The 576,716-nt window shown below is 42.1% G+C and overlaps 4 protein-coding genes and 1 pseudogene across 5 annotated transcripts; all 5 read left to right on the forward strand.

Moving 5' to 3' along the window:
* Positions 1-82,622: 82,622 nt before the first annotated feature.
* On the forward strand, positions 82,623-211,255 carry LOC126096161 (odorant receptor Or2-like). The gene is made up of 6 exons (XM_049910586.1): positions 82,623-82,712; positions 94,630-95,458; positions 114,205-114,304; positions 167,621-167,722; positions 170,859-171,014; positions 211,199-211,255. The coding sequence occupies exons 1-6, from the start codon at positions 82,661-82,663 to the stop codon at positions 211,253-211,255; spliced, it is 1,296 nt and encodes a 431-aa protein (XP_049766543.1). The 5' UTR covers positions 82,623-82,660.
* A 20,333-nt stretch (positions 211,256-231,588) lies between these two features.
* Positions 231,589-362,244, forward strand: LOC126162149 (odorant receptor Or2-like). The gene is made up of 6 exons (XM_049918449.1): positions 231,589-231,668; positions 284,354-285,209; positions 309,054-309,153; positions 325,271-325,372; positions 356,670-356,825; positions 362,017-362,244. The coding sequence occupies exons 1-6, from the start codon at positions 231,617-231,619 to the stop codon at positions 362,095-362,097; spliced, it is 1,347 nt and encodes a 448-aa protein (XP_049774406.1). The 5' UTR covers positions 231,589-231,616; the 3' UTR covers positions 362,098-362,244.
* Positions 362,245-462,367: 100,123 nt separating this feature from the next.
* Positions 462,368-463,063, forward strand: LOC126096327 (uncharacterized). Its single transcript, XM_049910587.1, has one exon. It carries the CDS (start codon positions 462,368-462,370, stop codon positions 463,061-463,063), a length of 696 nt encoding a protein of 231 aa, XP_049766544.1.
* A 9,710-nt stretch (positions 463,064-472,773) lies between these two features.
* On the forward strand, positions 472,774-533,937 carry LOC126162155 (odorant receptor Or2-like). 2 transcript variants are annotated; one of them, XM_049918462.1, is made up of 4 exons: positions 472,774-472,864; positions 501,328-501,429; positions 516,678-516,833; positions 533,493-533,937. In XM_049918462.1, the coding sequence occupies exons 1-4, from the start codon at positions 472,790-472,792 to the stop codon at positions 533,547-533,549; spliced, it is 390 nt and encodes a 129-aa protein (XP_049774419.1). In that variant the 5' UTR covers positions 472,774-472,789; the 3' UTR covers positions 533,550-533,937. The 2 variants fall into 2 exon arrangements, 1 of the variants encoding a protein (XP_049774419.1); XR_007535031.1 differs by lacking the exons at positions 472,774-472,864; positions 533,493-533,937 and adding an exon at positions 475,681-475,794 and having other exon boundaries at positions 516,678-516,766.
* LOC126099759 (5S ribosomal RNA) lies at positions 515,569-515,686 on the forward strand (annotated as a pseudogene).
* Positions 533,938-576,716: the final 42,779 nt, after the last annotated feature.

Genomic DNA, 576,716 nt, shown 5'->3' on the forward strand with positions numbered 1-576,716 from the left:
AATTGCGTTTCAAGGGTATACGGAATGAGTTTTTCGATGAAAAAATCGATTTTTGGGTAAATGCATTTTCGAAAAATTTAGACTCTCCCGTTTAATACCATGTATAAAATATTTGGATGACGTGAACAGAACTATTTTAAATAATTTTTTAAAATAATTTCGACACACGATGTTCCGCACCTTGTATATGAGACGCAAAATATACCTGATATAGACAGCCTTGCCAGAGATATAATTGAGCACAAGAGAGTTATCTTTTCTGTTGGCTACACTGCTAGACAGTTGCTAATAGATTCTGTACCATTTGTATTGTTTCCTTTGTGAGTACATCCATGTCATTGTTGTGAAAGTCGTATGTGGAGAAGTCATTGAGTTTTCTTTCCTTCAACAGGCCAAGACCTAGTCAGAAGGTATTTAGAAAGTGTGTACATTGGCGCAAGAAAGTAAAGTGTACTAAAAATTCGTCTGATTCATCTTCATTGGTATCTGATGTCCCAGTAGCGACTAACCTCAACACTGGTAGTGATACATTGAGTGATGCTGCTGCCACTACACCGGAAAGTTCTTCAAGAAGAAAACTAGCTGGAATTGAAGAAGAATACAAGAAACTAAATGCTGGGACTACAAAATATGAGGTAATTAACGTCTCTTTATTATCAGACGTTTTGGAGAACAATGTGTGCTGCAAAAAATGTGGAAAATGTGGTGTCTCATTGAAAACAAACTTACATGTAGGACTTGCTTGTGAATTAGAGTTGATGTGCAGTTATTGCAAACAAAATGTTACTTTCTTCAATTCCTCACATGTTACTGTAGATACAGGTAAACTTTACGATCTAAACATTAGACTGGTTTATGGATTATGGTGTATAGGAAACGGCAGGGCTGCAGGTGCTATGTTGTGTGGTGTGATGAACCTCCCTCCTCCACCTTCAAAATTTAACAAACACATAATAGCAATAGGCTCTGCTGTAGAAGATGTGGCACAGGAAACCATGAAAGATGCTGTTGAGGAAGCAGTTGTTGAAAATAATAATAGCAGAGACTTGTCCATAGCTTTTGATGGAAGCTGGCAGAAGAGAGGCCACAGATCTCGAATGGCTTAGTAACAGCTACAAGTGTGGACACCAGCAAGGTAGTTGATGTGGCAATACTTTCCAAGCATTGAAGATGCAAGGAGAAAATGAAAAATAAACATGAAGAGGAGTGCATGGCAAATTACTATGGGTCAAATGGTGGTATGGAAGTTGCTGGTGTAAGAAGTATTTATCAACGCTCAGTAAAATGGTACAACGTCAGATACATAAATTATCTTGAAGATGGTGACTCAAAGGCTTTCAAAGAAATTGAGGAACTGAGACCCTATGGTAACGATGTGAAAATTTCCAAACTGGAGTGTGTTGGCCATGTTCAGAAAAGGAATGGTATCAAGACTTCAACGGCTCAAGGCTAGCATGAAAGGGAAGAAATTGAGTGATGGAAAATCTTTAGATGGGAAAAATAGACTGACAGATACTACAATAGATCATATTCAGAAGTGCTATGGTCTAGCAATAAGACAGAATACAACAGATGCAGAATTAATGAGAAGAGCAGTCTGGGCTCTGTTTTTTCATACAGTTTCAAACAATGAGAATCCCCAACATGGGCTATGTCTAAAAGGAGACGATAGTTGGTGCAAGTACAACAGAGGCAAGGTAACTAAGAAACAGTACAATCACCCTCATCACCTGCCACCTGCCATAATGGATTAAATAAAACCAATATTCCGAGACCTCGCAGATATTAGTCTACTAAAGAAATGTGTTCATGGCCGGATTCAAAATCCAAATGAGTGTGTGAACCATGTGATATGGAATAGACTACCTAAAACTGTGTTTGTGGGTATAAACACACTTCACTTTGGCGTTTATGATGCTGTTTTATCATTCAATCAGGGCAATATAATAAAGTGCAAAGTTCTGCAGAAGTTGGAGCTCTGTGTAGGACTATGAACTGCCACAGCTATGCTTTGTTTGGCCAAGGAACGGCTCAGGTCTTCAGATAATGCCATAAAAGTATATTCAAAGATGGCTAGACAGCATAGCAGAGCCATCAAGAGGAAGCTGTTGGACGATTCTGATGATACAAGCTATGGAGCAGGCTTTTACTGAAGTAAAAACTTTGAAGCTAATTTCCCGTAACTTAAGTTTTTTTGTGTATAAGGTACATTTTATCAGGGCCTATTTATAGTAGAAAAATGAAATTTTCTGTAGTTGTTCCTTAAGACCTTCTAATATATCTTAATTAAAATATATGTGGAATTATTTTGTATTAATGGATGTAAAATTTAAAATACTTGTTAAAATGTATTACTTTTTTAAACATTTACAAAAATAAAATATCTGAAAAACTATACATTATTTTTTCAAAATTAATAATTCAGCATAAAAGCAGAACATATCTCTGCGTTCTGTGAAAAAATCAGGAGCATCGTCCAAATAACAAATGAGAAAATGTTCCTAACTTTTAGCTCAGTTTAACATTGTAAGCATAGGGTGTTCCGTATACCCTCAAAGGCATGTTGACTATGGTGAACCTCCAGCACAAGGTGGTGGATAGATTGCAGAGAATTGGTCTCAAGCATACTGCCACGGGGGTGGGGGAGGGAAGGGGACTCAAGACAACTTTGTACGATAGGCAGGTTATCAGGAACCACATTCCCAGTGGATATACGATCAGACCTCAACATTCTTCTGCGGCTCAGTCACGATGTTGGGGATACTTCTAACATATGGTTACTGATGTCTGCTAACAACTCACTTTTTCAGACTTATGGTAGTATGTGTTCAGAAGTGAACATCAAAATGAACAGAAATTTTCGGTGGAGATTCATAGCAGCTGACGCCACAGAACCTATCACTAAGTCTGATTTCCTCCCTGACTTTGTATTGGCTGCTAACCTCTACAGTGGGAAGCTTCTGTTATTGGCAGAGATTGATTCAATGCCCGTCAACCTTCCTTTCAATGTACAGAAATTTTCCGGTGATCACGTCCACAGACAAGGCCGGGCATATGCGTAAACACCATATAATGCACTAAGTTTAGACATTTTTCAGGCCACCATTTGCTACTAAGCCTCGCCGATTAACACTGCCAAAATGTTTGGCACCTCAAGAGGACATAAGCAGGCAAATTCAGGCAGCTACAATGGTACCCCCCAATATTTAGTGGGCCTCGCCACTCCACGTGGTTTTGAAGAAAAACAATACATTACATCTATGTGACGAGTACAGAGCTTTAAATACAGGGACAGTTCCCCTTGATAACCCTTTCCACATGCAGTGAATTTCAACCATCCAACTGCAAAAGTACAGGTATTTGGCGTCACTGATTGTGGGAAAACGTACCCGCAAATACCAATAGTTCCAGTTAATGTCAAAAGACAGTTGTCATTATCCTGTTCTGCCTTGTAGTTTGAAGAAAGTGGTGCAAACCTGGCAATGACTCACCCATAAACTACTTTGAGACTTAGATTTTTGTGTTCTGTTACATTGATGATATTTTGAAGTTACCTGTTCATCAGAACAGCACAAGGCTCATCTCAGGCATCTTATCCAAAGCCTATGACATTACGGTATAGTCATCACCAAGGACTAATGCATCTTGTATAGGGACAATGTGGACTTTCTCAGCTTTAACGTGTCTGCAGTGGGCATAGCTCCTGTGTTGGATAAAGAGTCAGATATATGTAACATGCTGATGCCACAAACCTGCAAAGATCTGAGGCATCTTTTAGGAGTGCTTAATTACTACAGACGGCCTATGCCCGAAGCAACGGAATTACAAGCACCACTCACAGAAGTTTCAAAAGGTAAATATACACTGAGGTGACGAAGTCGTGGGATAGCTCTCAATATAGTGTCAGTTCTCCTTTTGTCCAGCTTGGTGCAGCACCTCGATGAGGCATGAACTGAACAAGTCGTTGGAAGTCTCCTGCAGAAATATTCGATCATCCTGCTTCTATAGCCGCCCATAATTGCGAAAGTTTGCTGGTGTAGGATTTTGTGCACGAGCTGATCTCTCGATTATGTCCCATAAATGTTCGATGGGATTCATGTAGGGCAGTCTGGGTGGCCAAATCATTTGCTCGAATTGTCCAGAATGTTCTTCAAAACCAATCGCAAACAATTGTGGCCTGATGACATGGCGCATTGCCATCCATTAAAATTCCAACATTGTTTGGGAACATGAAGTCCATGAATGGATGCAAATGTACTCCAATCAGCTGAATGTACTCATTTCTAGAGAATGGTCGGTTCAGTTGGATCTGAGCTACCAGACCATTCCATGTAAACACAGCCCACACTATTATGAAGTCACCACCAGCTTCCACAGTAGTGGGGCAAAGAGAGTTTCAGCAGTTTGTTAGTGCAGGATGGCACATCAGGGGCAAGTATGCTCTCAGGGGCAAACCTATTGTTTCCTTTTCATTAACAGCTAATAACCCCCTGGGAATAATCCTTCCTTTTCATTGACAGGTCCTTAACCTATTCTCACAATCTGTGACATAGTCACGAGTAAAACAGTGACCTGAATATAGAATAAATTTCCTTTAGTCGACATAAAAGTTTTCTTGGGTTTGGTACCACGTCATAATGTAAAAACTACTGCTGCTATAGAAAAGCCAACGTTTCGGCCACGATTGCAGCGGCCTTCTTCTGGGTCTAATGGTGCGTTCTAGATATGCAGTGTCCTTTATATTTTGTTGTTAGTGTTCACTACGCATGCCATTACGTCATAATTTTAAAAAGGTAGTTGGTTTATTGGTCACTTAAGGAAGAAGCAGAGGGAACTTTATTTTAATGGGTTATTGTGGTGGAGGGAGAACGTGACCTCTGTTGTCCATTGGCTCTTGTGTTATGTGCCATGATTGGTGGCCACCGTCGAATGAGAAGTTTGCTGCTGTTTACCAACTGCTGGACGTCGGCCGCGCGGCGGCAGTTACTCGCCGGTAGTGCTCGTGCCTCGTGTTGACAGTGCGGTCTGTTGGGCTCTGATTGCTGGCAGCCAAGATGGGGCAAGCCTGAGTCCATCCTCCCTGTTCATGTTGTTAGGGTGTTTGAGTATTTCGATGGCCTCTCTGATTTTGCGTTTCGTCATAATTGGCTGCTTGGCCAACACACAGGCTTCGCTGAATTTTATTATTTTTCCGCAGTCATTGCACGACAAGAAAGTCACGGTACGGGTTGGATTTACCACATCTACCGTTATCGGGCCTTTTTTCTTCGAGGAAATGCGTGATTCTGGTTTTGTAACTGCTACCGTGACGGGTGAGAGGTACGCCGATATGTTACAGAATCGCATCATCCCCAGCGTGACTGATAAACACCTGCTGGAACATACGACGTTTATGCAGGATGGCGCTCCGCCCCATATTGCTAGACGCGTGAAGGGTCTCTTGCGTGCGTTGTTTGTTGATGATCGTGTGCTCAGCAGCCACTTTCGTCATGCTTGGCCTCCCAGGTCCCCAGACCTCAGTCCGTGCGATTATTGGCTTTGGGGTTACCTGAAGTCGCAAGTGTATCGTGATCGACCGACATCTCTAGGGATGCTGAAAGACAACATCTGACGCCAATGCCTCACCATAACTCCGGACATGCTTTACAGTGCTGTTCACAACATTATTCCTCGACTACAGCTATTGAGGAATGATGGTGGACATATTGAGCATTTCCTGCAAAGAACATCATCTTTGCTTTGTCTTACTTTGTTATGCTAATTATTGCTATTCTGATCAGATGAAGCGCCATCTGTAGGACATTTTTTGAACTTTTGCATTCTTTTGGTTCTAATAAAACCCCATGTCATTCCAAGCATGTGTGTCAATTTGTACCTCACTATCTACATTATTCCGTGATTTATTCAGTTTTCAAATTTATACTGACTTTTTGATCACCCAGTACTTGCATTGGATCCTATGAATACGTCTTTTAATGATTACGGCTACTGGCGAATAATATTCATGCCACTCTCATACCTCGAAACAAGTTACCTGTAACGGAACTTAAATGATGGTGGGCTGACAGTAATTTGGAGCCCGCGCGTCGGAAACGGGCGCGCTTGTGTGAGACTGCCAGGGAGTGCACCCTGATGCCATCTATTGGCGAAACTGGGAATTAGCGCTGTCAGACAATGCACTAAGCTCTCAGAGTCAAATGTTTTCTTTTTCTTGGTAATTATAAGTTATTACTGTATAATTTAATGTTGTAAAGCGCTAGTAGTAAATTATTATGACTGGTATGAACTCCAGGGTAGTAAATATAAATATTCTTAAATACTAAATGATTTCGGTAAAAAGGTGGTAGGGGAACGCCCCCACTCTTGGTGATACGAGCGTAGCTAGGGGTAGCTGGAGACACAGGGACTGAACAATGGAATGGCCTGGGGAGTGTTGACGTGATCGGACGTGCGTAACTGTGCTCACGCAAAAGTGATTGTGCAACAGCGAAGAGGCGAATATCGTCGCCGTTTGTGGAGTAGAACGCGACGAATGGTTGTCGAAGCCGCCTCTATGCCACTGGGGCTGATTGTAAGAGTTCCTGCGCCCAGAATTTATGGCGGACGTGCAGTAGCTTATACGAGTGCTACAGCTCGTAGTTCCAGCCGCCATTAAGGGCATGAGGCATGAAGAGCTGCGTTAGCCACGTGCATCTCACCACCAGCACCGACACGTCTACCCAAGGCAAGACTGCTTGCAATTGTTAAGTCGAACTTTGTATACATGTAAAAGGAGAATACCAGTTTTCTTTTATGCAAGTGCAGAGGACAGAATATAGTAATGAGTAAAATTACGACACATGTTGTTCATTGTAAAGTGTAGTAACCTCAAACATAGTATAGTGAAATCAGACTGAGGCCACCATCGCCTCTTTCATTTACAATTCTTTTGGTTGTAGAATACTTTAGCGTATAAGAATGTTGAAAAGAGCAATGGTCACACCAGAATGAGTCGCCTATTTACAGTTACTTAAATTTTTCTGAGCAGCCTTTCAAGTAAAGTCACTTAACAGATTCTGTATCAATGGTCCAAAGAGTAATATCCAAAATCATTAAATAAGTTGAAGGATAGAATTTTGTTAACCGAAGTTGCATAACCTGTCTTGGTAGTAATTACCAAGCCACCTCACAGAAATTGAGAGAGTATTTGCTTTGTAGAATCATCTAGAATGATCAGAAATAGTAATATTCAGAATTAAGTTTAAATTCAACTCAAGCCATTTCACTTTGAAACGAGCCCAAAAATTGATTTATTCTTTTGCTCCTTCAGAGCTGGCGACCGTAGTTATAAGTATTTTCAGGAGGATTCGACGGTAAGTCTGCTGCTCTCGTCGTGCTGATAGGATTATCCACTGCTGCTAGCAGTGGTGATTGGATACATAAGCTCACTACCAAGTTAAGTGGGTCAGGTAGGCAGTGTTACCGTGTGAACTGTAGGGCACTGTAGGCCGTGGATCGAACCCGTTCAATCATCACAGCTCTTAGGGAAATAGTCCGGTTAGGAGTGTACTATTCATTAGGTAAATACTGGCGAGTAACGGTCAAAAATGTATACGCAAGTGAATTTAGCAAGGTCCACGTAGCACCTAGTTAATGTGGTGCAATGGCGAGGGTAGGAGTGGAGTAAAAGTGAGCTGAGCTTGTGGCAGCTGTGCTGGATTCAAATATTAACTACGTGAATTCACTACTGCCTCTTACCATTGGGACTGAGCTATTTACAGTTAAAATACGTAGCAGTAAGCGCAAAGGCGTGACAGCTACAAGTCCGTATTGGTTTTATACATACGGAATTGGGAAGTGGGTCATTCCGTCAGTGGAGGGGGTTAAAACAACCGAGTCAGTGGAGAACATACCCCATTTACTGATGGAAAGATTCAGCGGTTCGGTCGCATACCTTTTTCGAATCTATTTGCTACAGCAAAATTCTAACGCAGTTTTAGTTCCTTGCAGCCTGTAACTGTTTCTCAGTCTCTGCCCCAGCCTCTATGCAGCTTCGTCCATGTGATCATTCCAATTTAAGTTGGAACTGAACGAAAGTCAGGTAGCGCTATATCCACCACCTTCTGCAACCCGTGTAGAAACAGTTTAAGCTGAGTTAATATAACAAGACAGTCTTTTGGCCACCCAGTAGAAATGGGAACATGTTATCGTAGCTCCACCAAGGAAGCTAATCATGGAAGGATTTTACGCCTGCAACATACATTACTTGTAAGGACAGCACTATTAAAAACTTGATCACAAGGACTGTGTTACCGTCGCCATTAATAAAAAGCGGTCTTGGTTCTACGGATGCACACAAGAGTCGCTGATAGTGTTACACTTTCTGATAGAAATGCTGTATGCTATTTGGAATCAAGACTTTCCATTCAGCCACATACCTGCGTTGGACCCTATCGAGATGGAGATTACAGCCACTAGTGAATCATATTGGTGGTACTCTCATATCTCTAAACGAGTCACCTTTTTCGAACGTATCAGCTACAGTAAAATTCCAACGTTGTTTTCGATAGCCCCTATGCATCTTGTAACTGCTCCTCAGTTTCTGCCCCGCCATCTCTGCAATTTTGTGCATGTGATCGTTCTAATTTAAGTCAGAACTGAGCAGAGGGTACTGTATCTACCATATTCTGCAACCCATGTAGAAACAGCGAGCTGAGTTAATGCGACAGGACCGTTTTTTGACCATTCAGTGGAAATGGGAACATGTTGTCATAGCTCCACCAACCGGGTACAATGTGTAAGGTCAGCACCAAATGAAATGTCCAAATATCCAAATGTGGGTGAATTCCTAAGGGGCCAAACTCCTGAGGTCATTGGTCCCTAGACTTACACAATACTTAAACTAACTTATACTAAGAACAACACACACACCCATGTCCGAGGGAGGATTCGAACCTCCGGTGGGAGGGGCTGCACAATCTGTGACATGGCACCTCAAACTGCATGGCCACCAAACGAAATCTGCTCCTGCAACACAAGGTAGTATAAAAGGTAGAACGAACGGTGGCGTTTCTTATTGGGAAAATTAGGAAGATTCCACATCATACAGGTACTGCAGTCCGAAGGAGATCTGCATCCCTCAGGATCCATTCACGTCTATCACCCACACATCCTATCATCGTTATTCTGTACTATCCAAAAGAAAAAAATTACGAATTATAAAAGCTCCGCTAACTTTATTTGATGGAGAACAAGACAAGACTTTGACCACATCTCTCTCTTCCGATATATCGAAAACAAAGCATATGTGGCGATCCTATTAAATATACAGATACTGATCCATTGGAACAGGTGACCAGTGATTGAAGTCGTTTGCACAGACCAATGTAAAGTTTCATCGCCTGTACTGCAGGAGGACCATATCCCACAGACCCACAGTCACAAGAGAGGGTCCCCCTTTTGTTGTTTGATACATCGTTTTTTTCTGCTGTAAAACGCTTTGTACATAGCCATACATTTTGTATGCCCTCCATGGCTGGGGCTGGTGCCCTCTGGCATACACACATGTCCACGACTGTGACTGTGGCCATGATGGAAATTTTCACTGACCTCTTTATGTCAGCGCTGGAGGTGTACATGGGGACAGAGGGCACCATGTGTGGACTTGGGGACAAAAGTATGAGGGGATGCGCGAGTGTTTCTAGCTGTCTCTGACATCTTGCCCTAACAGCTATTGCTACAGACTGGATTGTGGTTTAAGTGTGTCACATTCAGTGTTTCTCAATAATCGCAGTGGACTCTTCACTGGTATTTGCTGTCGTCTCTATCCTATCACGCAGTAGAACCTTCCTCCCTCCTTTCGAATGTGGCAGAGAGAATCAGTTTAGGAAGTCCATAGAACTTATAAAAACCAAATGCCGACGTTAAATTCCCGACTAATCAATTCACTGTTTCCGATAGTTGTTTTGCAGGCATGCACGCATTTGGTGTGGGCAGATGTGGTCGGCTCGCCATGATGAACAAGAGCAGTGCCCAACAGCGCATTCTTCGTGATCGCAAATTTCTGTGATCGTCAGGATTTCTTTTCACCAGATTTCTTAGGTGGACACATTGTGGTAGAGAAAGGTGTATACAATACCTCAGATATATTTAGAACTACGATCTATTTGTGACAGAAATTTTATTACCTGACTTACATAATGTTTGCATCTGATACTCAAACGTTGAAAATACGTTTTATTACAAAGATGGATTATTGTAAGGAGGGAGCGAGTGTTTTAAGCAATTTATTTGACTCCTGTAAATTGTTGAACAATTAAATTGAAGGGTAGAGCAAATGGATTATTTCTCTCTATTCCTGATATCGAAATTGCGTCAGCTTTCCCTTTGTCTCCAACACTAGCCAATGTTTTTGTTGCGGTCTTCAGTCCAGAGACTGGTTGGTGCATCTCTCCATGCTACTCTATCCTGTGCAAGATTCTTCATCCCCAAATATCTGCCGCAACCTACATCCTTCTGAATCTGCTTAGTGTATTCATCTCTTGGTCTCCCTCTACGATTTTTACCCTCCACACTGCCCTCCAATAAAAAATTGATGATTCCTTGATGCCTCAGAACTTGTCCTATCAACCGATCCCTTCTTCTGTTCAAGTTGTGCCACAAATTCCTCTTCTCCTCCATTCTGTTTACTACCTCCTCTAATCCCATCTAGCCATCTAATGTTGAGCATTCTTCTGTAGCGCCACATATCGAAAGCTTCTATTCTCTTCTTGTTTAAACTATTTATCGTCCATGTTTCACTTCCATTTATGGCTACACTCCATACAAATTTTTTCAGAAAAGGCTTACTAAAACTTAAATCTACATGTTAACAAATTTCTCTTCTTCAGAAACGCTTTCCTTTGCTCCCCAAATAGCGAAACTCATCTACCATTTTAAATGTCTTATTTCCTAATCTAGTTTTCTCAGCATCACCTGATTTAATTAGGCTACATTCCATTACCCTCATTCTGCATTTGTTGATGTTCATCTTATATCCTCCTTTCAAGACAATGTCCATTCCGTTCTACTGCTCTTCCTGGTCATTTGCTGTCTCTATCAGAATTACAGTATCATCAACGAGCCACAAAGTTTTTATTTCTTCTCTGAATTTTTCTTTTGTTTCCTTTACTGCTTGCTCAATATGCAGATTGAATAACACCGGGGATAGGCTACAACCCTGTCTCACTCCCTTCCCAACCACTGCTTCTCTTTCAGGTCTCTTGACTCTTATAAGTGCTATCTGGCTTCTGTACAAATTTTAAATAGCCTTTCGCTCCCTGTATTTTACCCCTGCCACCTTCAGAATTTGAAAGAGAATATTCCAGTCAACATTGTCAAAGGCTTTCTCTAAGCCTGCAAATGCCAGAAACGTAGGTTTGCCTTTCCTTAATCTATTTTCTAAGATAAGTTGTAGGGTCAGTACTGCCTCACGTATTCCAACATTTCTACAGAATCCAAACTGATCTTCCCCAAAGTAGGCTTTTACTAGTTTTTCCACTTGCCTGTAAAGCATTCATGTCAGTATTTTGCAGCTGTGACTTATTAAACTGATAGTTCGGTAATTTTCACACCTGTCAGCATCTGCCTTCTCTGGGACTGGAAATATTATATTATTCTCGAAGTCTGGAGGTATTTTATCTGTCTCGTACATCTTGCTCACCGGATGGAAGAGTTTTGTCAGAGCTGACTCTCCCAAGGGTCAATATTACCTCACGTGTTCCAACATTTCTACGGAATCCAAACTGATCATCCCCGAGGTTGGCTTCTACCAGTTTTTCCATTCGTCTGTAAAGAATTCGTGTTAGTATTTTGCAGCTGTGACTTATTAAACTGATAGTTCGGTAATTTTCACATCTGTCAACACCTGCTTTCTTTGGGATTGGAATTATTATATTCTTCTTGAAGTCAGAGGGTATTTCGCCTGTCTCATACATCTTGCTCACCAAATGGTAGAGTTTTGTCAGGACTGGCTCTCCCAAGGCCGTCAGTAGTTCTAATGGAATGTTGTCTACTCCCGGGGCCTTGGTTCGACTCAGGTCTTTCAGTGCTCTGTCAATCTCTTCACGCAGTATTGTATCTCCCATTTCGTCTTCATCTACATTCTCTTCCATTTCCAGAATATTGTCCTCAAGTACGTCGCCCTTGTATAGACCCTCTATATACTCCTTCCACCTTTCTGCATTCCCTTCTTTGCTTAGAACCGATTTTCCATCTGAGCTCTTGATATTCATAGAGGTTGTTCTCTTTTCTCCAAAGGTCTCTTTAATTTTCCTGTAGACGGTATCTATCTTACCCCTAGGTATATATGCCTCTACATCCTTACATTTGTCCTCTAGCCATCCCTGCAAGCCATTTTGCACTTCCTGTCAATTTTATTTTTGAGTTGTTTGTAATTCTTTTTGCCTACTTCATTTACTGCGTTTTTATATTTTCTCCTTTCATCAATTAAATTCAATATCTCTTCTGTTACCCAAGGATTTCTACTAGACCTCGTCTTTTTACCTACATGATCCTCTGCTGCCTTCACTATCTGATTTCTCAAAGCTACCCGTTCTTTTACTACTGTATTTCTCTCTCCCATTCTTGTCACTCGTTCCCTAAAGCTCTCTCTGAAACGTTCTACAATCTCTGGTTCTTTCAGTTTATCCAGGCCCCATCTCTTTAAATTCCCACCTTTTTGCAGTTTCTTCAGAAACAGGGGCCAGAGCTTTTGTCAAATGCTGGATCACAAGGTTTGAGATGTCTCAGACAATGACAACAGATCGTGGGAGGCAGTTCAAGCCACTGTTGTTCCATGAGCTTCTATACATATATGGCTGCTCACATATTAGAACCACAAGTTACCATCCCTCAAGCAACGGGAAGGTAGGAAGGTTCCACAGAACTTTGGAGGCAGCTGTAATGTGCAGGGGAGAGGTGTGGACGGATTCATTATCGTTGGTTTTTTTAGATCGGTGAACAGCTGTTACAGAAGATCTGGACTGCTCCACAGCCTGGTGTATAGAGAACAACTATGACATCTGGCTGAGCTCATTTCCGACAAACCAAGAAACCTTCCAAATGAAGAAGCCACAATAGACTTCAGCCAACATATTTAGAGAAGAATGGCTCAAATTCGGCCAACAGCACCAAGAAGGGGCCGTTTTCAGGCGTCCAATGGAAACAGACTCGTCCTTATGATCCTGTACTATTTAGAATCTGTTGACTCCTTGCTGGAGAACTCTGCAAGACTCCGTGTAGGGAAGTCATAATGGTGGCTACTGCCGTCCCTCTCTCAGCCAGACGTGTCAGCAGGCCCTTTGGACGGAGATAAATCAATTTTGTTCCACAAGCACCTGCTGACTTGACACACGTTTGGCTGAGAGAGGGACGGCAGTATTACAGCCGCCTTTATGACCTCTGTACACAAGGCATTATAGAGTTCTCCAGCGAGATGTCAATACATTCGAAATAGAGTGGATGCCACAGCAGAGATTGTTTGCATTGAACGCCTGAAACTGGCTCCCCTGGAAGAGGCCATGATGTCCTAGCAGCCACCAGTCATGGGGTCTACACCTGCAGGAACGAAAACCAAAATTTCCTCTCCATCTCTCAAGCCAGCAGCCGCCGAAGATCTGGAGGACGCTCTGTCTTCTACTCAGACCTACCAGCGGTTACAGACATCATCCCCACCACGGCCAGCAGCGGCTGCTAGGGTTGGAAGAACGGCGAAAGACCAGTTTCCTGCCATCACAGAGGAGGGCTGGTGTAGCATCCTCAGAGCCGACCTATCGGTCGACGACAGTGAAACATATACCTTTAAGATCACTTCCTTTTGTTCTGGATTTTGACATGCGCTTCTCTTCTGTGACATGCTTTTGTAGATATTAAATTATTGAGGAATAACGTGGGTTACTCAAGATAGTGTTTGATTCAGTGGAGTAGGTGTCTACTTACATTACAAGCTAAAAATCTTACAGGTGTAACAATTTGTACTACTGTTCATTGTTGGTGTTCCCTACACACTGTCAGCTCAATGTGATATGGATTCCAAATACATGAGTAATCTGTAGCATCCTAGTACAGATTGCACAAATGTAACATAACCAATTTCTTCCAACAATTAAGTGCAGCATCCCTATACATGTCAGTTACCCGTCGGCTGATACTGGCACTGGCTGGATAGTATGTAGCGTGTTGGTGGATGATGTTCTGGACTGTCAGACTCAGCAGATACGTGTTAGGTGTCCCGCATGTGACGTTTCGGAATAGATCGTGACGCTTTTCATAGCTGGTGCCGCGGGCGGGGGCATGATTTATTGATTTATTAGCGCTGGCAGTTCAGTTCTGAGACTTGTGGACAATGATGTTGGGGAAACTTCTTTTTTGTGAGCTTGAACTCGCTTTGTGAGGTGCCGGCGACAAACTAAGCGCCTTTTTCTGTGTACATCATCACTGATGAGGGTGGTGAGCGACAAACTACTGATATAACTACTGTATCAACATCACTGGACGTCTGAATGTTCGAGTCAGATGATGGCGCTGACCGACATCAGTTAATTGAGGAACACAACGTGGACTATTCCTGCTAAGCTATTCAAGACTAATGTTATCATCCAATCACTTGCACCATAGCTGTTTTTTCGTGAACTTTGTAAATTTTAAGATCCTCACTCAATGTTGGATCCGATTACTCTAAAGCCTTTGATCTGACCTCCTTGCTCAGGTTTAGAGGTGTGATAATGTCATGAATTAAATGTTCAGCACAGGATGCGCCTCGCTGTTTACATGAAAAATCACACTGTAAGTAAGTGCTGTTATCATACAACTGATTACCGAGTGGGATAGAGCAGTGGTTGGACTCGCATTCGGGAGAACGACGGTTCAAACCCGCGTCCGGCCGCCCTGATACAGGTTTTTTGTGATTTCCCTAAATCAAAGGCCGGGATGGTTGCATAGAGAGGGCACGGCCGCTTTTCTTCTCCAACCTTTCCTTATCCGACCTTGTGCTCCGTCTCCTCCTCCTCCTCTCTCTATAGTTAATGCTTGAGTAAGTTTACTTTCGTTGCTCTATACACTGATTAAACTTGAGCCTAGTTGCTACCACATGAGTTTGATGACTGTAACAGTCAACAAACCAGGAATATTAGAAAAACTTCTCTATTATGGTGCGAAAGCGGTCTTGATTTTTGCACCAATCCATACAGTTAGTTACTGGAAGACAATAAGAGAACACTCCGCCGGCCGGAGTGGCCGAGCGGTTCTAGGCGCTACAGTCTGGAACCGCGCAACCGCTACGGTCGCAGGTTCGAATCCTGCCTCGGGCATGGATGTGTGTGATGTCCTTAGTTTAGTTAGATTTAAATAGTTCTAAGTTCTAGGGGACTGATGACCTCAGACGTTAAGTCCCATAATGCTCAGAGCCATTTGAACCATTTTTTTGAAGAACACTCCGACATCCAGTATCGGTTATCTACTCTATTACGCGAGGGTGTGGAATGAACGAAAACTTTATTAATTTTATGTTAACATAGAAAAGTAACAATTAATAAGGTTACTTTACTTTCGTTGCAGTGACAAACAAAACGACAAAGCGGCGTTTAGTAGCCGCGTGGTTTAAGGCGCTATGTCACGGATTGCGCGGCCCCTCCGGCCGGATGTTCGAGTCCTTTCTCCGGCATGTGTGCGTGTGTGTGTGTGTGTGTGTGTGTGCGTTGTTCTTAGCATATGTTAGTTTAAGTAGTGTGTAAGTCTAGGGACCGATGACCTCAGCAGTTTGGTTCCTTAGGCATTCACACGTTTGAACATTTGAGCAAAACGACAGAAATAGACCCCAAAAGCCCGATTGTTTTGTCACAGCAAGCTGAGGGGGGGGGGGGGGGGGGAGGGGGGGTGCTGAAGGCTGTCGTTGTTGCAACAGCTGTAACAAACAGCTGCTGTTGTTTGGCTAATTGCTGCTACAACCTTAGTGGCTGTTACTGTTGCAGCCCTGACTGGTGCTGATGCCGCATTCTCTGTTTCTCTTGCTATTGTTGCTGGATGCTGAACAATTGGTGGAACATTTGGCACTAAAGTATGCAACAAATTGTAGAGAACCATCGAAATTGAATATTAATTTTCGTTGTTATCTGATGACTAGTTTCCGTCCTAAGCTCCTTATCAAATGATCCAATAAGTTATGCCGTAACATACATTACAGCTACAGTACTGTTAGTTCTAGTCAATCACATCTTGTTAAGAAGTGCGGGTCTGAACATCATTCACCACCCGTGAAATTATAAAATTCAAACAGGAAAGTAACAAATCATCCAATAAGCTATGCAATAACATCCATTACAACAGCCACATGACAGTTCATTCTGGTTATACACATTTTGTAAAGCAGTGCACACCTGCCAACGGTGAATGAAGCTCAGCCCTGCACTGCTTTACAAGATGTGTTTAACTAGAATGAACAGTTATGTGGAAGTCGTAATGGATGTTGTCACGACTTCAAAAAGCCAGGATTCCTACTAAATACTGTTATTTTCTCGATGAGAAGCATCCTCCATGCCGCTTCTCTATCGTGCAAAGACGTAGACAGAAACTAAGTTTGTATTCATTCGCTAGGAGCGTGGCATGGAAATCAGTGGAGCAAACAGGCAGTGATGTGTGGGCCGTCACTACGTACTTAATGTAGTGAACGGCTGACCAGAAGCAACGTCGGGAATACAGCGACAGTTGAAAAAGTGTGATAGATACTTCCAGAGAGATATCCAGAGAAAGAAACCTAAACAGACAAGATCGTAAGGCGCCTAGACAAATGCTTCACAGACTAAAACCAGAAACACTGACAAGTAGCCGGTCACGGTACTTGTTATTGTCCACGTCCACCTCCCGTGCTGGCTACACCCTCTACATGAGCGTGCGTAAACTCGACGGGTAGACAACACGAAAATCTCTGTACGAGCGTCTGTATCGATATTCGGTTTGGGAGGAGTATCTAAATCACCGTCAGATACAAAAAATACAGTAACCTTTCGTAATGTTAAGCCATTTCACCTCATTGTACTTAAAGTGTGCATCTTAGACTTCTTTTCAAATCCCAAGAGTCCTCTCTGCAGTGTCCGTTAAATGTAGTAATGTGGATCTATCTATAGATCATAATGTAATATAAACAGATATACTTGCACTGAGGTCTCATCAGTTTTTTTTCTAAATATACACTCTAAGACAAAAAGAAAGACGCAATACGAAAGAATTACCCGAACGAGACGGAACTCGATAAACGTTATGTAAATGTACAAACGAACAAATAATTGCAGCTTCAGATAAACTAGATGATTTATACGAGATAAGGAGGTATGCAACCTGAGAGAGTCAATAACGCATTCGCCCACTTCTGGCCCTTATACAAGCAGTTATTCGGATTGGCATTGACTGACAGAGCTGTTGGAAGTCTTCCTGAGGAATATCGTGCCATATTCTGTCGAAATGGCGTTTTAGATCGTCATAATTCAAAAAATTCAATTGAGGAGAGATCCGGTGACATTGTTGACCAAGGTAGGATTTAGCAAGCACGAAGAAAAGCAGTAGAAATTCTTGCAATGTGCAGGCGGGCATTTCTTGCTGAAAACAAGCCCAGGATGGCTTGCCATGAAGGGCAAAAAATGGGGCATAGAAGACCGGCAACTGTAAGGATGCCGGGGATTACAACCAAAGGGGTACTGCTGTGACAAGAAACGGCACCCCAGACCATCGCTCCCAGTTTTCAGGCTGTATGGTGGGTGACTGTGAGGTTGGTAGCCCATTGGTGTCTGGGGCGTCTCCAGACCCGTCATCGCTGGTCGTCGGGGCTCAGATCGAATCGGGGCTCATCAGTGAAGACAATTCTGTGATTCAATAAATAATCCCCAATAAAAACGTTGAGATTTGCCGATGACATTGTAATTCTGTCAGAGACAGCAAAGGACTTGGAAGAACAGTTGAATGGAATGGACAGTGTCTTGAAAGTAGGATATAAGATGAACATCACCAAAAGGAAAAAGGAGGATAATGGAATGCAGCCAAATTAAATGTGGTAATGCTGAGGGAATTAGATTAGGAAATGAGACACTTAAAGTAGTGAATGAGTTTTGCTATTTGGGGAGCAAAATAACTGATGATGGTCGAAGTAGAGAGGATATGAAATGTAGACTGGCAATATCAAGAAAAGCGTTTCTAAAGAAGAGAAATTTGTTATCATCGAGTTTAGATTTAAGTGTTAGAAGTCCTTTCTGAAAGTATTTGTATGGAGTGTAGCCATGTATGGAAGTGAAACATGGACGATAAACAGTTTAGACAAGAAGAGAATAGAAGCTTTCGAAATGTGGTTTTACAGAAGATTACTGAAGATTAGATGGGTAGATCATGTAACTAATGGGGAGGTACTGAATAGAACTGGGAAGAAGAGGAATTTGTGGCACTTGACTAGAAAAAGGGATCAGTTGGTAGGACACGTTCTGAGGCATAAAGGGATCACCAATTTAGTATTGGAGGGAAACGCGGAGGGTAAAAATCGTAGAGGGAGACCAAAATGTGAAACTAAGCAAATTCAGAAGGATGTAGATTGCAGTAGTTACTCGAAGATGAATAACCTTGCACAGGATGGAGCACCATGGGGAGCTGCATCAAACCATTCTCTGGACTGAAGACCACAAAAACAATCTCCATCACTTTCTATGGCCTTGTGCCATCATTGTGTAAGAAGTTCTGTTGGTAAAAGCTTTTTTCCTGTGCTTGTAACCGTGTTTTAACTGCGTGAATTGCGCTCTCATCATCTTCAGAGAGTGTCCCATGGGGAAAAGTGAGCCAAAGAAATGGAGTCTGAGGCCGTCTGGTCTGGGCTACAGGATGGATGAGGCAATGGTGTTCAACCCAGTTTGGTGATGTGTTACCAGGTTTTGAGGCTTGTTCGTGGGCGTGCGTTGCCGTGTTGGAGCGAGATTTCTTTTGGATACTTGTCAGACCGAACACATAGGATGTAGTTCTTGCGTTTGTCCATAGTTTTCACATATGCCCCTGAGTTTATTGTTTACCCTTCTGGCAACATGAGTATGACACCACCACTATCCCAAAAAATCTTGACTTTATCGCCGGCCAGTGTGTCCGAGAGGTTCTAGCCGCTTCATTCTGGAACCGCGCGACTGCTAAGGTCTCACGTTCGAATCCTGCCTCGGGCGTGGATGTGTGTGATGCCCTTAGGTTAATTAGTTTTAAGTAGTTCTAAGTTCTAGGGGACTGATGCCATCAGATGTTAAATCCCATAGTGATCAGAGCGATTTGAACCATTTGACTTTATCGTGCAGAGGGAGCTGTCTTGAATTTCTTCTTTTTTGGTGATCGCACATGGCGACACTCCAGTGACTGCCGTTTTGTTTCCAGCTCAGTGTGATACGCCTAAGTTTTATCAGCCGTAATGTTACATGACAGCAATGTGTCTCAGTTGTCCTTATGCTGCTCCAACAGTTCAGATGAAACGGTTTTTCTTTGAATCTTGTGGTCTGTTTGTGTGCATTCGTGGAACTCATGTTGAGCACAGCTTTGAATGTACAAGAGTCTCAGTCGTTACACACTTACCTCCAACACTCATCAATAACAATAGAGCCAATTGTCGATATGTGAATCACCGGTCTGCGCAAATAACGGCATCCGTCTGATTCACCATGTCGAGAGCAGTGTCCGCGAGAGGGCGTCCCGAACGTGGCCGACCCTGGAGCTCAGTTTCTTCACCTCTTGATACTTTCACTCTCTTTACCCGTCGCCACTTAACGTGACGAATTTTTTTTTCAAATTATGTTCCAAAAATTATTATTTTTTATTTATGAAAAACATCCTATAGTAAATGACAGTACTTATCTTATCCTTTAAAGCTTAAGATATTGAGTTCCGATATTTTGAAGAACACCAATAATAAAATCCTAAGTATACTCGTGCACTGGATTTTATCTAAATAAAGTCTACCCATGTATTTCACAACGGTCTTCTGTGAACACAAACGTTGGAGGAACTGGCTGGAGCACAGTGGATATATTTATCTCGTACCACTGGCGAGCAATTGTCACTCAGCTGACGGGCTGTCGTCAATATCAGTCTCTAATGAAGTAAAATCACAGTCTTACTCACTTTTCCGAGCCGCTAAATTCAGTGCCAAACTCAGGATCACTACAGTCATCCTTTTTTGAAAGCACAGGAGAAAGTCTGAATGCGCGCGTTATGTTGTCGAGTATCCAAAGCTGCGCACAGTAAATACGATATCTCGTGGCAACCACCACAACGAAAATACGACAGCCAGGCTACAAATCTAATACCAGATGCTCTCTAGCGGCCGGTCATTTACCTATTAGTGCGATGTTTCATTTTTTCGAAGGCCTGTAGGCAAGTTGCCGACGTATACTCCGGATTTTATGTTTCTGTCAGAATAGTAAAAACGAGATATCTCGGTGTTTCACATCAAGAGGTTAATTCTCTTTACCCATCGCCCAACGGTCATCCTATCAACTTCATCATTACAATAAACTGCACATAAGCTTTATTTTTTTAGTGGTTGCCATTGCTAAGTAACGATTCAGCGAAGAGAAATGTGGTACAAATCTAATGGAGAAAATTTCTACCCACAGGTAATTGTAGTTCGTCTCGCTCTATCTTGCCATCCAAAAGTGGCTTCCAGTGATTCACTCAGTATTCATTCAATGACAATGTGATGTTGACATCAATTCTGAATCTATGTATCTTGTCCGTGCAAAATTAGCACGTCTGCTTACCAAAGTGGTAAAAATGGAGTTAGAAAGTCGGGTAGTTACTTCATACGAGGGGAATGAGCGCAGTTGTTATAGCTATTTGAGCGTCACTTTACAGCCTAATTCATCATATGCGTCAATATTTCACGGTAGTTGCTAGAAGGCTCCGTTATATTCCATATACCTCTCCTACTGAGAGTGCAAACAATGCTTACTCTATTGTTAACATGGCCCGCAATGAACACTGTTGACAAGGAAACAAATACGCTATTTTTACTCATGGAGACTTAATAATATTATCAGATTTGGGGTGTTGGAAACGAAAAGCGGTTGAGAGGTAAACGTCGCAAAAAATGTTAGAGTGAGGGCCACGGCCTATTCGAGATCCAGGACAAAGTGATTGGGTTTGAACCCAACTACCTCGCCGGCCGGTGTGGCCGTGCGGTTCTAGGCGCTTCAGTCTGGAACCGCGTGACCGCTACGGTCGCAGGTTCGAATCCTGCCTCGGGCATGGATGTGTGTGATGTCCTTAGGTGACTTAGGTTTAATTAGTTCTAAGTTCTAGGCGACTGATGAACTCAGAAGTTAAATCGCATAGTGCTCAGAGCCATTTGAACTTTGAACCCAACTACCTCTGGAATGCAGTATGATGACTTGTGTTCCGATTCACTTGCTTTCATTTTTGTAAAGAAATAAGTACTACTGATTCTTTATTTATAGAAACCAAATAAATTTTTGTTTCCTGTTTGCCAGACATTTAACTCTCAGCAGACAATAATGATTTCTCTTTGTTTTAAAAGTATTTCTGTTCGATTTGTAACCAAAAAATACTTTCCAACAGTTACATAAGGATATGAGTCAACTGATTTGTGCAACTGTCTTGGCTTCTGCGGCCAGTCAGTTAACTTGGGTATTGTACCGCGTTGAATGGTAAATAACTGTCACCGATGAAACAGGCGTTTCGGTCACGGCTGGCCCAATTCACACAGAAATGGCGGGACGGTCGTGCTACGAATGGATCACAATATGTCGTCTTCATCAGAGGCAGAAACCGATGTACTGGTTCTTTTGTAACCCGCAAATGATGAGCAGCGAAGAAGATATTGGGTTGAAAAAAGGAAAGAAATGTGGTACATTCGACATGATGACAGAACTGAAAATGTTTCCTAAACGTTTCCAGCATTTTTACACAATGTCTCAAGAATATTTCTATAGTGCCTTAGAGAAAGTGAAGGTGAGCATTCAGAGAAAAGCAATTAAACTGGAATGTTATGATCAGAATTCCTATTTGTCATATGAGTCTTATCTGAAGGCAAGCGTAAAAATTATTGATTTTGTGAGAGATGTTCAAAATATTGCCACATTCTTCCAAAATTTGATCAGGTAAATATTTCACTGCTGTACACTAGAAATTGCTCGATACAGAGCATATTTTCCAATCAAGTGATGGAGATTTTGCCCTTATAGAGAGAAACAAAATAGTCTTTACCCCAGAAAACTGGATACCGGTCATTGCCAGTGCCAAGGACAACGGGTTCCTCCTTTGCAAGCTGGGACCAGAGAACTTAAAGGATCTTAGGGCACTAGATGGCGGCTTGCATCTAGATGTACATCATGCTCCACAAGCCACCTAAGGGTGTGTGGTGGAGGGTACTTTCGGTACCACAATCTGATCCCTCCAACACTGTTCCACTCGCGAATAGTCAGTGGGAAGAATGATTGTCGGTAAACCTCCGTATAGGCTCTAATTTATCGAATTTTCTCCTCGTGATCAATACGTGAAATGTATGTGAGGGCAAGTAATATGTTGTCTGACTCCTCCTGAAAACTGGTGCCCCGAAGATACTTATTCGCTTATTCAAAATAATTAAATACACTCCTGGAAATGGAAAAAAGAACACATTGACACCGGTGTGTCAGACCCACCATACTTGCTCCGGACACTGCGAGAGGGCTGTACAAGCAATGATCACACGCACGGCACAGCGGACACACCAGGAACCGCGGTGTTGGCCGTCGAATGGCGCTAGCTGCGCAGCATTTGTGCACCGCCGCCGTCAGTGTCAGCCAGTTTGCCGTGGCATACGGAGCTCCATCGCAGTCTTTAACACTGGTAGCATGCCGCGACAGCGTGGACGTGAACCGTATGTGCAGTTGACGGACTTTGAGCGAGGGCGTACAGTGGGCATGCGGGAGGCCGGGTGGACGTACCGCCGAATTGCTCAACACGTGGGGCGTGAGGTCTCCACAGTACATCGATGTTGTCGCCAGTGGTCGGCGGAAGGTGCACGTGCCCGTCGACCTGGGACCGGACCGCAGCGACGCACGGATGCACGCCAAGACCGCAGGATCCTACGCAGTGCCGTAGGGGACCGCACCGCCACTTCCCAGCAAATTAGGGACACTGTTGCTCCTGGGGTATCGGCGAGGACCATTCGCAACCGTCTCCATGAAGCTGGGCTACGGTCCCGCACACCGTTAGGCCGTCTTCCGCTCACGCCCCAACATCGTGCAGCCCGCCTCCAGTGGTGTCGCGACAGGCGTGAATGGAGGGACGAATGGAGACGTGTCGTCTTCAGCGATGAGAGTCGCTTCTGCCTTGGTGCCAATGATGGTCGTATGCGTGTTTGGCGCCGTGCAGGTGAGCGCCACAATCAGGACTGCATACGACCGAGGCACACAGGGCCAACACCCGGCATCATGGTGTGGGGAGCGATCTCCTACACTGGCCGTACACCACTGGTGATCGTCGAGGGGACACTGAATAGTGCACGGTACATCCAAACCGTCATCGAACCCATCGTTCTACCATTCCTAGACCGGTAAGGGAACTTGCTGTTCCAACAGGACAATGCACGTCCGCATGTATCCCGTGCCACCCAACGTGCTCTAGAAGGTGTAAGTCAACTACTCTGGCCAGCAAGATCTCCGGATCTGTCCCCCATTGAGCATGTTTGGGACTGGATGAAGCGTCGTCTCACGCGGTCTGCACGTCCAGCACGAACGCTGGTCCAACTGAGGCGCCAGGTGGAAATGGCATGGCAAGCCGTTCCACAGGACTACATCCAGCATCTCTACGATCGTCTCCATGGGAGAATAGCAGCCTGCATTGCTGCGAAAGGTGGATATACACTGTACTAGTGCCGACATTGTGCATGCTCTGTTGCCTGTGTCTATGTGCCTGTGGTTCTGTCAGTGTGATCATGTGATGTATCTGACCCCAGGAATGTGTCAATAAAGTTTCCCCTTCCTGGGACAATGAATTCACGGTGTTCTTATTTCAATTTCCAGGAATGTATGTCTGGCTACAAAATTTATCTCACAAGGCTACTAAGCTAAGGGGAAGAAAACTTATAACATTCAGCAAGCGTGCATTTGTCAAAGCGCTGCAAAGAAGCCCAGAGGTGCCCGGAAAGAAATCTGCCGCTAGATAATATTACAGTTTTCTCTATATTGTGTGATAAAGTACTGCCAGTAAAAAGTGCCAAGAAGAAAGCTTTCCTTGACATGTGAGAGTATATCCCAGATGGAAAGCAGAATTCCTATGAGCAAATGTCAAGTTAATGGCCATCGGCCATGCGGCAGTGGTAACTCCGGTTCCCGTCAGATCGCCGAAGCACTGTCGGTCAGTGCAATGAACACTGGGTGACCATATGGTCTGCCGAGCGCTGTTGGCAAGCGGGTTGTACTCAGCCCTTGTAAGGCAAGCTGAGGAGCTGTTTGACTGAGAAGTAGCGGCTCCGGTCTCGGAAACTGACATACGGTCGGGAGGCGGTGTGCTGGCCACATGCCCCTCCATATCCGCATCCAGTGACGCCTGTAGGTTGACGATTACACGGCGGTCGGTCGGTACCGTTGGGTCTTATGGCCTATTCGGACGGAGTTGAGTACCAAGTTAACATTGGATTAGCACGTCTGCCTGCAAAATCCATTGATTGAAGACGGAAAATGTAATGCTGACGGTACATGCTTAGTGTAACTGCAACAGGAATAATGTTAAATTTTTCCGCATCTTCTGCCGCCACTTGTGCAGATTTGTACTGCAGTGAACATTATGTGTTTTGATCCGTGTTGTTGCACTCTCTCAAAATAAGGTTTCTATTACTGCAATAAGTAACAGAGGAAAACCAGAACGTTTCAGCAGCGCAACGTTGTAATTGGGCAGATTCAACGTTGTTCGTACAGAAAAATAAAAAAGATCGTGCTATTTTTTTAGAGCTAAAATAAGTGACAGTGTAATAATCGTGGAGGTAAAAAAGAAGGGAGTTGTCATTACATCACAAACTTGAAGCGAACGTCCGCTGTCTTATGTAGCCCAAAGCATTAGGTTCACGGCATTTATACCTTCATGGTTCACCCTCGTGATTTCACTTTGACGCGCTCGTGCCCAGTTTCGAACGTTGGTGACATCTGTTGACTTTTGTGGTCGTATCCCAAACAGCGTCTGGTGCTTTGATTTGTGGAGATATAATTGTTTCATCAAAAATGCCAACTTGCGTCGTTTTCGAGTGTACCAATCGATACGATCGTAATCTTAAGTTTAAAGGAATCACACTTCGTTCGTAAGTAGAGCCGTTGGAGCAATATTTTCTTTTGTATACGTGTATTATGGCTGCACTGTTTATTTCTGTTCTGTCATGTGTTTTTAGCTGCCTACAAAACCGCAAACGTTCCGATATTCGAGCCACACTGTATCAACGGTCTCGTCCCCTCTTAACGTACGGCTACGTGACTCGCCTTATTGTTAATGCAGCATGTCATTTGCTAAATTCCTCTCGCCGATAATTATTCAAGATTCTGGCTAGAACAGCCGGAGATAGCAGTTATGTGTGTGTCATTTTCGTGACTATGATGTGTGTGTGTGTGTGTGTGTGTGTGTGTGTGTGTGTGTGTGTGTGTGTGTGTGCTTTGCTTTGTTTCTGAAGAAGGCTTTGTTCGAAAACTTACGTGAACACACTTTTCATAGTGCTTGCCTTCTATTCGCCACGTGAGCAGCAATCTACCCACTTCACAGTATAGTTATCCCTCAAGAAGATTGTTGTAAATAATCCACTGCATTTCAACAGAAGCAGTGATGTATATAATTATGATACCAGAAGAAAAAGATGACATTCGTTGCGCCACGTCAAGGTTGTCGGTAGCATAAACATGGGTTCACAATGCGACAACTAACTGTTTTGGCCATTTATCCAACCAAACTTTTTGATCACTTACTCAGTGATGTAAAATGCCTGGCAGATAGCAAAGTAAAATTTGAAACTAAACTGAAAACGTTTCTTTTTAACAACTCCTCCTATTCCGCACAAGACTATCTATATTGTAATACGCTAAGGCGCTGCAGTCAAGGACTGTGTGGCTGGTCCCGGCGGAGGTTCGAGTCCTCCCTCGGGCATGGATGTGTGTGTTTGTCCTTAGGATAATTTAGGTTAAGTAGTGTGTAAGCTTAGGGACTGGTGACCTTAGAAGTTAAGTCCCATAAGATTTCACACACATTTGAACATTTTATTGTAATACGGAAATGGTGATGGGTAGAAATTACTGACTGTCTGTCTTTAATTAAAAAATAAAATTTTTATAAAAGATCAGCATGGAGACAGATTTAAAAAATTATTTGAATATAAAATGACTCATTCCACTTCATTCCGAATCGTGAATGAAACTGTTAGTGTAGAAAAGAAAACTTAACGTATACAGTGTATAGCTAACTCAGCCGCTGGATCTGTGATTGCCTGCCGCTAGTTTTAAAATGAAAATAACTCTTAACACAATATTAACTTAAAATATGATTATAACTGACTTCATGAATTACACACGAAAGAGAAACAGGAGCTAAAAACACACATATCGCGCGGACATAAACGTCGAGTGTTGCGCGTTGTAGCTCGTTGTCAAAATACATCACTTTTTACCCGGGACTGTAAAAAGATATCGCTCTCCTTCTAGCGTTAAAAACAAATTCGATATGTTAGCTATATTCCGTAGGCAGTAACTTATTTCCAAAAACCCACTACACGTACCCTGGTCAGCGATTGCATTCTTTCCTGCAAAATTTGCAAAATAGCCATTTCTGCTTGAACTGAGCCTTACAGTGGTCTTCTGGATCTATTCAAGCTGGTCACTTCATTTACAATATGACATGGTACCACACCAAGAAAACTTTCTTGTTAAATGATTCATCGTTCATTTCAACCCCCCGTCCAACTACAGAAATTTTAAAGTGTTTTCTTCTTGTATAACAATAAGTCTAGATACTAGAGCTCTACAGATGTCGGAATAGTGCCACATTATTTATTCTCACTAGATACCCAACATGAAACAGCGTAGAAAAATGTTATTGGAGTCCTATCGTATCTCTGTGTCTAACTCCGTAGCTGAGTGATCAATACGACTGACTATCCTGTGGGGGTCCCAGATTCGATTCCCGCTACTGCCGGAGATTTTCCCTTGGTGAGAGTACCGGTCCGGGGTGTACTCAGCTTCGTGAGATCAACTGAGGATCTGCTCGACAGATTAGTAGCGATTCCAAGGTCAAGAAATCCGAGAACGATATGGGGAGAGATGGTGTGACCACATGGCCCTCCATACAGCATACAATGACGCCTTTGGCACAAGATGACACAGCCGTCGGTCGGTCCCGATTGGCTCGTCTAGAGCAATAACGTAAAACAAGGCACTAGATCTCTCACGAGATCTCTGTACAATGAGTAGGAAACTTACTAGAGCATGCAACTTAGGCAATTTATTTTATACACAGTTTTGTAATAATCTTTAAGACAGATGTTTCAAATTTACCGCAAATTTAAATTACGAATGTTGGTATGTTTTTCGCACTGTGATATCCTCTAATGATTTTGTTGTCAGTGTACATCAGAGTGTGACCATCGTTTGTATCTTCTATCTGTACAAGGTGTAACAAAAATACACGGCATAAATTACAGGACACATTCCTCACACGTAGTCGAAGAAATTATGTTACATAAACATAGGCCTGGAAACGCTATGTTTCCATCTTACAACTCATTTTCTCCAACTCATTAATCATGGGAAAGAAACACGAACAGAAGGCATCAACATACCACATGCAACCCTTTCTCACAGGAGATGTTCAGTACGCCCTCTGTGGTCACTGATGCATGCATCAACTCGGCATTATAGTGAATACCGGATGCACTGCTGTATCCCTGGAGTATTGCGTATGGTTTCGCAGCCTTCCATAAGGTGGACAGGAAGACTCTGAACATCTTGTACTGGGTTTCCATATCCAAGAGCTTCCAAGTGGCCCCACAAATAAAAAGTCCAGTGGGTTTAGGTCAGGAGAGCATGGAGGCCAGGTTGCCCTGCTGCCCGAAATTCAGGAAGGCCAATATACACAACCACAACTGTTGGAAAATGCTTCACTGTCCTCATTACACATCGGAATTGTCATGGAAAAAATCACCACACGTAAACAATGGGTCACAATGCAACACATCTACTGGGGATTGTGAAAAATCATTGTAATAACCCAGCTACCGCAAAAATCGACCCCAAAAGATTGCGCCAGGAGAGAGGGGCGGCAGCTGAACATGTGCTCTCCTCGATGTGTGGTCACGAACTAACCAGCTAAGAGCCAGTCTTATCTTCCCAACTACCACCCCTCATCCCTCTCTTCAATGTATGTAGGAACACATGCCCTATTTTATCTTGTCGCTGATGGTACACAAAGAGATCCATCTGGTGGCACTGATATACTGTCTCCTGTCTGCGGAAATCAGACAAAAGACAAAAACAGGACACTTCCTGCCCCCCCCCCCCCCCCCCTCTGGAACAACAACGAAATTCCAGAGAACTCTGCAGATCACTTTCTCAAACATCTGCTGCTTGGAAAACAGGCAGCAGTCACTGCCTATGCTGACTGCATCCCCTGCCGTATCTGGGAGTATAGTCTCTGCTCCAGTGCCTTCCTGGTGGAGCAAGTAGCTGGGCAGTCAGCGCTGTTGATGCTGGCAAAAGCTAGATGACACAATACGCCACGGTGCCAGAGGGCCGCAGAACAAAGTGAGGTAATTGACGGCTATCCTGACCACAGGTTATTTGTCTAAAGGTGCACCTGCAGACTCTATGAGATTTGCCCTAATGCTTCCAGTTGCTCCGCCCATAAGCGCACGCCATTCTGAGAGGGAAGACATTTCACTGTAACAATTGTGTTTAATGTTAACGCACCTCATATAAGCAAGCATCTACTAAAAGAAAAACACAATCGCAACGACAATAAAAAAAACAGTCTTGTTTCCATGAAAATAGCCACAGTCCATTTTCTTTCATTTTTATCAGCAAAATCGGTATAGCTTGAGAGCATTCCTCATGTTTGAATAATAAATTGCCATGCAGGAGGGCGTTATATTCTTTCCAGATGATTGTATTATCAATATAGTATGGCATATATAAAGTCATTCTTTACATTCGAGTCCGCAGCTCGTGGTCGTGCGGTAGCGTTCTCGCTTCCCGCGCCCGGGTTCCCGGGTTCGATTCCCGGCGGGGTCAGGGATTTTCTCTGCCTCGTGATGACTGGGTGTTGTGTGCTGTCCTTAGGTTAGTTAGGTTTAAGTAGTTCTAGGGGAATGATGACCATATATGTTAAGTCCCATAGTGCTCAGAGCCATTTGAATTTTTTTTTACATTCGACTGCAGGAGACGATTCACATCTCTCTCCCCGCCTCCTGATAGTCTATGACATCCAAGAATGCGGAAAAGCTACAGCACTGCCACCGATTACAGATGACCAAAGTGTAGAGGTTGCATTGCCCATCAAAAATTGACAATGCGATACAACTGAGCTAATCTCACTGAAAAAAAAAAGTTCACACCACCACTCGAATCTAGTGGAATACATCTGACAGGTGTATTAACTTGTCTCCCTGTGTAAAATCGAAGAAAACGTTTACTATTTTGCTGCGGAAGCTACTGACCACTGTAGAATGTCCTCATTATTTCTAAGCTTTCATCGGAGTTGAGAAAAAGCGAGGAAGAAAAAAAGAAACATCTATGTTAACTGATTTCTTTCAGTTTGAAAGTCAAAATGCAATGGCGTTCAAACCAGTGTCTGTAAATAAACTGTCCTGCATGTGAGTATTGCAAACATTTCAGACACTTGAAATAACATTACAGAATACAGCCTTTCATGCCATTTATTCGCATTTTAGAAAAAACACAATCATTTTACACTCACCAACAACAGGCTACAATTCAAGAAGACATTGTTCTTTTGTACACTACTGCCGATCTCGTTTAACCAATGCAATGCTATATCACACTGACATTTACAAAACATAAGAAACAAATCGTGAGAGCGTGCCTTGTGTTAGAATCTCCTAATGTCACCGAGTTGAGAACTCTATAACATTACTCCGCTACATCAAAAACAAATACCATCTGCGTGCAGACATCTGATATTTTTGCTCCATAAGTCCCCTCTATCGACCCGTGTGTAAAGTTTTTGTCACCTGTACTTGAAGAAGAAGTCCACATCTGGCAGACTATCATTTGCAATAGCAACAGATTCTTTTGCTGTAGTTTTGTGAGCAATTTGGTCTTCACAGCACAGTCTGTTTCATGCTATCTACTCATATATCAACAAAAACACTATCATTTCTAGGTTCCACAATGCGCTATAATTCGAGTAGTGTCTCCTTTATAATTAGAGGTTATGAAGTATGAAATAATACTGGACTTGCAGTAATACATATTTTCAACACACAATCGTGATGATAATAATAAAATCAGTCATCATTCTGCAAGAATAGATACAGTCGACTTCTATTAGTTTCATGAGCAAAATCTGTGTACTCTGAGAGAATTCTGCTTGTACAAATTACAAATTGTCATGTATGAGGGCATTCCATTCATTTCAAATGTGTGAAGTACCGATACAGATCAGCATCTATAAAGACATTTATTATATCTGAGGGCACTCATCATCGTTATTTTGTACATTCAGAGTAGGTAACAAAAAGAACTACGAACTATTTGCATCCAGACTTTAACCTGTTATATCACTACTTGTAATAGTACTTTCTATAAGATTTTAACACGTCTCTCTCTTCCAATATATCGAAAAACAAATACCATCTGTGTGTTGACGTTGGGCATATTACATATACATGTACTGGTCCAATGCAGCAGATGCTCAGTGATCGAAGTCGCTTGCACAAAATTGTGTAAAGTTTTGTCGCTTCTCCTGGAGGAAGACAATATCCCACAGGCTATCAGCCATAAGAATGTTCCTGTGTTGTTCTTTCATCAGAAGTCTGATACAGTGTTTTTCTGCTGTATTACATCCAAGTAGTGTATGATTACAGCTTTGTACAACGGCCATAAGTTTTGTTTTTCTACCATGACTTTGAAGTCTATGTCAGGTGATAAACTGACATTAACACATTTTGATCCATTGTCTCTGACAGAAAGCTGGACATTGTTTGATGTAAACTATCCCGCTCCCACAACACACATGATGGTAGAAATAAAACACAGAGGTGATGTTTCTTATTGACAAAAATGTGGAAGACGTCACAACATATGTAAACTGAAAGACGCAGAAATACAGAAAGTAGAGCAAATGCACTGCATCTGTACAATATATTTTTGCAAATGACTGGGTGCATTCATGTACAGTGCTATATTATACTATCTGACTAATGTGCTGTTCTATCTCGTACATAAGAATAACGCTCTCGATGGACTGTCTCCCTCCATCTAACAGACATCTAGCACACTGAATAACAGAACTGGAATGATAATGTGCTGTTATCGTGGATCTTTCAGAGTATACAAGGAGGTGTGATGGACACATCAGGATAGTTACGAAATATTGGTAATATAACTTACATCAAAGATGTTACGCTCTTTAGCAGGAGGAATTTAAATGTGCTTATATCCCCTACACAAGCATTTTGCGAAGAGTTCTCACTATTTTCAGGGCTGTAACACTATGGAAAATAAAGTACAAATGGTTGAGATGGAGACTTCGCTACTGGTAATATCCACACGGAATGTCTAAGTGTGTGTCTGTAGAGCTGTCAGTGGCGGACGGTTGCTGTTCGAATGCATAACTTGCTAACTGTTTGTCTCTAAATTACGCTGCCAGGGAGATGCACTCTGTGGGTAGGGAGATAGGAAACTCTCACAGTCCATGATACTAAGTGCAGTCGACACACTGTCAACTAACAAAAAAGTTACTACGTAGGTTGGAACTTAAATAGTGGCAACTATTTATTCACAATTGATACAAAAGAGTTAGATGTTTGCACCTGTGACTGTCATTCAAAGTAGTCGCCAGTGTTGTATAGAACCCGTTGCCAGCGATGTGGAAGGCATAGTATACTGTTAACAGAAGCTGTTCTGTTGGTGGTGCGAAGGGAGCGGTCTACTGCCTGTGGAATCTCTGGAACATTCTGAATCGAATGCCACGAAGTGGTTCCTTCATCTTCGGAATCAAATCAAAGTCACAAGGACTTAAGTCCGGGGAGTTTGGTGGATGATACAGTGCTTCACAGTCCAATCGACTGAACAGAGCAGCCACAGCTTGCGACGTATGCGCCCGCGCATTGCCGTGCAAAATGATGGGTGGGTTGTGCATAAAGTGTCACTGCTTCTTTCGCAAAGCTGGTCGTTTTTGGAGCATCACGCGGCGATGCTTTCTGCGCAACCCACTCATCATTTTGCACGCCAGTACGTGAGCGCATACAGTGCAAGCTGTGGCTGCTCTGTTTGGTCGATGGGACTGGGAAGTATTGTACCATACACCATACTCCCTGGACTTAAGTCCTTGTGACTTTGATTTGATTCCTAAGATGAAGGAAACACTTCGTGGCATTCGCTTCAGAACTGTTGCAGAGATTCGACAGGCAGTAGACCGCTCCATTCGTACTGTCGACAGAACAGGCTCTGCTAACTGTATACTACGCCTTACGCTAGCAACGGGTTCTACACAACGCTGGTGACTACTTTGAAGGACAGTAACAGGTGCAAACATGTAACTCTTTTATATTGGTTTTGAATAAACAGTTGCCACTATTTAAGTTCCAACCCTCGCACTACAGTAAAAAAAAAGATACCTGAAATCTACAGTTTTTTGATGTCCTGACAGGGTTGTGGGAATGTATCAAAGCTGGAAGGTATAAACAAAAGTAGCAAAGTTCGTCTGGAAAGCAATAAGAGGATATACTTATGAAAAAAATATCAGAGCAGCAACAGAAACCAACTATGTACACACGCCAACTCGCTGTTGCATATCCCAACATGACAAAGTGGAAGTCAAACGAACATGTAGAACTGCTTCCAGATGTAGAGTTCCCGTCAAGCACATCACTACATGAGTCTACAGACAGGCTACCTGATGTGTCTTAGCAGCACACAGAATTGTTTACAAACTTCGAGTTTCCAATCTGCACCACTCGCTGAGCTTCATCTAGGTACAAAGCGAGTGTTACTATACTTTTCATGATCGTCCTATTCAAAATGCATGCATGTAGATCATTTAGAAGAGGGGATTTCTTAGGATTTTAAAACAAGCATGTATCCCTACCTACAATGAAGAGAAGGAGAGATAAAGGTGGTAGCAGAGGAAGGTAAGACTGGCTCTTAGCTGGTTAGTTCGTGACCACACATTGATAAGAAAATACGTGCAGCTGCCGTCCCTCCCTCCTGATGAAAACTTTTGAGATCATTTTTGTGGTAGTTGGGTTATTACAATGATATTTCAAATCCTCGATACATGTATTGCGTTACGACCTGTTGTTTATTTGTGCTGGTTTTTTTCACGACAATTTCGATGTGTAATGAGAAGAGTGAAGAATTTTCCAACAGTAGTGGTAGCGTGTATTGGCTTTCTTGAATTTCGAGCAGCAGTGCTCCAGGGTGATTGTTGAGCAATGCAGCGGGAGGCGTCTGTAGTGAACTCTGACGTCAAATAGCGATGGACATGCTCCTCAGCTGTAAGCTTACACGTAATGCACTTATTAAACTCCTCTCTCTCCGATACAAATACCTCGTCAGTTGAAAACAATTCCCACCGAAAACAATGATAGCACCTTCCACTCCAACTGTTTACCGCCAGATTGTAAGTGAAGGGATCATCCTATGCAGAGTTTGAGTTAGTCTGCCACTAGTTTCTAGTGGTGTGAATTTTTTTCCCAGCAGGATAACCCCTGATTTATGAGTAGCACTATTCATATACCTGTAGATGTTCAATTATACCTGGTCTTTATGATTAATTACGTAATTAGGACCAATCTTTAGTTTCCCACCCAAAATATGTGAAGTATATTGACCTAATCTTCCTCTCTTGCATCTGGACAGTGTCTCAGTGTTTGGGGGGGGGGGGGGGGGCGGGGTGCACATAGGCTTTCTGCTCAGAAGAATCTGGGTTTGAGTCTCAGAAAGGGCACCGCTATTTTGAATTTCCCACCAATTTCCGGTTGGGGGTGGGATGATATGTCAGCAAAGCCTTGGGACAAAGACATTCCCGCCATTTTGAAATCCCAAAATTTTTTGAATTTCCTGACAAAATTTGAAATTGTCACAAAAATTCGAAATTCCCGCCAATAGGGCAGGTGGGGAGGGGGAAGGAGGAGGGAGGGGGAAGGAGTGTGAACCGAAGTACCATCTGGGGAAAACACATGATGTCATATGTGGGTGGGGTTGGGTGAGGGTTTGTGGGGGTTAATTAATTGATCAAGTTAATTAATTTGCATGTCAGTTTGATTCTGAATTGGGGTGGGAGACCCATCATCCCATTACAGTTGGCAACATTCGGTGTTGCAGTTACCTGTCTTGTGCTGACACTAGTGTCGTCAGAACTGCTCGGAGAACTGCCCCCTCCGTGGCAGTGTCCCCTTTCGTTCTAGGCCTCCCCTAGCCGCGAGTATCAGGTTTAAATGCTCCATGTTCCCTAACACGACAATCAATGGCTTCAAACATTGTCTTGTCTGGGCACCTTCGTCCAGGAAATCTTTCCCAGTAGAAACGTTGAGTGCGAGTGTCTTTGCCATCAGCTGATCCATATATCAAATGGACTTATGCCGCCTCTGCATTTTTGTACCCTGCCATCACACGAGCCAAGTGTGTCATTAACTCTATGTACGAAGTGCATTCAAGTTCTAAGGACTCTGATCTTTTTTCTAATTAGCTACTCGCCCAAAATCGATGAAACTGGCGTTACTTCTCGACGTAATCGCCCTGCAGACGTACACATTTTTCACAACGCTGACGCCATGATTCCATGGCAGCGGCGAAGGCTTCTTTAGGAGTCTGTTTTGACCACTGGAAAATCGCTGAGGCAATAGCAGCACGGCTGGTGAATGTGCGGCCACGGAGAGTGTCTTTCATTGTTGGAAAAAGCCAAAAGTCACTAGGAGCCAGGTCAGGTGAGTAGGGAGCATGAGGAGTCACTTCAAAGTTGTTATCACGAAGAAACTGTTGCGTAACGTTAGCTCGATGTGTGGGTGCGTTGTCTTGGTGAAACAGCACACGCGCAGCCCTTCCCAGATGTTTTTGTTGCAGTGCAGGGAGGAATTTGTTCTTCAAAACATTTTCGTAGGATGCACCTGTTACTGTAGTGCCCTTTGGAACGCAATTTGTAAGGATTAAGCCCTCGCTGTTCCAGAACATGGACACCATCATTTGTTCAGCACTGGCGGTTACCCGAAATTTTTTTGGTGGCGATGAATCTGTGTGCTTCCATTGAGCTGACTGGCGCTTTGTTTCTGGATTGAAAAATGGCATCCACGTCTCATCCATTGTCACAACCGACGAAAAGAAAGTCCCATTCATGCTGCCGTTGCGCGTCAACATTGCTTGGCAACATGCCACACGGGCAGCCACGTGGTCGTCCGTCAGCATTTGTGGCACCCACCTGGATGACACTTTTCACATTTTCAGGTCGTCATGCAGGATTGTGTGCACAGTACCCACAGAAACGCCAACTCTGGAGGCGATCTGTTCAACAGTCATTCGGCGATCCCCCAAAACAATTCTCTCCACTTTCTCGATCATGTCGTCAGACCGGCTAGTGCGAGCCCGAGGTTGTTTCGGTTTGTTGTCACACGATGTTCTGCATCCATTAAACTGTCGCACCCACGAACGCACTTTCGACACATCCATAACTCTATCACCACATGTCTCTTTCAACTGTCGATGAATTTCAATTGGTTTCACACCACGCAAATTCAGAAAACGAATGATTGCACGCTGTTCAAGTAAGGAAAATGTCGCCATTTTAAGTATTTAAAACAGTTCTCATTCTCGCCGCTGGCGGTAAAATTCCATCTGCTGTACGGTGCTGCCATCTCTGGGACGTATTGACAATGAATGCGGCCTCATTTTAAAACAATGCGCATGTTTCTATCTCTTTCCAGTCCGGAGAAAAAAAATCGGAGGCCTTAGAACTTGAATGCACCTCGTACTAACCCCGGCGCTTTTAACGTTTGTACTGATCGCTGGAATACCTGTAAATAAACAATGATGTGCATCGCATGGCAACAGAGACATGCAAAACAAAACACTGGCGGTGTACATTGTAACCAGACGTCACCAAGAGTGCATGTTCCTCATGATACTAACGTTCTGTTCGTGTGTGTTTCCCATGATTAACGAGTTGGAGAAAGTGAGTTGTAACATGGGAAGAAAGCGTTTCCAGATCCATGTTCATATGACATGACTTCAGGTACATGTGAGGAATGTGTCCTGAAATTTGTGCCATATATTTTTTTACATTCTGTATTATACAATGTTATCATATTCTTAGTTTATATGTAGAAATTTTAATGTGTAGTCTGAGATGTGCAATATCTATACAGTACTAATGTTACAGTTTATTTATTCTTATTTTCACTATGGCCATTGGACGTGGCCAATTTATGTTATTAAAGAAACATACACTGTGCAAATATTTCATTTCTAACACATGGTTCATGTAGTGAAACGCTACAACTTTCTTGCAGTATTAATACAGCAAAGTCAATATACTTTGGTAATTTCTTCATCTGCAGAGTTGTTCTCTATTTTTCTTCAAATGAAGACTAACCCATCTTTGTAAATCCAAGAAAAAAAACAGCAAATGAGAGTGGTACTGTTTCAGATACAATATACTTTACTTTGTAATGGTCACCAGTTTATTTCAGTCATTTTTTGTTTAAATGTACTTCAGTAGTGGTACTTTCTCTTCAGAATTTTGGAGTTGGCTATAAGTGTTTCATATTCTCTTTTAAGGTGCGCATAATCGTTTTGATGACAGTTAATTGGACAGTACCCTGATTCTCTTCAGAATTTTGGGGTTGGCCGTGAGTGTTTCATCTTTTCTCTTAAGGTGTGCATACTCGTTTTGATGACTGTTAATGGGACAGTGCCCTGATTCTCTTCAGAATTTTGGAGTTGGTCATAAGTGTTTCATTTTTTCTTTTAAGGTGCACATATTCATTTTGATGAATGTTAATGGGACAGTACCCTGATTATCTTCAGAATTTTGGAGTTGGTCATAGTGTTTCAGCTTTTCTCTTAAGGTGCACATACTCGTTTTCATTACTGTTAATGGGACAGTGCCATGATTCTAAGGTTTTTATCAATAACCTCGTTTCCTAGTATCCTCCAGCACCTTCGTAGGCCTGGTGACCTAACGGAGAAACATGTGTCTGGAAACTAAAAGGCCACAGGCTCGAATTCCAGTCGGATGAGAGAACAATGCAGTCTGCCTTTAACATAGCCTTCACCTCTGACTGATACGAACGTTCGCATTGGAACACATGTGGCTCAGATTCCATGTTAAACTGCAGGTGTCCATCCCCAGGTAATATTACTGGGGTAGGTTAGGGACACTCAAGATGCCAAAGTAATGGTCAGCTGAAAGACTTGTATCAGGCTGTTGAGACATTATTATTAGACCAGCAGCGTTTCATTCTTTCCAAAATTGCCCTCTTTACGGGTGGCGCCCTTATTTTAAAACATATTTTGCTGTATCTTCTCCTAATTGATTCTTTTCTATTATTCCTTCCCTCATATTCACATCATGTTCCTAGTATCTATATGTAGCTCCTTCATTATGGAAGACACTCTGTAATCTCTCCTTTTCTGTAAGCTTCTCCAAGTGACATTATGTCTTTCATGAATTACTTTCTGCTTTTTCACTCCTTCTGGACTTTATTCTTCTCAATCTTTGACTGTCTTGGGAATAACACTTGATCTTAATTTTTTCTGTATTATCTTCAAAGTATCACTTCTGTTTAGCATCTTGATTACCCCTTCCTGGAGCATATAATGCCAAGTGTCACTACCAACTTAATCCCATGCAAATATATATATATATATATATCTGTGTGTGTGTGTGTGTGTGTGTGTGTGTGTGTGTGTGTGTGTTTGGAAAGAGGGAAGGAGAATGAAAGACGAAAGGATGTGGGTTTTAAGGGAGAGGGTAAGTGGTCATTCCAATCCAGGGAGTGGAAAGACTTACCTTGGGCGGAAAAAGGGACAGGTATACACTCGCACACACACACATATCCATCCGCACAAATACAGACACAAGCAGACATATGTAAAGGCAAAGATTTTGGGCAGAGATGTCAGCCAATGCGGAAGTACAGAGGCAAAGATGTCATTGAATGACAGGTGAGGTTTGAGCGGCGGCAACTTGAAATTAGCGGAGGTTGAGGCCTGGTGGGTAACGGGAAGAGAGGGTATATTGAAGGGCAAGTTCCCATCTCCGGAGTTCTGATAGGTTGGTGTCAGTGGGAAGTGTCCAGATAACCCTGACGGTGTAACACTGTGCCAAGATGTGCTGGCCGTGCACCAAGGCATGTTTAGCAACAGGGTGATCCTCATTACCAACAAACACTGTCTACCTGTGTCTGTTCATGCGAATGGACAGTTTGTTGCTGGTAATTTCCACATAGAAAGCTTCACAGTGTAGGCAGGTCAGTTGGTAAATCACTTGGGTGCTGTCACACGTGGCTCTGCCTTTGATCATGTACACCTTCCGGGTTACAGGACTGGAGTAGGTGGTGGTGGGAGGGTGCATGGGACAGGTTTTACACTGGGGGCAGTTACAAGGGTAGGAGCCAGAGGGTAGGGAAGGTGGTTTGGAGATTTCGTAGGGATGAACCAAGAGGTTCCGAAGGTTAGGTGGACGGCGGAAAGACACTCTTGGTGGAGTGGGGAGGATTTCATGAAATATGGATCTCATTTCAGGGCAGGATTTGAGGAAGTCGTATCCCTGCTGGAGAGCCACATTCAGAGTCTGATCCAGTCCCGGAAAGTATCCTGTCACAAGTGGGGCACTTTTGTGGTTCTTCTGTGAGAGGTTCTGGGTTTGGGGGGATGAGGAAGTGGCTCTGGTTACTTGCTTCTGTACCAGGTCAGGAGGATAGTTGTGGGATGTGAAAGCTGTTTTCAGGTTGTTGGTGTAATGGTTCAGGGATTCAGGACTCTTTTATTTCTAAGAATCATGTGTATGCCTTGCATCTTCAAGTGCTGTCACCCTGATATAGTTCATTAAGAAACTTTACTGTGGGGGAGGGGGGGGCAATGCCAGTTCATAATGTAACATAAAAGTAAAACAATGACTACATTAAGTAACATGAATACTCCTACGTTCCTATATTTTGTTTCACTAAATATTCTTTCTTAACTTGTTTGTTCACTAAATTTGTAGTGTCTACATACATTGTTGTCTGAGGGTACTCAAATTGTATCTTTTGCTTCGGTTCACTTTCAGTTATTCTTATCATAGATTCACCATTTTAGTTTTTAATATTTTTATAGTTTAAAGTGGAGCCCTTTACTTTCGTCTCTGTGCTTTTATCGTTTTTCTCAAAATAATGACTTTTAGATCCTGTTGAAGCCCTGTCTGAAATTCAATTATTTCCAAAATCATAAGTCTATTTACGTGGCACACAACCTGCTTCCACAGCATTTTCACCACTACCAATATGTACTATTCTATCCATATCAAAATATATAACAGCTTTTCCTAGCTTATTTAACATTTCATACAACCTAAGCCTTTCATTTGACATGGTGAATGCTGCTATAAAGTATTTGTAGCTGTAATATTTTCTACACAATGACCTTTGAAATTATGCTACATCTGAACCATATGCTCACTAACAAAATTTCTATTTTTATTATCTACTTGATCATCTAATAGCATCTCATAAAATTGTTGTAAATCGGTCAGATACTCAGTTTGCTCCTATTTTGCTGTTGTCGAAATTTTCCCCGTAATGAATTTAGGCATACATTAGCAACAGCCCGTTTTTTAAAGTAAATTATTCATTTCAATGATCCTCAGTTAAGAACAGTCAAATTATGTGCAAGATTTAAAATTAAACTTCCACTATTTACAGACTTAAGACTTACATCTGCTTTCCATGCATCATTTACACAGTAGTACTCGGCTGTAGTTACTTGGCTGTTAAACCAAGTATTGTCAAAAATTAAAGGATAATAAATTTTCATTAAAATGGCCTACTGCACTTGTTGAGAAATTCATTGATGGAATAGAAGGAATTGGCCACCAAAAATTCTTTTAAATTACGTTTAAATTGTGCCTTGTCTGAAACTACTCTCTTAATGGTTGCAGGTAACTTATTGAAAATATGCATTGCTGATTACTGGACTCCTTTCTGGGCAAGAGTAAGTTATTTTAAATCTTTATGTATATTGTTCTTATTCCTAGTACTGATACTGTGTACTACACAGATAGCTGGAAAAAGAGATGTATTACTTACAACAAACTTCGTTAAGGAATAAATATACTGAGAATTCTTTGAATAGGTTTCGATATGATGTTTGTAGATTTACACTTCACATTACTCCTGTTATATGCTTCTGTACTCTAAAAATTTTTTTCTCAGTTTGTGGAGCTACCCCAAAATATGATATCGTTTGACATAATGGAGTGAAAATAAGCAAAATTTAAGAGTTTTTTATATTTATATCTCCTATGTCTCACATGATTCGCATTGCAAACACAGACTTGTTTAGGCGCTTTAGCAGTTCGTTGGTAGGTTGCTCCCAACTGAATTTATTATCAAGTTGTGATCCGAAGAATTTTACACTCTCAACTTTTCCTATTTCTATGTCATCATATTTTGTACACACACTAGAAGGAAATCTCTTGGAAGTTCTGAACTGCATATAGCTGGTCTTTTCAAAGGTTAATGACAGTGAATTGGCTATGAACCACTTACTAATGTCAGTAAAAATTTGATTGGCTGCCCTTTCTAAATTTATATTTGACTTACTATTTATTGCAATGTCTGTATCATCTGGTAATGTAACAGATGACAGGACTAGTATGGAAGCTTGGGGAACACCACATGTAATTTCTTCCCAGTCAGATGATCTCTGATTGCCTACTGCTGAAGTGTTATGTAATGACACCCTTTGTTTTCTGTTAGTAAGATATGACTCAAACCACTTTGCAGCGCCCCCACCGATGCCATAATATTTTAATTTACTTAAAAGAAAGCTGTGATTCACACAGTCAAAAGCCTTTGATAGGCCACAGAATATGCCAATAGCCTCTAATTTGTTGTCTGATGAATTAAGGACATTTTCACTGTAAGTGTAAATAGCCTTCTCAATATCAGAACCTTTAAGAAACCCAAACTGTGACTTTGACAGTATGTTATTTTCACTAAGGTGCCTAAGTAGACACTTGAACATAACCTTTTGAAAGATTTTTGAGAAAGCTGATAAAAGTGATATCGGTCGGTAATTTGATGGCATTTCTTTGTCCCCTTTCTTGTGGAGAGGTATAAATTCAGCATATTTAAGCCAGTCTGGGAATGTTCCTGTGATAAGCAATTGATTACACAAAAGTTAAGATATGACTAAGCTCACATGAACACTCTTTTATTAGCTTTGTTGATATGTTATCGTAACCACTAGAATGCTTTGATTTCAAGGACTTTATGATGGATTCTATTTCTTTGGGTGAAGTAAGTGTCAATTCCATTTTACTGAGATTGCTTGTGTGCACTGGTCTCAGATATTCCATTGCATTATTTACTGGAACTGACAACCCCATGCTATCAGTAACACAGACAAAATACTTGTTTAAATGGTTTCCAAAACAACATGCATTTATTACCAGGGACTCATTTATTTTTAGAGCTATTTGTTCCTCCTCATTTCTGGTCCTACATATCTCTGACTTAACTATATCCAATATCGTTCTTATTTTATTGCTGGGTGTACTTATCTTCTTCTCATAATGCAGGTGTTTAGATTTCTGGATAACCTTCTTCAATATTTTGCAGTAATTTTTGTAATGAGCTATAATGCTAGTATTAAAAGTGTCCCTACATATCAGATAGCGTTTCCTTTTTGTCTCATATGATATCTGTATCCCTTGTGTGATCAATGGTTTCTTATTAGATTTCTGCTTAATTTTAGTTCCCTTCAGAGCAAAACAATTTTCAAATAAGGTGCTAACTTTATTAATGAATGTTTTGTATTTTCCATTTGTGTCTTAGATGCTGTAAGCATCCATCCAGTTAATTTCTTTGAGCAATCTTCTAAATTTCTCAGTTTTTGGTTGTTTTATTGGCATTCTGTATTTAGTTCTGATAGATGTTTTACTATGACAATTTTCAAAATTTAATGTTACGTGTTGCATGTCATGGTCAGATAGCTCATTTACTACTGGTTTTGTAATGTGGCTTAGTTGCCTAGAATTGTCTATAAAGGTATTATCAATGGCAGTCTTAGAACATTTGTATACCTTAGTTGGAAAATTTACAGTAGAAATTAAATTGAATGACAATGTAACTGATTTCAGTAACTGTTCACTGACATTTTTTTTCAGGTATCTATATTATAATCACCAGCAACAACTAGTTCTTTGTTTTTTAATTTTAGATGAGATAATAAGTCTTCAAGACCGTTTATAAACAGGTTGAAATTTCCTGAAGGTGCTCTGTATATGGCTACTATTATAAAGGACCTATTATAAAATTCTATCTCTGTTGCACATGCTTCTAAGTGCTGCTCTAAGCAAAATTTATTAATGTCAATATTCTTCAATTTAAAACTGTTTTTAACAAATGTGGCAAGTCCTCCTTTCTCCATATTTTGTCTGCAGAAGTAAGAGGCTAACTTAAATTCTGTAAAGTTTAATGTATCTATACCAGTGGTCACATGGTGTTCAGAGAGGCAGATTATTCAGCTGGGTTCAATGACTCTGTTCATCAATACACATAAGTAGTTCATTAATTTTACTTCAAAGTCCTCAAGTATTTTGATGCACTAAAGATAGTTGGCATTTCACATTTACCAAATGAAATCGGGTGGAAATAAAATTTCTCTGATTGCTGCGAATTTTTAACCTACAACTGTGTTGGCTGGTCCAATGTGCCAGGATTATGCTGCTTGATTTCTTCCTCAAATTGAAGTTTTGTTTCAATCTTTACTTCTCTCAGAACTTGACTTCGTTCTGTCCTACTTTTCCTAAAAAAAGGTGATGCTCCAATACCTATGACCACTGGTATATTACCACTCATGGCAGTGCCTCCACCCCTTACATCTCCTGCTATTAGCCCAACCAGTTTACCCTTCCCTTTCCTGTTGAGGTGTAGACCATGTCTAGTATAATCCCACCTACTGAGAGAATCAACAGGAACCAAACCAATATGTGACCCCGCACCTGACCTAAGTAGCTGTTCCAACTCCAAATTAACTCTCCCAACAGAAGAGTTTAAATGAGGTCGGTCATGGCGTCTGAGAACAGACACAAACTCAACACTGGTATGTCCCATTGCTGATGCGATCTTTGCCAGGTCACACTCAACTTTGTACCCAGAATCTCTATCAGTACTATTGCCTGGTCCACCCACAACAACCACGGTGTCTTCCTTGGTAAAATCTTTACAGAATGAACCTAAATCCTCTGGCACCTGACCCAGAACAGCAATAGGTTTAAAAAAATTTGTGACCTGGCATTCTGATCCTAACTGGTCATGCAAAAGTTGGCCTACACCTCTGGCATGTGAACTACGTAACAACAACACTTTCTTTCTCTTTGCTTCCTTCCCTACATTGTTATTCAATTTTCTACTGAAAGTTTGTTGTGCCCTCTCTACACCTACCTCTGTCTGAGGCTCATCAGATTCTAACTGAGGCAACTGGTCAAACTTATTCTTCACATTCACCATAAAGCTGTCTGACAAAGTTCTAGGTCTGTTCCTCCTGTTACTTGTTGCCACTTTCCATCTCTCTTTACCCTTCTCCCTCCTTAACCTGTTCAGATCTTCCCTAGCCTGCTCTAACTGTGGCTGAAGGGCAGCAATTTCCTCCCCCCCCCCCCTGTTCAACCATTTTCCTATCTCTACAGAATATCCTACAGAACAACTGATGAGTCTGATCCACTTCCCCATTTCCCATGACGCTACAGACACCCCAATGGAAAAAAAAACTACTGCAGCCATCACACCAAACCCTGGAGCTAACAATTCTACTGCACGACAGACACTTTTCACTCATGGTAAAAATCTAACTTTAGCGATATTAAGTCAAATTAAATTACTCAAAAACAAGAATACATGTTTACGAAAGATTAGGTCTAGTCTCAATCGTATGTAAACAAACTTACCTCAGTGACAATAAGTTAGAGTACCGAAAAAAGAAGAAAAACACGTTTACAAAAATTAGGCCTAGTCACAACTGTATGTAAACAAAGCTACCACCGTATGTGCAAAGTTTCCAGATATAGGAACTTAAAATTCACGCTGTGTTTCGCAAAATAAGAGTTAAACAACAAAGGGATACGCTTTTCTTAACTTACTGGAACGGAAATAAACAATTAAATGAGATTCTATAAGTTCTACTGCGCTAAAATGTATGCAAGAATACGATCGTAACCCTAGTTTATGTCCCTTTCGTGTTTTCTGGAATAATATGCAAAGAGAAATGAAACCTTTAAGAGTAAGCTTGCAAAACACACTAATACACGTATTAAACTACTTTCCTGAACTAAACTGAGTTTTATTTCAGTCTAAATCACTTATCCGTACGGCAGCACAAAACTTAAGCGTCTCGCCTGGTGCAGGACTGTTCTTAACAGTGGATCATTGAAATGAATAATTTACTTTAATTTTTGACAATACTTGGTTGGTTGTAATAGCCAAGTAACTAGCTACTGTGTGAATGATAGATTTAATGAAAGCGGATGTAAGTATTAAACCTGTAAATAGTAGAAGTTTAATTTTAATCTATGTATATAATTTTACTGTTTATTGACTGAGGATCATTAAAATTAATGAAACTTAAGTTTTTCTAATTACATTTTTGTAATGTGTTTATCTGACATGTTCCACACCCAGGAGGATCCCCTCTTTTGTCGGTCTATGAAGTGAAGAATTAATCTAATCTAATGTAATCTTCCTGGGTTTACTTTTATTCTATCGACATCTGAGTCATCACCTGTTTTTGCTTTCACATATTTTATATACATCTCATTACTTTCAAAGTTATGGGGACTGGTTTCTAATATTATTCTCATAAAGCCTTTCACGTAATTTTTAAACGATATGTTGCTCTTATTTCTAAAATTCCACACTTCATAGACATCTAAAATTTTGTATCCTCTTCCTTCATCAGTGGTCCAAGTTCCAGTGCGGTTTTGCAATGGTTTCTATCAGTACATAATATACACTGTCAATGCAGAATGTTTCAAGAGTGGATTAATAAAGAAACCAAGAATGCTTCAGGTGATCTACACTCATGCTCATAAATTAAGGATAATTGCGAACAGATCTGTAAGTCCACGGTAATGGCGAAAAGCTGAGAAAACCGGCATGAAACACTTGTGCTACAAAACGCCACTGTTTCCTGAGCATGTACCCCGATATCAGTATGGAATATGATCACAAGTCGCACAACGGGTTGGCATACTCTGGATCAGATGGTCGAGCAGCTGCTGGGGTATAGCCTCCCATCCTTTCACCAGTGCCTGTCGGAGCTCCTGAAGTATCGTAGAGGTTTGAAGACGTGCAGTGACACGTCGACCGAGAGCATCGCAGACGTGCTCAATGTGGTTTAGGTCTGGAGAACAGGTAGGCCACTCCGTTTACCTGATATCTTCTGTTTCAAGGTACTCCTCCACAATGGCAGCTCAGGAGGGAGGTCGGACCCACTGCGCCCCTGTAAAGACGGACATACAGGTGCAAAATGACGTCCCGATACACCTGACCTGTTGCAGTTCCTCTGTCAAAGACATGCATGGGTTTACATGCACCAATCGTAATCCCACCCAACACCATCAAACCACAACCTTCATACAGGTCCCTTTCAAGCACATTAAGGTGTTGGTATCTGGTTCTTGGATCACGCCAGATGAAAACCCAGTGAGAATCACTGTTCAGACTATACCTGGACTCGTCCATGAACATAACCTGGGACCACTGTTCCAATGACCATGTACTGTGTTCTTGACACCAGGCTTTACGAGCTCTCCTGTGACAAGGGGTCAGTGAAATGCACCTTGCATGTCTCTGGGCGAATAAACCATGTCTGTTCAGTCGTCTGTAGACTGTGTGTCTGGAGACAACTGTTCCAGTGGCTGCAGTAAGGTGGCTGCAGTAAGGTCCCAAGCAAGGCTACCTGCAGTACTCCATGGCCATCTACTGGCACTGATGGTGAAATATCGGTTTTCTTGTTGTGTTGTACACTGTGGACATCCTGTACTGTAGCGCCTGGACACGTTTCCTGTCTGCTGGAACCGTTGCCATAATCTTGAGATCACACTTTGTGGCACACGGAGGCCCGTGCTACGACCTGCTGTGTTTGACCAGCCTACAGTCGCCCTAGTATTCTACTCCTCATAACGTCATCAATATGTGTTCTTTGAGCCATTTTCAACACACAGTCACCATTAGCACGTCTGAAGGCTTCTGCATACTTACTCGCTGCACCTTACTCTGACATGCGCCAACACACCTCTGCGTATGTGGACTGCTGCCAGCGCCACCATGCGACGACTGCAGGTCACATGCACCGCATGGTCATACCTCAAGGTGATTTAAACTCGCAAACCGCCACCAGAGCGTTGTTTCACATGTATCAGCATTATCCTTAATTTATGAGCATGAGTGTACAAGGTGTGACAGTAAAGTAATGAGACTGATGTGAAAAAAAATGTTGCTTACCGTTTTAGTCAATATTAGTGTTGTCTCCTTCAAAGTAGTTCCCTTCTTATTGCACACACTTTTTCCAGCGCTTCTGCCATTGATTGTAACATTTCTGGAACTCATCTTCTGTAATATCCTCCAAGACCCTCGTCACAGCTTTTTGGACATCTTCTGTTGTTTGAAAATGGTGTCCCTTGACCGGCGTTTTGACTCTTGGAAATAGAAAAAAGTGACACAGATCGATATCTGGTGAATAAGGTGGCTGTAGTAGTACTGAAATTTGTTTTGAGGTTAAAAATCGCTGTACTGACAGAGCAGTATGGGATGGCACATTATCGTGATGCAGAATCCAATTATCAGCAATGTTGTCACGGATATGAAGAAGTCTTTCACCAAGTTTTTCTAAAATTTCTTTGTAGTAATATTGGTTAACTGTTTGTCCAGGAGGCACCTACTCTTTATGAACAATTCCCTTGGAATTCCCAGGTTCATGGTTGTCCACTGCGGTCTTCACCTTCAACATTCGTTCTGCCTTCACTAAACATTTTATTCCAACGAAAAACTTGAGCTCTTGACTTAACCTCCTCTCCCTCCTCTCCAAAAGCCTTCTGAAGTTTACCCTAAGTTGTCGTTGCTTTTTCACCAAATTTAACGCAAAAAGAAATGGCATACCATTGCGGAATATTATGCGGTTCCCTTTCTGTGACAAGTGACACAAACACGTATTAACTTATTACAGCACAAGTCACGACTGAGCAGTTGCATCGATGTGCTGCTTGGACTAGAAGCAGCTTACAGACCAAGGTCAAAGATATTGTTCTTATGCAAGCCTGCAAGGTTGCCACATCTTGCAAAGAAAATCAGTCTCATTACTTTATTGCTGCACCTCGTACATAGTCTCTCTCCACTTGAGCACAATGTGCAGAAGTGTATAAAATCAGGTGAAACTGACAGAAAGCTACTTCTTTGGGATATTATTCAACTCGCACCTTGCATTGTGAGTCGTTGGGGCTTTCTCGCAATGTATCGATTTCATCATTCATACGATCTCTGACTAACATGTTGCTGTTGGAGTGCAGCGTTCTCTGTGTTGCGGCTCCAAGCGTGATGGCTGGTTTGGTAAGGTCAGTATGAGCTGAGGAACGAAGCTGTAGCTAGCTCTCTGTGGGTCTCTACGGCACTGTGTTAGCTGTTGGTGGGTGACAAATACTGGAGTCGTGTTAGCCCGCATAAGTTATCGAATACCGACATGGCTTGTGCTGCAATTTATCAGAAGAGTGCCGAGCTGTCAGGGCTGTGTTCAGTGTCATTTTGGTCTGTCTTCCTTTGTGTTTTATGGGTTCCCTTGTCTCCATGGCATTCAAAGGGCAATATGATTGCAAGACGTGGTAGACATTTTAGACAGATTCATTGTTTGATATCTCATTATAATGTGTTTTATGAGTTCACCTTATGTATCCGTGATGCTTGTGATTCTATAGCCAGTGTACAGCGCCATGTTCCAGAAGAAATCTTATTTTAAACGTTGCCAGCGTGCACTAGTATATGCGTTACCTGTTCTTGTCTGACTGCGTAATTCTTCTGACTTTTAAGGTAAATCATTGGTCATGTAATTTTCAATTGGGGTGCGGTGAAATATTTAGTATTACCAGTTACCATGAATGATTAACTATTCAGGTCAGAATGTATGTCTCTCTTCCTGTTTCACTGGCCTATTTATAATTTGCTTTTGTTGTTCTGGTTTCTCTGAAGCTAATTCTAAAGGCCGGTGCTGTCTAAGAAATCGTGTAATGTGTCTGTTCTATTTAAGTGGCTTCGATAAATTTTAGTCTGTTGCAGGATGCATTTGTTCTCTCCGAACTGGTATGGGCTAATGTGTGTACTGGTGTGCACTGAATGCCATGTGAGTGTCTTTGTGGTTGCTTTACTGTTTCCCACGAAGGTAAATTTTTCTCATATTACTATCTAATTGCTGAAATTATTTTTAAAAAATTGTAGCTAGTTTCTTAAGTCTGTTAAGAAGTTAAGTTGTCATGGTTTTTGATAAGAGCTCAGATTAATTAATTCAACCTTAAGAGCTATTTACTTGATGTACAGCTGCATTTTGGAATTCTATCTAATTGAAATTATTTGTGCTGCAGGAAACAGTCGTTAATAATACATTTCCGGTGTGTGTTAGCCAGGACCGAGCCCCACTTTCTACCGCCTCGTTGACTTGCTTAGCCAGCTGTTTATTCATTTGGAGTGCATACAATTGGAAGCCCTCGCCGCTGTCTGTTTTTCACTGTTTTAAGTATGGTTTTAGTTTTCCTTAAATTATTGAAGTTCAAATCATCCTTCATTCTCACCATTTGATAATTAAGGCCGTTCTGATCTGTTCTGGTGCTGCTGTTTAGATTTATGTCTGCCTTTAATACAGCTGTAGCCTTATTACATTCTGTGCCTTACATATGGCATGTCTTGCCTCAAAGAATATTAAGTCACCTTGAGTTAAAGTTAACTTTAAATTTTCTGTAAATTATTTAAACTGCCATTGAACTTTAAATGAGTTTCTCATTGTTTGGCCTTTTAATTAATTTCAAAAAATAAAGAAAACTTAATTGGCTGTGGTGTGATTGAAACTGTGTAAAACAAAATTTATGTTCTACCAGTGAATCAAGTATGTAAAATCTCACTGGTCCAGCCGTTCCCTGTTCCTTCCTGGCTGAATTAAGAGGCCATAATTATCACCATTCCACAGTGGCTTGAACGTCACTTGTGCCGTCATATCCTTGGCGCTTCATGCAAATTTCTACATGTTGTTGATGTTTGGTATGATGGTAGTGATAATCCCAAGTCTCGTCATCTGTGATAATTTTTATCTAGAGAATTGTCCACATTTTGTATTTCAATCAAGTCACGGCAGACGTCCATGCATTGGTGTGTTTGTTCGAGAAGCAAGGTGAACTGGATAAGCTTTTTACATACTTTTCTCTTCTTCAAAAGGTTGTGGAGAATGTCGTGAATACTTGATTTAAAAATGTTGTTCCATTGTGATTTGTGACACAATAACATTGACACACTATGGTCTCACGTCCACTGCTTAGCACCATAGAGTGAGTATCTACGCTTAACACCGTCGCCGGCCGGAGTGGCCGTGCGGTTCTAGCCGCTACAGTCTGGAGCCGAGCGACCGCTACGATCGCAGGTTCGAATCCTGCCTCGGGCATGGATGTGTGTGATGTCCTTAGGTTAGTTAGGTTTAATTAGTTCTAAGTTCTAGGCGACTGATGACCTCAGAAGTTAAGTCGCATAGTGCTCAGAGCCATTTGAACCATTTTAACATCGTCTACTCGCTGGTCGAATGCTCACCTGTTGTTTACAGTTGTCGGTTCAAGCTGCCGCCGTAGTTACTGCTTTGACGTAACTTATACATCAGGAACGAAATCAGTCTCGGAGTTTCTTTGACGGACAGTGTAGATTACTGGTCGGTGTGCACCGTTGTAAGATGTTTGAAGATGGCTTGTAAAAGGAGAGCACGTGAATTTGACGTCCATGAATACAGTTGAGTGAAAAAGACGGAAATAAATAAGTACTCGTTTTCCTACTGTAAAATTTTTCATTAGATGATGTCCCTTTCTTTTTCTACCATCATGGGAACGACAAGTAAAAATGTCTTTGTGCCTAGTAACGTAAAAAAATTCACTTCCTTTTTGAAGGATGTCTTTAAAGAATGGCAGCACGGAACAACCAAATGCTGCTGTAATGAACACTGATTCGCTAACTACTAGTTTCGGTCAAACGATCATCAAACAACACTACATTACGTCTAAGGAAGATTTATGGACGCAAAACTAAAAAGTTGCAGCAACTGTCATGTTCATGCACGACACGTTATGGCACGACCTTCGTCAGACATTATGTTTGACACTGCAGCGAACTATTGATTTTTCCACTTTGTGTCTCATGAAAAATGTATAATAGATGTTCATACAGCCAATATTGCAGATGCTGCAACTAAAAACAATTATTTAACTCAGGTCAAAGAACCTTGCATGAACTTTATGTAACAGTGATCGGTGACATGAAGATGATCATTGTGGATACGTATTCGTTAAGAACAGCTTTTGGCTGTTCCATGATACCGTGCGTTAAATACAATGAAACTGTGCAGCATTGCCTATAGAAAGTTGTCAGTTTATTCCAAAAACTATATAAGATATCTAGAAAGCGCTCTACAGCAAACCAATATGATCGAGTGCTTTAACTGAAGGCAAATAAGAAGACGATAGATGAAGACAAGAAGTAAGATCCGTGAAACCATCGTTCAGAGTGACTTATCTGTTCTGGGAAAGCAGGGGGATGCTTGTACGACACTGATCACTGTTTAGTGGGATATCAGTCAAAGATGATTATTATTATACTTGTTAACAGAAGCCAGCTTGCAGGAGAGGCTGTTCCTTATAGCCGGGAATCCATAATGTTCAAGATAATTTGCTTGAATATGTGGTGTGCCGGCCGGTGTGGCCGAACGGTTCTAGGCGCTACAGTCTGGAACCGCGCGACCGCTACGGTCGCAGGTTCGAATCCTGCCTCGGGCATGGATGTGTGTGATGTCCTTAGGTTAGTTAAGTTTAAGTAGTTCTAAGTTCTAGAGGACTCATGACCTGAGAAGTTAAGTCCCATAGTGCTCAGAGCCATTTTGAATATGTGGCGTAATCTAACTGGACGAAGAAGCTATCGTCATATGAAAATCATTGATTGATAGCAACGAACGGCAAAGACGAACAGAATGTGACGTTTAAAACATAAATGCCGTTAGTATATAAAATAATCGTCTTAATTTTAAAGGGTGGTGAGGAATTGAAGATAAATTCCACCTTATGCAAGACTCAGCTTTTTTGTGCTTTGCCTACAAATGTTTCAACATTTTCTGTGCTATCTCAGTGGATTTTTGTTTATTATTGTGTCTGAAAAGTATTATGACATGGTGACTTCTCGTGCAGGTTGTGTGAATTTCAGGTTGAAGCTATTTCTGTATACAAAGGAGTGATAATTAGATGTTAAATTTTACTTTGGGTAACACACGTAGCTAAAGAGTCATACAACATAATTAAACTATGAAACATTACTTTTATGCTGTGTTGAAAATTAGGCTTAGAATACTAATTTTAAAACAGCATACTTAAGTAGCTGCTCACGAACCTCACATTATACTGTAAGTTATATTATGTCAGTAGTTTTTTTTGTAACACGCAATATACAGCGAGTCCTCTGCTAACAGCAAAATGTTTTCTGTGTTTCAGTTTTTCGTCCATTTCAAACTGAAAATTCCTAAATGGTATCTCTGCTCTTACTTACGGCTTCTGATGCTGTTGTTTATGATTGTTTCTGGTCGTATTAGGACACCTGTCATCTACCTACAAAGGGACAGTTGTTGATAGTAACTAAACGAGCGAACACGAGCACGTGGACATGGCACGACAACAAAATGTTAGGGTGCTGCATAGAAATGTCAACGCACGAGCCAGAAACACCAAGTCGGTTAGCCTGGCAGACGGTGCACGAGCTAGGTAAGAGAGTAAGAACCCTCTTAAACTGACGATTGGACTCTCCGGCACAGATCCCAAGAATTTCGTTCACAATCGCAGGCTTCGCCCTCACGAACAAAGACATAAATGTCTTGATGTTATTCTGAAACTTTACGTATTTCTAGAGGAGAAACGCATTTAAAGCTCTGAAACGAAAGTTCTTGCTGTGTCCCAAGCGGTAAATACTCAGTACAGACAGAGCAATTCTCACACAAAATTGTTAATGAAAGGCAGCCTTCACTCCTGGTCTGCTTAAATTCATGTCAAAGAAAAGAGATTTATTGAGACAAACAAATGCCAGACGCGCTCACTATAATTACAGTGGCACTGAAACGAACTGCAACCAGTCGCAGGATCCAAAAGAGAATCACGTAGCGGCAAAGAAGTGGAAGGAAGTAGGCCTCACGCAACGCGCGGTGGGCTAGCATTATTTTGCGTTGAAGATATCGAGCGGGACAGGTTGTGAGATGATATCTGCGTGAGGACAAAATGCATGTCAGTCTAATACATTAAAATTGCGACAAAAATTGAGAGAAACGACGCACTATTGCAGTTTATATCCCGAGAATAAATCAGTGAATGCGGAAGATCCATTTTTCTGTCTGCTCTAGTAGAGTATTGCCTATGGCGGAAAGTTGGAACAAGAGTGTATAAGAGTTATGTGATCCCGTTTGTGTGTACGAACTCAACATTTAAGCAGGGAGTACTGCAAACGTATTTTTCCATTTAAATATTTTCGGAACAGATACCATTGCTAATATTAACGAATATGGCCGCTTTTGAAAAAATAAAATAAAATAAATCAACCTAAAAGTGTAGTATTACAGTTAGAACCAATAATTTTCTGTAGAATACACTACTGTGCATAATAATTTTTACTTGCACACAAAGAAAATTGCATACAATCATTATCTACAAAGCTTTCCCTAGAAGTGTGGAAATCTGCTAAAGTAAAAATCAGCATACACCAGATCAATACTTGTTCCGACTATGCTTAAAACAACATATTTTCTGCATGACGGAAACTGTTATGAACAAGACGGTGGGTTTCCAGTGGGCTTACGTCTGTCACCTGTCATGGCGTACTTTTACATGGAAGACTTCGAAGGGATTACACAAAAGATAGCACATATCTCGCTTAAGAACTTGGAAGCTGGTTGTTACATTGCAACATTCAATATTTAATTTGCTATTTTTACGCTTCAGTTCTTTTCGTACTAGTCGCAGCAGACTCATTGCAAAGATACCAGTCATTGATTGCGAATAACTTAGTTATCTTTGGGTCAGTCTGTCACGTTTCCTGGAAGCGTTCTTTAAATTTCGCGTGTGCTGTGCAACCAACTTACGGCTCGCCTCGTTGAGAATGCTGGGATGGAAGTTGAAGGAAGCACTCTAGTGTTTTGCGTACAGGAGGTCGGTTGTGTTTTGGAGTCTGCATTGTTTTGTTGCTGAATGGTGAGGTGATGGTATGCAGCTTGGTTGTGTGTTAGCTGAACACACTTACAATACGATCTTGCTGCTCATTCACAGTGATCGCGTGGTTCATGTGCAGCTATGTCTTGGTTCGCTTCGTGAAGTTGATGTTACTTTTCATGGGTCGTGAGTGTCTCACAAGTGAAGATTTCAGAATGAAATTTTCACTCTGCAGCGGAGTGTGCACTGATATGAAACTTCCTGGCAGATTAAAACTGTGTGCTGGAGCGAGACTCGAACTCGGGAACTTTGCCTTTAGCGGGCAAGTGCTCTACCATCTAAGCTACCCAAGCACGACTTACGACCCGTCCTCACAGCTTTAATTCCGCCAGTACCTCGTCTCCTACCTTCCAAACTTCACAGAAGCTTTCCTGCACACCTTGCAGACAAAGGTTACGAGTTCGAGTCTTGGTCCGGCACACAGTTTTAATCTGACAGGAAGTTTCAAGTGGAGATCTGGTTTCTCTGTCTTGGTGACGAGAGTATCCAAATGCTAGTATGCTCAGTTCGGTGACACTTCCTGCCAATGAATCTTTGTCACTGTTTTGCTATTTGTAAGGAATATATTTTGTTTGATTTTGTTATGTACTGCAACGCTGTTTGGCACGTGTTTTCTGAGAAATTATGTTAAAGGTACTAATGTGACTGTGTTAGATTCTGGGTCTCAATTATATTGATTTTCATTCAGATATTCTTTCAAATTATTTACCTTGCCACACACTTTCCTATTTATAGAAATTGTGCCGACTTGCATGCAGTAATTAGAATATGGTAACTTGATATGAAACGTGCTATTTGCATTCAGCAATTAGTAAATCTTTAGACATCTCTCACTGCGATGAACTGTAGCGTGACTAATAATCACTACGAATATTATATTTCGCATATCTTTACATGCTATACAGCAGGGAAGGTAGGTGTTCAGATACCGGTGTTGTTCTGGCAGGCAGAGATGCAGTGCTCTGTTCTATGCAAAATGTGCTCGTTTACTGCTTTCTGTTTGAGTCATAACAAATCAAGTACACATGCCCATTGCTCTGCACAGATCTATAAGCCACGTTGTGTTAACATATTTATGCTTGGTGAGGTAATTGGTGCGATTAGTCATGTGCACTTAAATTCAAATTCCTTTTGTTGTGTCCTTCGTAAATCGTTGCGCTATAAAATATTGATTGATCACTGTACGAGTATAGACAAATGCAGTAAATTACTACAAACTGTTGATATGTATGTCTATACTCGTACATTGTACTGAATAGGGCATTTTTCTTAATTCAGGGCATACCCGGACTTACATTCATAAGTAATCCGTATCTAGAACTTAGCATGAGCCTTACAAGTTCTGTAGCTATTTCGACAACACATTAGTGGTGTGACAATATGGGAGGGTTCCTCTAGACGAATGCCTCCACCACCTCAACAAGATTCATGAAAACATTAATTTTACCATGGAGGTTTTAGAGAATAACTGTCTCCCGTTTCTGGATGTCGACGTGCGTATGAAACGTAACAGCTCTCTGGGATGTGGAGTATACAGCAAACCTCCTCCCCCACACCCCCACCCCACACACACAACGGACCTGTAGTTTCCAGTGACCAGGTGCCTCCATTCAGGACTAAGAGACTACTGTCTGACGGCGCTGGTGTAAACAGCGAAGACCGTATGTGATGATAGCAACTTTCCGATGGAAATGGACCATCTAAAAACGATTTTTGCTTCTGACTGCTACAGAATGGAAGAAATTAACAAGGTGCTGGGGGCACACAGACGCAAAGACGAGAGCAAAGAAGGAGAAAACAATGAAAGAGTACAAAAGATTGAATTGCTGCGATACGTTATGACAGCTTCTGCAGGAATCAGCCTTGCTCTGTTCAAGAAAGGTATCAAAGCCTATATTTCGACTAAATGCAAAAATAAGGAACTTTCTTGACAGTGTGAAAGATAATCTTGGACTTCGTACACCTGGAGAGTTTTATCACATTCCGTGCGAGTGTGGAAAATCTTAGGTCGGACGAATGTAGTGCTGTGTATCCCTAAGTTGCACGGAACACACAGGACGTTTCAAAAAGAATCATCCGATCTGGCACGTGTATATTTCTGAAACTAAAAAACATATACAATGAATTTTGTTTTCTGATGAACGGGAAACTCAAAATTTTTTTTTCATACCCCCCCCCCCCCCTCCTGGGATGCACGGCGTATGTCAATGTGATGTTCAAATTGTTCCCACAATGCAGCGAGCATTTCTTTAGTTACTGTTTCCACAACTGCTGTAATGCGATGTCTCAGTAATTCATTGTTAAATGTTTTTTATTCCAGTCTTTGATCACAATATCAGTTCTTTAGACGATGACCGGTTTCAGTCCGTAACGACCATCCTCAGATCTACAATAAACAAATATATACACCTAGTGAGCACTGCGTCTTTCAACATAATACAGCAAGACGTATCACAATATACTATCATACAACCAGGGACATGCACAGATAAAATACGGTAAAACGTACCTTTTTTACACCATGTCCTAAAGTGATAAGTCCATAATGGCATCGTCAAAACATATAAATATAATCAGCACAGCATCGTCACATAGATGTAAAATAAGGTGTAGAATAGGCCACATTGTCCACACAGTCAATGTTGCAACTGGCTACTGAAGTACAGTAGCTACCAGAAATCTGTTTGTCTACATCCTCCCTAGATGTCGCTACTGTGGGCTTAGATGTAGTCATCATTTACTCAAAAAACATAATCTGATAAAAACACATTAGGTAAAATACATGTAGCAGACTTTTAAAATTGATGACTATCACAGAAACCAATTGTGATACATTAAAAGACGAATACAATCACCCATATAAAATTATTAAAAGGAAATATATGATGAGATCAGGACCGATCCTTTTTTATGGTGAATTTATGGTCAACAATTAACATACGTAATACATTGCCTGTAGCAACCTATAAAGTGCCTATAAAAGCTAAAATGTCTATATGACAGCTGAAAAAAGGACAGATCAATGATCAGCCCCCTCTGTTGGGTCGGCCGCCAGGCTGTTATGTAGGTGCACACCGATCTTAAGAACTTAACCACTAGAGGGCTTTACATACAACGTGATATGTCTCCCACAGAAAACGTTTCAACAACATATTAACAGTCAATAAATAAAATTATATAGTCTGGCTATACATTCTATGAATAGGTAGGACATAATTCATTGTTGTTGGGAACGGAGGCACATAAACACAGTCTTTTATAAAACTCCACAAGAAATAATCACATACAGTCAGATCCAGGGACCCTGTAGGTCATTTATGTAAGGCTGAATCATTGGTCCAGTGCGACCGATCCATCGTTAAATAATCCTTTGAGTTAAAAATTCCCGCTCTTCCAGATGCCAGTGTGGCGGTGCCCCATCCTGTTGGTAAATGAAGTCGTTCGAATCAATCTCCAACTGTCAGGAAAGAAAGTTCTGAAGCATATCGAGATATGTGCTTCCTGTAACAGCGTTCTCGGCAAAGAAAAATGGACCATACACCTTTTCCCATGAAACTGTTCAAAACACATTAAATTTTTCAGTCCTTCTCATGCTGTACAACTTCATGTGGTTGTTCTATACCCCATACTCTCACATAATGACAATTCACCTTTCCATTTAAATGGAGTGTTGCCTAGTCACAAAACACTAAGCGTCGAAGAAAACTGTCATCTATCATCTTGCCAAAAGCGAAATTACAGAACTCCACGCCTTGTTCCAGAATGAGATCTCATTCTGGGAACTTCGCCCAGGCTGTGGCTGAGCCATGTCTCCGCAATATCCTTTCTTCCAGGAGTGCTAGTTCTGCAAGGTTCGCAGAAGAGCTTTTGTGAAGTTTGGAAGGTAGGAGACGAGGTACTGGCAGAATTGAAGCTGTGAGGACGGGTCGTGAGTTGTGCTTGTGTAGCTCAGTTGGTAGAGCACTTGCCCGCGAAAAGCAAAGGTCCCGAGTTCGAGTCTCGGTCCGGCACACAGTTTTAATCTGCCAGGAAGTTTCAAGTTCCACACCTTGTTGTTTGTCACCTTCACGAAAAGCTTGCAGTAGCTGAATTTTGCATGGTTTCATGGGTAAACGTCGACGCAAAACACGTCAGATGAACATCGGGGACATGTTGAGCTGTCGAGCAGCATGGCGAACGGATTTCTGTGGACTCCTTATGGAACTATGGCAGATGCGTACGTCTGTGTTAGGCACTCGGAGATGGCCCAGCGATTTGCTTTTACGCAAACAATCTGTTTCTCGGAATTGTTCATGTCATCGTCTAACGCTCTGTGCTGCAGAAGTATCCACACCATACCTAGTACGAAAGTCACGCAAATCGTAGAACAAAAAATGCTGTCTTTTGTCCCGACAGCATTTTTACTAGAACTAAAAGGGGCGCGCACTGCTGCTGCGTAGCGGGGACCAAGTAAAACTCGAGAGTTTGCTCTTTCCAACAATACGTTGTTCACGCACATGTCAAATAACGTAATAGTTATGATTTTTTAAAATTGCATGATTCTTTTTGATACACCGTGTATAATAAGCACTGTAACATCCGGGCAAAAGAATAATTCTGTTGTGGATGAGCACAAACTAATGCAAAAAGCACAGGTTCGATTTCGAAAAAACGACTGTTATCTGTTGAACTAATGGATTTGGATTTTGGAATACCATTATCAACGACACACTCGAGACACGAGCGACGACGTTTCTTATTAATCCAGATAAGTATTTTGCCCCAAGCGCAGCTTGGAAACTAGCCTTTGAAATAACACGACGGGAGATGCAGCAGTCTGCATCGCGCACGACGAAAGTGGACGGCAAACACGAGTTTCCAGCTGCTTTTAACAATCGGCAGGGCCGCCGCTGCGGGGGCCATTGAAGGGTTTAAATGCCCGCAGCAGCCGAGAGCTATATAATGATACTGACTGTGATACACGTGCACTTTAACCCTGGAGAGTCGCAGGTATCATGGTGTAGCGGTCTGAGACGTCTCCAGGACGCGTGATTCCTTGTGTGAACGACGGTTTCGCGCATAGATTTTTTGTACACGGGGTGCCGACGTCGCATGGTCGACTGCTACACTTTCGTCTGTCCGAAACAACGCTCCACGTCTGTGCTGACGACGGGAGGTCTAAAGAGTGGCCGACACGTCCAGGTGTACCACAGGGGTCGGTGTGCGGCCTCCTGCTGCACTGCCTGTACACAACCGACGTTCCGAGGGTGGCACGCGTACAGTTAACGACTGTGTTCGTCCGCATCGTGAACACCGAGACGCTGCGCAGCCCACTCCAGGGTGCCTATTCTGTATCTTTCCGCCACTGTGCCGATCGTTTCGGTACTCAAGAGCACCGAACGGTCGAAGTTTATAACATGCATCTCATGAATGAAAATGTTTCGTATATGGTGCTACAGTCTAAAAATATTACGGCAAATATCTTTCATATCTGCCTACTGTGGGTGAGGACTCGATCGCAGATAAATACTTGTGACAAGCAAGATTATGAAGATGACTGCTGCTAGTTACATTCCCAGTAATTTAAGTTGTGCTCTTAGATTCCTGTCTAACCGCATACTCGCAAATCGCTACATATTCGAAAAAAATGGTGAATTATTTCTGACAAGAAAAAATATAAGGGCCACTGTCGGTTGTTTCACTCACAGTAATTTCATCTCCAACAATTTCACACTTCGTATTTTAAACACACAGAAATCACGAAATCATTACTGAGGAAGTGCGCTCTTACATGTAAATAATATTGCAGAAAAATCTTAACTTACACGAATAACAATGTCTCAGAACGTGTTGCATGTATGAAGAGGAAAAAAAAAATTTATTGCATCTATCCATGCGCGAACCCGTGCCCCTAAGTACCGCATTCGCGCGCGCTAACTACTTGGATACACCAAACGACAATCAGACAGTCCACGAAGCTGACTTCGTTGCCAAATGGCGCTGTGTAAGTCATAAATGCGTGATAGTTTGGAAGGTTTCCAATATCAGGCTTCACATAATTGCTTTCCATTGTTACTTCAAAGTTGTAAACACGTTTCGATAATTACTTACTAAACCATTTGTGGGAAAAAGTACACAAAGGCACTAGTAACGTCAGTTCACACTCATGTAATATACGTAAGCAGAGCCGATTTCTTGATATTTAATGATCTTTAAACTCTTATTTGCATAAAAATAACAGGTATTTTGAAAGATTATTGACCAAAAACGTGTTTTTTGGATCTAATCATTCACAGTAACAACCTGTTGTTGTTGTTGTGGTCTACAGTCCTGAGACTGGTTTGATGCAGCTCTCCATGCTACCCTATCCTGTGCAAGCTTCTTCATCTCCCAGTACTTACTGCAACCCACATCCTTCTGCATCTGCTTAGTGTATTCATCTCTTGGTCTCCCTCTACGATTTTTACCCTCCACGCTGCCCTCCAATGCTGAATTTCTGATCCTTTGATGCCTCAGAACATGTCCTACTAACCGGTCCCTTCTTTTTGTCAAGTTGTGCCACATACTCCTCTTCTCCCCAATTCTATTCAATACTTCATCATTAGTTATGTGATCTACCCATCAAATCTTCAGCATTCTTCTGTAGTACCACATTTCGAAAGCTTCTATTCTCTTCTTGTCCAAACTATTTATCGTCCATGTTTCACTTCCATACATGGCTACACTCCATACAAATACTTTCAGAAACGACTTCCTGACACTTAAATCTATACCCGATGTTAACAAATTTCTCTTCTTCAGAAACCCTTTCCTTGCCATTGACAGTCTACATTTTATATCTTCTCTACTTCGACCATCATCAGTTATTTTGCTCCCCAAATAGCTAATCTCCTTTACTACTTTAAGTGTCTCATTTCCTAATCTAATTCCCTCAGCATCACCCGACTTAATTCGACTAAATTCCATTATCCTCGTTTTGCTTTTGTTGATGTTCATCTTATATCCTCCTTTCAAGACACTGTCCATTCCGTTTAACTGCTCTTCCAAGTACTTTGCTGTCTCTGATAGAATTACAATGTCATCGGCGAACCTCAAAGTTTTTATTTCTTCTCCATGGATTTTAATACCTACTCCGAATTTTTCTTTTGTTTCCTTTACTGCTTGCTCAATATACGGATTGAATAACACCGGGGATAGGCTACAACCCTGTCTCACTCCCCTCCCAACCATTGCTTCCCTTTCATGCCCCTCGACTCTTATAACTGCCATCTGATTTCTGTACAAATTGTAAATAGCCTTTCGCTCCCTGTATTTTACCCCTGCCACCTTTAGAATTTGAAAGAGAGTATTCCAGTCAACATTGTCAAAAGCTTTCTCTAAGTCTACAAATGCTAGAAACGTAGGTTTGCCTTTCCTTAATCTTTCTTCTAAGATAAGTCGTAAGGTCAGTATTCCCTCACGTGTTCCAACATTTCTACGGAATCCAAACTGATCTTCCCCGAGGTCGGCTTCTACCAGTTTTTCCATTCGTCTGTAGAGAATTCGCGTTAGTATTTTGCAGCTGTGACTTATTAAACTGATAGTTCGGTAATTTTCACATCTGTCAACACCAGATTTCTTTGGGATTGGAATTGTTATATTCTTCTTGAAGTCTGAGGGTATTTCGTCTGACTCATACATCTTGCTCACCAGATGGTAGAGTTTTGTCAGGACTGGCTCTCTCAAGGCCGTCAGTAGTTCTAATGGAATGTTGTCTACTCCCGGGGCTTTGTTTCGACTCAGATCTTTCAGTGCTCTGTCAAACTCCTCACGCAGTATCGTATCTCCCATTTCATCTTCATCTACATCCTCTTCCATTCCTATAATATTGTCCTCAAGTGCATCGCCCTTGTATAGACCCTCTATATACTCCTTCCACCTTTCTGCTTTCCCTTCTTTGCTTAGAACTGGGTTTCCATCTGAGCTCTTGATATTCATACAAGTGGTTCTCTTTTCTCCAAAGGTCTCTTTAATTTTCCTGTAGGCAGTATCTATCTTACCTCTAGTGAGATAAGCCTCTACATCCTTACATTTGTCCTCTAGCCATCCCTGCTTAGCCATTTTGCACTTTCTGTCAATCTCATTTTTGATACGTCTGTATTCCTTTTTGCCTGCTTCATTTACTGCATTTCTATATTTTCTCCTTTCATCAATTAAGTTCTACTTCTAACAACGGAAAATAGTCTATTATGAACTCACTTTCCAACCAGATGCGTCCTCTGGTGATTTTTTAGTGACACAATCACTAAATCCAAAGCTAAAACCGCGAAATATGTTTAAAATAGCAAATTATAGGTGTACATAAGCCACAGCTCCCGATCGACAGGGCCAGACCGAAATCCAAAACCTCTCGTTACAATAGTCGTAAAATCGGTGGGAGGGCCGTTCGGTAAAAAGTCTCAGAATCTTACTGAATAGCATATTTCGGTAAAGAACCGAAAATGACGTCACTACCGAGACTAACCTACTACACCGATCGGTATGAACGATACTGAATAGGGCTCCAGTTCGCCTGCCACGCCATTGGTAGTTTAATGCCGCTAAGAGTCCGCCGCACGTGTTCACGAGGAAGAAGCTGCCTTCTGATTCGCCGCCAGTCACAACCATGGGCGGCCGCATCCCGTGATCCAGGACGGGCATAGACCGAGAGTGAACCTGGATCCTCTAACCTCTCCTCAATCCGGAATCGACACTGCCTCCACATTATGGCATCAATCTCTACCTGGCGTTACTCAGACTGGCGCTGGAGTACGTGGCCGAAGTGTGGGGAAATGCACTGCTACGCACTTCAGACAGCTCCAGAGGGAGCAAAATCTAGCCCTCAAGCTCGCTTTGCACCTTCCATTTGACTACCCTTTTCTACGACAAGGCATAAAAGTGGAGAGACATGCTCAACCGGCACCTGTGGCAACAGGTGCTTTTCTGCCTGACCACGCGACGGTCAGACATGCTGTGAGTGTGAATCATCCTGGCAGAAAACATGTGAAGAAGGAAGATGCTCTCAACCTAGAGGAAAAATAATCAAGCTATAAACGAAATGGCAACCATCAGACTCAGATACTGCAGGAATGGCACTTGACTGCTTGGCCTGCACGCAATTGTAAGTAGGCTGTTTAGGTTTTTATGTTGGTAACGCCACGTAGTGCTCTGTATGAAAATCACTGGCTGTGCTGTGTGCAGTCTGTGGCTGGTTTGCATTGTTGGAATTTGCTATTGTAGTGTTGGGCGGTTGGCTGTTAACAGCGCGTAGCGTTGCGCATAGTGATGGGCTAAACTGCGATTTTCCGATATCAGTGATTTCTGTGAATGCTACTTTTCAGTATCTGTTATTCTTAACTGTGATTTGTCGCAGTTAAGAGTCGCAGTTAAGGAACATAGGTCGTGTATCCCTCCGCTACTGCTATTTCTGCGATTTCTGCTACTTCCGCGATTTCTGCGATTTCTGTGACTTCTGCTACTTCCGTGATTTCTGCTACTTCTGCGATTTCTGTGACTTCTGCTACTTCTGCGATTTCTGTGATACCTGCGATTTCTGCGACTTACCACCATATAAAAAAGTTACATCTGTCAACACAGAAAATTTCATCTCAACAAACCTGTCATTGGCAAGTATGTTTTACGTTTTTTCTTCCGTTGGCTTTAATTTTGTATTAAAGAAACAACTGTGAAAATATTAAGAGTGTAATTAATATGTAAGTAGCCGTACAGTACCGTAATATTCGTATTTAGAAAATGAATTCTAACATATTGTTATGTTCACAGGTACCTGAACTACATTTCAGTCACTCAGTAAAGTGATAACTCAAAATATCATTGTCAACAGATCTGAAGAAATTGCCACTGCGTCTTTAGACCGTTTTCGTCAGACGAGAGGTTAGTTTCTAAGCGTTTCGATGGACTTAATTACTTCAGTGAGATCGTTCTTGCAAATGTGATATTCATTATAGCAAATATTAGCAATCTACTCTGTCAATTATATTGCTAGTAATTAATAACAGCAAAAATTGTTTAATAATCCTTGTGTTTTTGCAGACACAGTTCTGACTCTGATTACTGGTTGCTGTACGTATCTACCCACATCAAGGCTGTTTTTGAGAGAGACTCGTGAAGTTTCAAGACAGCTCTTAGAGGATTGGCAGTTTAAAAGTGAAATAAGTGTGTGAATGATTAAACTGTGTTTTATTGAAGTTGTTGTGCGATTTTAAAGGAATAATAAATGTCAAATACAGTGAGTGAATAATAAAAATCTCATTTTCCACATGTTTAAGCCGTCCTGTACCCATAATTTTGCGCCACTTACTTATTGGTAAACACTTGTTGGAGAGTGATATGCCGCCCCCCCCCCCCTTTCTCCACAATCTTGGTGTGACACTGACCTGTAACTTATCCCGAAGTCTACAATATGCATTTTGAGGCTGTTGATATGAAAGTGGGAAGTACAGATCTTCCAGTTAAATCAGGAATAGCTTAAGTGCATTACTTGAAAGTAACAGAGGAAAAGCTTACTTATGTAGGTGGTAGTAGTGTCGCCAAAAGTTCTTGTGTGTGAAGTTGCCATGTAGAACACCAGGTGTAAAACTTTTCTCCCGAGTCTTGAAGTGTGTCGGAACAAAAGTGAGGTATTCATATGACTGTTTTCATTTCTCTACACTTATACAGATGTCTGAGTTCTGCTGTGTTAACATTGCAAAGTCCTGTAGGCATGTGGAGTATTAACCAAAACTGTCATATTGGAAGCAGAATCAAACACATTTGTTACGTTACTTAATATTTTCAGGAGAAAAAGGCAATGTTGCTTCTTATTAATATAATACATTCAGAGTCACAGCAGTATTTGACCAACCATAACTGATGCTGAATGTGCATGTCATCATATAATATGAAGGGCTTATTTCAATAGTGGTACAAGTCCATTACCTCCACTTTTCTGTCTATAATGCTTCTGAAATTAGTGATCCAAACAAACATAAATAAATGTTCATCTCTAGCAAGAAGCCATATGCTTGAATATTTCTGGTATCTCAAATGCAGATTTGTCAGCGCTCATTTAACTTTACGACTCTGTATCTCAAAATGAACAAAAATGGACTTGTACCACTATTAAAATAAGCCCTTCATATGCACACACAGCACATCGATCTCGTGAGGCACAAGGCTCTCATAACGAAGTACGTACGTCGGTCAACAGATGACACTAGGAAAAGTATGTTAACTGCGCTTTTTAGTTGCTACTTGCGACTCTTAGTTGCGATTTGTCACAGAAATCGCAGTTTGACTCGGTAGCGAATAGCGTAGTATGAACTTTGCTCAACAGATGGCAGTGCTAACTGCGCTTTTTAGTTGCTACTTGCGACTCTTAGTTGCGACTTGTCACGGAAATCGCAGTTAGACTCGATACCGTATCGCAGAGATGGACGTAGTACGAGCTTTGGCCAACAGATGGCACTGTTAACCGCGCTTTTTAGTTGCTACTTGCGACTCTTAGTTGCGACTTGTCACGGAAATCGCAGTTAGACTCGATACCGTATCGCAGAGATGGACGTAGTACGAACTTTGGCCAAAAGATGGCACTGTTAACTGCGCTTTTTAGTTGCTACTTGCGACTCTTAGTTGCGACTTGTCACGGAAATCGCAGTTGGACTCCATAGCGTACCGCAGAGATGGACGTAGTACCAACTTTGGCCAACAGATGCCACTGTTAACCGCGCTTTTTAGTTGCTACTTGCGACTCTTAGTTGCGACTTGTCACTGAAATCGCAGAAAGCAGTGCTAAATTCGACCAATAGATGGCTCACGTCTTTGAATATGAAATACTACTTGCGACTGCTAACTGTGACTGAAATCGCAGTTAGATTCTGTAAAGTTGCTACTGTGATATCTGCGACTTCTCAGTCACTGTGATTTCTAACAGATACGCGATTTCCTGCCCACCACTAGTTGCGCAGTTGGAGGTGAGCCGCCAGCAGTGGTGGATGTGGGGAGAGAGATGGCGGAGTTTTGAGAGCGGATGATCTGGACGTGTGTCCATTAGAAAGACTAAATTTGTATTATTGGATATCATGAACTGATACATATATATGATGACTTTTGAACACTATTAAGGTAAATACATTGTTTGTACTCTATCAAAATCTTTCAGTTGCTAGCTATGCCTATCAGTAGTTAGTGCCTTCAGTAGTTAGAATCTTTTATTCAGCTGGCAGTATTGGCGCATGCTGTATTGCAGTAGTTCGAGTAACGAAGATTTTTGTGAGGTAAGTGATTCATGAAAGGTATAGGTTATTGTTAGTCAGGACCATTCTATTGTAGGGATTTTTGAAAGTCAGATTGCGTTGCGCTAAAAATATTGTGTGTCAGTTTAAGCACAGTCATTTATAATTTTTCTACGGGGACGTTTCACAATCAACCACGTGGGGGACTGTCATTCGAGAGCGAGCTGGAGTACATCATCACTTCGCCAGAATGTGGAAAGAGGATGAGAGTAATCTTTCAGAAACGTCTCTTTCAAACTGTGATATTAAGCTGTAAAAAAATCCACGAAGATTTTATTGCAATTTCTTGGTGGGCACAACATTCACTCTCTGTGTTCGCTCGAAATTAAACAGAGAAGTAAGTAGACAACAGTGCACTGATGGCTGCTATGCCAACGGATGTCAACACAGGAAAACCAATTTAACGACAGATTCTGTTAAAGAAACTGGTAGCACACAGTGAAGCATTATAACCATTTTGAAACATCTAGAGCAACTTACATTCTGCATGTATAACGGAAACTAACGCAAAATGCAAGACAAGGCGCGCCGTCTGTGATACGAACACACGATGACGTCGGTTAATTTCAGTTTCATAGGAATTATCTGAACATAATTTACTGCATTTGGTTGCTATTTAATCGTCTCCCGCTTGGTCCACAAGCTTTCCGTTGCACTGTTCTTCAGCCACCTATACATTGCAAATGTAAAAACTTGGCCACTGAGTGAAAACAACGAAATGAAAAGTGAAATTAAACAAAAAGAATTAATTTAGATAAAGTATTTACCATTATCCCTTTCTTTGTTTATCTGTAAGCAATACAAGTACTTTACCTTTCTATTCCGATGAACAGCACTCCACACCAATGTTTGGTGCACTGTAGACGTCTCGGGGTTCACTATTCCTGCATTAGAGCATCTCGATACACGGTAACCTCACTGAGTGTAAGGAACCGTACCGCGTCGTCCAGTGTGCGCTCTTCGTTGAAGCACAGTAATGGGCGTCGACCTTTGCACCTATTGGTCAACGCCGTCTGCTTACACTGAAACGGAGTCACGTATTCAATTTCACGGACTTCCATTCTCCAGAAATCACAAGCACCGTGGACCGCAACGGACAAATGACCGCAGTAAATGGGTTGCTGAATGGCCCAATGTATTATTTTCCGACGAGACTGCTAGTAACCTCCCCTACCGCGGCAGCTGAACACGGGCTCGGCCCGGCGCCACCGTGTAGACGCACATTGATATCCTGTATTGCTGAGCAGCGAAAGGGGCGAACGCCGTGTGCGGTTCTTCGAGGTGAGACTGGACATAAGCAGGGCCAGTTCGAGAACAATTTTCCACGCAAGCGACTTATCATTTGCCCCCCCCCCCCCCCCTTTTCCATAGTAGACTTACACCTGTGTCACTTTTTGCTGCTAACTGTGATGCTGTATACAAATCTTGCACTGGGGCGTCCCTGACGCTCCTCTTAGCTTGGCTTCCCAAGTGGCCTCTACTAATTGTGATATGGTCTATACAGAAATCTTACAGTTGTGGCAACTCGGCGTCTCTCTCAGTTTGGAGCCCAAAGCGGCGACTTGTATCGCTTGAGTCTTAAACTGACCCTGACATAACATCCGATCTCCACTACAAGATATCCAGGGCACTCTAAAAAGCATCCACTGCATCAGGCAACTCCACAAGCCGTAATTGAACAGAACAATGCCTGGCCATATGTGAGGAGGATTGTACCAGTGATTTCCTGGCCCATACGTTTTCATGTCATTCATTGAACCTGTCTGGGTACAGTTGCCCGGTAACTACACTCCTGGAAATGGAAAAAAGAACACATTGACACCGGTGTGTCAGACCCACCATACTTGCTCCGGACACTGCGAGAGGGCTGTACAAGCAATGATCACATGCACGGCACAGCGGACACACCAGGAACCGCGGTGTTGGCCGTCGAATGGCGCTAGCTGCGCAGCATTTGTGCACCGCCGCCGTCAGTGTCAGCCAGTTTGCCGTGGCATACGGAGCTCCATCGCAGTCTTTAACACTGGTAGCATGCCGCGACAGCGTGGACGTGAACCGTATGTGCAGTTGACGGACTTTAAGCGAGGGCGTATAGTGGGCATGCGGGAGGCCGGGTGGACGTACCGCCGAATTGCTCAACACGTGGGGCGTGAGGTCTCCACAGTACATCGATGTTGTCGCCAGTGGTCGGCGGAAGGTGCACGTGCCCGTCGACCTGGGACCGGACCGCAGCGACGCACGGATGCACGCCAAGACCGTAGGATCCTACGCAGTGCCGTAGGGGACCGCACCGCCACTTCCCAGCAAATTAGGGACACTGTTGCTCCTGGGGTATCGGCGAGGACCATTCGCAACCGTCTCCATGAAGCTGGGCTACGGTCCCGCACACCGTTAGGCCGTCTTCCGCTCACGCCCCAACATCGTGCAGCCCGCCTCCAGTGGTGTCGCGACAGGCGTGAATGGAGGGACGAATGGAGACGTGTCGTCTTCAGCGATGAGAGTCGCTTCTGCCTTGGTGCCAATGATGGTCGTATGCGTGTTTGGCGCCGTGCAGGTGAGCGCCACAATCAGGACTGCATACGACCGAGGCACACAGGGCCAACACCCGGCATCATGGTGTGGGGAGCGATCTCCTACACTGGCCGTACACCACTGGTGATCGTCGAGGGGACACTGAATAGTGCACGGTACATCCAAACCGTCATCGAACCCATCGTTCTACCATTCCTAGACCGGCAAGGGAACTTGCTGTTCCAACAGGACAATGCACGTCCGCATGTATCCCGTGCTACCCAACGTGCTCTAGAAGGTGTAAGTCAACTACCCTGGCCAGCAAGATCTCCGGATCTGTCCCCCATTGAGCATGTTTGGGACTGGATGAAGCGTCGTCTCACGCGGTCTGCACGTCCAGCACGAACGCTGGTCCAACTGAGGCGCCAGGTGGAAATGGCATGGCAAGCCGTTCCACAGGACTACATCCAGCATCTCTACGATCGTCTCCATGGGAGAATAGCAGCCTGCATTGCTGCGAAAGGTGGATATACACTGTACTAGTGCCGACATTGTGCATGCTCTGTTGCCTGTGTCTATGTGCCTGTGGTTCTGTCAGTGTGATCATGTGATGTATCTGACCCCAGGAATGTGTCAATAAAGTTTACCCTTCCTGGGACAATGAATTCACGGTGTTCTTATTTCAATTTCCAGGAGTGTATTTCCTCGCAGTTCTCTAGCAATCAGTGTTTTCGCTTTGTGGACATACATATCAATAATGTGTAGGAAAGTTCCCGAAGAACACATCCAGGCGTTCTTTGATTCCATGCTATACGTTTAGGTATTCTGACTACTGTGTGGGTGCGTAGCGTAGCGCTATACGTCGCTCGTGTAGAAATCGCACGGTAGCTAGTAGCTGGTGAGCAACGGCTCCGTCGTGACTTGTTCCTTCATCTTAGTCAGCTGTTGGCTAGTAGCTGCACGTCTGGCCAAGACGTGTCAGTATTGTCCAGGTAACTACAACGATGAGCCAAAATATTATGACCACTGCCCTCAATGAGGCTGCACGCTGCTGGTGGCTCTGAGGGCATGTGACGACGTAAAAGAGGTAGACGAGCGGAGCAGAGACAGTGGGAAATCATCTAGCGACGACAAGTATCGCAAATGAGGAAATCCGCCGACTTAAGCGACTTTGACAAAAGCCAGATTATTGTGGCCCAGTGCCTGGCAGCGAGCTTCTCGGAAACGGTAAAGCTGGTCGTCCGTACGGGTGCTACTGTCATGAACATTTATGGAAAGTGGTTGATGAATGCAGAAACCAGAAGTTGGACGCTTTTGCCTCATCACAGAACATAGGGATTGGAGGCTTGTCCGCTCTCTAAAGCAGGAGAGGCGGCGATCTGTGGCAGATCTGATGTCAGAGTACAGTGCTGACGCATGCACACGTGTTTTGGAGAACACCATTCAGTATTGAACAGCAGAGGACTCCTACGTGTTCCCCCGTAGACCTAACAACATCGTCAATTATGGTTACTGTGGGCGTGGGATCATCGAGATTGGGCGGCGGATCAATAGAATCGTGTCGCCTGGTCATATTAATGCTGTTTATTGTTGAACCAGGTCGAGGGGTGTGTCCAGATACGCCGTCATCCAGGCGAACGGCTGCACGAAACACGCACCACGTCACCGACACCGGCCGGTGATGGCAGCATTATGGTATGAGGGACATCCACATGGGCTTCGATGGGACCTGTGATAGTAACTGAAAGCGCCAGGGCAGCTGTGGACTGCGTGGACGTTATTACAGACGCCTTGTCTCTTTTATGCTCGATATTTTTCCCGACGGCGATGGCTTCTTTTAGCAGGATAACTGTCGTGTCAAAAGACCAGAATCTACTATGGTGGTTTGAGTAGCAGGACAGTGAATTCACATTGATATCTTGGCCACCAAATTCACCTGCTCTGGACCTGACTGAATACGTCTGGGTCACAATTGGGCATCAGTTCCGGACAGACAAACCACCGGACTGTAGTTTTTGTGAATTGTGTGATCTTGGCGTAGACATCTGACGCCGCATACCTTCGGAAACCCACTAATGACTTGTCGAATCCATGTCATGCGGAATCACTACCTAAGATAGTCCAACACGTTACTAAGCAGGGGGTCATAGTGTTCTGGCCCATGAGCGTGTAACCTGAAACAATGAGAAAATATTAGTTTGTTTATGTCTCTCCCTGCTACAGATTTTTACGAAAATATTGTAAGATTATCCATAATTTCGTCATGCTTACATTATTCCAATATTTTCTAAGCATAGATGGTATGTTAAGAAGTATTAAACATGATAAGCGTATTCAGTCAGACGTCGTACAACTGTATTAGACGACTAAAATCTTGATGCAAGATCCACTATTTCATAGTCATATATCTTGACTTCTAAAACAGAAATATGACGAGATCATAAAAACCCTGAAATATGTGAAGATACAAAAATTAAAAAAAGGAACAGGGAAATACTCTTCAAAAAAAGACCATTAGGTACAACAAAAAATAACGTCAGCCACACAATATGTCACATCTTGCTGTAAACTGTACTCATACAAAAAAATTAGAGTTTCCGCGGAAACAGGTACGACCAACAACAAGAAAACGATATGATGCACAATATTACAACACGCAAAAGTTAGAATCTCCATGGAAAAAGAGAAATATTGTTCAAAAGCACGAACTCGTCACATGTTTCCATCATGTTTCAAAATCTGTGGAAGTAAGATAACAAGTCACTCCCCATTTCTTCTAAAGTTAATGTAACGCATTAGTTGCTGTGTTGCCACGGAACAAATCGTTTGTGCGTATCTGGAAGAACTGAAAAGCGTGAGTGAACACATGTGTTGATATTACAGTGACCTACACAGGCATGTGTAACAGAAAACCAGTTACAAAAAAGACTTTTTTGTCGGCTGACTGCTGGCTGTTGTAGAAACAGATAAAATGACCATGGGACAGGAAGAGATATTAAGCGACATTCAATTTACGATATTTAAAATTGTGAAGCAGCTGTTAAATACAGATCTGATGCAATACGAAGCACTATAGTATTTAAAAATATAAAGGTTATGTTACAGTTGCTGCCGGCTGCGGTGGCCGAGCGGCTCTAGGCGCTTCAGTCCGGAGCCGCGTAACTGCTACGGTCGCAGGTTCGAATCCTGCCTCGGGCATGGATGTGTGTGGTGTCCTTAGGTTGGTTAGGTTTAATTAGTTCTAAGTTCTAGGGAACTGATGACCTCAGATGTTAAGTCCCATAGTGCTCAGAGCCATTTTTACAGTTGCTGTTATTTAGGTTCTCATACGTACATAAAAGAAAATTTGACAGTAAACTGGGGCGCGGTTAAGCTGTGTGGCTGGCCGAGGTGGCCGAGCGGTTCTAGGCGCTACAGTCTGGAACCGCGCGACCGCTGCGATCGCAGGTTCGGATCCTGTCTCGGGCATGGATGTGTGTGATGTCCTTAGGTTAGTTAGGTTTAAGTAGTTCTAAGTTCTAGAGGACTGATGACCTCAGAAGTTAAGTCCCATAGTGCTCAGAGGCATTTTTTAAGCTGTGTGTATGACTTGAAACTAACTTTCAAGCAGAATTACGTGAGATCGAACATCTTTTTTCAGCGGCAAACATTATAGGGTAGAAAAAGGCGTAAAATGATGTCTCTTTGTAAGTCGTCTAAAATCATCAGTAATAACAAAAAAGGCGTTCTATGCGATACGTCTGAATATAGCATTTGAAAAACCATTAAAATATCTAGAATACAGTAATACATTTTAAAATAGCAATAAAATGGCTACGATTATATTCAGCAGTAACGATGCAATAGAACCTTTTGCATGAAGTGATGTGTTTAGAATCTTCTGCAAACACTGTGAAAGATTATGGTCATTCCGGCAGAGCTGTGAGAATTGGGACTTCCGGACACGAGATGAACTAGAGATTACAGATAAATTGTTCAATCTTTGCTGAGAAAGTTTTAAGATAAAACTATCCGTGCTATATAAAATGTGACTTCCTTCATACAAGTAAGAAAGGTAGGAAGAAGATACTATTGAAAATATTATAAATCAACGGGCATTTGACACGGGATGCTCGCTTAACCTTACACTAAAAAGCGTGGTATCCTTTTTTATTGACTCTTAAAATTTCTTTTATGCATAGGTGGAAAAGCTAGATAGTAAAAACACATACATTCTTCATATTTTAAAATGTAACGATTTATATGTATGAATTCTGTATGAAAGATCAATTTCATCATTGGAAATGTCGCACCTTTTGTCTGCCCAACGGTTGCTTTATTCGCCGTTTGGACAGTCCGCTGCAACCTGAATATAAGAAAACTAATACCGATTAGTGAATAAAGAGAAATTACTGCAGAATGCAAACAAAAGTTTCTTTATTTGTTTATTACTATCATGCTCTGACAAGCACCGACAAAGAAACAAAACAATATTGGAAACTACATCTTTCCAAGATAAATATAGAATATGAAGTTTCCATTTGAGGGTGTTGTTGCAGCGTATGTGGAACCTAGTGTGACTCCCATGCGGGCATGTAAGGACCGTCACGTAGCCACGGAGTTAGTGTGGCATTCGTAATTATAAGTGTGCGTCTGTCAAGTGCGGGAACGTGAACTGCGGCGACGTTATTACCAAATGTGTCCAAACAGGACCAATGTGCCGTTACTCTATACTCAGCTGCCGGAAGACGAACACAAGTTGACATCCATCGCAGAATGAATAATGGGTTTGGCGCAGCAAGTCTGTCGAAAATCAATGTTGTGGAATGGTGCGGCAAGGGTGCTGCTGCTTCGTAATAACGTATGTCCCATATCTCATATGTCACTAACGCAGAAGGTACGCCAACTCAAAAAAATGTCTCTGAGCACTATGGGACTTAACTTCTGAGGTCATCAGTCCCCTAGAACTTAGAACTACATAAACCTAACTAACCTAAGGACATCACACACATCCATGCTCGAGGCAGGATTCGAACCTGCGACCATAGCGGTCGCGCGGTTCCAGACTGTAGCGCCTAGAACCGCTCGGCCACCCCGCCCGGCTACGCCAACTCAACAGGGAGACACGCGTGGTGATAAGTTCCTATGGGACCAAACTGTTGAGGTCATTGGTCCATAGGGTTACACAGCACTTACTCTAACTTAAACTAACGTACGCTAAGGACAACACACACGCAAATGCCCGACCGAGGACTCGAACCTCCGATGGGGGGAGCCGCGCGAACCGTGACAAGGCGCCTTACACCACGCTGCTAACGCTCGCGGCCGGAGACACATAAGCATGTGCCTATAACACTGATCTCTCTCTCTCTCTCTCTCATGCAATTACCACGGCTTTGGTACCATAGAAAAGGCCTTGAACGGTCAACAATTACTGTCGGACGAGGATGTGCAGTTACGGACTTCTTCACGCAGTAGGAGACTGGCGTTTCACCAAACGGGTAGTTTTCAGTCTGGTGCGTCGGTGGGATGACTACCTCAATGATCACGACGATTTTTCCTAATTTGCATACTGATTCTGGACTGTACGGCCCTCGATCGGAAATTTTTTGATCGCCCCTTTTAACAACAACTACGTCCTGAACTGTTTTTAGCGAAATACGTCTTGAGTGTAATGCCACATATTGAAAGGTGGCTACACTGAGCCACAGCGCCAGAGATCGCGCCAGAGAGTTTTGTTCCGCTGCCTCCACTGGCAGTGATTCTTGAGAAGCGGTGGTAGGCGGTTCTTGTTCAGATGTAGTGGAGAGTTGTTGAGATATGGTAGTAGTGAGTGTTTGTTCCATGTTTTATGCAGCTATTTGATGGGAGAGATAGCAGATGTTATTCTAATGGAGAGATTGTAATGATCAGAGTGCATTTCGTCAATATATATGAAGGTAACAAAACACTATTTTCTTTTTATTATTTTTGTGTCTCAAATAGTGCATCATTACAGGTTCAGTCAACAAAGCATCTGGCTTGTGTTCTTGTATTAGAGTGTAATTCTGGTTTTCTTGCGTTATTATAGTATTTCTAATTTTCTTTTATCACGTCAGTATAAATGGTATTTAAAAATTCTTGTCTTGTTGAAGAAGAACCGTGCCAGATGTACGTTGAGTCACACTCCCACACACAGAACAATTACACTTGTGCTTTGGTTTCGTAGGTTTTATAGTTGCTGGGGACTTAATTAATTAATTGTGTTAACAGAAAATTTTCATTTCATTCTTTGTTGTTGTTCTAAGCAGTCAGATTGCGTACTAAAACTAGTCAGGGCCAGCCGTTTACGAGACTTGCGTAATCGGACTAACAGCTACTAAAATATTTGCATATTTTTATTTAAATTAAGCCCCCATGCACGTGGCGACCGCTGCTTCGGATCGTCCCTTGGAATTCTTCTGATTGCAAAAATAGTAGACAGTAGTATTGTTGTAGTAATTTGTAGTTTAGTAATTGTAGTCTATTTTGCATGTGTAGATTTGGTAATCGGCATTCTTCTAATGGTATTTTTCAAAATTTTTAATTTGTTGTCTTGTCTACGGGTTTGACAATTTAGTGCAATTATTTCAATTGTTCGTTAATCGTGTTTGAGGGAAACATTTCATGTAAATGGTATTGTTGGAGATAAGGAGTCATTGTGTATAATTTTCGTACAGTGACGAGTTTTTTATATTTTGTAAATGATTACGCGATCGATGAAAAAGGCAAAAATGATGGATAGTCAGAATGACGAAATTGTTGACATGGCGAACTCGCCAACACAGGAGAACAATATGTTAAATAATGAAGTGGAAAACAATGTAATAAGTCGGGAAAATAGTCCGGAACCATTTCAAAATTTTTTTCAATCAGAAAATTCACAGATTACGTGGTTAACGACAGAAGAAATGGAGCAGTTAATGAGTGCAATATTAGATTTGGGATCAGAGTTAAGATCTGAATTTAAAAAAATGGGATCTGAATTGAGAGCAGTGATAAGAGGGTTTGGCTCACAAATAGGAACAAGTAAAACCGAGATGGAAACAATGGAAACACAGTTAGGCTCACGAACAGGGACATGTTTTAAAAACATGAAAGATGAATCAAAGAAAGAAATTAGAGAAGAAGTACAACCGATTTTGAATGCTCACAATAATAGTTTAATTTCAGCAGGAATTAGACAAGAGGAACAGGACAGGGAACAGGAAGAAAAAGATCGCGTGATAATACAAAAATTTTTAGAATTAAATTTACAACGTGCACACGATAAGGAAGAAATAATTGAAGGAATCGAGGAATCTGTACCAAATGACAGAATAAATAACATAACGCAACAGTGTGAACAGTTAACTACTAAATGTGACAATACCGAAACCCGAGTCGCGACACTTACGGAAGACGTAAATAAACAGAAAGAACAAATTGGTGACTTATCGGAAAGAGTGGAGGAAATTTCAGATAATACAGTGAACTTGGGAAAATCTGAATTTGGTCGTTCTCAGGTGAAATTTCTCGGTCACATTATTTCTACAGAAGGTATTCTTCCTGATCCAGAAAAATTAGACGCTATTCGTAATTATGCTGTTCCTACCATAAAACGTGAGGTTCGTAGTTTCCTTGGTGTCTGTAATTTTCTTAGACGACGTGTTAGATTGAACAATTTGTCCACACCTCGTTTTTGCGATCTATCTGGAAGGTTCTTTTTAAACGAAAATCGGTCGACAACTCTGTTTGGTTAGTTTGTATTCCTGATGAGTGGGTTAATAAGCTGATTTGGTATACGCATTTGAGTTATGCACACTTTGGTCCCAGAAAATGCTTTCATAAATTACGGGAAAATTGCTACTTCAGTAATATGGAAAAACGTATTCGATCTGTTCTTGCCAAATGCAAATTATGTCAAAAGGCTAAGCCGCCAACAATTTCTCACAGAGCACCATTGTTTCCTATCATTCCAGCGAAATTAAAGGACATGGCTGCAGTTGATTTGTTCGGTCCAGTGGTTCGTTCTACTAATGGTTTTGCGTACATTTTAGTAGCAGTAGAGCTGACATCAAAATATGTGTGTTTTACACCGTTACGCAAAGCAACAGCTTGTTCAGTATCTAATGCTTTCATTAACCATTTTCTTAAAGAAGTGGGTCATGTTGATAAGGTTATATCAGATAATGGATCACAGTTTCGTTCTAAAATTTGGCTTCGTACTCTACGGCGTCGTAAAATTAAACCAATTTTCATTTCACTTTTTCACCCTCAATCTAACGCTTCAGAGAGATGGATGAAGGAAATCAATAAATTGTGTCGTCTTTATTGTCATCAGAATCACAGAACTTGGGATCAGTATCTTCATATTTTTCAAAACATTCTGAATGAACTTCCTAATGACTCAACTTCTTTACCGCCTATACTGATATTAAAAAACAAAGCACCGACAAATCGCATATCTGAAATCGTTCCTTTTCCGCCTACACGGAAACTGCGGCATTCTGAAGTTGTCAACCTGGCTCTACGAAATATTGCATCTGCGGCTGCTAGAAGAGAGAAATCAGCTAAGCGTCCTGGTCGTTTAAAAATCTTGTCAGTTGGTCAGAAGGTGTTAATTAAGTCTCATCGTTTGTCTCACAAAGGAAAGGGATTGTGTCGCAAATTTTTTCTGCTTTATAACGGTCCATATAGAATTCGCAAAATTATTCATGATAACACTGTTGAAGTAGAAACCCTTAAATCACGACGCTCTAAAGGAATACATCATATATCTAACGTTAAAATTTTTGTGGAATGATATACTTTTGAAAAATTTTTTGTAGAATGACATACTTGTGAGAAACTAACAGCTACATGTAAACACGCAGAGAGTACAAGGATACTGCGCTGTTTTGGCGGCGGCATATACTCAAAGCAACAGTCAAGTCTGCACGCCGCACAGGGCAGTCGTTGACTGCAAACAATTGCTTCCTACGTCACGCGCCTACAGCTGATCGAGCGCTCAGTGCGAATGCACTGACAGCCGTAAAGAAATACACAGTTTAATTCTCCGATTAAAATCAGTATAAAGCTATAGTGACTTGATGAATTATGTTATTAACATTCAGTATTTTTCAGGATACGATTCTATAAAATATTTAAGAACTTCAGGTAAATTCTGTGCGTGTCCGACGTTAAGACGACTTGCTATCGAGAAATTTTCAGGAAGAATGTAATTTCCAAGAAGAAACTAATAAACTAAAAAAAAAGGTAACTGTTAATTGAGTTCATTTTTCAGGTAACATATTTCCACTTAGGTACGTACTTTAGACGTAATTTGCTGCTCGCAATTACGTGATTCATACTTTGTGCTAATTTCATGTTCTATGAATTTACTTGTGAAGCGACGTGCTTGCGTACGTTAACTGATTTTGACAATGATTATTAATGAACTGGGTTGTAACTTGTGTATATTATGCATCGCTTGGCTGCACTGCTTTTTCACTGATGTCATATTTTTTTATTATGTGCCTGCTGTGCTTATTTATTTAAATTATAATTGTCACCTGATTAATTGTGCTGATGTGGTTAGGTATGTAAGTTATACTTTGTGATTTATCTGCTTGCGCCTTCATGTTTACTTATTATGATTACATATGAACATTTATTTGCTTATGCTGATATGATGCTAATGACCTGTTTGCTGCTATGTGTATGGATTGCATATTTATACATTTCTGTTTGTTGTCATAACTACTCTTTAATTTGGTGTATAGAAATGCTGATATACTGTGTACAAACATAGACTTTAGGTCACACTATTGTATTAATTATAGATTGTTCGCTTGGCAGAGCCTCGTTGTAAGAATTGTGCTGCATCCACTTGTTGACATTCTGTTCTCTACTGGTATATTTACTCGCTATTGCTTGTTTTGCTTACGCTCAGTGCCTTATATTTTTAAGATAGGAAAATGAACTACTATAATTCGACGAACGACATTAGTACAAGAAACTTCATAGAAGTCACATGAGCTGAGGTTTTATGGAAGCTGTATAAATTTATGCTAATAGGAAGGAAGCTAACGACGTGACATACCAAAACTAGGTTTAGACCATTGACAGTTATTACACTGCATTTTTCGTGAGCAATTGAAATAGTAAGTGACACTTGACACAAAAAATACTCCACATGTTTGCTTCTGCCATGATTCTTGAAGTGGTGTACACACTGTGAAATATTAGGATCATTCACACTCCGTAATCGTACTTAATTACTGAGAGTTATTCGAACTAAGTATGTTAGAGGTCATGTATGCATTTCTTTTGTTTATAATTCATAATGAGTAGAAGATTTTGGTCAGATGGATTACACAGAGGTTGTGTGTTGACATTGTGTCTTCGGATTGTATGGGATGATGAGGTTTGCATTAGGATTTTATCTGTACTTGTTCGAGGAGACTGACTAGAGGAAAGAGTGGTTATGGAAGTGAAATGATATTGGCAATAAGGTTTATATGTATCGACGTATTGAAGAGGTATTATTGAGGTATTGAGATTATATGAAGTTGATGATTATTGGAGTTTTTGTGGACAAGAGGTAAGGTAAATGCTATTAATGATAAGGTTTATATGTATCGACGTAAGAGGTATTATTGAAGTATTGAGATTATGTGATGCTAATGATTATTGGAGTTTTGGTGGATAAGAGGTAAAGTAAGTGAGGTGCATATTTTTTTTGTTGGTCTATATGGAACAAGGAGGATGAAGATAGCAGACTAGAACACTAAAGTGGAAGGAAGATTGTCTACACACACTTTGTTAAATCACTAAGCAGTATGTACTTTTTTTTTTGGAGAGAGGAAGTATTTGCATATCTTGGCTCACTGACAGTTGTTCAGCAACCGTACATTTTTATTTGGCTTGGCAAACATTGGTCTTGACATGATGACTATGACGTTGACTAACTATTATTGACTGTTATACATTGCTGCCACTACTACTTGATATACATGTCGAACATCAAACCTTTGACAGAATTGCATTTACACAGCTAACACTATTCAATCACACAGTAGTACTTAATGTGGATGAAAGATGAGTGAGTGTGTTTTGTGTGTTTTCCTTTCCTAATCCTACCCACCTATCTCCTAAATATTATTTTATTTGTTTGTAGTGGCTTGCACTGACACCCATAAATATTATAGGTTTACTGATATTTGAGTATTTGTAATAGTAATATGACAATTATCTGATATCATTTGTGTGTTTATTAGAATTTGTATGTTTAGTGTAAGAGCATTGTAAAAGCATTTGTATGTGTATTGAAACTATTGTTCATGCTTGAACTGTCTGATCAGTGATAGTAAATATTATGGACTGTTACTTGTACTTTTTATACATGATTGGTGCCAATAGGACATGTTTACTTTCTGCTTATAAACTCTGATGAACAGTGTGATTAGTGATAGTGAATATTATGGACTGCTGTATGCACCTACTCAACAATGCTGGGTGCCACTGATGGACTGCTTCTACTGAAATGATGTCACCTGATGGTGTCTGCACCTACTCAACATTGCTGGGTGCCACTGATGGACTGCTTCTCCTGAAATGATGTCACCTGATGGTGTCTGCACCTGTTCCACAATGCTGGGTGCCACTGATGAACTGCTTCTGCTGAAATGATGTCACCTGATGGTGTCTGCACCAGTTCCACAATGCTGGGTGCCACTGATGAACTGCTTCTGCTGAAATGATGACACCTGTTGGAGTCTGCACCTGTTCCACAATGCTGGGTGCCACTGATGGACTGCTTCTACTGAAATGAAGTCACCTGTTGGAGTCTGCACCTGTTTCACAATGCTGGGTGCCACTGACGGACTGCTTCTACTGAAATGATGTCACCTGATGGTGTCTGCACCTACTCAACATTGCTGGGTGCCACTGATGGACTGCTTCTACTGAGATGATGTCACTTGTTGCGGTAGCACCTGTTCAACATTGCTGGGTGCTACTGCTGGAACTGTCAACTACTTGTTGTGAAAGCATTTTATGTGAATATTTGTATAAACTGATTTTTTGTGTATTACTGTTTGTGAAAAGTTATGAGACTCTTACCTGCACATATTCGTCATTGCTGACGCTATCGATTGAATTGTTTAACCACATGATATTTGTGTAAACTATTATGTAAAGTCATATGTATGAAAGAATTTGTATTCCTTACTGTATTTTATATATTAGGCTATTGTAAGGTCAGTGCAAAGCCAAAATTTTATCTAGTTATATGATATTTACGTATTAATATTATCTTTTATTTTTGTCTGTATTTTTTTTTTTGACGAATTTGGTGGTATTTTCACCACCAATGCTGGCAAAAATACCATCAAATTCTAGCCCGTGGAGGAAGGGCATATGAAAGGTGGCTACACTGGCCACAGCGCCAGAGATCGCGCCAGAGAGTTTTGTTCCGCTGCCTCCACTGGCAGTGATTCTTGAGAAGCGGTGGTAGGCGGTTCTTGTTCAGATGTAGTGGAGAGTTGTTGAGATATGGTAGTAGTGAGTGTTTGTTCCATGTTTTATGCAGCTATTTGATGGGAGAGATAGCAGATGTTATTCTAATGGAGAGATTGTAATGATCAGAGTGCATTTCGTCAATATATATGAAGGTAACAAAACACTATTTTCTTTTTATTATTTCTGTGTCTCAAATAGTGCATCATTACAGGTTCAGTCAACAAAGCATCTGGCTTGTGTTCTTGTATTAGAGTGTAATTCTGGTTTTCTTGCGTTATTATAGTATTTCTAATTTTCTTTTATCACGTCAGTATAAATGGTATTTAAAAATTCTTGTCTTGTTGAAGAAGAACCGTGCCAGATGTACGTTGAGTCACACTCCCACACACAGAACAATTACACTTGTGCTTTGGTTTCGTAGGTTTTATAGTTGCTGGGGACTTAATTAATTAATTGTGTTAACAGAAAATTTTCATTTCATTCTTTGTTGTTGTTCTAAGCAGTCAGATTGCGTACTAAAACTAGTCAGGGCCAGCCGTTTACGAGACTTGCGTAATCGGACTAACAGCTACTAAAATATTTGCATATTTTTATTTAAATTAAGCCCCCATGCAATATTTATTCAAATATAAAATACATGTGCTACTGCAGGAGTGTGATGGTGGTACGTTTCCCGTTCCGAGTAGTGCAGAAGCACTACAAATCAGAAGGAATACATTGTGTCCGTAAATGGATCACGCTATCTGATGCCAGTGCACTAGATTCATTTATTATAAATTACAAACAGTATTTCCTCTCAAGTACTTGCTGAAGGGTTTATTAAGTTTTTTGCAGTGTCAGTGAGTGACTGGAGGTAATTTTCAGGGAGAGAAATCAATGATAATATTTTATCTTCAGAAGGAAACGGCTATTTCCGAGGATCAAACTTATGAGCAGCAAACAGAAAAATATGACCAGACTTCCTGTATGTAGTTAAATAACTGATAGCGAAGAACGTTCGCCACAGAGTGAAAGGAATTAATCCTCAGCAATAGATCCCGTGGAGCGACGAACAGGTGCGAAAATGTCCACGTTAATTAGAGAAGACAGGGAAGCTGCGATCGCAGACAGAGTTATTAGGTCTCTTTCTGGACGGCTAAAGAGAATTACTTATTTTGTGAGAAAGAGGCTGCGGACATTTCCGTTGCTGCAAAAAGGTTTCGGAAACAACAGATGTTGCCCAAGAACGCGCTGTAGTCTGTCAAAGCCTCATTAACAAAATTAGCTGCTCGCGAGAGGGAATCGGTGCGGCTCTCTTGCAACGTTTCTCCCGCTTATGATTTAAGCAGAGCAAATACGGCTGTAAGAGAATATAGCAGCAACAGTTCGAGCAACATTAAACTATACCACTGCAGCTCCAGTCAGCGGGAGTGACATCTCTCGAAATGGCGGTTCTGGAAACCTTCGCCAGACAGCGACTTGGGGCAACGAGAGAACGTAAGGTTTCTACGAGATGTAACATATGTTCTAATTCACTGATACCGTCGTAATAATAACTCCTTCACGATTAAGAAGATGTTACATTAATCTAGAATATTTGTGTGTTTATTCCTTCATATGAAAACTATACGTTTCCTATAGCTAGTACAAGTACGAAATGAACGGGGATCTCGAGAAAATCGAAAATCAGCTGCTGTCTACGAAAGAAATCTGCGTATCATCCAGAGCTTGTCACTTGTTTCTCATGTAGTCTCACAAAAATAGTGCGAAACTACCATATTTTATTTGTAATTGAGCTCAAAAACCACAATAGTTCTGATAGTCTCTCACAATAGAGACCAGGGAAAGAAATCTAGTTTTCTTACTTTCTGTTACATTGGTCCGTTGTAAGACAGTTACAGGTAAAACATTTCTCAATAGAAGGTATACTAATATGTTTCGAGTAGCGATCCGGCTAAAATTAAAACAAAAAGACTTTAGTAGTTACAATTCTTGGTTTGTAAAAAAAAAAATTCTTGGGCATATCCGATATTTTTGTTACTACACGTTGACGGAAATCGGAAGAGCTACACCGTATGAACACCTTCAGCGGTCGCTACCAAACATATCCTTCAGTATTTTCATGCCTGTAGGATGTGTTGGTAACAGTTTCAACATTATGCTAGCGTATTTTCAGTGTAGAGAAAAGCTGTTCATATAGATCAGGGATGCACAGACAGCGGCAAGCGGGTTGCATGCGGCCCGCCATTGATCTTAAGGTGCTCCGCGTCTCACCGTTCTTTCTTGTAATTTTATTTTTTTACCCGCAGTACGGAATAACAACTTACATCAAGTCACGTTATTTTCGTATTTTATGCAGGCAATGTTTCTGTAGAAAGAAAGTATTGTCATGATATCTGTTAAATAAAATAAATATTTGTGAAACAAACGATGTAAACTAATTATTTTCACTCTTTTTGCGGCCGTTTCGTAGTTACAGTGAGGCTTTTGCGGCCCGCGGTACCAGCAAGTCTGTACACCCCTGATATACAGCATGATTCAGCGGCCCCTAACGATGTCGTTTTATGCAGCCTGCAGTGTTGCAACTGGCTTTAAAAACCACGAGCGAGGATTTTAGTATTCTCTTGCTCGCTTCGCGCAAACAATCCTACAGAAAAATGAACAGGACCTTTTTATCAGAAATTCCTGTAGTTATATTTTGCACCGGAATACGTTTTCACTGGAGGCCACGGTTTTCAAGTTATTCAAGAACAACGTACAAAAATGACCGTCAAACGAACGTCCACACCCACATTCATTCCTCACCAGTCAGAATTTTCAGTGTGTTGTTCGTGGCACCCTCCCCTGCCAATGTACCAAAATTTCCGAGTACACAAAATATTCTACCTTTTTCGGTCTCTTATTGACTGGGCTGTTACGCTGCTAGTATAATCGGCTATTTCATTAACATTATTAATTTAAACCTGTCCGTGAGGGTAATGAAAGAAAATCGACTTTTGCAAATGTTACGCTAAAACTAATTACGCTGAGATTTGATCCATCCTTAACCCTTAGAAGCACAGTAGTTCCATTTTGTTTTTGAAGGCCAGATATTACGTAGCGGGTTGCATAAAACGACATCGATAGGGCCAGATGAAGAACGGTATGAGTATATGATGGCTGTTAGGTGCGTCTAACAATACTGGAACTTTCCAGGTCTCTATCGCAACACAGTTTTCCCATGGGATGCGCTTATGCAGCTTTGCCATCTTTCGGACTTGAATCATTGGCGTCAAGGCCTGGAAGTATCACACCGGCAGATGGAACAGAAGTTGGTTGTTGTGCCGTGACTACAGTCTAGCGGAGACGAGACGCACTCGGAACAACAGTGTGCCAAGGAGGATTACAGATCGAAAAGACCGTAGAATTGTTCAGCTGCCTCTGACGAACAGGTGGATGATAACAGTGGAAGTCCGGACAGAGGATCTGATTACTGAAAGCTGCGTTGACATTTAGAGTCACCATACATCGTTTGCTCCTGACACCATATCAGAGGCGTGTTATATAGTTAAAGTCAGAATCAGCTGGGACACTGAGTAACATTTGTAGTGTTTTGTGATGAATCTTGCTTTTGTTTGTGACCGTAAGATTGATAGCAACTTGTCTGTAAACGAACTTGTGAAAGGTCAAAGAAAGCACCTATTCTCTAGACCCATACGTCTCTGTCTCCTAGAATCATGACGTGGGGAGCTATTAAATATGACAACAAGACTGATTATTAAAGGGTGACTGAATTCCGGGATGATGTTACAAACATTTAGGGATGATGGAGAAAGGTAAATGTATCACTCTGTGGTAATAAATCCTGATCAGGAAACGACGAGTCCAAAATTATATGCGAAAATCCTTATGATAACTCTGACATCATCAACAATATCCCTATATATTTTTCCTGAAGCATAACAAGCCACGATCTTCTACCAGATCCGACAACTAGCGGTGATATACCCACATAAATGTACGACGTGCGATTAGTTGCAGTGTTCGGAAATCATAGGTCGAAGCATTAGTGACAATGGAAGTTTTGGTCAGATCTGGAGGCGCACTAAGGTATATTTCAGGTTCAGCATGGACCAAAATAAGAAAAAAATGTCTAGTAAACTTGGGCTCTAAAATGCATACATTAAGAGTTCCAAATACGTGTTCATCTTCGCTACTGTGAAACACAACTCTTCTTCTGAATAAGTGCCCATAGTATGAAACATGGATTGGATAAAGTTCTAAGTGCCCGTAGTTCTTAAGGTATGAATTTTAGAGCTTATATTTACTGGATTTTTTTTCTTTTTTTGGTCCACACTACCTCGTCTCCAAATATGGAAAGCAAAGAACTTGCAATAGAAGAGCGGGTCGTTGTGGCCGAGCGGTTCTAGGCGCTTCAGTCCGGAACCGCGCTGGTGCTACGGTGGCAGGTTCGAATCCTGCCTCGGGCATGGATGTATGTGATGTCCTTAGGTTAGTTAGGTTTAAGTAGTTAAAGTCTAGGGGACTGATGACCTCAGATGTTGAGTCCCATAGTGCTTAGAGCCATTTGAACCATTTGCAATAGAAGAAATGAGTTTCACAGCACTGAAGTTGAACAAGTGTTCATTGCTCTTAAGTTATGAATTTTAGAGCCCATGATTACAAGACTTTTTCTCTCTCTTTGGTCCATACTGTCACCTATGGAAGTTGCCTGCCCTACAATATTAGCTTCAACAATACCGGTACATGTATTCCACTGTCAGAGGTAAGAGGTATCGGAAAGATACCTCGTCGTCGAGTGTTAAATGCTAATCTTTCTCTTTTTCATTTTAGTCATTAGGATACCTTAGCACGCCTCCAGGTCTGACCAAAAGTTCCATTGTCACTGGTGTTTCGACCTATGATTTCCGAACACTGCAACTAATCGCACGGTGTTCATGTATGTGGGAATATCACCGCTATTTGTCGCATCTGGTAGAGGATCGTGGTTTATCATGCCACATTAAAAACATATGAATTGAATTGTGATCTCTGCTGTAAAACGCAAAAGATTTTAAGAGAGCATGGCCAATTGAGACAACATGAAATAATTGCATAACAGGATAGTTTCTGGAACATTTTATCTCTAACTAAAACATACCTGCAAGAGAAATAAATAATATCTTTCTCTCTCTATGACTCGAAACGTCTTGAGTGGATTTAATATCATCACGAAAGCCACTCAAAATAGGGCACACCCGTGGAGATGAGACCTCTTCCCAAACGGTCGCGCCTTCGAGTCTCAGCGACAGCAATTTCTTCTTTTTGATATAAAATAAATCATAAGTCAATTGCGTCAAATTTAAAAGGCAGCAAATGTAATAAAAACAATTGTGCTACGTTAGAAATATTGCTAGCTCCTCGAATCACAGTTCAGTTTCATGTCACACCAGATGGGCTACTCATACTTGCTGAGCCCAAGCCCAAGCCCCCGTTTCTCTTCTTTCTCCATCATTTCCTCCTCTCTTTGAAGATTTTAATGTGTTCGCCAACTTGCTACGTTACCATCTGGTTGCCGATATTAGCTCTATGGAAGAAAGTCAGATCAGAAAATGAGATAACAAAACTAGAAGATGAGTTTTGCTATTTGAGTGGTAAAATAGCTTACGATGACCAAAGTACAGAGGATATAAAATGTAGACTGCCAGTAGCAAGAAAAGCGTTTCTGAAGACAATAAATATAAATTTAAGTGTTTGGAAATCAATTCTGATGGCGTTTGACGGGAGTGTAGCCTTGTACGGACGTGAAACGCGGACGTTAAACAGTTCAGACGAGAGAACGGAAACTTTTGAAACGTGGTGCTACAAAAGAAAGCTCAAGATTAGATAGGTAGATCGCGTAACTGGCTGGGAGGTACTGAACAGAATGGTGGAGAAAAGAAATTGGGGCACACCTTCGCTAAAAGAAGAAATCGGTTTATAGGGCACATTTTAAGACATGTTAGGGAATTTAGGAAACAGTATGGTTATGGTGGATTAATTAAATACAGTAGCAGGACTTCTGGTCTGATCAGTACAAGATTAATGAAATACAGTTGCAGGACTTCTGGTCTGATCAGTACAAGATTATCAACATAAAATTAAATATGAGTAATGCAAGAGTAAGTCTGATATTGAATAAGAAAACAGGAATACGAGTAAGGTACTATGAACAGCACAATGAACGCATTATCACAACCAAGATAGATACAAAGGCAACAGCCATTACAGAAGTACAAGTTTATGAGCATACTACATTCACAGATGATGAAGGGACTGAAAGAATGAGTGATGTGATAAAAGAAATTACTCAGCTAGTAGGAAATTAAGGAGACGGGATCTGGATAAATTGAAATAACCAGGGACTGCTGAGGGTCTGAAATAGAACAATAGGCAATAATTGACTGAAACAGTGGAAATAAACATAGAAGAAGAATGGGTAGCACTGTAAGATGAAATAGTGAAGGCAGCAGAGGATCAAATAGGCAAAAAGATAAGTTCCCGTAGAAATCCTCGGATAACACACGACATATTGAATTCAAATGACGAAAGGATAAAATATGAAAATGCAGCAAATGAAGCAGGCAAAAGGAAATACAAAGGTCTAACAAGTGAAATAGGTAGAAAGTGCAAAGTGATGAAGCAGAGATATCTAAAGGGAAATAATAAAACTGTAGAACTATGTATGATCATGGGAAAGATAGATGCTGCCTTTAGGAAAATTAAGAGCAGTTTTGGAGAAAAGAGAAGCGCCTGTATGAATACCAACAGCTCAGATGGCAAAACAGTACTAAGCAAAACAGGGAAGGATGAAATGTTGAAGGAATATACTGAGACTATACACAAGGGAAGCTAATTTTAAGACAATACTGTAGAAAGGGAAGAGGAAGCAGATGAAGATGAGAAGGGACATATTATGCTGAGAGAAGAAATCGACAGATTACTGAAAGACTTAAGTCGAAACAGTTTCCTGAGGTAGGCAATATGCCCTCCGATTATTGAGATCTTGGGGAGAGCCAGTCTCTATATGCAGGCTATTTACCTTTAGACTTCAAGGATAATGTAATAATTCCTTTTCCACAGAAGGCATGTGCTGACAGAAGGATCAACACCCGGCTTAATGAACATAAGATCAGTTGTCTGGGAAACGTGGATAAATCAGCAGTAGCTGATCATGCACTAGGGCTAGGAAACCACCAAATTTGATTGTCTGATACTGCAGTTTTATCAAGATCCAATTATTCCTAATCTATAATGTACAGAGGTACCATAGAAATTCAAAAACCACAAATAGCGCTTTAACAGAAAAGAAGGACTGAAATGAGTCGAGTTGTAGTCCATAGTGATAAAGCAAACAGCACCTACTCAGCTGCAGGAAAGGCTCCATAATATACGCCTACGCGTCTCTGTCATCTTTTTCAGCAATCGGATTACGTTACGACCCAGTCGTCGTCTTTGTAGCCTCTGATGATTTCTTCAGTATTAGGAGGCGAAACGTTAGGCAAAGAAACATGCGGGTAGTGCCCATATAACTAAAATCACTAGTGATTCCAAGTTATTGTCGATGAGTTTTACGTGGGGCTTTATCAGTCCAGTAAATGCGAATACACCATATTTTCTTCCAACCCCAAAGTACTATAAGTAACTTCGTGAACTGGAGCATTGTCAAGCCAATAGGGAACATTTTATTCCAAACAGTTGCTACAATTTGGCAGGCATACTATCAACAACTTCCTTCTCTGAATACCAAAATATTTTGGGATGTGCCACTTACATAGGGAGACGTGTCCACAGCAGTACAATTAGAGAAATCAGAGCTTGTACGGACAGATTTAAGTGTCCATTTTGTCCCATGCTATTCGAGAGTGGAACCGAGAGAGATATTTTGAAAATGGCTTCTTACACCCTCTGTGAAACACGAGAACGTGGATCACCGTGTAATCAGAGTAATCGTGTAGATACCACGTTAAACAGTGACTGACAGTTACACGAGAGTTGACTGAAAAGTAATGCCTCTGCCTTCGTAACTCTTCAACAGTTGGCAGCATTGGTACGTGTCAGGTACTGGCTTGTTCCGTAGCCTCTTCTCTACAGCTCCAGTTGGCGGGAAGCCTTAGCATTGAACGGTTGTGTTGTTACAGGGTAAAGCATGGAACCCTGCGCCGACGATCGGTCAATGCGATAAGCAACGTGCAGTTATTGAACTCTTGACAGCAGAAGGTTTCAGCCCAAAGTAGATTCATCAGAGAATGAAAGCAGTTTATGATGATTGTGTTGATGAGAGTTCTGTGCGTCTTCATTCTCGTAACGCGAGAGGAGTTCCTGGCAAATTTCAAGTCTGTGCACTTTCAGTTCAGGAGTCAGCATCCATGGTACCCATCGTACACAGATCTACCGATAGCCGAGCAAAGCAATAATGTGACACACACGTTCTCGTGAAACGCCGATTGTGCTTACAATTTCTCTGTGAGTGATACGACGATCGGCCTGAATCAATATGTCAACATTTTGCTTGTGAAACTCGGTGGTTACTGTAACAGGACGTCCAACTCTTTGTTTGTCACGCAGGTCAGATGTTCCATCCTCAACATCTTTAAACTTAGTCGCCCAACGACGCACAGTGCTCACATCAACACAATCACCATAAACTGCTTTCATTCTCTGATGAATCTCCTGTGGGGTGACACCTTCTCCTGTCAAGAATTCAACGACTTCACGTTGCTGAAATCGCACTGACCGACCGTCTGCGCAGGGTTCCATACTTTACACTGTAACAACACAACCGCTCAACGATAAGGCTTCCCGCCAACTGGAGCTGTAGAGAAGAGGCTGTGGAACAAGCCAGTACCTGCCACATACCAATGTTGCCAACTGTTGAAAAGTTACGAAGGTGGAGGCATTACTTTTCAGTCAACACCTCGTACAATGGACTAAATGGGAGCTCCAGGGAGTTACAAACCACGAAGAAACGACGTCAAACACCGACATGTTCGAAGAATTTGTCCTTGCATCGAGTCGACACTAGCGCAAAATAAAAAAAAAAATTACATTACACAAATCAGTGCTGCATGAAGGTTATACACTCCTGGAAATGGAAAAAAGAACACATTGACACCGATGTGTCAGACCCACCATACTTGCTCCGGACACTGCGAGAGGGCTGTACAAGCAATGATCACACGCACGGCACAGCGGACACACCAGGAACCGCGGTGTTGGCCGTCGAATGGCGCTAGCTGCGCAGCATTTGTGCACCGCCGCCGTCAGTGTCAGCCAGTTTGCCGTGGCATACGGAGCTCCATCGCAGTCTTTAACACTGGTAGCATGCCGCGACAGCGTGGACGTGAAGCGTATGTGCAGTTGACGGACTTTGAGCGAGGGCGTATAGTGGGCATGCGGGAGGCCGGGTGGACGTACCGCCGAATTGCTCAACACGTGGGGCGTGAGGTCTCCACAGTACACCGATGTTGTCGCCAGTGGTCGGCGGAAGGTGCACGTGCCCGTCGACCTGGGACCGGACCGCAGCGACGCACGGATGCACGCCAAGACCGTAGGATCCTACGCAGTGCCGTAGGGGACCGCACCGCCACTTCCCAGCAAATTAGGGACACTGTTGCTCCTGGGGTATCGGCGAGGACCATTCGCAACCGTCTCCAGGAAGCTGGGCTACGGTCCCGCACACCGTTAGGCCGTCTTCCGCTCACGCTCCAACATCGTGCAGCCCGCCTCCAGTGGTGTCGCGACAGGCGTGAATGGAGGGACGAATGGAGACGTGTCGTCTTCAGCGATGAGAGTCGCTTCTGCCTTGGTGCCAATGATGGTCGTATGCGTGTCTGGCGCCGTGCAGGTGAGCGCCACAATCAGGACTGCATTCGACCGAGGCACACAGGGCCAACACCCGGCATCATGGTGTGGGGAGCGATCTCCTACACTGGCCGTACACCACTGGTGATCGTCGAGGGGACACTGAATAGTGCACGGTACATCCAAACCGTCATCGAACCCATCGTTCTACCATTCCTAGACCGGCAAGGGAACTTGCTGTTCCAACAGGACAATGCACGTCCGCATGTATCCCGTGCCACCCAACGTGCTCTAGAAGGTGTAAGTCAACTACCCTGGCCAGCAAGATCTCCGGATCTGTCCCCCATTGAACATGTTTGGGACTGGATGAAGCGTCGTCTCACGCGGTCTGCACGTCCAGCACGAACGCTGGTCCAACTGAGGCGCCAGGTGGAAATGGCATGGCAAGCCGTTCCACAGGACTACATCCAGCATCTCTACGATCGACTCCATGGGAGAATAGCAGCCTGCATTGCTGCGAAAGGTGGATATACACTGTACTAGTGCCGAAATTGTGCATGCTCTGTTGCCTGTGTCTATGTGCCTGTGGTTCCGTCAGTGTGATCATGTGATGTATCTGACCCCAGGAATGTGTCAATAAAGTTTCCCCTTCCTGGGACAATGAATTCACGGTGTTCTTATTTCAATTTCCAGGAGTGTATGTCGAATACTAATCTGCCGTTAGAAATATTAGCTCTATCTTTTTGTCGCTTGTTGAGGCTATACCATAACCACGAATCACTTAGAGCAACCACAAGGGTCCTGTCTGTAGCTGTTAAGATCTGCATCTACGTGCGTTCTAAGTAAATATCATTATAATTTCTGGTTTTCCTTGAATCACGCGCCATGACAATAATTACTGTTTGGTAGACTATAGTAATATAAACTTAATCTTATATTCAGGATTCCTATAGAAGAAGCACATTCGAGTAGGAGTTTGTACCTAGGTGCCTCACTGAAATAGTGTGTTTGCAACTTCCGTCACATCTCAAATCTACCACCGTCTGAGAGTCAAGTGTGGACACTTGTTATTCGTGCTCAAGGCTGTGTGTCAGGATATGTTTCACTGACGGGCTAAGACCTGCTGCTTGCTGCCCCCCTCCATACCCTATCGAAAAACAATGATCGATGGGCTTGAAATTATGTAAGCATTTCTCCCAGAGGGTATACGTTTATGTGATCTGTTGTTAGGCAATTTAATTTTTCAATAAATCTATAATATTATCTTGTAAATAAATAAACAATATAACAATCCCTGCTACATGTATCAATACAGACTTGATTTCCCCTGATATGAATCTGGTACGCTCTGATAACATTCTGGTATATGAGGAATGGCACTTTTTTTTTAAAGCACTCTGTTTTTCAGTTTCATACTATGCTACCAAATGTATGGAAGTCTACAGAGAGCACTGGGAGTGAAGTGTTAATATTTGTGTAGTCATATTGTTTTGTCCAAACCCTGCAGTCTGAATCATGACTTCAATAGTCGTACGCTACACTATGTGATCAGAAGTACCGGACACCTATTAGTAGACATTAATACGGTGTGTGTCCACCCTCAACCTTTATTACAGCTTCAACTCTGAGGAAGAAACTTTCAGCGAGATGTGTGAATGTTTGTGGAGGAAAGCCAGTCCATTCTTCCTCAAGAGCGAAAACCAAGAACGTAGTGATGTTGGACACCAGTGACAGGAGTGAATTCGACGTTCTAACTCAACCCAAAGATGTTCCATTCGGGCCGGCCGGTGTGGCCGAGCGGTTCTAGGCGCTTCAGTCTGGAACCTCGCGACCGTTACGGTCGCAAGTTCAAATCCTGCCTCGGGCATGGATGTGTGTGATGTCCTTGGGTTAGTTAGGTTTAAGTAGTTCTAAGTTCTAGGGGACTGATGACCTCAGATGTTAAGTCCCATAGTGCTCAGAGCCATTTGAACCATTTTGTTCCATTGGGTACAGATCGAGACTCTGGGCAGACAAGTTTATTTCAGGCATGTTATTGCCCACAAATCTCGCCACACAAATATCGCTTTATGACAGGGTGCTCATGCAAACAATCGTCGTCTCTAGAATGTTTCTCTACCGTACGCAGTACACTACACCGTAAACAGTGTCCACATCCTTCCCCATCTAAGCACAGAAAAGGGGCCACAACCTAACCACGAAAAACTCCCCCGTACCACAACACCACCCCTTCCATACTTCACATGATGCCATGTAATCTTGTCCAGGCATTCGCCAAACACAAACTATTCCATCCGATTGCCACAAGGTGCAGCGTGATTTATCACTTCAAAGCACTCGGTTTTAGTCGTCCACCATCCAGTGGCGTCGCGTCTCTCTTTAGACGACCTCGGGCGCCACTTAGCAATGACTACAGAAATGTGTGGCTTATGAGGAGCTACTCGACCATTGTATCCCACTCTTTTTAGCTCCCTACACACACGGTCACTGAGCTAGCTGAACTGTTGATAGCACTCTGGAACTCAAGAGTGATTCCTTCAGCTGATTTAGTAGCGGTTGTTCCTTCGAGTTTGTACGTCACAATCATGTCAACAACGGTCGACTTGTGCAGCTTCAGGTGGGTTGTAATGTCTCTGATGTATTTGTTACTCACAAAATGTATTCGCATCATGAGCTGTATAATGTAATGATGACAATGAAAAGATGTGCTAGACCGTGACTTGAACTCGGATTGCTAGCCGGAGTGGCCGAGCGGTTCAACGCGCTTCAGTCTGGAACCGCGCGACCACTACGGTCGCAGGTTCGAATCCTGCCTCGGGCATGGATGTGTGTGATGGCCTTAGGTTAGTTGGGTTTAAGTAGTTCTAAGTTCTAGGGGACTGATGACCTCAGCAGTTAAGTCCCATAGTGCTCAGAGCCATTTGAACCATTTTTTTTAACTCGGATTGCTAGCGTTCGCCGTACCATTAGGCAATCCGAGCATGCCTCACGGCTAGACCCAAACTTCCCTATGCCGTCAACCATACACTACACTGTAAAATGTGTCCATATCCTTCCCCATTTAAGCACAGAAAGGGGGCCACAACCTAACCACGAAAAACTCCCCTGTACCGTAACACCACCTCTTCCATACTTCACGTGATGGCGTGTAACCTTGTCCAGGCATTCGCCCAACAGAAACTATTCCATTACATTCGTACATCCATTACGCGTATTTCTGTACAGGGTAGACATCGTAATGGAAAGTCGTTTGTCAGGTGTCGGTGGATAAATGCGATATTGCAATGCATGCACATGTGAACAACATTGCATTGTACTTGTGACCAACACAGGCACTACAGTATCGGATTTATTACTCAGGTGACATACAGTGACTACTACACGTTCGAGGTCATTGAACTCTCCTGATCAACCCATTCTGTTGTTACTGCTTCTCTACTCTCTCCTCACCTCTTTTTATCCTGGAGGATCCGCCTCTCGTGACATAAAGTGGTCAATTCTACATTACGTAGGGGTGTCTGGATACTTTTGATCAGATAGAGTACATTTTTTTTAAAAATATGAGTGAAGTGTACAGCCTTTTATTTTTCAGACTGGGACAACGTCTTACGTCGCAATGTGAAGGTTCTGCGATTCGGTGGGGTATGGCGGCCAGCTTCCAAAAACGGCTGGCGGCCCTGCGCGTTCCCACTGTACTTCGCCTCAGTGTGTGGCAGCCTGCTCAACATCATAACGCTGGACATCGTCAGGAGCTGGCTGCTGTGGGGGGACATGACCGAGGTCACCTTCGCCCTCGTGTCCGCCATGACCAACGTCAACGGCGTCTTCAAGATGGTCCACTGCTTCAGACACTGCGAGACGTACAGCCGGCTGGTGAGCGAGCTGAACGGCCTCGTAGCGCTCCAGCGGCCATACTGCGAGGGGAACGGCGACCTCATGGCGGCCTTTCGCAAGGCGTGCCGGAGGGCTGCGCGGCTCACGATTGGCTGCCTGACGTACATGAACGTCCTGGGGCAGATGTGGTGCGTAGTGCCACTGGTGTCGCACGTGCCGCCAGACAGCAGGGAGAGCCCGCTGCCCCTGGTCAGCCTGCCCGGCCTGCACAGGGAGAATCGCGGCTGGTACTTGTTCGCCTACCTGATGGAGTGCCACGCCGTCTTCTATTGGAACTTCGCCAGCCTCGGCATGGACATGTTTTTCGCCTCGATCATGATCCAGGTAACGGGCCAGCTCAACATCCTCAACATTCGGCTGACACAGCTGAGACAGGAAGGATCAACAGAAGACCGGGCTTCACTATCCAGGTCCACTGGATTCAACATCAGCAGAAACGACCGACATCAGGAGCGGAGCGCCAATGATTTTACCAGAATGTACAGCGAATTGTGCGAGTGTGTGAAACATCATCAAGCAATACTAAAGTAAGTTCACTGAGTCAGTTACACGTTATGTGTAAGTTTCCCTCAGCACAAAGCTTAACTCTTATGTAATATGTATCAAGAAGTTGGCCCACACTACAGTAGCCTCAACACGCCTTCTGATTCGAAGTTTTTTTTCCATCCAGCAGAAAATGAATTCCACTTACAGAATAACCGTGGAAGTGTTAGAAAACAAACACATTATTTGGAGATCTTTCATAGGCTCAGAAAAGTTAATTATCAGTACATATTACACAAATGTAGTCTATAGGATTACTCTTTGGAACGTTAACAGAAATTTTATTTACTCTTTCTGTAGCTCTTTGTGTGAGCCAGAGCCTCACTGTAATTTTTTGTCATTCACAAAAAAACCAGTGTAACTAGTTTTAGTCGTCACGGCGCATTCTGCTAGCGTTACACATCGATAATCATCGAAACATCGAGACAACAGATCTTTGATATACACTATCTGAAAAAAAGAACAAAGCACCCAGAAGACAATGTAACTTTGTGCACACGCACACCGTCGGTCAGTATGCAAATGATTAGAATTATAGTTCACGGTGACGGGTAAAACAGCCTCCAGAGTGTTTAGTGTTAGCCGTGTTTAGTGTTGGTACAAAGCTCGGCCCGGTACATAAGGAGCGAGGACAGCACCAGATGTTCAGTGATCACTGTGAAGGACACTGAAATCAAGCGTACTCGTGTGAGACAGCGTTTTTGGCTCCTGCCAGAGTCTCATTGAGGGACTACATTTAGCTGGCTGGTCGAATCGCGCAATATACGGATTTGTGCGGTATTTATATGTGACAGTGGCCCGATGTTAGAATTCATGGGAATGTGAAGGCAAACATACTCGTCATGAGTGTTTCAGTCGACCGCGTCTGACCACGACTGGGGGAGATCGCCGTGTTGGGCACCAGGCACATCGTAACCCCTTCACATATGCGCCTGCCATCCGAGAACACGTAATGGACTCCCTCAATATTCTGCATCATCTCGCACCATTGGTCGGAGACTAGTAGCCGCTGGACTAGGGATTACCGTGTCACGCGTAGACTATGCCGTTGCCAGTACAACACAAACGGCAGCATTTGGGGTGGTGCCATGACTGGGAAGCATGGGCTGCTGATTAATGAAGTCCCATTGGATTCAGTGATGAATTGCGATTCTGCACCGCCCCAGATAGCTGTCGTCGATGAATATGGCGGCGACCTAGGAAGAGGTCGTATTCTTCTGGGGGGAGCATAACGGTGTTATTCCTGGAACCATGGTGTATGGAGCTGGGTGTCGGTTGTCACTTTAGGGCATAGCTGGCAGTAATAATGGAACTCTGACGACACATCGGTATGTGTCGTCATGCGTTACCGTTCATGTGACAATATCGTGGTGTCATTTTTAAGAGGACAATGCTCGATCAGACACACCAGGTATTTATATGATCTGTCTGGTGGCGTTGAGATATTGCCATGCTCAACGACATCCTCAGATCTGTTCCCGATAGAACACGTATGGGACCAGCTCGATCCCAGTGACAGCACCCAGGATTCCAATGACCAGTTACAATAGTTGAGGACCAGCTTGCCTTAGGAAAAGATATAACGGCTTTAATACACTCTTTCCAACCGGATCGGTGCATCCATCCTGGCTGGAGGGGATGCAACGTCATTCTTTTAAAGTGGGCTCATACCGCCAAGTTTTTTGTAAATTTGACTCAATTTTGCAATTACTGGTATAACATCACAGCCCATTTCAACTTTGAAGTTCATTCCCTTTCGTTCTCCCTTATTATGTGCTAAACGTTCTTAGTCAGGCACTGGATTTCAAAGGGACCCGGGCTGACAATTCTCAGCCGCTTTGTAACCGTTGCCACAAGTCTGTTGCGATTGATAGAGATCACTCTGAAGAAGAATAAAAGTGATGTGTTTCTGTCATCAGTTTTATATTACTCATTGGACTTTTTACAGCTCTTTGTAATAAAATCGTATTTCCAATGTGCCTTGTTTATGCCATAACGACACTAATTACATAAGCAGTGGCGGATTTAAAACTTTTGCGCCCTAGGCACACCATATTATATGCGCCTGCACCAAAAAACATCTTTTAAGTAATAACTATTGCCCGATCACTTCACAATTGCCGTTTTAGGTGGGAGCGCAGTGAGCTGTTTCGTTGCTCTGAAGGACGCATCAGCGGTCTAGTCGCGCTCAATCAAAATGTAATATGGTTCCTGAACCGTACTTGGTGTACGGCAGCGGATAAAACAAACTTAAAACCGCATTGTGTTAACACATTCTTCTGTTGAAAGACAGCAGAAACGAACATAAGGGAAATAACTTTCCTTTTATGACCTAAAAATTCAGCAGAGCGTGTAGGAAACAACAGATTTTTGTTATACATTTACTTTTAATACGTTCTCTTACACGAAACCGTTGAAAATGAAAATAAAAAGTTGTGTTACGATCTAAAAATTGAAGCGAACGTGTCATACATTAGAAATTAATATGTACCCTCACAGAGATGCGTTCAAAATTAAAATTAAATTAAGATCTAATAACTGGAATGTGTAGCAGATAAAAAAACACGTTCGTTATTAATACGTGAATCTATAGCAAAGCGTAAGAAATGAAATAGAGATTTTCCCCTTCTAGTCAGAAAAACTTCTTCAGAGTTCGCTTCTTTGTCAACATGAAGTTTGTGTTTTCGTGATCTTTTATTGGTACATTCGTAGTCTGTCTCAGTCACAATCTCCATGTATTCAGGGGTGATTCTAGAAGTCGGTGGGGGGGGGGGGGGGGAGGGCTTGGGGGAATGGAATATCGCTTAACAAAAGGAGAGTTGGGGTCCTCCACCGACAAATCGGTAAAATTGAGTGTTGCTTAAAGTAGTTTTTGGTAACTGTTTTGGAGTTCAGGTTAAAAACGTGTCCACAGAATGTGTGTGCCCGGGAAAATTATACGATTTGACCCAGAGTCCGGCGCTTTCGAAGTTTTTGTCTGCAGTCAGCAATTTAAATGTTGGTAGGTAAACCCAGCATATTTATCTTCCTTGAATATTGTAAGAGGTATTCGTACATTAATATACATCAAATGTATATTAATAGATAATAAGACCCGTTTAAGATAAATAACCTTTATTGGTTTAGATAGTAAGCTATTTTCCGCTCTTATTCTTTTGTTAAAATGTGTTTGAAATACATTTCATTATATATTGCTGCATAATTATACAAAAACGATTGAATCTGTTGAAGTAATATATTCGCTGATTTCTGAAGTCATTTTATCCAGTGTAATATGATAATCCACCGCCCCTGCATGGATTTATTTTCATAATACTCGAACATGCCACGAATAGATGCAATAAATCCTACAAGTGATTCATATAATTCATGCACTATTTTAGTTCCAATATGTACACTTTGCAATTTCAGATTTACGCTATTTAATCTCTTGAGCATGTCCTTCCAAATTGTCATCACGAATACTGTTTTTAGTGTGCTGAGTTGATACAATAAAGCTGAAGCTTCATTTCGCACAGGTCGCTTTCAAACGTATTATTGGCAATATGTGTGAGGGTACTGATAAACGCCCTCCGAGTTTTCATATAGACTTACACACGCTTCCTCTCTTGCTGACCAACGTGTTTTTGATAAACTTTTTGCCGTTTTGCTTCCTGGTTTCATGAAAGATGGAAGTTTATCCCAGCGCTGTGTAGAAGCAGAGAAAAAAATTATAAAGGTTTTGCACTACATTGAAAAACGAACAGGCATCGCGACAACAGCTTGCAGCAGTAGTGCTGACTAAATTCAAAGACTGTGCTGCACAAGGCACATAATGCACTTTCGGATTTCGTACTTAAATGCGTGCCTGCAAACCAATGTAGTTTCCTGATATATTGCTTGCGTTGTCTTATGACTGGCGTCTACAGTCAGTGATATCAATGGAATTTGTAGACAGGACTTTTCGTACGGCCTCAGCTAAGTTTTCGGACTTGTGTCCCGGGTTTGTTAAAAACAGAAGGGAACGTTCAACAGGTTCACCATTCTCGTTCACATAACTTAATATGAAAGATAATTGATCAATATGTGAAATGTCCTCAGTAGAATCTACTATTATGGAGTAGTATATGGCCTGTTTTATTTCACTTATGATAATTCTTTTTATTCGTTCAGAAAGAAGCTCATTATTTCAGCACATATTTCCATATCGCTCAGTGTGCTCTGCGAGAAAAGGATCAAACTCGGCTATAAGTTCAAGAGACATCACAAATTGACCAAATGCGTAATGAATGGAATCTTTCAACGTGTCCACGTAGGGGAAGTTCACAACTTATTAGCTTCTTCACTACTGCAAACACTCTTTTCAAGACGGTGCACCAGTACATTTTTTCTGTCTCAACACATGACTCGAAATGGTTATCTATTGTTCCAAGTGACTTTTTTCTTAAGAGTGATAACTCAGAATTTTTGTGTTCAAGTGAATTCTCATGATGAGATAAAATATTAGAAATATTTTTCCAATTTGCAATAACATTAGTAGTAATCGCGTCCTTACCTCCGAACAATTTACATGGTGCACAAAAAAAAGCAGGAGTATACTAGAAAATCACGCAAAGTTGATTCACCATTTAAAAGTTTACAGTAAAATACATTTTTGTTCAAATATCTGGTTTTATCGCCTACCGATCTTCTTCAAGTAGAAAAATCAGCGTTACAATTTTGATTAATGCCACTTTGTAAGAGAATGTCGATTGTTGATTCATTGACACACGATTTCTTTTTGTAATGTCTGACTCGACACTTAGTTTTTAGTGAAACTCGAAGTCAGGAACAATTTGCTTTTCTTCATTTTAAACTTTTGTTTTGTCTCTATTTACTTCTTTTACTACAGCTGCAGTGCCAGAAATATCATCCGTACTACTTTAACTCGAAGTCGAACCAGGAACATTTTTTGCGAAAAATTTATCTACTCCGCCAAGCGTTTTTAGAACGTTCACTTCTCCTTCTCGCCTTTCCTTCGATAATTTCCGGAATGCCGCCTCAGTTAATTTTGCACGTTTGCTTTTTTCACGTTATTGATGTTAAGGCACTTACAAAATTGTCAACCAACAGTTAAAACAAAAGAAAAAAATGTAAAAGGAAAGAAAGAAAGATTGTATCCAGTTCCAATCGTACTACACTGTACATGAGCACATAGCTTTTTACTTTAAACACGGCACACGAGCACAAAGATTTTTCCTTTAAACACGGAGCGATGAACTTACCAACTCAGATTACTCGACGTAACTGTGCTATGAAAGAACGATAATCCAGAATAATTTAATTTCATTGTCGCCTGTTTCTCTGTTGTCAGTGAACATTAGAAGCGCACTTGCCGGCTGAAATTCGTCTCGTAAAGAAAACGGGACAATCCCTTTTTGGCTTCTGTTTCCCGCGTCGCCGGAATTTTTGCTGGGACGCAAATATGTTCTGAATATTCTTGACGCTGTCTTTCTAATTTAAAAAGAAAAGAACTTTTGCAATTTTTTGCAGTGAGGCGTGCTGGATCGACTCTTACCCCACTTATTCTTATAGCATTTTAGCGGTTGCTGTAGGCAGAGAAGACAGACTACAAAGCTTAAGTAGTCTTGTTGGCAGCTGATGTGGTGTGTTGTCATGTGGGTGAACACTGCTCTTATGTCTACACACAAATGCAACTTTTGTCCAACATGAAATAAAAGTAACCTTTCCTCGAAGAAAAAAAAAAGCCCTGTTAAGAAGTTTAATATTAAATTTGTAATGCCACGTACTATTCGATTGCACAGAGTAGGAACTTTGGTATCATTCAGGATGCAGCGCAATAAATGAGACAAACGACAGTTGGTTTCTTCTTCTTTTTTCGCCAAAAAAAAGTAAATAAGTAAAAAAATAAATAAAATTTTTAAACTGTTTTGAAGTGTATTTCACACATTAGATATTCTGCTTATGTTCTTTTCGTATAAACATGTGTTCAAAAATGTAAAACATTCCCAGTATCAACATGTTTTGTTAAACGGATGTCATTAAATTAAAGTTCAGATATTGAAGACCACAGAGCTTTCACATTAATTACAGTAATGGAGAGCTGACTTGATACTTCTCCGTAATTTCTACAAGAAATTTAAGTAGAATGGGGTTTTACATACTGAGGCCCACACATGTTCCAGTATTTAAGAAACTGCTGATTAGTTTATCACAGCTTTTCAGGGGTCCCGCTATTTTCACGGGGAAAATATGGTGGGGTTAAATAGAAGCCGACATCATTCTCGCAATAATAACGTTTCAAACATTGTATTGTAGATTGCACTCCTGACAGCTTATTTCAAAATATTTTGAACGTTCATGAAGATGATACCAGACAGAAACCCAATGTTAAATATCCATTCAGTCACCAAGTAAACTATGTATATTTCGAAGCTTGTATTGTCGAATTTAGTTCTTAAGGCTTCTTTAAACTAGCAGGTTGTTTAACAATATTAAAATTTGTTGTTGTTTGTAAGCGTAGTTATTTTAAAAGGTAAAAGGTTAAAATGAGTACAGAGCAAAACATGCCGCCTCCTTAATGTGCCGCCCCTAGGCCTGTGCCTAGTGGGCCTATATGTAACTCCGCCACTGCACATAAGTAGTTTCCATAAATACTCTGCGTCGCCGACTGTAGAAAGTGAAGTTCTTCTTCAACAGCTGTGACAGAATTGAAAATATCTAGGAATTAAAAGCAACAACAGTTACGTAGTACTTGATGATGGTTATTCTTCAGTTGTTTTCAGTACATTTAAGATAATTGTGAAGTATATTATAATACCTTAATAACAGCCGAACAATAAAACTGGGAAAGGTATTCTTGCCAGAGTGACGGATTTTGTGATGCTTATGTATGGGTTGCCTTTAATACATAATATAAACAGCCTATCATCTCTGGCAATCGCTGCTAGTGTTCTCTATAGAAATAATTTATAGCAGTTGCAGCTCTATGATAATGTATATCCTGAGATGTTGCACATGCATTAAGATTCATCCTGATATTGGAAGAATGAATCAACAGGAAACTAACCCCCTACCAGCAAGAAATCACGAAATCTCAAAGCTGGACGCAGTGTGGCCAGTATGTAGCAACTCTCTTTTTTTTCTTATATGTATACACATGGTGCATGATCAGCCATGGAGGAAGTCAGACTTGTCAATAGGCATTGTCTACCTTATGTATATTGTATTGTCGAAACATAACCCCTACTGGTTACTACGTTACTTGTTACTTGTAGTGCACTCTCTTCATATCTTCTCACAAGGGGAGGCCACGACGTTTGGAACGCGTAGTACTCCATGAGGATAACAAAATGTGTAAGCAGTAACGCATACTTCTCAAGCGCTACTGAGAAAATCGGAAGATAATTTCGGTCGTCAAATATATATGTCTGTGCTTGGCCATTTTAACCATGAAGCGGCTGCAGCCGAGTGGCGCCGGTACGGTAGTTCAGATGGCGCCGGCACGGTACCTCAGCGTGTTCGGTCAGAGGGTTAGCTGCCCTCTGTAATAAAAAAAAAGCAACTGAGTTAATAGATCAACAACGAACTAAATGGATGTTTGCCGGCACTATACCTCAGCGTGTTCGGTCAGTGAGCTCGTTGGCCTCTGCAATAAAGAAACTGAGTGGAAGGATCAACAAACGAACTTTAACGGATGTCATGTGACGTCCGCAACGACCAAACCCAACGATAAAAAAAAAGTATGTTCGGTCAGAGCGTTAGCTACCCTTTATAATAAATAAAACTAAACGAACGGATCATCGAACAAACTAAACGAGTGTCTTCGGACGTCCGCCCTGAACAAATTCAACGAACATTATAGAACAAAATATTAAAAAAAAAAGTGTTTGGTGTTCAAGCCGCTAGATCGAGTTCTGTTCGTCGTTTACTAGTCTATAGTTATGAATATTACATTATTTGTGATGGTAAAAATTAGTAGACTGCCAAATAACATTGTAAATTAAATAAAAGTTCATCCGATTACACGTATTTTCCCCATTATATCAATTGTAATATAAATAATAAAGAAAATGACTGTGTTGAAAATACAAAAAACCCTGACAAACGGAACTCGATCCAGCGGCTTGAACGCCAAACACATCCAAAAAAAAAAAACCTTTTGTTGTATATTGTTCGTTGAATTTGTTCAGGACGCACGGCAGATGACACCCGTTCAGTTTGTTCGGTGACCCGTTTTTTTATTATAAAGGGTAGATAACGTTGTGACCGAACACGCTGAGCCGGCCGGAGTGGCCGTGCGGTTCTAGGCGCTACAGTCTGGAGCCGAGTGACCGCTACGGTCGCAGGTTCGAATCCTGCCTCGGGCATGGATGTGTGTGATGTCCTTAGGTTAGTTAGGTTTAAGTAGTTCTAAGTTCTAGGCGACTGATGACCTCAGAAGTTAAGTCCCATAGTGCTCAGAGCCATTTGAACACGCTGAGCTACCGCGGCGGCACCATTCGGTTGCAGCCGCTTCACGGTTAAAATGGCTACGCACAGATATATATTCGACGACCGAAATTATCTTGCGATTTTCTCAATAATGCTTGAGAAGTACGCGCTACTGCTTACACATTTTGTTGTCCTCATGGAGTACTACGAGTGTACGAAGTTTGTAGTAAATCCGCGTTCCAAATGTTGTGGCCTCCCCTTGTCAGTCACGATAGTCCCTCGTCGTCTGACGCGATGACAACCTATACGAAATTATGTAACAGTCGGAATCTCTTCGTGACTGTGATATAATGGGTGACGGAACAATATGACCATTCGCTGCAAAGTACCAACATCGTTACAGTTCCCTGTTTCTTAGGGAGTGAATAAATGGTTGTCAACAGCAGATATTTTCCGCTCTTTCATTTATGTTTTTGTCCAGTCATCGTGTAAATTTTCATCCTACATGCCGCTGGTATAACGTACGTAATACTTAACTGAACAGCGATAGCGTGGGATCTGATCAGACACGCATTTACCCGTCTTCTTACCTGTAGATTCGTGTAGTCCATAAATTAATGTTCATAGGATCTCACCTACGAATATTAACCCACATAGTGTAACCGCAGGCACGCAGTACCGACAGCATGAATGAATAATGCAATATATTCATTTTCAAAGACGCCCACATTTTACACATTCAAAGAATGCTGGCCACATAAATGTTCTAACTGCACTCGGTTCCAAGTCCTCAAGTAGTTGTTTGTATTATGTCACATTCCTATTGCAGAGAATTCTAAAACATCTAGCGAGCATAGGCTTCGTAACAGAGTAAAACGTTTCTGTGTAGTCACGTAGCAGAGCCTTATGTATATAACATTGTGTGGAACTAAGGTTAAGTTTTCGTTTTCGGGCCCCCATTCTAACAGCCGTGTACCGCAAGTCTCTAGAGGAACGGAAGGTTCCAAATGATTGGAAAAGAGCACAGGTAGTCCCAGTCTTCAAGAAGGGTCGTCGAGCAGATGCGCAAAACTATAGACCTATATCTCTGACGTCGATCTGTTGTAGAAATTTAGAAAATGTTTTTGCTCGAGTATCATGTCGTTTTTGGAAACCCAGAATCTACTCTGTAGGAATCAACATGGATTCCGGAAACAGCGGTCGTGTGAGACCCAACTCGCTTTATTTGTTCATGAGACCCAGAAAATATTAGATACAGGCTCCCAGGTAGATGCTATTTTTCTTGACTTCCGGAAGGCGTTCGATATAGTTCCGCACTGTCACCTGCTAAACAAAGTAAGAGCCTACGGAATATCAGACCAGCTGTGTGGCTGGATTGAAGAGTTTTTAGCAAACAGAACACAGCATGTTGTTCTCAATGGAGAGACGTCTACAGACGTTAAAGTAACCTCTGGCGTGCCACAGGGGAGTGTTATGGGACCATTGCTTTTCACAATATATATAAATGACCTAGTAGATAGTGTCGGAAGTTCCATGCGGCTTTTCGCGGATGATGCTGTAGTATACAGAGAAGTTGCAGCATTAGAAAATTGTAGCGAAATGCAGGAAGATCTGCAGCGGATAGGCACTTGGTGCAGAGAGTGGCAACTGACCCTTAACATAGACAAATGTAATGTATTGCGAATACATAGAAAGAAGGATCCTTTATTGTATGATTATATGATAGCGGAACAAACACTGGTAGCAGTTACTTCTGTAAAATATCTGGGAGTATGCGTGCGGAACGATTTGAAGTGGAATGATCATATAAAATTAATTGTTGGTAAGGCGGGTACCAGGTTGAGGTTCATTGGGAGAGTCCTTAGAAAATGTAGTCCATCAACGAAGGAGGTGGCTTACAAAACACTCGTTCGACCTATACTTGAGTATTGCTCATCAATGTGGGATCCGTACCAGATCGGGTTGACGGACGAGATAGAGAAGATCCAAAGAAGAGCGGCGCGTTTCGTTTCAGGGTTATTTGGTAACCGTGATAGCGTTACGGAGATGTTTAACAAACTCAAATGGCAGACTCTGCAAGAGAGGCTCTCTGCATCGCGGTGTAGCTTGCTCGCCAGGTTTCGAGAGGGTGCGTTTCTGGATGAGGTATCGAATATATTGCTTCCCCCTACTTATACCTCCCGAGGAGATCACGAATGTAAAATTAGAGAGATTAGAGCGCGCACGGAGGCTTTCAGACAGTCGTTCTTCTCGCGAACCATACGCGACTGGAACAGGAAAGGGAGATAATGACAGTGGCACGTAAAGTGCCCTCCGCCACACACCGTTGGGTGGCTTGCGGAGTATAAATGTAGATGTAGATGTAGAATGTCCACATCGCTCCTTCAAGAAACAAAATCCTACAATACACTTAGTCTGTTGGCTGTATGAAGACTATCTATCTCGAAAATTTGAAGATAGAACAATGGTTCACGATACTCTAAGCGTAGGTCAGACACTCGCGAAAATTCGAAGTTCAATCACGCAACGACCCCCTCAAAAACAGAATTCTACTGATTGTCTCACAATGAAAAAGTATAGCACCACGATACACACATCCGGAATAGAACGAACGCTACCAGATTGGAATGACGATCCGTATCTTTCATCTAAACTCATTTCCACTCGTTTCTCAACCGCATTAGAGTCTTTGTTGGTGCCAGAGGTGGAACTATGTGTACTAAATTTTTCACCCCGTGTACCTAAAAATCAACTAAAAATTTATTCATGTGTTCTTTCTTTCACATATTATATTGTATAAGCATAATAAGGAAAATCTGCTATCCATCCTGGTATGCAGTTTTAATGGTCATCAGTGCAGCTGTCTGAAAGATTTTGTGTATGTTAAGGAAGGATAATTGGAGTGTAATATCCCTTTGGCGAAGAGGTTATTAGAGATGGCACACAAGCTCAAACCAGGGAAGGATGGAAACGGAAAACGCCAGTTTCCTTTAAAGGGAACCATCCTAGCAATTGTCCCATGGGATTTAGGGTACCATGGAAAACCGAAATCTGGTTGGCCGGACGGGGATTTGAACCGTCTTCCTCCCGAATGCGAGTCAGTATCTTACTATTGCTTCGCTTCAATCGATAGTTTGCGACGAAGGCACAGTGATACGCATATAGAGTAAAACTGAAAATCGGCTGTGGAACGAGAGTAGCATTTGTCGTGTGTGAAGTCTCTCCACTACTGGCATACTTAACGTCAATACGGCGAGCGGTGCCCTTGGCCTAAGGAAGAGGATGCGCGATGATGCTCGCACAATGTAGATTGTACTGTTCAGGATGATAGGGGGTAACGCCCCCCTATACTGCAGAAACACCTTATGTGGCCAACAGTGCTTCTTGGTGGCGGAATAAGGGTTTTGGGGATCTTACGCATGTTCAACTAACACAAATTATTTACAGACGAATGGAAAAACTGTTAGATACCGCCCTCGGGGAAGATCAGTTTGGATTCCCTAGAAATGTTCGAACACGTGAGGCAATACTGACCCTATGACTCATCTTAGAAGATAGGTTAAGGAAAGGCAAGCCTACGTTTCTAGCATTTGTAGACTTAGAGAAAGCTTTTGACAATGTTGACTGGAATACTCTCTTTCAAATTCTAAAGGTGGCAGGGGTAAAATACAGGGATCGAAAGGCTATTTACAATTTGTACAGAAACCAGATGGCAGTTATAAGAGTCGAGGGGTATCAAAGGGAAGCAGTGGTTGGGAAGGGAGTGAGACAGGGTTGTAGCCTACCCTCGATGTCATTCAATCTGTATACTGAGCAAGCAGTAAAGGAAACCAAAGAAAAATTTGGAATAGGGAGAAATAAAAACTTTGAGGTTCGCCGATGTCATTGTAATTCTGTCAGAGACAACAAAGGACTGGGAAGAGCAGTTGAACGGAATGGACAGTATCTTGAAAGTAGGATATATGATGAACATCAACAAAAGCAAAACGAGGATAATGGAATGTAGTCGAATTAAATCGAGTGATGCTGAGGGAATTAGATTAGGAAATGAGACACTTAAAGTAGTAGATGAGTTTTGCTATTTGGGGAGCAAAGTAACTGATGATCGTCGAAGTAGAGAGGATATAAAATGTAGACTGGCAATGGCAAGGGAAGCGTTTCTGAAGAAGAGAAATTTGTTAACATCGAGTATAGATTTAAGTCTCAGGAAGTCGTTTCTGAAAGCATTTGTATAGAGTGTAGCCATGTATGGAAGTGAAACATGGACACGAAGTAGTTTGGACTAGAAGAGAATAGAAGCTTTCGAAATGTGGCGCTACAGAAAAGTGCTAAAGATTAGATGGGTAGATCACATAACTAATGAGGAAGTATTGAACAGAATTGGGGAGAAGAGAAATTTGTGGCACAACTTGACTAGAAAAAGGGATCGGTTGGTAGTACATGTTCTGAGGCATCAAGAGATCACCTATTTAGTACTGGAGGACAGCGTGGAGGGTAAAAATCGTAGAGGGAGACCAAGAGATAAATGCACTAAGCAGATTCAGAAGGATGTAGGTTGCAGCAGGTACTGGGAGATGAAGAAACTTGCACAGGGCGGAGTAGCATGGAGAGCTGCATCAAACCAGTCTCTGGACTGAAGACCACAACAACATGCATGTTCAGTAGGATTTACTTCTTGGAAGCAAACTGTCCACTCCAGGCTATGCTGGAGGTATTCGTCTACCCGATCAGCTCTGTGTAATCGGTCATTACCATTCATCAGTTGGATGTAGTTTCCATACGCGTCACAAGAGATTCGCACTTAGCCTAGGCGCAAATTGAGATGCGTATAACACATGTGACGTGACACGACACTACAGCGCGACACGCACGTGCCGCACGAGTCGCGCGGGTGCAGCGCATATTGCGACGCGTACACCATACTTCGCACGCGCCGACTGGCGACGCCCTGCGCTGACAGAGCCGAAGCGCGCGCAACCTGTTATTTTCCTCAAACGAATTTACAGGAACTATTCACTGAAAATATTTGATTTTTGCGTTACTTGTAGCGATATATGTCAGCTTCGTGGCGAAGTGCCAATGATCTCGCTAATGACCATTGTTATTGTGATGTACACATTTTAGTCAGACACTACGCAAAACTTAAAAAGTTTGCAACGCAAATTAGGGGCCGCTATGATTTGCGTTTGGTGCGTATCACACCATATGTTGCTGCGTATGAAATTTAGCTAACATGTTGATTTTTTGTTTAGACTTGGGAGGAGGTCTCTATCTGCCTCCGATCTCGAGAAAATGGATCCCATGTAGCGCGCTCACTTCCGATCTATCGCACACGGGAATGAAACACTCACATCTTTCATATCTCCTAAACCGCTCGAGACATCGAAACGAAAGTTTGGCGAATGATAGCACACAAGGAGGAGAGTGTTTTGCCAGTTCTTAAACACACGGAACTTTCTTACCTAAGGCGATATATCAGTACTTATACTTCAATTTTTATTTATTTCACTCCAGTGACTGTAATTTTTTAAGAGTTATCGACAGCTAGCGAAACAAGAGCTTACTAATATGAAAATAAACATGAAATTTCTTCTTTTATGCTCCTGCAAACCGACACTATGAGGTTTTCCGTAAGCCATTGAGCTCTGTGATTGCCAATTACTTGTTTAATGAGGCACTCCGTTTCGGAATTCTGTCTCAATAGCTGCTGTGAGATGAGTTTGGCAAATTACACTGTGACGAAGAAAGTACAATTAAACCAATCACCAAGAGAAATGTGGCCGTTACTCACAAACAGTGATGCTCCTTCTTCGAATGAGAAAAGGTTAATAACTCACACAAAAATAGATTGCCAACTGTTGGAATTTTGGTGGAATCCCCGTAACCCATCGTATTTTTAACACTGAGCAACTGGAATGGAAACTTACCAAAGGATTTTATTCCTTCTCTTGATCTGAGCAGTATTACAATAATGACGAGCGTTCCTTCAGGCGGAATGATAGGCACATGCCAGATACTGGTTACTCACCTACTGACAATGTGTGATCGCGAATAAAATAGTTGTTACTGAGAAAAATAAACAATTGATCTGTCACACAAAACAATGGCCAGTGTATTGTCAGCAGCAGAGGATAATGGGCGCAACGGGAATGCACAAGCTAGTCATGTGTGAGTTGAGTTCGAAAAACATTGTCATGAAAGTAGATCTGCCTTTGTCAGCAGTACATTTCAACAAATTAAATATATCTAATCATAAAACTCTTTTAGGATATTCCTACTTTCGTAATAATACCGACCATTTTCTTCATTTGTGTAGCCTGTTGTATAATTAGTTTATTAATGCTGATAATGTGCATGCAACAAATGAAATGCTTTTTCTCATCATGGCGAACCATTTAAAACATTGTTATTTGTAACTGCTTTTCGATTGTTTCTAGCATGCAGTGGAAATGTGATGTTTACATGCATGTAGTACAGTGTGTCGTATTGTATTATTACATCCATATCCAAGTAATCACAGTGAGACTTGTATACTTCATATCTTGGACGCTTTTACCAGGAGCATAAAGGGATCACACCTGTGGAGATTATCCTTTTCTAAATTTTTGTAACAGATCGTACAGATAACGCCAGCATACTAGGCAGCGAACAGATAACCTTGTTTTACTTTCCTGCCTTGCTTCTTAATCACATGATTTTATAATATTCCTTGCTTTCTTATTCACTACCCTCTGTCCCTTCTTGCGATCTGAAAACATGGCGGAGGCATATGATAACAATTCCAGCGGCCAATGGCTCATCAGTTACCGAAGTATGCATTTCTCTTGACAGAAGAAAAACAAAACAAAACAAAACTATACAGATATAAATAACAGAAAAGTATAATGTACTAAGGAAAAAAGCTAGAGCGTTTAAATGGCGAAAAACGAAACACTATCCAAAGGCAATAATATTTAGTACACAGTAAGGCAAAATTTATCGTATGGGCGATATTACCACGGCTCATATGCGTCGTCCCGATGTGAGCATATGGCCGGGCTGCTTTTCCGCTCCCCGCCTCAAATTTCCCACGAGAAACTGTGCCACAACCAGAACGCCGCGCGACCTGGCGCAGGCGAGTGTCGCGTCCCAATCGCGTCGCGTCGCAATTTGCGCGGTCCCACTTGAACCTGTGGAGTTACAAAAATGCGCGCTGCGCTGCGTCGCGCCACACGCGCTATACGCGTCTCAATTTGCGCCTAGTCTAACCGTTACAGTGTGTCATCCCTATAGACTGCAGCCGTCAAAGTACCCTAGAAAATACATTCAGTGGCATGTGCTCCCCTACTATGAGGACGCATGTGATAAATACGAGTAATTACCTCATGTAAATATCCACTGGACGACTCTAGCAGACTGTAATACCTTTGACTGCTAACCTGTAATAGTCTCGTTGTTGTTGATATAGTCTTCAGTAAGTAAACTTATTTATTGCAACTTTCCGTGACACTGGATAACTATTAAAATCTGAATCTATTTACTGCAGTCCAACGTTGGTCCACCGCTACAATTTTTACTGCGTCCGCACCGCCCCCCCCCCCCCTCCCCACACCTCTCCACCAGTGCCACACACACTTCCTGCATCACCTTGACAATCTCTTGATATCTGTCATTACAACCTATTCCTTCTTTTACTCAAGTAGTGTCATTTCTTTCCGCCGAAATTCGATACTGTACTTCTTCGTTGATAATTCTGTCTACCCATCTAATCTTCAGCATCTTTCTGTAGCACTACAGTTCAGAAGCTTCTGGTTTCGCTCTGTCAGGTTTATCGTCCACGCTTAACTTCTGTACACGGCTTCACTCCAGATGAAAACCTACAGAAAAGAATTCCTAACACTCAAAAAGATCTCATAATTGTAAGCAAGACTTCTACTATATACAATGAAGAAATTATTTTAGTAACTGAAGACTTCTCCATACATCTTTTCCGTACGGAGTCCATCATAATACATTACTTAGAGCCATGTAAATGTCACAGAATGAATATATGATCGCCACGAAAGCTCTGCAAGGTCCTGGGAAACCATCAAATAAGAGGACTGTCTCACACTGTCAAACACGTACTAGTCCCACATACTCACTTTCTGTAGCTCATAGTCGTATCATATAAGAGACACTACGTAAATTTACAAAATATTATAATGTGTAGTAATTGGTACCTATGCTCTAGTATCCAATGTTTCCACCTTAACTACTTCTCAGTGTTTGATAGTATTTCTGTTGTGACCACCTATGCAAAGGGAATGTGAACGCTTCAGGTATCGACTCGTTTTTATAGGCTTTTATTACCACCAAATGCGACTGAGTAGGTTCATTACATTACTCAGAGGACCAGTTCAACGGCCCCTGGACAGGCATTCCACGCGTACTGTCCTTCAATTCGTCGCTTCACAGATTGTCACAATGCATTCGCAAGAACAAAAAAGCAAGTTCGTAACGCTCTGTTGTTTGTACACACTAAAATCAACCGTGGGTTCGCCATCGTAGTGTTTTAACCATTTACTACTTAATCTGTACATACATAATTTTTCAAATACATACCCGTAGGTTCACATTTCTAGTGAGTTTGCAGTTATACCTGTTCTAAACAGTTATTAACTAATCAGTTCACCAGACATTGTTATACAAACGATTACATTGATTGTGAGTTCAAAATTGTGTTTGAGAAAATTATCAGCAAGTATTTAAGGATAGCTATCTCATAAGACTTTTTGTATTGTTATTTGCTATTACTTGGGCATTATATTAATGACTTTTTGCCAATGTCTTTCTCTACTACTGCAACCAATGAAAACAGTGTGGTAAAGTTTAGCATTCCCCGGAAAGATACTTGGTAATTCCCCCATTTGGATTACAGACTGTGGGAGAAAACCGAGGACGACAAAAAAACCAGCCCGGAGTATTCAGACTGTTCCCATCTGAGCATTCGCACAATAATTATCAGTTCAGTTACAAACTGGGATAATAAAGTTGTTAACGATGTTTTCAAATTAGCACTATGGAGTTGTCTATTAAAGGAAGTCGCTGTAACTACTTTCATTACAATAGCCATTGAAAAAGATAATGGGTAAACTGTACGTTTCTAACAAAATATGTTAGGGAAATGTTGTTTTGCTATCTTGCAGCGCAATACAGAAAGAATTTCATCTTCGGGTATCTGCGTCGGCAATGTTGACCCTACGTACAGGAAAAGAACTGTAACAGATTTATTTAGGATTACATACAACACAAAATCGAAAATACGAGTATATAACATGTTTCTTGTAATTTTTGCATTGTGAAATGTTCCTTTCCTTGCCATCTTCCGTCTACAGTACGAGAAATTACAACCAAACGCGACGTATGTATTAACCATTTTGTCAGAACTCTGAAGGTAAAGTAGTTATATCAGTTTTTCACCATTTCTTACGAGTGTTTTATCAGTAAATAAATAGCTGTTTACATGTAGTTTGCTCTCGCCGCCACATTGCTGCATTAAAGTGCTGGCTTCAATTACGTCAGTGATACTGTATAGGGTATTGCCAGTCTAGTAATGTATGTCTGTGGCTGTCCTACACGTTATTAATCTCTGAAAAAAAAGTACAGTTAAATTTTCGCACCTGTAGGGATGCTACCGCTACTGAAATAATTAGTTTGGTTGGAAATAACAGCATATATTTACCAGAAATATATTACAAGATGCATACGTACCCGCCCATGTCTTTCTCATATGAAAATTCAAACCAAAGTAAAATAAATCTGAAAATCCATTTCTATTGTTTCATTGTTACATTATCCTTGAATATCGATACTGCTTTTCCTGTAAATCACCGTGACATAATTAATATTTCTACATACTCTTTTGTACTCAGAATAACAGTTCATTTAAACATTTCATGTCAACCATAGATCAATGTTTCTCGCTCCCTGGGGAATAACGCGGTGTTCGACCCATATTATCTGTAACTCACAAGAAAACTTTCATTGTATACCTTTCCTGTAATATCGTGGAGATTCTGTCTACCCACGAAGCATCACAGGACCACAACGCCTCCTTTAGTCCTTTCTGTTTATGAAGAAGTTCTTTAGTCCAGTCATAGATTACAGAATTCAGTAAATGACGATCGATGATTACTGTTTTCAAATATCGTCCACAGTTATATTTCATGTGAAATTGGTCATCATTTATTGTAAACTGCAAACTAAGACAAAACGAAAGTCTTTCACAATTTGTGGAACGTTGGAATTCTCTACTGCGATGATACCAGACTTTTATCTTTCTGTTTCTGATTTACAGGTACTTGGAGTTCTTGGAGAGAGTCATGAGCCCTGTGGTGTTGACACAGTTCCTGTGCAGCGTGGTAGCAGTATGTGTCACGCTGTACCAGATAACATTTGTGAGTACAAAGTTACGTGTGAGATACTGAGATGTCTTAGCAAAACAGCGGTCATCTCAGCAGCGACAGTAACATATCAAAGAAACTAAGACGGAATGTTAACAATCATAACTGTGAAATAAACTTTTTTTGTAATAATTTATGATATTTCTGAATACATACTGTTGCGGTTCGTAATTTTAAGAGAATGACACACTTTGGAAAATAACATAGAAAAGTAGGATTCAATGTCATGTTGACACTTAGTTAATGAAAATTAATGAATTTTACCGCAGCGTTATTACAGTTACATTACAATTTACGCTCCATACCAGGGGTGGCCAAGATTTCGGCTCGCGGGCCGTACCCTGGGCACGAGTGGCATAATGCTCAGCTTCGCAGCACGTTTCCCCCATCGCTACGCCACGCTGAGCAAAGAGGAGGGGGAAACTGCGAACGTGCCGCATTCAAATGGCAGTGCTGTCGTACTGCATACGCCTTGGTTTTATATTACACATTTCTCAACAACGTAGATCACAGGCAAAACAAAATTTCAATATTAATTTAATTATTTTGGCACGCTACAGACATAATTTTTGTCGGCATACGAACAGACGCAGACAATTTCCCAGATTTTCGCACTCAAGTTGCCACGTAATCGTCACTTATTTAGTTTCCTAATTGAAAGGAAGACCCTCCACGCAAATATGTCCATCGAAATACTGTAGCACTTTTGCAACAACATGGAGACGTGGAAAGTCTACCAGAGGAAAACGATGTAAACGTCCTGGAAAATTTTAACGTGAAACGATTTATCATTAAAACGGGAATTTCTTTTCAGGTCATTCAGTTATATATGCACATACACAAAGGCGCTTTCAACTGAAATGGCAAACGGTCTTCAAAGCAGCTCGAAAACAGATGTAAGATTGACAATATTCTCAAAACGTTTAGGAAACTACCTTTGTAATTCTTTAAAGGTCATAACGAATTCAAACCTCGCGTTTTCTTTAACGGGAGTGAGCTTAGGGAACTAGACTGTGTCTGTGAAACTGTGTCCCTTCTATTACGCGATTCCTTTTTAAAAGCATCAGAAACAAATCAGAAAGTTGTTCCCCATCTTGCAATATCTTACTCTTCATATCACCAATGTCTTCACGTGCAGTATGCCTGCAAATTTAGCACAAAGTGTTTCTTGACGTATTGTACAATGAATCCCGTCTGTAGATCGTTGTAATTCTTTGCTCATTTACTGTCAATTAAATCTTTAAATTCTTTCTGTATGGTACTGCAGTATTGTTTCGTAGCAAATTTGCAGCCCTCCCTCACGCGAGAATCCTAATCCCTTTCGTCTGTCATTCCTATTCATTTTTGAAGGATTGTGACGATAAATCGGTAGACTGCCTCTTTTTGTGCGAATATCCACTGAACCTGTGAAAGTCCTTCATACCACGAATAAATAGCGAAGGGAAAACAGCGCTGACACCACAGTTCTGCCGAATTGAAGAGAACTTTGCCGATAGAAAAATGCCACACTGCAAAACAAAATGAATTGTCGCGCTGTACAGACTACTTGGGAAGGAACGAGCGAAGGCGATACAGGCGGGGCCTTGGAATGGCCGTGGCCCGCGCTCCTGGCCCGTGTGAAGTTTGACGCGCCGTGGCCGGCCCTGTTCTAGATTGGTTGGTTGGTTGGTTTGGGAGATCAAAGGGACCAGACTGCGACGGTCATCGGTCCCTTTTTCCAAAAACTAAAACCACCCAAAGAGAATAAATACGAACAACAGGAAAGACGGCAGATGACACAGGACAAGAAAGACTCACACAGAGATCAGACGAAACAAATTGAAATCACACAGAGTGTGAAGGTGGTTAGCCAACCATAGAGATAAAAAAGGAAAATTCAACCACCGAGAACACATTAAAAACTCAGTTTAAAAACCGTAGGCCAAAGGCCAGAATCAACACAAAACAATAAAATAAAACATAAACACTCAGATTAAATTATAAAAACCCCCTGCCCGAATAAAACGCAAAACTAAGCCAGCCATAGCAGGGTCATCAGTTAAAAGGGCAGGGAGCGTATTAGGCAGCGCTAACGTCTGCCTGAGCACAGCTAAAAGGCGACACTCCAACAAAATGTGGACCACAGATAAAACGGAGCCGCAGCGACATAGAGGTGGGTCCTCACGGCGCAATAAGTGGCCGTGCGTAAGCCGAGTGTGCCCAATGCGCAGCCGGCAGAGGACAACAGACTCCTGGCGGGAGACCCTCATGGACGACCGCCACACAGTCGTCGTCGCCTTGATAGGGCGAAGCTTGTTCGGCATGGGCAGGTTGCGCCATTCAGTGTCCCATATGTCGAAAATTTTTCGGCGTAAGATTGCCCGCAAATCAGTCGCCGGGAGGCCAATCTCCAGAGATGGTGCACTGGTGGCCTCTTTAGCCAGGCGGTCAACATTTTCATTGCTGGGTATCCCAACATGGCCTGGGGTCCACGCAAAGACCACAGAGCGGCCGCAACGGGCAAGAGTATGCAGGGACTCCTGGATAGCCATAACCAGATGAGAACGAGGGAAACACTGGTTGAGAGCTCGTAAACTGCTCAGGGAATCGCTACAGATCACGAAGGACTCACCTGAGCAGGAGCGGATATACTCTAGGGTAAGAAAGATGGCGACCTGCTCAGCAGTGTAAACGCTGCAGCCAGCCGGCAATGAAAGTTGTTCGGAATGGTCCCCTAGAGTTAGCGCATAACCGACACGACCAGCAACCATCGAGCCGTCGGTGTAAACAACGCCAGAGCCCTGATACGTTGCGAGGATGGAAAGAAAGCGGCGGCGGAAGGCCTTCGGAGGGACTGAGTCCTTCGGGCCTGTGCCAATTCCAGCTGAAGGCGAGGCGAGGCACACACCACTGGGGTGTACGCAGAGGTGCCTGGAAAGGAGGCGGAAGAGGTAAAGCCCCAAGCCCGGAGAGAAGCTCTCGGACGCGGACCGCGATCGTACATCCAGCCCTGGGCCGACGGTCTGGAAGACGGACGTGCGACTGTGGGAATAGTAGCCGATAGTTAGGATGCCCGGGCAAGCTGAAAACATGGGCAGCATAAGCGGCCAGCAAACATTGGCGCCGTAACCGCAGTGGAGCGACACCTGCCTCCACTAGTATGCTGTGCTGTCCACAGGGCTGGTACGGAAAGCACCAGTGACAAGGCGTATCCCACTGTGGAGGATTGGGTCCAGCACCCGCAACGCAGATGGGGATGCTGAGCCATAAGCCAGGCTCCCATAATCCAGACGGGACTGGATTAACGCCTGGTAGAACCGTAACAGGGTAGATCGATCGGCGCCCCAGCGAGTGTGGCTCAAGCATCGCAGAGCATTTAGATGCCGCCAACACATCTGTTTAAGCTGCCGAATATGAGGCAGCTAAGTCAACCAGGCATCAAAAACCACACCCAAAAACCTATGTATCCCCACCACAGCAAGAAGTTCGCCGTCAAGATAAAGCCGCGGCTCCGGGTGAACAGTGCGTCGCCGGCAGAAATGCATAACGCAGGTCTTGGCCGCCGAAAACTGGAACCCATGAGCTACAGCCCAAGACTGCGCCTTACGGATAGCACCCTGTAGCTGACGTTCAGCAGCTGCAATGCCAATAGAGCTGTAGTAAAGGCAGAAGTCGTCAGCATACAGGGAAGCGGAGACAGAATTTCCCACCGCTGCCGCGAGCCCGTTTATTGCAATTAAAAACAGGTAGACACTGAGGACAGATCCCTGTGGTACCCCGTTCTCCTGGACCCGGGAGGAACTATAGGAGGTCGCGATTTGCACGCGGAAAGTACGATACGACAGAAAATTGCAGATAAAGATTGGCAGAGGGCCCCGAAGACCCCATCCATGAAGCGTAGAAAGGATGTGATGACGCCATGTCGTATCGTACGCCTTCCGCATGTCGAAAAAGACAGCGACCAGGTGCTGACGGCGGGCAAAGGCAGTACGGATGGCCGACTCCAGGCTCACCAGATTGTCGACGGCAGAGCGGCCTTTACGGAACTCACCCTGAGATGGAGCCAGAAGGCCCCGAGACTCCAGTACCCAGTTCAACCGCCGGCTCACCACCCGTTCAAGCAACATGCAAAGAACGTTGATGAGACTAATGGAACGGTAGCTGTCCCCCTCCAAAGGGTTCTTGCCTGGTTTCAGAATGGGGATAACAATACTTTCCCGCCATTGCGACGGAAACTCACCCTCGACCCAAATACGGTTGTAAAGGTCAAGGAGCCGTCGCTGGCAGTCCACTGAAAGGTGTTTCAGCATCTGATAGTGGATGCTATCTGGCCCAGGAGCGGTATCAGGACAAGCGGTGAGGGCACTGTGAAATTCCCACTCACTGAATGGAACATTGTAGGATTCCGGATGGTGGGTTCGAAAAGAAAGGCTCTGACGTTCCATCCGTTCTTTAATGGAGCGGAAGGCCAGTGGGTAATTGGAAGAAGCGGAACTCAGAGCAAAATGCTCTGCCAAGCTGTTGGCAATTTCGTCGGAGTCTGTACAAACTGCTCCATTCAGTGAGAGCGCAGGGATGCTGACAGGGGTCCGATAGCCATAGAGGCGTCGGATCTTGGCCCAGACCTGCGTTGGAGAGACATGGAGGCCAATGGTGGACACATACCGCTCCCAGCACTCCTGCTTGCTTTGGCAGATAAGGCGGTGGGCCCGCGCACGCAGCCATTTGAAGGTGATGAGGTGTTCAATGCAGGGATGTCGCTTGTGACGCTGTAGCGCCCGCCGGCGATCTTTAATCGCCTCAGCGATCTCAGGCGACCACCAAGGCACAGTCCTACTCCGAGGGGACCCGGAAGAACGGGGAATTGAAGATTCTGCGGCAGTAACGATGACGGTGGTGACGGAGTGAACCACCGCATCAATGGCGGCATTAGAAAGAGGCTCAATAGCGGCAATGGAGGAGAACAAGACCCAGTCAGTCTTATTCATAGCCCATCTGCTAGGGCGAGCAGAAGAGTGACGCTGTGGCAGTGACAGAAAGATCGGAAAGTGGTCACTACCACACAGGTCGTCATGCACTCTCCATTGGACAGAAGGTAAGAGGCTAGGGCTGCAGATCGAAAGGTCGATGGCGGAGTACGTGTCATGCACCATGCTGAAGTGAGTGACTGCACCATCATTTAAAATGGAAAGATCGAGCTGTGCCAATAAACGCTCAATGGTGGCACCTCGACCTGTTGCCACTGACCCACCCCACAGAGGACTATGGGCGTTGAAGTCGCCCAGTAACAAGAAAGGTGGTGGCAATTTGGCTAGCAGCACAGCCAGGTCATGCTGTGCAACATCACCATCCGGTGGAAGGTAAAGACTGCAGACAGTAACAGCCTGTGGCGTCCACACCCGAACAGTGACAGCCTCTAAATGTGTTTGTAGAGGGACAGACTCGCTGTGAAGAGAGTTAAGAACATAGATGCAGACGCCACCAGACACCCTTTCATAAGCTGCCCGGTTCTTATAATAACCCGGATAGCCACGGAGGGTGGGGGTTCGCATTGCTGGAAACCAAGTTTCCTGAAGAGCAATGCAGAAGAGAGGGTGAAGGCTGATAAGTTGTCGGAGCTCAGCTAGATGATGGAAGAAACCGCTGCATTTCCACTGGAGGGTGGTATTGTCCAAGTCTGAGAAAGGCGTGTCGGGACTGGGAAGGCAGATTACGCCGCTGGGTTACCTGCTGTCCCCGATGGAGCTCCTGTGCAAGTGCTATCCATTGTGTCTGAGGGACTGGCGAGATCGAGGTTCTCAGCAGACACAAGAATCTCCACCTCATCCTCAGATGCAGAGCGTGTAGGCAGCGGTGGAGTAGATGCCACCGCAGGTGCCTTGGTCTTACGGGTCTTCAATGTCATTTTCTCTCGCTGTTCCTTTGGTTGCCATTGTTGAGAGGGCTTATTGGAGTCAGTCTCTGGGACCAAAGATGATCGCGAAGCACGACGACCAGCGACCTGTGGCTTCTTCAGCCATTGGTTGGTGTCTGCTGTGCCGAAGGGAGTGACCCAAGGGATCCCTTCCGAGCGAGAGAAGCCGAAGAAGAGTTACGCTTCTCCGGCTTAGACGTGAGGACTGGTGTCCCTGGGGGTTTAGTGGGTGCTGCTCCCGAGGTAGAAGGTGTGGGAGCAACAGCGAGAGAAGGGGCCCCCATCGTCAAGGGGGCAGGTGAGATCCTCTGACTCTGAGAGCTGACTGTTTGTGGTGCAGCTAAAGGAGCTGGAGCAGGAGTGACAGTGGAGGCATCAGATGACATCATGCGCACGGGATGTAGCCGTTCAAATTTCCACTTAGCCTCAGTGTAAGTCAGTCAGTCCAGGGTCTTATATTCCATGATTTTGCGTTCTTTCTGTAAGATCCTGCACTCTGGCGACCAAGGTGAATGAGGCTCTCCACAGTTAAAACAGATGGGAGGCGGGGCACATGGAGTATCGGGATGAGATGGGCGTCCGCAATCTCGACATGTGAGGCTGGAAGTACAGCGGGAAGACATATGGCCGAACTTCCAGCACTTAAAGCACTGCATCGGGGGAGGAATATAGGGCTTGACGTCACAATGGTAGACCATCACCTTGACCTTCTCCGGTAATGTATCACCCTCGAAGGCCAAGATGAAGGCACCGGTAGCAACCTGATTGTCCCTCGGACCCCTATGAACGCGCCGGACGAAATGAACACCTCTACGCTCTAAGTTGGCGCGCAGCTCGTCATCAGACTGCAAAAGTAGGTCCCTATGGAAAGTAACACCCTGGACCATATTTAAACTCTTATGTGGTGTGATGGTAACGTTAACATCTCCCAACTTATCACAAGCAAGTAACCTACGTGACTGGGTGGAGGATGCCGTTTTTTCAAAACTGACCCAGAGCACATTTTGGACAAGCCCTCCACCTCCCCAAACTTGTCCTCTAAACGCTCTACAAAGAACTGAGGCTTTACGGATACAAAGGATTTCCCATCAGCTCTGGTACAGACGAGATACCTGGGCGAATACATGTCACTGTCATTCACTGCCTTTCGTTCCTCCCATGGTGTGGCCAGGGATGGGAACGATTTGGGGTCATAAACGTTAGCTTTAAAATGAGCCTTCGAATGCTTAGAGACTGCTGGTGGCTGGCCACCAGCAAGAGATGATGTGCCACGCTTCATTGCGTGTCATCCACCCTGATGCCACCTACTCCAACCAAGGGCCCTCCCTATGGGCGCCATCCAGCCACAGAAAGGGTCACCTGGCAGGATGGCCATTGCCGGGAGTCCTGATGCCCCAGGGAGATGGGCATCTACTCCTTGGCATACATGGGGAGTAAACGGCGCAGGCATCAGTAGAGCGATCCCTGTGTTGTCAGGGGGCTACAACCAACAGGGTACATGGCGGCCCCACCACAACGGACTGGCTACCGTGCTGGATCTTAGGTGCAAAAATGTATAAGGTCATTGTCACAGCTAAAAGCAACACTGCACAGTGCAGTGTGGTAATCGCACCCAGGGACGTATCCTCGCCCAATAGATGGAAAACGAGCGGGACACCATTGCAACGACGAGAAAGCCGGCGAAAGGTCTCAATTAACGACTGATACAGTGCACCATGTAAGGCGCCCTTCCCCAATTGGCTCGCTCTTCGGAAGAATTTAGAAAGATGGAGATCAAACCCGAGAGGGGACCATCACAAGGCCGAAACATTTGAGACTCCTTTTAGTCGCCTCTTACGACAGGCAGGAATACCATGGGCCTATTCTTATCCCCGAACCCGCAGGGGGACCTGTTCTAGACAGAAGCCATCATCATAATCGTCATCATCATATATAAATCCATTGAGTACGAGATTCCATTTGAAAATTGTCCTCTACAATATTCTGTATCGTACTACTTGCCATTCCCTTCAGCTCTTTTATCTCTGCTTCTTTCGTCTTATTTTTCCCTTCGAAGACACTCTTTTGCTAATAATTTTTTTTAAATGTATTCAACTCAGTTTACTTATTTCCTTCTAACATAGCTTAGGAGCGTTAACTTTTACCTCTACTCTTTCAAACATGTCACCACACTCTATTCTGGCTACCCAATTAATTTTCTCCATCCATCTCCGCAGTCAGATTTCAAAGGTTTCCTGATATTTCTCCTCTTTCTCTCTATTGTCGAAGTTCCTGAATCATTGGGAACTACACTCCCTATAAGTCAATTTTCACATATCTTTCTTATATCATGTCTTATATCTTATTGTTGGCAACCGTTGTATTTTTCAGAAGTTTCTTTCCACATGTTATCCTTCTTTTCATTTCTTTAGTACAGTTTCAATATGCAGTAAGCACTCATCGTAAATGACGAAGTTTACTTGCTCTAGACACTTTCCCTCGATCCTTAAATTTACTAGACAGTGTTTCTTTTTTCTTGGAAATTAAGAATTTCAAAATTCTTCCCACGTTTTCTTATTTCCTCCAACATTTTAAAGATTTTTTAAATCTCAGTTAGAGTTAACGGATAACCTGCATATTTAATAACTTTCAAACTCACTCCCCTGTTTTTACAGTATTTTGTATACAGTACTCAAGGTTTCAGCCATGAGTTTTGTCACCATGGATATAAAACAGATTCTGAACATGAGACAGCTTTGTCTTCGGTATCTGTTGCAGATGCTTTTGCGTCTCTTTGTCTTGAGCTCGCCACTGCTGTTAAAGGGACAAATACAGATAAGGTGCCTAGAATTGTACAGGTTAACTCATCAGGTTCAGTTGTCTTTCCTGCTATAATTTATATTGATTTTCCATTTGACCATTACTTTTTTTTAATTTGCGTCATTTATGCGTTAGTGCGACGTTTGAAAGTAGGGACCGTATTAGAGATCTCTGCAGTGAAACAAGTTCGAATTATCAATGTTAGTACCGTATTACCGCTTTCTCTCCATTAATTTCGATACCAGAATGATCGCTGTGCCAATGTATGGATGATTTTGATTCGTTTACTGATTTTACAAGACCAAAACGTATTAGGCTTTTCATCAGAATAGTCGTCAAAACTTTGCCTTCAATGACCACTTCTAGAAATGCCCTGTTTACATTCGTTTCAAACTTTTACAGTTTTTGTATCTCAACAAGGCATTCACTTGCTTAAATCTGCGTTGAACTCTCTCTGCTTTCGTAGCAACTTTCTTACACGGTTGTAGAACCACGAAAGATTTTTAACATCCCTCGCAGACCACCTCTACACGTACATTTTATCCATTGATATTCGACATCTTCGTCATAAGAAATGAATGATGTTAACGAATCAGATAATCTGCAATATGTTTCCATTCCACTTTGCTGAGATTAAATATATTCCTGTCTTTCCTGAAATCCAGTTTACCATTTGATACTATATTGACCTTACAGTCACTGATTTTCTTCCTGGAAGTTACCTGAGTCGAAAAAATAGGCTCTGTTAGATATCAGGAGGTGTAACCGATAATGCATTATCGTCAAGAGTCGGTTCTCTAAATGCTCAAGATAAACTTCATAAAAGACTTTCAGATTAATTTCTGTTCAATGCAGTTCACGTATGCATCAGAGCGTTGTAATACACAGGATCTAGTGATATCCTCAAGGATCTTTAGCATAGTGGTTCCACAACGAAAATCCTGCCAATCATCCCGTAAACAAAAGGGACAGTCCACTTTTTCTGCTTGTGTGTCCCGCATGCCCAGACTTTTGTCGAGAAGAGAATAGATCCTGTTTCTTTTGACTTCGTCTTTCAAAATTAAAATCCGAACAATTTTTACCGTTTATTATTGTGAGAAATGCTGAAACAGCGTTTATCTCACATATTGTTGTCTTTGTTTAGCGCATTTTGAGAGCAATGAAAGTAGGGGGACAACCTATGTGTCACCCCACTCTCCATTGTTGCCAAATTCATTCAAGATGGTGGTGATGACGTCATCCAATATGACGGCATGTAGAGTTGGCAACATTGCATGACGTCATCCAAAATGGAGGCTTTTGGCAGGAGAATAGTCCAATTGTGCTATGTCCACTAACCTAACCACAAGAAAAAATGGTGGGAAGTTTGAATTTTGGCGGGAAAATAGTCCAATTGTGCTATAACCACTAACCTAAGCCTCCTGAAGGAAAAATGGCGGGAAGTTTGAATTCAAACACGATAATGCATGCAAAAACCGTACTTGTCTTTGTTATTATTGATTATCATTTATTAACATTCATTATCATTCATTGTCATTTATTATCATTCATTTTCATTAATTATCATTTATTATTATTTATTATCATTTATTATTATTGACCTGCCTCCACTAGAAAATTCCCTCCAAATTCAAATTCCAACACGATAATGGCTGCAAAACCTGACTTTTGTTTATTATTATTCATTATTATTTATTAACATTCATTATCATTCATTGTCATTTATTATCATTCATTATCATTTATTATCATTCATTATCATTTATTATTATAGGTCTACCTGCACTAGAAAATTGCCCCAAATTCTAATTCCAACACGATATTGTCTCGAAAACTGTACTTCTATTTATTATTATCATTTATTATTTATTCATTATGTCCGATTTTCTCAGTGAGAAAGCCGTTTTCCTTACACCCATAACAAAAATCTATCACAAGTTCAAATCCCAACACCATAATTGATCACATGTACAAGCTTTTCCGTCACTTATCTTTTTTCACTGGTAGCCTATCATAATCGCGTCAAATAATAAACTGCACTTATAGTAACATAAGGCACGTCCTTTGATTTTTCAGGAGGGGAAGGGACTGAAGACTTTATTTCAAGCAGTATGGTCATCACTTGTTCTCCAACACAGTCAGCACACACATTTTTGACATCGCAGTGCAGTCACCATGACGTCCACGCTCCAACTGAATTAGTTCAAATCCTCGCCACCTCCTGGCCAGCGCACGGAGACACTGCCTACGCCTGTGACGTGAGGCGGCCGGCCACTAGTGCGGGGGGCGAGCCCAGTGATTGCTCCCACGTTGTAAACATGTTTTCGCTGCACACGCTGGAACTTGCCGAGTTTGACGTCACAGCGGCCCCTTGACCACTCACCACGTGTATTTGTCGCCTCCTCATGTTTCCCGCCAAAATTGTCTGCCTTGGAGCTGAATCACACAACGGTCGACCGTTCTCTGCCACACTTTTGGTGCCACGTTCAAACCTGTCGACGGCGACCGCTCACCGTCCACCACGTGTCCCTGTGCGAGCGAGAACGCAGTGCTACACTTTTGGCGGCAAAGTTTGCTCGACAGTGGAATCCGCCATGACTATATAACAGCACGTTTGTAGCACACTAGAACGCCCGCTAATTGATTCGCTCTCGCACGCGCTTAATAACTGTACAATCGCTGCGCCACCACCCCACTTACGTCACACACCCTCCATACACGCGACGGACATAGCCTTTTGTAAATAACTGGAAATGACTCTTTATTTCAGACATTACGGTCGTGCAGGTGTGTCCCAACTGACTTCTCCATGCTCACACAGCGAAACTCCAGAGTGCAGCTGACGTACGCGTGGCCGGCTGAGCCCGCTCCATCGGCAGCTCCCTGGCCGGCTGACGTCAAGCGACCAGCGGAGCCCGCACACCCCCACAGCCAGCGCGCCAGGTAGGCGGCGAGCGGCGCCTCAGGGTCCAGCCACAAACGGTCAGCCGCGCTTGCCTCAGAGTCCGACTACGTAAACATCTTTCCGCGCCCGCGAGCACTTAACGCTGGACAGGATGGAACCTGTCGACCGCGTGCCGGACAAAGGATATGTTTGGCGCCAGAGTTTGACCGACAGTGGAATCTACCATGACCGTATAACAGCGCGTTCGCTCGTCCCAAGAACGCTCGCTAATCCACTCTCACCACCCTGCTATATTAAATAATTGAATTTACGATTTCATATATGTATGCAAACGTGTTCAACTCCCTAATTTCAACTACTTTTCGAAGACCAGACCGCCACCTCCTCCTCCTAGGAACCAGCGCCAAGTTTGAAATCTGCCAGTAAACAAAGCTCACTTGCGGTTCCGCCACCAACCTAAGAAAATTGTTTCAAACTAAGCCACCAGCACTCAACCTCTTCCTACACGTTTCTGGTAAACGGACTCACCCTGCACTAGGTCCATGGATGGAGGAACGAATTTACTTTATTTAGGAATGGAGTATATATATCACACAGACATGTCCCACATCATACAGACCTGCAAAACACTCCTGCATAATTCATTTATAATGTTCTAGACACAAGCTTTGTAATTGTAAACAGTTAAAAATAACTCATAGCTCAGCCTACAGACATGCGAACTGCTCGTAAATAATGCAAAACATTTACCTCCAAATAGCCAAACAACTGCTAATTTTCGGAAATAATTTCAGTGCATAGGCTGATGGAAGGAGGAACGAGTGTACTTTATTTATTTGCGACATATCTTTTTGAAACGTTTACTTCTCATAGGTTTCGATATCTAAGGCTGACATAAGGCAGTTTCTGAACTCCAGTAGTGCACTACACTTGGCAACACAACCACACGCATCAAGATATTCATTCCAATCCAGACCTGTAACTCCTCTACAGATAAATTTGTCCAGTTATTTGTCCACTCACTCACATTCTGACCAGATTGCCGTTATTGCGCAAAAACAGCTCAGACTGCGCTGTGCTGCTCGGTGAAGTAAGGAAGGGCTGCACTCTATTTATTTGGAGCCCTTTTATTTAGTTGTGGAGTACATTTGTCACAAAACACCCGCACTGATCCGACTGTGGTCATCTGTTACAGGCCACAAACACGTAAACAACTCCTAATTTTACCACACAATAGCAAACAGCTCTTAAATAATGCAGTACACAATATCAGCAGACGTGCTCTGTACTCTTAAACTGTCCAAATAAAGCACCGCACAGTGCTCAGACATGCTAGCAAAATAGTGCAACAGACGCGCCCAAACACCACCAGCTGCCAAATCGACCAAAAGTCTCTGCTCGGCCTCCCTCAAACATGACCTCAACACAGTCGCATTCGCACCTATCACCGGAGAAATTGATATTGCCTATGCGCCTTAGATTACGCTCCAAGGCAAGCCGCACGCGCGTGCGGTCGGCAGGGAAGGGGGTTCCAGAGTCTCCAGCCAAGTTCAGCTTCCGAGCGCTTGTGACAGCCGACACATGTGAATGCTGCATTGTTCTTCTCATGTATACCGCCGGCGTCACAGGTCTGGACCTGCCTTCACGTCTATTGTCAGAATAGCTCATAGCTCATTGACACACTCGATTAAGGTGGCCGGGAAAACATTTACTACTCGCATGCAACCGAGATGGTGACGGAAAATCAATCACTCTGATCTGCGCTGCAGGTGCTTGTAATCATTTAGAACACTCTATTTATTTTTTTCGAACAACTTATTTAACAATACAGTATACCTATCACGCTATCACAAAACACCAATCCCAGATGTGCCCTGGGCCATGTTGCACAGCCCACAGACACGCACCCAATCATAATTTCAGTACACACTATAGCAAACTGCTACTAAATAATACATCACACAGATGTGTAGATACGATCAGTGCTCGTAAACTATCCTAATAACACATAGCAGAGGCTGCAGATCCACTCGCAAAATAACTCAGCAGACGTGCACAGGTACCACCATTCTGCACCCTGCCCACAGGATCGTGAAGTCAACCATCCGTCTGATTTCAGACCTCGCACAGCCCCTGCTCGGCTTCCGCAAGCGTGAGTTGGCGCAGTCAACCCCCTCGTCAGCGGTCAAAGCACACACATACGTCCATCCAGGACCAAGATCCCACGCCGCGACCACCGAACGCGGGTGAAAGTCAACTTTTTATCAACGTAGCATAATTCCAAAACGCAGCCTCCATATGCTAGACACATCATAGCAGTACATGTCTTTACCTCCTAAGACACTGTAGTACGCTGTGCACTGCTCCTCACACGACATTACACCACCCTTTAACTAAACATAACTACACATCCCTGCTCTCGCCTCATCGCGTGACCAGCCATCTAAAAACCTTCTCAATATTATTCTTACTTTACAACATTTTTTTAAAAAAATGATATCTAATTTACGCCTCCGACCGCACCTAACCTCACACCTGTCCCACCATCAACATATGCAAGCGTCCTCAACCCTATCTTGACACTCATATATCACCCACAAACCATGTCCATCAATCAATTTACCATTCTCATCCCCTCTTTTCGAATTACTAACGTAGCCTCTATCTAAACACCAACCAACTAATCTTTCTCGCACTTTCAACAGTAAAATTAATTTTACACACACCCAGAAATACCAAACCCAAATAAAGAGTCAAACTTTTATACAGAGCATCAAGCACATACGACATTCACACCAATATTCAAAGCCTGGTTCATATTTACCACCTCCACCTTCAATTAAATATTATTACCATTGCCGCAACATTCTGCCAGCGCTCGATTTGTACCTATTTTTCCGCTCCTTAACTGTTGTAACTAGCGGTCGAATATCACTATCTATAGATTGTATAAATTTCCACATAAAAAATAATCTCGCCCCCCCCCCCCCCCGCTTAGAGACTCCTATATCCGAACACATCTATCACATGCTCTTATCTAATAACTCATCCATCAGGTCTAGGGGCAAGGTCATCCCTTTCTTTCCTTCTTTCAGCAGCAGACAGCTATTTTTTTTTTACAGTGGTAGCTAAACTGCGCCATCAACTTAACATCACCATTCGCGAAACATATTTTCAAATACGTAAACACACTTACTCAATTACACAGCAGTCCTGCTGAAGACATGACCTTCAATATTACAGTTCTTAATCCAATAACCACAGAAACAAGTACTAAATGCTAAAACTAATCCCATAGCGCCTTACAAAGCGAGTGTCCGAGCGCCGGCGGCGGCATGTCAAAGCCACATAGCTGTCCATCTAAACAGCTGTCCATTCAGCCCCAGAACCAGAATGCTGACGTGGGCTTTATCTATACCTGCTCTCCAGCTATTGTCTAACGACATACAGTGCACAAATGGATTCCTGAATAGTGCAGATCTGTATCTCCTCCTTGCATCTCCAACAGGACATGTAAACAGTGTCTCCCGCAGCCAGCGAACCCAACGTCATTCACCCTTCGCTCACAATTTCCACTCGCATATGTGTTGTTGTTGTGGTCTTCAGTCCTGAGACTGGTTTGATGCAGCTCTCTATGTTACTCTACCTGTGCAAGCTTCTTCATCTCCCAGTACCTACTGCAACCTACATCCTTCTGAATCTGCTTAGTGTATTGATCTCTTGGTCTCCCTCTACGATTTTTACCCTCCACGCTGCCCTCCAATGCTAAATTTGTGATCCCTCGATGCCTCAGAACATGTCCTACCAACCGATCCCTTCTTCTAGTCAAGTTGTGCCACAAACTTCTCTTCTCCCCAATCCTATTCAATACCTCCTCATTAGTTACGTGATCTACCCACCTTATCTTCAGCATTCTTCTGTAGCACCACATTTCGAAAGCTTCTATTCTCTTCTTGTCCAAACTAGTTATCGTCCATGTCTCACTTCCATACATGGCTACACTCCATACAAATACTTTCAGAAACGACTTCCTGACACTTAAATCTATATTCGATGTTAACAAATTTCTCTTCTTGAGAAACGCTTTCCTTGCCATTGCCAGTCTACATTTTATATCCTCTCTACTTCGACCATCATCGGTTATTTTACTCCCTAAATAGCAAAACTCCTTTACTACTTTAAGTGTCTCATTTCCTAATCTAATTCCCTCAGCATCACCCGACTTAATTTGGCTACATTCCATTATCCTCGTTTTGCTTTTGTTGATGTTCATCTTATATCCTCCGTTCAAGACACTGTCCATTCCGTTCAACTGCTCTTCCAAGTCCTTTGCTGTCTCTGACAGAATTACAATGTCATCGGCGAACCTCAAAGTTTTTACTTCTTCTCCATGAATTTTAATACCTACTCCGAATTTTTCTTTTGTTTCCTTTACTGCTTGCTCAATATACAGATTGAATAACATCGGGGAGAGGCTACAACCCTGTCTTACTCCTTTCCCAACCACTGCTTCCCTTTCATGCCCCTCGACTCTTATAACTGCCATCTGGTTTCTGTACAAACTGTAAATAGCCTTTCGCTCCCTGTATTTTACCCCTGCCACCTTCAGAATTTGAAAGAGAGTATTCCAGTCAACATTGTCAAAAGCTTTCTCTAAGTCTACAAATGCTAGAAACGTAGGTTTGCCTTTCCTTAATCTTTCTTCTAAGATAAGTCGTAAGGTCAGTATTCCCTCACGTGTTCCAACATTTCTACGGAATCCAAACTGATCTTCCCCGAGGTCGGCTTCTACCAGTTTTTCCATTCGTCTGTAAAGAATTCGCGTTAGTATTTTGCAGTTGTGACTTATTAAACTGATAGTTCGGTAATTTTCACATCTGTCAACACCTGCTTTCTTTGGGATTGGAATTATTATATTCTTCTTAACGTCTGAGGGTATTTCGCCTGTCTCATACATCATGCTCACCAGATGGTAGAGTTTTGTCAGGACTGGCTCTCCTGAGGCCATCAGTAGTTCTAATGGAATGTTGTCTACTCCCGGGGCCTTGTTTTGACTCAGGTCTTTCAGTGCTCTGTCAAACTCTTCACGCAGTATCTTATCTCCCATTTCATCTTCATCTACATCCTCTTCCATTTCCATAATATTGTCCTCAAGTACATCGCCCTTGTATAAACCCTCTATATACTCCTTCCACCTTTCTGCTTTCCCTTCTTTGCTTAGAATTGGGTTGCCATCTGAGCTCTTGATATTCATACAAGTGGCTCTCTTCTCGCCAAAGGTCTCTTTAATTTTCCTGTAGGCAGTATCTATCTTACTCCTAGTGAGACAAGCCTCTACATCCTTACATTTGTCCTCTAGCCATCCCTGCTTAGCCATTTTGCACTTTCTGTCGATTTCATTTTTGAGACGTTTGTATTCCTTTTTGCCTGCTTCATTTACTGCATTTTTATATTTTCTCCTTTCATCAATTAAATTCAATATTTCTTCTGTTACCCAAGGATTTCTATTAGCCCGCGTCTTTTTACCTACTTGATCATCTGCTGCCTTCACCACTTCATCCCTCAGAGCTACCCATTCTTCTTCTACTGTATTTTTTTCCCCCATTCCTGTCAATTGTTCCCTAATGCTCTCCCTGAAACACTCTACAACCTCTGGTTCTTTCAGTTTATCCAGGTCCCATCTCCTTAAATTCCCACCTTTTTGCAGTTTCTTCAGTTTCAGTCTGCAGTTCATAACCAATAGATTGTGGTCAGAATCTACATCTGCCCCAGGAAATGTCTTACAATTTAAAACCTGGTTCCTAAATCTCTGTCTTACCATTATATAATCTATCTGAAACCTGTGAGTATCTCCAGGCTTCTTCCATGTATACAGCCTCCTTTCGTGATTCTTGAACCAAGTGTTAGCTATGATTAAGTTATGCTCTGTGCAAAATTCTACAAGGCGGCTTCCTCTTTCATTCCTTCCCCCCAATCCATATTCACCTACTATGTTTCCTTCTCTCCCTTTTCCTACTGACGAATTCCAGTCACCCATCACTATTAAATTTTCGTCTCCCTTCACTACCTGAATAATTTCTTTTATCTCGTCATACATTTCATCTATTTCTTCATCATCTGCAGAGCTAGTTGGCATATAAACTTGTACTACTGTAGTAGGCATGGGCTTTGTGTCTATCTTGGCCACAATAATGCGTTCACTATGCTGTTTGTAGTAGCTAACCCGCACTCCTATTTTTTTATTCATTATTAAACCTACTCCTGCATTACCCCTATTTGATTTTGTATTTATAACCCTGTAATCACCTGACCAAAAGTCTTGTTCCTCCTGCCACCGAACTTCACTAATTCCCACTATATCTAACCTTAACCTATTCATCTCCCTTTTTAAATTTTCTAACCTACCTGCCCGATTAAGTGATCTGACATTCCACGCTCCGATCCGTAGAACGCCAGTTTTCTTTCTCCTGATAACGACGTCCTCTTGAGTAGTCCCCGCCCGGAGATCCGAATGGGGGACTATTTTACCTCCGGAATATTTTACCCAAGAGGACGCCATCATCATTTAATCATACAGTAGAGTTGCATGTCCTCGGGAAAAATTACGGCTGTAGTTTCCCCTTGCTTTCAGCCGTTCGCAGTACCAGCACAGCAAGGCCATTTTGGTTAATGTTACAAGGCCAGATCAGTCAATCATCCAGACTGTTGCCCCTGCAACTACTGAAAAGGCTGCTGCCCCTCTTCAGGAACCACATGTTTGTCTGGCCTCTCAACAGATACCCCTCCGTTGTAGTTGCACCTACGGTACGGCCATCTGTATCGCTGAGGCACGCAAGCCTCCCCACCAACGGCAAGGTCCATGGTTCATGGGGGGGCACTCGCATATATAAAACCATATTCACTCCTGCCAAAACTCGTGGCCGAGCGATTAAAGGCGCTACAGTCTGGAACCGCAGGACCGCTACGGTCGCAGGTTCGAATCCTGCCTCGGGTATGGATGTGTGTGATGTCCTTAGGTTAGTTAGGTTTAAGTAGTTCTAAGTTCTAGGGGACTTATGACCACAGCAGTTGAGTCCCATAGTGCTCAGAGCCACTTGAACCATTTGAACCTGCCAAAACTCACTTAATAATAAAAAAATCATTCTCACTTTCTAAGCATAGATGAGTATGCATTTATCTTCACCCATCTGATCTCTGCAATTTAAGTCGGAGAAAGACATATCTATTACCTTCTGCAACCTGTCTATAAACTGAACTATCTCAGTTACTACAACCGGACCTTGTTTTGACCATTCGCTGGAAATGCGCGCAATGTTGTACGCGTCAAACCAGGTACAAGTACAACAGATCCTCAACACTCTATCATCTTTATCCTCTACCATCAAACAGTGAAATAGTCAGGAAGGAACCAATGCGATCCACCTCCAGTGCGAACAAACGGAATTCACAATACTCCCCCCGAATAACTCAGAGTGCAACCATCCAAGAATTCCTAACAGCTCGCCAAATCCAACACCTCAAACTACAGATGCCTATATGAACAAGATCATATTAAATATACACACACATTGCAGAGACCCCTTTAAAGTTTATCACCCATACTCTAAGCGAATGAGAAGCTGCCTCTGGCCCTTGTTCAAACGGTGTTTTCTAACACGCTTTTGCACACTGCCGAGCATTACGTCTTTCTGCTGCGACTTCGAAGTCATTTCTGATTCTAAACAGACATTAACACGGACTGATGCATGGCCTCTCACAGAAAACTATACCTTGCACCTCATAAATCATACTCTTACAGTCGATAGCATAACATTGAATGATTTTAAATGAAGGACAGACAGCCACAACACAAGGAAAATAGAAGAGCCTGCTGGCGTTGTAGCGACTTCCCTCGAAAGTGATTGACCACCTCTACATTTAAACTCATATGTTGCAGTGACCGAATAGTTTATAACTCTGCATACCATTTCTAGTGATTGGTCATTTTTGCACACAAGTACAGGATCATCGTTGTCGGTGCTAGCAATCCTGGAAGTTGTGGTCCATCAACCAAAATTTCTCCCCCAACTCAAGCAAGCATTGTCAGTCAGTCATTATGTTGTACCCAATGCACAGATGCGATGGATAAGACACCACCGATCTACTGTAATATTATCCATCACAGCTGATATCGCGAAAAAATTTATAGTATGTCCAACACTGGCCAATCATGTGACAGCTTCTTTTCTTAATTTCAGTATCATAGCTAAACCATACATCCTCTACTTTGCGCCGGCCGCGGTGGTCTAGCGGTTCTGGCGCTGCAGTCCGGAACTGCGGGACTGCTACGGTCGCAGGTTCGAATCCTGCCTCGGGCATGGGTGTGTGTGATGTCCTTAGGTTAGTTAGGTTTAAGTAGCTCTAAGTTCTAGGGGACTTATGACCTAAGATGTTGAGTCCCATAGTGCTCAGAGCCATTTGAACCTCTACTTTGCAAGTATCATTGCGACCATTCATAGATGATTGCCCAGCACGCCCATTCACACTTAATTCTCGAACACATAAAGACGATCAAATTATACCAGACAATGCTATATATTTCTAAGACCTCGCGCATAGTACTCGATGAATCTCTCTGCGTATGGCGGTCACAGAGCTATCTAGTCCTCTTACATTAAAAGACCATCCTCACCTCGGCATTGACCTACCTACCCCGCGACATCGATACCCAATTATTCCTGAACCGAGCAGACGAATACAGCTACACTCCACCTCTCTTGACTGAATAGAGCTTTCCTAGTCCTAACCCATCCAAGTGCACCACATTTCTCGAAATGTAAGCAAGTCTTGGAGCTTAGCACACCATATCGGGCTATAGTAAGAGATCTCAAAGTGCCTTAATTTAATAGCATACAGTTAAGAAGAACAAGAACGGATCTATATTTATGCACAACGTAGTTCGATAGATTTTTAAGGAAAACATCCAATCTATCATGTGTAAAGTATTGTTCTAGAGTCCATGATGGGTGCAACGAAGGTTCCGGTAGGAGAGAGAGAGAGAGAGAGAGAGAGAGAGAGAGAGAGGGAGAGAACATAAACACACACTCCTAAAACTAGAACGTTCAGCACTTAAAAATGGGCGTAACCTTAGATCGCTGACTTTTCCGTCCTGTCAGACATACATCCTTCTCCCCGGTCACCTTACGCTGAGCTATCTCTACCCCAATCGTAAAACTTTTCCTTGCTATGATACGAGCCCAATATAGCCCTGCGGACACGTCTAATGCCCAATGATCACACCAGATCACGAGTCAGAAATAATACTACTACTCCATCAGGTCTATATAAAAAATGACAGTTATTACCAGCCGGTACATCCTACAAGCAAACAGATACGTATAACAGCAGCATCCGACATGTGAAAATTACAAGTCATCCCGTCACCGACTCTGTAAACACCCGTCTGTCGGGTAAGTGTGTACACAATGATTACAGCCCCTCACAAATACCCACATCTAACTTAGTTATGACGCTGAAGTCTCGATTTTACACCAAGCATGCGACAGGGTGGGGTCGCGTAAATCAAAGTGTGTTTAGAGGAATGTGTCAACTTTCATCACACATAAATGATTCTCTGTGCTCCTGAAAAGCATCAAATACAGTATTCAACTCCCGTGTATCACTGCTACCTCAGTAGATATACACTATAATACGAACTCAACGAGAAAAAATTGACTGCCTTCCTTATTGGGCTCGCTTCGACGTCATCGTTTTCCTGCATTTCTCTTGTTGCCGCATACTTGACTCCATGTACATATTCCCCCTGCGAACCAGAAGATAAGCAAGTACGTCCTCATTTTCACCGCATTTAGGTGTATATTAGGTTAGTTTATATCTATGCACTAATCAGTTTTCGCATTTTTTTCGATTTTATGTCAGATCCATCCATGCGACCGCGATATAAGTTATCGTTCTGTGTTCTAAAATTATCTCTAAATATAACCAAGGCGTATCCAGTCACCTCCACATTCGGAGAGCGCTAGCTCTGTTTTCTGTATCTCTATGTACATGCACGCCTCGCGGAAGGCTCCCAGGACCGGCGGTAGAGTAGAGTTAACGTTCGAATGTGGATCAGCCGCGAGTTATATGGAGAGCGTTGTTCAGATGCGGATCCACAATACACCGCACCGTGTTTGAAGGTGAATCCGCCTCGCGGAAGGTAGGAAGCTGTATTTGAATGCAGATCCACAGTATTCAGAACCCGAGTTAGCATTCGAGTGTGGATCTGCCGCGTGCTAGTCCGAGTCGTTCACTTAAGGTGGCCAATAAAACTGACCGCCCCTGACAACTCTAAGTCCAGCCATCTGCACAATCTGGCAACACTGTAAGATGGGGACGTATTAGGAGGAAGTGTTGTCTACTTCCGAGTTGGTCTGGATGGAGTGAGCCCGTGGTCTTGCGGTAATCGTCGTGCATTCTAAACTTAAAGTCGAATGTTCGCGACGAACTGTTTGGTTTTTTTTTACCACATTTCGGTCTAAAGTTATGAGTCTGATTGAACATCGAAGACAATTCGCTTAACATTCTACCCACCCGCAGTAACAAGTATTCCAGAAACAATTCCGCAGGACAGCTCGTGGCTGCGTCGCGATCATAACAGCTTACGCTCGAGCGTTTCCTCGCGCTGCAGCGGCTGCCGGCCAGCGGCCAGACGCCACCCGCCGCCTGAAATCCGGCGCCGCCCATGTAAAGGCGGCGCCACGCTGTTAGTGTATGTATCAATGCCATTTTCGAATTTAGTTATCATCTTGCAGTTAAGCATTGGATTTTGCATACTTGAAAATCATGAACTATAGTTAAGCATTGTAAAATTGAGTCGCAAGTGGAAAAAGGTGTAACATCTGCAACACAACATTTACTTTGGTATAACAGAGGGGTGAATGTAGAGGAGGCAGTTAGAAAGATTTGAACTGCGCGTGGAGCGAGTGTTTTTGGGAAAAATACGCCAAAAAAGATATTCTTGTTTCAACAAAGATCGTTCTGGCATGAATGATTTTCCACATTAAGGAAGTCTCGACTACTGATATATGTGACAGATTACCATTTTACCATCATGCGACATTTGCATTCAACAGGCAAAGTTCAGAAGTCTGGTGTAGGAGTACTGCATGCTCTAATTCGAAACAACAAAAATCAACGGAGTGACTATTATTGAACGTCATCAAGTCGCTCATTGAGCATTCCTATGCAGTACTGTTACTGGTGACGTGTTATGATGCCTTTATCGTTAACTTCCTAAGAAGAAATGAAAGGCTGAGCCCCACCAAAAGACGTAGACTAGAGTAAAGTGTAGTGTGAACATAATATTTTACATTTGATAGCGCCATAAGTGTGTTTTGGACTACGAATTCTGCCCCAAGGGGTGTGTGCAACACAGCTGGAATTTGTTGTCAACAACTGAGACACCTTTCGGTCGCAGTGTAAGAAAGTCGAGCAACAAAACTACATCACCTGTGCTACTGCATGATAACTCACTCTGTTGATTTGAGAAACAAAACTATCCAGGAGATTGATAGGAAAGTCGTCTCTCAGACACTTGTATTGATAGGGAAGTCCTCTCTCAAGCACTTGTCTCTCTCGTCATATATTCGTAAAATATTACCTTTCCCGCTCTTGATTGATCAACCGTCAAGGCAATTCATTTCTAGACGAAAATACTCTTTAAAACTACTACGGTTTAAAGACATAATTAAAACAAGTAAGTTTCTACGGGCGTAGAATTTGTAAACAACTGTTGCATTGTCAGATTGTTGTAGATATCGTGAAAGAAAATTCAGCTGCTGATTAATTTCTCTTTGATAATTACTGTTGCGTTTAGTAAAATCATGGAAAATGCAAATGAAATATTCACTTTACTAGTACAAATTAAATTCAGCTTACTGCAGAAACATCACGACGGCAATCTATCTTAATAAAGCATTATGTGTCTAAGCCTATTTTAACACGAATTAGTAGAGTATTACCGACTTTTGACTTCGAAAAGATCTGTATTTACTTCATTTCCTGTATCATTCGCAAGTATTATGAAAATGTGGCATTTCATAGATAAAATTATGTACTCACAACAACAAAAAATATGTCGGCAGAAAACAAAAGTGGCATTATGAAATTGGCAGTACCGTAAGGTTTCCACTCTGACACTAAATGTTACTGTAAGTAGCAAGCCGAATTTTGCTCGAGCGTTATCTTACGATTCCCTTATTGAGTTTGTATCTGCCTACTTGTAGCTCAGCTACAAAAGAATTAAAAATCTGGCTTTCAACGAGTCTCGAAAGGCGAACGAAAGCAGCTTGCACCTGGTAGCCAAGCATGTTACCTGGGATCTGGTTTTTTCTAAAGTGGGAAGACATCCTTTTGCAGTTGAATTGTTGGCAAATGTCAGTCAGACGTGTGCCGTTGGTCTAAGCGTTTCGGTATGTTGAATTTGTACCAATGATTTTTCTACAGGTTTTTTCTGTTCCAAACAGAGAGTTGAAGTCTCCCATTAGTATTTTCACGTCATCTTGGTGAATTTTGCACATAGTATTTTCGAGTGTGTTCCAGAATTTTCGGACATTTTCGGTGTTTTTCTTATTTTCGATGTTGGCGGGGGCATGTGCATTGATGAGTGTATATTTTTTACTGGGGCTCTGAATGAGCATAGTCATAAGTCGATTGCTGATGGGTGTGATTTCTTTGACAGAGTTGATGATAGATCTGTGTTCGAGAAAAGCAATGCCGACGATTGGTACGCCTTTCGCTACCTTTTGTTGTATTTTGAAGATGCAATGGTTTCCGTAATGCAAGGTTTCACTGTCAGTTAGTCGTGGTTCGTGAAGAGCAAGGATGAGAAATTTTTGGTGGTCGATTTCTTTTGTGAGATTATTTAGTTTTCGTTATTTGTATCAATGTACCAATGTTTAGTTTTCAAATGCATGTTTTTTGGATGTAGGGAAATTTACCAGAGATCTTCGATATTCTCTGCCGTGCTAACCTGGCCTCCCCAGAATTCGAAATTCCAACAGCCGCCTGTCGACAGTTTGCACAGTTCATGTTTTCTTGTGTTTCATTGGTTTGGCTTGGTGATCCCAGGACCGGGCAGGACCAGAGGGTGTTGAAGCCTTTGGAAGCAAATATTTTCAGCCGAGCTCATTGAGCTAACAGACGGTGACCAGAGTAGCGGTGGTTTTCACTCAGACGTGCGTGGATTTTGAGTTCAACGGATTGAGTAGTCGTTGAGGATTGTGTTAGTATTTGTTTCACCCCAAGTATTTGATTTCATCGGTACCACCCATATGGGGGAGGGTTTCCCCTATCGGCCCCACGGGATTATTATTATTATTATTATTATTATTATTATTATTATTGTCATTATGTCATCAGCAAATCCGATATGGTGCACCTTCCCACCACTGAAATAGATGTGCATTGTTCGACTCAGTATTTCCATCACATAAAAATGGGTTATAATTACGTTACATTGCTGCTAGTAGACATATTTCTCACTTTTTCTTGGGCAGTTGCTACCTGTTACTCCATCATAGGAATCTATGTGCGCAGCATTGTTGCAATACAGATGTTCAAATTATCCGATTTCTGTAATTTCATTTCGATACCAGATCGTTCTAATCGGATTCAGCCAGTCAGGCTTAATGTGGATATCCGAATACGACTCTCATCATTTGATAGCTGGGTAAACCACATTCTTAATCGGACGGTTGAATCTAGGTCACTTATTTATGACAAGGCCTGAATTCTTAATCACTGTGAAAAATAATAATACAATGTGTTTATTACTAATATTTTATTTAAATATAAATATATGAACGAACGAGATAACAGTTTATTTACAGGAGCAGAGCCCCATCCATCATAGCAGAGTAGTGCGAGATTGGTTTCAGGGTCAAGAGAGGATAAAGCTGTTGCCGTTTGTTCCACGATCACCGAACATCAACCAGATAGAGAATATGTGGGCAGAGGTAACAAGGTCATTGCCATGTGGACCTACAAATGCAAGCGACCTTTGGACGAACATAGAAAACGTATGGTGGGAAGTAAACCATCACGCTACACTGTCGACGACTTAATGAAAACAATGCCCCTACGCCTTCGAGAAATCTTACGTAATGTTCGTGGGTGGGTTGGTTACTAAAAGTATACTCGTCCACAAAACCCATGTGGACAATTATCTGATAGTCGGTCAAGCTTTGCTTTGTCGCAGCTCTTTAGATACAAGTCCATTTACTTTCAGTCTCCTCCTTACAATTCTTGCAATGTAAGGTAATTGAAAAATCTCATCCACTCGACGCCAACTGAGGAATTGACTGGTGCATTTGTTGTTCAACACACAGTAGTTGTCACCCTCACTGGAATCAATGACTGTGTGTGTGTGAGGGAAGACTCTGAGCATTATGGGACTCTACTGCTGAGGTCATTAGTCCCCTAGAACTTAGAACTAGTTAAACCTAACTAACCTAAGGACACCACAAACATCCATGCCCGAGGCAGGATTCGAACCTGCGACCGTAGCGGCCTTGCGGTTCCAGACTGCAGCGCCTTTAACCGCACGGCCACTTCGGCCGGCACTGTGTGTGTGTGTGTGTGTGTGTGTGTGTGTGTGTGTGTGTGTGTGTTTTCGTGTTGACGCACAATCTGAATCAATATTATAAACATTAGAGAGACAACCAACAATAAATATTGCATCAAATATGACTGTAAAGTATTTTAATGCGATGGGAAGTTACTAACTGAATTTTACCCAACCCACCACCTGCATATTACGTTACGTTAAGTAAGATGTATTAACTCCATAGTATCTTTAGCAGAGACAGTGCGCTCTTGTTGTCGAGGCTCGCGGCAAGTGCAGCGATTAGCAGTGCCCAGTGCCTCCGCGATTTGTTTATGTTGGTTGAGCGTGGACACTGCAGCAGACGCTTCGCCATAAACAGAAAGAAATCACCTTGGCTCTGACTGCAGTGAGCGGATATCACTGCCTGCGTGTTCTTATAGAAACCAACGTGAGACTCTACTCACAGGTGCCATGGGGCAACGGGTATGATGTCATTAGTCATCAGAATATTAACCAGTGACGAAATGTCCACTCTATTTGAATCCTTCTCACAAAGGAATGTGAGGTGATATCAAAATTTATCCAACATACAAAAATTAACTGCAGGGCTTTCATGTATGCAGTAGTAGCACACAAGGAAATATTATGTCTTGGAAGCGTATATTTCATTTCCTCTTCTCATACTAACGCCCTTGTTTTAGTATGAAGTGAGAAAAAAAAAAAACATGAAAAACTAAAGTTCCTGAGAAGCATATCAGTCATTTCCTCTTCTCATATCATAACTTTTACTTTAGTATGAAGTAAAAAAACAAACAGTTTAAGTTTGTGAAGCGTAATATGACACAAGATTCTTATCGTAGGCGCTATCGGAAACGCAAAAAGCAGGGAGCTGTCCGTTCTTTTGTCCGACAGTCTGTCTCCTTTCATGCATTACTCCCGCTGGGAGATTCTTATTTAAGAACTTGTGGGCATCAAGTTCTTCAGCAGAACAAGCCTTATGTTATTGTGCTAATTACGGTGTGGAAAAAATGCAACAAAGGCGATTTTTCCTAAAGCAGTGGGGATATTTGCAAATGTCTGTATTCAGCAATGACTGCCAGCTGCCATAACACTTCACAGAATCCATGCGGCAGGCAACACAACTGTGCGTGCACTTCAGACTTCATTCAGTAAGTTGTCAGGAGATGGATGGAAACGTCAAATTAACGTCGCTTTCCGAGTCGTTTTCAATCCAGAATGAGGCGTTATTAAGGTGGTTGAGTGTTCTAGCAGTTACACTTTTATAATTCCCATATGAGCATTCCGATAGCCAAAAGAACCCGTTAGTGTGAAACTATCGCGAACTGCATTAATATCAAACTGCAAGAACTTGAGACAATACGTGGACTCTTCTCTTCTCTGGGTGACCTATTACTGTTATTTAGGATTCTCTCCGTCCTAGGCGTAATGCAAATGAAACTTCAGAGGCGCTCTCCGCTATTCTTGACAAACATCAGCAACTTGTAATCACTGCGAATTACAACTGCGTGATGATATAGCTCAGGTTGTCAGTAGTTGTGGTGGTGTTATGCTGTCAATCCGCTTACAGTAGCGTTAATGGTGGCACACATAATTTAGAGCTGACTACCTACTTAAGTGAAGATAGTGTATGGCGTCGTCGCTTCTCTTTATCTGGCCTCAGCTTGAGTAATCCGATTTAACGAACATAGTACTCCATTCGCGGGCTGCTAATGATACAGTATGACTTCAGAGATCATCGTGCGGGTATTACATTAATTCTGCAATGAATTGCTTAACAAACATTACCCTCAGCTATGCAGCTGGAATGACTCATTACATAGGTACTCTATGTTGCACTAGGTTAAGGGATCAGTTCGCTGCAATCCTGCTTCTACTGTTCGTAAATACTCGTACACTTCATAAATGGTTCAAATGGCTCTGAGCACTATGGGAATTAACTTCTGAGGTCATCAGTCCACTAAACTTAGAACTACTGAAACCTAACTAACCTATTGACATCAGACACATCCATGCCCGAGACAGGATTCGAACCTGCGACCGTAGCGGTCGCGCGATACCAGACTGTAGCGCCTAGAACCTCTTTGCCACCCCGCCCGGCATACTTGTATACTGACCATTTGTTATTTGACTAAATGTGAACTACAATCTGATTCGCATATATATGACATGGTTTAGCGCTGGCACAAAGCAATGCCTAAGGGTTGGATGCCGTTGAAGTCCCGTTACACTTATGGCAAGACAAATGTTCGCAAATCACCTCTATTGCCTTAAAAAAACAATTGCATCTTAAATATCGAAGGACCGACGTCCACACTGTTACAGCGCGTTGAAATACAGCTAAGACGGCAGATGAATATTTGTGACCGACTGGGATTCGAACCTGGACCTCCTGCTTACTAGACAGACATGCTGATCACTGCACTATATTTTTTTAAAAAAGTTTGAGAAGACTTTCAGCACCAGGTAGGGTTAGGCAAAGAGGGCAGGGGTCGAAGATCCGAGGCCTGGCCTCAATGCCTCCTTCATACCTGTCACTGAGCAGCTGCATGATTCCCATGTATTCCATGTTTGCACCCATATATACCTTTAAATTGTGGAACAAAATTGAAGTAGTAATAAAGGTAAAATAAATTACAGATTGCCGCCTCCAATGGCGTGCGTTCCATGTAGAACATAACTTATAACAGTAAAAAGGGTGACGGAAAAATACATAACAAACATTCATTCAGAAATATATTCACAATTTAAGTTATTTTGCACTGGATGCATATGAGTTCTATAAGGAAGCCATATATTTTTCCACAAATGAAAAAAATTTCGGAGCCGGAGGGATTTTGCCAAATTAGAACAGTTCTGATTTTAGAACCAACGTAAAAGAATATTCCAGAATAACAAAAAGTGAAAGAATAGTATTCTGCTTCTAACAACAAAAAAACTGTCCACCTCTTCGTAGCCCACATAAAGCAATAGATAAAAAAATTGAAACCATTCCTTATATTTGTTATTCTTCTTCAGCGTAAAATGTTCTTCTGCAATATAAAACATGTACTCTTCTAAGTTCTGTTTGTTACGACGTAAAATAAACTGTCCCAGAAGCCACGAATAACTGTTATTCTTTGCGGACGGGTAACATTTCCAGTCGGGTTGTAAAGCTTCAGTTATCGGTATATGACTTTCTGCGGTTCTGTTGATAGTGATAATTTCTTCCTAGCCCAGTTCCAAATTCTGATTCTATTTTCACATAAGAAGATGTGCGCTACAGTTTCTACAAGCCGACATTTGTTTCAGTATGGAGATGGTCTCAATTTGATTTTCCATAATCGTTCCGCTGAGGGTATGGTTTCGTTTACAACGTCGCACCTTACGGCACTGACTCTAGTTGATAGAATTTTACTGTTGATATTTTTCCAGACGTTCCTCCAGTTTTTTGTAGGCTAATTTACCGGAATTGGTTTGTGAAGGCGATGTGTGATAATATAATCATAGGCGGTTCTAGTGTTGGTTTGTGCTGGTGGAAGTCTTATACAGCTCCAATCGCCATAGTGCTTTCGGACGTAATCTAGGCTGGCATGCTACATTCACGGGAGCGTTCCTATCCACAGGATCTAACGAGAGGAACAGAAGTTTCGTGATGCCTGTCTTAGTGGCATGTATTAGTTTAAAAGCACGTCTTTTATTCCAAGTCCTCCATTTTGCCTCTGCAAAGTCGCCGTGTGGAGGGATACTTTGAAGATATTTTGTTTCCACACATTTCAAGAGGCTACAGCTAATATTTTATGTGCAGTGACCTGCAGTATCGGCAAGACTGCTGCAACTGATATATTTTGCTAAGTATGTATGTACACTCCTGGAAATTGAAATAAAAACACCGTGAATTCATTGTCCCAGGAAGGGAAAACTTTATTGACACATTCCTGGGGTCAGATACATCACATGATCACACTGACAGAACCACAGGCACATAGACACAGGCAACAGAGCATGCACAATGTCGGCACTAGTACAGTGTATATCCACCTTTCGCAGCAATGCAGGCTGCTATTCTCCCATGGAGACGATCGTAGAGATGCTGGATGTAGTCCTGTGGAACGGCTTGCCATGCCATTTCCACCTGGCGCCTCAGTTGGACCAGCGTTCGTGCTGGACGTGCAGACCGCGTGAGACGACGCTTCATCCAGTCCCAAACATGCTCAATGGGGGACAGATCCGGAGATCTTGCTGGCCAGGGTAGTTGACTTACACCTTCTAGAGCACGTTGGGTGGCACGGGATACATGCGGACGTGCATTGTCCTGTTGGAACAGCAAGTTCCCTTGCCGGTCTAGGAATGGTAGAACGATGGGTTCGATGACGGTTTGGATGTACCGTGCACTATTCAGTGTCCCCTCGACGATCACCAGTGGTGTACGGCCAGTGTAGGAGATCGCTCCCCACACCATGATGCCGGGTGTTGGCCCTGTGTGCCTCGGTCGTATGCAGTCCTGATTGTGGCGCTCACCTGCACGGCGCCAAACACGCATACGACCATCATTGGCACCAAGGCAGAAGCGACTCTCATCGCTGAAGACGACACGTCTCCATTCGTCCCTCCATTCACGCCTGTCGCGACACCACTGGAGGCGGGCTGCACGATGTTGGGGCGTGAGCGGAAGACGGCCTAACGGTGTGCGGGACCGTAGCCCAGCTTCATGGAGACGGTTGCGAATGGTCCTCGCCGATACCCCAGGAGCAACAGTGTCCCTAATTTGCTGGGAAGTGGCGGTGCGGTCCCCTACGGCACTGCGTAGGATCCTACGGTCTTGGCGTGCATCCGTGCGTCGCTGCGGTCCGGTCCCAGGTCGACGGGCACGTGCACCTTCCGCCAACCACTGGTGACAACATCGATGTACTGTGGAGACCTCACGCCCCACGTGTTGAGCAATTCGGCGGTACGTCCACCCGGCCTCCCGCATGCCCACTATACGCCCTCGCTCAAAGTCTGTCAACTGCACATACGGTTCACGTCCACGCTGTCGCGGCATGCTACCAGTGTTAAAGACTGCGATGGAGCTCCGTATGCCACGGCAAACTGGCTGACACTGACGGCGGCGGTGCACAAATTCTGCGCAGCTAGCGCCATTCGACGGCCAACACCGCGGTTCCTGGTGTGTCCGCTGTGCCGTGCGTGTGATCATTGCTTGTACAGCCCTCTCGCAGTGTCCGGAGCAAGTATGGTGGGTCTGACACACCGGTGTCAATGTGTTCTTTTTTCCATTTCCAGGAGTGTATTTATAAAGTGAACTTTCTGCAGTCGGTCTAACAATGGTATGTCATGGTCCTTCAACAAGGTTCCGATGACATTAAGTTTCCGCTCCCAATTGTTCGTGGCCATGCGCTTGGGATTCGCCCTTAACCTCAAGCCGAGTTGGAGTCTCTCTTCAGTTACATCTAACCAGTGCGCACCTGTTGCACTATTGTAAGAAGCGAGATGCAGGTTCATTTGGCTACATGAATGCATACGTTCCTCCAGCATGACGGGGTTCCTGCACATTCTAGTCGTCAGGTGACACATTGTCCAAACCTAACATTTCCCGGAAGGTGGATCATTAGATATGGGCACTTTTCTTGGCCTTCAAGGTCCTCGGACCTTATCTCTTTGGATTTTTGCCTGTGGGGATGGTTAAAGGCGAAGTCTACAAATAAAAAGTAAACCCAAGAGCCGATTTGATCGTTCGGGTTATGAATAGTGCAGCCCTCATAAAAGAACGCAAAAACGACCTCAGTAAGGCTCCACGTGGTGTTATCAAGAGAAGTCAAATGTGCATTGAAGTTGGTTGGTGAATTTTTGAAAATCAACTTTGAATGTCCTCATTTGCCTTTGCTTTGAGTTTGTTAGCGTTACGTACTAACAGCTGTATCTCTGTACTCAATAAAAAATGGACGCATTTATATGGAATTTTTTTCGTCTGTGCTACCACCTGCTCAAATGTGTTCTATTCCTCCTGAAACACCCTGTATATGGATATATGTGTGGTGTCTTCTTTCAGACATGTCCGAAAGAAAATGTTTCATGGCATTCTGCAACGACCTTCGATCTAGTTGCAGGGGCTGATACAGATTTCAGAGCTGCTTGGCTGTCTGAATAAAAGTAGATGCTACGATTTTTGTAGGGTCTACTCTAATTTTCCTCCGTGCACATGTGGACAGAAAAAAAGCGTGTAATACTGTGGCCATCTTCCCTAAAGATATTCTAGGCAGTGCACCAGACCAGGTACTTTCATCTGTTTTCGACTTGTCAGTAAACCACTATATTATGTCTGCACGGCGTTGTGGTTCGTTTTTCCACTGCTCCCTGCTTCCAACTGTTACATGGTAAAGTTTATTGAAACAGCTAGAATTATTGTGTAGTTAGTCGGCATTTCCCCGGCCATCGCCTTACTGATTTGGGATTTCGTATATTCTAACTATATCCAGTTATTTCCAATGTTTAGCCTTTATGTCCCTGCCGCTGCCTCCATTTTAAGCCACAGGTGTAAGGCGGGCATGTCTAGCACAATATCCATTCGAAGAGTGGATATCCTGCTAATTCCATCTGTTTGTGAAAGCGGGCCAGTCTCTGCACTTTGCCAGACTCCCTAGCAGCCACCTTCTGTTCGACTTTGTTCATATTATAGGCCAATAAATTATCATTGGTCTTTTTGCAGAGATGTATATCCAGTACGTACTGGGTTTAGACCCCACTTTACCCTACAGCAGCTTCTAGTGCTTGTAAGATCATCTTTCGCAGTGGAAAATATTGATTCCCTCACTGAATTTGTATCTGCCTGCTTGTAGCTCTGCTACAAAACAATTAAAAATCTAGCTTTCGGCGAAGCTCGAAAGGCGAACGGAGGCAGCATGCACCTGACAGGCAAGCACGTTACCTACAAGCTAGCGAATAGGCGCGGTGTCTACTTACTTATTGACCTAGTAAGCGCTATGGCAGATAAACCGCAACATAAGAGCGACAGTAGTTGTATTTCCCATGTGGAACGACTTTCGTGGACTCAAAAGGATTAACTGATATCCTTATGTCACATCTCAAGCGAAAATCACTCAGTATTATATTGAAATGACACAATAATATCAAGTGAATTTAGCAGGATAGTTCTGTGCCATCAAGGAAGTAACTCGTCAGTCACAGAATTGCCAAACATATTCTGCGCTGTTGCCAAGTTTCAGTTATACCGCCAGGAAGGATACCAGCTGATGTGTTCTGTGAGTGACCTCGGAAGTGACTATAGCATCGTTTCAAAGTTGCGGGTGGCAAGGGCCGCAAGATCCTCATTATATGTCAATGAGTCTTATTCGCATTTCTGTAACTAGGTTTAGGGGCTAGAGTGCAATTACTTGCAATACATCGATGCACTGAATGCAAACTAAATGTCATAAATTAGTAACTGCGGCAATTATTTTTGTTTTACTGACTTAATCGGACAGAAACCTTGAAAGCGTATTCGCCAGACGCGATTCACAGTTTTGGAACTTCTCCAATGGTTGAGTTGGCAATGTATATTTTGCTGTACAATATTGTTATTGAGATCACTGTCATTGGCACATCCACCAGAAGATAGGCATGGCCTGGCTTATTGTTGTCAGCTTTCCTGACGGATATTCTGCCTTTGTTCGAAACGTGAAGACTTAGGGTGAATTCGAACATTCCATATGGCGAAAATTTGATGTTTCTATTCTTCCAGCTCTAACATTCAAATAACAGTTACAATAAGCGGCAGAAAAGCGCCTGTGAATCAACAGTTAATAATGCAATCATAATTAGTGGAATCTGACAAATTCCATCTGTCATCTGATAATTGTGAAAAACTACTTTTTTCATCTTCACAGCACCACAGTATGAACTCAAGGATTTCATAGGATACCTATACTTAATTTCGTTGTGATCGTTTTCAATGACAGTACGGGAGGAGCAAAACCATCTGACTTGAAACATACTTTTCCAGCGGGATTTGATTCTTTGGCTACAGTTGCAGTAGCACGTCCAGTGAGGTATCAAGAATGTGAGCAATCACTCATTGCTATAGTATAGGCTAGGGCAGAGAGAAGCAGGTTTCTGACAAAGTAAACGATGAGAGACACTATCGCTGTCACTTACTAAACAGGAATTGTTCAGAAAATTACAACTATATCTAGTGAAATGAGTAGATCGATGCAGCTCCAGTCCGGCACTATCACTAAGTTGCCAAACATTTTCCGAATAGCACTTAAGATAAAAATGTGTATGTGTGTGTGTGTGTGTGTGTGTGTGTGTGTGTTTGTGTGTGCGTGTGTGTGTATGTGTCTGTTCTTTCGGACATTTCCGAAAGAACGGACACTACGAATCGAAATAGACAGCCTTGTTAATCAATTAAAGATTGAAGGGCAGATGTCCAGGCTGTCATGCGCATTAAAATAGAACAACGGCGTCAGATGAAAATTTGTGCCTGATCAGGTTCGAACCCAGATTCGTAGTGTCTTTCCTTTCGGACATTCCCGAAAGAGCCGTGCATGTGGTATGCGGCAAAGATGGGAATTCGCGTCTGACGAGGAGCGTGTGTAGATAGGTGCTGAAAAGAGGTTGGCTGCTGCGTCCCGACGGTGCCCACCGTCGGAGGTTCGAGTCCTCCCTCCGGCATGGGTGTGTGTGTTGTCCATAGAGTAAGTTAGTTTAAGTTAGATTAAGTAGTGTGTAAGCTTAGGGACCGATGACCTAAGCAGCTTGTTCTCATAAGTTCTTACAACGAATTTACAAAATGTTAAGTCCAAAATACTGCATCTCGGTTCGTACAATAGTGCAACAGGTGTGCACTGATTAGTTGTAACTGAAGAGAGACTCCAACTCAGATTGTGGTTAAGAGCATAATAACATAAATTGTAAATATATTTCTGAATGAATGTTTGTTATGTATTTTTCCGTCACCCTTTTCACTGTTATAAGTTATGTTCTACAAGGAACGCACGCCATTGGAGGCGTCAATCTGTAATTTATTTCACCTTAATTACTACTTCAATTTTCTTCCACAATTTAAAGGTATATATGGGTGCAAACATGGAATACATGGGAATCATGCAGCTGCTCAGTGACAGGTATGGGGGAGGCATTGAGGCCAGGCCTCGGATCTTCGACCCCTGCCCTCTTTGCCTTCGCCTACCTGGTGCTGAAAGTCTTCTCAGACTTAAAAAAAAATAATAGTGCAGTGATCAGCACGTCTGTCTAGTAAGCAGGAGGTCCAGGTTCGAATCCCAGTCGGTCACAAATATTCATCTGCCGTCTTAGCTGTATTTCAACGCGTCCTGACAGTGTGGACGTCGGTCCTTCGATATTTAAGATGCAATTGTTTTTTGAGGCAATAGAGGGGATTTGCGAACATTTGTCTTGCCATAAGGGTAACGGGACTTCAACGGCATCCAACCCTTAGGCATTGCTCTGTGCCGGCGCTAAACCATGTCATATATATGCGAATCAGATTGTAATTCACATTTAGTCAAATAACGAATGGTCAGTATACAAGTATGCCGGGCGGGGTGGCAAAGAGGTTCTAGGCGCTACAGTCTGGTATCGCGCGACCGCTACGGTCGCAGGTTCGAATCCTGTCTCGGGCATGGATGTGTCTGATGTCAATAGGTTAGTTAGGTTTCAGTAGTTCTAAGTTTAGTGGACTGATGACCTCAGAAGTTAATTCCCATAGTGCTCAGAGCCATTTGAACCATTTATGAAGTGTACGAGTATTTACGAACAGTAGAAGCAGGATTGCAGCGAACTGATCCCTTAACCTAGTGCAACATAGAGTACCTATGTAATGAGTCATTCCAGCTGCATAGCTGAGGGTAATGTTTGTTAAGCAATTCATTGCAGAATTAATGTAATACCTGCACGATGATCTCTGAACTCATACTGTATCATTAGCAGCCCGCGAATGGAGTACTATGTTCGTTAAATCGGATTACTCAAGCTGAGGCCAGATAAAGAGAAGCGACGACGCCATACACTATCTTCACTTAAGTAGGTAGTCAGCGCTAAATTATGTGTGCCACCATTAACGCTACTGTAAGCGGATTGACAGCATAACACCACCACAACTACTGACAACCTGAGCTATATCATCACGCAGTTGTAATTCGCAGTGATTACAAGTTGCTGATGTTTGTCAAGAATAGCGGAGAGCGCCTCTGAAGTTTCATTTGCATTACGCCTAGGACGGAGAGAATCCTAAATAACAGTAATAGGTCACCCAGAGAAGAGAAGAGTCCACGTATTGTCTCAAGTTCTTGCAGTTTGATATTAATGCAGTTCGCGATAGTTTCACACTAACGGGTTCTTTTGGCTATCGGAATGCTCATATGGGAATTATAAAAGTGTAACTGCTAGAACACTCAACCACCTTAATAACGCCTCATTCTGGATTGAAAACGACTCGGAAAGCGACGTTAATTTGACGTTTCCATCCATCTCCTGACAACTTACTGAATGAAGTCTGAAGTGCACGCACAGTTGTGTTGCCTGCCGCATGGATTCTGTGAAGTGTTATGGCAGCTGGCAGTCATTGCTGAATACAGACATTTGCAAATATCCCCACTGCTTTAGGAAAAATCGCCTTTGTTGCATTTTTTCCACACCGTAATTAGCACAATAACATAAGGCTTGTTCTGCTGAAGAACTTGATGCCCACAAGTTCTTAAATAAGAATCTCCCAGCGGGAGTAATGCATGAAAGGAGACAGACTGTCGGACAAAAGAACGGACAGCTCCCTGCTTTTTGCGTTTCCGATAGCGCCTACGATAAGAATCTTGTGTCATATTACGCTTCACAAACTTAAACTGTTTGTTTTTTTACTTCATACTAAAGTAAAAGTTATGATATGAGAAGAGGAAATGACTGATATGCTTCTCAGGAACTTTAGTTTTTCATGTTTTTTTTTTCTCACTTCATACTAAAACAAGGGCGTTAGTATGAGAAGAGGAAATGAAATATACGCTTCCAAGACATAATATTTCCTTGTGTGCTACTACTGCATACATGAAAGCCCTGCAGTTAATTTTTGTATGTTGGATAAATTTTGATATCACCTCACATTCCTTTGTGAGAAGGATTCAAATAGAGTGGACATTTCGTCACTGGTTAATATTCTGATGACTAATGACATGATACCCGTTGCAATTGCCCCATGGCACCTGTGAGTAGAGTCTCACGTTGGTTACTATAAGAACACGCAGGCAGTGATATCCGCTCACTGCAGTCAGAGCCAAGGTGATTTCTTTCTGTTTATGGCGAAGTGTCTGCTGCAGTGTCCACGCTCAGCCAACATAAACAAATCGCGGATGCACTGGGCACTGCTAATCGCTGCACTTGTCGCGAGCCTCGACAACAAGAGCGCACTGTCTCTGCTAAAGATACTATGGAGTAAATACATCTTACTTAACGTAACGTAATATGCAGGTGGTGGGTTGGGTAAAATTCAGTTAGTAACTTCCCATCGCATTAAAATACTTTACAGTCATATTTGATGCAATATTTATTGTTGGTTGTCTCTCTAATGTTTATAATATTGATTCAGATTGTGCGTCAACACGAAAACACACACACACACACACACACACACACACACACACACACACACACACACAGTCATTGATTCCAGTGAGGGTGACAACTACTGTGTGTTGAACAACAAATGCACCAGTCAATTCCTCAGTTGGCGTCGAGTGGATGAGATTTTTCAATTACCTTACATTGCAAGAATTGTAAGGAGGAGACTGAAAGTAAATGGACTTGTATCTAAAGAGCTGCGACAAAGCAAAGCTTGACCGACTATCAGATAATTGTCCACATGGGTTTTGTGGACGAGTATACTTTTAGTAACCAACCCACCCACGAACATTACGTAAGATTTCTCGAAGGCGTAGGGGCATTGTTTTCATTAAGTCGTCGACAGTGTAGCGTGATGGTTTACTTCCCACCATACGTTTTCTATGTTCGTCCAAAGGTCGCTTGCATTTGTAGGTCCACATGGCAATGACCTTGTTACCTCTGCCCACATATTCTCTATCTGGTTGATGTTCGGTGATCGTGGAACAAACGGCAACAGCTTTATCCTCTCTTGACCCTGAAACCAATCTCGCACTACTCTGCTATGATGGATGGGGCTCTGCTCCTGTAAATAAACTGTTATCTCGTTCGTTCATATATTTATATTTAAATAAAATATTAGTAATAAACACATTGTATTATTATTTTTCACAGTGATTAAGAATTCAGGCCTTGTCATAAATAAGTGACCTAGATTCAACCGTCCGATTAAGAATGTGGTTTACCCAGCTATCAAATGATGAGAGTCGTATTCGGATATCCACATTAAGCCTGACTGGCTGAATCCGATTAGAACGATCTGGTATCGAAATGAAATTACAGAAATCGGATAATTTGAACATCTGTATTGCAACAATGCTGCGCACATAGATTCCTATGATGGAGTAACAGGTAGCAACTGCCCAAGAAAAAGTGAGAAATATGTCTACTAGCAGCAATGTAACGTAATTATAACCCATTTTTATGTGATGGAAATACTGAGTCGAACAATGCACATCTATTTCAGTGGTGGGAAGGTGCACCATATCGGATTTGCTGATGACATAATGACAATAATAATAATAATAATAATAATAATAATAATAATAATCCCGTGGGGCCGATAGGGGAAACCCTCCCCCATATGGGTGGTACCGATGAAATCAAATACTTGGGGTGAAACAAATACTAACACAATCCTCAACGACTACTCAATCCGTTGAACTCAAAATCCACGCACGTCTGAGTGAAAACCACCGCTACTCTGGTCACCGTCTGTTAGCTCAATGAGCTCGGCTGAAAATATTTGCTTCCAAAGGCTTCAACACCCTCTGGTCCTGCCCGGTCCTGGGATCACCAAGCCAAACCAATGAAACACAAGAAAACATGAACTGTGCAAACTGTCGACAGGCGGCTGTTGGAATTTCGAATTCTGGGGAGGCCAGGTTAGCACGGCAGAGAATATCGAAGATCTCTGGTAAATTTCCCTACATCCAAAAAACATGCATTTGAAAACTAAACATTGGTACATTGATACAAATAACGAAAACTAAATAATCTCACAAAAGAAATCGACCACCAAAAATTTCTCATCCTTGCTCTTCACGAACCACGACTAACTGACAGTGAAACCTTGCATTACGGAAACCATTGCATCTTCAAAATACAACAAAAGGTAGCGAAAGGCGTACCAATCGTCGGCATTGCTTTTCTCGAACACAGATCTATCATCAACTCTGTCAAAGAAATCACACCCATCAGCAATCGACTTATGACTATGCTCATTCAGAGCCCCAGTAAAAAATATACACTCATCAATGCACATGCCCCCGCCAACATCGAAAATAAGAAAAACACCGAAAATGTCCGAAAATTCTGGAACACACTCGAAAATACTATGTGCAAAATTCACCAAGATGACGTGAAAATACTAATGGGAGACTTCAACTCTCTGTTTGGAACAGAAAAAACCTGTAGAAAAATCATTGGTACAAATTCAACATACCGAAACGCTTAGACCAACGGCACACGTCTGACTGACATTTGCCAACAATTCAACTGCAAAAGGATGTCTTCCCACTTTAGAAAAAACCAGATCCCAGGTAACATGCTTGGCTACCAGGTGCAAGCTGCTTTCGTTCGCCTTTCGAGACTCGTTGAAAGCCAGATTTTTAATTCTTTTGTAGCTGAGCTACAAGTAGGCAGATACAAACTCAATAAGGGAATCGTAAGATAACGCTCGAGCAAAATTCGGCTTGCTACTTACAGTAACATTTAGTGTCAGAGTGGAAACCTTACGGTACTGCCAATTTCATAATGCCACTTTTGTTTTCTGCCGACATATTTTTTGTTGTTGTGAGTACATAATTTTATCTATGAAATGCCACATTTTCATAATACTTGCGAATGATACAGGAAATGAAGTAAATACAGATCTTTTCGAAGTCAAAAGTCGGTAATACTCTACTAATTCGTGTTAAAATAGGCTTAGACACATAATGCTTTATTAAGATAGATTGCCGTCGTGATGTTTCTGCAGTAAGCTGAATTTAATTTGTACTAGTAAAGTGAATATTTCATTTGCATTTTCCATGATTTTACTAAACGCAACAGTAATTATCAAAGAGAAATTAATCAGCAGCTGAATTTTCTTTCACGATATCTACAACAATCTGACAATGCAACAGTTGTTTACAAATTCTACGCCCGTAGAAGCTTACTTGTTTTAATTATGTCTTTAAACCGTAGTAGTTTTAAAGAGTATTTTCGTCTAGAAATGAATTGCCTTGACGGTTGATCAATCAAGAGCGGGAAAGGTAATATTTTACGAATATATGACGAGAGAGACAAGTGCTTGAGAGAGGACTTCCCTATCAATACAAGTGTCTGAGAGACGACTTTCCTATCAATCTCCTGGATAGTTTTGTTTCTCAAATCAACAGAGTGAGTTATCATGCAGTAGCACAGGTGATGTAGTTTTGTTGCTCGACTTTCTTACACTGCGACCGAAAGGTGTCTCAGTTGTTGACAACAAATTCCAGCTGTGTTGCACACACCCCTTGGGGCAGAATTCGTAGTCCAAAACACACTTATGGCGCTATCAAATGTAAAATATTATGTTCACACTACACTTTACTCTAGTCTACGTCTTTTGGTGGGGCTCAGCCTTTCATTTCTTCTTAGGAAGTTAACGATAAAGGCATCATAACACGTCACCAGTAACAGTACTGCATAGGAATGCTCAATGAGCGACTTGATGACGTTCAATAATAGTCACTCCGTTGATTTTTGTTGTTTCGAATTAGAGCATGCAGTACTCCTACACCAGACTTCTGAACTTTGCCTGTTGAATGCAAATGTCGCATGATGGTAAAATGGTAATCTGTCACATATATCAGTAGTCGAGACTTCCTTAATGTGGAAAATCATTCATGCCAGAACGATCTTTGTTGAAACAAGAATATCTTTTTTGGCGTATTTTTCCCAAAAACACTCGCTCCACGCGCAGTTCAAATCTTTCTAACTGCCTCCTCTACATTCACCCTTCTGTTATACCAAAGTAAATGTTGTGTTGCAGATGTTACACCTTTTTCCACTTGCGACTCAATTTTACAATGCTTAACTATAGTTCATGATTTTCAAGTATGCAAAATCCAATGCTTAACTGCAAGATGATAACTAAATTCGAAAATGGCATTGATACATACACTAACAGCGTGGCGCCGCCTTTACATGGGCGGCGCCGGATTTCAGGCGGCGGGTGGCGTCTGGCCGCTGGCCGGCAGCCGCTGCAGCGCGAGGAAACGCTCGAGCGTAAGCTGTTATGATCGCGACGCAGCCACGAGCTGTCCTGCGGAATTGTTTCTGGAATACTTGTTACTGCGGGTGGGTAGAATGTTAAGCGAATTGTCTTCGATGTTCAATCAGACTCATAACTTTAGACCGAAATGTGGTAAAAAAAAACCAAACAGTTCGTCGCGAACATTCGACTTTAAGTTTAGAATGCACGACGATTACCGCAAGACCACGGGCTCACTCCATCCAGACCAACTCGGAAGTAGACAACACTTCCTCCTAATACGTCCCCATCTTACAGTGTTGCCAGATTGTGCAGATGGCTGGACTTAGAGTTGTCAGGGGCGGTCAGTTTTATTGGCCACCTTAAGTGAACGACTCGGACTAGCACGCGGCAGATCCACACTCGAATGCTAACTCGGGTTCTGAATACTGTGGATCTGCATTCAAATACAGCTTCCTACCTTCCGCGAGGCGGATTCACCTTCAAACACGGTGCGGTGTATTGTGGATCCACATCTGAACAACGCTCTCCATATAACTCGCGGCTGATCCACATTCGAACGTTAACTCTACTCTACCGCCGGTCCTGGGAGCCTTCCGCGAGGCGTGCATGTACATAGAGATACAGAAAACAGAGCTAGCGCTCTCCGAATGTGGAGGTGACTGGATACGCCTTGGTTATATTTAGAGATAATTTTAGAACACAGAACGATAACTTATATCGCGGTCGCATGGATGGATCTGACATAAAATCGAAAAAAATGCGAAAACTGATTAGTGCATAGATATAAACTAACCTAATATACACCTAAATGCGGTGAAAATGAGGACGTACTTGCTTATCTTCTGGTTCGCAGGGGGAATATGTACATGGAGTCAAGTATGCGGCAACAAGAGAAATGCAGGAAAACGATGACGTCGAAGCGAGCCCAATAAGGAAGGCAGTCAATTTTTTCTCGTTGAGTTCGTATTATAGTGTATATCTACTGAGGTAGCAGTGATACACGGGAGTTGAATACTGTATTTGATGCTTTTCAGGAGCACAGAGAATCATTTATGTGTGATGAAAGTTGACACATTCCTCTAAACACACTTTGATTTACGCGACCCCACCCTGTCGCATGCTTGGTGTAAAATCGAGACTTCAGCGTCATAACTAAGTTAGATGTGGGTATTTGTGAGGGGCTGTAATCATTGTGTACACACTTACCCGACAGACGGGTGTTTACAGAGTCGGTGACGGGATGACTTGTAATTTTCACATGTCGGATGCTGCTGTTATACGTATCTGTTTGCTTGTAGGATGTACCGGCTGGTAATAACTGTCATTTTTTATATAGACCTGATGGAGTAGTAGTATTATTTCTGACTCGTGATCTGGTGTGATCATTGGGCATTAGACGTGTCCGCAGGGCTATATTGGGCTCGTATCATAGCAAGGAAAAGTTTTACGATTGGGGTAGAGATAGCTCAGCGTAAGGTGACCGGGGAGAAGGATGTATGTCTGACAGGACGGAAAAGTCAGCGATCTAAGGTTACGCCCATTTTTAAGTGCTGAACGTTCTAGTTTTAGGAGTGTGTGTTTATGTTCTCTCCCTCTCTCTCTCTCTCTCTCTCTCTCTCTCTCTCTCCTACCGGAACCTTCGTTGCACCCATCATGGACTCTAGAACAATACTTTACACATGATAGATTGGATGTTTTCCTTAAAAATCTATCGAACTACGTTGTGCATAAATATAGATCCGTTCTTGTTCTTCTTAACTGTATGCTATTAAATTAAGGCACTTTGAGATCTCTTACTATAGCCCGATATGGTGTGCTAAGCTCCAAGACTTGCTTACATTTCGAGAAATGTGGTGCACTTGGATGGGTTAGGACTAGGAAAGCTCTATTCAGTCAAGAGAGGTGGAGTGTAGCTGTATTCGTCTGCTCGGTTCAGGAATAATTGGGTATCGATGTCGCGGGGTAGGTAGGTCAATGCCGAGGTGAGGATGGTCTTTTAATGTAAGAGGACTAGATAGCTCTGTGACCGCCATACGCAGAGAGATTCATCGAGTACTATGCGCGAGGTCTTAGAAATATATAGCATTGTCTGGTATAATTTGATCGTCTTTATGTGTTCGAGAATTAAGTGTGAATGGGCGTGCTGGGCAATCATCTATGAATGGTCGCAATGATACTTGCAAAGTAGAGGTTCAAATGGCTCTGAGCACTATGGGACTCAACATCTTAGGTCATAAGTCCCCTAGAACTTAGAGCTACTTAAACCTAACTAACCTAAGGACATCACACACACCCATGCCCGAGGCAGGATTCGAACCTGCGACCGTAGCAGTCCCGCAGTTCCGGACTGCAGCGCCAGAACCGCTAGACCACCGCGGCCGGCGCAAAGTAGAGGATGTATGGTTTAGCTATGATACTGAAATTAAGAAAAGAAGCTGTCACATGATTGGCCAGTGTTGGACATACTATAAATTTTTTCGCGATATCAGCTGTGATGGATAATATTACAGTAGATCGGTGGTGTCTTATCCATCGCATCTGTGCATTGGGTACAACATAATGACTGACTGACAATGCTTGCTTGAGTTGGGGGAGAAATTTTGGTTGATGGACCACAACTTCCAGGATTGCTAGCACCGACAACGATGATCCTGTACTTGTGTGCAAAAATGACCAATCACTAGAAATGGTATGCAGAGTTATAAACTATTCGGTCACTGCAACATATGAGTTTAATGTAGAGGTGGTCAATCACTTTCGAGGGAAGTCGCTACAACGCCAGCAGGCTCTTCTATTTTCCTTGTGTTGTGGCTGTCTGTCCTTCATTTAAAATCATTCAATGTTATGCTATCGACTGTAAGAGTATGATTTATGAGGTGCAAGGTATAGTTTTCTGTGAGAGGCCATGCATCAGTCCGTGTTAATGTCTGTTTAGAATCAGAAATGACTTCGAAGTCGCAGCAGAAAGACGTAATGCTCGGCAGTGTGCAAAAGCGTGTTAGAAAACACCGTTTGAACAAGGGCCAGAGGCAGCATCTCATTCGCTTAGAGTATGGGTGATAAACTTTAAAGGGGTCTCTGCAATGTGTGTGTATATTTAATATGATCTTGTTCATATAGGCATCTGTAGTTTGAGGTGTTGGATTTGGCGAGCTGTTAGGAATTCTTGGATGGTTGCACTCTTGAGTTATTCGGGGGGAGTATTGTGAATTCCGTTTGTTCGCACTGGAGGTGGATCGCATTGGTTCCTTCCTGACTATTTCACTGTTTGATGGTAGAGGATAAAGATGATAGAGTGTTGAGGATCTGTTGTACTTGTACCTGGTTTGACGCGTACAACATTGCGCGCATTTCCAGCGAATGGTCAAAACAAGGTCCTGTTGTAGTAACTGAGATAGTTCAGTTTATAGACAGGTTGCAGAAGGTAATAGATATGTCTTTCTCCGACTTAAATTGCAGAGATCAGATGGGTGAAGATAAATGCATACTCATCTATGCTTAGAAAGTGAGAATGATTTTTTTATTATTAAGTGAGTTTTGGCAGGTTCAAATGGTTCAAGTGGCTCTGAGCACTATGGGACTCAACTGCTGTGGTCATAAGTCCCCTAGAACTTAGAACTACTTAAACCTAACTAACCTAAGGACATCACACACATCCATACCCGAGGCAGGATTCGAACCTGCGACCGTAGCGGTCCTGCGGTTCCAGACTGTAGCGCCTTTAATCGCTCGGCCACGAGTTTTGGCAGGAGTGAATATGGTTTTATATATGCGAGTGGAAATTGTGAGCGAAGGGTGAATGACGTTGGGTTCGCTGGCTGCGGGAGACACTGTTTACATGTCCTGTTGGAGATGCAAGGAGGAGATACAGATCTGCACTATTCAGGAATCCATTTGTGCACTGTATGTCGTTAGACAATAGCTGGAGAGCAGGTATAGGGAAAGCCCACGTCAGCATTCTGGTTCTGGGGCTGAATGGACAGCTGTTTAGATGGACAGCTATGTGGCTTTGACATGCCGCCGCCGGCGCTCGGACACTCGCTTTGTAAGGCGCTATGGGATTAGTTTTAGCATTTAGTACTTGTTTCTGTGGTTATTGGATTAAGAACTGTAATATTGAAGGTCATGTCTTCAGCAGGACTGCTGTTTAATTGAGTAAGTGTGTTTACGTATTTGAAAATATGTTTCGCGAATGGTGATGTTAAGTTGATGGCGCAGTTTAGCTACCACTGTAAAAAAAAATACCTGTCTGCTGCTGAAAGAAGGAAAGAAAGGGATGACCTTGCCCCTAGACCTGATGGATGAGTTATTAGATAAGAGCATGTGATAGATGTGTTCGGATATAGGAGTCTCTAAGCGGGGGGTGGGGGGGGGGGGTGGGGGGGGGGGAGCGAGATTATTTTTTATGTGGAAATTTATACAATCTATAGATAGTGATATTCGACCGCTAGTTACAACAGTTAAGGAGCGGAAAAATAGGTACAAATCGAGCGCTGGCAGAATGTTGCGGCAATGGTAATAATATTTAATTGAAGGTGGAGGTGGTAAATATGAACCAGGCTTTGAATATTGGTGTGAATGTCGTATGTGCTTGATGCTCTGTATAAAAGTTTGACTCTTTATTTGGGTTTGGTATTTCTGGGTGTGTGTAAAATTAATTTTACTGTTGAAAGTGCGAGAAAGATTAGTTGGTTGGTGTTTAGATAGAGGCTACGTTAGTAATTCGAAAAGAGGGGATGAGAATGGTAAATTGATTGATGGACATGGTTTGTGGGTGATATATGAGTGTCAAGATAGGGTTGAGGACGCTTGCATATGTTGATGGTGGGACAGGTGTGAGGTTAGGTGCGGTCGGAGGCGTAAATTAGATATCATTTTTTAAAAAAAATGTTGTAAAGTAAGAATAATATTGAGAAGGTTTTTAGATGGCTGGTCACGCGATGAGGCGAGAGCAGGGATGTGTAGTTATGTTTAGTTAAAGGGTGGTGTAATGTCGTGTGAGGAGCAGTGCACAGTGTACTACAGTGTCTTAGGAGGTAAAGACATGTACTGCTATGATGTGTCTAGCATATGGAGGCTGCGTTTTGGAATTATGCTACGTTGATAAAAAGTTGACTTTCACCCGCGTTCGGTGGTCGCGGCGTGGGATCTTGGTCCTGGATGGACGTATGTGTGTGCTTTGACCGCTGACGAGGGGGTTGACTGCGCCAACTCACGCTTGCGGAAGCCGAGCAGGGGCTGTGCGAGGTCTGAAATCAGACGGATGGTTGACTTCACGATCCTGTGGGCAGGGTGCAGAGTGGTGGTACCTGTGCACGTCTGCTGAGTTATTTTGCGAGTGGATCTGCAGCCTCTGCTATGTGTTATTAGGATAGTTTACGAGCACTGATCGTATCTACACATCTGTGTGATGTATTATTTAGTAGCAGTTTGCTATAGTGTGTACTGAAATTATGATTGGGTGCGTGTCTGTGGGCTGTGCAACATGGCCCAGGGCACATCTGGGATTGGTGTTTTGTGATAGCGTGATAGGTATACTGTATTGTTAAATAAGTTGTTCGAAAAAAATAAATAGAGTGTTCTAAATGATTACAAGCACCTGCAGCGCAGATCAGAGTGATTGATTTTCCGTCACCATCTCGGTTGCATGCGAGTAGTAAATGTTTTCCCGGCCACCTTAATCGAGTGTGTCAATGAGCTATGAGCTATTCTGACAATAGACGTGAAGGCAGGTCCAGACCTGTGACGCCGGCGGTATACATGAGAAGAACAATGCAGCATTCACATGTGTCGGCTGTCACAAGCGCTCGGAAGCTGAACTTGGCTGGAGACTCTGGAACCCCCTTCCCTGCCGACCGCACGCGCGTGCGGCTTGCCTTGGAGCGTAATCTAAGGCGCATAGGCAATATCAATTTCTCCGGTGATAGGTGCGAATGCGACTGTGTTGAGGTCATGTTTGAGGGAGGCCGAGCAGAGACCTTTGGTCGGTTTGGCAGCTGGTGGTGTTTGGGCGCGTCTGTTGCACTATTTTGCTAGCGTGTCTGTGCACTGTGCGGTGCTTTATTTGGAGAGTTTAAGAGTACAGAGCTCGTCTGCTGATATTGTGTACTGCATTATTTAAGAGCTGTTTGCTATTGTGTGGTGAAATTAGGAGTTGTTTACGTGTTTGTGGCCTGTGTCAGATGACCACAGTCGGATCAGTGCGGGTGTTTTGTGACAAATGTACTCCACAACTAAATAAAAGGGCTCCAAATAAATAGAGTGCAGCCCTTCCTTTCTTCACCGAGCAGCACAGCACAGTCTGAGCTGTTTTTGCGCAATAACGGCAGTCTGGTCAGAATGTGAGTCAGTAGACAAATAACTGGACGAATTTATCTGTAGAGGAGTTACAGGTCCGGATTGGAATGAATATCTTGATGGGTGTGGTTGTGTTGCCAAGTGTAGTGCACTACTGGAGTTCAGAAACTGCCTTATGTCAGCCTTACGTATCGAAACCTATGAGAAGTAAACGCTTCAAAAATATATGTCGCAAATAAATAAATTACACTCGTTCCTCCTTCCATCAGCCTATGCACTGAAATTGTTTCCGAGAATTAGTAGTTGTTTAACTATTTGGAGGTAAATGTTTTACATTATTTACGAGCAGTTCGCATGTCTGTAGGCTGTGCTATGAGTAGTTGAAATTAGGGAGTTGAACACATTTGCATACGTATATGAAATTGTAAATTCAATTATTTAATATAGCGGGGTGGTGAGAGTGAATTAGCGAGCGTTCTCGCGACAAGCAAACGCGCTGTTATACGGTCATGGTGGATTACAGTGTCGGTGAAACTCTGGCGCCAAACGTATCGTTTGTTCGGCACGCGGTCGACAGGTTCCATCCTGTCCAGCGTTAAGTGCTCGCGGACGCGGAAAGATGTTTACGTAGTCGGACTCTGAGGCGAGCGCGGCTGACCGTTTGTGGCTGGTCCCTGAAGCGCCGCTCAACGCCTACCTGGCGCGCTGGCCAAGGGGGTGTGCGGGCTCAGCCGGCCGCGCGTACGTTAGCTGCGCTCTGGAGTTTTGCTGTGTGAGCATGGAGAAGTCTGTTGGGACACACCTGCATGACCGTAATGCCTGAAATAATGAGTCATTTTCCAGTTATTTACAGAAGGCTATGTCCGTCGTGTGTATGGAGGGTGTGTGACGTAAGCGGGGTGGCGGTGCAGCGATTGTACAGTTATTACGCACGTGTGAGTGCGAGTCAATTAGCGGGCGTTCTATTGCGGTACAAACGTGCTGTTATATAGTCATGGCGGATTCCACTGTCGAGCAAACTTTGCCGCCAAAAGTATAGCACTACGTTCTCGCTCGCACAGGGACACGTGGTGGACAGTGAGCGGTCGGCATCGACAGGTTTGTACGTGGCGCCAAAAGTGTGGCAGCGAATGGTCGACCGTTGTGTGATTCAGCTCCGAGGCAGACAATTTTGGCGGGAAACGTGCGGAGGCGACGAATACACGTGGTGAGCGGACAAGGGGCCGCTGTGACGTCAAACTCGGCAAGTTCCAGCGTGTCCAGCGAAAACATGTTTACGACGTGGGAGCAATCGCTGGTCTCGCCCCCCGCGCTAGTGGCCGGCTTCCTCACGTGACAGGCGTAGGCAGTGTCTCCGTGCGCAGGCCAGGAGGTGGCGAGGATTTGAACTTATTCAGTTGGAGCGCGGACATCGTGGTGACTGCACTGCAATATCAAAGATGTGTGTGCTGACTGTGTTGGAGAACAAGTGATGACCATTCTGCTTGAAATAAAGTCTTCAGTCCCTTCTCCTCCTGCAAAATCAAAGGACGTGACTTAAGTTACTGTAAGTGCAGTTTATTATTTGACACGATTATGATAGGCTACCAGTGAAAAAAGGTAAGTGACGGAGAAAGCTCTTACATGTGATCAATTATGGTGTTGGGATTTGAACTTGTGATAGATTTTTGTTATGGATGTAAGGAAAATGGCTTTCTCACTGAGAAAATTGGACATATTGAATAAATAATAAATGATAATAATAAATAGAAGTACAGTTTTCGAGACAATATCGTGTTGGAATTTGAATTTGGGGCAATTTTCTAGTGGAGGTAGCCCTATAATAATAAATGATAATGAATGATAATAAATGATAATGAATGATAATAAATGACAATGAATGATAATGAATGTTAATAAATAATAATGAATAATAATAAACAAAAGTAAGGTTCTGCAACCATTATCGTGTTGGAATTTGAATTTGGAGGGAATTTTCTAGTGGAGGCAGGTCAATAATAATAAATAATAATAAATGATAATAAATAATAATAAATGATAATAAATGACAATGAATGATAATGAATGTTAATAATAATAATAATAATAAAGACAAGTACGGTTTTTGCATGCATTATTGTGTTGGCATTCAAACTTTCCACTATTTTTCTTTCTGGAGGCTTAGGTTAGTGGATGTAGCACAATTGGACTATTTTCCCGCCAAAATTCAAACTTCCCGCCATTTTTTCTTGATGTTAGGTTAGTGGAGATAGCACAATTGGACTATTCTTCCTCCAAAAGCCGCCATCTTGGATGACGTCATGCGATGTTGCCAAGTCTACATGCCGCCATCTTGGATGACATCATCGCCGTCATATTGAATAAATCTGGCAACAATGAAGAGTGGGGTGACACATAGGTTGTCCCCTACCAATGAAGACACATGAAATTTGTTTAGTCTAGTGATGGCAGTTGACTGAACTAAGTTATTATGCCTAAACACAAATACACCTTTTCTTCCAACTTTTTGCAATGCCGCTTTTTCGATTGCACATGGTGTGAACTCTGATATTATTCAGTGTGGCAAAGAAACATATGATGGCTTCTTCAGCTGCTGTTCTTCACCAAAAAAAAAAAAAAGAAAGACATTGGGTAAGTATGTTTCATACATCCTAAGAAATTCTGCTTAGTTGTTTCTATGAAACATATCTTTAGAGAGGTAAAACATGCATTATTAAAGGGCTGTCATGAAACTAAAGGGCTATCATGAAACCAGATCGTTAATATTCAGAATCACAGAACTTTTATGTTAGTTAAACAACGAAAGATACAATACTGTCGTTGAAGGTTAATCTGGTACCTCACCTTAACTGCTACAAGACTTTTCATTAAGGTCGGTTCTATGTAGTGAGAACCACACATGTTACAGTTATGAGCTTTAATATGTATCGGGATGGATTTGGTGAATAGTAAAAGCGTAATTTGTGAAATTCAAGGAAATGAAAAGCTTATATTGGCTGCAGCTGAGGGAACTTTTGCAAACCATACTGTTTGTCGTAGTCATAGCTACAGTTCCATGGATTGTACAACAAATGACACATAAAACTTTATGATGTTAAGTTCAGCTGTAAACGAATCAAAGCTGAAGCCATTGTTAATAATACATTAACTCCTTGGAGCAAACAACTTCTTTATGAAGACCTTGATCTTCTAAACAGGAAGAATACTGCGCTGCAGTCGGCAACGCCTATATAAGACAACAAGTGTCTGGCGCAGTTGTTAGATTGGTTACTGCTGCTACAGTGGCAGGTTATCAAGATTTAAGTTAGTTTGAACATGGTGTTATAATCGGCGCAAGAGAGCGATGGGACACAGCATCTCCGAGTAGCAATGAAGTGGGTATTTTTCTGTACGACCATTTCACTAGTGTACCGTGAATATCAGGAATCCGGCAAAACGTCAAATCTCCGACATCGCTGCGGCCGAAAAAAGATCCTGCAACAACGGGATCAGCGACGACTTAAGAGAATCGTTCAACGTGACGAAAGTGCAACCCTTCCACCAACTGCTGCAGATTTCAATACCCGGCCATCGACGAGTGTCAGTGTGAGAACCATTCGACGAAACATCATCGACATGGGCTTTCGGAGCCGAAGGTCCACTCGTGTGAGTGCACGACACAAGGCTTTAAGCCTCGCCTGGGCCCGTCAACACCGACTTTGAACGGTTGGTGACTGGAAACATCGTGCCTGGTCGGACGAGTCTCGTTTCAAACTGTATTGAGCGGATGGACGTGTACGGGTATGGAGACAACCTTATGAATCTGCGGACCCTGCATTTCAGCAGGCGACTATTCAAGCTGGTGAACGCTCTGTAATGGTGTCGCGCGCGTGCAATTGGTGTGATATGCGACCCGTGATACGTCTAGATACAACTCTGTCAGGTGACACGTATATAAGCATCCTGTCTGATCACCTGTATCCATTCATGTCCATTGTGCATTTCGATGGACTTGGGTAATTCCAGCAGGACAATGCTACATCTCTCAGGTCCAGAATTGCTACAGAGGGGCTCCAGGAACACTCTTCTGAGTTTAAACACTTCCGCTGGCCACCAGACTCCCCAGACATGAAGATTGTTGAGCATATCTGGAATGCCTTGCAACGTGCTATTCAGAAGAGATCTCCACCCCCTCGTACTTATACGGCTTTATGGACAGCCCTGCAGGATTCATGGTGACAGTTCCCTCCAGCACTACTTGACACATTAGTTGAGTCCATGCCACGTCGTGTTACGGCACTTCTGCGTGCTCGCGGGGGCCATACACGACATTAGGCAGGTGTACCAGTTTCTTTGGCTCTTCAGTGTATCTTATAGGAGTGGGTTGCATGGTATATATTATCTACAGTTTGGAAACATCCCATGGAAAGCTGCCATTTGATATCAAGAATATTACACATCAAGTTTACAAGTATTTTCATATTTTAGGCCCCTACGAGAAAGACTCAAAAAGTTCTGTGATTTTGTAAATGTCAATTACCCGTCAGTTGCTAGGTTACAGCAGTACAAGATGATTGGCACTGATTACTACTCTTGAAAGAAATTTGAATTTATATCCTGCTCTAAAATCTGTTTTCCTCTCTGAATCAAGTTGTCTTTTATCATTACCATCACTTTTCAACAGTAAGGAATCTGGATGTGGTTGCGGTTTAACCGTAATCATATCAGCCTTACTGAAACAAGCATTCGCGAAATCGAAAAGCAGATTGCCTGCCTTGCAGAGACAATACCTTGTTACGAATTACTCATGATAAAGAGAAAATACAGGAAAGAAAATAATTTTGTGTATTTTAAGGTTAAATCTATGCTGAAGGAATGTTATATTTTTTATGCACATCATATGTGTAAACACGATTTAAAAAAGTCGTATGAACAAACATAATTTATTTATTCCCCAAAACAATGCAAGAGGTCGGGTAAAGTGAAAACGGTTATTCATAGACCTTGGTTTAACAAATAAGAATAGCTAAATGATTATAAACAATTGTCAGGATATTTTACAACACTAGCATTAACTGAAAGGACCATTCAGTACACAATAATTTGTATTACCAACTCGTATACCTAAAGTGCAAAGAGAAAGGTAACTATGGCTGTCTAACTGGAGGAGAATCCTTTAATGAAATGAAGTAATATCACAAAGTGACAATCTTTACTTCAGGTTCACTTCATTGACATCACCTTGTGTTTTTGATCGATATCTTGACATACAGCAAAGGTATCTAGTGACAAGAACAGTGAGTTATTTCGAAATAAAATGGAACATTCCACATGAAAACTATCTCAGAATTTTGGTGGTCAAACTTTACCTACAGCCATATTGTGTTCGAAAAGTAGTTTTAGGCTGCTATTGCTGGTATCAGTTATCGAATTGCCTTGTGTCCTTTCAGAATCCCGAAGGCAGTGGGGTGATAAAATGCGCCATGTTCCTTCCAATCCCGGCTCTACAGATATTCGTCTATTGCTGGTGTGGACATGATATAATGGAAGCAGTAAGTAATAATGTTTCATTAATGGTAGTTATACGAATATATTAGCAAACAAATGGAATTGCCACAGTTTTCGAATTTTCGTAATAGACCCTTTAAAACCATTTTTAAAAAACTTTCTTTAGAATTCAAACTACACTGCTCAACAGAATTAGAGAATCACTTTTTCGAAACATCTTAATTTCTAAATGTTGCTACACTTGAGTTTGAAATTTGGCTCAAAGGTGCGTACAACCTTCCGCTGTAATGGTGCAAAAGCATATCGCCATGCGACGTCAATCTCGGACTCAACGATTCTTCAACAGCAAGGTGTCGACACATGTGAAAGAAAGGCCACAGCTCAGAAGTCCGTGTGAGCTGTAAGGTGGGTTAATGCTTTCATATTTGCACCAAATTTCACCAAAATTCTGCCCAATGCCACCCTGGACGTATCACACGATCGGAAGTTCGTGACACTCCTGTTACCCACATTTCAACCTTTCCTTCGACTTCTTTGCCATAGAGGTCAGAACAGCGGCTCCCAGCTTTGAAATCACACGGTTTTCTTGTGAGTGGCCGAGGAAAACATTTCACACTGCCGTTCAGTATCGGTACGAAAAGGCCTCAATGGGGTGGCATAAAAGGCATCAATGAAACCACCACTTTCCCTGGAGCGTTGATTGCCACACATTTCGCGATCGAAAACGCCAGTTCGCATTGCGATGAGCGGCAGAAGACATTCTTGACAAACTTTGACACTGCTGACACACCATGTTACCAGCAGGAATGTTGACATTGGCAACGGATGACCTTGAGGGAGACGCAAAATACATGATACACAACACTGATGGCTGCAGGAAGATGGTGTAACAGCACACACAGCACGCCCTATTGATGTCAGTACTGAGTTAGCTGTGTGCAAACTGACATGTGTTTTTCCCAGGTTCTACGTGTGTTCATTCTTGAATAATACCGCACGAATACTGCGGTGAGCGCCCTCGGTGCTGTGTCGTACCGCCAGAAGCACGTCCGTGTGGCGTCACGTGTCCCGTGCTGTGACCGGCCGACAGGAGAACACGAAGCGGCTGCCGTGTCGATATAAGGTCCGCGCACTTATTTGTCTATCGTGAACCAACGAGTCTGTTAATTTAATCTCACTTTTGGAGCAGACGCTGTTTGTCTATGCTTCAAATCGCAGTCTTCCTTAAAATGTCAGAAAAACTTTAGCGTAGCTCTTCGTCAAACAAGCGTGTCTAGAAAATCAACGATTTCACGCGAAGTCGTCCGTTCCAAAAAAACTGGTAGTGTGAATAATTGTGAACGTTCTGGCGGACCTTCGGTGTTAAGTGATGCCTCATTGGAAATTACGTGCGCGTTTAAGCTACGTTCACAATGAAAGTCGATACGAAAACTGTGTCAGCTAAATGGATTTCGCGTTTTATTCGTAACAGTTTTCAGGTGTTGGGTTATGTTTCCAACTCTCATGAAGTGTCTAACATCTAAAATGACAGATATTGGAGTTCAGGAAACCCTTACGTTTTCCATGAGACCGCATTACATTCACAGAAGGCGGCGTTTGGTGTGCAATTTCATGAAAAAGAATTGCAGGCCTATTTTTTTTTCTCGGATATTATAATAGCTGGACGTTAGCAGGACATCATCAAACAATTCGTAGCATTGTTAGGGACTGATGAGCAACGCTGATGGCTGCAGTAAGATGGTGTAGCAGCACACACAGCGAATAGCACCGTGATAACGTTGCTTGAGTTCTTTGGTGGACTCATTATTTCACGTGTCTGTGGCCGACTAGATCCTTAGATTTATGTCTCCCGATTTTTTCTACGGGGATATCTAAAGGATAACGTCTATAATGACAACCATAACACATTCGAACAACTGAAACAGAACATCAAAGACGAAATAGTCAGCATAGTGCAGCACTATCCAAAAAAGCAGTAGCTAACATGAAAAAATATATTGTAGCTTGTGTTACACCACACGGAGGTCATTTTCAACATCTGTTACGAGAAAATATACAGTGTTTCACAATTCATGTTACACACTTCTTGAGGTTGTAGAGGGGACTTAGTAGATCAGGCTTTACATAGGAACCATGTCCGGAAACGTGATCCAATAACGCTACAGATCGTCAAAGTTCTAAGCGCCGGCGCCTGTAAATCTATGTATATACAGGGTGATTTCGTGATGATGTTACAAACTTTCGAGAATAAACGAATCAATCTGAGGTAATGGTTCCAAGTCGAAAGTTATAAGCGAAAATGATTCTGATACCTCTGACAGTGGAATACGCGTACCGGTACTGTTGTTGCTAAGAATGTAGGGTATGCAACTTTCAGAGATGGCACTTTTTCATCTTTGCTGGTGTGAAACACATCTCCTCTGTTGATCAACTGCTTATAGTTTCTTAGATGTGCGTTTTAGAGCCCATGTTCACTAAACATTTTTTTTCTTTTCTTGGTCCATACAACACCTCTCGAAGTTGCCTACCCTAAAATCTTAGCAACAACAGTACCAGTACATTTTTTCCACGGCCAGAGGTATCAGAACGGTTTTCTCTTACAACTTTCGACTCGTTCGTTTCGGGACAGGACCCTTACCTCAAATTAATACATTTATCCATCTCTATCACCCTTGAAAGTTTGTAACATCGTCACGGAATGGTTCAAATGGCTCTGAGCATTATGGGACTCAACTGCTGAGGTCATCAGTCCCCTAGAACTTAGAACTACTTAAATCTAACTAACCTAAGGACATCACACACATCCATGACCGAGGCAGGATTCGAACCTGCGACCGTAGAGGTCACGCGGTTTCGGACTGAAGCGCCTAGAACCGCTCGGCCACCGCGGCCAGCCTATCACGGAATCATCCTGTATACACATACTTTACTGGCGGCGGCGCGTATAACTTTTACGATCTGTAGCGTCGTTGGATGGCTGTTCCTGACATAGGTTCCTATGTAAAACCTGATCTGCCAAGTCCCCTCTACAGCATCTAGAAGTGTGTAACATGTTTTGTGGAACACCCTCTATACTGCGAATGTATACATTATAACTGCATTAATAGAGATTTGAATTTTTGAATTTAGGGTCGTGTAACTTCTGGTTCACTCTATATATGAGACGTATGGTGCCTATAGGGCTTGTCCGTGTCGCTTGCTGCGTACAGCTGCGCCTGGGTGGGCGTGGGTCGGCGAGTGACCAGCGCGCTGCGGATCGTCATGTGCCGGGCCCAGAGGCCACTGCAGCTCACCGCCGGAAAGGTCTACCCCGTCAACAGGGACACCTTTCTGTCGGTAAGCGGTCCACCCCACCAACAGTGCTACCTTCCTCTCGGCAGCTGAGCAACGTAGAAATCCTTCCAACTGCGACCCTTTATTCTCTGTAAATGGGCGTCATTTTCAAGATCTGCTACAGCAACAGTAAGTGGAGACCAAGTATGGTCTGCTTATCACTGGGGATGTTTGTTTCGCAACTGACCACCAAGCGAAGACTGACTCACAAAGAAGAGTATATTATACGTATTACAGTAGTACTTTCCCAATTTTACCTCAATGATGCGGAATATTCTTCGTATTTCATATCGTATGTACGTATTACGAGGAGTAGTAACATAAGGTCACCGAAAAATCCTCGGTTCGCGAGAATAGTAAGTCGATTATGTTTGAAAAGTGGCCACCCTACAAGTGGCCACCCTGCTCTGTAAGAGACCGCAACATGCCACCCTCATTGGAGCATCATCCACTTGGTAACTGGCACCGCGTCGGGTCTAGTGCTTCATCAAGGTCATCTTTCAGTGAACGATTATATTGCAAAGCCAGTAAACAGTCTAGGGATGCCTCCCTCTCGGCGAAGGGACTTGTAGTCAGTTAAATTGATAGTTGGTGGAATACCGGGTGATCAAAAAGTCAGTATAAATTTGAAAACTGAATAAATCACGGAATAATGTATATAGAGAGGTACAAATTGACACACATGCTTGGAATGACATGGGGTTTTATTAGAACCAAAAAAATACAAACGTTCAAAAAATATCCGACAGATGGCGCTTCTCTGATCAGAATAGCAATAATTAGCATAACAAAGTAAGACAAAGCACAGATGATGTTCTTTACAGGAAATGCTCAAAATGTCCACCATCATTCCTCAACCATAGCTGTAGTCGAGGAATAATGTTGTGAACAGCACTGTAAAGCATGCCCGGAGTTGTGGTGAGGCATCGGCGTCGGATGTTGTCTTTCAGCATCCCTGGAGATGTCGGTCGATCACGATACACTTGCGACTTCAGGTAACCCAAAAGCCAATAATCGCACGGGCTGAGGTCTGGGGACATGGGAGGCCAAGCATGACGAAACTGGCTGCTGAGCACACGATCATCACCAAACGACGCGCGCAAGAGATCTTTCACGCATCTAACAGTATGGGGTGGAGCGCCATCCTGCATAAACATCGTACGTTCCAGCAGGTGTTTATCAGCCAGACTGGTGATGATGCGATTCTGTAACATTTCGGCTTACCTCTCACCGGTCACAGTAGCAGTTTTGCTGTCCAGCGCCATCTGTCGGACATTTTTTGAACTTTGTCTTTTTTTGTTCTAATAAAATCTCATGTCATTCCAAGCATGTGTGATAATTTTTACCTCTCTATCTACATTATTCCGTGGTTTATTAAGTTTTCAAATTTATACTGAGTTTTTGATCACCCTGTACATCATCGTGGCGAGAATCCACTTAGATAATCCATATGGGTATTATATGTTCACATCCTATGTAGTGATGAAATCTCATCGAACAAAATATAGCGCCATAGACAATGTAGCACTGGTAGCAGTTGGTCAATTGATCCTCCACCACCGACGAAAATCATGGCGATATAGTGGTTTTATGTCATAGTCTGTTGCATGGAATCAGCACGGTAAGATGGTGAGACATGACAAAATGGTAGAAATGAGCTATAGTACTTGTACGTGCCCATGATCACGTCGCAACTAAAGTACCCTATATGTTGGTGCGTCATCGAGACTGCCAACGTGCCTACAAGGAGTGGTGGACCACTCACAGACATGTAACATTACTTAAGGACAATGGAAATAAAAAAATCATAACCAACAGGGACTGGAAATGAGAATTTCCTTTGTCAATTACCATCAGTTTCAAACCTGGAAAGAATTGCAGAAGTCAGTGAGTGTAGGTCCATCGCGATCATCTTCCCAGTGAACACTGCGCTGGGAACAGCATGCAGTGGTCAACTGCAGTCTGATGCCTAGCAAACGTACATTGCTAACAGGGGCACACATGGTTGCACGTCTTCAATAGGCCAAACAGAACACAAACAAATAGTTTTATTTAATTTTTAATATAAATATATCTTTAGAAAGAAACATATAACATTAGTTAATACTAATAAGTAATATTAAACAGTAGAAATTAATTAGGAAATATCTGCAACTAGCCACAAATTATTATCCATATAATTTTTTACATTTTTAACTGCTATTATTTTGAAAAAAAAAAACAAGATAACATCAACTACACTAAGATCACAATTTTTTTCTTACTTTCAGTTCTGCAAACTTTTTAACACATCTTTCAAATTTACTTGACCAGTAATTTCATGGACAATTTCCAAAATGGCCAAAGCAGTAAGACGATTTTGTGTAGTAGTCAAATGTAAAAAGTTCTTGATTACTTTTAACTAAGAGAAACTGCTTTCGCCACTAGTTACAGTTATTGATATTTTAGCAATATTCTTAAAGCAATAGTAATATTTGGGCAAAATTGATCTTATAATTAAGCTCAATACATTGCTTAGGCTTTCTTTTTGCCCAAAATCCAGATACTGCTGAAATTTCCCCTGCTAATTCTACTCCATTTATGTAAACAGAATCACCATCAGTTACAATATATTCTATATTTTACAGTGTCTTAGTATCATTTCTTTGGGTGTCGTGTTTAATTCATATACTGTATGTTATATAAAAATTAATGTCATTAGTAAGTAGTTCAAATCTAGCATCTAGTGTATTCAGTGCTTGATCAATTATAAAATAAAAAACCGGAATTTATATTGCTCTTTTGGATCTTAATGGCTAAATCTCATGCTTCGTATGAGAAGCCCTTTTTATTCTTCTAAGCCGGTTTCGTGTAATTGCTGCTCCAAAATTAGTTTCCACATCAATTTCGGTAGGAAGTTCTTTTGCATCAATAATAGTTTCATCGAAGGACGAATCCGATAGAAGATTTGTAATTAATGTTTCGTAATTCTGTAAAAGATCAAGTGCAAAGGCTAGACCAAAATCTTGTCGCCGAAGTGGCGTCAAATCGAAAGACGTGCATCTGGCGAACGATCAACCCTACGGGAGGCCCTAGTCACACGACATTTACATTTTAGCTTGCTTCTTGAAGTACTGGAATTTAGTATTTTATGGCAAATAATTAATGAACACAAAAACTTAAACATTTTAATACAACTTAATAAACCCAAGTCCTCCTGTATTCTTAAATTATTTACTTCTTAGTTTTCATAAATGCTTAGCAAGGTGTCGTATACATCTCCCAAGTGGAAACTCAAAACTTTTAAAGGCTCTATCGTGTCCTTCAATCTAGTGTCACTCAGTGGTTTCAGAGATAACTTTGAACATATTTTAAAAGTACTGCCCATCGAAAAATAGATGCCGAAAAAAATAAAAATATTTTTTGGACAATGTTGAAGAAATCAGTGGCTTCCAAGGTTGCTTTTTCCACATCATTAACAAGATTGAGGGAGTGGCTACTACATGGAGCATAGAATGCTGAGGAATTATATTGTTTAATTTTAGATTGCACCCCTGCTTCATTGACACCGGTATTGGTCATTTAGTTCTTCAATTAGAATATCCGATATTTGTTTTCCTATGGATCTTTCTTTTTAGTGTCTCCAGGGTTCTTCCATGTATACAACCTTCTATCATGATTCTTAAACCAAGTGTTAGCTATGATTAAGTTGTGCTCTGTGCAAAATTCTACCAGGCGGCTTCCTCTTTCATTTCTTAGCCCCAATCCATATTCACCTACTACGTTTCCTTCTCTCCCTTTTCCTACACTCGAATTCCAGTCACCAATGACTATTAAATTTTCGTCTCCCTTCACTGTCTGAATAATTTCTTTTATTTCATCATAAATTTCTTCAATTTCATCATCATCTGCAGAGCGAGTTGGCATATAAACTTGTACTACTGTAGTAGGCGTGGGCTTCGTATCTATCTTGGCCACAATAATGCGTTCACTATGCTGTTTGTAGTAGCTTACCCGCATTCCTATTTTCCTATTCATTATTAAACCTACTCCTGCATTACCCCTATTTGACTTTGTGTTTATAACCCTGTAGTCACTTGACCAGAAGTCTTGTTCCTCCTGCCACCGAACTTCACTAATTCCCACTATATCTAACTTTAACCTATCCATTTCCCTTTTTAAATTTTCTAACCTACCTGCCCGATTAAGGGATCTGACATTCCACGCTCCGATCCGTAGAACGCCAGTTTTCTTTCTACTGATAACGACATCCTCTTGAGTAGTCCCCGCCCGGAGATCCGAATGGGGGACTATTTTACCTCTGGAATATTTTACCCAAGAGGACGCCATCATCATTTAATCATACCGTAAAGCTGCATGCCCTCGGGAAAAATTACGGCCGTAGTTTCCCCTTGCTTTCAGCCGTTCGCAGTACCAGCACAGCAAGGCCGTTTTGGTTATTGTTACAAGGCCAGATCAGTCAATCATCCAGACTGTTGCCCTTGCAACTACTGAAAAGGCTGCTGCCCCTCTTCAGGAACCACACGTTTGTCTGGCCTCTCAACAGATACCCCTCCGTTGTGGTTGTACCTACGGTACGGCTATCTGTATCGCTGAGGCACGCAAGCCTCCCCACCAACGGCAAGGTCCATGGACACTAAAAGGTATCAGATAGATTATATAATGGTAAGACAGAGATTTAGGAACCAGGTTTTAAATTGTAGACATTTCCAGGGGCAGATGTGGACTCTGACCACAATCTATTGGTTATGACCTGTAGATTAAAACTGAAGAAACTGCAAAAAGGTGGGAATTTAAGGAGATGGGACCTGGATAAACTGAAAGAACCAGAGGTTGTACAGAGTTTCAGGGAGAGAATAAGGGAACAATTGACAGGAATGGGGGAAAGAAATACAGTAGAAGAAGAATGGGTATCTTTGAGGGATGAAGTAGTGAAGGCAGCAGAGGATCAAGTAGGTAAAAAGATGAGGGCTAGTAGAAATCCTTGGGTAACAGAAGAAATATTGAATTTAATTGATGAAAGGAGAAAATATAAAAATGCAGTAAATGAAGCAGGCAAAAAGGAATACAAACGTCTCAAAAATGAGATCGACAGGAAGTGCAAAATGGCTAAGCAGGGATGGCTAGAGGACAAATGTAAGGATGTAGAGGCGTATCTCACTAGGGGTAAGATAGATACTGCCTACAGGAAAATTAAAGAGACTTTTGGAGATAAGAGAACCAATTGTATGAACATCAAGAGCTCAGATGGAAACCCAGTTCTAAGCAAAGAAGGGAAAGCAGAAAGGTGGAAGGAGTATATAGAGGGTCTATACAAGGGCGATGCACTTGAGGACAATATTATGGAAATGGAAGAGGATGTAGATGAAGATGAAATGGGAGATACGATACTGCGTGAAGAGTTTGACAGAGCACTGAAAGCCCTGAGTCGAAACAAGGCCCCCGGAGTAGACAACATTCCATTGGAACTACTGACGACCTTGGGAGAGCCAGTCCTGACAAAACTCTACCATCTGGTGAGCAAGATGTATGAAACAGGCGAAATACCCTCAGACTTCAAGAAGAATATAATAATTCCAATCCCAAAGAAAGCAGGTGTTGACAGATGTGAAAATTACCGAACAATCAGTTTAATAAGCCACAGCTGCAAAATACTAACACGAATTCTTTACAGGCGAATGGAAAAACTAGTAGAAGCCGACCTCGGGGAAGATCAGTTTGGATTCCGTAGAAATACTGGAACACGTGAGGCAATACTGACCTTACGACTTATCTTAGAAGAAAGATTAAGGAAAGGCAAACCTACGTTTCTAGCATTTGTAGACTTAGAGAAAGCTTTTGACAATGTTGACTGGAATACTCTCTTTCAAATTCTAAAGGTGGCAGGGGTAAAATACAGGGAGCGAAAGGCTATTTACAATTTGTACAGAAACCAGATGGCAGTTATAAGAGTCGAGGGACATGAAAGGGAAGCAGTGGTTGGGAAGGGAGTGAGACAGGGTTGTAGCCTCTCCCCGATGTTATTCAATCTGTATATTGAGCAAGCAGTAAAGGAAACAAAAGAAAAATTTGGGGTAGGTATTAAAATCCATGGAGAAGAAATAAAAACTTTGAGGTTCGCCGATGACATTGTAATTCTGTCAGAGACAGCAAAGGACTTGGAAGAGCAGTTAAACGGAATGGATGGTGTCTTGAAGGGAGGATATAAGATGAACATCAACAAAAACAAAACGAGAATAATGGAATGTAGTCGAATTAAGTCGGGTGATGTTGAGGGTATTAGATTAGGAAATGAGACACTTAAAGTAGTAAAGGAGTTTTGCTATTTGGGGAGCAAAATAACTGATGATGGTCGAAGTAGAGAGGATATAAAATGTAGACTGGCAATGGCAAGGAAAGCGTTTCTGAAGAAGAGAAATTTGTTAACATCGAGTTTAGATTTAAGTGTCAGGAAGTCATTTCTGAAAGTATTTGTATGGAGTGTAGCCATGTATGGAAGTGAAACATGGACGGTAAATAGTTTGGACAAGAAGAGAATAGAAGCTTTCGAAATGTGGTGCTACAGAAGAATGCTGAAGATTAGATGGGTAGATCACATAACTAATGAGGAAGTATTGAATAGGATTGGGGAGAAGAGAAGTTTGTGGCACAACTTGACCAGAAGAAGGGATCGGTTGGTAGGACATGTTCTGAGGCATCAAGGGATCACCAATTTAGTATTGGAGGGCAGCATGGAGGGTAAAAATCGTAGGGGGAGACCCAGAGATGAATACACTAAGCAGATTCAGAAGGATGTAGGTTGCAGTAGGTACTGGGAGATGAAGAAGCTTGCACAGGATAGAGTAGCATGGAGAGCTGCATCAAACCAGTCTCATGACTGAAGACCACAACAACAACAACAATGGATCTTTCGAGCGGTGAGATGCCTAAAATGCTTTCACTAATTTTAATTTTAACATCAGCATCAAATTATTTATTGAAATACATAGTATCGCTCAAAAGTACTTTGTAGTTAAACTACCAGGCTGGTATGTGTGTTTATCTACACGCAGAATCAAAACAAACCGGTTTATCGCACAGAAGACTGTTTGATTTCCCCTGGTTACATGTATTGCTTCCTGAATGCAGGTAAGCAAGGACTTTAGTTGTGAACAGTGTTTCCAAGTAGATCATACTTATTTTGTAGAACAGAAAAACTGGAACGAACATAACTAAGTAAAGCAAATGTAATTCTAATATTTTTATTTACTTATAGCAATGCGTAAAATAATGAATATTTAGTACGCTTTATTCAAGCTATCTTAACAACACTGATTCAAGGTACAACTCAATCCTTCGTTGCGAAGGCGTTTAGTCATCTCACAACAGCTTGTGAGAATCGGGGCCCTTCTTCAGGAAAAAAGTAAGACGATAAATAAAAATGCACGAAGTGATCGACCCAGAATAATCACCCGAAAGGAGGACAGGGTCATCCGAAGGGAATCAATGGCTAATTCCAAAAAATCAGCCACGGTAGTACGTGGTGACCTACAGGTAAAACACGGGGTGATTTGCCATGTTTCGAATGTTAAACGTTGCCTAACAGCTGCAGGTTTGAGTGACAGGCGACCTTCTCGAAAACCTATGATGAGTGCGAAAAGTAGGAAGGCCATACTACAGTTTGCTATGAAGTACGCTTCATGGACCTCTGAAACAAGTTTAATCTCTTCTCCTCCGAAGGATACAGTACGTTTGACGGTGAAAAACAAGAGGAATGACAGAAAGTACAGAGTACCCAGCATGAAGCACGGAGGAGATAGTACCATGGTGTGGGGTTGTTTCTCACGAAATTGTGTAGGTCCTGTTGTCGAAATTCATGGTGCAATGAATGGTCTGAGGTATCGTGAAATATTAACAGACCACATGATAGCTCACAGAAAATGAAATATGAGTCGTAACCAGCAATTCCAGCATGACAATGGTCCAAAGCACAGTTCTGGCCATGTGAAGACAGTTCTGACGCGGCACAAAGTACAGGTATTCCAATGGCCAAACCAAACACCAGACTTAGACCATAGAACATATTTCGGTGAACTGAATAGACGTCTTCGCCAACAAAACTGCGCCACCAAGGAGTGTTTCCACAAAGGATTGTGTGAGCAATGGAAGAAGATCCCTCAGCCGCCACTGGCCAAACTCGCGAATTCTATGCAGTCCAGGTGTGCTGCTGCAATACACGAAAAGGGTTATGCTACCAAGTATTAAACCAAGAACAGCATGTGTAAGATTTCATTATTGTTTTTCTTCTGTTTAGTTTTGACAAAATACTTTTGAGCCTACGTAATTTGTTCATTTGTGTTTTATCATTGATGCAAAAATTGTAAAATCTGTCTAAGAAAACACAGTACACATTACAAAGATCTGATAATTAAGTTCTTTCATTTAAATTTTCTCCCAAAGAATTTGTTTTCCGAATCTATTGTCTCTACAAAATACTTTTGAGCGATACTGTATTTAACTGCAAGATTCATCTACTCTACCATACTAATGTCACGAGTGCAGTCTAAAATTCTGGAAAGATATTTGAATTTGTTTTATTTCATCAATAATATGAAACCTTACACTTTGATGTAGCAATTCTATTATCCAGTTTTGTATATTTGTCATGAGATAATGAGCTTTAGTCTCTTCTTTCCTCAGAAATCTACGGACGTGCTCTCCCATAATGGGACCGAATTCAGACAGCAACTCAATTATTTTTAAGAAGTATCGTTACTATAGTATAACAACGTTTCGCTGGTATTCTGAAAAGCCAGACCATTTTCACCAAGTATTTTAGTAATTTCTGCGGTTCTTAGAAGCACCTCGTTCTATCGATTTGTTTCGGCATTAATAATTCTTTGAGTGGCCATATCTGTAGTCTTACAACACTTTAACTTTTTCATCATTTCTAGCCATGATTTTTGGGCCTGAATATAATTTTTGGAAATCGCATGGTCTTTTAAAGTTTTCGTCGACGTGATTCCAACTTTTAAAACCATCCTTTGAAAGAGAACTAAAAATACAACCAAAAATTTTGCGACAGAAACGTAAACGCGTTTTGTGGAAGAGAGTACACTATCCAGTATCGTAAAACTTGCTGTCTATTGCTTATAAAAAGTGTATAGTTGTCACTGGAAGAAAATCTGCAATTATGTAATGGTTTATGTGGACCATATCTTACTAAAAAACTTATTTCGCCGTATATTAAAATTCTTGGCCACAATGCTGGACTAGTACTTGAAGTTCGTAGAACGCTTTCTGTGGGTGTCATGTTGCTGGCAGTTTTTCCAGTGTCTTCCTCTGACGATGATAGAGTCAGAGTGTCGTCAGTTCCAACTGATTTTGGAACTTAGTAAATTTGTTTATCATTATCATCGTTTGTGATTCCATAAAATCTTTTACAACCGTACATGGTGTTGGAGTCTCAGAGTCATCGCTCCTTTTGGTACAAGTCTGGATACAGCTTTTGTAACGCGCCAGCTTCTTTTTGTCTTTCGGTTTCCTTTTCCAGTCTTCGTTTTTCATATTGGTAGCCAGACAGTTTTTTTACCGCTAGACAGTCTGGGAAAGGCGTGCACATCACTAAAATTAAACAATGTGACTTTAGAAAACACAAAAATAAAGATTTACGTTTGTTCTAAATAAGATAAAACCCTAATTAACGTAAGTTCAAAGTTATATTCTGTCAATTTGCTTAAAACTTTTTATAGTCTACACAAAATATGTTTCGTATCCTGTGAACGTAAAGGAAGTTTAGTGTTTTATATAATGTATTTTTAATAACAAATATTTCAACAAATTATAGTTCTTCTTCCTCCTTCGTTTCACCCTCTTTGGGGTACGCTGGATCAATCATTTCTTTGTGCGTTGTTCTTTTCTTAGGGCCCAGTATTTCTTCATTCTTTCTGATCTTCTTTTCCTCTCTTCTTCCGAGATGAAGGGTTTGGACATTTGCGTAGATTTGTCTTGGAACCTTATGATTTCTTCTTTAGTAATTAATTTAGCTCTTCGATCGATAAGTGAATTTTCTGAAATATTTAATTCTACTAGGTCTTTCTCAGTTTCTGTAAACCAATTGGGTTTCGTTTAGCGATTACGAAAAAAGTCATAGATTTGTTTTGTTAATCTGATGGAATTCATTCTGAGAAGATGAACATAAAAATTTGTCCTCTTTTTCGCATAATATCTGAAAGTTTTTCAGTTTTCTTGTAGAGAGTTTCATTTTTTATGTATATAATCTTATTGTCTTGAAGTTTTGGTCCTATGATTTTTCTTAAAATTTTTCTTTCCTTTAGCTCAAGTTTCTCCATTTGGCCTTTGAAATTCATGATATTAAAAAGAATTTTACGAATTTGGTTTTAAGATTTCATTCAGTCCATTCATTTATATATATTATTATGAAACGCGTTTCATCAAAGCAATGAACTTCATAAATGTCTTATATTAGTGATTCAAAAAAATCATCTTCATAAAGCAAAAATATCAGTAATTATACATATAGACTACATTCTGATTTTATACAATATTTTGTTATTCAATAGACTGCCTTTTCGGATAAATTAAATCCTCATTTTAATTAAAAACGGTGTTATTGTTGCGATTCCTTCATCGATCTACGATAAACTAGTTATGTCAGTATAAACATCAGCTTGATGATAGCTGTGTTTAACTTTATAAGACCGGACAAGCGCGAGTAGGAGTGGCGTTCTGAGGCTTCCGTACCGCAAATGGCACACGGCTGCCGCTCGTTGTATGACCTATTGTTAGGCGAGCCACTTAACAGTAGGTCATACATCCGCCGCAACGGTGTCTCGGAGTGAGCGAAGAATCTTCGCCGCGTCAGGGAGTGGAAAAGATCTAACGGAAGCTCTCTATCGCGGAGCAACAGGCGGCGCAGCGAGAGAAGTCCTAATAATGAAAGTAAGTGATGCGAAACGACTCACATGACTATAGTTTACATTTTATGTTTTTAAGATTTTTGTGTTATTTGGTATTTAACAGGTCGGTATTTTTCTCACACTTACAGCCAAAATGATGCTCCTAAATTTTGGCGCCCCGGGCTAATGTCCGGGTAGCCCGACCTAGAGCGGGCCCTGGTGCACTAACCGCCCAATTAGCCGTTTAATCCTTAGTGCATGAAGGGTGAAGCTCAGGCCTAAAGTGGTCCTGTGATGTTTTTGGAGTGTTTTTCGTACCACGACTTGCGACCAAACATTCGGACTGCCGTGAACATGAACCAAAATGAGTATTGCAATGTTCTCAGTGATCAAACGCTGTCCTTTTCTCTACTTCTCTAGTTTCCTCTCGTCTTCCAAGTAGACAACAGCCGCCTTCACAGGGCTGCATCGCACGTGTTCGTGATTTGATGAACACTCAACTTGTCGAACGCGCTAAATCATGCGATCTTATTTTGTCAGAAAATGCCTGAGACATTCTTGAACAGCAGATGAACAACATCGCCGTATTTTGGTAGTTCTACGGAATCTAATCGCCAACGACTCGCTTCAGCTGAAGCAACATGTGGAGCCTCTTCCTCGCCGAATTGAGACCATTATTAAGGAATCTTCGGGGTATGGCTAACTTCGACTAATTTTTTTTACACTGGATGCTTGCGATAACAGTTAGAAAAAGTCGTACATAATTCTATATCTCTGGTTAAAAAAGTAAAAGCTGTTCTCTCTTCCCTTATTTGGGGACAACACCACGAGCAGTCAAAGTTTCCTAATTCTATATCTCTGGTTAAAAAAAGTAAAAGCTGTTCTCTCTTCCCTTATTTGGGGACAACACCACGAGCAGTCAAAGTTTCCTATTCATTAATATGAATCTGTCATTGCGTACCCTGTCCAATGACGCAGGGTGACAATTATTGAACTATATGAAATAAAAACGTTGTAACTTCTGAACGGTTTGCGTTAGGACGTTCAGACTGTAAAGTTGACCGCGGGGGATGATGGAAATAATATGCGACTGCATGGTATAGGGACAAAGCCCGTTTTCATTTGGATGCGTTCGTCAATAAGCAAAACTGGAGCATTTGGGGGACTGAGAATCCGCATTGCGCGATCGAGAAGTCTCTTCACCCTCAACAGGTGACCGTGTGGTGTGCAATGTCTAGTCACTGAATAACCGGTGCGATATTTCTTAATGGCTCGGTGACTACCCTACAGTACGGAAGGTTTTGGAAGATGATTTTATCTCCATTACCCAAAGTGACACTGATTTCGACAAGATGGGCTTCATGCAAGACGGAGATTGACCCCATCGAAGGAGAAGAGTGTTTGATGTTCACTGGCATTGGCCACTATATTCTCTGGATCTGAACACATGCGACTCCTTTCTGTGGGACAAGGTGTACAAAAATAGCCCCAAAACCATTGTTGAGCTGAAAACAGTCATTCAGAAGGTCATCGACAGCATCGATGTTCCGACACTTCAGCGGGTCAAGCAGAATTTCGCTATTCGTCTGCCCCACATCACCGCCAATGATGGTAGGCATATCGAATATGTCCTAACCGAAAACCGAATATCCGTAGTGAAGTTTACATGTTGTATAAAGTGTGTGCACCCCGTAGTTTGTAACTAATTTACGTTTTTTTTCATAGACTTCAATATTTGTCACCTGTACGTGTTCAAAGGCGGATGCACAGACTATTTTAATTGTTCATTATAAAGGCAGATACTTTATGCACGGTTTGTCTCTTGTGAATGTTATAATCTCCCTTATTTCTTTTAAATAAAGTGCTTTTTGGAGTAGGATCCGTGTAATAATGTAAACACCAACTTTTACCAATTTTGTTCAACGAAAACCTTTTGTATTATGTAGTAGGGAAAGGACTAGTACAGAACCAACTGAAATGTATCATCCAGCACGGTGAGAAAACCCTGGCTGAATATCGCTTACTGATTACAGTGAAAGTTGGACGACAGTCGTTGAATTGTGTAAGTACAATGTACCTCCTATTATGTCAGTTTCCTTGTCGTGGCAACAACTGGAAATTATTTGTGCTATAGCAATATTATCTCGCGTGTATAATACAATGCCACGATTCCCTCGCTAATTATTCTTTCAATCAATTAAATATCGTGACGCCTCTTTGCACGGGGTAAGGAAGATGAAGTGGGACAGTAGAAAATTATCTTTCTTCCGTTACTCGTTTCCAATTACCTGGGAATACAAAATTCTAATTAGATTAATAAATAAAGAATTAACAGAATTGCTTTCAACATAGCTCCAAGCATCCTCTCGTATACAGTTCTAGATACGTTTGATTTTAGTATCTTTTCCGCAATAATTTTCAATTGCTTATGCCTCTTGTAATGGCTGAGCTCTTCACGAAAGCGTGTAATTCAACGAGCTACAGACCGAAGAATGCAAAACTGTACACTCTGGGGTCGTTTCATCTCTGTAAAGAGGAGGATAATTGATGGTCCAAATGGTAAAAATACTTCTTTACCTCACTCCAGATCGCAGAGGACAATCATCATCATCATCATCATCAGCCAATTCAATCATTAAATGATGTGGCCTCTTCGAGTCGTGGATTCAGGTAGGCTTTCAGAAGTCTTCTCCAAGTGGGACGGTCTTGGGCAGTTCTCTGCCAGGTGTTACCAGCGATCTTCTTGATGTCTTTGTCCCATCTGTCTGGTGGCCTTCCTCTAGGCCTCCGGTGCTCTCTCGGTCTCCACTCCAGTACTAGCTTCGTCCATCTGTTGTCTTTTCTTCTTGCGACGTGGCCAGCCCACTGCCATTTCAAGGAACCTACTCTCTCTAAGATGTCATTAACCTTTGTCACAGACCGGATGTCATCTGCCCTTTTCCTGTCCTTTCTTGTATAGCCCAGCATTGATCTCTCCATAGCTCTCTGTGCTGTCCTAAGTTTCCCTTTTGTGAATGAGTTCAGTGTCCATGTCTCGCATCCGTACGTCATCACAGGAAGAATGCATTGATCAAATACTGCTTTCTTCAGATTTACTGGCATTTTTGATCTGAATACTTCTGAATTCTTCCCAAATGCTTGCCAACCAACTTTAAAATAAATCGTAAAAACATGAAATTTGCTACGCTGGGGGCGTTAAAACGGAACAAATACGACAACCTCCACAAGTGGTGTTTAATTGTGGTAGCGATCACTGTTACTCGCTAGCTACGCCTCACAGAATAAAAATGTGTGGCAGGATTCTCGTCCGCATAGAACCGTCTACTTTCCAAAAAAATTCTGAGTTACTTCCTCATGAACTGCGGCTGGCCTAGAGTCCTTAACGTTTAGTATAGACTATGTGTCGCATTAAATACCTCTTCTACAAAAAAAGCTTTAATTTTAGATTATTTTAATAGAGTTAATTAAGATAGTAGCCATCTGGTAATAAATTTCTGAATAAAGCTGCTGCTGCCTTAATTCACTTTTCTAGACATCTCCACTCATCAAACTCTCTGGAAGAAGTCTAGATAGATTATTTGTTTCCTTACAAATTGGAATGGTGCTACCAAGGAATTTAATGAATGTTGTCCAGACGACGCATTTCGATTGTCTCATGATCCGGCACGGTGTTGATTTTTTCTATCTGGCAGTTACCCTTTAAGTATTATGCAGGAAATTGTGTGTTACAATACACGGCTTTACTAGAAAATCATCTTTGTCTCCATTTCTACGGTTGTTGCCATGAAAGTTTTTGTAGGTTTTACTGTGCTTTTACAATTTATAACAGGTCGTGTTACATTCGTGCTATGTGAAGATAAAGTCTATTTTCTTTAGTTTCAAACCGTAACCGTTGTTTATTTAAGGATTAGAAAACAACAGGTTATGCGCACAGTCCACCCATTTCGCCAGTATTATGCAAAGAAAAAGGTTTATTTGAAGCAAAGAAAGCTACATAGGTCTCCGTTACGCCAAGAAAGTTCATTTCAAGAGAAAAATGTAGAACACCGACAGCATAAGTTCATTCAGTGCTAATACGTTGCCATTAAACAATAAAGAAAAGTAAAAAATAATTGCAACACGCGACAGTTTGCGACAAAAACTTACTTGAAACACGAACAATTGTGGCAGTGCTTAACGGGCGAGATCAGAAGATTTAGATGAGTACTGCGAGGACTAACATATGTAATATTGTGAGCTGACCCTACTGTTTATGTGCAGCTAGAGAACATTTCAACTATGAAAGAAACGCGGGAGAAATTAAATCTACGAGAACTCAGGACTTCACCGAAGAATATGATTGCCGAGACACTCTTAACAACTGGAGAACTGTTTGTCTATGTAGGAAGGGAAACTCTCCAAAGCACCCACCTCAGATTTATTGGTAAGATGGCCCAGTGGATGGCTCGTCAAATCATTCAGCGCCAAATAAACTGAATGATCTTAACTTGAGCAGGATGTATTTTACTAGTAGAGCTGCCTTATGAGTATAAACCAGTGCTAATAAGTTTAGAGAACTCCGGCACGCCGATAAAAATAGATTCCGTTAAAAATAATTTACCGCATAAAGTAAAGATGATGCTCGCGGCAGTTCGGTTTTCAATGATGCAGCTCTTCAGCCAAATAAAACGGACAACCACATTAACACACAGTACATTCCCAGAAGTTTGAGATGTTACAGTTGCACAAATATGGGCGCACAGAGAAGAATCGGCGCAATAAAAACAAGACAGTAGAAAAATCTTACGCCAAATAAACAAGTTATAAGACATTCTTAGAGACACGAGCGTGAGATAAAGCTGTACACAAAGAATGGTATGTAGATTTTGGTACATCAGCAGTCGTGTCGAAGCACTCAAGTGATTTGAATTTCACCAAGTCCCATATTTAGTGGTAAGATGGCCGAATGGATAGCCCATCAAAAACTTAACACATATCAGGCATGAAAACAGGAAGAAGGTGTACTGAACTGTAAAAAAAAGAAAAAAAAACAGTGAACGGTCTAAGAACAAGAAGTGCAATAAATAAGAGGCTGAAACAGAAAGTGCAATAAGTAGGATGCTGAAACAGCAACGGCGTCGTTGGTTAGGTGGACTTGGTGTTGCACTGCCAAGCGGGCGAGTCGTTTTCAAAATACCCTCGTGCCAATTTTTTTTCATAACATTATGAACTGTCTTTCCGCTCATTGAAATGTTTTTTTTCTCTTTCTGTAGTCTCGGCAGTTGTCATACTATGCGTTGGTTATAGAATATGAGTCATGTGGTAAGAATAACAGTTGTAAATTGTCGTTGCTGTGTTGGGAAAGTACCAGAGTTCCAAGCGCTAATAGAAAGCACTCATGCTCAAATCGTTACAGGCACTGAAAGTGACTAAAGCCGGAGATAAGTTGAGCTGAAATTTTTGCAAAGAACCTAACGGTGTTCCATAAGGATAGGATAAACGCAGTTGGCCGTGGCGTGTTTGTTGCTGTTAGAAGTAGTTTATCTAGCTGCGAAACTGAAGGAGATAGTTCATGTGAGATAGTATGGGCAGAGGTCATTCTTGGCAACCTGACTAAAATTATAATTGGATCCTCTTACCGATCTCCCAACTCAGAAGATACGATTACTGAAAGGTTCAGAGAAAACTTGAGTTTAATGGCAAACATGTACCCAACCCATACAATTATAGTTAGTGGTGACTTTAATTTACCCTTGATACGTTTGCGAAAATACATGTTAAACCCGGAGGTACGCATAAAACTGTAACACCCCACCCGTCACTTATCTGGTTTTGGCGTGTGTTCACCCCAGCTAATTGAGTAACAGATCAACAGGGAGTGCAAAACTGCCGCAGTATCGGATAACGCAAATAAAGTAATAAGGCCCTGTGACTCCTGATCGAACTGCGGTGGCAGTGTTGATATTAACTGATTCAGAATTGATCACTTTTAATTAAAAAGGGGTGCACATTGATGTTATATTCAGCTATTGAACACCAGATGCAAATGTTGAACATAAAATTAATTAAGAAAATGACTTGGGATTTCAACTACTTGATTGAAAACAGATGCAGTCGATTAGCACAAATTTATTTTAACTCCCAACCTTCAATCATCACATTACAAGACTCTCCTATCAGGCAGTGGTAATAAATTGCGTTTGCGTCGAGTAAAGCGCGATAACTCATAAGTAATTCCTATCGACTGACCCAGGCGTAATGCGAAGTGCGAGAAGGATTCTACAATACACGGCCCATGAAACCCTCGAGGAAACCTTACCGACGTGATCCAACAAATTAATCAGTGGCCAGAGCGGGCGCAATATCACCGAATACAGCGTGGCGGAGCGGTGCCGTTGTGCAGACGTCGGTCGACCTTTTGCTGCTGCAAGGCTGCGCTCGTCTATTCACTCCTAGCTACCTTGCTCAGTACATAGCTGAACCAAAACTTCCTATCTCCAAGCTCAATCGTTCCATTTGCTAAGTCCTAAACTGCAGACATGCTCACTCTTTCTCAGGCAAGCTGAGTAAAGAACACCACATCCGCACTCTTGGCAAGCTGGGAAGCTTCGCCTTGGTTTCCCTTCCAGCAAAATCACTTACGCCAATTGCAGCGCAAGTCGCGTTAATTATGCGTCGCTTCCCAGCGCCGACCAATGCCTGCTCTGGGAAGTGAACAAATTCCCACAAAATTTTCCTTCCTCTGAACTTCTCCTATTTAGCTCCTCCCAGGCCACCCATCAAGGTTAGCGTCTGCACAAACACCCATTTTTCCGGAATTCTGACTCCCAGGAGAGTACTTCAAATTCCTTGGTCCTACGTTCCCATCGGAGGCCGGCGTATTTCATTCTGTCGCTCTTCACCTGATTTACTTCGACTCTGTGGACTATGAATTCAGCATGAAGTTGCTGTAGTCATGAACACACATATTTTGACCTCTGTTGACCGCTCCACCGTAGCTTTGCACGGCTTTCTCACATGTTTCACTGAAAACGGGACGATGGACATTTATCAACAGGTGTACAAGTTCTCCGTCTGCTTCCTGGTACACCAGCAGGGGTCAACCACCCGCTCCCTGTCACTCATCTTAAGGAAGCTGGAGGCCGCGTCCCGCTAACGCTTTCTCAGAGCTTGTGCCGTCCTAAGCTGCCTACTGTCGCTTCCCTTCGCCGCTCCCCAGCTGGCCACAGTCAACTCGAATACTTCCCTGGGATAAACTAGCCTCCAGTAAATCAACGCGTTTCCACAAAGTTTTCATGTCGTGTGAATTACTTTAAAACCATCACCCGACATTAATTATTCCAATACGTACATACTATACCCTCTACAAGATGCATTGTGCCTTGTCAGTCATTTTTGTTCAGCCCTACTGTTCGCTCGACGTGAGTTAGGTGATATTTGATGACTTCATGTAAGGGGCATAGTTCTTGCCATCTTACAAAACATTATCCGAAATTGTGCTAAACACATTCCCTGAAAATTATTTCGAACAGTTAGTTCACGAGCCCACGCAAATACCAAGCGAGGTGCCGCAGTGGCTAGCACACTGGACTCGTATCCGAGAGGACGACGGCTCAAACCTGCGTCCGGCCATCCTGATTTAGGTTTTTGGTGATTTCCCTAACTCACTTCAGGTAAATGCCGGGATGGTTCCTCTGAAAGGGCGCGGCCGACTTCCTTCCCCATCCTTCCCTAATCCGATGGGACAGATGACCTAGCTGTTTGGTCCCCTCCCCGAATCAACCAACTAACCAATCCAAGCAAATAGTAAACGGTCCACTTGACCTCCTAGTAACAAATAATCCTGAGCTAATAAGGGGCATCAAAACGGATACTGGGATTAGTGAACACAGGGTTGTCGTAGCGACTTTAATTCTATAAGTCCTAAACCCTCCAAAAACAAACGACAAATATACCTATTCAAAAAAGAAGATAAAAATTCACTTGACACCTTCCAAATTAACAGTGTAAGTGTAGGCCGATGTGGTTTGAATTCAAAGAAAGAGCATCGATAGCAATTGAGAGATTTATACCAAATAAATTAACTAATGACGGAGCTGATCCCCCTTGGTACAAAAAATGGGTCACACACTGTTGCAGAAAACTTTATCTCGAAACCTTGCAGAAAATGCGAAGAGATTCTTGTCGTATGTAAGGTATGCTAGCGGCGAGACACAGGCAATGCCTTCTCTGTGCGATAGCAATGGAAATATTATCGACGACATTGCTGCGAAAACAGAGTTGCTAAACACAGCCTTACAAAATTCCTTCACCAAAGAAGACGAAGAAAATATTCCAGAATTCGAATTAAGAACAGCTACCAACATGAGTAACTTCGAAGTAAATATCCTCGTAGTGCTGGAGCAGCTTAAATCACTTAATAAAAGCAAATCTTTCGGTCCAGATTGTATACCAATTAGGTTCCTTTCAGAGTATGCTGATGCAATAGCTCCATACTTAACAATCATACATAACTGCTTGTTCGACGAAATATCCGTACCCAAGGACTGGAGAGTTGCACAGGTCACACCAGTATTCAGGAAACGCAGTAGGAGTAATCAAATGGTTCAAATGGCTCTGAGCATTATGGGACTAAACATCTTAGGTCATCAGTCCCCTAGAACGTAGAACTACTTAAACCTAACTAACCTAAGGACATCATACACATCCATGCCCGAGGCAGGATTCGAACCTGCGACCGTAGCAGTCCCGCGGTTCCGGACTGCAGCGCCTAGAACCGCAAGACCACCGCGGCCGGAGGTAGGAGTAATCCACAAAATTACAAGCTCATGCCATTAACGACGATTTGCAGCACTATTTTGGAACATATAACGTGTTCGAACATTATGAATTACCCCGAATATAACGGTCTATTGCCACACAGTCAACACGGATTTAGGAAACATCGTTCTTGTGAAACACAACTAGCTCTTTACTCATACGAAGTGTTGGGTGCTGTTGACAAGCGATTTCAAACTGATTCCGTATTTCTAGGTTTCCATAAGGCTTTTGACACTGTAGCACGCAAGCGACTTGTAGTGAAACTGCATGCTTATGGAATATCGTCTCTGTTATGCACCTGGATTCGTGATTTCCTGTCAGAAAAGTCACAGTTCGTAGGAACTGACGGAAAGTCATTAGGGAAAACAATTTCTGGCGTTCCCCAAGGTAGTGTTATAGGTCCTCTGCTGTTTCCTATGTATATAAATGATTTAGGAGACAATCTGAGCAGCCGTCTTAGGTTGTTTGCAGATGACGCTGTTGTTTATCATCTAGTAAAGTCACCAGAAGGTTGCAAAACTATTTAGAAAAGATATCTGTATGGTGCGAAAATTGGCAACTAACCCTAAATAACGAAGAGTGTGAGGTCATCTACATGAGCTCTGAAAGGAATCTGTTAAACTTCGGTTACACGATAAAACACTCAAATCTAAAGGCAGTAAATTCAACTAAATACCTAGGAATTGCAATTACGAAAAACTTACATTGAAAAGAACACATAGGACATGTTGTGGGGAGGCAAACCAAAGACTGCGTTTTATTGTCAGAACACTCAGAAAACGTAACATATCTACTGAAGAGTCTGCCTACACTACGCCTGTCCGTCGTCCTTTGGAACACTGCTGCGCGCTCTGGAATCCGTATCAGATAGCATTAACGCAGTACATCGAGGAAGTTCAAAGAATAACAGCACGTTTTGTATAATCGTGAAATAGGGGAGAGAGTGTCAAGGACATGATACAGGATTTGGGAGGGACACCATAAAAAGGCGTTTTTTGTTGCGGCGGAATCTTCTCACGAAATTTCAATCACCAACTTTCTCCTCTGAACGCGAAAATATTTTATTGCCATCGACCTACATAGAGAGAAACGATCCTCATAATAAAATAAGGGAAATCAGAGTCGCACGGAAAGACATAGGTGTTCGTTCTTTCCGCGTGCTGTTCGAGAGTGGAATAATAGGGAATTATTGTAAAGGTGGTTCGATGAACCCTCTGCCAGGCACTTAAGTGTGATTTGCAGATTTCCATGTAGTTGTAGATGTAGAAATACGTTACCGTCACAAGTAAATGTGATAAATAGTGAGAGCAGGCACATAGACGTCTCACAGAAATGAAAACAACAAATAAACGGGTGTGAACTATGTTACAACAAAAGAATTCAACAGTCAAGACTGCCAAAACGGAACTCAACTTCAAAAACGTTAAAAAAACTTACGTTTAGACAGAACACAGAGGAACTGTGTGATTGTGAACCTGTTGCGTTCATTTGTTGCAGCTTATATGACAAACTATTATGTTTCCATAATTTCCTTGAGAGTGATCACATTAACATTCATACGAGCACCCATATAGGACAAGGAGGCATATCTCACTCATTTGCCAGTCGAACAAATTAGGTGCGTCGATAAGAGGTCCCTATTATATGAGACACGTACTGTCACTAATGCCGTGCATGACACACCCGGAGTGTTTTCCGGTGAGAATTAGGCTAACTTGTCACCTTGTCATCAAACGTTTGCAGTTTCCATTAGCAAGTCACTTCCTTTCGGTTGCTAATAGAGTATTTGTGAAGAATCAACTGTCATCATAGGTCCCTACCTCACACCTCGCTGTTGCAATCGGACGTTTCACCGCGACGCAGACACAAATTTGAATAAAGCGAACAGTGGGAAAAAAATAGCACGAGGTAAGTTCGAACACGGCTCGCCGGCTTGGCAGTCCAACACCGTGAACACGACGTCCTATCTCTGTCCGACGGCACGATATTGCACTTTGTGTTCTTGGAACGTTCGATGTTTCCATTTTACTTTCTTTTCACTGTCCAGAACACCTTCTTCCTGTTTTCGTGCTTGATTTGTGTTCAGTTTTTGACGGGCTGTTCCATGGGGCCTCTTACCACTAAATTTGAGGGGGGTTGCGATGGGGAGTTTCAGTTGCCAGTTGCCGTAAAAGGGACAGATTGTACACATATTGAAGCACTAGCAAGCAGAGACAAGATGTGTTCTACGTGCCTCAGTTGAGTACAGAAAATAATGTAAAAGGACCACTCAGTCATTTTTTTATAATAGAGGCTGTCACATTCGTGATGTCACGACGAAATTTATAGATAAAGCTCAATGAAGTTTAAATTTCGGCAGTTCCACGTATGACCTCTGCGATTGCAGCAAAAATCAAGGAAGAAATATATTCATTGCAGCTATTTGCAAGATGCCTAATTTGTGTTTAAATTATCGGATGACATGTAAATATATATCGTGAAACATACCCTGAATAAATGCCTCTTCTGTATAAGATTAATGCCCAAGAAATGGTTTGTAACATTATCTGACTGTAGTTTTAAAAGGAAAGGAACATACTGAAAGATACGTACAGCTTATTTTGCGTAACGAAAGGTTAGTTGGTAAACTGAATATCTGAAAGAATTCTGTGTCCATGCCCACTCGTAAAATGTTCATAATCTGATTTCAAGAGCGTGTAGGTAACTCACCTTGCAGGTAAGTTACGTGCGAGGAGTATGTTTGGCCCAGACTGTTAATCCAACTTCTTCTATTTAGAAATCTGAAATCTAAAGACACATTAATCACGTGGTACATAAGGTAATGTACTGAAGGCTCTCTATCTCCAGATGAAGACATATCTCCTGACATGAAAAGCATACAAGGAAATGGCAGAAGTATACTGATGATTGCAGTTTTGAGAAATGTATATACCTATCATAACAGTGGCTCACGAAGACTGCTATTCCTGCTGACAGTAGAAACTCTGTAAAGTTGCGTGCTGTAGATTATAGCAGGTTGCCAAGTGCACTCACTATTATGAGAATAACGTGATGTTTAACATGGAATTGACAGTGACATGAGATTACAAAACAAACGTCATAAACTTAGATTTAAGTAAGAATTATTTCATGAAAAGCATAGTCATTGCGACAATAAAACATACATTCGTCTGCGCATGAATCATACGGTGTACTGGGTGTTTGTGTTGTCCTCATCATTTCATCATCATTCCAGAAAGTGGTGAGATTGAATTGAGTAAAGGTTGGGAATTTGTACGTGCGCTGATAACCGCGCAGTTAAGCGCCCCAGAAACCAAACATCATCATCATCATCATCATCATCATCATACGGTGTAAATGACACATCTTTGCAGTGTATATGGAACTTAGAGTAGACGGTACACATAACAGTTCTGAAGGTTGTTATCGTGACACGCGACTTTCTAGTTGACATAGATCACATGCTGATTTATTTGCGATCAGAACCATTATATAAATCAGATTTTAGAAAAAAACGCATGCGAGACTGCCATCTGGTATCCACATAGCTCCGTAATAAGCAAGTATTGAGTCATGAAATGAGACCAAAGACAGAGAGAGAAAGGGCTGTCATGAAGAATGTCCTGTACAAAGAAGCCTAACGTATGCATACATAGGTGCTAGACTAGCTCTTGCATATGTAACTGTAGTGGTGAGTCGATTTAATAACACAGGTATACCTCAATGACAAGTTGTAAAAAGAATTCTACGGTGTCGAAAAGGAACTAAAGGTTTCAAACTACAATTTCCTTCAGATAAGGGCCATGACATGATAGGATACGTAGAAGGTGACTGGGCTGGGGACACCAGATATGTGGTAGAAAGTAATTTCGGAACAGCAAAAACCATCGACAGTAGCTCTCTCGACGCAGAAGCAGGGTACATGGGCATTATTTTCTGACAGTCAGGAAGTACTTTGGTTGAAACGGCTACAAAGATAAGTACATCCTCCTCTTCCAAAAGAGGTCTCAAATTGTGCAGCAACAAAGATGCAGTTGACCAGTCAAAGGCGAGTGGATACCAAGGTCGCACTGAACACGTTGATAATAGCCACCATTTCATCATGCAAAAAACTGATTCGGAAGATATAGTTTCCCATTCTGGCCTCAGGCGAGTCAAGTTCCCGACAGTGGTGTCATCCTCAGCCAATGGTTTTATTTGGGTGCGGTATGGAAAGGCAGCTCTACTGTATGATTAAATGATGATGGCGTCCTCTTGGGTAAAATATTCCGGAGGTAAAATAGTCTCCCATTCGGATCTCCGGGCGGGGACTACTCAGGAGGACGTCGTTATCAGGAGAAAGAAAACTGGCGTTCTACGGATCGGAGCGTGGAATGTCAGATCCCTTAATCGGGCAGGTAGGTTAGAAAATTTAAAAAGGGAAATGGATAGGTTAAAGTTAGATATAGTGGGAATTAGTGAAGTTCGGTGGCAGGAGGAACAAGACTTTTGGTCAGGTGATTACAGGGTTATAAATACAAAATCAAATAGGGGTAATGCAGGAGTAGGTTTAATAATGAATAAAAAAATAGGAGTGCGGGTTAGCTACTACAAACAGCATAGTGAACGCATTATTGTGGCCAAGATAGACACAAAGCCCATGCCTACTACAGTAGTACAAGTTTATATGCCAACTACCTCTGCAGATGATGAAGAAATAGATGAAATGTGTGACGAGATAAAAGAAATTATTCAGGTAGTGAAAGGAGACGAAAATTTAATAGTCATGGGTGACTGGAATTCGTCAGTAGGAAAAGGGAGAGAAGGAAACATAGTAGGTGAATATGGATTGGGGGGAAGGAATGAAAGAGGAAGCCGCCTTGTAGAATTTTGCACAGAGCATAACTTAATCATAGCCAACACTTGGTTCAAGAATCATAAAAGAAGGTTGTATACCTGGAAGAATCCTGGAGATACTAAAAGGTATCAGATAGATTATATAATGGTAAGACAGAGATTTAGGAACCAGGTTTTAAATTGTAAGACATTTCCTGGGGCAGATGTGGATTCTGACCACAATCTATTGGTTATGAACTGCAGATTGAAACTGAAGAAACTGCAAAAAGGTGGGAATTTAAGGAGATGGGACCTGGATAAACTGAAAGAACCAGAGGTTGTAGAGAGTTTCAGGGAGAGCATAAGGGAACAATTGACAGGAATGGGGGAAAGAAATACAGTAGAAGAAGAATGGGTAGCTCTGAGGGATGAAGTAGTGAAGGCAGCAGAGGATCAAGTAGGTAAAAAGACGAGGGCTAATAGAAATCCTTGGGTAACAGAAGAAATATTGAATTTAATTGATGAAAGGAGAAAATATAAAAATGCAGTAAATGAAGCAGGCAAAAAGGAATACAAACGTCTCAAAAATGATATCGACAGGAAGTGCAAAATGGCTAAGCAGGGATGGCTAGAGATATCGACAGGAAGTGCAAAATGGCTAAGCAGGGATGGTTAGAGGGCAAATGTAAGGATGTAGAGGCTTGTCTCACTAGGGGTAAGATAGATACTACCTACAGGAAAATTAAAGAGACCTTTGGAGAGAAGAGAACCACTTGTATGAATATCAAGAGCTCAGATGGCAACCCAGTTCTAAGCAAAGAAGGGAAGACAGAAAGGTGGAAGGAGTATATAGAGGGTTTATACAAGGGCGATGTACTTGAGGACAATATTATGGAAATGGAAGAGGATGTAGATGAAGACGAAATGGGAGATAAGATACTGCGTGAAGAGTTTGACAGAGCACTGAAAGACCTGAGTCGAAACAAGGCGCCGGGAGTAGACAACATTCCATTTGAACTACTGATGGCCTCGGGAGAGCCAGTCATGACAAAACTCTACCATCTGGTGAGCACGATGTATGAGACAGGCGAAATACCCTCAGACTTCAAGAAGAATATAACAATTCCAATCCCAAAGAAAGCAGGTGTTGACAGATGTGAAAATTACCGAACTATCAGTTTAATAAGTCACAGCTGCAAAATACTAACGCGAATTCTTTACAGACGAATGGGAAAACTAGTAGAAGCCGACCTCGGGGAAGATCAGTTTGGATTCCGTAGAAATGTTGGAACACGTGAGGCAATACTGACCTTACGACTTATCTTAGAAGAAAGATTAAGAAAAGGCAAACCTACGTTTCTAGCATTTGTAGACTTAGAGAAAGCTTTTGACAACGTTAACTGGAATACTCTCTTTCAAATTCTGAAGGTGGCAGGGGTAAAATACAGGGAGCGAAAGACTATTTACAGTTTGTACAGAAACCAGATGGCAGTTATAAGAGTCGAGGGGCATGAAAGGGAAGCAGTGGTTGGGAAAGGAGTAAGATAGGGTTGTAGCCTCTCCCCGATGTTATTCAATGTGTATATTGAGCAAGCAGTAAAGGAAAGAAAAGAAAAATTCGGAGTAGGTATTAAAATTCATGGAGAAGAAGTAAAAACTTTGAGGTTCGCCGATGACATTGTAATTCTGTCAGAGACAGCAAAGGACTTGAAAGAGCAGTTGAACGGAATGGACAGTGTCTTGAAAGGAGGATATAAGATGAACATGAACAAAAGCAAAACGAGGATAATGGAATGTAGTCAAATTAAGTCGGGTGATGCTGAGGGAATTAGATTAGGAAATGAGACACTTAAAGTAGTAAAGGAGTTTTGCTATTTAGGGAGTAAAATAACCGATGATGGTCGAAGTAGAGAGGATATAAAATGTAGAGTGGCAATGGCAAGGAAAGCGTTTCTCAAGAAGAGGAATTTGTTAACATCGAGTATAGATTTAAGTGTCAGGAAGTCGTTTCTGAAAGTATTTGTATGGAGTGTAGCCATGTATGGAAGTGAAACATGGACGATAACTAGTTTGGACAAGAAGAGAATAGTAGCTTTCGAAATGTGGTGCTACAGAAGAATGCTGAAGATAAGGAGGGTAGATCACGTAACTAATGAGGAGGTATTGAATAGGATTGGGGAGAAGAGAAGTTTGTGGCACAACTTGACTAGAAGAAGGGATCGGTTGGTAGGACATGTTTTGAGGCATCAAGGGATCACAAATTTAGCATTGGAGGGCAGTGTGGAGGGTAAAAATCGTAGAGGGAGACCAAGAGATGAATACACTAAGCAAATTCAGAAGGATGTAGGTTGCAGTAGATACTGGGAGATGAAGAAGCTTGCACAGGATAGAGTAGCATGGAGAGCTGCATCAAACCAGTCTCAGGACTGAAGACCTCAACATAACAACAACATGGAAAGGCGTACCTTGGCTGACCTTGGAGCCGCTACTACTCGGTCGAGTAGCTCCTCAGTTGGCGTCACGAGTCTGAGTGGTTTTTGAATGCAGTTCTTCCGCCAAGGGAAAATCCCTGGCAATACCGGGAACTGAAGTCGGGTCTCCCGCAAAGCAGTCACCTACGCCGACCACTGAGCTGCGGAAGCGGACATTCGGAAGATATTATAACAGTGGGGCAAATTTCGACATCGCTTACATCGCTGACATGATGGGAAATCAGCGGCCAGGAACTAGACATCATCAACGAACTCAAGAATTTGACCTACGAGAGTGAAGTACTAAGAGTCATTGCTTCTAGACGGGATGTCGGAAATAATGAATTAGAATCCATATCTTTATTAGAAAACCATCTTTGTCACCACTGTTACGACCGTAACTGTGGACGCTTTTTGCAGAATTTCTGTGCTTATTTTTTTAATGGTTCGTGTTATACTGGTTCTGTGTGAAAACCAACCTTTTTTCTGTAATTTCAAACAGTAACCGCTTTTTATTCCACGACTCAAAAACAACAAATTCCGTAAACAGAATTTCGGCTGCCTGTATGAACTGAATTCTACTACAAAAACAGTAGGAAAGCATATTATTTTTCGTACGGTTTCAGAGTTTTAAGCTGTCTGATGTACAATCATGATTTTTTTGTCCTAAGCGAAACTGTGCCCTTTCGCTACTGCTGCCTTTGGTTTACAAGGTGAAGCGCTGTATCCGCTGACTGCAAAGAATCAAGAAATTAATAATTATGCACAGACAAATGCAACTTATACTTCATCTCCACCGTTTTCTTCGAATATGCAAAGAACACGTGCAGTAAATATACGATTTACAAGTCAAAATTTATTCCTTTTAACAATCTGAAAAATATGAACTAGTGCTCCAAAGCTGCAAACCATATTTCTTAAGCATCATGAACGTTGATTAAGGATACACTTGACAATCACGTGATTCGCAGTCAGACGTGGCCAGAGTTAGAAATGTGTCCGCTGTAATCTGCATATTATGAGGAATGCCAATCGTATTTGATTAGAGTGGTTTAAAATCGAAGAGATAGAATTGCCAGTGGGCTAATGACTGCAACGTAAGAATTTTGATATGGTGGTACACTTGAAGCCGCAATGTTTCGTCTATATTAACTTAGTTATCTCTTAATATCCTGTAAAATATCTCCAACCGGCAGAAAAACTCATCTAATGATCGAAGTACATTCATTGCACCAAGTAGCATAAGAAGTAACTGTATTTCTGCGTCAAGGTAAATTCGAAGCACAACCGGCGATGATTATGATTGGCCATTATCTAGAAATAAAAGTGCTTTCGTCTTACAAAGTAGAATAACAAAGTGAAGCAGCACAAAATTACTTTTCCTTGTCCATTTTTATAGATTTTGATGAGTCTACACAAGATTTTTGGCCTAAGATATTGACCTTTGAACATGTTGGGTCAAGTATCCGAAAAGTTCTTGAAGGCAACCATTCAGCAGACTGTTGCGCGCATTTTAGATTAAGAATGTGTAACAAAGAAACTCTTCAGCGTAAACAATCTTTTCTACATATTTTGCTCACATAAACTTCTTTATAATTCTAGATGAAGTTCTGTGCGATTACTTGAAAGGAGTGATCCAGTAAAAAAAAATAAAAGCTCATGTTGCGTATTTTCGATTGACTATTTCATCGCTTTCCCTGAACTTAGTTTACTTTCAGGACAGATAAAACGAAATTTCTTTGGAACAGGCTTGACAAGTTTATCATAATCATCGTTCAACCAATTCAGCACCGACTTTGAAAGGTCAGACGTTCCATATACTTTCTGAATGATGTGAATGTTTGTGTGAAAATATAGCTGAAATTCTTACCTGTGTTATTTTCGGATTAAGCTGTGTTTTCTTTAATTTCACGTCTGGTGTTGACCTCCATAACAAAGCGGAAATGGTTGCAGAGTATCTCATCTCCCGCGCTATGAGAGTATCCTGATTTGAAACTCGTGAAGTCAGAACGGTTTATTCCAAAACAACGACAGCCGTTTATTTATGTCACACATTAATATATATCAGCGATGTACTTTGAACTGATGGTTGGCGTCAGTTGCTAAGCAACAAATACGCATTTATACTCGCTGGACTGCAAAACGTTTCCAAGAGACGGCGTTGGCAACTATGTTCCTCGAAATAAAGGACAGGCTGCAGCAGAAAATGGCTGCGACATTTTCAGTGGATATGGTTAGCGTCAGCTATAATGGGATTTCGTCCGTGACCTTTGAACCGCACTGTTTATTGATCGATAACATCGTCAACGGAGTTTCGTTACTCTGACAATACGTTGAGTATTGACGATGTGAAGCGGACCGCAAGCGATAGTGGTCTTTATTATTGCACTGAAAAATTAAAAAAAAAGATGGTGAGCTAAAAGTATGTTATCAATTAAAAGTAAGTTAACATGTACAATATGTCGGGGAAAGACGCCATACCTTTTGCTACTACATGAAATTAAGAGGCATTTTGCAGATTTGAAAAACGAAATTAAACACACATGTTCGTCAAGGTTCCTTCAATATGAAAATCGATGCATACGATAACATCATAACTGAAACGACGCACCACGAAGGAATTATCCGAATGGGATGAAAATCGGTAGGCGTGATACACATGTTGAAATATGCAGCACGTAGGATCGTTGCTCTGTGAGTGTAACGTGCTGGGTCACTCTTACGTGTTCATCACAGAAATTGAAAGTGCTCTGTGATTTCAAAACCGTTAAACATAAATGAGAGCAATTCTCATCAATTGTTTGTCATTTAAATTAATCACATTTTCTACGCCACATACATTCTTCCGTGTAGAGGCAACTGCTTCGCAACGGAAAGCCGTAATATTAATAGAGCTGCGAGCACCCATGTCCGTCGCTGAACCCTCACAAGCCTGCCTCAGCAAAGGGACATGCACAAACCTTAACACCAAAAGCCACTAGCGACGTATTCCCCTCCGGCATAGTTAAGAATCTTAAGCTGCCAATTTTACTCAACGTCGCAAAGTGATATATGCGATGCTACTGTCATAATGTACAGACAAACAAATGATTAAAATTTCAGAAAAAATTGGATGTAGAGAAAGAGGTTAATAAAATGAGGAAGTCAATAATGTGTTGGTCCACCTGCGGCCCATATACAACCAGTCGTTCGCTTTCCGATTGATTGACCGAGTTGTTGGATGTTCCAGTGAGGGATATCGTGCCAAATTCTGTCCAACTGGCGCGTTAGATCTACAAAATCCTGAGTTGGTTGGAGGGCCTTGTCCACAATGCTCCAAATGTTCTCAAATGGGGATAGATTCAGTGGCCAAGGCAGGGTTCGACAAGCATGAAAACAAGCAATAGAAACTCTCGCCGTGTGGACGACATTAAACACAGCATATGATTAAAATATACAATATTACAGTATTTCGAGTTATATTGTACTAATGTTGAAGTTTGTGAGATAAGCAAAGTAAGGTTGGTGTACAACATAAATGAAAAGTGCTCAGTCTTACAGTTTTCAATTGATGGCACGATCTCAAGAACTTCAGCATTAACGAATAACCATATAACCTGCAATACGACTATTGCAAATATTTTTCAGTTTAATATTATTTATTGCGTCTAATATTGTCCATTGCGCAAAGTGTAATTTACACCATTAAAAAACAAGTTTGGTGCACAATGTTCTGTTCTATAATCTGTTCATCATAAGAATAAACTTGATGTAAACATTGCACTACGTATTCTTCCTCGTTTTATGGAACCTCATTGGATTTCCGTTTCACGTGGGACTGCAGCCAAGCCGTCTCGAGTACTGTCAAGTACGATAATAAGGGTACGTTTTGTGCTGTGCGTTACGCGCACATCGACTTGGCGATATTACGAGACAACAGCTTTACCGGGGCATTTAACTTGCACAGCACTGGCCGGTCAGCTGGTAAAGCTAGCCTGCAGTGACGTGGCCAGCTGCAGTTCACAAGTAAAAAGAGACGAACAGAGGAGCAATACAGCTTCGAATGTCATTTAATTTTTAAGCAGAATGAAATAATACACTGCAAATCTTCAGTACGCTCCTTAGACGACTAGGCAAAAACTGCAAAACGTTATCGTTTTTAGCTTACGTACTATTGTAATTAGAAACAAGAATGATGAGAATTCCTGACTTAACCACAGCGTAATTTTTCTGCATAAGCTGTGTGTAACGTAAGAATGTAGTGAAGTATTTCACCGTATAGTTAAATATTGAAGCTGCTGAAAGTATTACTTACAGTCAGTAGTCTGATAATCTCTTAGCTTCGTCCTTACCCGAGTCCGAGAAATACATTTCAGTTCTGGAAGAGACACCTACTACGTTGACAACGAGCCTATCAACAGCAGAATCCTTGAAGCCAACCAGGCGCACCATTTTCTCTTCTTCTTTTATGACGACTCGTTCTATATCCCGCCAGCGTTCGGCAGTGACGTGTGAAAAGTTGCGTGCGTTAGTTCAAGTACGTGAGGGAGGTTAACAGCCTTGTTTCTTCTCGGGCCAAATCCCGCAGCTTAGCTCCAGATCAGTTATGTTGGGTTCATATTGTACTGGTACAGTAGCAAATGTAAAAATGCAGCATTTGTATGATGTGCTCGATGCTGTGAAAATGATTATTTTTCGTGTTTCTACGATACTTACCTACCTCTGTTGTATAAAACGATGGACGTAGTTTAAATAAAGAGGATTTAGTTTTTCATTTTTGCCTTAAAACTTAAATTGTTATGTTTTCTTAATTTAAACAACTTTTATGAACAGTCTTTCTTAAAACACCAATAATTAAGAATTTTTATTTGAAATGGAAACAGAAATTTCGCGTCCAATATGTAATTAGAAAAAAAGACACATTACTCATTTAAAAATTATGACATTTATAATTACGAGATGTACGTATTTCAAATTGAAAGAGAAAAAAATGATACTGGGTACATTTGAACCAACGTAAGAATAACCACGTTTAGTTCACATGTCGTTACACTACCCACTGCGTTACACGTTCAGTGTTATTTCCGTAAATTTATGAAAAACATTAGGAATAGCCTTTTTCGCGGCACGTTTCACTACGGAACAGAAAGCAGCCTCAGCCATTTTTATACCGCCCATTAACAGCGCGACAATCAGAGCACAACACCGCAGAGGCTGTGACTGTACACGATATTTGAAATAAAAAACTACATCGCTAAAGCGTGATTAAGAAAAACGTTGATGGCTGTTAATACATCTGAATATCTTAAAGTTTCATATAACGTAACTTAGTAAAAGATATCTAATACGTAAGTCGGACCTTACTTCCAAGAACGTAACAATACCAGTGTACGTGTGCTACGACTTCTGACCAATCATCGCATTTGTGTTTGTTTGCGTCAGGTTTATTATTATGATGAACGGATTATAGTGGATTTTATCTTTGCTTGTAATGTTTGGCTACCTAGGAACTATAGTCCATGCAGTTGCCAATCATCTCAAATTGAGCATGTAAGCGCAGTCGGTAGCGTAATTGGACGTAAACTGAATACGGTCGTTCGTTTGTTGGAACAAGTCTCCCCAGTATAATTTTTTTTCCTCATTGAATTTGAAATATCTACATCTCGTAGTTATAAAACTCATCAACATTTTTTATTAATAATGCACGTCTTCTTGTTTCTAATTACATATCATCATCATCATTATCACTTAAGACAGATTATGCCTTTCAGCGTACAGTCTGGAGTGTAGTCCCCCTTATAAAATTCCTCCATGATCCCCTATTCAGTGCTAACATTGGTGCCTCTTCTGATGTTAAGCCTATTACTTCGAAATCATTAGTAACTGAATCCAGGAACCTTCTCCTTGGTCTACCCCGACTCCTCCTACCCTCTACTGCTGATCCCATGAGTCTCTTGGGTAACCTTGCTTCTCCCATGCGTATAACATGACCCCACCATCTAAGCCTGTTCGCCCTGACTGCTATATCTATAGAGTTCATTCCCAGTTTTTCTTTGATTTCCTCATTGTGGACACCCTCCTGCCATTGTTCCCATCTACTAGTAGCTGCAATCATCCTAGCTACTTTCATATCCGTAACCTCAACCTTATTGATAAGGTAACCTGAATCCATCCAGCTTTCGCTCCCATGCAACAAAGTTGGTCGAAAGATTGAACGGTGCACAGATAACTTAGTCTAGTCCACTACGTAATTAGAGTCGTAAGATACGACTCTAATTACATATTGTAAGCGAAATTCCTGTTTCCATTTCAAATACAAATTCTTAATTATCGATGTTTTATGAAAGACTGTTCATAAAAGTTGTTTAAATTAAGAGAACATAACAATTTAATTTTTAAGGCAAAAATGAAAAACCAAATCCTTTTTATTTGGACTATGTCCGTCGTTTTATACCACAGAGGTAGATAAGTATCGTAGGAACAGTCATCAACGTATTTCGTGATCACGCTTTAGCTATGTATTTTTTATTTCGAAAATCGTGTACAGTTGCGGTCCCTTTACTGTTGTGCTCTGATTGTCGCGCTGTTAATACGTAGTGTGAAAATGGCTGAGGCTGGTTCCAGCTCCGTCGTGAAACACGCGCGTGGAACACCATTAAAGAGTGGCGAGAAACAGATTATTCTGAATGTTTTCAACAAGTATACAGAAAAGTATCCGTCGGTAGCGATACGAGAGATTGCGGAAATGACATCTGAATGTACTGGTATCTCTGTGGCAAGTGTTCTGAGAGCGCGGAAAGAAAAACAGAATACCGACAAACTTTCTACACCAGGGAAGACGCGGAAACATCAATCGTGTGTCTTACGAATGTGTGATGATTTTGTGAAAAGTGCTGTGCAGTCAAAGGTGCAAGCGTTTTTCTTGAGAAACGAGGCGCCCACAATAAATAAAGTATTTAAGCTGGGAAATGACGATGATGATTTTCCCACTTTTAAAAGGACAACATTTTACAAACTTATGTAAGACATTGGTTTCCAGTTTGAAAAAAGGAAACGAAATAGTATAGTAACAGACAGAGATGATATTTCTTTGTGGAGGAGGCGATATCTTCATCAGATTCGCGAATTTAGACGTGAAAAAACGTATTATTTATTATCTTGATGAGACCTGGCTTAATGCGAGACATGTCACACAAAAAGTATGGGCTGACACAACAGTAGCCGATAAGAGGTAAGCTTTTGTTGCAGGTCTGTCAGAAGGGATAAAGAACCTGACGGGAAAAGGAAAGAGGTTAATTATTGCGCATATATGTAGCAACTGAGGTTTTGTGGAAGCTGGTCATTTGATTTTTGAATCTAAGAAAACAGGAGACTATCACGTAGAAATGAATGGTGAAGTGTTTCTTAAGTGGTTTACAGATGTTCTGCCCAAATTAGAGCCCTCCAGCATTATTTTAATGGACAACGCATCTCATCACAGCGTGAAAGTTGAGCGTAGGCCGCAAAAATCTTGTAACAAGCAAGACATTGTAAAGGGAACCAACGTCGATCCTACCGCGTTAAAGGTTGAATTGCTGCAACAGGATGAACGTTATACTGTAGACCAATACATTGTTGATGAAGCTGCTAAATGGGCAGGTCACATTGTCGTTGGCTTACCACCGTACCACTGTAATCTGAACCCGGCAGAACTAATCTGGAGCCAGGTGAAGGGGTATGTCGCAAGAAATAACAAGACATTTAAGCTGCCAGACGTACTTAAACTAATGCGCGAAGATTTCTCACGCGTCACTGCCGAATGTTGGCGGGATGAAGAACAGCACGACGTTAAAGAAGAGGAGAAACTGTGGCGCTTGGAAGGTATCATGGATGCTGTTGTTGATAGCCACGTCATCAACCCAGATATGGAAGGAGTTCAGCGATTACCAGACGACTGATTATAACTAATACCTTCAGTGGCTTCTATATTTAACTACACGGTGAAATCCTTCGATACTCTCTTACGTTATACACAGCTTATGCAGAAAAATTACTCTGTAGTTAATAGTTAAGTCAGGAATTTTCGTCATTCATGTTTCTAGTTGCAATAGTACATTAGCTAAAAACGAAAATGTGTTGGGTTTTCGTCTAGTCGTCTAAGGAGCGTATTGAAGATTTGCAGTGTATTATTTCATTCTGCTTGAAAATTAAATGACACTGGAACCTTTATTGCTCCTCTGCTCGTATCTTCTTACGTGTGAACCGCAGCTGGCCACGTCACTGAAGCCTAGCTGTACCAGCTGACCGGCCAGTGCTGTCCAAGTTAAATGCGCCAAAGTCGATGTGCGCGTAACGCACAGCACAAAACGTACCCTTATTATCGTACTTGACAGTACTCGAGACAGCTTGGCTGCAGTCCCACGTGAAACGGAAATCCAATGAGGTTCCAGCAAACGTGCAAGAAATACGTAGTGCAATGTTTGTATCAGGTTTATTCTCATGGTGAACGGATAATAGTGTCTTTTGCCGAACGCTAGTCAGTTGTTTGGTTCAAATGGCTCTGAGCACTATGGGACTTAACATCTATGGTCATCAGTCACCTAGAACTTAGAACTACTTAAACCTAACTAACCTAAGGACAGCACACAACACCCAGCCATCACGAGGCAGAGAAAGTCCCTGACCCCGCTGGGAATCGAACCCGGAAACCCGGGCGTGGGAAGCGAGAACGCTACCGCACGACCACGAGATGCGGGCAGTCAGTTGTTTCCTGAAGCTGAAGGCTAGTTAGAAATAAATAAAAATCAAAGAACAAAAACAGTTTAATTGTTATTCAGACTTAAATTTGATAGTATCACTAACCTTATTATATATTTTTTTGTCAAGTTAAAGTTTTTTTTTTTTTTTTTTTTTTTTTGCAGTTGCTGACCGTTCTACGTATCTTGATAATTTGTGTGTGTTGTATAAAGCCAATTCTTACAGTGAACACACTAACGCACTTTTTTCATAGCAGTTTCTTTTACACGGGGCACAATCATTGTCTTCAGTATTCGAATTTATTTTTCTCCCTCGCTGGGTCGTCAGTGGACTTTTTCCTGTCAGTCCTTTTCTGTTGCACTGCTTTCAAATTTTGTGCAGTTTTCTTCCTCCTTTTCTCTGGTGTTTCTAAAATTGGTAATCAGTGCAATCTTTTCAAACGAGGTAGAAGTCCCAGCTGTAGTTGCAACACTTGAGTTAGATGCATTTTCTGCACTTACAGAATTATTAGAACTATTAGGTTGATTCCGTTAGAACGCTTCTCTGTAATTTCTAAGCATCATCTGCAAATAAAGAAATAGGCCTATGCGACAAAGGTAATACGATTGTCCATATTACCCAAAGAAAATCTGTCGTCTCACCCATATATCCGTTCCAGTGCGGCAGCAAACGGGAACTAACTGGACACATTCATAGTTCAAGATGCGGAGTAGATAATAAACACATGATTATAATTGATAAAAATGTAGAGAAATCATTGATATTGTTTTTATATACATGCAACAGTTTTTTGGCTCCTAAAGACGGAAAATATTGGATAGAGTTGCACCTACCGCTTCACCCTCGAAATTTGCCAGTATCGGTTTGTTGCAACAATTTTAACAGAAGTATGGTCAAATTTCATTGTGTTTGGTAATCATGGTATAGAAAAGTTCATTTTCATTGAGCATATTATCAGGTTCTTTCCTGAAGGCTATATTCACTTCAATGTTTATACAGTTCTTGGACTAGGGCGTGCTGAAAAGTAATGCCTCCGGGCGCTGATAACCACGCATTTGAGCGCCCCACAAACCAAACATCATCAAGTAAGCCCTCAGAATTTTTTATGTGAAAACTCTTTAAGCCTTTTAAATAAAACAGACTTTACTAACATTATAAATCTTTGTTATTCATGCCCACATACTTCACTCTCAACATGGTCACCCTGGCGACGAATGCATTTCTCCCAAAAGGACGCCATCTCGTTGATATCGTCACTGTAGAATGTCTGACTTTGTTGACGGAGCCACAACCTCAGCTCTGCTTGCACCACTTCATCACTATCAAAGTGAGATTCACGAAGGTGTTCTTTAAGTTTTGAAAACAGATGAAATTCCGAGGGAGTCAAGTTGGGACGGTATGGAGGATGACCAATGATAGTGCAGCCAAGACGTCGGATTCTTGCCGATGTCGCAGCTCTCATACTTTTTGTGGCCTTATCACGCTGAAGGAGGGGGTACTCCATGTGAGGGCGATCTCTTCGAATCCGAAACTCGATTACTGCCATCGCCATGTTGCACGCTACAGTTCGAAGCTCTCTAGTGACAAAGGTTTGCAACTTGTGTCAGCGAAGCGGGAAAGTCGACTGTGTATGCGTGACGTGTAACATCTCAACCGACATTGAGAACGGAATAAAAAATCCGAAGCTGGCATTACTTTTCAACAACCCTCCCTCGCCCCCCAGGAGTATTGCTCGGCTTACTACAGGACTATTACAAATGATTGAAGCGATTTCATAAATTCACTGTAGCTCCATTCATTGACATATGGTCACGACACACTACAGATACGTAGAAAAACTCAAAGTTTTGTTCGGCTGAAGCCGCACTTCAGGTTTCTGCCGCCAGAGCGCTCGAGAGCACAGTGAGACAAAATGGCGATAGGAGCCGAGAAAGAGTATGTCGTGCTTGAAATGCACTCACGTCAGTCAGTCATAACAGTGCAACGACACTTCAGGACGAAGTTCAACAAAGATCCACCAACTGCTAACTCCATTCGGCGATGGTATGCACAGTTTAATGCTTCTGGATGCCTCTGTAAGGGGAAATCAACGGGTCGGCCTGCAGTGAGCGAAGAAACGGTTGAACGCGTGCGGGCAGGTTTCACGCGTAGCCCGCGGAAGTAGACGAATAAAGCAAGCAGGGAGCTAAACGTACCACAGCCGACGGTTTGGAAAATCTTACGGAAAAGGCTAAAGCAGAAGCCTTACCGTTTACGATTGCTACAAGCCCTGACACCCGATGACAAAGCCAAACGCTTTGAATTTTCGGCGCGGTTGCAACAGCTCTTGGAAGAGGATGCATTCAGTGCGAAACTTGTTTTCAGTGATGAAGCAACATTTTTTCTTAATGGTGAAGTGAACAGACACAATGTGCGAATCTGGGCGGTAGAGAATCCTCACACATTCGTGCAGCAAATTCGCAATTCATCAAAAGTTAACGTGTTTTTTGCAATCTCACAGTTTAAAGTTATGGCCCCTTTTTCTTCTGCGAAAAAAACGTTACAGGACACGTGTATCTGGACATGTTGGAAAATTGGCTCATGCCACAACTGGAGACCGACAGCGCCGACTTCATCTTTCAACAGGATGGTGCTCCACCGCACTTCCATCATGATGTTTGGCATTTCTTAAACAGGAGATTGGAAAACCGATGGATCGGTCGTGGTGTAGATCATGATCAGCAATTCATGTCATGCCCTCCACGCTTTCCCGACTTAACCCCATGTGATTTCTTTCTGTGGGGTTATGTGAAAGATTCAGTGTTTAAACCTCCTCTACCAAGAAACGTGCCAGAACTGCGAGCTCGCATCGACGATGCTTTCGATCTCATTGATGGGGATATGCTGCGCCGAGTGTGGGAGGAACTTGATTATCGGCTTGATGTCTGCCGAATCACTAAAGGGGCACATATCGAACATTTGTGAATGCCTAAAAAAACTTTTTGAGTTTTTGTATGTGTGTGCAAAGCATTGTGAAAATATCTCAAATAATAAAGTTATTGTAGAGCTGTGAAATCGCTTCAATCATTTGTAATAACCCTGTATTATTATAAGTTAAGTTTATTGTAACGTACTTTGAACACGTTTGGTTCATCTTTACGTCTTTTTCTGCTGTCATACATTACAAAAATTTCTGTTTTAATTTAAAGTTTCGCTTCTTATGAGAAAACGAGCAGGGACGGGGAATGAGGAGGGTGGAAAAGTAAAGTCCATTGGTTCGCCACACCACAGCTGAAGCTATTAGACGTCTTTTCTCGAACCCTCCAGACCTTCACGCATCATTTTCTCACGAGAAGCGACTGCTTCAACACTACAGTGAACACAACTTATAAATTAAGTCATATATTTAATTTAGTAATTTTGTTATCACAGCAAGCAAAACTGTGATGATGGGCAAAACATGCTCGAAACGCTTTGAAATATTTTGAATTACAATCGAATAAGTAATGTGACTGTTTATAGTGCCAAACAAATAATTTATTCACAACAGTCACAGTACCTACACGCAGTCACTACGGCCGCAGTTAATAAAGCTTTTAGAAATCTCATCACAAATTGTTTTCTCTATAAGTCAATGTAGGGTATTTTGGTTACGTAACTATATTTGTCTTTATTTTATTAATTATTTTGAATTATTGTCAGTTTTGATACTATCTATCTATCAGTTTTTCATCGTACCTGTAACATACCACAGTCTAATACTGAAAGCTGTTTAGTTTTATTTAATAAGCTCCGCAGAAATGTGTTTCCTACAATGTTTGTGGTTAAAGATTTTCGGAAAATGCTGAAATCATATGTGTTGTTGTTTATGTTGTACTTCGACAGCAAAAAATTTGTATTATTGTCTTCCACGTAACTTCGAATTGCATTTTTGGATGTGTCATATGACTAGATTAATATCTTCTTCGAATTCTTTAAATAAGATGATAATATCGTCAACACGTGTGTTAAATAGTGTAACGCCAGAGTGGCACATGATTCTTGATGCATTTTGATGCAACAGCTGACCAAGATTTTGCCTTTAGCTTGTGTTGATCATCAGAATATGTTACGTAATTTACCAATGTATTCGTCATGAACTTCTTTAAATTAACATAGTACCCTATTTTATTTATAGAGGTACTGTTAAAGACAGTCAAATCTGAACCGTTATAGTCACGCTATCACATAGTGAGTTTGGACTGCAGTAAACTATATTATTTCAACTGTAATTCTAAACATTAAAATTTTTCTATTTTGTGGTTTCCAAACAGTGTGGTTGGTAGTCGTGGTATGGGGATGCTTTTTTTTAGTCGTTACATGTAACAACAAAGTTCATTAACACTGTGTCATATTTTAAAGAAACTAGGTAATAGATAGTTCTATTATCGATTTAGCTGCTGAGCGTTATTGCCATAAACAATAATTTTACTTTTAACTAAAAAAAATAATTCTTCCTCTTCCTTTACAGCTGATAAATGCGTCGTATACGTTCTACACGCTCCTGCGGCAAATGAGAAATCGTTAAACAGATTATCTCATTTGGAAATGGATCAGAAGACACGCGAGATGTTGAATAACAGAAGTGACAGCCATATGACTAAACACAGGACGAATATTTCTTTATTAGATGGTTAATTATTATTTCAACTGCAACACATTCCTTATTCATTAAAAAAACTTGATACATAATATTTTGTTTTAACTCAGTATATCGAAAATTAGACTACCAACCATATTACGAAAAAAATTCACTAGGGTAAACGTATATATACTAAATGTTGTATAACTTGCAGATGGACATTGTATTTCTTAAGTATAATTGTAGTTTACCTACATAAGAACCCAATATTCTGTTTGCAAATTGGACCCTGTAAGGTAATGAGTGCAAAGGCCTCAATTTGCATGAAGATCTTATTACGAGTATGAACTTCTCTGCTGTTTATTGCATATTGAAGCGTGATTTTTCTTGTCAATTCGAATTAAATAGTGTGAGAAATGCTAGAAAACTGAATGTAATGTGTTGGACACAAATTATACCAAGATAAGATCAATAGCATTGTGATACAATTAGACAAACAGTGAAGAGATCATTTCCGAATCAATCGCATTTTGGCACGGAATGGTTAGATTATTTAAAAAAGTTATGAACATGCAGTGAACAGGAAACTCTGCTAATGACTTCTGCAACAAACTGTGTTGATCCTTTCGCAAAAGGGGTGTTTGAAGAGGAAATTAATGAAATTAAGAACGGAAGAGTACCTAAGAATAATAATGTAAACATGAAACACATTAAATACACTTTATAATCCTGATTAATGAATTCTGTAAACATTGTAACGGTAATTCACAATGGGTGCAAAGGTAAGATTATTCAGTTAACATAAAAACTCAACAAGAGAGCCCATAACTATGTTTTAGTGAAGATAAAGAGAACCAACCAGGGTAGTTCTAGAACCCAATTCACATATTTACGTCATGCAACAGTTATTATCCGTAAGAAAGAATCTTGAGGGATCACTGTTTAAGAAACATAAAGCGATAGGCTACACACCAACGTGCAGTGCAGACAGAATACTGAATAGACATGTGCAACCAACTTTAAGGATTATGTTTAAAAAAAGGATCCTTAATCACAGTGTAGCCAAGAGGGCAGTAATGACATGACAAACACGTGAACTAATCGTGCTGATCCTCAGATCTAAGATTTATAAGTGCTGCGGATTGAACTGACTACAGCGACCATACTCATGTAAGGGTTTACAGTGTTCACATAGCTCGTCAAACTCTTTGAGCTCAGGTAACACTGCGTATTCCTACGGTCGGTTGTGAGTTTCTGGGATTTGATTATTTTATCATGGCTGCAAGAATATTGAGAGTAATAGATTGAAGGAACACAGGTAACTTTCAGGCTATAAGGCACATCTCAACCACCACTGCACCCACAGTGTGCTACAGGAAGTTAGACTAAATGAAACTTAGCTGCTTTCATCACATTTTATTTAGATACAAGAAAGTACAGAACTTTAGGCTCTGAAGATAGTTTAGGCGCATTAGAATAATAATTAGGAACGATCAATGATATGTAGTATGGTTAGAAGTGCAGTGAACATAAGAATTAAAATAAGGTCGCAACGTTTTACTCTATAAGAACAGACTGGGCAAGAAATACAGGTTAAAGCTTTACTGCATACAAGAGAATTAAAATGAAAATTATAGGTATCATACGAATCTCAAATTGAATCGCAAGATCTCAGAGAAATTTAAAAAAAGTGTACACAAAAACTAAGGAAACACTGGGTATTACTCCTGAAATGACAGATGTTAAACTTGACCGATTTTGTAAAGAACGTCATGTTTTCCCTAACACAAATAGAAAATGGGTTTGGTAAGAGCAAAATGGAACTAAAATGATATTCATTCCACTTGCCAAGAAATTAATAAATTGTATATGATATGAGGCCTATTAACCATTTTACAACTTGAATTCATCATAAACTCTTAATACTCAGTGTGACAATAGGTACAAAGTTAAAGTGAAATAGACTCATCAGTTACGAAAACAAAAATGTACATTAAATTAATTCAGGTAAGAACAGAGAAGTGCACCATGCTTAATTAAGCAATAAATTCAGCATCTAGGAAATTGTGTATTGTAAGGAACAAGTATTTAACAAAAGTGTTTATTCAAAAAGCGAAAGAAGTTGTAGGCACAAAGAAAGCCTAAGGAAAAAGTTGCAAGTATAAGAAGGCAATTATTAATGAGAAGACGAGAGTGTAAAAAAACAACAACATAAATCTGAGAGAATATGCAAAATGAAACAAAATCATTTGGAACTAACTCTGACATAATATGAGATGATGCAATGGAAATATAGTAAGACGAACAATTTCAAGCAATGAGAATATGAAGGTATAAAATTATAAATTTGTAACTGCAACTCCTTCACCGTACATGGTGCTGGAAAGTCCTGTATAGATTTTATTACTCAAGGTCTATCCACTCCATCACATTTAATTAAGTCTCTAAATTCCGCACATCATCCATTGTGAAAGACATTTTCAGGTGAGCAGCCAAAACTCGGACCTTATACTGAGTTATCAGCTATGTTGCATAATAAAGTACTAAAGCAAGCACATGAGTATGTTTTAGCAGGGCGTGGAGGTCAGAGAACAGCAGAACGACATGCAGCCGAACAATATTGGCGGCGAACACAAAAGCAGGGTGTAGAACAGTTTGTAAGGAACTGTGTAACATGTGCACAATGAGCCAACTTTGATCACCAGCGTAATATGCTGCAGAGATTACTGGAGGTCTGCAAACGGTTTGAGATGATCATTTTGGGCATGTTAGGTCTTAGACAAACACCTGCAGGAAATCATCATGTGGTAACGATAATAAAGATGTTCAAATGTGTGTGAAATCTTATGGGACTTAACTGCTAAGGCCATCAGTCCCTAAGCTTACACACTACGTAACCTAAATTATCCTAAGGACAAACACACACACCCATGCCCGAGGGAGGGCTCGAACTTCCGCCGGGATCAGCCGCACAGTCCAGGACTGAAGCGCCCCAGACCACTCGGCTAATCCCGCTTGGCTAACGATAATAGATCACTTTTTATGCTACATAATTATGGTAGCTATTCCCAGTCACTAATCTGACATAGTGGTGCAAGTCATAGTTAATAATTCATTATTAAAGTTGAGTACACAGGGTATGTTGATTACAGATGAACGTACTAACTTCATGTCAGAACTAATGAAACAACATTGTTATTTGTTATGAATTAATAAATTATGAAAAATCACATTACACTTGCAAGTAGATGTAAGAAGCGAATGGGAAGATGTTCACCTACTGTGTCAACTGTCATCATAATGTCTGGGATACGTTCTTAACTTATGTAGTGGTTGCTTACGATTCGAAATCAACGAGATTATGAGCCTATGAATATGCTAGGTAGTATATGTAAGGAAGATGCCATCACTGTCACTGTTTCGTATAGCGAAACCCAGCGAGGGAAAAGACCTCACGGACGGTATAGCACCAATTGCAAAAAAAAAAAAGAAAAAAAAAACGAGGGTCCTACAGTGGCAGGAACGAATGGGTCAATAGAATGCCGAATTGCCTACGTACTGTATAGGACAGTGGGTGGTGATCATCGTTTACAACCAGAAGGAGAAAACTGTAAAGTTTTATGCTAATTCTCAAGATCAGTACCAAGTAGTTGAGATGATGTCGCCGGTAAATGTGAAATTTCAAGTCCCACCTCGAACAACAGTAGTCCATGTCGAGCGCATTCGACACTTTCAGGGTGTAGCTCAGTCTTTACTACCATTACCAGCGTCAATCCTAAAAAAGGAGGAGGTCGCATGAAAGGAAAAGTGTCACAACAAGTGAACAAACGGCTCCTACGCTGTCTGCGCCTACCTTGTCATACGCGTCAAGATCCAGAGTAAAGCCAACATAGGGAAGACAGGTCGATAATTGGAGCAGCAAACACTAAACAACAAATAGGAATGCTGCATCCATATTCAGTGAAATGGGAGACTAGAGAAATTTGTACATCTCTGAACAAGGGAGACTGTGTTAGCTACTCCAGATAGGAAAGGCCATGCATTTTTGGCAGCAGAAGAGCTGTGCCGATGCTAGAGGGAGCTGGTTACATTATGCCCCTTGATAGTGGTCCAAGCAGTCACGGAAACATGCGAAAGGCAACAGTACCTCAAGGGAATTAATACGGGAGGCCATGCGCGAGACATCCTTACAAACCACCAGTGTTTTCAGAGAGTACTCAGTGCCTGATTCATTCGCATCTACCACAACCTGCTACGAGCAACGACGCTCAGGGAGAACAGAACGATTCGAATTACGGAATAGTAAGATTCTTCAGAATGCGAGTCAGTGTGACAACTGAGGACCTACTTTTCATCTTTCAGCAACAATAACAGGGAGTGCACTTCTGAACCTAATGTTTCTTCTGTTGTATCTACCTGATAAACCTTTCGAAATGCTGCCAGCGAAGAATGTAACCTGCCTGAATACCACCCTTTATTCCACCTACTTAGTTTCTTCGACAAACTGTCAGTAGCACAGAATGGACGAATTAGCACAGAACAATTGTTGTATCACAGTATTCAAAAACACCATAGTTGGTAGCAGCACAGACTTTCTTCCTCACGAGTTTTCTCATTCCTTGTTATCGCTTAAGTGGCTATGTTCATCATTGGCAGAGAGCCATCAGCCTACCCGATGTTCCAGTCCATTGCCTACCAACCCAATGTATCGAGCACAAGATTTGACTGAAGTAATGGTACACTGTGGGTGTACTAGGGGGTGGGGGAGGGGCGACAAGGGAAAAGGGAATAAGGGAAAAGGAGGCGAGGAGGAGGGGAGAGAAAGGGGGCTGAGGTAGGGGGCGCGCTGAAGGAAGGCCAGGGAGGGAAGGGGACGGGTGATGAAAACCGCCGAGGAAAGGGTGCAGGGACTCAGGGAGGGAAGGAGGAAAATCCGCTCTCAGAGAAGCTGAGGAGAGGAAAAAGGGGGACCTGGGGAGGGGGGGGGGAGACAAGGCCAGGTTACAGTTGGTTCAAATGGCTCTGAGCACTATGGGACTTAACAGCTGTGGTCTTCAGTCCCCTAGAACTTAGAACTACTTAACCTAACTAACCTAAGGACAGCACACACATCCATGCCCGAGGCAGGATTCGAACCTGCGACCGTAGCAGTCGCGCGGTTCCGGACTGCGCGCCTAGAACCGCGAGACCACCGCGGCCGGCGTTACAGTTGGAAGGAAGGGTAGATGTCATGGCGAAGTTCAACAGCCGAAAGGGGGAGGTGCTGGACATTATCCTGATGAAGGAGATGGAGGGTGTGGAGGTGGAGAGAGTGAGGGATACAGTGACAGAGGTGCGGCAACGGGCGGGGGGCAACGGAGACGTGCTCCTTTCCGCCCTATATAGCGCGCTTCGAGTGTTCCGCGCATGCATCAAAATTCAAGCTGACAGACGGACCACGCCTCTTGGCAGCAGCGCCCTCGCTGCTAAAACCGCGTTGCTCAGCTGTCCTCCGTGTTACCTCTCGCCGCGACTGTCGGCGCACTCTGCTATCTTCAATTAGGACAAATCGTGGAGATGATGAGGTTCCACGCACTGTCAAACTGGTTGCCGCCATCACAGTTCATCAGATGTAGTTCAAGAGTTGAAATACAGAACTGAATTGAAATACAGTGATTGTAGGCTATAGCGGAAAATGACAGTCTGAAAGAAATGCCAAATTAGACTCCAAGAGATAAAAAAATTACGCACCACAAAAGAATTACCCAAATGGAACGGAAATCAGTAGATGTGATGTACATTTACAGACAATCAAATTATGTGGGCAGGCCTTATCTTGCTGAAATGTAAGCCTAGGTGGCTTGCCATTAAGGGCACAAAACGAGTCATAGGATATCGTCGACGTACTGCTGTGACGTAACTTAAGGGTGCCACAGATGACAACCAAAAGGGTCCTGCTACGAAAAGAAACGGATCCCCGGACCATAACTCCTGGTTAACGGGCAGCACAGCGGGTGACAGTCAGGCTAATATCTCACCACTTTCCACAGCGTATTTGGACATGTCTTCATCCTGAAATCTTATTGACTGAAGTAAAATTGTCTTCAGTGATGAGTCCCACCTCGAACTGAGCCCTGATGACAGCGAAAACGTGTCTGGAGACTCCCCGACAGTGGTGTGATACCAACCTGACTGTCCCCCGCTATACGGTCCAACAGCCAGGAGTGATGGTATGGTGTGCCATTTCTTTCCGTAGCAAGATCCCGTTGCTTGGCATCTACGGCACTCTTACAGCACAACAGTACACCGACGATATTCTGTTCCCCGTTTTGTTGCCCTTCATGGGAAGCCGTCCTGGGCTTACTTTTCAGCAAGTGAGAGTTTCCTCCACTTGTCTTCGTGCTTGCCAAACCCTGCCTTGGCTAGTGATGTCTCCGGATCTCTCAACAATTGAGAAAGTTTCAAGTATTATGGACAGCCAGCTCGGGATTTTAGGGATGTAACATGCCATTTGGACAGAATGTGGCACTATATTCCTCAGGAGAACATCCAACAATTCTGTCAGTCAATGGCAACAATGACAAGCCGAATAATTGCTTGCATAAGACTCAGAAGTAGACCAACACATTACTGTTTTACTCAATTTGTGAAGCTCTTTCTCTTGAATAAATCATCCAATTTTGGTGAGATTGTAATCATATGTTTGTGCGAAAATGTACATCACATCTACCGATTTCCGTCTCATTGGCATAATTCCTTAACGGTGCGCCGTTTTTTTGTTGTTTTTTGCCTTAGTGTGTCTGTGCACAAGTATGAAGTAGAAGAAACGGCTGCAACTGATAATATTCAGGCACTTCAAGCACTCCGTCTTCAGGCCACGAGTGGCCTACCGGGACCATCCGACCGCCGTACCATCCTCAGAGGAGGATGCGGGTAGGAGGGGCGTGGGGTCAGCACACCGCTCTCCCGGTCGTTTGATGGTATTCTTGACCGAAACCGCTACTATTCGGTCGAGTAGCTCCTCAATTGGCATCACGAGGCTGAGTGCGCCCCGAAAAATGGCAACAGCGCATGGCTGCCTGGATGGTAACCCATCCAAGTGCCGACCACGCCCGACAGCGCTTAACTTCGGTGATCTCACGGGAACCGGTGTATCCACTGCGGCAAGGCCGAGCAACTGATAATATAAACATGGAAATTATGAAAAGCGTTCCAGAAGCTACACTTCTAAATTTTACGAACATTTTCTGGATAAGTACTTGCGCATGTGACGAATCGAATGAAGCCATAGCACGTCTAATTTTTAAGAAAGGATAGAGAATTCAATGTTCCAGTTAGAGGAGAAACCCTAAGCTAGTGAAAGAGTCTGTTTATCCACAATGGAAACGTGTACAGCTGAAGCCCAGCAGGATTTAGAAAGGAAAGCGCTCGTACAATTCCTTGTCAATTAGTTGGCAAAAAAGAGTGTTACACATGCTGACACACGTTTTACTTATAGATTCCGAAAATTTTTTTTTGGAGTGTTAAAGGAGACTTACTACGGGTAATTTAACGAGTCAAGGCACACCGTTACGTCTTATCAATGCAATAAAATATTGTATGAAAGCAAATCTGTAACAATAAGAACTAATAAAACAGGTAAATTTACTGCTAACATAAATAATGTAGTCAGACAGTGGTGCACTCCGGCTTGATATTAATTAATTTATGTGTAGACGAAGTCATGCAAAGTGGAAAGTAAATTTAAAGAAACTGTGGACCTTTATAATACAGGCAATAAGCTTACAACGGCATTATTCGCAGATGATTAGCAAATCATGGGTAGTTTGTTGCATGCAGCACAAGAAACATTGTGTAAATTAAACCATATTGCTGCACAGTACATTGAGAATATCTACAGAGAAAGCCAAAACAAAAGCATTTCACGTTGGAAACCCCATCGTATCAAAATTGTTTTGTCAAATTTGGTAATTCACATATCTGAACTTTCATATTTCATAAATCACACGATACCTACATTTAATCTACCACAATTAGATTTTTCGCGGTCTACACAAGGAACTATACCGTTATTGTGCATGAGTCTGAAAAATGCACTCTAACAGTTGCTCAAGCGAAGCAAACAGAGGAGTCTGAAATGAAGTTGTTGCGATACGTGACGGGTTATTCACTACTTGACTACAAAAGGAGTAAAGATATGTGAGAACTGAGAGTTCTAAGTAACACGAAACTGCTAAAGCTTTGCTTTCGTTATTCTTCAGTCTTGTAATGAACGAATAACGAGATAAATATTACCTGCAAACAAAATAATTAATATTATTAGGAATAACGTTACGGGTAATGTTAATTTCAGGAAAGGAGGGTTTTGAAATCAGTGGAATTAAATGTTGCATATTTTCTTTGTTTTTTATTTCACTGTACTACACTAAATACTTATAAAATGTGAACTGATGCCACACGCCATGAACTAAATTAGCTTCGTAACCATTTTCTTCACAGCACTTTATTTGTTTTATGCATTAGCTTTTACTCCCTTTGTATGTGCTCTTGATCAAAGATGAATATACACAATCAGCTTCCAATCTTTTCGTCTGTTATTTTACAAAGAAGATACACAGACAGATGAGGATCTTTGTCTGTTATTTTACAAATAAACTATGTGGTCAAAAGTATCCGGACAGTCCTGTGCAATAGGGAATTGACCACTAGACGTAATGAGAGCCGGACCCGCCAGTGTAAGAGGTGGCGGTGAGTATGGTGTTGTTAGTGGAAAAGCAGTAACAGCAGAATTTGTCGGCCAGAAGAGTTCAGGCGACATGGCCCGTCATTTGATGTCACCTTGAAACTTCTTACTTTAATAATTTTTTTTATTTAAACTGCTGAGTGAAACTGAATGCAAGTGAAGCTGCTTAAACTGCTGAATGCTTACTCATTGTTTTTAAGCTGCTGAGTGAAACTGAACGTACTGAGCCTACTTTCTCTTTACTCATTCTTATCATCTCAACACTGATCCACAATATCCTAGCGCAACGCAATCTGACTGCTCAGAAATGATAACCTGACTTCAAATAATTTATACAAAAGAATGGCCCCGAATTAGTAGAAATCCTAACAATAACCTATACATTTCATAAGTCACTTACCTCACAAAAATCTTCATTTCACGAACTACTGCAATACAACAAGCTCCAATACAGCTAGCTAAATAAAAGATTCTAACTACTGAAGGCTCTAACTACTAATAGGCATGTGGTTAGCAAAGGAAAGATTTTTTTTGCAGAGCAAACAATGTATTTACCTTAAGAATGTGACAACCAGTTCAAAAATTATATAATCGTCCACGGTATCCAGTTCTAAAAATTATTTAATCATCGACAAATTACATGTTCATGAAGGACACACGTCCAGATCGTCCGCTCGCGCTAATACTTCAAACCTCTAACCTCCATCAATGCTAACTACTCACATCTAACTTCCATCACTGCTGGCTGTTCACTTCCAACTTCCATCACCGCTCACTGTTAACTTCCAAATGCTAGTGCGACCAGCCACAGAGTCTCTTACAGAGTGCGCACAGTGCTGTCAGAGTTATTACTGCAGAGCGCCACATAGCGCTCCCAACATACAAACACATAAACAGGCTACTTACAATCTGAGTGACAAATCCATCACGGACTTGCCAACCCTTTCAAAGTCGACTGTTGGTGATGTGACTATGAGCTGGAAACGCGAAAGAAAAACGACAACTAAACCGAGACCAGGCTAGCCTCGTGTATTGACGGACAGGGATCGTCGAGCATTGTGGAGGGTGGTTGTGAAAAATCGCATGAATTCAACGGAAGGAATCACTCTTGGATTCAAAAGTGTTACCAGCAATCCAGCTAACCTGATGACTGTGCTAAGGAGAAGGACGACCAGCTCCTCTAAGCCACATTTCTGTAGTCAGTGCTGTGACGCCTGAGATTGGGTGAACAGCGACGCCACTGGACAGTGAATAACTGGAAACGAGTGATCTGAAGTGACGATGCTCTGTGAAAATCCAGTGGTTTAGAGTTGGCGAATTCCTGGATGACGCTGTCTACCCGACAGTGAAGTATGGAAGAGGTGATCTAACAGTATGGCGGCGTTTTTTGTGATTAGTGTGTGGTCCTCTTACTCCAGTAAAAAAAAAAAAACTATAAATGCGGAAGGATTTGAAAACATTTTAGTGAATTGTGTAAGCCTGCTGTGTACAATAGAGGATCAGCTCGAAAACGATTACTGTATCAGGACAGTGCATCCTGTCATAGAGTAGTATCTGTGATGGAATGATTTGTAGACCAGACACAGCAAAGGACTTGGAAGAGCAGTTGAACGGAATGGATAGTGTCTTGGAAGGAGGCTATAAGATGAATATTAAGAAAAGCAAATCGAGGACAATGGAATGTAGTCGAGTTAATTCGGGTGATGCTGAGGGAATTAGATTAGGAAATGAGACACTTAAAGTAGTAAAGGAGTTTTGCTATTTGGGGAGCAAAATAACTGATGATGGTGGAAGTAGAGAGGATATAAAATGTAGACTGGCAATGGCAAGGAAAGCGTTTCTGAAGAAGAGAAATTTGTCAACATCGAGTATAGATATATAGGAAGTCGTTTCTGAAAGTATTTGTATGGAGTGTAGCCATGTATGGAAGTGAAACATGGACGATAAATGGTTAGGACAAGAAGAGAACAGAAGCTTTTGAAATGTGATGCTACAGACGAATGCGGAAGATTAGATCGGTAGATCACATAACTAATGAGGAGGTATTGAACAGGATTGGGGAGAAGAGAAGTTTATGACACAACTTGACTAGAAGAAGGGATCGGTTGGTAGGACACGTTCTGAGGCATCAAGGGATCACCAACTTAGTATTGGAGGGCAGCGTGGAGGGTAAAACTCGTAGAGGGAGACCAAGAGATGAATACACTAAGCTGATTCAGAAGGATGTAGGTTGCAGTAGTTACTGGGAGATGAAGAAGCTTGCACAGGATAGAGTAGCATGGAGAGCTGCATCAAACCAGTCTCAGGACTGAAGACCACAACAACAACAACATTCCTCAAATGAACTCTCCTGTCCAGAGTCCCAATCTGAACCCATTGGAATTCTTTGGGACGAATTTCTAGTCGACATCGCTCCTTCTTCCAACGTCCAACATCAGTACCGTTCTGCGTTCGGTTCTTGAGGAAGAATGGGCTGTTATTCCCCCACAGATTTCATAAACCTCACTGAAAGCGCCCCAGCAGAAGTCACGTCGGAGTAATGTTAATACGCCATATAACTGTCCACATACAGGTGACCGGATTTTTTTCATCAGATAGTGTGTGCTAACTTGTTCTCCAATCACAGAACACACAGCACTGATTCGAAACAGCTCTATACAAAGTTCTAGATAACAGTCACAGAAAGTATTTTTCCTGAGGCGCGAGAATTTAAAAATTTCTTCGTGTGCGTATCTGAGCTCATGTAGAGCAGGTAATGAGTTATTTATTCTTAGCGCACATTATCTACAAAATAAACTTGTGGACAAGACAACACATTCCAATATATAATAATAATAGTAGTAGTAGTAGTTTAGCAAATCAAGAGCCTTAATATAACTTGCTTTTCATTACTACAGTTCTACCGATCACATACGTTATTATGAAAATGATTTCACTAACACTGAAATATTTCCGTTTTTCAATATTGGTTACATTAGTGATATTGTTCTTGAACAATAGCACACTGACAGACGGTCTAGGCTGTATTTATGTTGCGCACATCTTCCAAACATGAATCTCACGCAAGAAAAAACTCTAAACGATCTTGAGAAACCTTGTGGCTCAAGAAGTATTAGAAACGAGAAATTTTTAACATTAAATGTGCGCATTAAAGAAGCCTATGAAATATTATGACAATGTAATAATGATAGACAATATCGATCCTTTGTGTACTAAAAACATTGTTTCCTTGAGAAAGAAATTTTTCTCCTTAACTTAAATTTTCTAAACGCAATACTGTGTTGTAATATGTAGCAGGTATATTTCTAAAGTTGCATGGAACACGAAGTGTACTATTAACTCAGATAAAAATTCAGAAGTTGATGTAATCTGAAAGTCAAAATTGCATAATTTATTGTTCAAGGTGCTAGCGGAACATTATTTTTTTGTTATAGAAACATATATGTGTGAACAGAAAATAAACTGGCAAATTTTAGAAACTCACGCTCTTGCCGATGGTTCTTTGAAATATTTCCATTTTACTCTTCCTGCTCTACCGGCAATAGTTTTCTTCCCGGCCATTGTGTTCCATCCTATTTTGAGCGTAAGGCATTTATCTAATATGGCATACACATTACTTGTATGTGTAGATGATTTAAGAGTTGGCAAAAATTTCAGGACTCATCGTACGTCCAAAATCGTTCACAGTTTCCCTAGAGACAGCAACACTATGGCATGTTACTGACTCACCGGAATACCAACAGGGAACAAACTAAGTAAACAAACGTTAACGTTTTCACTCATTGTATCTGCCGATAATTAAGGAAAAATAAGGAAATGGGTATATAAACGTTTCAGTACACGGATACCATGAAATAAAAAAGAAAACGAAATGTGAGAAGCTAGTTATTGTGCATCTGCACTGTGATTCTCAGAACTGATTTTCTTTCGATTGCGTAGCCTTTAAAACTAATGTGTTGAACTGAAAGACCATGTCAGTCATAGATTAGTTTATTTGAAATCAAAGGTATTCTGACCATTTTGCCCAAAAATTCAAGATCATACAGAATTCACCACCATAAGTACTACAATTGCATCGCATAGATCTCGACAATATATCGCCTCAATGAAATCCATTAACGCTTTCTTTGCCAAGAGGCCTTTTTGATGATCACTTCAGTCCAATGTTGAGATCACATGTAAAACAGTTCGTTTTTTTACACATGCTATGTTCTAAATAGAATATGTAGATGAATACATTGGTTGCATCTTCCTATATTCACTAAATGCTTTCGACGCTACACCACAAAGCTGACTGATAAGACACGATGATACAGAACATCGTCATAGGTATGTTACTGAATCTGGAAGGAGAATGTTAATTTTTCTATAATTTTAGTTTTCAATCTCTAACGGTAAAAGTGGATGTGCGAGTTCTGACCTATTCGAAGATCAGGCTCTTTTCAGGCAAGTTGCAGAAAACTGGTAATGGTTATGACACTATAAAGCGTCAATGCTGACAGGACCCTGAAAGGTTTCACAGATAAATAGCCGTCAGTCGGTAGGAGAGGGGTTCATCCAGTTTAGTGCAATAGCCGCTGGAGTGAGAAAGCACGTTCTGGACCAGAGAGCGACGGTTACCGCTTTCAGAAGTCCCGGAGTGGGACACTGACGTTACCCACTTCCATAGCAAACCGTGCTGGCCAAGAGCTACTAAATTACTTCCATTTACAAAAATATGAATTTTGGGACACAAATAAAGCAGGTTCACCAATTCCACTGCATCAACCTTACGAGTGCAGTGAGACTAAGATCTCGTCTGCACCCCAAAATCTCTGACGTTACAAGTCGTTTAATTGAACTTCGTATTATTTTTACCGTTTGTATTTAGACTGTATGCTAAAACGTGACAAGGAGCCATCAATAACCAAGGATGTTATCCACAATATGCAATCAACAAAACTTCGTACCAGCTGCACCACGGTTGCAATACCACTTTTAATTGAAGAGCGACGTGCGAAGGGAATTTTATTACGCCGACTGTGAGTAAACGCAGAAACCGACATCTCGGTTGAGGTGTCACTGGGTAGCAATTTATGACATAATATTACAACGCAGATGTAAACACACTTAAGTGGTTTAGAATATATGACTTCTGGCATTTTTATACAGTCATCGCGCCGCACATACACGCCACTCTATTACAAAGGAGAGCAGCTGTGCAACATTAAGATAAGTAGATTTCACGTAGAGTACTGCTCAAACAACTAGTAATTGTATTTAGCTATAATTAGCAGAAGTAGCCGTTTCATAATTAAACTAGGCCACATCACCTAAGTAGGGAGATAAACTACAGATAATGACCAAGCTGAATGAAGTACACTCAGTAATATTTCACTGTATTTGGATCGTAATCGTACAACAAGCGTAAGTAGCATAATTCAGATTTTATGTGAATTGTGTATCACTTGGATTAACTTTTATTTAACTTCTGTTTATTCCGCCAAAACACTGAATGACCGAGATCACACAATATACAGCAATCAACGTACACCTTGTAAGGTGGCAGAATAAATGAAGGTCAGATTCGCACCTTACATGAGAGCTTTGTACGTCGCAATGGGAAGGTGAATATGACACCTAACTTAATTCAGCGGTTATGAGCAAATTTGCCTATCAGTAAGTAATGCAAAAAGGGATGACACTCAATCGACGGTGATTAACACACCGTTTCTATATAATGTATGTCTATGAGCAGAAGGTGCAACAGGCAGCGAAAAGCGTTTTAGTATGGAATTCAGAGGAGTGAGAGCAGAGGCAAGGCCGTGTCACGGGAGACACAATGGAAATCACTTAAAGGGGCGTCCCAAGCGAGGTCAGCGACCGACCAGGTGCCTCAGAAGGGGAGAGCGAATTAATTTGCGATCTGAGGGAGGACAGGAAAGAAAACTTTTGAAAAACTGCGTTTCAAAATTCCAAATAGATACTAACAAGATCAGTCGCGTGTTTTCGATCACGTGTCCAGCGAGTGGTACACACGTGGGAGACAATGCACGCATTTTGACGTCTCGCGCAGGCACAAAACGTCTGACTGGCGGAAACGCACTAGGAAGGAGTAAAGAACCGAAGTTTCGACGCAGTTTAATGGTAGGGCCCTTGCGATCGGTAGAGAGAGTTTCCACAAAATAAGAGGAATGCTCCTACTGGTCGAAACAAGCAGTGACGTGAAGAACGAAAGAACCCAGGTGGGGAAACAGTTCGGCTATGAGAAAGACAAGGCGGAAATTTTGAGGGGACTCTTCTCTGAACTGGCGCCTTGTGCAGAATGGAGCCCATAATGCTCCTTACGACACAGAGAAGAAATTTGGGTGAACACTGCGTTCACAGTGGCCGACATCCAGCTAGAAATTAGCTGTAGCATCGTTTAGCTCCCACTGTGGAGAAACGAACCAGCCAATTAGTTAACTGTTCTTGCAAGAACTGAAAGCGCATTATAATGTGCACGCTGATCCAACCATGCGCGAGCATATCGCCATATTCTAAGACTAGGGATGAGTCCATGTTTTCTCGCATAACGAGAAACATAGGGAGAGTTTATGTTGAAAAAAAATCAGCAAAGGTTTTAATTAGTTTTATAGGAATTTCAGAGGAGAGAGCGGCCTAGCAGACGGCAATTCATCGCAGCTTAAGGTAAATACTATGTGCAGAGGCGTAAACTTCTTGGTTCACCAGCTTCCGTCCACTGTAAACTCAAGCGACCTTGGGTAATGTTTTGCTCAATTTGTCACATAGCTAACAATCCACCGTAGACTTGATTGTCATCCTAAAAATAGTACCGAACTTTGAACCGGAATCGGATGATTTATCATAGTACTGACCGACATTTTTGTAAAGAAACTTATAGTTAAACTTTAATATTGTCGTGTTTACGATAATTTAACTTTCAGAGGGTTAATAATTAATATTGTTATGTTTAGAATTATTTCACTTTTTGGTGTTGATGAGATGCGTTATCCTGACAAAAGGATTATTCCACTTTTTGATGTTGACGAGATGCGTTATCCTGACAACTGTTTTAACATTGTCACATTGTAAACTGCGTAAAAGCATGTATTTCTATGCAAATATTGCGACGTTAAACAAGTGAATACAGCTCTCACAGTTGTGTTCATTCCTGGAATGAGTAAACCAAATATATCACCTTACAACCTACATACTTGTAGTTTCTACAGCGGTGGCATGATAAGGCACTGAAGGGGTAGGGCAGCACCTACAAACAGGAGCAGAGAGCTGCGCTCCTGAGGGGCCATTTCTTGTCGCGAGCCTTTTTTCGGTGGAAGATCTGTTAGGTTTGGTAGTCGCAGTGTGTCATCGGGTTCAGGCATGCTGTGGTGGCCGCTCGCAGCCGGCGAGATCGAGTTGCTGTTTCAAGACGATGTTTCAGGACGTCGAAACCTTGTTCAGGAGCTAACAGTCTGGTTACATGCTATTTTTTATTCCCTGCTAGAATAATTAATCCATATGTATTATAAAAAGGTATTTATATTGCACATTCCCCACAATCCGCGAATACCCAGACTTTATCATCCAGTACTTGAGAATGAGAGAACTCAGTGGCTGGTAACAAACGTTACACTTCATGGAACTGGGGATGTAGAAACGACAGAGAGGCTTCGTTCTCAGTGGTTCACAACCCCACAACAGGCAACAGCAGTCAACTCACCCCACCGCCGCCCCACACCGAACCCAGGGTTATTGTGCGGTTCGGCCCCCAGTGGATCCTCCCCCCTCCTCCCTTCCCCTTCCCGGGAACGTCTACCACTAGATGCCTGTAACCCAAATGTTTGCCTGGTAGAGTAAGTATGACTTATGGGTACGTGGAGAAAGTGTTTGCACAGCAATCGCCGACATAGTGTAACTGAGGCGGAATAAGAGGAACCAGCCTCCATTCGTCGAGGCAGATGGAAAACCGCCTTAGAAACCATCCACAGACTGGCCGCCACACCGGACCTCGACACTAATCCGCCGGGCGGATTCGTTTCGGGGACCGGCATGCCTTCCCGCCCGGAAAGCAGTGAATTTATTACTTCCTTACAACTAACTGTACGTGCGACACATTTTGCAGTCATTAATCACATATACCACTGAATGTACCTGAAAAATTATATAAATGTACGTCACATAGTTCAGGAGATGTGATGTCATAAACATCGAGATGCGTGAAAAACTGTCACATCATGGTACACTTTTAAATTCATTACTACGTTGCTACTATCTCTACTGGCAACATTTTTCGCTGACAGTTTCCACATCTGCCGCTGAATGTACCTACAAAAATATATCATGGTGCGACAAATACGGTGAGCAACAGAATTAAAGGATTATGATGTGTGTGAAATCTTATGGGAATTAACTGCTAAGGTCATCAGTCCCTAAGCTTACACACTACTTAACCTAAACATCCTAAGGACAAACACACACACACACACACACACACACACCCATGACCGAGGAAGGACTCGAACCTCCGCCGGGACCAGCCGCACAGTCCATGACCGCAGCGCTTGAGACCGCTCGGCTAATCCCGCGGACGTCACTTTGGTGGGAGCAAATTCGTCTTCTGTTGCAGCATTAAGTGCCACATGCAGCTGCCGCAGCTGGCGGCATGCCTCCTCCGTCTCCGCAGTGAGGGCGTCCTTGAGAGCAGCCCTCTCAACCGCCATCAAGATTTTGAAGGCTAGCTACATTGTGCACTGAGTAGCGCATATCGTCGGCATTTTGTTGCAACTTCTTAGGATCGGGCAGCGTATCCCACCGTGCGCTTACGGCTCGTCAGACCCATCATTGGTGGGACATTCAGTCCGCTCGCGTACAGGGGAACTGCCACTGATTCCTCGTTCTGCTGCGCTGGTTTCGAGGTGGATGGTCAGCGTCGTCTTCTTGGCTGGTTCGTCTTTGCGGCTGGGGCCGCCATCCCGCTGTTGACGAAGCTGCGGCTTGAGATAGTCGGGCAGCCTCATCAATTGCTAACATGAGGCCCACCGCCCCGGGCGCACGTCAGCGTTCCCTAACTCTTCTTTTTATTTTATTATTTATTGGCTTTCGGGACTTGTCCATACAGCCGTATCAGCAGTGGAACGTCATTTATGACGATACGAACGTAGGGACAACACAACACCCAGTCCCTGAGTGGAGAAAATCTCCGAACCGGGCAGGAATCGAACCCAACAACTTTTGCTGAGCAATTCGCCATGCTGAGCGCCCAGCTACCGAGACGTCAGTTTCATCCGCACGTCAAGAGCAGTGGAGAAAACGTGGAATTTTTTTGTAGAGTAGGCAGAGAATTATGAATTTCGAAAAAAGATAAAAAATTTAAACTTGTAAAAGAGAAACGCAAAAGAAATTGTTGCATATTTCTATTATGAAACGAATTAAGGACGCACAGGCAAAAAATATATTTTTGAGAATCATTAAATAATTAAAATATGAAACAATCTTAACGAAGAAAATACGGAATAAGGAAATATCATAGACAAACAAAAAATTGTCTTTCTCATGATTTTAGAAAGTGAATCAATTTTGAAATGTGAGATCTCAATATTAGTGTAATTACGGTAAAATCCGATAATTGCCCTTACTCCCAAATAAACATTCCTCTCGCTCTCTGCATCAGATCAATCTGTTACACACTTCTTTTGAACGTAATTTATCTGGCTGCATCAATTTTAGACCTTCTTGGATTGTGCTGTGTAATATTTCATTTTACATCATGTTCCACCTTGCAACGTTAGGACATTATCCCTTTCATTTTCAGTCAGTACCTTGTAGATTTTACCTTGCTATGCTCGGGCGTCTGATCAAGATTTCCGTTTAAGCACATTCTCTTTCTACAGTTGACGTCTGGTTGCTTGCAATGTCATGTTACGAACTTTCTGTGGCTCTTTTCTCTCTTGACTTTTCGGTCAATTTGTGATGTTTCTTCTTTCTTATAATTATTCCATCAAAATTTATTGAACTTAAAACATATATCTTAAGCTGCATATTTTTGTTTTATGCTATTTTTCTTTTCGTTATGGACCATATACCTTTTTATTTAATTTTGTCAAAATTTGTAGATAATATTTTCTTTATCTTAACTGAAGCTTAATTTTATTGCTCTGATTTGCATGTAGTGGTAATTTCTAATGCAAGTTAGTATCACGTAGGGTTTCGCCTCAGCTTAGTTTTACTGTTTCACCATGTAGTGAATATTTCGGTACCCTGTATTTACTGTCAAGCTCCCGCCTTCACACGTTTTTCGCTCCACCTACGTAAAGTTTCAAGTTCAGTTTGAGATGTCGCTCTACCTAATACGTTATTCTTATTACGTTGGTATTGACGTGCAAAGAATTACCGCGTTAATCCATTTTGAGTCTCAAGTGTCTGCTGCTTATAATATAACGGCAGTGTCTAACGTCATATACGGTCCCATCAACTCAGCCTGCTATCTTCCCTGGGTATAAAAGGCGGTCGGGGGCAATGGGCGCACCACCCGCCGCCTCCAAGCACCTAGGCCAAGAAAGGCCAATAGCCCAGTCACAGCCTTGCATCACAGACTTTAATTTACATTTTATGACATCATATCCACATTACCGAAGAGTATAAGAGTACTGGATGTACCAGGCTGGTCGGTTCTCCCTCCAGATTATATCCATGATGCCAAATAAATCGCGCCAAGTGAAATGTATAGTCCTGTCCATACATTTTGCTCATATGAATGTCCTTGCTCAATATGTGTGTTAAAGGACACTCTTGGTTTGGCAGAATCTCTACGTATATCACTACAAGCAGTGCCACGCATTGGATACGGAGTTACATCAAGGAAGAGGAAAACCGTTCTATTGCGCATTAACGGCAATTTGAATTCTTCCTCTTTTGACATTTCAGAAGTGTTTTAACACACGAAACTCGGCTACCTTTCTAGCACAAAAACTTGCTGAAAAATTCATGCAACTTTAATCGATGCAGAGTACCCTATAGACAGCCTGAGGAAGAGAAACAAAAGACAGTATTCGTTTTAAGTAGGAAGCTCTTGTTTTGCCGCACGAAAGAAGAATTACGCGGTGGAAAGAGCTGAAAGGAGAAACTGTGAACAAATCTCCGTGTCTTCAAAGTAATAAACGAAAAACATCTTTCGGTGCGCAACTGCATAAATTAATCCGCAGCAACAGATTTCATGGTATGGCAAATAAAAAATTTTCTCTTTAATTACAAGGAGAGCAAAACTGACCACAGGCAAAATGTTTTTCTTTCTCCTTCGAGTTAAAACAGAATTATTTATTTCCAGAGAACGAGACGGAATAAGAGCTCCCCGTTACAGTTTCCGGCAAAAATGCGTTGGAAGTAGCAGATGGTATTCTGGAAACTGGTGTCGTTTGTAAAACCCTCATTAAAAACAATCAGGCATTGGAGAAAATGAGTGAGTGTTGAGTTCAGTACATCACTTGGAGCGAGCATCGGCCTCATGATTTAAGCACGGTAAACTTTACTTTAAAAGAATAGTGCGGCCATAAAACTGGAAACCGTTAGAGATCTGGATTCAGTCTACGAGAGTGAAATCTGCCGAAATGGTGGCTATCGGAGCACGTACAAAGCCGATACTTGTACAAGGGAGCAAATGTAAGATTTCTAGACGATTTTTGGCATGTGTAAGGTATTAGTGAATAATTCTTCCACCGTTTACAAACAACATTTTCGTAATCCATAGTGCTCTTTGTGTGTTCCATTTTTAAATTTGATACCCCTTCCGACTATGCAAGCATTTCAGCTTTGTGGTGTCAGCTCCAAATTCAGTGATAAATGCATGCATATCGTAAATACGTAGTTAGTGTGTGCTGGTTCAAATGGCTCTGAGCACTATGGGACTCAACATCTTAGGTCATAAGTCCCCTAGAACTTAGAACTACTTAAACCTAACTAACCTAAGGACATCACACACACCCATGGCCGAGGCAGGATTCGAACCTGCGACCGTAGCAGTCCCGCGGTTCCGGACTGCAGCGCCAGAAGTTAGTGTGTGATCTTTTAAGTAATAAATACTGTGGCCTTCAAGGTGTTTGCCGTTGTGGAAATAATTTTTTTTGTGGTTTTACGAGTCCTCCTCCTTAGCTGTGTGGCCAGCCTCTACGAGCCTCGCACAGAAGACGTGGTTTTTGATCTCCGCTATTTAAAAAGATTTTCCTTTGAGTGTAGGATTGAAGCAGGTTACACTCAGCGTGTTGAGGAGCACTGTGGAACTGCTTGAAGGAGAAGTGACCTCGATTCAAAAGCTGAAATTGACTACCGAGGGAGCGGAGTGTTCACCAGATAGAGGTACAAACTGGCGTCCATTGAAGCTTAGGCAGAGGATAACACCACAGACGGTGAGCGCTCTTGGTCCAGCGGGCCTGACTACGTGTTTATTTTTCTATTTTGTACAAATGAGCCCAGTTAGGAGTCCACAAAATATATAGAAATGCTGTGATCATGTTTACTTCGTTATATTGCTGTGGGCTTGTTTCCTCGGGAAGTTTGGAAATTTGTCGTAAGGTCTTATGGGACCAAACTGCTGAGGTCATCGGTCCATAAGCTTACGCACTACATAATCTAACTTAAACTAACAACAACACACACACACACACACACACACACACACACACGACCACGCGGCTACCCCGCGCGACTTGTTTCCTCGCTTCTGATCAAGTGTTCTCCTTCGGTTATCCATCATCCTAAACTTGTCATTACTCAACTTTAGATCGAAAAATTTCCCTTTGCTGATAATATTAGTGCATGTTTCTCCTTTACTCCGCGTTTCACGAGATTCTGATATCTCTTGTAACTACAGTTAATCCCATTGATATTGGCGTAAAAATTCAATCTGCGTATTTTAATGTCACTGTGAATATTTGTGTATTGTTTTATTTCGTGATTGCCTCTTAGCCTGAGAGAATCGTCTATGGATATTGGTTCGAGGCATTTCCTTATAATTTTACCTTTTCTGATTTGATCCATTAGAAATGTTTTGTGAAAGCCTGCGACTGTGAAAATATTGGGCTTGTTTATAAATAACTTTTCTGCTGCCAGTGACAATTTTATTTTTATTTTAACGACGTGTTTCAAGAAATGATTCTCATATTGAAGTGTGTTTTTCTCTGCCTACTATTCCATTTTTTGGTAATGTTTTTGATATGTGAGGTTCTGCGTTGTTCTATTGACTTTACTGAAATGTGTAAAATTTCTCGTTTTTTTATATATTGCTGTGAAGTCAACAGAACAATGCAGAACTTCACACATCAAGACCATTACGAAAAAATCCGATAGTACACAGAGAAAAACGCAGTTGACTATGGGAAACATTTCTCGAAACATGTCTTATACAACGTAAATAAAAAGAAAATCGTGACTGGTAGCTAAAAAGCTACGTGTATACAAACAAATTTACCTTCGCTGTTTTCAAGGTTTTTGGTATCCATTTTCCTGGTCAGAGTAAGTGTTTCAGGAGCATAGAGACAATCTGGTAATGATGGAGAGTTTTGAAGTGCATTTCCTTTTGAAGGTATTTTGGCTGAAAAGATGTGCTACATTCATTTTAATCTACCCAATTTCATTAGCATTTACTATGGGTAGTGTTATTATTATTATTATTATTATTGTGTAACGAAATTAAATATGGACTGAGTATGTCCACTGCTTACGCTACAACTTCACCATTATACATCTGGAAATGTGTTCCAGTTTTTTATTGAGAGCACTAATACACAAGCATAAATAAAACGGATTTTCTTTTGTATCATTGTGAGGCAAGAAAAAAAAATGTTCAAATGTGTGTGAAATCTTATGGGACTCAACTGCTAAGGCCATCAGTCCCAAAGCTTACACACTACTGAACCTAAATTATCCTAAGGACAAACACACACACCCATGCCCGAGGAAGGACTCGAACCTCCGCCGGGATCAGCCGCACAGTCCGTGACTGCAGCGCCTTACACCGCTCGGCTAATCCCGCGCGGCGTGTAAGGAAAAACAGTGATCTGAAGACAAGAATATAACACCGGAATAATGTATACGTATTTCAATGTTGGCACGGTGGAGGAATTTATAGAGGTCAATCTACAACTCCGAAGATTATCAGTTCGATTTCCTATGGGGTTTCTGTTTTCTTCTTTCCACCTATATTCAGACCTGTGGAAAAAAGCTCTCGGGATACCAAAGTACACTGTAAAAAATAAAAAGCTTGGGTTGCTGCAAATGCGAGACTTAAATTCAGATTTGATGTTCCAGCGGCAGCCTAATCCTTAATTCACGAGATGATTTTCTGTAACGTGTACTACGAGGTGCTTTGTCTAGTATGCCTACGTTTAAACCTAGATTTACGAGGTAAATGATTCGAAAATTTTGATTTAAGTTACATAACATTTATTTTTCCTATTGTCTAAGATTTGTCTTAATACTTCTAGTTGATTTTATTGAAGTGAATAAAGCCGGCAGCGTTTTATTTTTTATCGCACAGAATCACACACTTTTCTGCGGTTTTTAAATACTGCATATAATTAAACTGTTAGAGAACAGTATTTCACACTCTGAAAAACTGCAGTATCTCTTTAACAAGTGAATTTTCAAAGAAAACTAAGTTCCAGCATTTAAACTAGCACACAAAAATTGCACTCGATAGGTTCTAGAAAGAAGCTTGCAAAATTTACATTTAATGTTTGGATCTACATTTTTCTTTAGCACCGCTGACAACATATTGAGTTTAACGAACACTTGAAGTATTTTGTTGGAGAAACAGAAAGGTCCCCACCACCTTTCTGAAGTTCTTCCTCTGAATGGTTTCCTTGTTCGCTAACATAATTATGATCACTAGCTATTGCACAATCGTCGTCTTTTTCGTCCATTTCTTGATCTATATTACTGATATCTTCCTCCAGCCACCGACTAAAAATTTCATCAAACTTAGGATTGTTAAAACTGACACATTCCTGCCAACACTTTTTGTACTATACTGGAGAAAACAGCTACGTAATTCACGAGGCGCGTACTAAGAAAACCAATACATGTAAACAACAAACGAAGAAAGTGATAATGCAGCCGACAATAAAACGTTGTAATGTCAGCGATTTAAGAACGGTAGGGGTTGGGGTACAGAAGTATTCTGCCTGAGTTGTCTCTGCAGAGGGAGTTTGAAAATTCTCGCACGGTCTGAGAGAGCACACCTCGTGAATTAAGAACAGATACTCTGATCGTGTTGTAACGTAAGACGCGATCCAAGCAGGTTGTTAATGATTTAACATCAATGTTTCAAATGTCCGGCCCCGGTAGCTGAGTGGTCAGCGTGACGGAATGTCAACCCTAAGGTCCCGGGTTCGATTCCCGGTTGGGTCGGAGATTTTCTCCGCCCAGGGACTGGGTGTTGTGTTGTCCTAATCATCATCATTCCATCCACATCGACGCGCAGGTCGCCTAAGTGGCGTCAACTCGAAAGACCTGCACCAGACGAACGGTCTACCCGACGGGAGGCCCTAGCCACACGACATTTCATTTTCAATGTTCCAAATGTGTGAATCGATGTTCAATTAAAAAATAGGCTTCACCGTTTAAACCATATAGCCAACACATCCGTTTCATCCGTCGCAATATCAAAAGAGGGCGGGGGTGTACTTTATGTTCACCTTTTGAAAATATTGTGATCTGGTGATGTGCTTTATATTTCAACATTTTGAAAAAAATATTTAGTGTTTTCAATCATTTGATATACCAGATTCCGTTACTGCCTTTAATTTTTCGGTAAAATGTAAGCCAAAAACTTAATTCTTAGTAGTGAGTGTGACTTTTCAAGTTCAGAACGTTTCTTACACATCTATAAACCTTTAAAAAGTATGTCCCCTCCAATTGGCAGTACACGTTATAGAAAACGCATTGGTACCGCTAAGGTTAATTCAAGCATTATTGTAGTTACACATCAGACGCAATTCCATTTACAGTTAGTACAGATATGTTGAATGCTTTATACATGCACACATCATAACAGTGTATTAAAAGTCCACAATCATGTCGTTGCACGACGAGATGTGCAAGTCTGCAACTTCTACCTCTCTTGGGTCGGGATACTACTCCAAGACCACGCAGTAAATTAGGGTTTCACGTCCCGTTGACGATGAGATTGTTAAAGAAGGAGCATATGTTCGGATAGACTGGCAAGTGGAAGGATATCTCCGTGTTCGTTTCAAAGGAGCTACTCCAGCGATTTAAGGAGAGCACGGAAAACCAAAATCTGGACTGCTGGGTATGCATTTGAACCTTGCTCCTGCCGAATGAAAATCCACTGGCTTAACCATAGTGTCACGGTATAGCGCTTGTCCTTATGCTGTTCCGCTTGTATTTTTATTTTACCTTTGTTCTGGCCAACTAGGAACAGATATGATTTGAGTTTCTCTTCTTTCTGTGTTGCTTAAGTTTTCAGTAGTCCTTCAGTCTTTCTCCATGTTGTCTTTCCATTTGCTATGTCTATGTTGTTCCCGTATTCTTATGCCTTCTGCCTTGAAAGCCTTCTAAATTTAGTATTTTTATGCTCAAAAAAGTTTCTTTCTGTTATTTCCGATTCTTTAACATTGTTTCTTTCCGGATCCTTTTTCTTTCTGTTGTCCATGCTATTGTCGATTTATTTTTTCAGAAGTACAGGATTACTTGCGTCGTTAGCCTATTTCCATTCATTAGGTAGAGGTGTCCAAAGAATATTATTCTTCGCTTTGCCATTGCCTCTTATATGTTGTTTATATTTTCTAAGATTGCCTTCTTACTTTTAATTTTCCTACCTTCTGTAGGGTACATTTCAGCCATTATTTTTCAAGCTCTCTATTCTGTCCAGTTTATAGTTTATCGTTAAGCATCCACATCATATAAACATTTTGCTCTTACCACTGCGGTATAGTATATCAGTTTTTTTCTAGATATGCATATCTTGTTTTAGATATTTTTTGTCAAACCTTATGCTCTTTCCATATTATTAAGTTTTCTTTTTCATTCTACTAAACAGGGTGATTCAGCTGTCCCAACGATGGGTTTGAGGCAACCCACAATGTTTTAAAAAACCAGGTGTGAGGTTTTCATATTCTCTTGCTCGCTAGTTGCAAACTATTAGTCCTACAGAAAAAAATGAACAGGACCTTTTTGTAGGAAATTTAATTGTATTAGGATGTGTTTTCACTGGAGACCACGGTTTTCGAGTTATTAAAGAAAAACGCGTTTGAAGGGTACCTTTGTAAATTTTTCTTGAATAATTCGAGAACTATGGTCTCCAGCGAAAACGCATCCAAGTACAAAATTTCACTACATTAAATTTACTACAAAAAGATCTTGTGCACCTTTTCTGTAGGACTAACAGTTTGTGCGTAGCGAGCGAGAGAATATGGAGATCTTGCACATAGTACATGAACACACTGTTGGTTGTATAAAACCTGTCGATAGGGCCAGTTGAATCACCCTGTTTACTTTCTCCAAATTATTCAAGTTTACTGATGAGTTCTGTTTTTACTAATCGTGTTTGTATTATTTTGCTGCTGTTTTATGTTTGTCATGAATTTTATTTTATCAGCTGAAATTTTGATTCCAATTCTACGCGCTTTTTTCCAGAAGATTTATTTCACTAACTGTATCTGCCAGAATTTCTGAAAATATTGCATAATCGCCTGCAAAAGCCAAGTAGTTTACCTTATGTTGTGGTAACAGACCTTTCAGCCCACTGAGAGGTGGGCACAATGATGTAATGCCTTGGTCACGTATTTGACCACAGGCAGAGCCCTATCACAACAAAGTTGGGCAGAATAGCTATAAATATTCGCCGCTCAGACGCTGTCGGCGCCTTCTATTCGACTACAGCCGACGCCCTGTCGTTCTCCACGCCAGCTGTCGGTCCTGTGTGGGCCAAGCAGTTAGAAATTCATCTAGCAGTGTCATCAGTTTGCCACTGGTCTGCAAACCGCTGCCAGACCTGTTAGTGCATGCTGCCGGCTGTTGTGCTGAGGTAGAAACTGCTGCCTGGGAGGGTACGGAAAGCAACGGGAAGCCGGCACCAAACTTTGTACGGACGACTATCGGAATCAAAGGCGTTGTTGCTAACTGAGGTCTTCTGATTCTGCATTTACTGTGATATTGGTGGAACTTTGCCCAATGTCCAGCTCACACCATCCTGAAGCAGAAACGACCATCCTGGCATTTAATGGTGTCTGTTTTCCCGACAACATAAGAACTGATGTCAGCAGAAAGCAGAAAGCCAGTAACAACGAGCGACTTCATGGGACGCCAGTCAGAGCAGCATTTCAATGTGGTGAGTGGAAACAAAGTGGAAACAAACTTTTTTCCTTCTAAGTGCTCAACAGTATCTAATCCTGTGGACTGAAGGGTTCGATGGAATGTTCGACTGGTGCGAGTTGACTCAGTCAGTGATTTGAGTGAATATAGGGGGCACTCTAAGTAAACGGTGGTGGTTTGCGCCCATTCACGTGTGGCCAGTGTAACATTTTATGGCACAGTGCACCATGCTCCCAGTCTTCAGCTATAATTTGGGTATGCCTGGGCTAGGGAATGTAGAAATGTACATGGTTGGCGCTCACGCATAAAGATTAAAAGTGTCTGTAGTAAAAAATGTAACAGTATTTTTCCTTTTGTAGTAGACACAAACTCTGCAATAAACGAGCCACAGGTATGGAGGGTTACCACTGCACTGGCGGTTCAGAACTTGCTGAATCAAATGTCACAATTAAGGGCAGGCAACACCCGTTTGTGTAGGAAGTTAGATGCATCAATGGACGACAGATCCTCGACCAGTATGTCAGCACCGATCCTAGATGCTAGTACCGCCACCATAATTTCTCCTTTTCCAGGCAAATCAGGGGAGGATCTGTTAGCGTTTAAAGACAGCCTGTTAACAGTCTCAACGTTCAGATGTTGGTCAGAGAAACAGTTGTTGCACATGGCTAAATTACGTTTGGTGGGAGAAGCGAAAACATTTGTTTCAAGAGCGGTTATGGAATGCTCAGACACATAAAGTTCTGAGGATAGGCTTATTACAGAGATATAGGAGAAGAATAGTTGTTCATATTACCAGGAGCAATTAAACAGCGTGTCATCAAAACAGGGCTAGTCCGCAGAGAGTTTCGTGAACAGGATTTGAAGGCTTAATATCAGTAAGTACGAACTGGTGGAAAGTTATGGCATTAACAAAGCCCTACTGCAAGAGGCAGAATAGAGAGTTTTGGACGCATTTTTGCAGGGGTTGCCTCCCGATGTATCAAGGAAAAAAGGGGTAGAACGGCAACAGCATTGGAGAAAATAGACGCAGTGACCAGGTCTACGAGAAAAGGAGAATTTTTCCGCCGGTGTCAAGTACTACCATTGTGGGTAGTCAGAACACATATGGTGGAATGCAGTCAACCGCAGTGTAGGTAATGTGGAAGAGTAATAATCGAGAACGAGACTGTAGACAGAATACAGGGCATGGTAGAAAGGCATGCTTTAGGAATAGCAACTTACCGTAAAGGACAGGGAAGCCTCCATGGCCGCTGAGCGGCGCTCTCAGAAAGACTTTAGCACATCTAATACGTGTGCAGAAACGGAATTTAGCTTAACTGGTTTTTGTTGGATACGGGCGAGTTTGGACCTCGTTGGGTAGAGGATGTTAAGTGCAGTACGATATAAGTCATCTCGAGTAGGTTGTAATGTTTGTTAGCTAGGATCGGCGATATTGAGATTTCTGGTAGGGGCAAAACATTTCTGGGGACATATGGAATTTTTGCTTTATACTGGTGACTGTTATTGTGCAGTCTTAGGGTTAGATTTCTGACATGAACATCATGGAAAGCGTGAAGTGGAACTCGATGTGACAGTGCTGCATTTGGGGGAAGCTGATGTCAGTGCCCACTGCCTCACGGTTTGTCTCTCTGGAAAGGGGAATCAATTAGCCTGTGTGCAATGCCACTAAAGGTTAAGTTGCGCAATGAAGTACCGCAAGGTATGAGTAAACTAGTATGGGTGAAAGTAGGAATCGATTTGCCAATAAATTGTTATATGTGATTCAGCCATTGAAGAAGATTGATTGGTTGGATAAGACACGGTGTTCAGTATGCAGGTGTGTTGCACACATACAGGAGACAGACGAAGACAACGTAGTGATTATCAGAATAGAGAACTTGTCTAGTGAATTCCTGGTCGCCACTTTGGAGATTTTGGGGCAGAATAATATTAATGTGATAAATTCGGACTCCAAGCATAACCAGTCTGTCAATTTTAATGCATTATGGAAAAAAGTAAAACACTTGGTAGGAATGGCAAAATTGGCAATGGAGGCGTTGATATTAGAGTTTGAGCACCTGTTTAACCCTCGTGGGTTTTTGCCAGCAGCCCTGGTGACACAGCACAGAATCTCAATTCGGAATGAACCACCAAGATATAAACCGTACCGCATAAGAACGGGTTACGACCTGTGATAGAAGGGTTTATTAATCAACAGTCACAGAATGGTATTACAGAGGAGTGTACCAGTCCTTTGGGAGCCCCAGTAGTGATTATTACATAAATGAGTATGGATGGTGCAAAAACATACAGGTTTTGTTGTGATTGCAGATTCCTCAGTAGCTGATTATGTGATACTAACGAAAATTTTGGGCAATTTGGAGCAGTGAGTATTTTTTTCCACAATGGATCTGTGGAGGGGCTATCATTAGTTAGAAGTAGCACTGGAGGACTGGCCGAAAAAGGCATTAAGGTTCGTTCAGGATATTACCAAAATTGTGGTATGCCATTTGAATTAAAGAATGTGCCGAACACGTTTCAACATTTGTTAGAGGATAAAAACCTAGGCCGTGCAGGGTATATCTGGATGGTATAATTGTCTTTGCAAAGCTTATGGACGAACATATGCTACAGCAGAGGGAGGTGTTTTAGCAGTTGCAGGTGGTGCACCTATCTGGCAGTATAGAGAAGTGTCACTTAACGCTACAGGAAGTAAAATGTTTAGGACATGTGATTAGTTGTGGTGCAGTCTCGACGGATCCTAGATTAGTAAGGGCTGTATAAGATTTTCTGACAACTTGTACAGAGAAGCAGTTACAGTCTTTTCAGGGTTTAGCAAAAAGTTATATAAAATTCGTTCCGAAATTTGCAGAAATAGCATAACCTCTGACTCATTTATTGAAAAAAGAAATAAAGTATCATTCGACATCAGAGTGTGAGTACACATTTGGTAAATTGAAAAATTTATTGACAACTGGTCCTGTCATATGATGCAAGCAGACATGCACTTGGCTGCATATTGAGTTAAGAACTACGTGGAGTAGTGCACTCAGTGTATTATGCCTTATGTCAGTTAAATTAAGCAGAAAAAAGTTACTCTACGCTGGAGAAGCAAACCCTGAGCCTCATATATAGTGTAAAATGTTTCCAATATTATTTATATGGTAGGAAATTTTAAGTAACGGTTCATGCAGCATTAAAGTGGCTGTTTGGGGTGAAAGAGCCATCAAGCATATTTACGTACTGGGCACTGAAGCTTACCGTGTTCGTTTTTGTGGTAATCCATGAAACTGACAAGAACCATGAGATTGTAGATGGACTCAGTAGAAGGGTTTGTGTATTGCAAGAAGTGCGTCACTTTGTAGAAGAAAGCAAAACAGCTTGCGATAAATGTAAGGAATTTGCAACACAACCACAGTTCATTGTCCGCAACAAAGTATTGTGTAAGAAATAATACTAGGATCTCTTGCTGTAATTCCAGTGAAGCTGCGGGAGGAAATGTTGAGCCAAGGACATGATCACATGTTAGTGGTCAGGAGGTTGATGAACCGTGGAATGGCAATTGGCCAAAAAATGCTAGTGGAGAACATATATGCAGGATGTGGAACAATATGTGAAAAACTGTGTACCATTCACATAGTGGTCTGAATTGAGCCATCAGTATACTCCATTGTAAAGGTTGCCAGAGGATAGTAATCCATTATAAACGAGTGGTATGGACATATTGGGTTCTTCTCGGCAAACGCCGGCAGGAAATCGTAGGTAATGCATTAGACGAAATTTGTACGCTATAAGGGAACGGTGGATAGCCCAAATCATCAAGCTGACGTAGTGGCTAAGCCCATTGCATATAATTGTTTGTTGAAGTTCGGTGGTCCAAAGATGTTGATAATGGATCAGGGCACCAGTTCATCACGCGTTAGAGAAAATGGTAAGTCATTGTGTAAATAGTGATCATAGCGATTGGGCTGGGCTCTCAACATTTGTTGTCACAGCATATACTTTTAAGGTTCACGAAAGCATGGGCCTGTCTTCTTGCTAGGTAGTATATGACTGGAAAATGTCATCAACACTTGAGGTATTGAAGTCTAGGATAGGGAAGAACGGTGAATCTCATGGAATTTTGCAAAAGCTTTACAGAAGGTATGGAATCAAGTGAAAAAGAAAATATAAAGGCCCTGGAACGTCAGGAACCGAAATGGGTAATAGAATGTTAGGCTACCTGAATACCATATGGTACAATGGGAGATGTTAATGACCCTGCACAAAAGAATTTTTCACTCGTTATCAACGACAATATCAAGTGAACGAAGTGACCTCACTTGTGAACGTCAAGCTACAACCTCCAACTCGTGCAACAGGCATCCAAACTGTGCGTTTCCATCAATTTTGGGGCACGCCAGACTCTTTACCGCTGTTGCCTGCATCAGTTCCAAAAACGGGTGGAGGGAATAGGAAGGAGAAGGTTACACAGCAAGTAAAACAGGTTGCGACTGCATAATATACACATGCATTTCCTAATGTGTTGATACCTAGGGTTGAGCAGGTGTAAAGACGAATAACAGAGTATTAAAATTTTTCGGATTTTATTAAGTGTATTCTTTTAAGAAATTTTTAATTTAGTAACATGTTTTATTTGTGTGTATATCTATTTTGCTTGAGAGTATACCACAGTCTTTGAGAGTGGAGGTGGCTGTATCACTGTATGGTTGCAAAGTGACTGTCGCATGGTGTCGACGGATGATTTCGACGCTGCAGTGTGTGGATGAATATTGTTCTTGTGGTATGTTTACAGCTAATTGTGGGATAACACGTGGGTCGTTAATTTGAATTAATTCTTCTGTTTTGTTACTGTAGTAATTTGGTGGTTTCTTTGTTTTGCAATGAACTTCAGATGACTGGGGTGGTGTTTGTTTATTTTATTCGGTAAGTGGAGTTGTAAATTCAGAGGAAACGTTGGTAGAGAAAGTAACTCACAGCCTGCACGAGGTGTAGCTTTAGAGAAATTGTGGTTGTCTGGTGTGCGAAGATTTTTGCACATGTCCCTTCCATGGTAATACAAACTGTCACACATGTGAGATAGAGGTGTTTCTCGAGGGGAGTTGTTTCTTGAGGGGAACAGGTGTGGAAGGATACCCATGGGACATTCTTCCAAAAAAAGAAAGCCAATGTGCACTCGGTATCAGAACGAAATTTGCACTCTGCAGCGGAGTGTGCGCTGATATGAAACTTCCTGGTAGAATAAAACTGAGTACCGAACCAAGACTCGAACTCGGGACCTTTGCCTTTCGCGAGCAAGTGTTCTAGCATCTGAGCTACCCAAGCACGACTCACGATCCGTCCTCACAGCTTCAGTTCTGCCAGTACCTCGTCTCCTACCTTCCAAACTTCACAGAAGCTCTTCTGCGAACCTAGCAGAACTAGACCTCCTGGAAGAAAGGATATTGCGGAGACATGGCTTAGCCAGTCTGGGGGAGGTTCCGAGTTCGAGTCTCGGTCCGGAATACAGTTTTAATCTGCCAGGAAGTTTCATATTTGCACTCGCTATGTCTGCTGAGGCCCTCATGCGATATATGGAGGAGGCCTTGCCTGCGGCTATGGAGCATGGATAGTGCAGTTGTCTGCATACTGCGGCTCACGTCGGAACCAACGCCGCCTGTAGCACAACTTCCTAGACCATCCTGAGTTCATACAGGCGGCTGGGGGAAATTGTGAAGGGTCCTGACCTCGCACGCGGGATGCAAGCAGAGCTCACAGTTTGCAGTATTGTTCCCAGAGTTGACTGGGTTCCTTTGGTTTGGAGCCCAGTGTGCGGTCTCAACCAAAGTGATGATCTTGGCTGTAGGTCTCTGGACTTGTGTTATCGGATGGGGAATTGTAGGACTCCTCTGGATATGTCAGTGGTGCACTATGCAAAAGAAGCAGCTACTGGGGTGGCAGAGTACTTGTGGAGTGCACATGAGGGTTTATTAGGCTATGTAGCAGTTCGAGGTACTCTTATGAACACTCGCCAGACGACACGCAGATAACGAAAACAGACCGCGCTCAGAGCAGACACTGTCAAAATTTTATCAGTAAATTATTGAAGTATTCGTAACAAAGCTCCTGAATTTATTACCCTCCAGGGAAGTTCTCGGACTCAAGTTATTCTTGGAACCGAGAGCTGACTGAAATCTAAAGTAGAAAGCTTTGACACATTTTGTGAGTTTATTGGAAAGACAAAAAATGTGTGTGAAATCTTATGGGACTTAACTGCTAAGGTCATCAGTCCCTAAGCTTACACACTACTTAACCTAAATTATCCTAAGGACAAACACACACACCCATGCCCGAGGAAGGACTCGAACCTCCGCCGGGATCAGCCGCACAGTCCATGACTGCATTGTAAAGACAGATTAGATACCATAGGAGCGGGAATATTCAATGCAGTTAACGAAAATATTGTCTCTATTGAGATCGAATTTGAGTGAGACATTGAAGATTTATGATCGCGTATAACTTTTGGAGTCATTCAAAGAAAGTGTACTGCCAATAGCGCGTAAATACCCAGATCATACAATACTAGTTGGGGGGCCATTTTAACCTACCGAGTATAGGGGCACAGACAGACAGTCTTGCGATGTTCTTTTGGACACGTTTTACGAAAACTATCTTGAGCAGCTAGTTTGGCAGTGCACACGCAACGGAAATATTTTAGAATTTGTAGGTCTGATCTTATCGATGGTGTCAATATAGAGACGGGCATTAGTGGTTGTGATGTCATCATAGCACTGTGGTTACTAAATTTAATAAATCAGTCAAGAATGCTAGGAGATTGTTTCTGCTAGAAATAGCAGATATGCAAGTGTTAGTAACTCACTTAGACAATGACTTGATATCATTTAGTTCTAGTATGATGGGCATAGAAGGATTATGGGCAAAGTTTAAATAGATTGTAAATCATATTCTTGAGAAGTATGTGTCGATTAAGCGGATTAAAGACGCTGTTGCATTCTCTATTAACAAAAGAACGTACAAATGATGACAGACGGAGGTTAGGTGAGATTTGTGCGTCTGTTTTCACCGACCACACGATTCAGCCGTGACAGATTTAGTCATTCCAAGAAAGTTAATGTCAATAGCGCGTAAATGCCAGACTATACAACGTTGGAGGCGAAGCATTCAACTGACACCGTCATGCTTAGCAAAAGATCTGGCTGAGAATCTGAGACAGCTCTGGTCCTATGTAAAATCTCTACGCGGGTCCAAGGCTTCCATTCAGCCATTCGTTGCCCAGTCTAGATTGGCAGCAGATGATGGAAAAAGGAAAGCCGAAGTTTTAAATTTCGCATTTAAGAAATCGTTCACGTAGGAGAATCGTACAAACATACCGTCGTCTGACCATCGCATAGATTCTCGTATGGACGACATAGTAAAAGGCATCCCTGGCGTAGAGAAACCACTAAGAGAGTTGAAAACAAATAATTCGTCATGTCCAGATGGAATCCAAATTCGGTCTTACAAAAAACGTAATCTGAGGCATTGGCCCCTTACTTATTTTGCATTTATCGTGCAACTTTCGCCCAGCCCAAAGCCCCAAGCGACTGGAAAACAGCGCAGGTGACTCCTGTATATAAGAAGGGTAAAAGAAAGGACCGCAAAATTACAGAAAAATATCCATAACATCGATTTCCTGCAGAATTCTTGGAGATATTCTGAATCCTTTGACCAAATCCTTGACTGAATCCTTGAGACCAAAAAGGGTCTGTCCACGAATCAGCGCAGTTTCAGAAAGCATTGCTCCTGCGAAACTCGACTTGCCCTTTCTCACATGATATCCTGCGAACTATTTATGAGGGGCAGCAAGGCAGATCCCATATTTCTAGATTTCTGAAAAGTATTTAACACAGAGCAGACTGCTAAAGAATCTGCGAACATATAAAATAGGTTCCCAATATGTGAGTGGCTCGAAAACTTCTTAAATAACAGAATCCAGTACGTTGTCCGCGACAGCGGGTGTTCCTCAGAGAAAATTGTATTGTCAGGAATGCCCCTGGGAATTATGATAGGACCGCTATTATTTTCTGTAGACATGATCTAGTGGACAGGGCGGACAGCAATCTGCAGTTGTTTGTTGATGATGCTATGGTGTATATGAAAGTGTCGTTGAGTTATCCTGGCCTCCTTGGTAGTATCTCCTGTACAAATTTCGTCATAATGGATACGGTCCATGTCGATGCTTTTCAGTCCCTTTATAGTTTTGGCATCATCCTGTGTTTCCAAGACACTTAACACATCAGTCCTCTTTGACACACCAGCATTGAAGCACATCACTGCATCATGAACAACATTTTTTTTTCTTTTTTGCTAACAAAAACAGTATCCGTAGCCTTGTGTAATTGACAGAATTCGAACGATAGTTGATAAATCAGTCAGGCTTGAAATCATCAAAACAACAATTCTCTCTTGCAGGCGAAATAAGAATACCTGTGGAACATAAATGTTTGCCCTACTATAGTCAATACCCAGACCAAAACAAGGAAAAGTAGACGGGGCACTAGCTACCACGCAATACGAAAAACCTAATAACTCCGAATCTGATCCTCAAATTTGCATGAAACAAACGGCATTTTATAGCCAAATAATAGGAGAATTGAACAAGATTAAATAAACTTCAATATTTTTTCGACCTGTTCACGACTGTGTTCACTTAGAGTAAAATGTCGGAGCAATTCAGAGGCGGGCTGCTAGACTTGTTACCGGTAGGTTTGAGCAACACGCAAGTATTACGGAGATGCCTCGGGAACTCAAATGGGAATTCCTGAAAGGGAGGCGACATTATTTTCGAGAAACACTAGCAACACGCAAGTATTACGGAGATGCCTCGGGAACTCAAATGGGAATTCCTGAAGGGGAGGCGACATTATTTTCGAGAAACACTATTGAGAAAATGTAGAGAACCGGCATTTAAAGATGAGAGCGGAATGCTTCTACTGCCGCCAGGGTACATTTTGGCTAAGGACCACGAATATGAGACGACAAAGTAAATTTCAATATTTTTTCGACCTGTTCACGACTGTGTTCACTTAGAGTAAAATGTCGGAGCAATTCAGAGGCGGGCTGCTAGACTTGTTACCGGTAGGTTTGAGCAACACGCAAGTATTACGGAGATGCCTCGGGAACTCAAATGGGAATTCCTGAAGGGGAGGCGACATTATTTTCGAGAAACACTATTGAGAAAATGTAGAGAACCGGCATTTAAAGATGAGAGCGGAATGCTTCTACTGCCGCCAGGGTACATTTTGGCTAAGGACCACGAATATGAGACGACAAAGTAGATCTCATAAGGAGGCATATGCACACTTTTTTTCCCTGCTCTGTTTGGGAATGAAACACGCAAGGAAATGAGTAGTAGCGGTAGACGGTATCCTTTGTCACGCTTGCAGAGCAAAAAAATGGTTCAAATGGCTCTGAGCACTATGGGACTCAACTGCTGTGGTCATAAGTCCCCTAGAACTTAGAACTACTTAAACCTAACTAACCTAAGGACATCACACACATCCATGCCCGAGGCAGGATTCGAACCTGCGACCGTAGCGGTCGTGCGGTTCCTGACTGTAGCGCCTTTAACCGCTCGGCCACTCCGGCCGGCTTGCAGAGCATGTATGTACATGTAGATGTACGTCCTCGCAACAATTATATTTCAAGAAGACGGGACTCAGTGGGTATATTCACTATTCCTGTATGACTCAGTTGCAGTTATTACCATTGTCACGAGTAGGAACGTTCAATAGGGACAGATCGCTTAGAACTACGGGACAGCAGGTTAATACTGAACAGGACGAAGTGAGGATCGTCTTTTCGGATTCCAGCAACAATAACTAGTGGTATAACTCTGAACCTAACGTATCAACTGCTGTATTTGACGTACTATCCTTCAGAAATAATGGTAACTAAGAAACCGACCTTCCTGAATAAAACCTGGATCCCACCATTTCCGATTCTCTTGATCATCATATAGCAGCACAGAAGGGGTGCATTAGCATGGACCCGATGCTCCTAGATATTCAGCAATACCGCAGCGAACCTACGTCTGTCAACGGCGGGGAACCATCTGCCCACCAGAACTTCCAATCTCGTATTACCTGTCGCCCGAGTAGGCAACTTCTAATGTTTGAGCAGCTGCGGGTGTACATACACCAAATGAGGAAACAGTCATTCTGGAAACTGTAAATAAGAGTGTAAGAGAATGTAATTAGTACCACGTTATTTTGAACGATTCTTAGGTTTAGTAGCAGCACAGGATTCAGTGGACTAAATCTTCCTAGAAGGGAAGGTGTATTCCAGTAACAATCTCTGTGTAGATATCGCAACCTTCAGGGAGGCCGGGGGAAGAACTGCCAACGAAATCCTGCTGTAAGGTGCTAGAATATTGTTGGCACAGCATGGTGCACGACTGTAGCAGACGCAACTGCTAGAGCTGATGTTTCCATGTTTCGAGGTGGTGACCCCAGGGAATGCAACCTCTAGGGTGGCTTCCTCCGGGCATACGCGCCTGCGTACCTTCGCTCCTGCCTGCCTGCCGGGAGTTGCTGGCTTTACCGCATACACCTGCCATGTGATGGACGCCCGAAGACAGCCTTGCGTCTGCAAGGCCGCACCAGCTGCAGCTGTTTTGCTGCGGCAGCCTTCAGCCACAACTCGATACTCTCACTGCCACGAGCCAAGCCGTCAGTACGTGTTTTGTTGAGGTTGCAGCCGCTGCCTAGAAAATTACACATACCACTGAGACGCCGGCGCCAACCTCTGTAGAGACATCTCGCAGAATAAAGTGCGTTATTGCTAACTGAACTCTTCTGATGTCGCGCTCTGCCCGATACTGGTGGAATGTGGCCCTTTGTCCTGCACACGCCATCCTGGGGCAGAAAGGCCCATCCTGACATTTAATGGTGTCGGGCATCATTACACTTAATTTAATTTGTTTTGCTTCAGAAAATTGTTGGTTTGATTTTGTGAGTTCTTCGCTGCAAATTCTATATTCTTATAATTTTTTTCTAAAACGCAGTTACACGATATAGGTAGACAATAAGCAATCGCCTTGTCTAACACCAATTTTTATTTAAAATGGCTGAGATGCTTCTCCAATATGTTTAACATAAGATGCCTTATTTGTTAGTTTCATGAATTGTCTTTGCTGATTTTGCTTTAACATCAGACTCCCTATGATTTTTTCTCACATTTCTCTGATACGGTATCAAACGCTTTCTTGAAATCAATAAACGATATTATTGCAAGTTGTCTGGTTAGCATTGTGCGACGAATTATTGATTTTAAATTAAAAAGCTGTTCTGTGCAGAATCTTCCCTTTCGAAAACCGCCCTGATAGTCTCCCATGGACTTAACATTTCAACTCTGTTCAGGAAAAGTTTTGTTAATATTTTGTGTGCCGTTAGCCGAAGCGTCATCCCTCTGTAATTGTTGACTTTTGTTTCTCTTCCTTTTTATGTAGTTGGCGGATTAACGATAATTTACACTTCTCAGGAATCTTTTTTTGTGTTCCAAATATTCTCAGAAGAAAGTATACTTCACCTATAATCTGCGGTTTTGGCCATTTCACTAATTCTGCACCACTTGCTTTGTTGTTTTCGAGTGTTTTGATGGCTTCATGAACTCTAACAGTTGGTCGGAAATCTTCTACAAGATTTTTGGTACTGCTGGAAAATCCAATTTAATTGTTGAAATCCAATTTAATTGTTGGAACTAGATAATTTACGAGACTGTTGAAAAATCTTGGTAATGTTTTACAATTTTCCTTGTTACTGAATCCTACTTTTCAATTTTCTCCTTTGACAGAAATACTTAGGGCTTGATGCACTTTGAGTACGAGTTTAAAAGTTTGCTAAAAATTAATAGTATTATTTTTGATGAAATGTTGTTGTATTTCCATAGGCTGAGATTTTTCGAAGGTTCTTTTGATATCTGGATTATTTTTTATGTTTCTTTTCTGTGTTGTCTGAGTTATTCTAGGTGCTGATCTTTTTTTGACTTTCCCATTTTTGTGCTTTTTGATGTAGTCTTCTTCTTCTTTGTTTCTAAGGAACTCGAAGCTCCTGTGTTGATCTCACATGTTGCCTCCAAATGCTTCTGTCTTGTGCTACTTTCTGCCATTATCTTATACCCACCCTGTTGCATATTGTTTTACTTTCATCTGGACCTTCCTCTTAGTCTCTTACCAAACGACTATATTCTTGAAAGCACTTGATTCTCTTCCATGCTCATCAGATCACCTGCCCATTAAGGCTTCTGGATCTATTATGCCCTTTATTATTGGTTGTAGCGGCAGCATTTAAATTTCTGTGTTGTGTCTTCTCTTTCGGCTTTACGATTCATTATCATAGTATGGGCCAAAGATTTTCCTGTAAACTTTGGTTTCAAATACTTGTAACTGATATTCTTCCCTTTTACTTAAACACCACGTTTCTGCTCCATAGGTTAGGACTGGTCTGATGATGGGGCTATATAGCTTCATTTTAGTTTTATTTATAAGGAGTTTGGACCTTTAGAGTTGTATGGACTAGTACGCTCTATAAGCACTTTGCAGTCCAGTCTCATTGTTCCATCTACTTGTCTCGGATTTAGTTCGTCTTTCATTTGCCCGAAAGTTTGAACTGCTCAACGTATTTTAATTTATGTTTGCCGGTTATTAGGTGAGACCGATTGTCTTGCTCATCTCTACATCTTTGCACTATGATATATTTAGTTTTCTGATAGTTTACTTGTACTCCACGTTTGGATATTTCTTCTGCGAGTCCTACAAATAACTTTCTTCTGTATTTCATTTTTCTTAATGAGCACTGTATCATCAGCACCTCTTAAACGTTAACTTTTATTTTTTTTTTGAGGATCTCAGGACATACCAATTTCAGTTTCCTCGGAACTCTTTCTAAGGTTGCATTAAAGAGAAGAGGGGACATAGCATCTCCCTGCCTTGGTCCTGTTTTTTTTCTTTTCTTTTCTTTTTTTTTTAAATGGCCATACTTTATTCAATTTAGCAAATCCTTGCCTATGTTATCATCCATGCACATTTTACAAAGATTTAGGCCTATGAGTCTCCCCTGGAAAACTCACATCCGTCATTACATTCCTGTGAATGGAGTCATAAGCTTTCATAAAAACGGTGAACAAAAAATGTATTTTTTTTACTTTCCTATACTTTTACATTTATTGTTTTAATTACAAGTAAATTGTCAGTTGTGGGTCTATTTCTGCGAAAGCCAGTTTGTTAATCCCTGATTCTGTTTTCTGCGTGTGGCTTAGCAATAAACAGTATAAAATCTAGTGCTTATATTTGTTTAATATGAACGATTTTTGACCTATGAAATCATCATCATATCGATGTCGTTATCGCAGTGTTCTTCCATGGTGTATTTGTTTTTTATTAATTTTTACCGAATTCCGAAAGGCCACCTGAATGAAAATACTTGGGACAAGAAACGAGTAAGTACATGGGTAATTCACACAACGCTTCTTAAACAAGACATGAAAGCAAAAATTTAACAAGTAAAATATACAATTGAAGTTCCAAACTATTACAGAAACACGACTATATATCAGTATTCTAAATCCCTGAAAGGTTTTCACAGATCGTTTTCAAATTTTGCCAAAACGTTGCATTCGAATATACTCTGGCTTAATTTGTTACCCCCCCCCCCATGAACCATGGATCTTGCTGTTGGTGGGGAGGCTTGCGTGTCTCAGCGATACAGATAGCCGTACCGTAGGTACAACCACAACGGAGGGGTATCTGTTGAGCGGCCAGACAAACGTGTGGTTCCTGAAGAGGGGCAGCAGCCTTTTCAGTAGTTGCAAGGGCAACAGTCTGGATGATTGACTGATCTGGCCTTGTAACAATAACCAAAACGGCCTTGCTGTGCTGGTACTGCGAACGGCTGAAAGCAAGGGGAAACTACGGCCGTAATTTTTCCCGAGGGCATGCAGCTTTACTGTATGATTAAATGATGATGGCGTCCTCTTGGGTAAAATATTCCGGAGGTAAAATAGTCCCCCATTCGGATCTCCGGGCGGGGACTACTCAAGAGGATGTCGTTATCAGGAGAAAGAAAACTGGCGTTCTACGGATCGGAGCGTGGAATGTCAGATCCATTAATCGGGCAGGTAGGTCAGAAAATTTAAAAAGGGAAATGGATAGGTTAAAGTTAGATATAGTGGGAATTAGTGAAGCTCGGTGGCAGGAGGAACAAGACTTCTGGTCAGGTGACTACAGCGTTATAAACACAAAATCAAATAGGGGTAATGCAGGAGTAGGTTGAATAATGAATAAAAAATAGGAATGCGGGTAAGCTACTACAAACAGCATAGTGAACGTATTGTTGTGGCCAAGATAGATACGAAGCCCATACCTACTACAGTAGTACAAGTTTATATGCCAACTAGCTCTGCAGATGACGAAGAAATTGAAGAAATGTATGATGAAATAAAAGAAATTGTTCAGATAGTGAAGGGAGACGAAAATTTAAGAGTCATGGGTGACTGGAATTCGAGTGTACGAAAAGGGAGAGAAGGAAACGTAGTAGGTGAATATGGATTGGCGCTAAGAAATGAAAGAGGAAGCCGCCTGGTAGAATTTTGCACAGAGCACAACTTAATCATAGCAAACACTTGGTTTAAGAATCATGAAAGAAGGTTGTATACATGGAAGAACCCTGGAGATACTAAAAGGTATCAGATAGATTATATAGTGGTAAGACAGAGATTTAGGAACCAGGTTTTAAATTGTAAGACATTTCCAGGGGCAGATGTGGACTCTGACCACAATCTGTTGGTTATGACCCGTAGATTAAAACTGAAGAAACTGCAAAAAGGTGGGAATTTAAGGAGATGAGACCTGGATAAACTGAAAGAACCAGAGGTTGTACAGAGTTTCAGGGAGAGCATAAGGGAACAATTGACAGGAATGGGGGAAAGAAATACAGTAGAAGAAGAATGGGTAGCTTTGAGGGATGAAGTAGTGAAGGCAGCAGAGGATCAAGTAGGTAAAAAGGCGAGGGCTAATAGAAATCCTTGGGTAACAGAAGAAATATTGAATTTAATTGATGAAAGGAGAAAATATAAAAATGCAGTAAATGAAGCAGGCAAAAAGGAATACAAACGTCTCACAAATGAGATCGACAGGAAGTGAAAAATGGCTAAGCAGGGATGGCTAGAGGACAAATGTAAGGATGTAGAGGCTTATCTCACTAGGGGTAAGATAGATACTGCCTACAGGAAAATTAAAGAGACCTTTGGAGATAATAGAACCACTTGTATGAACATCAAGAGCTCAGATGGAAACCCAGTTCTAAGCAAAGAAGGGAAAGCAGAAAGGTGGAAGGAGTATATAGAGGGTCTATACAAGGGCGATGTACTTGAGAACAATATTATGGAAATGGAAGAGGATGTAGATGAAGATGAAATGGGAGATACGATACTGTGTGAAGAATTTGACAGAGCACTGAAAGACCTGAGTCGAAACAAGGCCCCCGGAGTAGACAACTTTCCACTGGAACTACTGACGGCCTTGGGAGAGCCAGTCCTGATAAAACTCTACCATCTGATGCACAAGATGTATGAAACAGGCGAAATACCCTCAGACTTCAAGAAGAATATAATAATTCCAATCCCAAAGAAAGTAGGTGTTGACAGATGTGAAAATTACCGAACAATCAGTTTTATAAGCCACAGCTGCAAAATACTAACACGAATTCTTTACAGACGAATGGAAAAACTGGTAGAAGCCGACCTCGGGGAAGATCAGTTTGGATTCCGCAGAAATGTGGGAACACGTGAGGCAATACTGACCCTACGACTTATCTTAGAAGAAAGATTAAGGAAAGGCAAACCTACATTTCTAGCATTTGTAGACTTAGAGAAAGTTTTTGACAATGCTGACTGGAATACTCTCTTTCAAATTTTAAAGGTGGCAGGGGTAAAATACAGGGAGCGAAAGGCTATTTACAATTTGCACAGAAACCAGATGGCAGTTATAAAAGTCGAGGGACATGAAAGGGAAGCAGTGGTTGGGAAGGGAGTAAGACAGGGTTGTAACCTCTCCCCGGTGTTATTCAATCTGTGTATTGAGCAAGCAGTAAAGGAAACAAAAGAAAAATTCGGAGTAGGTATTAAAATCCATGGAGAAGAAATAAAAACTTTGAGGTACACCGATGACATTGTAAGTCTGTCAGAGACAGCAAAGGACTTGGAAGAGCAGTTGAATGGAATGGACAGTGTCTTGAAAGGAGGATATAAGATGAACATCAACAAAAGGAAAACGAGGATAATGGAATGTTGTCGAATTAAATCGGGTGATGCTGAGGGAATTAGATTAGGAAATGAGACACTTACAGTAGTAAAGGAGTTTTGCTATTTGGGGAGCAAAATAACTGATGATGGTCGAAGTAGAGAGGATATAAAATGTAGACTGGCAATGGCAAGGAAAGCGTTTCTGAAGAAGAGAAATTTGTTGACATCAAGTATAGATTTAAGTGTCTGGAAGTCATTTCTGAAAGTATTTGTATGGGGTGTAGCCATGTATGGAAGTGAAACATGGACGATAAATAGTTTAGACAAGAAGTGAATAGAAGCTTTCGAAATGTGGTGCTACAGAAGAATGCTGAAGATTAGATGGGTAGATCACATAACTAATGAGGAAGTATTGAATAGGATTGGGGAGAAGAGAAGTTTGTGGCACAACTTGACAAGAAGAAGGGATCGGTTGGTAGGACATGTTCTGAGGCATCAAGGGATCACCAATTTAGTACTGGAGGGCAGCGTGGAGGGTAAAACTCAGACATGGACTGTATGTTTTTAATATATATATAATACCTAATGTATATATAATAGGGAAATCTTGTTAGCAAAGAGTTCGAAAAGATCATTACCGATTTACTTCAATTTTTTACAGGACACTCCACTAAACAATCATATGGGCAGAGGCCGTGTACCTTTTTAAATAACAATGCACAGGTTTTCTGTTGAAACTGACCGCGAGAAGGAAAATGGTGTGCTTTACTCTGCTGTGGAAATGTGTATTCTTTTTTTTTCTTTTTCGCAATGAGTTTTAACTAGAATAGTAGGACTATTAAATCATTAGAAAAATTGTTTCGTCCAGACATATTCTTTCTCGTTATATATATTTTTGTAAACTATATACGTGACAATGTGCTGGTTTATTTTCTTCTCCTTTAAATACGAAATTGGTATACCAAAGAGGAACAAGAGTGCATTAACCCATGCGTAATATGTCAGTAGCCTTGCCTGATTTGTGTAGATTATTTGTTTATATCCTCATACAATGTTGAGTTAATATCATCAACGGCGCTTGATGTGATAAAGTGGCTGTTGTTTCAGGAAATCAACCGATATAAATAGATGATAAAATAAGATGCATTTGCAGAAAACGTCGAAATTTGTTAAAGTTTTTGTCGATAGTATAGAGAGAACTGCAAATTTTTTGACATATTGACTGTTGGCTTTCGTCTCAGGATCTTCGACATTTGTTGCTGGCAGTGTCAAAGATTCACCCCCAGTTGCTGGTGGTGATCTGGAGCCGAGACGGTGCCAAAGGTTATACGTACTTGCCCTGCCATCGTCTGAGAACCTTTGCTGATCATTACCGCTGTGGTAATCCCTTGTTATCTGCAACTGTGCTGCAGTAAACGACCGTTGTAAGGAGAGAACCAAAGCGGTAATATCTAGTGCAAGACCCTTAGACGTTAGCGAGGCAAGTAAATGCACCTCCGGCCTCAATCTCGATTCCTGCCCGTCACAGGAATGAAGGGTAAATCTCTGAAATTGATAGGCACTCGTGCTGGTGACCTATCAGAAAATAATTCCACAAACGTCGGTTAAAGATTCTGAGAGAGAACACAACAATATGTCAATAAATCAACACAGAAGACTCAACAAGTTTGTCGAATTTCTGCCATCTGAAAGTTAAGTTGTGGTTGTTTTCACGTGTGGTAATTCAAGTAACGAGTTGACTGTATATAGCAGTCTAATATGAATGAAAACATGCAGCTAACTGAACAGCTTCTAGGAGTGCAGCAAACTGTACCACTCATAATACCTAGATGAACTGGTAGTTGCTTTGTCTTCCGATACGCAACACCCGTCTGGGCCATCTTTACATGAGACTGTGTGGTGGATAGTTGTGGGCTGGTGTGTCACTAGGCAGAAGGTGAAACAGGAAACAGTTTGCACGGCTGGCACCTTACGTCTTACCAACAGACACGAGGTGCTACCCAGTGTCGATAATACTTCTGAGCCAGCACGGGATGCCCCTCCTGTTGGGCCAGGCAGTCCATTTTCCTGCGCAGTCCAGACAAGTGCAGAGGGTGGCTGTGCTGTCAGTTGGGAGCTCCTCCTTTAGGCGGGTAATGGAGCTCCTCAGGGAAACAGCAAGCAGGGCAGAAATGAATGTCAGAGTGCACTCTGTATCACTGCCGAGGAGGTCTCGTTCAGTACGTGAAGGAAGCTCTGCTTGCAGCTATCGAGTCCGCTGAGTGAAAGTTGCTGCAAATAGTGGTATACATCGGAACGAATGACGCTTGCCGCTTGGATTCTGAGGCCATCTTCAGTTCCTTTAAGCGGATGGCTATTTTGGTGAAGGCAGCTAGCATGACACTGTCTGCAGCATAGTACACAGGGTCGATCGGGGTCCTCTGGTTTGGAGCAGCGTGGAAAGTCTCAGCTAGAGGCTCAGGCGACTGAGTGACGGTATGAGATACGAATTTCCTAAATTCCGCTATCGGGTTGAGAACTGTAGGGCACCCCTTAATAAGTCAGGCATGCACTGCAAGCAGTAAGCGGCTACTAGCGTAGCAGAGTACTTGTGGCGACCGCCTGGGGTATTTTAAGTTAAAGGAACCCCCCTCCCCATCCCCTCCCCCTCGAGGTCAGAGACAAATTACCTGCCAAATCGTACATCAGCTACATTGTTCTCAGAGGATGCTCGTCCTCGCAGATCCGATATAGAAAAGGTTAATATGATATTAGTGAACTGCAGGAGCATCCACGGGGAGGTTTCAGAATTAGTATCGCTTATTGAAGGTTATAATGCCCAGATAACATTAGGAAAAGATGATTGGTGGGAACCGGAAGCGAATAGCAACGAAATCTCTGAGTTCAGATTGGAACTTTTATGGTAAGGGTAGGTTAGCCGTCAATGATGGCGGCGTATTTGTTGCAGTAAGGAATTCGACAGAAGCTAGTGAGGTTATGACGGATCTCGGGTGCGAATTAATCTGGTTGAAGTTAAGCATCAAAGGTCAGTCAAAAATGGTAATCTGATTGTTTTACAGACCACGTCGGCCAGGAGCTGTAATGGTAGGGAGTTTCAGAGAGAACTTTCAGAACATCGTTAATATCTTTCCTGACCATTCCGTAGGAACGTGGGTGACTTCAACTTGCCAGGTATGGACTTGGAGAGTTATGCAATCAAAACTGTTCTCAGAGACAGGAATTTGTGTTCTGTTATTCTGAATGTCTTGCCTGAAAATTACTTTGAGCAGATAATTAGAGAACCAGTTCGAGAAGGTAACGTCCTAGACCTCCTCGCAGTAAACAGGCCTGTACTTATCGAATCAGTTAATGTAGAGGAAGGTATCAGTGATCATGACGCTGTGGTAACAACTATGACTAAGAATATTACAAGTAATTTTAAGAAAGGTAGGAAAATATTTTTGCTGTGATTGATTGGATTGGAATCGCAGAGTATCTGAGAAGTCAACATCAAACATTCAGTGGTAAGGACGGGTATGTGGAGCACAAACAGGAAAAATTTAAAAGCATCGTTCAATATGTATTTTCCGAGTAAAGTCTTAAGGGATGCGGAAGACCCACTGCGGTTTAATAGCTGTGTCAGGAAACTGGCAAACAAAGTGATCTTCGTCATATATTCAAGAGAAGTCAAAACCTAGCTGGCAAACAAAACCTAAAAGAAGCGAAAACGAGCGTAAGAAGAGCAATTAGAGAAGGGTTCAATGACTTTGAAAATAAAATTTTGACAACTAGTCTCACTTAAAACCCTAAGAGCTTTTAGTCTTATGAAAATCAGTAAGCGGTTAGAAGGCACTTATTCAGTCACTCAACGACCACTGTGGCACAGAAACGGCAAATTTCAGAAAGAAGACCGAAATACTGAATTTGGTCTTCCAAAGTCGCTTAATCTCTGTAAGAACGTAATACGGCCCCTCCTTCAGTCATTATACGAACGTCGAGATGGTAGATATTGAGATAACCGATCGCAGAATGTAAAAGCAAATGCAATCCTTTAGTGTGGGGGTGAAAGGCATCAGAACTAGATGAAGTACCTGTAAGATTCTACAGAGATTGTGCGAAAGAACTTTCTCACCTTCTAGTAACAGTTTATCGTACATAGCTGGGGCAACTAGACGTACTGTACCTAGCGACAGTAAAATGCGCAGATCATTGCTTTTTCAGGAAGTATCAAAGGACAAATGCACATAATTATAGGCGTACGTGGTCGACGTCAATCTGTTGTAGAATTATGGAATGTGTTTCATGCCAAAGAACTATGAGTTTTGGGACAACGAAAATCCCCTCAACAAAAATCAACAGGGATTCCGCAAACGGCGGTCTTGCGAAACTCAGCTCGCTTTGTTCATCCACGAGATTCTTAGCGCTGTAGACAACGGCGTTCAGTTTGATGCCGTGTTCCTTGACTTCAGGAAGTCATTTGACATGGTCCCACACTGCCGTTTACTGAAAAAAAAATACAAGATTACCGAATGTCGGACCAGATTTGCGACTGGATTCAATAGCTCCTTGCAGACAGAAATCAACACGTTGCTCTTAACGGAACAAAATCAGCAGATGTAAAGGTAATTTCCGATGTAACCCAAGGAAGTGTGATAGGACCGTTACTGTTTACAAATTACACAAATTACCTAGGAGAAAGCGTCGGAAGCTCTTTAAGACTCTTCGCAGATGATGCGGTTGTCTATAAGAAAGTAATAGCGATTAAACGGTTCAAATGGCTCTGAGCACTATGGGTCTTAACATCTGAGGTCATCAGTCCCCTAGACTTAGAACTACTTAAACCTAACTAACCTAAGGGCATCACACACATCCATGCCCGAGGTAGGATTCGAACCTGTGACCGTAGCAGCAGCGCGGTTCCGGACTGAAGCGCCTAGAACCGCTCGGCCACAGCGGCCAGCTTAATGTAGTAGGGCCAGAAGGCAGTATCGATTTGCACCATGACCTGCAGAGGACTGATGAATGATGCAGGCTCTGGCAGTTGACCCTGAACGTAAATAAATGTAACATATTGCGCATACAGAGGAAAAGAAATCCATTCCTTTACAACTACTCTATTAACGACAATTTGCTGGAGACAACACCTACCATAGAACATCTAGGAGTAGCTATCCCCAGAACGACCTTAAATGGAATGACCACATAAACCAGGTATTAGAAAAGCAGATATCAGACTGGGACTCATAGGAGGAATCTTAAGGAAATATAGCTCATCCACGAAGGAAGTGGCTTACAAGGCGCTTGTTCGACTGCTTCGTGAGTATTGTTAATCAGGCTGGGATTCTTACCAGGTAGGAGTGATAGAAGACATAGGGAAGATCCAACGAACGGCGGCACGTTTCGTCTCGGGTTTGTTTAGTATCCTCGAGAGCGTTACAAAGATGCTCAACAAATTCCTGTGGCAGGCTCTACAAGAGACGCATTGTGTTTCACGTAGAGGTTTACTATTCAAAAATCTGGGAGTACTTTCCGGGAAGCCTTGGACAACATATTACTTCCTCCCTCATCTCGCGAAATGACAACGACAAGAAAATTCGAGAAGTTAGAGCTAATACAGAGGCCTACTAAGAATCATTCTTTTCACGTGCCATTCGTGGGTGGAATAGGGATAGGGGGGATCAGTTAGTGGCACCAGAAGTACAATCTGCCTCACACCATCAGGTGGCTTGCGCAGTATTGATGTAGAAGTAGACGTAGAACACATTGAGCGACTTTGAACCCTGGCTGCGTCTCAGATGGTCACTGACACTGAACGTATGATGTCACATTTAATATCACAAGCCACGTTTCCCACCTATTACTTCATGATCACAAGGTCAAAGGCCCTCCCCCCCTCTTTTCCATAATGTCACGATGGTGGGAAATAAAAAAAATCAAAACGACGTAAACTGACGCCATATGTAATAGTATGCAAAATGACTGAATTATTTGGCAAAAATATGATATCTCGTATAGGGTTGAGACTTCAAATAATTTTGATAGAAGCACTCAGATAGAATATTTTTGATGCACATTTACGATTGTTCGAGTTGGATGTTTTAATGAAGCCACCGGATTACAGTTTCAGTCTTTCCTCTTCTATTACTCTATTAAACACAAATATCAGAAAGAATACGGTGATGGGTGTTATTTAAACCATTATTTTTGTTTATAACTAGAAATTTGAATGCATTTTCACAATGCCTATACGTTTAAGCATTTTGAATGCATTAAAATTCATATCAGGTTTCACATGATAGCTGAACACATGCCAGAAATTACGTTTGTCTCGTTTTAAAATACTAATTACATTATATATAATTACACTAACATTATATATATATATATATATATATATATATATATTACATATATTGAGAATTTTGCTTTATGTTTGACATAGGTGAAAGGTGTCCACACCACAATGGTGGCCGGCAGAAATATGCCTTCACATAATCTTGCTTATAAAAAAATAAAAAATGGTAGAGCCTCATCAGACTTGAAAAAGTGAAACATTCATTAGGATCAAGGTTTTACTTTACACTAATGTTGCTGAATAGATTTAGAATACATATAGCTTTGGAGAGACTTTAGCTATGAGTAATATACTCTCCTTCACTGTTTATAACAGCCTACCAATGATGGGGGGATTTTTCGATTCCGCGACCGTAGAAATCACCTGTTTTTTAGGCGAAGAACTCGTCAAGCCATGTTCGGACGGCATTTTCATTGGGAAAGGAAGTTCCTTTAAAGTTATACGATAGAGAGCGGAAAAAGTGAAAATCTGAGGGCGCAAGATCAGATGAATAAGGTGCGTGTGCAATGACTTCCCAACCCAACACATGTACAGTGTTTTTGGTCAGTGTAGCAGAATGCATAACTTCACTCAGTATTCCTTATCATTCTTCTTGGAATGCGTCTGCAAGACATATTAGTTGTTGACAATAAAAGTCAGCAGTGATGATTACACCTCGGGGAAGCTATTCGGTAGTACAACACACCGTCGTTGCTCCACTAGGTGCTTAACACTATCTTTTGTGGATGCATGCAGGTCTTTGTACGAGGGGTTCCTGCGTCATTCGGTCTCAACCATTCCTTTCTTTTCCTTTTGTATCTCGTCACTAGTAATGCTACAGGATGGAAACGGTGGGTGTTGTTCATGACGACGAACAAGCAGAGGTGCAGGAGACGCAGATATAGCCACCCACAGATTTTTGTGATTTTGCGGTACCAACACACCCGATTTTTGAACCTTCACCATTGCATACAAATGTCGCACGGCGGTGAAATTATCGCAGTTCATCAGATTTGCCAGTTCCCGAGAACACTGAAGTGAATAATTGTGGATTACTGCGTTTAAACGATGTTCATCAAAATCCGAAGGTCTTTCTGAACGTGGAGATTCACTAATGTCAAAACAATTCTTCTTGAAACGAGAAAAGCATTTCCTTGCTGTACTCTGTGCAATGGCATTATCCCCACACATGACGCAAATGTTTTTGGCTGCCTCCGCTACTGTCAGCTCTCTATTGAACTCAGAAAGAAGAACATGTCGGAAATGTTCCGATTTCTCCAACTGGCACTCCATTTTATAGCGTCCGTATCTCCACTTAATATCTCCAAATGACAAAATGACAACATGTAAACCCAAACGGCAACAGCGAACTACAAATAAAAAATGAAAATCTATAAATAAACCCATAGCAACCGGAATACCAACATGCAAAACAAAAACGCTTTGAACTTACGCACCAACGTAATGTATACAGACACTAGGCTATCAAAAGTATCCGGACGCCCCCAAAAAGACATGTTTTCCATATAAGGTGCATTGTGCTGCCAGGTACTCCGTATGAGCGACCTCAGAAGTAATTAGACATCGTGAGAGAGCAGAATTGGGCGTTCTGCGGAAATCACGGGCCGGACTGTGTGGCCGAGCGGTTCTAGGCGCTTCAATCTGGAACAGCGCGACAGCTACGGTCGCAGGATCGAATCCTGCCCCGAGCATGGATGTGTATGATGTCCTTAGGTTAGTTAGGTTTAAGTAGTTCTAAGTTCTAGCGGACTGATGACCTCAGATGTTAATTCCCATAGTGCTCAGAGCCATTTGAACCATTTCGAATTCACGGATTTCGGACGTGGTCAAGTGATTGGGTGTCACTTGTGTCATACGTCTGTACGCGAGATTTGCACACTCCTAAACATCCATAGGTCCACTGTTTCCAACGTGATAGTGAAGTGGAAACGTGAATGGACACGTACAGCACAAAAGTGTACAGGCCTACCTTGTCTGTTGACTGATAGAGATCGCCGTCAGTTAAAGAGGGTCGTAATGTGTAATGGGCAGACATCTATCCAGACCATCACACACTAATTCCAAACTGCATCAGGACATACTGCAAGTACGATGACAGTTAGGCGGGAGGTGAGAAAACTTGGATTTCGTGGTCGAGCAGCTGCTCGTAAGCCAAACATTACTCCAGTAAATGCCAAACAACGCCGCGCTTGGTGTAAGGAGCGTAAACATTGGACGATTGAACAGTGGCAAAACGTTGTGTGGAGTGACGGATCACGGTACACAATGTGGCGATCCGATGGCACGGTGTGGGTATTGCGAATACCCGGTGAATGTCATCTGCCAGCGTGTGTAGTGCCAATAGCAAAATTCGGAGGCGGTGCTATTATGTTGTGGTCGTGTTTTTCATAGAGAGGGCTTGCACTCCTTGTTGTTTTGCGTGCCACTATCACAGCACAGGCCTACACTGATATTTTAAGCACCTTTTCCTTCCCACTGTTAAAGAGCAATTCGGGGATGGCGATTGCATATTTCAACACTATCGAGCACCTGGTCATAATGCACGGTCTGTGGCGGAGTGGTTACACGACAATAAAATCTCTGTAATGGACTGGTCTGCACAGAGTCCTGACCTGAAGCCTATAGAACACCTTTGGGATGTTTTGGAACGCCGACCTCGTGCTCGTCCTCACTGACCGATATCGATACCTCTCCTCAGTGCAGCACTCCGTGAAGAATGGGCTGCCATTCCCCAAGAAACCTTCCAGCACGTGACTGAACGTATGCCTGCGAGAGTGGAAGGTATCATCAAGGGTAAGGGTGGACCAACACCATACTGAATTCCAGCATTGCCGATGGAGGGTGCCACGAACTTTTAAGTCATTTTCAGCAAGGTATCCAGATAGTTTTGATCACACAGTGTATAGATGGAATTACCTTGGTGCTGTATAATGCCGTGTAACCATTAGTATGCCGGCAGCAGCAGTAAAAAAGCAATTAAGTATGATCTGTATCTCATTATATCAAAAAAAGATATGCCAAGACGGCCACACTGTGCCTTTTAAATTTAGAATGCTGCTAGGCGGCACTCACAGTAACGAGTATTATGAGAATGGAAGAAAGAAGACGCAAGAACTGGCACGATCAACAGCCTCTAACAATGGTATATATTCTCCTCGTAGTGTATCAACGTGACATTTTAAAAGGCGTAACATACAACTGACACACACACACACACACACACACACACACACACACACACAGCACATTGAGAGCAATGAATGATTGCTCGGCGGATGGCGGCAAGTGATGGCTGGCGAGTGGTGGACCATATGGCCCTGATATCAAAGCGCAAGTCTCATCTGTCTCCTGCAACGTCATGCACGTGCACGCAATGCAGCAGTTACTTGCGCGAAATGCTCAACCTCTGAAATGTAATTATTACTACAAAACCAGTCAATGTAACTATTTCATTTGTTATGCAGCTTAGAGGTAATGAGAGGAAGACTACTGGCACACGCATTTGAGATTGCGTTATCTATTCCTTAATGTGCATGAGAGAGCATACCTATGTGCATTCGAGTCGGCTCAGCGAAATATGACCAATCCTTGAATGTGCATAGAGGTCACCAACTGCTGGTTCAGCAGAGAGGTTGGTTATGAAAGCGAGGCTGCCTCTAGGAGTGGAGTGCTGTTGATGTCATCATTATTCAGTGTTTTTCTTGTTGGGCATGCGTACAACTCTAAAAAAAATGAAGGTCTGACATATATTACTATTGACAATTTTATATCTTTCGCCTTTCAAGGTTGCTGGTGGGACGCGGTGTGAAGGGAGGGGGGGGGGGGGGTATGGAAAAGCAAGGTTCGTCATCTTCAAAAAAATACGAATACCTTATCAGAGCAGCGTTCGAAATGCTGAATAATGCCTTGTCTTTTTCTTAGACTCTGGAAGTTTTGGTAGGCTATAGAACAAGGACATAGTTGACTGTTTACATAAATACGAACCTAGCAATTTTACTGTATTAGTGAAGTGTCTTTCGAAAATACTGAAAGAGCACTGAATTTGTGCTACTTACCTGTCTTGCAAAAATAAGGGTAGGAAGTGTAGTAATTTTGTTTGTACTCGACATTTTGCTTAGTGTTTGTAATAATTAGTGAACCATCTCTGCAGTACTTTAAACTAATTGCAGCCAACGATCTGGAATGTATTTCTCTGAAACGTGCATTTAAAAGTCGAATATGTACAGGTGTGGTAGCTAAAGGTTCGGTTGAAGGCTTATTTTTACATTTTTGTGCTTGGTATCACTGCCCCATCCCCCACCCCACCCCCCTAACGATGACTGAAAATGTAAAAAAAGAAACGTTAACTGTGATTTATAACAGATTTTAATATATGTGCGAAACTATTAAATGTGATTTCTAACTGATTTTACCGTATATGTAAAAATGTAATAACATTAAATGCGATTTGTAACGGTTTTACTACGTGAAAATAAACGCACATAATACATCACTAAAGTACATTGTTTTTGTTTGTTTCCTCTGAAAATTCTTCAGGTGTTTGACCATCAATGTGATATCTTACAATCTGTAACAATTAATCTAACGTGTGTGAAATGTTAACACATGCACTTAAAGGTTCTCTGTTTTACTACATTAGCTGATCAGCTTGTCGATCTACAAATCTCACACTTGTAGCTGTAACTCTGTGATTCTAATTTTATAATTTAAAGTAAAAATTACTTTGACAAACTTTTTTTTAGTGAAGTGTAAAACAGAGAGATGAAATTTACTGATGAAGCAATATAGTATTTTACGTAAACATTTTTTTATTGATGTATAAAACAGAGAGAAATGACATTTTCTAATGAGGCAGTACAGTATTTGAAATAAATTTTTTTTTGTGGAATTTAAAACAGAGAAATTGAGATGAAATTTCCTGATAAGCCAGAATTTTATGTGCCTGAGTGCTTTTAATAAACAACACAGATGTGAGAATACTGTTACACCTGTTATGCAACTTTTGATTCTGTCTATGCATATGTGAGATGAATCTTACTGACGAGATAGTACAGTGTTTCACAAAACATTTTTTTCTTGAAACGTAGAACAAAAGAGAAAAATGAAATATAAAGGTGGAAAATTATACAATGTGTGTGGGTGCTTAAGTATTTTTGATGTGGAGATACTGTAAGTTGATACCTTTACGTATTTTTTAAAATTAATTCAGATCGTTCGGATATCTTTGAACGTGAGTCCGTCTTCGATTTTAATGACAGTGGGCTTGCATATATGCGTCTCTGTGAGAGAGAGAGACAGACAAAAAGAGAGGGATGAATTTACTGATGAGGCAAAATTTTTAGTGAATGGCACAAATTTCTGCAATTCAGGTGGTGCTTACGTATTTTATCGTAATTAAAATAGTGATGTGGAAATAATGCTATATTGTCGATATCTTTGGATATTTCTGAAAATAACTCAGGTCGTTCAGATCATTCTGAACACAGAGTCAGTTTGTACTATCTTGCGTTTGTTTTTAACTTCCCATCACCGTGACGTAATGGAAAGAGGAGCGTGGCTTGTGATATTATGAAAATGACGTCATAGATAGGGGGACTACTTTGTTGCTGTGTGTGTATGGTCATGCATTCAAGGTCAGTGATTTAGCGTCCGTCGCCAGATTTCAAGATCGGTCAAAGTGGTCGAAGTCGTAGATTGCTGTACTGCTGCTTGTGGATAAAACTCAACGTACTTTGAGTTTCGTTTCCAGCTGTGAACAATTCTTTTGTAGTGCAAGTGGAGTTAAAATATAAATGCTCAAAGCTGAACAAAGTTAACCCGAATAGAATAAAAAGTGTGGCACGTCTCAAATACTTTGATTTTCTTCTGTTCCAGCTTTCTCACAATCCATGTGAGACCGATCTTGTCACCATAGTTAGGGACGGAAGTCATGTGAACCATCTGTAGGTGAATCGTGCAGATTTTGCATTGTGTGTTGTGTATTGTGAGCCGGAGATCAGTAACCAGCCCATAATTTTCCCAATTGAGCGTTGAAAACTGCTTAAAAACCACATTCATGTTGCATTGTGCTCAAACACTAGCCATTAATTCATTGCGCAAGATAATCCCGGATCCTCTTCATCTCCTTGTCTCGCAAGATAGGACGCTGCATGCTAAGCTCAACAAGATGGTCAATTACACTGCACACATATAACCGTTACATCATTGTAGATGACTTTTCAGCATTTGTGAAGTGTCGTATGAGGGGCGTTCAGTAAATAATGCAACACACTTTTTTCTTGGTTTTATTCAGGATTCCAATCTACACCATATTATTTACCATTCTTTTTGCTACAAAGCCCTATTTATCAACATAATCTTTGCCTTGCGTCACCCTACTGGGAGGGCACGTACACGAGCATGGTACCACTCTACTGGTCGACGTCGGAGCCAGCTTCGTCTTATATCAGTAACGTCACGATCATCCTCGTACTTCTTCCCGTGGAGTGCATCCTTCATTGAGCCAAACAGATGGAAGTCGGAATGTGCTAGATCCGGGCTGTACGGTGGATAAGGAAGAGCAGTTCAATGAACTTTCGTGAGCTGCTCTCAGGTGCGCAGACTTGTGTGCAGCCTTTCGTCGTCATGAAGAAGGAGAGATTCGTTTCATTTTGGTGTCGACGAAACACTGAAGTCGTTTCTTCAGTTTCCTGAGGGTAGCACAATACACTTCAGAGGACGTAAAACAAAATATATCCTTCAGAGTCCCAGAAAACCGTCGCCATGACTTTACCGGTTGAGGATGCGGCCTTGAACTTTTTCTCGGAGGAGAGATCATGCGGCGCCGTTCCATTGATCGCCCTTTTGTTTTCGTTTCGAAGTGATGAACCCAGGTTTCATCACCTGTGACGATGTTCGACAAAAAATGGTCACTATCAGACTCGTACCCTTCGTGCAAACGATTCCGTACAGATGATCCTTTGTTGCACTTTATGGTCTTGTGTTTGGCTGCGAGGAACCCAGCAGCCACACACTGCTGAGTACTACAACTATTGGACGAGTATGCCAGCACAACCAACAGAGACGTTCAGTCGATCAGCGAGGCGCTTGACAGTGATCCTTTCTTATGAGAGTGTCCGCACGTTCCAACATTGCTGGAGCTACACCTGTATGCAGCCCGCCGGCACGTGCCAGATCGGACAGTTCGCGCGACCTTGTTGCGATAATGACAGACGTCTCGCCCAACGACTCAACTTGCTTTTGTTTACTGCCAGGTCTCCACAGACATTTTGCAAGCGCCTATGAATATCTGCGATGCTCTGGTTTTCCGCCAAAAGGAACTTAAAGACAGCTCTTTGTTTGAAACACACCTTCGTTACAGACATCATTTTGAAGTCTACGTATAGCGCTGCCTCTATCAGATCTTCATGAAACTGTAGTTACTGAAGAGGGAATATTCCACGATGTCCCACAAAAAATTTAGCATTTTTTCAACCGAAATTGGACAACAAAAGAAATTTGTTCCATTATTTATTGAAGGCCGCTCTTAGTTAGAAATGAACAGTGATTTGCGACGTCAAAGTCGCATGTTGAACTCATAATGGGGAGAGATGATGACTGTATCGTATAGCTAACTTTCTATAGAAGGGTTAGCGTCGCAGCCGGTGTTTTATAAGTAGAGTGCAATTTCTAAGTTCCCTCATTTTTTCGTCCTCAGGATTGGAAGCAGATACACTCCTGGAAATTGATATAAGAACACCGTGAATTCATTGTCCCAGGAAGGGGAAACTTTATTGACACATTCCTGGGGTCAGATACATCACATGATCACACTGACAGAACCACAGGCACATAGACACAGGCAACACAGCATGCACAATGTCGGCACTAGTACAGTGTATATCCACCTTTCGCAGCAATGCAGGCTGCTATTCTCCCATGGAGACGATCGTAGAGATGCTGGATGTAGTCCTGTGGAACGGCTTGCCATGCCATTTCCACCTGGCGCCTCAGTTGGACCAGCGTTCGTGCTGGACGTGCAGAGCGCGTGAGACGACGCTTCATCCAGTCCCAAACATGCTCAATGGGGGACAGATCCGGAGATCTTGCTGGCCAGGGTAGTTGACTTACACCTTCTAGAGCACGTTGGGTGGCACGGGATACATGCGGACGTGCATTGTCCTGTTGGAACAGCAAGTTTCCTTGCCGGTCTAGGAATGGTAGAACGATGGGTTCGATGACGGTTTGGATGTATCGTGCACTATTCAGTGTCCCCTCGACGATCACCAGTGGTGTACGGCCAGTGTAGGAGATCGCTCTCCACACCATGATGCCGGGTGTTGGCCCTGTGTGCCTCGGTCGTATGCAGTCCTGATTGTGGCGCTCACCTGCACGGCGCCAAACACGCATACGACCATCATTGGCACCAAGGCAGAAGCGACTCTCATCGCTGAAGACGACACGTCTCCATTCGTCCCTCCATTCACGCCTGTCGCGACACCACTGGAGGCGGGCTGCACGATGTTGGGGCGTGAGCGGAAGACGGCCTAACGGTGTGCGGGACCGTAGCCCAGCTTCATGGAGACGGTTGCGAATGGTCCTCGCCGATACCCCAGGAGCAACAGTGTCCCTAATTTGCTGGGAAGTGGCGGTGCGGTCCCCTACGGCACTGCGTAGGATCCTACGGTCTTGGCGTGCATCCGTGCGTCGCTGCGGTCCGGTCCCAGGTCGACGGGCACGTGCACCTTCCGCCGACCACTGGCGACAACATCGATGTACTGTGGAGACCTCACGCCCCACGTGTTGAGCAATTCGGCGGTACGTCCACCCGGCCTCCCGCATGCCCACTATACGCCCTCGCTCAAAGTCCGTCAACTGCACATACGGTTCACGTCCACGCTGTCGCGGCATGCTACCAGTGTTAAAGACTGCGATGGAGCTCCGTATGCCACGGCAAACTGGCTGACACTGACGGCGGCGGTGCACAAATGCTGCGCAGCTAGCGCCATTCGACGGCCAACACCGCGGTTCCTGGTGTGTCCGCTGTGCCGTGCGTGTGATCATTGCTTGTACAGCCCTCTCGCAGTGTCCGGAGCAAGTATGGTGGCTCTGACACATCGGTGTCAATGTGTTCTTTTTTCCATTTCCAGGAGTGTAGAAACACGTGGTTTAGCGGTCACTCTTTGTGTATGCATGTCACACATGACAGCACTATACGACATGGCAGCAGAGTGTGTGTGGAGTGTATTTGATACAAGAAACCGGGGAGTTTCCGTCAGAACAACTGCTAGTAATCATTCGGTTTCTCCACTTGTGTGGTATGACACTCATTCAGATTCATCGCCAGTTTAGTGGCACGTATGTTGGTGATGTTATGAATGTAGAGTATGTTGCGTTTTAGGTTAGGCTGTTCAAAGCAGCTTGAATATCTTGCGGCAACGAACGGTAACAACCTCTGTCTCGCAGTAACTGGTCTGACAACAAGATTACCACATAGCTGTTTTGGACGATCGTCAATTGATTGTGAAATTGGCATTACTTTGGGATCTGTGCAAAGAATCGTGTATGATAACCTGAAAATGCTGAAACTATTTTCGAGCTAGATACTACGAACGCTGACGGATGACGTATAGGCTGGGCACGTAGCAATTTGCCAGTCATTGTTGACACACACTGAAGCGCCAAAGAAACTGGTATAGGCAAGCATATTCAAATACAGAATAAACAAACAGGCAGAACACGGCGCTGCGGTCGGCAACGCCTATACAAGACAACAAGTGTCTGGCGCAGTTGTTAGATCGGTGACTGCTGCTAAAATGGTAATTTATCAAGATTTAAGTGAGTTTGAACATGGTGTTATAGTCGGCGCACGAACGATGGGACACAGACTCACTGAGATAGCGATGAAGTGGAGATTTTCCCTAAGATCATTCCACGAACCCTTGATGACTGCACGACACAAAGCTTTGTGCCTCACATCGACCCGTAAACACCGACATTGGACTGTTGATGACGGGGGGGGGGGGGGGGGAACACGCTGCTAGTCTCATTTCAAATAGTATCGAGTGGGTGGACGTGTATAGGTATGGAGATAACCTCATGAATCCATGGATCCTGCATGTCAACAGGGGACAGTTCAAGCTGGTGGAGGCTCCGTAATGGTGTGGGGCGTGTGCAGTTGAAGTGATATGGGACCCCTGATACGTCTAGAAACGACTCTACAGGTGACACGTACATAAGCGTCCAGTCTGATCACCTGCTTCCACTCATGTCCATTGGGCAATTTCAGCAGGACAATGCGTCACCACACACGTCCAGAATTGCGACAGCGTGGCTACAGGAACACACTTCTGAGTTTAAACACTTCCACTGGCCACCAAACTCCCCAGATATTGAGCATACCTGCGATGCCTTGCAACGTGCTGTTCAGAAGAGATCTCCACCTGCTAGCCCTGCAGGATTCGTGGTGTCAGTACCCTCGAGCACTACTTCAGAAATTAGCCGAGTCCATGCCACGTCGTGCTGCGGCACTTCTGCGCGCTCATGGGGGCCCTGTACGATGTTAGTCAGGTGTACTAGTTTCTTTGGCTCTTCAGTGTATGACGACGGCATGAATCGGATCTTTGTTTTCAACAGTATTGTGACAACGGATGCCTTTTTCGAGCGATGAAAGACATACTCTGTGGTCACAAACTGTCCAGTAGTGCCGGTATTGCTTGAGCGGCCTTCCAGTGGTCAAAATGAACTCCTGAAGAAGCGTTCGCAGCAGCCATTGAATGATGGCTTCGCCTCGACGTTGTGGAACGTGTGTTTGACGTGTAAGGTATTCGTCATTAGCCTTCACAATGGATCTGAAGATAGGGGCTGGGCCGTCCCTGCGGACCTTGCCCGCCGCTGTAGAAGGCAGATGGTGAAGCCCCTACCCCTCGCCCCTCTTGGGGACATCCACGCAGAGGAGAGCGGAGGGGTGCGGATTCAAGCACCTTCTAAAACTGGAGCTAAGACGTTTGCTGTGTGACAGACAAGGAGATGCTTCTTACAAATGCCTTTGTAGCATCTGTTTGCTGTTCTGCTGAGAGAAATATGGAAACGATCGTAGATCCGACACACTGTCAGGCAGAAGAGGAGCAGATGACAAATTGACAGGGCACAGAATATTTATTCTTATATATGGAGTTTGCCTCGTGAATGAATTCCAACCACCATAAAGGTTGCGTGTGGTCTTCCAACTGTGGGAACTGTGGATAGTAAAAAATCTTCAACAAGGCTGGTGAACAATAATTTGTTTGACCTGAAGAGAAACACAAACTAGCCAATTAAGCCAATTAAGTGGGTGGCCACGTCGACAGCAGCCCTATCATCGCCCGGTAAAATGGACTACAACTCTCTCTCATTAAAGACTGCTTGCCAGTTCCGTTTGTATAATAGCAACCGGGACATAAAACCTCCGAGACAGAGCCGAGTCTCACAGGTATGACGTTTTAAGTTATTACTTTATTACTGCTAACTCTATTCTCACCAAATTTTGCAGCAGTATCCACATATACTGTTAAATGTACCTGCAAAATTATATCGCTGTACAGCACATAGTTCAAGAAATGTGACTTCTATGACTACGGGTCAGTGTCCGAGTGGGACACTGGTAACGATTGAGAATCTTGTAATTGATAATGGCCGGCCGCGGTGGCCGTGCGGTTCTAGGCGCTCCAGTCCGGAGCCGCGCTGCTGCTACGGTCGCTGGTTCGAATCCTGCCTCGGGCATGGGTGTGTGTGATGTCCTTAGGTTAGTTAGGTTTAAGTAGTTCTAAGTTCTAGGGGACTGATGACCACAGCAGTTGAGTCCCATAGTGCTCAGAGCCATTTCAACCATTTTTGGTAATTGATAATGGGCAAATGATTTCTTCGTCTTTCATGAGTTAAAGTAATTTGTAAGTTGTATTTGAATTCCATGGTTCAAAGGCACTTTTTTCTAAAAATTATTTATTTATTTATTTATTTATTGTTCCGTGGGACCAAATTAAGGAGAAGTCTCCATGGCCATGGAACGAGTCAATACATGAAATTATAACACGATTGTAGAAACAGATAAAATGAAATATAAAAAAAACGTATTCAGGTGACAAGTCGTAAGTTTAAATGAAGACAATCAGCAATGTAACACTGGAATTTGCTTAATTTTTAAGCTCTTCCAGGAGCTCCTCGACAGAATAGAAGGAGTGAGCCATGAGGAAACTCTTCGGTTTAGACTCAAAAGTGTTTGGGCTACTGCTAAGATTTTTGAGTTCTTGTGGTAGCTTATTGAAAATGGATGCAGCAGAATACTGCACTCCTTTCTGCACAAGAGTCAACGAAGTGCATTCCACATGCAGATTTGATTTCTGCCTAGTATTAACTGAGTGAAAGCTGCTAACTCTTGGGAATAAGCTAATATTGCTAACAGCAAACGACATTAAAGAAAATATATACTATGAGGGCAATGTCAGAATTCCCAGACTATTGAATAGGGGTCGACAAGAGGTTCTAGAACTTACACCACATATAGCTCGAACAGCCCGTTTTTGAGCCAAAAATACCCTTTTTGAATCAGAAGAATTACCCCAAAAAATAATACCATATGACATAAGCGTATGAAAATATGCGAAGTAGACTACTTTTCGTGTTGAAATGTCTCTTATTTCAGATACTGTTCTAATGGTAAATAAAGCGGCATTTAGTTTCTGAACAAGATCCTGAACATGGGCTTTCCACAACAGCTTACTATCTATCCGTACGCCTAGGAACTTGAACTGTTCCGTCTCGCTTATAACATGCCCATTCTGTCTGATTAAAATATCAGTTCTCGTTGAATTGTGAGTTAGATACTGTAAAAACTGAGTCTTACTGTGATTTAGCATCAAATTATTTTCCACAAGCCACGAACTTATTTCATGAACTACATTATTTGATAATGTTTCAATATTACACACAAGATCCTTCACTACCAAGCTGGTGTCATCAGCAAACAGAAATATTTTTGAATCACCTGTAATACTAGAAGGCATATCATTTATATAAATAAGAAACAGCAGTGGCCCCAGCACCGATCCTTGGGGAACGCCCCATTTAACAGTGCCCCATTGGGACTGAACATCATTACCACTCTCAATATTGCGGAGAATTACCTTCTGCTTTCTGTTCTTAAAGTAAGAGGCGAACCAATTGTAAGCTACTCCCCTTACTCCATAATGTTCCAACTTCTGCAGTAATATTTTGTGGTCAACACAGTCGAAAGCCTTCGTTAAATCAAAGAAAACACCTAACGTTCGCAACCTTTTATTTAATCCGTCCAAAACCTCACAGAGAAAAGATAATATAGCATTTTCAGTTGTTAAGCCATTTCTAAAACCAAACTGTACATTTGACAGCAAATTATGTGAATTTAAATGCTGCAGTAACCTTGTATATACAACCCTCTCGATAACTTTAGCAAACACCGATGGCATAGAAATAGGTCTATAATTATCAACATTATCCCTGTCTCCCTTTTTATAAAGTGGCTTCACTACCGAGTACTTTAATCGGTCAGGAAACCGACCACTCCTAAAGGAAAAGTTACAGATATGGCTAAGTACTGGGCTAACATACATGGAACAATACTTCAGTATTCTGCTAGATACCCCGTCATATCCATGAGAGTTCTTGGTCTTTAGTGATTTAATTATTAACTCAATCTCCCTGTTGTCAGTATCATGGAGGAGCATTTCAGGTAACAGTCTCGGAACACTTTTTTCTACGAGCGCTGTATGATTCCCTGTTGGGACTAGGTTTCTATTTAGTTCACCTGCTATATTCAGAAAGTGATTATTAAATACTGTTCATATATGCGACTTATCAGTAACACGGACATTCCCACTACGCACTGATTCTATATCCTCGACCTGTCTCTGCAGACCAGCCACTTCCTTTACGACTGACCATATGGTTTTAATTTTATCCTGAGACTTAGCTATTCTATCTGCATACCACATACTTTTTGCCTTCCTAATAACTTTTTTAAGCACCTTACAATACTGTTTGTAATGGGCTACTGCATTTAGATTGTGACTGTTTCTAACGTTTTGATATAATTGCCACTTTGTTCTACAAGATATTAGATTTAGTCAGCCACCCAGGCTGCCTGTTTGTGCTAGTACCCTGTTTTGAACGTTCTAACGGAAAGCAACTTTCAAAGAGCACGAGAAAAGTCTTGAGGAAAGCGTTATATTTATCGTCTACTGTATCAGCACTATAAACATCTTGCCATTCTTGTTCCTTGATAAGGTTTACAAAAGTCTCTACAGCAACTGGATCAGCTTTCCTAAAACGTTGGTAACTATATTTAACCTGCGTTGCAGCACAAAAATCTTTTAGACTTAAAATTAGTGCATCATGATCTGAAAGACCATTAACCATTCTGCTAACAGAATGCCCTTCTAGTAATGACTAATGAACAAATTAAATATTAATAACTAATATTAATGACTAATCGCCTTACATTTTTGTGACTGGTGCTCGTAATCCTTTTCAATAATGCGCAAATGTCGTTATCTTGTGCAATTTAAGACATGGCGATTCCCGTTTATTTAAAATGCAAATGCAGCACTAAAGTGCAGTTAAATATAAACTGAAATTGCCTAAAATTACAACCACTACAGACTGCAGGGACAGGTGCGGATCAAAATGGAGAGAGGGGGGGGGGGGGGGGTAGAGAAGGTCATGGGTGATATATCCTCCCATAGAGCATTTTACTCAGATTGTTTGTATTTTTAAATATGTCAGTTTCCAAATATAACAGCCAATTTTTCAGAGATTAAAGTGCCACGAAAACTAAGAATCCTGGAATGGAAAAACAAAACATACTTTTAAGCTGCTTGCACGAGGGCCTGCCACGTGAACGGGCTTGCGCTTGACTCCCTGCAGAGAAAACTCCAGCCAAATAAAAAAGTCCTGTCAATGACAGGCTGAACCAGCAAGAAAGAAAGAAGAAACTGAGTACGGTAAGACAGAAAATAAAAGACACTTCGCTAACGGAAAAACACAGCCGTAGTCTACAGACCTGCGTTCACAGAGGCTGTGCCAAGTGAAACACCGATGACAGAGAGTGCACGGGTCGACTTTATATTGTGTAAATTATTACATTGTCAAAGTTTACAGTTTTGTTGCTATTAAAGTTCTTAAAGCAATTGCATACCAAATGTTCTCCTCCATTTTTTCGAACAAATGATATCCAAATGATGTTTTACCGTGAACTGCAATTTCTTGGATTTCATTTTAATGTGTTGTACCAACACTGTCGTAAAGAAATTATTATTATTGTTATTATTGTTTTAAAACATTTAATATAGTTTGTTGTTATTAATTAAATAGTTATAATTATATTAAAACTTTTATATTTTTTATTGTTGTTATCAAAATTCTAGAATTACTAATAGCATTTGAAAAAACAGTTCATCACAAAAATCTGTAGTACACCTCAAAAGCTTAAAATAAATAACAACACAATATCATAAGTTCAAATGGTTCAAATGGTTCTAAGCACTATGGGGCTTAACATCTGAGGTCATCAGTCCCCTAGACTTACTAAACCTAACTAGCCTAAGGACATCACAAACATCCATGGCTGAGGCAGAATTCGAACCTGCGATCATAGCAGCAGCTCGGTTCCGGACTGAAGCGCCTATAACCGCTCGGCCACAACGGCCGGCTAATATCATAAGTAGATTGCTTGAAATATCTAAGATAATAGATATCAAACAACAAGAAAGAAAGACGGCAATCGAGACTAAAGTACATAAAATGGAGTTGGCCTTTCAGATTAGATGAAACGCATATACTAAAAGACCATTATCGTGGAACACTGAACTGAAACACAATAAAACAGTGGTCAGGTCAGAAACACTCTATGCAGCAGAAACTGATTACGGAGAGAGAGCTAGAACAATTAGAAAAAATTGAACGAAGACTCCTAAGAAAAGTAGTAGGACCCAAAATTAGCAGGGAATCAGAACGTAGGTTAAGATCTAATACGAAACTACATTAAATGGAAGTTTAAAAAGTAACAGATACAACGAGAACAAGGATATTAAAATTCTGTGTGCACATATGGAAGGTGAATAATGACACAATGACGAAACAAATCTTTGACTTACTAGACAATTACAAATCCAAAATCGCGGGGCTGATGGAAGCAGGAAAGGATGTTGAAAATGTAGGAGTCGAGCTGGACAGAACAGGAAGCAGAACAGTTTTGAGTGAAACAATACGAAAGGCGGTCTTTCAGGACCGAAAAAAAATCAAGAACTGGGGGAAAGTGGACAGAAGAAGAGAAGGAACGACGTTAACGAACAATGGAAGCAGTGTGGGGCCCACAGAAAACTGCAGTTGAAAACAAGTAAGTGGATAAATGTTCATTTATCGTATCCTCCAAAAGGACCGCTGAGAAAAAAATCCTAGACATCTGTGACACGTTAGAAGCGAGACTGGCAAATTAACTTGGAGGAGGAGAAGTGACAAGAGGTTGAGAACATCGAAAGAAATATATTTAGATAGGGAACTTATGGTCTCTGAAGTCAACTTGTAATGATAAGGAACATTTTATTAGTGGTTCTGACGTAAGCTGTTGCATCGGTGTTGCTGACTGGAATGTATACCGATATTCAAATATCAACAGTTCGCATGTTTGAGCACTTGTGAACCCACGAGTACTCGAGCTCATGCTCATCAACAGCGATTTAGTGTTAATTTGTGAGCCGGCACTTACAATGATAGTTAGATTGGACCATATATTGTTCCATTCAGTCTCAACGGTCGGAAATATCGCATCTTCGTGGAACATGTGTTGCGAGAACTGCTGGAGGATGTAACTCTGAATGTTAGACGGTGTATTTCTAGCACGATAGGGCGTCAACTCATTTCAGCATTACTCCGAGGAACTATCTGAGCGCCACTTTGGGGAATCGATGGATCGACTGCGGTGGCCCCGTACCCTGGCCAGCCAGGTCACCTGCCATCGCGTGTCTGGATTTCTCTCTCTGTGAGCATTTGAAATAGCTGGTGTATGAAACCACTGTGGCAACAGATAAAGCCCACGTAGCTAGAATTGCCGTCGCGGCTGGTACCATCGCGGACATGCCAGGAATCTTCGAACGGACAACACGATCAGTGATCCGACGACGTACTGCGTGCCATCAGGCCAGTCATCGCACATTCGGCAAGTTTCTGTGAATGCCATTGCTGTAATTAGCATGCAAAACTACCTTTTGTGTAAATCGTGCCAAGTATTAGAAACTGCCGACAGGAAACATATGTACCATTAACTAAATACACTGAAGCGCCAATGGAACTGTTACAGGCATGCGTATCCAAATACATAGATACGTAAACAGGTAGAATACGGCGCTCCGATCGGCAACGCCTACATAAGATAACAAGTGTCTGGAGCAGTTGTTAGATAGGTTAGTGGGGCTACAATGGCAGGTTATCAAGATTTAAGTGACTCTGAACGTCATGTTATGGTCGGCGCACGAGTGATGGGACAAAGTATCTCAGAGGTAGCGAAGAAGTGGGGATTTTCCCGTATGACTATTTCACGAGTGTACCGTGAATATCACGAATCCGGTAAAACATCAAATCTCCGACATCGCTGCGGCCGAAAAAGATCATGCAAGAACGGGACCAACGACAGTTGAAGAGAATCGTTCAACGTGACAGAAGTGCATCCCTTCCGCAAACTGCTGCAGATTGCAATGCTGGGCCATCAGCAAGTGTCATCGTGCGAACCATTTAACGAAAGGTCCTCGATATGGCCTTTTGGAACCGAAGACCCACTCGTGTACCTTTGATGACGCCTCGCCTCGTCCCGTCAACACCGAAATTGGACTGTTGATGAATGGATGCATGTTGACTGGTTCAAATTGTATCGAGCTGTTGGATGTGTAAGGGTATGGAGACAACCTAATGAATCCATGGACTCTTCAGGTCAGCAGGGGACTGTTCAAACTGGTGGAGGCTCTGTAATGCTGTGGGGTGTGTGCAGTTGTAGTGATATGGGACCCGTGATACGTCTAGAGACACTCTGACAGGTGACACTTACTTGAGCATCCTGTCTGATCACCTGCATCCATACATGTCCATTGTGCATTCCAACGGATTTGGGCAATTCCAGAAGGACAATGGGACACATCATACGTCCAGAATTGCTACGGAGTGGCTCCAGGAACACTATTCTGAGTTTAAACGCTTCCGCTGGCCACCGAACTTCCCAAACATGAACAAACATGAACGTTATTGAGCATATCTGGGATGCCTTGCAATGCGTTACTCAGAACAGATCTCCACTCCCTCGTACTCTTACGGATTTTGAACAGCCCTACAGGATTAAAGGTGTCAGTTCCTTCGAGCACTATTTCAGACATTAGTCGAGTCCATGCCACGTCGTTTTGCGGCACTTCTGTGTGCTCGCGAGGGCCCTCCGTGATACTACTGGCCATTAAAATTGCTACACCAAGAAGAAATGCAGATGATAAACGGGTATTCATTGGACAAATATATTATACTAGAACTGACACGTGATTACATTTTCACTCAATTTGGGTGCATAGATCCTGAGAAATCAGTACCCAGAACAACCACCTCTGACCGTAATAACGGCCTTGATACGCCTGGGCATTGAGTCAAACAAACCTTGGATGGCGTGTACAGGTACAGTTGCCCATGCAGCTTCAACACGATACCACAGTTCATCAAGAGTAGTGACTGGCGTATTGTGACAAGCCAGTTGCTCGGCCACCATTGACCAGACGTTTTCAATTGGTGAGAGATCTGGAGAATGTGCTGGCCAGGGCAGCAGTCGAACATTTTCTGTATCCAGAAAGGCCCGTACAAGACTTGCAACATGCGGTCGTGCATTATCCTGCTGAAATGTAGGGTTTCGCAGGGATCGAATGAAGGGTAGAGCCACGGATCGTAACACATCTGAAATGTAACGTCCACTGTTCAGAGTGCCGTCAATGCGAACAAGAGGTGACCGAGACGTGTAGCCAATGGCACCTCATACCATCACGCCGGATGATACGCTACTATGGCGATGACGAATACACGCTTTCAATGTGCATTCACCGCCATGTCGCCAAACACGGATGCGACCATCATGATGCTGTAAACAGAACCTGGATTCATCCAAAAAAATGACGGTTTACCATTCGTGCGCCCAGGTTCGTCGTTGAGTACACCATCGCAGGTGCTCCTGTCTGTGATGCAGCGTCAAAGGTAACTGCAGCCATGGTCTCCAAGCTGATAGTCCATGCTGCTGCAAACGTCGTTGAACTGTTCGTGCAGATGGTTGTTGTCTTGCAAACGTCCCCATCTGCTGACTCAGGGATCGAGACGTGGCTGCACGATTCGTTACAGCCATGCGGATAAGATGCCTGTCATCTCGACTGCTAGTGATACGAGGCTGTTGGGATCCAGCACGGCGTTCCGTATTACCCTCCTGAACCCACCGATTCCATATTCTGCTAACAGTCATTGGATCTCGACCAACGCGAGTAGCAATGTCGCGATACGATAAACCACAATCGCGACAGGCTACAATCCGGCCTTTATCAAAGTGGGAAACGTGATGGTACGCATTTCTCCTCCTTACACGAGGCATCACAACAACGTTTCACTAGGCAACGCCGGTCAACTGCTGTTTGTGTATGAGAAATCGGTTGGAAACTTTCCTCATGTCAGCACATTGTAAGTGTCGCCATCGGCGCCAACCTTGTGTGAATGCTCTGAAAAGCTAATCATTTGCATATCACAGCATCTTCTTCCTGTCGGTTAAATTTCGCGTCTGTAGCACGTCATCTTCGTGGTGTAGCAATTTTAATGGCCAGTAGTGTATTAGGCAGATGTACCAGTTTCTTTGGTTCTTCAGTGTACATTTGTTTTGATGTCTTGTACCTCCTGTATTAATCTGAAAAAACAGTTTCGCAATACCCTGTATTAACCAAGACTCCACAATCTTTTCCCGCCTAAGCGACGTCAGGTTAGTACTAGTTGTTCGAACGAGCGTTCTTAACTGTTGATCAGTGTATTAAAAAAAGATTATTTTCCGGTTTGTTACATGAGGAGCGCACAATTCGTGACAATATGGTCTACTGGTTATCTACGGACGAAGCTTGTCGCAGTGCAGGTCACTACAACGAATCAGCAGATGGAGATGTCCGCGGTCACACCTTGAAGAAACTCGATGCACGTTACTACATTTAAACGAAATAGTGTTATACACCAAATATGTTCAGCCCTCTTCTGTATGAGCATGTAACAATGTCTCATCATGTCTTTATCAAGTTGTTATGAAGTTATTGTATGAAACGTGAAGATATTTTCGAAGATAAAGCACAAAATAAAGGTTTATTAAGTAAAAGAAAAATAATTGCGATACTGATTTTTATTTACCTGATAGTCTCCTGCACAATTATTTAAGATTCTGAAGTCCATTTATTAGCTGTGGTTACGAAAGGGGAAGGAACACTCAAAATAAGTTGCTATCCATTCTGAAAAATATTATGAGAAATATTGGAAAAAGCATTATCTCTGGAAAAGAAAGTATTTTTCGAAATTCCAGCCCTGAGGAGGTAAAATAGGGAATGAAAGGTTTTTGAAAATATGTCGCTACTGACGCAATTTTGAAAATACTGCGAAAATTGGTACACGGTTTCTCGATCAGAAATAAAGAAATACGTGTTTCAGTATTTTTGGAAATTTAACTTCAATGGGTGTGAAACAGTGTGGGAAAGTTTAAAAAAAATCGTTAATGAACAACTACTAAAGTATTTTTAAAGCTACATCTATTAAAATTGGTATTTGACTTCTCGGTTACGAATAGAAAAATATATGTTGTGTGTATGGTTCTCGGGCGAGACGTCGGATGTCATAGTGAAAACTCCAGAATATTTCGTCAGCGCAACTAGCCGACATCTTCAGGTGCGACGAACACACTGCTAAGGGATGACTAGAGCCCCCTATTTATGCCAGTCGTAGGCAGGAAGTGCGCATGCGTGGAGGCGCCAAATTCGATGGCCAATAGCGACGATAGCGGCTCAAGAACTTACGACTCGCACCATCATATATACTCGTAAGTTTTGACGTAGTCTCACTTTTTACTCGAGTACCATTGCAGGAATCGTTGTTGCTCATTAGTGAGAGGCTGGATGGGGAACTTATTCCAACATGTGCTCACCTCGACGTATTTTTTATTCAATGGACAATATTTTGAACAGACTGACGGCGTCGCAATGGGTAGTCCCTTGTCACCCATTGTGGCTAACCTTTTTATGGAAGACTTCGAGGAGAGAGCACTCCAGTCGTCGGATTTGAAACCTACGTGTTTTTGGCGATATGTGGACGACACCTTTGTTATCTGGCCTCACGGCACGGCATCGCTGAATGTATTTCTTGAGCATCTTAACTCGCTTCATCCTAACATCAAGTTCACTATGGAGGTGGAGAAAAACGGCGAACTTCCATTCCTGGATGTGTTGGTACGGAGAAAAGAAGATGGCACATTAGGTCACGCAGTGTACCATAAACCAACACACACGGACTTACAGGCCGCCAGCTGTCACCATCCTTCGCAACGAAGTGGCATACTTAGGACGTTGGTTCACAGACCACGAGCCATATCAGACCCAGACAGCTTATCCAATGAATTACTCCATCTGCGTACCACTTTCCAACAAAATGGATATTCCGAAAAGGAGATTCGCCGTGCCTTACATCCGAAGCGGGTCACCCAACGTGAGGAACTGGAAAAAGGCGAAGAACAAAGGGGAATGGTCATCTTGCCAAACATCGGCGGTGTCTCTTCAAAAATAGGAAGATTATTGAAGAGGCATAACGTTAAATGTGTCTTTCGTCCGCCGGCAAAACTCAGAGCTGTCTTGGGCTCATCTAAGGACAGCCTTGGCCTAAGAAGACCCGGTGTTTACGAGATTCCTTGTAGCTCCGGCATGTCGTACTTCGGACAATCTTGTCGCACTGTAGAAGAGGGATGTACTGAACACCGACGCTACACTCGTCTGGAGCAACCAGAGAAGTCTGCAGTGGCCGAGCATTGTCTCAGAACAGGCCATTCTATGAATTATCAACACACCAAAATTCTCGCGTCGACGAGTTCGTACTGGGACTGTATTATTAAGGAAGCTGTGCAAATACGTAGCTCGACGAATCTTGTAAACAGAGACACGGGCTTTCAGCTCAGTACAGCTCGGGATCCAGCAGTGGCCATATTGAAGTCTCATAGAGCAGAGAGGAGTACTATTGGTCATACGACGGATGACGATTCGCCAGCAACATAAATATTCTGTTGACAACGGGAGGATAGTCACGCGCCTACGCGGACGCGCATCTTTGCTTGCGGCTTCCGACAGAGGTCGCTGGGGCGGCCGATGGCAGCGCAGAGCAGCGGCGGCAACCTCCGCGCGTGCGCCGAAGTCTTTTGTTCTTCATCTTGCAGATGGCGTTGCTGTCCTTCCAACTATCGGTTGATATCGTCGCTATTGGCCATCGAATTTGGTGCCTCCACACATGCGCATTTCCTGCCTAAGACTTGCGTAAATAGGGGGCTCTAGCCATGTCTTTGCAGTGTGTTCGTCGCACCTGAAGATGCCGGCCAGTTGCGCTGATGAAATATTGTGGAGTTTTGACTATGACATCCGACGTCTCGCCCGAGAACCATATATACAACATGTCCGTCGGGAAAGGCTCAAGCAACACAAAAAAACACATGTTTCACTGTTTTTGGAAATTCAACCCCTATGAGGGTGCAGTAGGGGATGAAGTTTTTATGAAAATATTTTGAAGCTAAATCTATGAAAAGTTGTATATGGCTTCTATGTTAGAAATAAAAAATACGCATTTCAACGTTTTTGAACTTTCAACCACCATGGGTTTGAAATAAGGGGGTGAAATAGTTTATGAAATATTTCATTCTGATAGCGTTTTTAAAGCTATATCTACGAAAATTTGGCATTTTACTTCTCTGTTACATATAAAGAAATATGTGTTAGAGGACGGAAGTTTCTATGGAAATAGCGCTGAGGGAACGCAAAAGGCAACTACCAGACGTGCTTTTTGGTCAGATGTACATTCGGAAAAGACCTTGGTTCTATGGCCTTAACTATCGTGAAAATTTTGGAAGGTGTCGCAATTTGTGAACAACATAAAAATTAGAATAAAAAGGAAAACAAAAGAATCTTTGTAGAGCGTACAGTCTACGCGAGCAAAGCATCGGGCGCCTACCTGGTCTTCGTATACGCATTTCCATACGATAAATAGATAAAAGGACTGAAATTTCAAATTGTTGTGTACGACTATTTGTGAAACAGAAAGTCGGAGACTGTAGAGTTGTAACTCCGTCCTGTTTGTTAATGTTTTGCCGTAGACACCAGCAAAGGCCGAGAGGCGGGGGACCAGGACGGCGAGTCCCCGTCTGAGAACGTGCTGTGGCGCAACATCAGGGTGCTGCGGCTGGCGGGGGTGTGGCGGCCGGAGGGCCGCTGCCTGGCGCGCCTCTACCCGCTCTACTTCGGCACCGTCTGCACCAGCATGCTGCACATCGGCGCGCTGGCCATCTTCCGCAGCTACACCATCTGGGGCAACATGACCGAGGTCACCTTCGCCCTCGTCTCCGGGCTCACCTGCTTCAACGGAGCCGTCAAGATGATCCACCACTACAGCCACAGTGAGTCCTACTACCGGCTGGTCAACGAACTCAACATCCTCATCGACCGGCAGCGGCCGCACTGCGAGGGAGACGCCGAGCTAGCGGCGGCCCTACAGGCCGCCTACAAGAAGGCGAAGCGGCTCACCTTCGGCGTGCTGGGCTACATGTTCGTCCTGGGCCAGATGTGGGCCACCGTGCCCCTCTTCATGCAGTTCCCCCCGGACGACCCGAGCAGCCCGCTGCCCCTCGTCACCATCACTCGCGTGCACAAGGTGCACAACCACACGCTGTACTCGCTCGCGTACCTGTCGGAGTGCCACACCGTCCTCTACTGGAACTTCTCCAGCCTCGGCATGGACGTGTTCTTCGGATCCGTCATGATCCACGTTACGGGTCAGCTTAACATACTCAACATAAGGCTGTCGCGCTTGAGTGACGGCGGGGCGGCAGAAGACCTGGCGCACTCCTCCAACTTCGACAAAGGCAGCCAACAACAGAAGTGGAACACACACGATTCTGTCTCCATGTACGATGAAGTGCGCAACTGTGTGAAAGATCACCAGGAAATACTAAGGCAAGCGAACTTATTCTGTTATATTTCCCTCTACTTGTAGTTAAATTTCATCTGCTTTTCATTATGACTAATTTGCGAGCACACCCAGCAATCTCATCCATTCATTGAGTTACTATACTTATAGATAAAAATTTATTAATTATTCGAAGCATAGTAATCACCGAATAATCATGTTGTTGGTGTGGCATTTAAAAAATGGCTCTGAGTACTATAGGACTTAACTGAGGTCATCAGTCGCCTAGAACTTAGAACTAATTAAACGTAACTAACCTAAGGACATCACACACATCCATGCCCGAGGCAGGATTCAAATCTGCGACCGTAGCGGTCGCTCGGCTCCAGACTGTAGCGCCTAGAACCGCACGGCCACTCCGGCCGGCTGTGGCATTTAGCTCGATGACTTATTTGATCCACATCTCAACGGTAGTCTGTCCTTTGGGAGCCTCTTCATCTTTGCACAACTATTACAATTTACATGCACTTTAACCTGTCCCCTCCCCCCCCTCCCCCCCCCCCCCTCCGCACACACTTTCCTCCGTTACTAAACAAACAATTCCATGATGCCTCACGATGTATCTTATTAAAACTGTCTCTTCGTTCAGCCACGTTCTGCCATTTTCCTTCTCCTGTGGTATAGACCTGACAATACTCTTCATCTCCCCTATCAACTTTTAATCTTACAGCTACTATTCTTTCAGAGACATGGGACTAGCTTACAATTTTTGCTACCGTTATTTAGCATTGTAGTACACAGGAAATCCAGAATTTTCCGTGTAAAATGCAAAGAAATACCTTCGAGACGTGAGAAGATTAAAATCTAAGCGCTTATCTACCGAAGCATTCGCAACAAAATTGTCAGAGTTTGAAGCTCTCCTAAAAAGCAGTGAAGCTCACTTAATACTAGACACAGAAAGCTGGTTAAAACCTCGAGCTGACAGTAGTGAGAACTTTTCGAAACATTTAAGTCTACGTCAAAATACACTCCTGGAAATGGAAAAAAGAACACATTGACACCGGTGTGTCAGACCCACCATACTTGCTCCGGACACTGCGAGAGGGCTGCACAAGCAATGATCACACGCACGGCACAGCGGACACACCAGGAACCGCGGTGTTGGCCGTCGAATGGCGCTAGCTGCGCAGCATTTGTGCACCGCCGCCGTCAGTGTCAGCCAGTTTGCCGTGGCATACGGAGCTCCATCGCAGTCTTTACCACTGGTAGCATGCCGCGACAGCGTGGACGTGAACCGTATGTGGAGTTGACGGGGTTTGCGCGAGGGCGTATAGTGGGCATGCGGGAGGCCGGGTGGACGTACCGCCGAATTGCTCAACACGTGGGGCGTGAGGTCTCCACAGTACATCGATGTTGTCGCCAGTGGTCGGCGGAAGGTGCACGTGCCCGTCGACCTGGGACCGGACCGCAGCGACGCACGGATGCACGCCAAGACCGTAGGATCCTACGCAGTGCCGTAGGGGACCGCACCGCCACTTGCGAGCAAATTAGGGACACTGTTGCTCCTGGGGTATCGGCGAGGACCATTCGCAACCGTCTCCATGAAGCTGGGCTACGGTCCCGCACACCGTTAGGCCGTCTTCCGCTCACGCCCCAACATCGTGCAGCCCGCCTCCAGTGGTGTCGCGACAGGCGTGAATGGAGGGACGAATGGAGACGTGTCGTCTTCAGCGATGAGAGTCGCTTCTGCCTTGGTGCCAATGATGGTCGTATGCGTGTTTGGCGCCGTGCAGGTGAGCGCCACAATCAGGACTGCACACAGGGCCAACACCCGGCATCATGGTGTGGGGAGCGATCTCCTACACTGGCCGTACACCACTGGTGATCGTCGAGGGGACACTGAATAGTGCACGGTACATCAAACCGTCATCGAACCCATCGTTCTACCATTCCTAGACCGGCAAGGGAACTTGCTGTTCCAACAGGACAATGCACGTCCGCATGTATCTCGTGCCACCCAACGTGCTCTAGAAGGTGTAAGTCAACTACCCTGGCCAGCAAGATCTCCGGATCTGTCCCCCATTGAGCATGTTTGGGACTGGATGAAGCGTCGTCTCACGCGGTCTGCACGTCCAGCACGAACGCTGGTCCAACTGAGGCGCCAGGTGGAAATGGCATGGCAGCCGTTCCACAGGACTACATCCAGCATCTCTACGATCGTCTCCATGGGAGAATAGCAGCCTGCATTGCTGCGAAAGGTGGATATACACTGTACTAGTGCCGACATTGTGCATGCTCTGTTGCCTGTGTCTATGTGCCTGTGGTTCTGTCAGTGTGATCATGTGATGTATCTGACCCCAGGAATGTGTCAATAAAGTTTCCCCTTCCTAGGACAATGAATTCACGGTGTTCTTATTTCAATTTCCAGGAGTGTAATAGGAAAACGGGAAATGGAGGTGGTGTATATTTGTTGCAGTAGACAAGAAACCTAAATCCACCGAGATAAAAACTGAAGCTGCATGTCATATTCTTTGAGCAAGATACAGTATCAAGGGTGGGCATAAAATTGTAATAGGATACTTTTATCGACCACCAGACACACCTCTCGATGTAACCGAAAATTTTAGAGTAGACTTCATTTCACTTTTACATAAGTTTCCTAATTACGCTGTAATTGTTGGAAGCGACATTGATCATCTAACACTCAATTGGGATAGTTACAGTATTTTTAGCGGTGGACGTGACAAGAAATCTTGTGAAACGTTTCTAAATGCTTTCGCTGAAACCTACCTAGAAGACATAGTTGAGAACCCCACTCATGAAGGCAGTATTAAGTCTAAAAGTAACAAATAGACTTGGTCTCTTTGAGGATGTCCACACCGAAACTGGTATCCGTGATCATAAGGCAGTTTTAGAAACAGTGAATACCAAAGTAAAAACGATAACTAAAGAAAAGAATGATTTATTTGTTCAGCAAATGAGACAAAGTAGCAGTAGTGTCATAGATCTGTGAGGAACTTGAAACTCTTAGGACGGGGCCATGTAAAGGAAGTATGGCTCAAGTTTATAATAATATCTGGCCATGCACTAGATAGATATGTACCCACCAGGACAGTTCGTGATGGGAAAGGTCCTTCCTTGGTATACAGTCACTGTAAGGAAACTCCTACAGAAACAGAAACTACTGCATAGACAGAGAGATGCTGGATGAAACTTCATTGCCAGTCAAGAGAGCAATGTGTGAAGCATGTGTCCAGTTACTAATAGATAAGACGTGCACTGAAATTGACAATAGTAAAGCAAAAGCTGAAATGCTTAACTATGTTTCCAGATGTTCCTTTACAAAAGAAACCCAGGACTGTTGCCCCAATTTAGTTCTCGTACCATGGAAAAGATGAGTGTGGTAGATATTCTTGTCAGTGGCGTCGAGAACAATTGAAATCGTTAAAACTGGACAAAGCCCCAGGGCCCGATGAAATCTATATCAGATTCTGTACCCAATTTGCGAACATAGACCCCTCGAACAAAAAACGTGCCCACTAGCTGGAGTAAGGCACGTGTTATATCTGTCTACAAAAAGGGTAGCACGAGTGATCCACAAAACTACCGTCCAATATCCTTGACGTTTGTTAGTTGTAGAATCTTAGAACATATACTGAGTTCAGATGTAATGAGATATCTCGAACAGTGCGAACTCCTCCATGCCAACCAGCATGGGTTTCGAAAACATCGATCATATGAAATCCAACTCGCACTTTCCTCACACGACATACTGAAAGCCATGGAACCATGCAGTCAGGCAGATCAAGTATTTCTTGATTTCCGAAAAGCGTTTGACTCAGTACCACGCCTACCCTTATTATCGAAAGTAAAATCGCGTGGGATGTCAGGTGAAATTTGTGATTGGATTGAGGATTGTTCGGTAGAAGGACGCAGCATTTTTTCTTGGATGGAGAGTCATCGACAGATGTAGCAGTAATTTCGGGTGTGTCCGGTCTCCTGCTGTTCATGTTGCATATTAGTCACCTTGCGGGCAATGTTAATAGTAACTTCAGAGTTTTCTCAAATGATGCATTTATCTACAATGAAGTGTAAGCTAAACGAAGGTGCACGAATAGTCAGTCAGACCATGACAAGCGTTGAAAAAACGTAGTATCCTATGAACATAATATGAGTGAGTCGCAACTGTAATCGACGAACTCATACAAATTCCTGGGTGTAACGCTTAGTAGGGATACGGAATGGGACGAACACTTAGGCTCAGTAGTGGGGAAGCAGGTATCAGACTTCGGTTTGTTGGCGGAATACTAGTGGAAACCAATCAGGCTACAAAGGAGATTGCTGGAAAATTACTCTTGCGGTCCATCCTAGAATATTGCTCAAGTGTGTGGGCAGGGAAGGGCCGCACGAATGTTCACAGCTTTGTTTGACCCAGAAAGAACTGAATTGGCAAACTACTGAAGATAAACGGAGTTTCAAGATCCGACTTTGAATGATGACTCTATGAATGTACTACAATTCCCTACGTATCGCTTCGATAGTGTTCATGGGGACAAGATTAGATTAATTACAGCACGCATAGAGGCATTTATGCAATCTTCAAGCGCTCCTTATCTGAATGGAAGGAGAAAAAGCCCTAGTAACTGGTACAGTGGGACGAGCCCTATGCCGTGCATTTAGCGTCGTTCGCGGAGAATAAATGTAGACACGGATGTATATGAACTATGAGGAATGTTGTCCACAACTACACGTTTCGTAGCTCAGGCTCTCAGCACTTGACTGTCTCCGAACAATTTCTTATACACACGCACTTAAAAAAGCACAAAGTAGTGAAATAAAATAAAATATAGGTATTCAGTATTTCATTATTATTTAGTGCTTCCTTCAGTGTGTATGTATGAAGTGTTGAACGCAGACAGCCCGGTGATTGATGGGAGCTTGACTCCCAAAAGGCGTACCTGTCGATAGTACTAATCACATAATCTTCGCAACAGCTACCTCCAGTCCTTATGGTGCAGAATATTAGAATTACTGTTTTTATTACCATGAATGCTGTACCAATTTTCAACTTCAGCAGCAGTCTTTCCATTGTGGGGAACTCCACTATATACACTGAAGCGCCAAAGAAACTGGTCTCTATGTAAGACAAAACGTGTCTGCCGCAGTTGTTAGATCGGTTATTGCTGCTAAAATGGCACATTATCAAGATTTAAGTGAGTTTGAACGTGGCGTTATAGTCGGCGCACGAGCGATGGGGCTCAGCATCTCCGAGGTAGCGATGAAATGGCGATTTTCCCGTACGACCATTTCACGACTGTACCGTGAATATCAGGAATCCGGTAAAACATCAAATCTCCGACATCGCTGCGGCCGTAAAAACATCCTACAAGAACGGGACCAACGACGACTGAAGAGAATCGTTCAACGTGATAGGAGTGCAGCCCTTCTGCAAATTGCTGTAGATTTCAATGCTGGGCCATCAACAAGTGTCAGCGTGCGAACCATTCAACGAAACATCATCAAGATGGGTTTTCGGAGCTGAAGGCCCACTCGTGTACCCTTGATGACTGCACAATGCAAAGCTTTAAGCCTCGCCCGGGTCCGTCAACACCGTCATTAGACTGTTGATGACAGGAAACGTGTTGCCTGGCCGGACGAGTCTCTTTCAAATTGTATTGAGCGGATGGACGTGTACAGGAATGGAGACAACATCATGAATCCATGGAGACTGCATGTCAGCAGGGGACTGTTCAAGCTGATGGAGGCCTTGTAATGGTGTGCGGCGTGCGCCGTTGGAGTGATATGGGATCCCTGATATGTCTAGATACGACTCTGGCAGGTCACCCGTACGTAAGCATCCTGCTGATCACCTGCATCCATTCATGTCCGTTGTGCATTCCGACGGACTTGGGCAATTCAAGTAGGACAACGCGACACCCCATACGACCAGAATTGCTACAGAGTGGCTCCGTGAACACTCTTCGGAGTTTAAACACTTCCACTGGCCACCAAACTCCACAGACATGAACATTATTGAGAATGTCTGGGATCCCTTGCAACGTACTGTTCAGAAGCGATCTCCACCCCCTCGTACTCTTACGGATTTATGGACAGATCTGCACGATTCATGGTGTCAGTTTCCTCCAGCACTACTTCAGACATTAGTCGAGCCCATGTCACGTCATGTTGTGACACTTCAGAGTGCTCGTGGGGACCCTATACGATATTAGACAGGTGTACCAATTTCTTTGGCTGTTCAGTGTATCATAATAAGCAAAATCTTCGATTTCTTTTGCACCCTTTAATTTCTGGTTTGTTTCAGTTATGATGAAGTATCATGTTTCTTTACTCTTAATTCTTAATTTGTCCCCTGTTCTTTGTTGTTTAGCACTCTTACATTCCACTGACTGTTCTTAAATGGCAAGACTCTTGTTCTTTTCTTGTCTACTCCGCAGTTTTCATTTCCATCTGGTTTTCTCTGTATGTGAAGGTTACGAATAATTGTTGTTTTCCTCTGCATATGGTACCAGCGTTTAGCAGAAGTCATGTGACGGGGCCTTCACATTGATGCCACATGACCTGGTCGATTTTTGTTCGAGATTTGCTTCTGGTATGTTACTAGCAGGTCTCAAGGATGCGGGGAGTGAAAGATCAAGTCGATTGAGGAGTCCCAGGAAGAAACTTTATTTACCAGGCATCGAAACAACTAACACTGGTAATAGCATATAGACACAATTATATCACCAAGTTACTATTTGTTCAAATTATACATAAAGTAAAAAATTCAGAAAACTCTTGCAAACCAACAAGCGTAAAGTTTAAGAACAAACGTTTTAATTTAAGACAAATGGCAGTGATTTCCTTCAATAAAAGAATGTTTTTAGAACTTGTAACTTTTTCCTTGTAAGAAAACTTTGTTGCAAAGTATAGCTTCCTTTTTTTAAAAAAAAGTTTTAAGAAAAGACTTTACAGATAGTCTACTTGTTCAATGCAAATATTTTAGACAAAATTATTTGACAAAGGACTAACAAGCCTGTCTGCTCCTAAAGGCGTTGAAATATTTTGAATAGTTTGAAAAATCGAAAGCATTATTTACAAGCTACAGTTTTAAATCAGAAAAAAAATTTCTTAAGGGTAGAATACATGCATCAGTTACACTACTGCTCAAACTTAGCTGCCTTCCGCGTTCGTAGACCCACTTAGCTGTACTGGTCACGCGGCAACGCGTGGGGCGGAGCCCAGCCGGCTTGGGAAACAAGTTCCTTCTACAACACACCAGACAAACTATTAGAACATGGCCCGTTTTACTCCAACTGTGAAGCCAAGCAACTTTTTGCACACAAGATGTTAAATCAGATATCAACGTACAGCCTTACAAACAGTCAATAAGTCTTTAGTTCTTAAAGCAAATTGCAATACCTTAAAGCACGTAAAGACTTGAATTGCAACCTTAACCATCAAACGATTTAAGTAGGAGGCTTATTGAAATACTCTAGCAGGGCGCAAAAGCAGTAAAATCACAGTTCATTAAAGGGTTAAGATAAAATTACACCTTTAAAATTACAACTAAAACGGTGACCCTGCGCGGCTCGTGTTCATCCCGTTTATTGTTTGTCATCTTCTCTTACGGCAGTGCGCCCTATTTTCTTATTCCATTTACTGGCGTCACTAACTTGCTACCTTACCTGCCTTACACTGTCGTACCATCTCTTGAGCGACCGATAGTAATTCCGGGTCGTCGTGTGTCGGGAGTTCAGCTGAGGACGGACCAGCAGTGGAGTCAGTCGGGGACGGACCAGCAGTGAAGTCGGGGACGGAGCGCCAGTGAGGTGCGGACAGCCAGTGCTCACCGACCGCTGGCGACACACATGAACTGTCCGACGGAAGGAGATTGGAGCCGGACGACCGTTCGTTGGTCGTTCGGCTGGTCGTCTCATTGGGCGACGTGTATTTGGTCCTTTGATTGTTTCTGGGCCTCGTCGGTTGGTCACCATGTCGGACGTGAGTCGGTTCCTTCCTTGTGCTGAGATGTCGTGGCCAATGGCCAAGAGTTACCTCTGCATGGTTGGGTCCGAACCAGAGTGCCCGGGTCGCCGTGTATCCGAATTCCGAAAAGACATCGAGTTGAGTCGGGTTGGAGCTGCAGTCAGCTTCGGACAGCCAAGACTCGACCGACCGTTGCCGACACACGTAACTTCAGTGATAACGACCTGGGTTGGTCGTTCGGTCGATCGTCTCATCGGACGACGTGTATTTGGTCGCCGACTGCTAGTGGAAACTCTCTGTGTGTCGAATTGATTCGTCCTTGTTGTTCCACAGTGATTGCTTTTACGATTGTTCGAGTTCTCGTGCAAGTGTGTTTACGTGGAACTGTTTGGAACTGTGTGCAGCTTCTGTGGTTTCCACTGAGCAGATGAATGCTGTCTGTGGCCTGGAGTAGGCAGTTGGTCGGTTGCGACAGAGGGAACTGATTAGGTTGTTGGTTGGCTCTTCAGCCGTCCCTAGGTCTTGTCGCCACCTGATTATTTAGTGTTACACTTGGCTGCCTGTCTCACCTAAATTGTTGTTAGAGTTTCCTCCCGAGTCCGACCCTTGGAACACTTCTGGGCACCACTGTTTGTTGTTTGTGATTGTCATTTTATTTGGTCGCAGGTACTGTGCCAGGTCTTCAGCCGTGTATTAAAATTGTCTCTTTTATGTTGGTATATGGGCTTCAGTCGATTTCATGACAACTGTTTTAAGATTAGGTCTTCAGCCGTGTTTTATTTAAAATTCTTGTTGCTCTGTATTTAGGCCTTCAGCCGTGTTTGTTTCAGAATCTGAGGCTTTAATATGTAAGGTTTCACTTTAATTGTCTTGAATTCTTGAAACGGCCTTCAGCCGTGTTCTGTAAATGTTTATCTTAAGGTGGTCTTTGATTATTCTTGAGTAATTGTTTGGGCATTCAGCCGACAAGATAGTTCAAGTTTTCTTAAGATGTTTTTGTTGAACTGTGCAAAAGCTTATCTTTGAAGCCTCTCTTTTATTATTTAAAAATTTTTTAATGGGCTTTCAACCGAACAATTTATTTGAATTTTCCTTGATATGGCCTTCAGCCGAAAATTGTAAATGCTTGGCTGATCTGAAATATTATTTCGGCCTTTAGACGAGAAGATACTGCAATTTTACTTAAGTAATGCCTTCAGCCGTTACTCTAAATCCTGGCGTTTTAAAAGCAATCATTTAAAGTTATTCTGGAGAAGTTACTTGAGGCCTCAGCCGTGAATTGATCCTTATTGTTTAAAGAGAAAACTGTGCATTGGTTTGAAAAATAAAGCTGTGTGTGTTCTTGTATAACTAACAGTAATTGACCTTGGCCCCTTTCCACAACATGATCCGCTCTGTCCTGCGACAACCAGGATTTCAAACGGCATTGCATTATTTGAGCTGCTTGCGCACACAGTTGAGCAGAGGTAACCGTATGTAATCAAGCACTACAAGAGCAACCGTTACCAGTAATTTGACTGAGTCACAATTAAGACTACATGTGCTCCTATCCAACACAACATACTTCAAACAACATAACAGACCTTACCACAGTCGCGCTTATAGAACTTGCCAGGCATTGAGCTTGAAATAAACAGATATTACTCCAGCAAAATTTCCCGGACGCAAGCTCTACATAGTTTGACCAATTTGCACAGCTTTCGTAAGTTGGACCCAGTATATTACGAAATAGACACAGGTAGTATTTATAAGGAAAGCGGCACCCACAGTGCGAGGAACTCCCACACACAAACACAACAGCGTATTTGAGATACTACATTTCAACGCGAAAGTCGTAAAGGACCCTCCAAAAGTTAATGGTACAAGAACCCACCATAATTAACAAAGCTGAAGGTTGCAGCGGCAGACAGAAGTTTTGGAATGATGATAGGATGCAGGCGGTTGTATTCGGGCGTCTGCACAGCTACACTGTTCTCCAGACGTAGCAAGACCCAGTTCCGTTATTGGCGTGAAGTCTCACACCACGTCGGCCATTCACGAGAGTTGTTTCTGTACTCGGCCAAAACAAAATCCGGGCTCATACGGCCCACCACCGACCACGGCATGACCAGTACTGCCACGACGACGACTGACAGGGTCACCGCCCTCTCTCGGCAACCAAAGAAACTTCCACCGCGTCTCGCTGCTGCTCCGACTCCTTCGAATTGTTCCGAGGGTGCCTACAAAGGCGATCGCGACCAAATCGCACCGCGGCAAGGCACGGGCACGAGAAAGAGCCGACACACTAACTGCTCCAGAGATAAGTTACGGCTGCCCTTCCTCTAGATGAGTTGCCTTCCCCACAGCTTCAGAGTCTCATCTACCCCAGACTTAATCCCCTTTGCTACACCAGGTCTCTTCCTCCATCTTCAACTAATCAGAATCCCTCTCATCCATTGTCGCTGCAGCTGAGGTCTTCGACGTAGCCCTAAAAAGCGGCCTCCACGAGGTACTATCACCCTTCATTTCACTAGGTTGCAGTCCTCCCCCTCCTCCTCCTTTGGGACCGACTGTGGCGAAATAGATGTCTACATAGACAAAAAATAGAGAAACACCGCGAGAAATGCAACCTTGACCATAAATGCAGATGCCTGCCATGCCTCCAGTTTACGCTGTTGTATTTGGCCACGAATGGCACCTGTGCAATGTCCTCAGTACGTTTCAGAACAGTGCTCTATGTAGTTGTGAGTGCGGTATGTCGGAGCTAAGTGAATTCGAACGAGGACAAACTGTTGGAGCTCGTATGGTGGCTGCTTCCGTATCCAAGGTAACCGAAGCGCTCGGTGTTTCAAGAGACGCCATGTCGAAGATTTATACCGCTTGCAGGGAGAACGGAAAAACATCATTCTCTACATAATAACGCAAACGAAAGCGTGTGTTGATTGATCGTGACGGACCGTCACTTAAAAAGATTTTGACAAAAAATAAGAGGACGATAGCTGGAAAAATCACAGTGGAACTGAATGTCGCACTCACGAAGTCTGTCAGCAATAAAATGACACGAAAGGAGCTCCATAAGCGGTGAATTGCAGGGTGAGCAGGAATTCTAAAACTACACATCAATGACACAAGTGTCCGTAACAGTTAAATGTAGTGCGGAAGCCACGAAACCTGGACTATGCAGGAATGGGTGAAAGTAATTTGGCCGAATGAGTTTTACTGAATAATATTTCCAATTTCTGGCCGAGTTTAAATCCCAAGAACGAATTATGGCGAGGGTTCCATGATGATTTGAACAGCCATGTTCCATGAGCCTAATGGGTACTCTGCATGGATTATGTGACCATTTTGGCTGATCATGTCCATCCCATGGCACAATATTTGTTTCCCAATGGTTATGCCGTGTTCCAAGACGATAGGGCACACAGCTCGCATCGTGCAGGTCTGGTGTCTCAGCAGGAGGATGAATTTTCTCACCTTCCCTGGTCACCACACTCACCAGATCTCATTATTTCCTTTTTCTGTGGTCTGGAGAAAAGAGTGCGTGATCGTTATCCTCCTTCATCATCGTACCTGAACTTGTCAATATTTTTCTGGAAGAATGGTGTAAGATTCCCTTTAAAACCACATAGGACCTGTATTTAACCATTCCGAGGCGACTGGAAGCTGTTTTGAATGACAACGGTGTAATTACAGCGGTATTACCGTGTTTTACGGGCTATAAGACGCACGTTTTTCTTCGAAAAAGTGCCTTCTAAATTCAGGTGCGTCTTATACACGAAATTAATATAAAGATGTTCTGTCTTTGATATAAAATTCCCGCCTTAAAAATGACCGTATATTCGATAGATAGAAAACCCACTCTGTCTGGCGACATTGGATTCAACTGGCAGCAGCAGTGCACCGAAGCGACGAACATGATTTGCGGGGAATCACAAGCGCGCTAACACTGTCTCCTTCCCGTCCCACCATCACAATACCAGAAGACTGTCTACCCTATGATGCGTCATAGCAGTCTACTGTGCTAGTGAACTAAACTGAAAATGATCCGTGTCAGCGGTAACGGTACAATATTTTTGTTAGTAGCTAGTTTCGTATTGGAAAAAACTAAAAAGTATTCATATGATGCGGGCTATAAATTGAAAGTAATATCATACGCAGAAGAACATGGAAACAGAACAGCTGAGCTGCAATTTTCCTCTCCACCAACAGAAAAACTATTCGTGACTGGCGTGTTAGTAAACAAAAACTGCAAAAATGAGGAAGACTAAATGTGCAAGTAGAGGACTGAATGCAAAATGACCAAAACTAGAAGATGACGGTCAATAAAATTTTTCTGGGCTTGAGGCCGCATTGTAATCTGTAAAATTCCGACGTTTCGGCGACTGTTGCAAGACGCCTTTCTCAGGGTGTATTAGCAACACACCCTGAGGAAGGCGTCTTGCAACAGTCGCCGAAACGTCGGAATTTTACAGATTACAATGCGGCCTCAAGCCCAGAAGAATTTTATTGACTGTAACAAGGGCCGCTGAAGCCTACGTTTACATAGAATATGACGGTTTTTAAAGATTTTAAAGGTATTGTAAACTAATAATTTTTTAGTCTGGCTTTTCAATCTAAATGTAATATTTTAAAAACATTGCTTAAAAATTAAGGTGCGTCTTATAGTCCATGGCGTCTTATAGTCCGTAAAATATGGTGGGCAGGTCAATGTGTTGTGTTTTTGGTGTTCCCAAATTTTTCTACACCCCTGCACACGTTCCGCAGACTACCGTACGGTGCATGGAAGAGGGTACTACTGCTAATCATTCCCTTTCCTGTTCCATCTGCAACTGAAACGAGACCTAATTTCCTTTACCTTTTTTTCGCGGTTCCTATGGGATGTGTACGTTGGTGGCAGTAGAATCGTTCTGCATTTAGCTGCAAATACGGTTCTCTAAACTTTCTCAATAGTGTTTCGCTTAGAGAACGTCGTGCTCCCGCTAGGGATTCCCATTTGAGTTCACGGAGCATTTCCATAATACTCGTATGTTGATCGAACCTATTGGTTATAAATCTAGCAGGACGCCTCTCAATTGCTTCGAGGCCTACCTTAACCCGGCCTGGTGGGGGATCCCAAACAGTCGAACAGTTCTCAAGAACAGGTCGCACAAGTGTTCTACATACAATTTCTTTTATACATATATGATCTACATTTACCTACAATTCTTCTAATAAATTGAAGACGACAATTCGCTTTTCCCATAACCGACGTTATGCGTTCGTTTCACTTCATGTAGCTTTGCAACGTTATGCCCAGATATTTAAACGACGTGACTGTGTCAAGGGCCGGCCGGTGTGGCCAAGCGGTTCTAGGCGCTACAGTCTGGAACCGCGCGACCGCTACAGTCGTATGTTCGAATCCTGCCTCGGGCATGGATGTGTGTGATGTCCTTAGGTTAGTTAGGTTTAAGTAGTTCTGAGCTCTAGGGGACAGATGACCTCAGATGTTAAGTCCCATAGTGCTCAGAGCCATTAGAACCATTTTTTTAAACTGTGTGAAGGAGCACACCATTAACACTGCATTCTAATATTCCGGGATTGTTTTTCCTGCTCATCCGCATTAACTTACGTTTAGAGCAAGCTGCCGTTCATCAGGCCAAATAGAAATTCTCTGTAAGTCCATCTTCATATTCTGCCGTCTTAATTTCTGATTTATTTTAGTTTGCTACCAGTTTCGGCGTTATACTCCACCATTTTCAGGTCTTTTAATCGACGTGTAGGAACAATCTCACCTGTTGTACAATCGAAATGGGGGCCAGCTTCCAGTCAATGGTATCCATAGACTTCTTTTTAACAACCCGATCCTTTAGATCATCACTCGTAGATTGTCTAGAGAAGGAGCATTCATGACGTTCTTAAACCAAATCCGAAGCAAAAGTAATTTCTCACCTTCCTTGATGTCCAGCAAACCACCACCTAGATCTCCAATTGGCTCTCGTTTGAATTTATTTTCACCGATCCAAATGTTCGTTAAAACATGTCATAATGGCAAATGACTACCAGTAACAAGTCTGTCTTCTTTAGGCGTTGTCTAAATGATTCTGTCTCTGCTACATTCCACTTTACGTCAACAATTTTATCTCCATAAAGTCAGGGCTTCTTCTTCCCATTAGATTTCAGGCATTCGTGATCACCAACATGCCTATGGGGTATCGTTGTGCGACTGGATTCGTGATTTGTTGTCAAAAATGTCTCACGAGTTGCGACATAGTCGAAGCAAACGTACCCAGTGATCGAGGAAGATATTTCTATATTTATTATTCCAATTACGGACGGCAAAATATATATAGTTCAGATTTTTAATTCCAACCCGTAATGACCATCTTCAGACCTAAAAAGACATACGTAAATGTAAATTGTTGTACAAAATATTCCCTATTTTCAAAACAAGAGATCAGTAATCAATTTAAGCAAAAATAAAACATTGACATTCCTCAGTAGACAAAGTATACAAATCATATCGAGTCGACATATATAACGACGGTACAGTCAACATTTCTTGCGAAACTAGCTTTGTCATATTCTTATAAAATGTAAGTACCACGTGCATAGTTGCAACAGACTTGCTCACACGTATTTGACAGCTGTTTTATTTATTTCATCGGAGATTCAGTCTACATATGATGAATTTTATCTATACCTCGTATGAACTATTGCCATGTAAGATGGTTGTGCCAAATGTGTTCGTTTGGCAGCTTCCTCTCCATGCTGTCATGCAATTGTCACACTGGTTGTCTGTTACCGTTTGTTCAATAGGCTGCATGGGCGTAATTTAAGCGCTTACACATGACAGCTGTTATATTTATTTTATCGGAACTATAGACTGTTTTAATTCAATTAACAGATCAATTGTGCAATATTAGTCTTTCCAATGCTACTCTGTGTGTGCATCTACATACAGCGTGTGTAAGTGGGATAGTTGTCAACGTTTTCTTCACAATGGGATGCTCACCCTAAAAGTGAATTAAACTAGCTCTGCCATTGACATACTGCAACCGAGACTAATAGGTGAAAAAGTCCCCAAGTTGTGATAATACTCTAACTTAATCAGGATCGATACTTGAAACCTAATCCTTAGAATAGTAGAACAACTGGGAACTGTGAAGATATTTATTATAAAAAGACTAAAAATGCAAATTGAACGGGTATTGAATTAACCTAAATTTGAGATCGGCAAAACATCTATGACTTGAAATCTTGCCCCCCTTTATACGACAGAAACACTAAGTGGTTGATACTGTTTAGCATCTACACTCCTGGAAATTGAAATAAGAACACCGTGAATTCATTGTCCCAGGAAGGGGAAATTTTATTGACACATTCCTGGGGTCAGATACATCACATGATCACACTGACAGAACCACAGGCACATAGACACAGGCAACAGAGCATGCACAATGTCGGCACTAGTACAGTGTATATCCACGTTTCGCAGCAATGCAGGCTGCTGTTCTCCCATGGAGACGATCGTAGAGATGCTGGATGTAGTCCTGTGGAACGGCTTGCCATGCCATTTCCACCTGGCGCCTCAGTTGGACCAGCGTTCGTGCTGGACGTGCAGAGCGCGTGAGACGACGCTTCATCCAGTCCCAAACATGCTCAATGGGGGACAGATCCGGAGATCTTGCTGGCCAGGGTAGTTGACTTACACCTTCTAGAGCACGTTGGGTGGCACGGGATACATGCGGACGTGCATTGTCCTGTTGGAACAGCAAGTTCCCTTGCCGGTCTAGGAATGGTAGAACGATGGGTTCGATGACGGTTTGGATGTACCGTGCACTACTCAGTGTCCCATCGACGATCACCAGTGGTGTACGGCCAGTGTAGGAGATCGCTCCCCACACCATGATGCCGGGTGTTGGCCCTGTGTGCCTCGGTCGTATGCAGTCCTGATTGTGGCGCTCACCTGCACGGCGCCAAACACGCATACGACCATCATTGGCACCAAAGCAGAAGCGACTCTCATCGCTGAAGACGACACGTCTCCATTCGTCCCTCCATTCACGCCTGTCGCGACACCACTGGAGGCGGGCTGCACGATGTTGGGGCGTGAGCGGAAGACGGCCTAACGGTGTGCGGGACCGTAGCCCAGCTTCATGGAGACGGTTGCGAATGGTCCTCGCCGATACCCCAGGAGCAACAGTGTCCCTAATTTGCTGGGAAGTGGCGGTGCGGTCCCCTACGGCACTGCGTAGGATCCTACGGTCTTGGCGTGCATCCGTGCGTCGCTGCGGTCCGGTCCCAGGTCGACGGGCACGTGTACCTTCCGCCGACCACTGGCGACAACATCGATGTACTGTGGAGACCTCACGCCCCACGTGTTGAGCAATTCGGCGGTACGTCCACCCGGCCTCCCGCATGCCCACTATACGCCCTCGCTCAAAGTCCGTCAACTGCACATACGGTTCACGTCCACGCTGTCGCGGCATGCTACCAGTGTTAAAGACTGCGATGGAGCTCCGTATGCCACGGCAAACTGGCTGACACTGACGGCGGCGGTGCACAAATGCTGCGCAGCTAGCGCCATTCGACGGCCAACACCGCGGTTCCTGGTGTGTCCGCTGTGCCGTGCGTGTGATCATTGCTTGTACAGCCCTCTCGCAGTGTCCGGAGCAAGTATGGTGGGTCTGACACACCGGTGTCAATGTGTTCTTTTTTCCATTTCCAGGAGTGTATGTTAAGCAAGCCTCCTCCCTGACTAGCACTTACGCTGAAGGGCTCAAGGATCCAGCAAATGGAACTTAACGCGTTTACCCTATCTCCCGAGCCGTGGTGCGTGTATCACCGCTTTCAATGCTGGAAAGAGCAGTTCTCCAGCGCCGAACTGCTCAGTGCTGCCGGCCGTCGTGCAGACGAAGTGCGTTGCATAACTGTAACTTTTGACTGTACAGAGGACGTGAAACAGCGCCTGCAAATTCCTAGGATCGAAAATTATTTCAGTAAAATGCCAGACACGAATCAAGAATTCTGCCGCTTAAGCCAGGAGCAGAGACTTGACTCAAGTGGGCGGTCGTAAAGAAGAGCTTCGTAATGCCTCAGTTCCACAAAGAAGTACATATTTGTATTCCTCACAGAGAGGCGAATTATTTTGCTCCTAGTGACGAAATCAGCACTTTGTGAAATCTAATAGTGAGACTTTTCACTGGCGCCTTCCCAACAATGTCTCAAAACACTCTCCAGTGATGTGTGTCCTATCGACACCTGGCAGAGTATCCCCTGACGCACCGTGCTTCAGTTTAGAGCAAACCTTGCATACTTAGCATGCACTCTCCATGCGGCCAATCATTGCTATCATTAGAAACGGAATGCCCTACACTATGAGTCATGAAGCCGTCAGCCAGCCTCTTTCAGCTCATACTCATTCGCTCTAGAACATTCTTTAACACCTCCTACGACTACATATTCAGCCAATCATATTTCTTTCTCTGTCTTGCGGCGGAAATACAGCTTGGCGTCTTGCGTGAGAATTTCCGCTGCTGTTAGCCCGCATCTGCGGCAGCCGTCCCCCGCACATTACTTCATGCTAGAAAGCCTGTGGCGATGCTTGTAAGATGTTATCTCTACGATCTTAAGCTTTCAGCCATCGCCCCACCACTGACTCTTTTTAGCAACGAAACGAGCCGCCATGAGGAGCCCGTACCGCTTAATTCTCGACAGGATGGTGGCCCTAGGCAGTAAACGTTTCCATAAGCCTATTCTTTTCAGTCATGAAAACTGTCCTACCTCCAGCGCTGTCTGCCTCGGCCTGTGTCTTTTTCCACGTCTATGGAGGCCCTCGACTTCTACTTGCTGTCAGAACCAGCGCAAAATTACTCTTGAGGCATGCAACTCTACAGAAATGTTAGTATGAGGCTACCCAATATCAATCAATAAATGATTAATAATTCGATAACCTCATCTAAATTGCGATGCCATACTAAGCAAATATGAAATCTGCATCGTCAAAATTATTATATATGGCGGCAAAATCTTGCCGCCTAAAATTTTAAAAGCTATTTTGTAGTAGCGTCATTAATGATGTTAAATGAACCCTCTCTTAGTCTTATAATTGTAGTATAATATGCAAGCACACTGGTATGTGCACTTATATTTAGCTGTATTTACTCCCACTGAAAATATTTCGTACATTCGTCTATTAAATAAAACAGCTAATCAGCACGCCATGTCAACTGCTCTTCAGTAGCGACACCTAACGTGCCGTACTTTAGACATGCCATTCGCCGCTGGACGGCAGCCCAAATGGTTTATTCAGAGTGTCAACAGAGGTGTTATAACTTTACATGTGACCCAGATTCCATATTCAGATAACCGGAAAGCGTTTGACATAATGCCCCACTGTAGACTGTCAATGAAGCTCAGAGCATATATGTTATATTTGCAGTTATGTGAGTAGACCTCTTCAGGAATGGAACCAAGTATGCTGTTCTTGATGGAGAGTATTCATCAGAGACAAGGACCCCGTCAGGAGAGCTCCAGGAAAGCTTGATAGGACCGCTCTTATTCTCTGTATACATAAAGAATCTGACAGGGGGTGAGCCGCAATCTACAGCTGTTTGCAGATGATGCAGCAGTGTACAGGGAAGTATCATCGTTGAGTGACTACAGGAGGGTACGTGATGACTTAGAATTTCTAGTTGCTGTGATAAATAGCAACATGCTCTAAATGTAGAAAAACGTAAGTTTATGAGCATTAGTAGGAAACGAAATCCTGTAGTGTTCGAATATACCATTAGAAGTGTGCTGCTTGTCTCAGTCAAATCGATGAAATATCTAGGTGTGACACTGCAAAGCGATGTGAAATGGAATGAACGTGTAAGGACGGTAGTAGGGAAGGTGAATGGTCAGCTTCCGTTCATTGGGAGAATTTTAGGAAAGTGTAGCTCATCTATGTTGTTGTGGTCTTCAGTCCTGAGACTGATTTGATGCAGCTCTCCATGCTACTCTATCCTGAACAAGCTTCTTCATCTCCCAGTACCTACTGCAGCCTACATCCTTCTGAATCTGCTTAGTGTATTCATCTCTTGGTCTCCCTCTACGGTTTTTTCCCTCCACGCTGCCCTCCAGTACCCAATTGGTGAGCCCTTCATGCCCCAGAACATGTCCTACCAAACGATCCCTTCTTCTAGTCAAGTTGTGCCACAAACTCCTCTTCTCCCCAATTCTATTCAATACTTCATCATTAGTTATGTAATCTACCCATCTAATCTTCAGCATTCTTCTACTCTCTTCTTGTCTAAACTATTTATTGTCCATGTTTCACTTACATACATGGCTACACTCCACACAAATACTTTCAGAAACGACTTCCTGACACTTAAATCAATATTCGATGTTAAGAAATTTCTCTTCTTCAGAAACTTAGTTGTGATGGCAGATTCGATTGAAAGTTTGCAAAATAATATTTCAGAGCTAGATCAGAAATGTAAGGACTATGGTATGAAGATTAGCATCTCCAAAACGAAAGTAATGTCAGTGGGAAAGAAATATAAACGGATTGAGTGCCAAATAGGAGGAACAAAGTTAGAACAAGTGGACGGTTTCAAGTACTTAGGATGCATATTCTCACAGGATGGCAACATAGTGAAAGAACTGGAAGCAAGGTGTAGCAAAGCTAATGCAGTGAGCGCTCAGCTACGATCTACTCTCTTCTGCAAGAAGGAAGTCAGTACCAAGACTAAGTTATCTGTGCACCGTTCAATCTTTCGACCAACTTTGTTGTATGGGAGCGAAAGCTGGGTGGATTCAGGTTACTTATCAATAAGGTTGAGTTTACGGATATGAAAGTAGCTAGGATGATTGCAGGTACTAGTAGATGGGAACAATGGCAGGAGGGTGTCCACAATGAGGAAATCAAAGAAAAACTGGGAATGAACTCTATAGATATAGCAGTCAGGGCGAACAGGCTTAGATGGTGGGATCATGTTAAAGGCATGGGAGAATCAAAGTTACCCAAGAGACTCATGGGTTCAGCAGTAGAGGGTAGGAGGTGTTGGGGCAGACCAAGGAGAAGGTACCTGGATTCGGTTAAGAATGATTTTGAAGTAATAGGTTTAACATCAGAAGAGGCACCAATGTTAGCACTGAATAGGGGATCATGGAGGAATTTTATAAGGGAGCTATGCTCCAGACTGAACGCTGAAAGGCATAATCAGTCTTAACTGATGATGATGATGATGATGATGTTGAAAAACGATTTCCTTGCCATTGTCAGCCTACATTTTATATCCTCTCTACTTCGACCATCATCAGTTATTTTTCTCCCCAAATAGCAAAACTCCTTTACTACTTTATGTGTCTCATTTCCTAATCTAATTCCCTCAGCATCACCCGATTTAATTCGACTACATTCCATTATCCTCGTTTGCCTTTTGTTCATCTTATACCCTCCCTTCAAGACACTATCCATTCCGTTCAACTGCTCTTTCAAGTCCTTTGCTGTCTCTAACAGAATTATAATGTCATCGGCAAACCTCAAAGTTTTTATTTCTTCTCCATGGATTTTAATACCTACTACGAACTTTTCTTTTGTTTCCTTTACTGCTTGCTCAATATACAATTGAATAGCTTCGGGGAGCCCATCTAGACCACCGTAAAAAATTAATAACCTGAAAAAATCGCATTGATTTTGATCCGATTACAACATATGTGACCTGAAGGTAGTAGATGTGATGATAATGGCGTCAGCGGTGTCTGCTAACAGATAGCGTAGTGGCATAATTACGAGATCCCATCTGTGCGTACCCTTTAATAGGGATTCCTCACAGCCAGAAGGCTCAGTGTAGTGTAAAAGTGTGAATCAGGTAGGCAGCCATGCCACAGAGACGCATTCGTGCTTCCTACAACCAACTGAGCGATTTTGAAAGGGTCAAATTGTGGCATTCCGAGTGATGTGTAATTACCACACAAGTTGGACGAGCTGCGGCAGTTGTGAAACGATGCTTATATCAGTGGTCACGTGAACGTCCTCACACCTGTAGACGAGGTTCTGGACGGTCACGCAGCACAGACGCCCGCCAGGATCGCCGTATTGTAAGGGCAGCAGTGGCAGATCGTACAGCTACCACAGCACAGAAAAGAGAGCTTGTGAGCCCAGGCGTGTCAACAGGAACTATTTTGAACCAGTTATTAGCACTGAGACTACGGGCATGCACACCTCTAGCCATCTTCCACTCATGCCACAGCATTCACGAGCACGGCTTGACTGGTGCCGTGGGTTCGATCACTTGGAAGATTGAATGGCGCGCCGTGGGCTTCAGCGATGAAAGCACACAAGTGTTGGTCGTTTGTGCCTACGACGTAGACTTGGCGAGCGCTTGACGTAGAGTGCATTCGTCCCAGACGTACTTGCCCCACCTCAGGACGCTAACCAGCGCTCGGTATGCACAGAATGTTTTTAGACCCGTTCTTTAGCCGTTCTTTTGCCGTTCTTACAACAGAAAGGTGATGTGTGGTTCGAGTAGGATAATGCTCGCCCACATACTGCCCGTGAAACTCAACGCGATGTGCACGACGTGCAGCAACTTGCCTGGCCAGCACGATCTCCGGACTTCTCTGCAACCGAGCACGTGTAGGGTATGATGGGACGAGAAGTGACTCGTGCGACTCGTCAGCCAACAACTCTTACAGAACTACGTGAACAGTTCGAGCAGGAGTGGCATAACGTATCCCAGGAAAGTATTCACCATCTGTACGATCGACCATCTGTTGAGGCTACACCACGAGGTGTTAAGCATGCGTCGATACCTTGTACCTCACAACTGTTTGCGCTATTTATCAGCAATTGCAATCATTTCGTGTACTTTACATGCACTGTTGCAACAATAAATCCGGAGTGAATTGGGAACCTCTAAAAGGGCGTACTATGTTGTTTTCGGGCAGTGTATAAAGGAGATCGCACGTAGAGTACCAGTGTAACCCATTCTTGAGTACTGCTCGAGTGTTTGGGATCCCCTTTAGATCGGAGTATAGGAAGACATCGAAGCAGCTCACAGGCTTGGAGGTACATTCGTTACCGCTAGGTTCGATCAACACGCGCGTTTTATGGAAATGGTCCCTGAACCGAAATGAGAATCCTTGGAAGGAAATCGACTTCCTTTTCGCGAAATACTTATCAGGAAATTTAGAGATCTGGCACTTGGGGCTGACTGCAGAACGATTGTACTGCCGCCGACGTATATTTCTCTTAAAGACCATGAAGATAAGAGAAATTACGGCTCCTACGGCCTAGTATAGAGACTCGTTTTTGCCTCGCTCCATTTGCGGGTGGAACTGGAAAGGAAATAATTAGTATTGCCTCAAGGTACCCTTCGTCAAGTCCATAGTGTGACAGGCGAATTAAGTATGTGGAAGTAAAATTTTATAAAAATAAGAAAAGCTTGTATGGCTAATGAATGTGAGTGTACCATTTTTACATGTACTGACTGGATATGACCAGTATACTGTTTCTATTGGGGCATGTGAATGATTCTTTCTCGCTTAAATTGATTTCTGATCTCTTATTTCTGTAATTTTTAGTATATTTCGTAGCATATTCTAGCTCTGTGTTTATACTTTTAGGTCTGAAGATGGTCAACTGAAAAGAACGCCCTGGCTTATAAATATTTTGTAGTGGGTAACTGGAATAAGAAATATATAGAAATGTCATATTTCGTAGTAATTGACCGGAAGTCATTGAGAGAAACAAAAGTGGTATCTGGGGTTGCCAATGGAATGTTGTAGGCCGTTTCCTGTTCTTAATCTGCATAAGCGGTTAAGGAAAAGATCTCAGCCCCCCCATCCCAGATTGTTTGTAGACGATGTTGTCTTTTACCGTCTAGTAAAGTCATCAGAAGATAAAAACCCAGCGCAGAATTATTTCTAAAAGGTTTCTGTATGGTGCGAAAAGTGTCGTTTGTCTCTTAAACGATCAAAGACGGGAATTCTTTCACATGGGTATGAAGAAACACGTATTAAATTTCGGATTTACGACAAATCAGAGAAATTTAAAGGTTGTCTGTTCAGTACGTAGGGAATACAATTATGAACAACTGAAATTAGAAACATCACTTAAAAAGTGTTGTGGGGGATGGCGAACTAAAGACTGTGTTTTATGGCAGAACACTTAGAACACACAAAACATCTACCACTGAGACGGATTACACTACGCTTGTAGGTCCTCTTCTGGTCATTGCTGAGAGATTCGAATCGTTACCGTATAGGCTTGGCAGAGGACATGGAAAAAGCTCAAAGTAGGGCAATTCGATGTGAATATGATCCTCATCCTCTTGTAAATTGAAGTTACTAGGTTACGAGAATGACACTCGTCGCATTGCGGTATTTCAACACCACCGTCCGGCTAGAGACCTGACAGCTTTTCATCAGTTAACAGTTTTGGCACATTGCAATGTTTATCCTGCTCGAACGATAATGCACCACCTGTTTCATATGTACTCCCATGCCTAAAAATGAAAAATGCAATACCTATCGATTCTGAGTAAAAGAGAGAAGTGCACCGCAGCAGCAGAAGGTACTTTCTTAAAATGGTTTCCAGAAGAGTCTGGGTCTTCGCGTGTAATCTTATCACTGAACCTTTACTATTTTTAGACGGAGCCCCCACCCACTACCTACAGGACTGATCATGGAAGACGCGCAGAGAGCGTTAATGATCAGCAACGAGACCCAGAGTCCAAACGCGCCTCTTTACCACCATGCTATCTGGATAACAGCTCAAAAGCAATAAAGCTGTTGATTGTAGAAGTGTTCAAAGTGTTTTTCTTTGTTTGTGTTACCTGGAAATATCTGTTGTTTATTTTCATTGTTGTGCGTATTTCCTTTACTTATGTATGCTGCACCTCTGATCCAGTACCGTTGGAATTGCTTCAACCATTACTGTTTCTCTTTCACAGATACCTCGATTTCTTAGAAAACTTGATGAATCCAGTTCCTCTGGCGCAGTTTCTCCTTTGCGTGGGCGGCATTTGTCTCACATTGTACCAAATAACATTCGTAAGTACAAAGTTATACTCTATCTCATTGACAGTCTTACCGAAAGAATCTCGTGTGCACTGAGTATTCTAAGTAGGCTGTCACTGATTACTGGAGAAATTACCTTTTATCGTCGATTTTAAATCTCATCATAATCAGCTACAGTCATTTGGGACTTACACTAGAGTTGACTTCTGAATAAACGAAGTGCATGAGACATCTTCACTTTTGCATTATTGCGCATTCTATGGAGCCTGGGGGTGGCAGGCCTCTATGGTTGCTCGTGGAACTGGGTTGGCAGTGATCAGGAGGCCAGCAAGTCGCTGCCCTGGACAGGGTAGCAGTGGAGCAGTGAGTGGATGCCTGGTAATCGTCCCGTATCGTCATGAAAACATCGTTGTTAGAACATTCATTTATTGCTCAGTAGACTACAACAGTTGGAATTATGTTTGCAGAAGTCAGCTCTCCCATAACATAAACTGTATAGGCTGGTGAAGAGGTGCGGTCGTCAGCAAGTGGCCCGGCAGCTTGTGGTATCGCACGGCCAGTGAAACGATGACGGTAGCGATAGTAAGGTCGCTGACTCCAGCAGCTGGAGGCATCCCATCATGGCTATCACACTATCACATAGACTAGAGGCAGCCCGATTGTTCAGCAGCATGCAGGACCCCATCACAGATCCAGCGCGGGTGAGACGGCTGGCAGCAGCAGTGCCTGGTCACGTAAGCAGTGGTTTACAGTAAGGAGTTTGCCTACACAGGCAATAGTGGCTGAGTGGCTGCTCGGTCCTGGGCTCGAGTTGTAGTTGTACACCTCCAGGGTAATAAACCGGCAGCAGCTGAGTTACACCAGCAGATGGCCCGCAGGTTGTAGGGCACTATGCCCACTGCATCAGACTTAGTGCGAACAGCAGGGCTGCAGTTGGCAGCGGTAGAGCCTGGAGGTGATGACTTGTTGATGATCCATGTACACTTGTAGACTCGTAGACTGACATAGGTCTCCCCTCGGAGCTGGCAGCCAGAAAGAGTAGTATTTATACAGGGTTCCTTTCTACTAAATTATCGGTTCCTATCATGTATGTCATAACAGCCACGGCTCGGATGTAAATAGAGTTGTAAAATTACATTGACCTGTGGCATTAACCATTTAGCCAGAAAAGTGAGTAACTACAGGTTTGGTATATAGTATCATACATACAGCAGAGGCATTAGGAATTACATTAATTCTGGGTAAACTTCATGGTACACTCTGTGCATCCACACATTCAACACAGTCCATATTCTTACGCTGGAACCTTTATGTCTGACTTATAACTGAATTTCCACTTCTTGTAAACAAATGGGCAACAATGACATAGTCCGTTGTGGTCAGCTGCCGAAATAGGTCCGTCGCAGATGTATGTTGGGGAATTCCTGCTCTGATCTCGGCCTTAATAAACTTTCGGCATCGTTTTTCATAGCATGAACACGCTAGTATCACATGCTTGAGGTCTGCAGTCTCAGCTGGGTGGAGTTCACAGTATAGAGATAGCTGAACTTTCGTCCTATAAAGATATGAAGGGTAAAAGCCTTGACCCAGCAGGATGCGCGTTATAGTAATGGTATGACATCTAGATAGCTTGATTTGGGAGAACCACGTTTTTCGCGGAATACTCGGCTGAACTGCGGCATAATGCCTTCCTTTGAACTGTTGTGAGAACTCCCACGTCTTCGACCCTTCTTAATGAACCTTTTTCTTTACGCCAGCAGCAAAGCCTATATGTGGAAGGTAAGTGCAGTAAGGCTGGCCATCACTCACACTTTGTTTCGCTAGGTGGTCGGCCATCTCGTTACATGAGGTACCAGAGTGTCCCTGGTCCCAGGGTGGTAACGTGCTCGCCTCCCATACAAGCGGGTCCGGGTTCGATTCCCGACCGGTTGGGGATTTTCTCCGCTCGGGGACTGGGTTTTGTGTTGTCTTCATCATCATTTCATCCTCATCACCGGCGCGCAAGTCACCCAATGTGACGTCGACTGAAATAAGACTTGCACTTGGCTGAACTTCGCCGGTTGGGGCTTCCCGGCCAACGATGCCATACTCTCATTTCATTTTGTAGAGTGTCCCTTGATTCATAATAACTGCACACGTTTATGCTAACTTTCACACTGATAGTTTATCTTCATTACACCGAGCACATGGCGGTCAGTGTTGCTGCGTTTCCAGGTTTTCCAGTCCTCTCCTCGAATCCTTAACACTGAAGATGACGTCGAACTGATTTCCCGCATATTGAAGGGTTTCCTTAACTGCAAGAACTTCAGCAGTGAAGATGCTTGCTTCCGTCGGTAGCTTAAACATAGCCCAAGACACTGGATCTCCGCAGAAGTAAGAAAAGCCGGTTCCCTCTCTTGCTTTGGAGCCGTCAGTGAAAATTTGACCAATGAAGGCCAGATTGATGCAGTCAGGTAGGAAACGCCAGTAGAAGTAATGAAAGTTCGATCCGATCCTCTGGGCTAATAGAAGATTGTTGTCTAGTAGTTTAGCAAGTAGTATTCCAATTTAAATGCACTAGGCAGAGAGTATTTTAGAACGAAGGGTGTCATATATATCGAGGCGTTGATATATAACGTGCACCCATAATCCAGTAAAGACCGAATCATTTCGGACTGTAACATCAGCTCCCCACCATACGAGAGATACCGGCCGTGGGACAATCAGTGATCGACCGACCTTGGAAATCAAATATTCCACATGTCTTGCACACGTCAGTCTGCTGTCGACATTGAGTCCAAACTACTTGACTGGGCTCCTTCCTGGAATGGTAAAAGGCTCTACTCGTATCTTGGGCGTTGTCGTCCATCTCTGGAATGTAAGACAAGATTTTATATCTGCTAGATTCAGTCCAGTTCTGCTCGTCCACGAATACACCACGCATGCCACTCTATCCAACCACCTTAGCGTCATTCCCAAGCTGAGAGAAAACTTGTACATGCAGATGTCATCGGCGTATATTAGGATTCTTACTGTAGGACCAAAAATTGTGCTGCGGTTTGCGAGTACACTGCATAAAGAATAAGACTTCAGATGGAGACTTGCTGCAGTCCTCTGCAGACAATACGCGGTCCATGCAAGGTATTGTCCTGTTGTCTGATACAGATTACACGTTGCCGTAGGAGAGAGCAAAGGTTGCGGGTAATGAAGTCTGGAACACCCATTGACTGGAGCTTCCGGAACAGGACGTTCACGTTCACAATAACATACGCTCCGGAAACATCGAAAAACAGTGCCGTCAAGAAACCATTAGAAACAGAAATACGTTCTATGTCGGTAGTTAAGAGATCTAGGTTATCTATCGTGCCTCTTCCTTTTCGAAACCCGTATTGAGAGCGGGGCAGAGGGTAATACATACATACATACATAAATCCTTGTTCCATAGCTCGTGAATACGACATTTCGTAATAATGTGGATCGTGTCACTTTAACATCAATTTTCTTTACACAAAATAATTAATCAATTAATTTTTTTACGGTTACTGCTTCATATCTAAAAATTCATCCATTGAATAGAAGGAGTTGTCATTCAGAAATTCTTTTAATTTGCTTTTAAATGTTGGTTGGCTATCTGTCAGACTTTTAATGCTATTTGGAAAATGACCAAAGATTTTTGTGGCAGCATAATACACCCTTTTCTGTGCCAAAGTGAAATTTAATCCAGAATAGTGAATATCATCCTTTCTTCTAGTGTTATAGCTATGCATTTCGCTGTTATTTTTGGATTGGGACAGGTTATAAACAACAAATTTCATAAGTGAATGTATGTATTGCTAAGGTACTGTGAATATCCCGAGTTCCTTAAATAAATGTCTGCAAGGCAATCTTGAGTGGACTCCAGCTATTATTCTGATTACACGCTTTTGTGCAATGATTACTTTCTTTCTTAATGACGAATTGTCCCAAAATATGATACCATATGAAAAGCAGTGAATGAAAATAGGCATAGTAGGCTAATTTACTGATACGTTTATCACCAAAATTTGCAATAACCCTAACAGCATAAGTAGCTGAACCTAACCATTTCAACAGATCTTCGATGTGTTTCTTCCAATTCAATTTCTCATCAATGAACACACCCAGAAATTTTGAATATTCTGCCTTAGCAACAGACTTCTGTTCATCATTTATATTTATCAATGGTGTTATACCATTTACTGTACAGAATAGTAAAACTGTGTTTTCTCAAAATTTAGTGAGAGTCCATTTGCAGAGAACCACTTAATAATTTTCTGAAAGACATTGTTTACAATTTCCTCAGCTGATTCTTGCTTTTTGGATGTGATTACTATATTTGTATCATCAGCAAAAAGAACTAGCTTTGCATCTTCATGAATATAGAGTGGCAAGTCATTGATATATAATAGGAACAGTAAGGGACCCAAGACTGAACCCTGTGGGACACCATTCATGATCCTCCCCACTTGAGGACTCTGTTGATTTTTGCAGACTATGTGCTGTTGATTTTAACCTTCTGCATTCTTCCAGTTAATTATGAATTGAATCATTTGTGCACTGTCCCACTCATACCACAACACTTAAGCTGATCTAGAAGAATTTCATGATTCACACAGTCAAAAGTCTTTGAGAGATCACAAAATATCCCAATGGGTTATGTTCGGTTATTCAATGCATTTAATATTTGATCAGTGAAAGGATATATAGCATTTTCTGTTGAAAAGCCTTTCTGAAAACCAAATTAACATTTTGTTTATTTATTTATTTATTTATGCATTTATTTTACCTGGCAAGATTAGGGCCTTCAGGCCCTCTGTTACACCTAATCAGGCATACTCAGATTCAACAAATTTCAGTTTCTACAGAACATTAAGGACATATAACATGTTATACAGTATTAATGTTACAGAAAAAAATTAGAGATTATAACAGTAGTACAATGATAATTATAACAATCAAAAATAATTATAATAATCAAGAATAATAATAATAGTAATGACTATGTATAGGAAAGTAAACATATTTTTTCTTCTATGAATGTCAGTCCTATTGCTAGTTGGGAATTTTCTCGTTATATTCTTGCAGCTTGTGAGTTATTCTCATCAAGCAGAGACATAAGACGATAGAATGGGGTGAAAGAGATATAGAAGAGGTAGATAGGTTAGAGGAAGAGAAATAGAATGGTAAAATTCGAAGCTATGATGGAGAGGAGAAAGAAAAAGATGAGAGGGGCACGACAATGGTGGCTATACCGTCCCTAATATGTAAGTCTTCAGTTCCCTCTTGAATGTTAAGTGGTTCTGGATAAGACGCAGATCACAGGGGAGCGCGTTCCATAGTCGTATGGCTGAGATGGAGAATGACACAGAGAAAGATTTTGTGTTATGTAAAGGTACAGCCAAGATGCTAGACGTATCCGATCTGGTATTGCGGTTGTGGAATGATGATAGGTGTTTAATGTGAGAAGATAAGTATTGGGGGCACCAGTGGCTAAGAAATCGATGACGTAAGCACATCGTGTGGAGATCGCGTGCCTTATGTGGGCGTATCCAACCTAGCTGGGAGTATGAAGGACTGATATGATCATACAACCGTATACTGCGTACGTATCTAACGCAAGCATTCATCACTAGCTCGAGGCATCTCGAATTTTCACTATTTGTGCCGTGTTGAACTACATCACAGTAGTAAAGATTAGGCAAGACTAGTGTTTGGACTAATTTTTGTTTAACATGGGTTGGAAATGTTAGTACTTCATTTTTATAAATATGTGATGCTACTCTTGAATGTATTACTTTTTCAAGAATTTTGGATAAAGCTGTCAGAAGTGATACCAGGCAAGTTAGCATCAGATCTATCTCCTTTTTTATGCAATGGTTTAACAATAGCATATTTCAGTCTGTCCAGAAAAATGCCCTGTTTCAGTGAGCTACTACATATGTGACTGAGAATCTTACTTATTTATTGGGAACAAGCTTTTAGTACTCTGTTTGAAATGCCATCGGTTCAATGTGAGCTTTTACTTTTGAGTGATTTTAATATTTTCCTAATTTCAGTGGGAGAGGTCGGTTGAATTTCAATTTTATCAAATTGCATGGGTATTGCCTTTTCCATATACCGCCTTGCATTTTCTAATTATTAGCTGGATCGTATTTTCTCTAGAACACTAAAAAATGATTATTAAAAATAATACTTCTGACTTCCTTTTAACAAACTTTTCAATGAGTTTGATAGAAATACAGTCTTCCTGTGCTCTTGGTTGCCCTGTTTCCCTTTTAACAATATTCCAAATTGTTTTAATTTTATTTTCAGGTGTGATAATGTCAGACGTAATGCATATACTTCTGGACTTTTAAAATAACTATTCTTAGTACAGTACAGTAATTCTTATAATGTTTCACTGTTTCGGGATCATTACTCCTCCTAGATATAAGATACATTTCCTTTTTCTGTTTACAAGATTTTTTATCCCTTTAGTAAGCAAGCCATGGCTTTTACATGGTTTCTTACAATTATATTTCACTGTTTTCTTAGGAAATCTGTTTTCAAATATACTCACAAAGGTATCATGAAATAGGTTAAATTTTAAATTATTATCAGGTTCCCTGTACACCTCATCCCAGTCTAACTGTTGCAAGCTTTCCCTAAAATTTTCGATTGTTAAATCGATAATTGAATGCACTGTTTTGGAGGACTATTTTGCATTAATGTATGGAGCTTTGTCATGTACTGTAACTAGGTGTACATCATGATCAGACAGACCATTCTTAACAGGAAAAGTTTTTATTTGATTATGTTTATCTTGGTCTAAGAAAACATTATCTATCTGTGTGCTTTTCTGTACCAACTGAGTAACAATATCAATAACTGATGTCAAACTGAGAGAACCAAGTAATACTTCAAGATAAAGCTTTCTATCGGACTCTTTCAGAAAATCTGCATTGAAATCCCCACAAAGCATAATTTGCTTTCCTCTGTCTGACAGATAGCACAACAAAGAATTCAAGTTTTTCAAAAATAGTTGAGAATTCTCAGTGCGGACCTATACACGGCTACAGTTATAAAAGTGTCATTATTTAGTTTAAGGACACACGCACATGCTTCTACACTCCTGGAAATGGAAAAAAAGAACACATTGACACCGGTGTGTCAGACCCACCATACTTGCTCCGGACACTGCGAGAGGGCTGTACAAGCAATGATCACACGCACGGCACAGCGGACACACCAGGAACCGCGGTGTTGGACGTCGAATGGCGCTAGCTGCGCAGCATTTGTGCACCGCCGCCGTCAGTGTCAGCCAGTTTGCCGTGGCATACGGAACTCCATCGCAGTCTTTAACACTGGTAGCATGCCGCAACAGCGTGGACGTGAACCGTATGTGCAGTTGACGGACTTTGAGCGAGGGCGTATAGTGGGCATGCGGGAGGCCGGGTGGACGTACCGCCGATTTGCTCAACACGTGGGGCGTGAGGTCTCCACAGTACATCGATGTTGTCGCCAGTGGTCGGCGGAAGGTGCACGTGCCCGTCGACCTGGGACCGGACCGCAGCGACGCACGGATGCACGCCAAGACCGTAGGATCCTACGCAGTGCCGTAGGGGACCGCACCGCCACTTCCCAGCAAATTAGGGACACTGTTGCTCCTGGGGTATCGGCGAGGACCATTTGCAACCGTCTCCATGAATCTGGGCTACGGTCCCGCACACCGTTAGGCCGTCTTCCGCTCACGCCCCAACATCGTGCAGCCCGCCTCCAGTGGTGTCGCGACAGGCGTGAATGGAGGGACGAATGGAGACGTGTCGTCTTCAGCGATGAGAGTCGCTTCTGCCTTGGTGCCAATGATGGTCGTATGCGTGTTTGGCGCCGTGCAGGTGAGCGCCACAATCAGGACTGCATACGACCGAGGCACACAGGGCCAACACCCGGCATCATGGTGTGGGGAGCGATCTCCTACACTGGCCGTACACCACTGGTGATCGTCGAGGGGACACTGAATAGTGCACAGTACATCCAAACCGTCATCGAACCCATCGTTCTACCATTCCTAGACCGGCAAGGGAACTTGCTGTTCCAACAGGACAATGCACGTCCGCATGTATCCCGTGCCACCCAACGTGCTCTAGAAGGTGTAAGTCAACTACCCTGGCCAGCAAGATCTCCGGATCTGTCCCCCATTGAGCATGTTTGGGACTGGATGAAGCGTCGTCTCACGCGGTCTGCACGTCCACCTCGAATGCTGGTCCAACTGAGGCGCCAGGTGGAAATGGCATGGCAAGCAGTTCCACAGGACTACATCCAGCATCTCTACGATCGTCTCCATGGGAGAATAGCAGCCTGCATTGCTGCGAAAGGTGGATATACACTGTACTAGTGCCGACATTGTGCATGCTCTGTTGCCTGGTCTATGTGCCTGTGGTTCTGTCAGTGTGATCATGTGATGTATCTGACCCCAGGAATGTGTCAATAAAGTTTCCCCTTCCTGGGACAATGAATTCACGGTGTTCTTATTTCAATTTCCAGGAGTGTATATGTTGCTCTCTGCAGAATTTTTTAGTTTCCAATTTTTTCACATATTGACAGATTTTAACATATATGGCAACTCCAGCTCTCTCCATAGTGACTCTACTTACATGTGCTTAAAGCTTATATCCCCCTATATTTACCATTTCCATACCTGTGACTATATGAAGTTCAGACAGGCATAGTACTTCTGTGCCACCCTCAGTTTCTAAATCTTCTAAACAAACAAGAAGTTCATCTACTTTGTTTTTTAATCCCCTGATATTCTTATGCAATACTCTAACATTATTTTTCACTGTGCTTTTATGAGAATCTTGTGACATACGAACATTATTTTTCTCTGTACTGTTATGAGAATCTTGTGATATTTTAACATCTCTAGTACCTGACTGTCTGAACTTCTCATTAAGCTTAATTTCAATCAATGTCGAACGATTGAACACTGATCTTAGCCTATAAAAGTACTCCCATGAATTTCAGTGCCCCCCACCCCCCTTTAAAGATTTTGCTATCATCCAGCCAGTTTATCCTTCCCTTTCCTACTGAGATGCAGGATATGTCTTGTGAAGTCCCACCTACCAACAGCATCAACAGGAACCAAACCTGTGCCTAACTAAGTAGCCGCCCGAAGCTGCTGATCTAGCTCCATATTGACCCTCCTGACACAGCTGTACAGTTTGGGCCGATCATACCGCGCGAAAGCAGGAACCAAGCCAACATTTGTATTGTTCGTTGTATATGCTATTTTTAGCAGGTCACACTCAATGAGTTCGTCTCAAACAACGATTCCAAACGATGCTTCACGATCTTTTCTCATGTTTTAAACATGCAGGAAGAAAAATTGAGAGGACGGTATGAATTGCTCAAATCGGGGTCATTGCCGGGCTTGAGTATGGTAATAATTACGCAAGTGGCCAGTTTCCATAAATGATTGCAGATGTCGAGCAATATGCATAAGGCTTCATCCGGCAAATTGTCCTGCATTTTCTACTGGATGTCGTCAAATCCTAGAAAAGCACTGCTGGTACCTTTTTTAGACGTTCCGCAGTTCAGTGAACTGAAATTGTGTCAGTAAGGACTGCGTCGATCCCAGGGACGAAGGACAAGCAGCATCTGAGGTTGGCAGTGATTCAGGGATGACGATTGGGGCGCGATGATTTGTGCGAAGTCATCAAGCGAGCCATGTAAACCTTTACTCAACGGGGATTTGTTTCGGAATTTGCATATGGTGGACCAAACCGATGACAACGGAGTTTCTCTGGCGAGTGTCTCACAAAACTGTGTCCAAGATTGTTGTTTTCTCTGCTTCTGGTAGCGGCGGCTACCTGTTTGTATTTGAGAAAATTCGTCCAGGTGCGTTCTCTCTTATACGTGCTGTAAGTTAGCTTTCATTTAAGGACTTGTCTTGAGCAGTCTTGATTCCATCATGGAACTACGGCCTTCGGATCGGTTTGACTTGGCATTTGGAAAATACGGCCGCCCCATTTGTTAGGGGAATGACCGGATTGTAACGTTCGTCTGCGGGTCCGTGCAGTAAACCTGCTTCAAGATGTTCCTTGATATATGTTTTATACGCCTCCCAGTCTGTTTTGCACGTGTTCCGTTTTGGTGACGGCATGCATGTAGTTGGTTCAATATCATTTATCATATTACTCGAATAACAAAATGATCAGACCCCAGCGGGTAGTAGCAGATCTCCCACTTAAATTCTTAAGAGATATTTGTAGAACGTAAGGTGATGTCTATTGCCGATGAGCGTCTTCGAGGCGCCGGGATGAGAGTTGGGCAATAGTTGTTCAGAATAAATAAACTGAATTCTTCTGTAATGTCCAAAATAGCTGCTCCATGTCTACCGTCCATCTCGCATACACAGGTCGTATGGTACGCATTGAAGTCTCCATAAAACAGGAGAGGGGGTCGAGCTGATTAACCAGTGTGTGCCACTCATCAGTTTCGATTATCTTCTTGGATGGCAGTATAGTGCCACTATGGAGAGGTGTGAAGTCTTGAAGCGAGTGCACGTCGCTAGAGCCTGAAAGACATTTGCGTGTGGTCGACGTATCTAGCAGAAGCAGGAAACGAGAATCAGACGAACAATGCAACTCTACGTTTTTCGTCGTGTCTGCCTTCCCCAAAAATCTGGAAGCCTTGGAGAGAGGACAATGAATGTGGTTTAAACCAAGTTTCTGGGATATCTGAAATGTGTATGTCTTGTGAAAGTAATTGTGTTTGCAGGGTTTCTCTCTTGGAAATGACCGTCCTGGCGTTAATCGCCATTTTGCTGAGTCACAGTTTCCAGTAACATCTGGCGTATTGCTGTGGAATTGACTGGTCCTTGCGCTGCTGTTTGGATTAATACATGATCTGTGTGATAAGATTGAAACATTTGTCTTGCAATGTAAATGACTCTGGGACGGACGGTCTGCCTGTTTCTATGCCCGGAGTGGTACTTTCGTTACAAGAGCTGTTCAGCGACATGGTGGTGTTGCGTTGGGTGCGGTTTTCCGTGGATCGGTCCCAGTGACAGAGTGTTCGGGTGCAGAGGTGGTGGTGGCGTCCATTGGGGGTGAGTGGCGCGGGGCGAGCGGCCTGGCGTCGCTGCTTTGTGACTCTGTATCTGTGCGGCGCGGCTGAGCCGGCCGAGCTGGGATCATCATGCAGGGGTGGAGGAGAGTGCACTGCTTCGGCACACGGTCTATATGAGATAGCCGTCTCGGCTTCCACGAAAGTGACGCCTTGCCTAGCAGCGACTTCCTTAACGTACCTCTGCCGCGCGTAATCTGGGCACTCCCGGCTTACCGCCTCGTTGACGCTGACGCTGCACAGGCGAGGGTGGACCCTCGGCGTGAGAAGGAAGTTCTAGCGCTGGAGCGCTTCGCCTTCCTCATGGCGGTGTGGCGAGTGGAGTCTTGGCGGTTGAGAATGGCTTGGCGGTGTGCATGTTGCTTTTTTTTTTTTTACCCAAAGAAGACAGGAGAGTGAGAGAGAGACAGTAGAAGTGGAGGAAAACGGAAGGCCACATTTGGCTGGCCCGTTGTGTTTTTTTTTTTCAAAAAAGAGAAAAGGATAGTAGAAGGGACAGTAAGAGAAGCAGGAAGACGAAAGGCTCAATTGATAAGCCGGTCATTGATGAGATGGAAGAGAAGAAGCAGAAGAGAGAATGAGAGAAGAAGATGAGAAAAACGAATACCAACAGAGCCGGTCGGCGACTCTGACGGCGAGGCAGACACTCTTAGATTGAGGGGTCGGAGGCATGGAGCAGTTGGCAGGGAAGGTGGGAGGAAGAAAGGAAGGGAACGTGGCGAGTGAGGAGGGGTAGGGAAAAGGGGGCGACCAGTGATCAGGCGGCAAGGAGGTCAGGCCATCGGGTGGTGGCCAGACGGTGGAGGCGAGTGCCGAGGGAAAGGATAAGAGGATTGGCAGATTGGCGGGAGTGGTGATAGAAGGAAATGGCAGAGGAGCAGACGCGTTCGTGAAGGAGGGGGATTCCAGCAAGAAAATGAAGTTCACGGGTGGGGAAACGGTACGGGAGACGCAGGGCAAGGCGGAGAGCACGGTTCTGTACCGTCTGGTACCGCCTCGTGCGCCTGTTGCAATGTAAACACCGCGGCTGAGTGGTGGGGCAGCCGGCTCGCGCATGATTTCCAACACATTAGGCGCATCTTATGGCTGAGCAGCACTGTCTGTTTACATGATTAAATCTGAGACAGTTAAAACGTCGCCGCAGAATATGTATCCACTGGGCAACGCATCATGCAAATTGAAACGGAGTCTGCCAGTACTTTCAAAGCAAACTGAACCACAAACGTGCCAAATGGTGTGATAGTGGTAATTCCGTCCTTTATCACCTTTTTTGACACGCGCCTGACATGTAAGACGGTATAGGGTGAAACTATCACACGCATGAGTTCTTACTCGTTTAAGGTATTGTCAATTTTTCTGCTTACACCCTGGTGCGTGATGACGTGACTTTGTATTGGTGAGCTGAAAATACCAGTAAGTTAGCTGTTCTGGTAGAGTTAAGTTCTATTTTGATTCTGCTCCGTCCTATTGATAAGATATTCGTAATATCTTGCCTACATTTTGAGTTTGTTGTTTACACAAGCTTTCCAATTGCCATCGGATGCAGCCTATTAATGTTTTCTGTACGTCCTTCCACGTGTGTACAGAAAGGGCCATTGTCATTGTCTCGATATCGTTTAATTTTATTCATTGCATAAGCTGACCGACGGGAGGGAACAGCATTGTTTGTATCACGAGTCGGTGCAACACTAGAAGAGCTCGGCAAGTACAGGTTCGGGGGTGGGTCTAGAGCTGCGGGGCTTTCTAATGGCAAAGAGTTATCTACGCACTGCTGCGATAAGCTGCCTACTTCCCTTGTTTGGTTGTTGTACTGCTCCACGGCGACTGCTACTCGTTTGCCTCTCTTCTGTTCTTCCTCATACTCCGAGATCCGCTTCTGCACGACACCCTAAGCACCGATGCCGGATGAGGTGATGGTGTCAGGGCTGGGATGATCGTTAAGAACTTCCATGGCCTCCGCGACCGCTGAGTGCAGTGGCTGCTGGTCTGCCGTCGAAAGACACACGGCTGTCGGCAAAGGAGCCGGGTAGCCACCAATCTCATTCGGCCAACTGTCCGTGTTTAGAATAACTTTACGTGGCTCTTGTGCTAACTATTGCACCTTATCAACGTGTCGCCACAAGAGGAATTTAGGTTTCCTCACAACGTAGCATGAACACAAGTGACTCAGCGACACTAGATAAGCAAATAAGTAAAAAACGCTCCGTGACTACAAGAGATTTAACGCCTCAGAGTCTCGGTGCAGAATGACTACCATAAGTAAGCGTAGACTACGTTAGCTACCCTAGTAATTTTGGTCAGTTAAGGTGTCCTAGTGTTACGTGTACGTTATGTGTTGCATACCTATCGGGAATTACATCATAACGATTGTTTTCTTTATGCATGAGATCAGTGTTTTACTAGCTTCCCCTAAAAATCAAAAGCGGCGAAACTCTAGAAATTGAGTGAGGATGTATAAAGAGCCGAGAAACCTAGGTAACAGTTTTGTTCTACATAGTTATCCTCTTGTCTTTTGCTTACGAATAAACACTATTTATAGCAAAACTGAAACTGTCAATGTTTAATTCTGGTTTTATTCTAAATTTGTTGATTTGTTACATGAAACAGAGGGATGTTGTTGTAAAAGTAAAGAAAACAATACATATTTATTAAGTAGCGCTAGAAAACGTAATTTCCTCAACAAGATGGTGAAATTTAAAAAAAGCTGCAAAACAAAAATTTTCGCATTTATGAATAATAACATAATAACATAATAATCTTGCCTTTGTTCATGTGAAGAACGTTCTATTGAATACAAAATAACAATAATTATATATTTTATATAAACTTTACTTGTATCAAAAGTAATTGCATTGGGTATATAAAAGCTCAGAAGCGATCAACTAAGTTTAATTGCTTATAAAATGCAGTTTATATAATGCAAGGACTAACACTGAATGACGTGTGGTTCTAATTATATGCAAAAAAAACCGACAAAAAAAATCAAAGAAACAAAGAGAAGTCGTCGCCTCTCATTTTCTCGGTTACACATTCATTCATGTTACTTTCCCTACCAATTCTACTAATACCACCTTTAATCCTACAATTTCCTACATCGTTCACGTAGTGTACCAAATTACCGAACCGTAGTTTTGGTAGAGCTCAGCGTTTATTTACTTGTCTACTATGTTTATATTAGTTCTTTTGGTCTTATTTTCTATTTATTCAAATATACTTGTGTGTTTATTTCCATGCGTTTATAAGTTAAAGCTAAAATAATAGTTGCAACGTAATTTTAAATGAAAATTCGTTTATTCTAGCCCATTCGCGTAAGTTAATGAAAGTTTCACGATCTCAGGTTATGCAATTTAGTTATCGAATAAAATCGCCTAATGCAAATTGTTAAACATCGTAAGAAATTAAGTCTTACTTGTAATAAATTCCACTTTAGAGCTGTTACAGATGATGCCCTCATGAAGATACAGAATTCGCATTCTTGGGGGTACCAACTAAATTTTGAATTTAAATAGAATACCAGTGGAGTATAACTTTCTACCTGGTTTTCTAGCGTGAAAATGGCAGAAGTTTGTGTGTTGTTAAGTTTCTTTGAGGATTTTTTGTAATTTGTAACTGCAAAATTTGCATCACATTCTGAACCGTGGATGCGGGTGGCTGCAGCTCTGTCAGTCTAAGAGTTGTTGGAATTTGAAAAGGCATTCAGTTATCTCACCAAATGAATCGTTGAACATATGGAAGAAACAGAACGGCTCATTAGCAAACTGCAGAACCATTGACACCCAAATATTTGCACTCGATGCAATGTGTGTGTATAACAGACAGCGAGTGTGCAAGAACGATTCGCTGAAATATGTTCCGCTTTCTTTCTTTCTAGGATCTCTTTTAATTGAAAGCAAAATGGGAACACCTGCAACGATACGTTTTGTAAAGTAAAACCGTTGTTATGGAGTCTTCTACCATATGGGCATTTCTCATTCAGAATGTGTAAATGAACTAAAGTGGAAACAACAGGGAACACGTGTGTTAGTCACGAACGGAGAGGGGAGATTATTAACGAAATACTCCACAGAAATTGTCGACTATGATGTAGCATAGCAGAGAAGCATAGCAATATAATGTGTTTGAATGAAAGCTGCATGTTCTGTAATATATCTTTCCACATTGCACGAGTGATACTGTAAAATGAATGCATACTTCAGCTCGCAATTGATCACTAATAATGGAAAGGAAGGGCTATGATTTACGGGTACATGACAAGAAAAATATTCGACTTATAGCATAGTTTGTGTACGGTAAAAGCAAGGACAGTTTTACTGGCAAGTTGCTCAGAATTTCCCATTTTCTTTCAAGTTACATTTCTTATTTCCTGTTGCTTCCGCCTTCATAAGTAATAATAATAACAATTGTTATTATTATTATTATTATTATTATTTATTAGTTAGTTCTGTCTCACAGGACACTCTGTACTTTCAGAATTTTTGTAATTAAAACAATGTCGTCCACGTTGCCTTCAGGACCATTATTCAGAAGAATTAGTGTTAGTATTAGTAGTAGTAGCAGTTGTTTTTATCTGTGGATAGCGTTTACAAGGTTATTAGACATATCCGGCAAAAGAACAAAACATAAAACAAATGTACGTCCAAAACATGCAATATTGGAATAATAAAGTCAGCTTGCTTCCAGTCAATGACTTTTTCCTCAGCAATCCACTCAGAATTTTGCAGACTGCACATATTTTTCAACATGTTCGCAAGCATCGTTCGTCAGTTCATGTTGCAACTACGTTTAATCAGTATAGCCGAATGGTATTAAGCCTCAATCTTCCCAAATATAAGGCTAATCTTTCAGAAGCAGTCTAATTTCTTTCTGTTTATCCTTTGTGTAAAGTACGGTTTTGTTCATACACTCTTGCAAAGAAGTTATTTCATAATGTAAACAGTAACGTCACTGCATAGACTGTACAAACATTGAAGCACAATTTGCAAAGCTAGTGATCCACCGCTCATTCATTTCCCGATACCAATCAGAATGACACGTTTTCTCATTTCAGAATCCAGATGATGGTGGAGTGATCGAATGCATCCTCTTTCTACCGATCCCAGCTCTTCAGATATTCATCTACTGCTGGGCTGGACATGGTATAATGGAAGAAGTAAGTAAAAATGGATAACGTTCGTCAATATAACTTGCCAGACTCGCGCCTATATTCATATTCTTATCTATTACAGCCCAGTGGTTCCCAATCTGGAAGTAATTGCCACTTTAGTGGTAAATGTAATTTTCTCAGGGGTAAAAGCAAAAGGGTTCGATTGCGTTTCGGTCACGAAATGAAGTTACTTTTAAAAGATTATTACCGTTATCACTATTTCCCAGGGCTATAATGCTAATTACATTATATGGGAATAATTACATATTTTAAATACTAACATTAACGTTTGACACAATGTGGTGGAGACTACAGCTTGTGAAACGAATGATCTACCCACTACACGTATGTTTCGTTCTTTGTGTCGTGCATCTATGACAGTAAATTGTAGACATATACACCACGTATGTTTAAATATCTCCTGATAATGTCTTCTGCGAGTTATAAACAGTTCACACAATGGATCCAAACTAGCTTCACAATTCACTTCGTAACAAAAAACGAACTAATCCACAGCAAACAACATCAGTAACTGTGTAATGGCTACTACACTGTTGTAGGATCTACATAGTATTATTATTATTATTAGCGGCAGTGGTCACACACAAAGCATTGTCAGTCCTCCTGTTCCTGGATTCTGGCAGTTCAGAAATGAAAACTCTAATTCCAAAAATCAATTGATATACAAACAATAAGAATATTACGCACATTTTTTAGAGTTGTAGGTAGCACTCGTGATGCACTGAAAACTGCTCCATCATTCTGTAAAAAAAGATTGTTAGAAACAAGCAGATCAAACTGTCTCGTTTAGTCATTAGTTTATAGTTTAATAAAACATCCACAAAAACTAAATATCATCGATCTTCCGTCATTTGTGCCTGGGAGAAACACTTAGTAGGGACGTGAAGTAGGATGATCACATAGGCTCAATTGTGAGTGAAGCAGGTGGTAGACTTCGGTTTACTGTTAGAATAATGGGGAAACGCAATCAGTCTGCAAAGGAGATTGCTTAGAAATCACTTGTGCGACCCATACTAGAGCAATGCTCAGATGTGTGGGATTCGTACCAAATACGGCTAGCAGAGGATACTAGACGTATACAGAGAAGGGAACCACAAATGGTCACAGGTTTGTTTGACCCGCAGGAGAGTGTCACAGAGATGCTGAAAGAACTCATCTGGCAGACTGTTGAAGATAGGCGGAAACTGTCCTTAGAAAGTCTGCTAACAAAGTTTCAAGAACTGGCTGTAAATGATGACTCTAGGAATGTACTACAACCCCTACAAATCACTCCCATAAGGATCGTGAGGGTAAGATTAGATTAATTACAGGACACACTGAGGCACTGAAACAATAATTTTTCCGCGCTCCATACGTGAATGGAACGGGAAACAAGCGTAACAATCGGTATAGAGTGACGTAGGCTCTGCCATGCAATTCACAGAGGTTCGAAAATCATACGTGTATATGTACTGTACATGTAGCTGTAGATCCATGCATCCTTCCATTACATCTTACAACTGTTATCTGCAAGAATTTTATTCATCATTCTTTTCAGATTTGCTAGAGGATCAGTTGTGTAGTCTGAACGTTCCCTTCACATGATCCCTTTAGAGTGGGGCCGACTTACACAATTTCTTTGGGCAGCAGACATTCCTAATACAAATACGCTTTACTAACGTTCATACAGTATGCGAAATCAGACACCGTCCACGGGTGTTTGAAAGGGTGCACTGTCTATGATACGACAATTGGCGTTTCGATCATTAGTTCCGGTTTTCTGGCTTGAGAACTCGGCAAAGATGTTCTTTCATCAGTAACTCAAATACGATGTGTTTTGAACCACATGTTTCTTGTTTTAAGGTAAAATAATATGTGCAAAGTTTGTAGAAGTGTTTCAAATAGGATGTAACTCTTCTGTGGCTGTGGCTACACGCAGAATATCTTTTCAAGGAAAGAGTTTGCCATGCACTTACTTAGTACACTTCCAAGTATCCGTTTAGCATATGAATGAAGACGACAGTCCTTTTAGATGAACGAGATACAACTGTTGCGACGCACTTGTACAACAAAGTTACCGGAACTGCTAGATGGCTTTCTGTTGTAGGAATAGGTGTATGAAGAACACTGCTAGAGATAAGACAGTACCCATTTCATCTTCACTGTGGGTAACTTCTATACATAGGAGGTAACACTCAGGTTTTAGTTTTGATACTATATTCAAGACAATAGTAGTTTAATACTATTCAGACTTTTTGTGATAAAACAAGTTGATGCGTTCTCAAAACCGTGGACATCTAGCTGAACGTGGCTTTTTGTGATTTCAGTACCGGAGGAGGATTTAACTCGTTGTTCCTGTCAGCATGTGTCGACGGAGAAAATGAATTCGAGCTTAGTACATGGTATACAATATTACTTGCACATTATAATTTGTTGATGACTAGTTTCGGATGTCAAGCAGCCATTAACAGGTTTCAAATAGTGACATTGTATACTACATAATACGTTCTGGCAGCTTACTGATGTTCGTGCCACAGTGGAAAATGTGACATGGTCCCGTCTTGACGTGATTCCAGGGCTCACAAGATTGCTAACTATACCAGTAAGATTTAACAAATATATGAATGTCCAGGTGCACTATTAGCGTTGGTATTGCAGAAGAGAAACTGTAGAAAACACGGAAAGTTCAACTTTGGTAGGTATAAAAGATAAGTAGATAATCACTGCTGAACTATAAAGCACATTGTGGTGCAAGTAACACCCTGTTAGCCTGTGAACCGTGAAGAAATGCTTACGAGTGTGGCTGGTGTCTTGAATATGGTATTTGCCTGATTGTGCTGTGTGATTATGGAATCCGATGAGCTTAATATGTGTTTCGGTTCTTTTAGTACTAATTAACAAAAACCATGAATTGTAGCAATTTGTAGAGGCGAGTTTCAGTGCCACAGCGTAACACGGTTAGTAGAACAGTGCGCTCAAAATAACTTGAGGACTGCCATTTGGATGGAACACACGGAGGCGCGCAGCGGAATCGCCACATCCCGTGCGGAACAGATTCGTAAACTTACATTCCATTCATCTTGCCCAATCCAGCAAGCTATTCCATGTACGGCGACGGACTGTTTTCAGTGTTTCTGGAAGAACTGTACTATGTATTCAATTTAGTTTTATTGCTATTTCAAAACACAGCTTTATTATACAGGGATAGGGTATGTAGCTTAAAAGCTTCTTTAATCTGTGTTGTAACTGAAGTTTTCATTTTTCAAACTAAATTAATGCTGGTGAGGTGTTTTACAAGATTTCGAAAGCTGATTATAGAGTTTTCAACAACATTAATTACATATCAACTTTTATATGAAAAATATTTTTATATGTATCATCGTTTCGATGCCATTCGCTCTAAACCCAAAATTTAAAATTTGTTTCCGGAAGGTTTCACCCCTCAAAAGTGAAACGGGCAAAAAAAGGCGTATTGCACTATCTTGCTCCCCTGTTCACACTCGCCAAATTTCATCATGAACGTTTATTGACACTTGGGAGTGTTCCATTGTGAATGACTCGACAAGAGGCAGAGAATTTTATATTGTTGCTAGTAACACAGCCTATAATTTAGACCCATGTCAATTCAGTTGGGTTGAAATTGCAATGAGAAGGTGACAGCATAACGATTATGCCCTTACGTTTTTTCTGCCTCATGATGACTGGGTGTTGTGTGATGTCCTTAGGTTAGTTAGGTTTAAGTAGTTCTAAGTTCTAGGGGACTGATGACCATAGATGTTACGTCCCATAGTGCTCAGATCCATTTGAACCATTTTTTTGAACCCCTTACGTTTTTACGAGCTCATTGAGTTCATATGTGGGATACTATTGTGTGTGATATATTAGATTCATAAGGGCTCCTGTTTTATCACAAACTTCGATGTTTCAACGTTGAAGCCAGTTTTCCCCTCCTTTTGCTTTGCCACGGTACTGTGTGTTGTCAACAACACATTGTTTGTGAATATTATCAAGAATAATTGTTGACATTGTACGTACATAATACGCAACTGTACTGTCCAGTCATATTAATGTGACGACTTGTCAGAAGCCTGAATAGCCTCATTTTGTAGCACAGACCGCTGCGACAGGTGCAGAAAGAGAATCAGTGAGTTTTTTTTAAGGTATCATCAGGGTTGTGGAGCCATGTCGACTCCAGTACCGCGACCAGCTGCGTTAAGTTTCTCGGCTGAGGATGCATGGCGCGAAAAACCCGAAAGAGGAGACCCCACAGGTTCTTGATTGGGTTTCAATGCGGGGAATTTGGTGGCCAGGGGAGTACGATAAATTAATCGTGGTGCTCTTCGAAGCATACACATACATTGCGAGTTGTGTGGCACGTTGTTTTGTCCTGCTGGTAGATGTCGTCATGCAAAGGAAACCAAACTACCTGTAGGGGTGAGCACGGTCCCCAACGAGAGATACATACCTGTATTGATCCATTGTGCCTTCCAGAATGAGATCACCCAGGAAATGCCAAGAAGACATTCCCCAGACCATACTGCTCTCATCCCCGGCGTGGAACCTTCCGACGATTGTTACAGGGTGTTTGCTTTCAGACATTTCACTCCGTACACGCCACAGACCGTCTGTCTCATGGAGCGTAAAACGTAATTAATCTGAGAAGGCCACCTGTCGTCACTCAGAGGACGTCCAGTTTCGCTATTGGCGTGGCAATTCCAGGCTTCGTCACCGATGAACAGAAGTCAACATGGGTGCATGACCCAAGCGTCTGTTGCGGAGGCCCATCTGCACCAACGTTAACTGAACAGTCGTTGAGGAGACACTATTGGTAGCCTCTTGGTTCATCTGGATGGTCAGCTGCTAAACACTTGCACGTCTTTTCGCCAGTACGCATCTCCATAGACGTCGTAGCCCATGGTGCATTTGTAGCCCATGGTGCACCACAGTTGCCTCCATTTTGGCCTGCACGGTGTACTTTAACCATGGCAACATGCGATCAAATTACAAACTTAGCCGTTTCGGAAATGCTTCCATCCTTGTCCTGGTAGCCAATGACCATGCCCCTTTGGATGTCGGAAAATTGCTCCGTTTCCTCTTTACGGCAACGACTGTACTGTTCCTCGTCCGTCCTCCGCCACCCCCCTCCCCATTCCACTTTATATAGCTTTATATAGCATCCACTGCTAGTGCTACCATCTGCCGTCTGTGAGTGGTTATTGCACGTAGACGTCGAGCATTGGTGGTTGTCACATTAACGTCATAAGGTCATGTATCTGCACCCCACACAGTCTTTAGTCATAATAAACAGACTGACATTGCTGCACACCAGGAGAATACAATACTTAACATCGATTTCTGCTCACCGCTGCACCCCTCCCATCAAATACCCCGCCAGCCACTCCATCAGCAAACACAAAGTCCTATGTTAATTTAGTTTAAGACAATTTATGTTTAAGTAACAATTGTATGAACGCACAAACGCCAGAAGAAGGGCAGACAACGCTCTAAACGTGTTGCAACATCTTAAATTAAATTCAACAAAAAACAAATAAAAGTGACTGGTAGGAGAAAGTACAATTAAATAAACCTTCCTAATAACGGCCAAAACTTATGAAAATATCATGTTGCTACGTAGGTACTTCTGACATTGTTCAGTATCACACAGCGAAAAACACTAATAACGAACAAAATTTTAACCCAGCGACTGTAAGAAATAAAAGCTGAACCTCAAAATGCAACATCAGACGGGGAGGTATGGAGGGATACTAATATCTGGTTGCACCCATGGGTGGTGTTCTCAGAAAGCTTGGGAACCACTGCTCTGGGACGTTTTCATGGAGACATTTTCGACAACCACGATTTTCGTGCAGCAGGTCCAGTCTGGAACAGTACATTTTCTACATCAGCTTGATGGAGGTGCTCATCACAAAATAAACAATGTTATATGGAAACTTTGAAGAATTTCAGCTGCATGTATTGGAATGCTCTGTTCTAGGTGCAATAGGTGGCAAGAATGTCTGATGACCGGTCGTGCAATACGCATCATAATTCGGTGGCGTTTGCCTACCTATTTTCACATCTATCTGAACGAAAATTGGTTTCGTGTTTCCTAAAGTTTATCTTTTACAGACCGTCGCTAGTAGTGCACCTGGGCACTCGTATTTTGTTAAGGTCTATTAATGAAGCACTCGTCCCGACGTGTCGCCGCAAAAAATATATTTAGGAGAACTATACGATCTGTTGTGTCTCAGATGAATTTGCCCATAAACAAAAACAACAATAAGTTACGATTCCCAAAAAAAGAACATTTAGGCAAATTCTCGCATAAATCCATCTCCGAAAACTAAACGCTTCAGTTCAGCCAGATACCTGCACACATTTAGTCGCCTGACTCATCTGAAATTCCAAGAACGTTTTATTGATTCGTGTCGCCGCGAAAGCTTCGTAACTGTATAGCATAGCCCAAGCGAACCTCGGTTCACACCGGCGCGGCTATCGCACTGTCGAACGTAGCGCGGTGGGTGCTGAAGGGCGCCACACGTTCAGCTTTATTTTTCGATTTGTTCATGTAAGAAACTAACGTTACCACATTTGACTAATCAGAATAATTATATTAATGTTCATTCCTCTACGAACTGCGAAAAGAATGCTCAGTAGTGTTTAAACTGCTTGAAATGACATCATGAAAACTGGAGTACTTAGGACGCATAGCGTTGACTTTGATAGGATAGTGTGAAAATGACACGTATAGTTCTCGGCCTGTCCTACAGACTGAGGTGAGATCACTGAAATTTTGTCTTTGTTGTGTTCGTCATTTTGTGCTACAACTAAAGTCAGATGCTGAATAGCTTCTTTTAGATATGTTTTTAAAGTAGGTGGATATTTGCGTACCGTTCAGGTAAGTAAAAAGGAATCACGTACCTCATAAAACTCATCCTTAGGATCTTATTTCTTTGAAGGAGATTTATAGAAAGTTGTTGAAAGTTTACGAGGAGTCTGCACCAACACTGTCGACAGTTAACAACCGGGCAGTTGAATTCTCTTCTAGGTGATCCACATCAGAAGACCCTAAACTTTTCTCTCAGTTTCTTCTGCTTTGGATTGTTCCCCTGCTTCTACTATATTCACTTTTTACAAGTTCATCAACTTCAGATGTGTGTTCGAGAGCTACCCTCTTTGATAGGTTTAAATGTAGAAGTATAGGGCGTAAAACTTAAAAATGTTGAGTTTTATGCTTTTATTAATTTAAACGACACAAAAAGCAAATCTAGTAAAATTAATACACAAATTTTTTTAGTGAGAGAGAAAAGCCAGATGCTTTGTCATATTTTCAATATTCTGCTTCAGTTTAGCTAGGTTCAATCTTAAATCTCGGTCAGTACATCTACATCTATATCTACATGGATACTCTGCAAATCATATTTAAGTGCCTGGCAGAGGGTTCATCGAACCACCTTCACAATTTTCTATTATTCCAATCTCGTACAGCGCGCGGGAAGAATGAACACCAGTATCTTTCCGTACGAGCTCTGTTTTCCCTTATTTTATCCCGGTGATCGTTCCTCCCTATGTAAGTCGTTGTAACAAAATATTTTCGCTTTCGGAGGAGAAAGTTGGTCATTGGAATTTCGTGAGAAGATTCCGTCGCAACGAAAAACAGCCCAAATTCTGTATCATTTCTGTGACACTCTCTCCTATATTTCGCGGTGATACAAAACGTGCTGCCTTTCTTTGAACTTTTTTGATGTATTCCGTCAGTCCTATCTGGTAAGGATCCCACACCACGCAGCAGTATTCTAAAAGAGGACGGACAAGCGTAATGTAGGCAGTCCCCTCAGTACATTTGTTACATTTTCTAAGTGTGCTGCCAATAAAACGCAGTCTTTGGTTAGACTTCCCCACGACATTTTCTATGTGTTCCTTCGAATTAAAATTGTTCGTAATTGTAATACCTAGGTATTTCGTTGAATTTACGGCTTTTAGATTAGACTGATTTATTGTGTAACCGAGGTTTAACGCGTTCCTTTTAGCACTCATGTGGATGATCTCACACTTTTCTTTATTTAGGGTCAACTGCCACTTTTCGCAACATTCCGATATTTCTCCTAAATCGTTTTGCAGTTTTTGTTTTGATTTTCTGATGACTTCATTAGTCGATAAACGACAGCGTCATCTGCAAACAACCGAAGACGCCTGCTCAGATTGTCTCCCAAATCGTTTATATAGATAAGGAATAGTAAAGGGCCTATAACACTACCTTGGGGAATGCCAGAACTCACCTCTGTTTTACTCGATGACTTTCCGTCAATTACAACGAACTGTGACCTCTCTGACAGGAAATCACAGATCCACTCACATAACTGAGACGATATTCCATAAGCACGCAATTTCACTAGGAGCCGCTTGTGTGGTACAGTGTCAAAAGCCTTCCGGAAATCCAGAAATCCGGAATCTATCTGAAATCCCTTGTCAATAGCACTCAACACTTCATGTGAATAAAGAGCTAATTGTGTTTCACAGGAACGATGTTTTCTAAACCCATGTTGACTGTGTGTCAATAGACCGTTTTCTTCGATGTAATTCATTATGTTCGAACACAATATATGTTCTAAAATCGTGCTGCATATCGACGTTAACGTTATGGGCCTGTAATTTAGTGTATTACTCCTACTACCTTTCTTGAATATCGGTGTGACCTGTGCAATTTTCCAGTCTTTGGGTACGGATCTTTCGTTGAGCGAACGGTTGTATATGATTGTTAAGAATGGAGCTAAGTCATCAGCATACTCCGAAAGGAACCTAATTGGTATACAGTCTGGACCAGAAGACTTGCTTTTATTAAATGATTTAAGTTGCTTCACTACTCCGAGGATATTTACTTCTACGTTACTCATGTTGGCAGCTGTTCTCGATTCGAATTCTGGAATATTTACTTCGTCTTCTTTTGTGAAGGCATTTTGGAAGGCTGGTTTAGTAACTCTGCTATCCTTTCGATGATATATCCATTGCTATCGTGCACAGAAGGCATTGATTGTTTCTTGTCGCTAACATACTTCACATACTACCAGAATCTCTTTGGATTTTCTGCCAGGTTTCGAGACAACTTTCGTTGTGGAAATTGTTATAGGCATCTCGCATCTCGAGCTTCTGTAAAAGATCGCCAATCTTGGGGTTTTGCTTCTGCTTGAATTTGGCATGTTTGTTTCGTTGTTTCTGCAACAGTGTTCTAACCCGTTTTGTGTACCAAGGAGGATTAGCTCCGTCGTTTGTTAATCTGTTTAGTATAAATCTCTCAATTGCTGCCGATACTACTTCCTTGAATTTAAGCCACATCTGGTCTACACTTATATTATTAATTTGGAATGTCTCTCAGGAAGGCGTCAAGTGAATTTTTATCTGCTTTTTTAAATAGATATATTTTTCGCTTATTTTTCGAGGATTTGGGGATCACAATATTCAATCTTGCTATGATAGCCTTGCATTCACTAATCCCTGAATCGGTTTTGATGCTCGTTATTAACTCAGGATTATTTGTTGCTAAGAGGTCAAGTGTGTTTTCATAACCGTTTACTATTCGTATGGGCTCATGAACTAATTGCTCGAGATAATTTTCAGAGAATGCGTTTAGCACAATTTCGGATGATATTTTATGCGTACCTCCGGAATTAAACATGTATTTTCGCCAACCTAGCGAGGGTAAATTAAAGTAACCACCAACTATTATGGTATGATTCGGTTACGTGTTTGAAATCAAACTCAGGTTTTCTTTGAACGTTTCAGCAACTGTATCATCTGAATTGGGAGTTCGGTAAAAGGATCCAGTTACTAATTTATTCCGCTTACCAACAATGACCTCTACCCATACTAACTCACAGGAAGTATCTACTTCAATTTCGCGACAAGTTAAACTACTTCTGTCAGCAACAAACACGCCTCCGCCAATCGTGTTTAGCCTATCCTTTCGGAACACCATCAGGTTCTTCGCAAAAATTTCGGCTGTGCTTATATCCGGCTTTAGCCAGCTTTCAATGCCTATAACGATTTGAGAATCAGTGCTTTCTATTAGCACTTGGAGCTCTGGTACTTTCCCAACACAGCTACGACAACTGTTATATCAATGGTTCCTGTATCTACATTTTTCCTGTGTTGAGCCTGCACCGTTTATGACCGAAGCCCTTCTTGTGTTTTCCTGAGACCCTCTAACCTAAAAAACCGCCCAGTCCACGCCACACAGCCCCTGCTACCCGTGTAGCCGCCTCTTGCGTATAGTGGACACCTGACCTATTCAGCGGAAACCGAAACCCAAGCACCCTTTGGCGCAAGTCGAGGAACCTGCAGGCTACACGGTCGCAGAACCGTCTGAGTCTCTGATTCAGACCCTCCACTGGGCTCTGTACCAGAGGTCCGCAATCGGTCTTGTCGACTATGCTGCAAATGATCAGCTCTTCTTTCATCTTGCAAGCAAGACTGGCAGCCTTTACCACTTCTGTTAGCTGCTCGAAATCAGAGAGAATCTCTTCTGATCCAAAGTGACACACATCATTGGTACCGACGTGAGCCACCATTTGCAGGTGGCTGCACCCTGTGCTCTTCGTGGCATCCGGGAGAACCCTTTCCACATCTGGTATGCACACGGAGTACACATTGGATTTCTTACCCTTCTTGTCAGCCAAGTCCCTAAGGGGCCCCATAACGCGCCTAACGTTGGAGCTCCCCACTACCAATAATCCCACCCTCTGGGATTGCCCGGATCTTGCATGCTGAGTGGTTTCCTCTGAAACAGGACAGGCGACAGCATCTGGCTCAGCGACAGTGTCAGCCACAGACAGCACCTGAAACCTGTTTGTCAGACAAACTGGGGAGGCCTTATGTGCGTCCGCCTGGGAAGACTTTCGCCACCTGCTTCGCCCCAGGGCGACCTTCCACTCGACCAAAGGTGAGGGGTTAGCCTCATTGCGAGCAGTAACTTGGTTGGCCACCGATGAGGACAGATCGGAGGACTCTGACGTGCTGAACGTCCGTTGGATCCCCACGGCCGGCCCACAACAGTGGTGCCCATTCACTGCAGCCTCAAGGTGTGTAACCGAAGCCATCACAGCCTGAAGCTGAGAGCGAAGTGTCACCAACTCGGCTCGCATCCGCACACAGCAATCGGAGTCCCTGTCCATACTAAATACCATGGGAAACTAAACTATGCAGATAAACTGACTATCGGCACGTGCTGCGCAAATCTACTGTAGACCCTGACGAAAACGCACGATCTGTGTCTAGTAATACGCAGATATTCGAAAACCTAACCACCGAAGCCCTCAGGTGAAAGTAAATAATTTGACCCTGATTTGGAACTTGTAATATGTCACAAAATCGGTTTACTTTTTGACGCAAACGAAAACGCGAGAACTGTGGCTATTAGATGTTAAATGTACACGCAGAAACTCAAGAAACTAAACTGTTAAAGCACACAGATGATATAATAAAATTCACTCCTGGATAGGAACTCGTAAATGACATTGCGGTTACTTATCTGTTGCTGCGTCTGTCGCGGTCGGCTACTGCTGCCAATCTTCTCTAAGAAGATTCGCGCTGAAATCACGTTCCACGAAGTTTGAAGATGGAAGAGCTATCAAAAACTTTTTTGCGGTAATCCACAATACAGGGTAAGAAACAGGAACGTCTCTCTGAAGCCATAATTGCTGGTATCGCTTTCTGGGCTGTACCTCAAGTTCTCTGTTAGTGCTTAATCCGATCAGTTCTTCTTGTAATGGGACATCCTCTTTTTCAGTATCATTGTGCGGACTCGTAGCACAGTGTTGCATTTACATCCCAGTTTCAAGTCTTTGTGAAAGACATTTAAATGTCGAACGTCATCATCCTGGCAGTTTGTTCGTGAGACGCCTGGAAACTGAGAAAATTCGCAGAGTCCAATGTTTTGCTTCATTAGTTTAATTCCGACAACAAAATCAGTAACGATAGACTTTGTTTTTCTCAAATTTAGACTGTCACACTTAACAGCAAGTTAACATCATTAGATTTAGTATGCATATTTGTAAAATAAACAATGTCTGGTCTCGACTTGATTTTATTTCCTTTTGAAACTGGATCCTTAGCATCCAAAAACTCTAAAACACTTTCAAATATGAGGAAAACCTTGTTAAACATAATTCTTTCGACAGCCAGCGTACTGCTGTGTGGAGGAGAAACCGATATCAGTTCTCGTCACGTTTTTCGCATAACTACACAAATAACCTAGAATTCAAACCGTTACTTCGAATTTTGTTTTCTGCGTTAATGACAATTTGGAGAGATTAATATAATCCACGTCTCAGACTTTTAGCAACTAAATGTTATTGATGGATGACGCAGTGTACTGCAAACACGCCAGGTACATTTTTTTTTAAGTTGCTTTTACAAATCCACACGGTAGCGCCCAACATGGCACGTGCTCCTTCTGTTGCCACTGAGATTATATTTAATAAAGGGATCGGTTTTTCCATGAAATAATATTTCCAAAGATTAAAAATTCATTCAACTTCAGTGACTGTTGTCGCATTTCTCGCGAGGAGTAGTACTTCATGGCTTACTTTGTCCATAACTAAACAAGCATATGCCAATAATAATACACTCCTGGAAATGGAAAAAAGAACACATTGACACCGGTGTGTCAGACCCACCATACTTGCTCCGGACACTGCGAGAGGGCTGTACAAGCAATGATCACACGCACGGCACAGCGGACACACCAGGAACCGCGGTGTTGGCCGTCGAATGGCGCTAGCTGCGCAGCATTTGTGCACCGCCGCCGTCAGTGTCAGCCAGTTTGCCGTGGCATACGGAGCTCCATCGCAGTCTTTAACACTGGTAGCATGCCGCGACAGCGTGGACGTGAACCGTATGTGCAGTCGACGGACTTTGAGCGAGGGCGTATAGTGGGCATGCGGGAGGCCGGGTGGACGTACCGCCGAATTGCTCAACACGTGGGGCGTGAGGTCTCCACAGTACTTCGATGTTGTCGCCAGTAGTCGGCGGAAGGTGCACGTGCCCGTCGACCTGGGACCGGACCACAGCGACGCACGGATGCACGCCAAGACCGTAGGATCCTACGCAGTGCCGTAGGGGACCGCACCGCCACTTCCCAGCAAATTAGGGACACTGTTGCTCCTGGAGTATCGGCGAGGACCATTCGCAACCGTCTCCATGAAGCTGGGCTACGGTCCCGCACACCGTTAGGCCGTCTTCCGCTCACGCCCCAACATCGTGCAGCCCGCCTCCAGTGGTGTCGCGACAGGCGTGAATGGAGGGACGAATGGAGACGTGTCGTCTTCAGCGATGAGAGTCGCTTCTGCCTTGGTGCCAATGATGGTCGTATGCGTGTTTGGCGCCGTGCAGGTGAGCGCCACAATCAGGACTGCATACGACCGAGGCACACAGGGCCAACACCCGGCATCATGGTGTGGGGAGCGATCTCCTACACTGGCCGTACACCACTGGTGATCGTCGAGGGGACACTGAATAGTGCACGGTACATCCAAACCGTCATCGAACCCATCGTTCTACCATTCCTAGACCGGCAAGGGAACTTGCTGCTCCAACAGGACAATGCACGTCCGCATGTATCCCGTGCCACCCAACGTGCTCTAGAAGGTGTAAGTCAACTACCCTGGCCAGCAAGATCTCCGGATCTGTCCCCCATTGAGCATGTTTGGGACTGGATGAAGCGTCGTCTCACGCGGTCTGCACGTCCAGCACGAACGCTGGTCCAACTGAGGCGCCAGGTGGAAATGGCATGGCAAGCCGTTCCACAGGACTACATCCAGCATCTCTACGATCGTCTCCATGGGAGAATAGCAGCCTGCATTGCTGCGAAAGGTGGATATACACTGTACTAGTGCTGACATTGTGCATGCTCTGTTGCCTGTGTCTATGTGCCTGTGGTTCTGTCAGTGTGATCATGTGATGTATCTGACCCCAGGAATGTGTCAATAAAGTTTCCCCTTCCTGGGACAATGAATTCACGGTGTTCTTATTTCGATTTCCAGGAGTGGATTTCATTACCAGGTAAGGTTGACTCGACTTGGTGTATGGAGAAATGGATTGTTTGCAGAAGATTACACAAGATGCTTTCAGAATCATAACCTATTTTATCACTGCGTCCTCAAACTGCGTTGTTGTTCAGAAGAATTCTTTTGAGTATATCACAACCAGGTTTGTGTAGAATAGTTTCATTGCCTGGGAAAATTAACTGTTCCTCAATAGTATGAGGTTTTTAAGATATTTTGAGACACCTAAAAAAGTTTGGGGGAGTATTATCCATTAACTATTATGGATTGAAAGTTGGATTCTTTTCTATTCTTCTTGAAGCCTGATGGGTGACTGCTGCTCGGTTTTTATGCGGACTGAGGTCTTGTTGAGGCTTTGAGCAGGCCAGCCTTTCGACGCATTTGAATTCCCTCGAACCATGATACCATGCTTTGTGGATACGATTGCTAGGTTTATAGTGCAGTAAATGTCTCATTTCAATAACCAGTGAATGTACGTATTATCTAAAGTAGGACCAGGTATGTGCGTTTTGCTGTCTGGCAGTGATTTCTTTCTTTCTTTCTTTTTTTTTGCATCTTCCTAGGTCATAATTGCGACTTCTCGCTATGATATGGAACGGGTTAGTTTTACAGTTATGTTAAATCTTAATTTTTTAATACATGCATTGTTTTATGGCTGTGTTCAATATCTGTCTCTCCCTTTCTTAAACACACACACACACACACACACACACACACACACACACACACAAAATTTAGAGTAGAAGTTGTGAAGCATAGTATCGAGAAAACAAACTTCTTAAGTGAGTAAAGACAGCGCGAGGCTGTTGTCAGTATCCTCAAACATTCAAAGAGCTGTCTACAAGAGGTTCTATAGCGGACACCACGTATTATCCCTATTACGAGCTACTGCGCAACAAACATTCTTATCTCAATGACGAGTTATCCCAGAATATGAAGCCATAAAGCATCAGTGATTGACAGAAGGAAAACAAAGTCAACTTGTTTTTGCATTTTCATCCTCCAAATGTTATATCAATCTTAACGCAAAATTTGCAGAGACTAGACATTTAAGGTCTGCACTTCCTATCATTATAAACACCTAAGAATTTAGAATATTCGACTTCATTTATTGTCCTACCCTACACATTATTTCTAACGCTGTGGTCAGGCCTTGTACAGTTCTGAATTACATGTATTGTGTTTTAGCTAAATTCTGTGACTGTCCACTTACTAATTTTCAGTAAAACACTATTTATATTTTCAAGTGCTGGAATTACTCCACAAGACTTGATTATACTATTTACACCCCCAGCAAAAAGAACTGTATTTCTTGGATAAATTATGGAAGGTCATATATATATATATATATATATATATATATAATAACAACAAAATTAGACCCAATATCCATACCCGTGGTACACCTATAGTGATTTATTCCCATTTTAAAGATGCTCTTTCGGTGTGTACACTCCCTGAGTTTCTTAATGCTACTGTCTGGATTCTTGTAGTTAGACAGGATGAAAACTAATTAGATATCTCATCTGTGATATATCAGCTTCCTCAGGAGAATATTGTGAAATGCTCAATCAGATGCTTAGGAAAGTCATAAATGACACCAGTTGGCAACATTCTGTCGCTCATTCCTAACTGGGACTGAGTAATTGTCTTATTTTGAAATAGGAGTTTTATGGTTCTAGCACATATAATTTTTTCCAGTGCCTTAGAGAACGAGCTAAGCAGTGAGACTGGTTGGTGATCATTAGTATCTATCTTCCAATCTTTCTTGTGAAGGGGTGAGACAATAACATATTTTAGTCTCCCTGGAAATATCCTCTGTCATGTGATGTGATGCATATGCGACAGAAAACGTTGCATACACAATAAGAACACGAGTTTAGTACTCCACTCGAGATATTATCAACCTCATGTCCGCCTGCTTAGCTAGGTGGTAACGTGCTCGCCTCCCATGCAAGCGGACCTGGGTTCGATTCCCAGCCGTATTCGAGATTTTCTCCGCCCAGGGACTGGATGTTGCGTTGTCCTCATCATCACTTCATTCTCATCACCGGCTCTCAAGTCGCCCAATGTGGCGTCGACTGAATTAAGACTTGCATTTGGCGGCCGAACTTCCAGGATGGGGCCTCCCGGCCAACGGTGCCACACGCTCATTTCCATTTTTATCAACCTCGTGAGTTTTTGTTTTGTTACTTACATTCTTAACTTCTTTTTCATAGCAGACTAACTGAAATTCGCTTGTGTGTATAAGACATAGCTTTGCATGTATTCCATTGCTCTATCTCTTGATCTGTCCATGCCAACCTTCTAAGCTACTTCAATGATGTGACAATTAAATACATTGGCTACTTGACCACTATCATTTATTATTCGGCTGTTTTCTTTAATAAAAAAGCCTTCACACCCATTAACTGATTTCCTGGTTTTTCTTTGAATGTTGCCAATATAGATTTAATTTTACTATCTGAATTGTTGCTTTCGTCATTAAATAAGTGTTTTTAATCCTTTTCCTTAATAGAGCACAGTTTTCTTGTAATATGAAATCAGTCTTACATCTCTGTGTGTCTTAACCATTTCAGACATTTCCTTTTCTTTGCACATAATGTTTTGATTCCATTTATAATGGAGGCCTTTTTCGGTGTCTTAGTAGCGCCTCAGTAATCAACCGATAACATCGCTGTCGATCCAAACTACGGTTGTAATATCCCTACTAACGGTTGTAATATTTTGCTGAGGGACAGTTTGGACTTGTTTAAAAGTGTGTAAGTAATTTCAAACGATTGTCTAGAAGTTAAGAGTTGACATGACTACAGTGGTGGTCATGTGACAGAGTTGAGGACGGAGCAAGGAGAGCATGTTTAAGGGTATGCTATTTTGTCTAAAACTGACATAGTGAGACTGTAGCTGTGTACAATTAATGTAGGTTAATTCTTGCAAAGAAGAAGACAGCAACCAACCACTATTAATACTGCTACTTATTTTTAGGTAAATAGCGCCGTAACCGGTTTCGAACTGGCAAGTTCATCATCAGTCGGCTGTTCACATGATTTGCAAGATACACTTTACATAATCGTCAGTTTTCGATTTTTTTCTTCCACTGTGGCGAAATATTCTTGGTGTGTTGGTGCCCTACGGCAGAAAACAGTGTTGGAATCGCCCTATGTCAAAATAACTAACCTCCAAACGATGAAATACAGAGTAAATAAATATGTGAGGTTAAGTGGTTATGGTACTTACGTCGAAAATTCTGCGCGATTTTGTTGCGAAGTTGCAGGATTGTATTTTTCGAATATTCCAAAATATATCCAGCACTTATGTAATTTGTACATCACCATATTGTGCAAAGCACCACACACACACACACACACACACACACACACTCCAGCACTTATGTAATTTGTACATCACCATATTGTGCAAAGCACCACACACACACACACACACACACACACACACACACACACACACACACACACAGCCCGCATCTCGTGGTCGTGCGGTAGCGTTCTCGCTTCCCACGCCCGGGTTCCCGGGTTCGATTCCCGGCGGGGTCAGGGATTTTCTCTGCCTCGTGATGGCTGGGTGTTGTGTGCTGTCCTTAGGTTAGTTAGGTTTAAGTAGTTCTAAGTTCTAGGGGACTTATGACCACAGCAGTTGAGTCCCATAGTGCTCAGAGCCATTTGAACCAACACACACACACACACACACACACACACACACACACACACACCACAAAGAATTGATCAGATCAGGAAAATTATAACATACTGACCATTGTTGTGTTAGTCGTGCCTGGTCGTGTAGCGGGAAAGCGCGTGTCTGGAACCCGAAAGGCTGCCGGATATTTGTGTCTGCCTTTAACTAGCCTTCATCTTTCCATGATGGGAAGATTTTTTCAACAGGAACGACACGTGATTGGGACTCCATGTTAAACTGTAGGATCCCTTTCCCCACTAGGATTAGGAGTGGATTAGGGACAAACAAGTCAACAAAATTGCGTTCAGTTGAAAGAGTCGCGCCAGGTCGTTGAGCCATACGGAATTATTATTATTAATAATGTATTCCATTATTATGAGAATTTGCCTTTGTTAAAATAGATCACCAACATTTAAAAAGTACCGAAATGTAAGTCCATCACGTTTTATATTGCGAAAAGTAGGCCTGACGGTCATATCTCATTCCCCTCGTCAAAAAATCCGTCACCAATATGAACTCTGCTAGCTACAATCTACTGAGTGTATGAAAGACATCAGCGAGCTGTTTGTCAGGCGTCACAGCATACGGAAGCAATTTTGGTAATGGAGAAAGGTAATTTAATATTCAAAAATCTTCATCATATGAGACAAAACGCATATCACGGTAATGCAGAAATCTTAGGCAGTGACATAAGTCCAGTCAGCAATCTTCCTTAATAGCAGGAAATATTGCTCCGTAGTTAGAGACAGCTTCAATAAACGTTAGGTAAGAGAGGGCTAACTCTGTTACATTACCGGCAGAAAAATTAATGGAGATATCATCATATCCAGTAACCCTGTCGCCATCAAGTAACATTAAATGCCTTGAAGCTGTGCAATCAATTTTGTTTATATGTGCCATTATTAGCCGGCCAGAGTAGCCGAGCGGTTCTAGGCGCTACAGTCTGGAACCGCGCGAGCGCTACGGTCGCAAGTTCGAATCCTGCCTTGGGAATGGATGTGTGTGATGTCCTTAGGTTAGTTAGGTTTACGTAGTTCTAAGTTCTAGGGGACTGATGACCTCAGATGTTGAGTCCCATAGTGCTCAGAGCCATTTGAACCATTTTTGGGCCGTTATTACTAAAAAGCAGTACCTGTGAGGCAAGGAGAGAGTGGACATACGTTTTCGATCCATTTGATGAATTTAGATAGAATGAAATACACCGCGATTTTTTTTTCAAGAAGGTAGATGAAAATGGTTCTCATCTCAAAATATGGTGCTTCATGTCTCCATTGGAGAATTTCTATAAGGGTCCGTAACGCCGGAAATGCATATCCTCCTATTTCCATCTATTGTACTATTTTTTTTCCTTGCTTTGTTACCTCAAGATATGACATTTCTGTCTCTTTGTATATTGTAATTGTTTTACTATTTGTATATTTATGCATTTATGTCGATGTATAATTGGTTTGTTTCGTAAATATTATTTGTATTTTTACGCTGGGTCTTGCCTAGGGAAAACTGCTATCGAACGATTACGTCGATAGGTCGTGTGAAGAATCAAAGTGTGTAGGATCTTTGGTAGTGTTAACTCTGCCGCGTGGAGCGCGGGCTGAGAGAAGGAGTGTGGCGGGAGTAGCGAGTGGAGCAGGTGCGTGGTGTGACGCTCCCGCGAGTTGCCGCGCTTTCGGGGTTTGGCAGCATGTAATTGCGCTCGACTTGCGATGATAGTTTCTGACATGGTGTCGCGGACGGGAAACATTAACTAGCGCACATCAAGAGCCCGTTTCGTCTGGTGACCGTGTCGAGAAGAAGGCGCGCCAACATCCAGCTTCTGCAACAGCGACGGCCGACAATGAGTGACTGTCGCCACCTCCTCGATCGACGGCTTCAAACCTTCAATCAACCATCAAGGAAGACTGGAAGCAAGTAAAGTTTTAGAACTATATGGCAGACCTCAGCTTTTCAAACTGTACCATTTTCGTAACTATAATAACAGCAACTTAGCATGAACCTTTGTTGCTCATTGTCCCAATTGCATTACCAAGCAGGGTCCCTTCCTTTTCCGAAATGAACCCGAGTGTCGTTGAAATTTAAACGCAAGCACTAAAGTAATATAGCTAATTCTATTTCACTGCTTTAATTTCAAAGTTCAGTTAGCTGGCTACAATATTCAGATTACACAAGCACAAATTAAGAGTGCGAGTTTTGTTATCGTATTTTAGCTTACGTGTGACTGCAGCTCAGCTTGGTACGTACTAAATTTTACTATTGTTAATTGTTCAGAATCATTTAATTCAAGTTCAAAGTTAAATCTCTTATTTCCAAATTGCGTAGATTCAAGTAGTTTTTTGAAATGATTGTTGAGGTAGTCCAAGACTAACCGTATTTTACTGAATTTCGATGTGCTTCAGAAAGAAAGCTCACTATTAACTTCAGTCACTAAATTAACTTTCGATTTTCCGGTTTTATTAATTCTTTGCTAAATTAAGTCAGGGTGTAGCGAAATTTATTACTTCTGACAAACTTTCAGTTTTCACACTACACGTGTCAACCTTCAGTTGCCACGCTTCTAGTGCTAATTATATGTGTAATAACCTTTCTTTTTCAGTTACTATAGTAATTGTCCTTAGGACTGGCGACCGTGATTTCCCCCAAATCTCAAATACCTAATTACCGCTAGTTAATTGTTAACGTAACGGCTGCACATTTACTTTCTTTATTAACTTTACCCCTTTTCAAAATTAATTTCCACCAGTTTCATTAGCACATTTCCTTTCATTTAGATGTAACCCTTTCCTCCCTCTTTACCGACAGCTTAACTTCGGTGACGATTGCTTTTCCAAAACTCCCATTAGGTACACGCGGTTTCATCTTTCACTGTCATTAAGGTCGGTAAGTGAGGGGGAGGTTACACGTGGCGACCTGGTGACAGGACAATCTTCAGATTTGAGGTTGTTCTGGACACGAATTTTGCATTGTGCAAATCTCGTAACAAAGTATTGGTTACGTACAGGCCGTTACGTCAGCGAGAATAAGTAGTGGGAGTAATCCTAATTATATTTGAGATCTGGCATTTATATTGAAAATTATTAAAATGAGTGAAGGCAACAATTGCCAAAATTTGGTAGACTTGGATACGGAACAATCGGTCGAACAGTGGGAAACGCGCACCGCGGTACCCATTGTTCAGGGGCAGGCGGCTAGCATGAAAGACGCGACCGCCGAAACGCAACAAAGAGCAGAAATGGAATTCCAAACTTTAGAAAATGTTTCGGAATCGGAAGTGAAAATCAAACCTGAATCCCTTTATGACGAATACGGGGGGACAATTAAAGAGGAAGCCGCTACGGAAGTGGAACCGGTAGTTTCCGGGAATTTAACTGATTTATTGAATGTTTTGATTAACGAAATCAAGAGTCAATCGGCCAAGCTAGACAATCAGAACAAAGCTATTAACGTTGTTAACAACAATGTTGGAGTTGTTAATACAAAAGTTGATAAAATCAAAGAAGATATTGTTGTAATTAATACCGAAATCGGTAATCTTAAACAGGAAATGATAGGCGTTCAGGCGGAAATTGCGAGCATAAATACTCGTTTTGATTCCGAAATTAGCAGAATCGAGAAATGTGTAGGAGAAGCAGTTGCTCCGATCATCGAGAATAAGGTGACGGAACAAATTCAATTAGTGAAAAAAGAGGATCAACAGAAGGTGGAAACTTTAAAGGCTTTAGTGTCCGAAGTAGACACTAAAGTGAGGGAGCAGGCTAATACCTGCGAAGAGAAAAAGAAGGAATGTGGAGTTGCTTTTCTTCCCGGACAGCTGATGTGAAAGGATTCTGCTGTCAATATTTATGTTTTATTTTATCTGCTGTATATTATTTTCTTGTTTAGCGTTAATTGGACATGACGAGAATATTAATTATGAAAAGGTTACATAAAATTGTGTATTCTATGTAATTAATTATTAGTTTGCGTATTTTGATATACCTGTTTTTTATGACCATGTACTCTGATCAATTTTGCAAATAGTATTCCATTTTTTATAGTGTTACGAATTTTAATGATTTTGTAATAGCTAAACCATTTTCTATGTTTTCTATGAATTTTGATATGTTGTCAACCTGTTTTATTTTGTGCAATATGACAGAGTGGAATAAGATTAGGAGTGTCTCCACTCAATTATTATTGTCTAAAAAATTGGGTTATGGTTAATTAGACGAATGCTAAATTTTTTTGATGTTTTGAGCATATGCATTTCCGCTGTTTCTTTTTTGGGACATTTTCTGAGTCTGTTTACGTTACACGAACATCCTCAGACAATGTGGGGCACGTGTAACGCCGGAAATGCATATCCTCCTATTTCCATCTATTGTACTATTTTTTTTTCCTTGCTTTGTTACCTCAAGATATGACATTTCTGTCTCTTTGTATATTGTAATTGTTTTACTATTTGTATATTTATGCATTTATGTCGATGTATAATTGGTTTGTTTCGTAAATATTATTTGTATTTTTACGCTGGGTCTTGCCTAGGGAAAACTGCTATCGAACGATTACGTCGATAGGTCGTGTGAAGAATCAAAGTGTGTAGGATCTTTGGTAGTGTTAACTCTGCCGCGTGGAGCGCGGGCTGAGAGAAGGAGTGTGGCGGGAGTAGCGAGTGGAGCAGGTGCGTGGTGTGACGCTCCCGCGAGTTGCCGCGCTTTCGGGGTTTGGCAGCATGTAATTGCGCTCGACTTGCGATGATAGTTTCTGACATGGTGTCGCGGACGGGAAACATTAACTAGCGCACATCAAGAGCCCGTTTCGTCTGGTGACCGTGTCGAGAAGAAGGCGCGCCAACATCCAGCTTCTGCAACAGCGACGGCCGACAATGAGTGACTGTCGCCACCTCCTCGATCGACGGCTTCAAACCTTCAATCAACCATCAAGGAAGACTGGAAGCAAGTAAAGTTTTAGAACTGTATGACAGACCTCAGCTTTTCAAACTGTACCATTTTCGTAACTATAATAACAGCAACTTAGCATGAACCTTTGTTGCTCATTGTCCCAATTGCATTACCAAGCAGGGTCCCTTCCTTTTCCGAAATGAACCCGAGTGTCGTTGAAATTTAAACGCAAGCACTAAAGTAATATAGCTAATTCTATTTCACTGCTTTAATTTCAAAGTTCAGTTAGCTGGCTACAATATTCAGATTACACAAGCACAAATTAAGAGTGCGAGTTTTGTTATCGTATTTTAGCTTACTTGTGACTGCAGCTCAGCTTGGTACGTACTAAATTTTACTATTGTTAATTGTTCAGAATCATTTAATTCAAGTTCAAAGTTAAATCTCTTATTTCCAAATTGCGTAGATTCAAGTAGTTTTTTGAAATGATTGTTGAGGTAGTCCAAGACTAACCGTATTTTACTGAATTTCGATGTGCTTCAGAAAGAAAGCTCACTATTAACTTCAGTCACTAAATTAACTTTCGATTTTCCGGTTTTATTAATTCTTTGCTAAATTAAGTCAGGGTGTAGCGAAATTTATTACTTCTGACAAACTTTCAGTTTTCACACTACACGTGTCAACCTTCAGTTGCCACGCTTCTAGTGCTAATTATATGTGTAATAACCTTTCTTTTTCAGTTACTATAGTAATTGTCCTTAGGACTGGCGACCGTGATTTCCCCCAAATCTCAAATACCTAATTACCGCTAGTTAATTGTTAACGTAACGGCTGCACATTTACTTTCTTTATTAACTTTACCCCTTTTCAAAATTAATTTCCACCAGTTTCATTAGCACATTTCCTTTCATTTAGATGTAACCCTTTCCTCCCTCTTTACCGACAGCTTAACTTCGGTGACGATTGCTTTTCCAAAACTCCCATTAGGTACACGCGGTTTCATCTTTCACTGTCATTAAGGTCGGTAAGTGAGGGGGAGGTTACAGGTCAACCAAAAAGTTTCCGTTCAAAGGCCATACAGTCCATAATCGCTATGCCAATTAGTCAAATTCTCTGTGAGCATTGATGCAATTATCAGACTGAAGCATACGGTTAAAGATACCCGTTTAGTAAAAGACCATGTCCTGCCGCGTGAAGAAGTCCGTAACTGCCTGCTGCTCATACTCATCCGACAGGAATCGTCGACAAATCAAAGTCTTTTTTAATGGACTGAAGGCGTGTGACAGCATGGGTAGAGATCAAGACAATAGGGCGGGTGCCCGAGCATCTCCCACTTGAGTGGGACATTTGTGATATGGGGACGAGCGTTATCATGAAACAGCAGCATCTCTTGTAATTTTCATGTTACCATATACATGTTCTGTATTCTCCGATGGGTGTTTCTCCTTCAGCAGCCAAGAAAAGAATAACAGCAAACTGGGCCTGTTTGGATATATTTGGTAAAAACGTCGCCATAGTTCACGTCTCCGCAATCACAGCATGCACATCGGAAAGACAAGAATGCTACACTAATCCCTTGTCTACATGTCGGTGCTTATATACCCACATCAATGTGGGGCTACGTTGCAGATACTCTGCAGCAACGCTCTCAAACGGAAACTTTTTGATCGTCTTTTATATTACACTTCCACCTGCGTCTATACCCCATAAGACTCCTTACACTATGCAATGGAGAGTACTTACGGCACCACTATCATCCCCCCCACCCCCCTTCCTCGATCATCCTTGTTCAGTTTAGGAACGATGCCTTGGAAGAACGACTGTCAGCAGTTCTCCGCATGGACTCTAGTTTCTCTAAATTTCTCGGCATTTCGCGCGGTGTATGTGGGAGGAAGTAACGTGTTCCCCGACACTTTTTCGAACTTATGCATTTGGAATTTTAATAGTAAACCTCTCTGCAATGCAGGACACCCGTGTTGTAACGTCTGCCACTAGGCTTCGATGAGCGTCTCTGTAATGTTCTCGCGCTTACTAAACGAAACCGTGGCGAAAAGCGCCGTTCCTTGCACGATTTCTATCTGTTGCTCTCCGTCCCTCGCCCCCCACCCTCTCCCACCCCCCCCCCCCACACACACACACTTCTACTAATCCATCCCGGTATCAATAGTCAAGAATAGGTCGGACGATTGTTTTGTACGTCACTTCTTTCGTGCACGTTTACATTTCGTTAAGCTTACTGCAGTGAATCTCAGCCTAGCATATGCTTTTCCTACAACTACACTGCACAACACAGGTTCAGAGCCACTTTTTCGAAACCCTGTAACTGTCTCCTATTGTGATGCAGAAGTTGTAAATTTGGCTGAAAACGTCCTACAGCCTTCTTCTGTCCCCTTCGCTTGGGGCGTTGGTTCCAAACATGTAGGATCGAAAAAAAAATTACAGTGCGATAGACAACACGACACCACTGACCACCCTCCGCTCTCCCCCGCCTTGGTCGATTCAGCCCTTTTCTAAGGACATAGTGTGTCTGCAACCGCCCTGAATGTCATTGTACTTCTTTGGAGTGTATAAGGACCCCAGTTTTTGCTCTGATGGAACCAATAGGGATCGTTCTAAAGCAATAGATGAAATGTGAGTGTGATCGGAAGCAGTAAAGGGTGTTCATGCTTTTTCAGTCCTCCTGTGGTGTAATTGCAGAGAGGTGCGACATTAAGACATCCATGAGGAAAACGGCAAAGGGCGCTCTAAGGCGCCTCATACTGGATACACACTCAGTCTCACCTGCTCGTCTTTGTTGAGCAGTTTAAAAGTATATGCGGACTATGTGGAAAAGTGAGGCCCGATTGGTTGCGAAATGGAAATCACTGTGAAAATCAAACATGTTTTATTTGCAACAGCTGCTGCACTTCCAGCTACTTCACGTAGTCGCCGATCCGACTTAGACATTTGTCGTAGTGTTGTACCAACTTTTGAGTACCCTCATTGTAGATTGTGACCGAGCGGTTCTAGGCGCTTCAGTCTGGAACCGCGCGACCGCTACGGTCGCAGGTTCGAATCCTGCCTCGGGCATGGGTGTGTGTGATGTCCTTAGGTTAGTTAGGTTTAAGTAGTTCTAAGTTCTAGGGGCTGATGACCTCAGATGTTAAGTCCCATAGTGCTCAGAACCATTTTTTTGAACCTCATTGTAGAAGGCAGTCCCCTATGGTTTTCGCCAATTCTCTAGGCTCGTTTGCAGCTCGTTGTGTGTGGTAAAATGTCGCCTTTATAAAGAGCGGTTTATGTGAGCAGAGATAAAATTCAGGAGGAGCCAATTACGGAGTGTTTTGTGGGTGAGCAAACACTTGCCATTGAAGATGCTGCATTAGAATTTTTATTGCCCCTGCAGAGTGCAGCCGGGAGTTTCATGAAGAATTAAAAGGATGACAATTACGTTATGTGGGCTGCATGCCGTAGGACGAAATCTCTCGCCAGGCACTCATAGTTGGCGGGAGACGTTTTTTCGTGGTCACTGTGCGCTCAGAAATGGAAAGAGCGATGTGGCGCGATCGACGGGAATACTAGAGAAACTGTCCAACACATTTGTGCAAAGCTTCATCGTTTTTTCACTGTGATTTCCACTTCGCGCCCGATCGGACCTTTCTTTCCGAACAGTCCTCCTAGCCAGAGACAGCAGTCACTGATTGCCGGGCACCGGCGCGATAGGCATCCCTCTCGACAGGCCTGAGCTGAGTGGCGCTACGTCGGTGAACTAACGCCTGCTGGAAGTACGCGAAATCTAAGTGGTGTCGACGATCAGTCACACTAGCGCACAGTGTTCAGTGGCTGTCTCTGTACAGGTTGTCTCGCTGCCTCTGGATCACGAGGTCCCGGGTTCGATTCCCGGCCGGGTTGGGGGTTTCTCTGTCCGGGGACTGGGTGTTTGTGTTGTCCTCATTATTTCATGATCATCATCTTGATCATTTGTGACAGTGACTAGACTGGATAGTGAAAAAATGGACTGTGTAAAAATTGGGACTTTGCACAGGCGCTGACGACCGAGCAGTTGAGCGCCCCACAAACCGAACATCATCATCTCTGTACAGGTACATTTTTAAAGTGCTCGAGAAAGGTACATGTGTGGCACTGAGCGTGTTGTCGAACTGGGGCCTCTTAGACATAGCCTGTGCCCTGTTATTGACGCATGTGTTAATGCCGCAACGCTCCCTCCCCCCTTTATATACCCCCACCCTCCCCGTGATCACGCCACAGGAGGGCTGGAAAAGAAGATCACATTCAGATTTCGTCGAGTGCTAATCCGTAGTAGTTCCACTCTGTATGGCTGGCGCAACAAAACATTGGGGTCGCATTACACTCCAAAGACGTATGATCACGTTCAGTGTGGTTGCAGGCCCACGATTCCTTACACAGATGTTGAATCGACCGGATAGAGAGGGGGGCATCTTCAAAGATTGTGAAGAACGTCGTTCTGTTCCTCACCGCACTGCGAATTGTTTTCGACTGGGAAATCGGTGGGAACCGGGGCCCCAAGGGATGGTGTGGCTTCATTGACGCCTTTTATGCCACCCCTTGAAGTCTTTTCCTCTCAATACGGAGTGGCAATGTACCTGCAATATTCACCTCTGCCAACCATAAGAAAGCCCCGTGATTTCAACAATGGGCGTCGCGCTTCTGACCCCTATCGCGGAGACGTCGAAAGAAAACGTGAAATGTGGGTAAGAGGGAGTGTGAAGACCTTCCCATCGTGTGACACGTCCACGGTAGCGTTCAGCAGAATAGTGGCGAAATTTGGTGTCAATGTGACTGACCCACCGTACACCTCACATGAGCTTCCCAGCTCCTGCCCCTTTTTTTCGTATCTGTCGATACCTTGCTGTCTGAAGCGTCGTCGAGCCCGAGGGTGTCTTTCACACCTTTGCAGAGGAAGGTTGTAGGCACCTTTTAGCCAAAAGTGAAACTCCTACATCGCAACTGGAGATAATTACGTGGTTTACATCCTTTAAATGTGTTTCGCAGTGTAGCTGCACGTGATCATCATACTTTAAGTCGCTGCGGACGATTAATTGTTCAAAATTAATGAAACTGTTGTGAATTAAATGCATTTAAATTTATTTTCCTTAGTTTAATCGATTGATATGTGATATTTCGTCCAGCTTACGTATTTTTCTACTACGAAATCAGATGTTTTCGCTTATATTACCATAGGTAACATCACATTTTTGCTTCACTTAGTAGCAAAATGTCAAAACTGCTTATAATCATTCCTTAAGTTATGTACTGTTTCTGTTGCTGGTATTTTATCCGATAAGTTATTCAAAAATTTTAGAGTTTCACGTGTATCCGTAAATAATTTTGCCAAACCTGAAATATCCCGAACTCTAACAAGGTTCGTGCGAACAAATGGTATGCGTTTGTAAAATGTGTTTCCCGCACAAATAACTATAGTATTGGCTTCTCGGATAACTTTCACCTTTGCCGATCCGTTTGAGCGGCCACGGCAACCAGCAAAACTTGCACAGTTATACTTTTATTCTGTCAGCCAACTGTAGCCCACCATTTGCTACCAGGAACGCAACAGGGAAAGAAACCTATACGAAGTCAGTTACTTTGACGTAGCGATCTAGCGATCTACAAGGTGGTCACCTTAACAAAAATGGCTCTGAGCCCTATGGGACTTAACTTCTGAGGTCATCAGTCACCTAGAACATAGAACTACTTAAACCTAACTAACCTAAGGACATCACACACATCCATGCCCAAGGCAGGATTCAAACCTGCGACCATAGCGGTCTAGCGGTTCCAGACTGTAGCGCCTAGAACCGCTCGGCCACTTCGGCCGGCGGTCACCTTAACCTTTTGTTCCCTGAACTATAAAAAACACATAATTTTTCCAGTTTTTTCATGGTAACATCTGTGAATAGTATCAATACAATAGTGAATTTTTTTCAGAACTCTAATTTTATATTTTTACTATTTTACGAAGGTGGTACTTTTAAATATTGGTATGACCGTCCGGTGGCTTGACTAAAAACACTTCTCAGCACAGCACTAAATAATGAATTCAAATGTGTTAGAATGCACTAAGGCTATAAATAAGTGAACATTGGCAAGGTAATTACACAGATACTAAATAGAGTTCAGCAAAATTATTTTTATTTTCATTCCAGCAGAGATATACACCGCAAAATAAACATTTTGAGTCTGGTCCGGATTGAACCTTTCTTTTGCTGCATACATCAAACCTTCGTCTGCTTACTATAAAAGTGACAAAATTAAGACATTTCTTTCCTAATTTTACATCCTCTGGGAATAATTTCTTCCTTGCTTTCTGTCAGAACATGGCTTGTAGCTTTGAGATTGATATGCTCTGCATTCATCTGTCACGTCAGTCCCTGAGCAACATTTCTCCTGAACTCCAGAAGTGGAATCTTTCTATATAGCACACGTGCAGTTTATAAGCAATTACAAATACTTTTTGGGTCTTCTTCCCGTCATTTAACCAGAAGTAATTCTTCAAAATGGCTCACAAAACCCATATTATAACTTTAGCCCTTTACTAAAGAAGAACAGTGAATATTGATTTTAATACCAGCCTACTGCTTTCTGGAGACAAATATTACTTTTGTTTCATGGTAACTGGAACCCAGGCACACAATTTGGTTGTCTTTCAACAAAGTACTCCAATTCTAGAGGATGGCATCCTATAACGAAAGCAACCTCTTTTCATTACCTTAGAAGGTGAAATATTTGATTATAAATTTTTCCTGTGTATCATTATTACTCTGCAAACGAAATTTTCTCTACTTCTGCGCTCTACGAAGAACAAAATAAGGAAAAAAGTTATCAAAGCTAAGCCTTCTGTTTTTGCCAAAAACTTCTTTCAAAAACCAAGAGCTGGCCTAACCCACAATTTCCTGATTCCCTCTCAAAAGCTTCATTTCTCCCTTGACAAAAATCAAAGGCAAGAAAGTAGCATTTCAGGTCTTCAGTATGCCACTGTTTATAACCACATTGTAGAGGCTTCACTGCGTTACATTGTTTCACCGATTTTTTACTTTGAAGAAAATGATTGAGTTATCTACTTTTCCTTCACTTTCTGTCAATTTTAGTCTTTTGTCTTTCTAATTTTGAGACGGTTTTCATGTAAGCAATGCTACCTCTATAGTTGCAGATAAACTTATTTCGAGCTCCACTGGTGCACATTCTATGAAACTTCTTTCAAAAATTGGATCAAAATCTAAAGTTCTTAAAAAATCTCATCAAAACATATACCGGTAGGATTATTAGCTTGATTTGCTTCAGTATCATTGTCTATGCGAACATCTGGCAAACCTCTTAGAAGAGCTGCAACAATTCTGTCATCTGTTAATAAGGCCAATCCCAAAAAGTGGCACTTCTGTGTGAAACAACATTTACAATAGTGAGAACCGTGCTAACACTAAAAGCAGTCTGACCCTTATGCAAATAGATCGAGAAAGTAAGTGAAATGCAGCATAAAAAATCAAAGAAAGCGACAAACCACGCTTGTGTGACAACAAGAAAATTGCACATACGGCCAGACGGTACTCTAAAGTATCACTCGGTTTTCGGCTTATTTCGTAAATAAAGACTACAGATTTAACAAAAGAACTGCTAAGCTTCATCATAACTTTGCTAGTAAACACAAAAAATGCTAACAGTCGTAGGACAGTAAATAAAACAAATACGATCTTTCCAAAGCAAACCTTCAGGTGCCGCCAAAGATTATGGAAACATACTCTTTGACTAACAAACGAGATCCAGAAGCCAGTGAAGTGTTTACAACTCAACACGAACATGTACTTAAAGGTACCATAATCCCAGACTGTGGGAAATACGTGTGCAATCAGAATAAACAACGACCGCAAGACGTGGTTCTTAGAGGTACCAGCAAGCAACAAAATGTAAGTAGGCTGTTTAGGTTTTTATGTTGGTAACGCTACGTAGCGCTCTGTATGAAAACCACTGACTGCGGTGTGTGCAATCTGTGGCTGGTTGGCATTGTTGGAATATTAGCTATTGTAGTGTTGGGCAGTTGGATATGAACAGCGCGTAGCGTTGCGCAGTTGGAGGTGAGCCGCCAGCAGTGGTGGATGTGGAGAGAGAGATACCAGAGTTTTGAGAACGGACGATCTGGACGTGTGTCCGTCAGAAAATGGAAATTTGTAAAGATGTATGTCATGAATTGATAGATATATATATGATTACTTTTGAACATTATTAAGGTAAATACATTGTTTATTCTCTATCAAACTCTTTCATTTGCTAACTATGCCTATCAGTAGTTAGTGCCTTCAATTGTTTCTTTTATTTAGCTGGCATTATTGGCGCTCGCTGTAGTGCAGTAGTTCGAGTAACGAAGATTTTTGTGAGGTAAGAGATTCATGAAAGGTATAGGCTATTGTAAGTCAGGGCCATTCTTTTGTAGTGACTATTGAAAGTCAGATTGCGTTGCGTTAAAAATATTGTGTGTCAGTTTAGTGATGATCAGAATAAGTAAAGAGAAAACTGAGTACGTTGAGTTTTGCTCAGCTGTTTTAAAATCTAATAACGTAAGAGTTTTTCCAGCACTGTCATTCTTTACATTCAAAGGGGAAGTTTCAAAAGGGTTAATTCTGAAGCCGTGATGTCAGCCACTGAAGTTGTAACTTTTGCCCGCAGAGCGAGTACGTCTCATTCGCGGTGTACAGCTGCCGGTGGCCAGGAGCCGACCGGCGGGTGACCAACCTGCTGCGCATCGTCATGAGCAGGGCTCAGAAGGCGTCGTTCCTCACCGCCGGCAAGGTGCACCCCATCAACAGGGACACCTTCCTCTCGGTGAGTAGCCGCCGCGTCAGCTGTACCCGCAACTCAGTAAGAACTAGAGGTCTAGTACATCAAGAGCAGCACTTTCCGCTAAATTACTATCCACCATTTGAGAACTACCCCATCATCAGGGTGCCTTCCTCACATTACATATAATACATCTCTCCAACAACAGTAACTCCTTCCTCTCGCTATCGAACGCCAGCTTCTATCTATGCCACCGACAGGACCATTTGGCTTTTGGTGAATGCCCGAGGTAGACGAATACCCTCTTCTCTATAGAGTGGCACCATAGAGGACTTTTCTGCTTGGACATCTTTATTTTCCTAGATCTCACTTACTGGGACTTCTCACTTTCTGTTGTTGGTCATCATTGAAACCAAGACATTTCCCTCAAAGTAAATGGCTGCTAATAAAGATTTACTCTCCTAATAGAGATTTAATCTAATTGCTAAATAACTACCACTAACAACCAACTTACGAATGCTATCCTCCCGTTAAAATGAATCCAAGACCTCTCTACCAGATCTACGTAGACCAGCCTCTTGTTGAAGAGGCACAAAATCAAGTCAGCTTTGTAAATAGAGATATTTCCTAGACTATAGAGGGGCATCATGCAAGCTCTCCATCACCAACAGAAATTCTTCCTTTGAGATGGGCGTTAAAGTCACACAACCAGAAGTTTTAGACGGCACTTTTCCTAACCCTTCAGTATATATAGTCGAATCACCTGTCACACACATTTTACAGTCACATTTCTTACTGTAGCAGAAGGGTCCTTGCACAGGCTGACAGCGTAACGTTCCTCATCAGGAACATAAGTTTGGCCGTTTCAAATGGGCTCACTAAGAGTTAACCAAAAGGATTTCAAATGTCTGTATGTTTGTCTACTTAAGAGAACACTTTTCATGGGAACATTCAAGATTTTTTAATGTAGTTTCCCAGTCGGACTGTACCATAGTTCCCGGCCGTTTGCTCTGGTACACAAATAGAAAAACGTAAAATCTGATCTTCACACAAACACTTCCTTAGTCTAATACAAAACGTATATAGTTGACTTGCAGGAATCTGGTCCTGCACTGGTAGGTACATCCGTGTTGTGAGGGTATGGTGCGAGAGAACTCACTGCCGTCTCCTTAATTTCACTTCAAAGATAAGACCTGGTTCTCCCAAGGCTATCAAGGCTATCTGTAGTCCTCACAGAATGTCATCTGCTGGCTGTGACTATCTACGGTAATGCGTTCACTATACTGTTCATAGTAGCTCGCCCACATTCCTGTTTTCTTATTCATTATTAAATCTATTCCTGCATTACCCCTATTTGATTTTGTACTTATACTACTGTTTTCACCTGACGAGAAGTCCTGTCCCCCCTGTCACCGAACTTAATTCCCATTACAGCCTGCATTGCTGCGAAAGGTGGATATACACTGTACTAGTGCCGACATTTTGCATGCTCTGTTGCCTGTGTCTATGTGCCTGTGGTTCTGTCAGTGTGATCATGTGATGTATCTGACCCCAGGAATGTGTCAATAAAGTTTCCCCTTCATGGGACAATGAATTCACGGTGTTCTTATTTCAATTTCCAGGAGTGTATATCCACCTTTCGCAGCAATGCAGGCTGCTATTCTCCCATGGAGACGATCATAGAGATGCTGGATGTAGTCCTGTGGAACGGCTTGCCATGCCATTTCCACCTGGCGCCTCAGTTGGACCAGCGTTCGTGCTGGACGTGCAGACCGCGTGAGACGACGCTTCATCCAGTCCCAAACATGCTCAATGGGGGACAGATCCGGAGATCTTGCTGGCCAGGGTAGTTGACTTACACCTTCTAGAGCACGTTGGGTGGCACGGGATACATGCGGACGCGCATTGTCCTGTTGGAACAGCAAGTTCCCTTGCCGGTCTAGGAATGGTAGAACGATGGGTTCGATGACGGTTTGGATGTACCGTGCACTATTCAGTGTCCCCTCGACGATCACCAGTGATGTACGGCCAGTGTAGGAGATCGCTCCCCACACCATGATGCCGGGTGTTGGCCCTGTGTGCCTCGGTCGTATGCAGTCCTGATTGTGGCGCTCAACTGCACGGCGCCAAACAGGCATACGACCATCATTGGCACCAAGGCAGAAGCGACTCTCATCGCTGAAGACGACACGTCTCCATTCGTCCCTCCATTCACGCCTGTCGCGACACCACTGGAGGCGGGCTGCACGATGTTGGGGCGTGAGCGGAAGACGGCCTAACGGTGTGCGGGACCGTAGCCCAGCTTCATGGAGACGGTTGCGAATGGTCCTCGCCGATACCCCAGGAGCAACAGTGTCCCTAATTTGCTGGGAAGTGGCGGTGCGGTCCCCTACGGCAATGCGTAGGATCCTACGGTCTTGGCGTGCATCCGTGCGTCGCTGCGGTCCGGTCCCAGGTCGACGGGCACGTGCACCTTCCGCCGACCACTGGCGACAACATCGATGTACTGTGGAGACCTCACGCCCCACGTGTTGAGCAATTCGGCGGTACGTCCACCCGGCCTCCCGCATGCCCACTATACGCCCTCGCTCAAAGTCCGTCAACTGCACATACGGTTCACGTCCACGCTGTCGCGGCATGCTACCAGTGTTAAAGACTGCGATGGAGCTCCGTATGCCACGGCAAACTGGCTGACACTGACGGCGGCGGTGCACAAATGCTGCGCAGCTAGCGCCATTCGACGGCCAACACCGCGGTTCCTGGTGTGTCCGCTGTGCCGTGCGTGTGATCATTACTTGTACAGCCCTCTCGCAGTGTCCGGAGCAAGTATGGTGGGTCTGACACACCGGTGTCAATGTGTTCTTTTTTCCATTTCCAGGAGTGTACTTTCATTTCCCTTTTTTTATTTTTCAGTCTGTATTCTGCACCCAGTAGACTATTCCTTCCATTCAAGAGATGCTTTAATTCTTCCTCACTTTCACAGAGGATGATACGATCCTCAATGATTGCTACAATTGATATCCTTTCACTCAGAATTTTCATTGCATTTCCAAATTTTTCTGTTGCTTCCTGTGGCATTTCATGTACAGGTTTAACAGTAGATGCAAGCCTACCCTCCTCCATTGTGCCCTTTTTAGTTTGAACGCTTACTCTTGTTCTTTCATTACTATTATCCCCTCGTGGTTTCCTTGTGATCCATGCACATCTTGTATATTATTAGGTCTGTAGAAATATTGAGCCATTCTAACTCTATAGCCATGCATAATTGCAAAAGTGTTTCCGGTGCAGGACATTGTGCATGAACTGACCTCTCGTTTATGTCCTACAAACGTTCAATGGGATTTATGTTGGGTGATCTGGGTGGCCAAATCATTCTCAAAATGTCCAGAATGTTCTTCAAACCAGTCGCGAACAATTGTAGCCTGGCGACATGGCTCATTCTCTTCCATAAAAATACTGTTGCAAACGGCTGCAAATGGTCTCCAAGTAGCCGAACATAACCATTTCCAGTCAGTGATTGATTCAGTTGATTGAGGGGACACAGTCCATACCATGTAAACATAGCACACACCATTATGGAGCCACCATCACCTTGCATAGTGCCTTGTTGACAACTTGGGTCCATGGCTTTGTGGGGTCTGTGTCAAACGTGAACCCTACCATCAGCTCTTACCAACCGAAATCAGGAGTCGTCTGACCAGGTGACAGTTCTTCTGTCGTCTAGGGTCCAACTGATATTGTCTCTCATCCAGGAGAGATGCTGCAGCAGGCAATGTTGTGCTGTTAGCAACGACACTCACGTCTGTAGTCTGCTGCCGCAGGCCGTTAACGCCCAATTTTGTCTCATTGTCCTAACAGATATGTTCATCATACGTCTCACATTGTTTTCCGCACTTATTTCACGCAGTGTTGCTTGTCTGTGAGCACTGACAACTCTACGTAAATGCTGCTGGTCTCAGTCATTAAATGAACGCCTCCTGCCACAACGTTGTCCCTGGTGAAAGGTTACACATGAAATTTGTATTCTTGGCACACTCTTTACACAATTGATCTCAGAATTTTGAATTTCCTAAAAAGCTATATTGCCTAAAATGCTAAAACTGTTACCTCACAAAAGCCAAAAGAACCTCCATAGTCAGGAGGAAATCTTGAAGTGCTATTAAAATACTTTTATTCATAAGCATATACAAAGTGCACAAGCCTGTACACTATCAGCGCTTGGCTGTCTTGAGGACGGGTCCGTTCCCAACGGCTGCTCGTGCTAACTGAGGCCCTGGATAAAGGGACCGGATGCACCATCCAGGTGCACCAGACACGGTTACACCATTTCTTGAGCAGATTAGACTGGATAGGAGGACTAGTCCGGTTTGCAAGATGCCTCTAGGAGTGACGAAAGCGAGTGAAAGCGCTCAGCAGGTTTTGACTGTAGACGTAAGTTTAAACCAAAATAACAAAACAATAAAGCAAATTAAACCACGCGCACTCAGCAAAAACACGATTGTTTCCACAAAAATAAAGCTATATTGCCTAAAATGCCAAAACTGTTACCTCACTACAAGCCAAAAGGACCTCCTTACTCATGAAATGAGCTTAACGGGCTGGTGTGGGAATCCTGAAAAGCTATTCTTGGCAGGGTCCCAAGGAAGTCAGTCTGCTACTGAATGCTCCATTCTATCATGAAGTATCAATTGTGTACCTTCATGATGTGGCTTACTGCAATGAGTGCTTGTGCGGTGTACAGTTGTGTTTGTGATGCAGTAGTAGACATCAGGTGTCGGGAAGTGGCCTACTCCTCTCGAAAGGCATCAGCTGAATTGAAGGAGACAGTTTCAAATTTCTATGGCAGACACTGGACCATTCCAACAGATGATTGCAATCGATATCTGTTTTACTGTCTCATAGAGGCCACGTCTCCTCTCTGTCAGGTATATGCTGCAGCTAATTACTGAAATACACCTTACTGTCTGTGTAGTTGTTGCGATAATGTCGTTCTTTTTTTGATCGATGTATGTTCCCCTTTAAACCATTGTATTAGGCACTGTTGTATGCTTCCCCGCTCCCCATACCCTGTCTGTAAAATAGTTAGTAATTAGGTTATATGTTTAGAATATCGCACAATGAAATTCCAGAGTTAGTCCTTCGCAGTTCTTTGTTAGCTCTTACATAATTTCAATAAGGCAACAAATCAGAATTTTCCTACGTTAATTATCAAAGATACGTTTCTTTTTTGTTGTAGCTATTAAACGCGTCGTACTCGTTCTACACGCTGTTGCGCCAAATGAAAAATCTTGAAGAGGGGAACGAAGCTACTCCGTAACGATAACATACGTCGATGTCCCACACAGCACGCAAGATATCGAACAAGAGAAGATTCAGCCAGACTTTTCATCGAACATCCACTGTCAACTTATTAATTCTAAATTACAGCTGAAATGACTGATACTTTACTTATCACGCACATTCATTAAACTGCAACTTTACTTTATACGTCAGCAAAACGTTACGAAATTCGTTTCAGATTTAATAATAAAACCACACAAGTCTGACATCCAACAACGTTTTGATCACAGCTAATATATTTGTGCTTGACACTGTAAACCACACTGTCACAAATGTACTGACCCGCATATGAGAAGCTGAATACCAAAAAATTGCTTAATTCTAAATCAAATTGTATAATTTAGAATCACGGTACGGATAACAGGGAGCACGTCAAACAAATAACTACGCGAGAACACCAGCATCTAGGTAAGCAGACCCATTTAATTATATATTCACTACCAATTTTCGTAGTATAAGGAAGTGATGAATATGAATGTCAGTCTAAATAAAGAATGAAACAAGTATTCAAAGATGTTATCACAGCGATGATTAAATGCCTTGTAAGTGTCCTGGTATACGAGGTCTGCTAATATGAGTGGATAGAGTAAGCCCTGATTTATTGAAGTTGAGCTTTGTTATTTGAGTGTTTGTGACTCATTGATCAATATTATAATACAGTCTGAATAAATAGTAAGAAAAGAATCAATCATAATGGAACATATCTACAATAAACTCACAACTTCATACTGGCAGGTATAGCTTATATGACTGAATATCACACAGAAAGAAAATCATTCGGAAAATCCTATCAGAATTACAAAGTGCGGCTGCTATCGGCTTCTAACCAAATACAATGCAATGGGGTGATGCCCCGTGAATGAATAACCCTACTTTAATCTGAAAATGGTCTATCACTGAAAATGTGTATCCAAAGCAATTAAATAATGATGTAGTTAATACAAAGTCTGCAAGTACTATTGCAAAAGGTGAAGGCATCGCTACCCTTTCCTGTGAAGCAATCTCTTGGTTACATAAGTACGCACTGCAAAAATCTGCCACAGTAATCTGCATTCCGGAACAGCATCTGAGCTTACCTTTCACAACCTGAAAATTAGTCATGCAATAGAACTGGATATTCGTTAGTAATAACCATAGAAAGCTGCATATGATTGAGCTATTTCATTCCCTGTGCCATGGATAACTGAATAGACAAAGTGAAGTTAGCAACAAGTATGCTCATTAGTGCACCGCACAAAACGTGCATCAAAAGTAAGTACGAAAATTTTATAAATGACTGGGGGGGGGGGGGGCAATAACAATGAACAGCTATTCTACATTAACTTCAGATTGACCAAATAAGAACATACACTGCATGAACATAATTTGAACTGACTTTTTATTGTCCACCTTAATTGCATTACTTTTCAAAATTAATAGCTAAACACTAGTAAAATCACGACAGACAATAAAAATCAGTTTTACCGACTAATTGCCGGTTTTTGCAAAGACATTATGTCAATTTTCGGAAATTTTGTGCTATGTCAGGCATTGGAGACGTATCAATGATTTAAAAAAAATTAATGCAATCTTGACAGACAATAAAAAGTCTGTTTTAGTAAGTAATCGCATATTTTTTCGAAAGACATTATGTCAATTTCTGCAATGAATCGAATTTCTAGTAATCATGAAAATACAAGTGTTCTATACCCATCTGCCGGTAAGGCACTGACTAATCTAAAACACAGAAGAGAATGACAAAACTGACAGCATGTGGTATTGCATTAAGTAACTACAACATGGTCCTGAAATGAGCATCCAACGTACTAAAAACGAACTATTTCTGTGCCTCTGCAAAGCCTCTCACATAAATAACAGACGACATACGCATTTCATCGCCAGTTTAGCACGCAAAACACTGACAAAATAAACGTTTGAATGTAAGGCAGCAGTAGCCGAACGAGATAGACGCAGCAACAGGGAAGTAACCGCTTTTGTGTCATTTACGAGTTCCTAACCAGGAGCGAATTTTCTTGTATCATCTGTGTGTTTCAATAGTTTAGTTTCTTGAGTTTCTGGGTGTAAATGTAATACCTAATAGCCACAGTTGTCACGTTTTTGTTTGTGTCGGAAAGTAACCCGATTTTGTGCCACATTTCAAGTTCCTAATCAGGGGCAAATTATTTAGTTTGACACGAATGCTTCGGTAGTTAGGTTTTCGAATATATCCGTATTACTAGACAAAGTTCGTGTGTTTTCGTCAGGGTCTACAGTTGAGTTGCGCAGCACGTGCCGATAGTCCGTTTATCTGCATAGTTAAGTTTTCCACGTTCTTTAGTATGGACAGGGACTGCGACTGTTGTGTGCGGATGCGAGCCGAGATGGTGACACTTCGCTCTCAGCTTCAGGCTGTGATGGCTTCGGTTACACAGCTTGAGGCTGCAGTGAATGGGCACCACTGTTGTGGGCCGGCCGTGGGGATCCAACGGACGTTCAGCACGTCAGAGTCCTCCGATCGGTCCTCACAGGTGGCCAACGCAGTTACTGCTCGCACTGAGTCTGACCCTTCACCTGTGGTCGAGTGGGAGGTCGCCCCCGGGCGAAGCAGGCGGCGAGAGACTTCCCAGGCGGCCGCACGTAAGGCCTCCCCGGTTTGTCTGACAAACAGGTTCCAGGTGCTGTCTGTGGCTGAGCCTACGGAATATCAGACCAGCTGTGTGGCTGGATTGAAGACTTTTTAGCAAACAGAACACACATGTTGTTATCAATGGAGAGACGTCTACAGACGTTAAAGTAACCTCTGGCATGCCACAGGGGAGTGTTATGGGACCATTGCTTTTCACAATATATATAAATGACCTAGTAGATAGTGTCGGAAGTTCCATGCGGCTTTTCGCGGATGATGCTGTAATATACAGAGAAGTTGCAGCATTAGAATATTGTAGCGAAATGCAGGAAGATCTGCAGCGGATAGGCACTTGGTGCAGGGAGTGGCAACTGACCCTTAACATAGACAAATGTAATGTATTGCGAATACATAGAAAGAAGGATCCTTTATTGTATGATTATATGATAGCAGAACAAACACTGGTAGCAGTTACTTCTGTAAAATATCTGGGAGTATGCGTGCAGAACGATTTGTAGTGAAATGATTATATAAAATTAATTGTTGGTAAGGCGGATACCAGGTTGAGAGTCATTGGGAGAGTCCTTAGAAAATGTAGTCCATCAACAAAGGAGGTGGCTTACAAAACACTCATTCGACCTATACTTGAGTATCAGTGTGGGATCCGTACCAGATCGGGTTGACGGAGGAGATAGAGAAGATCCAAAGAAGAGCGGCGTGTTTCGTCACAGGGTTATTTGGTAACCGTGATAGCGTTACGGAGATGTTTAACAAACTCAAGTGGCAGACTCTGCAAGAGAGGCGCTCTGCATCGCGGTGTAGCTTGCTCGCCAGGTTTCGAGAGGGTGCGTTTCTGGATGAGGTATCGAATATATTGCTTCCCCCTACTTATACCTCCCGAGGAGATCACGAATGTAAAATTAGAGAGATTAGAGTGCGCACGGAGGCTTTCAGACAGTCGTTCTTCCCGCGAACCATACGGGACTGGAACAGGAAAGGGAGGTAATGACAATGGCACTAAAGTGCCCTCCGCCACACACCGTTGGGTGGCTTGCAGAGTATAAATGTAGATGTAGATGTAGATGTCGCTGAGCCAGATGCTGTCGCCTGTCCTCTTTCAGAGGAAACCACTCAGCCTGCAAGATACAGGCAAGCGCAGAGGGTGGCATTATTGGTAGTTGGGAGCTCCAACGTTAGGCGTGTTATGGGGCCCCTTAGGGACTTGGCTGACAAGAAGGGTAAGAAAACCAATGTGCACTCCGTCTGCATACCGGGTGGAGTCATTCCAGATGTGAAAAGGGTCCTCCCGGATGCCATGAAGAGCACAGGGTGCCGCCAATTGCAGGTGGTTGCTAATGTCGGTACCAATGATGTGTGTCACTTTGGATCAGAAGAGATTATTTCTAGTTTCGAGCGGCTAACAGAAGTGGTAAAGGCTGCCAGTCTTGCTTGCAAGATGAAAGCAGAGCTGACCATTTGCAGCATAGTCGACATGACCGATTGCGGATCTCTGGTACAGAGTGGAGATGGGCAAAACTGTTCTTTTCAGAGATTGGATCAGAACTGTTCACTCCCTGAAATGAATTAGCTCTTTTCCATGACTCACCACTCATTTACAATAGAAAATAAATGGAAGGCACATTGCCCTTTAGACTTGGTTTATTCCAGTACTATACCTGTATTTTGATCTTATTTGATCCTATTTTGAAGTAACACAGATATGAGTAAGAATTTTGTATTGTTTATTGAAATTTCCACGATATGACAAAGTTTTTGATTATTGATTTATTTTGCACTATCGTGGTTTTCTGGGTGATCGGAAAATGTTGTAACTTGAGATTTACATTAACAATATATTTGGCTATAATGTATTAAAATTTCACTAACCTCATACAAATACATCGCAAGCCATATATTTTTAAAGTGAACGTTTTCTTCCGAAGACGCCTAAAATCGCAAAATCTGTACCAGAATAAGAAAAAAAAATATAAATTTGACTGTAAAACGAAAGTGCTGCATATAGCCTTACGCAGAATAAAACAGGGAAAATATTGGTGATCACATTTTGCGATACGTTTATCGGTTCGCTCGTAATTAAAGCGTAAATTCGAGTGTCCATAATAAAAATCCTATAGTAAGAGGAGTCATCAGGAACCTAATCTAATCAGTTTAAACAAATAAAAATAAAATAAAAACAATTGATGTATACATAACATAATAATGTAATATACATAGCGGTATTACTACGAAGAACATTATCCAGTAGGGACGAACTCCGATGCAGAGGCGCTGAGTCGAGCAGGTCGAGCCGCGAGCTGTATTACTGCATGAGCTGAGACCACAGAGACCAGAGTGACACCTGAGTCGCTTTGCTCAATGCTCTGGCTAGAGTCGAGACAGTGGGGTGAGCGTTGAGCGGGCGAGTTCCGAGGGTGGGGGGAGCGGTGAACTCACCCGCTCTTAGACAAATCGTCCGTTCCCTTGGGAGCAGGTTGTTGCAAGTAGTTCCTATGTTATCCGCTAGGTGGCTCTCTGTCCTGTTGCTCGCATCAACTGCCCAGAGGGCAGGACGTGCGACTGAAACGATTGCCGACAGAGTGCGATGCGTAGTTAAGCTGCGCCAGACACTGCAAGCGGCAGACGACGCACAGAGACGGCACGGCATATGTGAAACACAAAATCCAAAGGGGCACTGCACAATGCAGGCAGCCAAGGTAGAAGCAGGGCAGAGGCCGGCGCTGGCTGTGTTGTGTGGCGTGCACTGTGCTCTGACCAGCAGAGGCGCTGCTGATATGCTTCGTCTCTCTCTCTCTCTCTCTTTCTCTCTCTCTCTTTCTCTCTCTCTCTGCCGTGGGAAACGTAACGTTTGGATCTACCGTTCTTTTTTTCTGAATCAGTGATTGTTCACTCCTTTGAAAGATTCAACTCTATGAATTAGTTCAAGAGCGGATCCCCCATCTCTAGTACAGAGCCGAGTGGAGGGTCTGAATCAGAGGCTCAGACGGTTCTGCGACCGTGTAGACTGCAGATTCCTCGACTTGCGCCAAAGGGTGGTTGGGTTTCGGGTTCCGCTGAATAGGTCAGGTGTCCACTATACTTAGGAGGCGGCTACAAGAGTAGCAGCGGCTGTGTGGCGTAGACTGGGCGGTTTTTTAGATTAGAGGGTCTCGGGAAAGCAGAAGAAGGGCTTCAGTCACAAAGGGTGCAGGCTGAACACAGGAAGAACCTAGATGCAGGAACCATTGGTATAACAGTTGTACATTGTCGTAGCTGTGTTGGCAAAGTACCAGAGCTCCAAGCGCTAATAGAAAGCACTGATGCTCAAATCGTTATAGGGTCTGAAAGCTGGCTAAAGCCGGATTCAAGCTCAGTGGTGGCGTGTTTGTTGCTGTTAGAAGTAGTTTGACTTGTAGCAACATTGAAGTAGATACTTCCTGAGAGTTAGTATGGGCAGAGGTCATTGTTGGCAACCGGAATAAATTAGTAATTGGATCCTTTTACCGACCTTCCAATTCAGATGATACAGTTGCTGAAAGGTTCAAAGAAAACTTGAGTTTGATTTCAAACATGTACCTCACTCATACCATAATACACTCCTGGAAATGGAAAAAAGAACACATTGACACCGGTGTGTCAGACCCACCATACTTGCTCCGGACACTGCGAGAGGGCTGTACAAGCAATGATCACACGCACGGCACAGCGGACACACCAGGAACCGCGGTGTTGGCCGTCGAATGGCGCTAGCTGCGCAGCATTTGTGCACCGCCGCCGTCAGTGTCAGCCAGTTTGCCGTGGCATACGGAGCTCCATCGCAGTCTTTAACGCTGGTAGCATGCCGCGACAGCGTGGACGTGAACCGTATGTGCAGTTGACGGACTTTGAGCGAGGGCGTATAGTGGGTATGCGGGAGGCCGGGTGGACGTACCGCCGAATTGCTCAACACGTGGGGCGTGAGGTCTCCACAGTACATCGATGTTGTCGCCAGTGGTCGGCGGAAGGTGCACGTGCCTGTCGACCTGGGACCGGACCGCAGCGACGCACGGATGCACGCCAAGACCGTAGGATCCTACGCAGTGCCGTAGGGGACCGCACCGCCACTTCCCAGCAAATTAGGGACACTGTTGCTCCTGGGGTATCGGCGAGGACCATTCGCAACCGTCTCCATGAAGCTGGGCTACGGTCCCGCACACCGTTAGGCCGTCTTCCGCTCACGCCCCAACATCGTGCAGCCCGCCTCCAGTGGTGTCGCGACAGGCGTGAATGGAGGGACGAATGGAGACGTGTCGTCTTCAGCGATGAGAGTCGCTTCTACCTTGGTGCCAATGATGGTCATATGCGTGTTTGGCGCCGTGCAGGTGAGCGCCACAATCAGGACTGCATACGACCGAGGCACACAGGGCCAACACCCGGCATCATGGTGTGGGGAGCGATCTCCTACACTGGCCGTACACCACTGGTGATCGTCGAGGGGACACTGAATAGTGCACGGTACATCCAAACCGTCATCGAACCCATCGTTCTACCATTCCTAGACCGGCAAGGGAACTTGCTGTTCCAACAGGACAATGCACGTCCGCATGTATCCCGTGCCACCCAACGTGCTCTAGAAGGTGTAAGTCAACTACCCTGGCCAGCAAGATCTCCGGATCTGTCCCCCATTGAGCATGTTTGGGACTGGATGAAGCGTCGTCTCACGCGGTCTGCACGTCCAGCACGAACGCTGGTCCAACTGAGGCGCCAGGTGGAAATGGCATGGCAAGCTGTTCCACAGGACTACATCCAGCATCTCTACGATCGTCTCCATGGGAGAATAGCAGCCTGCATTGCTGCGAAAGGTGGATATACACTGTACTAGTTCCGACATTGTGCATGATCTGTTGCCTGTGTTATGTGCCTGTGGTTCTGTCAGTGTGATCATGTGATGTATCTGACCCCAGGAATGTGTCAATAAAGTTTCCCCTTCCTGGGACAATGAATTCACGGTGTTCTTATTTCAATTTCCAGGAGTGTACATGACTGTGCTTATACTGACACACAATATTTTTAGCGCAACGCAATCTGACTTTCAAAAATCCCTACAAAAGAATTGCCCTGACTAACATTAACCTATACCTTTCACAATTCACTTACCTCACAAAAATCTTCGTTACTCAAGCTACTGCAATACAGCGAGCGCCACTACTGCCAGCTAAATAAAAGATTCAAACTACTGAAGGCACTAACTACTGACAGGCGTAGTTAGCAAATGAAATATTTTGATAGAGAACAAACGATGTATTTACCTTAATAGTGTTCAAAAGTCATAATATATATAGCAGTTCATGACATCCAGTCTTACAAATTTCAAAACTCCGCCATTTCTCTACCCACACCCACCACTGCTGGCGGCTCACCTCCAACTGCGCAACGCAGTCAAATTCCTCATATACGGTAGCATCATCTTATTGATCATAAACATACCTCAACAGCATAATACATATCTTCGTCGTAATAATATCATAACACCTCAGTCAAATCTCAAAAACGTCGTAGCTTCCTGCAATAATTTCAAAACCTAAAAATAATGCTCTGCTCATTTCAATAGTGTCATCTACCTCAAATGTACTTAAAAAATCATGATCCCATACCAAATACATCATTCAAAGCTCTCATAGTATCACAATGGTTCCGAAAAATATATGAACAGTTCACAAAGTACATACAAAATACAATTTCATAAGTGTGAAGTTATCCAACTGTGTAATTGCGTAAACATCAGTCACTGACGTAGTAAAAAAAAACATGTTTGTCTCTCTCAGTTAAATGATCAGATAGCTGTGTAATTCTGTGTTAGAGAAATATGGTACCGATGTGTAAAATTGTATAAGCAAATACCATATTAGCTAAGGCTCCTTGTGCTTGCCAAACACATGGTACACAAAGTAAGCGTGTACCCCCCTGAGGATTAATGTAATTATACCCTCAGGTGTGACAGATTACAGCAATGGAATGAAATGTATCACGGAAAACTTTCTTTGTAATTCAAAAATCTTTAAAAATAAATGTTTTAGGTATAAAATTAATCACTCAAATACGTGTACTGTAGCGCTAAACTGTGCGTCTTGTTGTAAGATAATCTCTGTGGAAGTGTCGTAGTTATCGTCCTCCGAAAGCTAAGTTCTGCAGAAGGCAATGTACTTACCTCATGATAAACAAAAGTGAAATGCTTTGCGTATAGATATCTTACTTATTACGCTTATTGCCGTGATGAAGAAAGTACTGTGCTGTAACGTATTGTTGTGCTACGGAAAAGGCTGTTTCATTGTAGCTATACCACAAAAGTTGCTACTAAAACATGTTTCCCTTTCCAGAAGAATTCAGAAAAACTTTGCACATATAAAACAGAAACACCGCAAAAACAACATTGTAAATTGTCACTCATTAGTAGCGTCGTGATAAAATCGTGTAGCTGTCACATAAACTAACCATTGAGTCATCTGGTATCTCACAGAAAGCACTTTAAATCCAGAATGTATTTTCAAGTAAACCAAAATGTTGCATTAAAATCTCATTAGCAGTACCAGTATATGGTCTAAGTATTTAAGCCTTATAGTCATTACGTAATCGTGCAACTAACAAGCAAGAATGTACACACACAATAACACTGTGACGTCTGTTCACTATAACAATGCATTCGTAATTTCTGTTTAAATAAGTTCTCTTGGTTCTTGACTGGATATTTTAACTTCAAACATTGTTGCATGTTAACAGATTCTAAGTCTGACAAAGCATACTAGTAATGTAAAGTGAAAAGTTATATGGCAAAGACAAAGTTAAAAAGCAGATTATCTTTCAATAAACGGTTTTACATGTGAAATGTGGTGTAAACCTTTAGTCTTCCTAGTACGCAGAGTTTCAACTTCAACGCAATTATCATGTGGTATACGTCGGATTCTGTAAGGTCCATTGTAAACTAGAAAGAATTTGTGACTCAAGTGTTTCTTCTTATGTGACAATGAATGAGCTTTAATGAGAACTTTCTGACCAATATATAATTTCTTTGCATTTGCTTTACCGTGTAGTTTTCTGCTTTTGTCTGCTGCAGATTTTGTATTTTAAATAGGCAAATCAATTATGTCTTTGTGTCGAAGTTTACGTGTATTCGGGAAAGGTACAAGCTCTCTGATTCTGTTCGGTGGTTTTTCATTCTTCAGTACAAGAATAGGTGGTAAAGCAGTGGAGTCATGAGGCATTTCATTCAGCACGTTTTGAAATAAGTGTAAATATCTGTCCCAATGCTGATGCTTTCTGTGACAATAAAGTCTGCAAAGCTTATTGATTTATTTCATAATCCGTTCAGACGGGTTACAATGTGGCGAGTACAATGAAATAAAAACAGGTTTGATTTTATGGTTCCGAAGCATGCGTGACCAAACAGCAGATCTGAATTGCGGTCCATTATCTGAAATGACTTTAGCAACGTGGCCAACTTCACGTAAGAAATTTTTAGCAAAGGCGTTGGAACAGACCGTCCAGTGGCTTTATGTAACGGAGTGAAAGAAACAAATTTTGAAGTAAGTTGAACAGCGACTAGAACGTACGAAAATCCATTCGATGTTCTGACAAGGGGTCCCAAGAGATCAACAGCAGCAAATTCTTTTAATTTAGTAGGAATGATAGGAAACAACGGAGCACGATGTGAGATAGTAGATGGTTTCGCCTTTTGACAAAGTTTACAAACAGACAAGACTCTTCGAATTCTCTTTTCCATATTGTTAAAATAACAAGTCGTTCGAAGAATATGATAACATTTTCGTGGACCAAAATGTGCGTAGCTGAAATGAATGTACCAAATGATCTTATTTACAAAATCGTCTGGAATGCAAAGTACCCATAGCTTGTCATCAACAGTGCAGCGTTTGAAGAGTATGTTGTTTCTAACCAGATAATAATGCAGAATCTGAGTGTACGGCTTTTCATGCCATTTACTTTTGATGTCTTTCCAAATCGGATCTTTATCTTGTTCATGAACAATGTCCTTCAAAGATGTGGTGATGAAGTTTTCAAAGGCGACTTTCTGAATGTAAAGAATACTGTTCAAAAGTCGTAATATATATAGCAGTTCATGACATCCAGTCTTACAAGTTTCAAAACTCCACCATTTCTCTCCCCACACCCACCACTGCTGGCGGCTCACCTCCAACTGCGCAACACTACGCTCTGTTCACATCCAGCTGCCCAACACTACAATGGCAGCCAGCAATGCAAACTAGCCACAGACTGCATACAGCACAGCCAGTGATTTCCATACAGAGCAGTATGTGGCGTTACCAATATAAAAACGACTCTTGACACTGTGGATCTCATAATACTGAATTCCCTGACGATTTCCTCAATGGGATGTCCCATGCGTGTAGCTCCAGCTACTATTCCGCGTTCAAAGGCTATTAATTTTCGTCGTGCGGCCATAATGACGTCGGAAAACTTTTCACATGAATCACCTTAGCGCAAATGACAGCTCCGCCAGTGCACTGCCCCTTTATACCTTGTGCATGCGATACTACCGCCATCCGTATATGTACATATCGCTATCCCATGACTTCTGTCACGTCAACCTATATGTTGCCTACAAACAACCGTTGCAAATGACTGAAATGGTACCACCAAAAATATCCAAAACTGCAGCTGCGACCTCCAAACTACTCGAAGTTCCTAGCTTTGAAGTCCAGAAAAAAATGTGTAAGCAAACATTGTAATCCACATGATCTACTTGGCCACAGACTACTCTCATTGACTGATGGGGAGCGAAAGCCACTGGAGATGAAACACGTTGTTACAGCAGCTCCCCACAAAGAGATAACTCAAAGAGCTTGCACTAGCTATCGACTATCGATTGCGGGATATCCCTGTGAAAAGTTTTCAAGATTGCGTTACGATCAAAATAAAATAAAACTGAATAATTTTAAAGTACCATTTACTTCAAATCTTTCATCTTCCTCTCTTTCTCAATTTAAACAGATATGTAATTTGGTCTAGAGGACACCAGTAGACGGGGTTACAAACTGATGCAAATAAAATTCTAGATCACTTATTCAAAAAGAAGAGAAAGTTATCCAGCGATTAAAATTTCAGTTCAACTGAGATTACTGAATCTAAATTGTAGCAATAATAACATCATGCTACAGTGTACAGGCTCGTCATTATTTGAAGCTAACTCGCAAGTATTAAATTTTGAGTTCAGTAACAATAAAGTGACTTATACATCATTGATAAAGTGTAAACAGTTACTCAAAGTTTACAGTTAAATGAAACAATGAATGAACTGCTTCATAGTAAGCTGTCGTATTTTGAGATTAGATAATGAACATTAATGTATTATACAAAATGACTGGTTAATATTGACACATAATAAGAATGCACTGAAGAGCAACTCTGTTTGTGGATGATTTTGGATGTGCAATGTACATATTACAGATCACGCTAAAACTGTAAATGACAACTGAACACGAATCAAAGTAAAAAATAGTAATCGAATTTTACACACTTGTATGTACTAAACATTACGAGACACATATGGAAACAACTAACATAGAAATCAAATGAAGACATATTAAGCAGATATAGTAATATATATATATTTAGACTAGACTCTTTCACGAAAGGAAAGAATCTGTTAATAATGACCAATCAGGGCAATTCCTCTTATACAGTGAAGAATCATCTCAAATACATCCAGCAAGTTCCCCAGCAATAAAATGACAGAAGCAACAAATTCTATAACACATGAAATAAGTTTTACACACAAGCTTCTCCCAAAATAAGCATAAAGAAAAATATCATACACTATCTTAAGTTATCCCTTTATTGTAGCTAATGAGAATTGTCAGTAAGAATCACATGACATGAAGAACAAATGAAATGTTTCACATGCTGCCAATCGCCATTGCAGTTCAAAAGATAAAAATGGGGAATGAAAACAATGTTTTATTGATTAATCTCTGAACAGAAGTCTTGACATAATAAGCAGGGTATATCAAAAGGTGCATGCACTACTGTTTTAATGGGTTGTAGCACCCAAACTAATTTAGATATGCACACCATGCTTGACTTATGTGATAGACAATCTCACAAAGTTTTGTTTGTGTGTATTGCACGTTATTGTGAGTAAAACATAATGACGACAGCTGGCATACTCGCTGTGTGGAGCAGTTTATTTAGAACAAATCGGACATGCAGATTCAAACGGACTTCCAAACACAGCAGAGGAAGCACCAACCCTCGAAGACATTGATATGCCAGAAAAACAGGAATTTTATTCAGACAGAAATCGTTGAGATTTGACGCATCATACTGGACGACCTGGAGCAAGTGAAGCTGACACAGAACGGATTTAGTTAGCTTTTCAACGTCCACTGCAGAAATCAGTCTGGAGGATGTTGCAGAAGCTACAAATCCCTAGGACGACAGTGTACCAGGTCCTTCGGAAACATTTTAGAGAGACATATCCATACTGACTGCATCTGCTGCATGCACTGAAACCAGACAAGCTAAAACGTATGCATTTCACTTTGGGCGTTCTTCACTGTTTATAGGAGGACGTAAATTTTTAACCAACCTAGCATTTTCTGATGAAGCGGCATTCCATGTACTTTTAAGGTAAACAAACACAATGTTCACACCTGGGGCATAACCCATCTACATACTGTGACGGGAGAGGTACGTGACAGCCTGAAAGCGGATCTGTGCTATTATTTGTTGCCTGATCACATTGTGGGACCATTTTTTCCCCAGAACAAACAGTTAATTATAAGAGTTACCTTGATATGCTGGAGTTGTTTGCGTTACCACACTTGGCTGACTGCCAAGAAACAGTCGTTTTCCAAGAAGATGATACACCGCCACAATGGGCTCAGATTGTGTGAGACGTTTTAGACCAGATGTTTCCAGATTGCTTGACAGACAAGGGCCATCCAATTACCTGGTCTTCTAGGTTGCCTGACATTACCCCAGTGGAATTCTTGCTATGAGGGTATGTAAAAGGCAGAGTCTACCAACCGCCTGTCAACCACATCAATGATTTAAAGAGCCGAATCGTCACTGCCATTGCCACAGGTGATGCGGATATGTTACGCTGAGTGTGGATAGACCTTGAATACAGACTGGATGTTGTGCATACCACCAGAGGTGCACATGACGAGATGCATTAAATGCAATAAAGGCTTTGCAAGATAATGTGTCACATAAGCCAAACATGGTGTGAATATCTTAATTTGTTTGGATATATATGTATATATGTATGTATGCATGCATGTATGAATGTATGTATGTATGAACATGAAAATTATGACAGTAGTGGGCACTATTCACTGAAGTTCGAATAGTTAGGCTCCAGCTCCCACGTACTATGACACGAAAATATATATATTTGTTACACTCAGCTTAATTGAATGGCCCAGAGATGCGGCTGGTCTCAATGTTTGGAAGCGTTTTTCGTCACACCTGCCATAAACTTAATTTTTTCAGCTGAAATAAAATATAACAAAACAATGCAAGCAGGTATTGTGATGAAATTTAAAATATTGAGTCACTCATGTTGATTTATAATTTGAACACATAGTTTATTTTTCTTAAACATATTCACTAAACACTTAAAATGCAGTCTGAGGGGCTCTTATGTAAGGGTGGCCGTTAATAACTGATGCTACGACAGTTCACTATAAAATTCATATGTCGCGATCATGACACTCAACAGTCTGTTCACAATTCACAAAATAAACTCTTGTCTGCTGTCCTAAACCACTCTATTGCGCTCCACTTGCTCGCTTTCGAACGTTGCTACATAGATACCTGTCCCCAAACGTGGCTACCACCGCACTACTAACGCCAGATTGGCGGCACATCCAGCTCTTAACCTCGCTCAAACTCAACCGTCTTCAAAGATGGCCGCCCTACACACCCTCGAAACGACTGCCTAACTCAAAACGATGTTTGACAAAAATTACGAATATTCTAAAACTAAACACAAAAACACACGTGATATATTCAAAAACAAGGAAAATTTCCAGGCAGTAACAATTTAAAGTCCAAATTTTTGTATCTGGTACCGTTTTTTTTACAAATAATTTTCTTGTGGCGCAATTTTGCTTTCTCCGGATTTTTTATGCTAAACATAAAGAAACAAATAAACATACAACCTTAATTACTCATGTACCTCTTTAAACTTTAGAATACTACCGCTAGTTTCGTCTCTTTAAATTTATTTGTTACCAAAAGCACAGTTTCTGTCAGTCGAATCCCATATTCCGGACTCTCATTCTAAATGGTACATGTATTGCTAAATCGGCTATAATTGCTCGATGCAGCTCTACTAGCCGCATCCGTAGACACTTTGAAAGGTGGCTACACTGAGTCACAGCGCCAGAGATTGCGCCAAAGAGTATTATTCAGCCGCCTCCACTGGCAGTGTTTGTTGAGAAGTCGACGTGGAGAGTGCGTGTCGAGAAGTCGTCGTGGAGAGTGTTTATTGAGAAGTGGGCAGTAGGAGTTCTGATGTAGCCGTGACTAGTTGTGAGCATGTTGTATGCAGTTGTTCTGATGGGCTAGACAGCCGATGCTGTTCGATTGCGGATGTTGTATTGATCAGAGTGTATGTTTCGTCAACATATATGAAGGTAAAGAAAATTTTTTTATTTCAAATGTCCTAACTAACGATGTCTCTTGGTCACAGGTTCAGTCAACAAAGCATCTGGCTTGTGTTCATGTATTAGAGTGTAATTCTGGTTTCTATGTGCAATTATAGTATTTCTGTTTTTTTTTAATTACTTCAGTGTAAATGGTGCTTAAAGCATCTGTCGTATTGAGGAAGAACCGTGCCAGATGTGTACGTTGAATCACACTTCCACACACAGAACAGTTACATTTGTGCTTTGTTGTTTCGTAGCTTTTATAGTTGCTGGGGACTTAATTAATTAATTGTGGTAACGGAAATTTCCTTTCATTCTTTGTTGTTATTCTATGCAATCAGATTGCGTACTAATACCAGTCAGGGCCAACCGGTTACGAGACTGATAGTAAAAATAGCAGACAGTAGTATTGTTGTAGTAATTTGTAGTTTAGTAGTTGTAGTGTATATTGCATGTGTAGATTTGGTTATTGAACATTTGCAGTTGTCTTGTAATTTTTCTAATGGTATTTTTGCAGAATCTAATTTTTGATGTCTTGTATATGCGTCTGACAATTTTGTGCAGTTATGAAGATTTCAATTGTTCGTTAATCGTGTTTGTCGGGAAGCATTTCGTGTGAATGGTGTTGTTGGAGATAAAGTGTCATTGTGTGTAATTTTCGTATAGTGACAAGTTTTGTATGTTTTGTAAATGATTACGCGATCGACGAAAAAGGCAAAAATGATGTACAGTGAGAATGACGAAATTGTTAACATGGCGAACTCGCCAACACATGAGAACTGTATGATGAATAATGAAGTAGAAAACAATTTAATAAGTCGGGAAAATAGTCCGGAACCAGTTCAAATTTTTTACAATCAAAAAATTTTCAGAATTCGAGATTAATGACAGAAGATTCTGGAATAGTATCGAACACAGATAACTTTACGGCTATTTCGAAGGAAGTTAGTTTTTCGGGAAATGTTAGGGGCGAAAAGAATTTCGAACCAGTTAATATGGAGCAGTTGATGAGTGCAATATTAAATTTGGGATCTGAATTAAAAACAGAGATGGGAACTTTGGCAACACGGTTAGAAACCAAGATGAAAGCAATGGCAAAACGGTTAGGCTCACAAATAGGAACAATTAAAACCGAGATGGAAACAATGGAAATAAAGTTAGGCTCACGAATAGGGACATGTTTCAAAAACATGAAAGATGAATCAAAGAAAGAAATTAGAGAAGAACTACAACCGATTTTGAATGCTCACAATAATAGTTTAATTTCAATAGAAATTAGACAAGAGGAACAGGACAGAGAAGAGGAAGAAAGATTGCGTGATAGTACAGAAATTTTCAGAGTTAAATTTACAACGTGCACACGATAAGGAAGAAATATTTGAAAGAATCGAGGAATCAGTACCAATTGACAGAATAAATAACCTAACGCAACAGTATGTACAGTTAACTACTAAATGTGTCAATACTGAAACCCGAGTCGCGACACTTACGGAAGACGTAAATAAACAGAAAGAAAAAATAGGTGACTTATCGGAAAGAGTTGAGGAGATTTCAGATAAATTTGATAAGTCTTAGTTTAAATGGGGACAGAGATTCAGATGATACAGCTCCATTGCCATTTGCAGAAACCGAAGAGTACCAGAACATAAATAAGCATGTTGAAAATCAGGGAAAATTTAATGATCATGTTAAAAGGGAATTTGAGGCATTACGAAAGCAAGTCAAACAAATTGAAGGTGAAATCGTAGGAAAAGACAGTAGAAGAAATTTAGAATCACCGATAGCAGAGGGCTTTGAAGAAAATAATTTATTTCATTTACGAGAAGCAACAAGAGAGCGCCAGGCGCGCGAACTTGACAATAATCGACATTGGGACTGGGACAGACCCGGTAGGTCTTTGTCGCCACGAGGAGAAAACTTTGACTATAAACACTTCTTAACTGTTCGGAAATTTAAGATCTTTCGCAATTCTAAGAACGACATACATCCATGTTCATGGTTAGATCAATTTATGTACGCACTTCCACCAAATTGGCCACTAAGTCACAAACTGGAATTTATGTGCGGCTATTAATGTCCTCAGGGGATTCACTACATTAAGTGAATATGTGCCGTAGCGCGCACAGGGCCCCGAGATGTAGTAGTGCTATTTCTCTTTAAGTTTTCTGCACTGCTGCCTACTCTTTTACTATTCTTTGTATCTATCAAAACAACTCTTCAACTATCAATCCATCTAGAGAGTCGGTAAAGAATAACCGGATATGACTATTTTACCCAAAAGTGATTTCGGAAATTACCGTTTGGACTTACTGTATCTTCTGCAGCATGCATTCATAGTTTAAACGAAAATTCACCTGTTTATCTTCGTGATGATATTACTTCATTATGTTGACGATATTCTTATTGCTAAACGTTCTTGGAGTGAGCATAACAAAATTTTGAATTCATTATTTCGTATTTTTGCAAGAGTTGGCATTACAGTGAACTTAAAAAAATCTGAATTTGGTCGTTCTCAGGTGAAATTTCTTGGTCATATTATTTCTACAGAAGGTATTCTTCCTGATCCAGAGAAACTAGACGCTATTCGTAATTATGCTGTTCCTACTACAAAACGTGATGTTCGTAGTTTCCTTGGTGCCTAATTTTCTTAGACGCTTTGTTAGATTGGACAATTTGGCCACACCTTGTTTTTGCGATCTATCTGGAAAGTTCTTTTTAAACGAAAATCGGTTGATAACTCTGTTTGGTTAGTTTGTATTCCTGATGAGTGGGTTAATAAATTGATTTGGTATACACATTTCAGTTATACACACTTTGGTCCCAGAAAATGCTTTCATAAATTACGAGAAAATTGCTACTTCAGTAATATGGAAAAACGTATTCGATCTGTTCTTGCCAAATGCAAATTATGTCAGAAGGCTAAGCCGCCAACTATTTCTCACAGAGCACCGTTGTTTCCTATCATTCCAGCGAAATTAAAGGAGATGGCTGCAGTCGATTTGTTCGGTTCAGTGGTTCGTTCTACTAATGGTTTTGCATACATTTTGGTAGCAGTGGAATTGACATCAAAATATGTGTGTTTTACACCTTTACGCAAAGCAACAGCTCGTTCAGTATCTAATGCTTCCATCAAACATTTTCTTAAAGAAGTGGGTCATGTTGATAAGGTTATATCAGACAATAGATCACAGTTTCGTTCTAAAATTTGGCTTCGTACTCTACGGCGTCGTAAAATTAAATCAATTTTCATTTCACTTTTTCACCCTCAATCTAACGCTTCAGAGAGATGGATGAAGGAAATCAATAAATTATGTCGACTTTATTGTCATCAGAATCACAGAACGTGGGATCAGTATCTTCATATTTTTCAAAACATTCTGAATGAACTCCCTAATGATTCAACTTCTTTACCGCCTACACTGATATTAAAAAATAAAGCACCGACAAATCGCATTTCTGAAATCGTTCTTTTTCTGCCTACACGGAAACTGCGGCATTCTGAAGTTGTGAACCTTGCTCTGCAAAATATTGCATCTGCGGCTGCTAGAAGAGAGAAATCAGCTAAACGTCCTGGTCGGTTAAAAATCTTGTCAGTTGGTCAAAAGGTGTTAATTAAGTCTCACCGTTTGTCTCACAAAGGAAAGGACTTGTGTCGCAAATTTTTTCTGCTTTATAACGGTCCATATAGAGTTCGCAAAATTATTCATGATAACACTGTCGAAGTAGAAACTCTTAAATCTCGGCGCTCTAAGGGAATACATCATATATCGAATGTTAAAATTTTTGTGGAATGACATACTTTTGAGAGACTAACAGTTACATGTAAACATGCAGAGAATACAAGGATACCGCGCCGTGTTCCGGCGGCGGCACATACTCAAAGCAACAGTCAAGTCTGCGCGCCGCATAAGGCAGTTGTTGACCGCAAACAATTACTTCCTACGTCACGCGTACCTACAGCTGATCGAGCACTCAGTGCGAATGCACTGACAGCCGTAAACAAATACACAGTCTAATTTCTCCGATTAAATTCAGTATAAAGCGATAGTGACTTGATAAATTATGTTATTAACGTTCAGTATTTTTCAGGATACAGTTGTATAAAATATTTAAGAACTTCAGGTAAATTCTGTGTGTGTCCGACGTTAAGAGGACTTGCCATCGAGAAAATTTCAGGAAGAATGTCATTTCGAAGAAGAAAGTAATAATCTAAAAAGGTAACTATTAATTGAGTTTATTTTTCAGGAAACATATTTCCACTTAGGTACGTACTTTAGACGTAATTTGCTCCTCGCGATTACGTGATTCATACTTTGTGTTATCTGATTTTGACAATGATGATTATGAACAGGGTTGTTACTTATGTATATCATGCATCGCTTGGCTGCACTGCTTTTTTCATTCATGTCACATTTTTTTTATTATGTACCTGCTGTGCTTATTTATTTAAATTATAATTGTCACCTGATTAATTGTACTGATATGGTTATTTATGTAAGTTATACTTTGTGATTTATCTGCTCGCGCCTTCATGTTTACTTATTAAGATTACATATGAACATTTATTTGCTTATGCTGATATGATGCTAATGACCTGTTTATTATGTAAGATATATATTTGCTGCTTTGCGTATGGATTGCATATTTACACATTTTTGTTTTGTTGTCATAACTACTCTTTAATTTGGTATATAGAAATGCTGATATGCGGTGTGCGAACATGGAGTTTAGGTCACACTATGGTATTAATTATAGATTGTTCACTTGGCAAGGCCTCGTTACAGGGATTGTGCTGCATCCACTTGTTGACATTCTGTTCTCTACTGGTATATTTACTCGCTATTGCATGTTTTGCTTACGCTCAGTGCCTTATATTTTAAGATGAGAAAATTAATTGCTATAATTCTACGAACGACATTGGTACAAGAAACTTCATTGAAGTCACATGAGCTGGAGGTTCTATGGAAGCTGTATAAATTTATGCTAATAGAAAGGAAGCTAACGACATGAAATACCAACACTAGGTTTAGACCATTGACAGTTATTACACTGCATTCTTCGTGAACAATTGAAATAGTAAGTGACACTTGACACAAGAAATACTCCACATGTTTGCTTCTGTTTTGCCATGATTCTTGAAGTGGTGTACACACTGTGAAATATTACGATTTATTCATTCAAAGTCTTATGTGATCTTTCATACTACGTACTCGCACCTACTTACTGAAAGTTATTCAAACTGAAGGCTGTTAGAGGTCATGTATGCATTTCTTTTATTTTATAATGGACAAGGTAACCAAAATGTATTTTATAATTCATAATGAGTAGAAGATTTGGCTCAGGTGGACTACGCAGAGGTTGTGTGTGGACATTGTGTCTTCGGATTGCATGGGACGATAAATTGCAGTTTGCACTAGGATTTTGTCTGTACTTGTTTGAGGAGACTGACTAGAGGAAAGAGTTGTTATGGAAGTGAAATTATATTGGTAATAAGGTTTATATGTATCGACGTATTGAAGAGGTATTATTGAGGTATTAAGATTGTGTGAAGTTGATGATTATTGGAGTTTTGGTGGCCAAGAGGTAAGGTAAATGATATTGATGATAAGGTTTATATGTATCGACGTAAGAGGTATTATTGAAGTATTAAGATTATGTGATGATAATGATTATTGGAGTTTTGGTGGATAAGAGGTGAAGTAAGTGAGGAGCATTTTTGTTTGTTTGTTTGTTGGTCTATATGGAACAAGGAGGATGAAGATAGCAGACTAGAACACTCAAGTGGAAAGAAGATTGTCTACACACACACTTTGTTAAATCAATAAGCAGTATATACTTTTTTTGGAGAGAGGAAGTATTTGCATATCTTGGCACACTGACAGTTGTTCAGAAACCGTACATTTTGATTTGGCTTGGCAGACATTGGTCTTGACATAATGACTACAACGTTGACTAACTATTATTGACTGTTATACATTGCTGCCACTACTACTTGATACACAAGTTGAACATCAAATTTTGACAGAATTGCATTTACACAGTTAACACTATTCAATTACACAGTAGTACTTAATATGTGGATGAAAGATGAGTAAGTGTGTTTTGTGTGTTTTCCTTTCCTAATCCCAAATAATTGGTACCGACCTATCTCGTAAATATTATTTTACTTGTTTGTTGTGGCTTGCACTGACACCCATAAATATTATAGGTTTACTGATATTTGTGTATTTGTAATATTTAATATGACAATTATCTGATATCATTTGTGTGTTTATTATAATTTGTATGTTTAGTGCAAGAGCATTGATAATAATTTTGTAAAAGCAATTGTGTGTGCATTCAAACTGTTGTTCGTGCTTGCACCTATCATCATTCATGGGTGCCACTTGGAAATGTTTAATTTCTGCTAATGAACTCTGATGAACTGTCTAATTAGTGATAGTGAATATTATGGACTGTTACCTGCACTTGTTTAACATGATGGGTGCCACTTGGAAATGTTTAATTTGTGCTAATGAACTCTGATGAACTGTCTGATTAGTGATAGTGAATATTATGGACTGTTACCTGCACCTGTTCAACAATGCTGGATGCCACTGATGGAACTGCTTCTACTGATATAATGTCACTTGTTGCTGTCTGCACCTGTTCAACATTGCTGGGTGCCACTGATGGAACTGCTTCTACTGAAATAATGTGACTTGTTGCTGTCTGCACCTGTTTAACAGTGCTGGGTGCCACTGATGGACTGCTTCTACTGAAATGATGTCACTTGTTGGTGTCTGCACCTGCTCAACATTGCTGGGTGCCACTGATGGACTGCTTCTACTGAAATGATGTCACTTGCTGGTGTCTGTACCTGTTCAACATTACTGGGTGCCACTGATGGACTGCATCTGTTGAAATAATGTCACTTGTTGGTGTCTGCACCTGCTCAACATTGCTGGGTGCCACTGGTGGAACTGCTTCTACTGAAATGGTGTCACTTTTTGGTGTCTGCACCTGTTCAACATTGCTAGATGCCACTGATGGACTGCTTCTACTGAAATGATGTCACTTGTTGCTGTCTGCACCTGTCAACATTACTAGGTGCCACTGATGGAACTGCTACTACTGATGAGGTCACTTGTTGCTGTCTGCACCTGTCAACATTACTAGGTGCCACTGATGGAACTGCTACTACTGATGAGGTCACTTGTTGCTGTCTGCACCTGTTCAACATTGCTGGGTGTCACTAATGAAACTGCTTCTACTGAAATGATGTCACTTGTTGGTGTCTGCACCTGTTCAACATTACTAGGTGCCACTGATGGAACTGCTACTAGTGATGAGGTCACTTGTTGCTGTCTGCACCTGTCAACATTACTAGGTGCCACTGATGGAACTGCTACTACTGATGAGGTCACTTGTTGCTGTCTGCACCTGTTCAACATTGCTGGGTGTCACTAATGAAACTGCTTCTACTGAAATGATGTCACTTGTTGGTGTCTGCACCTGCTCAACAATGCTGGGTGCCACTGATGGAACTGCTTCTACTGAAATGATGTCACTTGATGGTGTCTGCACCAGTTCAACATTGCTGGGTGCCACTGTTCGAGCTGCTTCTACTAAATGATGTCACTTGTTGCTGTCTGCACCTGTTCAACATTGCTGGGTGTTACTGCTGGAACTGTCTACTACTCTGAGGAGTCCTACTTGTTTATTGAACTATTGAAAGGATTTTATGTGAATATTTGTATGAACTGATTATTTGTGTGTTTACTGTTTATGAAATGTTATGAGACTCTTACCTGCACCTATTCATCATTGCTGACGCTATTGATTGAACTGTTTAACCACAAGATACTTGTGTAAACTACTATGTAAAATCATATGTATGAAAGCATTTGTATTCCTTACTGTATTTTATATATTAGGCTATTGAAGGGTCAGTGCAAAGCCAAAATTTATTTAGTTATGTGATATTTACTTATTAATATTACTTTTTAATTTTTGTCTATTTTTTGGACGAATTTGGTGGTATTTTCACCACCAATGCTGGCAAAAATACCATCAAATTGTAGCCCGTGGAGGAGGGGCATATGAAAGGTGGCTACACTGAGTCACAGCGCCAGAGATTGCGCCAAAGAGTATTATTCAGCCGCCTCCACTGGCAGTGTTTGTTGAGAAGTCGACGTGGAGAGTGCGTGTCGAGAAGTCGTCGTGGAGAGTGTTTATTGAGAAGTGGGCAGTAGGAGTTCTGATGTAGCCGTGACTAGTTGTGAGCATGTTGTATGCAGTTGTTCTGATGGGCTAGACAGCCGATGCTGTTCGATTGCGGATGTTGTATTGATCAGAGTGTATGTTTCGTCAACATATATGAAGGTAAAGAAAATTTTTTTATTTCAAATGTCCTAACTAACAATGTCTCTTGGTCACAGGTTCAGTCAACAAAGCATCTGGCTTGGGTTCATGTATTAGAGTGTAATTCTGGTTTCTATGTGCAGTTATAGTATTTCTGTTTTTTTTAAGTACTTCAGTGTAAATGGTGCTTAAAGCATCTGTCGTATTGAGGAAGAACCGTGCCAGGTGTGTACGTTGAATCACACTTCCACACACAGAACAGTTACATTTGTGCTTTGTTGTTTCGTAGCTTTTATAGTTGCTGGGGACTTAATTAATTAATTGTGGTAACGGAAATTTCCTTTCATTCTTTGTTGTTATTCTATGCAGTCAGATTGCGTACTAATACTAGTCAGGGACAACCGGTTACGAGACTGCGTAACCGGACAGACAGTAAAATTATTTACATTAATATTTAATTAAGCCCCCATGCAACTTTGTTTATATTAATCGGCCAAAGCATTGGCGATATATTAGCTTTTGAACTTTCATATATTTACAATTTTAAGACAATAACAACTTTTAGACTATTATATATTTTTGTGGCGTGACAAGATAATTTAGCTTTACATATTTTTCTGTCCATGAGTGCCAACTCGAACCTACGTGTCACTCTTACTTTTGCTTTTATCAATTTTTCTCTGGAATATAAATTCCTCTAAGCGAGAAAACACGGCCATACGCACCCCTGTCAAGCGCTCGGGTTTTTCCAAGGCCGCATAAACGCTAGCCACTCGCCACGGCCCTGTAGCAACCGCCAGCCAAGAGCTTTGCGGCGGGAAACTGCCGTTCTAAACCCCCACCACAGCTAGTACGCTCACAAAATGCAATACTTACAAACAAAAATCTTATCCACAGTAAAAATCAGATCTCCTCCTTCATCACCCAGTTACTGTCTGGTACTAAAACATCATCACATAATTTACTCACTGGATTCATTCTAGAATTCCTGTTGATGAGTAATGCATTACTCTCCTCAGTGGTGTGAGTGACACAAATTGATGTCAACTCAACCACGACAAACACATAAGAACGACGTTGAAAAGTTCTTGAAACAGGATCGAACAAATCAATGGCAGTCAGATCTCTCAATTTTGAAGAAATATCAGTAAACACTGTAGTGTGATGGTACACCATCAGCGGTTTTGCACTCTTAGAAGGTTTGCATAAAGCCAAGACTTTACAGACACATTTCTCCACATTTAAAAAATAGCATGTCACACGAAGATTACGAAAACCTTTTTCTCCAGACCACTGCGAGTATAACTCAAGTGCGTATAACAGATCAACTTGTTAGCTAATTCATTTAGAATATACAGAGTGTAACCACCCTCTACAGACCTGGATAATTGGGACTTAAATGGACCCTGTACCTAACGTTCCTTATTACACAGGAAAGGTACCTACTCCGAAAAGTAAATGAAATACGTGAAATGTAGGCACAGTTTTGACCGAATCGCCAATGCTCTGTACTTACAGCAATGACGACAGAAACTAAAAGCTCGGTTAAGATTAAATGAATCAAAAATTTGTCTGTTGGAATTACAGTTCGCTAAATTTGGAAAATGTTAGGAGTTTAGTTAGTGAATTAAAGAAAGTTAATGGTCACCAGCTTGACCAAAATTACTGTCATTACAATCACTGTCTGTTAATGGTGAGAAACTTTGGTAACAATGTTTGGTTTTGTCACGAGGCAAAAACAGTACAATATTGGGAAATGTTGCTCTATCGTGATTTAAAATGGATTTGTCACAGTGAGCAAATACCTTTCACCCAGGTAGCAACTCAAGGAAATCAGTTACTAATAATCAAAGAACAACGGACTCTCATCACTAGTAAACAGTTACATAAACGCAAAAATTCTTGACATCACCACTGTAAGGCTTACTTTCTTTTATTTTATTCAGAATGATATATATTTATTTCGTTATCGAATGCTGTCATTTAGCTTAAAATTTATTGTAATGATACAGCATTATTAAATAATCACTGTCCTGTGAGTTACAGTTACGTAATTTGCAAAATCAAGATTTCTATTGCAAAAGAATGAGAAAGTTCGTGATATGGTTTTACTGATCCCAACAATTACTTTTAAAAACTTTGTGCAATTCCTACTATTACTCGCTCAAGACTTTAAAACACATTTCTGACTGACAGCTGTTGAGTAAAAATGAAAACTTATTTATCCATGGAAATGTACAAAAAAAATATTTTACTGAATTTTGCTTATTTAAACACTGTCTTTCAAATTGCTGTTTACTAGTCAAGCATTTGCGTTAGTTATTGCTTTGCGAATTATTGAAATTTTAATTACTATTATTTGTTTAATAAAGGCACTGTGATATTTTATCAACCATTAGTCGGTGCAATGTAAGTCATTGTTCATTGGCAATGTGTAGCATAGGCTCTGCTTCTTGTAGCTCTGTGACAAATGAAATTGGGCCCGCAATACTCTTTACGTTAATTTGCATCCTCTTGCGGTAATTATACTGTGCCCTTTTAATACTATATGCTCCGCCTGTACACACCAAATATACGCCGAGGTATTACATAATTTAGCACCATTGTTTTATGACTATTTATCAACAAAAAAGCGCAGCGAAACTCGACTTATCTGTCTCTCTCAAAGCTCTCCTACGTTCTGCTTTGTATTGAACTCAGCTACTGGTTCGCTTGCGCACCCAGCGATAACGCAACTGCCAGTTCACTATACTCTCTGACAATGTCGCATCGCTCTGACTAAGCCAGTGTGTCTACTTACAGCTAGCTTACAACTAACTTTACAACGAGAAAACATTCCATTTCATCATACAAACATTAGTACACTTATTTACAAACTTTGGTTCTTACAAGGGAACCTCCCCATCGCACCCCCCTCAGATTTAGATATACGTTGGCACACTGGATAGGCCTTGAAAAACTGAACACAGATCAATCGAGAAAACAGGAAGAAGTTGTGTGGAACTATGAAAAAATAAGGAAAATACACAAACTGAGTAGTCCACGCGTAAGATAGGCAACATCACGGCTAACGTGAGCTCAGCAGCGCCGTGGTCTCGTGGTGTGCGTGAGCAGCTGCGGAACGAGAGGTCCTTGGTTTAAGTCTTCCCTCCACTGAAAAGTTTAGCATCTTTATTTTCGCAAAGTTATGATCTGTCCGTTCGTTCATTGACGTCTCTGTTCACTGTAATAAGTTTAGTGTCTGTGTTTTCCGACCGCACCGGTAAACCGTGCGATTAGTAGACGAAAGGACGTGCCTCTCCAATGGGAACCGAAAACATTTGATCGCAAGGTCATAGGTCAACCGATTCCTCCCCACAGGAAAACGCGTCTCATATATTCTGTACGGCACTGGTGACGGCATGTGCGTCACATGACAGGAATGTGTTGTCGTCCCACCTAACTTGTACACTTGGCGAATGAGTAAAAAGATTCTTCTACCTCGCCCGATTTCGGTTTTCTTGTGGATGTGATAATCACTCCCAAAAAAGTGATGAAAACATAAGAGTTTGTCACATAAACTGAAAATAAAAAATTAAACTTCTCACTGGAAGGAAGACTTGAACCAAGGACCTCTCGTTCCGCACCTACTCACGCTAACCACGGCACCACGGCGCTCCTGAGCTCGCATCAACCTTGATGTTGCATATCTTGCGCATGGACTACTCAGTTTGTGCATTTTGCTTATTTTTTCGTAGTTCCACACAACTTCTTCCCGTTTTCTCGATTGATTTGTGTTCAATTTTTCAAGGCCTATCCACTGTGCCAACTTATAACTAAATCTGAGGGGGTGCGATGGGGAGGTTCCCTTGTTAGAAAGAAAGCCGCGCGGGGTAGCCGCGCAGTCTAGGGCTACTTGTCACGGTCGGAGGTTCGAGTCCTCCCTCGGGCATGTGTGTGTGTGTTGTCCTTAGCGTAAGTTAGTTTAAGTTAGATTAAGTAGTGTTTAAGCTTAGGGACCGATGACCTGAGTAGTTTGGTCTCTTAAAATTACCACAAATTTCCAATTTCATAGAAAAAATATGTCGAAAATTAAAATTCAAGGAAAAAAGTTGGTAGCCCACAGAGTTATTATGTTACAAGTGCAAAACGTATACATCTCTTCTCTTAAACAAAGTCGCACCCGCAATCATATAAAATTATCTATTTGCAACATTAGCCTGATCCCTCCACTTCACCTCCTTCCAATACAGACCCTTATTTTGTTGCTTGGCAGTATTCTCAAGCAAACACGTGGTGAAACCAGTCAGTTCTCTACGTTTTGAGGTAATAATGGTAGACACTGAAGTTTGATGAGTCATAATCAGTGGTTTCGCATTCTGAGGTTTGCATGAAATCAAGACCCTGCAGCTGCATTTATCCATGTTTAAAACATAGATTGTGAAAACATTTTTTTTTCAGACCAAAGTACATATATCTCAAGTGAGTATACCAAATGGATTTCTTACCTGATTCCTCTATAATACACAGTGTAAACCATATACATCTCTTTTCCTAAACAAAATCCTCTCTATAACCATATATAATTATCAGTTTGCAACATTAGCCTGATCTCTCCACCTTCACGCCTTTCCATGACAGACACTTTTCTTGTTCCTGGGCAATACTTCCCAAAAACACGTGAGTTCAAAGCAACACTATTTAAGTATAAAACACTGAAATTATTTTCATTCTTAATTCCATTATTCAACCATAAAGGAGATCTTGAAAGAGCATCAGCAGCAACATTATCCTTACTAGGAATATAGACAACAGCAAAAGTAAGATCTTGCAAGCACAGCAACTATCTTTCTAACTTACCAGGTGTCAGCTTTGCATTGATCTGTATAGATCTCAGTCACATGACCAAACAAATAGCAATGAACATTCACGAAACTCCATAAAACAGCCAAACCTTCTAATACAGTAACCAAATAATTATGTTCACATTTACTGAGTACCCAGTTTGCAAAAGGAATAATACGATGCCTCATAACTCCATCAATCTCATTCTTGAAAAAGCTCAGCACTAATAACAGTCTTAGAACTGTCTTATTCTAGACAAAAACCTTTACTCATATAAGGAAGTGGCAGGAGAGGAGCCTCCAAAAGAGCCTTTTTCACATGCTCAAATTCCATTTGTGCTTGGGCATCCCTATTCCCTGGAGTATTTTTATCTATCAACGCACACTGTCATAGTGCAGCTGATATGTTTAAATTATGAATGTTCTACAAAAAATAATTAATACCAGAAATCCATGAATCTGTTTCCTCATTGTAGGGACAGGAAAACCACAAATGGTGTCAAACGTTTCTGGATCGCGTTTAATCCTCGGTGCAGTTCCAATATATCGAAAACAATTTTACTTAATTTCTCCCATACTCTGGCTTTTCAGAGTTTTCAGTTATCCCATACTCTTTGAATACATTCAGCAATCTGTCAAATGCCCCACAATGTTTTTCTCAATTCTCCATACCAATGAACACATCACTAACATAAAGAGTTAATCTACATCTTAAACTAAGTGGAAGAAGACTGTTAAAATCTCTTGTAAATGCAGTTGAATTAATACTCAGTGTCAATGACCAATTACGAAACTGATAGCTAGAGCTATAACACAGAAACGCCGTAAATGTTTGACAGGTGGAATATAATTCACTTTGCCAATAGCTTACTCTTCAATCAGTGAAAGAAAGGGCTCTATAACACCATGAAATTATTGCAGAAGCCCATCTAACATCAATTGTCTGTCGGTTTCTGGCGAAATAATTGTATTTATGTGCCTTGAACCTAATACAAACCTAATACTATCTCCTTTATTTGGATTTCCCATAAACAGGTTTTTATAGGAACTGACAACAGGCTGGATGATACCTTACTGCGATATTTTCCCAATCTCATCTTCAACCCTGTCTTTTCACATCAGTTTTTTACTTATTGCGACAGTATGAGCGGCTTTTTTTCGTCAGTGTCCATCTGTCTGCTTCTATTTTGAGGACACTAACGAAAAAAACCGCCCATACTGTCGGAGTAAGTAAAAAACTATATTTGCATCCACATTGACAGATAAACAATAGTCATGCGATACATTAAGGCGTGTTGCACCTACTTGCTCGGTGAGTAACGTCCAGTTACGAGATTTCAAATTGAGGAAAATCTCCATCTTCTCAAGGAGATCGAGATATCTGCCTTTTTCTCCCACAGTCGCCCACTTTGGCTGTTCGAAATTTAACGTCAGTTGCTCACGTGAAAAATATCAATATTACAGGTTTGGTACTTCATATGGTAGATTATATATTTTTGTTAACGCCTTTTTGTTATCTTTTGTACATCTACATCTAAATAGATGCACTGCAAATCACATTTAAGTGCCTGGCAGAGAGTTCATCGAACCACCTTCACTATCCTCTGTTATTCCAATCTCGTACAGCGCGCGGCAAGAATGAACACCTATATCTTTCCGTACGAACTCTGGTTCCCCTTATTTTATCGTGGTGATCGTTCCTCCCTATCTAGGTCGGAGTCAACAAAATATTTTCGCATTCGGAGGAGAAAGTTGGTGATTGGAATTTCTTTTAATGATTTCCAGCCCAAATCCTGTATCATTTCTGTGACACTCTCTCCCATATTTCGCGATAATACAAAACGTGCTGCCTTACTTTCGTAAGGATTCCACACCGCGCAGCAGTATTCTAAAAGAGGAGTGACAAGAGTAGTGTAGGCAGTCTCTTTAGTAAGTCTGTTACATTTTCTAAGTGTCCTGCCAATAAAACGTAAACTTTGGTTAGCTATCCCCACAAATTTTTATGTGTTCCTTCCAATTTCGCTTTAGAATAAAGAGGGCACTACGATGCTTCTTTCTGCAGTACTGAGCTGAGCTACTTGGCTGTACGTTAGATCGACAACTACTAAGATTAAAAGGTAAGGTTACAAGACAGGCTCTTCTGTAAATTTAAAAAATTATTGTATGCAGTAAAAGTGAAGATATTTGTAGAAAATAATCATCACAGTACATGTTACACCTCATAGAAAATGTTGTATGATATGGGTCAACAATGTTCGAACAATTGGGTATGTACGAGAATCTGTATATTTGTATGTATTTTTCTGTTTCTGTATTTTTCATGGTGGTTACAAATAGGGCCACATTTGTGTTACGATCCACATGTCTGATTGTTCTTATGTATTTTTAGCGCTAAAGATGGTACACAGTGACCGAAATCAATCTGTAAAACCAAGGATTTCAATATTTGCGACCGATGCTGCCATTTATTGACAATAATACGAGCGTGATGCACACAGTTCCCAATGAAATTACACATCAAGCTTCATGACAGTCGTTCTATCCATGCTCCACTGAATATAGGAAAAAACACTGGAGACAGAATTAGTTTAGTTTTGTTTTCCAGTGTGCATTCCATGTAATCATTTTTGTTGTTACTCAATAAATGTTCATTGCAGTCTGCAATCCTCTTCTGCATTTTAAAATATCAGAGAGAGTTATTATTAAAAATTAAGTGTGTATAGATGTATTAGGATTTATGAAATGAGCATACAATATGGAAAGTATGAAGATGAATTATTGTGCAACATCTTTATAAAAAACAGTCTTACATATACCAAAGGTTTATCGATACAATGCATTACACTAGACTGTCAAAGTCATAAACATATACTCTGTATCTAATTATATGTTAACATTTACCGATATGTTTCTATACCTATAACTGCAGTATCAAAAGTCCTTACGACTTCATGTTTTCTGTAACTGATTTTTAGAAACTACTTCACCTGGGCTACTAGCAGCAGGAAATTTAATCTACGATCTACACCCCAAAAAGGTCTCTACAGATATCAACAGTCGTTAATAATGAAAGCCTGCATAGCATGTGTTACAAAAATGCAGTCGCCATATGCGAAAACTATAGATGTAGTCAGCTGACGTAGTGTTTAAGTAAAAAAAAAATTTTTAATGCATATTCCATGCGCTAAAATATTATGAAACGCTTTTACATATATTCAGATTTATTAAAAGTGTATAACATATGCATTTTTTATGTAATAACTTATTAAAACCAATCATCCCCGTACACTGTATGCATCAAGTGTAAACAGTTTTTTATAAAATATCAAGCACTTGTATAAGTTGTATTCATTTTATATCTTCAAAAATTTTATAAATGCTAATCCACACACACACACACACACACACTCACACATACCTATTTACTTTCTACACACAGTATGATGAACCTTATTGCTTTCCAGCATTGTGCCATAAGTATTATCAGCTGCAGATGCAACGTGTCGAATGAACAGAGTGGCACTTTATTATTCCAGAGGGATTGCTGCTCTTGACCCAGTACATACAACTGTCCATATCCTCATAAAGTAACTTAAGGTCTTCAAAATTAGTTGCAGCAGACTAATAATGAAAGTGGTACATATGGGTTTCGTTAGGCCTAGCTGACATAAAAAAGTTTCGTAGATAATATTGAAACTTTGCCCAACCCCAGAGCCCTGAATTCATCATTGAAGATAGTCCTCCATTAAAAGTTGATATGGTGATGACAGTTTACCTGGACTGTTTAACCAGTGTGTCTATGTATACATTGGTAAAGTCCCCTTTGAACCCCACACATGGAGAACAACAGCATGTCAACATTGGTCGAAAGTTCCAGTTCGACCTCTATATCCTTAAGCATTATAGCCCACGACAACCCAGGTACAGTACAATCAGAAGCAGGATCAAGGTCATATGCTGCCAGACATCTGCTAGACGATATACATCTACATCCGTATAAAGCCTAGTACATCGATCCAAGTCTGAGGTATTAAATTCCTATCAAATACTCAGGATATTCCTATATTCGGCATCCGTTGTGGTATCACCTGCAAGTTTACTGGAGAATGCGGATATATCGGGCAGCATGGTTTCGTTGAGTTTCTCCATCGAATCCAGATATTCGCCCCAACTTTGCAGTGGGATGAAAATTTACATCATCGAGATGTGTAGCGTGAGTAATATCACAAGCCTACTTGTTGCATAGACTCAGCAAGTTTCTGATTCAGTGTCCATAAATCGTAACGAATTGAGGAATCGCAGCGTGATACTTTGGTAACCCGCTTAGAAAACGAAACATAATTCTCTACATTCACAGGCAGTACACTAACCCATGTTTATGTAGTTCTAAACTTAAGTGCAATTCTTCACATCCACAGGCAATACACAAACCCAAGTTTACGTCGTTATAGACCTACCAATTGCTCAATGATGAAATGAGCATCATATCCACTCAAATTCATAGAAGAAAACTGGTACGTAATGACGGAGTTGATTGTTCAGGTTGCCTGAGTTGTGCGCTACCCCACGAAACTTGATTGTCAGATGGCAGTGATCAAACACCTAATTTTTGGGGAATATGATATCGGAGGCTCACAAACAGAACAGTTAATGGCATTTTAAATTGTTTCCAAACTTCCTGAAATTAATTAGAGCAACCTCGATGTGATAAATCATATCGACTTTCTCTGCAAGTGCTTCAAGGTAAGAGCGCAACCATTTCGCGGACCTTTCTCGTTATATTGTCTATGAAAACTGCGTTTCGAATCATATGCCCAAACTGTCTGTAATGGTCCACGCCGCACTGTAAGAACTGCATGAGTGGTGGTGGGGTTATTTTCACAGCCTACCACAGGAGCAGGAGGACCAAAATCGGCGTTAACTACGAAATGCTCGTTCCTTGTGGTGTAAGTTCTCAAATTTTAAGAACTTGTTAGCCTCAATAAGCTTATCGACATTGCTCCTGGGTAGAGCAATTCAGCTGTTCAGCTGTGATTACGTTATTTAACAGATACTGAATTCAAGTGAGGGCTAAGTTCATGTTGTAAGCGAAAATAAATAACCTTTTACCTTTTATAAAACCCCTGAAGCGGTAAACGGTAGGCCCAATTTTTGCTGCTCATAAATAACGAACATTCGTGTACTGTGAAACGAGTTATGTGATTTAATTCTGTTTTTAAGCCCGTAATCTGTCTTGCAATACGTGATAAGTGTGGATGTTGCTGTAGGATAGTCAAAGAGGGACTGATATGTGTAGACTGTGGGATGGAATTTCAATGGGGTGATTGTAGTGGGGAACTGAATGGGGAACTCAGTAAGGCTCTCCCATGGAACTGTAGGCTCTGCAAAAAAGACAAGAGAATCGCTGAACAGGAGGCAAAAATTTATGCACTTCAGGCTGAATTAGATCACGCGAAAGTGGAACTAGATAGATTGGAGGGGAAAAAAGGTCTTGGGAGCTGGGTAAAGGTAAAAAACAATGTTCGAAAGGGGACCAGATCATCAACTACTTCTACACTTGAGCTATCAATATCGAATAAATTTGGCTTGTTACCTGAAGTAGGAGGGGAAGAGTCTCACACAGCTGTAGGGTGCAGCAGGCTTCTAGCCAAGAAGCTCAGTGTAGGTCGGTACCAAAAGAGAGTGGGAAGAAAAGAGTCTTGTTGCTAGGTATTAGCCATGGGAGGGGTGTCGGCCAGATGGTGCAAGAAAAGTTAGGAGCAGAGTACCAGGTCACAAGTATTGTGAAGCCAAGTGCTAGCCTTAGACAGGTGACAGAGGACACAGGAAAATTATGCAAAGGTTTTGGAAGAGAGGATCAGGTTATTACAGTATGTACAGCAGAAAACAGCCTGGTTAAGAACTTTAAATACAGCATTAAGCGCGACCTTAATAAAATAGGAGTGGCAACTACACACACAAATGTGAATTTCATGGAGTTCCTACAGCGCCATGACCAGCCATGGGTTAATACTGCTGTAAGCCGTGTTAACTTTGAGTTGAGCAGGTTACTGCTGACTGAAATAAATTCTCATATGAGTGCAGTGCCCGTTGCTACAATTGGGAGATGGGGTCATACTAGACATGGCCTGCACCAGAATAGGAGAGTGAGAGATAGGTTGGCTGGACTTCTTGCAGGAAATGTACGGGGGACCACCATCACACTGTGCAAGATCACTGTGCTTACTGTTGTGAGAGCGGCACCTTTTTTAGGTTAAAATCAAGTTTCAGGTACCCTGTTTTGAAAGAAGTCACTATAGCAGAAGAGCCCCACAAGAATGCACAGAAAAGTAAGGTTAGCTTATTCCACCGAAATATTAGAGGATTGAGTAATAAGGTAGAAAAGCTTCTTGCCTACTTGCAAAATTTAGAGGAGAAGATATCCTGTGCCTGTCTGAGCACCACATAACCACAGGGTTAGATAAGTTACATATAAAAGAGTACAGTCTAGCAGCTTACTCATACAGAACTAGTATGGGAAAATGAGGAGTTGTTACATATATTAAGACAGAATATAAGTTCAAAAGCATTGACAAAAGTAGATTTTGTTGTGATCAGCACATAGAAGTGTGTGCTTGTGGATTATTGCTGACAAACAGTCAATTTTTAATTGTAAAAGCCTATAGACCCCCACTGGGAAATTTTAAATTATTTATGAGGAACCTGGATTCGTTACTGTGCTGTCTGTCAGACATTAGCAAGCAGTTAGCAGTGACTTCAGTGTAGATTTTATAAAGGATTTTGATAGAAAAAATGATCTGGAAACTTATTTGGATCCTACATTTTTCTCTCAGTAGTTAAAGACAGTAGGACCCTAATTGATAATTTTTTTTATGAGGCACATAGCAAGTAAAAATAACTGTTTACCCAATAATAAATGCTCTCTCGGATCATGATGCACAGTTAGTCAGGATAAATGGCATGGTGCCTTACAGTGTCTATTCACCTCGGTGGAAGTTAGTTAGAATTATTAATGACTACAGGGCAAATGTTTTAAAGAGCAGTTTACATGAAACAACCTGGGATGAAATTTATAAAGAACCAAATGCCAATATAAAATTTAATCTATTCCATGATAAATTCATATCTTTATTCGAAAATAGCTTTCTGCACAAGCTAATCAGAAGGGACACTAAACAGCCATGTAAAAAACCATGGATCACTAAGGAGGTTAAAGTATCTTATGAAAGGAAAAGGGAAATGTAACTTTTGGGAAGAACAGGTAGAGACCCTGCAGTAGTTGTGCACTACAACAACTATTCAAAATTGCTAAGAAAGATTATTAAAAAAATCAAGAAACATGCACACAATGTCAGAAATCAGTATGCCTTACAACAGACTAAGGCAATTTGGAATATAGTGAAGCAAGAGACAGGACAACCAATCACAGGATGACATTACTACTGAACTGAATGGAAGGGTTATAAATGACAAGTCAGAGGTAGCAAATGTATTTCATAATAATTTCTTAAACATAGTAGAAAGCATAGTTCAAGAGAAAGATCACGCAAATATGTTGAAGAAGTAACGCTCATAAAATTACATCATATGAATGCACCACCAACTTCTACTTCTGAAATTGAGAAGGTCATACATTCTCTCAAGAATAAAAGCTCTTCTGGTTTTGATGGTGTTTCCAATAGAGTACTGAAGATTTGTTCCCATATAATAAGTCTGGTATTGTCCAAACTATGTAATGCATCACTAACTCAAAGCATTTTTCCACAGAGACTAAAATATGCCATTGTTAAACCCCTCTTTAAGAAAGGTGATAATAGAGACGTCCATTACTAACGACCAATTCCACAGTTGATCTCATTTTCCAAATTTTTTGAGAATGTGATGTATTCTAGAATAATATCTCACCTCGGCAACAATAACATCCACAGCAAATCACAGTTTGGGTTACAGAATGTTTGCTCTACTAAGAATGCCATTTACATGTTCACACACCAGATATTACAACCATTAAATAAATAAATAGCACCAGTAGGTATTTTCTGTGACCTATGCAAGGCATTTGATTATGTGAATCGTAGTACACTCCTAGATAAATTGAGGTTTTATGGGATTGATGGTATAGCCAACCAATGGATCATGTCATATCTAACCAAAAGAATGCTGAAAGTTGTACTTATTAGTAATCCAACCATCAGAATCCAGGGACATAATTCTGAGTGGGACGAAATCACTTATGGGTTTCCCTAAGGCTCAATCAAAGGTCCAATGCTATTTCTCATGTATGTAAATGATCTACCACCTAATATACAACAAGCAGAGTTAGTTGTTTCTGCAGATGACACCAGTATTGTAATCACTAGTAGTATAGCACTGCTGGGACCATCCGACTGCCGTGTCATCCTCATGGAGGATGCAGATAGGAGGGGTGTGGGGTCAGCACACCGCTCTCCTGGTCGTTATGATGGTACTCTTGACCGAAGCCGCGAGTATTCGGTCGAGTAGCTCCTCAATTCGCTCACGAGGCTGAGTGCACCCCGAAAAATGGCAACAGCGCATGGCGGCCTGGATGGTAACCCATCCAAGTGCCGACCACGCCCGACAGCGCTTAACTTCGGTGATCTCCAGGGAACTGGTGTAGCCACTGCGGCAAGGCCGTTGCCAATCACTAGTAGTATACATACAGAAATGGAAGAAATGGTGAACAAAGTTCTCAAAAATATAATTGACTGGTTTTCTGCGAATGGTCTCACCCTGAGTTTCACTATTCACTTCTGTACCTCTAGGGGTACTGTACCAGTGATAAGAGTAACACATAGTGATGAAATAATACATAAGATGGAAACTTCAAAATTCTTGGGTATCCATATTGATGAGAATTTAAATAGGAAAAAACACATTTTGGATCTCCTAAAACAACTTAGTTCAGCCACGCCTGCCCTTAGAATAACAGCAAATTTTGGGGAGAGAGGAATCAGTAAGCTGACTTATCTCGCTTATTTTCATTCAGTAATGTCATATGGAATAATGTTCTGGGGTAACAAATTTTTAAGAAAGAAAGTCTTCTTTGCCCAAAAACGTGCTGTAAGAATGATATGTTGTGTTCACCCGTGATCGTCTTGTAGACATTTGTTTACGCAGTTTGCGCATTCTGAGAACTGATTCACAGTATATTTATTCCCTCATGAAGTTTGTTGTAAATAATCCACTACAGTTCAAAAGGAACAATGAGGTACATAATTACAATACTAGAGGAAAAAATGACATTCTTTACTCAACATTAAGGTTGTCTTTAGTACAGGAAGGGGTGCACAACGCTGCAACAAAAAATTTTGACCACTTACTCAGTGATATAAAAAGTCTAACAAAGAGCAAAGTAAAATTTGAAAATAAATTGAAAAAGTTTCTCTTTGACAGTTCCTTCTATTCTGTAGAAGAATTTCTGTTTTTGTGTTGTGTAAAAGGTGGTGCATAGGAATTGTTAACCAAACCTGTACATCTTGTTTTCATTTCGGGAAAACAAATAATTATATATTGATGTTTGGAGTACAAATTAATTTGCAATATGTATGTAAAATGACTCATTCCACATCATGACGATTTATCGTGCAAAATATGAAAAAAATTAAAAAATAAATTATGCTTAGTCATATACATGGACTCGTCTCTTTGCAAGCTGTATGTGAATTGAAAATTTGGAGTCTTACCTCTTAAATTTTGAAATGTGCTGGAGCTTTACCGGAAGTAAATACCAGTAAAATTGTAAAATGAATAAATTTCACTACCACTCACGTGATAACTATGCACTTGCTCTGGGTGTTGATGCAAAATTCTCTCAAAAACCAGAATGGACCTAGTAAACCCTGCAGTGTCAGTTTTGTTCACATTAAGAATAACCTATTTGTTTGCTGTATCTCTTGAAAGCTCGAAATATGTAGAACGTCCACACACAGCATCAAAAACAAATAAGTTTATGTTGAGCCATAGGATGCGAAGTAGCACTTTTCCCGACTTTCCTACCTAGAATTTAGAAAATCGAACCCAGATGCTTATTTAATACTGACTTCTTATACCATGCAGCATGTGGGATTCCCCGTGATATCACCCCATCGTACAGCTACCACAGCAGGTGTCACCACAAACTGTCATGAAGCAGTTATTGGCAGTAGGACTTCTCCCAGTCACGGCACAGCATTGACGTGGACGACTCGAATGGTGCTATCAGAGAATCACTTAGAAGATGGAATGGAGCGCGTGGTCTTCAGCAATGAAAGCAGATTCCGCCTGCACGCAAGTCATGGTCGTTTGCGCGTACAACACAGACCTGACGAGCACTGCCTTGTAGTGTGCGTTCGTCCAAGACACACTGGCCGCACCCCAGGCCTTGTAGTCTGGGATGAGATAAGCTGCAACTCTCGTTCACTTTTGGCGCTTCTGGAGGTGACGTTAACCATCGCTCGGTAAGTGCAGACTGTCGTTAGACCCGTTCTTTTTCCTGTCTTGGAACAGGAAGGTGATGCGTTGTTTTAACAGTGCCCGTGAAACTCAATGTGGTATGCAAGACGTGCAGCAACTTCCGGACTTGTTTGCAATCGAGTATGTGTGGGATATGATGCACGAGAAGTGACTCGTGCGCTATATCAGCCAGTACCAACAACTCTTACAGAACTACGTGAACAGGTCGAGCTGGCGTGGGATATGTATCAGGGCAATATTCTCCATCTGTACGATCGACTGGGTGCCAGAGTCAGCGCCTGCTTTGCTGCCAATGGAGACTACACCACGTACTAATATGGGTATTTCAGCACTGGTCGCTGTAGCTTTTGATCTGTGAATCTAGACATTTCATGTACTCCATATTCACCGGTACAACAATAAATCTTGAGCGATGGAAACCTCTAAAAGGGTGTACTATTTTTTTCTATTTTACTGCCGATACTAAAACAAATAACGTCAAAATATTGGCATCCAGCAATGCACCAGTGTCATCTCTCGCTCATTACCGGTAGGAGCATCATCAGTAGCTGGTTTAGCATTGGAATCTACACCAAAAAGTGTTATACTCTATTAGAATTTTTACACACACACGCACACACACACACACACACACACACACACACACACTCGTAGTGAATACAGATTCTTATGATTGCAGATGTTGGAGGTGGATGGGTGTAGTGAATTAGAAAACAATCTTTAGTGCTAAAAAGTTTTTGGTTTAAAAAAATAAAAAGTATTTATACTATTATTCTTCACTTACAAGGGCGAGGGCCTGACTGTGTGGTATTGGGCATAGCTGAAATAGATACGAAGAAAGAATCCTTAGAGTGTGAATAAAAAAACATGAATATATATATTTATTTTTTTACCACTTACCAACTTCCTCCATTCGCTGCTGCCGTGTCCTCTCTAACTTTATTTTAGCCTATCTCTTGGTGTTCATCCTCAGGTGTTTAGAGTGGCCTCAGTCTTCTTCTCATCCATCATTCTGTTGATGCATGCTTCATTTGCCTCAAATCATTGCTCCTGATTCATTTTTGGAAGTATCGCTTGAATCTCAACAACATAGCCTGCAACATATGGAATTGATACTTAGATGATTTACAAATACCTATACAAGATATACAAAAATCTTACAAATAAAGCGTACTTATGTGGCTGATCATCTGCATAATTCTCAGTCTGTGCATAACATTACACTGCTGCCTCATCTCCTGATTTGAATATTCCACAGTAACATTATGGTGCTGCTGCAGACCCATTAAGTGTTGATGCAGCTCTTCCAACATTCTAGGGATGTGACCTGTAATTATAGAATAATTTATAATAATAATAATAATAATTTATAGAATTATTAGATGGTGTACAAAAATGTACAAGCACACACATAATATCTGAAATGTATATTTCAAATACTTACAATTGAAGTCCTGATGTGACCTCTTTCTAGGCCCACTATAGTTTCAGAATTGTGAAAGAAGTTTCATTTTGACTTATTGCATGGTTAACTGGTTGCTAGGCAAATACGAGATCACTACCTCTCCACCAGTTCATTATATATTTTACTGTGACGTAAAGTACCTCCCCTGAGACGTTAATGTGGAAACAACTTTCACAAGGGAAGGGATGTGTGTAACGCGTGTGGGATTGAATAAAAGGACACATACTTTATTAAAATCATTCATTCATTAATATTGACAGTATAGTTTTTCACTGGCGTACATAAATTGCATATTACAATTACATAAAGCAACTGTTCACCATACAACTTCATAATGACAGCACATTTTCGTGTGAATTCATAAAGTTAATTTTCTTTTCGTTCTTCAAATAGTGCACAGATCTATAGTTAAAGTCTTCAGAGATTTATATTGAAGCGTTTTTGTAGATCGCGCTCATCCAACTCACTTTTTCATGACCTTTCACATATAGAAGAGTGTTTGTATGGCCGAAGGTACCAACTGTTTTTAACATATCAGTGTAATTTATCCCCACACCATTTCAGTGCAAACAATGATGGCATTTCCTCAACCAAGTAGCTGTTCCGTGACTCTTGAGACTTTTACTATCTCTGAATAACTTCGTTGGTACACCAGTCACATTAAAAGCCATAATAATTTGCCCATCATTTGTGAATGCTATAAAAGCAATACTTTTAATCATGAATTAACCATTTTTGTCACTAAACTCTTCTGTGTGTGCCACGATGTTAACTCACTGAGGTTTTCCTGCAGAGAGATTTAGAAGTCCTTTCTGGAAAACAATTTATACCATACCTGTGATTGGCCAACAATTAATAATCCAGTCATACAAAATTAATGATTATGTAGCTGAATCACAGGGAAAATTCTCTTTGGATTCAAATTCAATCTGCACACAACTGGACCTAATTTCACAATCTCATTTTGCTTTAAACAGTCCATGGATGTACTCTTCATAAATTCACTCACACTTAATACACACCTACAGTTTTTACTGCATTCATAATATCATTTGCTCAATTTCAAATACATATCAAACAGTAGACTATGAAGGTTCTGATGATAATCTTGTTGTAAATTGACATACGGATAGCCTTTAGAACTGAGATACATTTTCAGATTTAATCATTTACAAGTTCGATTACACCTAGATCAGATTTCGAGTTTGCTTTGCAATTCATCTGCTGCAGTGCTAGCAGTTTATGGCGCAGTGTCTTGACTTGATGTTTTAATAGTCCAGGTCTGCTGTGTCGTTAGATACAGAAGGGCTTATGGAAACATCTCTCACGAATGTAACAATAATGGCAATTCAACAATTCCACCACGGCTCTTCAATAATTTTAAATATTGCTCACTGCTTACAGAAAAACCATGCATTTTCCTTACAATCCTGTTAAGGATGATCTTATTGAATCAATCACTCTATTCACTCCTTGCTTGTATACATTGCTATCTGATGCACTATATACTACAATCAATACATGTTTAACATTCGCAAGTACTATCAGTATTCTCAAAACACCTCATTAGCAATTTTGTTGGTAAGCACGCGCTTATACACTTGTATTCTGGTATAGGCCACGTTTCCGTTCTAGCCAACTTTTACCTCCTCATTTGTAACGGATTTCGATGCTGGTATATAAGTTTTACGTGTGCGATCTATTTCGATTCCATTTAGCTCGTATCTTATTTCCTGGAACAGGTGTGCGAAGAAATATTCGTTATTACTAAACATCGTCGAAGCACATGGTTTGTGAAAGAAAAGCTCATGTCTTGCGATTCACTCATTGTACTCTAAGGGTGGAGTTTAGCCAAGAATCTCCACCACGCAGTTAAAACCCCATGGATTTAAGAAACGTACAGATTTCCTGTGTTAACACAGTGCATTGCCTCAGTGAAGTGCTACTCAGATGGTTTCGTATACTGGTTTTATACAGTTCCTCCACGCTCATGCCTCAAATGTAAATGTGTAATGATTTCTTTCTAGCGAAAGTCTACAAGGTAGTCGACTTCATCAACAATGCTCAACTCAAGACTGTCCAGTGTCTGAGCAGTTACTAGGAGGTAAGTTGTATTAGCTGGAACTTCAATGGCCTTATACCCAGGGCCACTAAGGAGGAAAACCGTAAACTGTATGAATCAATTTATCGTTTGGGCAAGAATTCATTTCAATATTGATTTCAGTGCTAATTGTATTAACTGAGAATACATCTACTACCTGAAATGAGTCGTAAAATTCATCCCTTGAATTCAGCTGATTGAGCCTTCTTTCTCAACTTCGTTTGAAGCATATTGATATTTGGATGTGACTTTCTACAGACTGCTATTTTAAATTGTGTTTAAATCGTCAATATTATGTGTTCTGTATAGCATCTAAATAGTCTTATGACATTTTATAAGAAGTTTGCAGTTTGATGATGTAATATTCGGAATTTAATTATGTCTCTCAAGCCCTGCCAACATAGCACTCCATTACCCCTTGCTCAAATGTAATGGTGGGAAATAATAACTTAGAGCTGAGGATGTCCCTTCTAAATACAGGGAGTACAGCGTTACACGCATCTAAGTTTGACTGATTAATTGATATGTAGCACTCTCTATTTTATATATAAATCTTCTTCTCCGTCACTACAGTCATCAGGAGAAACATTAGGCATAAGTATTCACATAAACACACTGCCGAAAAAAATAGTACAGCCTTTTAGAGATTTCCAGTTCACTCAACGTCTTTTGTTGTAACAGTGTATATGGAGTATACGATATGATCAAATTTACGAATCAATAGCACAAGCGGTTCTAAGGTACCGGGTATAGAACACTCGCTGAAGTAAGTGGGGTAGCTTCCACGAGCGGCAACGCAGACACTGACTCTGTCAAATAGCTCTGAGCACTATGGGACATAACATCTGTGGTCATCAGTCCCCTAGAACTTAGAACTACTTAAACCTAACTAACCTAAGGACATCACACACATCAATGCCCGAGGCAGGATTCGAACCTGCGACCGTAGCGGCGTCGCCGTTCCGGACTGAGCGCCTGGAACCGCTAGACCACCGCGGCCGGCCACACTGTCTCTGTCATCATATCTATCGTATGGGTGACGAATACTGTCCTGGGACATGTTATGCCACGTCACCTCGACCTGTTCACGTAGTTCTGTAAGAGTTTTTGGTAGAGGAGTCACATGAGCCATTTCTCGTGCCTTCATACTCCACATGTGTTCGATTGGAGACATGTCTGGAACTCATGTTGGCCGTTGAAGTTGCTGCACGTCTTGCAGAGCATGTTTTCAAATGTTATACTGATGAAACAACACATCACCTTCCTGTTGCAAGAACGATAAAAGAGCGGACCTAACAACATTCTGGACGTACTGAGCGCTAGTTAGTGCCCCCCCTCAGAAACACCAAAGGTGAACGGAAGTTACAGCTTGCACCCCAGAACATAAAGCTTGGGGTGGGACCAGTGAGTCCTCGACGAATGCGCTCTACAAGACAGCTCTTGCTAGGTATATGTCGTTGTACAGGTGTGATAAAGTTAACGTGACCACTGATACCAACATCGTTGCACAACTAGCGCAGTATATCCAACCTGTGTCGCGATTCTACAGAAGGAAAATCCTCACACACGGAAGGCCTCAATTTGACCCCCTTCAGACTCGCTCAGTTGGCTGTCGTAAGCACGAGTGAGTCTCGGAGGACTGGTTACCTGCTTACTTCACACGTTTGCACCACACTGAGCCTTCTGGCTGTGAGGATTCCTATTAAAGGGTACCCACAGATGGCACTCCGGTAGCAAATCTGTTAGCGGACGACATTGAAACCATTACTCTCCCCCATGCGGCATATGTCGTCATCGGATCAAACTCAAAGGAATCTTTCCAGGTGTACCAAAGATTTAAGCGTTGAAAATTATAGAATATTATGTAGCTGTTACTGAAGCAGTAGTGTAATTCTTCAGATGATTGTAAATCTATAAACGAGTCGAAGTAATAGACGGCATTTCGATGTTTTTAACATATATCACCGAATGAGTCCCACGACCTCCATCAGCATCTGAATTCATAATTCTACTTTCAATCGTTTCCCACGTAAGTTAGGCAATGAATTGCACATAAGCACTCCACGAAATCTTGGTATGTTGAAATTCATGACATTTTTAAACAGATGAGTATTTTTGAGAGGTTTGTCTGGTGGAAGATTTAGGATTTTTTTAAATTTTTGAACAGTCGCAGTCCATGCCTGTATCGTTTTAAATATACTCTACTTCCAATAGCGAAAGCTTCTACTTCTCGAATATGTCTCAAGGCCAGTCCCAGACTTCCATATATCGCCAACCATGTGTCAAAAATGGTTCAAATGACTCTGAGCACTATGGGACTTGACTTCTGAGGTCATCAGTCCCCTAGAACTTAGAACTACTTAAACCTAACTAAGGACACCACACACATCCATGCTCGAGGCAGGATTCGAACCTGCGACCGTAGCGGTCACGCGGTTCCAGACTGTAGCGCCTAGAACCGCTCGGCCACTCCGGCCGGCCAACCATGTGTCGACAACCTGTACTAGTACATCCATTATGTACATTCCGATATAGGCGAAACATTCTACTTGAAAGTCGCTTGCCCGGTATCGGCGGGACTCACCGACGTTTTGATTACTAGTCAAAGATACTACCGCTAGACCACAGGTACAATGCATTACAGGCACTGCAACATCGCATTCGCAGAAACATCTTCCTCAAATTAACGCCTATGTTTGATACTAGTAGACTTCCCTAGGCCAGGAATGCATTTTTTGCCTGTGCCAGTCTGCTTTCTATGCCCTCCTTGCTTCGTCCGTCATAGGTTATTTTGCTTCTAAGGAAGAAGAATTGATTAACTTTGTCTACTTCGTGATCACTAATTTTGATATTACGTTTTACGCTAGTCACATTTTTGCTGCTTCTAATTACTTTGTCTTTTTTGCGGTTTATTCCGTAGGTGGTAACCCAATTCTGTAATCACAGGCTGACCGTTCTATTCATCACACCCTGTAATTCTTACTCACTTTCACTCAGGGTAGCAATGTTGTCAGCAATGTTATCTATATCCTTTCACACCGAATTTTAATCCCACTCTCGAACTGGTCCTTTATTTCCGTCATTGCTTCTTCGATGTATATACGAAAAGTGGGAGCAAAAGACTGCATCCCTGTCTTACACCCTTTTCAGTCCAAACCCTTCGTTTTTGGTCTTCTTGTCTTATTATTCCTTCTTGGTTTTTGTACATATTGTATATCGCCCGTCTTTCCCTGTAGCTTACTCCCATTTTTCGCAGAATTTGTAACATTTTGCACCATTTTATCTTGTCAAACGCTTTCTGTCGGTCTACAAAGCATAAGAGCGTGTCTCATTTTTTTCTTGTCTTGCTTCCGTTATTAAGCGTGACGTCAGAACTGCTTCTCTCGTGCTTTTACCTTTACTAAAACCAAACTGATGGTCATCTAGCAATCCTTGTTTGTTATTCTTGTGAGCAGCTTTCATGCATGAGCTGTTAAACTGATTGCGTGGTAATTCTCGCATTTATCTTCCTTTGCTGTCTTCGGAATTCTGTTGATGACATCTTTCTGAAAGTCTGATGGTATGTCACCTGCCTCGTAGATTCTACACACTAACTTGAATAGTCGTTTAGTTGCCAGTTCCCTAGTCATTTTAGAAATTCCGATGGAATGTTATGCATTTTTCTTGCCTCATTTAATCTCATTTATTCCAGAGCTCTCTTAATTCTTACTCTAATACCGGATCCCCTACGTCTTTCTTATTAACTCCAATTTTTTCTTTCATTGACTCATGAGACAAGTCATTCCCTATCAGATCTCTCTTCGAACCTATCCTATCTTTCCTCTGCGTTTAACAACGGAATTCCCATTGTATCATTAATGTCACCAGGCCTGCTATTAATTTTATCAGAGAGATTGTTTTGTCTTTTCTATAAGCTGAGCGGTCCTACCAACGATCATTATTTTTCGATTTCTTCATATTTTTCCTACAGCCATTTTGCCTTGGCTGCTCTGCACTTCCTATTTATTTCATTCCTAATTCATTTATATTGTTGTTTTTCTTTCTTTCTCTGAACATTTTTGTACTCCCTTCCTTTGTGTATCAATTCTAATATTTCTTCTATTACTCAAGGTTGCTTCACAATTACCTTCATTATACTTCTGTCTGACTGTCCAACATCAGTGATTGTCCTTTTTAGAGAAGTCGACTCCTCCTCGACTGAACTTCCTACAGTCGTATTTCTTATCGCAGTATGCACATCCTTAGCGAATTCAGACACATCTCTTCATTCCTCAGTATGTCAGTATCCCACTTCTTTCCAAAGTGACCCTCCTGGACGATTCTCTTGAACTTCAATCTACTCTTCATTATTAGTAAATTGTGATCTGAGGCAATATCTGCTACTGTGTACACCTCAAAATTCCGTACCTGACTTCAAATTCTCTGCCTGACCATGATGTAATCCAGTCTTCGTTGATCCATTACGCATCGTGGGACGACGGCTGGCATGAACTTCTTGATGCAATAATTTACCAACAGCCGTATGATTTGTAGAAGTTTATTTTAATTGATGAACTTCTATGTGCTACCAATTTTGGCATTACATTGGTGCCATCTTCAGGCCCCACTCATCATAATCGTAAAAACGGTATACACGGAAGGCGCCATATAACTGGATCCGTGAATGAATCGTCCTGCAACAGCTCTTGTGTCGCCTGGCAGTCCGCTGCCGGAGATTTGAATGGCGGACTAGTCTGGAATTCCTTGCTAATGGAGAAATCGTCAGACACTTTTCAATTACAGGCTACATATCCTGTGGACACACATTATGTGTCTTTAATACAGTGGTTTCCATTGCCTTCTGCAGCCTCACTCCTTTGATCATTGCTGATTCTTCCGTCTTTTAGGGGTAGTTACACAACCCAGGGGCAAGATAGTGCACTGAACCTCCGGCCGCTGGTAGAACGAGGATAACTTCTTCTGCAGATGTCTTCTGCTGCCGTTGCTGATGATTTTTATTTAAATCCAAGCAGTCGCTGAGTTCGAACCTGGTACTCAGGGCGTTTTAATTACTAGTCAGTTACCGCTAAAGCACAGGTAAAATGTATTATTTTGTCATCCGCTGATGCTGCTGTATGTTGCCAAATGTCAATATCCTTTCTTTTGTATATTGCCTTGACCTTGTCGGCTAAAATTCTACCTACTAAGTAACATTTACTCCTATCTTTAGTTCCATCATATGTTATGTCTCTTCCCTTGCATGTCCCATCCACTAGATTAATCCTCTTATCATCTCATGCTGTATATATTATATTAAAGAATATGAAGTTACACCAGTACTTTCTTGAGTAAATTAGTGGTTTAGTATATAATGCATTTAATTTGCCCCATGCTAAGCAACTGTGTCTGAGCGCACGTGCCTGTTGACAGTAAGTTACGCTACCAGCGGTTGCAAAGTAGAATGGAGGTCACAGGGCCATAGACCCACTGAAAAGAATAAATGCAATGGTGTATATGGCTCAAGTTACAGGCAGAGGGGCCCACTGGCCCAACCCAGGTGTTATGAGTACATGACTCAGAGCAGTGTGTTAGCCAAACGGAGGCACACAGCCGCATATAAATAGGCGCCGGTTCACTAACAAAGCATTTGAGTGTAACAGCTCTCCTGGATGGCGGGGCGTGTCACATCACCGGGTAGACGCAGCAACATATGGGGTGCCAGTGTTCCAGTCCACGACAGGTCACCGGTTCGACATTCTGAGGCCAACGAGGGGTCAGCAGCCAGCCAGCGGTGGACCACACCACAGCTTGCTACTGCAGGCAGTCCTGTTGGCTCCCACCCTGAGGCCAGGGCCGCAGATTCGGATGCCAGATTGCGGGCACTTGTTGTCGCCACGATCTTAACCACGCCGGCAAGCAAGAACGCCGCGGACCACGTTGCAGCTTCCAGTGGGCGACAATGAGGAGGAAGCGATGGAGGTCACTGAGTCAACTGCCGGCGCATCCTGACGTCGTCACAGCTCCGCGGCTGTACAAGGCCGACACACAGTAGTGCGTTGGACAGGTTGCTGAGGCAGCCTTTCTGTGCCAAGCCATTTTGTGGAAAGCGAAGTGGTGTCCTCAGCTTTGCGGGATCCGGTGACAGACCGAGGGGAACAGGGCCACTGTAGCTGGAATTAATAAATCACTTGGGAAACTCGGACGAGTTTAATATGGCACATTCTGACAGTTTCCATCCTCTTCCAACATTCCTCTACATTTACGCACCATTTTATATACAACATCCTCGATATCAACCCAACTATTCTCTGGTGATGGAAACCTAAGACATTTATACAACACCCCTTTTTCTCGTCATCTAATAATATGCTGTAATAGAAACACATCCATTACCTTAGTTTTCAGAAATTCTAAGTCAAACTGCTTGCTGTTTCTCTTCCTCCACCAACTCTCAAGATCTACATGAGCAGTTTTGTTCGTTGCACCCTGCCAACTGTAAATATCTCCAGTGACCAATTTGACAAATATGATTTTTCAAATGATGTCCTGCGCTTATAATGCACACTAAATGTCCAACATCAAATTTCTGTTTACATGGATCAATCAAAATGGTTCAAATGGCTCTGAGCACTATGCGACTTAACTTCTGAGGTCATCAGTTGCCTAGAACTTAGAACTAATTAAACCTAACTAACCTAAGGATATCACACACATCCCTGCCCAAGGCAGGATTCGAACCTGCGACCATAGCGGTCGCTCGGCTCCAGACTATAGCGCCTAGAACTGCATGGCCACTGCGGCCGCCTACATGATAGTATACTGTATATTGTAGCTTGTATATCATGAACATCGACTAGTCTCATGTATTTTATTTGATGGATTGTTTAGTTGTACTAGGCATTTATTTGTATGTCAGTCTGTTTATTATGACTCACACAGATTGAAATGCTTCCACATATGTTGTTTTTATTTTTCTGTTCAGTCGTTTCACGATTGGTGTCTTAAACTATGTGAAAGTGGAATACTGGTGTTTTCTGTGCCTGTGCACTCAGGTCTTAAAGTATTGATTGTAAAATTCTCTTCGATGATCTATCTGTAGATTATCAGAAATGCAGTTCATACCAGTTTTAAATAACCATTCAAGCACCCATGCACCTGTCTTCCTAGTCTTTATTTTCACAGGTACTATCAAAGCGAATCTTGAATAGGTATCAATGATCACTAAAATAAGTTTGAAACATTCATTCACAAGATCTATATGCCACAAATCGTCTAAACTTTGGACTATAACAGGACTATGTGAAAGTATTTTCTGTGGAGGTTTGTGAAGTTTTTCGACAGCTGTTTCCATTATTGAAACTTCCTGACAGATTAAAACTGTGTGTGGAACTGAGACTCGAACTCAGGACATTTTCCTTCCGCAGGCAAGAGCACTTGCCCGCGAAATGCAAAGGTCCCGAGTTCGAGTCTCGGTCCGACAGGCAGTTTTAATCTGTTTCTAATAATTTCCGGGTATGCAGCCGGATCCCGTCAACATTCTGCCACGATTTAATCTGCTGGGAAGTTCCGTATCAGCGCACACTCGGCTGCAGAGTGAAAATTTCATTCTGTTTCCATCATTATTCAGTGATGTGTCTTTTTCGAAGCTTGGAAAAAAGTAAAATGATCTCGTTCTTGTGTACCACATTTCCCACAGATGCTGATGGAGTCAGAGCTCTTACATGGTTTAGAGTCTCACTTACATCATCATAATACTTCTTAAACCGATTGTTCAATCTCTCTCTCATGCTGAATGTCGATTGTCGTATGCTTACTGCTAACATAATTAGCATCCAATGCTGTTTTAGTAATGAAAGTGAAATTCCTGCTGGGATTTTTTTTTACATTCCCATTAATTTGCTCATGAGACTTAGTCATCCATAGTATCTTCACACATAACTTTAAATCTTTCGGCAAATAACTGTCTAGGTCTCTTTTTTTGTCTCCGTTAATTATTGTATTTGTAGTTAATTTTATGGGGTATTTAGTTAGTCTATATGACTGATCTGCTTAAACCTATCTCCTATCTAAATTGGCATTTGTGTGTCTTTTAGTGAAATTGCCAGTCATATTATAGCCATAATTTTCTTTATTAACCGTTGCAAGGCTCATTCAATGGATTCAGTCTTTGAGATTCTGTTCCTAAGTCAGTTGTCCAGTTCTTAGCAATCTTAAACTTTTGATCACTTACATTTCGTGCTTCAATAATTTCGTTTTGTTGTCATATCACTTTGTACTAAGGAAACTTTGAATGTGCATATATCTTATATACGCATCTTCAGGCTAATTGGAGGGGGGGGGTGTTATTTTCTTTCTTTTTTGGTATGGATTCAGTTTCATCAATCTTTCAGAGAGTATGTTGATTTTTTCTCAATTTCATCGACCTTTACAGCCAACATACTGTATAACCTCAAAAGAGTTTTAATGTGTATTATTAGCTGTTTCTGGGATTTTTTAGTCGATTACATTTTTGCACTACAAAATGATGAATATTCTGTTGGCACACTCTCGCAGGCCTAATAGTTGATGTTCTAGCAAACGTCGCCATACTACTATGTTTAATGACATATTCACATTAAGGCATCCACACTTGTAGCAGAGTTCACAATGTCTATGCTGTTAAGAGGTTCTAAAAGTAATTGGTCTATAGCCTCCTCCAGCAAATATTCTTAACTGACTACCATTTGAAACATGGTGTCTCATGAGTTCCCACACTGGTCTCTGTACTGAACAGAGCCATATGCTTAAGATTTCCTTAGTGAATATTCTGAGCCTAGTACCACATGAAATGCAGTGTGTGTCGAGTTCCCCACCAAGCTGTGTGTTGAACAGACTCATGTACATTACATCTGCTCATAAAATCTATGCAGTGCATGTTTGTCTAATATGACTGGTGTTTATTAATCGGTTCATTTGTATTACTATTTTCGACAAATAATATTACTGCTTTCCTCAATCAGTTTATGCATATGAACTTTGTGCTGTTTAAAAATATTCATTAAATTGACACTGGTTCATTTACATGAAACATTCGTTCATATTTGTCCATGATATATTACATATAAAAAATGCTCACACTAACTCTTATTTTAAGTACTTTTAGAAATTTCGTCTGTACTGCTCATTGTTAAGTTTCCTAGTGTTTTCGGTTACTATGACTAATTATGATTCCAACAGAATGAGTAAATACTCTTAAAGTATGTAAATATGTTTCAGGTTCAAGTTCTCCTGTTTAAAAGATATAATAAGGTTAGCATTATCTCGTACTAACTGTTGATGTATCCTTGACTATGTCTGTGAAATATGGAAAGTGTCAATTGTTTTATGCCGCAAAGAAGAAACAATTTTTTGCCTGTTGCTGTTTTGCAATAGCGATGTCATTGGAAATGAATACTGAATTTAGTTTTGTTTTGTCTGGAGGCAAGACATCAGGGTTATCATTTTATTTTGCTTATGCAACTCCTTCAATAACATTCAATATTTTCTGTAATAACTAATACTTAGGCTATAATGCACATATATTGCTAGCTAGGAATGAGCCAGTTATATTAATCTGATTTTATTCTATATGTCACATGACATGTTGGTAACTGTTAGGTGTTTGCAAAGAGGTTGTTTCATTAACATAGACATGTTGCTGACCATGTGATTACATTATTGTGCAGGAAATTTTATAGGAATAAAAAATATACTTTCTTTATTATTTTAAGCTTTTACAAATAGCTGGATAATTAACCAAACTTAAATATGGTCTCACTTCTACAAATATAATTGGTAAGTTACGTTCTTGTGCATTACCATATACTGAGGCATAATACAAGTGAAAACTTCACGTTACACTGTCTTCAGTTGAACTCATCATAACAAGCAAGTTCCAGTTCTTCACTAGATTTTCATAATTACTTTTAATATGTGGTCTCCAAGTAATGCATTCATTGATAGCAGATTATATAGTATAGCTTGCAAACATTAAATTCTTAAATGTCTTATCCTGAATTTGTATACCATCATTCATGTTGAAAATTTTTATTTATTGTTGGAAATCTCCATCGCAAGGTACATAGTGTTTCAACTGCACTGCTGGCGTTTACAGAATTTCAACTAACATCGCCATAATCTGCAAAAAGCTATCATTAAGTTGTATCCACTCATTTATTGATAATATAACTTTATTACTACAAAATTGAGGATTTTCAATTATTGCAAAACATTGAAAACGATGATCCAATGGTGTTCCAACAACGACTCTTTTCGAAATACTTCCATTTAAGCTATCCAAAGTACTGAAAATCGACACAGCTGGGTCATATTGTGGTGGTATCTCCTTCATCAATGGCTTCTTACAATTATCATCTGAAACAATGATGGTAATGAATAAACACATATGCATACAGCAACAGTATGAACAGTATGTGTGCACACACACACACACACACACACACACACACACACACACACACACACACACACACACACACACACATATATATATATATATATATATATATATAGTTATTTATTTATTTATATTGAGAGGCACCCACATGCCTTGCTCATACTGTGGCATCAAGCAGTCAGGCCTTCAAGATGAGTGGTCTGCCAAGCGAGTGGATATATTCTTATTTATCGCAAAACATCAATGACTGATTATGAGCTCTAGTACTCGCAATTAAGCTACAAATTATTCTTCTGTATGAATATTACGCAACGGAAACGGATAACGCACATCTGACTATTAGTAATTTACACAACTCTGACTGTTCACTATGCACTGCCAATACCACATTTTCTTTCTTACCCAACGGCTTTGATCAACATGTGGCCATCGCACTGAATATGAATGGCGCACACATTATCAATTGTGGGTATCATGACTACACACTACTCGAAGAACAAGGCCACAATCTTATTCTTTTCACTATCCTTTTTATTACGATCAATTATATTATGATTCAAAGATTAAACACACCATTACATTTTCTACAACAATTGCACATGAGAAACTCCGCCCAGTGGGCATGGCTTTACATTGGTGATTCTCTATCTTATGGTCTCGTAATTATCGAACACTACAGTGCACTTTCTGGATAGGATGGTGGATCTTTTGCTATATCTATATTCTATTGAGGCTCTAATGCAAAGAGCATCCCAGGGTGCCCAGAGAGCATCCCAGGGTGCCCCAGAGAGCATCCCAGAGTGCCCCAGAGAGCTACAACACCAAGAAGAATCGCTTCTCGGCTTTTGGCAAGATCAATGTGTAGTAATGTTAAATAATAATAATACTCCAACCTAAATCAATAACTTTAAGTCAAATTAAAAAAAAATCTCACGAGCGGTCTGGCGCGACCAATAACCACCTCTACCAGTGAATTGAATGATAAGAAAATCTATAAAGACAAAGATTTCATTAAAGACAACTCTTAAGCAAAGCGCGCCAAGCGCCTGTATTAAAATGCCCTATACATACGCACGCCTAGGCGGCTGCGGAGAGACTGGCGCCCAGACCGGAAGCGCCGCTGGACCCCTGCAGCGGCCTTATCAGCGCGATTTTTTTATTTGACTTAAAGTTATTGATTTAGGTTGGAGTATTATTATTATATAACATTACTACACATTGATCTTGCCAAAAGTCGAGAAGCGATTCTTCTTGGTGTTTTAGCTCTCTGGGGCACTCTGGGATGCTCTCTGGGGCACCCTGGGATGCTCTCTGCATTAGAGCCTCAATAGAATAAAACCTCAAAGTCCTTCTCTGACGCACAGCCGAAGGCCATCTATCATCACGAAAATTTCCTCCAGATCGAGCGGTATAAAAAGGAACATGCATAACCCACTGCCTCTGAACCTATTTTGCTACTCTCCCATGCAAACCACACATACTTAAATTACATGAAATACACCATACTGGCAACATGGAATACAACACAAGGAATAGTCACAACGCTATAATTACATCACTTTCAGCTTTTCCACTTTAATTAGTACTCATCCCAGTTTCACACGACACTGCCCCACTTCGTAACTTTTCTTTCCCACTATGAACTCTAGAGGATATATGCACGTCTTCCAGTGCAATGCAAGCCAAGTGGCGTTGCTGGATAGACGGCTGACTCACCTTGCTTCACTCTCAGAGTATTATAGTTTGAATCAAGCGCCACACGGAAACATAACACGCAAAGTAATATTAAGAACATATTCATCACACACGCGAGTCCTCAACTGATACCATGGACGAGTACTTCTTCTTATCCTTTGTCTCATACACAGATTGAGACTCACACATTACTCACCACGTGGAAGTACTCGTTTCTAATGTCAAGTCCTGCACACGCCATTTCTTAAATATTTCCAACTTATAGTGCACACGCCAGTAATTCAGCTTAACTTATGCACTCCGAAGTATTTCAACTTATTGCTACACATGGTTTCATTGTGACCGTTGGTCACTTCTGAAGATTACTACGATCCCCTTAATATTACCTGCCTGACATTTAATTCTCGCCACGAAAGTTCCTGAAGTAGAGAAATTATTATTCCAAACTACTCTTAAGTATTCCACATGCATACCATTCTCTCCACTCTTTTGTCTTTACGGAGCACACCTAAGACAGGTCTTACCAACACAAGATCCGGCGTCCGAGTGCTGAATACATGGCCGTTTTTCAGGTCATCTCGCACCTATGCCGAAGTGGCGGAGCACCTTGCCACCATATTGGTCAGCCACATTTCAGGCGCTCAAAGCTCCGGTAAACTTCATCTCTATGGTTCCACCAAAGGTGACCAAAGGACCGTCCCAAAGATGATCATATATCCACATTCACTATCTGCGGTTAGCAGACGACCATATATTCATTCATTTCACAGATATCACTTAATTGGAAGTAGGGATTTATTTTGTGGGAGTGCACACGTGATCAATTAAATAAATAAATTGTCATTCTTTCCTACACTGGTATCCGGCTTCGGTGTATTAAGTGAAATTGAGTTATTATTACAAAAAATTTTCATATTATATTATATTTCATATTATTCATTATATATATATATATATATTCCACAGACCGAACGTGAGGAGAGAGGCTAGTGTAATTGTTCAATACAAACCATACAAAAATGCACGGAAGTATGTTTTTTAACACAAACCTACTTTTTTAAATGGAACCCCGTTAGTTTTGTTAGCACATCTGAACATATAAACAATACGTAATCAGTGCCGTTTGTTGCATTGTAAAATGTTAATTACATCCGGAGATATTGTAACCTAAAGTTGACGCTTGAGTACCACTCCTCCACTGTTCGATCGTGTGTATCGGAGAGCACAGAATTACGTAGGCATCCAAAGGGAACGGTGATGGACCTTAGGTACAGAAGAGACTGGAACAGCACATTACGTCCACATGCTAACACCTTTTTATTGGTCTTTTTCACTGACGCACATGTACATTACCATGAGGGGTGATGTACACGTACACACGTGGTTTCCGTTTTCAATTACGGAGTGGAATAGAGTGTGTCCCGACATGTTAGGCAATAGATGTTCAATGTGGTGGCCATCATTTGCTGCACACAATTGCAATCTCTGCCGTAATGAATGTCGTACACGCCGCAGTACATCTGGTGTAATGTCGCCGCAGGCTGCCACAATACGTTGTTTCATATCTTCTGGGGTTGTAGGTACACTTCTCCTTTAGCGTACCCCACAGAAAGAAGTCCAGAGGTGTAAGATCAGGAGAACGGGCAGGCCAATTTATGCGTCCTCCACGTCCTATGAAACGCCCGTCGAACATCCTGTCAAGGGTCAGCCTAGTGTTAATTGCGGAATGTGCAGGTGCACCATCATGCTGATACCACATACGTCGACGCGTTTCCAGTGGGACATTTTCGAGCAACGTTGGCAGATCGTTCTGTAGAAACGCGATGTATGTTGCAGCTGTTTTGGCCCCTGCAATGAAGTGAGGACCAATGAGGTGGTCGCCAATGATTCCGCACCATACATTTACAGTCCACGGTCGCTGTCGCTCTACCTGTCTGAGCCAGCGAGGATTGTCCACGGACCAGTAATGCATGTTCCGTAGATTTATTGCCCCGTGGTTTGTGAAACCCGCTTCATTGGTAAACAGGTAGAACTGCAACGCATTCTCTGTTAACGCCCATTGACAGAATTGCACTCGATGATTAAAGTCATCACCATGTAATTGCTGATGTAGCGACACATGAAACGGGTGGAAGCGGTGACGATGCAGTATGCGCATGACACTACTTTGACTCAGTCCACCGGCTCTCGCAATGTCCCGTGTACTCATGTGTGGGTTCATGGCAACAGCAGCTAACACACCAACTGCACCCGCTTCTCCTGTGACGGGCCTGTTACGGACCCGTTTGCGTGCTACGACCATACCTGTTGCATACAGTTGGCGGTAGATGTTTTGCAATGTGCGGCACGTTGGATGCTCTCTGTCCGGGTACCGTTCTGCATACACCCTGCAGACTTCAGCTGCATTTCGTCGACACTCGCCATAGATGAGTATCATCTCCGCCTTTTCAGAGTTCGAATACACCATGGTCACAGTTCCTACAACACTACACTATCACTGACGTCTGGTAACACCTTGTACTACAGTTGGTCTGCGTGCGGAGACGAATGCGGAATAACAATACCAGCAAGCGCTTCATGCGGACACTGCGACAGCTAGACCAAACCACAACAGTGCACTACAGCCACACTCGTAAACACGGTCGTCATCGTAAACATGTCCCTGCAGATGCTACTCGCCGACCGTGGCCCGTGTTTGTTACAACACGCAACTGAACGTCGAAGGTTTCAAGCGTCAACTTTGGGTTACAGTATCTCCGGATGTAATTAACATTTTACAATGCAACAAACGGCACTGATTACGGTATTTGTTTATATGTTCAGATGTGCTAACAAAACTACCGTGGTTCCATTTTTAAAAAAAGTAGGTTTGTGTTAAAAAACATACTTCCGTGCATTTTTGTATGGTTTGTATTAAACAATTACACAAGCCCCTCTCCTCACGTTCGGTCTCTGGAATCAGTTCGTCAGTATTTGATGTGGTTTACGAAATATATCCAGCGGTAACGTTAGGTGATCCACCCAGTATATATACACACACACACACACACACACACACACACATATATATATATATATATATATATATATATATATATATATATACTGGGTGGATCACCTAACGTTACCGATGGATATATTTCGTAAACCACATCAAATACTAACGAACTGATTCCATATATATATATATATATATATATATATATATATATATATATATATATATGTGTGTGTGTGTGTTTGTGTGTGTGTATATAAAATAATGAAATAATGTAACTGATTCATATTTGTTAATGGATACTTGAATGTAAACTGATAATATTGATAAAACATTGCATTACTTACGTGACTTTAGAATTTTATCCATTTGGTATATCGGCATTGTGCCCTTCATGTCCATCCTTCAGTTGCTACTCTCTAACTGACAACTGACAACTTGTTATTAATAATAATACTTGTTATACGTCATTTTGTGCACTCTGCCTTAATAAATTGAAGCTGCATGCAGTGATTCAAGTTCCACAATAGTGCTTTCCAGGGCCCTCCAGCTGTTGGGATGCATCTCCTATCACAAGAGGATGTCACAGTATACTGCACACGACTCTACACTTTTTCTTCCCAATAAAATGCATTGCAAAACTATGTTACAGACTACCAGAGGTTGAAAATACCGCTTCAGTTGTTAATTACTCTATTTTCACATGACCGGTGTAACTTACAACTGAAGCGGTATTTTCAACCTCTGCTGTGTTTTCACAATCTTTATTTTGCAGTGTTTTGATGCTTGCTATTTGTCTTGTTAATCTTACAGCTATGCTTCACTCCTGAAAACTCTTTGCACATGCTGTGTTTATATAAGCCACATGATTTCTCGAATAGATTCATCCTTCCCCAGCGTCATCCTGCTAGATTGGCTAGGTACTCTCCAGTACTAGTTTGGCTTTTGCTACTCACCTTCTCACATACACTGGTAGGGGTACTCCCTTATGATTTGCATCCATATGTGTTCATCTGTGTAGTTTATTGTGTTTTGCGAAACTTCTTCTCTGTGTGTGCATGTTCACTGTCATCTCACTTTGTACATTATCATCACTATCGCCACTTCCATCTCGCTGCCGTCTCGTCGCTGATCCATCGATGTCATGTCACTGCGCCATCACTGCTGGCGCTGTCATCATCATTGCCACCACTACTGCTGCAACCACCATTGCCACCACCACTACCATCAACACCATACCACCACTGTCGACAACATCAACCATACATTGCCCAACAACTGGTAAATTCCCCACCTGTCTTCTTGTGATTACCTCTTTGTATCTTTACGTCACAATGCCTTCTCCCACGACCACGACCACGACCACCACCACCACCTCACCACCAGTACCAGCAGAACCCTTCAAATACCCTATAACCATCACATGGTGCACTTCCACCTTCCACCAGGTCTATCCAATCTTCCAGTCCTCTCACCTCCTGGCACAAAACCCTCAATAGTACTCCTTTCAGAGCCAACATCTCCAGCACAAGGACCAGCATCATCAAGAGCAGTCCAACACCCAAACTGCCACCATATGTCGAACTACCTGTGCTATTTCTACCATATCAGTTGCCTCTGCAACATGTGCTTGGACTGTAGTGCAAATCCAATTCTAAACAATCCTGTCACCTATTAGCCTTAGTTTTGCCCACCATTATCTTGTTGACTACGCCCATCAGAAATACATCGAAATGCTTTTGCACTGGCTCTGCTCATACCCTGATCCCAAAATAAAACCCAAAGCAAACAGAAAGCTCATACTTTATGAAACCAATTCTACAGAGCTTTATACTTTCCTCCTCTCCCATATGAACCCTAACGTACTCAAGTACAAAATACTCCTCATCGAAATTCTAAAATACACTCCTGGAAATGGAAAAAAGAACACATTGACACCGGTGTGTCAGACCCACCATACTTGCTCCGGACACTGCGAGAGGGCTGTACAAGCAATGATCACACGCACGACACAGCGGACACACCAGGAACTGCGGTGTTGGCCGTCGAATGGCGCTAGCTGCGCAGCATTTGTGCACCGCCGCCGTCAGTGTCAGCCAGTTTGCCGTGGCATACGGAGCTCCATCGCAGTCTTTAACACTGGTAGCATGCCGCGACAGCGTGGACGTGAACCGTATGTGCAGTTGACGGACTTTGAGCGAGGGCGTATAGTGGGCATGCGGGAGGCCGGGTGGACGTACCGCCGAATTGCTCAACACGTGGGGCGTGAGGTCTCCACAGTACATCGATGTTGTCGCCAGTGGTCGGCGGAAGGTGCACGTGCCCGTCGACCTGGGACTGGACCGCAGCGACGCACGGATGCACGCCAAGACCGTAGGAGCCTACGCAGTGCCGTAGGGGACCGCACCGCCACTTACCAGCAAATTAGGGACACTGTTGCTCCTGGGGTATCGGCGAGGACCATTCGCAACCGTCTCCATGAAGCTGGGCTACGGTCCCGCACACCGTTAGGCCGTCTTCCGCTCACGCCCCAACATCGTGCAGCCCGCCTCCAGTGGTGTCGCGACAGGCGTGAATGGAGGGACGAATGGAGACGTGTCGTCTTCAGCGATGAGAGTCGCTTCTGCCTTGGTGCCAATGATGGTCGTATGCGTGTTTGGCGCCGTGCAGGTGAGCGCCACAATCAGGACTGCATACGACCGAGGCACACAGGGCCAACACCCGGCATCATGGTGTGGGGAGCGATCTCCTACACTGGCCGTACACCACTGGTGATCGTCGAGGGGACACTGAATAGTGCACGGTACATCCAAACCGTCATCGAACCCATCGTTCTACCATTCCTAGACCGGCAAGGGAACTTGCTGTTCCAACAGGACAATGCACGTCCGCATGTATCCCGTGCCACCCAACGTGCTCTAGAAGGTGTAAGTCAACTACCCTGGCCAGCAAGATCTCCGGATCTGTCCCCCATTGAGCATGTTTGGGACTGGATGAAGCGTCGTGTCACGCGGTCTGCACGTCCAGCACGAACGCTGGTCCAACTGAGGCACCAGGTGGAAATGGCATGGCAAGCCGTTCCACAGGACTACATCCAGCATCTCTACGATCGTCTCCATGGGAGAATAGCAGCCTGCATTGCTGCGAAAGGTGGATATACACTGTACTAGTGCCGACATTGTGCATGTTCTGTTGCCTGTGTCTATGTGCCTGTGGTTCTGTCAGTGTGATCATGTGATGTATCTGACCCCAGGAATGTGTCAATAAAGTTTCCCCTTCCTGGGACAATGAATTCACGGTGTTCTTATTTCAATTTCCAGGAGTGTACATCTCTTCCTTGCCCATCATTCAGATCATCCCCAAAAAAAATTCCATCCTGGTCAAATCCTCTGATTTACACTTCCACACCAAACTCCTCAGGAAGAAATCCCATGTCACTTTCGGTCCTCATGTAGACCTCACACTCCCACAACAACCTGGACCAAAGAACCACAACCTAATTGCCATCCACCCACCCTTACAATCATGATCAAAGCGGTCGACCCAGAGACCACAATTGAGGAGGTGGAGTCCAAGGTCAACTCCTACTCTGTCGTAGATGTTCAGAAAGCAGTCATATTTTTGGTGAATCTGTCCAGCCTTCAAAGTCCGCATCTTCACTGAATTCCCATCCGAAATCGACCACCTTCTTCACCATAGGGCCCTGATCCACAAAGTAAGGCATACTGTTGAACTTTCCAAATCCCAAGCACAATAATACTGCTGCCAAAGACATCTGATGTATAATGACCACCTTACTGCCTGTGGTTAAGACCCTCCCATCTACCACAGTTGAAAATCAATATTTTTCTCGAACAATGTCCTACTCTCACGTCTCCTCCCACATGTAATACCTGTAACCTGGCCCACCCAACCCATTCTTCAATGTGTAAAGCCCAGCCTCCAACTTTCGAATATGAGCTAACAGTTCCCATCAATCCCCCTTCACCCCAACAACTCCACTGTCCCACCTGCCACAGGTGAAGACTTCATCCATTTTATGATCATCAGTACTTTAAAATATCAACCCCCTTATAGAGACCAAACACCCTAGAACAAATTTCCCTCGCTGGCTTCTTTGTCTTCCACCCCAACACAAAGCCCACCTATTCCCACAACCTCATCCACTTTCTTTTTAGACTTCTCGATGTCCTAGTTTAAACCAGCCCCAGCCACCCATCCACACCAACTCTTCTCTTCCTAAAACATGCTTTGAGAGCAGTATAACACAGCTATTACACAATATCTGCTCCGTATCAGTGAACAAACCCTTCTTCATGCACACTCTTATCCAATACCATATCTCTACTTTCTTCTTGAAGGAAACCCTCTTCCAACCCCAATATACTCTCAGCACTTCGGCATACATCCTCCAGTGAACAGGTAACTCGCTCCCTATAGCCAGAGGTAGAGCTGCTACTGGCCACCACAATAACATCCCCATTCAGTCACAACCTCCTACCAAACACCTCATACTCTCTCTCTTCCTCGAAACCATAACTCGTGCTTGTGCCAATATCTATATCTGACAGCACCATCCCATCCTATAAGGTTTCCTCACCCACATAGTCCATACTTTCTCGACCTATATTATTGCTGCTGACCTTAAATTCTTAGCCATAGCCGCTCCCAAGCTGAACTCCAGCCTTGGTATCGATTTACTGACTCACTCCATGATGATATAGTTCCACTCCCACAGCATATCCACCCGGAAAGCAATTCCACTACTGACGTTAACCTTGCATCTCCTTACCTCATTGGGTGCATTACTACACCAGTCTTCGACCATATTGCAAGCGACTGTCTCCCTCTCCTACTCATCATCCTCTACACAACACACCCTACCTGTGCACTCACTCCTCCTGCATTTCCCAAGACTACTTACATACCAACCGGGATGTCTGCAGGAGTCCATTGCTACCCAAATCAGAAGCCATCGCTTATCCTTCCAAAATGCAAATGACCTCCATCACACTGCCATATTCCTCCGAAAGACTTCGTCAAACGCCATAACTCAGCACTCCCCGACGAAGCGCATCTATATACTCCGTTCTTACACTCCCCCGATGTCCTACTTCCTCCTTCATGAATCCTGTGCCTATACCGATCCTTTCTTCAGACCTGTGACTGAGACACAGCTACGCACCACTGATAACTATAGTGACAAACGACAAGTCGAGTGAATTTTTCACTCGATGTTGCAAGTGGAGCAGCAGGCAGTGGGTGGTTTACACTCGCAATTGTCCGCTGTGAGAATGCATCGCTTCCTAGACTGGAATCTTTCGCCGGCCGAGATGTTATCGCCTACAAGACGTGGCATTGTGGAATCGACCCGAAGACTCAAAGTAGACCTAGTTATGTTTATAGTAGTATGCCTTTTACTTTGTATACCCGTTCTTGTAGGAAAGTTTTTAATTATGAGAAAATCCATGTATGGATGAAAAGACTTGGTGTACTTGCTGAAAATGTAACTGTAACTGGTGATATTACTTTGTATTATAATTATTAATTAAGTGTGATCTGTTGCGTCAGCCGAGAACCGGTGAGCGTACATCACGAACCGGGGGCTCAAGGATGCAACAGTCTGAAAAAATGAACAAAGCATAGTGCCGCACTGCCCGCTGGGCGCCTAGCCGGCTGGTTACGCAACCTGCTTGGCTCGGCGCCAGGCCGGCGCACCAGCAGACGCGCGCTCCTAGAACAACCAGAGCGCGCGTACGGGATAACGCCCGCCTCTTGGTGGCCGCGGAGTCTAAGTCCGTTATCAGCGCGTTACGTAACGAAGATCACGCGTTCTCTATATAAGCGGGCAGTGCACAACCTCAACGCCAGAATGCCTATACGTTCTTCTGCATACTGGAAGGCATTTCACCATCTTACCTTACTCCCTCAGTCTATCCTATGTAATATCGACAACACCAACTACTGCTTCCATCTCACAGCAGGTGTGTCCCAAGGATCTGTCCCATCCATCTTCCACACTAATGAAATGCCAAAGACTCCTCCAACTGTTCATCTCCTCCAGTATGCTGGTGACACAACCTTCCTCGCCATCTACTCTAACCTCCAGAAATCCCAACGATCCCTCCAGCTCCATCTCAATCAGCTCACCTCCTGTTGCAGCCAGTGGCTCCTCAAAACCAACCCTACCAAAACCCAGGCAATAACCATAGGACGAACCACCCACAACTTCCTCCCACACAACCTTTACCATATCATTTACAACCATCCTATCCAATTAACACAGTAAAACACCTCAGACTAACACTTCATCGTCAAATAACATGGAAGCCCCATCTACTAACCATTCAGCAGAAAGCCCACAATACATTAAAATACTAACTAGCTGAACATGTGGATTGCACTCTTCCATGATCCTCCATAGCTATAAATACATGATCTAACCCACCCTCTCTTTTGCAAATGTAGAATGGACTTCCTCTTCTTCCTCTTTATGCTAAGGCCTACAGATGGCCAAACGCCAAACATTCCGCCTAGCCTCTCAGATCCTCTACCAATTATAAAATGCCACCCCCTACTCTTCCCTCCTGAACATCTCCGAGTGTTCTACGTTACCCGCAAACTCGACCCTAACCGCCCGCTGGTTCGCCCGCCCCCCTGTCCTCTGATGCTGGTAGTCTGCCACGTCTCTGCCACAACATTCCCTGAACATTACACAGCCACAGTGTCCACATCCTCTCCCAAGAAACTTTAATTGCCTCCCTTTACTTGATCATGAAATCAGGCTTTGTATATCTAGAAGAATGCATCCGTTCTTCGTGTTTCAGAGCTCTCTCCCTTGCCACTCCTCTGCACTCACATCCTACAGCTTCGTTTGGCACCACACCCTTTTTTATTCTCTGAAATCTCTTCTTGAAACATCCGCACACAAGTATTCTCCTGTGCGCTACACCGAATGCTACAATCCCCTAATAGTCCTAACCCTGGCAATCTACATCTACTCACAACTTTCTCTCCTCTATGAATCTGTTTTAACCAAGCAACACATCGCCTTTTCCTCTTTTAATTTCTGCACCTAGCCATCTACGTAAACTGTGTGTAACATTAAATTTCCTTTCATCTGTGTCCGTTAAATTAACTTAACGTAACTCCATCCCAACAGGCCTCAGAAGGCTCAATGGTACCGACCGACCGCCGAGTCATCGTCAGCCGACAGGTGTCACTGGATGTGGATATGGACTGATATATGGTCAGGCCATTGCTCTCCTCGCGCCTGTCAGTTTGCGTGACCGGACCCGTTATTTCTCTTGCAAGTAGCTCCTCAATTGGCCTCACAAGAGCTGAGTGCGCGCTGCTTGCCTAAGCGCTCGGCAGACCCGGTCGGTCACCCATCCAAGTGCTACCCAAGCCCGACAGCGCTTAACTTCAGTGATCTAATTGGAACCTTTATTACCAGTACAGCAAGGCAGTTGGTCTACCTGTGTATATACATTATTTTAATTAGTTAAGAACTTAGCCTTTTATCTTTTAATTTGTGCAACTGTCCTATTGTTTCTCTATTTTATATCATGTTTTAAACATTTTTCAATGATTTGGCTGAAAAGTGGCCAACTGCATCCGCTGACAGCCCACCCCCGCTCATATGCGGCGAGGAGGACGAAGTAACAATAAAAGAAGTAGAATCCAATTCATTTGTGGGTCGTCTATGTGTTCAAATTGGCTGTAGCCACTCTCCAAGTCTAATTACATGACTATATTCTAATGAACGTTTCAATAACTGAGGCGGTGGTAACAAAGTAATTTTTCGATGCTGCAGCCTCTCCGACAGCTGTAACGCATATTTGAAAACATAGCACACTTTCCTGCCTCTTTGTAACGTCAGTGGCCTGAAAATAGGGGTCCCAGGAAATAAGTAGGGCATGGGCTAAGAATAGATCTGAAACCCAGGTGTGTTTCAGGAAATAAGTACGCCACGTGCTAAAACTAGGGATGCCATGGCATCCACCAGTCCTGGGACAGCTACACACTGATCTGAAAATAGAACTGAAAGTAGGTCACGGGGTGGCTGTCACAGGACTGGTGGGTGCATATTACTTACGCTAATCTGAGTGGTGATGCAGCCTCACGCTTTTCGATTATAGGAATTTCCGCGTCATCGGTCGCAACACTTGTAAATATTTCATTCAGTTCAGGAGGGACTTAGAAATATTCTGCAGTGGTCAGGACTGTTTTATTTCCGCCGGTTGCTCACAAGGGAACCTCCCCATCGCCCCTCAGACTCAGTTATAAGTTGGCACAGTGGATAGGCCTTGAAAAACTGAACACACATCAATCGATAAAACAGGATGAAGTTGTGTGAAACTGTGAAAGAAATAAACAAAATATACAAACTGAGTAGTCCATGTGTAAGATAGGAACATCAAGGACATTTTGCTCTCAGGAGTGTCGTGGTCCCGTGGTTAGCGTGAGCAGCTGCGGAACGAGAGGTGCTTGGTTCAGATCTTCCCTCGAGTGTAAATTTTACTTTCTTTATTTTCGCAAAGTTATGATCTGTCGTTCCTTCATTGACGTCTCTGTTCACTGTAATAAGTTTAGTGTCTGTGTTTTGCGACCGCGCCGCAAAACCGTGCGATTAGTAGACGAAAGGACGTGCCTCTCCAACGGGAATCGAAAACATTTGATCGCAAGGTCATAGGTCAACCGATTCCTCCACAGTAAAACACGTCTGATATATTCTATACGTCACTGGTGACGGCATGTACGTCACATGACAAGAATATGTTGTCGACCCACCTAACTTGTACACTTGGCGAATGGGTAAAAAGGTTCTTCTACTTGCCCGATAATGAATGATAATCACTCCCAAAAAGTGATGAAAACATAAGAGTTTGTCACATAAATTGCAAGAAATGAATGCAACAGTTTCACAGTCCCACAGTTTTCTCTGTGCTCTGTCAAAACATGTTTTTAACGTTTTCAAATTTTTCGGTGTGTAGACCGTCAAGTCCTGCATATTTCCAAGCAAATATGAACATGTCCTGGAATTTTGGAGAGCGAAGTTGATTATGTGTGAGTGCTTGAACTTTGATAATTGTCTGAAAATAAAAAATAAAAAACTTTTCACTCGAGGGAGGGCTTGAACCAAGGACCTGGGGAGGTTCCCTTGTCAGTAGAACTTGTGTTTTAGCAAGTAAAGTCGATCTGAACTTTGAATTACTTGCACTGAATCTGATTTTTAGCTCACTTTGCCAGTGGGAACTTCGATTATATTGCGCGCTGATCGGCAGTTAAGATTATTGCATAGTGTGGCGAGTAGACTACCATTAGTATCAGTGTGGAGTTTGACTACGATTAGTTTTAGCTGTGAACACCGCCTGTATTTTCCATTTTTTTTTATTTATGTCGTTTGTTTAGCAATCGCTATAAATTGTGGGCTCGAGGTAAATTCCAATTTACTTAATTACATAGAGCTCATCGCCAGTGTACAAGATCTTGTATGATATTGAGAAAAATAAATTTCATTTGTTAAATTTAATCGCCTGATGTAGGGTATGTAATTTAGATGTGCTGTACCTGCTATCAACCAAGCGTTATTTTAAATCTGACTGGTATATCAGAGACAATTTTATTTTTCTTACTTTTCTGTAAAGCGGGAGTAAAAGGAAACACATAACACAGAAAAATAGATTTTAAAAATTGACGGATTTCTTGGTATACAACACTTGTTCTAAGACAAATGAAACATTCTGATTCGAAATTTGCAAACCGTTTGTAGCACCCACCGTTTTTAGATACAGTCCTTCAACCATTTATATTTCAATAGAACAATTACTGTTGTTGTACTAATGAAGGTGGTATTAGCTAAGTAAATACCGACATTGAGTCACATTACACATATACTATATAGTAATACTTTGTTCAAGATTTATAATACACATATAAAATCCGTACACAGTGAACACACTTCCTTAACCTAAGGGGTTTTTGGTTTGCACTTCTTGGCTGTTGACTTGCGTTTGTGCGGAGCATTTGGCGTGTCACGCTGAAGCGTGGAGCAGTAGTCAACCAACACGGCTGCACGATCCTTGTACCGTGGCTCCATAACCGAGAAGTCCTGGTGAAAACGTTCACCATGTACCTCACCGTCTGAACATATGTTTCCGAGCACTAAGTTAAGATGTGAGTCGAAGACATGAGTGTTGAGGGACCTACCGAAACTTAGCTGTGTGTACGCACTGATGCACTTTTCACATTTACATAATCAGTCGTTTTGTAATTTCTAAGGAAATTAGCTACAGCTGAATTGAATGCCACTCGTACATTTCTGTCAGTACAATTTAGTAAGTCTCGGAAGTGGATGTCAGCGACTACCTCCCTTATCTGTGGACTTGTGAGCACATCTTTCACTTTAACATAACTCGACTCTGGAAACCTGCTGCACAGGTTCCTAAAAGCATCTGAGTCACTGTCTAGTGCCTTCACGAAATTCTACTTGGTCCCCAGCTTGATGTGACGCGGTGGCTCGAGAACTTTGTCATGGTCAATCAACGGCACACGAAGAACATTTTTATTTCCTGACTGTGTTCTGTTTCCAATTGACCAATTCTTCTTTACATAGTGGTGCTTTCTGTTTCTACTGTATCACTCGAATATAAAACAGCAGTATTTGGTGTACCTTGTCTGCCTACCCCATGAGAAAGGTGATAACTTTTAAACCACCACAGATACAGCATTTATACTTACGACAGCATATTTTTTCCAGGAGTATCGACATAGTTTCATATGTCTTTTACTGGTGGGTTGAATATCCAACCGGTATTGATGCATATTTTTTCCATCGTATAATACTTGTTTTAAAGGAATCGATGAACAATTGCTATGCTTCAGTGTTATATTTCACCCAAGGCTTAACATAAGACCTTGAACGTCAGCAGAGCAGCAAATAGTTTCCCGTTTTACAAAGAATTGCACAAGTTCTTTGTGTCTGGGTGAAAATGTGAAGTTATTGTACCCGGTGCAATCAAATTAAATTCCCTGAGATGTGAACCGAGCAGTTCATCCAGAACTTTTGTTAGTACCACGTCCCATACGAGGTGAAACAGATCAGCGTTGTTAATTAAATAGGCACCTTCTCCACATTGGTAGTCAGGATATGATATGTTGCAGGAAGATGAAAGAGAACTTTCTTCTTGTATTTCTTCATCCACTGTATATTAGGTGCTGTTGATATTGGACAAGTGGCTGGATCGTGGGGAATTCGTTTACAACTGAGGAAACGTCTGAATACTTTACAGATGCACGAGCTTTGTACGAAAATCCGGTGACATTTGCCAAACTGAAAAACACTCTATGAAGTGGCTGCTTGGCTCACGCCATATCATAGTAACTCAGAATCCCTAACGGTTGATCTTCTTCGGCTTCTTTATCTTACTGCATAAGTTGCTTGACAATATCAGACAGATGAACTGTGGTGCTCACGATTTACCAGTATCCATCTTTCAACTGATGAATAGTTCGTATGCTTTCTTCAGAAACAGTGTAAAACTCTCCCGATGGATTCGTGTCTTAAATAACCGCACACAGAGCAAAACAGATCTGATGAACTTACGCAAACTCTGGGCGATATAATGTCGCCCTAAACTGAAAATAAAAACGAAACAAATGAAAAATTAGTAATGCGATATCGAAAATGTTTTGACGTGTTGCCTTAAATACATCCATTTCCACAGGCGACCAAAATATTGCATGTCATTGAAAGAAAAATTGTTCAAAACTTGAGGGGGAAAAATCAGTTCTTGTTATCTTCAAAACCTGACGTGATAGCGCCAAACGGTTTTCAGATTTGAAATCAGCATAAAAAACTATGCTAAAAAATTAAACACCATCCGAGGCAGATATCTATATGTTGTTTATCAGTATAATAATCCCTTAGTGGATGTGGAGCCAGAGTAAACTTCTACTGTCGCAAACTTGATGATAGAATTTCCTTTCTGCTTTTCTATAATCTTATCTCAGTCGTAAAAACAGTAAAACATAAAATCATGGTAGTATTGTTGCTTATCACTGTCACATATACCTTCAGTCCTGGAGTTTGATTGAAAGTGAACAAGGTGAGTAGAAATCTTTATCTCTAGCTAGGCTAGTAACAAGCAGTAGCTATCCTACACAATAAGTATGCTAAGATATCGATACGACTGCCTTTATTTGGAGTTTCTCTTTGAACCCTCGGAAACGGTAGTGCCAATTTAGTATTATAAACTTCCCGTCTGTTGTATTTGCACAGGTATATGTAATAATTCTGCAAGATATAAGTCAGCAGTTTTAGGTACATCCTTGACTCCAGGCTAGAGCGTCATGTGCGCAGTAGTACAGTAAAGTAAATTTTCTCACCTCTACTTACTTCTTCGTGAGCGGCTTTGTCCAACTCCTCGAAGAGAAAAGTGTAGCGAGTGAAAGTATATTTTTTTCGGCAATTGCATAATCCTTTTACCACCAACGTGGGAAGGGGCTTGATTCTTTTATGTTGGTTAATAAATCGAAAAAGATAAAAAAGCTGTCCACAGCGACGATATAATTCTTCACAGTTATTTAACTTCAATTTTATATCGAAATAATATTTTCCAGAATATTACAGCTAATGAACTTTATAACCGCAATTCTTACTCAGTTTACTACATTTTACACTCAGCCAGCATAACAACCATCATATGAGGCCTCGAGTACAGCAAAGGCGTATGCACCAAAAGCTAGTTTTGAGAGAAATCCGATTAACACTTCGCTAATAGGTGTACGCGCCAAGACTTAGTTTTGGAGAACAATGTGATTAAAGGCTTACTGCGCTTTATTAACAGAGTCTATAAAGACATTAGGAAGTGTTCAGATGTGAACATATGAAGCATGATTGTAAAATGCTATCTGACAGATGTTCAAGGGTTCTAAGTCTAATTTCATTGACAATGTTATTTACATAAGTAAGCATTCATGGGTGAGATGACCGAAAGTATTATGTTGTAACATTAATATTTTGCGAGAATTGATCTAATATTAATCATTGATACAAATAATAAGGAACACACAATAAAACATAAGGAATAAACTAATGAATATAAGAAACACGTAACCAGAAAGTATAAAGTGTAGTGGACCGAAGATGAGTAAGCGCTGATCGAGGTTGGGCTGTGCCTTGAGGAACCATGAGTATGTTAGTTATATACATCCACTGCTGGTTCTTCTTCTCCCTCTGGTGTGTGATACATGTTTTCTTGATCAGTAGTTGTGAAGCCTGCATGATGATTCGCCGTAATGTACAAAAAAGTGAAAAAAGATCTGGTGAAATAACTACAGGTTTAGTGTACTTTTCGGTAGACTGACTGCCGAATGATTGAATAACGACCGTACCTCTTCATACATTCTCGGCTTAATACCAAATCTCATGATGTAGTTGCGGGAGGAAACAAAAACTCTTTCCTCCGAAAACTTGGCGCACGGAACTTACCACTTCATCATGTGTTGTTGAAAAATTCCTACCTCTTTAAACTGGTCTCTCGTTACCACAGCGACATGAAAACGGTTCATCCTCCTGCTAATTCTTACGTGTTCTTCTGTCCCGAACCGCGCTGCTGCTATGGTCGCAGGTTCGAATCCTCACTCGGGCATGGATGTGTGTGAGGTCCTTAGGTTAGCTAGGTTCAAAATGGTTCAAATGGCTCTGAGAACTATGGGACTTAATATCTTAGGTCATCAGTCCCCTAGAACTTAGAACTACTTAAACCTAACTAACCTAAGGACATCACACACAACCATGCCCGAGGCAGGATTCGAACCCGCGACCGTAGCAGTCTCGCGGTTCCGGACTGCAGCGCCTAGAACCGCACGGCCACCGAGGGCGGCGGTTAGTTAGGTTTAAGTAGTTCTAAGTCTAGGGGACTGATGACCTCAGATGTTAAATCCCATAGTGCTTGGAGCCATTTGAATCAATTGTATCAGTTCTGTTATTTGTCGGAATCGATGTCTTGTCTCATTATCTCTAGTTGCCGCTTTCTTGTGTCACAATAGTTGCAGGTGTCAGACATAGAAGGACTAAATCCAAGATTAATTTTTGTGTTGGAAGTATGACGGTAAAATCAGTCAGAAACTGGACGATCTTCAGCATGGTTTTCAACAATCCATTCACAATGTGCCTCGTACATTTTGGATATATTTAAATCAGAGGCTAAATATCTCCTGTGTGGACTTTTGACTCTGATGTAGTGGCTGGATAAGGCAGGGAAACTACACTCCTGGAAATTGAAATAAGAACACCGTGAATTCATTGTCCCAGGAAGGGGAAACTTTATTGACACATTCCTGGGGTCAGATACATCACATGATCACACTGACAGAACCACAGGCACATAGACACAGGCAACAGAGCATGCACAATGTCGGCACTAGTACAGTGTATATCCACCTTTCGCAGCAATGCAGGCTGCTATTCTCCCATGAAGACGATCGTAGAGATGCTGGATGTAGTGCTGTGGAACGGCTTGCCATGCCATTTCCACCTGGCGCCTCAGTTGGACCAGCGTTCGTGCTGGACGTGCAGACCGCGTGAGACGACGCTTCATCCAGTCCCAAACATGCTCAATGGGGGACAGATCCGGAGATCTTGCTGGCCAGGGTAGTTGACTTACACCTTCTAGAGCACGTTGGGTGGCACGGGATACATGCGGACGTGCATTGTCCTGTTGGATCAGCAAGTTCCCTTGCCGGTCTAGGAATGGTAGAACGATGGGTTCGATGACGGTTTGGATGTACCGTGCACTATTCAGTGTCCCCTCGACGATCACCAGTGGTGTACGGCCAGTGTAGGAGATCGCTCCCCACACCATGATGCCGGGTGTTGGCCCTGTGTGCCTCGGTCGTATGCAGTCCTGATTGTGGCGCTCACCTGCACGGCGCCAAACACGCATACGACCATCATTGGCACCAAGGCAGAAGCGACTCTCATCGCTGAAGACGACACGTCTCCATTCGTCCCTCCATTCACGCCTGTCGCGACACCACTGGAGGCGGGCTGCACGATGTTGGGGCGTGAGCGGAAGACGGCCTAACGGTGTGCGGGACCGTAGCCCAGCTTCATGGAGACGGTTGCGAATGGTCCTCGCCGATACCCCAGGAGCAACAGTGTCCCTAATTTGCTGGGAAGTGGCGGTGCGGTCCCCTACGGCACTGCGTAGGATTCTACGCGCTTGGCGTGCATCCGTGCGTCGCTGCGGTCCGGTCCCAGGTCGACGGGCACGTGCACCTTCCGCCGACCACTGGCGACAACATCGATGTACTGTGGAGACCTCACGCCCCACATGTTGAGCAATTCGGTGGTACGTCCTCCCGGCCTCCCGCATGCCCACTATACGCCCTCGCTCAAAGTCCGTCAACTGCACATACGGTTCACGTCCACGCTGTCGCGGCATGCTACCAGTGTTAAAGACTGCGATGGAGCTCCGTATGCCACGGCAAACTGGCTGACACTGACGGCGGCGGTGCACAAATGCTGCGCAGCTAGCGCCATTCGACGGCCAACACCGCGGTTCCTGGTGTGTCCGCTGTGCCGTACGTGTGATCATTGCTTGTACAGCCCTCTCGCAGTGTCCGGAGCAAGTATGGTGGGTCTGACACACCGGTGTCAATGTGTTCTTTTTTCCATTTCCAGGAGTGTATTAATGTCTGCCTTCACTTTGTATCTATCTCAGTCAGGTATTCTTCGTGTCTTTTCCTGGTGTCCACGATGATGTACATCAATGATTCCAGTTCCTGTAACCTTGTCACGAACAATCCTCAGTCGCTTTTCACTCAGATCACGTGTGTTGCGAAAAGCAACTGCGCAAACGTCGTAACTCTTATTTCCATGAATCACTTTATAATATACTGTACGCAATCTACGAGACGGCTTGTCTTTTCATACGGTCTTTTTACATCCACACATATCATTAGCTAATTTAAATAATTACTTTGTAGGTTGTAATCCCCTATGTCCCAAAATGTTTGAAATATTCCACCCACTTTATCTTGACTCAGTTTCTCAAAACAACCACACCGACAAGCATGCCCTACTTCTTTACCCTTTACGATATTGCTTCTTTTCACACCTGCGCATTCTTCATCTTCTTGGCAACGTTCATTTCCCATTGGTGTTACTGCACACAGTGTTTTTTAGGATGACTAGAACACGGTTTGTATCACCATTGTGTTTGATAAACGTACATCATTACGCTAAATACACTAAAGGTTTGTTCTATGGCATCGTCATTACAGAACCACTTCCAACACACGGCAGTACATGCACTCAGGAAACAATTCGAGTGCTACAAGTCACCAGATTGCATGTTACAGCCGTCTCCACACGCAGCAGACCGAACTCGTCAGATAGTCGGCCCCGGTCGGCAGGCTGGCTCATCCGCCAGAGCTGGTCTCGCGATTCAACTGCAGCCCTGCCACTCAGGTTGCAGTCAAATGGCGGGTTCGCTCATATCCAAGGCGTATCGTCCATTCACACTTAGCAGGCGTGAAATAGTACACTTCATACAATACGTTGCATGAAAAAACCAGAAAGGCGTACCTTGGTGCATACGCCTCTGCTATTCTAAAGGCCTCATATGACAGAATAATTATTGACTGGAAAAAAGCAGTACTATTCAACTACGTCTTTTATAAATTCTCCTGACTAAATGTAGTCACACGCCAATACGTCCTTAAATAACATTAAATGAGACAGCCAAAGACAGAATCTAACATTTTTGTTTAACTTTAAACATTAAATTATTTCTCTTACACTAACGAAATCATAGTCTCTGAATGTCCATTATACAGGGTGATTCAAAAAGAATACCACAACTTTAAAAATGTGTATTTAATGAAAGAAACATAATATAACCTTCTGTTATACATCATTACAAAGAGTATTTAAAAAAGTTTTTTTTCACTCAAAAACAAGTTCAGAGATGTTCAATATGGCCCCCTCCAGACACTCGAGCAATATCAACCCGATACTCCAACTCGTTCCACACTCTCTGTAGCATATCAGGCGTAACAGTTCGGATAGCTGCTGTTATTTCTCGTTTCAAATCATCAATGGTGGCTGGGAGAGGTGGCCGAAACACCATATCCTTAACATACCCCCATAAGAAAAAATCGCAGGGGGTAAGATCAGGGCTTCTTGGAGGCCAGTGATGAAATGCTCTGTCACGGGCTGCCTGGCGGCCTATCCATCGCCTCGGGTAGTTGACGTTCAGGTAGTTACGGACAGATAAGTGCCAATGTGGTGGCGCTCCATGCTGCTGAAATATGAATTGTTGTGCTTCTTGTTCGAGCTGAGGGAACAGCCAATTCTCTAACATCTCCAGATACTGTAGTCCAGTTACAGTAGCACCTTCGAAGAAAAAGGGACCAAAAACTTTATTGGCTGAAATGGCACAGAAAACGTTCACCTTAGGCGAGTCACGTTCATACTGAGTTGTTTCCCGCGGATTCTCGTCGATTCACTTCTGCCGTACTCAATAACACAAAAAGCTTTCTGTTGAGCGGTCGCCATCTTAGCATCAACTGACGCTGACGCCTAGTCAACAGCGCCTCAAGCGAACAAATGTACAACTAAATGAAACTTTATAGCTCCCTTAATTTGCCGACAGATAGTGCTTAGCTCTGCCTTTTGTCGTTGCAGAGTTTTAAATTCCTAAAGTTGTGGTATTCTTTTTGAATCACCCTGTATTATATAATGTCATTTTTTAGTCACGGAATGTCGTCCGCAAAACATATTCTTCTTGTTTTGCCCCATTTATTCTTTTTAACGTCTTATTATTTATATCGCAGTTTGACACTGGAAGTCACATACTGTCATCTGTCGCCAACAGCTGCACTCCGTCCTCCGAGCTTGCTGTCGCAATTGCAGTCTTCCGCAACACAGGCGCCACGAGAATGTCTCTCATTCTTTAATCTTCACGAATCAAACAGTTAATGAAAGAAAAAAGAAGAAGAATGTACATGAAAGAATACCCACATGTCAAAGTCCGATCTTGTACGTGGGACGGAAAACCATAGCTTGTTAGCACGAAAAAGAGGAAAAGAGCAAGTACTTTAGGCGGACAATACTGGTTCCCCACAGTGACTAACTGTAAAGCCAAAATTGACAAGAAAGCACTTCTTAGACATCATTACAATTCTTCCAACTTCACAATACAACTTGAAACTGTACTGAGATGACATCGCAGAACTGAAGAAAACGTAATTTCCGGAAAACGAAATAAATACAAAGAACAGCATTAAATACGAGGGGATGCTGAAAAGTAATGCCTCCGAATTTTTTATGTGATAACTCTTCAAGCTTTTCAAATAAAATAAACGTTATTAACGATTTACTTCTTTATTCTTCAAGTCTACTTATTTATTCCCCAACAGTTACCTGGCTACTATCACATTTCTACCAATGGGAGACCAGTAGACCAATTTCGTGTTACCGTCACTGTAGAATGTTCAACGTTGTTGACGGAGCCACAACCTCATCTGTGCTTGCACCGCTTCATCACTATCAAAGTGAAGTCCTCGAAGGCATTCTTTAAGTTTAAGAAACAGATGAAAAGCAGATGGGACCAAGTCGGGACTGTATGGTGAATGGTCGATGAAGGTGAACCCAAGGCGTCGGGCTGTTGTACATGTCGTAGCGCTCGTCTGTGGCCTGGCATTCCCGTGCTGAATGAGAAGGTGCTCCATGCGTCGATGAAATCTTCGAATTAAAACTTTCTTACGGCACGCTGTGTCTCACGAACCGATATAGTTACGTTACACACCGCCATGTTACACGACACAATTCGGAGTCCTCTAGCAGCAGAGGGCTGTCGATGTGTAGGCATGAAGAATAAAGGTGTAGAATGTTAATATAGAATGTTGATAACATTTATTTTGTTTAAAAAATTTAAGATTTTTCACATAATTAATTCAGAGGCATTCCTTTTCCAGGATGCTCTCGTAATAACAATTTTGAAACTATCTTAATTAAGAAAATACGTATTACTATGATAAAATAAAAATGGATAAATGGTCACCAAAAATTATTGATGGAAATGTTATTCACAAACAAACAATTTACCTTGGTTACGATTTTAGAACACGAATTAATTTTGAAATGCGGCACCTCATCGGTAATCTGACCTCTGAAAAACTCTTGCAAATAAACACTCATATTGGTCTCGGTATCATATAAATTTGTTACACGCTTCGTCTGGAAATAATTTACCGTTCTTGTAATTTTAAGTGTTTTCTATATTGTGTTTTGTATATTTCATTTGACATCAGGATCCGTCTTGTGATGTTGGGACACTATATCCTTCATTTTCTGTCAGTGGCTTGTAGACTGTGGTTATTAGACTGAAGTGTTTGATCAAGATTTTTGTTAACACATTATCACTTCCTTCAGCTGATGTACGGATATCTATAATATCATGCTGTGAACATTCTGCGGCTCTTTTTTCCCTTACCATCACACCAGTTTTCGAGCAGTTTGTGATGTTTCTTTCTAATGTTATTCCGCTGTCATTTACTCAACTTAATGTTTGCATCGCAAACTGTTCATTTTTTTCTTTTTTCTTTTGTTTTTGTGAGGTATGGACCATGTGCCACTTTTATTTTATTTCTTCCAATTTTTGGAGTTAGTGTTTTCTTCAACTTAACTGAAGCTCAATTTTATAGCGTATAGTAGTACTTTTTCAGCTTACTGGTATCAAATGCTTTTGCAGGATTTCATCTCAGATTCTTTCACAGCTTCACCACATAGAGCATCTTTCAATGTCCTGTGTCCGCACTCAAAAAAGTGCTGTCACACATTTTTCTCTCTTCTTATGTAAAGTATTAAGTTTATTTATAGATGTCGTACTGCCCAATATATTGATCTAAATTTGTTAGAACTGACGTGTCAAAAATTACGGCGTTAAAACATTTTGAGTCTCAATCGTCTGCTGCCTACATTATGTCAGTGAATGAATTCAAATCTACCTTGTTCAAGAAGTTGACTGACTGTCCCAGGTTGGATAATTTGCCCAACAGTTAAGGCCCATGCAAAAGAGAGAAAGAAAAAAAAAGTGAATCACGACAAGTAAAATCTATAGTCTTTATGTGTACAAGGACAATTTTGTTTTAGTAGGATTTCCACACGTATTCCCGCCGAAATGGAATGACACGCATTTGATTCGAAGCTACACCAAAGGAGAAGAAAAACGTTGTATTATAGCTTTACTTAATGAAAAAAGGAATTCTTTTCTTTTAGCGTTACTAAAGTGTTTTTCCTCACGAAACTCTGCTACCTTTCAAGCATAAAAACTTGCTGAACAATTCATATGATTAATAATCGAAACAGGTACCTATTCGACGGCCTGAGTCAGCTTTCGTTTTAAGTAGGCAACGTTCCTTTTAACGCACGAAAATATAATTACGTGGTGGAAAGAGTGGAAAGGAAAAACCGCGAACAAAACTTCCGTGTCTTCAGAGTAATAAACGAAAAACAACTTTCGACGCCGGTCTCCATAAATTAAATCCCGGTAACAGATTTTTCGTAATGCGACGTAAAGAAGTCGGAAGTTTTCTCTTTAATTACAAAGGGAGCCAAACTGTGACCACAGACAAATCTTATTTCTGTCTTCTTAAGATTAAAACGGAATTACTTATTTCCAGAGAATGTGACACAAGAAAAGCGACGAGTTACGGGTTTTCTACAAAAATGCGTCGGAAGCAGCCGGTGGTGCTTTGGAAACAGGTGTCGTTTGTGAAACCCTCATTAAAAAAGATCAGGTACTGAGAAAATGAATGACTGTTGAGTTTAGTACATCACTTGGAGCGAACATTGGGCTCATGATTTAAGCACGGCGAACGCTACCTTAAAAGAACGGAGCAGCCATAAATCTGGGAACGGGTGGACATCCGTATTCAGTCTCCGGGAGGGGAATCTGCCGAAATGATTGCTATCGGATCCAGCGCAAAGCCGATAGTTGAACAACCAAGAAAATGTAAGATTTCTAGGCGATATTCCTCATGTGTTAGACATTAGTGTGTCATTCTTCCACTGCTTAAAAATAACATGTTTATAATCTGGAGTGCTATTTATGTGCTCCAATTTTTAAACTTTATTATATCTCCTTGTGTCTATCAAAGCGTTTGAGCTTTATGGTGACATTTCTAAATTCAGTAATAAAAGAGTGCACGTCATAGACATTTAATTAGTCTGTGAACTTTTGTCTTAAGTCGTAAATATTGTGGCGCTGTAATGTGGTGATCGTTTCTTTGTTTCTTTTTGTTTTTTATTGTTTTCATTCTTCCACCTGAAGAGCCCCCTTCCATAGAAACACTGAAACACGGTTTTGATTCTCGCTATTTAAAAAGATTTCCCAATGACTGAAAAGACTGAGACAGGTTACACTATGGGATTGTTAAAGTTAAAAAATATATCGGCTCAACCACTTGTTTATAGTGTAAAACAGTAAGATTGACTCGTTTCGGAAGTCAAGCTTCCATCATCAAAATAATAAAAGTAAAAGAACCTGTTAAAACTCGCTAAAATGGAACATGCACCAGGCCCAATAAAATTGATATAAAATTAAAACATCGTGGCTACTTCCCTTGTTGCAGCCGTGTCTTCCAAGGTGCATCTCCACATAGTCGTCAAAATATAAAAAACTCTAAAATGGTGTCGCCTATGGTGTTCAACATCAAACCACATGGCTCTCTCCTCTATCGTCGTAAATCGCCCGAGCGTCTTCGTTGATACCACACACCACGTAGCCAAACACGACACTGAAACGCGAATGAGCTCACGCGCAAGTAAACAAGGAAGTCACAGAGATGTCTATACAAACATATAAAGTATACATGTTCCAAGGACCTCATGAAATGATAGTATCCTACAAATTGCTAAAAATGTAGTTACTGAAAGAAACTAGTGAAATGTTTGAAAAAGTTATTTGTATCACCAGTTAGCTGTTCATTCAGTGTGTTCTGATTATCCACGCTATGTATCGTAATTTCCAGCTGTTCTAGTAGATCCAGCTTTTTGCCTTTGTCCTGTCTATGTAAAATAACGAGATCCTGATCTATTCCCAACATGGGGTGTCCCGTTTCCCAAGTAGGCGTGGCTACAGCTGACTTTTCGAAATTATTAAGTCGGAAAGCATCACTATGTTCTTTGTAACGTACTTTAAAGGACCTACATAGCTTGGCCTAGATAGCTTGCCTTGCACGTGTTACACTGAATTTTATAGACCCCAAGTCTCTCATATGTATCGCTTTCCTGCTGCAAATTATTTCTTAGTTTAAACGGCAGCGTATTATTGGTCTGAAAAGCAGTATCAACTTTAAAATGTTTGAAAATGTTAGCCATTTTTTGCGAAATATCATCGAAGTATGGTATTGTGAGTCTCGTAATATTATTTGCGGTATTCTTGCTTGCACTCGCGCGCTATTTCTGTCGTATTAATTTATTGACAACGTTTTGGTGATATCCGTTAGCTCTGGCTAGTTGTTTCGCGATGTTCAGCTGTCATTCTGTCTTCTTCATTCATAGGGACTCTAAAGGCTCTATCTATCAAAGATCTAAAAGCAGAAAGTTTCTGGCTATTAGGGTAGCAGGAATTATTTTGTATCAACACATCAGTTGTGGTTGGTTTCCTAAATATTTCAAAAACATGCCTACCATTTTGTTTCCTAATACTTAGGTCGAGAAATTGCAGTTCACCATTTTTCTCTTCTTCCACAGTGAATTCAATTTTACCGTGTAACTCGTTAAATTTATTTACTATTTCTGCAACTTCTTTTCTTGTCCATCAATAAGAAGCAGCGTATCATCTACATAGAGTTTGTAATATACAACTTTATCCACGGGATGTTGCGGGTTAACGAGGAGTCTTTTTTCCAAATGATTTATAAAGATGTCTGCTATGGTTCCAGATATACTGGAACCCATAGCCAGTCCATCTTTTTGCATATAAAATTTATTGTTAAAAGAAAAATAATTATATTTCAGAACGAATTCTAACAGTTCGATGAATTCGACTATTTCTTGCTGAGGCAGCGTTTTGTACTTAAGCAAATTTTCTTTGATGACCTTAACGGCCTCATTTACTCTTAGTAACTACATTTTTAGCAGTTGGTAGGATACCATCATTTCATGAGGTCCTTGGAACATGTATACGTTATATGTTTGTATAGACATCTCTGTGACTTCCTTGTTTACTTGCGCGTGAGCTCATTCGCGTTTCAGTGTCGTGTTTGGCTACGTGGTGTGTGGTATCAACGAAGACGCACGGGCGGTTTACGACGATAGAGGAGAGAACCATGTGGTTAGATGCTGAACACCATAGGCGACACCATTTTAGAGTTTTTTATTTATATTTTCACGACTATGTGGAGATGCACCTTGGAAGACACGGCTGCAACAAGGGAAGTAGCCACGATGTTTTAATTTCATTATCAATTTTATTGGGCCTGGTGCATGTTCCATATTAGCGAGTTTTAACAGGTTCTTTTACTTTTTATTATTCTGATGATGGAAGCTTGACTTCTGAAACTCGTCAATCTTAGTGTTTTACACTATAAACAAGTGGTTGAGCCAAAACATTTTTTAACATTGACATTCACAACCACGACCTCTCATCTAGTATGGATATAATCAAAACACTATGGGATTTCTTGAAGGAGAGGTGGCTTCGATTCAGAAGCAGAAATTAACTATCGAGGGAGTGCATTGTTCACCAGATGCTGGTATAAACTGACGTTCAGTGAAGCTGAGTCAGAAGGGACATCACAGTCGGTGGGCTCTCGTGATCCAGCGGGCTTGAATGCGTATTTACTATTGTAATAGCAGACGCATACGGCATTGCCCAGGTACTCATTTGGCCTATTTTCAATTAGAAACGGAAACAAAATATGAACTGTATGCGTAGGGTAACATCGAAAACATTTCTTTTCCTGTATTCGTGAAAATATCTCTGAAATTATGAAACAGACGTACAAAGAACTTGCGTAATGTGCAACTGTATAAGTACAGCTGCTTCGCCTGTCTACAATGCGCTTTTGAACATGTCTCTATGGCTATGCCTCTTCATAGTTCTATAGGCAGCCTACAGCCGTTTACGATCCGCACTTGAAAGACATCAAAAGCTCTGCCATTTGTCAGGGATTTCCTTCAGCTGAATCGACGGTCTTACTAGTAAAGAATAAATTTATTAAAGATCCATGCATGGTGCGACATTTTTCACGCATCTCATTGTTTATGACGTCACATCTCTTGAACTGTGTACCGTACAATGGTATCTTTGTGTAGGTAAAGTCAGGATGTGGATAATATCTGCGATATATGTTGAGAAAAGAGTTAGTAGCAAAGAAGTAATAAATTTAAACGTCATTCATGATGCGGCAGTTTTTCAAGCATCTCAGTGTTTATGACGTCATAAACGTGCAAACCTATGTATTTTAGTGACAGGGGTATCATCATAAACGAGTCCCGCAGGGTTCGATTTTGGTTCCAATCCTATTCCTTATATACGTGAACGACCTTCAACTTAACATTCGACAGGCAAAATTGTTACTTTTTTGCAGATTATACTAGTGTTATAATAAATTCCATTAGAGAGAAAGCAATACAAGAGTTAGTAAATGGTATTTTCCAAAGAATTATAAGTGATTCTCTGAAAACGGACTCCCCTAAATTTTATGAAAACGTACTACATTCAGGTCTGAACAGCAAATAGAATAATACAGTCAGTTAAGTTAGGACATGGTCGGGAGTCAGTAATTACAGTACAATGCCCCAGATTTTTGAGTGTAAATATTGATGAAAACTTGCAATGGAATAAGTATACGACCGAGCTTCTCAAACAGTTAAGTTCAGCTACTTTTGCTCTTTGTATAACTGCTATTCTTGGAAATAAACGTATCAACCTTTTGAGATATTTTGCATATTTATACTCAATAATCTCGTACGATGTAATTTTCTTTCATCACTTGGAAAGAAAGTACTGACGGCAATAAAGCGATCAGTAAGAACAATATGTAGTGTTCCCGCTTGGACTTCATGTGCTACCTCTTCAACGAGTTAGGCATTTGAACTGTGGATTCAAAATACCTATTTTCGCTGTGAAATTCTTCATAAATAATCCATCACAATTTGTAAAAAACAGTGATGTACATATCTACAAAACTAAGGACCTTACTACCCATTGTTAAAGCTGTCAGTGAGTGGCTCAGAAAGGAGTTCAATAAACGACAATAAAAATTTTTGATCATTTGCCAGATAACATAAAATGTCTGACAGGCAGCGAAGCAAGTTTTAAATCTAATTTAAAATCACTTCTCCTGGACCACTCCATCTATTCCACTGTCGAATTTCTACTTAAAAAGTGGTAAACAGAGAAACACTTGTTTCTAAATGTAAATGCGTGAAAAATAATAATGTATTCATCAGTATTAACAGTAATCATATATACATATCCTGCAAACTGACTCGTTACACATCGTTTCGATAAAAGATTCATTCAAATGCCCTGTGGAACATGTAACTAACTAACCACAAAGATGTAATTTTGAAGGTATTATGTGGATACTTGGCCCATTTTATTACATATTCGTGTAGTACGTTAAGAAATATGAATGTTTTAGTTGGACCACTTTTTTCGCTTTGTGATAGATGGCGCTGTAACAGTCACAAACGTATAAGTACGTGGTATCACGTAACATTCCGCCAGTGCGGACGGTATTTGCTTCGTGATACATTATCCGTGTTAAAATGGACCGTTTACCAATTGCGGAAAAGGTCGATATCGTGTTGATGTATGGCTATTGTGATCAAAATGCCTAACGGGCGTGTGCTATGTATGCTGCTCGGTATCCTGGATGACATCATCCAAGTGTCCGGACCGTTCGCCGGATAGTTACGCCATTTAAGGAAACAGGAAGTGTTCAGCCACATGTGAAACGTCAACCACGACCTGCAACAAATGATGACGCCCAAATAGGTGTTTTAGCTGCTGTCGCGGCTAATCCGCACAACAGTAGCAGACAAATTGCTCGAGAATCAGAAATCTCAAAAACGTCGGTGTTGAGAATGCTACATCAACATCGATTGCACCCGTACCATATTTCTATGCACCAGGAATTGCATGGCGACGACTTTGAACGTCGTGTACAGTTCTGCCACTGGGCACAAGAGAAATTACGGGACGATGACAGATTTTTTGCACGCGTTCCATTTAGCGACGAAGCGTCATTCACCAACAGCGGTAACGTAAACCGGCATAATATGCACTATTGGGCAACGGGAAATCCACGATGGCTGCGACAAGTGGAACATCAGCGACCTTGGCGGGTTAATGTATGGTGCGGCATTATCGGAGGTAGGATAATTGGCCCCCATTTTATCGATGGCAATCTAAGTGGTGCAATGTATGTTGATTTCCTACGCAATGTTCTACCGATGTTACTACAAGATGTTTCACTGCATGACAGAATGGTGATGTACTTCCAACATTATGGATATCCGGCACATAGCTCGCGTGCGTTGAGCGGTATTGAATAGCATATTTCATGACAGGTGGATTGGTCGTCGAAGAACCATACCATGGCCCGCACGTTCACCGGATCTGACGTCCCCGGATTTCTTTCTGTGTGGAAAGTTGAAGGATATTTGCTATCGCGATCCACCGACAACGCCTGACAACATGCGTCGGCGCATTGTCAATGCATGTACGAATATTACTCAAGGCGAACTACTCGCTGTTGAGAGGAATGTCGTTACACGTATTGCCAAATGGATTGAGGTTGACGGACATCATTTTGAGCGTTTATTGCATTACTGTGGTATTTACAGGTAATCACGCTGTAACAGCAAGCGTTCTCAGAAATGATAAATTCACAAAGGTACATGTATCACATTGGAACAACCGAAATAAAATGTTCAAACGTACCTACGTTCTGTATTTTAATTTAAAAAACCTACCTATTACCAACTGTTCGTCTAAAACTATGAGCCATATGTTTGTGACTAAAGTGGTCCAACTAAAACATTCATATTTCTTTACGTACTACACGAATATGTAATAAAAAATGGGGGTTCCTATTTAAAAAAACCCAGCTGATATCCGTTTGACATACGGCAGCGCCATCTAGCGGGCCAACCATAGCGCCATCTGGTTTCCCCCTTCAAGCTATACAAGTTTCGTTCTTTGTAGTTTTTTCGTTTGACGCTTATTTCGTGACATATTTGGCCCGGTCACGATCAATGGACCACCCTGTATATATCATACACAAACGTACATACACATTTTTGTAATATGTGTGGACTTGATGTGACTGAGCACAAGGACTACGTAAAGTAAGTTGAAATGTTGTGACCATGTTTACTTTAGTTAGTTACTATGTGCTTTTTTCCATGCTTCTATTTTAAGTTGCCCCAGTCTTCCTTTTGGGTTATTCCTTATCGTCAATTTGTTACGGCTGAATTTTAGATCGGAAGATTTGTCTTTTCTGGATGTCTCCTTGTGTGATCTCTGTCAATCTTAGATAATTTTTTATTTCTGCTAACAATTTAATGTTATCTGTATTTACTTTATTCCTGGTTTCAAAATATTCAAATAGTTGTCTTGTTAAGGTAACGCCGCATAGAGCAAATGGACGAAAGTGACATGGATGTGATAATAATTTTTTTGTTATGTGAAGCAAAGACTGTAAATCTATATATGTGGACGTTGATTACCTTGCAAAGAATAGCGATACGGGTATCTCTTCACAGTCAGATTTAGCAAAAAAACTGCAGACAAATACCTTGAATATACCAAGGCCAAAATAATTACTAGGCTCGAGAGTACGAATGCCTTATGTAGTTGTCGGAGACGACGTTTCTCCTTCAGAAACCTGTTTGATAAGACCTTATTCTGATGCACAATTAAATGACTAATCGAAAAAAGTAGAGGGTAACAGACATAACAGAGGCAAAGAGTTTCAGAAAAAAATGATTTTAGAGTATTTATTATTTAGAGGATTTATTGTCAAAAGATCTGACTCAGTCCGGAACATGTAGAGCACATGTTTTGCACAACTTTTTCAGACACAATGCAGTGTTGTTTGACAATGAAGAGACTGGAGAGATACAATTACGAGACCTTCTTCGCGAATGAGGAAATTTCGTAAATAATTCTATACAGATAAAGGATTGCTTCAAATATTATTTCAATTCTCCACAAAGTAGTTTTTTCCGGCCAAACGACCTGGTAAACAGTGGATGTCATCCAAGAGAAAATAAGTAGTAAAAATGTAATAATAAATATGTAGTCATAAAAAACGCAGATCTAATAGTCTGTCCACAAAATTAAAAAAAAATAGTAGGGTGGTGCATAAGTTTGTAGCGTTTTTGTTTTGCTTGTTGGTATTCCAGTTGCTATAGGTTTATTTGTCGATTGTCATTCTTTATGTGTGCACTGTTGCTATTTGAGTTTGCATATTGTTATTTTGTCATTTGAAGATAGTGAGAGGAGCCGTGGACGCTAGAAAATGGTGTACCAAGTGCAGAAATCGAAATATTTCTAACATATTCTTTTGTTTGAGTTCAATAGAGGGGCAACAGCAGCGAAGGCAGCCAAAAACAATTGCGCCGTGTATGGGGATAACGCCAATGGACACGTCACGGCAAAAAAATGGTTTTCTCGATTTAAGAAGGATCGCTGTGACGTAAGTGACTCTCCATGTTCAGGAAGATCTTCAGAGTTCGACGAAGACCGTTTAAACTCATTAATCCATGATGATCCCCGTCAGTGTACTCGAGAACTGGTAAGTGTGATGAACTGTGATCATTCCAGCACTGTGCGATTGTTGCATGCAATGCGAAAGGTCCAAAAATCAGGGGTATTGGCTCTCAGCCAAATTCACAAAAATCAGCGCGTAGCCATTTATGCATCTCCGCTTGCTCAATTGGCTCGTGAACAACACCGACCATTTCTGTCCTGTATCGTTACTGCTGACGAGAAGTAGTGTCTTTATGCCAACTTAAGAAAAAGAAGGAATGGTTGAGCCCAAACAAAGCAGCAACTTCCCGTACAAAAACTTACGTGCATCCGTAAAATGTAATGTTATGCATCTGGTGAAACAGGGACTTGTGATGTACTACACATTGCTTCCTCGAGGTGTAACCACCACTGCTGGCATATATTGTCAACAACTGAAACACTCTGCAGACGCAATCCAAGAACAACGACCAGGAAGACTGCGTTAAGTGGTGCTACTCTACGATAACACCCGTCCATTTTCTGCTAAACTGTCAGAAAACGCTGTACAGGAGTTGAGTTGGGAAGCCACAACCGTCGATCAGCTTCCTTTCCGGATGAAAATGCGCTTCGAGCATGGCTCGACGAGTTCTTCTCCTCAAAAGCACGTGATTTCTACAGTCGCGCAAGCGAAAAGTTATCCCAGCGTTAGCGAACTGTTGTAAATAGTGAGGAAAAAAATATTATTGATGACTAAAGTCTCTGTTATGAGTGTCTGTTGTGTTTATTAAACTTATGGAAAAACGCTACGTGCTTATACACCAACCCAATAATTTGTAAATATTCATAGGTTATGGTTACTACCATTTCCTTGGAAATCTCTTTCCAAATGTTGTTTCTTCTGGTACTGTTCATATAATGATATAATGCTCATTTTGAAGTGTCATATAAACCTGGACATCCGCTTACACATAACTTTTCTTTCTCCAACGCCATTTGGGTAAACAGACTTTTGTTTCGCACTTCAAGAGAGTTATAATTTGAATGACGTGCAGTATCGCGACACTTGCTACACCCCCCTAGCGGGGACTGAGGGACGACGCACGGCGCATCATGCTGTAGTTGGCCAATTGGTCAACTTCGCCTCGCAGAGATGCACGGCAAAGTTCCTCTGCCGCATAGTGTGTTCTGCCTCTTAACCTTCACGCGCTCGCGCTAGAAATAATCACGCGAGCGCTCGCGCGGGCGGTCGGCCGACCGCCCGAGAGTTTTCATCAGTCTCTTGAGATTTTCCGTTTTTAAAGGTCATATTTCCATAAAATATCGACATAGGATATCTCACACAATATTGCAAACACATTTGTAATCAAAATTATTTATTTAACAATAAAATATACAATGGAATACAAAAAGGAAGCCAAATACACAAATGAAATATAAGAACATTTTTTTTAATTGTAATGTTTTGGGACTATATAATGTAATACTTAAGACTAGAATTACTCACTGTCTTAACTCGTCACAAGAAAAGCTAATTTTGCTTTGCAAATGAATTTTTGATTGAAAACGTCATGAACATTTCTGTCAGATGAAAAATGCTGATCAGTCTGTATACATTTCATTTTCGTTTTGAGGCTGACAACAATTATTGCACGTAACTGTCGTGGTTGAATGTCGTAGACAGACGTTTCTTCCACATTCACCGCATTCTCTCTTTGTTTTTATATTGTTTTTTGAACCACACAAATAACATATTCCTCTCTTTGTAGGGGTTGATACAGCTGGATAAACTACGTCACTCTCTCTGTAATTTTCCAAAAATACTAACAAATCTTTTGGTAAATGCTTCAATTTAGCTCTTTCTTTCAGGTTTTCGCTCATCAGTTCCAAAGATAACGCATGTAAGAATTGTCTTCTCGTTTTTTCTTTCATATTACCTGTGTTGAATTGAAAAATGCGTAACGAATTTATTCCTGCCAAGTCAAGTAAGCGGAAAATATACATGCAGGCCACCTTTGTGTTCTTCTTGATGTTGAAATTCTGGAGCACATGAGGTCTACAGTATCAACTCCACCTTTAGTTGAATTGTAGTCTGTGATTTATACATGTTTTATGGTATCTTCATCAATGATGTCGGTATCATGCATTGTGGAGAGCACTACTACAGCTTTCCTTTTCTTTTGTAATCATAGAAATCAAAGTTTTGTCATCTTGATAACCGAACATGTAGTCTCCTGCCACTGCATTTTCATTTACTGTCTCAAATTCTGGGGGAATTTCTTTTTTATTTTCTCTCATTGTACCTAAAAAAGTGAGGCCTTTGCTAAGGAGGTATTCAGCCAACGTGTAACTTGAAAAATAATTATCAGTTGTTACATTTCTATTTGTTCCTTCTATGCATTCAACCAATCTAGCGACCAAGTCGTATGGTTTGTTGGAGAGCACGTTAGGGCCTGGCACTTGTTTTCCACAGTACACTTCTAAATTATATGTATAAAAAGAGCGTGCATCACATTTTTAACCCGTATTTAGCTGGTTTTTGAGACATGTACTGGATGAATGAACATCGTCCTCTAAACTCAACCAACATCTCATCAACAGTGACAAATTCCCCTAAACTGAATGATTTTTGGCTGTTACCAATGAAAGAAGACAACATTTCTCGTATAGGAGTAGGTTTGTCCGTTGCCTGACGTTCCAATCTCGTGTTTAGGTCATCAAATCTTATAGCTCGTAGCAAAAATCTAAATCTATTTAGGATAAAATTGGCTATCAAAATTGTCAGACCTGTTCCATTGCTATTGAAATATTCAGAGAAATTTGCACGGTTTCCTATTTAGACCGCAATCAAAAACAGAGCACCAAACAATGCTAGAATTTCAGCCGTTGTTGTCGGCTTATAATCCCTTTCACGTACTTCAGAGTTACTGCTTCCTTCTGCCAGTGCTTGACGTGCCAATTTTTTCCTTTCAATATAAATATTCGTGTACCTTACGATCCCTTCTACCATTTCGGGAGTTATTATACACTGAAAACTTTCCAGTCGAGTTTCACATTGTCTGGCTTGTCCTCTAGGACCTGGTAGAGTTTTGATTATATTTTTTGACTTTGATTTTGTGCTGGTAATATTGGCACTACTAGCCCAAACAGTTTCCATGTCCTTACCTATATAAAATCTGATGTCATTTGTTGGTAGCTCCTGTTGATCTATGTCATTTTCTCCCTCGTTTTTCAAATCAATTTCCGACTCACTTTGATTTATATCATCTTCAATCCCTTCTTGTTCATAATCTGGGTCATCGGAAACGTCATCTTCTAGGGATTCCTCATGGCCTTTCCCTTCTGCTTCCGCTCTCTCCAATTCAGCCAAGATTCTATGTATGTCATCAGACGTAAGGTTTCGTCGTTCCCTTTAAAAAATAAAAATAATTGTTACTTTTGCCAACAGAAATTTCTTAGAATGACGAAGTGCTAAAGTAGAAAGAAAAACAGAATTTTTGAATGGTAAAATTTATAGAAAGTAATGCACATTCACTAGAGAACTGGAAGAGTCTATAAAATTGAGGGATTATAGGGGAATTACAAAAAGAAATATTTACATTCCGAAGTAGACGAGTAGAACAAAGTCTCGTAAGCGCTCGCAAGGCGGTAACTGACCGCCGAACGTGTTCGGACCTGTTTGAACTTGTCCTGAGAGGCAGAGAGGTGCCACTTGGACGAACTTTGAGCAGCATCTGTCGGAAGAAGGTGCAACTAGAGAATACATGTCCCTCCCGCCGCCTCGTTACCTTTGTGGAGTAAGTATGGCGCGAAATTGCAAAAAGGCGGTCACTTCACCGCCCGCGCGAGCGCGTGAAGGTTTAAGATTTCATCTAAACAATATTTGGTCGCGTCATGCTGCGCCACACTGCTGTGGTGTAGTTATGCCCACTGCGGTCTAACCTTTACCGTAACCCCTTTTCCTTTCCTTTCATACGGTCGTAAAAATTTTATCTGCATTTTCTAATGCCACTTTGACTTCCTAGGTACTGTTTGGTTTCTCGATTACCTCTTAGACGGAAAGAATCACATATGCATTTTGGGCTGAGGGTTTTTCTTGTAATTTGTTGTTCTCCGGTTTCCGATATCTGTTTTCCCGGTCGGAGTAAGTATTTTGGAAGAATAGAGACATTCTAGTAACAGTGGAATAGTAAAGTTTCAGTTTAGGGAGTTTTGAAGTACACTTCTTTTTGGAGATATTTTCAATGAGACGGTATGCTGCCTTGCATTTTTATCTACCTAAGTTCATTAGCTTTTTTATTGGCAGGTTGACAACTTAGAATCACGTTAGATTTCGCTTTGTTTTGTTTGTAAGGAGCTTCCACTGTTTCCAATACTTCTTCACAGAGTTACTACGTAGTTGCTTTTGTTTTTCACCCATTTTAGTCCGGTATTCGTAGTTCTTCTTTCGACTTGAAACCCTTCCAAGCTTTATATTCTGTTTCGAAAAACCGCGCGGGCTACCAGGATGTGGGTCCTGTCAAGGAAGATTGAGTTTAACGTCTCGTCGACATCGAGGCCATTAGAGACAGAGCACAAGCTTGGGTTGTGTCAAGAACGGGGAAGGAAATCAGCCATACCCTTTCAAAGGAACGATCCTGGAATTTGGCTGGAACGATTTAGGGAAATCACCGGAAACCAAAATCTGGATGGCAGGACGCGGTTTTAACCGTCGATCTCCTGAATGCCAGTGCAGCGTGCTAATCACTCCACCACCTCGCTCGTCAGGTCTTTCCGAGCTTCTTTAATCCGCGTCTTGCTTCTTGTCCCAGAAGTAATCGAATATTTGCTTGGATAGCCTGTTTTTGTCCGTTCTGTACAGATATTCCAAACATATTGGCCTACTTTTCCTCGTGGTCTCGGAGATCCTTTCCACATTCTGTTTTTTTTTTTTTTTCAGAAGTTTCCATTCGTCCCCAGCCTCAAATGCAGCCATGATTTTTCGTAAGATTCTCCGTTCAAGGATCTCCAACGTCTCTACTTCTCTACCCTGTAGTTCATCGTCATCGAGAAACATTCACTGGCGTACAGGCCTTCTGCCCCCGCTATTGTAGTGCCTTAGTTTGGTGTTCAAGGAGATGCACTTTCTGTTGTAAAAGTTTTCAGTCAATCCACATGGTCTCTCCGTTTTTGAGATCAGATCGCCTATCACCGCTTAGTCCAGTTTTTTACCTGGTCGCGCCGAGGTACTTACCCTCGCAATCCGGCCTATCTCTGTTGCAAGGAATCTCTGTTCATATTTGTCATTCATGATGAATTTGGACTTTCCTATGGAGATCCTCAGCCCGGTTCTGGAGATGATCCTTGCTACGAGGTTAATCTGGATGGTCGCGTCTTCAGCGCTTCCCAAGACTATCGCTTTCATTATTATTATTATTATTATTATTATTATTATTGTCTCATGAAATTAACTATGTAGTGAGCTTCGTTGATTACTTGCATCTTCAAGCTTTATACAACGGCAGATGCATTCAAGTTTGCGGTTGGTGCACAGAGGTATATTCAGAAATAAAATGGGTTTCTTATGGTGAATAAAACGCGCAGCAGTTGTAATTACAAAGTTCAATCATTTGAAATTATGAAGTAGAATTTAATAACGCTGTATGGTTGCTCGAAAATATTCAGCTGTTGCTTGTGAATTTCTTTATTATTCCTTGTCTTGACGCATTTCGGGATTCTCCCATGATCTGGTGACCTAATAAGTGAACAAAATTTCTTTTTACGTATCATAATTTTACTAGAGTCTTACAGTAGTGGTTACAGTCGAACAACAGTGAAGAATAATAAAATGTGGACCTCTGATACATGCCATACAGTGCATATGAAGAACACGACTTTAACATACCAGTCGCGTATCATCAATTGAAGCTTAAACTACATCAAATAAAAACTTAATGCCAACAAGAAACTTGACAGGCATAAAGCTAGAATTGTAGTGTCAAGGCGAATTGTCTGCGGTGCAGAAGAAGACGTGGCGCCCGCTAGAGGGCTTTGGAGCACAGCTAAATGTGTATCGAGGGCCACGACTTTGTGTGACTTACGTGGAAGATACTGGTCAAGCAAGCAAGTTAGCATACACGTATACAAAAACCTGAAATATCGCAATAGTCTATAATCACTGGCAATTTTTACAAGTAATTTACTGAGTAACATTACAGAATAAAACTGTCTGTATCTAATACAAATAGTCGTAAAAACGAAAGTACTGGAAATCCTTTATTAAAACGCCTACACATCAGGCGGTGACTTGTTTGCTTAACTTACCAATATGTATATTAAGATAAGACCAAAGTACATATTAAGTTCATTTGTAAAATGTCATCGATTGGTTTCTTTACGGAGAGGAGTACATTGCTTATGTCGGGTTGCTGTGACTGGATTATTATTTCATTAAGATATCTCAGATGTAGCAACAAGGGACTGAATAAAGGATTTTCAGTCCAGTTTAGATTCCTTCATTTGCATAAAAACATGTTCACTACCCCGGTTTCAGAACAGTGATTCAGTTTTCAGGTGCTACTTAATTGTGTACGACAAAACCGTACAAGGCACGGTTATTGAGTAGTATGAAAAACGTGGGGTCGGCTGCTAAGACTCGAGGTAAACAGGGCGACGCAGGCGCTTAGGGTCACGCTGGGTGTACTCCACATGCTGCTTCCTAAGACCCCCCACGTTTTTCATGCCTCATCTTTCATTCTAATCAGTAAATCTGTTAATTTTTGTACTTGGCTTGTACGGTTTTGTCGTTCGTAATTAAGTAACACCTGAAAACGGGATTAGTGTCGTGAAACCCGGGTAGCGAACACACCTTTATCCAAATGCAAGACGTTTCTAATTACAACTACAGCGAATTTTATTCACCATGTGTAATCCAAGTGACAATAGTGGATGTCCTACTAACAAGGAGACTACATGTCAGTCAGGTTTTTGTATTTTTGTGTTTATTCAGAACTCAAAATCAATTTCCCAGAGCAGTTCCAGGTAACACACAAAAATTCTCGAGAAAATCGACTTTGAAGTTTTCTGAGCATCGCTAATCTCCTAACTCATGTTCTTTTTTACCCATTAGCCGTATGACACCTGCCACGTGGTGTAATGGACCCCTCAAAGACTGAATGTGTAATAAAATGAACTTCAGTCCTCCAAAAGCTAATTGTTCAGAGGGAGGACACATCACAATGACCACGGCGATAGCACATTAAAAACCATGGGTAATCAGAATTTTTATAATAAATTCAATATGTAAAGCTGTATTGCAGCCTATTTCTTTTTGTATAAACAGCACAATGATTTAGTCCTCAACCCAATGCGGCGAACTCGCCGCACTGCTGCACCAGTAAGTGCAAGATGTCAGATTAGCAGTCTAATCTGACATTTTTTATCTTTAAGCAGGCACTGTGGTTCTCTTTTGACGTGAACAAAGACTTCCATTTCTTCCAATATCATTAAGGTGTAGCCTTTACGTGCCGTGTATAAGATTTCTGAATATGGCCTATTTTTTGCTTGTCGGTGTTCATATGATTTCCGACGGCACTCTTGTTCTGATCATATGTGAACTCTCTAAATCGAACCTCAAAGTTCCTGCCTGTTTGCCCAATATAAACATCTCCGTAGTTTATTTTATAAACACGCCAGTCGGTGAATTTATTTCGTTTCTCACCGATTCTGTGCCGTAGTCTTCTTCCCAAGGTTCTTTCGGTGAGAAAGCGGACATTCATTTAAGCTATTTTAAAACTACGCGCCATTCCCTTCACCTGTGCTCCGCTGTACGTCATTGGTACATAATTTTTATCGCAAGCACACTGTTTACAGTCATCAGTTTCCTTTTTTTATCTCTCAACTTGGTAACATATTCTTCATATCACACTTTTGATATCCGTTGGCTCTGATCTCTTGCATGATTATATTAAGTATTTTCTCGATTTCTTCATTTTCAAGTGGAAGATTAAGGATACGGTAGATCTATCATCTGAAATAGGCCTATTTACGTATATTTGAATGGCTAGAGTCGGCATTTATAATAGAATCTGTGTTCTTCGGTCTTCTGAACACTCCATATAAACGTTTGTCAGAGAAGATAGGTTCAATAGGTGTTAACATTTATTTGAAGGGAATGGCGCATAGTTTTAAAGAAGCTAAAGTGAACGTCGGCTTTCTCACCAAAGGAACCTGGGGAGGAAGACTACGCCACAGAATCGGTGAGAAACGTAATAAATTCATGGACTGGTTTTTTTTATGTTTTGGAAACAGGCCGGAACTTTGGCGTTCGATTTAGAGAGTTCGTGTGTGATCAGAATAAGAGTTCCCTCGGAAATCATCTCAACACCGACAAATATAAAATACGCCATATGCAGGATCATTCAGAAACTGTATATACGGCACGTAAACGCTGTTAGTTAGTTAGTCCAATTCTTTATATTTGTAGACTATTTTTGGTGAAATGACTGCATGCGCAAATTAGAGACGTTAATCTGAATTTTGCTGTAACAAGACAAATTGCATTTAACGCCACCCAACTGCCACATATTGTTATTTAAAGTAGGCTCCATCACTAATCAGGACTAGTCATTGCCCATGCGAACTTGTGAACTGAAAAAATACTATGCATCGAGATATTGAAAGTGATATGACTTCATTTTTTTCTATAAATATATTATTGTAATTCTTGTAGAAACGTCACTTTCCCTCACATGTGCTACATATTCGACACATTCTGATGATGGTTGTTGTCGATATACGTTGAGGAGTATATTTAAATAATAATAATAATAATGAAAAAAATAAATAGCTATCAGACTAGCAATTATGTTGACCAGTGACAATGATCACAGACTCGCCAATTAGTTTATGTTATTTATAGACAAAGCAGATTGTTATCTACAGCTGTGAGAACACAATTACAGTTATTATCAAAAAATTACTTTTAAAAAACTTCATTATATAATTCAGTTTCAACAGTAAATATCAATCAAACTAATAAGGTTTTTCACAGGCAAAATCTGTCTCGCTTGGTAAAAGACCCACACCAAAAGTTTAAATTTTGGTAGCGTTCATTAATACTGCCTTTCAAAATACACCTAACTAAACCCATCAAATTGCTAAAGAGCTATACTACAATGCGATCTGATGAATGCAAAACCCATTGCTAAAGACAAGATGCCACTACAATTATGACAGTTGTAAATACCAGTATTGTGAGTTGCCCCGAGAAAGAGAATTATTTAAAGTCAAGAATTGAAAAAATTCTTTGCATGGAGACACGGTAAGCTGTATCAATGAAAGTTAAATAACATTCAAAGTAAGCATAACACATAGCACATGACATGTGTCACTGTGTTTTTCTAAAAGTACCATAAACCGGGTATACTTTGACCGCCGTGGTTACTTAGAGCACTCATACAGCAAAAGTTTTACAGCTCTCTGCTGGCTCCCTGTTGGGCGTTTAGTATATACAATTTGATGGTGAAGTTCCATCAATGTACACTAGATGACGCCATATAGCGCAAATTTTCTTGCGCAACCTATTGAGACTTATAATTGTATATGAAAAAGTGTGTTAAAATCTGGTTGTGTAAAATCTACTGATATCATTTTACAGCAAGTAGTTTTTAACTATATCATGTATGTTACTCGATTAATTCACAAATAATAATAATAATAATATTAATAATAATAATGAAAAACATAAATAGCTATCAGACCAGCAATTATGTTGACCAGTGACAATGATCACAGACTCGCCAATTAGTTTATGTTATTTATAGACAAAGCAGATTGTTATCTACAGCTGTGAGAACACAATTACAGTTATTATCAAAAAGTTACTTTTAAAAAACTTCATTATATAATTCAGTTTCAACAGTAAATATCAATCAAACTAATAAGGTTTTTCACAGGCAAAATCTGTCTCGCGTGGTAAAAGACCCACACGAAAAGTTTAAATTTTGGTAGCGTTCATTAATACTGCCTTTCAAAATACACCTAACTAAACCCATCAAATTGCTAAAGAGCTATACTACAATGCGATCTGATGAATGCAAAACCCATTGCTAAAGACAAGATGCCACTACAATTATGACAGTTGTAAATACCAGTATTGTGAGTTGCCCCGAGAAAGAGAATTATTTAAAGTCAAGAATTGAAAAAATTCTTTGCATGGAGACACGGTAAGCTGTATCAATGAAAGTTAAATAACATTCAAAGTAAGCATAACACATAGCACATGACATGGGTCACTGTGTTTTTCTAAAAGTACCATAAACCGGGTATACTTTGACCGCCGTGGTTACTTAGAGCACTCATACAGCAAAAGTTTTACAGCTCTCTGCTGGCTCCCTGTTGGGCGTTTAGTATATACAATTTGATGGTGAAGTTCCATCAATGTACACTAGATGACACCATATAGCGCCAATTTTCTTGCGCAACCTATTGCGACTTATAATTGTATATGAAAAAGTGTGTTAAAATCTGGTTGTGTAAAATCTACCGATATCATTTTACAGCAAGTAGTTTTCAACTATATCATGTATGTTACTCGATTAATTCACAAATCAGACTACTGATTAATTTTTTTCACACGTAAATATCTGCCAGTGTATTGCGGTTTCTGAATACCTGTGTATGAATTCTGTTTCAGGGTTACTTTGACCACTGATCATTGTTACATCAGATACACAATTTATTAAATAGTGTTGATGCCAACAACAGTGCGGAACAAGGAATACAATCGTTAACCATCGGTGCATAGACGGAGGCTCATTTGTAATTTTTAATGTGCACACGACCAAGAAAAACATATGTCAGTGATATATATAGACAAATTCCAAGTTATTGTGATTTAGGCGGTGATCCAGGTATAATATATAATGTCAAATATCTCCAAAAACAAGTAATGAAGTTTGTTTGGCCACAAATTCCAGATATTGACTAGCTAAATGAAGAACAGATAACCTTAGTTCTTACTGCACCGGATATTTTGAAATGAAGATTGAGGTTTAAGGTGGCTGAAACTGAATTTATTATGCTCAACTAAATTTGAAGTTATGTGTGTGGTACTCCATCCTTATACTTACAAGTTTGATGATGGAACACTCTGTTGAATTTACGTATCATACGAAGTTTTTTTTTCTTATGAGGGTTAATAAAGCACTTAAGAAAATTTTAGATCAATCCTATTTATTTCTGCGTAGTCAAAGTGACTACAAATGGAATGGTAGTAAACACTTTGGGTGGAAATATAAGCCAGTTAATGCATCCCCAAAGCCATGCAAACTTTGACCACCTACAATTTTTTATGTTATTCCCCCTGCGTTTTAGAAAATGTGTTGTTCTAATTGGTATGTAATGCTTTCATAAAAACCCCTAGTTCACTACCATAAATTTCACAGATAATCACATTTAATCACAGTATGAAGGCTTTCACGACCGGATGACATATCTTCTGGTAAACCTTACGTCCCGGAAGGTTTACCAGAAGATAAATCACATTTAAACCTGAAAATCGGTCAAACTATACCCGGTTTACGGTATACGAAAATTAGACGTGACAAGAGAACGGCTACGAACTACTCTTAAGCACTAGCAACGTTCACGGGACTGTCAGGACCGCAGAATATCCATTTCGGTGGTGTAGGCGGCATTCCCACCTTTCAGGATACAGAGATCGGGGCAGTTGCTCGAACCACTTTCACATTATTTTCTCGACTGTTCTACTCTTGAACAGCATGTTGGGGAAAATGAACACATGGTACCTTCCACGCAAGCTCTGATGTCTATTATTCTATTACTATACTTATGTCTCTCTATGTAAGTGGGACTCAACAAAATATTTTCGTGTTCACACTTATATCCGTGAAACCTCTCCCCTACTTCGCAATAATATAAAACGAGCTACCCTTTCTTGAACTTTTACGAAAATCCTATCTAGTAAAGATCCCATACCAGTGCTCCGTAATATCTACATGTTTAATATGTACTGAAATATTTCTACATATCAGGTATGTTGAAATGAATAATGGGCGCTAAACACTAACAGGTCACCCATTGCGGTGGTCGTATGTGCAAGGCTAGAAAAGGTTCAGATAACCTGTTAGTTAGACTGTGTGCCTGAAATCCTCTGGTTTCATAGTAGGGAACTGAACCTTGACCCTCTCTGAATTCTGACTGGACGGTTCCTTTGAGAGATTGCGTCACATGGAGGAGGGGGGAGAGGGGGGGAGGGGCGCAGATCTGCAGCATAGAGCTCCAAGAGAACCACTGCAATAAATGTTTATGGAAGTAAAACTGGACAAGATTAACTTTTATGGCGTTGGAGGGCGTATAGAATGTCACCGCTCTGGCAATAAGATTGTTGCAGGGTATCAGTTTGGTGCAGCGCACTCATTCCACTTCAAATGGCTCTGAGCACTATGGGACTTAACTTCTGAGGTCATCAGTCCCTAGAACTCAGAACTTCTTAAACCTAACTAACCTAAGGACATCACACACATTCGAAGCTGCGACCGCGGCGGTCGCGCGGTTGCAGACTGTAGGGCCTAGAACAGCTCGGCCACCATTCCACTGCAGTCTTGCCAAAAACGTACCTGCAGCTGACAGCCGGCGATGCCGTTACGGCCAACAATAAAAAACACTGTACGTGAAAAGGCATACAATTGTGTATAATAAACGAACTTTGAACTGTGATGCCACAAACTCATGCAGGGACATTGGGAGTCGTCTTGGGTTACAGGGACCATGAGTCCCATTAATCTACTGTCAGGCTCCTTGACCTTGAACTTGGGGGAGGTGGGAGGGTGCAAGGGTGAGACAGGAGGTGACTGATTTAATGGAGATCTGATATCCATGCTGGATGTGTCACCAACTGCAGTCATCTCGGGTGATCGTGAATGTGTGGAAAGGGGAAGGGGAGAGCCAAACATGCAGGATGTCCCAGAATGTAAATGTGATTATAGTTTGTGGTTTTCATTGTATTACACATCATAGTAATTACTGTTTGCTCATCCCTCATAAACTGAAATTATTTTATCTTCAGGATCCCTATAGAAGTAGTGCATTCGAGTTGCAGTGTAACCTTGACACCTTACTGAAATACTGTGCAACTTCTGTCACACATGAAGCATGTATCCTAGCCTGAGACTCGAGTGTGCACACCTGTCGTTAATGGTCATAGCGCTTTCAATTGTGATCAGAGTACGCTACCTAGATGGACTAAAAAGTTCTACTTGCTGCTTGACTCCTTACCCTACGACGTCACTGACGAATAGTCCTGAAATTTTGTAGAATATTTCTCCGAGAGGATATCAGTATCTCTTATCTAGTGCTAGTCAATTTACTTTTGAAATAATTCTGTAATACTGTCTTGTAAATAGTGGAAAAGTGACAATTCTTGCTTTGCACATCAGCAAAGCCTTGATTTCTCCGTTACTTGAACCTGATATGAATTTTGTTCCCTGAAATAAAATTACAGTGTCGGAGGAATAGCATTTTTTAAGCACGCTATTTCTCTGACGATTTGCAGTTTCGTTATATCCTACCAAATCCTCTAAAGAACACCTGGAGTGAAGAGTTATTGTTCTTTATTAATATTATTTTGTCCAAATCTAACAGTTCTGAAGTATTGCTTCAGAAGTCGTGTGGTACATCTTTTAATCTCTGTAAAGTGTGCAACCCTTGTATTTTTCAGCCTGGGGCGACGTCTTACGCCGCAATGTGAAGATTCTGCAGTTCGGTGGGGTATGGCGGCCAGTTTCGCGAAGTGGTTGGCGACCTTGCGTATTCCCGCTGTACTTCGCCTCAGTGTGTGGCAGCCTGCTCACCATCATAGGGCTGGACATCGTCAGGATCTGGCTGCTGTGGGGGGACATGACTGAGATCACCTACGCCGTCGTGACTGCAGTATGCTGCTTCAACGGTGTCTACAAGATGGTCCACTGCTTCAAACACGGCGACACCTACAGCCGGCTGGTGAGCGACCTGAACGGCCTCGTAGCGCTACAGCGGCCTTACTGCGAAAGGGATGCCACTCTCATGGCAGTCTTCCAGGAGGTATGCCGGAAGACCAAGCGGCTCACGATTGGCTGCCTGACGTACATGAGCGTCCTGGGGCAGATGTGGTGCGTGCTGCCGCTCGTCTCGCCCGTGCCACCAGACAGCAGGGAGGACCCGATGCCACTGGTCAGTCTCCCCGGGCTCCACAAGGAAAACCGTGGCTGGTATTCATTCATTTACCTGCTGGAGTGCCACACCGTTTTCTACTGGAACTTCTCCAGCTTCGGCATGGATATGTTCTTCGCCTCGATCATGAGCCACGTAACGGGGCAGCTCAATATCCTCAACATGCGGCTGACACAGCTGAGACAGGAGGAGTCAGCAGAAGACCAGGTTCAGCCGTCCACGTGCACTGGATTCAATCTCAACAGATTCAGTCGAGATCAAGAGCAGAACGTCAATGATTCTACCAGAATGTACATCGAATTGTGCGAGTGTGTGAAACACCATCAAGCAATAATAAGGCAAGTTTACCGGTTTAATTTTATGTATTACGTAAGTTTTCCTTAGCACACAGCTTAACTCTAATGTGTCACTAAGTGAGCCCCAAGCTTAACAGTCTTAATAAGCCTTACAATATGAAAATTTGTGGTGATCTCGTACATTCAGTAGCTGAAGAGTTCCAAATGCAGAGTACCGCTACAAATATTAGAAAACAAAGATATTTTGGAAGCCATCCATAGACTCCAAAATGTTGGTTGTCAATACGCACTATATTTTTATAGGATACTAAATGAATTTAATTTACGCTCTTTACAGCTCTTTATGTGAGCAAAGGTCTCCCTCCAACTTTCTTGTCTCCTCACAAAAACAGTGGTATTTTTTTTTTAATATTTAAAAATCTGCCAACCGTTTGCATAGGTTTTCTATATACCTTGACCAAGTTTCGTCACCTCTAAGAGTGACTTCATCAGAAGGTAAGGTAATTACCCGTGTTTAGGATCTTCTTTCTGATGTCTTTGTACTTTGTACTTTGAGACAGCCTTTGATACATAGGCGGATAAGAAGCGTACACCTTTGAACATGGCTGACGTTTGCAGGTGACTAAACCTGGCTAAGGTATATAGAAAACCTATGCAACCGTTTGGCAAATTTTTACATATTTTTCAAATTTGTGTATGCGGTTGCTGCAAACGTCGTAAAAACAGTGTTGCCACTGTGACTCCGTCACAGTGCTCCTCTGTTAGTATTATACATTGATAAATATCGAAACAACGTGACAACAGATCTTTGATCTACGCTGTGCAATAGATTCAAAGGATCACTTTTTCGACACTCTGTAACTGTCTCCCACTGCGAGGCATAAGTTTGAAATTCTGATCAAAAGTGCTTGCAACCGTCTCCTGTAATGCTGAAAAAGCGTGGCGCCCCGAGACGTCACCCTCGCACTCGACCACACTTCGAACAGCAAGGCATCAGCACTTGCAAAAAAGGCCAGAGCTCAATAGTTCACGTCACGTGTAAGGTGGGTTAATGACGACACATTGGCACAAAATTTCACCACAATTCTGCTCACGCCGCCGTGGACATGTCACAAAACGGGAAGGTCGTCACAGCCTCTCTTACCCACATTTCACCTTTCTTTTGACGCATCATCGATAGAGTTCAGAACCGCGAAGCCTAGAGCTGAAATCGCACTGTTTTCTTGTGAGTGGCCGGGGAAAACTTTTCAGACACACCGCCGCTCAGAATGGCCACGAAAAGGCCTCAGGGATGGGCGTAAAGGGTGTGAATGAACCCATTGCTTTCCTCGGAGAGTTGATTACCACTACTCTCGCAGTCGAAAACGACAGTTGGCGATACAGTGAGCGACATGGCGACGTTCTTGACAACATTTGTCTCTGCTGACATAGTCGGACGTATGAACTCTGCTCAAAGGACATTAGGGAGCTGCACTCCCATCGAACGTGATCGCATCACTCTGGAGTGCAGCGCAACCGCATTTTTGCTCTCTTGTCGAGACCGTTCAAAACCATTCGACGAAATCTGAACGTGATCCGAAACGGCAAAGGGTGCTTATTCTTTTTCAGCCCTCCTGTTTCGTGTGATCCTGTGGCAGAGATGGCGCAAGGGATACGACATTCACGCAGGCGTGGATAAAACTTCAAATGGTCCTTCTAAGACCCGCCAGTTCAGCAAAACCTCGGTGGCGCCCGCCCACCTTTAGTGAGGATCTTAAAAATCAGTAGGGTTTTTATTTGCTGTCGAGGGAGATAAAAGAGCCGAGAGAACCCAGAGAGACCAAGACCATCCCAGAGTGGCCTAGAAAACAATACTAAGAAAGCAAAACATGACACAAACAGAGTAATATGCAGGCACGAAGTGGCTCCAATGCTGTTGCGTGGCTAATAAAATGCAAGCATACATTAGCCACTATGCTGTTGCATTGCACAATCCTTAAGTCAGTCATTTAAGGGCGCTACAAACAACTCAAGGTCAAACGCTACTGAAGCAACAGAGTCCCTTATCTGTTGCTGCAGTAGCGTTTGACCTTGACTAGTTTGTAGCACCCTTAAATGACTGACTTAAGGATTGTGCAATGCAACCGCATAGTGGCTATGTATGCTTCCATATTATTAGCCACGCAACAACATTGGAGCCACTTTATGCGTGCATGTTACGCTGTTTGTTAGCTCATGAGTGTCATGTTTTGTCTATGTATGAAGGTAGTATCTGTTCCCGAAAGAACAGGTACCACTGATGACCGCGCAGCTTCTCTGGAATGGATTGACAATTAAATCGACACCCTAGCTGCAACAGGCGTTGATATACATCATTGGGGATATGTTGAAAATGTGTGGCCTGACCAGGACTCCAACCCGGGATCTCCAGCTTACATGGCAGACGCTCTATCCATCTGAGCCACCGAGAGCACAGAGGATAGTGCATCTACAGGGACTTATCCCTTGCACGTCCCCCGTGAGACCCACATTCCCAACATGCCCACACCACTACATTCGTAGTGCCCCTAATAGACGTTTGCCCATCACACTCATTACTCGTGGCACTTAGGGCACGCATTTTCAAGATGTCCCCAATGATGTATATATTAACGCCTGTTGCAGCTAGGGTGTCGATTTAATTGTCAATCCAGTCGTGTTTTGTTTTCTTGGTGTTGTAGAGAAAAACTGTAAGGTAGTCCCAGTCCCCTTGATGCTCTTCCGAGTCCAGCTGCCTGCCTGCAGGCACCTACGACTGCTTTACAAGTTGTCGCTGCACAGGATGATTTTTAAAATGGGTCTGAAAAAAAGTATAGGCACCCTTTACTGCTTCGAATCAAGCTCAAATTTCGTCGAATGGTTTGGACGGTTCCTAGTGATTCCATCTTCAACACGAGAACAAAAATTCCGGACGCGCTGCAATCCACAGGGGTGCTTTACGTTCAGTTGGGATGCAGCCACACAACGTCCTTTGAGAGTGGTGGAAACGTTCGACGAAGTCAGCAATGTCAAAGGTCGTCAAGAACGTCGCCCTGTTGCTCATTGCTATGCGAACTGTCATTTTATATCGCGAAATATATGATAATCAACGCTCCAAGAAATGGGGCGGTTTCATTGACACTCTTTAAGATATACCCTGAGGTCTCTTCGTGTCCGTTCTGAGCGACAGTGTGTCTGAAACGTTTTCCTCGGCCACTCACAAGAAAACCGCGTGATTTCAACTCTGAGCTTGGCAGTTCTGACCTCCATCGTAGAAGCGTTAAAAGAAGTTGTGAAATATGGGTAAGAAGTGTTGTGTCGACCTTCCCACCGTGTGGCACGTCCGCCGTGGCGTTGGGCAGAATAGTGGCGAAATTGTGTGCCAATATGGCATCACTATCCCACCTTACACCTCACATGAACCTCTGAACTCTGGTTCTTTTTTCGCATGTATCGGCAGCTTGCAGTTTGAAGTGACGTCGAGCACGAAGGCGCCCTCTCCACCATTACGGAGGAAGGTGTTAGGCACCTTTGAGCAAAATTTCTAATCTATGCGCCGCAGTGGAGACAATTACATGGTTTTGAAAAAGTGTTCCTTTAATTCTGTTCGGCAGTGTATTTCAAAGGAGACCGGTTTTATCACTCTCAACCACTTTATAACCGTTGTCGAAAGTGTACTGCGATTAATGGAGATCACTTTGAAGAAGAATAAACGTGTTGTTTCTATAGTCCGTTTTAAACCACTTGTCGGGCCTTTTAGACTACATTGTTATGAAAGCGTATTTCGAGTGTGCTTCGTTATATGCCACAACACAAAATGCAAAAGTACTTTCCACAAAAACTCGGTGTCCTATCTAATAGTTGGTTTCTGACACAATACATAATTTTCAATCAGGTAGCATCACGAGGGTGAGTGCTCTTCGGTCCTGTCCTTTAACCAAGGAAAAGTCCCTACCAATCCCAGCAGTCGAACCCAGGTCCCTCACATGAGCGTATGTCGCGGTTACCATTCGATTACCTTACAGGTCATTTAAATGTTTGGATTCTCGGTTTCCAGACCGCTGCCTGGACTCCAACCAAACTGTGAACTGTTGTTGATCTCACACTGCTATTCACAGCAGAATTCGAGTCTCGGCTCCCACCATGCTCCTTTAGTTTTCAGAGCTCGCACTGATATTCCGTGAATCGTAAATTCCGCCTGAGTTTTCGAGCTCTGGTGGATGTGATGGTCGGCGAGATTTTAATAAATCGAGTCCGAACCCCAACCGTTATTTCGATTGAAACTTCTGTCCCTGTGTATTAGTTTTTCTGACATCTTTATTTTGACATACTCCTCAGTTATGTTGTCCAGATACTTGACGTTTGTACCACGATACCGGTTTCATTGTATTTCATTTCGTGATTACTTTAGAGTCAGTGCTCGGTGACATTCGCTCGCCGATACTCCTTGCATCTCTCTTCGATTATTGTGACAGTCTGCCCCACGTAAGACATGCCACATTCGTATCGAATGCTTGCACCACATCGGCCCTTTAACAATACGGCAGAAGTACATGCATTACCCGGGATTTTAAGTTTTACTTCATTGGTTTATTCCGTTTCTGTTTATCGGGTCTAATAATGTATCCTACGTCGTGTTATGCGGCCTGGCTCATTCAGCAGTCATGTTGTGTACATTTTTGCAAACATCTATTGGGTGTATTCAATTTTATCAGGATAACCCATCACTGTGGGTTGACGTTTAACGCGGATAACTTCCCGAAAGTTGGGACTCCTTAATTGTGCATCTGCTTTATGCAAATATAAACATTATACACCCGAAGAGGGGTCTTTACTGACGAGAAACCGGTAGTTGCAAATAAAGCACGTTCATGCAGCTATTCAGTCTTTGGAAACAGCTTTTCATTCTTGGATTTTTAATGATGATTTGAATGACTATTGAGTGCTGAGTGTTGTTATTGTTATTTATAATGCTTCTGAGCTATGGATGCCCTCCCCATAATGTTGTTTGTTACAAAGAATACCTTTTATCTGAGGTGAAGGGAGCATAAGCCAGTTAAGTGAGTTTTGGTGTCTCTTTCTCGATCTCAGTCTGAAACTCTTTCTCAGGTTTCGGTATTGTGAGTGCATCGCGCATTCAGTTTGATGATCTACTTACCCATTCCTTCGGAAAACTATTAGTAGTGGTTGTACGAGGTGCATTCCAGTTCTAAGGCTTCCGATATTTTTTTCTCCGGACTGGAAAGAGATAGAAACATGCACATTGTTTTAAAATGAGGCTGCGTTCATTGTCAATACGTCCCAGAGATGGCAGCACCGTACGGCAGATGGAATTTTACCGCCAGCGGCGAGAATGAGAACTGTTTTAAATACTTAAAATGGCGACGTTTTCCTTACTTGAACAGCGTGCAATCATTCGTTTTCTGAATTTGCGTGGTGTGAAACCAATTGAAATTCATCGACAGTTGAAGGAGACATGTGGTGATGGAGTTATAGATGTGTCGAAAGTGCGTTCGTGGATGCGACAGTTTAATGAAGGCAGAACACCGTGTGACAACAAACCAAATCAACCTCGGGCTCGCACAAGCCGGTCTGACGACATGATCGAAAAAATGGAGAGAATTGTTTTGGGGGATCGCCGAATGACTGTTGAACAGATTGCCTCCAGAGTTGGCATTTCTGTGGGTTCTGTGCACACAATCCTGCATGACGACCTGAAAATGCGAAAAGTGTCATCCAGGTGGGTGCCACGAATGCTGACGGACGACCACATGGCTGCCCGTGTGGCATGTTGCCAAGCAATGTTGACGTGCAACGACAGCATGAATGGGACTACCTTTTCGTCGGTTGTGACAATGTATGAGACATGGATGCCATTTTTCAATCCAGAAACAAAGCGCCAGTCAGCTCAATGGAAACACACAGATTCACCGCCACCAAACAAATTTCGGGTAACTGCCAGTGCTGAAAAAATGATGGTGTCCATGTTCTGGGACAGCGAGGGCGTAATTCTTACCCATTGCGTTCCAAAGGGCACTACGGTAACAGGTGCATCCTACGAAAATGTTCTGAAGAACAAATTCCTTCCTGCATTGCAACAAAAACGTCCGGGAAGGGCTGCGCGTGTGCTGTTTCACCAAGACAACGCACCCGCACATCGAGCTAACGTTACGCAACAGTTTCTTCGTGAAAACAACTTTGAAGTGATTCCTCATGCTCCCTACTCACCTGACCTGGCTCCTAGTGGCTTTTGGCTTTTTCCAATAATGAAAAACACTCTCCGTGACCGCACATTCACCAGCCGTGCCGGCCGGAGTGGCCGTGCGGTTCTAGGCGCTACAGTCTGGAGCCGAGTGACCGCTACGGTCGCAGGTTCGAATCCTGCCTCGGGCATGGATGTGTGTGCTGTCCTTAGGTTAGTTAGGTTTAATTAGTTCTACGTTCTAGGCGACTGATGACCTCAGAAGTTAAGTCGCATAGTGCTCAGAGCCATTTGAACCATTTTGAACCAGCCGTGCTGCTAGTGCCTCAGCGATTTTCCAGTGGTCAAAACAGACTCCTAAAGAAGCCTTCGCCGTTGCCATGGAATCATGGCGTCAGCGTTGTGAAAAATGTGTACGTCTGCAGGGCGATTACGTCGAGAAGTAACGCCAGTTTCATCGATTTCGGGTGAGTAGTTAATTAGAAAAAAAAAAAAAAAATCGGAGGCCTTAGAACTTGAATGCACCTCGTAATTCCTCGGCGAGGCTCTCCTTGTCTGAAAGTGTTTGAGTTCTGTGTATCAAAGTCTGAATTTTTTGTGACGGATGGTCAAGGACAGGTAAATGGCCTTTTCCAAGTTCCATCGCGACTTTTATGTTGCGGTAGATAGAGTTTAAATGTTCCAAGAACTCTTGAAGGCTTTACGTTCCATATGGCTGCACCACAAACTTGTCGTCCACGTATCGATAGAAACACTTCGGTTTTAACTTGGCGTATTCTAGTACGTTTGCTTCAGACTCCTCCCTGTAAAGGTTCGCCATCACAAGCGATAAAGTACTACCCACGGCTACGCCACCGGTTTGTTCATATTTTCCGTCGAACAGGAAACCTGTAGATGCCAGAATGTGCCTAAAAAGTTCTTTGAAGCAACAGTCGAACTTTTCCACGATTATTTCCAAGGAATCCGAAAGCAAAACTCTTGTAAAGAAGGAGTTCACATCGAAATGAACATAATATTCGTATATGGGAACGAAGTTTTTCGCGGCGGCACTTATGTATAAAATATTCTCGGTATTCTTGCCGCGTCAGTTCTAGATAAAATTTCGAGCTTTCGACGATTACCTCCATCGTCATCGTCAGGGAGCTTGACAGTCAGCTCCTGACAATGACGATGGAGGTAATCGTCGAAAGGTCGAGATTTTATCTAGAACTGACGCGGCAAGAATACCGAGAATATTTTATACATAATATTCGTATCATGGAGCCGTAATTGATTGAGGCGAAGTACGAAGTCAGCGGAGATGTGGACGTGATGTTTGCACTTTTCCCCATATTTGCTGAGAATGCGTTTCAGATATTTTGTCAGATGGTATGCAGTAAGAGCTCTGAAAAATAAAAATAACATCAAAGATCGTAGTGGGTGTCGGGAATCGAACTCTGTTATAAATAGCGGCGTGAACCAGCAATATTTCACAGCTTGGTTGGAGTCCAGAAAGGTTAACATCACAACTCAAAATATCTGACGAACGCCGCTGGTTTGGTTGTCTAAATATTGTACAAAAATGGTTCAAATGGCTCTAAGCACTGTGGGACTTAACATCTGAGGTCATCAGTCCCATAGACTTAGAACTACTTAAACCTAACTAACTTAAGGACATCATACACATCCATGCCCGAGGTAGGATTCGAACCTGCGACCGTAGCAGCGGCGTGGTTCCAGACGGAAGCAAATATTGTACAGAAAATGGAAACAGCAGCTCGGCAGAACGACCGGAAGCATGGTATTATTCCTTCAACTATTTTCGGTACATTGACATAATTGTAAAGTAAGTAATAATAGCTTAACAGCCAAATAATAACACTGGGAAAGTGTTTCTTTTTTGCCGAAGTAATGGATTTCGCTGTAATTATGTAAGGACTGCCCTTGATGCATAACATAAGCGAATAACTAACAATTGCTGGTGTACCGGTAATCTACAGAAGCAGTTAATAGCAGTTGCCTGACGATTCACTCTGATAATGGAATGTGTGGAATGTGCAGAGCACAATGACTCAACAAATGTTTTTTTGTACTGATGATGACTATCCTGGACCATCGCGAAATCTTAAAGCTGGACGCCAGTATGCAGTTACTCTTTCTTTTTATTGTGTAGGTACAGATGGTGTTATGATCGCCAGCGGAATAAATTAGACTTGGTAGTCACTGCCTGTCAGTATGCGTTACATTATTAAAACACAACCGTTACTGTTTACTCCTAGTGCAATGTCTTCATATCTTTTCAATCATAAGAGTCTCGTTATATGAATCGACGGCAATCGGTATCAAATTACGCTACAAGCGGAATCTCATCGACACTGAATCATAATGGTTGACGTAACAGCATGGCCATTTACAACAAAGCAGTAATATAGTTACAGTTCCCCGTTTTTTATACAGTGAATAAACGGATGTCAGTTGGAAATATTTTCCGCCATTTCGTTTATGCTTTTGTCGAATCGTCGTCTACATTTTCACATTATATGTTGTTGGTCTGACATACGGGTGCTTGCTCCTTAACTGAACAGCGACGGTTCGTCGCTGATGTATGGTTAGATCACACATTCATCCATTTATCCCTTTTCTTATCTGTAGATTCGTGTAGTAAGATCTACCTTCCAAATAATAACCTACAGCTTCCAAGCGCAGGCGACACGGCGCCCGCAGCTTGAACGAATAATGCAATTTATTCATTTTCAGAAACGCCCAAATCCTGTAGGTACAAAAAATGCTGGCCAAATAAATGTTATAGTTGCACTTGGTTGCAAGTCTTCAAATAGAAGTTTGTTAGGCTTATGTCACATTTCTACTGCACAAACTGATTCTAAAATACTTAGCGAGGATAGCTTTCGTAACACGGCAGCTAAAGTTCAGTTTTTGTTCTCTGGTAGCGAATGTGAATAAGTCCAAATTACTCCTTCAGAGAACAGAATCCTACAATACACAAGAGTCTGTTTCCTGCGTGCAGTCCATCTCTCTCGAAAATTTCAAACTAAAACAACAGCTCTCGATGTTCTGATCACGAAAATTCAAATTTCAATCACGCAACGATCCCGTCAAAAACAGACTCCTACTGCCTGCCTCACAGTGAAAATGTACAGCATCACTATACACGCATCCGTGTGTGGAGGCTTCATACGGGCGCAGCACATGGTGTACTGGTATCAGAAACCAATGGATACACATCCTCTGGTCAGCATAGCTGGTAATTTTAACAGCAGCCCTTACACTTCCGACTTGCTACGGCTGGCAGCTGAGTCCTGTCTTCGACGTTCCCGTGACGTTAACTTTTCTCTACAGCTCATATAAACGCGTTTACTATATATCTTCCGTTTGTGAAGAAGTTCTTTAGTCTAATGATAGATCACAGAATTCAGGCGACGGTCACCATGTTCAGATACCTCCCACGGTCATCAATCGAGTGAAATCAGTCATTATTTATTGTAAACTGCGGTATTAGGCTAAGAATAAGAATCCCTTCCACAGTTCGTGGAACATTGCTATCCTCGACACTGACGATGTCTCATTGTCGTCCCTCTGTTTCTGGTTTCCAGGTACCTGGAGTTCTTGGACAGCGTGATGAGCCCCGTGTCTTTGACGCAGTTCCTGTGCAGCGTGGTAGCAGTGTGTGTAACGCTGTACCAGATAACATTTGTGAGTACAAAGTTACGTGTGAGATATTGAGACGTCTTAGCAAAACAGCGCTCAGTACTGTCACCAGACTTACTAGTCTTTGCAGTAACTGTGACACTGTGAAGAAACTCCGATTGACGTTAGCACTCATAGCTGTGAAGAAAATACGTTTCACTAAAGCAGTTGTGAGCAGGGCCCACATTTTAATGACCTAAAAATTTGCGAAATATGCAGGCATTTACGACCTAAAACTTATATTAATATGACCTTAAAAATAAATTACATAAGTTTATTTAAAACATTCTTGTTAATTTTTTAGATATCAAACAATACAGAATTCGTATCCAAGGTTCTCGGGTGTCCAGCCGGATCCGTTCGTCGAAGTTCCACGATATTTCGGCGGATAACCGTTCCGCCATCATCAGGTGGTGCTGATGGAATGATCTGTCTGCGCTGTGTCCGTGGTATTTATGTCCGCGGGGTCCCGAGTCGTACCCCGGCGCGGGCGGCCGGATAAGGGCCGAATGGCTGGGTTGGCACGAACGTCACACCCGCTTACGCCAACCCAGCCATTCGGCCTTAGCAGAACACTGCATTGAAACCGGACACACAGCGAAATTCGAAGAGACAAAAATCCTGACTGCCACAAGTGCCTACTGGGACAGTATCTACAAGGAGGCCATAGAAATTCGAGTAACAGATAACCTCATCAACAGGGACACCGGGTTTCAACTTAGCAAGGCCTGGAAACCGTTATTAAACACCATCAAAGAGCAACGGCACGAGCGGACGCGAGATCCTTCCGCCACGGCGGACGGAGATGGACTGTGCCTACCACCGGGCGTGGCTGCAGCTCCCCCCACCCCTCCCACCACGCGGCGCCCCGCGGACATAAATACCACGGACACAGCGCAGACAGATCCCTCTGCCTGGAAACATGCTGAAGTGGTCGCCATACCCAAGGCTGGGAAGGATCTTCGTTCCCCTGCCAGCTACCGCCCCATCAGCCTCTTGCCCGCCATATCTAAGGTGTTCGAGAGGCTGTACCTTAAACGACTGCTCATCCACATTGCCCGAGAACGAGTCCTCCCTGATGAGCAGTTTGGCTTCAGGCAGGGACATGCAACTACCCACCAACTCCTGCGCCTTGTAGAAGAGGCACTGGACGCCATAGAACGTAGGGAGTACTTTGGGGCCATACTCCTCGACGTGTCCAGAGCGTTTGACTCGGTCTGGCACGAGGGGCTGCTCTACAAATTATTTTCCCTTGGCTTTCCAGTGTCCCATGTTCGGCTAATAGCCACATACCTGGAAGGTCGCACCTTCCATGTTAGGATCCCAGACGGGAAATCTACACGACGACGAATCAGGGCAGGAGTACCACAAGGCAGCGTACTTGGACCGCTACTCTACTCCCTCTTTACGGCCGATCTGCCCTCTGCGCCGAGGGTACATTTAGCTCTCTACGCAGATGACACTACACTCTTCTCTCGTTCTCGGAGTGCGGCAGTTCTTCAACAGCGGCTCCAGGGGGCTACAGATTCCCTAACCGATTGGGCTAGGACCTGGCGTCTGGCATTTAATCCCACCAAAACCCAAGCCCTCATCATCTGTAGACGCCATATACCCATTCGGCTCCCTCAGGTGACGGTCCTTGGTACCCCAGTCCCTTGGACTCGTACTGCGAAGTACTTGGGGGTTACCCTGGACCAACGCCTCACCTGGCGCCCCCACATCGATGACGTGCGTCGAAAGGCAATAGGGAGGCTATGCCTGCTCTACCCTCTCATCAACCCAACCTCCTCACTCCCCACACACATTGCTGTTAGACTGTACACCTCCCTTGTTCGCCCCATCCTTGAATACGCGGTGGTGGTGTGGGGCAATGCTGCCCCCACCCACCTCCGTCAACTTCAAACCGTCCAGAACCGGGCTCTCCGGCGTGCCCTCCGCCTCCCCTTCGACTTCCCAACTCAAGAGCTCCATAACCTGGCCGAAGTGCCGCTCCTTCGCACCCGCATCCTCTCCGCAGCCAACTCCTTTTACCAACAAACCCGTCACTCCCCTAATCCCTTAATCCTATCCCTGGGTACCCGTGTTCACCGACTAGCCACCACTCGATGACCTGACCTTTTATTTCGCCCCCCATGACTTCACATGCACTAGCCATCTCACCTCATGACAATTATTTTCCCTCACACCATAGAACATTCCCCCCAACATGTCAAGTCATTCACTCCCCAACACGCCACCCCCCCCCCCCACACCCACACTATCCCAAATGCTGGCCTAATCATGACAGGGCCTTCCTTTTTCCCTTCTCCATCTGTCACTCTCTGACTTCTTTCTCTTTCCCCGACCCCCCAACCCGCCACATCAAGACCGACTACCACCACCATCAAGACGCCGCTATGAAGAAGAAGAAGAGGCCAGGACAATGGCCTTTCGCTTTCACTATCTCTCACTATTCCTCCCCCTCTCCTTTAATCTGTAACTTAGTCGTAATCCCCGGCCAACCAATTGGGCCATTCGTTTTCCCACTTCTTCCACTATCACTCTATCCTTTCTACTTTTGTAATATATATATATATATATATATATATATATATATATATATATATATATATATATATATATATATAAACCAGCACAAAAGTCAAGACCAAAAACACCCACCATGTAACCCCTTATTACCACCACACCATTTAAGAAGGAGAAGCGCATAAAGCGCTAGAACTTCGTTCACTGAAGAGGGTCCATCCCTCAGCCTTGTGCGAAGTGCAGACAGATCATTCCATCAGCACCACCTGATGATGGCAGAACGGTTATCCGCCGAAATATCGTGGAACTTCGACGAACGGATTCGGCTGGACACCCGAGAACCTTGGATACAGCACATTCGCCGGGAAAGCCTGAGATCTCATAATACAGAATTCACTTCTGCACACAGTGTGAGTATAGTACTTACTTTTTGCAGTTTTTGGAATTAACTAGCTCTTCTTTTTAAAATGACTGCATGTATCCGAAAAGTTTGGAAGTACGGTGAAAACAATAACATATACTCAAACAAAAAAAACATGTTTTTACTACTGCACACCATTTGTATAAAGTATTAAAAATGAATTAACACGTCCTGTCAATCTTCTGTTTTTGCAGAGCTGCAATGAATCACAAGGTGCAGTTTTTCAGGTCTATAGTTGTCGCTGATTACAGTTTTGTACTGTAAAAGCTCCTTTCCACACCACAGGACGTCACATAACGTTTTTGAAGACGGCTAGTCAGTACAGGCCAGCTTTGGTTCATTGTTTTCGAGTGTTGTGGCATTCTCAGAAAGACTTTCACTATTTTTGTACATTGCAGAATATCCAGGATCGCGCTAGAGTACACTTTGCAATTTGTTGCTCACTTTGTCAGTCACTCGACTCAACTCACTCTGCACATGTTGCACAATATCCAGGGCGTCACACAGTTGATTACCAGCAGTTTCCAGTCGTCCGATGTCTTTTGATACCACTAAAAAGTTGGTGTTGACGTATGCCAAGTTTCCGGATAAGGTATCTGTAAAGACCTCTTTCACAGATTTGATAGCACTTGATGCGTCGCTGTCATGGTCACAAAAGACAGTCTTTATTTTGTGTCGTTGGTAGTACTCAGCAGCATTAATCCAAGAACCCTACAGTGTAAGAACAGGCTGAGGGGAGAGCGGCAGTGAAGGTGCTTGTTCCTTGAATTTCTTCACCCGCTGAGAAGGTTTCACATAGATTTTCTTGCCACAGGAAATTAATATGTCAACACTGGGGTAATTTGATCGCCTCCCTTCTGCAACTCTATGCAACGCATGTGAAAAGTAAGTCACGTACACCTTACTGGAGTAGAGAATATGGAATCCCTTGGCTGGTTTCGTCGTATATAAAGCACCATATGTTACTAACAGCAGAACATTGTCTCTGCTCACAACATCAGGTCACAGTAGCTTCATAGAGCCGACAAACAAAATGGCAGTTAGGAGGAACATTTCTCCAGGCCGGTCAAATTTTAGAACATTTGCAACGTATAGCTCACCCACATCAGTTGTTTCATCTTCGGGCAGTCAGACATTTTGGTCAGCAACTCTATTTCGTACAGTGATGAGCACCTCCTCGTAGCACAGGGATAAATAAGTCTTTCTCAGTTTTGATTCTGCTGGAACTGGATGTGTTGTGTGCTTCTCCAAGAATTGTCTGAAGCATAGATTCTTCACCTTCTTCAATGGTATGTTACAACACACCATCATCTCACACACGTCCGTGAAGAATAATTGCACGGTTGTCTGTTCAGTTAACAGAGTGTGTCTGCTGTCATTTTCAGCACTGTTCACATAGCTGCTGTGTTTCGCGGTGTTGTTCCGCAGTCAAGTGCTTTTCTTCACTAACCTCACATGGTTTACATAATGTTTCCCCGGCAGTGCAGAAGAACTTCTCTTTAAGTTCACGAACAAAACCTCGTTTCTTCATCTGTTGGAGCACTTTCCTTTCGATATATTGAACCGCACTATGTTTGTATTCATACTGAATAGTGTGACCAGTTGTGCAATTTTTATTGCGTCGGAAGCCGCCTTCGTTGGCTTCGAGAGAGTTTTGTTGACCCCATACAACGATGCCTTACGTCAGCGAACCGACTAGTGTGTTACACTGCTTGTCTAGTACAGGCCTGGTAAATAAAGTTTTAGCAGTAATTGTTGTGTATATTTGTAACAGTCTCACCTGAAACATTGTATGTGAGCAACATTTTCATGTGTTTATTTTTGTATCCTTAGCACTTACGGTGCTGGTCTTGTCTTGTACTGATTGGCCACGATAACTCGACGATTTCGCTAGTTCCGCCAGATGCAGGGAAAAATCGCCGCTACTTGAAAGATATTCGATTATCTCCGAGCGCTTCCAACGCCAAGCTGCCCGTAGACGCGAAGTATTGCCAAAGGCATGCGTTTACTAGGAATTAACTTCTGTAAGCACTTCCTGAGGGGTTTACTTCTTCAAGTTTTAATTCAGGAGCTCTCTGCAAGTAATTGTTGCAGAACTGCAGTTTTCCAAACAACCAGATCAGTCGCCAATGTTGTTGTAATATTATTTATGAATAAAAATCGTGACGAAAAACAAAAATAAAAAATAGAAAAAGTTTGGAGAGTACATGTTTGTTACCAAGAAACATTCATTTAACTAAAATCCCAGAACTTCAGTTATGTTAAGTACTTTGAGGATGTCGTATGGAAATTTCGAACATCTCTTGTCTAATAATAATCAAATATTCGATTGCACGAAACAAAAGTCCTGTCCGATATGTCAATGCGTGTGCCACACCGCCATGGACTGGCTAAAATATGTGTTCTTTTTTTTTAAGTTATAACTCGCGTCTACAAACATTCAGTTGCAATTTCAAAATAGTTTTAGGTTCATTGGACTTTATACTTTAAATATGCATATTTTGGCATTGCTTGAGTCAAATCTGCATCCACAGATGAAATTTCAGTTTAATAGTAACCATCTCAGAAGAAATTGAAAATGAATTCTGATATTCAAATACACTCCTGGAAATTGAAATAAGAACACCGTGAATTCATTGTCCCAGGAAGGGGAAACTTTATTGACACATTCCTGGGGTCAGATACATCACATGATCACACTGACAGAACCACAGGCACATAGACACAGGCAACAGAGCATGCACAATGTCGGCACTAGTACAGTGTATATCCACCTTTCGCAGCAATGCAGGCTGCTATTCTCCCATGGAGACGATCGTAGAGATGCTGGATGTAGTCCTGTGGAACGGCTTGCCATGCCATTTCCACCTGGCGCCTCAGTTGGACCAGCGTTCGTGCTGGACGTGCAGACCGCGTGAGACGACGCTTCATCCAGTCCCAAACATGCTCAATGGGGGACAGATCCGGAGATCTTGCTGGCCAGGGTAGTTGACTTACACCTTCTAGAGCACGTTGGGTGGCACGGGATACATGCGGACGTGCATTGTCCTGTTGGAACAGCAAGTTCCCTTGCCGGTCTAGGAATGGTAGAACGATGGGTTCGATGACGGTTTGGATGTACCGTGCACTATTCAGTGTCCCCTCGACGGTCACCAGTGGTGTACGGCCAGTGTAGGAGATGGCTCCCCACACCATGATGCCGGGTGTTGGCCCTGTGTGCCTCGGTCGTATGCAGTCCTGATTGTGGCGCTCACCTGCACGGCGCCAAACACGCATACGACCATCATTGGCACCAAGGCAGAAGCGACTCTCATCGCTGAAGACGACACGTCTCCATTCGTCCCTCCATTCACGCCTGTCGCGACACCACTGGAGGCGGGCTGCACGATGTTGGGGCGTGAGCGGAAGACGGCCTAACGGTGTGCGGGACCGTAGCCCAGCTTCATGGAGACGGTTGCGAATGGTCCTCGCCGATACCCCAGGAGCAACAGTGTCCCTAATTTGCTGGGAAGTGGCGGTGCGGTCCCCTACGGCACTGCGTAGGATCCTACGGTCTTGGCGTGCAACCGTGCGTCGCTGCGGTCCGGTCCCAGGTCGACGGGCACGTGCACCTTCCGCCGACCACTGGCGACAACATCGATGTACTGTGGAGACCTCACGCCCCACGTGTTGAGCAATTCGGCGGTACGTCCACCCGGCCTCCCGCATGCCCACTATACGCCCTCGCTCATAGTCCGTCAACTGCACATACGGTTCACGTCCACGCTGTCGCGGCATGCTACCAGTGTTAAAGACTGCGATGGAGCTCCGTATGCCACGGCAAACTGGCTGACACTGACGGCGGCGGTGCACAAATGCTGCGCAGCTAGCGCCATTCGACGGCCAACACCGCGGTTCCTGGTGTGTCCGTTGTGCCGTGCGTGTGATCATTGCTTGTACAGCCCTCTCGCAGTGTCCGGAGCAAGTATGGTGGGTCTGACACACCGGTGTCAATGTGTTCTTTTTTCCATTTCCAGGAGTGTACATAACTAGGTAAGAAAACAAGTGACCTTTCCTGTTTAAATTGCTTTTACAGCCCATTTAAATCTAAAGAATCAGACAAAACACAAGACCATAGTGGAGTACAATGTGATACAAATTGAACATTATAGTCACTGGAACCATATACTTAGACTGATTACCTGATTTACCTGCAGGAAAACAAAATCTGCAAAAATATGACGGTAAACGTGCGATCCCAAACGTCACCAAATATTTTGTTTCCATCATCCGCAGACTCAGAAACGACTTCGTAAATCATTTGCTCCAGACGTTTCTCCTCTTCACAGCACGTTTTGGTCACAAAATCAACACAAAATCACACAAAACAAAACTTGAACGTCAGCTAAAGCCTACGAAACAAGAGGCGATAGCAAAATTTTCACAAAAGGACGAATTTTTCTGTTGATACCACTACTAAGATCCAGCTAAAACTACGAAGCCTACAGGAATGACAGGCGTTTGTGGGAGTTTAAACATACATTTGACACCACGGAAAATCTTCTTAACTGGCGTGACGTAATATTACATCCGTCGCACATTTCCATTCACGTAAGCACTGTAATATTACGTCAGTGTTAAAATATAAGTGTTAAAGATATGACAAAAATATGGATTTTCGGCAAAAGTTTGCCGAAATGTGTGACCTATCACTAAAAAAGATTTATGCACAATTAAAATACGTTTTACTACACGACAATACCTGTATTCGTGCATAATTTGTTGTACAATTCCACTTAAAGTTATAGAAAAAATATACTACTTGCCATTAAAATCTGCACCCTCGTTATGATATTGGCATTCGTAATTTTAACAGCACGACACACTTGGGAAAAGAACATAGGAAAATCGGATTTAGCCTCTCGTTGATGTCTAAAACCAAACTCCGCCCGACCAGGCTTTGGAAGGTCGAACAGACCGACCGGCCGCCGCGTCATCCTCAACCCACAGGCGTCAGTGGATGAGGATATGGAGGGGCATGTGGCCAGCACACTGCTCTCCCGGTCATATGTCAGTTTACGAGACCGGAACCGCTACTTCTCAATCAAGTAGCTCCTCAGTTTGCCTCACAAGGGCTGAGTGCAACCCGCTCGCCAACACCGCTACGCAGACAGGGTGGTCACCCATCCAAGTGCTAGCCCAGCCCGACAGTACTTAACTTCGGTGATCTGACGGGAACCGGTATTACCACTGCGGCAAGGCCGTTGGCCACATTGATGTCTAGGGCATGTAAATTAATAAGTTGTAATACTAGCGTAATTATAATACAATTTATTACGATCTAGACAAAAGCCAACACCATCATATAAATTAGCGGAACAATATGTTTCGTTTGAGCATTGGTCGCCACATTATCACTTATTGTAACCCCGCTGTTTTCTTTAGTTCTTGAGCCGGTCCGCTATCAATAGGCAAAGATCTGCAGCGGTGCTCGAGACTGTGCTAGCGCAGCGCGTCGCTAGGAGGCAGACCAGTCGCCTGAGAGAGGAGTGTCTGAATCTCCCGTCCGCAGGCTTCTTGTCTAAGAGGGTCCTGGCTAGCAGTGCCTTCTCTGGCTAGTCAGCTGTTGTTGTCTCCGTTCGACGGAAGAGCTAGTGCTAGCTGTGCGGCGCTGCTCTAGCTCAGTAGGTCCCAACCTTTCTTAGACCACTACCCCTGAGTGCAATCAGGTATTAGCTAGTACCCCCGCCCTCGCCAACCCATTGCCGTCTGTTGCACCCCTCCCCCACCTCCCTCACATTCTCACCAGTTTTAGACATAACTAAACTGTAGAATGAAAGACTTTTCTTGGAAAACTCTAATTTTCAAAATTATGGAAAATGAATAATATTTCATTTGCGTATGTAATAGGATGACCGTAGCGGGGGACGTGGTCGGGGTTGTAGGGCGTTGCTGGGTAGAAGAAGGTGACTGTTTTTAGCAATCACTTCTACCCGCAGTCTAATCTTTGTCCATAAACATTACTCTGTTCTGCTGCAGTGCCTCACAACTGTTCAGTGATTTTGTCTGGACCCTTAAGTTAAAGGTTGGAAGGGGCGGGATTGGGGCTACCTTCCTCTCGAGCCGATAGTACACTAATCCTACGACAAAGATAAAAATACGGGTGGCTGATCCAATAACTAGTAAGCGTTGCTTATACTCATTACGGTACTCATGCACTCGTTGAAAAAGATGTTCCATAGTTATACGTCCATCCTGAGCTGCTAGCATCCGGTCCAAAGAGGCGAGCAAAGTAAAGTCTAATGTGCTATTCAAAAGAGTGAGATTTCCTTTCGTGACGAATTGCACCAGTTGGTCGGGTACATAGATCAGTGTGCGTTTTATGTTCATGATTGTAGCTCCAGTAATCACGGCTGGTAAACGGAAAATTGGCCCTGAAATGTCACACTGTGTGCCGTTAATTAACAGTCGCTGCCCCTACAATTCTATTCTTTACGTACTCCCTTGCTTACCCTGCTCATAACAAACGCAAATAACGACTGTGTTTTCCTTTACTGAAAATACCCAATGTGGACCCACTTGCTGAAAGAACTGTACCGTGCCTGCTATAATTTCCTTAGGGCACTCCGCGACTGGTTCTTGAGAGCGGAATAGAGAATACTCACAAGATTTGGAAACAGTGTGTAACAATTTCGCGGGGCAGATGGTAACTGGACCTGTTCGACAACGCAGCAAGTCTTGTGCAATGAGGAACGCATGAGCTTGTCTGTTACGTGCCAATAACAGTATTTCCCGTACGGTTAATTGTACGAATTTCTGCAAAATTTCCCACTTCACTGGATATGTATGCAAGGCGTAACATTCAAATTTACAAGCCTTACATGTTAATGGTATTATTATATGAATTCTCAGCAGTGTACCCGTCCGCGTACTGGTAACAGTGGCCATTTTGTAGTACAGAGATAAGTGTTCGTCTGTTAATGTCGTCAGTAGCTCCAGGGATGCGGACAGTTCCGATTGAACTTTCCGTAATCCTTCCTGAAGTTGTTCCGAAGGTAACAGTACCGGGGTTAGGTGCCCGCACATTGCGTGCAACAAAGCCTCCTGTAGTTCCGTGGTTTCTATGCGTGCTTCCGTAATACTATCAGCAAGAAAACGGAGCAGTTTAGCAATTACCAGCTGTGAATCGATGTTATCCAACCGGTACTTGATTATACCCAAGTCCTGATTGGTTGTGTCGGCTGTGGCCTTAATGTGGAACATCAAGGTCGCGGCCAAAGCTCGCAATTGGCGCGTATTATTAACTACATCTCTCTCCAAACTCTCTAATTGGGTTGTGTGAAGATCTAGCATTCCCTGGTTGCTATTCAGATTATCCTGTACCTGCTGTAGCGTTTCATTAATACTTTTAATATCTTCCGCGTCAGCGGTCCCAAAAACAGTTTTCAGGATACGGCCACCTGCGTCCAACCATCCTCTTTTCCTACGGACGTGCGGGATTAATCCTGCAGTTTGCCGCAACTGAGCTTGTAAGTGTGCAAAACTTGATCATAGTAGCTGATATTCCCCCTGTGTGTCATTAAACCTTGGCTGATTAGCCACCATGGAATGAAGTTCCTTAAATTAAATGCATCCTCTAATTTACAGATTTCGTCTTCAACCGCCCAAATATTACAGTCCACCCTTAAAGTCCATTGACGTCCGGACATAATTACGTCCGCTTGTCGCGAGAACAAAACACCACTTGATATAGGACGTACCTTCAATGCTTCAGCTAAGTTGCAACACAAAACAGAATAACTATGCTGAGAGATAGTGCACAACTTCCCTCTTCCCTCTTCAGCGCAACCCATGCCGCCGGAACTGCTGCTCTTACCAGAACGTCACGCCTCCTGAGAAACAACTCACATTAGTTCTTCCTTTTTACGCATGGCCTAAGAGCATAATAGCATGTCTGATATCTTCCACAATTAACTTGGTTCTCTTGTTTATCTACTCCTTTCTTATTCTTTTTCTTAGATACATCTTTCTCTCCACTAGAAGTTACTGCAGACAATGACGGAAGTTCCTTAAAATTCCTCTTGAAAGGCCTAAATCAGCTCACATGCACAATAGTAGGGCGAGTTGGAAGCTGTAATTTTACATTCACCGGCGATGTCATCTCGATCACTTGGAAAGGACCTTGATAATGGGATACAAATTTTTTCGTTTTGCCTTTTGGCACATACGGCTTAGTCATAATCACCCATTGTCCTACATGATATTTGGGTAAAGCCGCCTTTCTATTGTGAACTTTGTCCTGTCTCTCTAACGCTTTAGTGTTAATTTTTTTGACCTGCCGCCAGATTGTTTTCACCTTTGTGGATAAATCTTTAACAGCCGAAATATCGTTTCCTGGTGGGGTCTCGAGCAATTCAAAGAGAGATGGCATCTTCCGACCAAACAGTACTTCATACGCAGACAATCCTGTGCTTTCATGCACTTTTGAGTTATGCGCCGCGGTTACAAACGCCAATAGGGTATCTCAATTGTTGTTTTGAGAATTTACATAATAACTTAACATCTTAGCTATTGTATGATGAACTCTCTCGGTCCGACCATTAGCCTGCTGGTGTAACGCGCTCGTTCTCAATTTCTTTAGATGCAACAACTTGCATAAGTGTTTCATCAAATCAGACATAAAGTTAGACCCTTGATCTGTAATGATAGTTTAAGGTGTTCCGAATTTCAATATCCATTGATGTACCATGGCGTGAGCCACTGTTTCGGCTTGCTGGTCCGGAATAGCAGTCATAGACACATAGCGCGAAAAATGGTCTATTATTGTTAAAACATAGCGATTACCCGCTGGTGTTTGCACAAACGGTCCTAAGACGTCTACGCCAAGTAACTGGAGAGGTCTATCCACTTCCGGTAGTCGTTGCAACACAGTTTTCTGATGGCTCAATTCCGCCCGTTGAGCACACGGAATGCAGCTCTTTACGTACTGATCGACATCTTGCCTACGCGTTGACCACCAATAACTCTGTGCTACCCTCCTTTCCGTTGTTCTTCGACCCGAATGACCAGAAAACATTGAATCGTGTGCTTGCTTTAAAATTTCGCTCCTCAGTTTTTCTGGTACGACTATGTGTAGACCGTTCCTAGTTTTACGGTACAATATCCCGTCTTCCACGACGAACTGTCGCTGTGAGGTAAATCGTTGACAATCTGTGTCGGCGGTTTGTGCCTCCACCCATTCGTTCTCGTTTATTCCTGTGCATTCCATGGCGCATTCTTTACGACTCAGACCATCCGCGTTTCCGTGCGATTTACCCGGTCGATGAATCACTTCAAAATCGTACTCACTAAGACGCAAAGCCCACTTAGTTAATCTACTCGTTGGGTCTTTAAGCCCTAACAATCACTTAAGTGCTGCATGGTCAGTAATCACCTTGAGACGTCGTCCATATAAATAACACCGGAAATAGGTTATTCCGAAAATTAATGCCAGTAACTCCTTCTCGGTTGTTATTTCCTGAGATAATACAATACCCAAAGCAAAATTTCTAGAGTCACAAGATAATATAAACTGTTTACTAAAATCTGGAAAAGCCAAAACCAGACTAGATGTTAACAAATTTTTTAACTTTTGAAAAGCCTCTTCGCATTCTGCTGCCCAGTGAAATTCCCTTCTTCAACAACTGCATGAGGGGCGTTGCAATTTCCGCAAATTTTGGAATATAACTCCTGTAAAAATTGGCGAGACCTAAATAAGACTGCAACTCTTTTACTTTTGTAGTTGTTGGAAAATTCATTACCGCCTCTACAAGTTTTGGATCCGTGCGGACACCCTCTTGTCCTATAATATGACCTAAATAACGGACTAATTCCAACAAAAAATGAATTTTTCCATGTGAAGAGTTAATCGCGCTGCTTTCAGACGATCTAAAACTTCGCGCAAACGGCGCACATGTTCTTGCACGTCCTTTGAGAAAACAATTATGTCGTCCAAATATACCATACACTGATTAGGTTTCAGCCCTCGTAACACGCTATCTAGTAACCGTTGGAATGTCGCCGGAGCATTTTTGAATCCGAAAGGCATTCGCCGATACTGAAAATGACCTGTAGGTGTTGAAAAAGCTGTCCTCGGTCGGCCTACGGGGCGACCTCCAACTGGTGGTACCCGCTTCGAAGATCCAAGGTCGTGAAGTACCGACACTGACCAAAATTATCCAAATTTTCAGTGATATTAGGCATTGGGTATGCATCAAATACAGTTTTTTGATTCAGGAAACGATAATCACAACAAAAACGATATGCCTTGCCCCCATCAGGTGATTTTTTTACCCACTATTACGACAGGAGCGGACCAGGGACTACTACTGGTTTCTATTATCCCATCCCTAAGCTGTTGATTAATAAATTCTTCCATGACAGGCTGTAAACTCTTTGGAACACGACATGGACGTTTATACACCGGTGCTTCATTCTCAGTGGGGATGTAATGCTGAACTACCGGTGTGGCGGGCAGTGGACCATGAGAATTAAATAACTCTTTATAATACGTCAAAAGGTACTCCATGACTTCTCTGTCTTGCCCTTCTAAATGTGCTACTTTACCCCTTAGTGCGGACCAGCTGACAGACTCTCCCGGCATTGTGTAATCTGCTCAGAAATCCTTATCCAGTTCATCTTTCCCTATTATCTCCAGATTCGCTATTACGGTACCCCGTGCTAACTGCACCTCTTCAAGGCCAAAATTATCAATACTGACAGGCGCAACCTTTTTTCCTTGTATCACCCGAACGTAGGACACGCTATGGCGCGTAAAACACTTCATTTTATCCAGCGGCTCATTCTCAGACAAAGGTTCAACGACACACAACGAATTTACCGGCACGCTAGCTCCAACATCTGCCCAGATTATTTTCCCTGTACCTTTTGGTATAGTATCCCGCGAGTTAACCCTAAGGTACATTGTACGCAGTTTAGGTGACCCACCCGACGTCTGGGCGGTTCCTTGCGACAGTAATGGTTTTTCGGCCGCAGAACCTAGGCGAAATTGTATTCCGTCCAGTTCTACTGTACACCGTTCCAGGTTAACTTTTGTGTGATGTGCAACCAGGAAATCCAATCTGAGTATGACATCATAGCTGCAGCCAACAACTGGAAGAACTTCTACCTTCGCCTGCAAGTCCCTCATTTCCACTCGGAAGTTCAACACCGCTTATACGATTGACTTCACCTGTCCCCCACCCACGCCACTTAACGCCCAGCGTGGTGGTTTTAATTCTACTTTAACGAGTACACTTCTACTCGCCATGGATACCTGAGACCCGGTATCCAATTAAAATTTGCACGGTCTGCCCTTCACCAAGCCGGTCAGGAAAAAGTCTGCCACTGATTCTGCACTAGCATTAATCCTTACCGGGGGTGTTGCACAGTGGACACACCATCCCCTGCCCCATTTAACTGAGGGAGGGGGGGCGGGCGTGAGGCCCACCTTCCGGTTTCCTATCATGTTTCTCCCAGGGCCCATTGCAATTACGCTCCATATGGCCACAACGTCTGCATTTCCGGCACTGCACTTCCTTGCAATCGCGTCTAATGTGTCCCATCTGACCACATGTGAAACATTTTATTTCTGCTTTAAACACTGCTTTCATATCCCTCGTCTTTGTTACTGCTTCAACTTCCTCCAACGCCACAGCGATTCCGATTGCCTCATTGACAGTCTTAGGGAATTCCAACCTATTCTTGTGGGAGGTTTCGGGTTGTATTCCCTGCAAAAATGCGTCTAGTGCCCTCTGCTCAGCTTCCTGCAGAATGGCTTCATTAACCCTATTGGAATCCGTTAGCTTATAGGGATTAACATTAATTTTTCGAATTCGATCTACAAAAGCTACTATTGATTCCCCATTCCTACGATACATTCTATTCAATTGTTCCCCATAATATCTAGACTATTTTTCCTCCGATATCTTTCCAGCAATCCTTTTTTGACTACATCAAATGTCCGATCATCCCTTAATTCTTCATGGCATGTAACGTACGATCTGGCATCCCCAGTTACTTTCAACTTAGCCAATGCAAAACTGTTTCTGCACCCCAGTTTCCCAATTTAGCGGCCGTGGTAATGTTCTCAAAAAAATCATAACATCCTCCCCAGCTTTTCCCGAGAAAGGGGTGACCAAAGACGCAGCGTTGGTGTTAAGAATTACTGCATTAGCAGGAAACCGTTCCTTGCTCGCTTCTTTAGACCGAGTAAGCTCTATCTCTAATACTGACAATCGCTCAAGTAGATGCTGAATAGCCACCTCGGCTGACACAGACCGCTCCATCACTACCAGCTATCGAATCAAGACTACAGAGCCGGCCGCGGTGGTCTAGCGGTTCTGGCGCTGCAGTCCGGAACCGCGGCACTGCTACGGTCGCAGGTTCGAATCCTGCCTCGGGCATGGGTGTGTGTGGTGTTCTTAGGTTAGTTAGGTTTAAGTAGTTCTAAGTTCTAGGGGACTTATGACCTAAGATGTTGAGTCCCATAGAGCTCAGAGCCATTTGAACCAAGACTACAGTAAGCTCAGAAAGAAGAACAGGAAGGGAATACGGACTATGCTACAGGTTGAGACAAACCACCAAACGAAAAATTGGCACTTACTTGTCATGTTGCAGGAGTTGCTGATCCATTGTTGCCCTTCTCAGGTGTCACATATCCTCGTCGCTTACCAGCCACAATTTCCTCCAAATCCAGGGAGAAGACCACTACTGTCACCAGTTGTAACAGGAGTGTGTGATGCGCAGGTTGCCCCACTGACACCACTTGTAATAGGATGACCGGAGCAGATGACGTGGTCGGGGTGGTAGGGCGTGGCTGGGTAGAAGAAGGTGACTGTTTTTAGCAATCTTCCTCTTTATTGTTGGTTCTCCCAATACATTTTCCGATAGTTCAGCCCCACCGCTCGTGTCATGGTGGAGATGAGCTGATGCACGCAGTCCGGAGAACGCGACGCCGCGCTCGGTCAGCAGCTGCGCAGGCGGTAAGGCCGGTTCCCACTAGGGCTGCCGCGCGTCAAAACCGCGCGTCAGCGGCGTGGTTGCCATGGAAACGGCGTCAGCGGCAAGGCGCGGCGGGCTCTGCGTCGCGGTTTGCCCATGTCGAACCGCTTCCGCTGCCGCGTGACGCGCTCCAGGTGCGCGCCGCCAATCACATAACGCGCTGAGCGTGACGTCAGGTACGGCACCCCGGGCCTCACGAACTTCCGCCGAAGCGCTGGCGCGGACGCGGCGGCAGCTATGAAAAACATATCATCCGATTCCAAGGAAACTATTCGGTAGAAAAATTTGATTCTTGGGCATGTTATAGCCTGATATCTTCTCTCGATAAAGGACCGAATTTCTTTTCGTTATTCGTCGTGGTTACTTGCTGTATCGCATTTACGTAAACCTTTACACGAAATTTTAATGAGTGTGCAGAGGTGAAAACGCATTGCGTGGACTTTGCGTACAGTTCATTTTAGGTTATACATTATTGCATATGAAATTTAGTCAACATATCGAAATTGTTTTTAAAGCTGAGAGCAGATCGATAGCTATCACCGTTCTCGAGATATTGAATGATATGTCGGCGGACGGACTGTGCCGTGACCGCAGGCGGCTCGCTCGCGACGCGACCGATACTTCGTCCTGCTCGTCGTAAACCATGTGGTTGTATCAACCGTAAATTTCGTAAACGTTTCAAGAAATCGAAACGTGTTTTTTTGCAAAAGATAACTTGTGAAAAGTCATGTATTTCGTCGCATGATAAATATCCTAAATCTGTTTATCTACCGAGATATGAAAGTAACTACAGTTTTTCAGAAGGGATAGATGAATTTTTTTAGACGGCATTAATAGCATGTCGAATGAGAAGTTAAACCGAAACTAATTTGCTGGTATGTCATAAGATGGAATTTACTAAATATGTAGAGCTATTGATTATTTCCTTTCTTTTTTCTTTATCCAGTGTACTTTACTGATTCAAGACGCGTTTCGCCTTTTACTTTAAGGCATCTTCGGTGGAATCTAGAATGATTCAGTTTTGTTTTGATATGTGATACTTGCAGATTATAAAACAGTTCACATCTTTTTTTACGTGAATGACTGACTACTTACAGTGAATCGAGTTTTTGGCGGACATATACGTTTCCCCTCACCTGGTCACATGCTGGAGGTTGAACTAAAACTTAGATTATGGAACATAAGCACATTTTCATGTTCGCTCTTTTTTCTTCTGTCACTCTAGCAGTAGACGTTTTACTGAAAACTCTGATTTGAAGTCATAACTACAGTGTGTTCGCCTCATGTCCCTTCCTGTCTGGTTTGTTTATGTACATGTTGCCAAACTGCAGAATTATATGCTGAAAACTAATGTTTGTTTATTTTTGTTCTCCTTATATCTGTATGTGTGTGTGGCTAGCCGGTGATAGTTATAGAAAGTTGAAAGTGAATCCAGTAGTTGTCAGACAGTGGTTGAAAGATTTGGTGTTCAGCTGATTTCAGTTTCGGTTTAAATGTTTTGTGGAGGAGTGCATGGAAGAGTAAATTCACTGCTTACATTAATAGATAAAATAGTAGAATAGTATTTCAACAGATGATTATTATCAGAATAGTATCACCCAACCCCTTTGTCCTCACTCTTTGACGCCCCATAATACGTCCTGTCAACTAACCCCTATTGTGGTCAAAGTTGTGCCGTAATTTCCTCTTCCTCCTCTATTTAATTCTGTACCTCTTCTTTAGTCACACGATCCTCGTATCTAATGTTCAGCATTCTTATGAATCACAACGTTTTGAAAGTGTCTATTGTCTTTTTGACAGAACTGTTCATCATCCACGTTTCACTTACATACAAGGCTGCACTCCACACAAATACCTTTGTAAAATAGTATCCAACCATTAGAATTTATATTCGGCGTGAACAAATTTTCTTTTTCAGCACGCTTTTCTTGCTATTGACAGTCTTCAGTCAGGTTTGCGTCTGCACCAGGAAATGCCTTACAATTTAAAATCTGGTTTCGAAAACTGTTCCAAATATATATTATTCTTTCGTGATTCTTAAGCAAGGTGCTGGCGATGATTACATTATGCTCTGTGCGAAGTTCTATCAGGTGGCTTCCACTTTCATCCCTTCCACCTAGCCTTTGTGTTCTTACTGTTTCGTGTACCTGCTACCGTATCACATTTTAAATTTTTGTCTCGCTTAACTATCTGAATAATTTCTTTTGTCGTACATTGTTTCTATGTGTTAGGAGATAGTGAACAATCGTGAACGGTAGTCATGAAATCTGTTCATGGTGAAATGAGAAAACATGAATAATGAAATATGTGAAAGAGTACATTGTACAGAAAATGAAAAATTGGTATGTCTTCACCCAACTTCGTCTTTCCTTCATGTAGGTGTAAGATATAGTTAATCAAACGCAGCGCGCGTTTCAGTGGGTCCTGCCCCGTACCTCAGTGGCTGTCCGTCATTGGCTACCGCTAACGCCTGCCGCTTCCAGATGGGAACGCCAATTCCGCGAGCCGCCGCGTCAACGCGGAAAACGCTTACCGCTGCCGTTGCCGCACGCCGCGCTGCCGCGCTCTAGTGGGAACCGGCCTGTAGGGGGTTAGCGGCACAAGGCCCGGCCCAGCGCGCAGACACGGCGACTCGTGATGCGTGATGACGCTGGGAGTCGCGCTGTGCAGCAGCAGGCAACGCCCCCCCCCCCCCCCCGCCCCCAGCCGGTCCTTGGGGACAGCGTCACTGATGACGACGACGTGACAGCGACCGAACGCCCAGTCGGTCGAACCGAATGCCGACGCGCACCTCTGATGCCCTTAAACAGTTCAGACCGCTGCTGAATCCGCTGGTTACGCGGCGGCGTGTTTATTAGAAGGTTCTCGATGAGTTGGCTAACACAACCTCGCCACACGCGGCCCGCGCCTGCGTAATTCTGCTAATGCTGCGTTCTGATGGTTGCCACGCACGTACACACATACCGACGCTCGTTGCAAAACTGTGTCACCTGCATAACGCGCCGGCCAGCCTTCGTCCGCCGTTTCCCATGAGGCCTGCGCATCGCGCCCTGAAACACACTAAATAACAATTTCGCACCATATTTCCTAAAAGTAACCCCTTGTCCTCTACACCTGTGAGTATGTGTGTGTGTGTGTGTGTGTGTGTGTGTGTGTGTGTGTGTAAGGTGGTTAGAATGAAATATGGAGGAATTCATGGTGCATTGCAAGTGCTACGGGCAACTCCTTCTCAGACAAGAAAGCTAACTATCCACAGTGAGGGTAGGCATTTGTTACAAAACATACTTCCCGTGCATTACTCCTCTCCACTGCTGCATTTGTTTGATCTGCACACTGAAACCCCATTTAAAATCAACCAATTTAAAATGTGTGCACTATACCTACTGTTCGTTAATTACTTTATTGCTGCATCGTTTACTTCCGAACTGGCAGAAATTGAAAGACTTCAGGCTGTTAATGTTTTGTGTCTGACCACAGCCTCTAATAGTAACAATAATAATACTGTGTACAGCGCTATAGTAGCACTTATGTAGTTAGTACTGTGTCATGCTGTCAATTAATGCATTTATTTGTTTCGAAGGGAGTAATGAAGCAATTTCTGGACTACTGCAGAGACTGTCTGCAACTTGGAGAAGACATTTTCTTGAGATATTTAGCATTTGTTACATATATGTCTCACGTTTATCATCAGCGATATACGGCACAAAGCACAACGTATATTTGTAGTGGGTGGACTATGTGGCGAACCTAATTGAGAAAGTAGTTATTGATGACTTATATAATCAATATTAGAGTGTTACAAAATTTTAATAATAGTAATGATCTTTCGAAAATAATTTGGTTTCGTGACTGAAACAGAATCGAATCGTTTAGATTATTATCCGCATTGATAAAGGTGACAGATGACCTGGAACTTGCCATGGATAGACAAGAAGCGACTATCATTTACTTCTTAGATTTCAGCAAAGCATTTGATACTGTCGACTTCGACATCTTACTTGCCAAACTTAGCAGTCTAAATTTCTCACCAAGTGCAGTACAGTGGTTTCGTTCATACATGACGTCTCGTCAGCAACGCGTCCTGTCCGCAAATATAAAATTTCAATGGCGGCAAGTAGTGTCAGGTATTCCCCAAGGCTCAGTATTAGGTCCTATACTCTTCTCTCTGTATGTCACTGATGTGTTATCGGTTCTGACCTATTGCAAATATGACATGTATCCTGATGACCTTCAGTTGTATCTAAGTGCAAAACCAATCAATCTTAAGAAAGCTATTGAAAATTTAAATACTGACCTCGATGCACTATCAAAATGGGCACAGAACATAGGACTAAAACTCAACTCATCTAAAACCCAAGCGGTACTTGTTGGTCACTCTAAGCTCAGTAGCCCAAAACATCGGGAATCTGTACCATCTATAATCCTAAATATCAACTTCTCTAACTCAGCTAAGAGTTTGGAAGTAATAATAGATGAAAATCTAAATTGGACAGAGTACGTAACTGCAGTGTGCAAAAAAGCATCAGCATCCCTTCATACCCTACAAAAATATAAAAAATTCTTCCCTTTCGATCTGAAAAGAAATTAGTACAAACGCTTATGCTCCCAATCATTGACTACAGCGATATTATCCTACAAGGTCTCTCTCAGGAAAATTCGCGACGCGTGGAACTGGTAATGAATGCCTGCATCCGATATATCTGTGACGTTCGACTTTTTGATCACATTTCACCAGCATATGCACAGATGCAGAAATTTCCATACACTCTGTCTCATCTACTGCCTTATAAATGTACGCTCTCCCATATCTCTCCTCGTCCTTAACGCTCATGTGTGAACAACATGACAATAACACACATTCCCGTCATAATAATATCTACTCTGTTCCACTACATCGCTCAGTCACATTCTCGAAGTCCTTTACAGTCGACTCTGGAATAACCTCCCTCGATATATTAGAGAACTTAAAAACATGTCCGGCTTCAAAAAACAGTTACTGACGCCTCTGCTTAAGCAACAGTAATGCGTTCCTCTGTACATGAATGCACTTCACCCAATTACTTCCTTCTTTCCTACTAGATCTTCCTCAGTTCCCAGTTTTTTCTTAACTGATGCGGCCTCCTTAAATCTCCCTTCCCCAAAACTCGCTATACCAGTGAACAGCTACATTATACACCAATATATTAATGAACATCTGCACAAATCTTCATTACTATTGCCACTTTTTCTCATGTTTACCATTACTATTTCATTTTTCTTTTACTGTTATTATTATTGCTTTTATCATATTTTTAATGTATAGCGGCTATTGTAAAAATACTGCCAGTATTTACTTTATTAGGTCTTCGTCATTACTCTTTATTCATATTGTCACTAGATTAATCTATTTTTCTTATTCAAACTACTGTCATGGTGTAACTGTGATGTGTAAAATGCTGCATGTGTGGAACATTGGTCCGATGTAAGAGAGGGCCTGATCAGTTTCAATAAATAAATGTACCCCTCAGAAAATTTCATTTTATCCCTCAGGGGGTGATTACACCCAGGTTGGGAACCATTGTTCTAGCTGACGTGCATGTAGTTGTCGTTCGTTGGTCGACACAGTGAGCCTTGGTGAGGACCGACCTTGGTAGCAGCAATGTACTGTTGGCGAATACAGTGTTATTTTGTGTGCGATCGGCCGGATCAGAGGGGACTGCCAAGTACTGTCTCTGCTACTCGCGGATTGTGGATACTTCCCGTTACATGACTAATGGACATTTGTGGAGAGAAGAAGCAACAGTGCATGAAATGGTGAACGTTACGTTTGCATGCAAACAGTTGCGACTTGCGTTGGGATAAATGACTCAATTACTTTTTTTTCATGATAGGGTGCGTGATTTTGCCTCCAAGTTTTGTATATTCAACGAGCACAAGTCACTCACATGCTTAGGAATTTAGTCTATTTTTGAGAACGGCAGGACATCTACTTCGTGTTTTATTGCGTGGTTTATTTAATCTAACCTTTTAAATGGTTCATTTCCTGGCTCTCTTATTCCAGCAGCGTTAAGTTTCCTGTAACCACCACCCAGCGCGACGAGAATTGAATTATTTCTTCTCGTTTCTGTTCTGGAGTAAATCTTGCCGAAAGATTTTAGGCTGTAAATTCTGATTGGTTTAGATAGGCTGAGTATTGTGAAACGGAGAATAAGAGTTAATAGCTTTTACAATTGTTTAACCTTAATATGTTAAGGTCTGTTTTAAAGAAAGCTTTCTTAGGATTTTCCTGTTTAAAGAATTTTAATTCCCTTTTAAAGGCCACCGCACTTTTGCCAGCAGTTCTTTTAGTAAAGATTATATGGTTCACTTACGGACTGCTAAGTTTTATTGATTGTAGTTTTTTTTATTACGGCAACACTGGCCGAGTAACTTTTGATCCTGCTAAAGCAGTTTTCTGGTCTTTGAACTGTGGCGTTACTGACCGCTTCACTTGTTAATGCTATGTTCTGTTATGCTTTCGTGTGTGTATTTTAGATTTCTCCTGACCCTTATATTCGTCAATGTATTTGTGAAGGCAGCTGTCAGGATTGCAGTAGGCGCCGTTTGTTTGTGAAGGCTACGCTGTACGTTGCATCTGAAACGTCAGAGTCATTTGAATTTGTTGGAAATTATGCTATGATATATTGTGCTATGATGTATTTGTTTGCTGTAACTTACAGGTTTATTTGTAATTTATTGTTAAATAAATGTGTGCAATTTATTTGTGTTTCCTCTGGGTTTGTGTTTACGATCTTTCCAATTCCGAATTGAGCGTAATTGGCAATTTAGTTAAAATGTACGAAAGCAACAGCTCAGATCTCATTGAGATATTTCTTGGATCCGTCTGCATGTCTCTGCTTTTCTTTCCTTCTGTTTACCCTTCAGTGATAACCTGCTGCAAACGGTTTTTCTTTAAAATGTGTCCAGTCTAGTTTGCATATTTCTTTCTAATATAGTTCAGAAGAGTTTACTTTTTCCTTTGCTCTTGCAAATATTTCATCACTCTCTATTCTGTCTAACCACTCTATTTTCTCCATTCAGCTCCACAGTCATATTCCATAGGTTACCTGATACCTCTCTACTTTCTCTTTATTGTCGTAGTTCCTGAGCCCACGTGTAACTAAACTCCAAATAAATAAATTTTCACGTCTCTTTCTTAGTTCGTTTGCTATTGCTCTTACTCTCAGCAACCATTTTGTTTGTCTGAAGGCTTTCTCTCCGTGTATTATCCTTTCTCTTATTTTCTTGATACTGTTTCAGTCTGCAGTAAGCACACGTCCTAATTGAGGAAGTTCACTTGCTCTAATTTCTTTCTGTCGAACGTTAATTTATTGGATAGTGTTTATTTTTCTTGGAAATGCACGCATTTCAAAATCGTTCCTTCTAGCTTTTCTGTATATAATATTCAAGATTTCATCCACAAATTTGTCACCATAGACACTAAACAGATGTGGAACATGGGGCAACCCTTGCCTTTGACATCTCTTAGTAGCTGTTTTATCCGTTCCTTCTTCTTGAACTCACCACCGCTGTGAAAGGAAGCAAGTTCACGTAATCTGCCTAGAATCGCACAAGCAACTCATCAGGTCCAAGTTCCTTTTCTGTTGTGAGTGATTTTAGATGGTTTTCTATTTCACCACTGCTTATTTTAGTCACTACTGTTTTGACATTCATGTGAAAATATTACAGCCTTCTGCAAGTAAACAATTTCGGAATATCAATTTTAGTATTCCGCCTTCTCTTCATAATTTTAAGTTGCGGTACCAGAATGGTCATCGTGCTGCAGTACGAATGACCTTATTCCGTTTTTTGAAAGTTACGTAAGACGGAAACATGCTAGGATTTTTCATTAGAGTAGTAGCCAGAATTTTACCTTGTAATTCACTGAATGCTTCTTGCACTACACTCCTTACATTCATTTTGTCTTTGTCCAGCTTTTGCTTGTCAACTAGGCTTTGAGTTACTTAAATCTAGGTTCAGCACTCTTTGCTTTTGTAACAGTTATCTAACACGGTTGTAGAAAAACGATGGATTTTTGTCATCCCTCATAGTTCAGAGCTGCACATAAATGTCCAGAGTGTATACAACACCCTCGAATTTTATACATTGATACTCCACATCTTCATCATCAAAGATCAATGATGTGAGCCAGTCAGGCAATTTGCTACATTATTCCAGTTCAATCTGCTGAGGATAAAAGTTTATCAAACAATGGAAAATCCAGGATGGAATGTAACAATACCAGAGAAGGAAATTTGCTACTCACCATTTAGAGGAGATGCTGAGTCGCGATAGGCACAATAAAAAGATTCTCACGCTTATAGCTTTCGGCCATTAAGCCTTTGTCAGCAGTAGACACACATACACACACGCACACACACACACACACACACACACACACACACACACACAAACGCAACTTGCACCCACATATGCAGTCTCAGAGAACTGAAACTACACTGCGAGCAGCAGCACCAGTGCATGATGGGAGTGACGACTGGGTAGGGGGTAAGGAGGAGGCTGGGGTAGGGAGTGGGAGGGATAGTATGGTGGGAGTGGCGGACAGTGAAGTGTTGCAGTTTAAACAGAGGACTGGAGAGAAGGTGCGGAGGGGCCTCCAGGTAAGTAGCGGAAAGGAGAGAAATAAAAATAAAAATAAATGAAAAGACTGGGTGTGGCTGTGAAAAGACGGCTGTGTAGTGCTGGAATGGGAACAGGGAGGGGGCTGGCTGGGTGAGGAAAGTGACTAACGAAGGTTCAGGCCAGGAGGGTTACGGGAACGTAGGATGTATTGCAGGGAAGTTCCCATCTGCACAATTCAGGAAAGCTGGTGTTGGTGGGAAGGATCCATATGGCACAGGCTGTGAAGCAGCCATTGAGATGATGGGTATCATGTTTGGCAGCGTGTTCAGCAACAGGGTGGTCCACTTGTTTTTTGGCCACAGTTTGTTGGTGGCCATTCATGTGGACAGACAGCTTGTTGGTTGTCATGCCTACATAGAATGCAGCACAGTGGTTGCAGCTTAGCTTGTAAATCACATGACTGGTTTCACAAGTAGCCCTGCCTTTGATAGGATAGGGGAAGTTGGTGACCGGACTGGAGTATGTGGTGTTAGGAGGATGTATGGGACAGGTCTTGCATCTAGGTCTATTACAGGGGTATGAGACATGAGGTAAGCGATTGGGAGCAGAAGTTGTGTAAGGATGGACGAGTATATTGTGTAGGTTTGGTGGATGGCGGAATACCACAGTAGGAGGGGTGGGAAGGATAGTGGGTAGGACATTTCTCATTTCAGGGCATGACGAGAGGTAATCGAAACCCTGATGGAGAATGTAATTCAGTTGCTCCAGTCCCGGATGGCACTGAGTTACGAGGGGTATGCTCCTGTGTAGCCGGACTGTGGGACTTTGTGAGGTGCTAGGAGACTGGAAAGATAAGGCACGGGAGATTTGTTTTTGTACAAGTTTTTTGTACAATTTTTATCGTCTTTTTTAACATCCATTCCACCATTTGTAGAAATTGGTGCTGTAATGGCCTCACGGTCAATGATTTTTACCTAGAAGTCGAAAAATTATGATGTGTTAGTTATCAGGAGATCTAACCAGTAAAATATTGCCTTCGGGAGTCTGTTCTCTAACTGCTCCTGATAGATGCCATAAAAGACGTTCAGATTAATTTCTGTTATCGCTGGTATGTATGTCTGCATCGGTGGGTTGTCACACAAAGTGACTAGCGATACCCTCAGAGTTTTTAATACAGTGGTCTCTCGCCGTCTCCATTTCGCACTGTTGGCCGAATGCGGTTCCTGACCCTGCAGAGTAATTCCTTACCACTAGGACAGGGGTGTACAGACTCGCCAGTACCATGGTCCGGAAACTACTCAGTGTGACAACGTAAAGACTGCAAACAAAATTCATTCACGTCATTTGTTTCACGAATTGTCACTTTATTTAATAAATATAGTTGCAACAATACAACAGTATATTACCAAAAAGCTAAGTTCAACAAAGACCCGCCCTCTCCTTTCCTGGAGGAAAAGAAAGATGGCTAAAAAAATTATAAGAAAGAACGATGGGGGGTGGGACGTCATCAGATCAATGACTAGCAGCATGCGGCTCGCCAATGCGGTCTGTGCCTCCCTACTCCAGAGCAACAGTGCCATCTCATTGTGTAGAGTTCCATTCGGTCCCTGAGTACATTGTTCGCATGACACGTTGTCCACTCAATGTATTCAACAAATTTCCATATAAATAAACATACTCCCTTTGTCAGAAAAGTTCCGGGACAGTTTTTTTGATAGGAAATTGCACTTATCAACTAAAGGTCGTAGCTCCTTTCCAAGTAGTCCCTTTTGTTATGTGTACCCAGTTGCCAACGTTTCTGGAGGTCTTGGAAGCAAGCAGGGAAATTTTCAGCTGCGATGCTTAGACGCTCATTTATCTCAGCTCCTTGGATGTCTGCGATATCTTGATGAAGTCGCCTTTTCACTCGTGGAAACAAGGAAAAAATCGCAAGGCGAGATGTCGGGCAAATATTGTGGATGTGGGATGGTAATAACAGAATGTCTGGCCAGATATTCGGTAACAGATAAAGCAGTATGGGATCTTGTATTGTCATCCAGTAAGAACGAGTCCTGAGAATGCCATAATTAGGGAGGCGATGATTAACTGCTCGTCACAAACTTTTCAAGACTTCCATGTAAAGAGTTTGGTTCACTGTTTGACCTGGAGGAAAATTCTCATGCTGACCTAAACCTTTACTATCAAAGTGTGATCAACATTGTCCTTGTTCTCGAAGGGTGTCGTTTGACTTTTCTCGAGGCTGATTATCGAAGACTCTGTCATTCAGCACTTTGGCGCTTCGTGTGTAGGTCACACTGGCTGCACGAACTTTCATCCCCACCAATAATCTTTGACAGAGATGTGGGATTACGTCTGGCTCTGTCCAGTAGTTCAGTAAAAATTCTTTGTCTTTCCTGTTTCCGTTCGTCTATCAATATGTGTGGGACGAGTTTTGCATTCAGTTTCCGTTTCCCAAAATCTTATCTTAAAATCTTATGACACCCGTCACAATTTAAATTAAGTCTTTCTGATATCGCACACATAGTTACATGGCGGTCTTCTTGCAATACGTGCTCCATGTTTGCATCGGAATGAGCTGTAGACCGGCGATCAGCTTTGAGATCGTCTTGCACTGAATCTCTGTCTTCAGGAAACCTTTTGTCACTCGAAAACGACTTTTTGAAAGTGCCTCGCCTGCATATGCTTGCTTAATCATTGTCCACGTCTCACTAGGGGTTTTCCCGAACTTAACGCAGAAATTAATATTCACTCTTTGCTCACAATCAGCATCCATCGTGTCACCGTAACTAACACGCCAAGAATCCGAACAGTGTGTTGCTAAGCACAGCCCTGGCACAAAATGAGTTTGCGTAACATGAAAACATTTGTTCCTTTTTAGCACTGCAAACTCAGAAATTAAAAAAAAGAAACATCCTGGAACTTTCCTGACAAAGGGAGTATAATTTGTTTTCCCGCCATGACAGTGCATAAGACCGGGAAAACTGAAATCAGTTATTCAAACAAATAATTTAGCAAATATTAATCGCTAAACAACTCCGAATATTTTATAATACTAACATGAATTGAAACAGTGATTCGTTAAACCTTATTTTACTAATTCGAAATTTATTCGTTGACTGCAAATTCTTTGACGTCATCTGTATTAGGTATCGGCGTACTGCCTGTTAGTGACACACGAAAACTGGAGCCGGATCGGGACGTGAACACCGATCTCCCGCTCACTGCGAGTAGTCGCTTTAACCATGCACGCTCCCCGATCACAAGTAGACCTCCATACGTCGAATATATAGTGAATTATGGCATAAGGACGTAGACAATGGGGTTTGGGTCGGCCCGGGAGCGTGCAGGGATAGCCGCTATAAGTGGGAAATTTGTGTTCCAGTCCCGGACCGGCACAAGTGTTCGTATGTCGCTACTAGCTAGTACATCTATACCTAACACAGCTGATGTCAAAGAGTTCACAGTGAGCGAGTAAATTTCTAATTATTCCGTACAATTGTGGATCGCCAACAAAGTCTGTTCCTTCAGACATGCAAGTTATTAAGTCGTAAGGCGTAAAGTGTTAAGTGAAAGGAGAATATGGCTGTGTAACCTGAAGACTCTTCTAAACACTTGAATCAATACGTCAAAGTGACTATCTATGCTTCATGTGTAGTAACGTTGACGTCATGTTTCCTTGCTGGTGGTCTGTTGCTTATCTTGACATACAGCAGTGGTGTCTATCAACAGCAATCTCTCGCGAGAGGCCGGAGATAATTTTCAAACAAAATGGAACTTATCACACAAAACCATTTTCAGTAGTTTTGTGGTTAGACTTTACTTATAGTGCTATTGCATTCGAAATGTAGCTTTAGACAGCGGTTGCTGGTGTCAATTACCATATTATCTTCTGTCTTTTCAGAATCCACAAGACAGTGCAGTGATAAAATGTGCCCTGTACCTCCCAATCCCGGCTCTACAGATATTCATCTACTGCTGGTGTGGACATGATACAATGGAAGCAGTAAGTACTTGTTATACGTATACATTTGCAAAGTAATACAGTGGCTCCAGTGTTCGAATTTTCATAACAGATCCCTCAAAACCATTTTTAAACAACTTTAAGAGTCCATGATGCTTTCCACTGAAACTACTAATCAGTTCACATGAAAATGCCATCTAATTACCGAGAATCGAAAAGAAAATGAAAATAGCGAAACTTTCGATCTTGTGGTTATGACAGGTTTTATTTTAAAAATAAACGATAGAAACGTACTCAGTACCGACGAAATACGTGATAGGCGACAATAGCGTTCTGGTTGAAAGAAAGAAAGGCTAAGAAAAAAGCTAAAGATATAGTAGTTTGTGAGTCATGATTACAGTTTGTAACGGAATGCGATGGAAATGGCTCTGAGCACTATGGGACTCAACATCTATGGTCACCAGTCCCCTAAAACTTAGAACTGCTTAAACCTAACTAACCTAAGGACAGCACACAACACCAAGCCATCACGAGGCAGAGAAAATCCCTGACCCCGCCGGGAATCGAACCCGGGAACCCGGGCGTGGGAAGCGAGAATGCTACCGCACGGCCACGAGATGCGGGCTGCGATGGAAAGACAGAGCGACAATGGTTACCAGCTGTAATATCAACTGGAAAAAACCTCGCCTTACGCAAAACACAGTTTGTTGCTTTTTGCTTTACCCATATGTGCTTCAGCACTTTCTGTGTTATCTTGGGTATATCGTTGTTTGTCATTCTGCCTGAAAATTATCATGATACAATAACATCTTGTGAAATTCATATCAATTTCGGGTTAAACCTCTATACCGAAAAGGCTGACAATAAGTCACTAAGCTTGCGTTAGCTTCATATTTACCTAAAGACACACGTAATACAGTTGAACCACGATATGTACACTCCTGGAAATGGAAATAAGAACACCGTGAATTCATTGTCCCAGGAAGGGGAAACTTTATTGACACATTCCTGGGGTCAGATACATCACATGATCACACTGACAGAACCACAGGCACATAGACACAGGCAACAGAGCATGCACAATGTCGGCACTAGTACAGTGTATATCCACCTTTCGCAGCAATGCAGGCTGCTATTCTCCCATGGAGACGATCGTAGAGATGCTGGATGTAGTCCTGTGGAACGGCTTACCATGCCATTTCCACCTGGCGCCTCAGTTGGACCAGCGTTCGTGCTGGACGTGCAGACCGCTGAGACGACGCTTCATCCAGTCCCAAACATGCTCAATGGGGGACAGATCCAGAGATCTTGCTGGCCAGGGTAGTTGGCGTACACCTTCTAGAGCACGTTGGGTGGCACGGGATACATGCGGACGTGCATTGTCCTGTTGGAACAGCAAGTTCCCTTGCCGGTCTAGGAATGGTAGAACGATGGGTTCGATGACGGTTTGGATGTACCGTGCACTATTCAGTGTCCCCTCGACGATCATCAGTGGTGTACGGCCAGTGTAGGAGATCGCTCCCCACACCATGATGCCGAGTGTTGGCCCTGTGTGCCTCGGTCGTATGCAGTCCTGATTGTGGCGCTCACCTGCACGGCGCCAAACATGCATACGACCATCATTGGCACCAAGGCAGAAGCGACTCTCATCGCTGAAGACGACACGTCTCCATTCGTCCCTCCATTCACGCCTGTCGCGACACCACTGGAGGCGGGCTGCACGATGTTGAGGTGTGAGCAGAAGACGGCCTAACGGTGTGCGGGACCGTAGCCCAGCTTCATGAAGACGGTTGCGAATGGTCCTCGCCGATACCCCAGGAGCAACAGTGTCCCTAATTTGCTGGGAAGTGGCGGTGCGGTCCCCTATGGCACTGCGTAGGATCCTGCGGTCTTGGCGTGCATCCGTGCATCGCTGCGGTCCGGTCCCAGGTCGACGGGCACGTGCACCTTCCGCCGACCACTGGCGACAACATCGATGTACTGTGGAGACCTCACGCCCCACATGTTGAGCAATTCGGCGGTACGTCCACCCGGCCTCCCTCATGCCCACTATACGCCCTCGCTCAAAGTCCGTCAACTGCACATACGGTTCACGTCCACGCTGTCTCGGCATGCTACCAGTGTTAAAGACTGCGATGGAGCTCCGTATGCCACGGCAAACTGGCTGACACTGACGGCGGCGGTGCACAAATGCTGCGCAGCTAGCGCCATTCGATGGCCAACACCGCGGTTCCTGGTGTGTCCGCTGTGCCGTGCGTGTGATCATTGCTTGTACAGCCCTCTCGCAGTGTCCGGAGCAAGTATGGTGGGTCTGACACACCGGTGTCAATGTGTCCTTTTTTCCATTTCCAGGAGTGTATATACGTTTATACTGTATTGAAAATAAGGCTTAAAATACTGTTGTAGTTTTGAAGATAAGATATACAGCTGTTTTTATCTCACTTAACGATATCAGATATTTTCTACTGGCAGTTTAATGTGTACCACTCACTATACAGTTGTCATCTACAAAGAACAAGATTTTTCTGTTTTTCTTCCATTTCAGACTGAAAATCGCTTTATCATACTGCATTTTTAGAGTACTACTTACGGTAGTCCATAATTCCGAAAGTGTTGCCGGTGCAGGATACTGTCCTCGAACTGACGTCTCGATTATGTCCCATAAATGTTCGACAGGATTCATGTAGGGCGATCTGGGTGGCTAAATCTTTCTCCCGTATTGTCCAGAATATTCTTCAAACCAACTGCGAACAATTGTGGCCCATTCATATGGAGCATTGTCACCCAGAATAATTCCATCGTTATTATCTGTAAACAGTTTCCAGGTAACCGAACATAACCATTTCCTCCAGTCAATAATCGGTTCAGTTCGACCAGAGGAGACAGTCCATTCCATATAAACACAGCCATCACCACCAGCTTGCACAGTGCCTTGTTGACAACTAGGGTCCATAGCTTCGTGGAATGTGCGCCACACTCGAATCCTGCCATCAGCTCTTATCAGCTGAGATCGTGACTCATCTGACCAGGCCACGATTTTCCATATGGTCACGAACCCAGGAGAGGCGCTACAGGCGATGTCGGGCTGTTAGCAGTGGCACTCGCATCTGTCATCTTCTGTCATAGCCCATCAACGCCATGTATCGCGGCACTGTCCAAACGGATACGTTCACTGTACGCCCCACATCGATTTCTGCCATTATTTTACAGAGTGTTATTTGTCTGTCAGCACTAACAATTAACACTAACAACTCTACGGTCTTTAAGTGAAGGCCGTCGAACACTGCGTTGTCCGTGGTGGGAGGTGATGCCTGAAATGTGGTATTTTTGGCACACTCTTGACATTGTGGATCTCGGAATATTGGATTCCCTAAAGATTTTCAAAACGTCATGTCGCTCGCTACTAGCTCCAACTACTATCCCGCGCTCAAGGCCTGCTAATTCCCGTCGTGTGGCCATAATCAAATCGGATTTTCACATGATCACCTGAGTACAAATGACAGCTCCGCCAAAGCACTGCCCTTTTATACCTTTTGTATACGATACTACCGCCATCGTTACATGTGCATATAGCTATCCCATCACTTCTGTCATCTCAGTGTAAGCAGAGCACAGACGAATGGGGAATTATTCTAGTGACTGTATCGGCCGCAAACAGGAACACGATGCTGCGGTGCCTGTGTTGTTCAGAAGTGTGATGCAAAGTTCCTTCATACAAGCATACATGTACGTAGAAACTTTGCGCTGTACTTCTATACAACGCAAGCACTGCAATGCGGTATTCATCCGTCGACACCGGACAGGTGACTTTCAGTTAAAATGTCTCCCCTGTACGAGTACAGGTTGCAGACAAATTTTGACGACATATGGAAGTTTGGGTCTGGCCGTGAGTTCTGCTCGGGTAGTCTAATGGGAAGGTGACCACTAGCGATAAGCAGGAAATTTGGATTCAAGTCCCGGTCCGGTACAAGTTTTCATAATCGTCATGGTTGTCTATATTCGAAAAATGCGAATACATTTCATGCAAATGAGGAAATCCACTTGTATAAGCGCCTGGAAAACGGCTTCTTGAAAACCGAAAGCATTCAGCTATTCACGAGCTACTGTCAGTGACCATCTACGGCAAGTGCTTGAAATACAGTGAAACCACGAGCAGTTGTTGCATGTACATACATCACCACCGAACCGGGAGGTTGGAGGCTTGCTCGCTTTGAAAATCAGTATCGGTGACAGATCCGACGACAGAGCACAGTGCTGGTGCAGACACGTGTGTTTTGGAGCACACCGTTCCGCGCATATTGCTGAACATGAAGCTCCACAGCAGACGACCCCAGCATGTTCCCATGTTAACGGAAACGATAAAATCGTCAGTTACGATTGCACTGGAGACAGGATCAGTCACCCTTCTTTCTACAGCGGCTGTGAAAGTAATCGAAGATTCCATGACAGTTTTCATCTACGCGAACGTATTTGCAGACCCCTGGATCCCTTCGTGCCTCATTTCTTCTCCGACGGCGATGCCATCTTCCAGTAGGATAACTGTCCGTGTCATAAGGTCAAAATGGTAGTGAGCTCATGTTGATGTCTAGGCCACCAAATACGTCTGATATGAAACCGATAGAACAATCTGGCGCAAGTTCCGCATCCACAAAGCACCGGTCCGCAAAATGGTTCAAATGGTTCTGAACACTATGGGACTCAACACCTTAGGTCATAAGTCCCCTAGAACTTAGAACTACTTAAACCTAACTAACCTAAGGACATCACACACACCCATGCCCGAGGCAGGATTCGAACCTGCGACCGTAGCAGTCCCGTGGTTCCGGACTGCAGCGCCAGAACCGCTAGACCACCGCGGCCGGCCACACCGGTCCGCAATTTGAGAAGCTGGGTAACCTGCAAGTAGACATCTGGTGCCACATACAGGGCCAGTTTAAGGCCCATGCGACACAGGCCGCCGAAGTGCAAGGTTCCTATACAGTACGGATCACAGTGACTAACGAAAGCTGACACAGATGAAAGAGTATGATGAAAAAGGTGGGAGGAGGGGACGGGGAAGGCCGCCAGATTGTTGGTTGGTTTATTTTGGGGGGAGGAGACCAGACAGTGAGGCATCAGCCCCATCGGATTAAGAAAGGATGGGGAAGGAGGTCGGCCGCGCCCTTGCAAAGGAACCATCACATCATTTGCCAGATGATAAATCGTTTGTATGCAAAAATCTTCTGGAACCAACCCTGGCACATCCTTTCCGGAAGCCTACCAAGGACTTGTCGACAACCTGCCATGCAGAAGCTCTGCTGTACTGCATTCCAAAGGTTGACCAACACGGTATTAAACAGCTGGTGATAATATTATGGTATATTGGTAATTTTTACTTACGGACCGTCTGACAGCAACTGAATAAAACAATTTTAGTGCCACACGCGTTTCGCCTTTATTTTCTGAAAGGCATCATCAGTGGCCTGGAACATGTACATATTTCTTCTGTTTAGTTTATATTTTGGTCAATGTACCTATAGGTAATAAACAGTTCTGGTGGTTGGTATTTCCTATTAAATAGTAATGTTCTGAACTGTACTTACAGGTTGCATGGACGATTTCCTACATATTATGCTCCTGTTGCATTTTTGGTATTGTTCTTCATCTTATAAATGCCAATTTTTTCCCCAGATTTCACAGCACTATGAACTGAACACTTGTTTCGATGCAATGTTTTGGTTTCTGTTGCCGACTGTCAGATGTTTTTGCCACAGATCGAAAGTTATTGCCAAACTTTCGAGTGTAACTATTGAAGTATCTGTTGTATGTTCGTGTATGCATTTGTCTGTGTGTGCGTGTGTGTGTGTGTGTGTGTGTGTGTGTGTGTGTTTGTATGTGTGAGTCCAGAAGGCGAAGGGGGAAGCGTTTTTTTTTTTTGTTTTTTGGGTTGTGTGGGAGGAAACCAATCGTTCCTCTCACACAACCCAAAGAAAAAAAACAGAAAAAAACACCTCTTCCCCCTATGCCTTCTGGACACACACACACACACGCAAACACAAATGAGCACACAAAAAATAATATAATAATATAAAAAATTTTATCACACACCAAAACACACACTCACACTCACTCACTCACACACACACCCACACAGACACGCACACACAAATGCGTACACGAACATATCACAGATACTTCAATAATTACACTCGAAAGGTTGGCAATAACATTAGATCTTTGGCAAAAACATCTGACAGTCGGCAACAGAAGCCAAAACATTGCGTCGAAAAAAAACATTGCAAAGTGTTCAGTTCATAGTGCTGTGAAATCTGTGAAAAAAACCGCAAATTCCAGAATGAGAATTTCACTCTGCAGCGGAGTGTGCAATGATATGAAACTTCCGGCAGATTAAAACTGTGCCGGTCCGAGACTCGAAATCGGGTTCTTTGCCTTTCGCGGGCAAGTGCTCTATCAACTTTTTTTTCGCATTTTGTTCGTTGTTGATCGTTATGTTTGGTCGTTGCGGACGTCACATGACATCCGGTCAAGTTAGTTTGTTGATCCTTCCACTCAGTTTTTTTTTATTACAGAGGCCAACCAGCTCTCTGACCAAACACGCTGAGCTACCGTGCCAGCGACTGAGCTACCCAAGCACGACTCACGCCCCGTCCTCACAGCTTTACTTCTGCCAGTACCTCGTCTCCTACCTTCCAAACTTTACAGAAGCTCTCCTGCGAAACTTGCAGAACTAGAACTCCTGAAAGAAAGGATATTGCGGAGACATGGCTTAGCCACAGCCTAGGGGATGTTTCCAAAATGAGAATTTCACTCTGCAGCGGAGTGTAAGCTGATATGAAACTTCCTGGCAGATTACAACTGTGTGCCGGACCGAGACTCGAAATCGGGATCTTTGCCTTTCGCGGGCAAGTGCTCTACCAACTGAGCTATCCAAGCACGACTCACGCCCCGTCCTCATAGCTTTACTTCTGCCAGTACCTCGTCTCCTACCTTCCAAACTTTACAGAAGCTCTTCTGCGAACCTTGCAGAGCTAGCACTCCTGAAAGAAAGGATATTGCGGAGACATGGCTTAGCCCCAGCCTAGGGGATGTTTCCAGAATGAGAATTTCACTCTGCAGCGGAGTGTGCGCTGATATGAAACTTCCTGGCAGATTAAAACTGTGTGCCGGACCGAGACTCGAACTCGGGATATTTGCCTTTCTTGGGCAAGTGCTCTACCAACTCAGCTACCTAAACACGACTCACGTCCCGTCCTCACAGCTTTACTTCTGCCAGTACCTCGTCTGCAGAGTGAAATTCTCATTCTGGAAACATCCCCTGGCAGTGGCTAGGCCGTGTCGCCGCAATATCCTTTCTTTCAGGAGTGCTAGTTCTGCATGGCTCGCAGGAGAGCTTCTGTAAAGTTTGGAAGGTAGGAGACGAGGTACAGGCAGAAGTAAAGCTATGAGGACGGAGCGTAAGTCTTGCTTGGGTAGCTCAGTTGGTAGAGCACTTGCCCGCAAAAGGCAAAGATCCCGGGTTCGAGTCTCGGTCTGGCACACAGTTTTAATCTGCCAGGAAGTTTCAAAACGCAAATTGACATTTATAATATGAAGAACAACACCAAAAATGCAATAGGAGCATAATACGTAAGAAATCGTCCACGCAACCTGTAAGTACATTTCAAAACATTACTACTTAATAGGAAATATTAACCACCAGAACTGTTTATAACTTTTAGGTACAGTGACCAAAATGTAAATTAAATAACAAATGTATATACACATTCCGGGCCACTGATGATGCCTTGCTAAAAATAAAGGCGAAACGCGTATGTCACTAAAATTGTGTTTTCTTCAGTTGCTGTTAGACGGTCCATATATAAAAGTTATCAATATACCATAATATTACACGTAACTGAGAAAGACAGGACTACAAAGGTTGGAGCTGCTGATAATGTTTGGCTCATGAACGTATTACGGACACATGATCCCATCTACGTCTGACCACATACCAATGATCATGCAATGAATAATTGCAGTTATTTTCATGTCAGCTGCAGATTGATTAGATTGTTATGTTAGTAAGTATATTCATCACAAGTCACAATAAAGTGCAAAAAGCATGTAAATGAACAGTCAGCACGGTTTATACGGCTTATCCTCGGCAAGCCAAAATTATAATGTAACACGAAATGCAAAAACATTACTTCATCGTCTCAAATAACGAACCGAAGATATTTAAAAATAATTTTCTTGTAGTCGATTATAACATTGTAAGCAGTAGCTGGTGGGGGTCCCCCACAGAAACGAAGATTAAAATGATGTGAAGAGCAGGAACTTCTCATCAACTTAGAGCTCAAACAACCAATACGAAGTTGTTTGATAGTTCTCTCGTTGCTGGAATTCACTTACCTCACTATGCAGCCATCTCCTGTGAGTGTATTTCAAACATAAATTACATACCTAGCACAATAAGTTCTTTGCGAAGACCTTTGTAGTTTTCAGTTAACTTATCAGCTGAAACTCATCCGCCGAATGGTTTTTAGCTTATTATAGAGAATGAATAATTAACAATAAGAGTTTTCCCATTTATAAAGTTAAATTATAAGTGGATCATAAGTTTTATATGGTATCATACTTGTGTTACGTCTTAAAATTCTGTCACACGTGAAAAAAAGAAACTATGAAGATACAGAATGAAACTAATAATAGCAAGCGATTCAATTTTGATTCAGTTATTAAGATGGTTAAGGAATAAATATAACTAACTTATGTGAACCATAGAAATACGACATAACTTTTACAGAGAAATGTATTTGCCTTAATTGCTACGCATATTCTAAGATATGTGTTATAGCCTAAATTATTTTTAAATACTTCATCGTCAGGCCACAAACAGAATCTTTTCCTGGTGGCAAACGAATACTGATGGACTCATGGAGGACATTCTCCACTGAAGAATTTGTATTATACAAAGTGTGTTCAAAAAGGAAAGTGACTTTATATTTTTATGAAAAAATATTTATTTGATCATCAATATTCAAGTTGTCCCCTTCAAAGTAATCCCCCTTAGATACAATACACTCGTGCCAACGCTTCTTCAAATCCTCGAAGCACTTCTCATAAGAACTTTTTGATACAGCCTTGAGTACTTCCAGCGATGAAGTTTTTATTTCCTCAATCGTTGAAAATCTTTCATGGTTCTCTTCAGTTTTGGCAACAGGAAAAAGTCGCTGGGGCCAAATCCGATGTATATGGTATCTGGGGCGTGATTGGCGTGTTGTTTTTGGCCAAAAAATCTCTCACAAGCAACGATGAATGAGCAGGTGCATTGTCGTGATGCAAAAGCCATGAATTGTTTTTCCACAGTTCCTGATATTTTTAGCGTATTGCTTCCGCAAACGTCGCATAACGTCTAGTTAATACTCCTTATTGACAGTACGACCCTGAGGCATAAATTCATGATGGACTACGCCACGGAAATGAAGAAAAAAAAAAAACAGTGAGCAAAACTTTCACATTTGATCGAACTTGGCGTGCTTTTTTCGGTCTTGGTTCTCCAGGATGCTTCCACTGGGACGATTGGGCTTTGGTTTCGACGTCATAACCACAAACCCATGTTTCGTCACCAGTTATGACGCTTTTGCGGAAATCAGGATCATCACTGACGTCATTCAAGAGCTCCTGAGCGATGCTCATGCGACGGTTCTTCTGATCAAAACTGATAAGTTTTGAAACAAACTTCGCTGACACACGTCTCATGCCCACAACATAAAAAAATTGCATGACACGAACCGAGCGATATGCCTACATCCTCAGCAACTTCTCTTCCGGTAATTCGACGATTTTCCAAAACAATTTCCTTCACAGCTTTGACGTCATCATCCGTTGTTGATGTGCTGGGGCGTCCAGAGCGAGGTTCGTCATTGGCATCTTCTCGGCCATCTTGGAAGAGCTTGTGCCACTAACAAACATTTTTTTTCACTTAGAGCAGACTCACCCCATGCCGCTGTCAGCATTTCCAGTTTTTAGAGCACTTGATCCAAATTCTTTGCTCCATAATCGAAAATCGCCGAGTACACTATAACACGTCTAACTTTCTGTGAAAAACAAACAAAGTATGCTGTACACTTGAAACTGTCAATATGTGTTCGGGACATGTGTACCAACGTAACAAAAAAAGATCGATAATCGAACGTACGTTGTCCGCGCAATTTGAAAAGTGAGCTTACTTTTTGAACAGCCTTCATATATCCTTAATTTTTATTGCACGTACGGTGGTAAGAGGAAAAAAATCTGCCAAACACAATAACAGTAAGCTGACGTTAAATATTTGATACGTCTGTGATTCCACAACAAGAACAGTGGTACAGAAGAAGATGAAACATGAACAGCAAATTTACATATTTGTGTAGGCAAAATAACAGCTGGGAAATTATGCACGAGCTGTATTAATACTGAAAAATAAATGAACTCTATACTATGATAAGGTGAAATTACTCTTCAAGTATACACTGAAAGGTGTTTAAAGCAGTATTTTTATCTTCTTAAAACTACTGTTGAAAGTATGGATATGTGTGTCTGAGTGTAACCGAGCTGCACAGATCTGCTATGTACAGCATGCAAAAAGTGGTATGATCAAAAGCGGGCAGATATAAGAGCAGAAGAACTGATAGTACTGTACCTGATGGATTTACAGAAGGCAGATTATTGGTAACCTTGCATTCATCTCGACAACAGGTACAGGGAAATACACTGAAAATGTAGGACACCTAGCTATTTTATTTTCATTGACATTACACTAGCGTAAGTAGAGCTTAATTATTCAGCTTATTGAACAAAAGTCTCCTGCAGCATTTAGTAAGACGAATACGCAATACATATATCAAAATTTCGTGTTTGACAATGTACATTCAAATTAATGTCTTACACATTAACATTCAGTGTCGAATGTTTTTATAATATTCACCAGACGATTTAATTAAGAATGCTCAGAAAAATTAGTTGCACCTTTTAGACATAGTGTCATAGTTTTGGCTATACTACCTTGTTCAGACAACCAACTAGCTTTGGCTGGTTCAAGTGATGATCTGCAGCACACCCTGTGCTTGCTTATGAATGTAAGAGAGAGTATACTTTAAAACGTGTCCACAAAGAAACTACCATTACTGCATTCACATTAAGCCAAACGTTTCGTATACAACAGCTATGAAGCATTAAACAGTTGAACGAACAAACAAATTTTACGCCTGGCCTTTGGTAGGCCTGTTGTTTTTGAAAGACTACAGGAAAAAAGTTACAAAACTTTCAATATCTACCAGCCACAATCCTGAATACTGTTGAAAGCAGAAGATGCAAGAGAAAACTTACATAATAAGAGTGTATGAAAGGTATTTCATAACTAGTATTATTTTGTGCTTGTGAATACTTAAAACACACTATAGGACAAATCTATGGGATACAAGCTGCAGAGATGAGAATCTTGGGAAAGTAGTTATGTTTTATTTGATCAGACGAGAAATGAGGACAACAGAGGAAACAATAAGTAACAGCATACTGGAAGCATGAATAAAAATTCCCTCAGTCACCATTTTTTCGTGTTTTATTGAATTACACGACACATTTCGGACCACGTGCGTCCATCGCCAGATGCAAATCGTCACATAATTTACTTCTGCTCTTAGTGAAGTGTTATGTATGTTCCTCTTATGAGAAGGTTACATATTAGGTTTTGTATTTAGGGAATCAAATGAGGAACTATTGTTAGAGACAGTGCGAAAAACAGTGAAAAACGTACCGAATAATCAAGGAAGATATTTTTTTAACTTATTAACACGAACAGAGAGTCATCTTTTCTGTCCTCGCTCATTATGTCACTAAAGATGCATATTTACTGATACATTTTATAAACACGTTCCATATATTGTGTAACACGACACGATTAAAGATTAAGTCTAACATATAGTGTCAGAGATCTCGGTATTAACTAAAATGACATATGCAAGCACTAAATTCAAAATAAGTTTTTAAAACTACTAAAATAATTATGGCTAGGGAAATTTAAGAAAGAATCAGGTCTTTTGATTTTTTGGAGGTATATTTCATGTTGTTCTGACAGATTTATAGCCTTACCATTGGCTTCATCGCTTAGTACTGTCAAATAGTTTTCTGTCTTGTTGATAATCTGTTTGGTTTCACGCATATGCTGTGCAATAACTGATTTTTCAAGTTGGCTGAGTCTGAAAGCATTTATGTGTTCTTGGAAATGGGTTTTGGATTTTCTGCCTGTTTCTCCGACATAGTATGCAGGACACCTGAGCCATGGTACTTTGTATACTCCACTGTTATGAATTCTGGGAAATCTCTTCGTGAATTGTGGACTAGTAATTGGCTGAACTTTTTATCAGGGGAGAATTGTTACATTGTTTTTTGAATGGGTTAGCATTTTTTGTGACATTGGGCCCAGGTATGGGATGTTGGCAAATATTTTCGTTTCTTTCTTAGTGTACCAATTTGATGTCTTATTTTTGTGTATTTATGTGTCTAAATTATCCGATGTTATAGCTATGTAGCCATTGTTTATGGCAATATTTTTTATCGTTTCCAGTTATGTCCTAGGGGTGTTTTCTTCCAAGTCAAGTTATTGTGCTCTGTGTAGCATGGACTTAACATGCAGCATATTTGCATGTTGTGGTAGGGTATGATGTTAAGTCTATACATGTGTGTTTTCTGTGTATAGTGATAGTGAAATTTTTGTTGGAGACTGGAGACTCAAAGATGGAGAAAATGGATGCTTTTGCTGTCCTCATGTTCTACTGTATTATACAAGAATTGTATAATACAAGTAGTAATTCAGTCTACTCTTTTGTGCCATCATATACAGTAGTAGCACTGTGTCATCAACGTAACTCCAATAATATACTATTTTAATTTTTAGCCTAATGTTTACTTTAAAGAAGTAGTTTCCCATATGACTTACAAACATGTCTCTCAGTAAACTTGTTATACTACGAGTACTGGGTAAAATAATTACGTGAGAATATTAGCTGCAACATTTAATCGAGATCTATTATTTCTGAATCTGACAACATTTATGTTTTAGTAAGTGTTTAAGAAGTTAGTAAAACACAAGAAGTTGTCAATTTCCGAAATATCAGAAGTCATTGACATTTTGCATCTACTACTTTCACATAATTACTTTATCTTTAAAGGTGATGTTTATCAACAGAAAGTTGGTCTTGCCGTGAGCAGTAGTATATGAAGTTTCTTGGTAGGTATATTTCTCAGCCACGTATAAAATAATTTCTTTAAAGAAAATAATAGGCTCAAAAGTGGACCACTTTATTACTGGAGGTGTATTAATGAAATAGTGCTGCTGTATTGTGATACGAAAGTGGAGAATGAAGAATTCCTTTCCAGAACATATGAAATTTACAGTAGAGCATGTGGATGAAAAAAAGCATGCATTTCTTGGATCTTAGAATCATTAACATCCCACAAACGCGTAAGTTCAGCAAACACCGAAAACGCACATACACAAATACAACAACTAACAGCTCATCAAGCCATCCCACTCCACACAAACATCCTGCATGTTAAGTCCATGCTACACAGAGCGCACAAACTTGACTTAGAAGAAAACAACCTTAGTACATAATCGGCCACAATAAGAAGTATTTACATAAACAATGGCTACACAGCCAAAACATGTGATATTTGAGACATACAAATACATAAAAACTCTAAGAAAGTAGAGAAAATATTTTCTGGCATCCTATACCTAGGTCCCAAATCACAAAAAATCTCTAACCTACTCAAAAAAGAAAAAAAACATTGTAACAATTACATTCTCCATTACAAATGAGTTCGTCCACCTACTAGTCCAAACAGATACCCAAAAAGTATCATGCCCCAGTTGTTCTCCATACTATGTAAGGGAAACAGGCAGAAATTTCAAGATCCATTTTCAAGAACACATAAATGCTTTTAGTCTCAATCGCTCTAAAAATCAGTTATTTTGCAGTGTATGCTTGAAATCAAACGCATATAAACAAGATAAAAACAGTCTGATAATACTATACAGTGGAGCCAATGGTAAGACCATAAATCAGTTAGAACAACTGAAAAAATACCTTCAAACAACCAGAAAGCCTGAATCTGTCTTAAATAAACAGGCGAATTTCGCTAACCATAGTTATTTTGGGCAACGGCCTTGCCGCAGTGGATACACCGGTTCCCGCCAGATCACCGAAGTTAAGCGCTTTCGGGCGTGGCTGGCACTTGGATGGGTGACCAACCGGGCCGCCATGCACTGTTGCCATTTTTTGGGGTGCACTGAGCCTCGTGATGCCAACTGAGGAGCTACTCGACCGGATAGTAGCGGCTCCGGTGAAAGAAAATCATCGTAACGACCGCCCCTCCTATCCGCATTCTCATCTGAGGATGACAAGGCGGTCGGATGTTCCCGATGGGCCACATGTGGCCTGATGACGCAGTGCAAATAGTTATTTTAGTAATTTTAAAGCCTTATTTTAAATTTATTTCATGCACATGTCAATTTAGTTAATACATCTCTGACACTATGTCATAAGCTTCATCTTTGATCGTATCATGTTAAACTGCGTCTGTGAAGTGTTTTTAAAAACCTATAAACAAATATGCGCCAAGAGTGACGTGACATGCGATAACAGAAAAGATAACCCTATGGCTATTGGTGTTAAAAGGTTTAAAATGTTCTTCCTCGATTGTTCAGTAAATTCTTCACTATATTTTCCACTGTACTTCCCCATATTTCACCCCACTGAAAGCAGGAGTAAATTATGTAATAAGACAATTTTCAGCTGACGATGCACCCACGGCGTCCTAAACGCATCGCGTAATTCAACAAAACACGAAAAAAATGTGTCTCAAGGGGTTTTTAGTCATACTTTCAATGTATTGAATATATTATCGTTTACAGTCTAAAAAAAAAAAAAGAAAAAAAGCAAGTAACAAGACAGAGAAAATGGAGAAGGTCCAGTGGACGAGTCAAAACGAGTACAGTAGTTGACCACCCAACGAAACGTTAGATTTGTGAGATCATAAGGAAGTGATACAAACCACATTCATTTAATCCTTGGTGCTAATAATGCCAATTACAATAACTTTCATGATAGCTACCTGTGTTACATTCTGTTAGTAAGCAGTGAGAGGGCAGCGACAGTCTGAAACGGGTGTTCTCTCCAACACACATTTATCACTGAGACAATTTCAACGGTGTTGCCAACCTACGAATGCTTGTAGCTGTTATATGACGAGCGCGGTGCCTGCAGGGCCTGTCCGTGTCGCTGGCGGCTTACGGCTCCGCCTGGGTGGGGGTGGACCGGCGGGTGACCAGCACGCTACGGGTCGTCATGTGCAGAGCCCAGACGGCGCTGCAGCTCACCGCCGGCAAGGTCTATCCAGTCAACAGAGACACTTTTCTGTCGGTAAGCGGTTTACTCTACTAACAGAAGTACCTTTCTCTCGGCGTCTAACCGCCATAGAAATCTTGCCGATTGCGAAACATTCTCTGTAAATGGGCAAAGCATTTACTACCTTTGATACACAACTGTCTGCGATCTTGCGGACACTAGAGCAGATGAGATGCTCTTCCCGTCCTAAATTTCTTGTCTGTTCCGATTCACTAAGTGCCCTTCACTGATTGCAACTTTTGTATCCAGCAGATAAAATAGTCCAGAACATCCAGGATGCCCTCCTCCAACTACAACGACTGGGAAAGGAGGTGGTTTTCTGCTGGCTTCCAGGGTACGTCGGTATTGCTGGGAACGAAAGGGCAGATCTCACAGCCAAGGAGGCGTGCCTCGATCCGCAAGTATTTCAGTGTGCCACCCCCTGCACGCATATACCTCGCTATTGAACTCACGAGTCATGCGTCGGTGCGAGGACGAGTGGCTGGAAAGAACTGACAATAAGCTCCGTTTAGTCAAGCCCACAACGCGTGTGTACTTCATTCCAGCCCTGTAGACGGGACCAGGTTCTCCTCACGCGGCTTCGGATAGGCCACAGTCCTATGACGCATGGCTTCCTACTCCAGCGAGAGGATCCTCCAATGTGTGGTAGTTGTGGCGTCCAGGTCACTGTGCGCCACGATTTATTGGATTGCGTTTTATTTTCTGACCAGCGGGCCGCGACTGACTTGCCGGCGGATCCACCATGTAAAAGTTTTAAGCTTCTGTGACTTGTCCAATGTTTTTACCAAGATTTTAGGGAGAGGGTCTTAATTTTCTCACGGGATGACTGACTCGCCCATATTTTACGTAAGTGGCCAGCCAGTGACAATTTCCTGTGACATTCTTGACGCTCCTTTTTCGATTTCCTTACTTTTTATTTTCGTATACAGCATTTTTCATCTTTTCCCGCTTTCTTTGCGTGTATACTTCCATTTTACTAAATTTGTCCACATGCGTTTAATTAATGTGTATCAGGGCGCTGATGACCTCGACGTTGTGCGCCCGTAAGTGCCAACACACACTCACACACACACATTTTCAAGAACCACACGCTCCAGCCACATTAATGTAACCACCGACTACGTTTGATGTCAACGCGCAATAAACGCACACAGACGTCAGGTGACAGCAGTGGCATTCGGGAGTAACTAAAGCGTGACGGGGGGTCGCGAAACACAGAGCAGTCGTTCTCGGCGTAAATGGAGAGATTTATCTGACGATCAAAAGGGCACGATCTTTTGCTTTAGGGTCAAGGATGGACGCATTTTCGAAATGGCAAAGACTGAATACGTTCGGTGTCGCAGTGGTTAAAGTGTACGGCGCACGGCAAAATGGCGCCATCAAATGTGGCGCAGAGCCAACTGTAGCGCACCACTGGTCATAGATGATAGGGATGGACGACGGCTGTGAAGACGTGAACAGAGGAGTAGACGTGCAACTGTTGAGCAATTGGCCATCCAGCTGAACCAAGTGGCTACCAATAGTGTCTCCTCAACGGCTGTTCAGCGAACATTACTGCGTATGTTCCTGCACAGAAAGTGCCTGGATCATTTACCCATGTTCACTGCTGTTCATCAGCGACGAAGGCTGATGTTTGCGCGCCAGTACGGCAGCTGGAAGTCCACTGTGTGGCGACGAATGGCTTTTTTAGATTAATCACGTTTTGTGGTCCGTCGGACAGATGGCCTTAGCATGTAGGGCGTGAAACATCTGAAAACAAACACCCAGCAATGGTCATAGTCTGGGGAATACTTTCGGGCATTCTCTGTCTGATCTCGTCATTCTGGAAAGCACAACGTATCAAGACAAGTATGCATGTATCCTTAGGCACCGTATCTACCTCTACATACAGTTTTCTTTTCTCAGCTCGTTGGGATCTACCAGCAGGAGAATGCAGCGTGTCACAGTCTGCAGCGTACGTACGTGTTTCAGAGAGCAGCAGGATGAGTTTGGCGTACTACCCTGACCACTAGCCTCCCCGAATTTAATGCCAATCGAGTATCTGTGGGACCACCGTGTTCGGACTGTACACAACATTGGTCCTCAACCGAGACAAGTGGAGCAGCTGGCCATGACATTGGCGTCGGCATGGCTCCACTTCACTGTCGATACCTTTCATAACCTTTCTGACTCTCTCCCTGCGCCGGCCACTGTGGCCTAGCGGTTCTAGGTGCTTCAGTCCGGAACCGCGCTGCTGCTACGGTCGCAGGTTCGAATCCTGCCTCGGACATGGATGTGTGTGATGTCCTTAGGTTTGTTAGGTTTAAGTAGTTCTGAGCCTAGGGAACTGATGACCTCAGATGTTAAATCCCATAGTACTTAGAGCCATTTGAACTATTTGAATCTCTCCCTGCCCGTCTCGCGGTGGTCAGCGTTGCAAAAGGTGGTTATTCAGATATTTGCCATGTGATCACATTAATGTGGCTGGGAAGCGTACTACACCAACAGTGTCATGAACCTTTCAGTAAGAGAAGACCAAGTATGGTGTGCTCAAAAAAAAAAAGAAGTTCAAATGGCCCTAACATTATGGGACTTAACATCTGAGGTCATCAGTCCCCTAGACTTAGAACTACTTAAACCTAACTAACCTAAGGACATCACACACATCCATGCCCGAGGCAGGATTCGAACCTGCGACCGTAGCATCAGCGCGGTTTCCGACTGAAGCGCCTATAACCGCTCGGCCACAGCGGCCCGCTATGGTCTGCTCACCACTGGGTATCTTTGTTTTGTAAATGGCCAGCAATTGAGGACTAGCCCACAAATAAGAGTATTTTATTCACAGAACATGACTACTATCCAAGATTCACCTCAACTTTTCCTCCTCTTCTTCTTTTTCCTGGCCTTATACTGTGTCTCCTCTGGCTCAGCATGTTATTCTGAATCTACAGTATTAGGGGTAGAAGGTTGCTGGATGCTATTGCTGTTGCCTCCTTTTCCTCCGAGAACACAATATGTGTACCTTATCTGACTGGATCTAGTGTTATCCCAGGTGAAAGTGTAAGAACGTTATCGAAATATTTGCAAACTGTGTAACTGAGGTGCAACGTGGGTGCCAAGTTGATACTCACCTATTCGGATGTGGGAAGCCGAAAAACAACATCAGGGTGGCCGGAACACTGGCCCTCGATCATTAATCCACAGAGCAGACTCTTACCAGGATGACGCTTTACCCGAATGTGGCAAGCAGCATGCTACTGTAATCAGATGTCCGAGTGGGTTCAACGTTCACCTCAACAAAGCATTATTATCTTCATGTTCCATATCATATGTATAGTCTTAGACATAAAACCTATCCGCTGGCCGGCCGCAGCAGAGACCAATCTGAGTCACTCATTTAGGGCGTCAATACAATTGATCGCCCCTCAGAATTCCATGTTCTGTCATCTGCACGCTCTGGCAACAATGTAGGAACCAGATGTGTCTGGAGAAAGTGTTGTCTACCGCTCGAGCTGTATGGTGTCGTATCTGCTACTGGCCTAATGATAAACCTGGCACAATGTAGATACAAGGCCTCGAGCTCAAGATGACACCTTGGTTTAATTTTTTAACCGCATTTCGGCTCTCTACTAAAGGTGTTAATCAGGTGGAACCTCTAAGATAATTTTCTTCACTTTGTAACCAGCTAGTAAAGGCTAAACGCTCCACGAAATAGATCGTGACTGCGTCTAAGACCAAAACACTTTCAGCGCGAGAGTTTCCTCGCTTTGCAGCGGCCACCTCCCACGTGTCACCAGGCGCCGTAACGTTATAAACTGCTGCCGTCCGACAAGGTGACCGCGGCACAGCGCACTTCGGGACGTTTCTGCTCTCGCATTGTCAGCGTAGAACTGTTCCTTACTGTAGTTCGATTTTCTGTGCGAAATAACTTCGATAAACCGAGAAAACACCGTGTAGTTACATAAGATTCGTAGGCTGCAATGAGTATATGTGTCAAGTGACAGTATTTCATTTGATGTTCTAGAATTAGTCGTGTAGTTATAAACTAGGTTTTACATACTTCCCTCTTACGAAAATTCTTTGAATGTTATAAAATAGCGTTGCAAGTTGATGAATATCTAACATTTGGGACATATTGTGCGCTATGTGTATAATGAAGAGGTGCAGGCAGCGGAAGCAGCTTGAAACATTTCTGTCGTGAGTGATGCGAGTGCTGTCGGACAAATCATGTCAGAAAACGATTTTCTTGGTTCAAGAAAGATGTTCCTGGCATCAATGAATTTACACATTCAGGAAGTCTTGATAATTAACATGTGTGACTAACTGCGACATTTGCATCCAATATGCTAGATGCAGAGGTTAGATGTAGGAGTATTGCATGCTCTAATTCAAAGCAACAAAAATCAGAGCGATGAATATCACTACATGTTTGCTTCAAAGTCGTCATCCCTCGTTCAGTAACCATATGCAGTATTGTTACTGGTGAGGAAAAACATCGAAGAGCCAAAGAAACGGGTACACCTGCCTAATATTGTGTAGGGCTCGTGCAAGCACGCTGAAGTACCGCAGCACGACGTGGCATGGACTCGACTAATGTCTGAAGTACTGCTGGAGGCAACTGACACCATGAGTCCTGCAGTGCTGTCCATAAATCCGCGAGACTACGACTGGGTGGAGATCTTTTCTAAACAGTACATTGCAAGGCGTCCCAGATATGCTCAATAATGTTCATCTCTGGGGAGTTTGGTGGCCAGCGGAAGTGTTTAAACTCAGAAGATTATTTCTGGAGCCACTATTTAGCAATTCTGGAAGTGTGGGATGTCGCATTTTCCTGCTGGATTAGTCCAAGTCCGTCGGAACGCACAATGGACATGAATGGATATAGGTGATCAGACAGGATGCTTACGTACGTGCCACCAGTCAGAGTCGTATCTAAACGTATCCGGGCTCCCATATCACTCCGCCCCACACCATTAGAGAACCTCCACCAGTTTGAACAGTTCCCTGCTGACATGCAGGGTCCATGGATTCATGCGGTTGTCTCCATAACCGTACACGTCCATCCGTTCCATACAATTTGAAACGGGACTCGCGTGACCAGGCAACATGTTTCCAGTCATCAACAGTCCAATATCAGTGTTGACGCGTCAAGGCGAGGCGTAAAGGTTTGTGTCATGCAGTCATGAATGGTACACGAGTGGGCCTTCGGCTCCGAAAGCTCACATCGATGATGTTTCGTTAAATGGTTCGCACGCTCACACTTGTTGATGGCCCAGCATTGAAATCTGCAGCAATTTGAGGAACGGTTGCATTTCTGTCACGTTGAACGATTCTCTTCAGTCGTCGTTGGTCCCTTTCTTGCAGGATCTTTTTCCGGCCGCAGTGATGTCAGAGATTTGATGTTTACCGGATTCCTGATATTCACGGTACACTCGTGAAATGGTCGTACGGAAAAATCCCCACTGCATCGCTACCTCGGAGATGCTGTGTCCCACCGCTCATGCGCCGACTATAACACCACTTCAAACTCACTTAAATCTTGATAACCTGCCATCCTAGCAGCAGTAACCGATCTAACAACTGCGCCAGACACTTGTTGTCTTATATAGACGTTGCCGACAGCAGTGCCGTATTCTGCCTGTTTACATATCTCTGTATTTGAATACGGATGCCTATACCAGTTTCTTCGGCGCTTCAGTCTATGATGCCTTTATATTAACTTCTTAAGAAGGAATAAAGGGCTAAGCTCTAACAAAAGACATTTCGTCGAGAAAAGGGCAATGTGAACAGATATTATATTGCCTTTAGTTAGTTCTCCGCTGGGGTGTTCCCATCGCGCTGACATTTTTACCAACAACTGAGGCGCATTTCAGTCCCGGTATAACAAAAACTACAAACAAAACTGCACCTGTTGTCGCTTCTACAGTTTAACGCGCCCTGGTGATTTCACGAGCCGGCCGCGGTGGCCGTGCGGTTCTAGGCGCTGCAGTCCGGAGCCGCGGGACTGCTACGGTCGTAGGTTCGAATCCTGCCTCGGGCATGGATGTGTGTGATGTCCTTAGGTTAGTTAGGTTTAAGTAGTTCTAAGTTCTAGGGGACTGATGACCTAAGATGTTAAGTCCCATAGTGCTCATAGCCATTTTTTTGATTTCACGAACAAGACTGTCCAGGAGTCTGTTTGGTAACTCATTCCTCACGCTGTTCTTCACCTGATCTTGCACCCTCAAATGTTTACCTTTCCGCCCCTTATCGAACAACAGACAAGAAAATTCATTTCCAGACGAAAGACATTTCAAACCTGGCTTGACGACATCTTTGACTCCGAAGGAGCAGGCTTCTACAGGCGTGGAATCGATAAACCACCTGAGCATTGTCAGACTGTTTTAGGTAATGTTAGTAAATATATTTTTGAGGATTAATTTCTCTTTTATGTTTACTGTTGTGTTCAGTAAAATAATGGAAAACGCTATTAAAATACGTAGTATACTAATATAAAGTACAACTTACCATGATAACCTTACTACGAAAGTCTTATTTAATGAAACATTAAGTATTTGTAACACAAGTGCGCCTAAATCGTCACGAAAGTGTGCGCTTCAGACTTAAGAAAGGGTCTGTGTTTACATGCTGTCCTGTGTCAATGCGGAAACTTGGCAGTTGGATTAGACGCATAAAGAAGACGCTAAGAAATTAATTCAGTGCCGCAATTTCATAAATAAAATTGTTTATTCACGAAAACCAAAAATTATATTGACAGAAGCAGACAAAAGGATTATCAATTGTGCATTTTCCTGCTTACAATGTGGGGGCGCTGGATGTAGAGAGAGGACTTACGACGTAGAATTTTTCTTAAGAATTCCGTATTGATTTTCGATCTGGCATCTTAAAGCTTGTGAATTGATGCTGCACTCGTCATTCCCTTCCTGCCCCAGCGGTGGCTATGACAGATAAACTGTAACGTAAAAGGCGAGATTAATTGCAATTTCCGAGTGAAGCGACCTCCCTGGACTCAAAACCATGTCACACCTTAAGGGAAAATCACTCAGATTATTCAATGGAAGCGACAGCAAAATATCAGTGAATTTAGCAGCATATTTATGTGCCATTCAGAAAGTAACTCGTCGGTCACACAGTTGCCAAACATATTCTGTGTTGTTGCCAAGTTTCATGTGCCGTAAGCTGCCAGCAGGAATGATTCACTTATGTGGGCACATAACTATCCCCATTTCTGTTACTAGATTTAGGTCTAGAGAATAGCTACTAATAATACTCAGATGTACCTACTGCAAACTGTATCAATAACTATCATATTGAAAATTGAAATGCAAATTCACCGGACACAATTCACATTTTTGGAGGGTCTGAAGTGGTTATATTATAAGAATTTTGAGGAGGCAACACATCTTTTGATCGTTATAGACTGTTTTTTAAGAAGAATGTCAGTGGCACTATCTCCGAAAGACACGGTTTCAATTGAAAAGCCAACAACACATTGATTACAAAAGGTAAATATCCACAGCAAGACCTCATAAGCTATGAATTGCATAGGGATCCAAATCAAGAATGACCAAAAACGCGGGTTCTAGTAGCCATGGAGATAATGACACCAATGAATGTCTGCGATAAAATTTCGAGTCCAGCTTCTGCTAAGATGAAAGGAGAAGCAGTTATCATTAGAACGTGGAACAAGGAAAAAATGCTGACAGTGATGTCTAGAATAAGCCATCCTTAACTAAAACTGCCATTCAGTCCATAAATACTGAAAGAATGACAAATATTATTTACTCGTAATGTTTAAAATTTAATCATTGTTGATATTTTGTTAATAAAACCGAAAAGCTTCTACGTTAAAGAGCTTTTCAACTTACAGAATGCTTAAGACAGCGAGCATGGTTTTAATATTTTTTATGCGCTTCATAGTCAGCAGAGAGTGTTATTAATTTATTCGCTGATGGTTTCATATGAACGACACCTCTAGGCTCTCACAGTATTTCTAAGGGAACTATTGAAGTGTAATACATCATCACTGATGGACAGAGTTCATACGCTGCTGATTCATGACAACAAACTACCACCACGTCGGATTATACTCCAGACGTAATTTCTGTGTGTGAATTGCTCACCGGTGGATTATTAGCATCAACGCCCTGGCACCCCAAACACAACACAGATCCATTATACATCAATCAGTCACTCCAAAATTTCTCTAAGGTTACATGTTTCCGCTAACTATTTGATTTCTCTCGTATAAGATAGTCACTTTGTTTCGTGGGCGATAAACTAGTGTCACAGTCTACCACAACATTGTTCATGCCCACTCCCTCCCTCCCAACACATCTACTGGGATGTCTCAGAAATCTATAATTTATAAATTTATACTAACTTTAGCGGCTTCTTGTCAGATTTTCTGACTGCGTTTTCTGCAGCTGCTTCGAAGATGAATACTTAAATAGGAATATTCTATGTGGTGAATATCCAATGTTTCGATTCTGCCAACTCCATCATACAAAAAATAGTGAAAATAAGCCACAGAAAAGTGCCTACGAACTAACAAATATTAACTGAATAGTAATTAGTAAAGTTTGATGAACTCCGTCACTTAACCGACGATTCCGAAAATCTGGTTTTGTTATCTACACTGTACTGCAGTACGATCTCAAGGGTTTCTTAGAATTCCGTTACTTAATCTCGCCGTGATCTTTTTAAATTACTGTAGAGGAGGAGGAAAAACATCTCTCTTTAAATATACGTTTCCAGCAAGATTTGAATCAATGACTACAGTTGCAGTAGCTCATAAGTAGTGAGGCATTGACAAGATGAGTACTCTCTCATGGCTCTAGTAGTGGTAAAGACAGAGAGAGATTTTTTAAATTAATTGACGAAATTATATTTTATTTTAAAGTGACACTCTTTTAGCTGAAACATTAGATTTTCTAGATCACTATCACTTATTATGCAAGAGTTGTTCAGTGTATTTCATCAAAGTTACAAGGTAATGTCTAGTGAACTTAGTAGGATAATCTTGGCAGTCCTTTAACTATCACTCAGTTGCTAAACATTTTCTGGATTGCACTTTATATGTCTCTAAAGGCAATACGAGTTATTTACGGACGTTTGTCATTTGTGTAATAGCACTTCAATGGCATCCTTTCCTCAGTCATTGTTTTTCGATTGCATTAAGCCTTGTCAGATATATGTGAATCGGAGAGCATTGCCTATTTGTTCAAGTAACTTATGGTCAGTATATTTCTGATAAGTAAAAATGAAGCAACCAGATTATTTAAAAAGGTGTAGTTACTGTCATTTCATATGCATAGCAGAAGCTAATATTTGTTACCTGATTATCGGCATCCTTTCCTCAGTCATTGTTTTTCGATTGCATTAAGCCTTGTCAGATATATGTGAATCGGAGAGCATTGCCTATTTGTTCAAGTAACTTATGGTCAGTATATTTCTGATAAGTAAAAATGAAGCAACCAGATTATTTAAAAAGGTGTAGTTACTGTCATTTCATATGCATAGCAGAAGCTAATATTTGTTACCTGATTATCGGCATCCTTTCCTCAGTCATTGTTTTTCGATTGCATTAAGCCTTGTCAGATATATGTGAATCGGAGAGCATTGCCTATTTGTTCAAGTAACTTATGGTCAGTATATTTCTGATAAGTAAAAATGAAGCAACCAGATTATTTAAAAAGGTGTAGTTACTGTCATTTCATATGCATAGCAGAAGCTAATATTTGTTACCTGATTATCTGCAGCATTAATGTAAGTCAGATTATCTAAATTGATGGCAAATACAAGAAGACATCTTTTTAAATAGATCTTCACGTGTGTTTCACAGAAAGACCCCAAACCTAGTTACAGAAATGGGAATAAAACTCGTTGACGTATGCTTCTGGTATTTCGGTCCTTGCCAGCTGCGCTTTTCAGACACAAGCTGTAGTCGGTTCCGTGCCTACTCAAGGAACACGTCGGCTAATGAATCGAATTCTTTCTGCTGGCAGTATAAGTGAAACATGCCAACAACATATAATCCGTTTGACAGCTGGGTGACAGTTGAGTGACTTTCTGGATGGCCCAGAAATATCCTGCTAAATTCATTTTGTATTTTGCTACTATCCATTGAATAATGCGAGCGATTAACGCTTAATATTTGACTCCAGGGAGGTCGTTCCACGCGGAAATTGCAATTAATCTCGTCTTTTACGTTGCGATTTGTCTGACCTATCCACCACTGGGGCAAGAAGAGAAAGACGTGCGCCACAGCTCTCTGGCTACCTCTGAGGTAACGGGGTCGCGACCGTGTTGGGTCTCGGTTCCAGTCTCGATTGAGGCTGTTTTTTCACCCATTCTGCGACAGAGCTTCCATCAGCCACATCGCAAATAAATAAGAAATTCTTAAGAAAAATTCTACAGCGTAAGTCCTCTCACTACTTCTAGTACCTCCACATTGCAAGGGAGGAAAAATTATGATAAAGCACACTTGACAATGCTTTTTTTCTGCGTCTGCCAACATAATTTTTGTTTTTGTCAATAAACAACTTTATTTATAAAGTTGCGGCACTGAATAATTTATTAGCTGGGATTGTTTGTGCGTCTGCTTCCACTGCCAGATATCCATACTACTTGACTACGACACACGACAGCACGTAAATGCAGATAGTTTCGAAATCCAGAGTAATTCGTGACGTTTTAGGTACGCTCAAAGAGCAGATACCTTGTTTTATTAAAAAAAGACTTTTGTCGTAGGGTTATAGTAGTCAGTCGTGCTTCATTTGTATTAGTACAGTGCATAATTTAGTAGCGTTTTTCCATTAGTTTACTGAACACATTAGTAAACAGAAGAGCGATATTAATCATCAGCAATATATTTCCTTACATTACCCGAAACTGTCTGACAATACTCAGGTACTTTAGCGATTCCATTCCCGTAGAAACCTACTCGTTCAAAGTTGGAGATGTCGTCAAGCCACGTTTGAAGCGTTTTTCGTCTGGAAATCAATTTTTCTTGCCGGTTGTTCGATAAGGAAAGGGAAAAGTAAATATTAGAGGGTGCGAGATCAAGTGAATAACCTCGTAAGGGATGACTTACCAAAAGGACTTGTGGACTGTTTATGAAATCAGCGGAGTGCGTTGACAGGTTGTAGCGACAATTATTCATGTAGTTTCGTCGGTCGTTTCTAGGTTTCCGTGCCTCAAGCAGCAAAAAAAGGAATTCTTATAGAATCGCTCTGTTGTCCGTCTGCTGACTGTTAAGACCCCCCTTTTATAAGGAATGGCTTGAGGTATTGATCTGAAATCTATGACACACACGGTATGCGGACCCTTGGCTGTGTACTATGCATATACATAAATGATCTGGTAGCATAGTGGTAAAGCGCGTGCATGAAAGCCGAGAAGTGGCGGGATCGCGTCTCGGTCGAACTACAGAGTTTTGTCTTCGTTTTAACGTAATCTTCACCTCTCAACGATGTGAGTAGTCACCAGAAACAGCCCATGTTTCGAATCCACCTTAATAACTGTAGGCCCCCTTTCCCTGGTTGGATAAATAAGGTTGGGTAGGGACAGGTACGTCCCCGAAGTGGCGTCCGTCCAATGAAAGATTTGCACCATGCCATTCATCCACACGCAGTTATTATTATTATCGTCTATACACATAATTACGTTCGTACGGACCCTCACAGCGTGAGTCCGGCTCGCACAGGTAAGGTTTTTTCATATGCTGTGACCAAAATGCGCCTCAGCTGTTGGCTGAATGAACGAACTGATGACACTAGTAGGCTTTTCCGTCACACTTCGCGAACATTCGGCTCCCTGCAGGGCCTACGAGGAATTAACGTCGTTAATGTTCCCACTGAAAGTTTAAATTTCTCGTGTCCAGTCGAAAACTTAGATGCATTTTAACGAGCAGTAAAGAATTATAAAACTCATCTGAAACAGTTCCTCGCTTCCCGCTGGAGAGGGATGCTGACACTTAACACTTGCACTGTCACGGTTTGTGACGGACGCACCACGGACTTTTCTTCTCGTGGGCCTCCTCTTAAACTATGTATCGTACAATGATGTATGTCTGTAGATACATTCAGCGGCATATGTGGATACTGCCTGCGAAATATCTTGCGAATAGAGTTAGTAGCAAAGGAGGCATAAATGATGCGACTGTTCTTCAACGCATCTCTGTATTTATGAAGTCATATCTCCTGATCTATGAGTTACACAATAATATAATTTTTTAGGTATATGCAGTGGTATACGTAGATAATGGGTGCAAGACGTGATGCGAACATAGTTAATATCACGGAAGTAATAAATTTGAACGTCGTCTGGAACGCGGCAGTTTTTCGCGCATGTCATTGTTTATGAAGTCATGTCTCCTGAATTACGTCCGGTAGGTGGTTCTTATACAAATAACGATTTTCGCCTGAAAGTAAAGGATATATGTACCCAGTTCCATTGAAACCGCTCCAGTGGCTTAAGAGGATATATGGAAAACACACACACACGCACGTAAATCCACTTTTATAGTATGTATTGAATAAGTTTGCACGGAACACTCAAAGCGCGAGTCCTCTCGCACTTGTCCATTTTTTTTAATAAACCTTTACTGCTGTCTTACGAATTTACTTAGTTAATTCAACATTGGAAATGGTTTGACACTAGATACAGTTAATGTGGCTAGGTGTTTCTGGAAGGCTGACTCCTTCCAGAGAGACCTCGTTCATCCGGCTGTTGCTGCGTCCTGGTCCTGATATGAGCTCTTCAATTTTTTGTTGTTAATCAGTTTGTTGCCGGTCCTAGTTCTCAATATTCACCGCATTTTTTGCAAAGGCTATGTCTAATGGAGTAATTAAGAAATTCTAAAAGTTTCTTCATATTTTGGTACTTTCCTTGTTTTTTCAAGTTGGACGCATAGATGAGCTAGCAATTGTAGTTTCTCGTTGTGTTGCAGGTTATAGATGGATTGCGCTGTATTGGTGACTATCCATTTGGTTGTAGATTTCTTGTAGGCAAGGAATGGCTTAAAATCTGTTTGTCAGGCTGGGTATTAGTTTATTAGTTTTCCAAACGTCTACGGCCGTTCGGCACAGAATCCTGTGCTCCACAGTGTCTGGTTCACTACACGTGTCGCAGGCATCTGTCCTGATCAGGCGTATGACTGCTAGTTTTTCACTGGGCGGTATCGTTCTTTTAACAGCCTTGTACTACGTGAGGCGGACTTCTGGTGACACAAAGAAGCGCTGCTACATTTTTTCTCACGATGTTCCACTGATAATGAGGAAATTTTGCCTAAAAGACATTCTTCAGTGGATTTCCTCTGGCTGTGGCATACACTTTCTTTGCAGTCTTCTCTTAGGGATTGAGAACGTTTCCGATTATTTAGTTCTTCCGCGTGTAGTATTGTAAATGAAATCTTTGTGTGGTCCATTGGCGCTGTTTCGGACAGCATGCTCCGAACAAGACAAAAGTGGTTCAAATGGCTCTGAGCACTATGGGACTTGACATCTGAGGTCATCAGTCCCTTAGAAGTACTTAAACCTAACTAACCTAAGGACATCACACACATCCATGGCCGAGGCAGGATTCGAACCTGTGACCGTAGCGGTCGCGCTGTTCCAGACTGAATGGCCTAGAAACGCTCGGCCACTGTGGCCGGCCCGAACAAGACAGTTGTCGGACTAGCCGGGTTGTTTTCTATGATTTTGGATGTCCCGTGTATCAGCAGAGCAGCGCACTGTGGCATAAAATCGATTAGGTCGAGGACTCCTTCTTCTGATTTTATAATGACTATAGTGTCTGCAACCTTAAATAAATCTCCAGGCCATTGCAGCCAGGAGACCTCTTGTATTACAGCTCGATTCATTTCTTTGGCAAGTTTAGAATTTGGGCTATAAACCAAGGTTTGGTAGTAAACGTGTGTTTGTTAACTTCACCTTCTCTGTCAATGTCCGATTTGTTGATGCGTTTGCTTTGTTAGTGTTCTTGTGAAACACACAAAGTGTTCAGAAGGAATGGTCAACATTCAAAGATACGACAGGAACGCTCAATAGAAACAGAAAACTTCATATGAACGTATGCCCTATTCCGAATGGTTTCCGAGGCAGACCACATTTACAGTACATTGTTATTTATTTTCCGTCATATTCAATACATTACCAGATTAACACATGTACACATGTACAACAGACAATACACATTAAAACATTCGTTTTACAAAGTAGCAATCGGGAAATATCTGTTATTAACAGATTCATCTCTAAGCATTATCACACACCTCACATTACAGCTCTTGTACAGTTCATAACAAATTTTATAATATCCCATCATGAAATTCAGTGCATTTGTGCACTCTTGGGAAAACACGTTGTGTTCTTGTCTGAGTGCCAATGCACGTTCCCTAATGAGAGCAGCAGCATCCATGAAGCGACCGAGCAGTTCATCCCGCGTATTCACCTATCATTTGTTTACCTCTGACTTCATTCAAACTCACAAACAAAAATCCAGTGGCGTAAGTTGGCAATCTTGGTGCCCAGTTAATTGTACTGCCACGATCAGTCCAGCGATTAGGATAAGTGCGGTTGAGATGCTCCCTCAGATGTCTAGTAAAATGTGCAGGAGCTTTCTAATGCTGCAAGTACGTAGCAGTCCGTGTGGCCAAAGGAACGTCCTCAATGTTTTCAACAAAAGAATTTTCCAAAAAATGCAAGTAATACTATCATTCGCTCGTCTGGATCTGTCCACATACTACCGATCTTGCCGCACCAAACATTGGACAAAAAACGAACTTAAAAATTGTATAACATGTGGATTTTTCTGTACCTTCGCTGATTATTACGGGTATTTTTTATTCCATTCCTTGTAAACATGGCTTCATCAGTGAATGGTATTAGTAGTCATTTCATCAGTGACAAAATCCAAGTCGTGTGGCATTGTCAGCAATATGAAGATTGTGGACACACAGTATGTCAAACTGGGTACATGTTTTCCACGTGTGATGTTCGCAATACACGTGTTCATAGGACGTTGATACGTCCAAGGAGTTTCCGCCTCCTGGTAATAGGACTACTCTACACTATTTCAACAACGTGTTGCTGTTTCTGCACAGGTTGTTAAACTACACGTTTAGAAGAAAAATAAGAATGATACGTGTTTCATGCAATGTGCTGAAAACTCTGGTAAACACTCCACGGTCAGGAATTCGACGGCTGAAAACGCCGACTGAATTCTCCGATAATAGCTGGAGCAGCACCATATTAAAAAGTGTAAATATACACCACATCTGCGTACTCTTCATTGATACAGATGTGTGCCATTTTAGCTATCTTGTGTACAAACACAGTTAACTGATGCTTCTCTTGAAGCGCTCTCAATCCGTTGCACTAGTTCACTCACAAAACATCATGGACAACTGCACGTTCAGTGGGTTGGTTTAATGGCAGAAAGACATCCCAAGCAAAGAGGTTGAAAGCAACAAGTTACGTTGGGCTGGAATAAAACGCCAAAGAGGTTTTTGGATGGGTAAGACACATATGTACGCTCTAGCCCAAGAACAAATGTACACTAAATGTGCTCTATCTAGGAAACCATTCAGAACTGGGCATTCATGGCATACGTCCATATGAAGTTTTTTGCTTAAAATGAGTGTTTCTGTCATGTCTCTGAAAACTGACCGTTCCCCCTGGGTCACACTGTAGTGTTCGCCAGTTGTAAACTGTCATTTGTTGGATGTTGGCTTGGATATCTACTCTGAGAATTTTGTATTTTTTTATTACTTACCAAGGCTGACGAAGGCCGTTGGAATTGTGTGTAGCCCCGTGGATATGTGACCAATTTTCATGGGGTTTATCGCTGCACAAGATACTCTTTTGTAAAGATTTAAATTTTCCTTTAGCTTGCCCAAGTCTTGGGTATCTGTAACAAATATCCCTAGATCATCCGCGTAAGCTTTACAAACTGTGCGTCAGCTTCCCACATTTAGACCCGTGCAGGATGAGGAGGTTTTGCGCAGTAATGGGCCGAGCGGTATAATGAATAGTGCCATAGGTAATGGGCGTCTTTGTTTAACTGAGCATTTGTTAAGAAACGTATCTGTTGCTTCTCCGCTGACGATCACCCGAGAATTGTGTCGAATATTGATCTGCTTGGTACGGTACAAAACTGGCTCGCACTAATAATTTTGTTCATAATCGTCTTGACGGGTCCGGTAAAGCATCGGGCTACAGTTTTATCGTCTGAGTTTAGAAGTATGATGGATCGAAAATTTTCGTTTTCGTACTTATTTTGAACCTTTTGGTTTGGGGCAATTCGGCTTTCGAGGAATTATGCTGGCACGTAAGCTCCATTTGCGATTCAGTGATCTGTAGAAAGGTATTCCCCTGTAGCCACATTATTTTGTGAGTTTTTTGTGCAATAAACTATATTACTCCAATTGTAATTGCGGTTACGCTCGCCTAATGTGATAAACATGAACGATCTTCCGCTTTTTGTGGCCGTCAGACGCGGTGGTTAATACTAATGGTATGAAAATGCTTGTTTTAACTTTTCATATTAAAATAAAGTGTATTGACGCTCCATACATATTTGCATGCACAAAAGATAATAGAAACTTCAATTATCGACTTAATTACTGACTGCTATTACCATAAATTATAATTTTATTGTTAGCTAAAAATTATTCTTTCTTTTCCTTTATAGCTGATAAACGCTTCGTACACATACTACACGCTCTTACGGCAGATGAGAAATCTTTAAGGAGATTACCTCATTGAATCCAACGTGCCTCCAAGAAGCTGACATATGGAAACGAACCAGAAAACACAAGAGATGTCAAAATAGGAAGTGACTGACACATCACTACATACAGTATGAGTATTTATTTATTAGCTGTTTATTCATTATTTCAAATGAAGATCGTTTCTTATTCATTAAAAAACTTTATATAGCTTTATTTGAACCCAAAGTAATTAAATACCATATTCAGCAATTATTTCAGTAGCCTAAACATATTTATGCGAAATGTTGTGTATCTTCTTTAGTCAAATGCGATGGCAAGTCTGTGAAAACGTCAATATTTAAATGTTACATGCATAGTTTAGAATGTCGAACCATATTGACTATGTGTAAGAACATGCACTCAATATTCGCTTGTAGAAACCAATCTTCAGATAAGCAATAGCATTTGATTTATGGAAAATATTGAATATCGCACGCAAGGGTGGTGTATTGTATGTGCAATTAGCAATAAAGCACGTTATGAGCTTGGAACACAATTATTTTACATTGATAACTTATAAATTGCCTGTATGTCAGATAAAAGAAGTACTAAATTACTATGGCAGATTATATGGTCCAATTAGGTTGTGAATGTAGACGGATACCAAGCTAAGGCTGCCTCTCTGGGCAGATGCCGTTTCTTTTCTTTACCTCAGACACTGCTGTGGCTATCCCAGATCCAGCGTGCTTCCCTGTTACCACATCATTTAAAAAGTAAAAAGAAAAGAAGGTTTTAACCACGCTAAATGTAGTTGATTTGAAGTTATTTAGAAGTCAGTACATACAGTCACTGCAGTCCAGTTCACTTTTATCATATCCCACCTCCTCCTTATCTTGTAAGCAGAGTGTTATTCTCATATTAAATGAAAAGGGGCGTACCAGAAGGCTTGATACTTTTCAACATAAGGTATTAATCACTGCTTGACTATAGCAGAAATGAAGATGTATGAGAATAGCTGAGAGTGCTAAGTAACACCTAATTGCTCAGCCTTCGCTTTCTTTTTCTTTGCCATTGAAAAGTATGGATAATCAGGTAAAATCACATGTAAACAAAAGTATTAATATTACGAGTAGGAATAACGATACAGATAATGCTGGCAGACTCCAGAGAATAATTTTCAGGAAGGAAGGATTGTTTTACAGCAGTAGAACTACATGTAGCATTTTTCTTTATTTTTTTATTTCACTATACTATAAAAAACATTTATAAAATATGAATTAATATCACACATTACCAATTAAATTGGTTTCCCTGCCTTTTCCTCCTTACAACTATATTTGCTTTTTTACAGCAGCTTTTCCTTCCTTTGTATGTGCTCTTGGTGTACAATGAACTGCAGTTATTAGCATCTGTTGTTTCCGAAACACACCAACTTATTTTTCAATAGCGGAGCATATAGTAATGATTCTGACATAGCTCTACGAAGAGTTCAAGTTAAATGTCACTGAGACAAAATGAATATGTTTTCCTTGTGGTGGTCAGTTTTAAAAATTCCTTCAGGTGGGTATGTGAGTCTCTTAGGAGAAGTAATGAGTTATTTACTTTCAGCATACCTTATCATCAAAAGAATCTTCTGGACAACATATCCCAAGATGTAATAATAATAATAATGGCAGTGGTGGTGGTGGTAGTAGTAGTAGTAGTAGTAGTAAATCAAAGAGAGTTGCTATAACTTCATTTTCAAGATCACTGGTCCACTCACTGCATAGATTCTTAGGATAAATGAATTCATTAATCCTAAAGATTTCCCGTTTTCAATATTGCTTATATTAGCGATAGTGTTCATAAAGAACAGTACTCTCAGAGATGATTGAGACAGTATTTTTGTTGGACTCATGTTATAACTTAGACCATACACAAGAAAAAATTCTAAATGATCGTGAGAAACTCTGTACCTCAAGAAGTACTACAGATTATGGTTGCTCCTAGATAAAATTCTAACATGAAATCCACAATTAAAAAGCCTATCCAAATATTTGTGGCAATGCGGTAATGTAGGACACTATAGGTAATTTGTGAACTAAAAAATTTGTCTCCTTGAGAAAGAAATTCTTCTCCTTAGCTCAGATTTTCTAAACGCAATGGTTATTTGTAATCCTTAACATGGACATTTCAAGAATTGCGTACATCACAACGTTTATAATCAGTTATGATAAAACTGCACAAGCAGATGCACTATGAAAATCAAAAGCAGTGGGCTTATTGTTTGCGTTGCTAAAGGGATATCCATTTTTTTTTATTATAGCAATGTATATGTGAAACAGAAAGAAAAAACTTTCTTGCAGATGGTGCTTTGAAATGAAGTCCTGTTTCACACTTATAGTCACACTGCTTTTTCTCATAGCCGTTGTGTTCCATGCTACTTTGAGGGTATGGAATTTATCTAATAAGGTATGCACATTACTCGTATGAGCAGGATTTAAGAATGAACAATAGTATTAGGAATCGTCTAAAGTCCTAAATTCTTTATTGTTTTTCTATTGAGAACATCGCTTGGCATGTCTCTGACTCACCAAAATACCAACAGAAGACAAATTAAGTAAAGAAACGTTTACAGCTTCACTCATTATAGCAGGTTATAGTTTACAAAAAATAACTCAGGAATACAGTATGCAAACATTTCAGTAGATAACACAACAACAGAAAGATACAATTATTGTGCATCTACACTGTGATTTTCGACTCCAGTGTGGGACTTTAAAGCATATCGGCTATGAATTCTTATACCTGAGATCAAAAGATGTTTGCACCATTTTGCTCAAAAATTCCAGAGAAACAATTGAACATAACTCACAGTGACAAGCACTATACAATAGTATCGAATGGCCCTCTGCAACATATCACATCAATGGAAGCAGTCAGGCTTATATTTGCAAATACGACTTTTAGTGTTCTTTTCAGTTCAGTGTCTAGTCTTGCACAATAACCACTGGAGCTGGAAGAAAGTTCGTGCCCAGAGAGCGACGGGTAAGAGATTAGGAAGTCCTATAGAAGGACGCTAAGCCAGGAGCTACGAAATTACTTCTTTATGCAAAAAGTGTGATTAATGGCACACACATAAAATAGGCTGTCCTATTCCACCGTATCAGCGTAACGAGCGAAGTGAGACTGAGATTTTGTCTGTACTGAAAAACCTCTGAACACTACAAACGATTTCATTGAATTTTGTATTTTTAACATTTGCATTTTGATTGTGTATTGAAACATGATAGGGACACCAGCGGAAATTCAGGATGTTATCCACAATAAGCACCCAATACCATGGTCGCATCACCACTTTTCGTTGAAGAGTGGTGCGTGAATGGGATTTTATTAAGCCATTTGTTAGTAGACTCAGGCACCGACAACCCTGGTTGAGGTGTCATTGGGCGGCATTTATGACACGAAATTACGTATGTAAAAAATATACAGCGTAGATGTAAACACACTTGAGTGTGGAAGAATATAAGACTTTTGGCATCTTTGTATTCCAATCATGCCACACTCTTATGCTGGTCTATTACAAAGAACTTTTAGAAAAGTAGATTTAACTTAGAGTTAGGCTACAACGAATAGTAACTAGATTTAGCCATAATTAGCATATGTAGCGTTTTTCGTAATTAAATTAGGCTATATTACCAATGTAGCGAGACAAAGCACTAAAGATGACCTCCCTACACCAAGTACACTCTGTAAGAACTCACTGGATGTGGACAGAAATTGAACAATAAGCGTAACTTTGATAGGTTAGATTTTAAGTGAATTGTGTATCACTAACGTTAAATTCATTTAAATTTTGTTTATTCCATAGCTAAATAACACATAGTGAGAAGTACGTACATGATGAGCATTCTGAGGTGCTTGCTTTGAATATTGCGCTCATCACGTAAGATACAGTAATCAACATTCACTTATAAACTTGTAGCTTGTGCAATGGTAGCACGAGAAGCCGCTGGAAGAGGTAGAGCAGCTCCTACGAACAGGAGCAGAGAGCTGTGGGCACTGGTAGAGGGCAGTTTATTGGTGGTAGGTCTGGTAGTCACAGTGCGTCATCAGGTTCAGATATACTATGGTGGTCTCTTCTCACCGGCGACTTGGAGAGTGCTATTTGAGGTTGAAAACCTTGTTCATGGGCTGTCGAAATTAGAACTTTTCAAAGGACTTGAATCACAATTGGCAGTAATAAATTGGCGTAGTCTACCCATTGAGCTTCATCATTGGCTTGCAGTATTGCTGTAACTGGAATGTGTCTCACATAAGACTGTAAAAGTTGGCAGTATTGTCCGTATAAATATAAACAAACGTTAATCACACTAACTTTCATCACACTTCTAGTGCTTTGTCAAGTTTCAGCGGATATTCCTGATACAGGAAACACTTTGGACACAAGAGCGCAAGAGTAGTTGGTCAAAAAAAGAATAAGCCCAGATAACAATATTATCCCAAGGTCACTGTATAAGCTGGTAACACACCCACAGCCCTCATGTTGTTGTTTGCGGTGTGTTCAAGATCAGGTTGTAACCTAATACACGACACATGTCAAAATTAGACTCCCCTTCCTCCACCCCTGCCTATAGCTCACCTACCCCTACCCCTATCTCCACTCCGTCCCCTTGATCTAGGCCAATAGGATGACTTAAAATGGCAGGAAAATAAGTTCCCCCTTCCCCTCCCTCTTTTCTCTCTAGATGAATTGTGTGAGTGTTCTCATTTGAGGTGTATGCACCTTAGTGAAGGGATTATTAGAGAGATTAGCTGCATCTGAACTGCCAATATAAGTGGGTTAGTCGGGATAAGGGTGCCATTTTTAAAATAATAATGGATTTACGAAGTAAATAAGTATTTTATATATATATATATATATATATATATATATATATATATATATATATATATAAAGTTATATGTATAAACTTGTAGCTTGTGCAATGGTAGCACGAGAAGCCGCTGGAAGAGGTAGAGCAGCTCCAACGAACAGGAGCAGAGAGCTGTTGGCACTGGTAGAGGGCAGTTTTTATATATATATATATAACCAGCAAACCAGAATAACTCGAAAAATAAGCTACACACGAAAAAATGTGTAGAATCAAAAGTTGATTATTTTCGAGGGGGACATATGCTAGTGCTAAAATTAGCCCACCACCCTAGCCCCCTGGGGGTGGGCGGGAGGCAACTTTAAAATTTCAAATGGGAAGCCCCATTTTATATTGCTGAATCAGATTCTACATAAAAGAACTACATACATTTTGTCTTAAACATTTGTTTTGATTCTTGGTAATTGGCATTGTAATTCAAGAAAATCCATATTCTCATTTTTGTGTGAAAAAGGTTTAATAAATAAAATGGTTAATAAATAAAAATATTTAATTACTTCGTAAATTTTGGTTCGCTTAAACTAAAACTCTCCCTCTCTCCCCTCTAGAGTGGGGTTTGAGAGAGAGGAATTAGAGTTTTACTAATGCTGACCCAAATACTAATTTTTTTCCACAGATTCGGATAAGTTTTGTTTGTTTCATGATCATGAGGCCACACAACTTTTAAATATCAAACATATCATCTGACTTGCTAACTAACTAACAAAACATCCTACTTACTAATGAGTGATCTCATTAACTCACAGAGTAAACAAAGTAAAATATTTGGGTCAACATTTGATAAAACGCTAATTCTTCTCTCTCAAACCCTACCCTATGGGGAGAGAGGGGGAGTTCTAGTTTTACCAAATCAAAATTTACGAAGTAAATAACTATTTTTTATCCATCCATAACCATTTTCCACGCAAAAATGAGAACATGGATTTTCTTGAATTACAGTGCCAACTACCAAGAATCAAAAGAAATCCAGAATGAGATTTTCACTCTGAAGTGGGAAACTTCCTGGCAGATTAAAACTGTGTGTCCGACCGAGACTCGAACTCGGGACCTTTGCCTTTTGCGGGCAAGTGCTCTACCATCTGAGCTACCGAAGCACGACTCACGCCTGGTACTCCCAGCTTTATTTCTGCCAGTATCTCGTCTCCTACCTTCCAAACTTTACAGAAGCTCTTCTGCGAACCTTGCCCGTGAAAGGCAAAGGTCCCGAGTTCGAGTCTCGGTCGGGCACACAGTTTTAATCTGCCAGGAAGTTTCATATCAGCCACATTCCGCTGCAGAGTGAAAATCTCGTTCTGGAAACATCCCCCAGGCTGTGGCTAAGCCATGTCTCCGCAGTATCCTTTCTTTCAGGAGCGCTTTCTTTCAGGAGTGCTTCTGCAAGGTTCGCAGAAGAGCTTCTGTAAAGTTTGGAGGGTAGGAGACGAGATAGTGGCAGAAGTAAAGCTGTGAGGACCGGGCGTGAGTCGTGCTTCGGTAGCTCAGATGGTAGAGCACTTGCCCGCAAAAGGCAAAAGTCCCGAGTTCGAGTCTCGGTCGGGCACACAGTTTTAATCTGCCAGGAAGTTTCATCAAAAGAAATGTTTCAGACAAAATGTGCATAGTTTTTATGTAGTATCTGATTCTGCAATAAAAAATGGGGGTTCCCATTTGAAATTATATATATATATATATATATATATATATATATATATATATATATACAAATTAATATCTAATTTATCTACAATATGTACTTACATAATATTTTACTTTGCTTTCAAAATCTGCTTTATTAACAGTATGTCATATGAGTTGCTGGTTGAGAATTTAGCATACCCCTGGGATGCTATTAGACCTGAACACATTATAGAGTGAATAGATTGGTCTTGACGAGATCATGTGAATTTATTATGCAAAGTCGTGCAATGCATAACTGGTTAGATATCTGAATTAAACAGGGGTGGGCCAATTAAACATAAAAAGTGGGACCATAACTCACTTATATATACTGATGAAGGTTTCTATCAAGCTACTAAATGAAATGAGAGTTTACTGTAACAATTCGATTTATTGCTGTATACATTAATGTGATTCTAGCCCCTGAATAAACAAAATAAACTATTACAAAAGGGTACAAGGGTGTGAAAACATGCATGGAACTCCTTGGCACAGGTGGGTCGATTTGATATAGAAAATATACAAAAACTGTGTCGACGAAAATAATTGTTAAATAAGTCGATAGCCTAAAGAAAAGACCCCTAAAAATATACATAAACTCGAGTAGTCTCATATAAGCCCATGTTAAATGCAGCTAGCTGGCTGTATAGATAAATTCAGAAAAATGAAACTTTGATGTGAAACAAATATAGTGCCCTCATCATGACATGTGAATGCAGCCTATGCTTACTACTCTGCTGATACTCTGATGCAGAGGATGGCTACAATAGTGGCTGAGAATATTATGTTCAGCTCGAGCTTCTGTGATCACCTACGAAGTAAATGCTTATCCCTTTTCTGTACTAAAATGTAGTCATCTCTCCTTTTAGACATGAAATGAAGAAGTATACTGTATCATGCATTGAGACAAAGCATCTTTCTCTTCTACTCCACAAAATCTAGCTATTTCAGTCAGCATCAAAATCTCGGTAGTCAATAGCAATATATTTTCAGAGTTCCGACCAATGAAAAGTTTATAACAATTACAACCATCTCCTTTCTCTTAACGAAACTGACATGGTTAATCAATACTGCTCAGTTCTCTCTTAGAGTGGGGCAGCCTAGCAAGAAATTCGTACTTTCACGTTTTGTCCAATAAAAATGACTTACAAGTCCCCAACACCGCTGCAAAATTGATTGTCGAAAACCAACTGTAGGTCTCCTTACAGAATTTCAATATCTACACCTTTGGCCTACCCTGGTCCCCAACGGTTATGTACCATGCTGAATGTGTCCTGTTTTCTCTTCCCTTTACAGATGTTACCTTTTCTAAAAGGCATCATTAAGCTCCTGATATACCGAAAATTTACAACATGCTGGGCACTTTTGGTCTGCCGCCCCCAATGGCGACCACCTGGGGTCCCCACATCTGTCGAAAAACAGCGCTTGGTTCCCGTTATGTACGTGACTGATTCCTGACTTTCAGTAAAAACTTTTTTATGTCTGTACACTGTGCTCCCTTCAGAGTTCTTGTGTATTATCACAGTCAGTTAACTATCCCAGGCAGCAGAAAACATTATAAGGAAACAGTACTACTTAGATTTGCAATCACTGTCGTTAGATTTGAATGTGAACATACTTACTTGCAGTGTTAATAATTTAAAGGGAATGTATATCCTCATCTGAACAACGTTTTATTAATGAAGTTATGAAGTAGTTTTGGAAAAACTGTCATGTAAAAGCAAATAATTTTTTTTGTAACAAAATTTTGTAATATATTTTGTGTTTATTAACATTTTTGTATATAGGTATTTCAATGATAAAAAGAAACTTAAAGCTAAAAGATAACTTTTTACACTACTACTAGCAATTTATTTTATACAGAGATACTTTAACAATAATGACCAGAAACTTAGACATACATACACACACACACATACACACAAATGTTTTTGACACTGACAATAGGAAAACAGATCTATTTCCTACATTTCTTATGGACACTAAAACAAAAGATGTAATTCTTACATTTCCCATTGGGGACTTAAGACAATTTTTGCAGCAAAGATTTCTTTTCTGAAACTTTTTTACATAGCAGAATTTTTTCTACAGTTTTAATTTTTATACTACTGTTTAAATTTTTACAGTAATTATTCTATTCTGGCACGGTTTTACATAACAGAAACTTTTATTTATACTGTTTCATTCTTTTATATCATTACTACAGTAAGAGGTTTTTATTATTTACATAGGAAATTAGACATATACAAGGTGATTGTGTGATGACAATGATACATACCTTCAGGTATGATGGAGAAGGATAAATGTATCATTCTGAGGTAGGAACCCTGGCCTGGAAATACCAAGTCGAAAGTTTCAAATGAAAATCGTTCTTCTACGTCTGATGAGCACATCTCTGCCACTGTGAGACACAACTGTTCTATTGAACAATTGTCCATAGCTCTTTTACTGCTAAGACTTTAAAGTAGGTAACTTTCAGAGGTGGTAGAATGGACAAAGACAAGAAAAAACCTCCAGTAAATATGGGCTCTAAAATTCATACCTTTCATCTTAGACACTGTGGAACACACCTCTTCTACATCAAGGTCTTCGGATTCGATATTTTTGGAAGAGGTAGTATGGACCAAAACAAGGAAAAATGCCCAGTTAACAAGGGCTGTAAGCAACATACTGTAAGTGCTATGAACACTTTGTCATCTCTGCCACTGTGGAGCACATCTATTCTACTGAACAAGTGTCCGTAGCTTTAAGGTATGTGCTCTAGAGCACAAGTTTACTACGTTTTTTTTTCTTGTTTTGGTCCATACTATCACTTCTGAAAGTTACCTACCCAACAGTCTTAGCAGCAACAGTGTCAGGACAAATATTCGACTGTCAGAGGTAACAGAATGATTTTCACTTACAACTTCCGTCCCAGTCGTTTCTGGACCAGGATCCCTTACCTCAGTTATTTTTTCTCAAGCGAAAATTACCGAAGTATTCAACAATTAAGTGAACACCATAGCCTCTCAAGCCACAGGGAGTGGCCGCTTCGTTAGAGGCCCAATGTCATGTATTGCGCAGCCCCTCCCGCCAGATATTCGAGTCCTTCCTCGGGTATGGGTGTGTGCGTTGTTATTAGCATAAGTTAGTTTAAGTTAGTTTACGTAATGCATAAGTCTAGGGCCCGATGACCTCAGCAGTTTCGTCTCTTAGGAATTCACATACATAGCCTCTCAAAATTGTGGAAGGAAATGGAATAGTGTTACGTCAGTAGATATTTCGAGGGACTAAAATTTAATAGTCATGGGTGACTGGAATTCGACAGTAGGAAAAGGAACAGAAGGAAACGTAGTAGATGAATATGGATTGGGGATAAGAAATGCAAGAGGAAGCCGCCTGGTAGAATTTTGCACAGAGCATAACTCAATCATAGCTAACACTTGGTTCAAGAATCATGAAAGAAGGTTGTATGCATGGAAGAACCCTGGAGATACTAGAAGGTTTCAGATAGATTATATAATGGTAAGACAGAGATTTAGGAACCAGATTTTAAATTGTAAGACATTTCCAGGGGCAGATGTGGACTCTGACCACAATGTATTGGTTATGAACTGAAGATTAAAACCGAAGAAACTGCAAAAAAGGGGGAATTTAAGGAGATGGGACCTGGATAAACTGACTAAACCAGAGGTTGTACATAGTTTCAGGGAGAGCATAAGGGAACAATTGACAGGAATGGGGAAGAGAAATACGGTAAAAGAAGAATGGGTAGCTTTGAGGAATTAAATAGTGAAGGCAGCAGAGGATCAAGTAGGTAAAAAGACGAGGGCTAGTAGATATCCTTGGGTAACAGAAGAGATACTGAATTTAACTGATGAAAGGAGAAATTACAAAAATGCAGTAAGTGAAGCAGGCAAAAAGGAATACAAACGTCTCAAAAATGAGATCGACAGGAAGTGAAACATGGACGATAAATAGCTTAGACAAGAAGAGAATAGAAGCTTTCGAAATGTGGTGCTACAGAAGAATGCTGAAGATTAGATGGGTAGATCACATAACTAATGGGGAGGTATTGAATAGAATTAGGGAGAAGAGGAGTTTGTGCACAACTTGACCAGAAGAACGGATCGGTTGGTAGGACATGTTCTGAGGCATCAAGGGATCACCAATTTAGTACTGGAGGGCAGCGTGGAGGGTAAAAATCGTAGAGGGAGACCAAGAGATGAATACACTAAGCAGATTCAGAAGGATGTGGGCTGCAGTAGGTACTGGGGGATGAAGAAGCTTGCACAGGATTGAGTAACATGGAGAGCTGCATCAAACCAGTCTCAGGACTGAAGATCACAACAACAACAACAACATGTTGTGCTGCACCGTAGACTTTGTCGTTACATGACAGTGGTATCTTCGTGGTGTTTCTGCTTTTCTATCGAATGTCAACCCATAAATATGACAATGAACTGCTTTCTCGTGTAATGGTTCATCCCCTGTGATTTGGTCATGTCTATGTTGGTGCAATAATTTCAATCAAAAAGCCTTGCCAGTTGTTTAAGCTTAGAGAGGAACTATCTCACAGGATTATCCTTGATGTATCAATCAAAATGATTGAGAGTTAAGTCATATGAGCATACAACTTTGAAAGGTCTCTGTTGGAATCCTTTCATGTTAATTTCGTAAATCTGTTGTCATTTACGGCATAAATTCCTCTTCTAAATTTACTGTGGTGTTTCTGACTATCTGGGAGGACACTGAGGAGTGAAACGTGTTACTTTTACACATAAACAAGAACTATCTGTCACACGACTACACTTTAAAACACAGTTTATATGTAATTCGTGTCACACAGTCCCATACGGAACCTACATCCGCTTTCTTTTATATACTGTATATGATAAGATACTGTCATCCCCCTTCCCTTCTGTGTGAGAGGATGAATTTCTAGTTGCATGCTTGATGGTAGCAGACAAGCTTGTCTGCTAGAGAACAGTAGGACCAACGTCGGAACAGGTAGCTAAGCTTTCTAAAAGCAAGAGGTTTCTATTCTTAGTATGGTCCTGTCCGTTCCTTGTCATGTTGGTATAGGAAGGTGCCTCTCTGGTCACTTTCGTTTGTATCTGTTAAGCACGTTCGGTAGGAGCCCAGGTCAGTCTATCCACGGCAAGCGTCTTAAGTGGTAAGATCTCCGGCTAAGTGCATGTCTGCTAAGTCCGTAGGACAATGGCTTTCTTATGTTCAGCCTAACTGAAAATTTAATCACCTTTATTTCAGGTTTAGCTCTAAAATATCTAATGTTATCTTAAATTGGAACGCAGTGTATTTTGAGTGTGAAGTTCAGAATATCTTCCGCTACTTGCTTTGTCACTACTTTGTGAGTAAAGTGGAACCACTTGTTGATCAGTAATTCTAACTAAGATCATCAATCTTAAATGCGAATGTGCGTGAGATTATAACGTCTCGTCTTGACAATATTTTTCAATATAGCAACTTTTCTTTTGTCTTCCCACGTGGGCTGTACTTTGTGAGACCAGTACCACGTGCTTATACAGTTGTTTGACCCATCAGGTTAGTAGTAAGACGATAGTAACCAGTTCGAGGTTATTCTTTTGTAAATTGCTATTCGATCTAATTTATTTTAATTATCAAAATTATTGTGTAAACCAAGTTGACCACGTGAAACATGTGGTTTAATCATCAAAGTAGCCCTCAGCTATTCCTTTCGGGAAGATTTCACAGAGAGTTAGTATGAATTTAGTATACCAGTGTGTGGTAATTTCATGATAGACAGGATTGCGCTACAAACGTAACTTCTTTGGGTGAAAATTGAATCGGGTGGTTGTGGTTAATTTCCTCTTGGATATGTTTCAACGTTCTTCGTGTGTTATTTTATGAATGCAGTGTTGTATGTAGTCTCCCAATCTTGGCTCCCTATTTGATGTGTTCCGTTAGATTACAAACTCACATTTTCACAATCCTAAATAAGCACCAGTTTAGTTATGAATCAACTTTGATATGCTGAAATTTTAACGGAACAATGATCAGTGTTAAAGTAAATGTCCAAATATAAACTGATTTATTTCTTTTTATTTAAATTGTCTATCACCAGTTATTGTAAGATGAATACTAAAAGGTTATAATTAATGTTAGTCTGGTTGGGAATTTGGTAAGCTAGACTGGATACCTGGTGAAACAGTTGCGCAGTAATGCAAGGTTAACTTCCTCACATAGCTCACAGGTTTTAACCCACTTTTATGGTCTTGAATATCAGCACTGCTTACACCTCAAATTAATGCAACAACATTACAACTTGATACGTCAGTGCATATAGTTCGTGACTTCTTTGAAGGTACTATGGGAGGCAGTGTGGCCACCTTCACAACATGGCACAGGAAATCGGAGGCACTCAATATCCGTGCTTATTACAGGCATTTCCACATGTATACTGATCGTTGGCTAGAGCAATCTATCACATGCTTTGCTAACTATTCATTCAAAGTAAATGATGTGTGACATCTCGGGCAAAACTGCTTTGCACCATTGTGCTTTTACCATTGGGAGACAAGTAAGCAGGACTTTTTTTTTACCCATACGTAGTGATGTTTCTCTCCCCAGAGTATAACAACAAATCTACATGGTGAGTTCTAGTCTCAGTCCAGCATCTCAGTCCAGCACACAGTTTTAATCTGCCAGGAAGCTTCAACAATTTTATGTATTTGGGATGCTGACTGGCTACTTCGGGAAAGTGGAGAGGTTCAACGACATAATGCTTTACATTTTCTCGTTCTTCTCTCTTTCTGGCTAGCTTTCGTCTTACTCAAAACTTTCAACATGAACGGATTATGGGAATTCTTCCTTTCAAATTTAGGTATGTCATGAAGTTCAATGGAGAGTCTGATGCCACTGAAATTGTAATGGTTTAAAACTGGTGTGTGACTAACCTAGTGCTTGTTAAAAGGATTAATGAGGGGCTCCTGCTAGCTGTAGTTTTACTTCCACTAGGTAGGGTATGAGGTGATGGCCAATGCCATACTGAACATGAAAGTCCAGGGCGAGACAAATGTATTACTGGAGGCCCAGCATGAGACAATGGCAGATCCACACACTGCTTCGATGAACCCAGATGCAATGTTAACAGACCTGGGTGTGGCGCTGACGGATCTGAGCACAATGCTGATGGGCCTGGATGTGACTTTGACTGACCTGGGCGCAACACTGATGGGCTCAGTTGCTGCAGATGCATCACTGATGGGCCCAGGCATGGTGTTATTGAAAGCCCACCTCTGGATGGTCCCAAAATTCATGGAAGGAAGAAAAAGAAAACGATGACATTGGCAACTATCCTATGTGTTCAAAAATGGCTCTGAGCACTGTGGGACTTAACATCTGAGGTCATTAGTCCCCTAGAACTTAGAACTACTTAAACCTAAATAACCTAAGGACATCACACACAGCCATGCCCAAGGGAGGATTCGAACCTGCGACCCTAGCGGTCGCGCGGTCCCAGATTGAAGCGCCTAGAACCGCTCGGCCACCCCGGCCGGCATCCTATGTGTGTAACGATTTTGAAACAATAATCACATGCAATCATCAATAATAATAATTTAGCTACAAAATTATCAGCACCCAGCTTGCTAGATACAGTTCTCAGTCTCATCATTTATTTATGTGCTGCCTCTATTGTATTCAGATCATCTAAGCCGCACCCAGACCCATCAACACTGTCCCCAGAGGCTGTTAGTGCCACTCCCATGTCTGTCAGCATTGCATCTGGGTCCATCAAAGTCATTTCTGGATCTATCACTGTTGCGCTCTGGCCTCACTGTCCATTGTAGGCTCCTTGTCATTTAGGCTTCATAGTCAGGATGGGATTCTGATTTCGCCTGGCTGCTAAGGTTCAGTTTATGTGATTAATATTAACATGATGATAAATACACACTTGTTGAGATTAAATTTATTCAGTTTTGCTGACACAGCTTCCAAACAGTATTTAACCAACCATCATATCTCCCTTCTGTCTTGTGAACAGATAGACTCACATACCAAGTACAGAAAACTACTATCTTACAAAAAACATCTAGTACTAACTCAGGCCAGGAAACTATTAACACAAGAAGAAGAAAGATATGAAACCCTCAGAGTACAGCGATATTATAATATATCGCTTTCCGCTGTAAATCCGTCTGGTTAATGCGGCGGCCATCATTTTAATTCAACGCTGTTTCCAGTGTACACGGAAATCAAAGGCATTTCCAGTTTATGTTTCTCTATTCCGTGTGTGGTCTTCGAGGCAGCTGTATAGTAAGTGCAAAAAAAAAAAAAAAAAGAAAAAAAGAAAAAAACAAACAAACAAAGACTGTCTGAACACTGTAATGTGGCGGCAGTGCCGTTCTGCACAATGTATGAGTGTGTTTACCTAGAATACATTTATTGACAGTTTCAACGTGTGTGCGTTAATTCAACCACCTGTCCTCATCCACATCTCAGTAACATCGTATACTTTAAAATTACAACAGGATATGGGCGCAGTGTATGAGTGCGGTGAGCATGTCTGAGTTCGTCGAGAACAAAAAACACGAAGTGGAAGAACTGACGGAGACGACAAAGAAAACGGTTAAGAATGACGGAACCGTCTGTGAAGATTGATTCTGTGAGCAGCAATAACTATTTCATGTGGACAATCCGTGTTTGTTCACTGATACAGAATCGTGAGGCTTGGGATCCCATAGAACCTGGCTTTTGAACACGTTATGGTGAATTGGATGTGGAAAAAAAGAAGAAGAATGAAAGAGCTTTGTCCACCATTATAATTCTTGTCGAAAACTGCTACCTAGAGACGACTAGTAGGCTACTCTTAAACTAGTAAAGGAGACAAGCTCGAGAACATACATTGCAACAGGGACCTAATTAATGCCATACCCAAGATGAGAGACTTAGTAATTATCTAGAAAGAAGACGATATGACTTTGACGGCTATATAACTAAGATACTGGCTGCCTATAGATTAGTAAAGCCCGGAGGCCTCATCTTTGATGACAAAACGTTTGCAAGCTTCAAGCTTCTTGTGTTGCCTCTGGAGGAGTATGGAGGCCTCATTAGAAGATCAGAAAGAGGCGAAGGCAGAAAAAATGGTTCAAATGGCTCTGAGCACTATGGGACTTAACATCTGAGGTCATCAGTCCCATAGAACTTAGAACTACTTAAACCTAACTAACCTAAGGACATCACACAGACCCATGCCCGAGGCAGGATTCGAACCTGCGACCGTAGCGGTCGCGCGATTCCAGACTGAAGTGCCTGGAACCTCTCGGCCACACGGCCGGCGGCGGAAGCAGATTGACCCAGACATTCTCATCAGCAGATTAGAAGAGAGGAGCCTAGAACTAGATTCTAAGTCCACCAAGAGCCAAGAAGAAGCGAAAGCATATGCAGCACAAGAGGAGATCAGAAACAAAGCAAGTTCATCCGAAGCCACTACAAAACTCACAAACAAAATCAAGAAAGTGGAAAGAACACTCGGGCACTAGTCGTATGTTGTGACACACGTGAATACAGAATCCACACCTTTCCATCAGCACCACCCCACCTTGATCTCTGTCATAGTCACTATTTCATCATTTTCCTTTGCACTTGCCCTTGATAAGTCTTCGGTGTTTGTATCATTTTTAGGACAGCTTGAGCTGTATGCTGATTTCATGGGATTATTCTGCTTGTTCGATGCACCTGCTGCTTGCTTTTCGTGGAAATGTACACAATCCCTGGCGATGTGGTCTGCTTCACCGCAGGAGATGTCGTTACCCTGAAGGAAGTCAATCACAAGATGTGCACGATGGGGGCGCGAATTATCGTCTATGAAGACGAATGCCTCGCCAATATGCTGCCGATATTACACGTCTCCCACGATTGTCTGGTTGAAGGTATATGCGACGCTCATCGGTGAAGAACATGATGAGCGGTCCATTCGGCATGTTGTTGGGCCCATCTGTACCGCACTGCATGGTGTCGTGGTTGCAAAGATGAACCGCGCCATGGACGTCGAGAGTGAAGTTGCGCATCATGCAGCATATTGCGCACAGTTTGAGTCATAACATGACGTCCTGTGGCTGCACGAGAAGCATTACTTAACATGGTGGCGTTGCTGTCAGGATTCCTCCTAGCCGTAATCCGTAGGTGGCTCTCATCCACTGCAGTAGTAGCCCTTGGGCGGCCTGAGCGAGGCATGTCATCGACAGATCCTGTCTCTCTGTGCCTCCTCCATGTCTTAGCAACATCACTTTGGTTCACTCCGAGACGCCTGGACACTTCCCTTGTTGAGAGCCCTACCTGGCACAAAGTAACAATGCGGACGCGATGGATCCACGGTATTGACTGTCTAGGCATGGTTGAACTACAGACAAAACGAGCCGTGTACCTCCTTCCTGGTGGAATGACTGGAACTGATCGGCTTTCGGACCCCTCCATGTAATAAGTGCTGCTCATGCATGATTGTTTACATCTTTGGGTGGGTTTAGTGCCATCTCTGAACAGTCAAAGGGACTGTGTCTTTGATACAATGTCCACTGTCAACATCTATCTGCAGAAGTTCTGGGAACCAGGGTGTTGCAAAACTTTTTTTTGAATTTATAAATACACTCCTGGAAATGGAAAAAAGAACACATTGACACCGGTGTGTCAGACCCACCATACTTGCTCCGGACACTGCGAGAGGGCTGTACAAGCAATGATCACAGGCACGCCACAGCGGACACACCAGGAACCGCGGTGTTGGCCGTCGAATGGCGCTAGCTGCGCAGCATTTGTGCACCGCCGCCGTCAGTGTCAGCCAGTTTGCCGTGGCATACGGAGCTCCATCGCAGTCTTTAACACTGGTAGCATGCCGCGACAGCGTGGACGTGAACCGTATGTGCAGTTGACGGACTTTGAGCGAGGGCGTATAGTGGGCATGCGGGAGGCCGGGTGGACGTACCGCCGAATTGCTCAACACGTGGGGCGTGAGGTCTCCACAGTACATCGATGTTGTCGCCAGTGGTCGGCGGAAGGTGCACGTGCCCGTCGACCTGGGACCGGACCGCAACGACGCACGGATGCACGCCAAGACCGTAGGATGCTACGCAGTGCCGTAGGGGACCGCACCGCCACTTCCCAGCAAATTAGGGACACTGTTGCTCCTGGGGTATCGGCGAGGACCATTCGCAACCGTCTCCATGAAGCTGGGCTACGGTCCCGCACACCGTTAGGCCGTCTTCCGCTCACGCCCCAACATCGAGCAGCCCGCCTCCAGTGGTGTCGCGACAGGCGTGAATGGAGGGACGAATGGAGACGTGTCGTCTTCAGCGATGAGAGTCGCTTCTGCCTTGGTGCCAATGATGGTCGTATGCGTGTTTGGCGCCGTGCAGGTGAGCGCCACAATCAGGACTGCATACGACCGAGGCACACAGGGCCAACACCCGGCATCATGGTGTGGGGAGCGATCTCCTACACTGGCCGTACACCACTGGTGATCGTCGAGGGGACACTGAATAGTGTACGGTACATCCAAACCGTCATCGAACCCATCGTTCTACCATTCCTAGACCGGCAAGGGAACTTGCTGTTCCAACAGGACAATGCACGTCCGCATGTATCCCGTGCCACCCAACGTGCTCTAGAAGGTGTAAGTCAACTACCCTGGCCAGCAAGATCTCCGGATCTGTCCCCCATTGAGCATGTTTGGGACTGGATGAAGCGTCGTCTCACGCGGTCTGCACGTCCAGCACGAACGCTGGTCCAACTGAGGCGCCAGGTGGAAATGGCATGGCAAGCCGTTCCACAGGACTGCATCCAGCATCCCTACGATCGTCTCCATGGGAGAATAGCAGCCTGCATTGCTGCGAAAGGTGGATATACACTGTACTAGTGCCGACATTGTGCATGCTCTGTTGCGTGTGTCTATGTGCCTGTGGTTCTGTCAGTGTGATCATGTGATGTATCTGACCCCAGGAATGTGTCAATAAAGTTTCCCCTTCCTGGGATAATGAATTCACGGTGTTCTTATTTCAATTTCCAGGAGTGTATATGAGGGGCATTCAAATGAAACCCGGTCACTAGTGTAAAGTAACAATAACGATTTTATTAACTCATACACAGTAAACATACTCAAAAATAGTCGCCAAAACTGTTGGCACATTAATCCCATTGTGACACTAGCCGGTCGCTTCCATCCTTGAAGAAGCTAGTAGGCTGCTGTCGGATCCAGGCCTGGACCCAGTCACACACTTCGTCGTCCGTTGCGAATCGATGTCTGTGAATAGCTTGTGGGAGAGGTCGAAACACATGAAAGTCATATGGTGAAAGGTAGGGACTGTATGGTGGATGTTCCAGCGTTTCCCACCGAAAATGCTAAAACGTTGTCTTCACCGCATTGGCTGTGGGTGGGGGAGATTATCATGCAGGAGGATAACGCCACTGGACAAAATGCCTCGGCGTTTTGACTTGATGACTCATCCAAGGTTCTGTAAAGTGGCTTGATAACGCTGGCCATGATATCGAATCACTCCTCTTGTTCCTGCTTACTCGCCTGCATGTTCAGTAGTGAACGATAACTTGTGTGACCACCTTCTCTTCGACTTGAAACTACCCTGGCGCTATGCAACATCAAATGGTGCCCACGCGTCAGTCTCTATACCAATAGATGGCGCCACCATACCCGCAGTTACGTGGTGCCAACTTAACATGTAAGGCAAAGGTAGACACAGTGACCAGGTTGTATTTATATATAGTGACAGATAGAGAGAGAGTATGAATCCCTAAAACTTGCACTGAAATACTGCGGAACGTCCTATTGATGTATGATTTTTCAAAGAATGGATTGAAAGTCAGAGGCTCGTATCGTTAACCAATAAACAACAGACTGCAGTAATACTTAGAAAGTCTATTTTTGTGCAAATATACATACATCCATTTGTTATTCAAAGATGGAGAGATTTGCACAGTACAGAACAGCATGGAGAGCTGCATGAAACAAGTCTATGTACTGAATATTAACTGCAGCCCACGTCCGTTTGAACCTGCTTACTGTACTCATCTCTTTATCTCCTTCTACAATCTCAGCGCCCCCCCCCCCCCCCCGCACCCCCCTCACACACACACTTCCCTCCAATACACTTCCGTCATGTCTCAGAATGTGTCCTAGCAACTAAACCCTTAATTTAGTAAAGTTCTGCCACAATTTTTTTTCTCCCCAGTTCTATACAGTACCAGTAGTTACGAAATCTACCCATATTATCTTTAACATTCTTTAATGGGATTAAATTTCGAAAGCTTCTATGCTCTTCTTGTTTGAACTGTTTGTCAGCCACGATTCACTACCATACAAAGCTACGCTCCAAACAAATATCTTCAAGAAAGGGTTCCTAACACTTTAATTTATATTAGATATTAACAAATTCCTCTTCTTCAGAAACATCTTTCTTGGAATTGATAGTCTACATTTTACACTCCTGGAAATTGAAATAAGAACACCGTGAATTCATTGTCCCAGGAAGGGGAAACTTTATTGACACATTCCTGGGGTCAGATACATCACATGATCACACTGACAGAACCACAGGCACATAGACACAGGAAACAGAGCATGCACAATGTCGGCACTAGTACAGTGTATATCCACCTTTCGCAGCAATGCAGGCTGCTATTCTCCCATGGAGACGATCGTAGAGATGCTGGATGTAGTTCTGTGGAACGGCTTGCCATGCCATTTCCACCTGGCGCCTCAGTTGGACCAGCGTTCGTGCTGGACGTGCAGACCGCGTGAGACGACGCTTCATCCAGTCCCAAACATGCTCAATGGGGGACAGATCCGGAGATCTTGCTGGCCAGGGTAGTTGACTTACACCTTCTAGAGCACGTTGGGTGGCACGGGATACATGCGGACGTGCATTGTCCTGTTGGAACAGCAAGTTCCCTTGCCGGTCCAAGAATGGTAGAACGATGGGTTCTATGACGGTTTGGATGTACCGTGCACTATTTAGTGTCCCCTCGACGATCACCAGTGGTGTACGGCCAGTGTAGGAGATCGCTCCCCACACCATGATGCCGGGTGTTGGCCCTGTGTGCCTCGGTCGTATGCAGTCCTGATTGTGGCGCTCACCTGCACGGCGCCAAACACGCATACGACCATCATTGGCACCAAGGCAGAAGCGACTCTCATCGCTGAAGACGACACGTCTCCATTCGTCCCTCCATTCACGCCTGTCGCGACACCACTGGAGGCGGGCTGCACGATGTTGGGGCGTGAGCGGAAGACGGCCTAACGGTGTGCGGGACCGTAGCCCAGCTTCATGGAGACGGTTGCGAATGGTCCTCGCCGATACCCCAGGAGCAACAGTGTCCCTAATTTGCTGGGAAGTGGCGGTGCGGTCCCCTACGGCACTGCGTAGCATCCTACGGTCTTGGCGTGCATCCGTGCGTCGCTGCGGTCCGGTCCCAGGTCGACGGGCACGTGCACCTTCCGCCGACCACTGGCGACAACATCGATGTACTGTGGAGACCTCACGCCCCACGTGTTGAGCAATTCGGCGGTACGTCCACCCGGCCTCCCGCATGCCCACTATACGCCCTCGCTCAAAGTCCGTCAACTGCACATACGGTTCACGTCCACGCTGTCGCGGCATGCTACCAGTGTTAAAGACTGCGATGGAGCTTCGTATGCCACGGCAAACTGGCTGACACTGACGGCGGCGGTGCACAAATGCTGCGCAGCTAGCGCCATTCGACGGCCAACACCGCGGTTCCTGGTGTGTCCGCTGTGCCGTGCGCGTGATCATTGCTTGTACAGCCCTCTCGCAGTGTCCGGAGCAAGTATGGTGGGTCTGACACACCGGTGTCAATGTGTTCTTTTTTCCATTTCCAGGAGTGTATATCCTATCTACTTTGGACCTCATCAGTTACTTTACTGTCCAAATAGTAAAACTCATCTACTACTTTAGTGTCTCATTCCTTCAATACCTCTTGGTTTAATTCAACTTATTTCCACAAATCTTGTTTTACCTAAATACAGGGCTATTACAAATGATTGAAGCGATTTCATAAATTCACTGTAGCTCCATTCATTGACATATGGTCACGACACACTACAGATACGTAGAAAAACTCATAAAGTTTTGTTCGGCTGAAGCCACACTTCAGGTTTCTGCCGCCAGAGCTCTCGAGAGCGCAGTGAGACAAAATGGAGACAGGAGCCGAGAAAGCGTATGTCGTGCTTGAAATGCACTCACATCAGTCAGTCATAACAGTGCAACGACGCTTCAGGATGAAGTTCAACAAATATCCACCAACTGCTAACTCCATTCGGCGATGGTATGCGCAGTTTAAAGCTTCTGGATGCCTCTGTAAGGGGAAATCAACGGGTCGGCCTGCAGTGAGCGAAGAAACGGTTGAACGCGTGCGGGCAAGTTTCACGCATAGCCCGCGGAAGTCGACGAATAAAGCAAGCAGGGAGCTAAACGTACCACAGCTGACGGTTTGGAAAATCTTACAGAAAAGGCTAAAGCAGAAGCCTTACCGTTTACAATTACTACAAGCCCTGACACCCGATGACAAAGTCAAACGCTTTGAATTTTCGGCGCGGTTGCAACAGCTCATGGAAGAGGATGCGTTCAGTGCGAAACTTGTTTTCAGTGATGAAGCAACATTTTTTCTTAATGGTGAAGTGAACAGACACAATGTGCGAATCTGGGCGGTAGAGAATCCACACGCATTCGTGAAGCAAATTCGCTATTCACCAAAAGTTAACGTGTTTTGTGCAATCTCACGGTTTAAAGTTTACGGCCCCTTTTTCTTCTGCGAAAAAAACGTTACAGGACACGTGTATCTGGACATGCTGGAAAATTGGCTCATGCCACAACTGGAGACCGACAGCGCCGACTTCATCTTTCAACAGGATGGTGCTCCACCGCACTTCCATCATGATGTTCGGCATTTCTTAAACAGGAGATTGGAAAACCGATGGATCGGTCATGATGGAGATCATGATCAGCAATTCCAGTCATGGCCTCCACGCTCTCCCGACTTAACCCCATGCGATTTCTTTCTGTGGGGTTATGTGAGAGATTCAGTGTTTAAACCTCCTCTACCAAGAAACGTGGCAGAACTGCGAGCTCGCATCAACGATGCTTTCGAACTCATTGATGGGGACATGCTTCGCCGAGTGTGGGAGGAACTTGATTATCGGCTTGATGTCTGCCGAATCACTAAAGGGGCACATATCGAACATTTGTGAATGCCTAAAAAAACTTTTTGAGTTTTTGTATGTGTGTGCAAAGCATTGTGAAAATATCTCAAATAATAAAGTTATTGTAGAGCTGTGAAATCGCTTCAATCATTTGTAATAACCCTGTAGTAAAAGTCATCTGCTAATTTAGTGCCTCATTTCTTAACTTAATTCCCTCAACATCTCCTGGTTTAATTCAGCTACATTTCACAACTCTTTATTGATGTTAATCTTGTTCGCTCCTTTCAAAACAACGGCCATTTGCAAGTCCTTTGCAGTCTATGGCAGAATTACGAAGGGCGTTCAATAAGTAATGCAACACTTTTTTTTCAAGACCAGTTTCGGATGAAAAATGCGAAATGTGTTGTGGAACGTCGCGCAATATTCCCGCTTGAGACCCTATAGTCTCATGAATTTCTGATTGTCGGAGGCGCTGTATATAGCCTTCAAAATAACGTCTGTAACAGATGTGCATTCCAAGCAGACAGCTACCAATGAGTTTGTTTTGGCGGAAAACCAGAGCATCGCAGATATTCATAGTAGCTTGCGTAATGTCTGCGGAGACCGCCAGTGAAAAGAAGCACAGTGAGTCGTTGGGCGAGGCGGTTGTCATCATCGCAGCAAGGTTGTTCAAACATGTTCGATCTCGCGCGTGCCAACCGGACACACACAGCTGCGACTCCTGCAATGTTGGAAACGTGTGGACACTCTCATTCGAGGTAATCGACGGGTCACAATCAAACATCTCGCTGCTCAACTAGACGTATCTGTTGTTACTGCTGACACACTTGTCCACCAGTTGTAGTGCTCAACGATACGTGCCCGCTGGCTTCCTCGCCACGTTACAAGGCTGATCGTGACAATTTTTTGTCGAACATCGTCGCAGGCGATGAAACACGGGCTCATCACTTCAAACCGGAAATAAAATGGCAATCCATGGAATGGCACCAAACCATTTCTCCTCCTGTTTGATGTCCTTCTTCATGGTGCAACGATCAACGCTGAAGTGTATTGTGCTAACCTCAGAAAATTGAAGAAACGTCTTCAGGGTGTCCGTCAAATGCAAACAGACTTCTCCTTTTCCATGACAATGCAAGACCTCACATAAGTCTGCGCACCCTAGAGAAGCCTATAGAACTTCATTGGACTGTTCATCATCCACCCTACAGCCTACATCTCGCATCTCCCGACATTCATCTGTCTGGCCCAATGAAGGATGCACTCCATGGGAAGCAGTATGTAGATGATGGAGAGGTTACTGATGCAGCAAGACATTGGCTCCAACTTCGACTAGTAGAGTGCTACCATTGGGCATACAAGCCCTCCAATTAAGGTGGCATAAGGCCACGGCATTGAAAGGAGATTATGTTGAAAAGTAGGATTTCGTAACCAAAAGAGTCGGGAATAATATGGTGTATTAGAATCCTCTATAAAACCAACCTGCTATCAGAAAAAAGTGTTGCATTTCTTACTGAATACCCCTCGTACAACGCCATCCATAAACCTCAAACTTTTTATTTCTTCTCCCTGAACTTTGATATCTTCTCCAAATTTTTTTTGGGCTTCCCTTGCTGCTCGCTCAACATACAGATTGATTAACATTGGGGATAGGCTACAGCATTATCTCGATTCCTTCTCGTCCACTGCTTCCCTTTCATGTCCTTCGACTTTTGTAACTGTTCTGGATTCTGTAAAAGTTCTATACCATATTTAGTTCCCTGTATTTTTCCCCTGCTACCTTCATAACTTCTGAAAGTGTATTCCAGTCAGAACTGTAAAAGCTTTCACTATGTCTACAAAAGATATAAACGTAGGTTTGTCTTTCTTTGACCTATCTTCTAAGATGAGCCATAGGGTCAGTACTGCCTTATATGTTCCAACATTTCTCTGGAACCCAGACTGGTCTTCCCCGAGGGCAGCTTCTATCAGTTTTTCCATTCTTCTGCAAATTCGGTATTTTACAACAATACCTTTGTAAACTGATAGTGCGGTAATATTCGCACCTGTCAGCATCTGCTTTCTTTGGAAATGGAATTATTACATTCTTGCATACCAGCTGGAACAGTTTTGTCATAGCTGGCTGTCCAAGTATATCAGCATTCCTACAGGGATGTCGTTTACTCTGTCATATCTTCCATCTTATCTTCATTTACTTCCTATTCCCTTTCTATAATGTTTCCTTCAAGTCAATTTCCCTTGTATTGCCCCTCTATACGTTCCTCCCACCTTACAGTAGCTTTCTCTTCTTTCCTGACTATCGGTTTTTCGTCTGAGCTCTTGGCATTCATAAAACTGCTTTTCTTTTCTCCAAAGGTCTTTTTAATTTTCTTGTAGGTGATATCTATCTTTCCCATTATAAATGATTCTATAATCTTGCGTTTGTCCTCTAGCCATTCCTACTAGCCTTTCTGAACTTTCTTGTCAGTCTGATTTTTTAGACCTTTGAATTCCGTTTTGTCTGCTTCATTTGTTACATTTTTATATTTTCTCGTTTCAGTGTCTGAATTCATATTTCCTGTGTTATCTATGGTATTCTACTAGCCCTTGTGTTTTCATTTGTGTGATTTCTGTTTCCTTTACTTTCTTTCTCAAAGCTAGCCATTCATCTTCTACTGCATTTCTTTCATTACCTAACGCTTCCTTTGAAACTCTCAGCAACCCCTGGTTCTTTCAACTTAAACGGGTCTCATCTACTTAATTTCCTATATTATGCAAGTTATTCAGTTCATAACCAACAAATTACGATCAGATTCCACATCTGCCGCTGGAAATGTGTTACAGTTTAAAATCTCTGTCTTACCATTACACAATCAGTCTGAAAACTTCCGCACCCTCAGGTCTCTTCGACATATACATTGTTCTTTCATGACTCTCAGACCAAGTGTTTGAGATGGTTAAATTTCACCCAGATCAAAATTCTAGCAGGCAGCTTCCTGTTTCATTCCTTTCCTCCAGTTCACATTGTTTTACCACTTTTCCTTGTCTTCTGTACCTACTATCGAATTCCAGTCACCTGCCACAATTTCACTTTTCTCTCCCTTAAATATCTGAATAATTTCTTTCATCTTATCATACATTCTTTCACTCTCTTAATTCTATGTGGAGCTAGTTGGGCATATAAACATGTACTATAGGGATGGATGTTGGCTTCACGCCTATTCTGACTACAATAATGTGTACACTATGTTGCTCATAGTCACTCATCTGCATTTTTTCCCTTATTCGTTATTAGACCTACTCCTACACTACATCCGTTTGATTTTGGATTTGTAAAGCTACAATCACATAACCAGAAGTCCTGTTCATCCTGCCACAAAACTTCACAAATCCCTACCATATCTAACTTCAACCTAACCATTTCCCTTTTTAATTTTATTACCTACATACCCAATTAAGGGATCTAACATTCTACCCTCCAATCTCTGGAATACCAATTTCTTTTTCTTTCCTGACACCTGAGTAGTTCCTACCTGGAGATCCAAATGAAAAATTATTTTACACCCAGAACCATGAAAGTATACAGTGGAGTTGCATGTCCTTAGGAAAAGTAATGGCTGTAGTTTCCTCTTACTTTGAGATATTCATAGTGCCAGAATAGCAAAGCCATACTGGCTGATGTTATAAGGTCAGTTCAGTCAATCATCTAGATTGTTGCCCCGGCAAGTACCGAAAAGGTTGCTGCAGCTTTTCAGGAACTATGTGTTTGTCTGGCCTTTCTAGAGATACCCCTCTATTGTCATTGCACCTATGGTGTGACTATCGGTTATCATTGAGGCAAACAAACAACCACATCTCAGCAATGTCTGTGGTCCATAGGGCACAAATATCTATGTTTCTGTGTGTCTCTATGTTTGTTGTTGACTCGTTCCACATCATAATGTTAATTGTGAACTTAATCTTCATAAAAAGTGACTATCCGCCAAACATTCTTCTTTCTATCTACAAATTACTCTGAAAAACAAGCAGTGCTAGGGAGATGGTACAATGAACCAACTGTTATCACATATACCTCCTTCATTGCTATGTATGCTAATTCTTTTCTTCAAATTACTATGTAATCTAGTATCTAACAGAATGGAATATCCTCTCCAACCTTTTGTTGGCAGAGAAGAGTGTCCTGCATATTCTGGACTTCTTTATTTTCTGAATGTTGTGAAGACTGAAGGTCTCTGAGGGACCCATACTCACGAGGAATTTTGTGTCTCAAATGAATTGCATCTGCTCCAGTGCACTCTAGAGTGCATGTAACTGTACAGATACAAAGCAGTTGTTTTTGGTGGATGGTTCTTGAGCACACAGTCAGGGAAAGCCACATATCAATCAGCAGAATATTGCTACTTGCAGCTATCTGTCATTACAGCTATACAGTTTGGCAACTATTTAAAACTTTATAAAACATTGTGTTAGAAACACATGCAGAAATGCAGTCTATCCTGTACTTCACTAAATCATTTGAATGACATCATTTTTTGCATGTCACTTGAAGTTAAAGTATTTTTTAACTTTTACTTGCCTATAGCGATTCTCAGCAATCACATAACACTGTTTGACTGTCACCTGGATATAACATGTCAAAACATCACACTGTTTATATTTTAGCCAGATGCCTAATAAACATGTGTAGCAATGATTTCTTGAGAATGTCATTAGACTTCATTTGTAGTTCCCTTTTTTGTACCATTGTACACAGGATAGATCACACTTTTAAAGAAGTTGTGTCACATTCTTTCTTGTACGTGCATTAGAAAATTATTGAAGTCAAGTAAGGTAATTTGTCTAAGTTGGATCATTACTTAATGTGTTGTTACTACTCTCACAACAAATATATAGAAAACAATTGCTTCATGTCATATGAAACATCCCAGTGATCATGAGAATAATATAATGGATCATACGATATGAAATTTATGTACTAGGACTTCTTTCACTGGTAATATAACTTGGAGATAAATTCATTTAAATGGTTGGAAGTTCGCACCGCGAGAGGTATTCCCGAATGCTGGAAGCATAACTTAGTTTTGATTTAAACTTATGTTTTATTAGACATACTTTCTGCTTCATAGATCCAGATTCAGGAGATCCACAAGTTTGTGGAACATGTTATAGCACAAAAATATATGATACACATTTACAAAAAAAGAGATATGTTAATGTCCCTTCCACATAGCCTAAGCGAAATGATCCTCATGGATGTGGAATAAGTAAAAAAAATATCAGGCATATTTACATTTAGAAGATAATAACGAACTTATCACAAAATATGTGAATGTACAACTACGAGGGTAGTTCAATAAGTAATGCAACACATTTTTTTTCTCGGCCAATTTTGGTTGAAAAAAACGGAAATTTCTTGTGGAATATTTTCAAACATTCCCGCTTCGTCTCGTATAGTTTCATTGACTTCCGACAGGTGGCAGCGCTGTACGGAGCTGTTAAAATGGCGTCTGTAACGGATGTGCGTTGCAAACAACGGGGAGTGATCGAGTTTCTTTTGGCGGAAAACCAGGGCATCTCAGATATTCATAGGCGCTTGCAGAATGTCTACGGTGATCTGGCAGTGGACAAAAGCACGGTGAGTCGTTGGGCAAAGCGTGTGTCATCATCGCCGCAAGGTCAAGCAAGACTGTCTGATCTCCCGCATGCGGGCCGGCCGTGCACAGCTGTGACTCCTGCAATGGCGGAGCGTGCGAACACACTTGTTCGAGATGATCGACGGATCACCATCAAACAACTCAGTGCTCAACTTGACATCTCTGTTAGTAGTGCTGTCACAATTGTTCACCAGTTGGGATATTCAAAGGTTTGTTCCTGCTGGGTCCCTCGTTGCCTAACCGAACACCATAAAGAGCAAAGGAGAACCATCTGTGCGGAATTGCTTGCTCGTCATGTGGCTGAGGGTGACAATTTCTTGTCAAAGATTGTTACAGGCGATGAAACATGGGTTCATCACTTCGAACCTGAAACAAAACGGCAATCAATGGAGTGGCGCCACACCCACTCCCCTACCAAGAAAAAGTTTAAAGCCATACCCTCAGCCGGTGAAGTCATGGTTACAGTCTTCTGGGACGCTGAAGGGGTTATTCTGTTCGATGTCCTTCCCCATGGTCAAACGATCAACTCTGAAGTGTATTGTGCTACTCTTCAGAAATTGAAGAAACGACTTCAGCGTGTTCGTAGGCACAAAAATCTGAACGAACTTCTGCTTCTTCATGACAATGCAAGACCTCACACAAGTCTTTGCACCCGAGAGGAGCTCACAAAACTTCAGTGGACTGTTCTTCCTCATGCACCCTACAGCCCCGATCTCGCACCGTCGGATTTCCATATGTTTGGCCCAATGAAGGACGCAATCCGTGGGAGGCACTACGCGGATGATGAAGAAGTTATTGATGCAGTACGACGTTGGCTCCGACATCGACCAGTGGAATGGTACCGTGCAGGCATACAGGCCCTCATTTCAAGGTGGCGTAAGGCCGTAGCATTGAATGGAGATTACGTTGAAAAATAGTGTTGTGTAGCTAAAAGATTGGGGAATAACCTGGTGTATTTCAATGCTGAATAAAACAACCCCTGTTTCAGAAAAAAAATGTGTTGCATTACTTATTGAACTGCCCTCGTATACTGAGGTGCATATGACAATCCTTAGACTATTGACGCCATGTATCATCTAGCAGAAAATCAATTTATGACACTTATTTACACCAACAAATTATTGCACTAAAGATTTGCAGAAGTCACGTTTTGTATAACATTCACATTATTTGGTATTATTTCGTTCTATTAAAAAATTCATCAGTGGAGTAGAACGAGTTGGCCACCAACAAATCCTAGTCTTCAACTGAACATTAGTAATAGCCAATCTTTTATGGCTGCTGGCAAGTTACTGAACCCATATATTAATGATTGATGGACAATTTTCTGGATCAAAGTAAGTGACTTTAAATCTTCATGGAGGCTATACTTGTTTTTAGTATTGACTCCATCAACTGAGCTGTTGGTTTCAAGAAGACATACAGTACTTTATTGCAAATTGATTTAAAGAATAAATTTATTGGGAAGCAGTAGTATGTATTCTGAGTAGCTTGAAAAGTCCTGTGTAGGACATTTTTGAGGTTACCAGAAATAGTTCATGCTACACGATTTTACATTTGGAAAACTTTAATTTCACTTGATGAATTACCCCAAAAAAGATCCCATATGACATTGTGGAATGAAAACATATGAAGCATCCTAGCGTTCTTATTTTCTTTTGACAAATGTCTGACAACATTTGCAGTGGAAATTACTATTTGTTTAGGCACTTTAGGTGTTCTGTGGTATGCTCTTTCAAACTGTATTTGCTACAAAGTTACTATCCCAAGAATTTAAATCTGACAAACCTCATGTGTCCACTTGTTGTCATATTTTAGACACATACTTGAGGAAATCTCTTCCAAGGTTTGAACTAGATAAAGTCTGTTTTTTCAACGTTTAGTGACAGGAAACCACCGAAGAAACCATTTTGATAATGTCCAAGTAAATTTCATTAACCAATTTTTCTAAAACTGTACTTCATTTTTCTATTTGTTGCAAATTTGGTTGATACCTTAATATAATATCTTAATACAGGACTCGATCCTTGGGACACTAGTTTTCATTACCTACATCAATGATCTACCAGTTATTATTAATAACAGAGCAAAAATAGTGAAGTCTGATGATGATACAAGCATTTTGATCAAAGGGCTCAACTCTATGATGCAGAATATAGCCCTGACACCCACTAAACAAGAATACAAATGTTTCACTTAAAATAAACTAAGCTTAATTTTTTATCAAAAATTCATTTTATACTGCTTCAGACAAGTTATAAATAATTTCAGTTACCTAAAATGGATATCAACAATCAGAAAATTGCTGAAACCTCAGATATAAAATTCCTAGGCATTCAGATATACAGGCAGTCAAAATGGGAAGAGGAAATTGATTAGCCGGTCAAGAAACTTAGCTGAGTATGCTTTGCCCTGACAGTCATTTTTCACTTTGTTGACAGAGAAATAATGCTGTTGTCATATTTTGAACATTTCTGTTTTATTCTCTCCTATGGTATAACTGCTGGGAAAATGCTGCAGGAGTTAAAAATGGTTTCAATCTAAAAAAAAAGGATATACGCAGGCTCTACAAGCACATCCTGCAGGGTTCTCTAAAAGTCTCTAAGGATATTTCTTGTTACAAGTTAATATATACAAACATTGAAGATGATAGCAACCAACAACGAGAATTGTTTGGATAAATTGTGACATTCACAAGTATAATGCAAGAGAAAAGAACGCAATGGGGCTATTGAGACAGTTATAAAAATACACAATAAATTCCTAACACCATAAAAAAGGGAACTGATAATGTAGAGATCAAACTTTTCATAAAGTGTATTACTTCTTAGGCATCCTTTAGTGTAAGGATACATAAGCCAACTTAGGTAAAAGCAAGCTCCAAAATGAAAAAAAATGATACTTTCATTTGTGTCATGAAGAAAAAATTTGCATTTTAATTTAAATTATTACAATAAAATGTAAATTTATTTATGTCATTTGGTCAAAAATACACACTTTTTTTATTCTACACTCTTACACTTTAATTTATGTTATGAAAATAAAATTTTTGCATTTTAAATTAAATGATTATGGCATAATGCAAATCTATTCATATATCTCATTAGGAAAAAATATATATACTTTCAATCATTTGACTATTTTGTGCATTCCGTTAAACTTATGAAGCTAAACTGTGGTTTGTCACATTATACACAACCAACTGTTCTTAGACAATAAGTAAAATGATGTTTATATGACATATAAATTGCTCATGGAACACTGCATTATTTCACTTGACTTGTTCTATATTGCTAGTACACTCTTTGTACAACAGATAATCAACAGGACCAAATAAAGATCAAATCAAATCAACCCTAAATACAAGCATTTTCACAAGAGACATTTTTACATGTTTTTAATGTACATGTTTCACAGCAAAAGCACTGCTATACCAGTAATAATAACTGTTTGCAGAGTACCACAAGGTACACAATCCATAATTTACCAATAGTTTTGTTGTGAAAACATATATAATAAAAATAATGTAAAACACATTTCTGAAAATATCTGTACTTCAGTGCAAAGTCCAACACAGCCTGGTAGATCCATTTGATGTGCCTGTGGTGTCTCACTCTGTTACACAGTGTGCACCTTCTAGACATTCTCCTTACAAGTACATGTGCTTCTCCATTTATCTGTTTAGCTTGTGGAACGTATGGACTGTAACAGCTGATGTTTTGTGCTTCAGTTGCTCGTGTTAATGGCGAGCATATTACTGTCCCCATAAGCCCAGCAATGACAGCAACAACACTCCTTCAAATGTATTCACTGGTTGGTTATTTTCATGTTCCATGGATCATTTGCACAATAATTCATTTTATATTTACTCCAAAAGTTATTTCGTAAATATGCCTACAATCTGATCATTTTTTGAGCGGTATTTGTTTTCTTTATCAGGATCGCTGAATATTATGCTGCAGTCACATCAAGAAAATGTAAAATTATGCAGTGCGACCATTTCACTTTCATTGTCACTTTAGGACTTCTGATGACATGGTAATTGATCTAATACCTGACATAGGACATCACTGGTCAGGTCATCAGTAGATTCCATGATTCCAAGGCTGAGAAGAACAGATGATTTGACCCTGTCTGCCAGTGTTTAGAGACTAAAATCACACATTATATGTTTAGTATGAAAGCTGATTCGTGATAATGTCAACATCACTTCAAACAAATAATGATGTTCTTCGAAATGAACACCAATAAACAGAAAAAAACTTATAGACAACAAAACACACAAGAATCATGAGTTACAGTTGCAATCTCAACACCCAGAAATGTGAAAATGCTGGCCATTCGGTATCAAGTCTTGTGGGTAAATAGCTACCAACAAACACTGTGGTTTCATTACGAGACTGTTATATAAAAATGACGTTTCCTACAATGACTGCAGCTAAATAAGGGTTAAAGCAACATTTTAATTTACGTGATCAAATGCCTTTGAAAGATCACAGAATATACCAGTGGCCTGTAATTTACTGTCAATGATTTAAGTACATTTTCATTCTATGTGTAAATAGCCTTCCCAGTGTTGGAAGCTTTAGAAATCCAAACTGCGACTTTGATAATAATTATTTGATGGTAGATGGTTAAGATGATGTTTACATATTACCTTTTCCAAAATTTTCAAGATAGGATAGGTGGGGTGAGGGTTCACAAATTTTGCATGAGGGTGTGTGGTGAGTACCTCAAATAAGCTAGAGATATGAGTATTCTACTGTAGTTAAAGAGTATATTGGTATCCTAAATGCATCTCTCAAAATAATTTTACATATTTCAGTTTATCCATAAATCGCAATTATCCAAGGCTACACCAATGAGTACAATTGCCCCACTGAATGGGGGAAGTGTCCCATCAAGAGGGGTAAGTGTCCGATCAAGTGGGGTAAATGTAAGCATGTGAATAGACTTGCCCTTTGAAGAAAGACATCCTGAAGTGATGTCAAATTTTGGAAACTGAGGACCAAATATCGTTTTGAAAGACATGACCTTTTACTACATAATAGACAATCAGGTACCAACATTTATAAGTAAATATGAAATAAACATCAGCTCAAATGTACATGTTTGGTAACAAAACTTGAATAAACGATAGAGAACAGTGTATAAAATTAAACGGTATAATAAGACACTGTAGTGACTCATCTTGAAATCGAACTGCCTTTCTGAATCTACTTGAGTTAGACTGTGGTGCTTGTGAAAGTTTCTTAACAATTCTGTCCTTATCCTTTGAGGATCCTTTTATTAAAATCTTTAAAAAATCCATCAAAACCAGGTTGACTGAGCTCTGTGATTTTGGCCACATGGTAGAAGCCTTCGAAAACACTTCGCAAATTACAAAATGACCTTTTTGTATAGGTCTAATCAATATGGATGTGCCACCTATCATCAATCTCAGACTGACGAATAATCGCAGTTGCACGGACTGACGAAAAATCTCAGTTGCACGAGTCTTCACTATTATGAAGGGACTCACTGCAAGAACAATCAGAGGACGTTAGTCGTCTTTACCCTGCAGTTTTAGATTTACCATTGGACCTTTCATCTGCTCTTCGCTTCTTCTCAATAGCTGCATCCTCCTTCTACTGAACTACGTGCTGCAGCTTTTCTTTGTGTGGTGTTGACGACATGTGGGCTGATTGCAAACCTCTCCTACATCGTTTCCTTGCGGTTTGGATCTGAGTAGTAGGAACCACATTTGATGACGATGTGTGACTGAAGAAAACGATATTCCAGCTTGAAGACTTATTGGTAGGCATGAAGGAATCTCTGTGTATTTAGGCCTAGGCAGACTAGGCCAGCAAATTTTACGAGGTGGTTTATATGATGTTACTGCCTTTCCAAAACATTTTATTGACAACTCTTAAGAAGAAAATGTGAACTTTACTCACATTTAACCGGATGTGAATAACATTGGCAACAGTCCCGACAACAGATTTTACAGTCCCCCGATACCTATCGATAGTATTAGTACATGCCTTCGTCTTATAATCTTTAAACTGAATATTGTGATTCACGACCAAATGATGACAACTCATTTCACCCAACCCCTTGTACGAAGCAAACCAATACAACATGACTGTAGAACCTTCTTCCACATAATCGACTGTTAAAGATGTCAAGACTTACTTTGTCCGATTTGGTAAAACCCTAAATACAACATCAGCACAATCTCCTCCAGAAACTACTACTCCAAAAACGCAAAGCCCTATAACCTCGTTCCCCCTATCGTACTTTCTCTTTCCAAATTATGACTCATCTACTTCAACTATAACCCCTCCCCCCCACCCCCCCAATGACCCCCTATACTTTATCAATTCCCCGCAGACTTCTCTACAAAACGAGAACCAGTCGACTACAGTGCCACACGAAACCCCTGCTTCGTGCATGACAGATTTGCAAGAAAATTCATAGCAAAAATAGTAGGTTATCATGACAATTACTTCTAAATTCAGCCTCGATGTTTCGAACCACGTCCCCCTGCGTATGGATCTCCGTATGTTATTTTTTTTTTTTTTTTTGCACCTCCTCATGAATTCGTTGGAGTTTGTGATGACGCAACTTTCGTCAGAACCATATAATTTCCACAGACACTGCACTTGATAAATTCAGCAATGACGCCCAAAGATTGCAAAAATTTTATAGTTTATTTACGGTCACTCATTTTCTGGAGCAGAATTTTCTTAGTAAAAACAACTGACTCATCCATAACGAACAGCGTCAGAAATCAAGATCTTATAAATCACGACTACTTATAAATCACGACTACCTTGATTAACAAAAGATGCCGAAAACAAATTACGATATGAAAACAAAACAATCTACATCGAATTTTTAATATAAGCGCGTAACGAGGAAATCCAGAGAAATCATTTAACGTTCATCGACAGCAATCTGCAGCACAAACAAAATAACGTCACACATTACGTCATTGGTCAAAGCCGACGGGTGGTATCGGACACTAGAAATGACCTGGAATTGTCGTCTACAACTTCACTTAACTAGTCCTGTTGCTAGCAGACACAGCCCAACCCCAATAAGAAATTGAGAATTTTTTTTAATTAGTCGTAAGAATTATGATTTACAATGTGAAGGAATTCAGATGTTCAGGTTCTGGGGAACTGCCATTGAGTACACAAACGGCAGCTATTTGCGTACACTGTTATCGAAATATATTTTAAATATCTTTCCGTTATGTGTTACTATTATGTTAAGGTCAATAGGAGTGACGTTACTGAGTAGTTCCTCGTATTGACGTCAGTATACTAACGGAAAAATGCAATTGCGTATCATACACTGTCCAGTAATACCAATAATTAAACACCACAAATTGACGGAATAAATCTGAAATTATTTTGTCTAAACACTATGTAAGAGGTAGTGCTGTAGAACTATCCCTACAACAAAAATAATTTAATTTTCTTACTCGTAGCCTTATAGAGTATCCAAGAATCTCTACTAGCGGGACTAGTGCAGCAGGGGATACAACCCGTCGGCTTTGAACAATGACGTCACAAGTCGCCAGAGAGCATGTATTACAGAGATGAAAGAGCTGAGGAGAATGTTGAGAAACAAAGGAATGCGAGAGAGATAAACATTGATCTTGTCAAAAGCATAAGTGTAGGATCAGTTTAGAATAAACTGATCCTACTTTATTAAGCAGTATCTTGTCAAAAGCCGAAAAGCGATTGTTCTTAATGTTCTAGCTCCCTTCAGTACCTAATAAGTGTTTTTTGACTTTAAAAAAAAATCTCACGAGACAGAATAAACTGATCCTACTTTATTAAGCAATATCTTGCCAAAAGCCGAGAAGAGATTCTTCTTAGTGTTCTAGCTCCCTTCAGTACGTAATAAGAGTTTTTTGGCTTTTTTAAAAAAAAATCTCACGAGATAGAATAAACTGATCCTACTTTATTAAGCAGCTCCCTTCAGTACCTAATAAGTGTTTTTTGGCTTTTAAAAAAAAATCTCATGAGATAGAATAAACTGATCCTACATTATTAAGCAATATCTTGTCAAAAGCCGAGAAGCGATTCTTCTTAGTGTTCTAGCTCCCTTCAGTACGTAATAAGAGTTTTTTGGCTTTTTTTAAAAAAAATCTCACGAGATAGAATAAACTGATCCTACTTTATTAAGCAGCTCCCTTCAGTACCTAATAAGTGTTTTTTGGCTTTTTAAAAAAATCTCACGAGATAGAATAAACTGATCCTACATTATTAAGCAATATCTTGTCAAAAGCCGAGAAGCGATTCTTCTTAGTGTTCTAGCTCCCTTCAGTACGTAATAAGAGTTTTTTGGCTTTTTTTAAAAAAAATCTCACGAGATAGAATGAACTGATCCTACTTTATTAAGCAGCTCCGTTCAGTACCTAATAAGTGTTTTTTGCTTTTTTAAAAAAAAATCTCACGAGATAGAATAAACTGATCCTACATTATTAAGCAATATCTTGTCAAAAGCCGAGAAGCGATTCTTCTTAGTGTTCTAGCTCCCTTCAGTACGCAATAAGAGTTTTTTGGCTTTTTAAAAAAAAATCTCACGAGATAGAATAAACTGATCCTACTTCATTAAGCAATCAGTAAAATGATGCACCCAATATCAAGCGATCGCTTTTAGATTTACATTCAATTATTTTAATGATAGTGCTTATTAGAACACAGAACTGCTTTATTATCTATGCCTCGAAGTGAAGACATTACGATCTATGACTAAGGAATGACGTCATTGTTCAAAGCCGACGGGTTGTATCCCCTGCTGCACTAGACCCCTACTAGCAATACACACGTCAGACGGGTCTTTAACGTAACTCACAGACCTAAATCCACTCACTTCCCTATTGAGCTTTTAGTAAAATCACAGTAAAGGTTGATATATTTTGCTGTCTTCTTACTTACGCGTATTGCCTTCACCAAACAAACAAAATATTTCAAATGTATGAATTTTGATAGATACAGTCAGCGACGTATTGTGTTGCTACGGCAACGCCCTTCCACAATATCAACAACGTCTCTGTCTTTATGAAAGTACGTTCGTAAACATTCAACTTTGGAACAAAAACCAGCCCTTCGTACTTTTTGTACTTTTAAATAGATAACTCACTCTTATGTCCTTTCGAACACAAACTATAACCCTAATTGCTTTGTTATGATTTTATCAATTAACTGAACTTGAAGTGAAAATTTTTGACAGCGTAAATGCTTTGGATCGCCTATCTTGCGTTCAATGTCACTCAAGAATCTCTGACTTCGACAGCTCTCTTCTACTTGTTAATATTCCACAGTTTAAGATCTCGCTTGTTTCTGTCATAATGCATGATTTCTCTCAAACAACAGTTGTTTAGTAACTCCGGGATAATGAGAACATGAGGATTATGTTTTGACTTTTAAACAAAATAACTGTTTATTTCCTGCTCTTCGCCAACTACGTTCAAAGACAAATATCCACAAGTCAACGAGTGATCAAGCGGCAAACTAAACTAAATTCCCACTCTAAACGAAATGATGTAATAAAAAGAATCAAACATGAATCCTAGGTGCTACCTTCATTTTTTAACTCAATTTAAAAAACAAATTGCAAAGTGCTCAGCCACTTCAGGTGTCGGCGATCCCCAGTCCCACTAACAAAACCTCCATGAAAATGTCACTCGTCGCTATTTACTACAGAAATAATGAATGGTTGCAGGGGAATTCCGCTTAAATATGGTTCTACTAGGGTCTGGATCAACATGAAACGTTACTATCGCAACTCTGAGTGATGTAAACTCTGTCAAAATTTTAAAAGAAAGAAAAGGAACGCGATTCTTAACGTTCCAGTAACAATGTTCAAATCTCGTCAAAAATGAGAACTCTGCTCGACAGTAAAATAATTCAGTATCCACAAAATTCTACTCACGCATCACCTCAAATATCCATTCCTTCCAGTACATTCACGGCCGTTACTCTATGCCTCAGAGAATGACTTCGTCAACTTTTACAATTGATCACAGCACCCGCTTTACAGAAGTGAACCACAACCAGAACCCCGACGCAAATAGCTTCAGTCCGATCGCTGAAATTAAACAATACTTCTTCGAGTCACGATTCACAATCCTCAGAAAACTCGTAACCGCATTACATATACAAAATTTAAACCCATTCTCAGCTAACTGAAGAATGCGTCACTGCTATATTCTTCAAAATAAGTCAAGGAGCGCAATAAAATTAAATTATTTCGTCTTTCAAACCCGACCGTTGCTGCAATCTTACACCAAAACACAGACACTTCTAGTCATACTTCTACAATTGCGGAAACTTCCCACGTACACAGTAAATCGATGCAACCGTCCGATTAAGTAACATCGATAAACAACCGCATCAGCTCAAGTTAGCGAACAAACAGCAACTACACATCCGGTCGTTCCGCCCCTCTACACACGAACTTAGTTCCTCTTAGGTGTTTCTCACTTCTCCGTGATAATAATTGCCTTTCCTCGGGCATAAAACTATAGCTGAACCATTTCGTTAACAAGCGTACGGCGCCATCATTATTCCTTAACAATAATCAATGAGCAATATGTAGCTGTCGGTCGTTCTTTTACGGTCAGCGAGTGCGTAATAGTCTCTGGCTCCGCGGTGGTCTCTGGGCTGACGGAGGGTCTTCGCCGCCACCTTCTAAAAACGCTGTACAAAGTTCTCGACTATCAGCACAAATGCACAAGACATATATTACTTACAGAAAGTTACATGTTCCTTTTCTCATATTTTATTTATCCCGTGCTGTTTCAATAGAGTGAAGCGAACCTTAAGGAAATGACGTCGTCAAAACGTGCGAAATCATTCCGTCCCAGCACACGGTCAGTTTGTGCACGTAATCCTGCACCAGCGACACTTAAGCAGTTATGAACAGCTATAGGGGCAGTATGGTTCAGTATTCCTGCAGGGGACTTCCCACGACTTGTTGAGTCCACGCCATGTCGAGTTGCTGCACTATGCCGGGAGAAAGGAGGTCCGATAAGATTTTAGGAGGTATCCTATGACTTGTCACTTGGGTCTAAAGGATCCGTCAAAGACTTGAGAAAATCTTCAGTAATACACTCCTGGAAATGGAAAAAAGAACACATTGACACCGGTGTGTCAGACCCACCATACTTGCTCCGGACACTGCGAGAGGGCTGTACAAGCAATGATCACACGCACGGCACAGCGGACACACCAGGAACCGCGGTGTTGGCCGTCGAATGGCGCTAGCTGCGCAGCATTTGTGCACCGCCGCCGTCAGTGTCAGCCAGTTTGCCGTGGCATACGGAGCTCCATCGCAGTCTTTAACACTGGTAGCATGCCGCGACAGCGTGGACGTGAACCGTATGTGCAGTTGACGGACTTTGAGCGAGGGCGTATAGTGGGCATGCGGGAGGCCGGGTGGACGTACCGCCGAATTGCTCAACACGTGGGGCGTGAGGTCTCCACAGTACATCGATGTTGTCGCCAGTGGTCGGCGGAAGGTGCACGTGCCCGTCGACCTGGGACCGGACCGCAGCGACGCACGGATGCACGCCAAGACCGTAGGATCCTACGCAGTGCCGTAGGGGACCGCACCGCCACTTCCCAGCAAATTAGGGACACTGTTGCTCCTGGGGTATCGGCGAGGACCATTCGCAACCGTCTCCATGAAGCTGGGCTACGGTCCCGCACACCGTTAGGCCGTCTTCCGCTCACGCCCCAACATCGTGCAGCCCGCCTCCAGTGGTGTCGCGACAGGCGTGAATGGAGGGACGAATGGAGACGTGTCGTCTTCAGCGATGAGAGTCGCTTCTGCCTTGGTGCCAATGATGGTCGTATGCGTGTTTGGCGCCGTGCAGGTGAGCGCCACAATCAGGACTGCATACGACCCAGGCACACAGGGCCAACACCCGGCATCATGGTGTGGGGAGCGATCTCCTACACTGGCCGTACACCACTGGTGATCGTCGAGGGGACACTGAATAGTGCACGGTACATCCAAACCGTCATCGAATCCATCGTTCTACCATTCCTAGACCGGCAAGGGAACTTGCTGTTCCATCAGGACAATGCACGTCCGCATGTATCCCGTGCCACCCAACGTGCTCTAGAAGGTGTAAGTCAACTACCCTGGCCAGCAAGATCTCCGGATCTGTCCCCCATCGAGCATGTTTGGGACTGGATGAAGCGTCGTCTCACGCGGTCTGCACGTCCAGCACGAACGCTGGTCCAACTGAGGCGCCAGGTGGAAATGGCATGGCAAGCCGTTCCACAGGACTACATCCAGCATCTCTACGATCGTCTCCATGAGAGAATAGCAGCCTGCATTGCTGCGAAAGGTGGATATACACTGTACTAGTGCCGACATTGTGCATGCTCTGTTGCCTGTGTCTATGTGCCTGTGGTTCTGTCAGTGTGATCATGTGATGTATCTGACCCCAGGAATGTGTCAATAAAGTTTCCCCTTCCTGGGACAATGAATTCACGGTGTTCTTATTTCAATTTCCAGGAGTGTAGTTATGTAGAACACCTCGTATCCTTCATCTATCCCTGACGTGTAATGTGCAATGTAAAAATGTGTTAAACAGTAAAGAAGAGAGTGCAGCGCGTGATCGATCTGATTCAGGCGTTTCCGATATTAGAAACTAATAATTTCAGCTGACGCAAAGGAAGCATATAAAGAGAGTGACGATAATGATACTGTTTCTGACTATCTTGCGAACTTGATAACAAATTAATGAATCCATTGGTGATCATATCGATAAACAAGGTCAGTGGCACAAAGTAGGGATTGTGATTTCAGTAATTCATATTGACTTTCAGATGTACTTAAATAAAGGTTTGTTTTTCGGAAGCAGGAAGAAGGCGAGAAATAACAAAGACTATTTTTAGTATACTGTCGAAGCTAAGGAAGTGCATTTTGTGTCCCACGTTTATTGTTTAGTGGAACATCACAGTTTGCAAAACCTAGTGAAGGATTTAACGACTAGGAAAATTGTCAGTCCCGGTTGACTGTCTATGAAAATTCAGGCGAACGTCTACATCTACATTCATTCTCATAAATTAAGGATAATTGCAGAATGTGGTGCCACACAGCGTGGCACTACACAAAACTGGCGTTAATAGCATAGGCACATAGGGAACACAGACGACACGGATCTATAAGTACACGGTATCGGTGATAAGTTGAGAAAACCGTCCCGAAACACATCTGCTACAAAATGCCACTGTTTCCTGCGCATGTACCCCAACATCAATATGGATATGATCACCATGCACACGGACACAGGCCGCACAACGGGTTGGTATACTCCGGATCAAGTGATCGAGCAGCTGCTGGTCAATAGCCTCTCATTCTTGCACCAGTGTCTGTCGGAGCTCCTGAAGTGTCGTAGGGGCTTGAAGACGTGCAGCGATACGTCGACCGAGAACATCCCAGACGTGCTCGATGGGGTTTAGGTCGGGAGAACAGGCAAGCCACTCCATTCGCCTGATATCTTCTGCTTCAAGGTGCTCCTCCACGATGGCAGCTCGGTGGGGCCGTGCGTTATCATCCATCAGGAGGAAGGTGGGAACCACCACACCCCTGAAAAGGCGGACATACTGGTGCAAAATGATGTGCCGATACACCTGCCCTGTTACAGTTCCTCTGTCGAAGACTTGCAGGGGTATAAGTGCACAAATCATAATCCCAGCCCACACCATCAAACAACGACAGGTCCCTTTCAAGGACATTAAGGGGTTGGTATCTGGTTCCTGGTTCACGCCAGATGAAGACCTGGCGAGAATCACTCTTCAGACTATACCTGGATTCGTCCGTGAACATAACGTGGGATCACTGTTCCCATGACCATGTACTGTGTTCTCGATACCAGGCTTTACGGGCTCTCCTGTGACCAGGGGTCAGTGGAATGCACCTTTCAAGTCTCCGGGCGAATAAACCATGTCTGTTCAGTCGTCTGTAGACAACTGTTCCAGTGGCTGCGGTAATTTCCCGAGCAAAGCTACCTGCAGTACTCCGTGGCCGTTTGCGGGCATTGATGGTGAGATATGGGTCTTCTTCTGGTGTTGTACACTGTGGACTTCCCGTGAAGTAGCACCTATACACGTTTTCTATCTGCTGGAATCGTTTCCATAATCTTGAGATCACACTTTGTGGCACACGGAGGGCCCGTGCTACAACCTGCTGTGTTTGACCAGCCTCCAGTCGCCCTAGTATTCTACCCCTCATAATGTCATCAATATGTGTTCTTTGAGCCATTTTCAAAACACAGTCACCATTAACACGTCTGAAAACGTCTGTACACTTACTCGCTGCACCGTACTCTGACATGAACCAACACACCTCTGCGTATGTGGACTGCTGCCAGCACCACCGTGCGACGACCGCAGGTCATACCCCGAGGTGATTTAAACCAGCAAACCGCCCACCAGAGCGTTGTTTCACCATGTGTCAGCATTATCCTTAATTAATGAGCATGAGTGTACATCTACATATATGCTTCGCAAGTCAACGTATGTTGCGGCGCGGAATGTACTAGTCATTTCCCTTTTTGTTCCACTAGCACACAGACCGAGGTAAAAGCGACTATCTACATGTCTCCGTACGAGCCTTAATATCTCTAATCTTATCCTTATTCGAGAGGTACGTTGACGGCAGAAGAATCACTTTACAATCAACCTCAAATCCCGATTCTCTAAATTTTCTCAGAAGTGCCCCTCATAAAGGTCGTTGCCTTTCCTGCAGTGGTTCTCATTTGACTTCCCGAAGCGTCATCGTAATACTTGTGTGTTGTTCGAA

The sequence above is a fragment of the Schistocerca cancellata genome, chromosome 1 (assembly GCF_023864275.1).
Source record: "Schistocerca cancellata isolate TAMUIC-IGC-003103 chromosome 1, iqSchCanc2.1, whole genome shotgun sequence".
Lineage (NCBI taxonomy): Eukaryota > Metazoa > Arthropoda > Insecta > Orthoptera > Acrididae > Schistocerca > Schistocerca cancellata.

Bases quoted from the DNA above. Each gene is read 5' to 3' on its own strand.
- LOC126096161 (XM_049910586.1), top strand. From the start codon at position 82,661: ATGGCGGTTCTGGAAACCTTCGCCAGACAGCGACTTGGGGCAACGAGA. The intron at 114,305-167,620 runs GTGAGTACAAAG...GTGTCCTTTCAG, and splicing joins CGCTGTACCAGATAACATTT to AATCCCGAAGGCAGTGGGGT. The intron at 167,723-170,858 runs GTAAGTAATAAT...TGGTGCCTATAG, and splicing joins GACATGATATAATGGAAGCA to GGCTTGTCCGTGTCGCTTGC.
- LOC126162149 (XM_049918449.1), top strand. From the start codon at position 231,617: ATGGTGGCTATCGGAGCACGTACAAAGCCGATACTTGTACAAGGGAGC. The intron at 231,669-284,353 runs GTAAGATTTCTA...GTTTTGCCGTAG, and splicing joins ACTTGTACAAGGGAGCAAAT to ACACCAGCAAAGGCCGAGAG. The intron at 325,373-356,669 runs GTAAGTAAAAAT...TTTTGCCCGCAG, and splicing joins GACATGGTATAATGGAAGAA to AGCGAGTACGTCTCATTCGC.
- LOC126096327 (XM_049910587.1), top strand. From the start codon at position 462,368: ATGACTGAGATCACCTACGCCGTCGTGACTGCAGTATGCTGCTTCAAC.
- LOC126162155 (XM_049918462.1), top strand. From the start codon at position 472,790: ATGAGCCCCGTGTCTTTGACGCAGTTCCTGTGCAGCGTGGTAGCAGTG. The intron at 472,865-501,327 runs GTGAGTACAAAG...CTGTCTTTTCAG, and splicing joins CGCTGTACCAGATAACATTT to AATCCACAAGACAGTGCAGT. The intron at 501,430-516,677 runs GTAAGTACTTGT...CGGTGCCTGCAG, and splicing joins GACATGATACAATGGAAGCA to GGCCTGTCCGTGTCGCTGGC.